The following is a 576716-nucleotide window of genomic DNA, read 5'->3' as shown; positions in this document are numbered from 1 at the left end:
GAGCGCGTTCTGACCTCGACCTTTTTTCACAGTGAAGGGAAACCGATGTGCCCTCTGCACCTCTCCATCCCAATCCCATTCAGATTCTGGAAAGGCCCCTTTTAGCAAATCTACAACAAATTTCCTTATGTCCTCCCCCCTCTGTCCCTTCTGCCACACCCAAAATTCTGACATTGTTCTGCCGCTGGCGGTTTTCAAAGTCCTCCATCTTTCAGCTCATGTCCTCCGCGATTTTTTCATGCTCTGTCTTGAATGTCTGCCAGGTTCCGACATCGTCCTCCAGCTTGCCTGTGCGTTCCTCTACCTCTGTTACCCGAATTTCCACTTCCTTCTGGAGCTTGGTGACTTTCCTAAGTGTACCCTGGATTTTCTTTGAGGCCTGCCTTGCTCTACGGCTTTCTGCTCTGGCCTCTGCCTGCATTTGCTTCAGGGTACTAAAAAGTATCTCAAAAGAGTCTCGCCGCGGTGCAGACCCCGAGTCAGAGCCCTCCTCCAGGCCGCTCTCTCGGTAGACCTGCGAAGTGGCTGAGTAGTCCCTTAGTAGTCGTTTGCTATCCTGTGACGGCGATCCGCCCGTGCGTCTCCTTACCCTTGCAGTTTTTTTTCGCTGTGTAGATTCTTTCTCATAGGTACTCGACCCTGACCCTGAGTCTGTACCTGTATCCTCCTCCTTTTCATCAACCTCGTCATCCCCTTCTCCTTCTTCCTCCGTACTATCTTTTGAGGAGATTACTGATTCTGAATCTTCATTATAGGAAAAGAAGCATTCTCCTTCCACTGAGCCACCATCTTTCCCGTCCTTTCCCTCCATAGTATTCAGGGTAGCATTTTTAGCTAAGCTTCTCTGCTTTCTTCCAGTATCTACCAAGTTTTCAAAGCTTTCTTTGCAACCCTGTGTGGAAGCCTTCTGGGTTTGCTCTCTTTCTGCCGCCATCTGAGCCTCCATAAGCAGCAGGACTCCCAGCATATCATCGCCCCCTGTAGCTATATCAGCTTTCCCTCTATCAGCATCTAAACTGCCATCTGTCAATTGGATTGGGGTTTTTGCATTCTCGGGTAAATTACCGTGTCTCCGCTTGCTGCAATCACCTACCAGCAGGGTGTCAACACAGATTCTTAGTTCCATTGCCTCCGCATTCTCTGCTGTCTCCGCCGGTGGCTTCGCTCCCTCCACTGCTTTCGCTGCCTTCACCGCATTCGATTCCACCGTTGTGGGCGCCGCAGCTCCTCCTCTGACCGGCCCGTGATCGGCCTGCTGTTGCCTAGCGACCATACCCTTCCCTGCGTGCGGCTCTCCTGCGGCGTCCTCGAGGACGTTTTTGCCGGAATCCGTCATTCTCTGCACAACATCCAGCGGAGCCGCGCCTTTGATGTGAAATGCCTCCGTTAAGGTGGGTTGCCGGAGTGTTACTTCCTTTCCCTCGTCTTTCTTTGAGTCTTGTACTTTAGCTACCTCCGCTGTGCTTGTCGCGTTCAAGCCTTTGGCCGAGCGATTCTCAGGCATAGATTTTGCTGGGATAGTCAACAACCCTCCAGACTCCGACTTTTTCTTTGTATTAGGGGCTATCACTTTCTGGATTGCACCAGGATGTTTCGCATTTGTGCTTGTGCTAATCTCAGTCACCGGTGCAGACGTTTTAGCTGTAGCTATTTTCGCTTCTGGATCAGCTACCTCTTTCTTCTTATCCTGACGCTGCGGACGGGGGGGCATTTTGTAGAAATAAAGGACTGCTGTGTGTCCCAGCTCTCTCCTTAGCCTGTCCAAAAAGTACTTCACTCGGCCCCAGGTCCGTTTTACCTCACACAACCTCTGATTCCAAGTCAGCGAGTATCCAATAATGTCACTTCGTAGAGTTAACTCAAACGCCATTAGGGAAGCACATCATGCCAACAAATTCAGTCTTGAGGAAACAACAAACTTGCCTATACTGAGAAGCTATTTTTTAGAGAACAACCGTTGTTGAAGCATACATGAAAAAATAGCATGAACACTTGCTTTTAGAATTGCAACTTTTACTTTAATTCTTTTCTAAAGACTATTGTGATTTTTAGTCTTTTTTTATCTTTTTGGTGCATGGGAGTACAAAAACATGAAAAATATTATACATTTATATACAAGCAAAAAACAAACGTTGGTATGTACATGGTTCAGACAAACTCGCACTCAACACATTCTTGGCCGTCCAATCATAACAAAACCACATTCATACTGGTCCCAGTGTCATGAAACAGTTGTGTAAATACAAAACAATCTTATTTGCTGTTTTTTACACGTTAATCAAACTTTTTCAAAATTTTGGGAAAAAGAAGAAAGTAATCTTTCAATTAGTTGACACATTCCATATGGAAGAGAATGACAAGGGACCGGGTTGGGTCGACGCGTTTCGAACCCTGTAATTCTTAGGGTTCTCTTCAGGACCACAGTTTAACTATAAAGAAAGAGGAAAACAATCGTCACTAACCAAAACGTAAGAGATCGACGTCTCAACCATTGCTCAGTTTCCCTCAGCCTACCTCAACAAGTGGGTCAAGGCTCCACAGAAAGCGAGAGGAGACAGATGCATTCCAAGTGGAGGGGGAGCGAAAGGTGCTGAAAGAAAAAGGAGGTATACTCAATCTCGCTGTGCATTTCACTCAGTACTGTGCCTAGCTGGTTTGTATCAGAGCGGGTCTGCGCGCTTACCTTTAAAGCGACGCGTGTGCGTTCTAAGGGTGCTTCCCAGTCGGGTTGCGCTCGGTCCGATGGTACGGTTCCGGCGTCACTAAGGCTGGGGAATGAAAAGGCGGAGATCGCGGGTTACCGTCAAGCGGGGGTAGTCGCATTGGCAATTGCTGGATGTCGGCGCTCACTGGCGCCAAGGTGTTATGCTTACCGTGATTTGTGCTCCGGTTCTAGAGGTCTGAAAAATGATTCGAAGTACTCGCTCCTCACCCTGCAGTCAATGGCAGGTTACTGAAGCCTCACTGCGGTGTAGCTTATGGGTGTGGCTTCGCCCCGGGGGGTGTTGGGAGTTGTAGTGCTGTTGATGATGTGCCAGAAGGATTATGGGAGATGAAGTCCTCTTTCCAAATTCAAGAGTTGGTTTTATAAATTTCAGAGATTTCCTTTAATCCATTGACCGCTGTGTCATATTTCATGATCAGCAGAGCTTCTCTTTGGTTCAATCTTGTTTCCAAATCACCCCCTCTTGGGTCATTTTCAATTTTGGACAGAACAGTCCACTTGAAATTGTTTTTGTCATGTTTCTGAGTCAACCAATGATGTACTAAGGGCGCATTCTCAACTTCTCTGCGCAACCTGGATTTATGCTGAGTAATGAGTTGCATGACCTCTTGGGTGGTTTTCCCAATATATAACTTGGGACAGGGGCATAAAATCGCATATACAACATTCCTTGTTTTACAGTTAGTGAAAACTTCATGCTTCCAGTGGATGTTATTGAACGAGAACAACGTCTCTTCTATGGTTTCATGACAACAAATGCAAGTTCCACATTTATGGTGTCCTTTAGTCTGTGGAAAGCCAAATAGACTTCTTAGGGTCGGGGATTTTTCAATGGGTAGTGCTGCCCTCACAATATGATTAGCCACGCTCTTTTCTTTTTTAAAAGCAAACAAAGGCGGATTCCTAAGATCCTCATGCAAGTCTTTCACTAGATGCCAGTTTAGGTTTATCAACTTCTTAAGTTGATTCGCTGCAGGGCAAAAGGTTGACACACACACCACTCGATTTTGCTCCACTCTAGCTTTCTTGTGCATTAATGTCTCACGTGGCGTCCACCATGCTCTTTTAAGAGACATTTTTAATAGTTTCTTCGGATATCCTCTTAGGAGAAGCCTCTCCTTCAGTAAATTTGCATGCTCAAAATATTCCTCTTTGCATGAACAATTCCTTCGAATCCTGAGGAATTGTCCAAATGGTAAATTTTGTCTCAGACTTCGCGGATGGTTACTCGTGAACAACAATGCTTTATTTCTATCTGTCGATTTTCTAAATAAAGTTGTTTCCAGGCTTCCATTGCGAGGTACAACTTGTACGTCCAGGAATGTGATGGACTGGTTAGAAGATGTACAATTAAACTTTATATCACTTGTGCGTCCATTAAGCCATTCAACAAACACATTGAGAGTTTCAAGGTTCCCAGTCCAGATGAGGAAGACATCATACATATATCGCATGTAATGCGAAATCTGGTGACTGAAGGGATTGTCATTGTAAATGAATTTTTGCTCGTAGAGACCCATGAACATAACCGCTAATTCTGGGGCAAATGGACACCCCATAGCTACTCCCTTAACCTGAAGAAATTATTCGGAATCAAAAGTAAAAAAATTATTTTTCAGTGCGAAAGATGCCAGCTGAAGGATAAATTCTGAAGGGACCTGACACGGTCTATCACGTGTGTCCAAGAAGAATGAAAGTGTCTCAAGAGCTTGATCTTGAGGGATCTGAGTATACAGCGAAACGACGTCTAGCGTCACTAGAAGCTGTGTGCTTTGTTCAAACGATATTGTGCTGATTCTTTGGAGGAAAGCAGTGGTATCTTGAAGGTGAGCTGGGATCTCTTCAATGAAGGGTTTTAAGAAAAAATCAATATACTTGGCGACTGGTTCTAATAAGGATTCGCACCCAGAAACTATAGGGCGTCCTGGTGGATTTACTTCATCCTTATGAATCTTTGGTAGTAGATAAAAAACTGGAGTTCGTGGATTTTTATTCTGTAGAAATGCCAGTTCTTTAGGTCCGACAAACCCTAGATCGAATCCTTTCTGAATCGCTAGAAACAATTCACTTTGAATTTCAAGTGTGAGGTTTTTTGTAATGCGTCTGTAACATGAGTTGTCGTTAAGTTGGCGGTAGACTTCCGTTTTGTATTTATTAATATCCCAGATAACCACCGCTCCCCCCTTGTCTGCTTGCTTTACTACTATAGTTTTGTCGTTTTTCAAGGTTGTTAAAGCATCCTTTTCAGCTTTTGCAAGATTAAATTTGACGAAGTTCCTCTTTTTTTCAAAGGCTGATATTCCTGATAGAACCGTCCGTTCAAAAGTAATAATCTCCTTAGGTATTTTTGAACCAGCTGGGCAAAAGGTGGATTTCTTTCTTAGTCCTGTTACTTCGGGTTGATGTTCCTCGCATATGTCCGAGAAGAATGTTTTTAGTCTTATTTTGCGACAGAATTCGAGTGTTTCTAACTTCATCTTGATGAAATCTGTGGGTCTCGACGGGACAAATCCAAGGCCCTTTGTCAAAATTGATGTTTCAGCTTCAGTCAAAGTTCTATCGGATAAGTTAAATATAGATGGGAGATCTAACTCTTGTAGAACCGGGATTGTGTCCTCATTTCCCATGGCTGGACGGGTCGTGAGCGACCTCTGGTCTTCTGTGGGCCTTGTCCTAAAAAAGGAGCCTGGTTTTGTTGTTGTCGTTGTCCCTGATCTTGTTGGTTGCCTTGCCTGTTTTGATAGGATCTGTTTGAATTATTTGAGTCACTTCCGGAAGATGATGTATCTGAGAATGAGACAAATTTACGTCGTGATCGACCTTGATTGTCCTGGAGGAACCTCCGTGAATCAGGGTTCGAGTAGAAGTCTTTTCTTAAGTATGGATATACGGATTCCAGGGAGAAATTTTTCTTATCCAGCTCAAATTTATTGTTTTTTTGGGCGACCGTGAAGTCCTTAAATTCACCGATTTCTTTTTCCACCTTTTCCAGGAGTCCTTTGGAATCAGTTATTAGTTGATTGTCTTGAATTTCTTTTTGAAGCACTGCAATTTCTTCAAGTTCTTTTACCGAAATCCTGTGTGCTGTCTCAATCGTAAGGACCATCAGGTCCCTACTACACTTTGTTTCAACACCACTGAATCCTTTTTTGTATTCAGGGTCGTCCGTGAACACGACGGGAATGTTACGAATTTGAAGTCCTGCGGGGATCGTGCCCGATTTTAAATGCTGGAGTAAAAAATGTCCGTGAAGATCCGTCCTGATTTGTTTTTTACGTAAACGTATAAGTTTTTCCGATTCGTTTAGGGTGTATGCCGCGATGCTAAGGGTTGCTGATGCAAATGGAGGCGGATCTCTTATCAGATTTTGAATATGTTCCTCTGTGTAGGCTACCGTGTCCTGTTCAGCCATACCAAAACTGAACACACGTGCAAAGAGAAAATAGAATTAGAAACAGTGCGTGCCAAATGAATAAGGTGAAAGGAAAAGATATTAAGCAAATACTAAAACCCACAACACAACCACAAAATGCAATGATGACCAATCAATAGTGAACCAGGATTAGTCCTGTGGCAGCTCCTTATCTGCCCACCAGAACCTCGCGAGCGTGCGCCCGCTAAACAGTTTGAATAACAAAAGAGGGTCTTGACTCAAAACTCAGCAAAGCTGAGCCAACAATGAACTGAGGAAACAACAAACTTGCCTATACTGAGAAGCTATTTTTTAGAGAACAACCGTTGTTGAAGCATACATGAAAAAATAGCATGAACACTTGCTTTTAGAATTGCAACTTTTACTTTAATTCTTTTCTAAAGACTATTGTGATTTTTAGTCTTTTTTTATCTTTTTGGTGCATGGGAGTACAAAAACATGAAAAATATTATACATTTATATACAAGCAAAAAACAAACGTTGGTATGTACATGGTTCAGACAAACTCGCACTCAACACATTCTTGGCCGTCCAATCATAACAAAACCACATTCATACTGGTCCCAGTGTCATGAAACAGTTGTGTAAATACAAAACAATCTTATTTGCTGTTTTTTACACGTTAATCAAACTTTTTCAAAATTTTGGGAAAAAGAAGAAAGTAATCTTTCAATTAGTTGACACACTATATGGAAGAGAATGACAAGGGACCGGGTCGGGTCGACGCGTTTCGAACCTGTAATTCTTAGGGTTCTCTTCAGGACCACAGTTTAACTATAAAGAAAGAGGAAAACAATCGTCACGAACCAAAACCTAAGAGATCGACGTCTCAACCATTGCTCAGTTTCCCTCAGCCTACCTAAACAAGTGGGTCAAGGCTCCACAGAAAGCGAGAGGAGACAGATGCATTCCAAGTGGAGGGGGAGCGAAAGGTGCTGAAAGAAACAGGAGGTATACTCAATCTCGCTGTGCATTTCACTCAGTACTGTGCCTAGGCTGGTTTGTATCAGAGCGGGTCTGCGCGCTTACCTTTAAAGCGACGCGTGTGCGTTCTAAGGGTGCTTCCCAGTCGGGTTGCGCTCGGTCCGATGGTACGGTTCCGGCGTCACTAAGGCTGGGGAATGAAAAGGCGGAGATCGCGGGTTACCGTCAAGCGGGGTTAGTCGCATTGGCAATTGCTGGATGTCGGCGCTCACTGGCGCCAAGGTGTTATGCTTACCGTGATTTGTGCTCCGGTTCTAGAGGTCTGAAAAATAATTTGAAGTACTCGCTCCTCACCCTGCAGTCAATGGCGGGTTACTGAAGCCTCACTGCGGTGTAGCTTATGGGTGTGGCTTCGCCCCGGGGGGTGTTGGGAGTTGTAGTGCTGTTGATGATGTGCCAGAAGGATTATGGGAGATGAAGTCCTCTTTCCAAATTCAAGAGTTGGTTTTATAAATTTCAGAGATTTCATTTAATCCATTGACCGCTGTGTCATATTTCATGATCAGCAGAGCTTCTCTTTGGTTCAATCTTGTTTCCAAATCACCCCCTCTTCGGTCATTTTCAATTTTGGACAGAACAGTCCACTTGAAATTGTTTTTGTCATGTTTCTGAGTCAACCAATGATGTACTAAGGGCGCATTCTCAACTTCTCTGCGCAACCTGGATTTATGCTGAGTAATGTGTTGCCTGACCTCTTGGGTGGTTTTCCCAATATATAACTTGGGACAGGGGCATACAATCGCATATACAACATTCCTTGTTTTACAGTTAGTGAAAACTTCATGCCATTAGGGAAGCACATCATGCCAACAAATTCAGTCTTGGCAGGAGAGGGAAAAAGTGCGACTGCCTAGCACAACTCTCGAGCGGCCATCTTGCCTTCCTCGCCCAACTCCTACTATTCCAACTGCCATTTCATTCCCACACTTCATCTGACTGCACCAGGACCTTCTCTCATCATGTATTCTGTGTGGATTATTGGACATAGCTAGATCCACTGGGCTCAAAGGTATGCAGCTAGCAGAAATTTTCACAACCTTGATTTAACAATTGTGGAAATCAAGTGGATTGGCCAGAGAGGATTGAGATGTCACCATTTGAAACCATTGGTGAAAACCTTTTTGCATCTGCCAAAGCCTGACCTCTTAATAGTGGACTGTGGAGGAAATGACTTGGGCACTTTGACTGGGGTATGTCTGGAAATGCTTTTAAAGGACACCTTTGATCAATTGATGACACTTTTTCCACAAACTGCCTTGGTATATTCCAATATATGTCAAAGACAGAAATGGAACTGGTCAAACCAATTTTGTCCACAATTTGAGAAAGTACGGAAACATGTGAATAAATCTGTTTCTGCTTACATGAGAATCTATGGAATGGGTTTAATATACAACAATAACTTGCGTTTCAACATGCAAGATATCTACAGAGGAGATGGTGTGCACTCCTCAGATGAGGGGAATAGAATATTCCTCCTGAATTTAAGACTGTGCATTGGAACCTACTTGTAGGTACCTAAGTCAGCCACAGAACCCAAAAGCTCTTTTCAGAGCTACCCTACCTCTGATCACTCAAAATGATTATCTTTCTCTAACTTTTTTCACTATTTTTCACCAGAGTACGCTCCCCGGTACGCTCCCCGGTGCGCGTACCGGGCGCTCCCCACGCAAAATTAATTATTTTATTTTTTTGGGCATATTTGCCCCTCTGAAAATCCCCTCAGCAAACCTAGAGGCTCAAGGGGTGTCTACTGTGCCCCTTTTTACCCATTCCCACCGTTGTTTGTCCTCCATCTTGTGTCTCAATTTGACCGAAACACAAAATGGCGGACTCCCGTAGCGCTCCCAGTGCGCGTACTGGGGCGCGCACCGGTGAGCGCTCCCCCAAAAAATGTGGGAAACGAAATTACATAAAAACTACTGGACAGACTTTCACCAAATATAGCATAGACCCTACTATATACCACTCCCTACCATTATCCCATATTTAATAGTATTCCATTCAGCCATTTGGGCTGTAGCCCTGCCTAATTATCCTGAGGTAAATTACATGACAAAAACACATATGAAAGAATTTACAACCAAATAAAATGTTACTTTTATTTCCTACTTTTTTTTCCTGACATTTGATTGGTTATGTACATGAATATAAATGAAAAATGAGAGGGAAACACGGCCATTTTGACTACAACTACCTGAGATACATTTTTAAAAGATTTTCTCATTTATCTTCATCACCTTTCTAGAAGGTAAGTTATAAATTTGTGAAGGGGCACTTTAAGTTCATTTGTAAAAACGTTTTCTGACAGTTATTTACTGTCCCTCTGTTATAATTACAGATTGAGATAGGCTTCTCTGTTATAGTTATAGATTGAATTAGGCTTCTCTGGTATAATTATGAATTATATTAGGCTTCTTCACATACACTTTTTTATATTTCTACTTCCTACCTCATACCATACACTGCCCAAAGATAACTTCACTGTTAAAAACTCACAAGTACCTGTCTGAACGTAAACCCAACAGTGCCCTATCTCTACTGATATAAACATTTTTTATGCAATTTACAGCAAGAAAATGGAAGGAGAACAAAATAAAATTAATATTTTATTTGAAATTGATCTGGAGAACAATCCTAAGGAAGAGATTGATGAATTAGACTTTTTGGATCAGTCTCTGGACCAAGACTTACTTAATTGTGAGGAAGAAATTGAATCATGGAATACAAATGATGACATACCTGACAAAATAATGTTGGAAATTCTTTTAGATTTTGAAAAATCACAGCCATAAATTTTTATTTAAAAATTAAAAATTGTTCGAGACATTATTCTTTTTTATATGTAAATTATGAAATAGTACCGAAATAGATATAATATAAAGTGAGACTTATAGTATACTGTGCAACTTTTTTATGTTACATAGTAATTTTGCTCATAGTTACTTCCTTTCTCCCACTATATTATCTCCAATGTGTATTTAACATCTCTTTATCATCTCCTGCCTCCATGTTGTTTCTGCTTTCCTGACAGACTATGGTATGAATTCCATATACCACAATAACTTCTGTAACAACATGCAAGATATCTACAAAGGAGACGGTGTACATTAAATTTTAGACTCTGCATTGGTACCTACATGTTGGTACTTAAATAAAAAAAAACAACAACAAAAAGAACAATTTTATTAATAAACCTACATTTTTTGAAAAGTCTGTCATTCTTTTTTCCCCATGATATGCTCCCTGGTGCGCTCCCCGGTGTGCGTACCGGGCGCTCCCCCTGCAATTTTTTTTTTTTTTGCCCCGCGGGGCCCTTTTATAGCCCCCACATCAAACCTATGGGGTCAGGGGGGTCTACTCTGCCCCCTTATGGTCAATTCCCCCTTTGTTTTTGCCACCTCTTGTGTCTCGATCCTACCGAAACACAAGATGGCGGCCGCTCCAGACTGTTTAGAATGTTTACAGACACCCGGGAGCCAATCAGCTTTCCGCACGCAAGTCGCGTAGCGCGCCCGGTGCGCTCCCCGGTGCGCGTACCAGTGCGCGGCCATAGAGATATTTTAACATAAATTACTCAAAATCCCCTGGAGCACATTTCTTGAGACCTAGCAAAGGCACATCGGGCTACCAGTCTCTACAATTTTGCCAAGTTTGGTGGAAATCCATTCAGCCGTTCGGGCTAAAAGTGAGTTTTACCGCCCTATGGAAATTAACATGGGGAAAACATGTTTTGGGACCCCCCCTTTATCTCGGCCCCCACTTCACGAATCCCCCCAAACTTTCAAGGAAGGACCGAAGCTCCATGAGGCAAATGTGAGGAAATTTTCAGGCAGATTCGTCAACCGGTGCCACAGTTATTCACAATAGAATTTTGAGATTTTGCATTCAAAAAAATCTTAACTATAACTACCTACTGGCAACCGCCAGTAGGTAATATATATATATATATATATTCACTGAAAAAAGATAGGTTATAGACCATATATAGTTAGGAATTAGCATTTACAAAACCTTAATTTACTCGCACAAAACCATAGAAATTCGCATATATAGTTAGTTGCAATAACTATATATCGCGCACCCGCAATCCACTGCTGATGATGTCATATATTACATCATTCATGACATGGTCAGTGACATCACTGATGACATCACTGATGACATCATCCAGTGACTGTAAGTTTCTGTAAAGTTAAAATATGTCTTACATATTGAAGAATGAGTGGATGTATAAGTGTCTGGATGAAGGATTTAGTAGATGCATGACTGACTGTATGAGTAAATGATTGAATGTGTTTCACTGAGTGCATGGGTTAGTGACTAAACTGTCTGAATGTGTGCATCAGTATGTCTGTTGTTGGGTAAGATGCTGCATGTGTTGATCAGTACCTATATGAGTAACTATATGGGTTATTGAATGGTTGCCCAAGTATTTGTAATGGAGAGTGAGTGTGTGTGTGTGGGTGTCTGGGAGGTGTGTGACTCTGTGCATAGATGTATGAACAGTTGATTCACTAGATGTATGGGTTCAAAACTGCATGTGGAAACAGCTGTATGGGTGGTTGACTGTGTGCATGAGTGTATTGGTGAGTGAATGGATATCTCAATGCTACATGTCAAAGTAAGTACATATGTAAAACAAAGAACATATGAGAGTTCACATATATAAATTACTGTGTATAAGAGCTAGTGAATGTGTGAGTGGCTGCATGGATCATTGAAAACTTGTATCAGTGAATGTATAAGAGAGTAAATATGTGTTAGAATATGTTTGAATAAGTAAGGTGTGTATAACTGTATAGTTGAGGAAATGGAGGTGTGATTGATTCTTTGCATGACTAACTAGGTGTATGAGTAACTCCATGGATGAGTGACAATCTGTGAGTGTCTGTTTACTCTGAGTGTATCTAAGGTTATATTAGAGTCTGAAGAGGTTAATCGTATTATCACATGATTGATGTCATCAGTGATGTCATCAGTGATGTCATTTGAGATGTCATCAGTGATGTCATCAGTGATGTCACTGACCATGTCATGAATGATTTAATATGTGAATCATCAGCAGTGGATTGCGGGTGCGCGATATATAGTTATTGAAACTAACTATATATGCGAATTTCTATGGTTTTGTGCGAGAAAATTAAGGTTTTGTAAATGCTAATTCCTAACTATATATGGTCTATAACCTATGGTTTTTTCAGTGAATTTCAATGTTTTTTTAATAGCAAATATGAAAAGCTTTAAAATGTCAAGTACGTGGTAGATAAAAACATTTTCGTGTCTATGCACGCTGATGTGCTTTGAACGCTGCCCCCCCTTTTTTTCTTTTAGGAGTATTCTCTCTTTGCAGATAGTGAAGGGTAGGTAACGCAGGCCTTTGCCCCCGTTGTAATCCGTCGTGCCTGCTTCTCTCTCCATTTGATTGATTGTTATCCAAGCATTTACTGTTTTAGAATTGGATCTCTTTGCTTCATTCTCTAATAACAAAGAAGCACAGAGTCGCAATACTCTGTTTAGTCTTTGCAGATAGTGAAAAATCATTTAAAAAAACAAAAGGAATCGAGCAAAATCAGTAGGCCACTAATGGGATCTCTTTTTGACCTCGCTAAAATGGAAACATTAGGAACAACCCCTCATGAGAAATACGAAACTAGTGAGATGAACTGAGCTCGACGCCATGATGACTGCAAGACAGCTCGGCTCCGCCACCCACACGGCCCAAATTCTATAAGTTCCGGTGGAGCCCCAACGTGAACAGGGAGAGAAGAACTTGCCCTCCCCTCTTTGACTGAAGGTTCTTGTAGCCTGTCCCTTCTGTTGTCATTTAACAGAACTTTTTGGACTATGAAAGGGGTTTTGTTCCGACCGTTGGTTGGTGGAGACATTTTGACTATATTCTGGACCTGCGTTGTCGCGTAATGCGTCATATGATGCGCCCGTTAGCGCACCCGGAAGTACTCCGGTGCGCAAGGCGCAGCTTCCCGGAAGCGATCCAGAGCGCGGCGCGCAGCGCGTAACATAAGCATAACAGGTCATGTGACTTGTTAATAAAACTTTTCATTGGTTCATTTTACTTTTGTTATTCTAATGATGAAAGGCTTGGTCATAATAACGCTTTTCATTGCTTTCCAACATTTTTTTTCTTAAACATATATGTTATAATGTTCCAGGCTAATGTATTTTCCCGGGAAATTTACAACTGTCCTGCAAGTAAAATATTCCTATTTCGAGAAAAAGGGCGTTTCTTCGTCCCATGAGGGAGCCGCTGAGCAACAGAGGCTCGGCCTGCTGTCTTAGTCGCCGGTAGGCCTGAATATCAGATTCTTATCGATCACTTTATGTTGCAGGAGTAGAAAACACAACAGCCCTTGACCATTTATCTTTACTGCGTTCCTGCGTATTATACCTTTTAACCGTCATGTAATTGGACTGCTTTATTTCACTTGCCTTTTACTGATTCGAAAACATTGGCTATTATTCAAAACTTTTCCAATGTAAGTACTACTACCATGTTTTGTTTTAAAAACCTTTATTGTGAAAATGTCAGTATACAAATACGGGCATATAACCACGTGGCCCGGCCACGGAGCAAACTGGAATCGTATATGATGAGGGGACATTTACACTGTAGAACAACGTAACGGGCAACCCATTAGGTTGCAAGAACTAAGGTGTCTAACATTTGAGGAATCGGTGGACGTACATTTTATAATTAAAGTACGACAGGGCCAGTTACAATAAAATTATCTAGATATACATTTGCGGGCAAGTACCATGGGTGACGTTAAATCGAACTTTCAATAGTACAGTAATCAATAACACATCAGAACTTAATATCAATAGGGATGTCCAAATGTTCAATCAGTACTCGTCCCCGCCCGCCATGTGCTTCAAAACTGCATACGTATCTCGTGATATCAAGGTTGGGCAACCAGTACACAACAAGGAGTTACGAGTCCCATTTATACCGGCGCCATTTTGGGCAAGGCCGGACAGGTCCAGGATATAGTCAAAATGTCTCCACCAACCAGCGACTATGATGATGTTCATAAGCTCTATTGATTAGAATAACACTCCTCTCTCCACATGAAATTAATTTGCCGCAAGTTAAACATGTCATTTTCATTTGTCCAAAGTTCTTCTGAAGATTTAGAACCGTTTCCCTTGCCTCTTATTCTGTCACTGCCACTTCAATGGTGGATGTACTGGCAGGTCGGGGATTATCCACCAAATCAAACTGCAGATGAGATGCCTTCACCTGGAGAGGCGGAAGAGGTCCGTTTACGCCGCCTCTCCCTCCCCCCCGGGCACCCCACGCCGTCTTTCGGCGCAGCATTGTAGGATGGCCACACCAGTGCGGCAACTTGCTGGACACCACCTCGGTGCCATCCGGATCTCGGCGCGTTCGAGTCACTGTACCGCAAGAGCGGGAGAAACTCAGCTGGACACGCCGTCTTTCGGTGCAGCATTGTAGGATGGCCACACCAGTGCGGCAACTTGCTGGACACCACCTCGGTGCCATCCGGATCTCGGCACGTTCGAGTCACTGTACCGCAAGAGCGGGAGAAACTCAGCTGGACACGCCGTTTTTCGGCGCAACATTGTAGGATGGCCACACCAGTGCGACAACTTGCTGGACACCACCTCGGTGCCATCCGGATCTCGGCACGTTCGAGTCACTGTACCGCAAGAGCGGGAGAAACTCAGCTGGACACGCCGTCTTTCGGCGCAGCATTGTAGGATGGCCACACCAGTGCGGCAATTTGCTGGACACCACCTTGGTGCCATCTGGATCTCGGCGCGTTCGAGTCACTGTAACGCAAGAGCGGGAGAAACTCAGCTGGACACGCCGTCTTTCGGCGCAGCATTGTAGGATGGCCACACCAGTGCGGCAACTTGCTGGTCACCACCTCGGTGCCATCCGGATCTCGGCGCGTTGTGCTGCATTCGGCCTACTGTAGCAGCAAGTGCAGGCGCAACTCGGCTGGACGGCGTGTGAAATGCTAAGGGGCGCCGCACTGCAGATGAGGTGCCTCCACCTGGGGAGGCGGAAGAGGGCCGTTTGCGCCGCCTCCCCCCGGGCACCCCACGCCGTCTTTCGGCGCAGCATTGTAGGATGGCCACACCAGTGCAACTTGCTTGACACCAACTCGGTGCCATCCGGATCTCGGCGCATTGTGCTGCCTTCGGCCTATTCGCACATCGGTCCGCTACTGACGCCGCCTCATGGGCCAACGGATTTTGTACGCTTTTTATAGCTCAAAGCGGCATAACAGGCCATGTGACTTGTTTATAAAACTTTTCATTGGTTCATTTTACTTTTGGTTTCCTAATGATGGAAGACTTGATCATATGACCTAAAAATAACACTTTTCATTGGATTAAAAGATTTTTTTTTCCCAAACGATGAAAGACCCACCTTTTTTTTTGCACTCGGCAATCAAAAAAGGTTCAGTTAGATGACAACAGAGGGGACAGGCACCAAGAACCATCACTCAAAAAAGGGGAGGGCAAGTTCTTCCCTACCGGGTCACGTTGAGGCTCCACCGGAACTCATCGAATTGATAGTCTACAGTGTTTCTGGATGTTTCACACTGAAGCTGGCGTCAGCATGAGAGCACCACCATCTCGTAGCTCCGCCGTGGCCATTCCGCAAGCAATCATGGCAGCCGCTCCCCACCGGAAGCCTGCGGGAGTCGGGGGCCCCCAAGACTTTTGTGAAATCTTCAAGGCTGAGGGGACGCTTTCGAGAATGGAGCCCAAGCCCTAGCAGACAAGCGTCCGAGTTCCAAGGTGTCCCAGGGCCATTTTAGTGGACCAGGCCCAAATCCGAAGAGCCGGCCGCCATTTTAAGAGTCCTGTGGCAGCCGCCTATCGCTGCACCGTAAGAGTAGGCGCAACTCAACTACATGGTGAGCGAGACGCTGTAGCCGCAAGAGCGGGCGATAAACAGCTGAATGGCGGATGAGGCACAGTGTAGCAAAAGCGGGCGGAATGGCAACTGAAACGCTAAAGGGGCGCCCCACTACAGCAGATGAGCCTTCACCAGGGGAGGCCCGTTCACGCCGCCTCCCCCCCCCCCCCCGGGGCGCCCCATGCCGTTTTTCAGAGCAGCATTGTAGGATACCAAAACCAGTGCGACAACTTACTGGACATCACCTGGGTGCCATCCACATCTCAGCGCGTTCTGCTGCCTTGGGACTATTCGCACAACAGACCGCTACTGACGAGGCCTCAGGGGGCGCCCCACGCCGTTTTTCGGTGCAGCATTGTAGGATACCAAAACCAGTGTGGCACCCAGGTGACATCACCTGGGTGCCGTGCAGAACTCAGCACGTTGTGCTGCCTTGGGACTATTCACACAAAAGACAGCTACTGACCATTGTTGCTTCTGTTTTAAAAAATTTTTTTAAATGTGTTTATTGTTTTTGTTGCGTTCTATATATTTATAAGTTATTAAAGTTTTATAATCCTACTTCTTTGTTGGAGTGCTATATATTTTTAATGTGACACATAATTGTAAAACTTTGATGTACAAAGAGGCATCCCTGGAATCTTCTGCTTCAGGCTCGGTCCCACACACCCTCACAGTGAGAATCCCCTCCCCAATCACAATACAGGATGGTTATCAGATAGTCAAGTCAAGTCAAGTCAAAGAATTTATATAGCGCACTACATACCCAGAGGGTCTCAAGGCGCTAAGGGCGGGGAGAAGGATTACTTGTCAAATATCCACGTTTTAAGTTGCTTTCTGAATGCTAGGTGGTTCTGGGTAAGGCGGAGGTAAGTGGGGAGTGAGTTCCATGTTTTAGCTGCCAGGTATGAGAAGGATCTGCCTCCCATGGTGGTCTTGTTGATGCGAGGTACGGTGGTGAGGGCTTGGCTGGAAGAACGTAGTTGGCGGGAGGGGGTGTAGAAGGACAGACGTGAGTTGAGGCATTCTGGTCCGATGTCGTAGAGTGATTTGTGTGCGTGGGTTAGCAGTCGGAAAGTGATCCTTTTATTGACGGGTAGCCAGTGGAGGTCTTTCAGGTGACCAGAGATGTGTTCGTTACGCGGGATGTCTAATATGATCCTGGCTGAGGCATTTTGGATTCGTTGGAGTTTCTTCTGGAGTTTAGCAGTAGTACCTGCGTAGAGGGTGTTTCCGTAGTCCAGTCGGCTCGTGACCAGAGCATGGGTGACTGTTTTTCTGGTTTCAGTGGGGATCCAGCGAAATGTTTTTTTGAGCATGCGAAGAATGTTGAAGCAGGATGAGGATACGGCGCTGACTTGTCTATTCATTGAAAGTGAAGAATCCAGGATGACGCCTAGGTTCCATGCGTGGCCTGTCGGGATGGGTGCTTTTCCAAGGGCTTCCGGCCACCAAGAGTCGTCCCATGCCGAGGGGGATGTACCTAAGATGAGGACTTCTGTTTTATCTGAGTTCAGTTTCAGACGGCTGTGTTTCATCCATTCGGCAACTTCTTTCATTCCTTCATGTAGGTTAGTTTTGGCGGTGCTGGGGTCATTGGTGAGAGAGAGGATCAGTTGAGTGTCATCCGCGTAAGAGATGATGTTGAGGTTGTGTTGGCGAGCGAAGGCCGCGAGGGGGCTCATGTATACGTTGAAGAGGGTGGGACTGAGTGAGGATCCTTGTGGTATGCCGCAGATGACTTCAGTGGCCTCGGACTTGAATGGTGGAAGGCGGACTCTCTGGGTTCTTCCGGTGAGGAACGAGGTGATCCATTCAAGAGCTTTTCCTTGTATTCCGATGTTTCTGAGGCGTTGTAAGAGGGTGCTGTGGCAGACTGTGTCGAAGGCTGCAGAGAGGTCGAGGAGGATGAGGGCGACTGTGTCTCCATTGTCCAGTAGAGTTCGAATGTCGTCTGTTGCTGCGATGAGGGCGGTCTCAGTGCTGTGTTTTGCTCGGAAGCCAGATTGTGAGGAGTCGAGGGATTTGTTGGCTTCGAGGAAGGCGGCGAGCTGGTTGTTGACAGCTTTCTCGATGACTTTGGCCGGGAAAGGAAGGAGCGATATGGGGCGGTAATTTTTGAGTTCGGTGGGGTCCGCTGTGGGTTTTTTCAGAAGGGCGGTGAGATCAGCGTGTTTCCAGCTTTCCGGGAAGGTGGCGGAGTTGAAGGAGCAGTTGATGACGTCTTGGAGGTGCGGTGCTATGACGGAGTCTGCTTTGTTGAAGATGTGGTGAGGACAAGGGTCTGTGGGGGATCCTGAGTGGATGGAGTTCATCAGGCGGATGGTGTCCTCAGTGGAGATTGGGTTCCAGTCGTTAAGGGTGTTTAAGGGGGAAGAATGTTCAGCATATGGTTGGGTGGGTTGGTCTCCGGGTTGGTTGTCGAAGCTGTTGTGGATGTCTGCAATTTTGTTGAGGAAGAATAAAGCCAGGGAGTCGCAGAGGGCTTGAGAGGGGGTGATGTCGTTGGAGTTGGCCGAGGGATTGGTAAATTCCTTGACGATGTTGAAAAGTTCCTTGCTGTTGTGGGCGTTGTTGTCTAGTCGATTCTTCAATGCTGTTTTCTTGGCCTTCCGGATTAGTTGGTGGTGTGTGCGGGTGGCGTTTTTGAAGGCGTCCTTGGTGGTAGTGGTTGGGTCTTTTTTCCAGGCCTTTTCCAGGGAGCGGCAGAGTTTCTTGGACTTCTTAAGATCATCGTTGAACCATGAGGCCTTCTTGCTGCCAGGTTTGCTTTGACGTTTTTTCAGTGGTGCTAGGATGTCGGCGGTGTTGGATAACCATAGGGTGAAGTTGGCGGCGGCTTTGTCTGGGTTAGAAGAGTGGGCTGGGGTGTTTAGAAGGAACGCGTGTGGTGTGACGGATCTCATCGGGTGGGGGCCTTGATCTACTGTAACTCCTTTGAAGAGGGGTGATTCTTTACAGTTGAGGCCATAAACGACATCCGCAGGGCTACGTGATAGCCTGGGACCGGCCTGGAAGAGGAATGTCAGAGGGTGCGGTAGTGAATAAGGTGAAAGGGAGGTGTCGGGCGGGCACGGGGTGTGATTCTCAGGGAAAAGCAGCGCAGATGGGGGGAGGTTTATGGCCCATGCATGAGAGAGAGAGCGGGGGTGACCAGTGCGTGGGGGAGATGCTTGCGAGGGTGGGGAGCCATGCTGATGATAGGCGGCGTGCAGAGAGTGGGTCTGGTCAAGGCATCTAAAATGGCTGCCGTGCACGACAAAAGTGTGGCATTGGAAAAAAGGCAAGATGGCGCAGACAATATTTATCAATACGGATTAATTTATAACAATTATTTTTAACAATATATTTACTTGCAGTGTCAAAATGGCGGTCAACACTTCCTGATTTCCTTCGAATCGAACGTTAACAGACGTCAAGCAGCAAAAAAAAAAAAAAAACGCTCACGCGCAGCCGCTGGAAGACAAGTATCAACATATATGAGCCTCCTCAGCCCCCCTCAGAAAACATAGGGGGTCAGGATACGTCTCCCGTACCCCCTTATACCCGTTTCTCACATTGTTTTTCCTCCATCTTGTAATTTAATTAAATCGAAACACAAAATGGCGAATTCCCGTTTCGCGTCCCGGTTCGCGAACCGGAAAGCGCTTCTACCGCTAAAAAATCAATATTTTTTTATTTGCCCCACGGGACCCTTTAATAACTCCAACATCATTCCTAGGGGGTCAAGAAGGGTCTACCTTGCCCCCTTTCATTAAATTCCCCCTTCGTTTTTCTCCTCCTCTTGTCTCTCGATCCTACCGAGAGACAAGATGGCGGCCGCTCCGGACTGTTTAGAATGTTGACAGACACCGGAGAGCCAATCAGCTTCGCTTCACAAAGCTCCGTTACGCGAAAAGTTCGCGAACTGGTGCGCTACCCGGGACGCTGTCACAGATATATCTGTTTTTTAAACGTTAATTTCTCAAAATCCACTGGAGCACATATATTGAGATCCAGCAAAGGCACATCGGGCTAACAGTCCCTACAATTTTGCCAAGTTTCGTGCAAATCCATTCAGCCGTTCGAGCTAAAAGTGAGGCCAAACGCCCTATGGAAAACTCAATGTTAAAAACGCGTTTTGGGACCCCCTTTTTTCTTGGCCCCCCCTTGACGAAACCCCCCCAAATTTTCAGGGGCTGCTCAGAAACAAAATGTGCCATTTTCCTGAAAATTTCAGCCGATTTCGTCCACAAACGCCAACGTTATTAGACATAGAATTTTCAAAAGTTACATAGAGAAAAAATCCTAACTATATATACCTACTGGCGACCGCCAGTAGGTAATATATATATATATATATATATATATATATATATATATATATATATATATATATATATATATATATATATATATATATATATATTACCTACTGGCAGTCGCCAGTAGGTATATATAGCTAGGACCTAGATACCATAGGAAATTCCCAACATTCTTTTGGGAATAACGTTGGCGTCGATTGAGGAATCTGCGTGTAATTTTCCTTAAATTTGCTCATCTACGTTCCGCTCCTTCCCTGAAAGTTTCGGGGGGGTTCATCAAGCGGGGATTTCCACAGGGACCTTTAGACACGGCTACAGCCCGAACGGCTGAATGGAATTACACCAAAGTTGGCAAAATGGTAGGGCCTGGTATGCACATGTGCCTTTGCTATGTTTGGTGAAAATCACTCCAGTAGTTCTTGAGAAAATGAATTTGAAATTGTTCAAATGGCACGTTCTATGGGACCTTTAGACACGGCTACAGCCCGAACTGCTGAACGGAATTACACCAAACTTGCAGTAGTGCCTTTTCTATATTTGGTGAAAATCCCTCCAGTAGTTGTTGAGAAAATTGAATTAATAAATTATATATCTGTATGCGCTCACCGTACGCACACCGTACACGTACGTGCGCGTACCCTTACGTGCGCGAGCGAGTTGCTGATTGGCTTGCAGACGACTGTCAACATTCCAAACTGTCCAAACCAGGAAGTGTTGGCCACCATCTCGTTTTTCAGGAGAACTGAGGCACAAGAGAGCCCAAAACAAGAGTGGAAAACACGAAAAGAGGGCAGGGTCTCTGTCCATAGATGTGTGAGCAGTTGATTCACTAGGTGTATGAGTTCAAGAGCGCATGTGGAAACAGCTATATGGGCCGTTGACTGTGTGCATGGGTGTGTTGGTGAGTGAATGGATATCTCAGTGCTACATGTCCAAGTAAGTACATATGTAAAACACAGTGCATGTGAGAGTTGGCATATATAAATGACTATACATGAGAGCCAGTGAATGTGAGGGTGGCTGTATGGATAATTGTGTACTTGTATCAGTGATTGTATAAGAGAGTAAGTTTGTGTTAGTATATGTTTGAATAAATAAGGTGTTGTGTGTATAATGTATAGTTGAGGAAATGGAAGTGTGATTGATTCTTTGCATGACTGACTAGGTGTGTGAGTAACTCCATGGATGAGTGGCAGTGTGTGAGTGTCTGTATAGGTGTATGAGTGCATATGATAGTGTTGTATTGATGGGTGACTGTATATATGAGTGATTCTATGGGTGAATGAGTGAATGTGTGTGTAGACCTAGGAATCAGTGAGTGCGTATGTAATAACTGGTATTGGTGTGTCAATGGTTTCAAGAATGGTAGTCTGTATTTAACACTGGGTGTATCAAAGGTTATATTAGAGTGTGAGGAGGTGCATCGTATTATCACATGAATTATATCATCAGTGATGTGATCAGTGATGTCAAATGAGATGTCATCAGTGATGTCATTTGAGATGTCATCAGTGATGTTATCAGTGATGTCACTGACCATGTCATGAATGATGTAATATGTGACATCATCAGCAGTGGATTGCGGGTGCGCGAAATATAGTTAGTACAACTAACTATATAAGAGCAATTTCAATGGTTTTTTAAATGCTAATTCCTAACTATATAAGGCTTGAAACCTATGGTTTTTTAGGTGAATAAATATATATATATACATATATATATATCGAACTCAACCTTTAGTGATGCACTCTCAGGCAGGTGCAATGTGCGGTTATGGAAGCCGCATTTTACAATAGCACTAGTCTCTCCAATACAAAAGAAGCTTCACACTCGCGGGGGCGTTTGAACTCATTGTTTATTTTAAAGCCAGCAACAAACGCATTTCGGCGCTATGCCTTCTTCCGGAAAAAGGCAGAGCACCGAAACGCGTTTTTGGACTGGAGAGACTAGAGCTACTATATATATATATATATATATATATATATATATATATATATATATATATATATATATATATATATATATATTGCGTTTAGTCCGATGCAGCACAGAAGAGCGCAGCCACGCCACACAGCAAAACCGGAAAGTTTAGTAAAGCCACAGACTCCGTGCTCTCGTTATCAGTGCCTTTTATTCGTGATGAATAAACAGCCCACCAGTCGCCATGACGCGTTTCACCTCAGCCGAGGCTTGATCACATGTATATGTATATAAACAGCGCTACCGAGGAGCGATGTCACCAGCTGGATAAGGCACAAGAAATGCAGCACACAGCCGCGGTGTAACCAGCGCCCTAATGGGAGGAAGTAACGGAGGAACATTAGTAGCGGCACCAATATGTTTTTTAATTTTTGAAACTACGTGACCCAGAGTGCACTTATGCACACGCCCATTGGAGGCAGGATTATAAGGGCTATCTCAGGTGCGGAAAGTTTGAAGCTGTGATGTTCACCACAAGCCTTGCCAGTGATCAAGGGGGAATCCAGAAACGCGTATGGCGATAGGCAGAAACTGCGTTGATAAGCCGTACCTTCTGTGTTGCAGTCTGTCCAGCAATAAATGGTTAAGCCTGACACCACGTCTGGTATCTTCAATTGCGGGAGCAATGTCGGTTGGAATAGTTGGTGGCCTGCCCGGATCACGAAGATACCCCACTGCTTCAGAGCGGGTCCTTGCGCTGCCGTATCTACAGCGCATTCCGAGGAACTATGTCACCAGCTGGATAACTTAAATAGAAACAGGCTCCTTGAGGAATTATTTCCAATGTCTCAACAATTTATATTAAGTCTTATACAAGTACTTTACTTCAAAAGAAAACATAAGCAACATGGCATCTTCATGAAATTTTTATATTATTTAGAAAATACTGTTTTAATTTTTTCAAAAGATTCTAAAGGCTCAAATAATAGGCAACAAAAACAAAACTACAATTTCCTGTACATTTCCTGTAGTGTAGTACACCGTTGGTACAATATGTAATATACAAATATATACATAGGGTGCTCCTGTACATGCAGTCAGTTAATCCATAAATACAATATATACAAATCCTTGTTTGGATAATTATGGACCAAACGGTGTATATGCGTCGACGTTTCGGTCTCTAATATCTACTTTTCACCGAGACCATCCTCAGGACTAAGCGTTGCACACGGAATCTACAAAAACATATACAATATATACAATCAATATAAAGGATCCAGTTACTTATGTCCAATATATAATCGTCTGCTTACATTAAAATACCATCACCACACCCAGTGTGTCCAAAAACTATACTAGATATATACATATGTACAACCATTAACTCCTTAACACCTCAAATAAGGTTCCTCTATACTCACTAGACAAGATGTCTTCCAAAGCCACAATCCACCACTACTTGTCGGGGTTATTGACCCTACTCCTAGATAAACATTACACAAAATCAGTTTGGCATCCAATCCAACAGACCAAGATATTGCACAAAATCGGGTCTGGAGCTTACCTCCACAGTAACTCCACTTGACACGTATAGGGTTCTCTTTTAATCATGTGCACTAGGGCAAAAATCGGCTCTTCAATAGCCTGCCAACCATACAAACTGCAGGGGGAACAAACGTGAAATATCGAGTCACTAAAACCCATCGACTTCGGGGGAAGCCCACTCTAATGTCCGTGATTCGGGGCAAGGGACTTACTTGGAAAGCTTTATCCACAGACGCGACCGTGTTACTCAAGTCTCCGTCAGCGTCTGTAAACTTCGTTAATGCGCGTCAATGTACTCAGTCGAGTCTATGCGCATGCGCACATCGTAGCGCTTGAATCACCGCGTATGGCGGCCATCTTAGAAAGGAGTGTAATCTATGAAGATACCCATGTAAACAGGAATAAAATCACCAAAAACAGTGCAATAACCGCTGAATACCAACAATTTAATTAACGACACAACAAGGCTAAAGGTCCTTAAAGGGAACAACAAAAAGAGTGGATATCATGACCAGGACCAGTCAAAGAATACCTACAGCTCGCTACAATCTCACTATTACTACAGGTTGCAAAAAATATATAAAAAATATATATAGGGTCAAAAAGTCAAGCGTTTCATCCATATAAAGTTGCCAAATTATGCCACTCAACACATTGGTTTAAACCATACTCCACTGTCTTTCCAGTCCAAATCCATCTGTTCTCTTTTAATGTAAGTAGACGATCCACATTGGTCCTTCTTTTAGAACCTTTAACGATCTCTAATACATACCATTTCATATCTTTAGGACCATGAGATTGTTGTATGTAATGTTCCACTAGTGGGGCAATTAGTACTTTGCACCTTATGCGGGACTGGTGTTGGATTATTCTTTTCCTCACTTCTTGGGTGGTTTTGCCTAAGTACAATAGTTTGCATGGGCATTCTATGCAATAGATGACATTCCTTGTGAGGCAATTCGAATGATGTTTGAAAACAATTTGTTTCTCATTCAATACACAGATTTTAGTAGGTGTGGTAGTGTCACATGCGGCACATTGTCCACATGGGTAATGCCCTACAACAGGTGGAAGCCCCCATTGATTATGTAGAGTGGGAGGTTTGGGTTCCCTATAGGTTTTAACCAAGTGATCCCGGAGGTTTCTTGCTCTCTTAAACGCAAATCTGGGGAAATTTAGTTGGGGCTCAACTTTTTGTATCAGATGCCAATTTTTTGAAATAATTCTCTTGATCTGATTGGACTCTGTGCCAAAGGTAGTTATGCAGGCAATGGTGTTCTCAGTACCTTCCTTCCTCTTGTTTTCATCCAGCAATGCCGTGCGGTCATAGTACCAAGCACGTTTGAGTGCTCGTTTAACTAGCCTATATGGGTACTGTCTGGCACTCAGTTTTTGTTGGAGAATCTTAGCCTCCCTGAAATAGTCCTCCCTCTTGGTACAATTACGTTTGATTCGCAAAAATTGTCCAAAAGGGAGGTTATCTCTTAGATTTCTCGGGTGGTGACTCGAGTATTTCAGCAAGGTGTTGCGTGCTGTGGGCTTCGTATACAGGTCCACTACCAACAAACCATTGTCATTCTTGATAGTCAGATCCAAGAAATGTATAGACTCATTACTGTACTCAATCGTGAAACGTAAATTAGGATTTTGCTCATTGAGCCATGCATGGAAGGATAAGAGATGATCTTCTGGGCCCTCCCAAATTAAACACACATCGTCTATATACCTTAGGTATTTTTTAACTTGTTTACCAAAAGGGTTGTTGTTGAAAATAACTTTCTCTTCAAAATCTGCCACGTAAAGGTTCGCTATATCCGGGGCGAAAATCGCCCCCATAGCCACCCCTTTACGTTGACCATAGAAATCGTCATTGAATATAAAGTAATTCCGTTCCAGTGCTATCTTAGCACACTTGATCACAAATTCTACCGGAACTGGATAAGGCACAAGAAATGCAGCACACAGCCGCGGTGTAACCAGCGCCCTAACAGGAGGAAATACCGGAGGAACATTAGTAGCAGCACCACTATGGTTTTTAATTTTTCAAATTACGCGACCCAGAGTGCACTTATGCACATGCCCATTGGAGGCGGGATTATAAGGACTATCGCAGGTGCGGAAAGTTTGAAGCTGTGCTGTTCACCACAAGCCTTGCGAGTGATCAAGGGGGAATCCAGAAACGCGTATGGCGATAGGCAGAAACTGCGTTGATAAGCCGTACCTGCTGTGTTGCAGTCTGTCCAGCAATAAATGGTTATGCCTGACACAGCGTGTGGTTTCAGTTGGAATATATATATATATATTATATTTTTTTTACTGAAAAAAAACCATAGGTTTCAGGGGTGTTATAGTTAACTGGACATTTCACTTGTAAAAAACCATTGAAATTTCTCTGTTTTAGTTAGTTCTACTAACTATAACTCACGCACCCGCAATCCACTGCTGATGATGTCACATAAAACATAATTCATGACATGGTCAGTGACATTTTATTTTTTTTAAATTACATTATAATACATTATACATTACACATTACATTACAAAATATACTTTCTCAGAATGAATTACTTTAGTTTAAATAATTTGCAAATAGGCAATAGACTTTTAAGTACAAGTAGATACAGTTGTTGCAATGGGCAATACAATTTCAAACACAATGCAACATTGAGCTCAATGTGAATTTCTAGTTTAAATGCAATTATTAACTTTATTGATTACTTTTCTAACCACAGGACTGGATCCTAGATTCAGTCCTAGGACATCTCCTGTAAACAGTTGAGTAAAAGCGTTTTGGTTGCAGTAGTGATTTTTAAGGAATATTATTGTATTTAAGAGTTGACACAAAAACTTTTTCACATAGAATCACCAATGTTATCCTATGGGAGGAAATTCAATTAGCAGGTAAGTAGTGTTATCATTACTTAGTCCTACTCAGTGGTGGATCCTGGATCCAGCACTGGTGCATCTCCTGTAAACAGTTTAAAGAATGTGTTTAAGTCATACAGGCGATTTTAAGGAATATTTGTAGTTTGTGAAAATAGACGCTTAGAAACTTTTCTTGTGAAAACCAGACAATGGATTCCTATGGAAGGAGATTCAAGTTACTGGTAAGTATGGCTAGAATTACTTTTCAGGATCAGTAATGGGTTCAAAGATGCAGCCATGAGGTCTCTCCTGATAAAAGGTAAGTAAATCGGAATTCTTAGTTCGGCTGATTTTACTTTGGTCCACTATATCAAATAAAATCAAAATTCCTTTATACGGTCTTTGAAGATACAAAAACCATAAAAGTTCATTATTAAAAAATACAATAAGACCATGGCTAAAATTTCATCTTCTAATTATGATAAATAATTTAAAACAGTATACATTTTTATCAATAACAATACATGCCAGCAATGGAAAGTGCTAAGGTGCGAACTCAAAGTTAAAGGAACACAAGTACTTCATTGGAGTACAGAAAGATGGGAAACAACTGACTTCTTACACAGTACATACAACATCAGTCCTATTCTTAGTTTGACCTGTGTCTAATACAGAACTTCAGGAATCCGGCTATATTTTTTGCGAAACACTCTAGTTTCAAAAATTGCATCACAAGTAAAGCAGGGTGACATTGTTGCAAACCCAGAATTTTTAATATCTGTGTTACCCAATGCTTCCTTGGTTCTTTGTAGAATTTGCAAAACAAGACCACATGCATCGAAGGGACAATTCTATAGAATTTTTGACCAATCGTTAGTTTTGGGAAAAGTTACCAAAGGGTGAAATATGTTCAACCTAAAACGCTTCAACACAAACCTGTCATAACCACTCACATTAAAAGTTAAATAAGGCTAAATAAGGCTGAATGGCCAAGGTTGTTTGGACTGAGAGGATGTTTTGAACTGAACTTTTGTTTGCCTCCTGGCCAATCGTAGTTCTTCCAAATGTGACAGGCAAATGTGACAAAGCAGTTTGCTATGGCAGGGCGGGAACCGCAAGGCTCCCGCCCTACCATAGCAAACAGCTGTGTCCTGGGGGTGGGCACCCCGGGACACTGCAGGAGCCAGAACTGGGGGGTGGCGGTTCCCAGGGCCCTCGAGGGCTCCAGGTGGAGGGCTGCCTGTCAGACCCCCAGGAGCAGGGGGTCTGACACGGAGCCACTAATTTACATGTTTAGAACCCCGGGGAGGTGGTGGTCCCCGGGACATGTGGGAGGATTTGAACCCCCCACACAGGGTATTTTATTAAAATAAGGCCTGGGTGGTGATCCCCAGGGCTGCGAGGGGCAGTGAGCCCCCGCCATTCTTTAATAAAAGCTCCAGGGGGTGGTGGTCTATGGGGCTGGGGGGCCTGAGATCCCTCCCACCTAAATTCTAGAAGCCCTGGGGGGTAGTGGTCCCCGGGGCTGGTGGGCCTGAGAGCCCCCACACAATTTGATAGAAGCCCCGGGGTTAACAGTCCTGAGGGATGGGGGGCCTGAGAGCCCCCTGCACATAATTAAATAAAGCCCCATGGGGTGGCAGTCCCCGGGGCCCCTCTGGGCCCCCCTTTACATAAGTATTGCCCCTAGGATGTGGCCCCCCGGGGGCCAATTAGCAAAGATACGTGGGAGCCCATGCTTCTCTTTTTTTATCGGCAGGATCCGCACATCCTGTGCAAATTTTGTGCATTTTTTATTTAGGTTTCCTATGCCTCGGTTCTACCAAGGCACAAGATGGCTGCCAATACTTCCTGCTTTGGAATGGGGGGTAGTGGTCCCCTGGGGGGTAGTGGTCCCCGGGGCTGGTGGGCCTGAGAGCCCCCACACAATTTGATAGAAGCCCCGGGGTTAACAGTCCTGAGGGATGGGGGGCCTGAGAGCCCCCTGCACATAATTAAATAAAGCCCCATGGGGTGGCAGTCCCCGGGGCCCCTCTGGGCCCCCCTTTACATAAGTATTGCCCCTAGGATGTGGCCCCCCGGGGGCCAATTAGCAAAGATACGTGGGAGCCCATGCTTCTCTTTTTTTATCGGCAGGATCCGCACATCCTGTGCAAATTTTGTGCATTTTTTATTTAGGTTTCCTATGCCTCGGTTCTACCAAGGCACAAGATGGCTGCCAATACTTCCTGCTTTGGAATGTTGACAGCAAATTAGCATACAGCTTGTGCTCTGCAGGGTGCGCAGATCCTGCGCGGCCATAAGTACATATGTACGTTTAATTTCGATTGTCTCAGGAACTACTGAATGGATTTACACCATTTAAGCAGGAGTCTGAACCAAGGACTTCCTCTTTTCTAAATTTGGGGTAATTCTGTTAATCAGTTCGGGCTGTAGCCGCTAAGAACGGTTCCTATGGAAAATTGCATGGGGAAAACACATTTTGGGACCCCCCATTTTTCTCGGCCCCCGCTTCACAAATCACCACAAGACTTTCAGGATAGGAGCAGACCGGAGCTGGTCATTAGTTTTGAAAAGTTCGCGAAGATTTGTCAACTGCCGCTAAAGTTATTCTAAATAGAATGTTGCGGATTTCCTATGGAAAATAGGTCCCAACTATATCTACCTACTGGCGACCGCCAGTAGGTAATATATATATATATATATATATATATATATATATATATATATATATATATATATATATATATATTACCTACTGGCGTCTCGCCAGTAGGTATATATAGTAAGGATTATTTGTCTATGGAACTTTTGAAAATTCTATGTCTAATAACTTTGGCGTTTGTGGACGGAATCGGGTGAAATTTTCAGGAAAATGGCACATTTTGTTTCTGAGCAGCCCCCAAAAATTTGGGGGGGTTTCGTCAAGGGGGGGCCGAGAAAAAAGGGGGGTCCCAAAACGCGTTTTTCCCATGTTAATTTCCATAGGGCCTTTGGCCTCACTTTTAGCTCGAACGGCTGAATGGATTTGCACGAAACTTGGCAAAATTGTAGGGACTGTTAGCCCGATGTGCCTTTGCTAGGTCTCAATATATGTGCTCCAGTGGATTTTGAGAAATTAACGTTCAAAACAAGATATATATCTGTAACAGCGCTCCGGGCTGCGCTCCGGTCCGCTTACTTTTCGCGAAACGGAACTTTGCGCGCAGAAAGCTGATTGGCTCTCCGGTGTCTGTCAACATTCTAAACAGTCCGGAGCAGCCGCCATCTTATCTCTCGGTAGGATCGAGAGAGAAGAAGAGGTGAAAAACGAAGGGGGAATTTAATGAAAGGGGTCAAGGTATACCTCTCTTGACCCTCTAGGAATGATGTTGGGGTTATTAAAGGGTCCCGTGGGGAAAATAAAAAAATATATATTTTTCACGGTAGAAGCGCTTCCCGGGCCGCGAACTGGGCCGTAAACTGGTAGCGAAACGGGAATTCGCCATTTTGTGTTTTGTTTTAATTAAATTACTAGGTATAAGGGGGTGCGGGAGACGTATCCTGACCCCTTATGTTTTCTGAGGGTGGCTGAGGAGGCTCATATATGTTGATACATGTCTTCCAGCGGCTGTGCGTGAGCTTTTTTTTTTTTTTTGCTGCGTGACGTCTGTTAACGTTCGATTCGATGGAAATCAGGAAGTGTTGACCACCATTTTGTCACTGCGAGTAAATATTTTGTTATAAATGAATCCTTATTGTTAAACATTGTCTGCGCCATTTTGCCTTTTTGTCCAATGCCACAATTTTGTCGTGCACGGCAGCCATTTTAGATGCCTTGACCAGACCCTCTCTCTGCACGCCGTCGATTCTCAGCATGGTTCCCCACCCTCGCAAGCATCTCCCCCACGCACTGGTCACCCCCGCTCTCTCCCTCATGCATGGGCCATATACTTCCCCCCATCTGCGCTGCTCTTCCCTGAGAATCACACCCTGTGCCCGCCCGACACCTCCCTTTCACCCTATTCACTACCGCACCCTCTGACACTCCTCTTCCTCTGTGTCCGATTGTCCAGGCCGGACCCAGGCTATCACCTAGCCCTGCGGATGTAGTTTATGGCCCCAGCTGTAGAGAATCCAGACATACCAATCCTCCCGATTCAGGCGTGAGACTACTGATTTCAGTGCTAGTCTTCCGCCTCCCGATTCCTGCAAGGAAAAACCCGGGGGCATATTACCAACAACTAGCGATAATTTTTGTCTCTAACTTGTTTAGAGACAAAAATTATCGCCGCACATCGGCGAATTTTATCGCAGATAAACCTTGCTATTAGCAAGGTTTATCGCAAATGCGATAAAAAACGGCCGCAATGCATGAATATCGCTGAAAAGTCAGCGATATTCATGCATTATCCAGCAAATGCTCTTAGCCATGTTATCCACCTTCCATTGGATAACATGGCTAAAAACTGCTCAGGGCAGGTGTTAGCTTTTGGAGATATTCGCGCTTAGCGCGAATATCTCCAAAAGTTGGTAATAGGAGATAGCGATGGTTAGGGACTGTTTCCAGTCGCTAACATCTTGGCACGCCCACTTTGCATGTCATTAGTGATAAATATCACTGACATGCAAAGCGGGGCCCAAGATGGTCGCTATCTCCTTTTAGCTGTCACTAACTGGTGTTAGCGACAGCTTGGTAATAGGGAGATAATTTTATCTCCTTTTTTTTGGCTTTTAAAGCCAAAAAAGCGGAAATAAACCCCCTTGATAATATGCCCCACGATTCCTCGGGGGTTTCAGCTGACAGGGCTTGGTATTGTGTTACTTGCTAATTCTTCCAGGAAACGTCAGAGGGTCAATGTAGGGGTTCTAGAAGGGGTGATAAACCATTTAAGCCTCATGAACAAGCGCATGGTCTTTTAAAGATTTGTGAAGTACTCGGGGCGGCGGTGTGTGTGTGCCCTCTTTCAGGAGCGGGCGGGGGGGCACTGCTAGCAACTTGCCAGGCCAGGCAGTGTTCAACACGTGCATCACCCTTTCTCTGCCTACTATTGCGCTCCATGCTTCGGAAAGGTAAGAAAAAGAACGTGCATTTGAGTTTGAAATGTCCGATTCTGTAGCAGTACACTTGCAAAGCCCACACATGACAATAACCCGATTCAAGGCCCCATTCACCCGATTTTTAAAAAAAATATAGTACTCCAAGAAAGTTGGATTATAAAACTTTATTAACTTTTAAATATAACAAACGCAACAATAACTGTAAATATATTTAAACATTTTTTGATAAAAAAAACAACAATGGTCAGAAGCTGTCTTTTGTGCGAATAGTCCCAAGGCAGCACAACGTGCTGAGTTGTGGAAGGCACCCAGGTGAAGAACCATCCCTTCTTTAAACCCCATGGTGACCAACTATAGTTTCAATGAGTGCTATGTCCCAGGTTTTACATAAAGTAGTGTTTACCTAGAGTGGTGCTGTGTAGGACACTCTGAATGGAAATTAACCAGAACTATAACGATAACAACAACAACAACAATAATATAACTTTTATGCCCAAATTACGCAAACATTTAGCTAATCTGCTAAAGGGGGGAGTCGCCATTTCTTTACAATAATCAATAATGAAAAATCAACATCAATAGGGTTGTCCGTATTCCCGATGCAGCACTATAGTGCAACATACACAGCACCTGGGGTGTCAAGAGTGAACAGGTTCTAGCTGCTTAACCAATGACTGACAAATGCTATATTAAACACTTACTATGTATAATACTTGCGTTCACAATAGTTTTACTTTACAAAACAGAACAAAAGATGTCCCCTGTAAGTAAACCCATATTAGCTGTTTCAGTTATTGAACATCCTAAGGTTTTATGACATGGGGAACAGTGGTGATATCCTGGGCCACCTATCCGTAGCCTCTCTAATCTCCATTACAATGTGTTTCTTTGTTCCTTAAGATGTCATCTGTGTCAACCTCTTCCGAGAATGCTGATGCGTTAGGGATTTCCTTGTGTTTCTTAATAGCATTGGTGTCTGCACACTTCTTTGTCAATTCTGTGAACATGACAGCTGCTTCATAGACAGACGATATCTTTGTTTAGTCATTAGTGTTAAGTGTGTCTGAAACTACAGTGCCCTTCTGTTTTTCTTTCTTCAGGCTCTACAGAGTTTTGTGTGTTGTTCTTTTGAGCGACAATTATTCCAGAGGTTTCAGGTTCACTTGTTTTGTCCTGCAGTGAGTTAACAGCTTTAGAGACTTCATGTTTATTTGCTATGTCCTGCTGTGCGTCAACTGCTTCAGAGACGTCAGCCTCATTTGTTATGTTTGACTACATCCTGGACCTGCCCGGCCGCGCCCAAAATGGCGCCGGTGTAAATGGGACTCGTAACTGCTTGTTGTGTACTGGTTGCCCAACCTTGATATCACGAGATACGTATGCAGTTTTGAAGCACATGGCGGAGGCTCGTCTGCTGTAGTGGGGCGCCCCTTTATCGTTTCAGTCGCCATTCCGCCCGCTTTTGCTACACTGTGCCTTTTCCGCCATTCAGCTGTTTACTGCCCGCTCTTACGGCTACAGCGTCTCGCTCACCATGTAGTTGAGTTGCTCCCACTCTTGCGGTGCAGCGATAGGCGGCTGCCACAGGACTCTTAAAATGGCGGCCGGCTCTTCGGATTTGGGCCTGGTCCAGTAAAATGGCCCTGGGACACCTTGGAACTCGGACGCTTGTCTGCCAGGGCTTGGGTCCCATTCTCGAAAACGTCCCCTCAGCCTTGAAGATTGTACAAAAGTCTTGGGGGCCCTCGACTCCCGCAGGCTTCCGGTGGGGAGCGGCTGCCATGATTGCTTGCGGAATGGCCACGACGGAGCTACGAGATGGTGGTGCTCTCATGGTGACGCCAGCTTCAGTCTGAAACATCCAGAAACAAGGTGGGGCTTTCATCGTTTGGGAAAAAAAATGTTCTAAACCAATGAAAAGTGTTATTTTTAGGTCACATGACCTAGTCTTACATCATTAGGAAAACAAAAGTAAAATGAACCAATGAAAAGTTTTATTAACAAGTCACATGACCTGTTATGCTTACGTTACGCGCTGCGCGGCGCGCTCTGGATCGTTTCCGGGAAGCTGCGCCTTGCGCACCGGAGCACTTATATATATGACGCATTACGCGACAACGCAGGTCCAGAATATAGTCAAAATGTCTTCACCAACCAGCGGTCGGAATACAACCGCTTTCAGCAGTCCAAAAAGTTCTGTTAAATCTTAAGACCGGGAGCAACTCAACTACATGGTGAGCGAGACGCTGTAGTCGCAAGAGCGGGCGGTAAACAGCTGAGTGGCGGAAGAGGCACAGAGTACCAAAAGCGGGCGGAATGGCAACTAAAACGGTAAAGGGGCGCCCCACTACAGCGTGTCTTCAGGTCAAACGGATTGTGGGACAAGGTCCAGAATGGAAGAGTCATCAAAAGGCAAAAAATTCCGCCGGACCCCGGGAGCCGGCCGCCTATGTTGGGGGCGATCTCAGGCCACACCAGGGCAACACGACTTGGGGAGGGGGCAGAAGCCAAGCGCCCCCTCCCAGTCCGCGCCATCTCACCGCCCCTCGGGGGCCTCCGTCAAGCGGTTTAGGGAGGCACCGTATCACATTGTTTTCCAATGCAGTCAGGTCCACAAACGGACCCCACTTACTTTGAATAGTGAAGCTGCAGCAGGTGCAAATAAGGTTTAGACAGTGTTACAAGCGCTGCTTAGAACTCTGAAGTATGGCACTCAACATCCAGAACTTATGCCATTTGTGTAAGGCAGTGACATCGAAGCAACTCAGGGACCAAAAGCATGAACGAACACTCACGTATGAAAATCTTATTTGGGGAAGGGGCAGGATCCAAACGCCCCCTCCCAGTTCGCGCCACTACACCGTATGTAGAAAATCTGAAGCCATCGTTCTACAAACTCTCAACGCCTGCTATCAGTGCATGAGTTTCATGCTCGATCGATTGAGCTAGCCGGATCGGGCAACAAAAAGTATAAAATAGTTATGTAAAAAGTTATTTAATAAAATGTTTTACCCTGTTTCTTTGCTGGTGTGTTGTCTATATTTATAATATTTGCATAGGGTTTGTCGTTATTTTGGGCGGGGTGGGTGACGGAGCCGAGCTGTCTTGCAGCCCTCATGGTGTGGAGCTCAGTTCATTTCACTATTTTCGTATTTCTCATGAAGGGTTGTTCCTAATGTTTGTATTTTAGCGAGGTCAAAAAGAGATCCAATTAGTGGTCTACTGATTTTGCACGATTACTTTTATTTTTTTACACGATTTTTCACTATCTGCAAAGACTAAACAGAGTATTGCGACTTTGTGCTTGTTTGTAAATAGAGAATGATCCAAAGAGAACCAATTCTAAAACAGTAAATGCTTGGATAACAATCAATCAAATGGAGAGACAAGCAGGTACGACGGATTACAACGGGGGTAAAGGTCTGCGTTAACTACCCTTCACTATCTGCAAAGAGAGAGTACTACTAAGAGAAAAGAGGGGAGTGGGGGGGGGGGAAGCGTTCAAAGCACATGAGCGTGCATAAACACGAAAACGTTTTTACCTATCACGTACTTGACATTTGACAGCTTTTGATATTTGCTATTAAAAAACCATTGAAATTCACAGAAAAAACCATAGGTTATAGTCCATATATAGTTAGGAATTTGCATTTACAAAACCTTGAAAATTCAATGAAAAAACCATTGGTTATAGAACATATATAGTTAGGAATTTGCATTTACAAAACCTTATTTTACTCGCATAAAACCATTGAAATTCCATATATAGTTAGATGCGCTAACTATATATCGCGCACCCGCAATCCACTGCTGATGATGTCACATATTACATCATTCATGACATGGTTAGTGACATCACTGATGACATCACTGATGACATCTCAAATGACATCACTGATAAAATCACTGATAAAATCTCATTTGACATGACTGATCACATCACTGATGATATCATTCATGTGATAATACCATGAACCTCTTCAGACTCTAATATAACCTTAGATACAATCAGTGTAAACAGACAGTCACAGACTGTCACTCATCCATGGAGTTACTCGCACACCTAGTCAGTTATGCAAAAATCAATCACACCTCCATTTTCTCAACTATACAGTTATACACACCTTACTTATTCAAACATATACTAACACATATTTACTTTACTCTCTTATACAATCCCTGATACATGTTCACAATGATCCATACAGCCACTCACACATTCACTGGCTCTTATCCACAGTTATTTATATATGTCAACTCTCACATGTACTGTGTTTTACATATGTACTTACTTTGACATGTAGCACTGAGATATCCATTCACTCACTAATACACTCATGCACAGTCAACCGCCCATACAGCTGTTTCCACATGCACTTTTGAACCCATACATATAGTGAATCAACTACTCACACATCTATGTACAGAGTCACACACCTCCCAGCCACCCATACACACGCACTCAGTTTCCCATACAAATACTTGGGCAACCAATCAATAACCCATATAGTTACTCATATAGCTACTGATCAACATATGCAGCAGTTTGTAGAACAACAGATATAATGATGCACAAATTAAAACAGTTTAGTCACTAACCCATGCACTCAGTGAGACACATTTAATCACTCACTCATACAGTCAGTCATGCACCTACTAAATCCTTCATCCAGACACTTATACATCCACTCATTCTTCAATATGTAAGACATATTTTAACTTTACAGAAACAAACAGTCACTGGATGTTGTCATCAGTGATGTCATCAGTGATGTCATTTGAGATGTCATCAGTGATGTCACTAACCATGTCATGAATGATGTAATATGTGACATCATCAGCAGTGGATTGCGGGTGCGCGATATATAGTTAGCGCATCTAACTATATATGGAATTTCAATGGTTTTATGCGAGTAAAATAAGGTTTTGTAAATGCAAATTCCTAACTATATATGTTCTATAACCAATGGTTTTTTCATTGAATTTTCAAGGTTTTGTAAATGCAAATTCCTAACTATATATGGACTATAACCTATGGTTTTTTCTGTGAATATATATATATATATATATATATATATACAGCTACAGACGATCCACGAATACTTAATTCGTAAAGAAAGCAGCACACGCAGGGGTAGTTCCACTTAGATTTAATGAGGGAACTTACAGCATACGACGCGTTTCGCCAGAGGGCTTCGTCAAGATAGGCATATCTTGACGAAGCCCTCTGGCGAAACGCGTCGTATGCTGTAAGTTCCCTCATTAAATCTAAGTGGAACTACCCCTGCGTGTGCTGCTTTCTTTACGAATTAAGTATTCGTGGATCGTCTGTAGCTGTGTTAAACACAACGGGTACACCCCCGTTTTTGGCGTGCACCCGCTCACGAGTGCAACCGGCTGGTGTTTTGGAGCATTTGATATATATATATATATATATATATATATATATATATATTGTCTCACAAGATGCCCAAAAGCTTCGGGAGAGCACACAACGGCATTCTCTGTAGTGTCCGCCTCGTGCAACTCATCTGTCATTCCCCAGCGCTTTCAAATCAAGCCGACGCGTTTCGAGGCATTCCGCCCCTTCTTCTTGGGCTGACAAGGATACACTGCAAACTTCACCATTAGAAATCATTTATTCAGTGTGATGCCGTTAGTGGGCGTGGCCTTCGGCCTCATAGTATGCTGGGACAGGTAGTCCATAATGGTGAAGAGTTCGTAATTACCTTGGTAGGCGCAGTGTACAGTGTCACATTTGAAGCCAGTAACTTCCTTAGTAGGATGAGGATATTTCACAGATGGGTTTTCTTTGCGCTGGAAAACGCCGTGCTTCGTGATTGGGAAGGGTTCCAAATCACAGCCTTTACTTGAAAGTGGTGCTCAATCCCCGCGGCAAGGGCTGCCGCGTACGTAATTGTCTCACAAGATGCCCAAAAGCTTCGGGAGGGCACACAACGGCATTCTCTGTAGTGTCCGCCTCGTGCAACTCATCTGTCATTCCCCAGCGCTTTCAAATCAAGCCGACGCGTTTCGAGGCATTCCACCCCTTCTTCTTGGGCTGACAAGGATACACTGCAAACTTCACCATTAGAAATCATTTATTCAGTGTGATGCCGTTAGTGGGCGTGGCCTTCGGCCTCATAGTATGCTGGGACAGGTAGTCCATAATGGTGAAGAGTTCGTAATTACCTTGGTAGGCGCAGTGTACAGTGTCACATTTGAAGCCAGTAACTTCCTTAGTAGGATGAGGATATTTCACAGATGGTGTTCTTTGCGCTGGAAAACGCCGTGCTTCGTGATTGGGAAGGGTTCCAAATCACAGCCTTTACTTGAAAGTGGTGCTCAATCCCCGCGGCAAGGGCTGCCGCGTACGTAATTGTCTCACAAGATGCCCAAAAGCTTCGGGAGGGCACACAACGGCATTCTCTGTAGTGTCCGCCTCGTGCAACTCATCTGTCATTCCCCAGCGCTTTGAAATCAAGCCGACGCGTTTCGAGGCATTCCGCCCCTTCTTCTTGGGCTGACAAGGATACACTGCAAACTTCACCATTAGAAATCATTTATTCAGTGTGATGCCGTTAGTGGGCGTGGCCTTCGGCCTCATAGTATGCTGGGACAGGTAGTCCATAATGGTGAAGAGTTCGTAATTACCTTGGTAGGCGCAGTGTACAGTGTCACATTTGAAGCCAGTAACTTCCTTAGTAGGATGAGGATATTTCACAGATGGGTTTTCTTTGCGCTGGAAAACGCCGTGCTTCGTGATTGGGAAGGGTTCCAAATCACAGCCTTTACTTGAAAGTGGTGCTCAATCCCCGCGGCAAGGGCTGCCGCGTACGTAATTGTCTCACAAGATGCCCAAAAGCTTCGGGAGGGCACACAACGGCATTCTCTGTAGTGTCCGCCTCGTGCAACTCATCTGTCATTCCCCAGCGCTTTCAAATCAAGCCGACGCGTTTCGAGGCATTCCGCCCCTTCTTCTTGGGCTGACAAGGATACACTGCAAACTTCACCATTAGAAATCATTTATTCAGTGTGATGCCGTTAGTGGGCGTGGCCTTCGGCCTCATAGTATGCTGGGACAGGTAGTCCATAATGGTGAAGAGTTCGTAATTACCTTGGTAGGCGCAGTGTACAGTGTCACATTTGAAGCCAGTAACTTCCTTAGTAGGATGAGGATATTTCACAGATGGGTTTTCTTTGCGCTGGAAAACGCCGTGCTTCGTGATTGGGAAGGGTTCCAAATCACAGCCTTTACTTGAAAGTGGTGCTCAATCCCCGCGGCAAGGGCTGCCGCATACGTAATTGTCTCACAAGATGCCCAAAAGCTTCGGGAGGGCGCACAACGGCATTCTCTGTAGTGTCCGCCTCGTGCAACTCATCTGTCATTCCCCAGCGCTTTCAAATCAAGCCGACGCGTTTCGAGGCATTCCGCCCCTTCTTCTTGGGCTGACAAGGATACACTGCAAACTTCACCATTAGAAATCATTTATTCAGTGTGATGCCGTTAGTGGGCGTGGCCTTCGGCCTCATAGTATGCTGGGACAGGTAGTCCATAATGGTGAAGAGTTCGTAATTACCTTGGTAGGCGCAGTGTACAGTGTCACATTTGAAGCCAGTAACTTCCTTAGTAGGATGAGGATATTTCACAGATGGGTTTTCTTTGCGCTGGAAAACGCCGTGCTTCGTGATTGGGAAGGGTTCCAAATCACAGACTTTACTTGAAAGTGGTGCTCAATCCCCGCGGCAAGGGCTGCCGCGTACGTAATTGTCTCACAAGATGCCCAAAAGCTTCGGGAGGGCACACAACGGCATTCTCTGTAGTGTCCGCCTCGTGCAACTCATCTGTCATTCCCCAGCGCTTTCAAATCAAGCCGACGCGTTTCGAGGCATTCCGCCCCTTCTTCTTGGGCTGACAAGGATACACTGCAAACTTCACCATTAGAAATCATTTATTCAGTGTGATGCCGTTAGTGGGCGTGGCCTTCGGCCTCATAGTATGCTGGGACAGGTAGTCCATAATGGTGAAGAGTTCGTAATTACCTTGGTAGGCGCAGTGTACAGTGTCACATTTGAAGCCAGTAACTTCCTTAGTAGGATGAGGATATTTCACAGATGGGTTTTCTTTGCGCTGGAAAACGCCGTGCTTCGTGATTGGGAAGGGTTCCAAATCACAGCCTTTACTTGAAAGTGGTGCTCAATCCCCGCGGCAAGGGCTGCCGCGTACGTAATTGTCTCACAAGATGCCCAAAAGCTTCGGGAGGGCACACAACGGCATTCTCTGTAGTGTCCGCCTCGTGCAACTCATCTGTCATTCCCCAGCGCTTTCAAATCAAGCCGACGCGTTTCGAGGCATTCCGCCCCTTCTTCTTGGGCTGACAAGGATACACTGCAAACTTCACCATTAGAAATCATTTATTCAGTGTGATGCCGTTAGTGGGCGTGGCCTTCGGCCTCATAGTATGCTGGGACAGGTAGTCCATAATGGTGAAGAGTTCGTAATTACCTTGGTAGGCGCAGTGTACAGTGTCACATTTGAAGCCAGTAACTTCCTTAGTAGGATGAGGATATTTCACAGATGGGTTTTCTTTGCGCTGGAAAACGCCGCGCTTCGTGATTGGGAAGGGTTCCAAATCACAGCCTTTACTTGAAAGTGGTACTCAATCCCCGCGGCAAGGGCTGCCGCGTACGTAATTGTCTCACAAGATGCCCAAAAGCTTCGGGAGGGCACACAACGGCATTCTCTGTAGTGTCCGCCTCGTGCAACTCATCTGTCATTCCCCAGCGCTTTCAAATCAAGCCGACGCGTTTCGAGGCATTCCGCCCCTTCTTCTTGGGCTGACAAGGATACACTGCAAACTTCACCATTAGAAATCATTTATTCAGTGTGATGCCGTTAGTGGGCGTGGCCTTCGGCCTCATAGTATGCTGGGACAGGTAGTCCATAATGGTGAAGAGTTCGTAATTACCTTGGTAGGCGCAGTGTACAGTGTCACATTTGAAGCCAGTAACTTCCTTAGTAGGATGAGGATATTTCACAGATGGGTTTTCTTTGCGCTGGAAAACGCCGTGCTTCGTGATTGGGAAGGGTTCCAAATCACAGCCTTTACTTGAAAGTGGTGCTCAATCCCCGCGGCAAGGGCTGCCGCGTACGTAATTGTCTCACAAGATGCCCAAAAGCTTCGGGAGGGCACACAACGGCATTCTCTGTAGTGTCCGCCTCGTGCAACTCATCTGTCATTCCCCAGCACTTTCAAATCAAGCCGACGCGTTTCGAGGCATTCCGCCCCTTCTTCTTGGGCTGACAAGGATACACTGCAAACTTCACCATTAGAAATCATTTATTCAGTGTGATGCCGTTAGTGGGCGTGGCCTTCGGCCTCATAGTATGCTGGGACAGGTAGTCCATAATGGTGAAGAGTTCGTAATTACCTTGGTAGGCGCAGTGTACAGTGTCACATTTGAAGCCAGTAACTTCCTTAGTAGGATGAGGATATTTCACAGATGGGTTTTCTTTGCGCTGCAAAACGCCGTGCTTCGTGATTGGGAAGGGTTCCAAATCACAGCCTTTACTTGAAAGTGGTGCTCAATCCCCGCGGCAAGGGCTGCCACGTACGTAATTGTCTCACAAGATGCCCAAAAGCTTCGGGAGGGCACACAACGGCATTCTCTGTAGTGTCCGCCTCGTGCAACTCATCTGTCATTCCCCAGCGCTTTCAAATCAAGCCGACGCGTTTCGAGGCATTCCGCCCCTTCTTCTTGGGCTGACAAGGATACACTGCAAACTTCACCATTAGAAATCATTTATTCAGTGTGATGCCGTTAGTGGGCGTGGCCTTCGGCCTCATAGTATGCTGGGACAGGTAGTCCATAATGGTGAAGAGTTCGTAATTACCTTGGTAGGCGCAGTGTACAGTGTCACATTTGAAGCCAGTAACTTCCTTAGTAGGATGAGGATATTTCACAGATGGGTTTTCTTAGCGCTGGAAAATGCCGTGCTTTGTGATTGGGAAGGGTTCCAAATCACAGCCTTTACTTGAAAGTGGTGCTCAATCCCCGCGGCAAGGGCTGCCGCGTACGTAATTGTCTCACAAGATGCCCAAAAGCTTCGGGAGGGCACACAACGGCATTCTCTGTAGTGTCCGCCTCGTGCAACTCATCTGTCATTCCCCAGCGCTTTCAAATCAAGCCGACGCGTTTCGAGGCATTCCGCCCCTTCTTCTTGGGCTGACAAGGATACACTGCAAACTTCACCATTAGAAATCATTTATTCAGTGTGATGCCGTCAGTGGGCGTGGCCTTCGGCCTCATAGTATGCTGGGACAGGTAGTCCATAATGGTGAAGAGTTCGTAATTACCTTGGTAGGCGCAGTGTACAGTGTCACATTTGAAGCCAGTAACTTCCTTAGTAGGATGAGGATATTTCACAGATGGGTTTTCTTTGCGCTGGAAAACGCCGCGCTTCGTGATTGGGAAGGGTTCCAAATCACAGCCTTTACTTGAAAGTGGTACTCAATCCCCGCGGCAAGGGCTGCCGCGTACGTAATTGTCTCACAAGATGCCCAAAAGCTTCGGGAGGGCACACAACGGCATTCTCTGTAGTGTCCGCCTCGTGCAACTCATCTGTCATTCCCCAGTGCTTTCAAATCAAGCCGACGCGTTTCGAGGCATTCCGCCCCTTCTTCTTGGGCTGACAAGGATACACTGCAAACTTCACCATTAGAAATCATTTATTCAGTGTGATGCCGTTAGTGGGCGTGGCCTTCGGCCTCATAGTATGCTGGGACAGGTAGTCCATAATGGTGAAGAGTTCGTAATTACCTTGGTAGGCGCAGTGTACAGTGTCACATTTGAAGCCAGTAACTTCCTTAGTAGGATGAGGATATTTCACAGATGGGTTTTCTTTGCACTGGAAAACGCCGTGCTTCGTGATTGGGAAGGGTTCCAAATCACAGCCTTTACTTGAAAGTGGTGCTCAATCCCCGCGGCAAGGGCTGCCGCGTACGTAATTGTCTCACAAGATGCCCAAAAGCTTCGGGAGGGCACACAACGGCATTCTCTGTAGTGTCCGCCTCGTGCAACTCATCTGTCATTCCCCAGCGCTTTCAAATCAAGCCGACGCGTTTCGAGGCATTCCGCCCCTTCTTCTTGGGCTGACAAGGATACACTGCAAACTTCACCATTAGAAATCATTTATTCAGTGTGATGCCGTTAGTGGGCGTGGCCTTCGGCCTCATAGTATGCTGGGACAGGTAGTCCATAATGGTGAAGAGTTCGTAATTACCTTGGTAGGCGCAGTGTACAGTGTCACATTTGAAGCCAGTAACTTCCTTAGTAGGATGAGGATATTTCACAGATGGGTTTTCTTTGCGCTGGAAAACGCCGTGCTTCGTGATTGGGAAGGGTTCCAAATCACAGCCTTTACTTGAAAGTGGTGCTCAATCCCCGCGGCAAGGGCTGCCGCGTACGTAATTGTCTCACAAGATGCCCAAAAGCTTCGGGAGGGCACACAACGGCATTCTCTGTAGTGTCCGCCTCGTGCAACTTATCTGTCATTCCCCAGCGCTTTCAAATCAAGCCGACGCGTTTCGAGGCATTCCGCCCCTTCTTCTTGGGCTGACAAGGATACACTGCAAACTTCACCATTAAAAATCATTTATTCAGTGTGATGCCGTTATGGGCGTGGCCTTCGGCCTCATAGTATGCTGGGACAGGTAGTCCATAATGGTGAAGAGTTCGTAATTACCTTGGTAGGCGCAGTGTACAGTGTCACATTTGAAGCCAGTAACTTCCTTAGTAGGATGAGGATATTTCACAGATGGGTTTTCTTTGCGCTGGAAAACGCCGTGCTTCGTGATTGGGAAGGGTTCCAAATCACAGCCTTTACTTGAAAGTGGTGCTCAATCCCCGCGGCAAGGGCTGCCGCGTACGTAATTGTCTCACAAGATGCCCAAAAGCTTCGGGAGGGCACACAACGGCATTCTCTGTAGTGTCCGCCTCGTGCAACTCATCTGTCATTCCCCAGCGCTTTCAAATCAAGCCGACGCGTTTCGAGGCATTCCGCCCCTTCTTCTTGGGCTGACAAGGATACACTGCAAACTTCACCATTAGAAATCATTTATTCAGTGTGGTGCCGTTAGTGGGCGTGTCCTTCGGCCTCATAGTATGCTGGGACAGGTAGTCCATAATGGTGAAGAGTTCGTAATTACCTTGGTAGGCGCAGTGTACAGTGTCACATTTGAAGCCAGTAACTTCCTTAGTAGGATGAGGATATTTCACAGATGGGTTTTCTTTGCGCTGGGAAAAACGCCGTGCTTCGTGATTGGGAAGGGTTCCAAATCACAGCCTTTACTTGAAAGTGGTGCTCAATCCCCGCGGCAAGGGCTGCCGCGTACGTAATTGTCTCACAAGATGCCCAAAAGCTTCGGGAGGGCACACAACGGCATTCTCTGTAGTGTCCGCCTCGTGCAACTCATCTGTCATTCCCCAGCGCTTTCAAATCAAGCCGACGCGTTTCGAGGCATTCCGCCCCTTCTTCTTGGGCTGACAAGGATACACTGCAAACTTCACCATTAGAAATCATTTATTCAGTGTGATGCCGTTATGGGCGTGGCCTTCGGCCTCATAGTATGCTGGGACAGGTAGTCCATAATGGTGAAGAGTTCGTAATTACCTTGGTAGGCGCAGTGTACAGTGTCACATTTGAAGCCAGTAACTTCCTTAGTAGAATGAGGATATTTCACAGATGGGTTTTCTTTGCGCTGGAAAACGCCGTGCTTCGTGATTGGGAAGGGTTCCAAATCACAGCCTTTACTAGAAAGTGGTGCTCAATCCCCGCGGCAAGGGCTGCCGCGTACGTAATTGTCTCACAAGATGCCCAAAAGCTTCGGGAGGGCACACAACGGCATTCTCTGTAGTGTCCGCCTCGTGCAACTCATCTGTCATTCCCCAGCGCTTTCAAATCAAGCCGACGCGTTTCGAGGCATTCCGCCCCTTCTTCTTGGGCTGACAAGGATACACAGTAAAACAAATTTGAGAAATAAGGAAAGGGGGCAGGGTAGAATCATTCTGACCCTCTAGGCTTGCTTCGGTGGTCGTACATGAAGGTTTAGGCTCTTTTTTTTTTTTTTAAGAAAAAAATTAATTTGCGGCGTACGTGTACGGAAGTCCATACAATTACGAGCTGCCTGCTGATTGGCTGTCAACACTCCAAATCAGGAAGTGTTGGCAGCCATCTTGTTTGTTGCGAGAACCGAGTCACAAAAAAACAGTAAAATAAAGTTGAGAAATAAGGAAAGGGGGCAGGGTAGAAACATTCTGACCCTATAGGCTTGCTCAGGGGGTGGTACATGGATATTTAGGCTCAATTTTTATTTTGTTTTAAATAAAAAATCGCGGGGTACTCGTGCGGTACTCATACGCTGTGGAAAAGGTGAAAAAAAACCAAGAAGTCTGTTTTATTTATTAGGTCCCGGAGGGGGTAAATTACGGGGGCAATTTTTTCCATAATGGGGGGCTTGTAAGGTGCCCCGAGCACTGGGGAACGCCACTCCTCTGGTTTTATTTTGAAGTATGCGGGGGGTTACGGTCCTCCTCCATGCAGTCTCGGGGAGCGGCACCCCTTGGGGCTTTTTAAAGAAAAATATGTTTTGAGCTCTCCCTCCCTCTCTCCCCGTACACATCGCGGGGAACGGCCTCTTTCTGGGGCAGTAATATGTAAAATGACCTTCCAGCTCCGGGTGCCTACACTGTCTGGGTTTTTTTTATAAATGTTGGGAGGGCGTCGCACGGCCCCCTCAATGGAACCATTGATGGCCCTGGGGAGCAACATTTCCCAGGGCCGGCTCTTGCAGTGTGTCGGGGTGCGTACTCCCGGGACATTGCTGCTTGCTATGGTAGGGTGGTACCATCGGAAGTTGTCCCATTAGCTTACCTAAGAAAGAAAAATAAAAATATTTTTAGATATTCATGAAGTGTATTTGTTTATGTGTTGTGTGGCTCTAAAAAGAGCCCTTGTGTTTATTGGGAAATTTTAGTACCTACAAGTAAGTACCGATGCAGAGTCTTAAGTTCATGAGGAAGACTTTGTTCCCCTCATCTGTAAAATGTACACCATCTCTCCTATAGATGTCATGCATATTGAAACGCAGATTGTTGTGGTAGATGGACCCCATTCGATAGTCTCGGAGAAAGGCAGAAACAGATGTATTCACATGTTTCCTAGCTTTTTCAATCTGTTGACAATAGTGGTTGGACCAATTCCATTTCTGCCTTTAGCATATATTATAATAGACAAAGGCAGTTTGGGGGAAAAGTGCCATCAATTCTCTAAAGGTGTCCTTTATAAGCATTTCTAGACCTACCCCAGTCAAAGTGCCTAGGTCATTGCCACCACAGTGCACAATTATGAGGTCAGGGTGTTGGAGATGTAAAAAGGATTTCACCAATGGCATCAATTGATGCCACTTTAATCTCCTCTGTCCAATCCATTTATTGTCTACATTTGGTAAACCTAGGTCTTTGTGAATTCTTTTCGATTGTGCGTACCTTTGGCTCCAGAAAATGTAGCTGTGTCCCACAATCCAAACTGTAAGCATTTTGAAGAGGGGTCTGGATGCACTCTGATGGTCTCTGTAAATGAAATGGCAGTTTGAAAAGTAAGATTTTTCTAAAATGGTGGACAACATGCAGTTTTGAATAAAGAAAAGAAATGATTGGTTGCTTGAAAACATTTTTCTGAAAACTAGGATGCATGTTTCTGTTTTTAAAAGTCTTATTTTCATTGGTTAAGAAAAAAATATAGAAAAGAATGTTAAATAAGATAAGCTGGTATATTCTCAAGTCAAGCATACTTCCTGTTTTAATTTGCAACAATGTATGATGACCTTTTCACCTGTGTGCTGAGTTAGGTGTTCCCTGAAGTGTTTCTATGGTAACTGGCATATTGTGGAATGGGGGAAGGGTTGAAAGTTTTGTCAGTTGGAAAGGGTGCAAAAGTTCAAGCAATATATAAGTGTGTTTCGTTTTGAATTTAATGTGGGAATAAATGTGATTTTTTAATTTATTTGTATATGTGTCTACATTGTGTGTGTAGATTGATCGGAAAAGTTTGCTATTTGCTATAGGAATTCCTGATCCCGTAGGACTGCTTAGGGGCATTTACAATGATCCCTGAGGTCAAAATCTTTGATGGCCTTTGTTGAGCCTTTGATGGCCCTGGGGAGCACCATCTCCGAGGGTCGGCTCTTGTAGTGTTATAGGGTGCCTATCACCGGGACTCTGCTAATTGCTATGGTTGGGCGAGAGTTCTCTTTGAAGTAGGAAAGCAGATTGTTTTTCATCTGAGAGAGCAGTATGTATGCTGGTTTTTCTGACCAAAAACAATTGCGGCTCCCGAAGGACGCAGGGAGCCAGTTGGGACCGTGGGGGTTTTGGGGCTCTCCCCACGGTCTTGAACACTATATTTGAGCCCCGGTGGATGGGGTCTCCGGGAATTATAATAAATTAGTGATAGTTGCAAGTTTTTTTTGCGGTATATTTAGTGTGCGCGAACTGTGCAAATTTTGAAAGTTGTTCCATAAGCGTACATAAGCAAGACAAATAAATTTAAAAAAAATATTTTACAGATATCTATCAAGTATAAGTGTTTATATCTTGGTTTCTTGTAATGAGAGCTTTTAGCTTTATTGGTACTTATAAGTAAGTGCTTATTCATAGTGTACATTTGTTGAGGAGCAGTGTTTTATACAGTGCTGAACTTTTGACCTCTGTTGACAGTTGAATTTTGCATGATTTGTTGGGGGTAGGGTGAAAACTTATGTCAGTTGGAAAGGTTTGGAATGTTAAACCAATAGAAATGTATGTTTTGTTTTGAATTATTGTGTAAAGGATTTTAATTGGTTATTTATATGTATGTATGTGTAAAATGAGGGAAAATGTTCCATTTCACGGTTCTGCTGGAAAGACTGAACTAGAGAGATTCTGTATAAGAATATCCACTGTGTGAGTGGTATTGTTCTTAATCTACAAATCAATTTGAAAGGTGAGTTGATAAGTTGTATGTGAATGTGTGCAGTGCATCTTTGTACATTAAGGAATTATGGGGTTCATCAAGACAGGAGATAAAATTATCGCCACTTTAACGGCAGAAAACTGCTGATAAAGTGGTGATAATGTTATCACCTGTCTTGACAATATGCCCCTATATTCGTCCGTTGTTAAACCTTTTATAGTAGTAAATGTGTTTAGCTATAATTCATGCTGTTATGTTTTTTGTTTAATATCAGTTTGTGTGTCTGTGTACATTAAGGGATTATGGGCCATATTATTAATAAAGGGCCATACATTATCGCCGCTTTTATCGGCAGGAAACTGCCAGTAAAGTGGTGATAATGGGCTTGATAATATGTCCTTGTGAATTCCCATAGAAGCCCAGGTTATGGTATTAACCTTGCAAACAAAACAGGTGATGGACCGAATGTGGATCAATGTCACACATTCAACCCAGTCTAAAGATCTGGGCCCAAATCCATCGTTTTTTTGCACTCCACACCACCCTGGGTTAGACAATGGCGATATGCAAATCAGCTCTGACCCTGTGCCCCATGGGAACAGTCCAGTCCGAACTACAAAAGCCATGTCCTTCCCAGAACGGAATCAAGCATCCGAGGATCGGACAGGTTTTGAGGTAACACCTCTCATCAGCCCGGCTAGCTTGCCTCCAGTGGTGTGTAGTGCCTGGGACCCACGTCTGAGCATCCCCAGCGCACTTATGGCGAATTTGCAAACAAAACAGGTGATGGACCGAATGTGGAAAAATGTCACACATTCAACCCAGTCCAAAGATCTGGGCCCAAATCCATCCTTTTTTTGCACTCCACACTACCCTGGGTTAGACAATGGTGATATGCAAATCAGCTCTGACCCTGTGCCCCATGGGAACAGTCCAGTCCGAACTACAAAAGCCATGTCCTTCCCAGAACGGAATCAAGCATCCGAGGACCGGACCGGTTTCGAGGTAACACCTCTCATCAGCCCGGCTAGCTTGACTCCAGTGGTGTGGAGTGCCTGGGACCCACGTCTGAGCATCCCCAGTGCACTTATGGCGAATTTGCAAACAAAACAGGTGATGGACCGAATGTGGATCAATGTCACACATTCAACCCAGTCTAAAGATCTGGGCCCAAATCCATCGTTTTTTTGCACTCCACACCACCCTGGGTTAGACAATAGCGATATGCAAATCAGCTCTGACCCTGTGCCCCATGGGAACAGTCCAGTCCGAACTACAAAAGCCATGTCCTTCCCAGAACGGAATCAAGCATCCGAGGACCGGACCGGTTTCGAGGTAACACCTCTTATCAGCCTGGCTAGCTTGACTCCAGTGGTGTGGAGTGCCTGGGACCCACGTCTGAGCATCCTCAGCGCACTTATGGCGAATTTGCAAACAAAACAGGTGATGGACCGAATGTTAACCTTGGCATCTATGGGAATTCACAAGGATATATTATCAAGACCATTATTGCCGCTTTACGGCAGTTTCCTGCCGATAAAAACGGTGGTAAGGTACTTTACTAATAATATGGCACTGACGAGCATATTATCAAGGACCGGTGTTAAAATTACCGCTGTTTTATCGCCAGTCTTTCTCAACTCTATGGAAAGGAAGAATGGGTTCTCGACCCGAGAACAAAATGGCGACCGAGCAGTGAGGTGGTAAGCAGTGCTGGTAAGACTGGGTCAATTCTCTTCTGTATCCCAGACCACAGCGAAGCAAAGCTCATGTTTCGGCGCGGATGCTGATGCAGCGAAAATAGAATCGAAAGTGAAAGCAAGAAGTAAGAAAAGAAAGCACTACCCCTGTATGCTGCTGAAGCAAGGACCGCAATACAGGCTCTGGGCTGTCTGCTAGAAGATAGCAGAGCAGGCGGTCAGGGATCGACTGTCCCACCTGTTGATCAGTTTGGCAGACTCAGGAATGGCCCAAAGCAGGCAGTGAGCTCCGGGCCAAAGGAGGCGGCGGCTCGCAGATTACAGGTAGAAGTTGTGGCAGAGCAGAGATCAACAGAGACTGTTCCAGAGGCCCGTCGGCCTTCAATCACGGACCCGGTGAGAAAAGACAAAGGGGGGGCCATTGTTAAAAATCGGGTGAACGAGCAAACAGTTGTGGATTTGCTGCGGCATTGAAAAGAACAATCTGTACTGGTTAAATCTACTCATTGTGAGGTAGCAGGCTCAGAAAAAACACTAACTTCAGAGACTAATGAACAGACTTTAGAAATTGGCCCCGGGGGAGTTAAGGAATCTCAACCCATGAAGGAAAAGGAACTGGTCACTGCCTGCTCAGACACTGTTTCAAATAAACCCGCTATCACCGCAGAAATCCCCCTTGGGTCGACTGTTGATCATGTATCAAGGGGTGCCCCCACAAGAGAATTCATATTGGAAAAAAATAATGCAGTAGGGGGCGAAAGCAGCAATGTGAATACCAGTGACATAATGTCCTGGATGCGGTTGTATTACAGCAATAAGGGCATCCCACCTCCTGGCGGAGGCTAAGGCCCTGATAACAACTGTTGGCTCAATTTGTCTACCTGGGGGCAGATTAGATTCAGATAAAGACAAACAAAATTATCCCAAGGATTGCTTCTTGTCAGTCTCAGAAGGGGGAGAATGGTCCGATGATTTGAGTTCCTTCCCAGGGAATAGTGAACTAGATTCAGACCAAAAAGGGAGCGGCACGGACCCCCCAAATACTACCAAGAAGTCAGACCCTATGGCAAACTCATCGACATGGAATAAAAAGACTTTGAAATGGGACTATTCCTCAGCTACGCCTCTTGCAGGTAAAACTCCATCGAATGCCGCTACTACTATTCCCACAACTACATTAGAGGTCATACATCAGGCCATCCTCTCCCATAGGGAGGAGACACACCAGGATAGTAGGAAGGCACAGGCTGCAACACGGAAGATGCAGGGGGCGGTGAGGAAGCTATCTAAGGCCTGTACTCATATTGGTGAAAGGGTGAACAATCTGGAAGAAAGGAAAGTTTCAACGGAGGCAGAGGCGTCTAATGCCTCTCAGCAAGCAGAAGCTCATAGTGCCCAAATCAGTGACATCCAGTGGAAGATAGAGGACTTTGAAAACAGGCAGAGGAACAATCTTAGAGTCCTAGGTATCCAGGAGGGGGCAGAAGGGTCAGATGCTAGGACCTTTATCATCGAGCTGTTTAAATCTGCCTTCCCTGAGATATCTGAGTGGAACTGGACTGTCGAGGTTCAAAGATCATACCGTACCACGTGCAAAATAACAGACACTGCAAGGGGCGATGCAAAGCCTCGGGCTATCCTGGTCTTCCTAGGCAATTTCTTAATGCGTCAGGCAATCGCAGAGAAGGCCAGGCCTGAGTCCAAGAGATCAAGCGGGGGGTCTCAATTTTTGTTCGCCCCGATTTCTGCCATGCCACGGTGGAAAGATAATGGAGGCTAAGGCAACTAATTAGGCCCTTTTTGGCGAAGAAAGCTCAGGTGTACCTTATCAACCCAGCCGGGCTAAAGGTGATACATGAGGGATGGACCCAATATTTTTCTTCAGAAATTAAAGCAAAAGACTTTTTGGGGACATTATGATTTTGTTCATATTGTTTTTTTCTCTTTCAGGAGTACTCATAGGCTCTGTCCAGTTCTTAGATAAATTGGACCTAGGGCATTCAGTGTGGGGGAGGAGTTGATGGAAACATGGTGGTGTGAACCTTTCTTGAGATTTATTGATTCTATTTTGCACGGTATGAAATCTAATGATATGTGGGTTCTGGGGGGTAAAATGTCATGCATCATAACATGACCCAGTCTAGCACCGCTCTATCCATCACTGAACAGACCACGGTCTGAGCGTTCTCAGAGGGTGTTGGGAGAGGGGGAGAGGGGCGGGGGAATGGGAGAGCGTAGGGTGGGGGGGAAACTCAGAAAAAAAGGAGAATATTGGGTACAATGTTGTGGTTATTTTTTCCAATATGGAATCTTGTAAATCTGCATATTTGGTAGTGGTATGGTACAATCAAGTCAGAAAAGCATAATGAATAATGGCAAGTCTTAATATATGTACCCTCAATGTTGGGGGTTTAAATGACTGGAAAAAAAGGCAAAGATTGGCACAGTTTATGAGGACAACGCGGTTAGATATCCTGTGCTTACAGGAGACACACCTACCATGGGGGAAAAGACACTAGCTGAATATCAAAGGGTTTGAGATTTTGGCCAGTACCTCTCAGACTTCGATAATTAGAGGTGTGGCAATCCTGGGCAAAAACTCACTAGGAGGTGTAAAGCGGAGCAAGGCCGATTCACATGGAAGATGGGCAATAGTAGAACTGAACTGTGGGGTGGTCATCTGTGGCATCTACGATTCCAACCAAGATGACCCCGAGGTTTTTAATATTCTAGAGAGTGAATTAACCAACTGGCCTACTCCCATCATTATCTGTGGGGATTTAAATATCTCGGCCGACCTTACCAACAAAACTCCGTATGTAGGGCGGAAACCTCTGGTTTTTAAAGCTTTGAGCTCCATGATCAGTTCACATGGATTAGGGGATGTCTGCGGAAATAAAATGCCTAATAACCAAGGGTTCACTTATTTTTCATCTCCCTATCAAATGTACACAAAACTAGATTACTTTTTAATGTCTCTGTCAGAGTTGAGGAAAGTGAGCATAAGGAAACTACCCAAAGTAATTTCTGATCAAAGTCCCCTTATCCTGAGCTATGATAAGGGCATGACGGCAATAAAGCAACCTAAATGGACCTTTGATAGAAAGTTATTAGTAGATAATGGGTATTTAGAACATATAAGGGGATGACTGTGGCTTTTTTCGACATGAATTGATATAGTACATCAAGAAATTATGTGTGGGACGCCTATAAAGCCGCTCTGAGAGGTGAAACAGTGAGTTATGCTGCCAGGCTCGAGAAACAAGAAAAGTCAGAGAATGCTAGGATGCTGGGTCTATTGGTAGTTGCTTAGTTGCTGAGGAGGATCACAGGAACAACATCTTATATGGAAGGGATGGCAAAGGGAGTCAGTAGAAAATTATCTCTATCAAGGCAGAGATTAATAAAGGAATGACAAAAAGGGCTGTTAGTGATTATCGGGCTCATAGATGTAATATGTACGAAACAGGAGAGCAAGCAGGAAGAGCCTTGGCGCTGCGTATCAGGCAAAGAGCTAAAGAAACATAATAGCAAGTATACATGAGAACAGATGTGATTATGGGGAACCAACAGATATCCTGAGAGTATTTAAAAACTTTTATCATGTACTCTACCAGGAAGAGATGGCGCCAGATGGGTCTAATGAGGAATGGGAGAATGTAGGCCCTTAAACGGAATAAGGTTGATAAAGAATTCTTAGAAAACAATATTATCAAGGGGGTTTATCTCTGCTTTTTTGGCTTTAAAAGCCAAGAAAGCGGAGATAAAATTATCTCCTTATTACCTAGCTGCCGCTAACACCAGTTAGAGACAGCTAGCAGGAGATAGCGACCATCTTGGGCCCCACTTTGCATGTTAGTGATATTTATCACTAATGACATGCAAAGTGGGTGTGCCAAGATGTTAGAGACTGAAAACAGTCGCTAACATCGCTATCTCCTATTACCAACTTTTGGAGATATTCGCGCTAAGCGGGAATATCTCCAAAAGCTAACACCTGCCCTGAGCAGTTCTTAGCCATGTTATCCAATGGGAGGTGGATAACATGGCTAAGAGCATTAGCTCGCTAATGCATGAATATCGCTGACTTTTCAGTGATATTCATGCTTTGCGGCGATTTTTACCGCATTTGCGTTAAACCTTGGTAATACCAAGGTTTATTTGCGGTTAAAATCGCCGCAGCACTGCGGTAAATATTTGTCTCTAACCAAGCAATAGCGATAATTATCGCTATTGCTTGGTAATATGCCCCAATGTGTCTATGAATGAGATATATGAGGCATCAGAAGACCTAGCAAATTGTAAGGCAGCGGACCGGATAGCATACCGCTGGAAGTCTATAAAAATCTCTCAAATGAATTAGCCCTGATACTTCTAGACCTATTTAATAGTATAATATATACTGGCTGTATCCCTGAGACATGGAAGGAGACTAATATTGTCGTATTTTATAAAAAAAGGTAAACCCAAAGAAAACCCTGGGTCATATAGACCGATCTCCTTGATAAATTCAGACACTAAGGTCTATGCCAAGATTCTGACCAAGAGGCTGGGGAGGGTCATTGGCGGTCTTGTCTCCCCTCAGCAGCATGGATTCATCCCAGGCCGCGGAACAACTGACCACATAAGGCGTGCCATCACTATTTTTTATTTCCATGCGGCCTCGGGGGGGGGGCAGATGGCCATGATCCTCCTTGATGCCGAAAAGGCATTCAATCGAGTAAGGTGGGAATACATGTGGGGAGTGCTGGTCCGGAGGGGGCTTGGCCCAAAAATACTCAATGCTCTTAAAGCTATGTATATCCAGCCAACAGCTAGGGTACAGCTGATGGGCAAGAGTTCGGAGAAGATAGCCATTACAAGGGGGACACGGCAGGGCTGTCCCTGCGCACCCATATTGTTCGCGCTCTACATAGACCCACTGATCCAGCAGTTATTGGCATGCAGGGAAATAAAGCTGATAACAATTAATGGGTTTGACACCAAACTTTTGGCCTATGCGTACGATTTAGCATTAACTACCCCTGAACCCGCTTTGGCAATGCTAGCAATTGTTGAGAATACTAGGAAGTTCGGTGAAAACTCAGGATATCGATTGAATGAGGGTAAAATTCAGATAATTTGTACCAATAATATTGTTAAAACAGATGTCAGATATGTTGAGTCCGCAACCTATCTTGGAGTTATATTTAATACAGCTATTGATTTAATTATAGGAGACAATTTTACACTGCTTTTAAGAACTATTGCCGCAGATCCTAAAAGAATTGACGTATTGCACTTATCCCTAATTGGTAGAACAAATGTTCTAAAAATGACGATGTCCCCAAAGATATTGTATCTCCTCCGAGCAATACCATTTTTTATTGAGGAAGCCATGATAAAATCAATGGAAACTATTTTTATGAATTTCTTGTGGCAATATGGCAAGACTAGGAGGGCTATGAAATTCATGTCCTTACCCCAGGAACAGGGCAGGCTGGGTATTCCTAATCTAAGACATTATCATTGGGCCTGCTTGATTTTCCAGATGGAGGTACTTTATGATCCATCTACTGGAGGGGCCGTCATGCCCATAAAAAGCCAAAGTCCACCATCAATATACGAGCTACTGCTTGGTAGGGAGGTGTTTGGGGTATTATTAAGGAAAACTGAGCAGTGCTATTTCAGGAAGACTAGATATAAGATTATACGCACTGCGTGGGAGGTGTGGAAATCGGTACAAACGTTATGTGCAATCCCGAAAATTAATCATCATACACCGCTATGGCAGTCTGGGACCTTTACGCAAATTAGCAGGGATGGTATGTGGAGACACTGGGAACAGTTGGGTATTGGAACTGTTGGAGATGTTATGGAGGACAACGCAGTGCTCAGTTTTGATTTAATGCAACACAGATTTGGCATAACTGGTAATCAAAGGTTTAAATATATACAGGTATCTCAGACATTAAGGGCCGTGAGTCCTCGGATTTCTCTGGGGAACAGGAGCAGCCTACTGGACTACCCCATAAAGGGAGGTGGTAGGATCAGAATAATCTATGGGATCCTAGTGAGTGGGCTACAGGACGAGATTGAGAAATGCGAGGTCTCCTGGGCCAGAAACTGGGCAATCCAGTGGATCTGGTTAAGGCATTGCACATGGACCAAAAAATACTCCGGTCCTCAAATTTAAGGGCCCAACACTATATAACGCTATTTAATCTTTATTAAACACCGGATAAATTGTTTACATGGGGCCAAAGGGATAATGGTAATTGCCCAAGGTGCCAGGAAGGTCCAGCCAATTTATTACACATGTTTTATGACTGCGAAAAACTGAAATACATTTTTAGGGAAATAGAAATATTCTTGGAAGAAATATTAGTTCAGAAGATCGAAATATCTCCTACACTAATGACACTTGGCTGCGACAGTAGGCTGAAGCTCCAGAAAGATGCTGAAGCTTTTGTGTTTATATGTACCTCAGTCCTGCGTATCCTTATATCTTCAGGCAGGAAGGATATCTCTGCACCGTCTATGCCAGTATGGTTGACGAGGCTTTTTGGGATACATAACATCGAAACTTTTCTATACGAGGATAAGGGATGGAGAACACAGGAGATGGGTCTAAAGATCTGGGCCCCATTAAATAACTGGAGGAAACAACAAATTTAATTTAAAAATTGACGCTAATTGCGGGACTTATTGTATCTATTATATGCGCCAAGTGTAAATGATATAATAGCATGAAAATGAAAGTTATATGTAATGGATTTTCTTTTTTGTACCTGAATATTCTCAATAAAATTTATTTTTTTTGTTCTGGGGTTAACCTTGGCTTCTATGGGAACTAACAAGGGCGTATTATCAAGCACAGACGCGGCCCGTGGAGGGTGTTGCAGTGGGACAGGTGGGGCGGGGGAGGGGCAGGGTGGGGGTGATAAACAACGGAATCTGGATGATTGTAGGCAAGTAAACAATTAAATTAATACAAAAAATTCGTTCCGTGCCCTGCATCGCATTTTGCAATGCAGGGCGCGCTACGAATTTCGTTTTATTAATTTAATTGTTTACTTACTTGCAATCATCCAGGTTCCGTTGTTTCCCACCCCCCCACACTGCCCCTCCTCTGCCTCACCTGCCTGTCCCATTGCAACTCCCTCCACGGGCCGCAGCTAAAAGATGCAGTGGTGGTCTATTCGTTTACCACACACCTGTGGGGAATCCTTGGTGAGGCGCCCACTCACTAACGAGTGCACACTTCACCGAAGACGTTCCGGAGTTCAGATCCATTTTCAATTGCTCCTTAGACATTTCTGAAGAGAAAGTGCGAATATTTCTGTGAGAGTTAAAGAGCGTTGTATGACAAGTTACTGAGTAAGTAAACTTTCCTGACATTATAGACAATATTGAATGTACTCAGTCAATGTATTTTTTCTCTAACTTAAGACAAGAAACGATAACATTCGTGTTAAGCAAGGTCTTAAGGGAAAAGAACACATTGAGTAAGAAATACTAGTAAGACTTTGGAATTAAGAAGGAACATTAGTGAAAAACACAAGATATTCAAGGATTGACAGAATAGATAACAAGCAACTGCATAAAGAAAGGTTAGTAGAAGAACACAAGGAAATTAATAATATAAAAATTAGACAATAAACTGAGAGGCTAAGGTTAATGAATGTTAGGTAATTATAGGTTATAAGCAGTGATAAAAATAAAGAACCGCAAGGTACAAGGTTGCAGATAAATACTAGAGGAGAGGCTAGTTCGAAAGTCGAAGGGGTAGGTAGTTAGTAGGATTAGCCTAAGTTTTAGATCAATCAATCAATCAATCAATCAATCAATCAATCAATCAATCAATCAATCAATCACAGCATTTGTATAGCGCGCTACTCACCCGGAAGGGTCTCAAGGCGCTTGGGGGAAGGGGTCCGCTACTGCTCGAACAGCCAGGTCTTGAGTTGTCTGAGGAATAGAGATAGAGTAAACACATGAAGTATTCAAAAAGTAGTGTGATAATTATGTCTAAATATACACAGATACACAGTGTTATTCTGGACAATGAATAGTATCTTTTGTATATTAGTAAAACACATTTAGTATTTTGGAATGGGTAAGGTGAATGGACATATTCTAAATTTTTTAGTAGTGTTTTTTACTATAACAGCCTGAGTCTTTTCCTATAGTCATAAGGAGTGTCTGGTTTCAAAATCTAAGAAAAGCCAAGAACAGGATATCCTTATAAGTAATTATATTCATATAACTTTGCAAAGGACTAAAACTCCACCAATGGAATGTTGTTAGATAATAGTATTTATATAGTATTTTTTGAAGGCCAAAATAGGTGAAAACGGTAGTTTGTATTATGTATTACGAAAAGTGATAAAAGTATCTGTTTATATTTTTATACAAGGAGCAAGAACATAAAAGAAAAATTATGGAAAGAGACAGCCTCATACTGAGGAGATTTTGAATATTATCTTGAGTATAATTGAAGAAGTAATCGTATCTGTCACAGGCAATGACAGTGAAGAAGGGGAAATTAGTGCTGCAGACGTGACGTGTGATTTCGAAGACAAAAGCTTTGATGGAGATTTTCTGGAAGTATTAAATTATGTTGAAAGTTTAAAACAAATTAATTCACAAACTGCTAACGAGGGAATTTATCTGAATGATATATCTGATGAACTTCTATTGGAATGTGTGTTAAATTATGAGATGTTAATGGAAGAAATGTATTGTTTAAAAATAATAAAGGTTTGAGCACTATCTACTAATGTATTTATTGTACTAAAAGTGAAGCACTTATAGGATCAGTTATATATTCTTTAAATGTTTGTATTGATTTAAAATATGCAAAGTGGGTCTGAGGGTATGGATTGCTTAAAATCCATATGGAGTATACATGCAGTTTTGTATGCACCTGCAAACTTGTGTTTTATACCTTCAATTCCACAGTCTGTATCCTTAGACTTCTTCCAAACACTCTGACACTGCTGTTTTAGTATTGTAGTGAGCCAGTCAGCAGTATGTTGTTTTCCATTGTACCATGGTAAAACTGAAGCTGTGATAAATTTACTGAGGAACTTTCTTTGCAGAAGTGTAATGATCCAGTCAGTATCTAGATACTCATGGATTAAAAGAGGCCTTAGTCTATAGGCTGTTTTAAACCTCTATAGACTGTGCATGCACTGTTCTACAGCACCAGCAACATTTTGTTTTATACGTTCGATTCTTCAATGTGTATCCTTATACTTCCAGCAAACATTCTCACACTACTGTTTCATTATTGTAGTGAGCCATTCAGCAGTATGTGTTTATCTGTATACTGTGGTAAAACTGAGGATGTTATAAATTCAATCAGGTTCTTTCCTTTCAGAACTGTAATCATCCACTCACTACCTAAGTACTCATGCAGTAAAATAGGCCTTAGGGCATAGACTGCTTCAAACCCTTATAGACAATGTCTGCAGTCTTCTATGTACTTGCAAATTTGTGTTTTATATGTTCAATTTACCAGTTTGTATCCATACACTTCCACCAAACACTCTGTCACTGTTGTTTTCTAGTTTTGTAGTGACTCATTCATCGGTATGTAGTAATCCATTCACTATATTAAAACACTAATCGGCACATATACAATAACTGGTATATCCCCAGGAATATGTCGGTTATTGTGCTCCGTGACACCACCACCATTGATGTGCCATATTTACAATATGGTGTACCATGGAACAAAAATGGCACATATATGTGATGTATCTGTGCTGTAATGGTGGTGCATTGTTTGAGTTGTGTTTCAAGTGCAACGCATCTTCAGCAATGCTCTGGGGACCCTATGCTCAGACTGTTGTGTCAATCCTTACACCTGCTTCAAGGTAGTGCAGGGTTTTGATACAGCATCAGCCCAAAAGTCCAAAAGTGACAAAGTGAAATCTTGGAGATTTCAGTCAGCCACTTTTAGGAGGTTTACCTACGCTGGAACGCCCCCGCCCCCCCCCACCCCCCCATGTAGGAATGTCTCCTTCTGGTACAAGGATTTACAATGTGTCGCACCTCCCAGATACGTCACATTCTAAATACCACATACCATGGCGCATCTTTTGCACCACCGCTTCATCAGAAAAGTGATGCAACGGCGGTGTGAAAGAGGCACAAGGTTGTTGATAATTCTGCCTCTAACAAACACTTACAAAATGACCCAGGCAGTTTCATAGCAGTGCATTCTTTTTGAATTTACTTTTGTTATTATTTTACATTAAAAATATGAAAAGTAACTTTAAAAATGTAATAAATATAAGTATTTATAATAAAAAGGTAGGAAATTACTATAAAAAGAAAGAAATGTAATAATTAGTACATTTTAAAATTATAATTTACAAAACCTTTGAAATTCACTGAAAAATACATAGGTTTCAGGCACGTTATATTTAGGAATTAGCATTTAAAAAACCTTAGAAATTCACTGAAAAAACCATAGGTTTCAGTCACATTATAGTTAGGAATTAGCAATTAAAAAACCTTAGAAATTCACTGAAAAAACCATAGGTTTCAGCCACGTTATAGTTAGGAATTAGCATTTAAAAAACCTTAGAAAGTTACTGAAAAAAACATAAGTTTCAGCCACGTTATAGTTGGGAATTAGCATTTAAAGAAACTTAGAAATTCACTGAAAAAACCATAGGTTTCACACATGTTATAGTTAGCTGGGCATTTCTCTCATACAAAATCTTTGAAATTCCCCCGTTATAGTTAGTTCAGCTAACTATAACTGGCGCGCCCGCAATGCACTGCTGATGACGTTTAGAATTTCTCTAATTTCTCTAATTTTTTATATTTATTCATGGTTGTGGTCGGAATTGTTGGCTGTTCTTTATTCGACGACTGCTTGTTTTGTTGTAGAAACATAGACTGCGCTCTCAGCCTCCTGCGTGACTCAGTTTCATCATCCATCATGCTCAATATTTAAGGTGCCATGCACCTATTATCCATGCATACTTAAAGTTCTTATTCGTTAACCCGGTGTGCAAACAGGAATATCGTTAAGTCTTTGATATTCGTTGGTAAAAATGGAGGGCCCGCTGCCACGTACCAGTTAAACAGTGAACCGGAAAGTGGGCAGGGAAAAGTGGCGCTGCCGTTCACGGCGCTTTACAATAGATTGTATGCTGCGTGTACTTCAAAAACAGCACTGCGAGTTTATTACAGCTGGCAAAAAATAGAAACAAAGTATCTCATGGAACTCACCCTACGGAAACCGGGGACAGCCACTTGTTACACGCGCATAGTAATCAGCGCTTCGTTTCTTCGATTCTTCCGCCGCCACAGGTTTCAGGTTAGAGTTCAATTCCCGCCAAACAGTTTTACTCGCAATCGCCGTTACCACGGACACATCAACAAACACGGCGCTCGGCAGTGCGGTCAACTGGCTCACTTTGCAATTAAGTTCCACACCTCCTCCGAGGTTGCCGGGACTCCAGGACAGCGGGGCACCCCAGGGTCGGAGGTTGCTCTATCTTGCAATAACAGTTTCCCAAAGCACAAAAAATGCTGATGCACTCCACTCCAAAGACGTATTACCACTCCATGGTTGTGTTTGCAAAAAAAGCGGGTTTATTTAATTCATGATTTTAAGCATGGTATATCAAGATTGATGGAAAAAACACCCAACGCGTTTCAACGAAGAGCTCGCGACTGCTATGTGAATTACAAACGTCTAGGTGCTAGTCTCTGATGCCTGATTTTATCAAGGCGGTTATTTCGTTGCCATGAACTCAAATGATGTACAATTTATTTGTGTATTACAAAACCAAGATATCGCTTAATAGATAAAAGTCTAGATGCTAGTCCCTGATGCCTGATATTATCAAGGCGGTTATTTCGTTGCCATGAACTTAAATGGTGTACAATTTATTTGTGTATTACAAAACCAAGATATCGCTTAATAGATGTTACCTATAGAAAACCCCTTTCTAAGATGGCTGCTGCTTGCAATGATACACAATGTGAAGTCCTTCACCTATGTTGATTACCCTTTTGTGTGTGATGTCACTTTGTATGAACTTTATTTAATGAATTGCATGAGACGTGGGTGTTTCCCGTGACCAAGACGAGCTCTTCGTCGAAACGCGTTGGGTGTTTTTTCCATCAATCTTGATATACCATGCTTAAAATCATTAATTAAATAAACCCGCTTTTTTTGCAAACACAACCATGGAGTGGTAATGCGTCTTTGGAGTGGAGTGCATCAGCATTTTTTGTGCTTTGGGAAACTGTTATTGCAAGACAGGGCAACCTCCGACCCTGGGGTGCACCGCTGTCCTGGAGTCCCGGCAACCTCGGAGGAGTTGTGGAACTTAATATATATATATATATATATATATATATATCAACACTTGTGGCTTTTGATTTCCAAGTCCACACGGCGCTCCTTTGTGGTGTGTAGCTCCTGCGGTCAAAAGCCAAGACCGCTCAATATGCTATTAAGCAACCTGAATCGAGTGCGGCCCATTTTCCTGGGAGACCGTGGAGTTTTGAGACAATATATATATTACCTACTGGCGGTCGCCAGTAGGTATATATAGTTAGGATTTTTTTGAATCGGGATTTCTGAAAATTCTATGTTGAATAACTTTGGAGTTGATCTACGGAATTGGCTGACATTTTCAGGAAAATGGCACATTTTGTTTCTGAGCGTCCCCTGAAAGTTTGGGGGGATTTCGTTAAGCGGGGGCCGAGAAAAAAGTGGGGTCCCAACACATGTTTTTAACATTGAGTTTTCCATAGGGCGGTTGGACTCACTTTTAGCTCGAACGGCTGAATGGATTTCCACAAAACTTGGCAAAATTGTAGGGACTGGTAGCCCGATGTGCCTTTGCTATGTCTCAAGATATATGCTCCAGTGGTTTTTACGAAAATTAACTTTGAAAAATATATATTGGGCTACATTAGGCTATATATATGTTAGAGCCCAAATGTAGCCCAATGTAGCCCAATGTAGCCCAAAGATGGCCACCAGAGACAAAAAAGAACAAATGTAGCCCAAATATCAGCCAGATGTAGCCCAACTATAGCCCAGTGACAGAATGTCCCAGAGTGTTCTAAAGAACAACTACAGCGCTAACAGTCTTACTTATGACAAAAGTATGGCACACCTGAAGTCATCTTGATTGGAATAAAGTGTTAACACTTAAAACATTTAATTTGCAAAGGAACAAAATGAGGGGTTTCATTTTGCCATAGAAATGTTATATATATATATATATATATATATATATATATATATATATTCACTGAAAAAACCATAGGTTTCACACCAGTTATAGTTAGGAATTAGCATTTAAAAAACCTATTAAATTCACTAAAAAAACCATAGGTTTCACATCAGTTATAGTTAGCTGGAAATTTTACTGACATAAAACCATTGAAATTCCACGTTATAGTTAGTTGGACTCACTATAACTTGCGCGTGTAATGCACTGCTGATGACGTCACATATTACATCACTCATGACATAGTCAGTGACATCACTCATGACATCACTGATGACACCATCCAGTGAATGTGTGGCTTTCTGAAAAATAAATATATTTTATATATGTATATGTAAAGGTCGATGGAACAATAAATGTTTAAATAAGTGTGTAAATGGATGTTTTTTTTAAAAGAAATGATTGATTAACTGGCTTATTAAGTGTATCTTAGTGAATACATATATTAACGATTAATGTTTAAATATTTAAATATATGTATCAGTGTTTCACTTTGTGTATAGATGGCTGCATGGGTTGGTGAGTAGCTACATATGTGTGTATATAGATTATTAGATGTTTTTTTAGTATCAGTATGAGTGTCTGTATGGTTTGGTGGGAATGTTACTTAGCACATAGATGCATCAATGACTGACTCACTGTTTGTATGTTTTTGGAAGACGGCATATGTGCAGGACTGTATGGGTGGATGAGTGTGTATATGCGTGTGTTAGTGAGTGAATGACTGTCTCATTAGTGTCTTTATCAGTAACTACATATGCTTTAATCTAGTGTATGTGAGTATTGATGTATATGAGTGAGTATATGTGAGAGTGAGAGATTGAAAGAGTTCATGTTTAAATAATTATGTGTTTCTATAAGTGATTGTTTAAGAGAGTAAGTATATGTAAGTTTCCTTAGAAGTAAGGTGGTAGTGTGTGTATAGCTGTATATGCAAATAAATGGATGTTCAATAGTTTATTTGCATGTGTGAGTATGTGTGTGAGTAACTTTTGGATGACTGTCGGTGTGTAACAGGATGTATAGGTGTATCACTACATATGATGAGTGTATATATGTATGAGTGACTATATAGAACTGTTGGTGAATGAGTGAATGTGTATATAGATGGTGGAATTATTGAATTGGTTGTTGTAACTGGTATGGGTATCTCCATTTGTAAAGAATTTTTAATTCATATTTTTCAATATGTGTTTCATGGGTTACATTACAGTGAAAGGAGGTCTGTCACTCTGTCACAAGGATGATGTCATGAGTGATGTCATGAGTGATGTCACTGACCATGTCATGAGTGATGTAATATGTGACGTCATCAGCAGTGCATTACACGCGCAAGTTATAGTGAGTCCAACTAACTATAACGTGGAATTTCAATGGTTTTATGTCAGTAAAATTTCCAGCTAACTATAACTGATGTGAAACCTATGGTTTTTTTAGTGAATTTAATAGGTTTTTTAAATGCTAATTCCTAACTATAACTGGTGTGAAACCTATGTTTTTTTCAGTGAATTTCATTGGTTTTTTAAATGCTAATTCCTAACTATAACTGGTCTGAAACCAATGGTTTTTTCAGTGAATTTCATAGGTTTTGTTAATGCTAATTCCTAACTATAAGTCTCACTTTATAAGTAAGACTGTTAGCGTTCTAGTTGTTTAGAACACTCTGATACATTCTGTCATTGGGCTACAGTTGGGCTATATTTGAGCTATATTTTTTTTTTGTCTCTGGTGGCCATCTTTGGGCTACATTGGGCTACATTGGGCTACATTTGGGCTACATTTTGGCATATATAAAGCCCAATGTAGCACAATACATATTTTTCCAAAGTTAATTTTCGTAAAAAGCACTTCAGAATAGGGCTACCTATCCCTACAATTTTCCCATTTTTTTTTTTTGGAGCGCTCCCGGTGCGCGCCCCGGGGAGTGCCCCGAAAAGAGTACTTCTATAAAGCGCCCCGGGGCGCGCTCCGGGGAGCGTCCCGAGAGCGCCAATATGGCGAACGGAAACATGATCGTGACGTATCGCGTAGCCGCGTCCGCGTGATACGCACGGCGTAAGCGCACCCAGAAGCACTCGAGCGAATACGATCGCGCAACGTAGGCGTCTGACATGGTTACGCGGCGCGCCCCTGGCCGCGCCCCGGGGCGCGTCGCGTAAGCGCGTCGGGTCATGTGACCAGAAAATAACACTTTTCATTGGTTCATAACAGTTTTGGTTTCATAATGATGAAGCCCATGGTCATGTGACCTGTAAATAACACTTTTCATTGGTTCAATAATTATTTTTTTCTAAATTTAGAGAAACCCACCCATTTCTCTCACTATTGATTTGCACTTGGAGAGAGCAAGAGGTGTTTTGTGAATTTTCAACTCATTACTTTCCTGATCTACAGCAATGGCTGCAAGGGAGTCATCCAGCAGTGATTCAGATGGATTTGTGCAAGAGGACCCTCCTCACCAGAAAACAAAGAACCACTTCATCTGGAAATTTTATGACATCCCTGAAGGACAAAAAAAAGTTAATGCAAGTAAGGTAACATGTAAAATATGTGGAAGTATTTTATCCAGAGGCAATCCTCTAAAAAAATACAGCTTTGGAAATGCCAATTTAATTAGGCATGTCAAAAGAAGACACCCAAAAAATTATTCCAGGGAGAGTGTCAGGGAGCTGGCAGAGAGGGCACGAAGAGATGGCAGCAGCACCTCCACTGGTGGAGCAACACCTTCAGGTTCAACACGTGCAAGAATGGTCCCTAACGTCCAGCCGGTTTTTGCAGGCATAACATTTTTAAGCGTGGACTGTGACGAACTACTCTGTTATGGCAAGCAGAGCGTTGAACTCATTGCAATAAAGAGACAGGAACACCAATGCTCTCCCTGTCCCTAAATTTTCTCATTTTTTTGCTCCTGTTGAGCATTTTTTGAATCCCTGTTTTTGTTTTTCCCCTGTAAAAAATCCCCCAAAAATATAAAATCGTTTCAAAAAGTATAAAAAAATATAAAACAACAAAAACAAAAAAAGTTCTTTTCAGAACTACCTCCAATTTATAAAAAAATGCTATTTTTTTTTTTAAAAAGTGTCATTCTTTTTCTCAATCGTACGCTCCCCTGTCCGCTCCCCGGTGCGCGTACAGGGCACTCCCCCGCGCAAATCATAAAAACAATTTTTTTTTTGCCCCGTACGGCCCTTTTATGACCACCACATCAAACCTAGGGGGTCAGGGGGGTGTACCCTGCCCCCTTTTGCTCATTTCCCCCTTTGATTTTTACCACCTCAATCCTACCGAGGTACAAGATGGCGGCCGCTGCGGACTGTTTCGAATGTTTACAGACACCCGAGAGCCAATCAGCTTTGCGTACGCAAGTCACGTGGCGCGCTTTGAGCGCTCCCCGGTGCGCGTACCGGGGCGCGGCTCTAGATATATATATTTTTTTTAACCTAAATTACTCAAAATCCACTGGAGCACATATCTTGAGACATAGCAAAGGCACATCGGGCTACCAGTCCCTACAATTTTGCCAAATTAGGTGGAAATCCATTCAGCCGTTCGGGCTAAAAGTGAAATCGACCGCCCTATGGAAATTAACATGGGGAAAACGCGTTTTGGGACCCCCTTTTATCTCGGCCCCCGCTTGACGCATCCCCCCCAAACTTTCAGGGAAGGACCGGAGCTCCGCGATGCCATTTTGAGGAAATTTTCAGACAGATTCGTCAACCGGCGCCAAAGTTATTCCAAATAGAATTTTGAGATTTAACATTGAAAAAAATTCTAACAATAACTACCTACTGGCGACCGCCAGTTGGTAATATATATATATATATATATATATATATATATATATATATATATGTATATATATATATATATATATATATATATATATATATATATATATATATATATATATATATATATATATATATATATATATATATATATATATATATATATATATATATATTACCTACTGGCGATAGCCAGTAGGTATATATAGTTAGGATTTTTTCTCTATGGAACTTTTGAAAATTCTATGTCTAATAACTTTGGCGTTTGTGGACGGAATTGGCTGAAATTTTCAGGAAAATGGCACATTTTGTTTCTGAGCAGCCCCTGAAAATTTGGGTGGGGGGGTTCGTCAAGGGGGGGCCGAGAAAAAAGGGGGGTCCCAAAACGCGTTTTTCCCATGTTAATTTCCATAGGGCGGTTGGCCTCACTTTTAGCCCGAACGGCTGAATGGATTTCCACGAAACTTGGCAAAATTGTAGGGACTGTTAGCCCGATGTGCCTTTGCTAGGTCTCAATATATGTGCTTCAGTGGATTTTGAGAAATTAACGTTTAAAACAAGATATATATCTGTAACAGCGCTCCGGGTAGCGCTCCGGTTCGCGAACTTTTCGCGTATCGGAACTTTGCGAAGCGAAGCTGATTGGCTCTCCGGTGTCTGTCAACATTCTAAACAGTCCGGAGCGGCCGCCATCTTGTCTCTCGGTAGGATCGAGAGACAAGAGGAGGCCAAAACAAACGGGGAAATGAAGGAAAGGGGGCAAGGTAGACCCCTTCTGACCCCCTAGGATTGATGAGGGGGATATTATAAAGCCACGCGGGGCCAAAAAAAAAAAATCCGATTTTTTCGCCGTAGAGACGCGTCTTGGTACGCGAACCGGGTAGCTAACCGGGCAGCTAACCGGGAAGCTAACCTGCAGTGTAACGGGAGTCTGAGGAGAAGCTGATTGGCTGTTATCATTGTAAACAGTCTGGAGCGGCCGCCATCTTGTCTCTCTGTGGGATCGAGAGACAAGAGGTGGAAAAAAAAAAAGGTGTAAATGAATGAAAGGGGTAAGGCAGACCCCTCCTGAACCCCTAGGATTGATGAGGGGGCTATTAAAGTTCCCTGCGGGGCAAAAGAAAAAAAAAATTGCGATTTTTCGCGGTAAAGGTGCTTCCTGGTACGTTAACTGGGCAGTTAACCGGCAGCGTAACGGGAGTCCGACATATTGTGTTTTTTGAACGTTTGTGATATGTGCACGTGTGGATTTTGTCTAATTAAGGTTAAAAAAATATATATATATCTTTAAGCGTGTTCTGGCGCGCTTACGTTTTGGGTTTGGTTTGCGCTGCAGAGACGATACGTCACGGTTATGCGATGCATCATGAGGCGTCTCACGGGCTACGTGATACGTCACTTAATAAAGGATATATTTCACAGCTATAGATATTAGCTTTAAAAAAAACAATGAAATTCACAGAAAAAACCATAGGTTATAGACCATATATAGTTAGGAATTTGCATTTACAAAACCTTGAAAATTCAATGAAAAAACCATAGGTTATAGACTATATATAGTTAGGGATTAGCATTTAAAAAACCTTACTTTATTTGCACAAAACCATTGAAATTCCATATATAGTTAGTTGCACTAACTATATAGCGCGGACCCGCAATCCACTGCTAATGATGTCACATATTACATCATTCATGACATGGTCAGTGACATCACTGATGACATCACTGATGACATCTCAAATGACATCACTGATGACATCACTGACATCTCATTTGACATTACTGATTACATCACTGATGATATCATTTATGTGATAATACATCTTCAGACTCTAATATAACCATAGATACACTCAGTGTAAACAGGCACTCACAGACTGTCACACATCCATGGAGTTACTCACACACCTAGTCAGTCATGCAAAGAATCAATCACATCTCCATTTCCTCAACTATACAGTTATACACACCTTACTTATTCAAACATATACTAACACATATTTACTCTCTTATACAATCCTTGATACAAGTTCACAATGATTCATACAGCCACTCTCACATTCACTGGCTCTTATGTTCAGTTATTTATATATGTCAACTCTCACATGGAGTGTGTTTTACATATGTACTTACTTTGACATGTAGCACTGAGATATCCATTCACTCACCAATATACTCATGCACACAGTCAACTGTCCATACAGCTGTTTCTACATGCACTTTTGAACCCATACACCTAGGGAATCAACTGCTCACACATCTATGCACAGAGTTATACACCTCCCAGCCACCTACACACATACTCAGTCTCCCATACAAATACGTGGGCAACCATTCAATAACCCATATAGTTTCTGATATAGCTACTGATTTAAACATGCAGCAGTTTACAGAACAACATAAATAATGATTGCCAAATTAAGACACTTTAATCACTAACCCATGCACTCAGTGAGACACATTTAATCATTCTCTCATACAGTCAGTCATGCACCTACTAAATCCTTCATCCAGACACTTATACATCCACTCATTCTTCAATATGTAAGACATATTTTAACTTTACAGAAACATACAGTCACTGGGTGTTGTCATCAGTGATGTCATCAGTGATGTCATTTGAGATGTCATCAGTGATGTCATCAGTGATGTCATTTGAGATGTCATCAGTGATGTCATCAGTGATGTCACTGACCATGTCATGAATGATGTAATATGTGACATCATTAGCAGTGGATTGCGGGTCCGCGATATATAGTTAGTGCAACTAACTATATATGGAATTTCAATGGTTTTGTGCAAATAAAGTAAGGTTTTTTAAATGCTAATCCCTAACTATATATGGTCTATAACCTATGGTTTTTTCATTGAATATATATATATATATATAAATATATATTACCTAGTGGCGGTCGCCAGTAGGTATATATAGTTAGGATTTTTTTGAATAGGGATTTCTGAAAATTCTATGTTGAATAACGTTGGCGTTGATGGACGGAATTGGCTGGAATTTTCAGGAAAATGGCGGTTGGACTCACTTTTAGCTCGAACGGCTGAATGGATTTCTATTAAACTTGGCAAAATTGTAGAGACTGTTTGCCCGATGTGCCTTTGCTAGGTCTCAAGATATGTGCTCCAGTGGATTTTGAGAAATTAACGTTCAAAAAAATATATATAACTGTGACAGCGTCCCGGTTAGCGCCCCGGTTCACGTACCAGACACAAAACCATTGAAATTCGCATATATAGTTAGTTGCACTAACTATATATCGCGCACCCGCAATCCACTGCTGGTCATGTCACATATTACATCATTCATGACATGGTCAGTGACATCACTGATGACATCACTGATGACATCTCAAATGACATCACTAATGACATCACTGATGACAACATCCAGTAACTGTATGTTTCTGTAAAGTTAAAATATGTCTTACATATTGAAGAATGAGTGGATGTATAAGTGTCTGGATGAAGGATTAAGTAGGTGCATGACTGACTGTATGAGTGAGTGATTAAATGTGTCTCACTGAGTGCATGGGTTAGTGACTAAACTGTCTTAATTTGTGCATCATTATGTCTGTTGTTCTGTAAACTGCTGCATGTGTTGATCAGTAGCTATATGAGTAACTATATGGGTTATTGATTGGTTGCCCAAGTATTTGTATGGGAGACTGAGTGTGTGTGTGGGTGGCTGGGAGGTGTATGACTCTGTGCATAGATGTGTGAGCAGTTGATTCACTAGATGTATGGGTTCAAAAGTGCATGTGGAAACAGCTGTATGGGCGGTTGACTGTGTGCATGAGTGTATTGGTGAGTGAATGGATATCTCAGTGCTACATGTCAAAGTAAGTACATATGTAAAACACAGTACATGTGAGAGTTGACATAAATAAATAACTGTGCATAAGAGCCAGTGAATGTGTGAGTGGATGTATGGATCATTGTAAACTTGAATTAGGGATTGTATAAGAGAGTAAATATGTGTTAGTATATGTTTGAATAAGTAAGGTGTGTATAACTGTATAGTTGAGGAAATGGAGGTGTGATTGATTCTTTGCATGACTGACTAGGTGTGTGAGTAACTCCATGGATGAGTGACATTCTGTGAGTGTCTGTTTATACTGAGTGTATCTAAGGTTATATTAGAGTCTGAAAAGGTTCATCGTATTATCACATGAATGATGTCATCAGTGATGTGATCAGTAATGTAAGATGAGATGTCATCAGTGATGTCATCAGTGATGTCATCAGTGATGTCATCAGTGATGTCATCAGTGATGTCATTTGAGATGTCATCAGTGATGTCATCAGTAATGTCATTTGAGATTTCATCAGTGATGTCATCAGTGATGTCACTGACCATGTCATGAATGATGTAATATGTGACATGATCAGCAGTGGATTGCGGGTACGTGATATATAGTTAGTGCAACTAACTATATATGCGAATTTCAATGGTTTTGTGTGAGTAAAATAAGGTTTTGTAAATGCTAATTCCTAACTATATATGGTCTATAACCTATGGTTTTTTCAGTGAATATATATATATATATGAATTCACAATCCTGAAGTGCCAGCAACCGTGCTCAAACACAGACCAGGTACAGACCACAACGAGGGTATATATATATATATATGTATATATCTGGCTGGCTAACGAAGAAGACCGTCTGGTCGAAACGCGTCGCCAATAAATGAATTTTCACACGGACCCCGGAGTGCGAGTCTTTTGTGTTTCCTCTGATTTATCGAGTGGGGAAACCTTTCCGACATATATATATATATATATATATATATATATATACCACAAGTTTGACGAAACTAAGTCCCTCTACATCCACAGAAACGCTGTCTCCAACTGCTTACAAGACAACAAGTCGAGGCCCAATTTGCATTTAAAGTGAATTTATTTCCAAGCGATCACACCCAACGCGTTTCGCAGCCTTGGACGCTTGCTCACGAGTGCTCATGTGGTCCCAGAAGGGTAATAACATATATAAACGTTATCCGCTAATAGAATTAGCATTTACAAAACCTTTGAAATTTATTGAAAAAAAAATATAGGTTTCACGCCTGATATAGTTAGGAATTAGCATTTAAAAACCTTGCAAATTCACTGAAAAAACCATCGGTTTCAAGCCTTATATATTTAGGAATTAGCATTTAAAAAACCTTGCAAATTCACTTAAAAAACCATGGGTTTCAGGCCTTATATAGTTAGGAATTAGCATTTTAAAAACCTAGCAAATGCACTTAAAAAACAAAAGGTTTCTGGCCTTATATAGTTAGGAATTCGCATTTTAAAAACCATTGAAATTGCTCCTATATAGTTTGTTGTACTAACTATATTTCGCGCACCGGCAATCCACTGCTGATGATGTCACATATTACATCATTCATGACATGGTCAGTGACATCAATGATGATATCTCAAATACCATCACTGATGACATCACTGATGACATCTCATGTGACATCACTGATCACATCACTGATGATATCATTCATGTGATAATAAAATGCACCTCCTCACACTCTAATATAACCTTTGATACACCCAGTGTTAAATACAGACTACCATTCTTGAAACCATTGACACACCAATACCAGTTACTACATACGCACTCACTGATTCCTAGGTCTACACACACATTCCCTCATTCACCCAAGAATCACTCATACATACAGTCACTCATCAATACAACACTATCATATGCACTCATACACCTATACAGACACTCACACACTGCCACTCATCCATGGAGTTACTCACACACCTAGTCAGTCATGCAAAGAATATATCACACTTCCATTCCCTCAACTATACAGTTATACACACAACACCTTACTTATTCAAACATATACTAACACATACTTACTCTCTTATACAATCACTGATACAAGTACACAATGATCCATATAGCCACTCTCACATTCACTGGCTCTCATGTATATTCATTTATATATGCCAACTCTCACATGCACTGTGTTTTACATATCTACTCACTTGCACATGTAACACTGAGATATCCATTCACTCACCAACACACCCATGCACACAGTCAACCGCCCATATAGCTGTTTCCACATACACTCTTGAACTCATACACCTAGTGAATCAACTTCTCACACATCTATGCACAGTCACACACCTCCCAGCCACCCACACACACACTCAGTCTTCCAGTCAAATACTTAGGCAACCAATCAATAACCCATATAGCCACTCATATAGCTACTGATCAACACATGCATCAGCTTACACAACAACAGACATACTGATGCACACATTCAGACAGTTTAGTCACTAACCCATGCATTTAGTAAGATACATTTAATCACTCACTCATACAGTCAGTCACACACCTACTAAATCCTTCTTCCAGACACTTATACATCCACTCATTCTTCAATATGTAAAACATATTTAAACTTTACAGAAACACACAGTCAGTGGATGATGTCATCAGTTATGTCATCAGTGATGTCAAATGAGATGTCATCAGTGATGTCATCAGTGATGTAATTTGAGATGTCATCAGTGATGTCCTCAGTGATGTCACTGGCCATGTCATGAATGATGTAATATGTGACATCATCAGCAGTGGATTGCGGGTGCGCAACATATAGTTAGTACAACTAATTATATAGGAGCAATTTCAATGGTTTTTTAAATGCTAATTCCTAACTATATAAGGCCTGAAACCTATTGTTTTTTAAGTGAATTTGCAAGGTTTTTAAAATGCTAATTCCTAACTATATAAGGCCTGAAACCTATGGTTTTTTAAGTGAATATACATATATATATATATATATATTACCTACTGGCTATCGCCAGTAGGTATATATAGTTAGGATTAATTCCCTATGGGATTTTTGAAAATTCTATGTCTAATAACTTTGGCGATTGAGGACGGAATCGGCTGAAATCTTCAGGAAAATGGCACATTTTGTTTCTGAGCAGCCCCTGAAAATTTGGTGGGGTTTCGTCAAGGGGGGGCTGAGAAAAAAGGGGGGTCCCAAAACGCGTTTTTCCCATTCATTTTTCCATAGGGCGGTTGGACTCACTTTTAGCTCGAACGGCTGAATGGATTTGCACGAAACTTGGCAAAATTGTAGGGACTGTTAGCCCGATGTGCCTTTGCTAGGTCTCAATATATGTGCTCCAGTAGTTTTTGAGAAATTAACGTTCAAAAACAAGATATATATCTGTAACAGCGCTCCGGGCAGCGATCCGGTCCGCTTACTTTTCGCGAAACGGAACTTTGCGCGCAGAAAGCTGATTGGCTCTCCGGTGTCTGTCAACATTCTAAACAGTCCGGAGCGGCCGCCATCTTATTTCTCGGTAGGATCGAGAGAGAAGAAGAGGTGAATAACGAAGGGGGAATTTATTGAAAGGGGGCAAGGTATACCCCTCTTGACCCCCTAGGAATGTTGTTGGGGTTATTAAAGGGTCCCGTGGGGAAAATAAAAAAAAATGATTTTTCACGGTAGAAGCGCTTCACGGGCCGCGAACTGGGCCGCAAACTGGTAGCGAAACGGGAATTCGCCATTTTGTGCTTCGTTTTAATTGTTTAGAGACAAAAATTATCGCCGCACATCGGCCACAATGCATGAATATCGCTGAAAAGTCAGCGATATTCATGCATTATCCAGCAAATGCTCTTAGCCATGTTATCCACCTTCCATTGGATAACATGGCTAAAAACTGCTCTGTGCGTGAGCTTTTTTTTTTTTTTTTTGCTGCGTGACGTTTGTTAACGTTCGATTCGATGGAAATCAGGAAGTGTTGACCACCATTTTGTCACTGCGAGTAAATATTTTGTTATAAATTAATCCTTATTGATAAACATTGTCTGCGCCATCTTGCGTTTTTGTCCAATGCCACAATTTTGTCGTGCACGGCAGCCATTTTAGATGCCTTGACCAGGGCCACTCTCTGCACGCCGCCGATCCTCAGCATGGCTCCCCACCCTCGCAAGCATCTCCCCCACGCACTGGTCACCCCCGCTCTCTCTCTCATGCATGGGACATATACTTCCCCCCATCTGCGCTGCTCTTCTCTGAGAATCACACCCTGTGCCTGCCCGACACCTCTCTTTCACCCTATTCACTACCGCACCCTCTGACACTCCTCTTCCCCGGTGTGTCCGATTGTCCAGGCCGGACCTAGGCTATCACCTAGCCCTGCGGATGTAGTTTATGGCCCCAGCTGTAGAGTATCCAGACATGCCAACCCTCCCGATTCAGGCGTGAGACTACTGATTTCAGTGCTAGTCTTTCGCTTCCCGATTCCTGCAAGGAAAAACCCGGGGGCATATTACCAACAACTAGCGGTAATTTTTGTCTCTAACTTGTTTAGAGATAAAAATTATCGCCGCACTTCGGCGAATTTTATCGCACATAAACCTTGCTATTAGCAAGGTTTATCGCAAATGCGATAAAAAACGGCCGCAATGCATGAATATCGTTGAAAAGTCAGCGATATTCATGCATTATCCAGCAAATGCTTTTAGCCATGTTATCCACTTCCCATTGGATAACATGGCTAAAACTGCTCAGGGCAGGTGTTAGGTTTTGGAGATATTCGCGCTTAGCGCGAATATCTCCAAAAGTTGGTAATAGGAGATAGCGATGGTTAGGGACTGTTTCCAGTCGCTAAAATCTTGGCACGCCCACTTTGCATGTCATTAGTGATAAATATCACTGATATGCAAAGCGGGGCCCAAGATGGTCGCTATCTCCTTTTAGCAGTCACTAACTGGTGTTAGCGACAGCTTGGTAATAGGTAGATAATTTTATCTCTTTTTTTTTTGGCTTTTAAAGCCAAAAAAGCGGAAATAAACCCCCTTGATAATATGCCCCATGATTTCTCGGGGGTTTCAGCTGACAGGGCTTGGTATTGTGTTACATGCTAATTCTTCCAGGAAACGTCAGAGGGTCGATGCAGGGGTTCTAGAAGGGGTGATAAACCATTTAAGTCTCATGAACAAGCGCATGGTCTTTTAAAGATTTGTGAAGTACTCGGGGCGGCGGTGTGTGTGTGCCCTCTTTCAGGAGCGGGCGGGGGGGCACTGCCAGCAATTTGCAGGCCAGGCAGTGTTCAACACGTGCATCACCCTTTCTCTGCCTGCTATTGCGCTCCATGCTTCGGAAAGGTAAGAAAAAGAACGTGCATTTGAGTTTGAAATGTCCGATCTTGTAGCAGTACACTTGCAAAGCCCACACATGACAATAACCCGATTCAAGGCCCCATTCACCCGATTTTTTAAACATATATAGCACTCCAACAAAGTTAGATTTTAAAACTTTATTAACATTTAAATATAACGAACGAAACAAAAACTGTAAATATATTTAACCATTTTTTTAAATTAACCAGAACTATAACGATAACAACAACAACAACAATAATATAACTTTTATGCCTAAATTACGCAAACATTTAGCTAATCTGCTAAAGGGGGGAGTCGCCATTTCTTTACAATAATCAATAATGAAAAATCCACATCAATAGGGTTGCCCGTTTTCTCGATGCAGCACTATAGTGCAACATACACAGCACCTGGGGTGTCAAGAGTGAACAGGTCTTTCTTTGTTCCTTAAGATGTTATCTGTGTCAACCTCTTCCGAGAATGCTGATGCGTTAGGATTTCCTTGTGTTTCTTAATAGCATTGGTGTCTGTACACTTCTTTGTCAATTCTGTCAAGATGATAACTGCTTCATAAACAGACGATATCTTTGTTTAGTCATTAGTGTTAAGTGTGTCTGAAACTACAGTGCCCTTCTGTTTTTTTTTCTTCAGGCTCTACAGAGTTTTGTGTGTTGTTCTTTTGAGCGACAATTATTCCAGAGGTTTCAGGTTCACTTGTTTCGTCCTGCAGTGAGTTAACAGCTTTAGAGACTTCATGTTTATTTGCTATGTCCTGCTGTTCGTCAACTGCTTCAGAGACGTCAGCCTCATTTGTTATGTTTCAGTAGGTCCTGGACCTGCCCGGCCACGCCCAAAATGGCGCCGGTGTAAATGGGACTCGTAACTGCTTGTTGTGTACTGGTTGCCCAACCTTGATATCACGAGATACATATGCAGTTTTGAAGCACATGGCGGAGGCTTGTCTGCTGTAGTGGGGCGCCCCTTTATCGTTTCAGTCGCCATTCCGCCCGCTTTTGCTACACTGTGCCTTTTCCGCCATTCAGCTGTTTAGCGCCCGCTCTTACGGCTACAGCGTCTCGCTCACCATGTAGTTGAGTTGCTCCCACTCTTGCGGTGCAGCGATAGGCGGCTTCCACAGGACTCTTAAAATGGCGGTCGGCTCTTCGGATTTGGGCCTGGTCCAGTAAAATGGCCCTGGGACACCTTGGAACTCGGACGCTTGTCTGCCAGGGCTTGGGTTCCATTCTCGAAAGCGTCCCCTCAGCCTTGAAGATTGTACAAAAGTCTTGGGGGCCGTCGACTCCCGCAGGCTTCCGGTGGGGAGCGGCTGCCATGATTGCTTGCGGAATGGCCACGACGGAGCTACGAGATGGTGGTGCTCTCATGGTGACGCCAGCTTCAGTCTGAAACATCCAGAAACAAGGTGGGGCTTTCATCGTTTGGGAAAAAAAATGTTTTAATCCAATGAAAAGTGTTATTTTTAGGTCACATGACCTAGTCTTACATAATTAGGAAAAGAAAAGTAAAATGAACCAATGAAAAGTTTTATTAACAAGTCACATGACCTGTTATGCTTACGTTACGCGCTGCGCGGCGCCCTCTGGATCGTTTCCGGGAAGCTGCGCCTTGCGCACCGGAGCACTTCCGGGTGCGCTAACGCGTCGCGTCATATGACGCATTACGCGACAATGCAGGTCCAGAATATAGTCACAATGTCTCCACCAACCAGCGGTCGGAATACAACCGCTTTCAGCAGTCCAAAAAGTTCGGTTAAATCTTAAGAGCGGGAGCAACTCAACTACATGGTGAGCGAGACGTTGTAGTCGCAAGAGCGGGCGGTAAACAGCTGAATGGCCGAAGAGGCACAGAGTACCAAAAGCGGGCGGAATGGCAACTAAAACGGTAAAGGGGCGCCCCACGACAGCGTGTCTTCAGGTCAAACGGATTGTGGGACAAGGTCCAGAATGGAAGATTCTTCAAAAGGCAAAAAATTCCGCCGGACCCCGGGAGCCGGCCGCCTATGCCGGGGGCGATCTCAGGCCTCACCAGGGGAACACGACTTGGGGAGGGGGCAGGAGCCAAGCGCCCCCTCTCAGTCCGCGCCATCTCACCGCCCCTCGGGGGCCTCCGTCAAGCGGTTTAGGGAGGCACCGTATCACATTGTTTTCCAATGCAGTCAGGTCCACAAATGGACCCCACTTACTTTGAATAGTGAAGCTGCAGCAGGTGCAAATAAGGTTTAAACAGTGTTACAAGAGCTGCTTAGAACTCTGAAGTATGGCACTCAACAACCAGGACTTATGCCATTTATGTAAGGCAGTGACATGGAAGCAACTCAGGGACAAAAAGCATGAACGAACATTCACGTATGAAAATCTTATTTGGAGAAGGGGTAGAATCCAAACGCCCCCTGCCAGTTCGCGCCACTACACCGTATGTGGAAAATCTGAAGCCATCATTCTACAAACTCTCAACGCTTGTTATCAGTGCATGAGTTTCATGCTCGATCGATTGAGCTAGCCGGATCGGGCAATAAAAAGTATAAAATAGTTATGTAAATAGTTATTTAATAAAATGTTTTACTCTGTTTCTTTGCTGGTGTGTTGTGTATATTTATAATATTTGCATAGGGTTTGTCGTTATTTTGGGCGGTGTGGGTGGCGGAGTCGAGCTGTTTTGCAGCCCTCATGGTGTGGAGCTCAGTTTATTTAACTATTTTCGTATTTCTCATAAAGGGTTATTCCTAATGTTTGTATTTTACCGAGGTCAAAAAGAGATCGATTTAGTGGTCTACTGATTTTGCTCGATTACTTTTATTTTTTTACACGATTTTTCACTATCTGCAAAGACTAAACAGAGTATTGCGACTTTGTGCTTGTTTGTAAATAGAGAATGATCCAAAGAGAACCAATTGTAAAACAGTAAATACTTGGATAATAATCAATCAAATGGAGAGACAAGCAGGTACGACGGATTACAACAGGGGTAAAGGTCTGCGTTAACTACCGTTCACTATCTGCAAAGAGAGAGTACTACTAAGAGAAAAGAGGGGAGTGGGGGGGGCAGCGTTCAAAGCACATCAGCGTGCATAAACACGAAAACGTTTTTACCTATCACGTACTTGACATTTGACAGCTTTTGATATTTGCTATTAAAAAACCATTGAAATTCACAGAAAAAACCATAGGTTATAGTCCATATATAGTTAGGAATTTGCATTTACAAAACCTTGAAAATTCAATGAAAAAACCATTGGTTTTAGGCCATATATAGTTAGGGATTTGCATTCAGAAAACCTTATTTTACTCGCATAAAACCATTGAAATTCCATATATAGTTATAAGCGCTAACTATATATCGCGCACCTGCAATCCACTGCTGATGATGTCACATATTACATCATTCATGACATGGTTAGTGACATCACTGATGACATCACTGATGACATCACTGATGACATCTCAAATGACATCACTGAATATATATATATATATATATATATATATATATATATATATATATATATATATATATATATATATATATATATATATATATATATATATATATATATATATATATATATATATATATATATATATATATATATATATATATAACCTACTGGCGGTCACCAGTAGGTAGTTATAGTTAGGACCTATTTTCCACCAGAAAAAAATGTATTGACTTGCCTATAACTTTGGCATCATATGACCAATGTTCAAGGTTGGTTTTGGTTTTCGTGGAAAGATTGGGTGTGATCAACGCAGTGGGGACCTAGAATTAGGGGCAGAAAATAAGGGTGCGTTAATTCTCATAGGAACCTTAAGTCACACCTACAGTCCAAACTGATGGACGGACATTCGCCAAATTTGGCAGGGAGGGAGATGTTGGGTCAAGGAAGTGCCTTTTGCCTATTTAGTGTATATCCGCTCAGCAGTTTTTGCAGAATTTAAGTAAATAATTATAGTGATATCTCTGGTCATGGATATTTTGCGAGAGTTTCACAATTTATTTCACATGCACGCGCCAACAGGAACCCTCTGATTGGCTGGATGAAACCATAACAGAAAGTTGCGGCTGCCATTTTATTGATCAGTAACTGCTCCTGGATCTGAACATTTCAGGTGAATGGATTGACACAACAGTCTGAAAAGTATGGGGGTAGGAGTAGAGGTACTCTGACCCTATGTTTGAGAAATGGGTGTGCTAGTTACACACGTTATGTGTCCAAAACTGATTTTATTAATTGCGTACAATATTTGCATTGACGCCCCGACCCCAGCGCGGTCCCCGTGTGCCATCACAGGGACATCGCAAATATCACGGTGACACCACGAATATTGGTGCTAATATAAAAAAATATGTCAGTGAATCATTAATACATGTTGTTACAGCGATATTGAGATTCTGAAAAATGCTTTTATAGAGTTAATTATACAGTGAGTTATTTACTGTGATGGTTAGAATTCATTATATAGTTATAATTTTTGAATGTGGTGATGGTTATTGAATTCCTGCTTTTGATTTCCGTTTTGGTGACGTAACTGCTGGGAGCGTGATGCCCCAACGTCATTGCGATCTATGCCCTCAAGGCAAAAATGGAAATAGGCTTTAAAGATTGTTTTAGAAATACACTTGAAAAACATGAGTTTAAGGTTTACAGTAATAATCCGCTAATATGTAAAAACTTTAACATGTGGATATATGTGTTTGATACATTATGGAAAATGCACGATTGTCACAGTTACTGATGTCATCCGACATCCGGAATAATGGCAAAAATGGAAAATAGGTCTGAAAAATGGTTTTTAAAGAAACTTAGCACAGAAGTATGAGTTTAAACATCAAAGAAGTGTGTATATAGGAAAATGTGTAGTGCAATGTTCAGAACGGATTTCTATACATATTTTTATGGGATGTGATCGTGGTCATTGAATGTCTGCTTTTGTTTCCGTTTAAATGATGTCACTTAGAAACACTCTGTATATTCATCTGTAAAAAGCACTCCATCATTTCTATAAATTCTAGGCATGTCAAAAAGCCGATAATTGTTATAGATACAACCTATGCAATAATGTTTCCTGGTTTTGTCAATATGTGGACACAATTGATTTGACCACTTCTATTTTTGTCTTTGGCAATATATTAGAGTACAACAAGACAGTGTGACGGAAAAATTACATCAGTTCTGCAAAGGCTTCTTTTGTTAGGATTTCTGGCCCTACCCCAGTCAATGTGGCGAGGCCATTGCCACCACAGTGCAAAATCATGAGGCGAGGAGCTCGGCAATCTACAATGGTATTAACTAAAGACCACAACTGATAAAACTTTAACTCTTTCAGACCAATCCAAGTAATTTCTACAATTTGGCAAGCCAAAGTCCCTGTCAATACCTCTCTTTTTTGCAGCCTCGTTAGCCCTATAGATATTGCTGTGGCCCACACTCCATACTCTAAATATTTTGAAGTGAAGGCGCATTTGTAATCAGGAGAAGGCTGTAGCGGAATAAGGTAGTTTTCCAAAGGAAAAACAGTTAAAATGTAGGTGTCTAAAACAAAAATAATTGAGTTCATGCTGTGAGCATGAAATTAAAAGAAATTAGGTAGTGTGTTGGATAACTTAGCAAGAAGTCTTATTATTGGTTGTTTAAAAAAAGAACAGTTATACTGAAATAGATATGCTTTTTAATCTGTGGAATAAAGCACTCCTGCTGCATCTCATTTGAAAGTAGCATGTTCCTTCTAGAATGTGCTGTGAACTTGTAGCCTACTTGTTCCACTGGGCTGCTAGGTACACAGAACTAAGAGTGTATAGGTGGGAAGGGTGTTAAAGAGGCAGAACATTTATTAAAAAGTTTAGGAATGACAACACAATTTAAGTAATGGCAAGCTTTAATTTCCATTTCTGGGCAGTCTAATAAATTATTGGTCAGTATTTAAGTTTAAAAAAAATTAAGCTAGCTATAGGTTTGAACACCTGTTATTTTTTTTTGATTACTCCACGATCATCGCCCAAATGTTGTGAAAATGCGCTGCCAGGAACCTCGCTTGCAAAGAGAGGGAAGGGGTTAACAGATGCTAACCAATTCACAAGTGGAGAAGCAGTAGCCTGAAATAAAATAAACATGATTTCATTTGCTGCCTTTCTCATGATGATAGATGGGAAAGTGGAAGAGGTTGCCATTTTATAGTTGCTTTCTATGAGGGTGGTGTACCATTTGTGAGCTTAGTTTTTACAAATCTTAACAGTCTCAAAACGATCCAGAAAGAGCTGAAAGAGCAATATAATCTACACACTTATTTCACTGGTATGTATATACATTTTTAATTATATTAGAAATTACATTAGAAATGAAGATGTATGTGGTAGTTTAATTAAAAAGACTATCACAGTGCTGTGAAAAAAAAAATCAGATGAACTGTAACTGACAGAGTGTATATAAGAGTGTATATATAATGTTGAAATTTTACCACGAGCAATGCCTTTAACAATGACAATGTTTTAAATAACTAAGCATTATGTGCAAAATAGATAGATCTATTTTATTTGCACTCTGGGAGTTGTGGTAGTTTTATTCACATTATTAAACAGGAGTATTGTAGTCAATTCAAAGAACTTTATTCAGTTATTGTGCAAGGAAAAATAAAGTACAATCAATAAATGACAATCAGAATCCAAATTTAAAAATATCAGAAAAATTACATGTAATTAAAAACGTATGTGTTAAAATTCATATTACAATGCATTTCCAAAATCTAAAAACGGCATTTAAAAAAGCAGTAACGTAAGCAACAGTGAAGATGTTATCCAATTTCTGAATTGCCAGGAATGAAGGGCGGGATTGTCTTAGTTCCATAATCTTTAACACTAGAACAATCCATCTTTTTCTGGGTATCATGTAAAATGTGCAAAAAACCAAGACATGTATGGACAACTGAGCCGACAAATCGTCACATGGGCATTTACAAAGTGATCTTGACCACTCATTCACCTCAGGGGAGCTTAAAGAGATGCAAGATGTTAAGTCTGAGATTTTATTAGAAACCTATCAAAGTCCTTCATAGCTAACAGAATATAAGGCTGAATATTAACAGTAACCAAAGTGAGATGATGTGCCACCACAGTGGGTTTGGTCATTTCATTAATTCTTCTAAGATCACTCAAATGTGTCATACAGAGACTTTTAAGGACCATTCTAGGCACCTGACACATTAATAAAGGATCCCTAAAATATTCCTGATGGCCTATTTGTGATAAAAACATCTTTACATAATGTAGTGAAGAATAAAACTTTAAAAAATGTGCTGTGCCTGTATATAAATTATAAAGTGGTAATACTTGTTATGTATGTATTAAGTGTTTTTTAACTTATTTGACCAGGTTGCATAGGTTTTGATGGTGTGATATGTTTTATTCTGGTTGCAAATAGTTATATGTACAATGAGACTGTTGGGTTTACTTAAAGATGCAGATAACTATATTTTTTGGGGATGATGGCCTGAAGGTATATATCTTTAACTAAATCACATATATGTTTATATGGTGATTTATATTCTTCATGGCTGTTGAGAATTTCATGTATATAGTGAGGGTGGTGCATTTCTTTCAACATGCTCTGTTTAAAATTTGGGGTGATAATAGGGAAGAGTGTGTGTGCTAGCTTCACTGGCATGTAACTAGTTATGCCTATAGGAAAAGGTTTTGCGCTTTCAAAAAGGTGAGAATTGTTGTTTTCAGTCTTAGAAACATAATGATGCATGTGGGCACTAAGTAACAGAGCAACGTATACTCTTATGTTTATGTTTATGTGTTTGTATAGCGCTCGATTGCCGAGGCGTCTTGGCGCTGTGACGTGTGGGCGGGGAAAGACCGTTGTGATTCAGGCCTGTGTGGCTGTGAACAGCCAAGTTTTAAGACTCTTCCTGAAAAGCTGGAGATTGGATTGACGCTTTAAAAAAAGTGGCAGTTTGTTCCAGAGCTTCGCCGCGCAGTGTGTAATTGCTCTGCCCCCCCATCCGACCCGCCTGATTTCAGTGGTTTTTATAAGGCCTAAATTGGCCGATCTGAGATCACGGGAAGGGACATATGGTAATAAAAAGATTTTGAAGATCCTCAGCGCTGCCTCCCTGGATTGCCTTGTACAGGAGAGTTAAGGATTTGTACTCAATATGTTGTTTGATGGGTAGCCAGTGAAGTGATTTAATGCCAGCCGAAGTTGACTGTCCTCTAGGGATGACCAGTAGGAGCCTCGCTGCAGAGTTTTGTAAAGATTGCAATTTTTGCAGCTTTCCTTTATCGATTCCCAGAAATAGAGCAATAATCCAGTTTGGATAGAAAGAGGGCAACCATCTCTGTCTTTTGTAGCTCTTGCGGAATATATGGGAACATTTTTCTCAGAGTTTTTAAGAGAAAAAAACATGACGAAATGAGGCTGTTTACCTGGTGACCAAAGTTCAGTTTTTCATCAAACATGATCCCCAGGTTTCTGACCTTCTCTACTGGACAGGGGCAGTCTCCGGCTGCTGTGGGCCAACAAGACCAATTCTATATGGGCTTGCCTGTCCCGAACTCCATCACCTCTGTTTTGTCTTTGTTTATTTTCAAGTAATTCTGATTCATCCAAGCCATAATCTCGGTGAGGCAGGTTTGAAACCTAGTCGCTGTAGTCTCAGTCGCAGTAGTAAGCCATGTATGCAATTATATATCAAGTTTGATATCTAGAATTATTCAATCACCCAGGTCACTACTCATGCAATCTTCCGATCACGCAGGCACTAACTAGTTACTCATTGAACTACACAGGCAACACCAATTCATTTATCCAATCACACAGATAGAAGCAATAAAGCTATGTGAATACAAAGGCACTAACTATGCAGATAAGGGGATCACCAATGTTGTTTATACATACTCTGGGAATCATGCAGGCACTACTTACATTCTGAGGGAATTAGGTAGACATTATTTTTGCATCCATCTAATCATCCACGGACTATTGTTTTACTCAAACACAAACATGTATTTACAAGTTTTAGTGAAGAATATGTACTCTTTTAGAACCATCTGGAGAATTATATATGTAACCTGTCACACAATGTTTGCATGTCCTCGAATGAATTAGAGAGCTATATGCTGTGATACAGATTAACGAGCAGATTTTTATATGCAGTTCTCAAAATAAAAATCTGAGACATCTAAGTACAAAAGTACTGAAACACTAAATATACCAGTGACACAGTAGTAGAGAGGCACTTAAATAGCTCATACGTTGTGTTTTTGGATTTAGAGTATTGAGACACTGTATGTACTTTTACACTTTAGTTGATGTTTATTTTAACATTTACTACAAAAGGCATAAAGTGCTCTTTTATCATGTATACGTGAGTGCTGAGATATGGTGCAGCTGTGTTATAGGAAGGGGTACTATAATATTAAAAGGTAAGTAATAAATTAAGTTTTGTGTTTAGATTTGGGCTTGAATGAATGGAAGTAAGGGCCTATAGTTATGTTGGTAGGTTGATTTGTAGATTTAAAACTGCAACATAACATAAAAACTATTTTTGTATTATGTTTAAGGTTGAAAGCTTTATTTCGACATGCAGAGATATCTTGAATGCATTACATACATTTAAAACTGCAGATCAAAATAATACAAATATGTTGATTGTTAAAAAAGAGGAAAAGGATACCTTTTATACAATGATAAATTAGCTAAAAATAGATTAAATTGAAATAGACAGTCTATTGCAGCGAATCAACCATGTCCACTTTAAAAATTTGAAAATACCACAAACTATAAGAGGGGAAGTGTCAGTTAGCAGGATGCGTAGCGCCACCAACTGCTGGTGCGTCCCCAAACGTCTGAATAAGGGTTTAAGCCAATGTCTCCTTGGGCGAATGTAGTCCGGGCACTCAAAAAGAATATGAGCCACCGTCTCACGTCTTGTGGAGCAAAGGGCACAAAAAGGCGATAGTTGAACTGGCGATTTCCATCTGGAAAGAAGGTCCCCGATCGGGAGAGTGCCTATTCTGAACTTTAAGTAAAGAGCCCTATCCACTGGCATGGTGATCAAATCCAGGTAGGGTTTGTACGCTGAAAAACAACTCTTTAAGGAGGGTCAAGGGGAATATGTTTATAGACCATCCAGACTCAAATACCCCTAATGGAACTATAAAGAACAAGAAGAGTTGGAGGGTCTGTGAACCAAACTGCCGAGTCTATAAGGTCCTCATGAGAAAACTACACTTTTTGGATTACACTGAACCAGACCAAAGTGGTCACAAGACACTTAGTGTATTATAGATATCCTATCAGCCCACCCACTTGGCGGAGCCTCGTCATGTAGGACATCTAGAACCAGGGTGGTGTGTCCAAGCCTAGATGAATTGGCTAGACAGCACACAATTATGGTTCATAAAGTGGAAGTGTCCATGCCACTGGGCGGTGCTGGTAAAGTGCAGTGCAAACAGAAAAAGTGAATAAGTGATGCTAAAATGACGGTCAAGGCAAAAGAAAAACTTTTTATTGATATTCACCCGGACGCCAGATTAAAAAGAGATGTCGGACAGTGTGACAAAATCACTGTCTACTTTGCTGTGTTGTTAAATAGGCCAACATGTTTCTGCCAACAGGTGAAACTACACCGGCATTCTTCAGGGCCACTTATATGAGATGTTGCTACTGCAAAGGTACACTCTAATGATGTTATCGAAAGTGAATGTGACAAACCAAAAGTAAAGGACTGTCAAACAAAAATGGAGTGGTCACTAGGACCATCCTACCGTATCCTCTTGAATCATTTGTTGGAAGAGGAAGTAGTCCTGTAAACAAAAATAGAAAGACAGAAAACTACTTTGTGTTCTTCAAACATAACACGCTTACAGGAGCAGTTGACCCCAAAAAGAGGGGTTGTGTTATTATGTTATGAGGACCAGTATAGGACTCAGCAAGGCTAGTCCCTATTAGAACAGCCACTCAATTTCATTGCTGGTTGCATTTAGAATAAACCATAGACATTTCTGAATACAAAAGTTGAAAGCAGTAAAGAAGACTTACCCAGCAATATGTGGGAGTCAAGCCTCACCTCACCCGGCAACGGCTCGGAGATTGAGGCCCCGCTCTATGCACAAACAGATACATGTAAACATGTAAGCCAAGGCGACTAAAAGGATCTGTAAAGTATCCTAAGTCAGTACTATGTTTCTAAAGTTTGTTCATATAAACAACTGGTTTTTGATTGCCCACAGTGATCACGATACCATAGAGAACAAGAGGAAGGGGAAGGCTTAGGTGCTGGTTGGAAACTAGTATAAATACTGACTGCCAGGGCAAACCATGTATAATTGCCACTGTTTATCATTCACCCTGATTAACTTTGTCAATTCCCAAAGTATGCATACAGCTGTCAGTTGGAGATGTACTGTAACGCACAACAATAGAATTGCAAAGGTGGTATAGCTGAGTGAGAATACAGCCTCAGGCTTGACCAAAACAAGAAGAAAGGGAAACAACAACAAACGCCTAAAACCACACTACCACAGTGAGGCAAAGGTCAGATGTTGACTCTTAAAGGTAATTCTTAAAGTTTCTACTTTAATAAGAAAGAAAGCTCAGCTGTCCATCAATGTGCATGGAAATAAATACCAAGTTTCTACTTTATTGAGAAAGAGAGCTTAACTGACCATCAATGTGCATGGAAAGAAACACAAAGGCTAACCACAGTGAGGCAAAAGGTCAGATGTTGACTCTTGAAGGTATTTCTTAAAGTTTCTACTTCATCAAGAAAGAAAGCTTAGCTGTCCATTAATGTGCATGGAAGAAAATACCAAAGCTAATTAGGGCACGCCGCGTGGTCTCCACTCACCTCTCCGTCGGTACCTCTTGGCTAAACCCAAAGCCGAAGGGGAGGCAACGAGGAGAGGGGAGGCGCGCGTTTTATACCCCATCTGATTGGTGTATGCCGCGTCAATGACAAACAGCTGAGTTGGCGCTGCCGGTATTCGTGAGCGCGAGTTCTTATCACGGCGCATGCGCGCCGGTGAGTCGCTTCTCTATGCGATGCGGTCGAACTTCCGAGCATGCGCACAGGGAATAGGGGCATGCCTCCGGTAATCGGATTGTGTTGTGTCCCCGCGCATGCTCAATCTCCTGTAGACAGTCTATGCAGGAGCTAAGCACCGCCTCGTTTTCCCATTAAGAAAGGACAAGCGTGTAAAAGCGATACACGGGCGCCATGCAGAGCATTATGAGCCTGAGTTTGCTGTATTCGTCAGAAGGTATTAACGTGTGGAGGCAATGTATAAAAAGGTGTTGATCAAGTTACTGATGTTTAAGGGTGAACCACAAATAATGTGTACTGGCCACCATAAATGTATTAGTCAAAAAATTGACGTGTCAACATTAAAGTATAGAGGCAATGTGCAAGAGATGTACAAGGGACATATCATAAAGGGGTATTGATCAAGTTGGCAATATTAAAGGTGAACAACAAATAGTGTGTACTGGCCACCATGAAATATAGGATCATCATCCTGTACACACAAAGAGGACAATACATTGGGCTACAGAAAGGCAGAGCCATCTATGATAAGTGTTCTACCTCACTTGGTCCATTCAAGATAATGGGGTGATATTCATTGATTCCTGACGTGTACTGCACAATGTGTGGTTACTATCTACTAGATATTATGTACAGAAAAACCCTTTATGCAGAGGTTTAGAGTGTGGAGAGTTGGGAATTCATGAAGGTCATTGTTCCATGGTAAATCCAAGCTGGTCAAATGGATACCCAAGGGATGTTATCGTTCAACCCTGACACATCAGTTTTCAATTTAAAAATCCAACGTTGTTCCTTGATAAATAGAAACCGTGAGACATCCGTTATGTGTGCTGGAATGAAGGGTTGTTCTAAGACCACCCACCTCAAGTCATCTGCTTTGTGCTTCTTAATTAGAAAGTGGTTCGTCAGGCAGGTGGACTGTTTGTTACATCGTATCGTGCTCTTATGTTCACTGATACGCAACTTGACTTTTCTGGTAGTATGTCCAATGTATGCCAGACCACAAGGGCATGTGATCATGTAGATCAATCTCTCCGAATTGCAGTTCGTATGGTTGATCAATTTCCATGGTCTGGATGTACTGATGTCAATGGAGAGGGTCTTACGAGTCTGTGGGCACACAGTACAGCTACCACATGGGTGGTGCCCCTGAACCGGGGTAGTATTCCAGAAGGTATCAAGAGTAGTAGTGATTTCTCTCCTCTGTGTCCTAGGTCTTGTGTGAACCAAGCTATCTCTGATACTTGGCCCTCTTTTAAAGGCGAACAATGGCCTAGGAATTGCACCGGATGCTGTGTTAAGGATTTTCCAGTGCTTCAGTACCGTTTTTTTAACCATATTGGATAGGGTGCTGAACGTGTGCACCATCGTAATCCTATCAGACGGTGTCTTGCTTCGTTGATGTTCAATCAGAGCCTCTCGATTGTTATTCAAGGCTCTTTTGTGCGCCCGACATATCAGTTGATTTGGATAGTGACGTTCCTTCAGGTTCAGCGATAATTCTTTCGCATGTTGTTCGTACAAGAGGTTCGTGGAGCAATTTCTCCGAACCCTCAGAAACTGGCCCACTGGCAAGTTGTCACCCACAGTCACTACGTGACAACTTGCCAGTGGGCCAGTTTCTGAGGGTTCGGAGAAATTGCTCCACGAACCTTTTGTACGAACAACATGCGAAAGAATTATCGCTGAACCTGAAGGAACGTCACTATCCAAATCAACTGATATGTCGGGCGCACAAAAGAGCCTTGAATAACAATCGAGAGGCTCTGATTGAACATCAACGAAGCAAGACACCGTCTGATAGGATTACGATGGTGCACACGTCACTATTTTTGTTTACAGGACTACTTCCTCTTCCAACAAATGATTCAAGAGGATACGGTAGGATGGTCCTAGTGACCACTCCATTTTTGTTTGACAGTCCTTTACTTTTGGTTTGTCACATTCACTTTCGATAACATCATTAGAGTGTACCTTTGCAGTAGCAACATCTCATATAAGTGGCCCTGAAGAATGCCGGTGTAGTTTCACCTGTTGGCAGAAACATGTTGGCCTATTTAACAACACAGCAAAGTAGACAGTGATTTTGTCACACTGTCCGACATCTCTTTTTAATCTGGCGTCCGGGTGAATATCAATAAAAAGTTGTACATGCTTGAGCAGGAGCTAAAGGAGGTGTCTGAAACATACGCAGGTGTGGAAGGAAAACGTTAAGCATGTAATTTTGCGAAGTCCTAAGCCGGCCGCTTATCTGAGAATACAAGGATTCAAAATACGATTTTGTCACATCAACATTACATTACTGCCACAATTTTGGATCCACGGTACAAATTATTTGTGAACAGTAATGCAGTAATTCCTTTTTCAGAAGGGGATGTTTTCAAGTACAAAACTGTAATAGCCAAGGAAGCCACTGATTTAGAAAATGAACGGCTCTCAATTAGAGGCCTGCGAGTGCCAGCCCAGGACAGTGCAAGTACTACTGAGCATCCTACAGAGTCAAGTTCTTCTTCACAGCATGCGAGCAGTGTGTTTGCTTCCCAGCCGTCACCAACACAAACAATAACAACAACCGCACCAACAGGATCTGATTCATCAGACACAAGCAAAAACATAGCTGCTTGATTTCTACAGAAAGCGATGGGGAAGTCCGTTGCTGTCGCAAAGCAAAAAGAGGACGAGTAAACCAGAGCACCAATGAACATTGAGCGGATGGTCCAGGCCTATCTGGATGACACAACAGAGGTGTTCATGGAGCAAAGCCCATTGGTGTATTGGTATAGGACAAGAAGCCAATGGCCAGTGCTCAGCAGGCTGGCGATAAAGTATCTAGTTGCCCTGTTGCAAGTGTCTCTTCTGAGCATGTGTTCAGTGCTGCTGATGCCATTGTGACTGTGAGAAGGACCATTCTCTCGCCCAAAAGCGTGGAGAGGTTAACCATGATAAAAATGAATCCGCACTTGATACCACCAGACTACAAAGTCCGTGAATCAGAGCTGGAAGATGAGAGCGAGTCAGAAGAAATAAGTAGTGGGTTACAGGACCTACTTCTGTCAGAAGAACCGCCAGGGTTTGAGGACGAGCTCCTCTGCCCTGACAACTAGGCTTGGAAATTGTTACATTCTCCCTTTTTTTTTATTTCTCCCTTCCTTATTTGTGTGTATCTGTCTTTCTGACTCAAACTTCAAAACCAACACCATCTTCCTTTCTCTTTTAATTACCTATTGGAGTTGCACATCTGAGCATTTACTGTGCACTCCACTCATCAGAGTCCTGCTCCATCTTCCTGACTCACCCTAAATACATTTCAATCTTGCCATACTTTGGGTGGAGATGGACAATAGTGCAATAATGTAGCCTCTCACAGTCCCTCCATAACAAGTGAAACGTACGTGACTACAGCCATCTTCTGTTTTGTTTCCAATCTGAAATGCATCACTGTCTTAAGGCTACACCTCTGTCTGCAGGCATACACAACTCTTCAATGTCAGAACTTGAGCAGGGCTCCAAAATTATAGTAAACTCGTAAATACTTTCAGATGGCTCTGCGGCATCTGTGATCTGACAGCCACAAAGAAGAGAAAGACAGGTATATGAAAAAAATGATGCCATACATTGCATTGGCTGCTTGCTGATTGTTTCCATGTTGTTTAATAATATGTATCCAATTGTACTCCTACTACTGCAGGTGCAGTCTGGACTTAAACGAAGTCACTCACTACAGACTTAGTTGCTGTTTTTGGTCTGTTGGAGAACACGTACACGTGCCACACCGGATGATGATGACCACCATACCATCTTTGCACGCTGTCAGTCAGTTTGATCAGAGATGATTGATGGATATGTTCAGGAAGTGGAATACAAGGTAAACACACAACCAATCAACAAGAAGCACAGCAGACCTAGGCTACATGTGTGTGCAGTGGTGGAATGGAATAGTGGTATGATTGACTGACATTGGCGCATTGATTTACATTAACCACTTGTTTTGGAAATACTAGGTTGATGTATATGCCTTTTGTCTGAAACTTGTTTGAGCCACAGACTCACGTCCCGGTGTTGTGGTGTGGCCCTGTAACTGTTCTGTGCTGGCTCCTATCTTGTTGTTCTTTTCGATGACTGCTGTGCAACTACAAGAGTAGAGTCAATCCATGTATCCAAGCAGCCTCAGTCTGAAAATCTTCTCACTCACGAGTCTTGTCTTTTTTGCACTACACCGTAATTGATTTTTATGTTTTCATTCTGTTAACTTATTTTGTAATACCCCATTTCTTCTTTCATCAATACTTACAGGCCGGCCTTTCACCCAGCACTATTATACGTGGAGCAACAACTAACACTTACCTTACCAATCCTCCTCATCATCATCCTGCCAGAGGCGCCCAAGAATGATATAATCAATCAATCAGTCACAACAGTGTCCATGGAAGGGAGTAAAAAATGAATGACGAGATACAACTACACATTTGACCCTGGATAATACATTAACTTTAGTATCATTTTCATATTTTTCTTTGATTCCTTTTTCCTCTTCATTTATTTTAGGCTTGTGTTTGGTAATTGATTGTTCACTTAAACTATCTCAATTTTGTTTGCTAGCTTTCAGCCCGCTACATCAGGTATTACGGTTTCTCAGAGGGCATACAGCTTGGGCAAAAGTCATATCATATCATATATAAGAAGTACTTCCTTTGAATTGTGTAGTAGTAGTTAAGTAATTACCACTTATTATTAACCATCAAGTTAATAATAAACCTTCATCATGCATCCATTTCGTTGTTCTTAATTGACTTTACATTTATTGGGGAATTGTGGATCAGCAATCATCGTCTTCATTGTTTTGCTTTTGTTGTCTCCATGCGTACTGTTTTTCTTTGTCAAACCTTTCCCCAAACCCCCGTTCCCATCCATTCATCAAACCCTAACCCTCTCACCCCGGGCTGTGTGGTTTTATATTGAGGTGTGATGTTAATACATTAAATCTACACCAACAATTGATCACACGCTTGCTGGGGCAGATGTGGTGAAACCAACACTAATGAAATCAAATGTCAACGAGGCCGGGCGAGGATCTTCTTCTGCTTGCCCACCCAAGCCCACTTTATGTAATAGTGTACAAGGCAATTAATTTCCCAAAGTGACCCAACGAATAAATGTAAACCATTGCTGGCATTGTTTGAATTTAATTTTAGAGCATTTAAGTTTACGATTTGTATTGTGTTTTAATGACTCCAACGCAACTACAGTTATCTTCTTCTACTTTTTCAGTCCCCGACACCATTGATTTCATTGAGTTCGTTTAGCAGTTGCAATATTGTTTGTATTTTTTGTCCGTATTATGTACTGTAATTTTCTACTTCTCTCACATTCTTTCTCAGGCAAATGACTGTCTCTTTGTTTTTGTTTGCCAATGCTAGTGCCAGTGTCTAGGAGTCTAGTCTACTACTACTATCACACAACCAGAGCATATTCTCCGTTGTCTTGGGAAACCATGCAGCCCTTGCTGTGCCAAACGTAATCATCATCAATCACAGGTAAGGAGAGAAGTTTGCTGGGAAGTATAATGGAGGAGAGGCTGTGTTCTGACCGACTTTTTCGGCCCTTCCTTGAGGGAAGGTGATTGGAGGTGACTTCAGTCTACTATCATTCTATTGGAAGGATTAGAACCGTAAATATAGACTATTCACAAGGCGTGTCAACATAATTCCATACCCTTTTCCTTAGATCAGGGCTTATAAACTTATGTTAGGGGATAGATTCATTAGTATTAGTGATGATCCGTCCTTTTGTAAGAGTGTTAGTATACCTTCGATGGAGTTATGCTTATTTCGGGCCTTGTAGGCCTCAAACGGGAGAGACTCCATCTTTCTTTCTGCCCCGGCAGCTTGAGATGCTTCTAGGTCAAATGTAATGTTTTAGTTACGAGGTGTTGTTCGCTTGGAGAGAACTGGCTCAGGCTGGCCCTTATCGAAAGACTGTATTTTTCTCCATTCCGAAGACGCAACATCAGGCCGGCCGGCTGGGAATGTGTCCTTGGTACGGGGAGGTACAAGAATTTGGTGGGCGGCAGGTTACTGGCCGAAACTTTCCATGAAGGGACAAGCTTCCATATTAGTGAAAGCATGAGGCAGTTAAGGAGTCAGTCTGTAGGCGGGAGCTAGCCATTAGTATCAATGCCATTAATTATTTCAGATAAGACAGTCGCCATTTTAAAGTCTGAGACAGATCGAGAAGCTGATACTCTCTTAGAAAGATTGAAGTTATTTTAGCTGGAGCAGCTGGTGAGCTTTGACATTTAAGATCAGGGCATTCAGAGTGAAGTAGTTAGTTAAGACAACGAATACCAGAGTGGCTGAAACTGAGTTATAAGATCGAAGCCGAGAAGTGAAGATGGTCCGCGATTGAGAGGAGAGAGGAGTAGTGCAGAACAGCCAGAGAGAAAGCAGCTGATAAGAGGAAGGTTCCAGTGACTTGGAGGGAGGCGAAGGAGACAGAGCATAGCGGTGCAGACGTGTATCCGTGACTGCAGAGGTGTGACCTTAAATACGAGCCAAGGCACAGACGAGAAGGGAACCCAGATGACTGCTGAGTCCAGACTTCATATTAATAAGGTGACGTCGACGAATTTCTTAGTAGCGTGCACATTCTAACCTTTCATTTTCCTTTGCAGGCTATATGTTATAGTATAGTGTTATATTGATATTGTTGTTATGATAAATAAAGTACCCCAGTTCTTAGTGAACCGGCATGTGCCTCTTATTCTTATATGAAAAGGTAACCTGTTCTTCTAGTCAGTTACTATTACGCGAACTGACGCAACTCCCGATCAGGTAAGCCATGATTGAATAATGAGGTAGAGAGGAGCCCTTGAAGTAGAGGATAAGTGGCATATCATCTAATTCGGTTATCGTTGTGACTCATAATATCGTAGTATTCTACCCTTAGTAAATAGCAAGAGATTCCCCAATACTGAGAGCTAATGGTATTCATAGGAAAGTGATCGTCTTTGGGATGCGGCGTTATACCCACAGGATTGTGGCTTGTTAAGCGAGCACCAGGGGGGACACTGGTGTCTATACCCACAGGATTTTGGCTTGTTAGATAAAAGAGAGTACCAGGGAGGATACTGGTATGTATACCCACAAGATTGTGGCTTGAGTGAGCACTGGTTGTGGCCAGTGTGTAATGGTATATAATCAGAACTGCCCCAGGGTAGAACGGTCTGGGCCTGAGTTGCCGCGAGACTAACTGGTATGAGTGTGATATTGTAGAAAACTTAGGCATGTGCATTGCTAATTCCCCATCCTTGGGTAGGAGACATAGATACCTGTTGTAAATAGGTCCTAAGGAGGGAGGTGATTACGTTCCCGCTGGGTTGGTGGTGCTCTGATGAGCTGATTCTATCTGGTCCGAGAATCCGGTCGTTACATCTGGCGTCACAAACTGTTTACGAAGCCTGTGTGCGCTGTATTGTTTTTATCTTGTTGGTTTGCGCTCGGCTCGTACGTGGTATATTTTGTATATTATTTGTTAATAGTTGTATATATCTTTTTGGTTTGTCAAAATGTTTTTACGGAGATCTAAATCCACTTTCAAATTGCCTGTTGAAATTCCTGGCTGGGAATCAACGCCTTACGAGGCCTTGGCCCATGAGTGGGCCGATTCTACTGGTTTGAGTGAGAATTGGAGTTCTTGTTTGGAGCTGGCGGAGCCGGCTACTGTGATTTTTTGCTTGCAGAAAGCGCCAGTAGTGAAGGGTGAGGAGCTTCCTATTTTAGGACGCAGAGGTTGGATTGTTTTAACTGCGTACAGGATTGTACATGAGAAGCTTTTAAAATTGCAGAAGCAATATGTAGATAGGGAGAAAAAGTTTGTTGAAGTGCAGAATGCTCATACTCTTTTGCCATGTCAAAATAAATTGCTTGCTGACAAACTCAAAACTTATCAAACAATAGCCGAAAGGGCTGCTGTTCGAATTGCGAAATACAAATGTAAGAATGGTCGTGGTCGTGTTTCCAAATGGAAGGTGCGTCTAGTCATGGCGAAAGCCGGGCTGGACTGGAATCCTGATGAATGGGATGGTAATATCTGGGACTCGAATGTTTCTGGTTCCTCGGCTGAGGAATCTGATAGGCGCAAGTTTTCTCACTCCGCACGTGACTGTAAATCTACTTCTTGTGATAAACATGATGATTCCGGCGACCGTGGTTGCTCTTCCCGTTCTGATGACGTTTCACATTCTGATTGTTCTTTTAAATCTATGGATCGGGCTTCTTCGGATGCTCGTCCGGAGGTTTCTGCGCATCCGGTCTTTCGACGTAAATTACAACAGACTCCTGCTAATCGTAATGGTATTGCTATGGATAGTTTGGAAGATTTTACACAACAGGAAGTTAGTGACATTTTGCAACGATTTCGACAACGGCCTGGTGAGGCCTTGCTTACGTGGATGGTGTGCTTTTATGAGCTAGGCGCTGCAGGTATCATGTTAGATGCAGGTGATGCCTTGAAATTTTGCTCTTTGAGTTCTGATTCTACTGTACAAGATCATTTTCGGAATTATAATGTTGCTGGCCAAATTAGTCTGCTCCAGTTAGCGACTGATGGCTGTAATCACAAGTACCCTACTGAATCTGATTGGCCTGTGAATGACAAGCCGTGGTATACCTTGCGCGATGCGGCGCAACGGCTGAAAGAGGAGGTGATGAAAACTGCTATTTTTTTTAGTACAGCTGACAGGTTGTTGGACGGTTTGTTAACTTCTTCTGTGCGTAATCGCATCATGCGTTCTTCCCCTGTTGCTTATAAACAGGTTATGATGACTTTGTTGATCAATCAAACTGGCAATGCTTTGTCTATGGTGCTTGAATCTGTTCGTCAGCTTGGTGAGTTGGGTGACTGTTTTAAACCTGAGAGGCAGTCCAGACCCGAGGTTAGTACTCCTGGTGAGCATAAATTCTCTAGACGTGATATGTTTCTTGCACTGTTGGCTGATGGTGTGAAACAGAAAGACATTGATGGAGAGCCTAATAATCGCTTGTGGGACATGTTTTGCAAGCGTGGTTTGGATCGGAAGGAGGGTGCCTGACGTGTACGAAAGAATGATTGTGAACGTGGATATTCTGATGACAGTGGGGATGAAAGACATCGTGATGATTCTGATTGTCGTGGTGAACGACGGCGTGAGCGTGATGTGTCCCCTCGCCGTGAAAAAGAGAGAGGGCGAGAGGGGGAAAGAGAAAGGGGGAGAGATGACCGTGTTAACAGCAGATATAGAGAGGAAAGGGATCAGTCCCCGGAGTCGAGGAGAAGGGAGGATCGACACAGACTTTCCGATCAAAATTCACAATATCATACAGATGACAGGAATCCATTTCGTAATGGAGATGGATATGAACATGATGTTTTGACACCCAAGAAATATGAGAGCATTTATCCTGATTTGTCCTGGTTGACAGAACGCAGTAAAAATGACTAGGAAATAGGTCAAGCTCTAGTACGCAGGTGGGCTCACAAAGACAATAGACCCTATGTAGATATTGAAATTTTCTGGAAACATCATAATATCCAAAGGGCCCAAGCATTGGTGGATACGGGAGCGGAGGCCACTCTTATTCATGGAAAATCAAAGAAATTTAAAGGCCAATTTTTCACAATTACTGTTTTAGGTGGAAAGGAAACCCCCGCAATGCAAACTGCACTTGAAATGAGGATAGGCAGAATTCCCCGAAAAGAATATTCTGTATTAGTTGTGCCACTTCTGGAATACATAATTGGAATTGACATTTTAAAAGGAATGACTTTGCATTTAGATGACGGCTGTTATCAATTTGGAACTAAACATTATATATCGTCCAGACCTGTACGGGTTGGTCGTTTAAGAATGCCCCCCATAAAAATTCCCCAGGCTACAAAAATTGTTTCTCAGAAACAGTACCGTATTCCAGGTGGCCATGAAGAAATTAGTGCTACAATTCAAGATTTGGTGGATGCAGGAGTTATAACTCCGGTCACTTCTGCTTGGAATAATCCTGTTTGGCCCGTACGCAAGAGTGATAATTCTTGGCGCATGACTGTTGATTACCGCAAATTGAACAGACACACACCCGCTTTGACTGTTGCAGTACCAGATAGCATTACTTTAATTGAACGAATTCAAAAACATGCAGGTACATGGTATGCGTCCATTGATATTGCCAACGCTTTCTTTTCAATTCCGATTGCCCCGAGTGTCAGGAACAATTCAGTTTTACATGGAATGGACGTCAAATGACGTTTAGAAGTCTTCCCCAAGGCTATGTACACAGTCCTACGATCTGTCACCGGCTGGTGGCGGAACATTTGTCCGAAGTACCTGTACACCCGCAAATCCAGATATGTCCCTATATTGATGACATTTTAATCCAAGGTGGGACACAAGATCAAGTTCAGACCCAGTTAGATCAAATTATTGATTGTTTACGCGAAAAAGGTTGGGAAATCAATCCCAATAAGTTGCAAGGTCCATCACAAAATGTGAAATTTTTAGGCATTAATTGGCATGAAGGTTACAGAGAAGTGATTCCAGAAGTGAAACAGAAAATTCTTGATTTTGCAGTCCCAAGAAACAGGAAAGAAGCCCAAAGCTTCATTGGCTTATTTGGCTTTTGGCGCCAGCATATTCCACATTTAAGTCAGATATTGGCCCCTTTATACCGAGTCACTCGCAAAAAGAATGTATTTGAATGGGGTAAACTACACCAGGATGCGTTTAATTTGGCAAAAGAAGTGATCCAGTATGCTTTGGATGTATGGCCTGTGTGCGATGGTGATGTGGATTTGAATGTGTCCGTGCAAGGTCTTTATGCGAATTGGAGTTTGTGGCAAAAACAAGGCAAATGTAAAGTACCATTAGGTTTCTGGACTAAAAAGTTACCCGATGCTGGTGAGCGTTATACACCTTTTGAGAAACAGTTGCTTGCATGTTATTGGGCTCTGGTGGATACCGAGCAATTGACTTTGGGACATGATGTGATTTTGAGACATGAAATTCCTATTATGCAGTGGGTTTTGAGTTTGCCGAAAACTCATTGAATTGGACATGCTCTAGAGTCGAGTGTGATTAAGTGGAAGTGGTACATACAAGACAGGGCACGTGTGGGACCGAAAGGTGTAGCATCCTTACATGAGCAAGTGGCGCAGGTGCCATCGACTGAGACTGGGAGTGATTGCTCCGTACCTGTAATACAGGAATCTCCTGTTAAATGGGGTAAGCCATTTGATGATTTGTCCGCGGAGGACAGAAACCATGTGTGGTTTGCGGATGGTTCAGCGAGGTACATAGGAGAGAAACGGCATTGGAAGGCAGTGTCCTATAATCCCATCACACAAACATTGCTGAGTACAACTGGTGAGGGAAAGAGTAGTCAATTTGCTGAATTATATGCTGTTTATCAAGTTTTGAAACAAGAGTTACCTGGCACATGTCATATTTTTACTGATTCCTGGTCCACTGCTAATGGACTGGCGGTCTGGTTACCGACTTGGCATTCTCATAATTGGGAATTGCATTCAAAAGAACTGTGGGGAAAAGAATTATGGTAAGAAATTTGGGAAATGCTCCCACAAAGTACTGTTACAATCTTTCATGTGGATGCTCATACCCCGATAGACTCCCTTGAGAAATTCTTTCATAACATTGCAGATGAGAAATCTAAAATTGCTGAGGCAGTGGTGGGCATTCAAGATTCTGATTTGGCGGGATTGGCGAAGTGGGCCCACCAGAAAGCAGGACATTTTGGAGAGAGAGCCACTAGCAGGTGGGCCGCCGATCGAGGAATTTATATTCCTTTAAATTTGATTAAAGACACCATTTTGCATTGTCCTATTTGTCAACATTCCAGACAACGAAAAGTGCCTCAAATTGTTAAAGGTCATTTACATCGAGGAAAATTGCCCGCTCAAATTTGGCAGATTGATTATATTGGTCCACTCCCTATGAGTAAACACTGCCAATATGTTTGTACAATTGTCGATACATACAGTGGCCTTTTAGTGGCCTTTCCCTGTAAACAAGCTACCCAAGTGAATACCATTAAAACATTGGAATTGATTTTGCTCTATTATGGTGTTCCATTTCAAATTCAATCTGATAATGCATCCCACTTTCGTGGAAGATTGGTGCAGGAATTTTATGTGGAAAATAACATCGAATGGGTGTTTCATATACCATATTATCCACAAGCATCAGGCCTTATTGAAAGAATGAATGGTTTGCTGAAAGATCAATTGCGAAAATTAACTGACAATAAATAGAAGAATTGGAGAGATTATTTGTTTCAGGCACTATTAATTCTAAATAATCGTCCCTTTTTAAATGCTGAATCTCCATTAATGCGTTTATTTCCTCCAGCTATTGATGCAAAGCCAAACACCGTTGGCAATACTGAAATGTACTGGGAAATTTCCCCCGGAGCACTGGCTCCATGTAGAGCAACCCCAGGTTCCACAGGCTTGGACCTGCATGCCATGAATGACACCACCATTAAAAGCAGAGATCGAGTTATCATTGAAACTGGTGTTGGTGTCTGTATACCAACTGGAAATTTTGGACTGATTGCCCGTAGATCCGGCCTGGCCTTAAAAGGCATTCAAGTACTCTGAGGAGTCATTTACAGTGATTATCAGGGAGAGATTAAGGTGCTCCTTCTGAATAGCAGTGAGGTTGATTTACCGATTCACAAAACAGACCGAATTGCTCAGTTGCTGATAATGCCTGTTTTCAGGGTGAGATTAAGAAAGGCACTGCCCCAACGTTGTTAACTGTACGAGGACAAAAAGGTTTTGGCTCCTCGGATAATCCTGGAGCTAGAGTATGGGTGCAATCGCCTAAAAATCCCCCTGAACAAGCTGAAATTATTGCTACCGGTCATGATAATACGATTCTTGTCATGAGACCAGGGAAAGATAGCTGGGAAGCTGTCCCGGCTGACAAATGTTACTTACGAGAATGAATAATGCCTGTATTTGATTTTCTTTCAGATCACTCTCTGGACTGTTGCTGCAGGATGTGTCGGCGTTAGACTCCTTTTGGCCTGCTACGTCGGGAAAGGAGGGAACCCACAGACTTTGGTTGATTCGATAACCCGAGTACCGCGTTCCTTTGCTGCGTGGGATTCATCATCTAATTTTTGGACTACTTTAGCTAAACGAGTTACCCATTCTCCACATTTTTTCTTGACACCGATGCGTTCGGTGACTGACATTCTAGCGTCCTGTTTGGTTGCTGTCCCCGCTTCATTGGAGACTTTAACCCATATCTTTAATATATCAAATGCCCGCCCCAATATTATCCTTGGTGACTTTGCAACCCACGAGTATTGTCCTTCATGCACTATACTTTTAGATCCAATTCCACCGATTCATTCCCGAATAACCACATATAATATTACTCAAGGTGATTTATGTTTCTTTCTTACATGCGATCCTAATGCAATTACTGAATGTCTGCATTTGAAACTCAAGTCGGCCACTTCTTTTTCAACCCATGAACGAACTTTGTGCTCCCGAAGACCTCCGAAATCATGTACTTCTGTTAAAAATAATATGACCTGTAAAAGTTTAGTAGTTGCCCCTAGCCATTATCGTACAATGTTGTTACCTTCTGGATGGCTTTTCTCTTGTGGTAATACCTCCTGGCCCTACATTCCTGCAAACATTTCCGGAGGCCCATGTGCCATCACTAGACTAAGCTTATTGATGTTTTCTTCACATCCTAATACATATTCCCGTGTTGTCGTGATGCTATGATGTTACATGAGGACTGTGATTTTCTCCCTACATTTATATTCCAAATCTGAATACCTTAGTTTAGCTATTTCAATTATTGGTGTTCCAGCCTTGGCTGTCTACAATGCTAAGTCCATCAGAAAGATGGCTTGCTGAATGGCCAAATCCATCAATCATACTTCTACAATTTTATCTGACATGTTACTGGATGCCCAGGGTGAACGCAGAGCAATTTTGCAGAACCGGGCTGCCATTGATTATCTTTTACTCAAACAAGGACATGACTGTTCTGACTTTGAGGGCCTTTGCTGCTTTAACCTATCTGATCACACTAAATCCATTCAGGCTCATATTGACAAACTTCATGACTTGACTGAAGAGGTTAGAAAACACATTGACCAGGGATGGTTTGACTGGCTCTTCAATTGGTTACCTGACTTACATTCTCTACGACAGATATTAGGGGGTACTATGATTACTATTAGCATTTTAGTAGCTATTTGCTGCTTTATTCAGTGCATTCCTTCCTTACTCCAGTACTGTAGATTTGGTACGAGAAATAGATCAGTTAGTTTTGTTTCATACTATTCTTCTACAGATGTTAGTTCCATTTAGCGAATGATTAGTAGCCTAAAGTCAAGGGTGAAATGTTCTGACCGACTTTTTCGGCCCTTCTGGAGTTCTGGACTTTTTGGTACTGTCCAGAGGTGTCAGGGACAACACCCGAAGACCCCTGAGTTCTACCTGTCTCGGTGCACAAATAAACAGAAACACAGGCTTCTCGATGGTGGCGTCAAAGACCAAAGGTTTATTACTGCAGGGACACAGAAGTCACAGAAACTACACACGGGCAGAATCTAGGAGCCTGTTCGATTTGTACAAAGTGGGTTGCTCCTTAAATACAAAATTTTTAGCTTGGGGCAACATTCTTCACATGCTAGTACGCTTCTATACCTACATGACCTAAACAATAAATATTTGGCGTTACACAAGAATCGTCAACAATACCTGATGTCAAAACATTACGAACGAGGGGTTCCCACTGTTCCATCATAATCCCATGTCAACTTTTCATTCAAGAGCCGGACCGCCTCATCATAAATTTCGTTACCTCCCCCTAATAAAGGCCCAGAAGGAAAGGAGCAGAGCCAGGTGTAGAAGATAGAAAAGCAGGATAAGAGATGTTTGTGGGTCATAAATGGGCAAGGCTACCAGCTTCGGCCGCCTAATCATGATCAGGCCAACGAACACGAGAACCAGTATAGCAGGACTGGCCTCAGGCTGGGGAGGCAGCTTTTGTCGAGTCATGCGGCCACATCGTTTCTGTCCTAAAGTGCACGTGTCACTAGCAAGGTGAATTGCAGGCTAAAGCTTACGTGTCCTTAAGTGAAATGGTTTGATCAGAGGTCACTGTGTGTCCATTGACTATGTGAGGGCAAGAATACAAAATGGCTGCCATATTCTAAAATGGATGCCATGGGTGAATCAGAAATGTGTTTATAACAAGAGTGCTCTTGCTCGTAGCATAGCGAAAACACCAGGATATGCTAAATGGATCATTTGCGGTTCACTGGTAGTTTACGACAATGTTGAAAACACGGGTTCAAATCGTCACGGAACCTCAGACCCTCCTTTTGCCCTTACATAGGCAATTACTCAGTCTATATCAGAGTCTATCTCGATGTTCATTAGGTCAGTGATATGTTGTTGCATCATCATCCTTTCTCGTACCTTGTCTCCAAACACAGGCGGTTTTCTGAAACAGGTTGCAGCACAGAGGCTACACAGAGCGGGACCACATTGGATAATAAGGCAGCACGAGAACAGGAATACTAGGATAATACCAACGACCATCAGAACCTTCCATCCCCAGGCTGATAGTAGAGTCCAAAGCCACTCCATTAAGGACCAATTTCCCTTGTCTACGTGAATAGAGTCGGTAATCTTGTGTAGCTTAGAGATCGCTTCGTATACAGTCGGAGCATTATTGGGAAAAAAAACACAGCAGCTCGATTGGATCATTCTGCATACCCCACCTCGATCTGCAAGTATTACGTCAAGAACCATACGATTCTGCAACGTCATGAGACGATCCGCCTGGAGCTCAGCTGTTAAGTTACTAAGGGCACCAGCAGTTTCTGTAATAGTAGATTCAACTACCCGTGTTAGCTGACGTAGATTTCTACTATTGACCATAGGCCCCCAGAACGGAAGGAAACCTTTGAAAAAGTCTCCGACTTCCTGGCCAGCGGTATCTTCTTTGTTGAAAACACCTCTTGCTACTCTGGTCTTATGATAATCTGGGGAAGCCGTGTATGTCGGAGGCAGCAGTCGAGCAATATAACATAAACCTGAAAAGTCAGCAGGCAGCCATGTATATGCCCTATCCTGACAGATGAAGTAGGTACCCTTAGCAGTTAAGAAGGCAGGGGAGGAGTTCGACGGATACACGTAAGTCTCAACACAGTCACTCCTCCCTAGCCGAGCTCTTGGATTCCTCCCATTTCCTTGCAAGCAGAATTGACCTCGGTGAGGTACGACCCAGACTGGAGTTGAGCTTTTACGCTTGCTTTCACCCAAACTAATACTATACTCCGTAGAATTCCAACTCAGATAAACCGGTAGTTCATCTCTAGGGACAGATGGGGAGTTATTGACGTCTTTAATCTTGTCAGTTATTCCCTTTATCAAGGCTTTATTAACGGATGTATACTTAGCGGAACGTGGAGGACGCGGGGGATAGGTTTCGAGAGCATAGACAAATACAGTTTGGAAGGCCCGACATGATCCATTATAGCTAAAAGGCAAGACCAGATAGGGAATGCCTTTATCCATAGTGTGGGGTAGATGTATAGATCTTGTAAATAAATGTATAGATAAGTACAGATACAAGTATACCGAACCGTGTAGAGCCGACTATTGGCAGTAGGGAAAACTAGTAAATAAGTAAGATGGACGAAATCCATGTTAAGTGAAAAGGAAGTAAATGTCTAGACGTTAAAAATAATGTATCTGCTGCTATATGAGTATAAAACTAAAATACTGTTTTTTTACTATCATAGCTACTATTGATTAAGAAAAGAAATATGCAGAATTCCTGAGGAAGGCGAACGGCCGAAACGCGTTGAAAGGAATAATCTCTGCGTATTGTTGAATGTTTTAAATATTTTCTATTGTACAGTAACCAAAATGGATTATATGTAAAAAAATATGTTAAAAAAAACTAAAAAACATTAATATATGTATGAATGAAAGAACAGGAAAAAAAAGAGCCAAAAAAAAAGATAAAAATCAAAAGATGAAATATAAATAAATAATTTGAACAATGAAAATCTGGTAGATTTATTGATTTAATTAGCGTCTAGTTTACTCAACAGATATGAATGTTAATAACCTGACTCTTTCCTTCCAAAAAAAGTATCAAACCACATACCCAGCAGTCTGTTGTGTTAACTACCAGTTGGTGTTGATGCAAGAGTTGTACAAAAGTGTTATTTATGAATTCTGAGCGTCGAACTTGCTCATGTTCGGGAACGAGTAAAAAGAATGATAAGAAGCAACAGTAGGAGAAACAAGATCAAGGGGAGGTACTGTAGTTGTTACCGGTGCAAAAATTAAATGTATACCAAAGACGATTCCACCCACCAACGTTATTAAAACAATCAAAAACGTAATTGCACATTGCATCAGAAAACATTTGTTATGGAGAATCTTGTAGAGTCTATTTCTGCGAACATACATTACATTCTCTCGGTGCAGCTCAGGAAGCTCCATCTTCTACAACCGCTCGCGACCACTGATGATGTGTACGTAGTTGAAAATGCCTCTATCAGCCCTGGGAGTTCCCAGAACTAACAGAAAGACCGACCTTGTGTCTGGCCCCCGCAGATTCAACTAGGCACAAAGCCACGACCCTACGGCTACCCAGACGGCAAGGTAATTAAAACAACATAACATACATAGAAAAATACAAAATATTAGCAAACTTCCTGGCTGGAGGCAATGTATCAAATTAAAATATGAAAAATAGGCAGTTTCCTGCTTTATTTGTCCATAGAATGAGAACGGAGGTTGTATCTCAGTTTTCCTGGCGTTGTTTGGTCCGGAAATAGTCTATTTTCATCAGGGGTTGCAATGTTCGAGTTCGCAGATGGCAAATGTTCGTTTGATGTTGAGGACAAATGTTCAGTGTTCAAAGGAGCAGTTTCAGAAGGGGAGTCAGAGTTTGGTGAATCAGTAATCAGTTCTGCATCGCTGAAAGGAATGTATCTAGGAACTGGTTCGGTTTCAGAGGCACCAATTCCTTTTTTCACCCAGTTATCATAAAGAAGTGGAAGGGGTACACGCTTTGCATGCGTCGCATGGACCCAATTCTTTCTGCCAGCCACACGTATAGCAGTCCTCGTCGCCAAAAGAACTTGGAATGGTCCGACGAACTTGGGTTGGAGATTTCTGGTCCGTCCAAAGTTCCTAATAACGACTTGGTCGCCGGGCTTCAGCTGATGGCCTGGACTTTCCGGTGGCTTTGGTAATGCATTGAAAACCTGTTGGTGAATGAGACTCAATTTAGCAGTCAAGTCAAAAAGGTAATCAATTAGCATTGGATATTCCAGTTGTTTGAACTCTTTTGGTCTAGGTACCCCCCAAACATTTGCAGGTCGACCGAATACAATCTCATAAGGGCTAAGCCCTACTCGAGAAGGTACAGTCGCTCTTGTGGATAACAGGGCCAAAGGTAGTGCATCTGGCCAGGACAAGCCCGTGGAGGCTTGTATCTTGGCCAGTTTCAGCTTGAGGGTGCCATTGTAGCCTTCCACTAAGCCGGCAGACTGGGGGTGATTCGCACTGTGAAATTTTTGTTTTATGTTTAAACCTGCACACACACTCTGCATAACTTTCCCTACGAATTCACTTCCGTTATCTGACCATACAATCCGTGGCATGCCATACCTGGGGAAATATTCCTTTAGAAGGATTTTAGCAGTGGACAAGGCAGTATTGTCCTTTAGTGGATATGCTTCGATCCACCTTGAAAAAGCACATACTACCACTAGAACGTACTTAAGGTTGTTGCAACGATCCATGTGAATGAAGTCTAACTGAATCACTTCGAAGGGGCAAGAAGGAGGAGCGAAGTGACCAGCGGGTGTGGGGATTCCTTTGTCAGGATTATGCATCAGGCATATCATACAATTTCTCACCACTCTTTCTGCACACTTACTAATTCCATCATTCTTCCAGACTGGAGCCAACATCTTACAAATCCCTTTAGAACTGATGTGCGTTGCTCCATGCGCCATCGTTACCACCGCAAGCACATACGCATCAGGCAACATCCAACGCTGCTGTTGTGACAGATCAATCCAACATCCATTCGAGTCCAATTTACCCGTATTCTCTTTCCATGCAAGCTTTTCCTCTTCAGTCGCTTCTTCTTGGATTGCTTTCACACTTTCCACTGTATCCTCACACATTCCCGAGTCAGTAATCCATCTCGCAGACGTTGCAACATACATTCTACTCATCTTATTCCTAGCTGTCTGTTTAGCGGTCTCATCAGCGAAAGCATTTCCACGACCAACATCATCCGTGATTGCTCGATGAGCACTGCGCTTCACAATCGCAACTTCAGTCGGCAAGGTTAGAGATTCCAACAAGTCATTGACTAGCTGACCATGGTGGATCTTAGTCCCATGGGACGTAATGAAACCTCTTTCTTTCCACAAACGGCCAAAACTATGCGCTACGCCGAACGCGTACTGACTATCTGTGAACACATTTACTCTCTTTCCCTTAGCTAAACACACGCTCTCGTCAATGCAATTAATTCTGCAGCTTGGGCAGAATTCTGACTCACTCTTGCAGTCTCCACAATCGTACTCAAAGTCGTTACTGCGTAAGCGGCTGTTACATCACCATTCTCCAATTTAAAACAAGACCCGTCAACATACAACGTGCCATCTGGATCTGGTAACGGAGTGTCTTTAAGATCAATCCGTCCTTTTGTCTCTTCCTCGGTTCTGAAACAACAGTCATGAGGTTCAGAATCACTCGACTCCTGATCAGTCGGCAACAATGTTGCTGGATTCAATACATTACATCTTTTAATCTGAATATGACTCGCTAGCAGTGTCAGCTCGTAGCCTGATAATCTAGCACTGGTAAGGTGTTGTGTCTTGGTTCGGTTCATGAGCGTGTCCACGGCGTGAGGAACCATGACCACTAACATGTTGTTCATGACCAAACCAGCAGATTGTCGGATGGACGCTGCAGCTGCTGCTGTAGCTCTCAAACAACTAGGCAATGCTCTGGCTACCGGATCTAATGTTGATGAAAAATACGCACAAGGGCGTTGTTTATCACCAAATCGTTGCGTCAGAACACTCAACGCGCAACCTTCTCTCTCGTGGACATAGAGTGTAAATGGTTTACTGTAGTCGGGTGTACCCAACACAGGAGCTGAACACAATGCGTTTCGTAACTCAGAAAACTTTGCTGACATTCGGCAGACCATGGCACCGGACTCGGAACACCTTTCCCAGTCAAGGCCACCAATGGTTTTGCCAAAAGAGAAAAATTTGGGATCCATTGCCTACAGTATGAGGTAATACCTAAAAAGGCACGCACTTCTCTCTGTGTGCTAGGAACATTCATCTGCGTAATTGCTTTTATTCTCTCTGGGGTCAACCTTCTTCCCTCCTTTGACAAGAGATGACCTAGGTAGGTCACTTCTTGACAAGAGTATTGCATTTTGGAAGGTGACACCTTGTGATTTAAATTAGACAAATGATGTAGTAGGGAAATTGTAGCTGCTTTGCAAGTTTTCTTGTCATCGGCAGCCACCAAAAGATCATCGACATATTGCACTAAAGCAGAACCAGGAGGAAGTACAAAGGAATCTAACTGACTTTTTAATGCCTGGTTGTAAATGGATGGGCTTTCACAATAGCCTTGTGGAGCACGTTTAAACCTGAAGCTTCGGCCTCCCAGAGAGAAGCCGAAAATATCTCTGCTTTCCTCGGCTATCAGAATGCTGAAAAAGGCATTCTTCAAGTAGATAACTGAAAACCATGTGGCTGTAGCAGGAATTAACGTTAACAATGCAGTAATGTTTGGAACCACAGGAAACTGTGGGATCACAATTTTGTTAACCTCTCTAAGATCGATTACAAATCTATAGACTGGAGGCTTTGAAGGATCAGTGCGTTTCAGAATTGGCAGTACAGGGCTGTTACAGACATTTCCTCTAGTTTCTTCTACTACGTCTTTCTTGATCAAATCTTGCACTATCAATAAGAGCGCACGTTCACCTTCACTAGAGATCTTGTATTGTGGGATTCGTGGAAATTTGACATTTGCTTTCAAAGTGACTACATATGGTGGAATTTCTAAAAGACCTACGTCGTTAGGACCAGTCGCCCAAAGAGTATCAGGGAGAGAACGCAGCTCCAGTGGGAGCGCATCCATTGACAAGTACATTGGAGAGATGATTCTCTTACCCAATGTAAGCTGTACTCCTGCCGGAGAACAGTACAAAGTCGCGTACAGGCGTTTTAACAAGTCTAAACCAAGCAGATTTTCATTACAACCAGTTGTCAAAATCAGGGGTGCTTTCAATTGACGGGGTCCAACAGAAATAGACAAAGGACCAGATACGGGGTTGTGAACAGGGGCGCCTGAAAAACCTACTGAAACATTTGTTAAGCCAGACAAAGGTGCGCCAGGGAGTTTCGCATGTATGATAGAACTTTTTGCTGCACCAGTATCCAACAGAAACGGTTCGACTATACCTGATGTTGCTACTGCGACATAAGGCCCACTCTGATCTACTGGAACTGATACTACTCCCTCTCTTTGTCCATGGCTGTCCTAGTACTCATTTTGCTGAAATTCCTCACTAACTTCACAGTAGTCTTCAACGTGATACTGTTGAGTCTAGTAGGTTGGGCAGACTGTCCGTTTCGCTGATCAAAATAATTAGAAGGCGATCATTCGTTTGTGGAGGCATGGCACCTCGTCCTCGACCTCTAGAATTTTGCGTAGAACCACCACGACCTCTCTGAGCCGCTGCAGCATTATTTTGTGCTAATACTGGACACTCATTCTTATAATGACCTTCCTTCTTGCAGTAAGCACACTGATTCCATTGGTATTGTGGTCTCTGAGAACCATAGTCTGTCCTCTGATATGGCCCTTGCTGTGTATTTGTCTGATTCGTGCGAGGCGGATATGTCTGCTGTAAAAGAACTTTAGTTTTCAAATCTTTTGTTTTCTTATCTGACTTTTCCTTCTCTTCTTTATCCCTATTTTCATAATACTGAGCAGTTGCAAGTATTTGCGCAGTCGTAGAGACAGCCCACGCACTTTCAGAATCTTTTAATTTATTACTGAGCTCTGGTAACAGATTGTGCACAAATTTATCAACAAATAGTCTCTGTCCTCCTTCCGTGCTCATATCCTGACCACTGTGATCTACGAAAGTTTCTTCAAACCTTGTGAAAAAGTCGGAGACACTTTCATCCTTTTTCTGCCTGCATGCGGACAACTTGTCCCAGTTAATGCGCAATGCTGGCATCAGAGTTTTCATTAAATCGATTATTCTACCAGGCAAATCAGCAATTAGAGGTTCGGGTTTAGAACCACCTATTTGTTGACCATCTGCCACTATTATAGCTGCCCAATCACCACCTAGGGCAACTGGATGATTTTCTTTATGAATTTTAGCCCAAATTGGTTGAGGTACTACATTGCCAAATAACATGTCATTGTCCGCTAAATTCATTACGCAAGCTTCAACTGTTTGCGCCAACTCTTTGTAATATCCAGCTGGATTTTTACGCGGATCTGGCGAAGCCTGCTTTACTGCTAACACTTCTGCTCGTTTCCACGGAATGTGTATCCACACCCTCTGGAATTGGGCCGGAGCGGCTGCAATACCATTCACTGCGTCAGCTTGAACGGCTTCGCGCCATATTGGAGGAACCTCCCTCATAGGATATTGTCGACCTTGTCTCGTACTACGTTTCTCTAACTCTCTTGGTGAACGAAAGGAAGGATCGAATCTAAAATCTAAAATTAATTCCATTGCTTCTTTTATCTCCTGACCTACTATCATACCTGCAGCAAATTTTTGTTGAACTTGGATTAATTTATCCGGTACCTGTTCAGATTCGCTCTCTTCCCATTCTTCACGTAAAAGGGAACACATGACATCAAACACATAGCGCTGTGTCGGTTCCTTCCATTGCATGAATGTATCTAATACATCTCGCACACTATACCTCCCAACTTTCGAAATCCACCTAAGGGCAGTGGAGTCCAGTATTCCTCGTTCTTCACTACTAGGAAGCCTACTACGTCTCTGAACGGAGTCAGAGACAGGGCTCCTAATCAAAGTTTTGTAAAAGGGAGATAGAATATTAGTGACAGAATCAGTGATTCTCCGACGAACAGAAAGCGGAGTCATATAGCTTGCAGAAGTTTGAAGGAGAGTAGTAGTAGGGACAGAAGAAACAGCAACAGTAGGGGTAGCAGGCAAAGTAGTTTGTGAAACAACAGGTATCAGCGGTACAGGCATAGGCAGAGGAGCCGGCAACCCTGGGAGAGGGGGTGCCGGAGGAACATTAATATTGACCACAGGAAGTACAGGAGCTTGATTCAGGGGAGCAGGAGCAGGTATACCAGGCTGTCCAGCAACCGGTAATTGAACATTCGGTAAAGGTGGAGCTGTAGCACCCTGTGCATACGGTGGGGATGATCTCAACAAGTAAGACAACAGGGGATCCTTTTCAGGGTCCTCTACTATTTTAGCTGTACTTGATGGCAAGGCAGGATAGCACTTGTCTATCGCTAAATTAAGCTCTCTATTGGCCACCTCCATCGCTTTTTCAGATTCATTGAGTTGCAGCTGCTTGGCAGACTGTTCTAAAGTCAACTCTTGCTCTTTTTGTTCTTTCTTTAGCTTTTTAGTTTCTCTCTGTTTGGATTCTTTTTACCAATAACGGAAAGAATCAAACATTGCCGGCCGGGCTTTCTTCCTAAATAATTTCATTTCCAAATTATCAAGAATTTCGGGTTCAAAACTACCATGCAGTGGCCAACTAAAGACACCGTCTTTCTCTGTGCATTGGATCCACACCTCATTATAATATATAGGACCCACACCATGTTTACAGTAAAGATCATAAAGAGGAGTTCCAATCGGAGGAACCAGACACGAGTCCTCCAACCGGGAATCCCTGTTGCAACCAAAACACGACAACATACAATTTTTCTGACTTACCATTTTATAAACCAGAACACAGAACAGACACAAACAAAAGCGCGCACTCGAACCGAGATCTTAGGCCTACCAAAGCGAACAAATGTATCGATACCCAAACTAAACCAAATGATTATCGTAACTAGAACAACCAGTGATAATCTTACGAAACCAAACCAAACCAAGAACTAAAAGGATTATCCAAACAGGAGCAAACCCTTACGAAGTAACCAAACAACTAGCAACCACTTAATACTAAACTGAGGTACTGAAGACGTCACCAAGTAGAAACCCGTTTTGTCTCGCCGTACTAAGGTCTGCACCTCGGGTCCAAGACAGGGTGACAGTCAAGGCAGCGGACCACTGCAGCCGTCCGAACGGGGACCCTTGTGGAAGAGAACGTCGGGCCACTTTTGCGATATGCCGGGATCGATGAAGTGGGGCGCCTCCCTCTGGAATCTTCACACGAAGCTTCTCGAACTCTTCAGGCTTTTGGACCGGTACCGAATGACGTCGCCCCACGTTGGGCGACAATTGGAGTTCTGGACTTTTTGGTACTGTCCAGAGGTGTCAGGGACAACACCCGAAGACCCCTGAGTTCTACCTGTCTCGGTGCACAAATAAACAGAAACACAGGCTTCTCGATGGTGGCGTCAAAGACCAAAGGTTTTTTACTGCAGGGACACAGAAGTCACAGAAACTACACACGGGCAGAATCTAGGAGACTGTTCGATTTGTACAAAGTGGGTTGCTCCTTAAATACAAAATTTTTAGCTTGGGGCAACATTCTTCACATGCTAGTACGCTTCTAAACCTTCATGTCCTAAACAATAAATATTTGGCGTTACACAAGAATCGTCAACAATATCTGATGTCAAAACATTACGAACGAGGGGTTCCCACTGTTCCATCATAATCCCATGTCAACTTTTCATTCAAGAGCTGGACCGCCTCATCGTAAATTTCGTTACCTCCCCCTAATAAAGGCCCAGAAGGAAAGGAGCAGAGCCAGGTGTAGAAGATAGAAAAGCAGGATAAGAGATGTTTGTGGGTCGTAAATGGGCAAGGCTACCAGCTTCGGCCGCCTAATCATGATCAGGCCAACGAACACGAGAACCAGTATAGCAGGACTGGCCTCAGGCTGGGGAGGCAGCTTTTGTCGAGTCATGCGGCCACAGCGTTTCTGTCCTAAAGTGCACCTATCACTAGCAAGGTGAATTGCAGGCTAAAGCTTACGTGTCCTTAAGTGAAATGGTTTGATAAGAGGTCACTGTGTGTCCATTGACTATGTGAGGGCAAGAATACAAAATGGCTGCCATATTCTAAAATGGATGCCATGGGTGAATCAGAAATGTGTTTATAACAAGAGTGCTCTTGCTCGTAGCATAGCGAAAACACCAGGATATGCTAAATGGATCATTTGCGGTTCACTGGTAGTTTACGACAATGTTGAAAACACGGGTTCAAATCGTCACGGAACCTCACTTCCTTGAGGGAAGGTGATTGGAGGTGACTTCAGTCTACTATCATTCTAGTGGAAGGATTAGAACCGTAAATAGAGCCTATTCACAAGGCGTGTCGATATAATTCCGTACCCTTTTCCTTAGATCAGGGCTTATAAACATATGTTAGGGGATAGATTCATTAGTATTAGTGATAATCCGTCCTTTTGTAAGAGTGTTAGTATACCTTAGATGGAGTTATGCTTATTTCGGGCCTTGTAGGCCTCAAACGGGAGAGACTCCATCTTTCTTTCTGCCCCGGCAGCTTGAGATGCTTCTAGGTCAAATGTAATGTTTTAGTTACGTGGTGTTGTTCGCTTGGAGAGAACCGGCTCAGGCTGGCCCTTATCAAAAGACTGTATTTTTCTCCATTCCGAAGACACAACATCATGCCGGCCGGCTGGGAACGTTTCCTTGGTAGGGGGAGGTACAAGAATTTGGTGGGCGGCAGATTACTGGCCGTAACTTTCCATGAAGGGACAAGCTTCCATATTAGTGAAAGCATGAGGCAGTGAAGGAGTCAGTCTGTAGGCGGCAGCTAGCCGTTAGCATCAATGCCATTAATTATTTCAGGGCAGACAGTCGCCATTTTAAAGTCCGAGACAGATCAAGAAGCTGATACTCTCTTAGAAAGATTGAAGGTATTTTAGCTGGAGCAGCTGGTGAGCTTTGACCTTTAAGATCAGAGCATTCAGAGTGAAGCAGTTAGTTAAGAGAACGAATACCAGAGTGGCTGAAACTGAGTTATAAGATCGAAGCCGAGAAGTGAAGATGGTCCGCGATAGAGAGGAGAGAGGAGTAGTGCAGAACAGCCAGAGAGAAAACAGCTGATAAGAGGAAGGTTCCAGTGACTTGGAGGGAGGCGAAGGAGACAGAGCATAGCGGTGCAGACGTGTATCCGTGACTGCAGAGGTGTGACCTTAAAGACGAGCCAAGGCACAGACGAGAAGGGAACTCAGATGACTGCTGAGTCCAGACTTCATATAAATAAGGTGACGTCGACCCTTTCTTAGTAGCGTGCACATTCTAAACTTTCATTTTCCTTTGCAGGCTATATGTTATAGTATAGTGTTATATTGATATTGTTGTTATGATAAATAAAGTACCCCAGTTCTTAGTGAACCGGCATGTGCCTCTTATTCTTATATGAAAAGGTAACCTGTTCTTCTAGTCAGTTACTACTACGCGAACGGACGCAACTCCCGATCAGGTAAGCCATGATTGAATAATGAGGGAGAGAGGAGCCCTTGAAGTAGAGGATAAGTGGCATATCATCTAATTCGGTTATTGTGGTGACTCATAATATCGTAGTATTCTACCCTTAGTAAATAGCAAGAGATTCCCCAATACTGAGAGCTAATGGTATTCATAGGAAAGTGATCGTCGTTGGGATGCGGCGTTATACCCACAGGATTGTGGCTTGTTAAGCGAGCACCAGGGGGGACACTGGTGTCTATACCCACAGGATTGTGGCTTGTTAGATAAAAGAGAGTACCAGGGAGGCCAGTGTGTAATGGTATATAATCAGAACTGCCCCAGGGTAGAACGGTCTGGGCCTGAGTTGCCGCGAGACTAACTGGTATGAGTGTGATATTGTAGAAAACTTAGGCATGTACATTGCTAATTCCCCATCCTTGGGTAGGAGACATAGATACCTGTTGTAAATAGGTCTTAAGGAGGGAGGTGATTACGTTCCGGCTGGGTTGGTGGTGCTCTGATGAGCTGATTCTATCTGGTCCGAGAATCTAGTCGTTACAGGCTGGTAGTACTAATAGGACAAATATAACTGAGTGAGGGGTACAGCATCTATCTGTTTGCATGTTACACATGTGGTCAATTAATAAAGTATTTCAATCAAACACTGGCCGCTGCCCTGCATCTAGAGTAAAGCTTGTGACGTACAACAGTAACCCCACCACAAAACAACATCATATCATATGTGTAAGTTGAAAATAAATAACATTTATTCATGTATAAAAATATCCTCCTATCCCACCCCTATCCCCACACTAACCCCAACCAATGTCCAAGTCCAAAGAATGTCCCACAAAAATAACCCCAACACCCAATTCCCACCCACCAACAAAAGTATTAAAAAAGGGGCAAATCAACAGGGTCCATTATAATTGGTGGGCTTTGACATGTTTGTCCACAATGATCTTTACGCACTCCTCTAATTGGTCCTCCAGCTTGGCCACCCGGAGGAGAAGTTGTTGCCGAAATGCACTGCACCTACATTTGCATATATGCTGTGTGGGGGTGGCAGATGTTAAATGCCGGCGGTGAGTGGCTGCCTGGCCGCGTCGCCTTACTCCTGCAGGTGGAGCCTTGCTGGGGCCAGACGCATTGGAAGAGGCAGCAGCTGCTGCCACCACCTCTTCCTCCTCCTCCTCAGCCTCAGCCACCAGCTTGCGGTACTCCTCCACAATGGCCTGCAGTTTCCTTTGCCGGGCCCTGGCTGCCAACTCCGTCCGCTATGGTTTTGAGGAAGGAGTATGAGTATCTATAAAAAAAGAAACAGAATTGTAACTGAAACTCTTCATAATTAATTCAACAGAACATTGTGACATAGTAGCATTACCAAGCGCAGTACATACAATTGGTGTCAACTTTTAGTATCTATCTAATCTGTCCTCCTGCTTCTCCTGCCTGTAGCATTTGTTGAAGTTTTTTCCGGCATTATACTTGCCCTAGTACTGGGTGGCCTTGAGTACACATAAGAACAAAAGTCTTTTTTGTATCTCCTTTTATTTTTTCAAAGTAAAACTCTGCTTCCAGTGACAGTCTTCACCTATGATGAATACAAATACATTTAGGGGGCATCCACCCATTAAAAGTAAAAGTCTATCATTCTTTATTATCGGCTTAGCTGGTTTCACTTTCACCAGCAACCACCCATGCGTCCACTCCTTCCTTGCCTTGGGTTTCCTTGACACAAACTCTGCTCATGATTCTTGCTTTCCACTGTATCCATGTACCCATATTCTTTTGCCCAACCAGGCCTGCATTTTCTTTGACCTTCCAGTTCTACACATCCTTCAACAACCCATGCATCTGATTCATATCAGCCATGTGAATGAACCTTCCAAAGTATCCTTCTATGGAAGTTAGTCTTATTATTTCATCTCTTTAGTCCTTCCTCCTTCCACCCTAGTTCACTTCTTTCCCTTTTTGTTCAACACATCCCTCACGGTCATCTGATCTGACTTTTAGTCTTCTCCATATGTTTCACAGCTGAGTTGGAGTCGGATGGAAGAGGCCTTTTTACTCAACTCAAACTGGTAATGCTACAAAGGGTGTCTTCTTCAACCATTGTATATTGTCCATTACAACTTCAAATTCATACTTTCTTAATAAGTCTCATAGCACAGTGAGGAAAAAATGTCACTCTTCCACCTAGTAATGCAAATAAGTAATGAATATAACTTACCACCGCCCACCGCTGAAGTTTCCTCCCCCACTGATGCTCCTGCAGGTGCCGCAGCCTCTGTCCCCTCCTGGATGGCAATCGCATCGCCGCTGGCCCCGTCGGCACTGGTGGTTGGTAGTGATTGTGCACCTATAAAAGCAAGTACACCTTTTGAGATGCCTGCACACCTCCCCCTATTTTACTAGTTGTACTTTTTTCACCAGGAAGGAAGATTGAAAAAACAGTTACGTACAACATGAATAGTTGTGACAGTGTAACTAGTCCAAATTGTTTCCTAATGTACAGCAGTCACATTAGACAGAGTTTAGTTTTAATTTATTAGATGGTCCCTAGGGTCATCTAATCTACTCCTACTCTAGCCTTTGGAAAGTTAGCCTGAGCCATATAACCATTTTTAGATCCGGGTCTACTGCTTTGCTCATGTTACCTCGCAGCTTGTTGCACAGTAAGAAAGACACCATGGAGGCCACATGAGTGTTGCATACAATTGACAAACCAGTATTGTTAGTCCCTTTTGCTTATCCATAATGTTGCACTTTTTGCCATGACTGCTAAAAACTGGCATAGTTGTATTCACTGTCTAACGTGCAACATTTTTCTCATAGGCAGATGAGAAAAGAAGATTGCCTTCTACAAAACAAGGGACAGTATACGTTCAATGGTGAGAGGTCTCTTACAATTAACACATTTCTCTATCGTGCACTAGATGTACAAAATGTACAGTATTTAATCTTCTTCATTTTGCATGGTGGAGCAGGATGTTTCTCATGGAAATACTTACAAGTTACAACAATACAAAGCTTGTTATTAAAAAAATAAAGTTTTTGAACTTGCACATAGACTCTGTGGTATATTTTCAGTGTCTGGGGTGTTGTGGACTGAAACGAGTGAGTGAGCGAAAGGGTCTTCTTCTGTTCTGGCCTGGGTTGTGTAATAAAATCATTGGGTATATATATATATATATATATATATATATATATATATATATATATATATATATATATATATATATATATATATATATCTACCTATCTAACTATCTCTGTGTGGGGGTCAGGAGTGGGACAAATGACTATGACCGAGACACTTAGGTAGGTAGACTAGGCGGTCATTGGATTATGGGTTCTTCTGACTGAGATCTGTGACTAGGGTGTAAGGTCCAACCTCCCTATCGCCAACATCAACATCCTATTTTCTTGTGCATAGTTCTGTATGTGTATGTGCAGAGAATAATAACCACAGTAGTAGAAGAAGTATACTAACTGAACAAAAATTAGTAGGCAAACATCTGGTTGTGCATTTTTGTTGGTGGGAATTGACGAAGACTGGAGGACAACGCAAAAGACAGGAGTGGACCCAGTGGCTACAGCTATTCTATCACAGCTTTATACAAAAGAATACCTTACCTAAAGAGTGGCCAACAGGGCAAGCTTAGCTACACACAGTCTAATAGTAGTAGCACAGAGAGTCTTGGGGCAGAGGCAGTTTGAAGGAACTGAAAGTCAGGGATGGCATTGGATAGTTACCCAAAATTTGGAAAACAAATTTAAGACCAAAGAATGTTTTGCTAACATTGAATTAGGAAGGAGGATTAATAGGTTGGATAAAGTAAGGTGCATTAAAAAGTTAGGGAAATATAATTGTTAATAATATAGGCACTGTAGGTCTTACTGGGGCCAGCAGCAGGATCTTCGGTAGAGGAGCGCTCCTCTTGTGGTTGTCCCGGCTACTCGGACCCCGTCTTCTTGCCCTTGGGTGGTGCTGATCATGTAAGAAATAATAAAGAAAGAGAAAAATTAAGTGCTGTGAAACAAAGACCTCATTCAAAAATCCGCTCAAACATTTTAGGGAACAACAATTCCAATAAAATTGACTTCGAAGTATAAATGACTACTGGCTTACAAGATCCACAGACCGTTTACTTATAGAACACTAATCAAATGTGCCATAAACATTCTGATTGCAGAATATACTAACGAAGCCAGTACCACCTGACCTACACCACCTATTCAAGAATCCAGACGGGCCAATTGTTCAGTAAGTCGGCATTTCAATTTTATTTTTGCCTGCAAACATGCATAGATGATGAGATGGAGGACACATGCATAAATTTGTACATACACGTAATTGTTGGTTGCTTGCGTCAGAACTGCTACTGACTCACCTGACCATGCTATTGCTGTGTTAAGACTACCACTCAGTAAACAAACTCAAACTGGTTCTATGGAGGGGTGGGGTAAATAAGAACTAACTAAGCATTCAGTGACAGAGGAGGCGTCATGCAGACCGTTAATAAAATATGAACTAATACTATCCATCCACCACTATTTCACTAAAGGACAATGTAAGGACTAGACTCTAGCAATAGAATTAACTAACTTCAGTTCTCTAAAAAATCTAACATCAATAATCAGCAGCCCAAGCTAGCGCTAAGTTACAAACCAGTAAAAGAAGTGGCGAGCAGCACCTGTGTAATACAATAACAGAAGATTTTGAGACGGAATTGATCTGCAATGTAACTAAGCGCACCAGTAACCGTGTTACTTATTCGTCCAAGAATTATACACAATACTTATACTACTATAATATATATCAAATTATTAATATTACTAGCTACTCACCAAGCCCCACGACTTCAACACCTAGCAGGTCCAACAGGTCCTGCTCCCTGTCCAGAATGTCTGCCCACCGGTGGGCCAGCAGCTGGTGGGTGCGCCGGAATTCCGAGCGACGGTAGACTGCACGGCGCACCTTCGCCCACTGGAGTTGATGCTCCTCTGGGAGGTTACCGGACCCTGGCCTGCGGCCTGCTGCCAAGGTCAAGGGGAGGTGGAGCTGGATGAAAAAAACAAGGGCGGACACCTCCGCCTCCCCGAAAAGATACAGGGCCGGCACCCCTGCAGGTCGCATTCTGCCGCAAGGCAGCCCGCTCTTGGGCGCAGGTGCCTTGCTCTTCGAGCCAGTTCTGCTGCTCCCCTTTGCCATGGTTCTGGGGTGGAGGTGGAGGTGGAAAAGAAAAGTTAGAACAAAAGGAAAAAAAGTTAGTGGGAAGAAGTAGTAGCTTAAATAAAGAAGTAAAATAAAACAGTAGAAAAGCTAAAAAAAATGGTGGAAAAGTTTAAATAAAATGCAAAATATAAACTTAGGGACAGAGAGAGATAGATGAGAAGTAAAAAAAGTAAGATAAACTGGGAAAATAGGTAAAGATTGCACAGATATAAGGTGGAAAGAAAACTAGGCCCAGAACCATAGCATAGAGTGTGAAAAACAAGATGGCCACGCCCATCGTAACCACGTGGGTAAGTTCGCACGAGATTTCACGCGAACAAGCACTTTGTCAGTGTGAACAAGTAGTTGTGTTCCCGAACAAGACGTGCACAGCACGAACACGTTATTCGTGACCGGGAAGAGGAAATAGGGGACTCGGCGGGCGGGACAATTGAAAAAAAAAGATGCCCGCGCCCATAGCGCACCACATGGATAAGGTCGCACGCTACAATCCCCTGAACACGCAGACAGCACCCCGAACACGCACAAAGCGCTCCCGAGCAAGAAAAACGGCTTGCGAACGGGACCAGCAAGCTACTACGCAAGCTCGTGAAGCTCGCGTAGCGCGAGAACGGCTTCGCGTAGCTTCGCGTAGCGCGACTACGCGTACTACGCCCACCCTTAGTTTTAGATGGTAAAGCATGAACATAGTGCTGCAAGAATTTTTTTTTATACCTCTTGACAATGTCTTATGACATATTGTGCATTGCGCAAATCTGCTAACAATGAACTCATCTTGAAGAATGTTCACGAAAGACAAATGGGGATGTTCTTATTGTTTTGACTGAAAAGTGCATTATCCAATGACATTCCTATATTTCCCTGTGACATGATTTTCTGTTTTCATTTTGAAATTGTTATGTGGTTTTGTAAAGTTGTAAAAAAACTGTACTTTTTTATTGTTAAAAAGAATTTGAAAAATGTTCACTGAGAAATGTGCAACAAAATATTAAAGAGGAAAGCAGAAGCATGTAGGATGTTTTGCATCATTGTGAATAGCTGTAGCACACTGCTCACCTGCAGTTATAACAACACTACAGTCCATGTAATACATGTCCATTCTTGGATACTCTAGAGCCATATCTGTTGCAGTAGTCTGCACATCTGAAGCAACTTTCTGGTCGGGAATTGTTGTGCTGGAGCCACTGTCATAGATGGTCCACTATCATCTTCTCTCTACTTGGTTGCCAGCTTGAGATGTTTACTATGTTAGGTTTTAAGGTGATTGACCATGGACCTTATCCCACATAAATATTTTTTATTCACCTCTCTAGAATTGATTATTTCACAGATTATGCATTGTGCTAGTTTTGGAGCAGTTTTTGATTACTGTTGTCTTTGGGTAACAATGAGAAGATTTATTGGTGTTTTGTAGTTATGTTTTGTTTGTGAGTTTAAATGTTGAAAGTTATATTTTGAAATTAATGTTTTGGTCAAATGTGTTGCTAAAATAAAGTTTAACAATTATGTTACTAAACAGTTAGCCTTAAACATTGTGTAAAATATGTTTAAATGTATGTTTTATATTTTGTATTTGTGACTACTGATGTAATTGCAGCCTTCGGTATTGCTGTGAAGAAGAAAAATGCATATTTGATGTAGTTATTTTGACAAATGTATAGAACGTGGAAAGATAAATTACTATCTTACTAAATGAAACTGAAACTGTATGTAAAATATGTGTTTTACACTTTGTTAAAAACACCAAGTACTTAGAGTGTGTCCTTGGCAATGGCACTCGTATAATCATATAGGCACTAACTGTGTTATTACGGATGTCCTTTCTTCATCACTATGCAAATGTGCCTCCTGGCATAGTACTAATGTGGAAAGTAATTCCCCTTGGCTATTGAGGGTATTTGCTGGCCAACAATCCCTCCTGCTACCTCCAGCAAGCCCCACACTGTCAGTTTGATAAGAGGTCCTCGGAGGCAATGACACCTTTCTACACCGGGAGCCGGGAGGCCGTTGTTTTTTGTGCTCTGTTCATTTATAATTTGCACGCTTTTATTAGCTGTCCTTACAGCTTTTTAATTTCACTTTACTTAGCTTGAGTACGAAGCTAGGCTGTACCTGTGTGCCTCCCCCTACTCTTGACTAAAAAGCGACAGTGATATTTCTCCCTCCTTCCCTGCTATGCGCGGGTTAGGAACTTGCTTCCCCGTCACCTAAACTCTCATTTCACCCCAGCCGATCTGAACGCTGTTTTGAGTGATTGCATTAACTTTTTGGGCCATCTTGGAGTGGGGTAGCCTTCGAAGGCACCCGACTGGCCACTATAAAAACGGAAGTACATGCCTCCGCGCAGCGGACGCGCCGGACCTGCGCCGGAGTTGCGCCAGAGTCCTGCCCGTCTGCGCCCGTCCGCGACCAGTATGCGGCCGCAGATGCAGGTACTGTTATTCTTGGCATTCCCCCTCTCATGACTTATGACAGCGTTAGGCTTAAGTCCCTGCGACCTTTACATTGTATCATTCCATCCATTACCTGTACTGCTGGTAACCCCCCCTTTCCTCTTATGAAATGCTCTTTTGATCAACCCGGCGATGACAAGCGTAACTGCCTTCTCCCGCAGCCAACACCTTTGCAGGCACGCTTAAAAGCTGGCCTGCTAAATTGCCGGTCCTTAGTAAAACATTCTCTTGATGTATTTCATACTTTGGAAGAAGATAAATGGGATTTATTGTTTCTCACTGAGACTTGGTTAGGAGACAACACTAACCCCACGTTACACTTAGCTATCCCTTTGGGCTATAGTATATTATGCGCCAACAGACAGAGCCCACATCCTGGGGGCGGAGTAGCCATTTTATACAGAACCCACTGGACCATTTCATCCTTCTCCTATAACCAAGTGGAACACATTGAAGCGCTCCCTTTTTGTATTAAAATCTCGCCCAATTTTACATTTTCTGGTCTCTTGGCTTACCGACCACCCAACTCTAAACCATCTCACCTCCCAGCCTTTTTTGACTATGTCCTACAAGCCTCACTGCGATATGCCAATTTCACCCTTCTTGGGGATGTTAACCTCCATGTTGATAATATCGAGGACACTGCCTCTCTTAATTTTCTGTCTACTCTGGCAGTTGGCGGACTGAACCAAGTTATCAGCTGTCCTACTCACAAAGCGGGCCACACTCTTGATCTAATCTGTATTAATATGGAAGGCTTAGATGCCCTTGATCCTGCTCCTATAGTGTGGTCGGATCATTTGCTTGTCCCATTTACATTTCCCTGCCATTGCATAAATCGTCAAATCTGTCCGGCTAAACAACAGGGCAGAAACTGGAGCAAGATTTCCCCTGATAGCCTAGTTCCTCATCTCCTATCCGTAGATTTTTCTGACACGAGTCTAGATCTTGACACACGATTGACTAACCTTAATGATCAGATTACATCGGCAATCGATCTTATTGCCCCAGTCAGGCCTATAAAAACCTTTCGCTCTGTTCCTTCGGCCCCGTGGTATTTGAATGATCTTCGTAAGCTTAAATCCGAATGTAAACGCCTTGAGAGACGTTGGAGAATCACCTTCTCACCTGATCGTAAGACTCTCTATAAAGCTGCTTTGAAAAACTATAGGAAGAAGATCATCGAACATAAAAGAATATTTTTAGAAGAAAAAATTAATCGATCCCAAGGTTCATCAAGGGAAATATTTGAGACAACAGATAGATCTTTTACGGACCCTCTTGCATTGAAACGACCTCCAGTTGTTTCACAGACTCTCTGTGATAATCTATCTGTCTTTTTTGAGAATAAAATAGCCACTATCTATGACTCTTTCCCTATTAACACTCCTGCAAATAAAAGTCCCACCCCCATCTCCCCCTCCAGCCCTGAGTCCCTGTTCACTAACTTCACAGACATTACTTTGGAACAATCTCTTGCGGAACTTCTTAAAACCAAATCTGGCTCTCCGCTGGACCCATGGCCCGCCAAACAATATAAATCTCTAGCTTCCATCCTTAATCCCTCCCTGAATAGGATTTGGAACGACTCATTACAGTTGGGACTTTTTCCAGACACTTGGAAACAAGCACGTCTGGTTCGGATAATCAAGAAGGCCAGTGCTGACCCTAGTGAGCCTGCCAACTGCAGGCCTATTTCTTTATTACCTGCCCCTGCTAAAGTACTAGAAAGACTTGCTCAACAACAACTAGCAGGCTTTCTTGAAACATCAGGTGCTTTTCATGACTCTCAGCACGGCTTTAGGCCAGGATACAGTACGGAGTCGGCCCTTATTGAGATGTCAGATGCAGTAAGATGGAGGCTGGACGAGGGATCAAGAGCGGTGTTGGTGCTGCTGGACTTGTCAGCAGCATTCGACACCGTCTCCCACCCCCTCCTCCTAGAACGCCTCCATTCGAAGGGTATTCAGGGCACGGCCTTGGGATGGATTTCATCCTTTTTGTCCAATCGGACCCAGGCAGTGTTTACCCCTCCATTTACTTCAGAAAGTCACTCGCTTCGGTGGGGAGTCCCTCAGGGCTCCTCGCTGAGTCCTCTTTTATTTAATGTTTATTTTTCCCCTCTTTTCGATTTCATCGCCCAAACTGGTATAAAGGTCACCTCCTATGATGATGATATCCAGCTTTTGTTTTCATTTAATAACATTTTTCCCTCAACATTTGATCCTTTAAAAAACTGCCTCCTCACAATTGCCCAATGGATGGACAATAATTTCTTAAGGCTAAATGCAGGGAAAACGGAGGTTCTCTTTTTTCACCAGACTTCTCCTCTAGACCCTACCATCTGGTGGCCTACCGATTTAGGTGCCCCCCCTCTCCCAAAAGACTCTGTGAAGAATCTTGGAGTGAGATGGGACTCCAACCTCACTTTACATCATCAAGTGCATACAGTCTCCGCTGAATGTCTAGCCAAGATTAGAATGATAAAAAAGTTCATTCATTTTCTGCCTAGTAACACCAGGACGATCGTAGTGCAGGCGTTAATCACCTCGCACCTGGACTACGGCAATGGCCTTTACTCTGGACTGTCTGCAGGGCTCAGTCATTGCCTCCAGACAGTACAGAATGCGGTTGTGCGATTGGTTGCCGGTCTCTCCCTACGTGAGCACATTACTCCCCACCGTCGTGAACATCACTGGTTACCACTGCACAAAAGGGCAGAATTCAAAACTTTGGTTTTAGCCCATCGAGCCATGCAAGGCAAAGGATCTGCCTACCTGTCCTCTTGCCTGACCCCTTATAATAACATCAGAACTCTGAGCTCCTCGTCAAAAAACCTCCTTACTGTTCCTAGATTTAGGAAAACCCGCTCAGGTGGGAAAACTTTCCCAGTGTTGACTGCGGCCCTCTGGAATAAACTTCCAAATGCCATCCGGTTGATCAAGGATGAACAACCTTTCCAGAGAGCACTTAAAACTCACCTTTTCTGTTGATAGACTCTCGCCTCAAATAACCATCTTAGGCTGTATGTAGTCACACAGGAGCGCCGGGACACCCCGTTGGGGTAGCTGCGCGCGATATCAAAATACACTAAATAAATAAATAAATACACCACTGTGCAAACGTGTCTCTTGGCACACTACTTTTTGGGGAATAAAGTTCCTTGGGGACCAAGCAGTCTTCCTGGTACTTTCTGTAAGTTCTACGCAGTAGGAGTCCTGAGAGCTTGTCAGATGCCTAGCCCCCTTTCCACCCCATTCCGTAAACACCATTGCTTCTTTAAAAAAACATAGAAATTCACTGAAAAAACAAAGGTTACAGGTAAGTTATAGTTAGGAATTAGCATTTAAAAAAAACTTAGAAATTCACTGGAAAAAACTAAAGTTACAGGGCTATTATAGTTAGGAAATAGAATTTAAAAAACGTAGATATTCACTGAAAAAGTAAAGCTACAGGGATGTTATAGTTAGGCTCAGATTTCACACACACAAAATGAGAGAAATTCAGCTGTAATAGTTAGCTGAGATAACTATAACTTGTGCCCCCACAATGCATTGCTTATGACCTCATATATTATATCACTCATGACATGGTCAGTGACATCATTGATGACATCTAAAATGACATCACTGATTACATCATCCACAGAATCTCTGAAGTGCCCACTCACACCCAGTATAAACGTTCATATACCCATTCTAGCTTCCATACTGGCATTCTCAAAACCATCAACATACCCACACCTGTACTTACATACTCACTCACTGATTCATAGAACTACATCCACATCCACATCCACTCAGTCACCCACAAAGCCACACATAAACCAACTCACTCATTAATACAACCACTAATATATCCACTTATACACCCATACAACCATTCACACACAGTCAGTCACTCATAGAGCTACTCACACAACTACCCACTCACCTATAGAGTCAACCCCACAGCCATTTACTCACCTATACAGTTATATACACTCCCACTCATTTATTCATACTAATACCAACACATACTCATTTACCCATACAGTCACTGACACAAAGAACACACTCACCCATATGGCCACTCTTGCAATCACTCAGTCACACATACAGTCACTCATATACTCCAACACTCACCTATACTGCCTTTCACATATGCAGTTACTCACCCATATACCACTGACACATCCATTCACTCACTGACACAGCCATACACACACTCACTTACCCATACAGCCCCTTATACACACTTACTAATTCATAAAGACACTGACTCACCCACACACTCATCCATACAGTCAGTTACACACCCACCCATAGAGACATTGAGACACGTATACATGTACTTAGAGAACCCATGACTAACACATATAGAAACTCACATACCCACTCATACACCTATACAACCACTTAGACACCAACTGACAGACAGATACAGACATTCAAACAAGTCACTCACCCATACATTCCCTGAGACACCTAATTCTTCACTTATACAGTCAATCAAGCGCCCACTGAACCATCCCTGTGCCCTCATACACACATTGATTCATCACTATACCGTAGTGTGTATATATATATATATATATATATATATATATATATATATATATATATATATATATATATATATTCACAGAAAAAACCATAGGTTATAGTGGATATATAGTTAGGAATTTGCATTTACAAAACCTTGAACATTCAATGAAAAAAACGTGGGTTTTAGGCCATATATAGTTAGGGATTTGCATTTACAAAACCTTATTTTACTCGCATAAAACCATTGAAATTCCATATATAGTTATAAGCGCTAACTATATATCGCGCACCCGCAATCCACTGCTGATGATGTCACATATTACATCATTCATGACATGGTTAGTGACATCACTGATGACATCACTGATGACATCTCAAATGACATCACTGATGACATCACTGATTACAACATCCAGTGACTGTATGTTTCTGTAAAGTTAAAATATGTTTTACATATTGAAGAATGAGTGGATATATAAGTGTCTGGATGAAGGATTTACTAGGTGCATGACTGACTGATTGAGTGAGTGATTAAATGTGTCTCACTGAGTGCATGGGTTAGTGACTAAACTGTTTTAATTTGTGCATCATTATATCTGTTGTTCTACAAACTGCTGCATATGTTGATCAGTAGCTATATGAGTAACTGTATGGGTTATTGATTGGTTGTCCAAGTATTTGTATGGGAAACTGAGTGTGTGTGTATGGGTGGCTGGAAGGTGTGTGACTCTGTACATAGATGTGTGAGTAGTTGATTCACTATATGTATAGATTCAAAAGTGCATGTGCAAACAGCTGTATGGGCGGTTGACTGTGCATGAGTGTATTAGTGAGTGAATGGATATCTCAGTGCTACATGTCAAATTAAGTACATATGTAAAACACAGTACATGTGAGAGTTGACATCTATAAATAACTGTGCATAAGAGCCAGTGAATGTGTGAGTGGCTGTATGGATCATTGTGAACATGTATCAGAGATTGTATAAGAGAGTAAAGTAAATATGTGTTAGTATATGTTTGAATAAGTAAGGTGTGTATAACTGTATAGTTGAGAAAATGGAGGTGTGATTGATTTTTGGCATAACTGACTAGGTGTGTGAGTAACTCCATGGATGAGTGACAGTCTGTGACTGTCTGTTTACACTGATTGTATCTAAGGTTATATTAGAGTCTGAAGAGGTTCATGGTATTATCACATGAATGATATCATCAGTGATGTTATCAGTCATGTCAAATGAGATGTTTTCAGCGATGTCATCAGTGATGTCATTTGAGATGTCATCAGTGATGTCATCAGTGATGTCACTAACCATGTCATGAATGATGTAATATGTGACATCATCAGCAGTGGATTGCGGGTGCGCGATATATAGTTAGCGCTTATAACTATATATGGAATTTCAATGGTTTTATGCGAGTAAAATAAGGTTTTGTAAATGCAAATCCCTAACTATATATGGCCTAAAACCAATGGTTTTTTCATTGAATTTTCAAGGTTTTGTAAATGCAAATTCCTAACTATATATCCACTATAACCTATGGTTTTTTCTGTGAATTTCATTGTTTTTTTAATAGCAAATATGAAAAGCTTTAAAATGTCAAGTACGTGATAGATAAAAAAAAATTTGTATTTATGCACGCTGATGTGCTTTGAACGCTGCCCCCCTCCCCTCTTTTCTCTTAGTAGTACTCTCTCTTTGCAGATAGTGAAGAGTAGTTAACGCAGGCCTTTACCCCCGTTGTAATCCGTCCTGCCTGCTTGTCTCTCCATTTGATTGATTATTATCCAAGCATTTACTGTTTTACAATTGATTCTCTTTGGTTCATTCTCTATTTACAAACAAGCACAAAGTCGCAATACTCTGTTTAGTCTTTGCAGATCGTGAAAAATCGTGTAAAAAAATAAAAGTAATCGAGCAAAATCAGTAGGCCACTAATTGGATCTCTTTTTGACCTCGCTAAAATAGAAATATTATAAACAACCCTTCATGAGAAATACGAAAATAGTGAGATGAACTGAGCTCCACACCATGAGGGCTGCAAGACAGCTCGGCTCCGTCACCCACCCCGCCCAAAATAACGACAAACCCTATGCAAATATTAAAAATATAGACAACACACCAGCAAAGAAACAGGGTAAAACATTTTATTAAATAACTATTTACATAACGTTGGTTTATAAGATGATGTCAATAGTGGACCGATGTGTGAATAGGTCGGAAGCAGCACAAGGCGCCAAGATCCGGATGGAAAGTCCTGGATGTTGGGTGCCATAGTTCAGAGTTCTGAGTTTGAGCCTTTTTCAATGCCTGTGCTTTGTTGTTTCCCCTCCATCAAAAACAAAAAAAATATATAAAACTGTGCAAAAATACAAAAAAATCAAAAAATGTTTACAAAAGCAGTGCTTGTAAGACTGTCTGAAGCTTATTTCAACCTACTGCAGCTTCACTATTCTCAAAGTAAGTGAGGGTTGTTTGTGGACCTGACTGCATTTGAAAACAATGTTATATGGTACCTCCCTAAACCGCTTGACGGAGGCCCCCGAGGGGCGGTGTGATGGCACGGACTCGGAGAAGACGCTTGGCTCCGACCCCCTCCCCAAGTCTTATAGCACTGGTGTAGCCTGAGATCGCCCCCGACATAGGCGGCCGGCTCCCGGGGTCCGGCGGAACTTTTTGCCTTTTGATGACTCTTCTATTCTGGACTTTGTCCCACAATCCGTTTGACCTGAAGACACGCTGTAGTGGGGCGCCCCTTTACCGTTTTAGTTGCCATTCCGCCCGCTTTTGCTACACTGTGCCTCTTCCGCCATTCAGCTGTTTACCGCCCGCTCTTGCGACTACAGCGTCTCGCTCACCATGTAGTTAAGTTGCTCCCGCTCTTGCGGTGCAGCGATAGGCGGCTGCCACAGGACTCTCAAAATGGCGGCCGGCTCTTCGGTTTTGGGCCTGGTCCACTAAAATGGCCCTGGGACACCTTGGAACTCGGACGCTTCCCTGATAGGGCTTGGGTCCCATTCTCGAAAGCGTCCCCTCAGCCGTGAAGATTCTACAAAAGTCTTGGGGGCCCCCGACTCCCGCAGGCTTCTGGTGGGGAGCGGCTGCCATGTCTGCTCGTGGAATGGCCACGACGGAGCTACGAGATGGTAGTGCTCTCATGCTGACGCCAGCTTTAGTCTGAAACATCCAGAAACACTGTAGACTACCAATTCGATCAGTTCCGGTAGCGCCCCAACATGACCCGGAAGAGAAGAACTTGCCCTCCCCTCTTTGACTGATGGTTCTTGTTGCCTGTCCCCTCTGTTGTCATTTAACAGAACTTTTTGGACTGCTGAAAGGGGTTGTGTTCCGAACGCTGGTTGGTGGAGACATTTTGACTATATTCTTGACCTACGTTGTCGCGTAATGCGTTATATGACACGCCGCGTTAGCGCACCCGGAAGTGATCCGGGGCGCGGCGCGCAGCGCGTAACGTAAGCATAACAGGTCATGTGACTTGCTAATAAAACTTTTCATTGGTTCATTTTACTTTTGTTATTTTAATGATGAAAAGCTTGGTCATATGACCTAAAAATTACGCTTTTTATTGTTTTCGAACATTATTTTTTTTAAAACATATATGTTATAATATTCCAGGCTAATGTACTTTCCCGGAAAATTTACAACTGTCCTGCAAGTAAAATATATTCCTTTTTCGAGAAAAAGGGCGTTTCTTCGTTCCATGACGGAGCCGTTGAGTAAAAGAGACTCGGCCTGCTCTCTTAGTCGCCGATACGCCTGATTATCAGATTCTTATCGATCACTTTATGTTGCAGGAGTGGAAAACACAACTGCCCTTGACCATTTATCTTTACTACGTTCCTACATATTATACCTTTTATCCGTCATGTAATTGGACTGCTTTATTTCACTTGCCTTTTACTGATTCGAAAACAGTGACTAAAAGTAAAAACTTTACCAATGTAAATACTACTACCGTGTTTTGTTTTAAAAACCTTTATTGTGAAAATGTCAGTATACAAATACGGGCCTATAACCACCTGGGCCGGCCACGGAGCAAACTGAAATCGTATATGATGAGGAGACATTTACACTGTAGAGGAACGTAACGAGCGAGCCATTAGGTTGCAAGAACTAAGGTGGCTAACAGTTGCGGAATCGGTGGACGTACATTTTGTAATTAAAATAAGACAGGGCCACTTACAATAAAATTTTCTAGATATACATTTGCGGGCAAGGAGTTACGAGTCCCATTTATACCGGCGCCATTTTGGGCGAGGCCGGGCAGGTCCAAGATATAGTCAAAATGTCTCCACCAACAATCGGCCAGACGAGAACCCCTTTCGGACCTTTATGCTACAAGATGGTGTCTTCCATTCAGAAAATATTGTTGGCAGCATTTTGAAAGGAAAGATAAACAGCCGCTCTCCTAGTGAGTCTCACATTGTTACATTTAGGAAGAATGTTGAAGAGTAATATGTGGAAAATCTGAAGCCATTTTTCTACAAACTCTCAATCAGCCTAAGTCATGGGCGATCTTTGTCCACACCAGGGCAATAGTGAAGCTGCAGCAGGTGCAAAAGAGCTTCAGACAGTCTTACAAGCACTGCTTTTCTAAACATTTTTTTGTATTTTTGCACAGTTTTATATATTTTTTTGTTTTTGATGGAGGGGAAACAACAAAAAACAGGCATTGAAAAAAGCTCAACAGTGCAGGGCGCCTTGTGCTGGTTCCGACCTATTCACACATCGGTCCACTACTGACATCACCTCATAAGCCAACGGGGCACCCCACACTGACTTTCGGCGCAGCATTGTAGGATGGCCACACCAGTGCGGCAACTTGCTGGACACCACCTCGGTGCCATCCGGATCTCGGAGCATTTGAGTCACTGTACCGCAAGAGTGACCGGAACTCAGCTGGTCACGCCGTCTTTCGGCACAGCATTGTAGGATGGCCATACCAGTGCGCCAACTTGCTGGACACCACCTCGGTGCCATCCGGATCTCGGCGCGTTCGAGTCACTGTACCGCAAGAGTGACCGGAACTCAGCTGAACACGCCGTCTTTCGGCGCAGCATTGCAGGATGGCCACACCAGTGCAGCAATTTGCTGGACACCACCTTGGGCAACAGTGAAGCTGCAGCAGGTGCAAATAAGCTTCAGATAGTCTTACAAGCACTGCTCAGAACTCTCAACTATGGCACTCAACATCCAGGACTTGCCAATCGGATCTTGGCGCCTTGTGCTGGTTCCGACCTATTCACACATCGGTCCACTACTGACATCACCTCATAAGCCAACGGGGCACCCCACGCCAACTTTCGGCACAGCATTGTAGGATGGCCACACCAGTGCGGCAACTTGCTGGACACAACCTCGGTGCCATCCGGATCTCGGCGCGTTCGACTCACTGTACCGCAAGAGTGACCGGAACTCAGCTGGACACGCCGTCTTTCAGCGCAGCATTGTAGGATGGCCACACCAGTGCGGCAATTTGCTGGACACCACCTCGGTGCCATCCGGATCTCGGCGCGTTCGAGTCACTGTACCGCAAGAGTGACCGCAACTCAGCTGGACACGCCGTCTTTCGGCGCAGCATTGTAGGATGGCCACACCAGTGCGGCAATTTGCTGGACACCACCTCGGTGCCATCCGGATCTCGACGCGTTGTGCTGCCTTCGGCCTATTCGCACATCGGTCCGCTACTGACGCCGCCTCACGTGCCAACGGATTTTCTACGCTTTTTGTAGCCCTATGCCGCATAACAGGTCATGTGACTTGTTTATAAAACTTTTCATTGGATCATTTTACTTTTGGTTTCCTAAAGATGGAAGGCTTGGTCATATGACCTAAAAATAACACTTTTCATTGGTTTAGAACATTTTTTTTTCCCAAACGATGAAAGCCCCACCTTGTTTCTGGATCATTCAGACTGAAGCTGGCGTCAGCATGAGAGCACCTCCATCTCGTGGCTCCGTCGTGGTCATTCCGCGAGCAATCATGGCAGCCGCTCCCCACCGGAAGCCTGCGGGAGTCGGGGGCCCCCAAGACTTTTGTAGAATCTTCACGGCTGAGGGGACGCTTTTCGAGAATGGAGCCCAAGCCCTAGCAGGCAAGCGTCTGAGTTCCAAGGTGTCCCAGGGCCATTTCAGTGGACCAGGCCCAAAACCGAAGAGCCGTCCGCCATTTTAAGAGTCATGTGGCAGGCGCCTATCGCTGCACTGCAAGAGTGGGAGCAACTCAACAACATGGTGAGCGAGACGCTGTAGCCGCAAGAGCGGGCGCAACTCAGCTGGATGGCCGCCACCTGGGGAGGCCCGTTCACGCCGCCTCCCCCACGCCCCCCCCCCCCCCCCCCAGGCCGCCGCACGCAAATTTTCGGAGCAGCATTGTAGGATACCAAAACCAGTGCGGCAGTTTACTGGACATCACCTGGGTGCCATCAACATCTCAGCGCGTTCTGCTGCCTTGGGACTATTCGCACAACAGACCGCTACTGACGAGGCCTCCCCCCGCCCCACCCGGGACGCCCCACGCCAATTTTCGGAGCAGCATTGTAGGATCCCAAAACCAGTGCGGCACCCAGGCGACATCACCTGGGTGCCGTCCAGAACTCTGCACGTTGTGCTGCCTTGGGACTATTCGCACAAAAAACAGCTTCTGACCATTGTTGCTTTTTTGGGTGAAAAATGTTTAAATGTTTTTACAGTTTTTGTTCCGTTCATTATAGTTAAAAGTTAATAAAGTTTTAAAATCTAACTTTGTTGGAGTGCTATATATGTTTAAAAAATCGGGTAAATGGGGCCTTGAATCGGGTTATTGTCATGTGTGGGCTTTGCAAGTGTACTGCTACAAGATCGGACATTTCAAACTCAAATGCACGTTCTTTTTCTTACCTTTCCGAAGCATGGAGCGCAATAGCAGGCAGAGAAAGGGTGTTGCACGTGTTGAACACTGCCTGGCCTGGCAAGTTGCTGGCAGTGCCCCCCCGCCCGCTCCTGAAAGAGGGCACACACACACCGCCGCCCCGAGTACTTCACAAATCTTTAAAAGACCATGCGCTTGTTCATGAGGCTTAAATGGTTTATCACCCCTTCTAGAACCCCTGCATCGACCCTCTGACGTTTCCTGGAAGAATTAGCACGTAACACAATACCAAGCCCTGTCAGCTGAAACCCCCGAGAAATCATGGGGCATATTATCAAGGGGGTTTATTTCCGCTTTTTTGGCTTTAAAAGCCAAAAAAATAAAGAGATAAAATTATCTCCCTATTACCAAGCTGTCGCTAACACCAGTTAGTGACAGCTAAAAGGAGATAGCGACCATCTTGGGCCCCGCTTTGCATATCAGTGATATTTATCACTAATGACATGCAAAGTGGGCGTGCCAAGATTTTAGCGACTGGAAACAGTCCCTAACCATCGCTATCTCCTATTACCAACTTTTGGAGATATTCGCGCTAAGCGCGAATATCTCCAAAACCTAACACCTGCCCTGAGCAGTTTTAGCCATGTTATCCAATGGGAAGTGGATAACATGGCTAAGAGCATTTGCTGGATAATGCATGAATATCGCTGACTTTTCAACGATATTCATGCATTGCGGCCGTTTTTTATCGCATTTGCGATAAACCTTGCTAATAGCAAGGTTTATGTGCGATAAAATTTGCCGATGTGCGGCGATAATTTTTGTCTCTAAACAAGTTAGAGACAAAAATTATCGCTAGTTGTTGGTAATATGCCCCCGGGTTTTTGCTTGCAGGAATCGGGATGCGGGAGACTAGCACTGAAATCAGTAGTCTCACGCCTGAATCGGGAGGGTTGGCATGTCTGGATACTCTACAGCTGGGGCCATAAACTACATCCGCAGGGCTAGGTGATAGCCTAGGTCCGGCCTGGACAATCGGACACAGAGGAAGAGGAGTGTCAGAGGGTGCGGTAGTGAATAGGGTGAAAGGGAGGTGTCGGGCGGGCACAGGGTGTGATTCTCAGAGAAGAGCAGCGCAGATGGGGGGAAGTATATGGCCCATGCATGAGAGAAAGAGCGGGGGTGACCAGTGCGTGGGGGAGATGCTTGCGAGGGTGGGGAGCCATGCTGAGGATCGGCGGCGTGCAGAGAGTGGCCCTGGTCAAGGCATCTAAAATGGCTGCCGTGCACGACAAAATTGTGGCATTGGACAAAAACGCAAGATGGCGCAGACAATGTTTATCAATAAGGATTCATTTATAACAAAATATTTACTCGCAGTGACAAAATGGTGGTCAACACTTCCTGATTTCCATCGAATCGAACGTTAACAAATGTCACGCAGCAAAAAAAAAAAAAAAAAGCTCACGCACAGAACAGTTTTTAGCCATGTTATCCAATGGAAGGTGGATAACATGGCTAAGAGCATTTGCTGGATAATGCATGAATATCGCTGACTTTTCAGCGATATTCATGCATTGTGGCCGATGTGCGGCGATAATTTTTGTCTCTAAACAATTAAAACGAAGCACAAAATGGCGAATTCCCGTTTCGCTACCAGTTTGCGGCCCAGTTCGCGGCCCGTGAAGCGCTTCTACCGTGAAAAATCACTTTTTTTTTATTTTCCCCACGGGACCCTTTAATAACCCCAACAACATTCCTAGGGGGTCAAGAGGGGTATACCTTGCCCCCTTTCATTAAATTCCCCCTTCGTTTTTCACCTCTTCTTCTCTCTCGATCCTAGCGAGAGATAAGATGGCGGCCGCTCCGGACTGTTTAGAATGTTGACAGACACCGGAGAGCCAATCAGCTTTCTGCGCGCAAAGTTCCGTTTCGCGAAAAGTAAGCGGACCGGATCGCTGCCCGGAGCGCTGTTACAGATATATATCTTGTTTTGAACGTTAATTTCTCAAAAACGACTGGAGCACATATATTGAGACCTAGCAAAGGCACATCGGGCTAACAGTCCCTACAATTTTGCCAAGTTTCGTGCAAATCCATTCAGCCGTTCGAGCTAAAAGTGAGTCCAACCGCCCTATGGAAATTAACATGGGAAAAACGCGTTTTGGGACCCCCCTTTTTTCTCGGCCCCCCCTCGACGAAACCCCCCCATATTTTCAAGGGCTGCTCAGAAACAAAATGTGCCATTTTCCTGAAAATTTCAGCCGATTCCGTCCACAAACGCCAAAGTTATTAGACATAGAATTTTCAAAAATCCCATAGGGAAAAAATCCTAACTATATATACCTACTGGCGATAGCCAGTAGGTATATATATATATATATATATATATATATATATATATATATATATATATATATATATATATATATATATATATATATATATATATATATATATATATATATATATATATATATATATTACCTACCGGCGGTCGCCTGTAGGTAGTTATAGTTAGGACCTACTTTCCATGGAAAATCCTCAACATTTTATTTTCAATAACTTTGACCCCGGTGGACGAACCTCAGCGAATTTGTCCAAGAAAATAGCCTTCTCCGCTCCTCCACTGAAAGTTGGGGGTGATTCGTCAAGTGGGGGCTGAGAATAAAGGGGGTCCCAAAACATGTTTTCCCCATGCAATTTTCCATAGGGACCTTTAGCCAGGGCTACAGCCCGAACGGCTGAACGGAATTACACCAAATTTGGCAGAGAGGTAGAATTTGGTTCGCAGATTGTGCTTTTTGTTAAATGGTGTAAATACGTTCAGTAGTTTCTGAGAAAATCAAAAGTAAACTCATAGCAATATCTAGAGATGAAGTACCACACGCGTAAGGAAATCTGTACAATTACGAGCACAAGCTCATGCTGATTGGCTGTCAACTGTCTGTCAACACTCCAAACCAGGAAGTGTTGGCATCCATCTTGTGCCTTGGTAGAACCGAGTCACAAGAAAACAGTACAACAAAGTTGAAAAAAAAGGAAAGGGGGCACTGTAAAATCATCCTGACCTTCTAGGCCTGCTCAGGGGGTCCGACATGGATCTTTAGGCCCCCAATTTTATTCTTTATTTTAAATAAGAAATCGCAGTGCACGCGTATAGGCAAAAAATATAGAAGTCTGTTTTATTCTTAATTAGCCTCCGGGGGAAAATCTTGTGGGCAATTTGTATCCATAAAGGGGGGTTTGTAAGCTCCGGAGACGGCCACGCCATCTGGATTTTTTTTTAAAAGTATGCTTTAAGGTCCCCCTCCCCCCGTACACGCCCCGGGGACCGCCACCTTCCTGGGGCAGTAATATGTAAAATGACCTTTCAGCCCCGGGGACCTGGAACCCCGCGACTTTTGAATGTTGGGAGGGGGGCCCCCCTCCTGGAGCCTTTGATGGCCCTGGTGACCACCACCTCCTGCAGTGTCCCGGGGGGCCTACCCCCCAGGACACTGCTGTTTGCTATGGTATGGCGGGAGCGTCGCTGTTCCCACTTTACCACAGAAAACCGCTTTCCTATTTGAAAGAGAGAGCAAGTTAATCTGCTCTCTCTTTCAAGTAGGAAAGCAGATTGGTTTTTGATAGAGAGAGCAGCATGTAAGCTGCTCTCTCTGACAAAACAATGCCGGCTCTCGAAGGATGTGGGGAGGATCATGGGGGCATTGTGGCTAAAAAACATTTCTTTTTGAGAACTAACTTTACTGGTAAAAAAAAGAGCTATATTTCTATGATACTATGTGAAACTTTCAGGTTTTTTTGTGCACCTGTTGTACTCTCTATGCATGAGCAGCCTCGTTTCCAAGCCTATGTTTCTTTCTTTTTCTTTAACTTCGCCAAGCATTGCTGTCCTCGTTTCAGGTATTAAATTTGCCGCTTTTGTTTCCCGGGCTGTGTGTGTCATCCGCTGCTATACTTTTGTACTATATTAATAATCATATTGCCGAGGCGCCAAACGTTGATTACATACTCCGTCCTCCTCCATTTTAACATATACCTGTTACTTTCATTTTACCCTCCGCCTATCTTGTCTGTGATCGATGATATTTCCTGTGTTTGTCCTCGGCCTCCGATCTTATTAGACTTGGTCACATGTATACCTAAAAACTCATTTGAAGCACGTAAGCCACAGTCATTACAACGCGTGTCCATCACCATAGAGCCATTATCATGCTTATGCCTTCATCATGGTTGGTAAATGTATATGGCTAACAACATACTTGTGCGCCCATCATTATCATCGCAGGTTCTTCACCCGATCAGTGCTTTGGGCAACACTAAATCAGTGACCAAAGAGGCCACGCATGTAGTAGTGGGTCCATTGTTCGGTAGTATGGAAACAACTCTAAAATGGTGTAGAACACGTGCGCCCCGTCTTTTTTAAATATAGGGTCACGTGTGTAGTGACGGATGTGCTGGATGGGTATGGTGTGGGTGTATACCAGCCATGAGAGAGTGTGTGTCGATCTGACAACTAGACCTGCAACTATGAAATCACTATAATGGAAATCTGGGCTTTGTACTGTTGTTGTGTTTTCCTGGTAACGTAAGCACACTAGGCTGTACTAACGTATTCAGCCTCGATTAATTTACCACCTCCCCTAGGGGCTTTTAAATGTTGGGAGAGGGGTCAATAATTGTGTTGACTTTTCTTCTTTAGCGTGCAGTTCTATATTGTTTTATAAAATGTATAAGTCTTTAAACTATCTTTACTCTTACAATGTACAGCCGATATTTCTATAATTGATTTTAAAAGTAATATACCATTTTTTAAAAGTTTTAAAAAACTATTTTCATGATTATCCCAGATAATGTCTTCCCTTAATATGTACAATAAATACATAATATATGTTTTTTGAACAATTATAATCTTTTGCGCCGGACGTGTACTGGGCGCCATATATGACGTCTCGCAGGATATTTTTTTTTTTAAAAGCAGGCTGCACATTTTGGGTGAAAAAGAAAAAAAACGCGAAGCCCGCTTTATTGTTAATTAGCCTCGGGGGGGGCAAATTCCTGGGGTAATTTGTTTTTCATGATGGGGTGCCTAGAGGGACTCCCCTGCGTGGGAATCGCTATCCCCGATCTTTAACTATATGGGTGCGGATGGGCTCATGGCCCCCCGGAGTTCTGGGGACCGTCTCCTCCTCCACTCGAGCCCACCCCCGGGGCCTCTTTTGATTTAAAAAAAACTGTGCAAAGGGGTTTGTAAATGTGGTATTTTGTTTTCGTTCTGTCTTGTAGAGGATCCAGGGTAAATATAACGTTTCTTTGTACAGCCACTACCTTTCTGCCTGTTACCATAGTAACAGTTCATGGATTACTTGCTTGAGTACAGAGGTTAGAAGTTCATCACAATATGTTGCTAATTGAAATAGTTACTGTGCTGGAGATTTATATTTATTTTTTTCATAGGAACCGTTAGTCGTAGAAGAAGTCAGTGGAAAAGTTTTGTTAGGGATTCTTTCCTGTTCGGGGAGTATTGGGGTAACGTGCTCCAAGCAGGACTTTAAGAAGTTTAATGTTCATTGGCTGTAAAGTATTAAAAGTAGAAGGTTTAGCAGTCATTCCTTGCTCGTCTGTGGAACAACATGGACATTTTATTGGCTAACGTGTTCCGAACACAACTTTGCTCCTTATTGGGTGGGAACGGTTCACTGTTGTCAGGGATATTGTGATGCATTTTCCAAAGGAGTATGGGGAAAGAAAATAGTGGAGGGCAGGTTAGGAACACTATTAACTTTGCACAGTGCCCATAAGGTGGTGGAGAGGAATTAGGAGGGAAACAATGTTTTTTATATGTTTCAAGGGCCATTTATATAATTGCTGTGTGGTGTATAAATCAAGGCAGAAAAATTACAGTGTCTTGCGCTGTTTTCTTTAATCAAGTTTGTAGGTGACATACTTCTTAGTAGTACTATTTACTTATAATGTGATGTTTACTTTCCTGATGGGGAGGTGTGGTTGCGCAGCAAAAAATTCAGTCTAGGTTTGAAACAGTTTTTATTAAGCAAATACAAATAAACTTTATTCAGAAACTGTTGCTGTATATATGAAAGGGGTGACAATTAAAAATGGAATTTCATAAAATATCAGTTAACCATGGCTATATACTTCTTTTGTGTGCTACAATTTGTAAACGTGTTGCCCCACATTCCTGTTGATGTAAGAGGGCATCAGTTACTTTTAGATAAAGTAGAATAGAAGTGCTACAACAAACACTCCCGCACTACATTCTCTCAGATCAAGAGAACAAGTAAAACAGTAAAATATAAATTATTTCATATTACATAGAAATGCATGCAATATTAATTTTCAAATTTGTATTCTGTACAATTCAGAAACGTGCTGTCATAGAGTTTACAGGTTGCAGACTGTTCCGCTAATAAATCACATACTCACCAAAGAATTTATAGAATGTTACTCTTATAATGCATAGTACAGGTCCTATATATTCTTTAGGGAGAAGGTGAATGGGAATCGCAAATAAGAATAGAAATTAGAAAATAACATTCAGAAATGTAGGGTTTATTTAATATTTAAAGTAACAAAGTATGCATGATAGCTATATTTTAATATATATAAAAATATCTGATCAAGTACTTATAAATATTTGATAATTATATTACAGATGGGGCTGAAAAATCTCCCATCCCTCTTCTGTAGCAATAGGACAATCTATTATAATATAACGATTGATACCATTGTTATAGTAAAAAGAAAAGGAAAATAAAGTTATGTATTTAACAGAACATCCATAATGAAATACTGTCGAGCGGTAATTATTTATTGAACTTCTTTTCTCCAGGAGGTTAAAAAATGTGATCTTCGAGGCGACGGGTCATAAACTCCTCTGAGATCATGACGGTGAGAATAATAATATGTATATATTCTCACAGCATATGATCACAAGGGGAAAATAGACTGAAAGCTGCAAGCTGGTAACGCTGCTAACTTATCGTTACTGTTTATGACGACGGATTGTGAATTCCGCTAAGATCACCAAGACTGTTAATGTTATAATATACATATTACCAGTATGTGATCTCTAGGGGAAAACACAATAACAAGTGTAACATTGTGACTTTGATTGTAAATGTTTAGGGTTAGCGTCGACGGGTTAGCAACACCTCTCGAGCGAAGTACAGTATCAATATTATAATATAAAAAGTCACTATATATGAAGTGAAAGGAGCCAGAAAAGGAGCAATATTTGTTATAATCTATCTGTTTCTAAGAACAAGCTGCTGACGTTACAGAGAAAAGGCGAAAAACATGCAATAAATTTTTTTTTCTACATATAAATGTTTAAATATTGACAAATAGCCACAATTTATAACTAAGTACTATGCCTATGCCATATTGGAACAACTTACAACTCCGGAACTTGTTTTTTTGACGCAAAAAGAGAATCTGATGCTAGAACTTGCGAAAACGAAACAAATTGCACAATAGGTGTGGTTTATATAGTTTTTTGTTGTTTAGTAGTCTATTGAAGGAAGATGTGGATCCATCTATTTAGATGGCACGTTTTGCAGTTTACACTTGCTCACGTTTTAACTTCTTCTGCACATATTTGGAAAAGTTACAAATTTTGAAGCTGTAAAGGTTTCGATTTTGATAGTAACACGTATAAGGTAAAATTATCTACATACTTTGGAGAGTGTAAAAAGTGTTACTTGGTAAAATGTGTTCTTTGCATTTTCATGATTAAAAGCATCTAAATAGAAGATGTATAAAAAATATTGTTATCATTAGAAGAAACCAAAAGGTTTAATATTTGTTATTTTTATGGTTCTTAATTTAAAAAATGCTAGCATTTGTAAATCGTAATCCTACCCTCGGAAACGTGTGATGGCGCTTGGGGCTTTGGGAAGGTTAATAAATAATGAATGCCCTTTTCTATGCACCTGCAAACTTGGCTTTTAAACTTTCAATTGCCCAGTCTGTATCTTTACACTTCCTCCAAACATTTTAATACTGCTATTTTAGTATTGTAGTGAGCCATTCAGCAGTATTTGTTTATGTATACACTGTTCTAAAAGTGAAGCTGCTATACATTTTGCCAGACACTCTCCTTACAGAATTGTAATAATTCAGCCAGTACTCAAGTAGTCATGGTGCAAAGTGGGCCTTAGGGCATGGACTGCTTCAAACTCCTATACACAATGCATGCACTCTTCTATGCACGGGTAAACTTGTCTTTTATAGCTTTTATTATACAGTCTATATTCTTACACTTCCAGCAAACTGATTGCTGATTCAGTATTGTTGTGAGCCATTTAGCAGAATGCCCTTATGTATACACTGTGCTAAAAATGAAGCTCTTTTAAATTCAGACAGAAACTCTCCTGAACTGTAATTATCCAGTCAGTACTCAAGTAATCATGGTGCAAAGTAGGCTTTAGGCCATGTACTGCTTAAACCTGTATAGACTATGCATGCAGTCTCCTATGTATCTGCACATTTGTCTTTTATACATTCATTTTCCCAGTCTGTATCATTGGACTTTTACAATCACTCTCACTCTACTGCTTCAATATTGTAGTTAGCCATTCAGCAGTGTTTCCTTATATATATACTGTGGGAAAACTGAAGCTCTTATAAATTCAGTCATGCACTCTCTTTGCAGAACTGTAATCATGCAGTCAGTACCCAAGTTATTATGGAGCAAAGTAGACCTTAGTATATGAACTGCTTCAAACTTCTATTTACTATGCATGTACTGTTCTATGCACCTGCAAATTTACCTTTTATATTTTGAATTCTCTATCCTTACACTTCCACCAAACACTCTGTCATTCCTGTTATAGTTATGTAGTGACTCATTGATCAGTGTGTAGTAATCCATTCACTACATTCAAACAGTAATCAGCAGATGTACTATAAGTGGTATATCCCCAGAGATATGCCAATTATTGTGCACTGTGATATCACCACAATGGATGCACCGTATTTACAATGTGGGGTATTATAGAGCAAAAACGGCACAGATATGGGATGTTTTTGTGTTGTGAATGTTGTGCATTGCTTGAATTGCGTTCCAAGCGCAATGCAGCTCCAGCAATGCTCTTGGGGTTCTATGCTCACCAAGCTGTGTCAATCCTTATACCTGTATCAAGCAGGTGCAGGGTTTTGACGTAGCATAGGCCTAAAAGTGACTGAATGAAATCTTATAGATTTCACTCAGTCACTTTTAGGAGGCGTTCCTAATGCAGAACACCTCCACTCTCCCCCCCCCTCTCTGCGCAGGAAAGGCTCTTTCTGGTGCAGGGCTTTAGAATGTGATGCACCTTCCATATGCATCACATTGTAAATATCAGACACCATGGCACATCTTTTGCACCACCGCTGCATCACAAAAGTGATAGAAAAGATGTGTAAAAGAGGCACAAGGGGGTTGTAAATCCGCTCCTAGCACATACAAATTCACCCAGGCTGTTACACGAGCAGTGCAAATTGAAGCATAGAGTTGCAACTTATTTATATGGATATGTTACATTGAAGTGCTTCGGAGGTACTACAGTATACTATAGGTACACACCTTACACATTTATGCTGTAGCAGTCCCTTATAGTCTTGCACTTTCACATTTACCATACACTACTAATTAATTCATTCATTTATGCACTACACATTCATTATTTTTTTCTTTTTAATTTTCTATGGTTTTTTTTGTTTTTTTTAGCACGTTTATAGTTGTTTTTTTTTTAAACCAAAAAAATGAAACTGGAAACAAAAAAACTGTTGAACCGGAACAAAAAAAAATAAAAAATTATTGTTTTGGGCAACGGTGCTCTTCTTGGCTCTTCACAATGAGGTCAGTAGACTGATCACCGTAACAAAGGAGTTCTCTGCAAAATTTACAATAAATTGTAAGATCCGCAAACTGAGGCACAATAATAGGATGCGGACTGCTTTGAGGAGGTGGTGGTGCAGTTGAGGTAGAAGGAACTGCAGGTTGAGGGTTCTCCTGGGACCTTTGTGTTGCCATCCTTGCATAATTATTTGGATGCAAATTTTTGACATGGCGAACCATTGAGGCTGTCCCAAAAGAGTACTTTTTAGTGGGATCACCGCTGGAAAGTGTAACCTCACAGATCTTGCATGTTACTTTCGGCACATTCACCATTTTCTGTCCGTCTGGAAATGAAAAAAACTTCCAATTGAAAGCTTCTTTTCTCTTTTTCTGAGGTAGCTCAGTAACAAAAACTTCCTCAGAGGAATGTAATGATGAAGTCTCAAAAAGAGCAGCCATTGTAGAGTTTGGTTCTAAAGGACTACAGCTCCACAGAATAGATGTTTTTTCTGGGAAAGTCCAAGTATAATGATCAAAATGAGAGGGGTCTTTTAACAGTTGGAATAGGAAGTATTATGAACCAATCAAAACTCTCCTTTTATGGTCACATGACTTTGCGTACGCTTACAGTGCTCTTAAATGTGTTCTTAGGATGCGAGTATGTACGACAAGTTTAAGATTATCCTAGATAATGTCTTCCCTTATTATGTACATTAAATACATAAATATATGTTTTTGAACAATTAGAAACATTTGCGTCGCACCCTTACGGAGTGCCGTACATGACGTCACGCAGAAGCGTTGATGCGAAGAGCAAGGTCAAAGCGTATCCGTAACGAATGCGCGGCTACGCACAGAGGACAATTTACCATGCAAAGTGTAGTGCGATCACTAAAAGCATACGGTGGGATTACCAAAAAAATATGAAAAAAATTATACAGATTTTAATTGTAAAAAAATGTAAGAAAAAAAACTATTTATAAAAATAAAATGGGGTTATTATTTTACATTAAGAATTTGAAATATAATTAAAAAATTAAATAAATATAAATAATCTATACATTTAAAAATTATCATTTACAAAACCGTTGAAATTCACTAAAAAAAGCCATAGGTTTGAGCCACTTTATAGTTAGGAATTACCATTTAAAAAACCTTGCAAATTCACTGAAAAAACCATAGGTCTCACACATGTTATAGTTAGCTGGAGATTTCACTCATACAAAACCATTTGAGATGTCATCAGTTATGTCATGAGTGATGTCACTGACCATGTCATGAGTGATGTAATATGTGACGTCATCAGCAGTGCATTGCAGGCGCGCGAGTTATAGTTAGCTGAGCTAACTATAACTGGGGAATTTCAATGGTTTTGTATGAGTGAAACGACCAGCTAACTATAACATGTGTGAAATCTATGTTTTTTTAGTTAATATATATATATATATATATATTTAACACTCATATACATTTTAAAAACATTTCCAGTCACTGGATGATGTCATTTGAGATGTCATCAGTGTTGTCACTGACCATGTCATTAATGATGTAATATGTGAGGTCATAAGCAATACATTGCAGGGGCATGAGTAATAGTTAGCTCAGCCCCTCAAGTGCTGAATTTCTCTGGTTTATGCGTGTGAAGTCTGACCCTAACTGTAACATTCCTGTAAGTAAATATCTGATGTTTTTTTCATTATTTTTCCTAACCAAAACAGCCCTGTAACCTTTGCATGTTTTACTAAATATATATATTCACTAAAAAAACAAAGGTTGAATGGACGTTAAAGTTATGCTTAGATCTCACTTGCACAAAACCATAGAAATTCAGCAGGTATAGTTTCTTGAGTAAATTATAACTTATGCCCCTGCATTGCACTGCTTATGATCTCACATGTTATATCACTCATTACATGGTCAGTCTAGGAAAGTAAGATCTGCTACTTATGGTTACCTCCACGTTTTGCTAAATGTAATACTGGTTTTGACTAGTCTGACCAGGATCCTGCTTATCTGGACCCCAGTCTATTTGCTTTCTCCATGACAGGCCATGCAAAATGGAGCCTACAGTCCTGACATTGCAGCCCGTATAAGTTGGTGCATGCACCACTTACTGGAGATATAGGTTTATTATATCTAAGGGTCACTGCACTTAAAACCTATAAGTCACACCTCTAGCAGGCCTTTACATTCCTGAGGGCAGGGTGCTTGGTTCTAAGTCAGAGGGTGCCACTGTATGAGCAGAACACCGATAATATAGTGTTTAGTAATACAGAAATATAGTATTTTGCCATCGCGATGGAAACAGTGTACTGCAAAAGTACCATGGTATACTGAAGCCCAACATATCACTTAGTTTATGTCCCTTATTACTTAAATCTATTGAACGAATTGTGATCAAATAAAAAATGGACCCTTTCCACCCCATAATCAAGATTCCAGCCAAATGTACGTAAATCCATTCAACTGTTTTGTCGCTATAGAAAAATGTGTTTTGGGACCCCCTTTTTCTTTAAACCCCCCACCCTTAGATAATCACCATGAAACTTTGCATCAGCTGCCAATGTAAAAAAGGAATATGTCTACAAGGATTTGTGGAGATTCATCAAATGGTAGCAAAGTTATGACTAATTAGAAATCCGAGGAATTCCTATCACTCTGAATCTTAACTAGAACTACTGGCTATTGAGATTACGTCTTGTTTTGAATGAAAGATTGTTCCATCGTTCTAGAGCCAAGAAGTAAAAAGCATAACCTCCAAAGTGAGCATGTTTAATGCATGGGACTTGAAGCAAGATGGACTTGGAAAAGGGTAAGGCTGGAATGGAATATTTTAAAATGAAGTACTGAAAATATTGATGTCCTGAACTGTGAATGGATCTATGAATCAGGAAGATAGGTTTACAGTGGTTCAGTTCCTTTAAACTATGCACCACTGCAATGATTTGACGAACTGCAGGCCTAAACTATATGAAACAAAAGAAGGACCAGTGGCTCCAAATCTGGTGATATGAAACCAGAAACACTGGAATACCATATTAGGCCCAAACACTGAACTACCGTATAAGAGCCAAGAGTGGTTTTTCACACAAAACTGCTCTGAGTATTTGTTTTTCTCTGACAAAAATACATTTAGAAAAAAAATCTTGACTTCACTTCGAAAATCCAGATTCCTTACAGAAAGAACTAACTTTTCTACTCCTCATCCTACACTCTGAGCTGCTGCCATGATGATTGTAGGAATCTGTAACAAAGCGCTGGGCCTTCAAAAGTGTCATAATTTCAAAGAAAATGCCTGGGAACATTATCGTTCCTGTAATACACTCCCTCATTATTAATAGAAATTCTGCAATGTAGGAGAGCTCGTGTTGCAAAATTATTTTCTGAGAAAAAGTGAGAGAGACTATCTTAGCTTCATCTCGTTCGATATTCTCACAAAACATACTCATTTTAGTCAAATAATAAAATATATTTACCATGTACTTTCTTTTTTATTTCTGTATGTGTATGTACGGAGAGGAATTCAGATGACAACATATTACTCACCACATGATTTTGGATGTCTGATGTAAGATTTTACCTTTTAGAGAGTGCTTCATTAAAATGCACGAGCTACATTGTTTTCAACATGGTGGGTAATATTGGGTGAACCCAGAATTTGCCTTTGAAAGACAATTTCCTCTATCCAAAATAACCAATTGTGCAATAAAACATGTTAAACTATCTCCCCATTTCCATTCACAGTTTGGTTTTACAGTGTCAGCTTCAATGTATTCATTTGAAAGTGATATTGACAAGAGCTCTACCACCATTTTAAAACATACATACAATAATTCAAAAACAGAATACCAGTTGGTGGCACAGTCAGCAATGTGTGCTTCGTTTATGTCATCATTAACTTCACCAATAGCTAATATCCAAAAACACAGACATAATATTGTATTCTCACTACTGTTAAATTAGGGCAAAAAGGTCAACTACCCTTAAATTAAAAAAATAACCATCACATTTTGTGGGAAATTAACATAATTAGATACGACTGAATCTGGCTGATTCATTTTCAAGAATCCTATTAAGACTCTTTAGAATTTATTAGTGGTCGTTGTCAACTAAAACGCTCTTGAAATGACCTCTTAAATTTACATTTAAATTCAATTATGAGTCCAAATTATAGCTTAGAAGGGCAGTGTAGAAAGTGTTCAAGCAGCATCTGTATTGCATGTTTAGTACTTTTCACTAGGTGATTTTGTTTAATGTATCAGTCAGGGTTCAAGTGCTAGTGGGGCCCTGAGAAGGACAGTATATTGTTTAACATTTCCACAAAGCCCCTTTCAGGGATTAGGCAACCTCATCTAAGAATTTTACATACAAAGTCGCCAGTTTTTTTGCACATATTTATTTGTTTATTTATGTAATTATCTATTTATTTATTCAGCTGACAGAAGCTTCGAATAATACAGAAGCGCTCAATATATAGAATACAGTTAGTTTATAAGGACTTGTGACTGGAAATACCTATAAATGTTATGGTGTTTTCACCTACATCTTCTAGAACATACTGCAGATGTACACAGTGCCACAGTGATAAATGTCTCCATCCTAACCCACTTTGGAATATATATTTGTGCTGCAGAAAATAAGCAAAACTCTTTAAAGTAGCAAAAGTGCACATGCAAATGTAAGTGTTGAAGATGATGGTGCTCTATATTCAAAAGCAAAGTTTGCTCCATTGGTCCATTACATTTTCAACAAAAGGTGACATTCAGGAGATTCAGCTCTATTAACTATTCTCTGGTATCATAGAGACTGAGGAGTCAGTGGAGTTTGTTTTAACTGAAGATATCTACAGGACCTCATGTAATTGCATAGGACAGTGGTGCGAAACCATTTGACTTCTGTGTATCCCCACTTAATCGTTACTGGAGAAAGGGGCCCACAGTGACTCATTATTTGAATGTGGGGACCCCCACTAAGTAATTACTAGAAGCAGAGGAACTCAACCTAAGCATTGTTGATGATTTGAATGGTAAAGCAATATAGAAAACAAGCATTCATCAATTAAATACACAAATAATGAAATAATGTATTTAATTCCGAAACATATATAAAAAACTAAATTGTCATTTTAATTGGAAGGGGGTGCTTTTTTATTTTGAACTGAGGTCACTATTCATCCATACTATATTCTGTTTCTTGCATTTACGCTGCTCACACAAATAAACCTGAGGAATCTAATTACATTTTTAGCCTCAAATTTCAGATTCCTTTACATTTACAGAACTTTCAAAAATTATCATTTTTACTTTTTGCTTCTCTATTTATATACACTCTATTAGTGTGTTAATATTATTTAATTTCCTAATCAGCCACAGACCGCCTGTGTAGACTTCATGGACCCCCTTAGGGTGCCAGACCACAGTTTGAGAACCATTGACATAGGCCTAGGGTACTCTACCTTAGTACAACAAGGACTGGTACCCTATTCATCAGGAACATCCAGTAAATAATTGCAGTACTACGCCCTGAGAAAATCTCTTGAAGGAATAGTTCTTGAATTGAAAGGGACATGCAGTAATGGTTTGAGGGTGTTGTGAAAATCATGTGAAGAACTTACAAGTCCCTCAAGAAGAACATCCAGTTTCTAGAGTTATATATTCGTGAAAGGCTGGCCAAGAGACCTGTGCCTGACTTATAGGAACATCTAAGTTCCAGGTCAAAGGATTGGATTTTTTCGAAGAATATTCACAGATTATTTTTAAAACATTTTGGGTACGTGTTTTAGTGAACAATAGATTTTCTTTCAAGTTTCATGTTTACTTTATTTAACAGAGTTACTTAAAACCATTGCTACAAATATATCATTGCAAGTTCAAAAGTTAAAATCGATTATAAGACATTACAGTATTTACAGTCCTTTGAAAGAGCAAGCGATTATTCTAACAGCATCGGTCTCTCTCCTTGTCAGCTGCAATGCTGATCTGATTAAGCATTTTCTTTTCTACATTTCCTAAAAAATTTACAAACCTGCAGTTTATCTGCGTGTCCCCAGGTGCAAAGCACGCGAACACGGCCTGTGTACGGGTACAGATGCCTCTCTGATTGAAAAGTGGTTTTAAAAGTTGTCTCCTTTCCTCTGTTAGATCGTTGCATGTACAGAGGAGATGCATCATATCTTCTTGCGGTGTCCCACATAGACGGCAATTAGAATCAGATTGTTTTTTCAGCCATTGTGGAAAGTGCTTTGTGCTTCTCTCAGGATTAGTTCAATCTCATCAAAGAAAAAAACACAGCCTGTGTTTTATTTGTGGAACTTGCAGCACGTTCGAAAAGCTAAAGAGATGTTCAATATAATGATTAACGAACTTTCTAAATACCAATTACATTTAATACCTAAATATTAGGGTGGCTTAATATCCTTCTTCCACACTCAGAACAGCAATAATTACTAGCACCAATATTACCCATCCATGTCATATTTAATTGCCACATTGTAAAAAGGCGCACATCTTTAGACTAACAAACATAAATACACAACTTGGGCTAGATGTAAGTAAGTTAAATTTACCGATTCAAAATTCCCGAATTTTACTGATTCGGTATTTTGGAAATAGTAAATGCTATGTGGGTAATTAATCAGTAAAAAATACTGAATCGTTAAGATTCGATATTTACCGAATCGGTAATTACCGATTCGGTATTTGCCATTTATTCCTATGGGCCTGGAGGCCCACAGGAATGAATGTCAATTACCAAATCGGTAAATACCGATTCGGTAAAATTGGGAAAAAGTCAAGGGTGGCAGGGTATCACTTTGACACCCTGTTGCACCCCTGATTAGTGCTTGTGTGTATGTCACATGGCACAGGTGTAAATACACATATTTGCATTTACATAGGAATTCGTTATTTACCACCAACTAATAGTTGGTGGTAAATAACAAATCCTTTAAGCCCAGAAGCACTGTTTGAAGTGCTTCCTACATTTCATTTACCGATTCGGTAAATACCAAATTGGTAAATGATGACTTGATAAATACTGAATCGGTAAATACCGATACGTTATTTACCGAATCAGTAAATGTGTCCCGGTAATAGACTTCTTACATCTGGCCTCTTGTGTTGAATGCATATGTGCCCTATGATCTGCTTGTTTAACGCATAATTATTTTATTTTTCATTGCTCATTTCCACTTTCAACATAATGAGACATTTACACAGGATTACTCTGTTCTGACTTTGTAGTATGGTTTAGGGCCTCTTTTTGTGTGCATGTTATGTTAGCATGGCTTATTAGATGTTTAAACGCCATTTTACCTTTTGCTGCTTTTGCAGACGACACTGCTTAGCTGTTTTTGCAAGTTAGGTTTCACAAAGGTCTATACATGAGAAAAGATTTGTTTTTTGACATCTCTAGACATACATCGTGCCCCCAGTCTGTACAGTGAGTACTGAGCCGCCAAGGTTATGATATCATGTGAGCCTGTTTAGCAGCATATCTGTGTAACACATTCTAGACACAACATTTTGGCAGCTGCGAGCCGAGCAAGATTCTGGCGCCTTTATCATAGCACACTTGCCATAATTTCACACACTTGGAAGATTCCAGGGATACAGAGACACTAGCCGATCCAGATGTAATTTACACTTATTGAGTGGACAGGTAATGAGGTCCCCCATAAAAAGCTCAAGAGCCCTTATATAGCTTATAATACATAGTTCCTATATAGGGAGGGCGTTTAAACTAGGCACTATATCACCTGTTTGCAATATCATTGTAATATGATTCCTCCCCTTGTATTTTATTGAGTTGTAACCATGCTGACCCTATTATTTTTAATCATATGTCTGCTTATGTTGACTAAAATACTGCGCATGAGATCACGTCATTAAAATTAATATTTTAACCTTACTTTGTCTCTTTTTTACTCCTGTTGTGGACTGGTTTGAGAGTATAACCAAAGCGTGTTCTCACTTCCCACCATTCCTGAGATGGTCCTAAGTCGCATGTTCTAGGTTGTTTAATCATTGGTTACTTTGCTATAGGACGAAGAGCTAATGTGACACTGATGCCAGCTGGTTGGGGTTTTGTAGGTACTGAGGTGAGTTTTTGGTACACCACAATTCACTAATGTCCTAGGTCTCTATGCACAATTCCGTGTATGAGCAGAAATCCTTGCAGCAATATCTCTTGTATTCTGAGAATAAAGGGGGCAGATGTTTTAACTATGGATGCTTATGAGGCCTCTACTAGAGATCCTAAGTACTGCAGTCAGATTTAGTTAGGGTTTATATCTGACTCAGAGGGGCATCTACTGATGCCTTTCAGTGCTGCGCTGTTGTTAAAGACTTCCAATAGTACTGACCTACGAGAGAGAGAGAGAGAGAGAGTGAGAGAGAGAGAGAGAGAGAGAGGGAGAAAGAGAGAGAGAGCGAGAGAGAGAAAGAGAGAGAGAGAGAGAGAGAGAAAGAGAGATAGAGAGATCTTTTAATGGCTGACAGTACTGCAGTGCAAGCTTTGAGTCACCAGTCTGAAACCCTCCCCAATTCTGAAAATAACTTCCTGCTTGATAATGTCATTATAAATTAAGTAATGGAAAGTAAGTTCTGCCTTCTTACATACTTATGCCATAAAACATTTCTGTTAATGTTATAGAACAAGGTTCATGAGATTTAAGGTCAAGGTACACTCAGACACTTCTCGAAACGCTTATGTGGGCTATCATATAATGGTATGACAATTGAGCTAATGACAAGTTGCCTGCTTTTCCCTATTGAAATGCATTGGTCAAGCTGACCTTTCTTTTATGTGCTGCAGTAATCGGAGTTTTCATTGTGCTAATGCATATAAACTGCCTTTGTGATTGCCTATACCTGCATGCCATAGCAGATGATAGTGTTAGAGACAAGGATTTTGTTTGCACTGCACAAACCTGGGGCAAACTCGAATCCCTGCTATGTCCAATTGGATGGGATAGGTAAAGTCAGTCCAGAGAGTTAAAGATAAAAATTAGGGTCCTTATTACGAGTTCGGTGGTCCATAGACCTCAGTACCTGCAGTCACAGTCTGACCGCCACAAGTTCGGCAGTACGACTGTCGTATTATGAGATGGAAAGTTTGCTTTTGGAAAGTCTGCCAGCGAACCATGACACTGCCATCCAACTCAAACCACAGCGGCCACGCAATGGGCCAATGAGGCTGTGGTAGGCTCGGCCTGCCAGTGAAACTGCCAGCCCAACTGCAAATTGCTGTACAGCTGGTGTTACAGTGGCGGTCAAACCACCACATCTGAGACGGCAGAAAGGGAGGTATATGAGGCCTAAACTCACCTCTACTGACCTCTACACATCTTTTGCCATCATGGAGCCCATTAAACATGTCCTGCCATTGCTGTACCTGCAAGACCATGTTCAAAACCCACTCCGCCATGGATGAAATTGGCAGTAAGTCATACAACTGCCAGTTTACATAGACTCCTCAGCAAAACGAGGCCAAGCAATGGACCAAACAAAGGAGTTGGGGTCCCTAAGTAATATGCTGGTTTACTGGGACCCTGTCTGGGATTGTTTCATAACAATCATCATAAATACATCTGTAGTATGCCCTCCTTTTCCAAAAAACTGATACTGCACTGGCACAGTGCACGCACATTAACATGTGTTTGCAAATTATATACAGTGATAGTGAGGTGTGCATTATTTTGTGTTCCCCAGCAGCACCTCTGTGGTATCGCCCACCTATAGCCATGGGGCGCTTGCCCACTACCCCCTGTCTCTCCACCCGCTTTAGAACGCACCGTGTGACATCATGCAGAATGTCACGGCTGTGAGCGTTCTAAGGTCAGCGCCGGGGCTGTAGCTGTCACCGGAGACGACGGAGCTTGTCAGCTGTGGCTGGGGTCGTATATTCCTCACTTGGTACCTCCTGAAATAAACTACGTTGAACTATCAGCCAACATCTTTCTCTTTATTAACCCGATTCCACACTGGCGACGAGGACAAACTGAATTGAAATAAGACGGACTCGACCCCAACACATGAGAATAGAAAAAAGAAACGGTGCAGAAAGAAGTTATCATGCCGTAACACCTTGACAAATTTGAATAAGGAAAAGACTACCGGAAGTAAAGAACTGTGAGAAGGACATTCGGCATAGAAAAAGAGTAGGACAAAACTAATGGGAAGAGCTGTGGTCCCAGAGGCTGTCACGGAGGTCGGAGCCAACTTCTCCTTCATCTGTGAAGGTGCGTGGGGTGCCTGAACGCATGCCGGAATGTGCCCGGTGAGTGCTATCGAGAGAAAATAGGGATGTTCACCCTCCAACGTGGTGTGACAGCATAGCAACCTGCGGGACAATCTATCAATTTTACAGTCGGAGTACACTGCCTGTGCTGTTGATTGGCGAATGACGTGTGGGGTGTTGGTGAAACCTATTGCGATCGCGCACAGTGGGAAGCAGGGAGCAACCGTGAGGAGTGACAGCGCATAACATAGCGCTGACAGAGTTTCCGAGATCATAACAGGAGCCTGAGAACCAGCTGTAGCCGCGTGAGGATGTGAAGGCACAAGACGAATGGAAACGCATTAGGAACTCCTACCCTACGCGCTGAGAAAATTAACCTAAGGTGACCAGGGGTGCGCCCACACCATTGTCTGGAAGCTCCTGCCACACAGAAGGAGATGGCACCGTGGTAAAAAACAAGGATTTTGCCTATTGTGAGAGAGACCTGTTCAGGAAGCATTAACATTGAGGAACAGCGCCAGCTAGTGGGCTCCAGGATGTGTTAACCTTGATCTGCCAAATTGTAGAGGAAACTGTCATTCTGAGGTTTAGAGAATTATTCCGCAAAATTTTAGTGGATATTACAAAGTGTAATTGTTATTTTTCTTCTACATTTTCCTGAGTTAATTACAACTATACATGCAGTGGGGTGATTATTGAGAACTCCTGAAGTAACAAAGTGTGTTTGTTCTGTGTTGATCAAAATATGACCCCTATGACGGTGGAGGTATAGAATTAGAAATGCTATATGCTGGTTTAAGGCAGACCAGTGGTAAGAGTGGACTTAAACGTAAATCAAGAATGAGTCCACAGACACTTTTTGACCCAATAGATGTGTTCAACGATGCTGTGACATTTTAACACCACTGCCAAACAGTGGCAAGCAGTTCAGGATCTTAAACAGGATGATTCAATCGTGATAAAACTTGCGGACAAGGGGGGTAACATCGTGATCTTTCCTAAATACCAATATGTCAAGGAGGCCCTAAGTCAGCTAAAGGATCGCAATTGTTATGTACCTACTACTAGAAATGAATACTCAGAGTGTGTGGACATTTTTCATTAGAACCTTTGTGAATGGAGAGGCGATGGAATGTTGGACACTGATGAATTTAACGTTCTAATGTGTGAATATCCCAAATTGACCACATTTAATTACCTCCCTAAGGTTCATAAAAATCTACTATGGCCCCCAGGCGGGCCAATTGTAGCTTCTATAAATAGTCTACTTGAAAATAGTTTTAGTTATTTGGATTTTTTCTCTTTGCACTATGGGTAAGAAGTCTCAAATCTTATATTGGGGACATGCAAGATTTTTTAAGATTGCTTGAGGGAGTAAAGTCGGAGCCTGGTATGTTGCTTGATATCACGAGTTTATATACTTGTATAAGACACAACCAAGGTATTGCAGCAGTGAAGTGGTTCCTTGAGAAGCGCCCTCTGAAGTTCCAAAAACATACAGAAATGCTGTTGCAAATGTTAACCTTTTTCGGGTCAGCTGTATAAACAACAGAGAGGTACCACGATGGGCACGTGCTTCACCCCCAGCTACACAAGTTCTTTTCGTTGGCTTGTGGAGGAGCACGTGGTCTGGCGGGATACACCTGAGAAATGGATGGGAAAGGTGGAGTTTTGGACCCGGTACATTGATGACCTTTTCATCGTATGGCTGAGGAGTTTATATCTTTCCTCAATACCTATAACCTTAACATGGTATTTAGCGGCCATATAAGAAATATCAAGGTCTTTTATTTAGATCTGGAGGTCTACATTAAAGATTCTGAGATCCTCACCCGACTTTACGCGAAGCTGACTGCTGGGAACGCTCTGCTTCATGGCAAAAGCTTCCACCCCAAGTGCATGATTCATAACATTCCATACAGGGAGCTCTTGCGCATGAAGCGAAACTGTTCTTCAGAGGAAGTCGATGATGTATTTAGGGAAGAAGCATATACGTTTTAAGGCCAGGGGTTACTCTGATATCTCTTTAGATACTGCCATAAAGAAAGTTCAGGTAATCTCAAGGAAAGATCTTTTGGTAAACAAAACCAGCAAGGGAACTTCTACTTCCGGTACATCTGAACCTATACGTATGATCACACGCTTCAATACACAGTCGGCCAAAATTGTACAAATGTTCTGTAAGAACTGGCATATTCTTAAGTCTGATAACATCTTAAAAAAACACATCTCGTTAAGACCACTTATAACATACAGGAGGTCGAAGTCTATCAAACATTTATTGGCATCGAGTCACTTTGATGGAATAGTGAAAAAGAAAGATCCCATCAAGGGGTTCTTTCCTTTAATGAAATGCAAGGCGTGTAAATACAGCTGTAAAAAACATCTTATGAGATACCTGGTAAGAAGGGGAAAATCTTGAGAAATATAAATAAATTACTTAATTGTAATTCAGAGTATACCATATATTGTCTGGAATGTCCCTGCAGAATGAAGTACGTAGGAAGGTAAACATTGTTTACCACAAAGTTTTTACAATGCAGTACCTTTACCACGCATCCCTTACAACGCAAGTCGTTACCACGACTTGCGCTGGAGGGCGCTAAAGGATTAAAAATAGTAAATTTACTATCCCAACACCTTCCCTAGGGTCCACGGGGACTGGTGTTAGAATAGTAAATTATACTATTCGAAATCCGCACCCCCAATGCAAGTCGTGGTAACGACTTGCGTTGTAAGGGATGCGTGGTAAAGGGATGCGTTGTGACGGTACGCGTTGTACCGTCATACATCCACGTAGGAAGCACCATTAATGCCACCAAGAAGAGGGTGCTAGAACACATGAGGGCGATAACAATGAGAGACAAAACTTACCCAGCAGCGCACCATTTCGAGGAATGCCACCATAGTAACAGAGACCTTTTGACATTTTATTGTTTAGACCAATTACCCAAGAGTGAAAGAGGGGGGGACAGGGTCAGGAAACGACGTGTCTTAGAATCTCGTTACATCATTGAATTAGGCACCAAGTTACCCCAGGGTCTAAATAACGATGAAGAATTATGGTCTCATTTAGAATAATCATGAGGAAGACTGATATGTGTATGATGTTTTACCTGTTATTTATTCTCTTCTTCTCATTTGCGACTTTTTTTACATATATAGGTATATATGTAGCACACAGCTTTCCAAACTGTGTGGTGCGACACGTTACTGTGTCGTGCCCCATGCATAGGTGTGTCGCGCGATGACGTCAGGGGAGGCTTATATTGGGGAATGCGACTCCAGCCTCGCTCAGTGTTTACATTGTGCAAGGCGGAGTAGCAGCGGAGCCTCCTGGAGCCTCGTGGAGCCTCGTGGTCAGGATCTCCATTCAGCTATACTGAGGCTCAGTGGGGACATTGTCAGAGTCTTAGTAAACAGTGCCCCAAAGGTAAAAAGCATCTCTTGGGCAGGGGAAGTGGTGAAAGGTTGTCATTGCAATACGTCGGGTTAAAAGAACAAAACCAAAAAAAAACATGAGTGAAGGTTGGGGCTCCTAGGAATCCAGTCCGGGGTGTGTTCACAGAGCGTTTAACAGAGCGCGCACACAGTGTCTCACCGGCAAAAAGAAGGAGAAAATTGCGTTGAAAAAGTTTGCTTATTATGAAAGTTTGAGGGGCAGTCCTAAAAAGCAGCATTGCTAAAATTTCAGGATTTATTGACTCTCATGTGGGTTTGCTCATAACGCAGCTAAGCATGAGCATTGCAGTTTTCTGCAAACAGTGTCAGCATATAACTGCTGTCATGAGTGTGGTTATCACTAACCTCAGAAGCCGGATACAGCAGGAGCGATGAGGATGCTTGCTTTCTCCTTCCCCTGTATGGTACTGCCTGAGAGTAATAGCAACACTCGTCAGATATCACCACATTCGGGGAAGGGGAAAAAAGGGAGAAAAGAAACAAAAACGTAGCAGCAGGCAAACTAACGTAGATCAGTACTGAAGGTAGTAGAGCTGAAGTGCCTCCCTCTGGTTGTAGTGTGTCCTGTAGAAGAAAGAATCAAACACAATTAAAAGGCACACATTATCAGTACTACTATCAATAAACCTATGTGTGGACATAAACTTACAGTTATATGCTGCTGCTCATTCTTCATACAAAAAAAGCTCAATAAAAAGGCAAAAATAAAGTAAGAAAAAAGAATTCAATGTTCTATATCACTTGGTTTCTCAGTTACAAGACAGGTCTATAATCCAAAGTGGTCAATGGAATATACTCATAGAATGTTGCACTTAACTTATGCCAGGCCGCCCTCTGGCAACAATGAGAATCCTTTGGATAGGAGTCAAGTTCTGTGCGTACTCTAATCCGAGCCCTCAACAGCTCAATGGGGCTAGGCGTTTCAAATGTCCTTCTGAGGATCAAGGTAAGGACAGAATCACAGTTTGTCAAAATGCAAAAGGAAAAAAGACTCAGTGCCCCTCTGTATTTCTGAATGGTTAAATATCTGGTGATTGTAGAAGCAATACTGGGCTCGGAAATAACTCTCAATGACGCCCCAGCGTCTACCAAAATAAACAAGAGCAAAAGGTAAAACAAATGCTTTCCAAAGAAAACGGAATTCGAATAGCGTGACCAGCGCTGTGTGAAAGAATAATAAATGAAAAGAGCTCAACCCGCCTTCACTAACTTTGTTCCAATGAACAAGAACCTCCAGCGTCCAGGTCAACTCACGCTGAAAGGTCCAGATTAATACGGCAAGTTTCTCCGCGAGTCAGCCGAGATTGCCCCGTACTCGCGGCTCTTCAGAATGTCAGCGCGGACCAGCGCTGCCCGTTGCAGATTTCCAATGGCGGCGATAAGTCTGCCGATGTCCTCAAAAGCGTCTCCTCAGGTGCGAGCAACGTGCCGGAAGATAGCGCAGTGCAGTGCTGTAAGGCAACATCAACTAAGGAGAGCAACCGGTCTCGGAATAGAAGCGAGTCCAGAATCCAGGTGACAAGCACCTTCTCCTTGCCCCACAGAGTGTATAAAGGAAGGAGAGAGGAAAGAGAGATAAGGACTCCTATCCCCCATGAGACTTCTGGGAGATGGAGTGCTGACATTCATCGTCATTCATACAGGTCTAACCCTCAATCTGCCCTGAGTTGTGACAACTGCACACTGGACGATTCCAGAGACCGCTTTCCTCCAATTATGCCAGATCTGCAATTTAAGCACCATGGGGTGTGTGATGCCTGAACCCCGGCTTTCAAATGTAGAAACGTTACGGGGACCAAACTAATGCAGCCACCCAACGACCTTCAGGGGTCACAACAAAATGTTGTTCCTGTCCACTAGCACTTATATATTAACTATTGCAAAACCAAAGGTGTCCACTTTCGGCAAAGTATAGAAACACAAGATGCAACAGCTCATTAGGCCACTGAGCGGCAAGAAAAGGCTTGAGTGTGGTGTGGAAAAGCAAACCCAGCTGAAGCCAGGATACTAGATCAAAAGTGTGGCCATGAAGAGTAGAGTTTTACGAGACATAATTCCCCCAAGAACATGCAACATTCTGAGATTCTAGACCACAGAGATTTAGTCTAGTGCCAAAACTGATGACCTGGTGATCTGGAACTTTTGGTTTTAATTCCTGCTCTGGCACATGACTTTAAAATGTGTGATTCTGGGCAAATGAGTTGACCTCACTGTGCATAAAATTGTAAATATGTGTGGAATGGAACGTGATTGTAAATATATAAAATGTAATATCACAAATGTGCTCTTCTCTGGTGTTCATGCTCTGTTACCAACCATGTGGGTTTTCTTCAGATACATACAAAGCATACGTACATTTTCTGGGGTGGGTGTGTGTGGGTTTTTGTGTGTGTGTGGGGGTGGGGTTGTGTGTGTGTGGGGTTATGTGGGGGTGGGGATGTGTGTGTGTGGGGTTGTATGTGTGGGGGGTATGGGGTTTTGTGTTTGGGGTTGTTTGTATGTGGTTGTGTGTGTGCGGGGGGTTGTGCATGTGTGTGTCTGGGGTTGTGTGTGTGTGTGGGATTGTGTGTGGGGGTGGGGTTGTGTGTGGGGGGTGTGTGGGGGTGGGGTTGTGTGTGTGGGTTGTGTGTGGGATTGTGGGTGGTTTGGGCTAGCTTGCTGCGCTCGCGTTAACTGGTCCCTGAAAAAAGATTCACAAAAAGGTGTGTCACCAACATGAAAAGTTTGGAAAGCTGTGATGTAGCACTTTGGAGAAGTGTGGCTCACTGGTTAGAGCAGGCAGACCCTGAAGCAGAGGTCAGACCCGGGACCAGGGTTCAATTCCCGACGCGGCAGGGTCTTGAGCTCAAATGTCCATGGACTCGATAATTCTCGCTTCGGTGCCTGACCTAATCATGGGTTCACACTCTGCAACTCTGGGCATTAAGCTTGCTTAATCTCCACAACGCCCCCCCCCCGCGGCGGGATGCCTGGCTTTCACCTTGGGGATGCCCTGTAGGGGCTATCTCACAGGGAAACGCCAGGACGGGTTCCCAAGGCAAACGCGGAGATACCCCTTCGGGGGTCGATTCAGGCGCTATATAAGAAACATAAAAATAATAATAATAATAACTCGAATGTCCTTACGAATCTGAAACTGCTACTTCGATATTGATTTTTATTCTGAATGTATCTAACAGAATTACATATTTTTCCATCTGGGAATCGGATAACATTACAGTCAGATGTATTCATATGAGATATTTTGCTCTTTGTTTGCCATGTGCCTCCCTTCTTTAGAGCTGAATGCATTTCTGTTATACTACGATATTAGAAGCAGTATGCCTCCATAGGTTAAACATGGAATTCAAGCCCATTCAGGGCATGATGATCTGTGCACTTACACTCGTGTTCCCCTTTTCTTATTTAGAAAGAAGTTGATAGGTGACAGTAGAAGAGGGGTTGACGCACAAGGGGTTTACTTGGTACATTGTTACTTTGGCCTCACAATTATACATAATTCACATGCTCAATCGTTTTAATTAGAATGTTAGGCCTGTGTTCCCTGTTGTTCTGTTTTAAGGAGTGATTATATGCATTTGACATGGTATTCACAATGAATTGTGCTACATGCTAAGATGGCCGACAAAGTAAAAATTCATTGAAGCACTCAGCCTTCTTTCATGTCTACTGAATTAGTTGTTGTAACTGGTATGGGTATCTCCATTTTTTTGAAAATGTTAGTTTCTATTTTTGAATATGTGTTTCAAGGGTTACATTACACTAAAAGGAGGTCTGTCACTCTGTCACAAGGATGGTGTCATCAGTGATGTCATGAGTGATGTCACTGACCATGTCATGAGTGATGTAATATGTGACGTCATCAGCAGTGCATTGCAGGAGCGCAAGTTATAGCGAGTCCAACTAACTATAATGTGGGAATTTCAATGGTTTTATGTCAGTAAAATTTCCAGCTAACTATAACTGGTGTAAAACCTATGGTTTTTTCAGTGAATATATATATCAGTACACACAAAACCCTTTCAAGAATAGAATGACTCATATGTGAGCACAGTGCCTCCACACTGGAATAGAATACATAAAGCCCCGGGAGTTGTAGTCCCCGGGGCTTTGGAGACCTTAGAGCCCCCCTCCAAAGCCATCATTTTTTTGAAGCCCCTGTGGGTAATGGGTCCCTCGAGTGCTCCAGGAGGGGAGCCACGTAGTCCCCCTCCCACAATATATAAACCCCTGAGGGTGATGGTCTCCGCGGCTTTCACGACCTATGACCCCTCCCCCACCATTTTTTTTCTTTTTAGCCCTGGGCGCTGATGATCCCAAAGGCTGGGGGTCCCCTCTGGGCCCCACATAAAATGTAATAATTTTGCCACCGGAATTTAAAAAAACTCTCCTTTTTATTTTATTTATTTTACAGTATAGTCCATGCACCCTACACGCATACTGTTTTATAAAAAAATGTAGGCCCTGGGGGGTCCTTCTAGGACCCCCTAAGCAGGTCTACAGGGTAAAATTATTTCTACCCTGCCCCCTTTCTGCCTTTTAAACACATATTCCACTGACTTCCTCAGCCTCGCTTCTACCGAGCGGTACAAAATAGGGTGGTGATGGACGGAGCATCTGAACCAATCAAACACTCACACCCAGTCAACAGATCTGGGTTTAATCCATCACCGTTCTTTAGCCCACTCTGCCACCCCAGTTCAGACATGGCCATATGCAAATCAGTCTGACCCTGTGCCTCATGGAAACAATCCAGCCCGAACTGCCACGCCATGCCTTCCCTGAACCGGAAACAAGCTTCCGAGGCGGCTTGCTTGAATCCAGTGGCAAAGTGAGCAAGGGACTCACGTCTGAGCATACCCTCCCAACTTATGGTGAACAAAGCTGCACAAAAGAGGGTGGTGATGGACTGAGCATCTGAACCAATCAAACACTCACACCAAGTCAACAGATATGGGTGTAATCCATCACCGTTCTTTAGCCGACTCTGCCACCCCAGTTCAGACATGGCCATTTGCAAATCAGTCTGACCCTGTGCCTCATGGGAACAGTCCAGCCCGAACTGCCAAGCCATGCCTTCCCTGAACCGGAAACAAGCTTCCGAGTACCGTTTTCTGGCATTTCAGCCGTCTTCAGCCAGGCTTGCTTGAATCCAGTGGCAAAGTGAGCAAGGGACTTCTATCTTGGCATACCCTGCCAACTTATGGCTAACAAAGTGGTACAAAAGCGGTGGTGATGGACGGAGCATCTGAACCAATCAAACACTCACACCCAGTCACCAGATCTGGGTTTAATCCATCACCGTTCTTTAGCCCACTCTGCCACCCTAGTTCTGACATGGCCATATGCAAATCAGTCTGACCCTGTGCCTCATGGAAACAGTCCAGCCCGAACTGCCAAGCCATGCCTTCCCTGAACCGGAAACAAGCTGCTGAGAACCGGTTTCTGGCATTTCAGCCGTCTTCAGCCCGGCTTGCTTGAATCCAGTGGCAAAGTGAGCAAGGGACTCACGTCTGAGCATACCCTGCCAACTTATGGCAAACAAAGCTGTACAAAAGGGGGTGGTGATGGACGGAGCATCTGAACCAATCAAACACTCACACCCAGTCAACAGATCTGGGTTTAATCCATCACCGTTCTTTAGCAGACTTTGCCACCCCAGTTCAGACATGGCCATATGCAAATCAGTCTGACCCTGTGCCTCATGGGAACAGTTCAGCCCGAACTGCCAAGCCATGCCTTCCCTGAACTGGAAACAAGCTTCAGAGGACCAGTTTCTGGCATTTCAGCCGTCTTCAGCCCGACTTGCTTGAAAGTTTGGAAAATTTCAAGAAGATTAATCAATCGAAGACAAACTTATTGCCAACAGAATGTTGCGGTTTTCCTATTTATAATAGAGATATTAGGTCCTAACTATAACTACCCACTGGCGACCACCAGTAGGTTTTATATATATATATATATTTTTTTTTTATATATATATATCCAAGGAAAACCCACTCCATGATGAACAGGGAGAGGCCACTCGGGGAGAATGATGGAAGATCTTTATTCAGTTACAGCTTGCGCATAATGCATTTCAGCCCAACGGCCTTCCTCAGATGCTGCTGTTTGGCAAAGAATAACTCCACCTCCACCGCTGACCACAGGTCACATGGGTGTAACTTTACTGAAGTTCTCTCACAACTACAGCTCCCAGAATGCTGTAAAACCGGGTAAATGTTGGTAGGTAGTGGCTGAATGAATTACCCCCTTAGGTATAGGGTTTAAGTACTGGAAAGGTACGGAGTGTCTAATTTAGAGTCTTTGCATAAAATGATCACCGATCTTCCTCCGGTCCCCTTCAACGTTCCAACCTCGTGGTACGTGTGCCGGCTGAACCACGAGACAGAAATACAATGACCCCGTCTCCTTGTCAATGACAAGCTGCACCACGCAGCAGTCCAGGGTACAGGCGTGCACCTCGGGGTGGCTGGAGTCAATTCAATCCCTTGAAATGTTTTGTAGCTGCACACAGTGGATGCCAGTGTAGCTTTAGCCTCTTTTCGGAATGGGGCCTCCCATGCACCTCTGACTAGTGCGAAAATATCCAAGGAAAATCCACTCCGTGAAGAACAGGGAGAGGCCACTCGGGGGAGAACAATGGAAAATCTTTATTCAGTTACAGCTTGTGCATAATGCATTTCAGCCCTATGGCCTTCCTCAGATGCTGCTGTTTGGCAAAGAATAACTCCACCCCCATCTTTCAATGTCCAGAAGCACTGCCAGAGGTGGAAATACGCTGACCACAGGTCACATGGGTGTAACTCCACTGCAGTTCTCTCACAACTACACCTCCCAGAATGCTGTAAAACTGGGTAAATGTTTGTAGGTAGTGGCTGAATAAATTACCCCCTATAGGTATAGGGTTTAAGTACTTGAAAGGTGCGGAGTGTCTAATTGAGAGTCTTTGCATAAAATGATCGCTCATCTTCCTCCGGTCCCCTTCAACGTTCCAACCTCGTGGTGCATGTGCCGGCTGAACCACGAGACAGAAATACAATAACCCTGTCTCCTTTTCAATGACAAGCTGCACCATGCAGCAGTCCAGGGTACAGGCGTGCACCTCGGGGTGGGCTGGAGTCAACTCAATCCCTTGAAATGTTTTGTAGCTGCACGCAGCGGATGCCAGTGTAGCTCCATCCTCTTTTCGGTACGGGGCCTCCCACGCGCCTCTGACTAGCGTGAAAATATCCAAGGAAAACCCACTCTGTGAAGGACAGGGAGAGGCCACTCGGGGGAGAACAATGGAAGATCTTTATTCAGTTACAGCTTGCGCATAATGCATTTCAGCCCTACGGCCTTCCTCAGATGTGCTGTTTGGCAAAGAATAACTCCACCCCCACCTTTGAATGTCCAGAAGCACTACCATAGGCGGAAATCCTCTGACCACAGGTCACATTGGTGTAACTCCACTGCAGTTCTCTCAAAAGTACAGCTCCCAGAATGCTGTAAAACCGGGTAAATGTTGGTAGGTAGTGGCTGAATGACTTACCCCCTATAGCTATAGGGTTTAAGTACTGGAAAGGTACGGAGTGTCTAATTGACAGTCTTTGCATAAAATGATCTCCGGTCTTCCTCCGGTCCCCTTCAATGTTCCAAACTCGTGGTGCATGGGCAAGCTGAACCACGAGACAGAAATACATATATATATTACCTACTGGCGATAGCCAGTGGGTTTATATGGTTAGGACCTAGCTACCGTAGGAAATCCACAACATTCTATTGGGAATAACTTTGACGCCGGTTGAGGAATTTGCGTCTCATTTTCCAAAATTTTGGCCAGCTCCGCCCCGCTCCTTCCCTGAAAGTTTCGGGGGGATTCGTGCAGGGGGGGCTGAGAAAAAAGGGGGTCCCTAAACGTGTTTTCCCCATGTTAATTTTCATAGGATGTTCTGACACTGCTACAGCCCGAACCGCTGAACGAAATTACGCCAAACTTTGCAAAATTGTAGGGACTGGTACGCAGATGTGCCTTTGCTATATTTGGTGAAAATTGCTCCAGTGTTTTTTTCGAAAATTAACTTCAAAAACAAATATAAAAAACAAATATATATCTGGGCCGAGCCTAACCACATATCTCATCGTGAGATCTGATTGGCTGTCAGCACTTCATCCAAGAAGTGTTGGCAGCCATCTTGGGACCAATATACATGATAGCACCTCATAAAGCATTGTAGTTAATAGAGGGTTTTAGGACTTTAGTTACATTATAAATCATTTGTTGATGGTACCATACTCATTTTAGGAATTGTGGTGTGTTCCAAGGTGATTTTACCATGTGAAAAATCCTTCTGCTGGGATATCATGAATCATGTTTGAAAGAAAACTATTATCTCATGCTTTTCCCACAGTGGTTTGGAAGGGGATCTATAAGCTAAACTGAAAGCATATTTTCTGTAAATTCACATTATGTTTCTCAGTCATGTGAGAATGAAGTCTGACATTTTCAGTAAAACATGTACATCCAACAAGGACAGAGACTGTCAGTTGATTCCTTTGTGTTCTACTGCAGCCTCCTAGAGTATTCTAAAGAACAACTAGAGCGCTAACAGTCCTACTTATTACAAAGGTATGGCACACCTGAAGCCATCTTGATTGGAATGAAGTGGTGACTCTTAAAACATTTAATTTAAAAGGGAACAAAATGAGGGGGTATATTTTGCCATAGAAAATATGATTAGTGCTGCAAAAAGAAAAATTAGGGCACATTTTGAGTGGCTTCTCAAATCCTCTTCTATTGCATTAAAAAAGTCTGACATGCAGTCTCCCAAGATGGCCACCAGAGACAAAAGAGCCCAAATGTAGCCCAAATATCACCCAGATGTAGCCCAAGTATAGCCCAATGGCAGAATGTCCCAGAGTGTTCTAAAGAACAACTATAGCGCTAACAGTCTTACTTATGACAAAAGTATGGCACACCAGAAGCCATCTTGATTGGAATGAAGTGGTAAGTCTGAACACATTTAATTCAAAAAGGAACAAAATGAGGGGGTTCATTTTGCCATAGAAAGTATGATTAGTGCTTTAGAAAGAAAAATGAGGGCACATTTTGAGTGACTTCTCCAATCCTCTTCTATTTCATTAAAAAATTCTGACATGCAGTCTCCCAACATGTCCACCAGAGACAAAAGAGCCCAAATGTATCCCAAATATCACCCAGATGTAGCCCAAGTATAGCCCAATGACAGAATGTCCCAGAGTGTTCTAAAGAACAACTAGAACGCTAACAGTCCTACTTATGACAAAAGTATAACACACCAGAAGCCATCTTGATGGGAATGAAGTGGTAAGTCTGAAAACATTTAATTTAACAAGGAACAAAATGAGGGGGTATATTTTGCCATAGAAAGTATGATTAGTGCTGCAGAAACAAAAATGAGGGCACATTTTGAGTGACTTCTCAAATCCTCTTCTATTTCATTAAAAAATTCTGAAATGCAGTCTCCCAAGATGGCCACTAGAGACAGAAGAGCCCAAATGTAGCCCAAATATCACCCAGATGTAGCCCAAGTATAGCCCAATGACAGAATGTCCCAGAGTGTTCTAAAGAACAACTAGAACGCTAACAGTCCTACTTATTAAAAAGGTATGGCACACCTGAAGCCATCTTGATTGGAATAAAGTGGTAACTTTTAAAACATTTAATTTAACACGCATTTACAATGCAATGGTCTCGGCATTATTAAAGGTAGAGCTATTGGCATTGCTCATGACTTTTTTTTTTAATCATAAATAAATGGCATAGTCATTTACAATGCCAATAGCTTAATCGCTCGCAAATGCATGACCGATTGCATTTACACCCACACAGAGCCACACACACACACACAGAGCCACACACACAGAGCCCCTCCCCCACACAAACACAGAGCCCCACACGCACACACACAGAGCCCCACACGCACACACACAGAGCCCCACACACACACACAGAGCCCCCCACACACACACACACAGAGCCCCACACACACACACAGAGCCCCCCACACACACACAGCCCCACACACACACAGAGTCCCACACACACACACAGAGCCACACACACAGCCCCACACACACACAGCCCCACACACACACACACCGCCCCACACACACACCCAGAGCCACACGCACCCAGAGCCACACACACACCCAGAGCCACACACACCCAGAGCCACACACACCCAGAGCCACACACACACACACACCCAGAGCCACACACACACACACCCACACACACACCCAGAGCCACACACACACACACCCAGAGCCACAAACACACACCCAGAGCCACACACACACACACACACACACAGAGCCACACACACACACCCAGAACCACACACACACACACACCCAGAGCCACACACTCACCCAGAGCCACACACACACACACTCAGAGCCACACACACACACACCCAGAGCCACACAGAGCCACACACACACACACACACACAGAGCCACACACACACAGCCACACACACACAGAGCCACACACACACACAGAGCCACATACACACCCAGAGCCACACACACACCCAGAGCCACACACACACACCCTGAGCCACACACGCCCAGAGCCACACACACACACACCCAGAGCCACACACACACACACACACACAGAGTCACACACACACACCCAGAGCCACACACACACACACCCAGAGCAACACACACCCAGAGCCACACACACCCAGAGCCACACACACCCAGAGCCACACACACACAGAGCCACACACACACAGAGCCACACACCCAGAGCCACACCCACACACACCCAGAGCCACACACACACACACCCAGAGCCACACACACACACACCCAGAGCCACACACACACACACCCAGAGCCACACACACATACACACCCAGAGCCACACACCCAGAGCCACACACACACACCCAGAGCCACACATCCAGAGCCACACATCCAGAGCCACACACTCAGAGCCACACACACACACACACTCAGAGCCACACACACACACACACTGGAGATCAAGCACAGCGAGTGGGCAGGGAAGCAAGCATAGCCAGGGGGCAGGGAAGCAAGCACAGCCAGGGGGCAGGGGAGCAAGCACAGCCAGGGGGCAGGGGAGCAAGCACAGCCAGGGGGCAGGGGAGCAAGCACAGCAAGGGGGCAGGGGAGCAAGCACAGCCAGGGGCAGGGGAGCAAGCACAGCCAGGGAGCAGGGGAGCAAGCACAGCCAGGGGAGCAAGCACAGCAACTGCTGTCCCTCCTTACCTCCCTGGTGTACCTCCTTACCTCCCTGCTGTCCCTCCTTACCTCCCCGCTGTCCATCCTTACCTCCCCGCTGTCCCTCCTTACATCCCAGCTGTCCCTCCTTACCGTCCCTCCTTACCTCCCTGATGTCCCTCCTTACCTTCCTGCAGTCCCTCCTTACCTCCCTTCTGTCCCTCCTTACCTCCGTGCTGTCTCTCCTTACCTCCGTGCTGTCCCTCCTTACCTCCGTGCTGTCCCTCCCTGCTGTCCCTCCTTACCTCTGTGCTGTCCCTCCTTACCTCCGTGCTGCACCTCCCTTCTGTCCCTCCTCACCTCCGTGCTGTCCCTCCTTACCTCCGTGCTGTCTCTCCTTACCTCCGTGCTGTCCCTCCTTACCTCCGTGCTGTCCCTCCTTACCTCTGTGCTGTACCTCCCTGCTGTCCCTCCTTACCTCCGTATTGTACCTCCGTGCTGTACCTCCTTACCTCCGTGCTGTCCCTCCTTACCTCCGTGCTGTCCCTCCTTACCTCCGTGCTGTCCATCCGTGCTGTCCCTCCTTACCTCCGTGCTGTACTTCCTTACCTCCATGCTGTACCTCCCTGCTGTCCCTCCTTACCTCCCTGCTGTCCCGCCTTACCTCCGTGTTGTCCCTCCTTACCTCCGTGCTGTCCCTCCTTACCTCCGTGCTGTCCGTCCTTACCTCCGTGCTGTCCCTCCATGTTGTACCTCCGTGCTGTCCCTCCTTACCTCCATGCTGTCCCTCCTTACCACCGTGCTGTCCCTCCTTACCTCCGTGCTGTCCCTCCTTACCTCTGTGCTGTCCCTCCTTATCTCCATGCTGTCCCTCAATACCTCCGTGCTGTCCCTCCATACCTCCTTGCTGTCCCTCCTTACCTCTGTGTTGTACCTCCGTGCTGTCCCTCCTTACCTCCGTGCTGTCCCTCCTTACCTCCGTGCTGTCCCTCATTACCTCTGTGCTGTACCTCCCTGCTGTCTCTCCTTACCTCCGTGCTGTCCCTCCTTACCTCCGTGCTATCCCTCCTTACCTCTTTGCTGTCCCTCCTTATCTCCGTGCTGTCCCTCCTTATCTCCATGCTGTCCCTCCATACATCCTTGCTGTCCCTCCATACCTCCTTGCTGTCCCTCCTTACCTCCGTGTTGTACCTCAGTGCTGTCCCTCCTTACCTCCGTGCTGTCCCTCCTTACCTCCGTGCTGTCCCTCCTTACCTCCGTGCTGTACCTCCCTGCTGTCCCTCCTTACCTCTGTGTTGTACCTCCGTGCTGTACCTCCTTACCTCCGTGCTGTCTCTCTTTACCTCCGTGCTGTCCCTCCTTACCTCCGTGCTGTACATCCCTGCTGTCCCTCCTTACCTCCGTGCTGTACCTCCCTGCTGTCCCTCCTTACCTCCGTGCTGTCCCTCCTTACCTCCGTGCTGTCCCTCCTTACCTCCGTGCTGTACCTCCCTGCTGTCCCTCCTTACCTCCATGCTGTACCTCCCTGCTGTCCCTCCTTACCTCCATGCTGTCCCTCCTTACCTCCGTGTTGTACCTCCGTGCTGTCCCTCCTTACCTTCGTGCTGTCCTTCCTTACCTCCGTGCTGTCCCTCCTTACCTCCGTGCTGTACCTCCCTGCTGTTCCTCCTTACCTCCGTGCTGTCCCTCCTTACCTCCGTGCTGTCCCTCCTCACCTCCGTGCTGTCCCTCCTTATCTCTGTGCTGTCCCTCCTTATCTCCATGCTGTCCCTCCATACCTCCGTGCTGTCCCTCCTTACCTCCTTGCTGTCCCTCCTTACCTCCATGTTGTACCTCCGTGCTGTCCCTCCTTACCTCCGTGCTGTCCCTCCTCGCAGCCCCTCGCCTGCACTTGCTCCAGGATGCTCCTCTCCTTTCGCTGCTTCCTAACCCTCCTCCGCACTCCCCGCCCCGGGAGAGCAGCAGTCACAGCATCGGGCGGTGCAGGGAGGAGCCCCTGGCCGCCGCTGCCCTGGGACAGCCAGTTCACCCTTGCACATGGATTCTCACACAGAGTTCTAATATAGTTCCTTATGGAAACACACCTGTACATGGTCTCTACTCGCTCACGTACAGCACTATGCTAAGCTACTGAAGGGTGCAATCAGCACTCTGACTCCTTTGTGAAAGGAATCACTTTGACAAATGGGCCTGCTCTAGATCACACGTCACTCTCTTGCTTCTGACACAGTTTGCACGCATGTGGCCTCCTCTCAATTGTAATGGGCTCCACATCACTCATCACAGTACTCAGTCAATCAATATCCCTTCTCACCTGCTCACAGCATCCTCTAGCTCATGACTGTGCCTACTCACACGTGGGCCTCTTCTCACTTACACCTCACCCCGTTGCTCACAACATTGTTTACTCGCAGATCGCACCAGGATAGATATTAATAAGACACGGTAGAAAAGCTACAGACTCCAGGCGAAACAAGTTAGAAAAAAAATCTAACTGCCTGAAAGCTATGAGGGGACCAGGAAACTGAGTGTTTTTTAAACTGAAAAAAGTAGATCACCAATGTTTAAAAAAAGATGTAGAAATACAGACTACAGTAGGCTCCAGCAAAGTCCATTTTCGGACAGATCGATGTGTGTCCAGCAGACCCTTCAATTTCCGCTCAGTGCAGAAAGGGCTCCTTTGTGACCCGCGTGCGCGCGCAGAATTCTGGGGTTTTGTTTACAGGGGGTTGCAGAATGGGAAATTTGCATTTTGGGACACCCACCTCATTTTCTTGGCTCCTGCTTGATGTACCACATCGAAACGTTACAGAAAGGAGCCGAGGTGGATGAACTTTATTTTTAGAAAGTTTTGTGAAGATTCATAAAACGCGCTGTTCTCTAATATGGTGGCTGTAACGTTCTAGTGGTCCGAGGGTCTCGGCTGAGCCCCGGAACCATTTGCACACATTGTTGCACCTTCACGCCAGGCGTGGCCTGAAGGCTATAAATAAATGGTCGGAGGTCGCTCGAGACTTCCGGTCCGGCCAGAGTTGCCCTGTGTCAGTGTCCCCTCATTTGTGCTGCGGCGCCTTAGGCCTATATGCAAAGCTAGCCCCTACTTTGCCCAACTCTGTATATGCCCAAGAAGAAACCTACACTGGCGACGAGGGTGGGATAGCCCTGTCCCTACCTGAACGCGACGTCCATTGCAGGCTCGAGAGCGGAGCACCAAGCAGCACACGAGTCCTTCCCAGGACCAGCGCCGGAACTGTCCTTATCCGAGACCGTGCAGGAAGCGACCCCATCAGGCCACGCGACCAGAAGCTCCAAGTCCGGTAAGCAGCGGGGGCCAGAGCTGCATCAGGCACCGGGAGGAAGGAGCAGGCAAGCGCGAGGCCCAAGAACGCTGCGGAGGCCGCCGCAGAGCCCCGCGCATGCGCACACGCAGGCCGACGCCCCTGAAAGCCGAGAACACGCGGAGGCCGCGTGAGAGTCCCAGCGCCTGCCCAGCAAGGAACAAAAGCATCGGCAGAGCCGACGACAAGCGGGGGAGGGTCGCATCCACATAACAGGCCCTAGCAGGGGACAATCAGCAAAAGAAAAAGAAAACAAGCATTGGCAAAACCCAATACCAAGACAAGGGACATCACAAAGACACTATCAGACGCACACAAGTCAGCAAACAGGGGCAAAGCACAACAGTACAAGGAACAACGCGAAGAAAAGCTCAAACCCCATCAAGCTAACAAGCATTGGCAAAACCTAAACCTAAACAGGTGGTGCTTCAATACAGTGTACAACACCGCACACTGCCAATCAAATGTCCAACACACAGGATAACAATGCAGTGCCACAACAAGCTGCAGCAGCGCAGCCTCCACCCCAGCAACAAGTAGCAGCACCAGCACCACTAGTAGGAGCGCATGTTCAACACTCCGCACACGCACAAGTGCAGGCATTGCCACCTTTCAGTGGACTAGCAGACCCTTCAACTGCCGTGCCCAGGTGGGCTGTATGGCTAGGGAGATTAAACAACTATTTCATAGCCACGAGGGAGAAAGATAACGAGGTGAAACGATCCCTGCTACTTGATTTTGGGGGTGAAGAGATATACAAAGTGTTCAAGCACCTCCCGAACACAGGAGAATCCGATAACTATGACGCAGCAGTCCAAGCACTCAATGCACACTTTGATCCTCAACTAAATCCACATTACGAAAGGTTCAAGTTTAGGCAGTCCCGACAATGTGAGGGCGAAACCATGGATGCATTCCACGCCCGCCTGCGTGAGCTCGTCAGCACGTGCACAGAAGACGACCAGAACAAGGAAGTCACCGCCCAACTGATTCAAGGATGCAGAAACAAACCACTGAGAACGCTATTCCTCCATCAACCAAAGATCACGTTAGGAGAAATCCTCCTATTAGCAAGATCACACGAACTGTCAGATGTGCGATCATCAGCAATGGAAGCAGCACTAAACACCAACACAAGCTCTGGAATGACGATCAAGACGGAGAGAGTCGACGCGATCAGCACGTCCTCACGGGGCGGAAGAGGCAGATGGCTGACCCGGACACAGAGGAAATCACAGTGTGGCTACTGTGGACGGGAAGCACATGACGCGGAAAGCTGTCCTGCACGCGGAAAGACCTGCTCAAACTGCGGGATTTCGAATCACTTCTCCAGCGTGTGCCGAGGGAGAGCCAGAGGACGAGGATCATTCGGAAAGAAATCACTGTCAGGAGCAGTCCGACAACTAGAAATCGAAGAAGGACAGTCACAGCGAAACATGAGATCACCATACCGACGATACAACAGACTCCATGATTCATCAGAGGACGAAGATGACGAGTGTTACTTCGTCTCATTCACGAGTGACTTAAAACGACGGCGAAGACCGCAACCCAAGTGTAACATCCTAATAGACAGATCCCAAGCCGTCGGAGTGATTGACACCGGTGCAACAGTAAACGTCATGGGGATTCAGCACTACAAGAGTCTAAATCCAAAGCCAAAATTGGTTCCATCCAAGGTCCGCAAATTCACATATGGCGGGAAAGAGCCCCTTCCACTGCGAGGCAAAATGGTGGTCCAAGTAAAGGCAGAAGAACACGAGGTCACCACGACGTTCCACGTGGTGGACAGAGAAGCAGACCTCCTCGTCGGCAGCCACACGGCATAAGACTTACAACTAATCGCATTCGCCAACGCTGTCAAGAACACCCAGGTGGACGAACTACTGCTACAATTCCCAACTCTATTCCAAGGGCTAGGCATGATCAAGAGGCCGCCAATAAAATTACACATCGACAAAACAATACAGCCCATTGCTTTCCGGCACAGAAGAATACCGTTCCACCTCAGAACGGCAGTGTAAGACGAGCTAGAGAAGCTAGAACAACAAGACGTGATAGAGAAAGTCACTGGCCCCACCCCATGGGTTTCACCAATGGTGATCGCCGAAAAACCCCGTCAACCGGGAAAAATCCGCATCTGCATAGACATGCGCATGCCCAACAAGGCAATCAAACGAGAACGACACCTCACACCGATGGTGGATGACATCCTAGCGGACCTCAATGGAGCACAGTGGTTCTCTAAACTCGATCTCAACGCCGGTTACCACCAACTCCGACTAGCGGAGGAAAGCAGATATATAACAACATTCTCCACGCACCTTGGCTTGAGAAGATACAAGCGTTTGAATTTTGGCATCTCGTCAGCTGCTGAAATTTTTCAGAACACGATCAAAGAAGTGCTATCCGGATTACAAGGGGTACTAAATGTCAGCGACGACATCCTCATTCATTCAAAAACCAGTGCGGAACACCACCAGAGGCTACGTGCAACACTGAAGCGACTCTCGGAGCATGGTGTCACACTCCACCGTGAAAAGTGCAAATTTTTCCAAAAGATGGTGGAATTCTTTGGTTACATCTTTGATAGCAATGGAGTGAAGGTTGATCCACGCAAGCCGCATGCCATCAAGCATGCGCCAGCCCCGTTAACGGCATCATGGGTGAGGAGCTTTCTAGGGATGGTGCAGTACTGTGCACGTTTCATTCCTGGCCTGGCAACAATCGCAGAGCCACTCCGTGCCCTAACAAAAAAAGATGCACAGTGGAAATGGGTCCCCGAAGAGGAGCAAGCATTTGCAAAGATCAAGGCAGCGCTGTTAGACACCACGACTCTTGCATATTTTGACACAGCCAGAAAAACTGAGATCCTAGTCGATGCCAGCCCGGTGGGGCTTGGAGCACTGCTCACACAAGAAGCAGAGCCGGGAGTATGGACACCCTTAGCATTTGCCAGCAAAGCGTAACAGCCACCGAAGCTCGATACTCACAAATCGAGAGAGAGGTGCTAGCAGTAAAATGGGCCTGCAACCATTTCCACTTATATGTAGCAGGATGCCCATTCCGACTGGTCACCGACCATCAGCCACTGATACCCCTATTCAGAGGAACAGCTCCACATCCACCTCCCCGAATTGAGAGGTGGGCAATCCAAATACAACAGTACCACATGGACCTTGTCTACCGGCCAGGCGACAAGAATCCAGCAGACTTCCTTTCCCGTCATCCGGCAGCAGAGAGCGTGGAGTCAGAGGAAGAAGAAGCTCTGTTTGAGGAAGAAATCAACCTTCTGGCACAGAGTGCGTGCCCTCAAGCCATGTCGATCCCATTGATATTAGAACACTATCGTCAAGACAAGGTGCTACAGAAGGTGACAAATACCATCCAGACTGGAACATGGCAGGGATTTTTGTAAGACAACCATGACTGGTCAGAAGCAGATCGCACCAGAATAGGACACATATGGAAAATCCACAACGAACTCAGTATGGCTGAAAATGGACTGATCCTCAGAGGACGCCGAATAGTAATACCCCTAAGTCTGCAAGAGCACGCCACCACACTGGCGCAAGCGGGGCACCAAGGGATACGACGGATGAAAAGTCGAATGAGGGAAAAGGTGTGGTTTCCAGAGATGGACGTCAGTATCGACACATTAGTAAAAAATTGCCGAGCATGCCAACTCACCAGCAATCATGAAACTCCAGCACCCATCGTCACCGAGAAACATGCCCCAACACCTTGGTCCTGGGTTAGCATGGATTTTGGGAGCTTCCCTGATGGGCGCACAACAGTTGTGCTTATAGACTCATTTTCTAAGTATCCCATTGTGGAGCTAGCGGAATCCACCAGCTTCAGGAATGTCCAGCCCATTCTAGACAAAGTGTTCGCCATGTTTGGTCGCCCCCAGATACTCAAAACAGACAATGGACCCCCATTTCAGGGAGGTGAATTTCATGACTTTTTGAATAGTCTAGGAATCAAACATCATCGCATAACACCGCAGTGGCCGCAGGCAAATGGTGAAGCCAAGAGGTTCATGCGGACCATTAACAAAGTGCTGAGAATAGCTGGAATAGAGGAAAGTGACCCAGAGAAAGCGTTGCAACGTTTCCTTGGGGAATACAGAGGTACGCCCCACAGCACAACACAAAGAACACCGTGGTCACTGATGTTTGCAGGAAATCGACAAGACAGTCTCCCAATGACCGATGGTTGGACAGCAGAGCCGTACAAGCCCGAGGAGACCCAAAGGAGGAGGAGAGTGAATAACGACAGAGCGAACAAAAAGAGGAGAACATGTAGTCGAATCCTAGCACCAGGAGACACTGTGTTGCTGAGAACCCGACGACCGGGTGGCAAGTTCAGAACACCATATGAGCCCGACCCATGGGTCATCAAAACCACAAAAGGCACCGCAATCATCGCGCAGAGGAATGGTGAAGAGGTAACTCGCAATGTGTCCTGGTTTAAACGGATCCCCGCAAAGTCAGCAGCAGCTGTAGGAGGCCTGGAAAACCACACAGACATTATGCCCACTGATCGATGCGAGGATCATACCCAGGGGGCACCACATGAAGGGGAAACGACTCCATCGGCTGCAGTGTCACCAGCGCAATCCCCGATGCGAGTAGTGACCCCAGCGAGAGGAAGGAACATGTACCATCTCAGGCCAAACCCCAAGCCCAGTCAGAAAGTGGCGGATTTTGTGTGCTATTCGTGAGCAACTCTGAACTTTGAGAAACAAGAACTAATTTGGGAAGGGATGTAACGTTCTAGTGGTCCGAGGGTCTCGGCTAAGCCCCGGAACCATTTGCACACATTATTGCACCTTCAGGCCAGGCGTGGCCTGAAGGCTATAAATAAATGGTCGGAGGTGGCTCGAGACTTCCGGTCCGACCAGAGTTGCCCTGTGTCAGTGTCCCCTCATTTGTGCTGTGGCGCCTTAGGCTTATATGCAAAGCTAGCCCCTACTTTGCCCAACTCTGTATATGCCCAAGAAGAAACCTACAGTGGCCTTCTGAAACTCACCAGAGCGCCAGGGAGGGTGGCGCTGGGAACACACGTGTGTGCGCCCCGCAGCGCCAGGATGCCCCAGTGATGGAGTTGCCGGCACTCCCGGGCCCGCGCCACCCAGGGCCCCATATCTCGCTGTAGGGAAAGGAGGGAGGGGGGGTGGTATGGCAAGTTGGTGTGGGCATGAGCAATCTCACTTTCAACTCCGGCCCAGCGCTATGGGGGACCGGAGAAATATGATGGCCGGCTCACAGGTAGAGACCACCCCATATCACCCGCCCTAAACCACCAAATCGCCTACGTGCATCCACTGCCCCGAAACTAATGCGCCCCGCAGCGCCAGGATGCCCCAGTGATGGAGTTGCCGCCTTCTGTCCCCACATTGACAAACGGGCGGATGCCTTGCCAGAGGAGAGAGCATGGCTCCCAAACCAGGCAAACTCCCTGCTATCGCCATCGTCGAAGTGTGCCGCCGGATTAGGAGCGATAGTTAATTTAGCTGCTCTGAGCCGGACCGCGGGGAGCAGCAAGACCAATGTGTGGAAATGGGAGCGGTGGGAGGAGTGAACTAAACAGCTGAATCCCGCCGTCCCCAACCAGTGTGCCAAGCAGTGGCTCGTGAGCCGGCCGGCATTCCCGGGCCCGCGCCGCCCAGGGCCCCATATCTAGCTGTAGGGAAGGGAGGGAGGGGGAGGGGTGGGGTGGTAGAGGCCGTACTGGGGAGATCGTCGGGGCACTAGGTAGTGAAAACACTGGATGTTTCCCCAGGCCAACAGCAAAGGTGTCGGCAGAACGGGTTATTAGAACACGATTCCTCGTCCCATTAATTCCCACGGAAACTTTATGACGGACCATATTTTAGGGGACCCTAAACAGAACAGTGAGAAGATGAGAGCTTGGTGAATATCTTTGAAGGTGCTAAATATCTTTCCAAAGCTTACCCCGAAAATATGGGTTCTCGCTGGAGACCTGATGTCACCGAACAAGAATAAAACTGCTTTTTTTATACACCAATTTCTGGTGCGACGAGCAATTCCCCTGAAGTCCTCCTGTTCAAGTTGAAACGTATTTTGTTAGTAACAGAGGAAATCAGAGGTTACACCTCAACCTATTTTTTGTCTTGACAAACTTAACAGTCAAGTCTGTTATTAAACATTGTAGATAAGGCATCTCATGGGATAAAGTGATTTACCCTTGATAACTAAATGTGACTATGAAAATACATTTGGGATGAGACCAGAGGGTTCTAATTTCAGAAAGGTGTGCCAAGCAGTGGCTCGTGAGCCGGCCGGCACTCCCGGGCCCGCGCCACCCAGGGCCCCATATCTCGCTGTGAGGGAAGGGAGGGGGGAGGGAGGGAAGAGAGGGGGGAGGGAGGGAGGGAAGGGAGGGGGGGGAGTGGTGGGGTGGTAGAGGCCGTACTGGGGAGATCGTCGGGGCACTAGGTAGTGAAAACACTGGATGTTTCCCCAGGCCAACAGCAAAGGTGTCGGCAGAACGGGTTATTAGAACACGATTTGAAACATGCTAAGTCGGGAACCGAACCCTGCTATGCAAAGCGCCGGAGCGCATCGTCCCAGACCCCGAGGCTACCCCAGAGCGCTCCGATGCCGAAGTCGGGAGGGGACTTTGCCAGGGGGTGGTTGGAAGAGTTAGACAAAACTCCTTTGTGGACAATGCAGCGCGATGAAACGGCTCTATGGGCTTTATATAGAGGACGCGACGGTTGGCTTCGGGGTGTGGTGAGGCTGCTGCTTGTGCTCCGTACCTCCTATCTGGGCCGGGCTGCCTCCGCCTAACTCCCCGGCCATCGCAGTAATGCAGCAGCAAGGGCGAGGACTCGGCAATTTCTTGGGGCGGCTATCGGCGCAAAATGGCATAATAAAAGCGCCGCCATTTTCGGATTGGGGGCGTGTTTTGCTGTCCTGAGTGATGGACGACGTCACTGTCCAAAGAACAGCAAAACTTACGCCCCCAAATCCGAAAAAGACGGAGCTTCTTTAGAGGGACGGGGCTCTCCTCCAATGGCTGGCCTCTGTTTAGGAAGCCAGCCAATGGAGGAGTGAGGAGGGTTAAACGACCCTACTAAGAAACATAAGATCTCCTACCGGAAGCTGGCAAGCCAGCATTTCCGGTCCGAGACCTAAAAAGGAACAAAATGAGGGGGGATATTTTGCCATAGAAAGTATGATTAGAGCTGCAGAAAGAAAAATTAGGGCACTTTTTGAGTGACTTCTAAAATCCTCTACAATTTCATTAAAAAATTCTGACATGCAGTCTCCCAAGATGGCCACCAGAGACAAAAGAGCCCAAATGTAGCCCAAATATCTCCCAGATGTAGCCGAAATATAGCCCAATGACAGAATGTCCCCGAGTGTTCTAAAGAACAACTAGAGCGCTAACAGTCTTACTTATGACAAAAGTATAATACACCAGAAGCCATCTTGATGGGAATGAAGTGGTAAGTCTGAACACATTTAATTTAAAAAGGAACAAAATGAGGGGGTTCATTTTGCCATAGAAAGTATGATTAGTGCTTCAGAAAGAAAAATTAGGGCACATTTTGAGTGACTTCTCAAATCCTCTTCTATTTCATTAAAAGAATTCTGACATGCAGACTGAAACATGCACTTTGAATACCAGCTGCAGACTTCCCTGGTAAGCAGTAGCTTTACTACAGTGAGCTAATGAGCAACTAGAGTGCTAACATTCAGAATTTATGGCAAATGTGTGACACATCTGAATGCCCTCTTGATGGAACCAAAGTAAACAAGCATTGAAAATGCAATAGATCTCGCCCTCGTTTAAGTTAAAGCCATTCTGTTTGTAATGAGGTGGCTTTTTAGCTTTGCTTTTATTAGTGTTTTTAAAACTTTCATGTAAATACCATGCATATGTATGCATATATGTATATGTATGCATGCATTTATATTTGTATTTATATAGATATGCAGATTATATATGTTTATATATGTATGTATATATATACACATACATATATATAAATGCATATGCATAGATATGCATATATATATGAATATGTGTGCGTGTTGAGAGAGGTAGAGAGGTAGAGGTAGAGGTAGAGAGGTAGAGGTAGAGAGGTAGAGACTAGTAGAGAGGTAGAGACTAGTAGAGAGAGAAGTAGAGAGTGAGTAGTAGAGAGTAGTAGAATGAATAGTAGAGTGAGGAGTAGAGAGTAGTAGAGAGTGAGTAGTAGAGAGTGAGTAGTAGAGAGTAGTAGAGAGTAAGTAGTAGAGTGAGTAGTATAGAGCGAGTAGTAGAGAGTAGTAGAGAGTGAGTAGTAGAGAGTAGTAGAGAGTGAGTAGTAGAGAGTGAGTAGTAGAGAGTAGTAGAGAGTGAGTAGCAGAGAGAGAGAATAGTAGAGAGTAGTAGAGAGTGAGTAGTAGAGACTAGTAGAGAGAGAGTAGTAGAGAGTGAGTAGTAGAGTGAGTAGTAGAGAGTGAGTAGTAGAGAGTAGTAGAGAGAGAGTAGTAGAGAGTGAGTAGTAGAGAGTAGTAGAGAGTGAGAAGTAGAGAGTGAGTAGTAGAGAGTAGTAGAGAGTGAGTAGTAAAGAGTGAGTAGTAGAGAGAGAGTAGTAGAGAGTGAGTAGTAGAGAGTAGAGAGTGAGTAGTAGAGAGTAGTAGATAGTGAGTAGTAGGGAGTGAGTAGTAGGGAGTAGTAGAGAGTAAGTAGTAGAGAGTAGTGGAGAATATTCCAAAGTTTGGCACAGCACCACTTGCACAATAAGTCCAATCAAATCATATCACTTAGAGTCCTTATTGAAGCGCTGAATCTTGGTGTATATTCTAATGCTTTTATTTTCCTTAAGTTTATGTACCACAGCCAGCCATAGCGTTTCGTTCTGTACAACAGAACTTCTTCAGGGCGTTCTTATTTCCTTCAAGTTATGTTGGTATCCTGTTGTCATATAACTAGATATTTCTTTCAAATGTTAGACGAGACGTAAGTACATTCTTATTCAAAGTGACTAGGTAGCAATTTTACCCACACAATTTGGGCAGACTTTAATAATTTATAGCATCCTCAAAGTCAGTCTTTCGAAAATTCTAAAGTATAGGACATGATAATCCAAATCCAAATGTTTCTCAAGAAAAGTCATTTTCAATCGTTCGGAATATCGGCGTTTGGGCAGACATGACCCAGGGACCCCCAGTATGCAAGGGGAATCAGTCCCCCCTCTGCAAACGCGCCAGTGGCCTGCGTTGCAGAGAGGTGTAAATAGGGGCATAGCCTCATTACACCTCTGTGAAATGCAGCCCCCTGGCGCATACTGGAGGTTCCAGGTGGGCTAGTTGGCCCCCAGGGACCCCTAGTATGCAAGGGGAATTAGTTCCCCCTCTTCAAACAAGCACGGGGGCTGCGTTGCAGAGAGGTGTAAACAAGGGTGTGGCCTCATTACACCTCTCTGCAATGCAGCCCCCTGGCGCATATTGGAGGCTCCTGGTGGGCTAGTTGGTCCCCAGGTGCCACCAGTATGCAAGGGGAGTTAGTTCCCCCTCTTCAAACTTGCACGGGGCTGCGTTGCAGAGAGGTGTAAAAATGGGAGGGCTTCATTACACCTCTCTGCAATGCAGTCCCCTGGCGCATACTGGAGATTCCTGGTGGGCTTTCAGGTCTTATATAGTTAGGAATTAGCATTAAAAAAAACTTTGAAATTCACTGAAAAAAACATAGGTTTCAAGCCTTATATAGTTAGGAATTAGCATTTAAAAAACCTTGCAAATTCACTGAAAAAAACATAGGTTTCAGGCCTTATATAGTTAGGAATTACCATTTAAAAAACCTTTAAAATTCACTCAAAACACTATAAGTTTTAGGGGTGTTAGAGTTAGCTGGACATTTCACTCATACAAAAACATTGAAATTGCTCCTATATAGTTAATGGGACTAACTATATTTTGCGCACCTGCAATCCACTGCTGATGATGTCACATATTACATCATTCATGACATGGTCAGTGACATCACTGATGACATCTCAAATGACATCACTGATGACATCACTGATGACATCAGCCAGTGAATGTGGTTTGCTTCGTTATTTAAATATGCATTATTTATATAGCAATTTGCATTGAAGAATGAGTGAATATATGAAAATAAATATTTGGATGGAGGATTTTTTAGCAGTGTAATTGACTGTCATTTGAGATGTCATCAGTGATGTCACTGACCATGTCATGAATGATGTAATATGTGACATCATCAGCAGTGGATTGCGGGTGCGCATATATATTTAGTACAACTAACTACATAGGAGCAATTTCAATGTTTTTGTATGAGTGAAATATCCAGCTAAATCTAACACCCCTAAAACTTATAGTTTTTTGAGTGAATTTTAAAGGTTTTTTAAATGCTAATTCCTAACTATATAAGGCCTGAAACCTATGTTTTTTCAGTGAATTTCAAAGGTTTTTTAAATGCTAATTCCTAACTATATAAGGCCTGAAACCTATGGTTTTTCAGTCGCCAGTAGGTATATATAGTTAGGATTTTTTTGAATAGGGATTTCTGAAAATTCTATGTTGAATAACTTTGGCGTTGATGGACGGAATTGGCTGAAATTTTCAGGAAAATGGCACATTTTGTTTCTGAGCATCCCCTGAAAGTTTGGGGGGGGATTTCGTCAAGCGGGGGCCGTGAAAAAAGGGGGTCCCAAAACGTGTTTTTAACATTGAGTTTTCCATAGGGCGGTTGGACGCACTTTTAGCTCAAACGGCTGAATGGATTTCCACAAAACTTGGCAAAATTGTAGGGTTGGTAGCCCGATGTGCCTTTGCTATGTCTCAAGATATATGCTCCAGTGGTTTTTACGAAAATTAACTTTGAAAAATATATATTGGGCTACATTGGGCTACATATATGTTAGAGCCCAAATGTAGCACAATGTAGCCCAATGTAGCCCAAAGATGGCCACCAGAGACAAAAAAAACAAATGTAGCCCAAATATCAGCCAGATGTAGCCCAACTATAGCCCAGTGACAGAATGTCCCAGAGTATTCTAAAGAACAACTAGAGCGCTAACAGTCTTACTTATGACAAAAGTATGGCACACCTGAAGTCATCTTAAAACATTTACTTTGCAAAGGAACAAAATGAGGGGTTTCATTTTGCCATAGAAATGTTATATATTACCTACTGGCGGTCGCCAGTAGGTATATATAGTTAGGATTTTTTTGAATAGGGATTTCTGAAAATTCTATGTTGAATAACTTTGGCGTTGATGGGCGGAATTGGCTGAAATTTTCAGGAAAATGGCACATTTTGTTTCTGAGCGTCCCCTAAAAGTTTAGGGGGGTTTTGTCAAGCGGGGGCCGAGAAAAAAGGGGGGTCCCAAAACGTGTTTTTAACATTGAGTTTTCCATAGGGCGGTTGGACTCACTTTTAGCTCGAACGGCTGAATGGATTTCTATGAAACTTGGCAAAATTGTAGAGACTGTTTGCCCGATGTGCCTTTGCTAGGTCTCAAGATATGTACTCCAGTGGATTTTGAGAAATTAACGTTCAAAAAAATATATATATCTGTGACAGCGTCCCGGTTAGCGCCCCGGTTCGCGTACCAGAAGCGTAACGGAACTTCGCGAGGAGAAGCGGATTGGCTCTCCGGTGACTCTCAACATTCTAAACAGTCCGGAGCGGCCGCCATCTTGTCTCTCGGTAGGATCGAGAGAAGAGAGGTGGAAATAAATGAAGGGAGAAATGAATGAAAGGGGCAAGGTAGACCCCTCCTGACCCCCTAGGATTGATGTGGGGGCTATTAAAGGGCCCCGCGGGGCAAAAAATAAAATAATTATTTTTTCGATTTTTCGCGGTAAAAGCGCTACCCGGTACGCGAACCGGGTAGCTCACCGGTAGCGTAACGGGAGTCCGCCATCTTGTGTTTCGGAAGAATTTAGTCACAAGATGGAGGATAAACAATGTTGGGAATGGGTATAAGGGGGCACGGGAGACATATCCTGACCCCCTAGGTTTCCTGAGGGTGGCTGAGGAGGCCCATATATGTAAAAAAAGCGTAACATGGGGAAAACCAAGGGAAATAGTAAAATAATATTTTAGAGTGCTTTGAGGTAGGGTAGCTCTGAATAGAGCTGTTGTGTTGTGTGGGTGATGTAAGTACCAACATGTAGGTACCAATGAAGAGTCTAAAATTCAATGTACACCGTCTCCTCTGTAGATATTTTGTATGTTCTAATATGAATTATTTAAATGTAAATGTGTGGAAAAGCACTTCATGCTTTAAAGCAATTGTATTTTTGAACTGATTGTTCTTTCCTCTTAGTCCTCCTCTTTGTTTTTTTTTCCACACACTCTTCTTCAGCATGATAGTTGATAAATTCGTTCCCTCAAAAAATTTATATACATAAAAAAATTATATTAAATACATATAAAATATATTTTTCCTTTAAAAGAAGAATACATTTTACAGCTTTTGATATTTGCTATTAAAAAAACAATTGAAATTCACTGAAAAAACCATAGGTTATAGACCATATATAGTTAGGAATTAGCATTTACAAAACCTTGAAAATTCGTGAAAAAACCATAGGTTATAGACCATATATAGTTAGAAATTAGCATTTACAAAACCTTATTTTACTCACACAAAATGATTGAAATTCGCATATATAGTTAGTTGCACTAACTATATATCACGCACCCGCAATCCACTGCTGATCATGTCACATATTACATCATTCATGACATGTCCAGTGACATCACTGATGACATGACTGATGACATCTCAAATGACATCACTGATGACATCACTGATGACAACATCCAGTGACTGTATGTTTCTGTAAGGTTAAAATATGTCTTACATATTGAAGAATGAGTGGATGTATAAGTGTCTGGATGAAGGATTTAGTAGGTGCATGACTGACTGTATGAGTGAGTGATTAAATGTGTCTCACTGAGTGCATGGGTTAGTGACTAAACTGTCTTAATTTGTGCATCATTGTGTCTGTTGTTCTGTAAACTGCTGCATGTGTTGATCAGTAGCTATATGAGTAACTATATGGGTTATTGATTGGTTGCCCAAGTATTTGTATGGGAGACTGAGTGTGTGTGTGGGTGGCTGGGAGGTGTATGACTCTGTGCATAGATGTGTGAGCAGTTGATTCATAGGTTTCATCCATGTTATAGTTAGCTGGACATTTCTCTCATACAAAACCATTGAAATTCCTCCATTATAGTTAGTTCAGCTAACTATAACTCGCGCTCCCGCAATGCACTGCTGATGATGTCACATATTACATCACTCATGACATGGTCAGTGACATCCCTCATGACATCACTCATGACATCACTGATAACATCATCCTATAAATGTGTGTCTTTCTGATAAATAAATATGTTTTATATATGTATATCTAAAGGTCGATGGTAGAATAAATGTGCAAATAAGTGTCTAAATGGTTTTTTTTTGTGAAAATGATTGTATAACTGACTTATTAAGTGTCTCTTAGTGAATACATGTATTAGCGAGTTATGTTTAAATATGTACATATCTGTATCCGTGTCTCACTTTGTGTATAAGTGGCTGCATGGGTTGGTGACTAGCTACATGAGTGTCGATATGGGTTATTAGTTGGTTTTTAGAGTATCAGTATGAGTGTCTGTATGGTTTGCTGGGGGGTATTACTTACCGCATAGATGCATGAATGGGTGACTCACTGTTGGTATGTGTTTTGAAGACAGCATGTGTGCGGGACTGTCTGGGTGGATGAGTGTGTGTATGGGTGTGTTAGTGAATGAATCACTGTCTCAATAGTATCTTTATGAGTAACTACATATGTTTTGAACTAGTATATGTGAGTATTGATGTATAAAAGTGATGTACATAAGTGAGTATATGTGAGACCGAGAGATTGTAAGAGTTCCTGTATAAATAAGTAGGTGTTTCTAATTTCTATAAGTGATTGTTTAGGAGAGTAAGTATGTAAACGATTTTGTAGAAGTATGTGTAGTGGTGGGTGTATAGCTGTAAATGCAAGTAAATGGATGTTTGATAGTTTATTTGCATGTGTCAGTTTGTGTGTGAGTAATGATGAGTGAGTACATGTATGAGTGCCTATATAGAACTGTTAGTGAATGACTGGATGTGTATGTAGATTTTGGAATTACTGAATAGGTTGTTCTAACTGGTATTGGTATCTCCATTTTTTTGAAAATTTTAGTTTCTATTTTTGAATGTTTGTATCAAGGGTTATATTAAGCTGAGAGGAGGTCTGACACTCTTTCACAAGGATGAGGTCATCAGTGATGTCATCAGTGATGTCATTTGAGATGTCATCAGTGATGTCAAGAATGATGTCACTGACCATGTCATGAGTGATGTAGTATGTGATGTCATCAGCAGTGCATTGCGGGCGCACGAGTTATAGTTAGCTGAACTAACTATAACGGAGGAATTTCAATGGTTTTGTATGAGAGAAATGTCCAGCTAACTATAACATGGATGAAGAAATCCACATCAACAAAGATAAACAGGTTGTATCCTGAGCAAATTAGGACAATCGTATTATACAAATCATTAATCCAAAATGAAACATTATGATCCCAATAAGTGTCAACCCTTATGGTGTTTTATTTGGTCTTTTCTGCACTGTTACATTTTTTGTTACTTTTTCCTTTATTCTTTATGCACTCTTTTTTACTCACTTTTGGTTATTATGTTTGGACTCGCTTTGGTGTACACATGCAAGAGGCATTTGCTCTTTAATGTGCTCCTATCTTCTGCTGTGGTATTGATGTCACTGGGCTGAGATAAATTTTGTCTCTTCTTTATTATTTTAAATGTGTCCTGCATTGACAAAGTCAGTTAGTAATTATTGTCTTTGTTGTATATTCCAGCCCTGATGAAGTCTGTATGCATATAGTGCTAATTAGACGAAACACGTGTTGGCTAGACCTCAAAAGGATGCTGTTGTGAACATTAAAGAAGAAGATTGACACTTATTTGGATTATAATGTTTCATTTTGGATTAATGATTTGTATAATACGATTGTCCTAATTTGCTCGGGATACAACCTGTTTATCTTTGTTGAATTGGATTTCTTCATTTAATGATGACGGTTTGATAGACGTCATCTCTATCCCTAGTAGCAGCCCCATAAAGTTTCATAATTACTGATGACAATTGAGCGCAAGCGTATAAACTTCTATCTACTGTTCTTTTGCTTTACATAACATGGATGAAACCTATGGTTTTTTAGTGAATTTCAAAGGTTTTTTAAATGCTAATTCTTAACTATAACATGACTGAAAGCTATGTATTTTTTTCAGTGAATTTCAAAGGTTTTGTAAAAAATAATTTATAAATGTATTAAATATTATGTCTTTCTTTTTATACTAATGTCTTATATTTTTAATATAAATATTTATAAATATTTTTTTTAGAATATGTTTCATATTCTTATTATCAAATACTAACAAAACTAAATTGCAAAATATTTTTGGGATTAATTATTGCTTGACTTCGGTTGCTAGCATAACACAACTCCAGCGATGCTCTTGGGGCCGTATGCTCACAATGCTGTATCATTCCTTACACCTGCTTAAAGCATATGCAAGGTTTTGACGCAGCATATGCTCAAAAGTGACTGAATGAAATGTTATACATTTCACTCAGTCACTTTTAAAAGGCGTTGCTGCACCCCTCCTGCACAGGAAAGCCTCCTTCTGGCACAGGGCTTTACAATGTAATGCACCCTCCAGATGTATCACATTCTTAATACAACACACCATGGCACATCTTTTGCACCACCGCTGTGTCACAAAAGTGATGCAAAGGCTGTGTAAAAGAGGCACAAGGGGATTGTAAATCCGCCCCTGACACATACAAATTCACCCAGACAGTTTCACCAGCAGCGCAAATTGAAGCACAGACTTGTAACATATTTATGTACATATGTTACATTCAAGTGCTTCGGACATACTACAGTATACTATAGGTAAACACCTTATAGATTTATGCTGTAACACTTCCTTATAGTTCTGCACTTTCAAATTCTCCATACACTAGTAATATATTCATTCATTAATTTGTAAACTACACATTCATTCTGACAAACTTATACACACTAACATAGAAATATAGTTTTTTCTTTGACCAGTGAAGGTATTTCTAAAAAGAACAGTTTTTTTTCAGTTTTTACTTTTCATTTTTTTTTTCTCTTTTGTCAACAAGTTTTTTTTTTAAACCAAAAAAATTTAACTGGAACCCAAAAAGTATCAAACAGGAACAAAAGAATGAAAAAAAAAACCTAATGTCGAGGACAGCGATGCTCATGCATCCTGCGTTTCATCAGATCAATAGACTGTTCCCTAGAACACAAAAGTCTATCGCAATGAACGCATACAATTTTAACATCAGCAAAATCAGGATCAATTTGTGGATGTGGACTGCTTGTTGAAAATTCTGCTGCAGTAGTTGACGTGCTTGGTGCAGAAGCAGGTGGGTTCCCCTGCATCCTTCATATTGCAGCTAGAGCAAAGTTATTGGGGTGCACGTTTTTCACATATCGCACCATATTTGCTGTGCCAAAGGAGTATTTTTTAGATGGATCACCCCTTGAAAGAGTTGTTTGGCAAATTTTACAGATTACTTTAGTAGCATTAACCTTTTTTGCCCTTCTGGAAAAGTAAAAAATTGCCAAATTAGAGCTTTTTTCCTCTTCTTTGAAGGTTCGTCAGGAATGAAACATCCCTCTGAAGAACTGCTGGAAGATAAGTCCATTGCTCTTATAATGATCTTCCTTCTATTTGAAGAAATGCTTCTTCTTAGAAAGGCAAAGCCGAATGATTATAATGGGACGGAACTTTCAACAGTTGCAATAGGAAAAGTTATGAACCAATCAAATCTCTCCTTTTAAAGTCACATGACTTTACTTACGCTTATGATGCGCTTACACAGCTGTTTCGATACCAGTACGCATGATGATCTGCCGCAATTTGTGTAATTGTTTTGAAAAGCAATATATGATTGTTAAAACTGTAAAACAAAATGTTCATAGTTATCCCAAATAATATCTTCCCTTAGTATGTACATTAAATACATAAATATATGTTTTTAACCATGTAGAAACATTAGCTCCTTTGCATACAGGGCGCCATTCATGACGTCACACGTAACCTTTGATGCGACGCGTAACGTCAAACCATATTCGTACTGTATGCGCGAGTATACGCTGAGTATGATTAGCAGTACATGTATAAATAAAACAAATTTCGTTGCCCGGGCTGCATCACATTTGGCGATGCCACGCGGGTAACGTTTTTTTTTTGTGGTACTTACCTGACATTGTCCATATCCCGCACTTTACACCCCCCACTCTGCCCCTCCTCTGCCTGACGTCACCGCCCGGCATAACGCCCTGCACGAGCCATGGCTGCTTAAATGCAATCGCAATTTAAGGAATCTCAATTTAGAGATTCCTTAATTGCGCTTTTTGCATTTGGGATGATGCATCCCAAATGCAAAAATACCAGTCACAAATGGAAAGATTCTGAGAATCTGCCCATTTGCGACCGTTTTTTTGCTTGATGCAACTTCTTTAAAATACTCGTAAATACTAAAGAGGGTTTTCAAGGATAACATTTATTTTGCAAAGTCCCTTTTCAATGGTTAGCATTGCTATTATGATTCCCTAATATACATCTTTTTTACATTTACAGTCTATAGAAAAGTATTGTGGTGTCTGCAACCAAAAAGCTTCAGCAACTTATACAGAAAACGTTATGGTAAGAATCTTTTCTGAGTTGCGTGCACTATATTTTAAAGCTGACTATGCACCGTCAAGGATGTATAATTCCTATAGCCTGGCGCACAGCACATATTGTTTAAGGTCAAGGGCAACACGTTTTCATGTGTATTGTGTCCTTGGCACAAGTAGGCCCAACTCCCACCAGCACAAACCCTATGGCGGACAGTTAGCAGTACCACATAATGTGTCAGAAAAGGGCAAAGTCTGTAGTTAACGTAATATGTTTGCCCATATGTTAATGCTGTTCAAACCTGTATTTATGGTTCATTAATTGAATGCATTTATTACTCGGGCATGCACTCTAAGTAAATGTTATAACCTCTGAGTGCACAACTGTCAGTGGCTCCAGTAAACAAAAGCGTGCAGCTCGGAAACACGCCTGACCCACGTATGCTTATCAGAAATGTCTGCTGCCCAGTTAATATTTGTGTCCATATGTGAAAGACCTCCAAACTTGCACAACATTGATTCTGTCATTATTATTAGTTAGAGTGACTCTTCCAAATAAATGTTGTAAACTCAGACTGCACTACTGACAGTTTCTGTAGTAAAAAAAGTGTACACGCACTTCCAAAGTTTAGCACTATGAGGCTATGTATACTGCTCCCAGAATGCTCTGCGATTTGACGCAAATAATTGCAGAAGCTTAAAAGCAAGTTTGATAACACTTTGCTTTCAAAATAAAATGTTCATAAAAAAGAGAATGCAGTAAAAAAAAAATTGCTACACTACTATAAAATGTCTGTTACCATTTTTATGCAGCATCATTTAACATGCGTGTTAATCCATGCTAGTATTTCCCAAAAATATTCATTATGGAATATCTCTGTAACTACTTTCAATAAGATTATGGGAAACAAAATTCAACAAGCATTGGCAAACACAGTAGGTCTGAAATTGATGGTCACCTTTTTACTTTTGTCATTGTGTGACTCGTGAAGTAGTGTGGCTCACTGGTTAGAGGCGGCAGACCCGAGAGCAGAGGACGGCCCGGGACCAGGGTTCGATTCCCGGCGCGGCAGGTTTCTGGACCAGGGTCAGCGGACTCGATAATTCTCTCGCCTAGGTGCCCACTCTGATCAGCGATCACACTCGGCAACTCTGGGCATTAGCTTGCCTCATTTCACTAACGGCCCCACCAGACCGCCGGGGATGCCTGGTCTCACCCTGGAGATACCCATTAAGGGACCATCTCTCAGGGAAGCCAGGAAGGGTTTCGCAGCGGTCGAAGCGCCTTGGGACCCTACGGGTAAGTAGTGCGCTATATAAATGCCTATACATTTACATTTACATTTTGGCATCGTGTTTGTAAAACATTATTGGAATGTAAGCTGCTGCGCCCTCACTATTATAACAAACTTTGCAAAAGCAAAAAAACATTTTTGTTTTAAAAAGCACAAACTTCCACAGTAGTTACTGGCACTGAACAAAAGTACTTTGTGTGCTGATATGCTCCTTGTGAAAGAGCATAATGCTGTGACTCACAGCGAAGCCATCCGATACAAAGACAGAGAGAGAGAGAGAGAGAGAGGAGAGAGAGCAGAGTTGATGAGAGTGGAGGGAACAGAGAGAGAGAGAGAGAGAGAGAGGGAGAGAAGTAATAAACGCAAAAGGTCACGGTTAATGCCAGACCAAATTAGGGGCCCAATTATTCAAGAAAGTCTCAAAAGTGCACCCAAGGAATATGTCCTAGCATTAATTGCAGTTATACAGCTTTTGTGAATTCCCAAAAATGTACACAAGTAGGACAAAAAATAGTTTTCCTAGAAAATATTTTTGAACTACATTTTCACATGAGCAAATTTGCATGTGTAGATTTGCTCATGCGAAAATCTGAATATATACAAATTCACTTTTCCTCCAACACCTTTTTTCCCAACTCAGGAAGAAGGTTGATGTCTGCCATTGTCGGGAAGACATTTCCAACATTCTTCACTATGACAAAAGATTAGAGAAGAGTTGTTAAAAACGCATAAAACATGGAAGTTAGTGGGTTTGCACAGGCTCAAAAGTCCATTCTGACCCTGGAACTATGTTTACCATGTTTATACATATAAAGTTTTTATTTCAAAAAGCTATTTACCTTTAAACAATGCAATAATAATTACAACATACTTTTTACTTTCTTCTCAACAGGCCCAATGTTTTTAATGCAGCAGATGACCACCTTCAATTCACAAAAGCAAATGTAAATCATACTTTCCCTTTACTGCCGGTGTATGTCAAAAATGTCTTAATTTCGTTGAGTCTAAACACATCTTTTGAATTAGGACTATGGAATATTGGTATAAAAATATAATTCATTCTATTGTCTGATATCTACCTTGGTGATAGTGGAATGACCACTACTTTTTAGTCAACAATAATGTGTAGAGGACCGGTGTTGCTTCTTCACCTTCAAAGAGGAAGATTTAAATTTAAATTTCAACAGATAAACAAAATAATTACTCAATTTCAAAAAGAAAATTAAGTAGGAATGTTAGAGTCTGCTCCAACTCTAAAAGCATTGTGCAAATCGTAATAGGTGAAAAGAAGTGTGTCTCAACATTACTTTTTAAGATAATTTGGAGACAAGATTAGACTGCAGGAGTGCTCAAATACTTATGCACTTTTTATGCTGGAAGTATGCTTCTAAACACCCTTTCACTGCTTTCTTCCAAACCTTCAAAAAAGATTTCATGAATTTACATGCATAGTCTTTCAGGTCTGTATATCTCTAATGTAAAACAATTATACTTGTTTTCTATTTTGTAAACTGACATATGTAAACTCATCAGTCACTCCTATGGTAAGCTTTTATAATCCTGAATGCAAGTGCTGAGTTTTGTGTGAGAGCATGCCCATACATAACCAAGCTAACTTTTCTTTAGCTGCATAGAAACATGTAGTGCAACCTGTCAAACACTTTGAAATACTACCCTCCCACTAGTCCTAGAGGTAGATGTAGAATTCAACCGTTCTTCATAAAATAGAATTGGATGTCACTAAGTACAAAGTATTTCTGTAATATGGAATCCCTAATGCGTCCCTTAAACATTCAACCGAAGTCCAAACACATACTAACTGAAACACACCAACCATTAGTAACCTGTAAAATTTGCCAAACAACTCTTTCAAGGTGTGATCAATCCAAAAAATACTACTTTGGCACATCAAATATAGTACAAAACACATAAACTACTTGCACCCCAACAACTTTGCTTGAGCTGCAACACAAAGATTGCAAGACAACCACTTGCTGCTGCACCAAGCACATCAACAGCTGCAACACTATCTTTAGCAAACAGTCCATACTCGCATATTGATCTTGAGTTTTGTAAACTTAAATTTCTATGCATTTATTGTGATGACCTTTTGTGTTATGCAAACACTATATCAACCTCATCAAAAACAAGAAACAGGAGCAGCGCTGTCCTCAACATTAGTTATTAGACATTTATAAAGCTTTTTTGTTGTAAAAACGACCCTGTCCGAAGGCAGTTGAAAATGTGCACACTTGCTGCCTTTCTTGGCTGAGGTTATCAATTACTCTTGAATTTCATATTCTGATTCAAACTTGTGGCCCTTTTTGAGCCTTTTTGTTGTACCTACTACCCCGGGCGAAGGCAGTGGTAAATTTGGACACTTATTGCCTTTCTGGGCTGGGGTTATCAATTATTCTTGACTTTGATATTCTGATTCAAACTTGTGACCATTTATCGACCTTTTTTGTTGTACCTACTACCCCGGCCGAAAGCAGTGGGAAATTGGGAAAGTGGGAAAATTGGTAACTATTACTCGAGAATGGCAGTGAGTAATTTGCACACTTGCGTCCTTTCTCGCGCCCTTTCTACCACACAGTGTGTGTACTTTGTGCACTTGCTTAACTCCTTAGATGAGATACCCGTTTCTCAGGCTCCCACTACGGTATCCGACTCACAGTATGTAATGGACTGGAAAACCAAACACCCATTTCCTTTACAAGGCAGTGGGTTGTTTCCACATCTGCTATCTTTCTTCCTTTTCACCTTATTCTGCATCCACTACCTAAAACACACATACCTCCTAACTTTCTTGCAGCCTTTGCCAAGTATTATTCTAATTCAAAGTAGAGTCCCTTAAATGGTCCCAGTGTTGTAATTTTTCAGCCCTACCCCTACTTAATGCACTTGCATTGCTTCCTTCGATGTCATAGCCATGTCTTATGCTCCCACTGCAAAATTTGATGCCCTATCCGTATAATGACTTGGAAATCCAAAGATCCACTTCCCTGACAACGCAGTGGATAGTTTGTGCGTCTGCAGCCTTTCTAATTTTTCACCTTTTTTATCTTCCACTCAATTAACACATCATCTACACATAACACACACCAACTTGCTACCTTTTTTGGCTGCAATTATCAATTATTTTTCACTTTCATTTTCTGATTCACACTTGTGTCCCTTTATTGAGCCTTTTTGTTGTAGCTACTACCCCAGTCGAAGGCAGTGGCAACTTAGGACACTTACTGCCTTTCTTGACCGGGATTATCAATTATTGTTCAATTTCATATTCTGATTCAAAGTCAAGGCCCTTTAAAGGGGGGAGGGGGTGGGTCAGCAAGGGAGGAGAAGGGGGCACAGGGAGGGTTAAGGGGGTTAAGGGGAAATAAAAAATGTAGAGGAAAAACGGCACAATGTTTAGTACAACACAGGGGTGGACAGTGTAACACACACTTTATTCGGTTATTTCAGCACTTGAGTAAGAATAGTAAGAATTTGAAGCAGCTGCTTATGTATGGTCTCATAGTCCCCGGGAAAAGTACGATATCCCTTAAATGAGCTGTAGAATTGCCACTATAAATGTTTGTGGACTGAACGACTCTGCTAAAAGGCTAAGAGTGGCTGCACTTTTGAGATTACTGAGACTAGATTTAGTATGTCTGCAAGAAACACACGTGGAGGCATCTAAGAATTACCTTTTGGGACAGCTAGGGTTCATGGTTCTGGCCAATTCTAAACAAGGGTCTAGAAATAGGGGGGTAGCAGTTTTAGGCAGAAGTAGAGACGTGGTGGTAATAAGGAAGAAGGAGGATCAGTGGGGTCGTTGGGTGATTGTGGAGTTAAGTTTTAAAGGTGACAAATTTACCCTTGCAACAGTCTACGGGTCAACGGAAGATGATCCTGAGGTTTTTCATTACTTGGACGCAGAGCTAGCGGTATACACCCGTTACAACGCATCTTTTACTCCGCACTACCATTACAACGCGACTTTTACTCCGCATACCATTACAACGCATTGCGCTGGGGGGCGCTCTAGGATAGGGAATAAGTATAATTTACTATCCAACACCTTCCCTAGGGTCCACGGGGACTGGAGTTAGAATAGTAAATTATACTTACCACTATCCAGCACCCCAAAGCGCTATGCGTTGTAATGGTATGCGTTGTAAATACCGCGTTGTAACGCTATGCGGAGTAAAAGTATGCGGAGTAACATGGTACATCCAGAGCTAGCACACTGGTCAGAACCAATTGTATTTTGTGGAGATTTAAACATTCATGATCCCTCGAGTTCATTCTTACAGGCAGGGGGTCATTACGGAGGTAGGAAGAAGAAAACATATAGGGCTATAGCAGGGCTAGTTGCACATAACTCACTGACTGATCCATGGATTAAGATTCTCCCAAATAAAGATCCCAGCACATTCTATTCAGCTCCCCATAGAGTGCTTGTTAGGCTAGACTATTTTCTGATCTCGGGATCCTTGATCGGGGGGGGCACAGATTGAAAAACAACCGCGAGTGGTGTCGGATCATAGCCCTGTTATTCTAACTATTAAGATGGGCCAAGGGGGGAGGAAGGAAGCACAATGGACATTTGAAAGAGCACTTTTGACGGATGAGGGGTATAGGAGGTATATGGAGGGTTGGATTGAGGGATTCTGGGACATTAACAGAGGTACAGCACCATCAGGAGTGGTTTGGGATGCCTTTAAGGCAGGGGTTAGGGGAGAGACCCTAAGCTTCGTACTTTCATCTCAGAAGAAGGAAAAATACAGAATTAAGGGGATAAATAGTGAATTACTGAAAGCAGAAGAGGAATTGGGAGTAGCTATAGAAGAACAGCTCTCATTGGAACAACATTTACTTAAAATCGTTTCATTAAAAGCCTCAGCAATAGAACATATAGCTAAAAAAGCAGCAGACAACTACTTAATTAAGAAAGAAGGAGCATATGAGCTCAGTGAGAAAGTGGGACATTTGCTAGCTGTCCGCACTAGGCAGAGATTGGCAGCTGCGGATATCATGGAAATTAGGGACGAACAGGGGGTTAATATCCAAGATACAGAAGGGGTGAGGGAGGTGTTCAGGCGATTTTATGCACAGTTATACCAGGAGGACAGTCTAAGAGAGGTAGAAAAGATTGAAAGGTATTTAAGCGGCAGTATTCCGCCTTGTATGGTGGAGGAAGATAAGGAGGAGCTGGAATCACCCTTTCAGATTGAGGAGTTATCAATGGCATTGGGTACTCTTTCTCCTGGAAAGGCTGCGGGCCCGGATCAGATCCCGGTGGAATTTTATAAAACTTTCTTTAGTGCTCTGGGGCCTGATATGTTTGGGGTTATGAAGTTAGCTCAAATTGGAGAGGCAGTACCTGATTCATGGGGCGGAGCTGATATTATGGTGATTTTAAAAAAAGGGAAACCCCCAATTCAACCTGGGTCTTACAGACCGATTACGCTGATGAATGCGGACACTAAAGTCTACTCGAAAATGTTGGCTAAGAGATTAGCAGGGGTTGTCGAGAATTTTGTAGTTTGCTCACAGCATGGGTTTATACCAGGCAAAGGTACTACAGTGCATACAAGGCAGGTGATTACAATGTTCGACGCTGCTGGTATCCTGGGAGACCCTATGGCGGCATTGTTTTTGGATGCTGAGAAAGCTTTTGACAGGGTCTCCTGGGAATATTTATGGCAAACTTTAAGATGGGGTGGCATAGGGGAGCGGTTTATTAAAGCCCTGCAAACATTATATAAGAACCCTAGCGCCAGAATTAGGATCAACAGAGGACACTCAGCGGCAGTGAAGATAGAAAGAGGAACCAGACAAGGCTGCCCCTCATCTCCTCTTCTTTTCGCATTATACTTAGATCCTTTTTTGCGTAGGTTGGAAGGTAATCAGGCGATCCCCCCAATGAGATTGAAGGGCTGCGTTGCTAAAACCTTGGCTTACGCAGACGATGTGGCTGTGTTGTCATCTAACCCAGAGGGAGCTATTAGAGAGGTTGAAGCTGAGGCTCTTAATTTTGGTCAGGTTTCAGGCTATAGTCTAAATAGGGCTAAAACCCAAATAGTCTGTAATCAACATGTTGTGGGATGTACGGATCAAAGGGTCACGGGGTCGGCGGTATATTTGGGGGTGATAATCTCAGCAGATCTCGGTACTGTGGTACAGAGGAATATGACCCCCTTGATGAGTACGGTAAAGCTGGACTTGGAACGATTGAATAACCTGCATCTCTCTTTAGTGGGGTGTACGAATGTTATTAAAATGTTAATATTGCCCAAGTTTTTATATTTGTTTAGGGCAATACCCCTTTATTTTGAGGGACAATGGTTTAATACTCTGGAAGCTATACTTAATAGATTTATATGGGCGCAGGGTAAGACCCGTAGAGCATATAGGTTCATGACCCTTCCCAGAGAGAGAGGTGGGTGGGGAGCACCTGACTTCAGGCTATATTATCTGGCAGCCGCGACTCAATACCTTCAAGGGCTGATTGGAGGGGCAGGGCTTGATCAGAGAACGACGGACAGCTCTCATAGGGTGTATGCAGCAGTCTTGGGGGAGGAGGTGGAAAATTGTTTTTTATACTGTACAGAGTTTGGTTATTATAAAAGAACTAGATTCAAGACATTGGAAGCTGGAATTAAGATTTGGACTGCTCTTATGAAGAAAGTGGGTATAGGGAGGTTTAACTGGTATACAAGGTTGCTGAAAAATAGGTCTTTTCCATCTGAAATTTTCGGGGACAGGACAATGGAGGGTTGGGCAGCGAAAGGAGTTGTTCAGGTAGGAGATGTGATGAATCTAGGAGGCTTTGTACAGTTTACAGAGTTAATGGAGAGGTTCGGATTAGATAGACGGGATTTCTTTAAATTCCTGCAGATAAGGAGTTTTCTGGGGACGAAGCTAGGTGGACGGACCGGGTTTAATAGAGTGGATATTATGGAGAAGATTAGGCTAGGGGGAGATCGCTCAATACGTAGCTTGTATGCAAGCCTCGTAGAATTAAAGCAGGATGATAGGGATAAGTATGGTTGTAAGTGGGCAGAGAAATTGGATGGAGAAGTTGGATGGTTTCAGGAGGCACTGGACTTAGGAAGAATGATACTTTGTTCTGCGCCATTGCAGTCACAACAATACAAAACTCTGTACTTACTCTATCACACTCCAGCCAGAATAGCGAAGTGGGGTGGCACTACGGGGATCTCGTGCCCACGTTGCAATTCACTAGACGCTGACATAGTACAAATGTTTGCCTTATGTCCTCAGCTTCATTCCTTAATTAAGGACATAGAGAGATTTTTGGAATCATCCCTAGATGTGAAAATTACCCTTAAACCTGCCCAGATACTATTGGGAATAGTAGTGGAGGATACCTTTCTGGAGAGAGACTTCATATTTGTTGCCATGGCTGTATATAGACTCTGTATAGCAAGGGCATGGTTGGATAAGAACCCACTTGGTATGCAAGTATGGCTTGCTAACTTATTGGCAGGGTATAATTTGGAAAAAGCTATATATGCAAGGAAAGGCAGGAGAGGAAGGCAATTGGGGTTAAGAATATGGGAACCTATTAGTAGGTGGCGGACTGGATTCGTGATATGATAAGATGATACTGTTTTGGGTAACTTCAGTAGGACTGTGCATGGTTTGAAGTACTGTAATGCGTATTAATCATAGTAGTAATTTTGATTGTCTTTATTTTTTTATTTTTCATTATTTAGGATTGTTATGTAGATACTGGGTGATTTATTAGGTTGTATTGGATCAAGATGAAGTGCTGTAATGCTCTTTTCCAATGTTCTTTTCAATACTCAGTTATTTTTAATGTTTGCTAATTATATAGGAAATTGTGTTGCACTGTCTATACATTGTGTTTAATTGGAAAATAAAAAATATATTTAAAAAAAAAAAAAAAAAGTCAAGGCCCTTTATCAAGCCTTTTTCATATAAATACTGCACTGGCAGAAGGCAGTGGGAAATTTGTACACTTGCTGCATTTCTTCGCAGGGGTTATGAACTATTGTTCAATTTCATATTCCTGTTCAAACTGCAGTTCCTTTATCAAGCCCTTTTTATTCTATCAGCTACCCCGGCCAAAGGCAGTAGGAAATTTGAACTCTTGCTGCCTTTCTTGGCTGGGGTTATCAATTATCCTTCTTGTAATACAAATTCAAAGTGCATGCCCTTTACTGAGCCTTCTTGGTAACTATTACTTGTGAATGGCAGTGGGTAATTTGCGCACTTCCTGCCGTTCCTGTCTAAAAAAAAAGCTTAACAAAAGTCTACCAATAATAAAAAAGAGCCAGTATAGTCTTTCCTAACTACTACCCGTGAATGGCACTAGGTAATTTGCAGACTTGCTGCCTTTCTTATTTTTCACATTATTCATCTAACACTCAATCAACACATCATCTACACGTACACACACCTACTTGCTGCCTTTCTTGGCTGCGGTTATCAATTATCCTTCTTCTAATACAAATTCAAAGTGCAGGCCCTTTATTCAGCCTTCTTGGTAACTATTACTCGAGAATGGCAGTGGGTAATTTGCACACTTACGTCCTTTCTTGCGTCCTTTCTACCACACAGTGTGTGAACTTTGTGCTCTTGCCTAACTCCTTAGATGAGATACCCGTTTCTCAGGCTCCCACTACGGAATCCGACTCACAGTATGTAATTGACTGGAAAACCAAACACCCATTTCCTTTACAAGGCAGTGGGTTGTTTCCACATCTGCTATCTTTCTTTCTTTTCACCTTATTCTGCATCCACTACCTAAAACACACATACCTCCTAACTTTCTTGCAGCCTTTGCCAAGTATTATTCTAATTCAAAGTAGAGTCCCTTAAATGGTCCCAGTGTTGTAATTTTTTAGCCCTACCCCCCACAATGGTAACTTAATGCACTTACATTGCTTCCTTCGATGTCGTAGCCATTTCTTATGCTCCCACTGCAAAATTTGATGCCCTATCCGTATAATGACTTGGAAATCCAAAGATCCACTTCCCTGACAACGCAGTGGATAGTTTGCGCGTCTGCAGCCTTTCTAATTTTTCACCTTTTTTATCTTCCACTCAATCAACACATCATCTACACATAACACACACCAACTTGCTACCTTTTTTGGCTGCAGTTATCAATTCTTTTTCAATTTCATATTCTGATTCACACTCGTGGCCCTTTATTGAGCCTTTTTGATGTAGCTACTACCCGATTCGAAGGCGGTGGCAACTTATGACACTTACTGCGTTTCTTGATTGGGATTATCAATTATTGTTCGATTTCATATTCTGATTCAAAATCAAGGCCCTTTATCAAGCCTTTTTCATATAGATACTGCACTGGAAGAAGGCAGTGGGACATTTGTACACTTGCTGCATTTCTTTGTAGGGGTTATGAACTATTGTTCAATTTCATATTCCTTTTCAAACTGCAGTTCCTTTATCAAGCCCTTTTTATTCTATCAACTACCCCGGCCAAAGGCAGTAGGAAATTTGAACTCTTGCTGCCTTTCTTGGCTGGGGTTATCAATTATCCTTCTTGTAATACAAATTTAAAGTGCAGGCCCTTTACTGAGCTTTCTTGGTAACTATTACTCGTGAATGGCAGTGGGTAATTTGTGCATTTACTGCCGTTCATGTATGAAAAAAAGCTTAACAAAAGTCTACCAATATTAAAAAAAAGCCAGCATATTCTATGGTTATCAAATCTTCTCTTTGGTATTCTAGTTCAAATTGCAGGCCCTATACTGAGCCGTCTTGCAAACTACCAAATTGCAGGCCCTATACTGAGCTGTCTTGCAAACTACTACCCGTGAATAGCAGTGGCTAATTTGCACACTTACAGCCTTTCTTATTTTTCACATTATTCACGTTCCACTCAATCAACACATTATCTACACGTACACACATCTACTTGCCGCCTTTCTTGCCTATGGTTATCAACTATTTTATTTCATATTCATATTCAAACTACAGGCCCTTTATCGAGCCTTTGTGTTGTAACAAGTACCTCAGCCGAAGGCAGTAAAAAATTGCACACTTGCTGCCTTTCTTGGCTGGGGTTTTCAATTGTTCGTGAATTTCTGATACAAACTCATGGCCCTTTATTGAGGCTTTTTTTGTACCTACGACTCCTGCCGAAGGCATCGAAAAATTACACACTAACTGCCTTTTTTGGCTAGGGGTTATCAATTGTTCGTGAATTTCATATTCTGATACAAACTCGTGCCCTTTATTAATTTGTGCATTTACTGCCGTTCATGTATGAAAAAAAGCTTAACAAAAGTCTACCAATATTTAAAAAAAGCCAGCATATTCTATGGTTATCAAATCTTCTCTTTGGTATTCTAGTTCAAATTGCAGGCCCTTTACTGAGCCGTCTTGCAAACTACTACCCGTAAATAGCAGTGGCTGATTTGCACACTTACAGCCTTTCTTATTTTTCACATTATTCACGTTCCACTCAATCAACACATTATCTACACGTACACACATCTACTTGCCGCCTTTCTTGCCTATGGTTATCAACTATTTTATTTCATATTCGTATTCAAACTACAGGCCCTTTATCGAGCCTTTGTGTTGTAACAAGTACCTCAGCCGAAGGCAGTAAAAAATTGCACACTTGCTGCCTTTCTTGGCTGGGGTTATCAATTGTTCGTGAATTTCTGATACAAACTCATGGCCCTTTATTGAGGCTTTTTTTGTACCTACGACCCCTGCCGAAGGCAGCGAAAAATTACACACTAACTGCCTTTTTTGGCTAGGGGTTATCAATTGTTTGTGAATTTCATATTCTGATACAAACTCGTGCCCTTTATTAAGGCTTTTTGTTGTACCTACGACTCCGGCGGAATGCAGTGAAAATTTGCACACTAACTGCCTTTCTTGGCTAGGGGTTATTAATTATTGTTCAATTTCATTTTCTGATTCAAAGTCAAGGACCTTTATCAAACCTTTTTATTGTAGCTAATACCCTGGCCGAACAAAGTAGGATATTTTCACACTAGCTGCTTTTCTTCACTGGGGTTGTCAATTATTTTAAAAGTACCTACAAGCTTAGCAACAACATTTTCTTTTGGGAACAAATTTCAAACTAATCGTCTCTGTAAAACTTCTTTGACATGTTCAGTCATTTCTCCAATTCTTATTTCTTGTAGAATAGTTCCATATTCAGCATCATTTACTTATTGCATATTTGTAATAAGTTCCTTATATTAAAAATATAACCAAATGTTAATATTACCAATGCTACATTACATCATTTACTCATACTACCCATGGAGCATAACAACAAATTACAATACAACAAGATATCTGGAGAAGCTTGTTGTGAAGACTCTTGAAGAAAATGAAACTTCTCATTATTGATTACATAAGCATGGTATCAAACTCAATGCTTGCCTCTGTGCATTTAAGAATGCTGCAAACTCTTAAAACAGAGTATGACAGTCTCAATTTATTTAAGGCACAGACAATTGTACTATGTCATCAGATTCTGTTAACTGTACAAAATAACATTCATCAATGTTTGTGTCTAGTAGCTCCTCCAATATACATGGCAGACATCAGGGTTCACAACTTCACTTCAGCTTTCCTTCTACATTAATGACATCATTGAATCCAGCCTTGCCTTACTTAAGGCAGAGACAATTATACTGTGTCCTCAGATTCTGTTATTTGTGACTAAATAGCATTCATCGATCTTTGTGTCAACAGCTGCCGTCAATCTATTCTGCAGACAGCTGCATTCACAACTTCAATTCAGCTTTCCTTCTACATTAAGGACAGTATTGTATTCTTCATTGCTTTCCTTAAGGCAGAGACTATTATACTGTGTCCTCAGATTCTGTTATCTGTGACTAAATAGCATTCTTTGATCTTTGTCTCAACGACTGCCTTCAATCTAAACTGCGGACAGCTGGGTTAACAACTTGAAATCAGCTTTCCTTTTACATTAAGGACAGCATTGTATTCAGCCTTGCTTTCCTTAAGGCAGAGACAGTTGTACTGTATCCCCACATTCTGTTAACTGTGACAAAATAGCATTCATCGATCTTTCTGTCAACAACTACCTTCAATCTACACTGCAGACAGCTGGGTTTACAACTTGCATTGACCAATCTTTCTGTCAACAACTACCTTCAATCTACACTGCAGACAGCTGCGTTCACTACTTGCATTGACCGATCTTTCTTTCAACAACTACCTTTAATCTACACTGCAGACGGCTGGGTGAACAACTTCAATTCAGCTTTCCTTCTACATTGAGGACAGCATTGTATTCTTGCTTGCTTTCCTTAAGGCAGAGACAATTATACTGTGTCCTTAGATTCTGTTATCTGTGACTAAATTGCATTCTTCGATCTTTGTCTCAACAACTGCCTTCAATCTACATTGCGGACAGCCAGGTTCACAACTTCAATTCAGATTTCCTTCTACATTGAGGACAGCATTGTATTCTTGCTTGCTTTCCTTAAGGCAGAGACAATTATACTGTATCCTGAGATTCTATTATCTGTGATTAAGTGGCATTCATCGACCTTTGTGTCAATAACTGCCTTCAATCTACACTGCGGACAGAAGGGTCACAACTTCAACTCAGCTTTAGAACTAACATTATCTTCAACATCTGTCCTTACAACAACCTTCAATATATTCTGCGGTCAGTAAAAATTAAAACTTCATAGCAAGAGCTCCACTACTACAGAAAACATTGAATTCAGCCTCGCTTTATTTAAGGTAGAGACTATAAGATTTTATGTCTTCTGATTTTGTAAAAGAATGTCACAAACAGTATTCATCTATTACTGCTCACAAGAGCTTTCAATCTACACTACGGACAGCTCAGTTCACAACTTCAATTCAGCTTTCCTTCTACATTAAGGACACCATTGTATTGAGCTTTACTTTTCTTAAGACAGACACAATTATACTGCGTCCACAGATACTGTTAACTTTTACAACTTGCATTGACAGATCTTTCTGTCAACAACTACCTTCAATCTACACTTCAGACAGCTGGGTTCACAACTTCAAGTCAGCTTTCCTTCTAGATTAAGAACAGCATTATATTCAGCCTTCCTTTCCTTAACGCAGAGACAATTATACTGTGTCCTCACTACAGACTAAGATAAAATAGCATTCATCGATCTTTGTGTCAACAGCTGCCTTCAATCTACACTGGGGACACCTGTATTCACAACCTTAATACAGCTTTCCTTCTACATTAAGGACCGCATTGCATTTAGCCTTTTTTTCCTTAAAGCAGAGACAATTATACTGTCTCCTCAGATTCTGTTATCTGTAACTAAATACCATTCTTCAATCTTTGTGTGAACAACTGCCTTCAATCTATACTACGGACAGCTGGGTTCACAACTTGAATTCAGCTTTCCTTCTACATAAAGGACAGCATTGCATTCAGCCTTCCTTTCCTTATGGCAGAGACAATTATACTGTGTCCTCACATTCTGTTAACTGTACAAAATAGCATTCATCGATCTTTGTGTCAACGACTGCCTTCAATCTACACTGCGGACAGCTGCGTTCAGACCTTCAATGACCTTCAATGTAGCTTTCCTTCTACATTAAGGACAGCATTATATTCAACATTGTTTTCCTTAATGCAGATACAATTCTACTCTGTCCTAAGATTCTGTTAACTGTACAAAATACCATTCATCAATGTTTCTATTGATTAGTACCTTCGATCTACATTACAGACAGCAGGGTTCACAACTTCAATTCACTTTTCCATGTAAATTTCTCTTCACTATGTGTGCTGAGAACTGCCTTCAATCAATTCTGCGCTCAGTAGAGTTCACAACTAGATACCAAGAGCGCCAGCACTACAGAAAACATTCAAAACAATCTTGATCTACTTAAAACACAGACAATTGCACAAAATCCTAACATTTTCTTAAACTTTGAACACTAGGAAAATCAGCCTTCATTGATTTAATGCAGACAAAATTCTACTATATGTGTTTCACATTTTGTTTAAATAGGTGACAAAAAACATTCATCTATGTCTGTTAACAACTGCCTTCAATCCACACTGCACAGGGAACATACAAGCTCACCGCCAAATATACTTCTTACTCAGCACACCATAAATAATCACAAACAAGAGTGAACACTTTTATGTCACAGTGAGACATACTGTCCCTTTTCAATGGACTTGATGCAGTATTCTATCAACAAAAGACATTACTTCAATTACTGTACCTCACCCTGACCACACATCATCACAGGGTACATTCAAGCTCAGGGCCAAAGGTATTACTAACTCAGTGCACCACAAATCCTCACCATGCCACCGTATTGAATGAGATGACTTATTTAGAAAAAAATACATCATACTTTTTGAAAATATACTTCAACTTACTTCTGTGAATGGACAACCAATATTTATTAGAAAACCTGATTTTAAAGATGTTGCTACTAATCCGTGCTGCTTGCACCACACATCATCACACACTCCACAGAACTGTGTTGCTTTAGGTGCACACTTGCTTCCTTTCTTGGCTGGGATTATCAATTATTCCTCAATTTCATATTCTGATTGACGGTCAAGGCCCTTTATCGAGTCTTTTTCTTGTACCTACTACCCCGGCCGAAAGCAGTGGGAAATTTGCACACTTGCTGCCTTTCTTGGCTGGGGTTGTCAATTGTCCTTCTTATAATACAATTTCAAAGTGCAGGCCCTTTATTGAGCCTTCTTGGTAACTATTACTTGTGAATGGCTGTGGGTAATTTACGCACTTCCTACCGTTCATTTATAAACAAAAGATTAAAAGTCTAACAATATTAAAAAAGAGCCAGTATAGTCTATGGTTATCAAATATTACTCGTGAATGGCAGTGGGTAATTTGCGCACTTCCTGCCGTTCATGTATAAACAAAAGCTTAAAAGTCTAACAATTTTAAAAAAGAGCCAGTATAGTCTATGGTTATCAAATCTTCTGTTTCTTATTGAAATTCAAACTACAGGCCTTTTATTGAGCCTTCTTGGTAACTTGCTGTCTTTCTTGGCTGGGGTTGTCAATTGTCCTTCTTATAATACAAATTCAAAGTGCAGGCCCTTTATTGAGCCTTCTTGGTAACTATTACTCATGAATGGCAGTGGATAATTTGCGCACTTCCTGCCGTTCATGTATAAACAAATGATTAAAAGTCTAACAATATTAAAAAAGAGCCAGTATAGTCTATGGTTATCAAATATTACTCGTGAATGGCAGTGGGTAATTTGCGCACTTCCTGCCGTTCATGTATAAACAAAAGCTTACAATTCTAACAATATTAAAAAAGAGCCAGTATAGTCTATGGTTATCAAATCTTCTGTTTCTTATTGAAATTCAAACTACGGGCCTTTTATTGAGCCTTCTTGGTAACTATTACTTGTGAATGGCAGTGGGTAATTTGGCGACTTCCTACCGTTCATGTATAAACAAAAGCTTAAAAGTCTAACAATATTAAAAAAGAGCCAGTATAGTCTATGGTTATTAAATCTTCTGTTTGTTATTGTAATTCAAAGTACAGGCCCGTTATTGAGCCTTCTTGCTAACTACTACCCTTGAATGGCAGTAGGTAATTTGGATACTTTTATATTTTTTACATTATTCATCTACAACTCAATCAACACATCATCATCATCTACACGTAGATACACCTACTTGCTGCCTTTCTTGGCTATGGTTAACAACTATTGTTCTATTTCATACTAATATTCAAAGTGCTGGCCCTTTAACAAGCCTTTTTGTTGTAGCTACTACCTTGTCCGAAGCCTTTTTCATATAGATACTGCACAGTTTTAAATTATGTTGACATTTTAGTACAAATTAAATCAGAAACTGCTGATGAGGAAATTGATCTGAATGACATATCTGATGAAGTTGCATTGGAATGTCTGTTAAATTATGAGATGTTAATAGAATAACTTTATTGTTGAAAAATAAAGCTTTGAGCACTATCTACTAATGTATTTATTGTACTAAAAGTGAACAATTACTGCCTTTCTTTACTGGGATTATCAGTTATTGTTCAATTTCATATTCTGATTCAAAGTCAAGGCCCTTTATTAAGCCTTTTTGTTGTAGAAGTTTACACATTTGCAGACTTTCTAGGGTTATCAATTATTCTTCTTGAAATTGTAATTCAAACTACAGGCCCTTCATTGACCCTTCTTGTTAACTACTACCCATGAATAGTAGTGGGTAATTTTCACAGTTGCGTCCTTTCTTGTGCCCTTTCTACCACACAGTGTGTGTACTTTCTGCACTAGCTTGCCTCCTTATATGTGGTATCCATTTCTCAGGCTCCCACTGCAGAATCCGACCCCCTGTCGGTGTAATGTAGTGGAAAACCAAACACCCACTTCCCTTTCAAGGAAATGGGTAGCTTGCACATCTTCAGCATTTCCTATTTTTCACCTTATTCATCTTCCACTCAATCAACATATCATCCACACATACACAAACCTACTTGCTGCCTTTCTTTGCTGTGGTTATCAACTATTCTTCAATTTCATATTCTGAATCAAACTCGCGGCCCTTTATCGAGCCTTTTTGATGTAGCTACTACCCCGCCCAGACGCAGTTAAAAATTTGCAGACTTGCTACCTTACTTGGCTAAGGTATTAATTATTCTTGAATGGCATGCAAAATCCGTCTTACAAGTCCAAAAGAACACTGAATGACTACACTACAGACAACACAGGTCACAATTTGAACTATTATGTCCCTGAAACATACATATTTTAACAATGCAGTCCATACATGTTTTATCTTTCATCTCAATCGTGATTACAGATGATACACTCCACCATTAAATGTACACTGCGGACACCGTGATTCACAACTTCAAATCAGCTTTCCTTCTACATTAAGGACACCATTGGATCTACCCTTGCTTTCCTTAACATAGAGACAATTGTACTCTGTTCTCAGAATCTGTTAACTGTACAAAAATGCATTCATCAATATTTGTATCAATTAGTACCTTCGATCTACATTACAGACAGTGGGGTTCACAACTTTAATTCAGTTTTCAATGTAAATTTCTCTTCACTATGTGTGCTTAGAAGTGCCTTCAATCAGCTCTCCACTTCGTACAGTTCACAACTAGATACCAAGAGCACTAGCACTACAGAAAACATTCAATACAATCTTGATTTACTTAAAACACAGACAATTTGTGTAGAAAATGTACAGGATGAACATTTAGTTATTCTTGTCAATGGCATTCCTACTAAGAGTAAGAAAATATGGCAATAATTAGTGGATATTAGGAAAGTGAAAAAGGCAACGTTCTGTTCTATCTGCTATAAAAAAATAATATTACAAAAATGTGTATGTGGGAAAAGAATAAATAACTGTAGAAGATACTGACTTCCCATCTGGACAAATCGAAAAACTAGATGTTTCCATAACTGAAGAAATCTACGAACATTACAGTATTCATCCACTTCATTCTAAAGAAGTGATGGGGAATACTATAAAGTTATTGCAAATGAAAGAAGCAAAGGGAAGTCCCATTACTGTATGCGAAAAAAGCTTGGAAGATCGTTCTTTCCCTCAGTTCCTTCCCACACGAAAAAGAGGACAATATGATGACCGACCTGTGCAGATTCCTGCATCTGAATACCGGACATCAATATTATATGCAGAAAATCTAAGATTTCAACAATGTATTCTATATTTGTTCCATCTTTTGTTTCAGAGTGATTTGTCTGGACTTCGTATGCAGAAAAAACATATATTGAAAACAAGTGTACATCTGCAAAATGTTTCAGTAAACAAATTTATGCATAAAGTACAGCAGAAAGATAATATTTTGGAATCTCACCTCATTAATCTCATGGCTTGTCAGCGTTGTAGTAATGAGTACTTGTACCGTCGTCATGGAGAACTAAAATGTATGCTAAGGAACTTAGAAACTCCTACATAGTTCCTTACGCTAAACTCTGCTGACCATGCTTGGGATAATTTACTTCAATTTCTTGATTACACAAAATCATATGATCATACTCGATGTCATCTAATGCTTCCACAAAATCAGCATCTAAAAGTTAGTTTAGAAAATCACAGCTGGTATCTACAGCATTTATATCTTCCTCTTCATTCTCCCTACTTATAAAAATTATGTTTAGCTCTTCTATGACACTGTTACTAATGTTGAAACCGTCTTTCAAATTTTGTTGATTTTCCATACTGATTTTGTTATGTTGTAGGTCCTTGTACAAAAACATAAACACTTAATTTTATCTTCACTGTAATATCAGCATATGTGGTGATTCGTATGAAATATCTTACAATTAAACCAACAATATAGTGTACATGAGTGTATATTATTTTCAAAATATTCTAAAATTAAATACAATAAATACAGTGTCACTCTGCATTGTGTCAAGTGATTTATTTATTTATGTATACTACCTACTGTTTTGCAAAGTTAAAACAATGACGACAGCACTGCCTTAGTTTGACTCACCCCATTACGTTCTCAATTCGGGTTGAGGGAGGCAAAGGAAAGGAGTAAACTACATGTCTACAGATGTACTCCTATATTTAGAACACTGGATGAAGCACTGAATAAATCAAGTTAGATACAAAAGAACATACACAAAAAAAGGCTGCATAAAAGATACACAAAGGAAAGCAACACAAATAGGTCACCGAATCTTTAACATACACTGGTAAGTCACCAAAAGAACAAAAAAGCTAAGAACACTAAATAAAGCGGAATTCAAATAAAGAAAACGTAAAAAAGATATATGGATGACAAAGTCATTGGAGTAATACTCTGTTTCCCAACACAAAAAAAGATTTTGCAAAAGTTATATTGACAAATGTTTAAGGAGCTGCAAAGGGACCCCATCCCCCGGGACTCAAAAAATAACACGGTCCCAGCCGGCTCCCTGCATCCTTCGAGAGCCGGCATTGCTTTCTCAGAGAGAACAGCTTACATGCTGCTCTCTCTAACGAAAAGCAATCTGCTTTCCTACTTGAAAGACAAAGCAGTTTAACTTGCTCTCTCTTTCAATAGTAAACTTGTTTGCTGTGCTAAAGTGGGAGCCGTGGCGCTCACGCCCTACCATAGCAAACAGCACTGTCCCGGGGATAGGCACCCCGAGACACTGCAATAGCCAGCCCGGGGAAATGATGGTCCCCAGGGCCATCAAGGGTTCCAGTAAGGAGGCCGCGCGACCCCCTCCTAACGTTAAAAAATCCCAAGAAGTGGAAGTCCCCGGAGCTGGGAAATCTGTGCCATCACAGACCCCCCCTATTTTAAATATTACTGCCCCAGGAAGGTGGTGGTCCCCGAAGAATGTAGGAGACCCGTGAGACCCCCGCATACTGCAAACAAACAATGGCTGCTAACACTTCCTGGTTTGGAGTGCTGACAGACAGTTGACAGTTGACAGATATTTCTTATGACTCGGTCCGACTGAGGCACAAGATGGCTGCCAACACTTCCTGGTTTCGAGTGTTCAGTTGACAGCCAATCAGCATGCAGCTCGCGCTCGTAATTGAACGGATTTCCGTACGTGTGCTGAACTCCGTCTCTAGATATCGCTCTGATTTTACTTGCAATTTTCTCAGAAACTACTGAACGTATTTACACCATTTAACAAAAAGCACAATCTGCGAACCGAACTCTACCTCTCTGTCAAATGTCATGTAATTCCATTCAGCTGTTCGGGCTGTAGCCCTGGGTAAAGGCCCGATGGAAAATTGCATGGGGAAAAAACATTATGGGACCCCCCTTTTTTCTTAGCCCCCACTTGACTAATCACCCTCAAACTTTCAGGGAAGGAGCGGAACCGAGAAGGCCATTTTCTTGGAGAAATTCACGAAGATTCGTCCACTGACGTCAAAGTTATTCCAAATAGAATGTTGTGGATTTCCTATGGAAACTAGGTCCTAACTATAACTACCTACTGGCGACTGCCAGTAGGTAATATATATATATGAGCACCACAGTCCTGAAGCAGTGCAAATCGTGCCTAAATCAGGTATGGACCACAATGATTTGAAGTGAAGTAAAGTACTTTATACCTTAGAAGACAGCAGCATGACGTGTTTCGACCGGGTAAACCCGGTCTTGATCACATGACATGGCCAAAAAAAACCAAATTTAAATACTGTTGTCTTTCCGTATTTGGCTCTACCTACTATACCATAGATATAAAAGACATACTACAGATAGGATCGGCATGAATGCAAAAAAAGTAACACTTTGTTTAAACAATGAAAGTGAAAAATCTAAAACCACCAATTGCTTGTTTGCAATGCTTTTTTATTGTTCGCAATCGCTGCTTGCGTGCTCGGGGGGAAATATCTAGCGAACACGCACTTGAGAACGCGAACAAGCAAAAAATTTCGAGAAGTCGCGGAACGCACAATTGTGGGCAATTTTGCATTCTCCGCGGAACACGAAATTATCCAAATTCCTGCGAACGGAATGGAAGTTACCACCCAGGCCTAATTATAACAGGATCAAAAATTAAGAAACCTGTTTAATCCAGTGGATACTCAACGAATGGCAATAGAAAGTTAAGCCAGCTTTATGCTCAATCAATACCCACCCGATTCCTATACCTCGTCTCCATCGAATTAAAACTAGTAAAACCAGAGAAACCAGTAAAACCAGCTACAAATTCGACAAACACAAGGCACAAAAGAATACAGATAAACTTAATTCAGTTAAAGGAGGCATAACATTCATATATATTTACATTTTCATAGCAGCAAAGGGGAAACAGATCAAAAAGTGCACGGCTCAGATAATATACAGTACAATATAAAAGTGAAGGGACAAGCCTGTCACAATTACAGATTTACAGAAAATTGGCATAACCCCATAAATGAATAAATATAAACAGTTTATAAAAAGTTTATAAAATATTATTTTTAAAAAGTTATGTAAACCTTCTCCAGTATTAAGACCATTAGGGATCTTAGTGTCCAGAAGTAAAATTTAGTGGCTCTCCAATTGTCTTAGTTTCCTCTCTCTGTCACCACCCCTTTTAGAGAAAGGTACTGTGTCAATGACAAAATAACTCAAGTCTTTGAGATTATTTTGATGAACCAGTTTAAAATGACGCGCCACAGGATAGTTGGAGTCAGAGTTAACAATCGCCCGCAGATGCTGCGAAATACGATTGAACACCTGGAGCTTGGTGCTCCCAATGTATTTAAAGTTGCTTGTGCATTGCAATACATAGATGGCATAGTCTGTTTTACAGGTATACAAACTCTTTATCTTGCATGCTTCTTGGGTGAACGCCTCATGATTTTCTAAAGTATTGACCCCAAACTTAAAGGATCTGCATGAACTGCATTTAAAAAAGCCTGATCTATTGGAGAGCCAATTAGATGGTTTAATACCTTCCGAACTGGTCTTTACAAGAGCGTCCCTCATAGAAGGAGCCCTTCTAAAAGTGATAACGGGAATCTCTGTAATGGAGCCAAAGTAATATCAGTTTTCAAAATGGGCCAGTTAGACTTCAAGATGTTCCTGACTTTTTTCTCATGACAACTAAAAGTCATAATAAGTCTAACTACAGTGTCTTCTTTCTTAGAAGAACTGTGTCCATTAGATATAGCAAGCTCAGTGTTGGCAACCTGGAGCGGATTAGTAACATTTAAAAATATTTTATTCTTAGCATACTGTAAATCACTCTTTTTGTAGCCACGAGCCAGAAATCTTTGGGTCGATTCATTAGGAGACATATTAAGATCAATTTAATTGCTGCAATTTCTATGAATTCTTAAAAACTCCCCATAGGGGATGCTTTTTATAAGGTGGCGAGGATGAGGGGCATGAAGAGTTGAGTTACTAGCCTTGTTTTTCTATGCAATTTAGTTTGGATTTCATTCTCAACAATGTAGATCTCAACATTAGGAAACTCAACCATGTAATTACTAATAGTGGCTGTAAATTCCAAATTGAGCATATTAATGTTAATTTCAGTAACAATTTTTTCAGCAGTCGCTCTAGATCCATGCCATATTATAAATACGTCATCAAGTAACCCATTCTGGGCGGAAATAATAGGACACCCAGGTATTGGAGATGTAGATATTCCTTTATGCACTTTAGGTAAAAGGTATAAGGTAGGAGTGGTTTGATGATCTTTTTTGCTAATCAAACCTTCCTTTTTCCATTGAGGCAAAAATGTATGAACTTGATCTTTGACTTTATTCAGTTCATTAAAGGAAGCCTTTCTATAACATTGGGGACCATTCAATTGTCTCTCTGCTTCTTTAATGAATACATCACGAGGCCAAAGAACAACATTGCCTCCTTTATCTGCTTTATTCACAACAATGTTCCCATGATTATTGATTTTTCTAATAAGATTAGAGTATTGTTTGCCAGCATAACTCCTCGGCTTCCTACTTTGCGAGTTGGATCGATTTAATCCTTTAAGATCTTCAATCATGAGGTCACTAAATACATCAATGGCGTCCCTATATGTATATTCATAGAAAAAAACATAGGTTTCAGGGGTGTTATAGTTAGCTGGACATTTCACTCGTACAAAACCATAGAAATTCCTCCATTATAGTTAGTTCTGCTAACTATAACTCGCGCGCCTGCAATGCACTGCTGATGATGTCACATATTACATCATTCATGATATGGTCAGTGACATCACTGATGACATCACAGATGACATCTCAATTGACATCACTGATGACATCATTCAGTGAATGTGGTTCAGTTTGAAATTTAAATATGTATTATTTATATAGATAGACCAATCTGTATTGAAGATTGAGTGGAATTATAACTGTCTGGATGGAGGACTTAGTAGCTGTCTTACTGTCTGTTTAAGTGAGTAAATAAAAGTATCTCACTTAATACATGGGTCAGTAACTAAAGTTTGTGAATGTGTGCATTACTGTCTCTACTGTTGTATTAACATGCTGCATCAGTTGGTCACTAACTACATGAGTTTGTATATTAGTTATTGATTAGTTGGGTGAGTATTTGTATGGGATACTGAGTTTCTGTGTGGTTGGATTGGGTGTGCGTAACTCTATGCTTAGATGTGTGAATGGTGGATTGACTAGGTGTATAGGTTTAAGAGTGCATATGGAAACATTTGTTTGGGTGACTGAGTGTATTTATTTGTGGGTTGGTGATTGAAAGTTTGTTTTAGTTGTACATCTTCAACAAAGTTAAAAAATAAAAGGTATTGTATGTGAGAGTTGGTATATCTAAATAAGTATATGTAAGAGTCAGTGATTGTGAGAGTAACTATATGAATGAGTGTATAATTGTAATGGTGATTTTTTTAAGTTCAGAAAGAAGTTTATTTCAGGGAAGAAGAGAGGGACAAGGTGTCAATACAAAGTACAATAAAAAATAGAAAATACAAACAATTCAGTAAACAATGGGCATAGTACAGTTATAAACAAAATGTAAGCTAATCATAGGTGTCAAGACTAAATAGAATAAAACCACGGTTATAGAGATAAAAGTATATAAAAAGAAGTACATACAGTTGATGTTGTAAAAGAAATGGAATACGAAGGGCATTCAAGGAGGCTTGAGAACTTCCTGCTGCGAGGACTGTGCATGAAACGAACGTTTAGCACAAACATCAAGATAAAGCGTAACAGGGAGCCATAAGTCTGTGCGTTTTGCTGCCATGTGAGCAGGAAAAACAAAAGCAGTATCCAGTCTATGAGTATGGCAAACATTATACCACCATGCTTTAAAAGAAATGTTAGAAAAATTCTTCCAGTTGACTGTGATTTGCTGAAACGCAACAGCTAATAATAAATCAATAATCCGAGTATTAAGATCAGCATTCTCCCAGCAGGGAGAGAGACTTCCTAAAAAAACATTGGTATAAGAGAAAGGAATGCGAGCATGAAACATTACATTAATTTGGGCCCAAACCTGCAACCAGAAGTCATGAACAGATTTACATAAGAATACCATATGAAACAAAGTCGCCTGCGGAGAGGAACAAGACCAGCAAATGTGTGGAGTGGTAGAAAAGCGTTTATGAAGATCGAATGGTGTGAAAAGAAGCCTATTGTAAATGAAGAACTATGAGTTACTATGTGTTTGAATAAATGAGGCACTGTGTGTGTATTATTGTGTAAATGAGTAAATGTAAGTGTGGTTAATTGTTTTCATGAATGAGTAGAATGACTGGATAACTGACTAAGATGACTGCTGATGTGTCAATGTCTATATATGTGTATAAGTGCTTTGGATAGTGTTCTATTAATGAGTGATTGCATGTATAAGTGATTCTGTTGTTAAATGGGTAGTTGTATGTGTTGACTTAGAAATCAGTGAGTGGGTATGTACTAACTGGTATTGGTGTGTCAATGGTTTCAAATATGGCACTCAGTATTTTACAGTGAGTGATGAAAGGTTAAGCTAGTGTATGATGAGGTGCATCAGATTGTCAAGTGGATGATGTCATCAGTGATGTTATCAGTGATGTCATTTGAGATGTCATCAGTGATGTCATCAGTGATGTCACTGACCATGTCATGAATAATGTAAAAAGTGACATCATCAGCAGTGCATTGCGAGCAGCGCGAGTTATTGTTAGCAGAACTAACTATAACGGAGGAATTTCATTGGTTTTGTACGAGTGAAATGTCCAGCTAACTATAACACCCCTGAAACATATGGTGTTTTCTGTGAATTTCTAAGGTTTTTTAAATGCTAATTTCTATTTATAACCTCTCTGAAACCTATGGTTTTTTCAGTGAATTTCAAAGCTGTTTTGAATGCTAATTTCTGACTATAACATCTTTGAAACCTATGGTTTTCTCAGTGAATTTCAAAGTTTTTTTTTTATGTTTTTATTGAAAAAAAATTATCAGCGGACAGACATATTAATTATACAAGCAAAAAAAAAAGAAAACACACCTAAGCACCCAATAAACAAAAATCAATCGGTCAAAATAATACATTATACAAATACAACTTCAAGTACACCTGAATTTACACACTAAAGAAAAATACAAAATATAACATACTCATATCCAGTTTGAATTGGTGCCCAGATTTTCAGACCCATCGTTCTCTTTCTCCTGCCCTTAGATTTATAATCCACGGTCTCCAGATGGTATATGGATAGTAATCTGAATTGCCAGTTGGTAAATGTAGGAGAATCCACGTCTATCCATTGTGTTGTGATGCAGAGCCGATAAACGGACATGCAAATAAAGATAAATCCTGCCTCGGCTTCTTTACCCGGTCTAAGGAGATTTTCTTGGGAGCCTAAAATCACCAATTCAGGTGATAGTTGTACTTCAATATCTAAGCTATGTATCAAGAAATATTCGATATCCTGAATAAAATGGCATAATTTAGGGCATGAAAACACATATGAAGTGCGTCCGCTGCCACTAGTCTGCATCAATTGCATTTATTGCCTCTCGGGGAGTGCCATGTTTACATTTTTTTCCGGGGTATAATATAAATTAAAAATAGACATAAAGTGCTGACTCTTCAGGGGACCATTAAATAAAACATTCATAGGTAACTTAATTATTCTATCAAGCTTTATTGAGGGCGATCCTAATTTATTTTGCCACCTAGTCTCCCATACTAATAAGTCATCCTCTGTTTTCTCTAACAGCAATTGTTATAATGGCCCCAACTTCGATCTTTTTTTAATTGCTTCCAAGAGTTCTATCCTATTAAATGCAATCAAATCATATGCTTCCTTCTGATCCAAAAAACAATGTACCTGAAATATTTAAAGAAATCCGAGCAAGGTACTTTAAATTTAGTCTGTAAATGGTCAAAGGTGACTATCTGCTCCCCTTGAAAGAGATCTCCCAGCCTACAAATTCCGGACCGCTCCCATTTCCTCATCACATGATCCCTAAATACCGCTGGAAAAAGGAGACAATTGTAAAGAGGTGTATAAAAGTTTAAATTATGACATAACCCTATTCTCCTCTTTATCTTCCTCCAAATTTCGAATGCTGTTATCACTATCTTAAACCTTGTTTTTTTATAATAACTTGGTTCAATTATGCGAACTAAACATTGCTTCGCCTCTATGCCAATCACCATCTTGTATATGGAGGGTGTGGCAAATTCTTCCGTTGGATCTTCCTGAAAGAATAAAGGTCCCATATATTTCAAAAGAGATACCCAGTGGTACAAGCGAAAATTAGGCACACTCCAGCCTCCTTTCAGCCTCGGTAGCATGCATCATTTGAGTGCTCTCCTCGATCTATGATAATTCCATAGGAACCTAGAGCACATTCTTTCAATACGAGAAAAAAACACAGTTGGGATAAGTAGAATGCAGAAAATATATAGAAATTTTTGAAAAATTAGCATCTTTAAAACCTTAGTGCATCCGTATAATGATAGATGTATATTGTTAATCCTTTCTAATGTCCGATTTGCAGAGGCAATAGTTGGATCCAAATTTAGATGTACTATCTATTCTACCTTAGGAGAAATTTTGATACCCAGATAGACAGCATCTGTTTCAAATGACATATCACTGGGTCGGATGCTTCTGAATGAATCAGTCGAGTTTTATTGATGTTTAGTTTATATCCTGAATGCTTCCCAAAGTTTTCCGCAGCTGAGAATATTCCGGGGAGGGCAGTTCTTATATTAGATGTAGTAATCGCGATATCATCCGCGTATGCCAGTAGCTTATATGGTTTATTAGATAACATAACAGGGTCTATTTTGGGACTATTTTCTAGGTACTTTAGAAATGGATCTATATATAGGGCAAACAAAAAAGAGGAACAAGGACAACCATGTCTCGTTCCCCTAGCTATTGTGATATTACCGGATAATGTACCAAAAATACGGATAGCAGCCCTTGGCCGTGCATATAAAGCCTGCACTGAGGTGATAAATTATTGTGGGAATCCCTTCCATGCCAGTACCGTCACAAAAAACGCCATGTAACCCTGTCAAATGCTTTTTCTGCATCTAACAGGGGGAATTTGTGACCTGTGACCAGTCTAGCATGGAAATGATCCTTTTGACATGATCTGTTGTGTCTCTCTGTTTAATAAACCTGTGTTGATTTTTTTAGACCAGGCTCGGCATAAGATTATTAAGCCTGTTAGCAAGCAGCTTGGAGTAGATATTACTGATGGTGTTTAATAAAGAGATAGGTCTATAAGACCGCATTTCCATGTCTTTTTTTACCTTTCTTTAAGAATACTACAATTATTGCCTCCAGCTAAGAGTCAGGAGGATTACCAATGAAAGCTTGTTGAAAGACTTCCAGAAGTTCAAATTTCAGTATATTCCTGAAGGTTCGGTAAAATTCCAATGGAATATTATCGCGCTCCATCGCCTTGCCTAATGCCAGACCTAATAAAGCACACTCAATTTCTTCCCCTACAATGGGAGCAGACAACAGAGCTTTCTGCACATCCGAAAGTTCTTGAGATTGTATATCCTTCAGAAAATCCCCTTCTTCCTGCCGCGAGGGTGCTACCTCCGTTGCACTATACAAAGATTGATAGAAGCTGCGGAAGGCTTCTAGAACCCCCTCCTTTGTGTCTTGTAATACCCCATTTAGATCACTGATTTTGGCAATGTTGTTAAAAACTGCCTTCTGCCTTAGTCTAATAGCCAAAGTCCGACCCGTCCTCTAGCTGAATTCATAAGAATCCTCTCTATGCTGTAGATATTTCTGCTCTATTTGGTCGGCTACATTAGCATAAGCTGACCTTCTTTTTGTCGTAAGATCTCTCTGAGCAGTGCTTGAATCCAAACCCTGCCTGATAATATTGGCTAACTTCCACTCCGCTAGTATGACTTCATCAAAGTCCCTTTTATGTTTAGCCCATATTTCATTTCGTTTGGTGTTCGAAAACAATAAGGTTTAAAAGTGTCCCAGACCACTTTAATCAAGGCTGTTCCTTTATTAAAAGCAAAAAATTCCTGTATTTTCCTGGTCATAAACTGAACGTATTCATCATCCAGAAGGAGGCTCCGATCAAATGTCCAGGGTTGATTCCCTGTTTTGTGCTGGGAACCTATCATCAAATCAATAATTAAAGGATTGTGGTCGGAGATAATTTTTGGCTCAATATGCATATCTATTCTACCTAAAAGTGAAGAGGAGAGAAAAAACATAATCTAACTGAACAAATTTTGCATGAGGAGAAGAAAAAAAAGTAAAGCCTGGATCACCTGGATGTAAAAGATTCCAGACATCAAACAGCCCATGATCTAAACACAAACCACGTAATGATGTGAATACCTGCTTCTTCCTACCTAAGTAAGGAGCTCTCTTTTTAATATCAACCTGAGCATCAATGTGTATATTCAGGTCCACACATAGTAACAATGGTTGAGGCCATTGCGCTAATTCAATATTGAGATAATTCATAAGTTCCGAGTCATCCAGATTGGGACCATATATATTACAAATAGTAAACCTAAAAGAAGCCATCTTCAACTCACTATATTGCCCAACGGCCCCATTTATCTTCTACCTTTTTTACAAAGGTTTTTTAAATGCTAATTTTTAAGTATAATAGTAGTTATACCTATTTTTTGTACTGATTTTCTACAGTTTATTAACTGTTTATTCATAAATATTTTATGCATTAAATAGCATTATATATTTTTCTGAAAATTGAAAAAAATGGAAAAAATTTAAACTGAAATATTGTTCAATTTTTTTTAATTTTAATAAATTTATATTCTTTTCTTTTTTTATTTTTTTCCAAATTTTTTTTTTCAGAGACGCTCACCCAAAGCGTACACATCAAGGTGGGTGCGCGAATTCTAGCTGCCACTTTAGAAAAGTCTTGAAAGATCCGTGTACGGTGTGCGACGGCTGCGTGTTTTTCAGTTACATCATATACATTTAATATTACGTGATGTGCGCGATTGGTATTCGACCAGTCCACCACTCCTGCTCCCCAGCATTCGCAACACATGCGCATTATGGTACGTGACGTTTGCGTGGTGGCGGGTCCCGCGTGATGTCATATACTTGCTGGGGCAACTCCCACAAAAAAAATGTATGTTCTAAAATGATATGATTATGTACGATATTCATAAAATAATATGTTTGTACTTATAATAAACTTATATTATTTTTAAATATATTTTCACAAAGTCGTTTCGGGTGCGTGCTTCGTGAGCACTGAGTGCGTGGATCCCATGTGACCTAAAAAAAAAAGATTTCATTAGTTCATAACATTCATCACTATAACTATTGAAGGACCCCACCCATTTTAATCATTCTTGTTGAAGCATCTTTAAAGAGACATCTCTTTTCCCTACAAGAACCCTTTTTGCTTTTTTTTTTTGGTGTTTTTCAAAAAATATCAAACAAAATGGCCTCTGGACTGCTGCAGCAGGAGGAAGTATATACTGAAGAAGAATTCTTGCAGGAGGCAGCACGTCCACAGAGGCCGGAATCTGTTGTGTGGAAATTCTTCACTTTTCCACTTGGAGAGTAGAAAGTAAATGCCAGAAAGGTGACATGCAAAATTTATGATCGACGTCCTGTCAAGAGGCAGTGAACAAAAACACTCTTGTGGCACTGCTTCTTTGTGCATGCATCTCCGGACCACACATCCTCTCAATCTTGCTCGGGAGGAAATGAGGCAAGCTGCTTTGAACCCCTCACCCGCTGTGGCAAGTACGTCTGGAGCGTTCTCAGGAACACCTCCAATGGACATGAGGGCAGAATTCGCCTTTCTCGAGCAACACTGTGTAAAGTGCAAGAAACGTATATGGTTCGGTGAGGAGTCGTGGATGCAATTTGTGCAAAACATCATTGTTAATATTTTGTTTTTTTTTGTTTTTCGAATGATAAGTAATTCCAAAAGTTTCCTGTTTTATATGTTCTTTTTTGTGTTCATTTTTTGGAAAAACAACCAAAAAATATAAAATTGTTAAAAAAATACAAAAGAAAAAAGAAAAAAAAATAAGTTCTCATCCGAACTACCTTATCTGGGTAAAGAAATAACTATAATTGCAAGGTAATGTGTGAAAGTTTGGTTGAATATATATATACAGCATGATTGACTGAAATAATGCATTAGTAGTGTATGGTGAATTTATAGGTGAAGATTTATGAGGAAGTACAGCAGCGTGACACTGCAAGCTCTTTAGCTGCACTGGACTGTGACACTTCCGAAGCACAGGGATGTGACATATGTACATGAATATGTTGCGTCTCTGTGCTTCCCTCTGCAGTGCTGCAAAAACGATAGCCATGCGGTGATACAGGCACCCTTGCACCATGGTTCAAAGATGTCTGTGTCATGCGGAGATTGTTTTTTTGCTGGAAGGGACACCTTCCTGCACATAAATAATCAGTAAAGGCATTTTCCTCTTTCAATGTATGCTGTGGAATGCAGCATGCATTCAAAGAGGAAAAAATGAGGAGAAATGAAAACAATTCTCCTCGTTGCTCCTTGCTACACCAACTCTAGGATGGCACAGCATTCACACACATCCCCAGATTCATGATTTCTCATAAATTTGGAGATGTGTCTTGTTCTATGGGTGTTGCGTGGGAACACCCACAGCAAAACCTATGGAACACCCCTTCAACGCAAAGTTCTTTGTATGAAGGGGTCGTATTTACTAGGAGAGGAAAAACCACGCAGGGTGGCTTTTCCTCTCCTTGGAAATATGAAGGAGTGCCTGGCGCAATCACACGGTTACAAAAAATTATGCACTGGTGGCGCAGGGTGCTTGTAAATCTGCCCCATAAGTGCTTAGGTATTGGTAGACTAATACAATAAGAACATAGTTCTGGATGGGTGATTGAAGAATTGCATGAGACTGACAGGAGGTATCCTACACTGCAAGGGTACTACTTCAGTATTCAACGGAGTGGACCAATAGTATGTATCTGCTTAGAGATTTGTAGGGATTATGCGGAGAATATTTTATGTGTACTTGTGTTGGTACCTAGGTCATTTTATAAGAATACCACTAGTAACTGGAATGATGACTGCTAACAGAGTGAACACTCAATTTATAAGTGCTTGCGTATTGGTGGAGCGATAGGATACGTAGCTAGTGGTAGATAAGTGATTAAAGAAGTGCATGGGACAGACGGGACGATTCCTACACTGCATGAGTACTAACTGTGTATTTAGAAGAGTGTATCAATAATATGTAGCTAGTTAGAGGTCTGCTTGGATAGTGATCAAACTATTATAGCTGTACTTGTGTTAGTAGCTAGGCCATTCCATAAGTTCATGACTATTAACTAGAATAATTACAGTATTACAAACAGAGTGTATAGTGAATTTATAAGTGCTTAGGTATTGGTGGAGTAATAGGATAAGTAGATAGTTCTGGATGGGTGATTAGAGAATTGCATGGGACAGACAGGAGGATTCCTACTCTGCATAGGTACTAACTGGGTATTTAGAAGAGCGTATCAATAGTTTGTGGCTGGTTAGAGGTGTGCATGCATAGTGTATAAAAAATTGTACCTGCACTTGTGTTAGTGACTACGTCATTCTTAAGTATACAACTAATAACTGGAGTCATTTCAGTGTTGCAAAGAAAGTGTGTGCTGAATTTGTAAGTGCTTAGGTATTGGTGGAGTGATAGGATACTTAGATAGTGCCGGATGGGTGAATGAAGAAGTGCATGGGACCGACAGAAGGATTCATAGACTGCAGAGGTGCTGAGTATTCAAAAGACTGTATCAATGCTATGTAGCGGATTAGAGGTCTGCATGCATCGTGCACAGAATATTGTAGCTGTACTAGTTTTACTGACTAGGCCATTCCTTAGGTACATGACTAGTGAGGGGAACAGCTACTTACACCTACCTCACTCTTCCCATAGCTGTGAAGAAAATGCCATATCGAGCTGCCTCCATGCCACTTTGCGGTTGGCACCATCCTTGAGGGGGACGGCAAGCAGAGTACCACTGCTCTCAGCAGGCATTGCTTGATGCCAGCGGAGGGCATCATCACAGGGCGGCAGAAGGCCCTTTAAATCCAGCGCCGCCCTCCCGCAGCATGGAACATGTGCGGGCGTGCCCGGGTACTGCCTGGGACAAGGGCGGGCCTGTCTGCGCCCATCAGAACCTGAAAAGGCTGGGCTGGGCCACCCCTCCAACGCTCATCTATGGGTAAGTGCAAATATCTGGGCAGTCAAGATCCAGGGGGTTTACATCTAAAATTCCTAGAAAGACTCCATCTATAATCTCTTATTTGACCTCGGCTGTGGGAGCTTTGAACAAAGAGATAGCTAATGCCGAAAAAGAGCTGGGACTGGGTATTGATTTGTGCCCCAAAGACAAGGCTTGAAGCCCTGAACTAAGAGACTAACAAGCAAGGGTGTTTCTCCTGAAGTTCCTATTTTGGATGAATTGGAAAGAATTCCAAGGGACTTAAAAGTGGGGCCTGTGGAGGAAAAAGGTATTTCTAGAAAAGCTAACTAACGGCATAAAAGCGCAAAAAGAAGCTCACCCAAGTTGCCGTCCAAGGTGGATGAAATTTTCCAATTGTAATTGCGAAATTTGATAGAGGACATTTTTAGTACATGGTTTGAATCTATATTAGCTAATATTGCTAAAGATGTTATTGACTCCTTGAATTCGTGTGTTGCGGACCTTAAGAAAAAAATCGAAAAGTTGGTTCTTTTTTGAGTGATATAAAGTATTCCCCGCAAATTAGTTTGAATTCAGGTCTGTTACCAACCACACCCATAGAGAGCAGGTCTAATTACCAGGGAAAAATCCTAGGCACTCAATCACTCAAACTTTCAGGGGGGATGGTAAAATCCAATCCGTTAGTAGTATGGCGACCAACTTAGGTTGGGACACAGTAGGGGGGACATTCTCCCAAAGAGCCACAAGTCTGGTCAATCTGCCACCTACTGGTTTGCCTCCGACATTCAATGAGAAGTGTGCCTCTCAAGAGAGAAATGTAAGTTATAATGGCTGTAGGATTAATCTACCACCAGAAGCCACCCCTTTGGTTGCGGTCCTTGTAGGGGTTCCCCTTCTGAGTGTTTCAGATAGTGAATCAACGGCGGCCCTGTTACGAAAGATAAAATATTGTTGTGTTGGCCAATCTTAGATCTCTGCCCACATTATAATAAGGCCTGTACGTTAAATTCCTTTCCGCTCGCAGATATTGCTATAATTTGACATTTACGCGTTCCGCGGAGAGCCCGAAAATGTCAAAATTTCCGCAATTCCCATCGTCCTCGAATTTTTTTTATTGCTTGCGCTGTAAAAATATGTTCTAGCGCGTACGATCACCTTACCTGAATCCCCACGTTCGCTGACAAGTTTTCCTGATCCGGTTGCATTCTTCACGAGATGTTGGATTGTTGGTAGCCAGTTAAGCCATCTCGCAAGAGTTCACGCCCGCGAACACGTCATTCGTCTCGCGATCACTTCATTCGTCTCGTGATCATGCACCACGAGAGTATGAGATCTCGAACACGTCATTCTCCACTGCAAGCGAGAGCGTGAGAACGCAGGCACGTCATATCGAACGTGACAAGGAGCGAGAGAACCGGAACACGTCATTCTTCATCGCGAGCGAGAGCATGAGGACCCGAGCACGTCATATCAAACGCGACATAGAGCGGGGGACCCCAAACACGTCATATCCAACGCAACAGGGAGCGAGAGAACGCAATCATGTCATTTTTGGACACGCCATCAACATCCGGGGGAAGTAATGTGAAGCTCGAGAACTCGAACATGTAAATATTTCAATTTGGAGAAGAATATCAGCTCTAGCAGCATGAATCCTTCTGCAAATGAAGATTCGGAAGAAAAAAACTCCTCAGATTGACATTTGGCTGTCCTTTTTTGTGCAAGGAGTCCTTTTTTAAAAAGGTGGGGAGAGGGAGGAAGTGCCACAGAATCTCCAACTTCCTGTTCCTGTCCAGCAGGCTCCTCCCAGTGCTTTGTCCATCTCCTGCTCATTCTGCCTTTGGATTTTGAGCTGGAAAGATCACTCTCTTTGTCTGCTGCATCATTGCAATTGGATTTGAGTATTTTTGAATTGGATATTTTACAAGTAAGTGGTTGTTGTGTCTGTTTGATTGTGGGCATTGCAGTTGTTGCAACTACAATTTAATTTTGGTAACTATCATTCCTTTTTAAAAAAAATATTGTGGGTAGTAGACTAGTAGTCAGTAGTAGGCCTGAGCTAGTCATGGCCTCATGGATGTGTACATGATGAAGCAACTGTTCCTTTGGTGTTTTTTGAATGTATTTAATTTTCAAGCATCATTTAGGGCCTGGATGGCATTGGATTGAGTTGGGAAATGTGTTTTTTGGGGTGGGCTTTCTGTTGTTGGGCCTGGCCTTGTGGCTGGTGGCCATTTAGAAGCCTAGGTCTGCAAGCTTGTCTGGCCTTGTCTGCCAACAGGCCTGCTTTCATCCAGTAGGCTCAGAGCAGGTAGCCACAGCTTTATTAATCAAGTGTTTATGTGTGTTCTGTTGAATTTAGACATCATTTAGGGCATAGAAGGCATTGGATTGAGTTGGGAAGGGTGTGTTTTTGGGGTAGGGTTTCTGATGTTGTGGGGCCTGGCCATGTGGCTGGTGGCCATTTTGAAGCCTAGGCCTGCAAGCTTGCCTGGCCTTGTCTGTCAACAGGCCTGCTTTCATCCAGTAGGCTCAGAGCAGGTAGCCACAGCTTTATTAACCACGTGTTTCTGTGTGGTCTGTTGAATTTAGACATCATTTAGGGCATGGAAGGCATTGGATTGAGTTGGGAATTGTGTTTTTTTGGGGTGGGCTTTCTGATTTTGTTGGGCCTGGCCATGTGGCTGGTGGCCATTTTGAAGCCTAGGCCGGCCAGCTTCTCTGGCCTTGTCTGCCAATAGTCCTGCTTTCATCCAGTCGGCTCAGAGCAGGTAGCCACATCTTTATCAATCAAGTGTTTCTGTGTGGTCTGATGAATTTAAACATCATTTAGGGCATGAATAGCATTGGACTGAGTTGGGGAGTGTGTTTTTTTGGGTGGGCTTTCTGATGTTGTTGGGCCTGGTCATGTGGCTGGTGGCCATTTTGAAGCCTAGGCCCGCAAGCTTCTCTGGCCTTGTCTGCCAAGAGGCCTGCTTTCATCCAGTAGGCTCAGATCAGGTAGCAACAGCTTTATTAATCAAGTGTTTTTGTGTAGTCTGTTGAATTAAGACATCATTTAGGGCATGAATGGCATTGGATTGAGTTGGGAAGGGTGTGTTTTAGGGGTAGGGTTTCTGATGTTGTGGGGCCTGGCCATGTGGCTGGTGGCCATTTTGAAGCCTAGGCCTGCAAGCTTGCCTGGCCTTGTCTGTCAACAGGCCTGCTTTCATCCAGTAGACTCAGAGCAGGTAGCCACAGCTTTATTAACCAAGTGTTTCTGTGTGGTCTGTTGAATTTAGGCATCATTTAGGGCATGGATGGCATTGGATTGAGTTGGGAAGTGTGTTTTCTGGGGTGGGCTTTCTGATGTTGTTGGGCCTGGCCATGTGGTTGGTGGCCATTTTGAAGCCTAGGCCTGCAAGCTTATCTGGCCTTGTCTGCCAACAGGCCTGCTTTCATCCAGTTGGCTCAGAGCAGGTAGCCACAGCTTTAAAATCAAGTGTTTCTGTGTGGTCTGTCGAATTTAAACATCATGTGGGGCATGGATGGCATTGGATTGAGTTAGGAAGTGTGTTTTTTGGGGGTGCGGCTTTCTGATGTTGTTGGGCCTGGCCATGTGGCTGGTGGCCATTTTGAAGCCTAGGCCTGCAAGCTTCTCTGGTCTTGTCTGGCAGGAGGCCTGCTTTCATCCAGTAGGCTCAGAGCAGGTAGCTACAGCTTTATTAATCAAGAGTTTCTGTGTGGTCTGTTGAATTTAGACATCATTTAGGGCATGGATGGCATTGGATTGAGTTGACAAGTGTTTTTTTGGGTGGGCTTTCTGGTGTTGGGCGTCTTAAAGACATGCGTTTGTTGTGTGTGTCTTGTGTGTGTTGGTGTGCAATGCGTGCACCCTGCAGACTTTTTTGGGGCCTGTGAATTTTTGTATTTGCATTTTGTTGTATGAAAAAGGCGAAGCAGTGTGCTTTAGCATTCATCCTTTGCCTGGCTTTTATAGACCTTTTGTCAGCTCCTGGTGTTTCCCAGGCCCCCTGCTTGTTGCTTGTGATTTGTGAGTGCCCATGTGTCTGGTGGTCTTTTTTTGTGTTGGGAGTTATTAGTGTCCTGCTTTTGCCATATAGGCCTGCATGGTTTTCCTATTGGCTTACTGCTTCCATCCATCCACCCCCTATGCCAGGAGCAGCTCCATGAATGATGTGATGCTCAAATAATTTAATGGCAAATAGGGTCCACCCCACTTCTATTACATTTTTATTTTGGTTGTTGTTATTCTCTTTCCTATCCTTTCTGAGAGTGTAGTGTGTGTACACAGTAGTATAACATAGCCCTTGTTGACAAAGTCTCAGAAATGGCTAGACTATATCTATTTTTTGCCCTAGTACAGTAAGTAACTGAACCACAACAACAAATGCAACATTTCACTGATGTTTTTCTCCTGGCTTATTTGCTTTTAGGTGCACAAAAAGCCGGAGGAGGAGGTGTCATCATCATCACCCGTTGTACTGCCAGCCACACAGAAGTCCTGCTGTGCATCACGGTCACGTGTGACCACAACTTGTTGTGCATCTGCTTCTGGTCTGACATCTGAAGAAGATGGCCCCAAAGAAAGGTACCAGGTCCAGTACCAAGAAAGTTGCTGGTGAGAAGAAGGAACAGAAAAAGGAAGTGCCATTAACCACGACTGGTGTGCCGGCCAATTTTTTTTCGGTCCAAGCAAGTTACGCCTGCAGCAGCGTTGTCCGTGAACCAAGCTGGGAGCAGCAACTCCACCAGCGGTCCAACCCCACCAACCTACGCCCAAACCCTTGAGTGTCGCAGAGGTAGCCAGTCTACTAACGAACAGCGATGTTGAAATGTCATTATCGCAAAGTATTACACAATCAATGCAGGAGGAAACTCAGCAGATAAGTGTGCAGACGCACCAAGAACAGCAGCAGGTGCAACAAGAACAGCAGTAGGCGCAACAAGAACAGCAGCAGGTGCTGCAACAAGAACAGCAGCAGCCGCCGCTAGAAGAACAGCAGCAGCAGCCGCAAGAAGAGCAGCAGCTGCAAGAAGAACAGCAGCAGCAGCCGCAAGAACAGCAGCAGCCGCAAGAACAGCCCACAATATTAGTTGTTGCACCTGACATAGGGGCATTTCAGAAAATCATGCTTCCTGCAGACAAAGTGGAGCAGACCACTGTTCCGGAAAATCTGTTGTCTTCCAGACCACCAGCAAGGAAAGGGATGCTTAGTCCATCATCTTCTTTTTCAAGCCCCGCTTCTGATGACCGTGATGCCACTTTGCAGCCACCAGCTCAGTCTGAGAGTGATGCATGCCACAACACAATGCTTCTGAAAAGGTAGGTTCCAGAAAAACTTAGAGTTATAGAGGGAGATGTAGAAGAGGGGGATGGTGTTGATGAAGATGAGCCACTCATCACGCACATCACTTCCGCCCCAAAGGGGATGGAGACCAACATTCTTACCCTATCCAGAAAGGCTGCTACTGAGCGGGATGTAGCACGGATACCACCAACACAGGTTACACAACCAAGACCTCCAGCTGCTATATTTTCCAAGGCCTGGCAGGTACCTACATCCAGCTCAACTATCTCAGTAGGTAGTGGTAGTAAAAGTCACAGTGTAGCTGCACAGAGTCACATTCCAAGCACACCCTCCTGTTCATCTGGTATTGAAAGTGGTACATCCAGCAGTGCCAGCAAGTTCTCCTCCTCAGTTTGGGACTTCTTTTCTGTTAGCACCAAGGAGGAGAACGTTGCTATATGCTCAATTTGTTGACAAGGTGTTCAGCGGGGTAAGCTTGGTACAAACTATGGTACCGGAGGCCAAGCAAGTCATCTCAGAATACATCACACTATAGTGTGGGAGAATCACCTACTTCACTTTAAACAAAGTAGAAAAACTCAACACAAGTTGGTCAGGAAGAATCAGGGGACGATAATATTGCGGTGGAAGGTGAAGAAGAGGGAGGCATTTCTAGCCCTTTCCCCAGCAGTGTAGTGGTACCGCCCACATCCTCCTCAGTAACATCTGAGTGGCACCGCAGTAAGAGCCATACTCAGAGTGAGGCTGAGACACCAAGGCAATCGAGTACCGCAATGAGACAAACTGCTTCGTTGAGCCTAAGTGGGTTAATGAAAACAACAGCACCACAAAGGAAAGTAATCCATCCTACCATTAAGAGCATGCTTACGTTAGAGGGGCAGTTCCAACGCAACCACCCAACGGCACGGTTATACAATGCAAAACTGGCTAAAATGTTAGCACTGGACCTTCTCCCTTTTTCATTTGTGAAAGGGGTGAGTTTCTTGAATTTGTATCAGCCATCTGCCCTAAATGGAAGGATCCCAGCCATTCCTATTTCGCAAGAATTGCTGTTCCGGCACTACATCATGATGTGCTGGAATTGGTTGGACAAGCTTTACAGCAGAGTACTGTTCACAATATCCACCTGACAACAGACATGTGGACCAGTTGCCAAGCCACATATTACATATGCATCACTGCACACTGGGTCTCTATTGTGGGGGTTAGAGATAAGCTATCTGAACGAGGTGCTGTTGACACAGCTGAGATTTTTAAAGCTACTATGAAACATGCAACTGTAGCCATGTTCACCATGGAGAAATCTCAAACTGCGATAAACATTTTGCTAGAGTTTCGCAGCAAGGTTTTTGAATGGCTGTGCCCAAGAGGGCTTAATGTTGGTTTTGTTTCCACAGATAATGGCAGTAATGTACTTAAGGCCATGGAGCTTGGTTCCTATTTCAGGGTTCTGTGTTTTGCGCTCTGCATAAACATTATAGTTCAAGACTTTCTGAAAAAGAACCCATAGTCAGCAACTTACTGACCATCTGCCGAAGAATATGCACTCATTTCCGCCATTCTTTTAAAGCTCGGAAGCAGCTGAGGATCATTCAACATGAATATAAGATGCCAGTCAAAGCACTCATCCAGGAGGGGGCAACACGTTGGAACTCAACGTATTACATGCTTGATCGTCTGTTTGAGCAGTACAGGCCACTCAGTGAATATGTCATGCAAAGACTGGATGCTACTGCGAAAGGCATGACCCTTCAGATGAGTTAAATGCCTGACTGTGATGCTTCGTTCTTTTGAGGTCTTCACACGTGAAGTCAGCAAGGAGGACTGTACAATGGGCAAGCTATCCCATTATTGCAAATGCTAGAGCATCAGCTGAAGAAGGTGTGTTTTGTTTATCATTCAAAGGTGTAGAGGACAAAATGGAAGCTTATGACTTGGTGGAGAGCTTAGCCCGTCACTTAGCTGAAAATACAAGGATGAAAAATAAGATTTTGTCACAAGAACATTACATTTCTGCCACAATTCTGGATCCACGGGCAAAATTGGGACTGAATACATTCATTCCTTTTTCAGAAATGGATGTTGCCCACTACAAAACCTAGATAGCTGAGGCAGCGAGTAAGTTGGAAAATGAATGGCTGCTAATTAAAAGCCTGCAAGATCAACCCACAAGACGCACTGCAGCAGGGCATGCGACATCAAGTGCAACTTTGGAGGCTGAAGGCAGTGCGCTTGACTCACAACACTCACCATCACTATCGACAACAGCAACAATAACTGGATCATTAGGCCCAGTAGAATCGTTACACAATTGGTATTTACAGTTAGGCATTAATAAGCACAGTGCTGATGCACAGAGAAGTGCTGATGTGGAGAAGTGTGGCTCAATGATTAGAGCGGCATGCCCTGATGCAGAGGTCTAGCCCGGGGCCAGGGTTCAATTCCCCGCCTCGGCGGGTCTTGGGCTCAAAATTCCACGGACCTGATAATTCTCGCCTCGTGCCTATTCCAATCATGGAGTCCCACTCTGCAACTCTGGGCAATAGCTTGCTTAATCTCCACAACGGCCCCCACAACGCTAAGGATGCCTGGCCTCTACCTTGGGGGTGCCCAGGAGTGGACGCCTCACAGGGAAAGCCAGGATGGGTTCCACAGCGGTATTCGTACAAGCGCCTTGAGACCCTTGTGGGTGAGTAGTGAGCTATACAAGTATCAATTTACATTTACATTTACAGAGAAAAAAGCCCAAAAGGTTAGCAGCAACACCCCTGAACATTGAGCGGATGGTCCAGGCCTATATGGATGACCCAACAGAGGTGTACATTGATCAAAACCCATTGCAGTATTGGTATAGGAAAAGGCCTGAATGGCCACTGCGCAGCAGGCTGATGATAAACTATCTGGCTTGCCCTGTCGCAAGTGTCTCTTCGGAATGTGTTTTCAGTGCAGCTGCGTCCATTGTAACAGTATGAAGGACCAGTCTCTCGCCCAAAAACGTGGAGAGGTGAACAATGATCAAAATGAATCAGCACTTCATACCACCGAATTACACAATACATGAAGCAAGCAAGGAAGATGAGGACAGCGGCTTAGGTGACAGAAGTTGTGTGTCACATCATGATTACCTACTACTGTCTGAACACCCAGAGTTTGAGGACGAGCTATACTTCCCCTGACAATTAGCTTGCAATTACTGTCTCCCTCCCTTTTTTTCCTTTATTTGTGTGTCTGTCATTCCAGTTACAAACTTTGAATCACAACATATCCATTACCTTAGTCTTCTACTCTTATTATTTCAATATACAAGTTTCAGGTGTCTGCATTTGACAGTACAGTCCTCCGAATCCAGCTCCTCCGCTCCATCATATTGAATCTCCCGCCAAAATCCATTGCTCTTATGATGATTGGATGATGGAAAATAGAAGAAAAAATAAAACTTTCCTAGTCCCGCCAAAAGAAGTGGAACATGATGACTACTGTAGCTATCCTCCTTTCAGAGCCGAGAGAGACTGCCCATTATAGGAACAGGTAATGATTAATGCTATGCATTGGACGCAGAGTCACAGACAGAGTGATTTTGTTGTTGTTTGTTGTGCATGAAGTTATGTCATTGTGCACTAATCATCTTTCTACAATACACACTAAACGTAACTCAAGGCAATTTTCCCCTTCTTGCAAATAGGAAATTTGTACTTCTACTGCAGCTTGATACATTTCTTTTGATTCAATACAGGAAGGGGACTCAATCTGCACACTGAGTATGACAACAGCACCATCCATGATGATGGCGAAAAAGACGGCCCGTTAACTTAAGATGAGAAGGAACGGGTAATGAAAATGAATGGCATGCATTGGACACCTGACTCTGAGCGATTGGTGTTTGTGTTTTTGTTGTTTGTTTGTTGTGCACGAAGTGAAGTCAAAGTGTACTAGTACTCTTACTGTACACACTACAAGAGTGACTCAAGTCAATAATATTTCTGCTCTTGTTGTGTAATAACAAAATGTTCCTTCTACTGCAGGCCGATCTTCACAGTCAGTCAGTACAAGTATAGGAGATGATTGATGGAATAATAACAAGTCAGAAGGACATTTCATGAGTGGCATAAAAAAGCCTAAAGGTAAACACGTCAACAACAACCACAGCAGACCCAAATGTCTGTGTAGAAGTGCAGTCGAGTGTAGCGGTGGGAAGACTGCGCTGCATTGATTTACTAACTTAAATTGTTAAATGCTATGTTCGGAATGGATATGTGCTTTGTCCAACTCTTTAAAAAAAAGTACTCTAAACGGAGGATGTGCTAAGTAATGTGCCGTCACTGTGGGACTGCTCTGTCCTGTTGAAGGTCAATGCTGGAAACAGACTAGAGTAGAGATGATGCATACATGCTGCCTCTGAAAGTGTTCTTGTTGCACTACACCATAACTTGTGCATTTGATTCAACTTTGTTTCTTAATTTCCCCTTTGTTTTTCCATCTACAATTACAGGCCGGGCCTTGCCCTATACTTGGGAAAACATTACAATGCACACTTACCTTACCAATAAATCTACATTCATTTCCAGGCAGGCAGTGGCGACTGGCGAGTGACAACACCCAATGTTGATGTACAAGAGGACCAAGAGGAATGCCGAGATGCAAATCTAGTCCACATTTTTGACCAGGATAACACAGTAACAGTATCAACTTTCATTTTCTTTTATATAATTTGATTAATTTTTTTGTCTACAATCTTTACAACAGTGTGTTCTTCTTGTTGTTATTATCATTAAGTGTGCTCTCATCATGCATGCATTTCCTTTTTCTCCCTTAATATATTAACATGGGTATGGTAGTCTACAAAGATTGTTGTTTGTTGTTTGTCCATTCGTACTGTTTTTCTCTGTCAAACCTTTCCCCAAACCCCCTTCCCATCCATTCAACAAACCCTAACACTCTTCCCCCGGGCTGTGTGACTTATTGAGGTGTGACTAAATTAAATGTACAACAATAATTAATCACACGCTTGCTGGGGCGGATGTGGCAAAAGTAGCAGTACTTTAATTTCAAGGCAGAGCAATGATCTTCTTCTGCTTGCCCACCCATGAGCAGTATATTTTTAGAGGTGATTTTTAACAAAGGAACATATACCTCAGCTTTAATTGCCGGCATTGATTGGATTTGTTGTCATCCTCATACACAGCCCTAAGTGTTACGCTGTAGGCCTAGTCAAGTAACTTGACACAACTATATTTTGTAGCTCTGTCTTGTAGGCTATCCCCACCACCATTATATTTTGTTGTACAATATTTTTTCATATTATTGTCACTCAGTAAGTTATGTACTGTACTTCATTCTCCGAATCCTCGAACAGTCTCTCAAAGGTGACTGACTGTCTCATTTTCTTTTTTTGCAAATGCTGCTGCCCTGCCAGTGTCTAATACTACTACTACCACCACCACCACGATCATGGCATGTTAGAAAAAGGAAACCATCATGCAGCCATCGCTGTGCCTAAGTTAAACATCAAGCAAAGGTAAGAGAAGTTTGGGGGAGGCCTAATTAATAATGGACATGTTTTCAATCAATTTATACACCCCCCTGAGTCCAGATAAAGAATGCATAGACTAGAAGAGAGAGACTGACAGTACTAGTAGGACAACTCTATCAGTGAGGGGTGTCACATGTATCGGTTTGTGTCTTACACAGTCAGCCAACTATTTAAATCAAACACTGGCTATGGGCAGACCTGCACCAGCAAGGAAACAGTGTGATGTAAAAGAGTAACCCCACCTACAAAACATTAACAACATTGTATGTAAAGTAGAAATATTGATTTAATATAACCCTAACAAACATAAACTATGTAAAAAAAAACACAAAAGCTGACCCACACCCCTCCCTAACCCCAACCAATGTCTGTAACCGTAATGAGAAAGTCCAAATGTCCAAAACCCCAATGCCCAATTCCCACTCACCAAAACAAGAATTAAAAAAGGGGCAATAGACAGGGTCTATGTGTGGTGGGATTGTCTCTGGAGGACACGTCGCATTTCCTCCTCTAGTTTGGCGATGTGGTGCTTTAGAGCACGGCAGTTGCAGCCACAGTGGTCGGGCACCAGAGATGGTAAGGCAGCGGCAGGCAGCCGCCAGACGGTGGTGCTGTAACGCTGGAGGGCGGTACCTGGAGCCCGGGGCCTGGGGCACTCGAGGAGTCTTCAGCTGCTGCCGCCTCTTCTTCCTCCTCTTCCAAGAACACCAGCCACCGATATTATAGTCGGATGGATTCCAGCTTGCAGCGCCGTGCCTTGGTGACCAACTCCTTCCGATCTGGTTTCAAAGGAGCAGCTGTTTATCAAAAAGAAAAAACAAGACAATTGAAAAATGTACTCTTAGAAAAACAGTAAGACAAGTTAATTATACACATAGTGGCATGGTAGCACTATAAAGCACAGTACATAACTTTTGTGGTATGTATCTATCCTCCCACTTGCTTGGGCTTTAACATTTGCAGGATTTTTTCAGGCATTCAACCAACCATGCATCAGATTCTTTACTATCAGCCACCTTTGCAATTTGCATGCTTGCATCACACGTATCCTTCTCTCTGTCAGTCATAAATATTAAATCTCGCCCATCCTTCTTCCTTCCACCCGTCATTCACTTTTTAGTTCAACACCAGGTGATCTGATCTGACTTTTAGTCTTCCCCATAACACTTTCAAAGCGGAGTTGAAATCACATATAGATGAGGCCATTGGTTACTCAATACTCCCACTCTTAATGCCTTTAGTAATGCCAATTAACGTTCACAACAACTCTTACCTATTGTTAGGGCATCATTAGGATTGCAGGCAGACTTTGTCCTCCCGCCATCCTCAACCTCCCGCCGCAATGCAAAAAATACATGTTGTGCTTTTCAAAGCACAACGTGACAGGCACCGTGCGGTGCCTGCTATGTTGTGCTTTGAAAGGTAGGGGGTACCATAGGTACCCTCCGGGCCCCCCAAGCATACGCCGCATGCCTTTCCGTGGCAGCAATGCCGCCACAGAAAGGCATTCTAAAATGCACATTATATGGCTGGCGGGTGTGTTTCAGACACTGCCACCATATTGTACCCTTTTCCGCCGGTCGACATGTCGACCGTGCAGAAAATCGGAGGGCGGTCTGTCTATCCCCCGCTGCCCCGCAGCCATTAGAATATGGCTGGGGGTCTTTTCTACAGGGATGGTGGGCAGTTTGCCCCTGCCAAGCCGGCGGTAACTACCGTCGGCCCGGCGAGGGGAATCCGCCCACCATCCTAATGGGGCCCTAAGTCTCAACAGTATAGTATACATACAGTACCCCCGTGCAGTGAGTATAATGTCAATAGTTAAGGATTATGGGGCAGATTTATGAGGCCCTTGCGCCACGTTTACGCCGCTGTTGCGTCACGCAAGGCGGCGTAAACGTGGCGCATCCCTACGAACGATTTACAACGTGACGCATCTAGGCAGATGCGTCACGTTGTAAAGCCCTGCGTCGCTTGTGGGCGTTCCGGCGCAGGGTGGGCGTTCCGGGGCAGGTGCGCCTTGCAAAAGTGGCTGAGTGAAATCTATGAGATTTCACTCAGTCACTTTTAAGCCAATGCTGCGTCAAAAGCCTGCGCCTGCTTGAAGCAGGCGTAGGTCTTGACGGAGCATTGTTAAAATAGGGCACCCCCAAGCCTTGCTGGAGCTGCGTCACGCTTGCGACGCAACTCCAGCAATGCGCCACATTTCCGGCACAGATGCGTCACGCATCTGTGCCATTTTTGCACCATGCTGCGCCGCATTATAAATGCGGCGCACCATGGCTGGCGGAGCTGTGGCGCACTGTGGCGCATCACTGGGGATGTGCCAGTTAACATAAATCTGCCCCTATGAATCTAACTTACCATCACCCGCCACTGGTGCTGGCACTCCCCCTACCGCTCCATCGGCATCGGCAACTGCTGCATCCTCTCCCTCCATGTCGCCTTCACTGCTGGCCCCGGCAATGGTGGTCAGAAGTGCGCCTAGAAAACATTACACATTTTTTAGGGATCATATACACCTCCCCCTATTGGTCAGTAGCAAGATTAAAAAATGAGTTAATAGTATACAACATACATCACTAGTACAAATCAGGTAGTAGTAGAGTAGACACTAGTAGTTATATATGGTTCCTAGGGTCATTCTAGCCTTTGCTTAGTTAGCCTGAACCATGCAACCAATTTACCTTTGTGTCTTTTATGTTTGCACATGTGAACCTTACAGCTTGTCGTATAAGACACCTTTGAGCCCACATGACCACATACTGCTACTGTCTAAGCGCTGCGTACAAGCGGTCAACCAAAACTTTAACAAGCCACTTTTTTATGAAGTTCTGCTGTACTGTTAGTCCATATTGCTTATCCATAAATGCTACACTTTTTGGCGCGGCTGAGAAATGCTTGCAATATACTAAAGCCCATCTTTTCATTTTTTGCATTACAGATGGAAGATTCCCTTCTAGAAAGCAGAGCTTTGCAGATCTTATGATGCAACAACTACCAGTACCAGGTTCTTCTAAGGTGAGGGGTCCCCAGAATTCACTCAGAGATCTTCATTTATAAATTTATATAACTATATTCCTACCTAGGGGATGGTGGTGCTTCCACCACTGTTCAGTCAAAATGATTTATTTCCCAACTGTAAGTAAGTGTAACAATGTTTATTGTTTTAATGTTATTGATGTTCCTGTTGGTGCTGCATTATAGAACAACGTACAGAGCTTGTCAATTCAAAATAATAATTTTGAACTTACATATACTTGGTATTATTTGGTGTGGACTGACACAAGTGAGCGAGCGAAAGGAAGGGTGTGCATGTGCATTGCTACCAAGACTGAGAGGTTGGGTGTGTTATGTTCTGGGTTGTCTACTTGTTGGGTATCTTGGGGGAAGGATTCGGAAAGCTAATAGTTATGAAAAGACACTACTATAACTAGTCAGGAAGGGGATTGTGGTGGGTTTTGAACTTCTGATTAAGGTGTGTGAGGAAGGTCCAAACTCCCATCACCAACAACCTATTTTCTTGTGCAAAGTTCTGTATGTGCAAAATCCCTACAACAGTAGTAGTATGTCTTATCATATCAAAATAGAAATAAATGTGGTTGGGCATTTGTTGGTGTGAATTGTCAAAGCCTCAAGATTAACAGAGACTCAAGATCAATAAGACTAGAAGTAGTACAAGAGGACGACCCAAAGGACTGGACTCAATGGCTAGAGCTACTAGTGAATCTGAGTTTTATTTAAAACCTTTTAAATAAAGAGTGGCCAACTGGGCAAGCTTAGCTACTACAGTACAGACAGACTAATAGTAGTAGTAGTACAGAGAGTCATCATAGCAGAGGCAGGGATAACAAGATTTTTGAAACAGTACAGATCGAAGGATAATTGTTGGTAAAAAATAGCATTAGGAAACGGAAACTATAGTTTGGGAAAAATATGGTGCAGTAAAAGTTATGGAATAAGAAATATTATTAAAAACAAGAAGACTTACTAGGGCCAGCAGAAGAGCCGGTGTTGGCGTCCTCCTCTTGATGTTTGTATTACGCCGACTGCGCCCCTGTCTGCCTGCCCCAGGGTGCTTAACAGGAAAGATATAAGAAAGAGACAAACATTGATGGATGGTGTCAAACAAATAAAATATTTTTAAAGAACGGCCCAAAAACACAATTGCAATAACTAAATTGACCGATCTCATCTGGTCAACAAGTAGTATCAAGGGATTCGCGGATCGACTTCTAACTATTTATCAACACTAATCCAGTCTTCCATTCCGATTCCAGAATACTAACTAAGCCTAAGTACGATGTACCACCTGACCTAGCCCACCTATTCCAGGCATACCAATTGTACATTATGTATGCATTTCCACTTCTTTTAGTCCTCAAAAATGCATATGGTCAAATGGAGGACACATGACAACATTTTTGTATACACCAAATTTTTGGTTGATTGATTATTGCTGATGTTCTGCTAGTGCTAAGCATATTACCACTCATTGAACAAACTAGAAAAGGTTCTAATAAAGACTAGGGTACTAGCAGCACGTGACGTAACAGGGGGCATCACGCATACCACTAAAAAATTACAAACTGCTACAAAGTAACTAAACCTAAGTATCAATCCACCCCTATCTCTTAGTGAAAGGACAAAGTAAGGACTAGAGTCACTATAGCATTACATAACCTAATTTCTCTAAAATAAACTGTTACATAATCACGCAAGCGAGCGCAAATGCAAAGTTGCAAACAAGTAAGATTAGTAGTACCACAGAAGAGCACCTGTGTCATAACAATCACAGAAGACTTTTAAATGTAATAATTAACTTGTAATGTAAGCAGCAGCATTCTAGCTGGTTGGAAAAAAAACGATATTCGTAATATAATTATATAACACAGAGCAGAAGAACAGACACAAAATAGTAATAATTAAATAGTTAGTCACCAAGACCCGGGACCTCCACTCCTAGCAGGTTCAGCAGGTCCTGCTCCCGGTCCAGGATGTTGGACCACTGGTGTGTTAGCTGGGCCTGGGTGCACCGAACTCCAGAGCAGCGTAACACTGCCCGGTGCACCTTCCCCCACCGCTGTCGACGCTCCCGGAGCCCGTACCCAGACCCATGCCTGCCACCCAGCCACAGCCCATGGAGGGAGATGCAGTGGGGCAGAAAGGTGTGGCGGGGGAGGGGCAGGGTGGGCGGGCTAAAAACAGGAATATGGATAATTGGAGGTAGGTAAACAATGTAATAAATAAAACAAATTTCGTAGCGCGCCCTGCATCGCAAAATGTGATGCAGCCAGCGGTACGAAATTCATTTTATTAATTAAATTGTTTATTTACCTCCAATTATCCATATTCTGGTTTTTAGCACCCCCGCCCCGCCTTTCTGCCCCACCACAACTCCCTCCACGGGCCGCGGCTACTGCCATCTACTGCCAGGGTTAAGGGGAGGTGGCGCTGCACAAAGAAAAGTAGTGCAGCCAACTCCACTCCCCCAAATAAGGCCCGTGCCTGCACCCCTTGTGGGCTCCGCTGCGGCTCTAGCTGTGGCAAGCCCTACCCTTGGACATGGTTCTGGGGCGAGTGGGGCGGGAAAGAAAAGGTAATACAATTTAAAAAGTAAGTAAAAGAAATGAAAATAGCAAGCAATTGAAAAAGAGTGAAAAAGTAGCTAAAAAACACACAAAAAGTAGACAAAAACCAAAAATATAGAAGCCTGAAAATAGTCAGAGTGATAATAAATAAAAAAGATTTTAAAAAATTGTCCTGAAACACAGAATTGGAAAGATAGAGGGAGGATTGAAAATCAGGCCCCAGACCCATTTCAATAGAGTGAAAAACAAGATGACTGCACCCATTGCAACCACGTGCGCAAGTTCGCCCGATATTTCCTCCCCGAGCATGCAAAAAGCGACGTGAACACGTAAAAGCGTTCCCGAACAGGAAATATGGGCATGAGCATGCATTGCGCGACCCGGAACAGGAAGTAAGCAGTGCGTGCCGTCGGGACAAGTGAAAACAAGATGGCCGTGCCCATGAGCGACCGCATTGGTAAGTTAGCGAGACATTTTCAACGCGATCACGCAGAAAATACCGCAAATGGGCGGGGAAAAAACTTCTACATCTTCGTGATATTTCCGGGTGTTCGCAGAGATTTTTAACATTTTCGCGATAGTTTGCGAAAGTGAATTTCACAAATTCCACCCACCCCTAATTATAATGTCTAGACGGGTGGCCTGGGTCGGTAATGGTCCCAAACATGTACCAGGTGACTGCATTATAGTCAATTTTAATAAACGGGACATAGTTGACAGGCTGCTCTGGGATGACTCTGGGCTACAGGGGGGCGATATTAGGGCATTACCATTAGGTTTTTTCTACCCCACAGCAGTACATCACAAGTTCGTGAAGGAGTAAGGGCGGCTGAACTGATTAATTTTCATATGTCCTTAAAGCGTCCTCCCCGCAGTAATGGTTCTGTATCTTGCCCTGATATAAGTAGCGGGGGAATAATACCTTTAAATTTGGTATCACAGCTGCCCAGGCCTGTTGAGGGTGGCTTACCTCTTTTAAATAGATTTTTGCCACTAACACAGTTGGATGGGAATGATTGACTGGAGGGGAAGACCGATGTATCTCTGTACCGCCCTCTAATAGCTCTGCATTGGTGTTACCGGAGTAAAAATTCCCCCTAACTGTAGTATTATCAGCTAGAATATTGCAGGCCTTAGATCGAAAAGAGATAATCCGATTTGGCTAGAGTTTATTAAAACATACAATATAATAGCGCTCCAGGAAACATGGGATTTGGTGGACAACTTCTGGCTGAATAGGTTTAGTTCTTACTTTCAACCAGCCCATCCTGCTTTAGCAGGTAGAGAAGTAGGTGGCTTAGTGCTTCTTCACCATTAAATTAAAGGGTTCTTCAAAAAGGATAGAGGTAGACTATCCTAATTGTCTGATAGTAGAAGTATGTTCCCCCATCACCCCGAGTTATTACTTGTTAATTTTTATAATTCTGGGAAATCCAATTTTAGGAACCAACATTTGTGTTTCTTGAATTCGTTTTTAGAAGAATATAGGTTGAAGCAATCCACTTCTTATTATATATTACTTATAGGCCATTTTAATATACATTTGTGTGGTCTGAATTGTTTTATTGATGATGATTTAGGGCACAGTCACTCGATGATTCCTCATTTTGAACACTCTCCTCAGGGGGAGGCTCTAGAATCTCTTTTGGCTGAAGTTGATCTCTTCGAACCTGTTTTTTTTATTCAATCTGACCAGTGCACCACTTTTAAATCTAAAAGTAGAGACACTAACATCGATTATATATTTCTGTCGCCCCTGTTGTTAGATAAAGTAGTGTTTTATAATGCTAGGCTGTCTCCTTTCAGTGACCACAACGCTGTTATATTAGTATTGGACAATGGTTATGGTATAATGGATGTGGGAGGGAAAAAACAGGAAGTTAACTCTATGGTAATGTGTGACCAGGGGAGGAGGCTTAAGTGGTCTAAAATGATGCCCAATAATTTTTTTAAAGACCTGTGTTTGAAGGCTAAAGGGAACCTAGCAACATGTGCAGTTCCTTCAAACGCCAAAGATGTGGTTCTCACTGCCTTTGACGGTATATGTAGAGAGATTGCAGCTGACCTGTCCATTGTTACCAAACCCAGAAGAAAACGTGGTGAAAGGTGGTTCGATGAAAAGTGTTCCCGAGCTCATCGCTTTTTAGTTTTAGCTCTGACCCTTGGAAGCTGTTCCTTTTCCTAATCTCACCCGGATTTTGAAGGAGTGTGGACTCTCTGCTGTCCTTTGCGGGAAACGGACCCTTATCACCTCCCGACCAACACCTCGCCGGACCCGCTCCGCGGGTCCCGCAGCGCGCCATCTGCTGCTGGTGACTGCTGGTTGCTGAGGAGGAGCGCGGGGAAAGGCGAGCCGACCAGCGGGGCTGCGAGCATAGGCAGGGACTCCAGCATCCAGGAGCCCCTGCGCGCCCAACCTGCAACACCTGGGCTGCTCTCCCCGCTGGCCACGCCCCCCGCCAACAGAGTGAAAACCGGGCTTTACTCTCGCCCCTGTGGGACCCTTGGAAGCTGTTCCTTTTCCTAATCTCACCCGGATTTTGAAGGAGTGTGGACTCTCTGCTGTCCTTTGCGGGAAACGGACCCTTATCACCTCCCGACCAACACCTCGCCGGACCCGCTCCGCGGGTCCCGCAGCGCGCCATCTGCTGCTGGTGACTGCTGGTTGCTGAGGAGGAACGCGGGGAAAGGCGAGCCGACCAGCGGGGCTGCGAGCATAGGCAGGGACTCCAGCATTCAGGAGCCCCTGCGCGCCCAACCTGCAACACCTGGGCTGCTCTCCCCGCTGGCCACGCCCCCCGCCAACAGAGTGAAAACCGGGCTTTACTCTCGCCCCTGTGGGACCCTTGGAAGCTGTTCCTTTTCCTAATCTCACCCGGATTTTGAAGGAGTGTGGACTCTCTGCTGTCCTTTGCGGGAAACGGACCCTTATCACCTCCCGACCAACACCTCGCCGGACCCGCTCCGCGGGTCCCGCAGCGCGCCATCTGCTGCTGGTGACTGCTGGTTGCTGAGGAGGAGCGCGGGGAAAGGCGAGCCGACCAGCGGGGCTGCGAGCATAGGCAGGGACTCCAGCATCCAGGAGCCCCTGCGCGCCCAACCTGCAACACCTGGGCTGCTCTCCCCGCTGGCCACGCCCCCCGCCTATCACCTCACATACTAACAGTTGTAGACTCAAAAGGAGAGAGTCGCCCCCGCTGCGCGGGAGCGTGCGGGAGCGCGCCGGGAGAAGCCCGGGACAAGGGCGGGACCGTCTGTGGCCATCCGGGGCCGGAGGAGGCCGGGCTGGGCTACATCCCTTGGCTCCGTAAAGCGGATACCCAGCAACCAGGACAATGTCTTCAGGTACTCGATCCTGTAAGACAAAGAAATCTGCAGGAGACGTTGTTTTAGGTACTATGGACCAGTTCATAACCCGAGCAGTTTCCATAGTTGAGAAGGAGATAATCTTGGCAGAACGAAGGTTATCCCGGGATTCTTTGAGTATGTCTAACAAGCGCTCATCTCTGGGCGCCATTGCCCTAGCTGATAGCCCTGGTCATATTCCCCTAACTCCTTTGTTGATAATTGATTCCCCAACTATCGACGAGAGAGTGAGTCGGATTAGGGCTAGTTTAGAAAGGGTAACTACCACAGCACCAAGTATTGTACTTGACCCGACACACTCCATTTCCTCCGTTCCTAGTATCCCATCACCAGGGGGTCAAACTCCAGATTGCAATCCCGAAATCCATGAAGTCCCTAGCCCCCCTGTGCCTTCTAGTGAAGCTGTGAATTCCCCATCCACTGTAGGACATACCGATATCAACACTCTTAGAGTAGTAGCCCCCCAAACTGCACCTGCAGGGAACCCAGCTTTAGGCACAGTCCCACAAAAGAAGAGAAAGCGTCCCGCTAGCCCCCGCAGGGGAGGCTCTCTAAAGCCCCACAGTAAAGTAAGTAGGAACATTGTATCAAAAGGGGGCACCATTTCGAATCAGGTTCCTTACCCAAAACCTCACGCATCCCACACCGGAGATCCTGCATTGGAGGGCATTCCCGGTCAAATGGCTCCTATAGATACTAGCATTTTCCCTCAAGTTGAGAGCATTATTAAGTCTGTGGTGATGCCTCTCGTAGATAAGATTGACGGCCTCACTCGCAAACTAGCCTCACTTGAGCAGTCAATGCTGGACAACTTTTATGCGGTGAAATCATTAGTCAAATTTCACGCTAAGTCCCAGGTTGAAGAAAATGGAGGGCTAAGGAGTGGTGCTGTCTCATTAGTTCCCTCTGTTTCTACAGCCCTCCCTGAGCCCACATCTTGCCAAAAAACGCTCGCCATGGTAAAGGTTCCCCAATCGCAGCAACCCAACACTGGAACCATACCCCCCCACCTACTTCTACTCCTGAGTCTAGTTTGGCCCGTCCAATGAACAAATCTAGTACCCAGGCTCCCAAGGCACTTAAGGTCAAGTTTGCTGCAAATCCCAAGCCTATAGTCCATAACACTAAGGTACCTGGAAACACAGCGACCGCAAGTAAGGGTGTTACAACCCCATCTCCTCTAACTCCTGTTACACAGGCCGTGCCCAAACCTCCAGCAAAAACCACGGTAAAATCTCATGCTAAAGACAGGGTAAAACGGCACACGCCAAATGCTAGCCTTCCCCCTGGCTGTAAGCCTTATGTGGTAATTTTAACAGGGGTCCCCGAGCTTGAAGAGGGTTCTTGTGAGTCATATTCTGACCTTAAACACAAGACGCTCTCCTGGCTAAAAGCTAATAGACCCCTCCCAGGGCACATTGATGGTAGAATAGCCTTCGTCCGACGCGTGGGTTGGATTGGCAACAGACGTAAGGTTATTACCGGGGACTGTGTGTTGATCAATTTCAACGATCCCAGAGCAGCTGGTATGATCTGTAGCCAGCAGTCGCATCACAATTTTTTCGACATACAAACTAGGGATTTGGGGTACTTCTATCACCCCCCTCCTTTAATGGGGCCTAACAAATCCCTTCAAGATGGGGGCAGAGGAGCATGGTTCCCTCATTATCCAACTTTGGACCCCAGAGCAAGGGTATGGACTCCTACTCAAGCAGCCACTCCACAGGGTTGGGGCTGGTGACTTGATAATTTAGTGGCAATCAATGTCTCCCCCCCCAGGGTCAATACAATATGCATAGTTGGGGAGGTACCCTTGTCCAATAATGGTGTGCCCCAATCCCCGCCTAACTCAATTCTGCCCGTTCTTTTAGGCGACGGGTCTGATAAAATTGAGTTAGTGGTTGGAGCTCAAACTCCTGGTCCACAGGGTGGGAATGGCGGTTGCAATGAGCCCCAGCATCATGTATTCTTGAAAACCATTAGTTGGAATGTGGCAGGCTTAAACAGCAAGCTAGATGTCCCGGACTGGGTGGCGCTCATCGAACCCCACTCAGTCTGTGCATTCCAAGAGACGTGGTGCGTAGAAAAAAGGTACCGAGTGGGCTATGCCTCCTTCTTTGTCCCGGCAGAAACCCCATCTTCGGGAAGAGGTCGCCCCTATGGAGGTCTCTTAGTTTGGGTAGACATTTCTTTGGGATGGAGGGTACGCCATCACCCCCAAAAATCTCCAGATTTGATGCGCCTCACTGTAACCTGTCCGAGGAGAGCTGAAAAACTGGAGATTATTAACATCTACACACGAGGGGCCTCTGGGAGAGCCTTGTCACCAACGCTCTCGGACCTGGAGGTAGCCCTGGGTGAGTGTAGTAGCGATTCTTTAATTTTGGTTATGGGGGACTTCAATTGTACATTCGAGCCTTTGTTGCCCGATGAATCCCTGGATTTATATGATGAAGATTCTAGGAGAGGTGTCCCGTCACTTGATCTTCCCATCATAAACAGTTGGACCCCCAGAATCATCCAGCTAAATTCCCTCACTCTGGAGCACGGCTTGAGAGCAGCCAATGGGAGGACACCATCAGACTTAGCGGGGGCTCATACATATAATAGGGTCGGTCATTCATCCCGGATTGATTATATCCTTTTAAACTTTTCCTTGTGGGCTCACATGAAGGATATGATAGTCCTACCCTCCCTGGATAGTGACCATAATGCTCTTTCTTTGACCCTATCAAACTGGTGGAAAGAGATTACCCCAGCAAGTGGAAACCATGATACACTAGCGATAGGGCCATCGGGAGGGGTGGTTCCATCAAATTGCTTAAGACATCTGAAATGGGACAAAGTGGCAATAGATGAAGAGAAACTGGCATGTATCAGAGCTGTTACTTCTACAGCCTGTGCCATTTTAGAAAGCGAGCCTATTTGCCCAAATCAGATTACAGCGTTGTTCTGTGAGGTCTCGCTGTCAATTGGGGACCTTTTCAAGGCTAAAGTAAAAAAGGGAAACACTAACCGCGATAACCGGCAGGGCAAACCAGGATGGTACTCGAAGGAGTGTCGTGCTAGGAAGAGAGCACTGATATCGGCTGTAAAAAGTGGAGATGCAACCCTAATAGCCACCAAACGAAAGAGCTATAAAACGGAGCTTAAAACAGCAAGGAGAGACTGGGAAGATAAATTTTGGCAGGATCTCCGAATTGCCAGCGCCGGAAAAAACGCAAAAGGTTTCTGGGACTTAGTACGCAAGAAAAACAGACCCCTTGATACAGTCATCACCTGCAACATAACCGAGGACCTATGGTACACACATTTTTCAAAATTGTATACAGCAACTGCAGCTGAAGCGATGGATTTCGCATTACCACAGCTCTCTCGAGTTGAGGAGAGACCTGAGGAAAGTCTGTTTACTAAGAAAGAAGCGGAAGGTGCAATAAAATCTCTCGTCCCGCGCAAGGCGGCTGGCCCCGATGGTCTTCCGGGTGACCTGCTCCGTGTTGACCTAGACGATTGGAGCATGTTGATTTCATCTGTATTGAACGCTGCCATGGCGGGTGCTCCTCTGCCCGCCTCCTGGATGGCCGCCGAAGTGGTCCCCCTGCACAAAAAAGGCTCAAGAGAAGACCCAGCGAACTACAGGCCAATTAGCCTGATAGACTGTTCGCAAAAAGTAGCAGGCAAGGTCCTCCTAACTAGAATACAGCAATGGGCAGATGAAAACAGGATACTCTCGGATCTCCAGGCAGGGTTCCGAACTGGCACAGGAACAATTGAACAATCGTTAAGGCTATTTATGATTCACTGGAAGGTCGTCACGATTGGGAAGGGCACATTATATCTTGCTTTTATCGACCTCCGGACGGCCTTCGATTTGGTCCCCAGAAATAATTTATGGAAGGTCCTTAGTGATCTTGGCCTGCCACCTTACCTGCTTCACTTGATCATGAAGTTTCACGAAAACAACTATGCCCAAATTCGCTGGGGTCCTAATGGTCAAAAGACCCGAAGAATAGATGTGAATAGAGGAGTGCGGCAAGGGTGTGTTCTTGCCCCAACACTCTTTTCGCTCTATGTTAATGGGGTGGTGGACCACTTGTCAAGGATACCAGCAGATGCCCCTCGCCTGGCAGGTCGTTCTATTCCCACCCTGCTTTTTGCGGACGATACTTTGCTCTTGTCAAAATCGCCAATGGGCCTACAACAGCTTCTTTTTGGCTTTGACGATTTTTGTAAACAAAGAGGACTCTGTATAAACACAGACAAAACAAAGTATCTCATCTTGAACCCTCCGCAAAAACATGGCCCTCCGCCAACATTGGGCTCCGTGGCACTGGACAGGACTAAGACCTTCGATTATCTGGGTATCAGGCTGGTGGATTCCATGAAATGGGACCAGCATCTGACTAAAATGTTGTTAAACCTAAAAAGAGTAACCGGGATCCTGCTGAAAGAGCAGAGAGCAGCCTCAACCAAACCCATAGCTGCAGTTTTGGACATCTACTCGGCTAGAGGAGTAAGTGCTGCTTTGTACGGGGCGGAACTGTGGGGAATGTCGAACTTGAAAGACCTTACTCGAGCTGAGAACATCTTCTTGAGAAGCTTGATGTCCCTCGGCCCTTCTGTCCCCATCTTGCCTCTGCAATTGGACATGGGCTGTCGGGCGATTGAAGATCTAGCAAAGTTACGCCCTTTGCTTCTGTGGGCCCGCATCTGGAGAGTCCCCGAACTCTCAAGTTATGCGGATGGACTGCGGGAGATATTAAGATCGACAGGTTGGGCGAAAATAAAGTGGCTAACGGATATCAAAGCATTACTCACCAATCTGGGGCTGGAAGATGCATGGTACCAACAGACAGCCCCGCCCAAATCAACGATAAAACAGCTTTATTGGAACTGGGTGACAAATAGAAGGAATTCTTCCACCTCGACTTGCAAGTCGACCAGAAACTTCATGGAGTCCAAAGATATCCCCATTAGAGAACTGTATTTGGACATTATCTCAGCCCCTTGGGAAAGGTCCCTGTATTTTAAATTTAGAACTGGTCTTCTCCCCGTAATGGAATTTACTAGTCATTGGAAAATTCCATACCAGACTGCTCCGTGGTGTCCCTTCTGCCCACAGCGCCAAGAATCTGTCCCTCACCTTTTATTTGAGTGTCCTGCATATAAAGTCCCACGGTCAAAATGGCTAAAACCCATGTGTCGCACACTGGGCACTAGACATTGTAATGTGGCTCTAAGGATTCTTCTTTCAGACACTCGTACCTTTTACGCATGCGCCACCTCGAAGTACCTTGGGTGGGCATGGCGAATTCGGTCAAAAAGACTCAGACAAATTGTTTAATTATGTTTTTTTTATTACGGTCTGCTTAAAAACCATGCTTATTTTAGGAAATTTATTTACAGTAAAAATTTGCAGTTTTTATCTTTAAATGCATTGAAATGAATTTTAATTGTATGTACGCTTTTTAAGATATTGTTTATATGTCGAAATAAAGCCTTTTTGACTATAATGTCTAGACGGGTGGCCTGGGTCGGTAATGGTCCCAAACATGTACCAGGTGACTGCATTATAGTCAATTTTAATAAACGGGACATAGTTGACAGGCTGCTCTGGGATGACTCTGGGCTACAGGGGGGCGATATTAGGGCATTACCATTAGGTTTTTTCTACCCCACAGCAGTACATCACAAGTTCGTGAAGGAGTAAGGGCGGCTGAACTGATTAATTTTTATATGTCCTTAAAGCGTCCTCCCCGCAGTAATGGTTCTGTATCTTGCCCTGATATAAGTAGCGGGGGAATAATACCTTTAAATTTGGTATCACAGCTGCCCAGGCCTGTTGAGGGTGGCTTACCTCTTTTAAATAGATTTTTGCCACTAACACAGTTGGATGGGAATGATTGACTGGAGGGGAAGACCGATGTATCTCTGTACCGCCCTCTAATAGCTCTGCATTGGTGTTACCGGAGTAAAAATTCCCCCTAACTGTAGTATTATCAGCTAGAATATTGCAGGCCTTAGATCGAAAAGAGATAATCCGATTTGGCTAGAGTTTATTAAAACATACAATATAATAGCGCTCCAGGAAACATGGGATTTGGTGGACAACTTCTGGCTGAATAGGTTTAGTTCTTACTTTCAACCAGCCCATCCTGCTTTAGCAGGTAGAGAAGTAGGTGGCTTAGTGCTTCTTCACCATTAAATTAAAGGGTTCTTCAAAAAGGATAGAGGTAGACTATCCTAATTGTCTGATAGTAGAAGTATGTTCCCCCATCACCCCGAGTTATTACTTGTTAATTTTTATAATTCTGGGAAATCCAATTTTAGGAACCAACATTTGTGTTTCTTGAATTCGTTTTTAGAAGAATATAGGTTGAAGCAATCCACTTCTTATTATATATTACTTATAGGCCATTTTAATATACATTTGTGTGGTCTGAATTGTTTTATTGATGATGATTTAGGGCACAGTCACTCGATGATTCCTCATTTTGAACACTCTCCTCAGGGGGAGGCTCTAGAATCTCTTTTGGCTGAAGTTGATCTCTTCGAACCTGTTTTTTTTATTCAATCTGACCAGTGCACCACTCTTAAATCTAAAAGTAGAGACACTAACATCGATTATATATTTCTGTCGCCCCTGTTGTTAGATAAAGTAGTGTTTTATAATGCTAGGCTGTCTCCTTTCAGTGACCACAACGCTGTTATATTAGTATTGGACAATGGTTATGGTATAATGGATGTGGGAGGGAAAAAACAGGAAGTTAACTCTATGGTAACGTGTGACCAGGGGAGGAGGCTTAAGTGGTCTAAAATGATGCCCAATAATTATTTTTAAAGACCTGTGTTTGAAGGCTAAAGGGAACCTAGCAACATGTGCAGTTCCTTCAAACGCCAAAGATGTGGTTCTCACTGCCTTTGACGGTATATGTAGAGAGATTGCAGCTGACCTGTCCATTGTTACCAAACCCAGAAGAAAACGTGGTGAAAGGTGGTTCAATGAAAAGTGTTCCCGAGCTCATCGCTTTTTAGTTTTAGCTCTGAAAAGTTCACCCCGTGATAGGGTACTGATAGCGAGTCTTCTGAAGCAGTATACATGTGGAAATCAGAGATTAAGACAGAGGCCTGGAATTCTCTTTTACCCGCAGAGGTATTAACTCCTTCCATGCTCATGACGAGCTCAGCTCGTCATGAGGCACAGCGGAGCTGCATTCATGACGAGCTCAGCTCGTCATGAACAATGGGGTTCATCCAGGATGAGCACAGGAGGGGAAAACCCTTAGCAGCCATGCAGTTAAAGGACAGCTCCAGATTATGGGCTATTGTTAATAACCCCTTTTTCTCCAGTTTGGAGAATGATACCCAGGAAAGTAACATCACAGAGTCTCAGTGGCTGTCCCATTTTGAATTAATTTATGGGTCCATTGAGCCACTGCATCCCCTACCCAGTTCAATACCTCGGCAGGAAGTAGCGCCACTTGTTTTCAATGAGGAGGACATTGAGAGAGCCATAAAGGAGACCTTTAGTGATAAAGCACCAGGTCCCGACGGCGTTCCAGCAGACCTTTATAAATGTGACCCTGAATTTTGGGCGAAAATATTAGCAAATGTTTTTAATGCCTCTGGGTCGCAGGGTTCCCCGAATCCTGGAGCCATTCAATTATCATCCCAGTTTTTAAAAAAGTGTGGAGAGGGGAACTGCGATGCTATAGACCCATATCACTGATTAATTTGGCGGTAAAAATATTAGGTAAGGTGGTCTTAGCTAAAGTTACAGATTGGGCTACTGATAACAAGGTTTTATCCAACTTACAGTATGGATTTAGGCAAGGTGGAAGTACCGTGGACCAGTGTCTTCATTTACACTTACTAATAAATAGATATACTATGGCTAAAGAAGGTTCCCTGCAGATGGCGTTTATGGACTTATCCTCTGCTTTCAACCCGGTTAACAGGCCGAAGCTATGGAGTATCTTGCTGGAAATGGGGATTGAGCCATGTTTAGTCTATTTTTTGGTGGACCTTAATCTGGACCTTCTAGCATCAGTTAGGACTTCCCAGGACGGCAAACGTACTAGGTCTTTTAAATCAGATAGGGGCGTTCACCAAGGGTGTATATTGGCACCTTTCCTTTTTACACTCTACATTAATGCCCTGGATAAATCTCTAGCGGAGGCAAGCCCGGACATCCCGTGTAGGAAACTACCTAATCTTGATTCTCCTATACGCGGATGATGCTGTCCTTTTAGCTCGTACTGCGGTAGGCCTTCAGAAGCTATTGGATGCCTTTAGCACCTACATGCAGTCTCTGGAACTGGTTGTAAACACTGGGAAGTCACATATTATGACAACTGGCAAAAGAAAGAGGAAAGCCAAATCATTTTACTGTAATGGGTTGGAAGTGACCAGGGTGACCTCTTTTACATATTATGGGGTACTATTTGATGATAGAGGCTCATGGGTCCCTCAAGAAAAAAAAGAAAAAATATGCAGTCACTAAATCCACGACAGCTTTACTAGGGTTTGCTCAGCAGCTGGGGGCCATGCATGTAGAAGCCATTCTTAATATATATAGGTCGAAATGTCTGGCATTTGCAGCCTATGGCTCATCCATATGGGGATTTAAACAGCAGCCAGCTGAAAATAAATTTCTGCGTAGTCTTTTGTCTGTACCCCAATCAACCCCATTCTTTTCCATTCACCATGAATTAGGGCAGGGATATGTCATGGACATCTTGAGTACAGCACCGTTATTGTGCTGGCTCAAAACCTGGCTTAATCAGGAATTGACCCTGAACCATCAGATCCCGCTGGATTGTGTCAATCTGGACAAAGCCTGCAAAATCAAGTGGTTGTTTTATGTCAAGCTTATGCTTTTTAAATGAGGGCGTCCGGAATTATTTGAAACCCCGGACAGGATCAGCAAGGAAGATGTGAAGTGGGTGAAAATGATTTTTTTTTAAAACATTGATGGTGGAATGGGGTGAACAGGAGGTGCTGAAACCTTTAACTAGGGCTCATTTTCTGACTAAACAACCTTGTTAATTGAACCCTACTTGGAAATTGTGACTAAGCCTTTCCATCGCTGGCTCTTGACCAGGTTCTATTTTAATTTGATTCAGTTTTCACTGGGTGACCTTCCAGAGTGGTGTAAACCTGAGGTTGCAGACTCCTGCCAATGTGATAATTATTCTGCACAAGACACTTTACATTTCATGAACTTTTTTGATTTTTATAATGATATCCCTAGGAAGTTTTTAATCCCTATGTTGTCTGGAAAGGGCTTTTTTCAAGTCAGACCTGCGTTACTTTATCTTCAAATGCTGAGTAACCCTTGGGAAATTTTTAACATTGCTTGTTTTCTTGTTGCTGCTGTACTAATCAAGAAAAAATATGCCCTAGGTTAAATAGTGTATACATTTATTGGCTAATACTGTATGGAATTTCTTAAACCTTGAGGTATCTGGTACGTCTGAATCAGATATAAGCTACTGTTTAATGCACATCGCCCAAATGTTTTTATTGGAATTAGTTTTTTGTACATTGTACTTTTATGATTTTAAATAATCAAATAAAGTGGATTGATTTATTGATAGTAACTAGAATAATTTCAGTGCTGCAAAGAGAGTAAATGTTGAATTTATAAGTACTTAGGTATTGTGGAGTGATTGGATACGTAGATAGTGCTAGATGGGTGATTGGAGAAGTGCATGGGACAGACAGGAGGATTCCTAGGTTGCATGGGTAGTACTTTACTAAGTATCTGGTTAGAGGTTTATGTATATATAGTGCACAGCTGAATGTAGTTGTGCATTGATAGTGTTTGGATTACTTAATCTTACCTTGACAGTAGTACATATCAAAAAATGCTAAACTTTTTTTCAGTTAATATAAGTGCTTAGGTATTGGTGGAGTAATAGGATGAGTAGCTAGTGCTGGATGGGTTATTGGAGAATTGCATGGGACAGACAGGAGGATTCCTACACTACATAGGTACTAACCGGATATTTAGAAGAGCGTATCAATAGTATGTAGCTGGTTAAAGGTCTGCATGCATAGAGTGTAAAATATTGTACCTGCACTTGTATTAGTGGCTAGGCCATTCTTTAAGTATTTGACTAATAACTGGAGTAATTTCAGTGCTGCAAAGAGAGTGCATGCTAAATTTATAAGTGCTTGGGTATTGGCAGAGTGATAGGATACGTACATAGTGCTAGATGGGTGAATGGACAAGAGCATGGGACAGACAGAAGGATTCCTAGACTGCATAGGTACTAACTGAGTATTTAAAAGACTGTATCAATGCTATAAAGCTGATTAGAGGTCTGCATGCATAGTGCACAGAATATTGTAGCTGTACTAATATTGGTGTGTCTATGGTTTCGAGAATGGTAGTCTGTATTTTAGGGTGTGAGTAGGTGCATCAGATGATCACGTTGATGATGTCATCAGTGATGTCAATTGAGATGTCATCAGTGATGTCATCAGTGATGTCACTTACCATGTCATGAGTGATGTAATATGTGACGTCATCAGCAATGCATTGCGGTACGCGAGTTATAGTTAGCACAACTTACTATAACGGCCGAATTTCTCTTGTTTTGTAGGAGTGAAATGTCCACCTAACTATGACGTCCATGAAACCTGTTGTATTTTCAGTGAATTTCTGAGGTTTTTTAAATGCTAATTTCTAACTATGATGTCCCTGAAACTTGCGTTTTTTTCTGTGAATTTTATACATATGAATTTAATCTCCTCTCACACTTGCAAGGAAGGAATCAACACTCAGGTTGTAGTTTGGAAGTATTTAATCTGCAAAGGACGTGATCCACGCGTTTCGGCTCATCCGAACCTTGATAATGATACAAGACGTCATTGTAGCATCCTTATTTAAATGTACAAATGCCTCCAGTTGCCAACATTAACAAAGGACTACATATTACTTTAATCCAAAAAGCTGGGGGGCATATTGTCCTGGTCACAATGTGAAAATTCAGGAATTGATACAATAAAGAAAAGAAAAGTGTTAATATGCACACAATGTCATTTCAGCATATCTTGCCCTGTGACCGCTAATACCTGTATGTTCGTCAACGTGACTTATTCATAATAAACGTACTTAGGATTGCAAACATCAACATAAACAATAGACTACACATTACTTTAAAGTGAAAGGCTATCAGCCATATTAATCTGGGCACGTTGCGTATTATAATGGTTCTTATACAAAAGAAAAGAAAAAAAGGGGTGTTAATATACACAGACTGGGGCATATTATCAAGGGCAGGCGATACATTATCACTGCTTTTATCGGCAAGAAACTGCCGATAAAGCGGCGATAATGGCCTTGATAATATGCTCTATGAATTCCAATCGAAGCCCATGTTAGATGTGTTTGTGCATGTACCCTCTTTCCTGCCCATCATAGCAATTGTGCAGCCACTAAACCTCCCGCATGTCATGCATGGTCTTCTGTGCTGCCATGGCCTCTCCCACTTTCCCTGTGTGGTCAGCTAGCTGCCCCTGACCCCCTTCCGCCCCCCTCCATGGTCTGTTTGTTTGCCATTATAGTGTCATTGTTGCTCTCCATGGTGTGTCTTGCTTCTAGGGCCTATCCTGCCTGACACCCCCATGGTCATCCTGCTGCTCCTGACCTCCTCCCTTGCCCCCTCCCTCTGTTTCCATGTGCGGACCCCTATTCCCTTCCTCCTGGCTTGTCTGTTCCATTGTAATGCCCCTGAGCCGTCCCTCCTGCCGTTTATGGTCCGTTATGCTGCAGTTTTCTCTCCTGTCCATTATGGTCAGCTAAATACCATTGGCTCTTTCCCCTCTGTTCTCTGTTGTCCATGTGCATGGTCCTGTCCCCTCCCTATTGCTTTCTATGGATTGTTGTGCTGCACTCCCGCCCGCATGCCCTGGTTGGTGTATTGTGCGGCTACAAACCCTGATGCCTGCCCTGTAGGGTCAGTTTGGTGCACCTCTACATGTCCCTCCCATCCTTTGCTATCAGAGTCCATGTCCCTACCCCAATTCCTCCTGCTTTCCAAGATCCAATGTACCATACTTGCTAACATTTTGAACTTGGTAAGAGGGAGATTTTGAAAAAAAACTGGGGTATTGATTTTCCCCTTTGACTTACATTGAAAAAGGAGATTGTAGACAGGAGACAGATCAAAAAAAGCCCATTTGGGCTTAAAAACATTGGACGTTTCCTGGTTGAGTCGGGACTGTTGGCATGTATTGTACTACCACTGCCTCTTCCGTCTGCCCACAATGGTCTATTATATTGCCACAGCATCTCTTGACAGTCCTGTAAAAATTGTAAATTGATACTTGTATAGCGCACTACTCACCCGCAAGGGTCTCAAGGCGCGTGTACGAATACCGCTGTGGAACCCATCCTGGCTTTCCCTGTGAGACGTCCACTCCTGGGCACCCCCAAGGTGGAGGCCAGGCATCCTTAGCATTGTGGGGGCCGTTGTGGAGATTAAGCAAGCTATTGCCCAGAGTTGCAGAGTGGGACTCCATGATTGGAATAGGCACCGAGGCGAGAATGATCAGGCCCGTGGAATTTTGAGCCCAAGACTCGCCGAGGCGGGGAATTGACCCCTGGTCCCGGGCTAGACCTCTGCATAAAGGTCTGCCGCTCTAATTATTGAGCCACACTTCTCAACCTGTATTGCTGGTTTGTTGCCACTGCCCACCTTTCCAATGCCCTCCATAGTCTGTTGTGCTGCCACTGCCCTTCCTGCCTGCCCAGTGTGGTCAAATTGTTGCCTCTGCACCCTCCTACGGGCTTTCAATTTTCAGAGTTTGTGCCCCTGGCCTCTGCCTCTCAACAGTATCCTAATGAACAACAAAATTGTAACATTCTATATTTATTACAAATGTGTGGAAAGCCTGACATCATCTTGATGCAATCAAAACTGTAATACTTAGAGCATTTCAATTAGAACTTACATATATGAGAGGGTCTTATTTGCATCAAAATTATGGTTAGTGCTCTAAAAAACTGAAAAATTAGGACATATTTTCTGAGTTATTAAAAAGAGACAAAGCACTTTTAAATTATTTGTTATCTTTATGTTTTTTTATTTAGTTGACCACTTGATTAAATGTTGCATTTATGGTATAGGAAGTGGTGTTACTTCCAGGGCTACAGACTTTGAAACTGGGGAATCAGTTGGAGTTTCTGCTTCAGCTCGACATTCTGTGATTCTGGTCAAATCACTTAATATCCCCATGCCTATGAATTTGTCCTTGAATGATGTAACCAATGCTCATGTAAAGCACTCTAGTACCTGGCCAGTCTGCACTATATAAAACTGCAAGAAAACAAAGAATTAAAAGTATTTTCCACACTTCTTGGGCTATACATGGACTACATCTGGGTGATATTTGAGCTACATTTGGACTCCTTTTTCTCTGGTGGCCAGCTTGGGAGACTTCAATTCAATACAATAAACTTTATTCGATCTGATTTACAAAGATAGATCATAAAAGTGTACATAAAAACAGTAATCCTCTTTCTTAATACAAGACAATGAGAATTAATTGAAAACCAGTATGTAAAAAACAGGTGTTACAAAGCCCGGCTCAGAGCAAATTCAGGTTAACGCAATAGTAAAGGTCAATGTTTTGCAAGATCAATCTCAAGTAGTTTGTGATATATACACAATAAGGAGTCCAAGTAAGATACCTGACCTGCATTATATAAAACTGCAAACAATACTTCTGTCATTGGGTTATATATCGGTGTGGGAGGGCAGGTTTGATAAACAGGCGTGGAGGCTGAAGTAAGGGTTTAACAAAAAGTGGTTTATTGATAATATGAGGGGTTGCAGATTGATGGGATGAGTGTCCTTGGTGGTCTTCTTCTTCTTCTGACGACTCCTGTGAGCTGGTGGGGGTTGATGTGTGCAAAGGTCCTCTGGACCGGGGTGGTTTCCCCGGAGGCTAATAGGAGGATGAAAAAAATAAGGGAAACATAAGAATGAGGTTCTGATAATATGGGGGTTGCTCTCCCTTCACCACACCTTTGTGCTTGATTTATTCCTTTTTGTGCCCGTATGGGAAAAGACGATGAGCAAAGCCAAGTAAAACGAGTTTAGGGGGAGAGGGAAATGGGGGTCTTTATAGGAATGTTTAAGTGCCTAGGATATAGGGAAAAAGAAAGGTGCACAATCCTAAATCAGAGGTCAATTCCTCGCAGTGTTCCTAATCATGGATTGGCGTGTATCTCCACAACAAGAGACGTCACACTAGCATTCAGTGTCCTCCTGTTCACGCTTTTCTCCCCCCTTGTACTCCCTCTCTCTTCTTCCCTCCCCCCTTCTCAGAAACCCCGAGCCGTTAGTACTCACCGGCTCTGCTGTAACTCTCCTGAGTTACGGCCACTCCCATGCATCCTCCAGACACCACCAGTCCTCGTACCAGCTTTCCTCGCCTTCTTCTGGGTTCCCTGTTGTTCTGGCGTCCGGTAAGTCGGGTCCCTCGTTTTCCTCCTCGGGTCCTGCGTCTTCGCTACTTCTCTCGGGTCCCGCGTCTTCTCGCTCGTCTACTCCACTTCGGCGTCTTCCTGCTTCCTTAAGGCTTTCCGCGCCTCCTTTTTGAACCTGCCTGTCTTTCATTGGTTTAGCGCTTCCTCTTCCGGTTTGCGGGGGTGGTGCTTCCGGGTTATGCCTGTTGACGCATCCCTGTGAAAACAGAGTAGAGGAGTATGAATGGTGTAATTCAGCATGTCGTCGCGGAGTCAGTACCCGCGATTGTGGGCCCCCCCTTGGTGCTAGTCTGGTAAGTGTCTCTCCTCTCAAGGGATCCTCCTCACAGTGGGCTACATCTGGGTGATATTTGTACTACTTTTGGGCTCTTTTTTCTCTGATGGCCATCTTGGGAGTCATATTTGTTATGAAGTTTCCGAATTTCCTCATTTACTCCAGTCTCCTCAGTAGGAAATGCTTTCAGTTGTTTACTTTGATTCCATCAAGTAGGCATTCAGGTGTGTCACAGATTTGCCATAAATTCAGAATGTTAGCACTCTAGTAGCTCATTAGATCACTGTTGTAAAGCTACTGCTCACCAGGGAGTTAACTGGGAGCTGCTGCTGGTATTGAAAGTGCATGTTTCAGTCTGCATGTCAGAATTTTATAATGAACTAGAAGAGGATTTGTGAAGTCACTCAAAATGTGCCCTAATTGTTTTTTCTGCAGCACTAATCATAATTCCTTTGGCAAAATGAACCGCCTAATTGTCTACCTTTTTAAATAAATGTTTTAAGTGTTACCAGTTTATTCCAATCAAGATGGCTTCAGGTGTGCCATATTTTTATCATTAGTAAGACTGTTAGCACTCTAGTTGTTCTTTAGAACACTCTGGGGAGCTGCAGTAGAACAACGTTCTGTGAGGGAGGCAGCGAGGCAGCCGAGCGGCAGAGGCGGCGGCTGCGGCGTGTTGTGTGTTGCTCAAGCCGGTGTTTGATCCGAGCCGAGCCAAACCGCGCTGTTGTAGCTGCGGTGCCCTGACTGTGAGCCGTGAGCCGTGACCCATAGGAGTTTCAAGCACTTCTGCCACCCCTGCTTCCAGCCCTGTGCCGGTGGATGCGCGCGGGAGAGGAGTGAGCCTCGGGAGAACAGCCCGGTCGGTGGCAGTGGAGGTAGCATCAGCCGGGAGCCATCAGGGCCCAGGGGCCAGGGGCGTGAGATCACTTAATCTAGCCCTCGCCAGCCCCACTAGAACCACCCCCAATCAGCCACACACCACGGCTGTGGGCGCCAGCAGTGCAGCAGTGGCTGTGAGGTACCGCGTGCTGAGTGGAGCCCAGGAGTTCAGGAACGTCAGCTTATGCCAGCTTAAGCCAAGCTCAGCTTTCCCCCACCCAGCGCAGTGGGCAGCAGACTCAGCAGCAGCAAGGAGCCGTGGGAGCGACAAAGGCAGCGTGGGGCTTTAGCAGCAGCACTGGGCGACATAAGTTGGAGCGCCAAGACTCAGTGAGTAATCTCTTCACCCTCTGGGGTGAGTAATTTCTTCACCCTCTGGGGGTAATAATTATTTCGTCGTCATAAGGAACGGCGAGCTGCGTGCAGTTTATTGCTACTCACTAATCTCAAAACTCAACCCTACCCCCCTGGACCTCATTCTAAGGGTGTGAGTTAAAGTTAAAAAACCAGACCAGACCAGACCAGAAGCATTTCCCCAGTTATCTACCTTTTGGGACTTCCTTCTCCACATTGTCCCCTTTCGTAAAAGCTCTTTCTCCATTTTATACTCCCTTTCTCGGCTCACACCCGTCCAGCCTCACCACACCACTCCCACAGTAGGCGAAAACAGAAGACAGAAGGGGGGAAAACCAAATCAACCAAATCAACCACACAAGCCGAGTGCCAGACAACCAGACCTATACAACTCTGCTACTAGTGAACACAGCCTTGCTTATAGGTTATTGAACTCTGCCGAGGACCACCTGAACCTAATCCTCGGCGTGAAGAGCAGAAGAGCAGAGTTGCAACAAAAAGTCACAATAAAGATGAGGTCTGGGAAAGTAAGGAAGGCAGCATCGGTCCCAAAGCGAAAAAGGACCAGGCAACTGACATCGGCCACGGCCTTCCACCCAGCCAGTGAAATACTATCAGCGGACGGAATCCCACCTGCACGGTGCCGCGGTCCTTCCCAAAAGGTTACGCCCAAGACCAAACCATACGAAGGAAAGCAGTTGGATCTGTCAAACAATTTTTTAACTACATCTAAAATCGCTCAACATCCTCAGCCCCAGGAGCTAACCAGGAGCGGGAATTTGCTTTGGGAGTGGAAATCAACTTCCTATTTTCAACAACAGTCGAATGCTCAGACAAGGGAAGGTGAATATAATAAGTCAACTCAAGCCACAGAGGTATTCCCCTTTGGCGCCACTCCAATTAAACCACTGTCCAGTCTTGAAGGTCTTGGAAGTCAGGGTGGTGCCAATCCAGAATCATCTAATGTCAATCGTAAAGAGGACATACCCTTGGGTGATACCTCGGTCCAGCAACCGGTCCATCTGGGGGCAGACACCTAGGGCGGCTTCCTGCCGCAAACTCCATCAACGAGCCCACTCGAAACATTGACAGGTCCCACAGCAAAAACCCAGAAACAATGCCCTTTGGTAACCTTCCAAGGAAAAGAACCAGTCACCGTAACAGATGACCTGCCGGACCCACATTGGAAGTTAATCTATGCCCAAGTCCACGCCCAAAGCACTGCATTGAGCAATAGTGCTGCTTATACTCCTCATCTAATTAGTACACCTACTGCTCAACCGATGGAGCCAAGTCCATTGCCCACGGTTCTGCATTCATTTGTACCATATGAACCATCAATGCCCCCGTCCCAAAAGACTCCCAATAAAACCGACCCAAGTGACCAGCTGCTAGCAGACCTGTCCTACTTTTTTTGAAGATACCCAAAATCCCGCAAATGACCCCCCAACCATTTTAAACCCCAATCATAATACTTACACAGCCACCAGCGTTTGGCCCTAACTTTTGCAGACATTTCAACAAACAGTCAACGCCCTACACTACCATTCGGACAAACTGGATGTACAGGTTGATCTCCTAAATACGCTAGCTGTATTTACGGCAGGGATAGACAATAAATTAGACCAACTGAATAAACTAATTATGGGTGCCCAAGCGTCGACAAAACTAATTCAGTCGGTATGCTGCTGCTCCCCAATAATTGATTCACTATCATTGCTCCCTGACTACCTGGCCAGTGTTCTAAAGGAGGTAAGGATGCTGAGGGGCAGCAACCCAGGCACCACACTGGGAGTTTCAACTCAAAAGTCACCATATCTGACCCAGGACTATGCCATTTCCCAGCCAGATGCCAAAGAAGGCACTAAGTCAACTGAGGGCACCGACCTTAGCCCAAACCAGGCAAGGGACCAACCTGACCAGGCAGATGCCGAGCAGGGAAAGATGGGGTCGCCATATAGAGGTACCACCAGTTTGGCCAATCTCCCGAAGGGCCCACTGGATAGCCCCCAATGCTTGGCTCTCACTACCTAGGACAAACAGCCAGGGTTTGAACCCCAGTTAAGCAAAAGAGAACATAAGCGCCAACGCAAACAAAGAAATAAGGCCAAAGCACTAACAACTGCTTCTAAACCGGGATACTACCCGCTTTTCTCAATAGCACCTAGCAAACGGGCTCCGAGTACGACAGACGTACCACCTTTGTCAGGAAACCCTGCCATGCCCAACCCAAAAGAGGACCCATCAGCAATTAACAATCAATCTATGATGGGGAGCTCCCAGGAAACAAGTGATCCGTCAATGCGAGCAGCCAAAAAAGAACCTGGTCCGGCATTAGTAAATAAGGACACGTCAAAAGATGAAAAAGGGATACTCAGACTCAAAGATACCCAAGCAAGTGTCACCAAAAACAGGGCACATTACATCTCCAGCCCAGGATGACGTTATAATGATGGGTCAGAATTTGACTAAAACGATCCACAATCAGAGACCAGACCATCCCATAAATCACCGCCAGTCGCCAAAGATCAGGATCAACCTGACAGCTCAGGAGAACAAGCATAATGAAGGACCGACAGCCAACAAAAACATAATGTGCCACCACCATACTGAGAGTGCCAATGCTACATCACACTCTTACATCATACTAGCCCCTGAATACAAATCCAAGGGCCGTCACGACATCCTCAATAGAGCAAACATACGCAAATTGACAGAGGGGATTCCCGGACTCACGGGTTTAGTATCGGACGAAATTGAGGCTATTGAGTTCCTCCCGCCAAGAGGAACACAATTATCGGAAGTAACTCTGGTGACATTTAAGGAGGCAAAGTGGGCATCCACGTTCTTGAACAACAAAGCAATCCTAAGGGAATGGGGTATTCGAGTCTATCCATACTCCATGCCGGGCTACCCAATTACACTCCTTAACCAGCTAACACCACCTCAAAAAACCAGGATAATAAGGCAGAAGGGACAAGAAAAACCTACTCAATTCTAAAAAATGCCCCAGGGCCAGAAGGAGATGGCAACATTCAACCCAGAGATGTAGCCCCCAAAGTCATTGGTAAAAGATGGGACTGGCTCCCAGCAATTTTATCATCCAAAAGGTACGAATGACCACATAATCCCATGATCATATTTACCGGCACAAAAATTCCAGTGCAGTCTTCCCTGTCAGGAGCAGCATCTAATTTACCATCGGAACAAATTACTCTATTATGCTCCTGGAACATAAGCGGTTTGCATCAAAAAATTGGGGACCCAGATATACAAACTTTCCTGCGAAATCATTCAGTAATAGCACTACAGGAAACCTGGGCTTTACAGGGATGCCCAGTGCTTGGGTTCACTGAGATATGGAATCCAGCAACCAGGGACAGCCGCTTTGGACACTCAAAAGGCGGACTGGCAACTTACGTATCAAACTCTTTAAAAGCTCAAATCACACGATGGCCCCTCAAGGAAGACTGGGCCTTAGGGGTCAAGATCTAACCCTGGCGGAAACATTGTCCCCTCTTTCTCCTAAATGTGTACATTAACCCCAGTACACGTACCAAAAAGGACCACCTGACTCGTCTAACTGAGATCATGAACGACATAGTCACGGACCAACCCAATTCAGACTGTATAGTTACTGGGGATTTTGACACCTATCTGTTTCAGGGGAACGCAGCACACAACAACGGCCCCCCCTTAATCAAAATTACCGAGGTCACAATGCAAACCAAACTGCTAATACAAACTCAAAGTAACCTAGGCGACTTATGTGTGAGCCAATTTTATAGTGCAGGTTACCTTGTTATCAACGGCAGAACAGCTGGGGACACTCCACCTAAGTGGACATGGTCAAATGGCTCAAAGCAATCGTATCTGGATTACACGATTTGTACCGCACCCCTGCTAAATTGCATTATTGACTTCAGAATACATCCAAGAACTGAAAGTAATCATAGGCCCCAGGTCACAGCCTTTAATACAAACCCAGAGTATCACAAAACTGCTCCATCGACAACTCAGGGAACCTACACAGAAAACCTAAAGCGCCTAAAGTGGACAGAAGAATTTAGCTTGAATATTCTTCGGGCAAGCTCGGACATAATAAGACTGGGCCAGGAGCAAGAGGCTAGTCCAATTGACCTATGGTCCACGTTATGTTCCCACCTGATTCATCTGTTTCTTGCAAGGCACCAAGCTCAAAGGGTAACTCCGACGCATCAATTCACATTATCTCAGACGACAAAGTCACTAAAGAAAGCAAGAAATAAGGCCCTGCGGGCTTTGGCCAGATCCCCGGGAAACAGTGAGTGCATATCCAATTATCAAATCTCGCAAAAATCACTCATGCGAGCGATTAAAAAGGACAAACGGGCACATGAAAATCAATTCTGGAGTAAACTGGTGTGGGAAATTAAGCAAAAAAATTCAAGAAAATTCCGGGCGCTTATTAACCACACCAGCTTAGGAACAGTGTGTACGGGATCGGCTAATATCCCGGAAACAGTCTGGGCCAATTTCCTATCCGACCACTTCAAGTCCCCTGATTATCCAAGCTCCATCGGAAACATCATCGTAACTGAGAATAGCCAAGGGCATGGCCCCACATGGAGTATAACACAGGAAAGGGTCTCAAAACTATTGTTAAAAGCAAGATCGGATGGGGCGCCAGGCCCAAACGGCCTGCCACAGACTTTGTTTACCTCAAATATCGCCCTCTGGTCGGGAACATTGGCCAATCTATTCAACTACGCATTAAGAACATCCACAATCCCAGAGTCATGGTGGGGAGCCATAATACACCCGATTTATAAATCCGGATCCCATGCACAACCGAGCAATTACAGACTCATTGCCCTCCTGGACATTGAAGCAAAGCATTATGCAGGTCTCCTATTAGAGGACCTAAGGTTATGGGTAAAGGACAATAAGCTATTGCCAATGAACCAGACAGGGTTTGTGGCGAATTCAGGAACCCGTACCAATTTGCTAGCAATATCCACCGTAGTCGACAGGGCAGTGGTAACTTCAAGATTAGTTCATTGCTGCTTTGTCGACTTCAAAGCAGCATTTTACAGAGTCCCCAGGGAGGCCCTATGGGCCAAACTAAAGATGCGGAGGATCCCAGAGAACTTACTAGAGGGAATTATTCAGCTCCACACCAGAACGTGGGTGCGGGTGAAGTTGGGGACCGGCACACACCTCTCACGTAAAATAATGACAACCAGAGGAGTGAAGCAGGGTTGTGTGCTGGCCCCTCTTCTTTTTAATCTATTTGAAGCAGACCTGTCGGCGGCCCTAGACGACATTAACAGTCCCTCCCCGAAGGTGGGTGGCATGACCCTAAGCAATCTTTTATATGCCGATGACTTGGCTCTCTTTAGTTTAACCAGGGTAGGGTTAAAAAGACTCCTCGACAAACTGTTTGATTATACGATCAACAACCAACTCGAGGTTAACCTAAAGAAAATGCAAGTAGTTACATTCGGCAAGAAACTAAATACAGGGGGCGGTTGGTCATTCAATAATGTCAGTCTAGAAACTGTCCAGTCCTATAAATACCTAGGCGACCACCTGGACTCAAAATGTGGTTACAAAAAACAGCGAGGAGAGATCGGAGCCAAAGCAGTGACTCTAATGGTCTCACTAGGTAAACTTGCGAAAGATCTTTCCGGTCCAACCTTAGCTCCCCTCTTGGAGGTATTGAGAACAAAGGTTGGCACTACTTTATCCTACGGCATTGAGATTTTTTGTGGCAAAATGAACCCAACCCTGAACCAACAGACAACCAAAATTTATAAAAGGGTGCTCCGGCTGCCAAACAACGCCTCAGCAGCACAGATGAGGTTGGAGATGGGGCTGTTAAACTACGAGGCCTCTGCCAATGGGGCATACCTTAACCTATGTCACAAGTTAAGGCAAGCTGAGCCAGGCACTTTAGAATCCCTTGTCTGGCAAGAAATCAGCCAGATTAACCGGGGGGTTTGTACGGACGCCTTTTCACAGACGCCATTAAGCAAATGTCAGCAAGCGATCTGTGGGCTCTAAACCCAGGCCAGATAGCTTTTAAAAAAGCTATAAAAAAATGCGTGAGAATGACCTTCTGTCTTACTGATAAAGCACTTCTTCTAAAACGTAGTCATGCCTGGGCCATGATAAATTCCTACAGACACCCAGACCCATTTTGCTATCTGGCTAGCACATACCCATTATACTTGAAACGCGGCTTTATTGCCATCCGAATGGGGGACTGGCGTTTCTTGCAGGACCTACCACCATGGCGACGTACATTGGAAGATCTTTCCTGCAGAGGGTGTGGGAAAACAGCGGAAACCATGTTGCATGTAAGTTGCCTCTGCCCAGCTCTTAATACAGAACGTAGGTCCAGACTAAAATTAGAATGGAACAGGCTGGGGGTTCGGACTTGCAGGCAAGCCATCATGGCAGCTGTAAATCCAGAAAACACAGTGCTAAATATAAAATTTACAAAATTTGTTCAGCAAGCATATTACATCTTTAACTTAAGGAGGCCATGTTAAAGTGCTTAATCTTTTTCTCTCATTGTAATCAGTAAAAACTGGCATTATCCTCAGTAAGGTCAAACATAATCTGGCGATACCCAATGTAAACTGGTGCTTTGTTTTAACTTTTGTGATTCTAAAAACATTTTATGAGACAAAATCCCTGTTTTTATAACGATTGGAAATGGATTGTGTTTTTTTATCAATATCTGTGTTGCTATCTTCTAGAAGTTCTTAACCTAATATTTAGTCAGGCTGTGAACTTGTAAATTCTTTTAAAGATATGTTTTATATCTAAATAAAGATTATTATTATTTTAAAAAAAGGGAATCAACTGACAGAGTCTGCCCTTGTTGGATGTACATATTTTACAGAGAATGTCAGGCTTCATTCTCAAATGACTGAGAAATATAATGTGAATTGACCGAAAATATGCCCTCATTTTAGCTTCTGGAGCAACTTCCAACCTCAATGGGAAAAACATGATAAAATTGTTTTCTCTCAAATACGATTCATGATATCCCAGCAAAAGGCATTTTCACAGGGTAAAATCACCTTAGAATACACCACAATTCCTACAATTAGTATGGTACCATCAACAAATGAAATATAATGTAACTAAAGCCTTTTATCAACCCTTATACGGTCTCTTTTGGTGACCTTAAATACCTTCCATTCACTACAATGCATTTTAATGTTGTGCTATCATGTATATTGGTCCCAAGAAGCTGCCAACACTTCTTGGATGAAGTGCTGACAGCCAATCAGATCTCACGATGAGATGTGTGGTTAGGCTCCACCCAAAAATCGATATTTGTTTCTCCTCTAATATTTCAAAAACTACTGAATGGATTTACACTACTTAAAGCAAAGAGTGCATTACAACTCCAAATGGATGCAGTAAAACATGCTGTGGATCACAGTTCAAAGCCCCACAATGGACCTTTGGAGCTTTAATTGTGACACAGTGCCGTGCCGTGAAAGGACAGCACCGCCCCTTATAACTTGTGGCCACGTGGTTTGGGAATTCACCAAGCTGCATCTGTGGGACAACTAAGCGGATTTAGTGCAACGAGGATAAGTCCGAGATTCTCTTGTACGGAAAATTCCCGGTGAACTTTAAGGATTCACTCTGGCCTAAAAATATACCTTGTCCAAAGGGAGATTGCGGGATAGCAAAAAACCTGGGGATCTGGTTTGGTGCGGATCTGTGCTTTCGCGATCAAATCATGAGGTTGGTGGGAACATGCTTTGGCACCCTGGCGAACCTCAGGAAGTTTTTTCCCCTTCTTCCCCAAGTTGCTAAGGAGGCAGTAGCCAGGGCACTTATTCTCTCACGCCTGGACTATTCAAATTCCCTATACATCAGCACCCCTGACTTTCTGATACGCAAACTGCAAGTAGTTCAGAGCGCGGCAGTGAGACTCCTCTTTGATATACCCAAGAGGTTAAGTGTTCGTAAACAGCTGCGTGAGCTTCACTGGGTCCCCGTGGCCAAAGAGTGCGTTTTAAGGCTCTGGTAATGACTCACAAAGCCTGACATGGCCCCTGTCCATCCTATCTGAGGGCCAGATTCACATTCTACCAGCCAGCTTGTGAGCTTCGTTCAGCTACGCTCCGACGTCTATTGGTCCCCAGATTCAAGAGGGTGCTCCTCGGGGGTCATTCCCTGGCGGTGAGAGCGGTCTCCATGTGGAATGATTTACCTGACCTACTCAGATACACTACGAACTTGAATAGTTTTAAAAAATTACTCAAAACGCATCTTTTCCAACAAGCGGCCTAGCTACCTTGTCTGTCTTACATGCATGTTGTTCCCCTACTCGCCAGGACAGTCTTGACTAACAGTGCGGGATACAAATCTAAATATCTAATAAAAGAGAGAGGGACCCCAAAACCAAAGGGACGGGGTTCCGTGAACGACTATAAGTCAAAAAGGAGATTCCCTTTGGGCGAATGAACACAGAACAGCTAGTTCTTACGGACCAAACAAATAAAAGTACATCAATACATGTGTTATGTATTGATGTACTTTTATTTGTTTGGTCCGTAAGAACTAGCTGTTTTGTGTTCATTCGCCCAAAGGGAATCTCCTTTTTGACTTACAAATCTAAATATAACATAACATAACAGGACTGTACAGGCATCAAGAGGCTCATTGTGGGGCTTTGAACTGTGATCCACAGCATGTTTTGCTGCATCCATTTGGAGTTGTAATGCAAGGCACACACTACAATGCCCAGAAACCAATGTGAGTTCATCAGAGGGCAGGCAATACACTATTAAAACATGGTGTGTCTAAATGAGCAGCTGATCTGATTCTAGATTTGATAGTCGAGCCTCTGAAGAAAGCGCGATGAGCGCTGAAACGCGTCAGGCTAAGATCAACTTCAAGCTGTGAAAAGAATCATCCTGCCTGGTACAGTCTTTACCGAATAAGTGGTTATTTTCCAGTGGCTGACTGAGTGTGTCCTTGCCTGCACAGGGTAACTTTAGAGGGAGCTTTAATTTTGACACAACGGCCTGTGGTCAAAGGACAGCACCACCCCGTTATAACTGGGGGTCACGTGGTTTGGGAATTCGACCAAGCTGCATCTGTGGGACAACTAAGAGGATTTAGGACTGTACAGGCATCATGAGGCCCATTGTGGGGCTTTGAACTGTGATCCACAGCGTGTTTTGCTGCATCCATTTGGAGTTGTAATGCGAGGCACACAGTACAATGCCCAGAAACCAACGCAAGTCCAACAGAGGGCGGGCAATAGTCTATTAAAAAGTATGTGTCTAAACGAGCATCTGATCTGATTCTGGATTTGACAGTCGAGCCTCTGAAGAAAGCGCGATGATCACTGAAATGCGTCAGGCTTAGATCGACTTCAAGCTGTGAAAGGAATCACCCTGCCTGGTACAGTCTTTACCGAATAAATGGTTTTTTTCCAGTGGCTGTCTGAGTTCATCTTTGCCTGCAGAGGGTAACTTTGGAGCTTTAATTTTGACACAGCGCCCTGCCATGAAAGGACAACACCACCCCGTAATAACTGGGGGCCACGTGGTTTGGGAATCCGACCAAGCAGCATCTGTGGGACAACTAAGAGGATTTTGGACTGTAAAAGCATAATGAGGCCCATTGTGGGGCTTTGAACTGTGATCCACAGCGTGTTTTGCTGCATCCATTTGGAGTTGTAATGCGAGGCATACACTACAATGCTCAGAAACCAATGCAAGTCAAACAGAGGGCGGGCAGTAGACTATAAAACATGTGGTGTGTCTAAACGAGCAGCTGATCTCATTCTGGATTTAATAGTTGTGCCTCTGAAGAAAGTGGAATGAGCGCTGAAACGCATCAGGCTAAGATCAACTTCAAGCTGTGAAAGGACTCATCCTGCCTGGTACAGGCTTACTGAATAAATAGGTATTTTCCAGTGGCTGCCTTAGTGCGTCCTTGCCTGTATGTATGTATATATGTATATATATATATATCATCAAGAGTGATCCAGTGATAGGGGAGCTTTTGCCCAATAACAGTCACCTTCAGAAAAACGTGTAGAATGGGTGCATCACTGGTTAGGAGGAGTATTGATACAAGAACAAAGAGCTCTTGGTTAATGGAGAGAAAAGGGTTCTTCAAGTGCTCTGTTTGTAAGGCATGCAATATGGTATAAACACTACCAGTTATATAACTGCATTTAATCCTGCAGTTAGCAAAATCAATCAACACCTTACGTGCAAATCTGATTTCGCGGTTTATGTGCTTACCTGCAGCTGCAATCTAAAATATGTAGGAAGCACTAAATTGCCGGCACATAAGAAGATTTTGCAGCATATTCGTGCTATTTGCAACAATGATGAGAGTTATCCAGTTGCAAGGCATTTCAAACTCAGACATAATAGCGATCCAAAACATCTGAAAAACTATGTAATTGATGCTATATCACCGCAGAGAAGAGGAGGTGACAGGGAGTCTAGGTTGAGGAGTCTGGAAACAACATATATTTTGGGATTTGACTCCATGTACCCAAATGGGTTGAATACCAGTGAAGACGTGTACACCTTCTTATAAAATATGCAGGTTAACTGAATAAGGTTGGAATCTGCAATGTATATATTCTTTGTAAATAATCATCTATTGACTCTGAAATGAAAAGCTTGTGGGTATTACAATCAATGAAATTTAGAACGTTCACTATGTCCGCCTGATATGATATTTTAATTTGTAGAACAGATTTTAGGACAATGATATTTATATATTTAATATATTAAGGATTGATTTTAGAAATCATTAAGTAGAAAGTATATTTTTATACTTCTAGTTATTAATAGTGATTTTCGGATGGATCAGCCTATGATGTGAAATGAATATATTATATCCTGAAGCCAAAATTTGCACTTTAAAATTCATAACAGTTTTGTATATATGTCACTTTACTAAGAACCATAAAACTTTGACTACGGTTTTAAAACTTATTTTATTCACTTTGATATACATTGCACTACTTTAGTTAACACTTGGATAGGTCTCACTATTTTGTAACATAGTTGGAAATTCATGGTTTTTTTAAGCATTTATGCTAATATTTTTACATGAAATTGTATTTCATGAAAAGATTACCAAGGAAATGTATTAACTGGTAGTATTTCCTCTATGTTTATTGATTGTTGCACTGCACTTGCACTTTAAAAAGCGAAGCAAAAAGCCAAAGGGTTGTCATGTGATCAAGGGAGGGATCTCTTGAAATGCGTTATGGCCGCATTGGCGAAATAAAATAATGCACTGAAAAGATTGGGTCCACGCTTGTCTGTTCGAGCACAGAAAGAAGTGAAGGCGAGTTGGAGTGATATATACATATATATACATAGACACTTAGTTTCATGTGTTAAAAGTATGTTGTTGTTTTTTAAGATTTTGTTAGCTTAATATTTATTTTAGAAGATAAATTTGGCTATTACTTTTAAGTAGTTGTATTAGGATTATGGCAGTTGAAATTCAAACTGGCCGGTCATTCCAGCTGGCTTCCGATGGCAGTCGGAAACTCACCATAATCCTGTGCCGATGGCGTTTCTGCAATCGGGATTATGATGTTAGTTTCCGACAGGCTTTCCATGTCGGGTTTTCTGACATGGAAAGCCTGTCAGAAAGTGATTTTAGGGGCAGTTAAGAGAATATCATTCCTGATATGAGTTTGCTGCTAGGAGAATAAGCTGTTCAGGAGGTATAGCGGACCTTTGCCTTGTAAGGCGTTGTATGTAAGGCAATAGATACTAAAGTAGGAGCACTTCTTCACTAGCAGCCAGTGTATTTCCTTCAGCAAAGGAGCTGAGTAAGTACCTGAAGTGATCCCAGAAATAATGCTCACTCATAATGTAGAACAACATACTCTTGTGGTATGTTGGTATAGAGGGATTCTATATCCAAAGTGTCAAGGAGTTTCTGTTGGGGTTCCATGATTCTAGATCGGTCAGATTTATAAAAAATAGTAGTGTCTTTGACATAGGATGCAGTAGTCTGGACCAGGTCACGGATGAGGAAATCAATATATAAGACAAGTGGCTCCAAAATGGAACCACAACCGGAAATAATAGGGCTCCCCAGCAGTGCCGCCTATCTCTTATGTATTTTGGGCAGGGTTTATAACACAGGGGTGCAGGGGGTCTTGTTATTAAGGAACAGATATTCATTATGACTGATGAATCCAATTTCTTCCGCCTCCTTAGTGATTGTCAGAATCAACTTCTTTATTTCAAGGAGAGGGTTGTGAACAAGAGGTTTATAGTGTGGTGAATTGCCAAGCTGGTGAAAGATTTCATTGTCATAGGTAGTATCATCTTGAATCACAAAAAATGTTTCAGCATTCAACTTCCCAAACAATTGTAACTGTGATTTTGTAATTGATGTTGTACATATAAGAACAACAGAACAGTATCTTCTTGAACAGCCGATATGAGTAGTTTCTTCTTCGATTTTTTCTTGAAGTTGTGGTCTTGTCTGTAATTGTGTCTAGCCTTTACCATTTCACCAAATTTAGGAAGACCACTGGCAGCATGGAGTTCTTCACTACTGTCCTTCCAAATCATAAAAACATAATCAATGAATCAACCATAAAAAATGACGTTTTCAATCCAGTCCTCAATAGACCTTGGATCCCTTCTATTCTTTTTCAATCATGAACCCGGTTGATGTGCAGACACACCGGATTCAATACTAGAATTGTGTTTGTCTATGGTTTTGTCTATCTTTATTCACTGTGTTTTTGTTGTTCTATACATGGTGTTATCATTGAAATCACATAATAATGGGACTTACACAACAACATATGTAAAGAGTCAATTGATGAATTCATGCATGAATATCACCTAAACATGCCAGCCTATGAATGGCATGTGAGAATAAGGGACTACAATCATTGTTGTTGTTTGTTTTTGAAGCAGTTATTCCTTGGGGTACCTTTGTTCTGAATATATATAATGATTGCCCTGATTAGTGCAAATATTATAGCACCTCTAGATATGGTTTAAATGGCTAGGCACCTGTTGTCCAAAATGTTTACCATTTGTGAATAATGCTTGAAAGTTACTTTGGGAACTAGCATGGTGAGATCTTTATTTTAATACTCTTACAGATACCTCGACAATACCATTGACTTTCTACTAGAAGGCACACCTTGAAGAACATGCAAATACATTTCACGCATGCTAAGGTATGAAAGTACACAGTGAAATTTGTATAACTTTCATAGTAGTGATTGCGTCATTTTATGTGCTCAGTGTGTATAGAGCCCTCTTTTTACCAGATATGTTGAGGCATCTTTGCTCAGGAACTATAGGTTATTAGTTAACCTTATATATGAACATTATAAGGATTGACTGTAAACAATAATGTTTTTTAACATACATGAGCTTGTTTTTCTCCCGGTATATACATGTATATAGACACACTTGTTTAGAATTTGAAGGAAATAATTACTGTAATATAGGAATGTATGGATTGTATAGACTTATATTGATATACTGTGCAATGTCTGTTTCTGTGTACAGTGTAAATATATCTGGTTTTCAAAGTTTGTATATTTTGTAAATTTAGTTTATGTTTTGTATATATTTTGTAGCCCTGAAGAAGTCCCAGGTGGGCGAAACGTGTCGGCTACTATTCACATAATGTCTTTTAAGAAAAGAACAATGAATAAAGAATGAAGAATAAAAACAAAATTCAAAGAAGAAACAACTCATATTTGTTGTTTGAGAAGATATTGTTCTGTTGTGCTTATATGTACACTATAGATTACAAAACCAGGCACAGGTACAATTGTTTTGTGCTTTGTCTTGGGAATTATTTACCTTTATGGAGACGTAGAGGGGTCACTTCTCTGGGCTATGGCACCACTTTATAGCTTTGTGTTGTTGAGTGCAGGACTTGTGTACCTTGACCCTTCTTCTTGTTGTTGCTTTATTTTTAATCACTATGCCTCCACCTTTGTTACTAAGCTTTATGACTATATCCACCTTTGTTACTAAGTTTTATGACTATATCCTCCAAAGACGTGAGGCTAAAAAGACTCTTTTTTTCTTCAAGGCTGATGTTGTATTGTGTAACGCTGTATTCATTTTCTGGTTTTCGAGATCTTTCAACACCAAATAAATGTTCAATAGTGAGGATTTTAGGAGGCATAGAGCTAGTCAATGGATGGAAAGTGGATTTTGGGCTTAGTCCTGAGACATCCGATTTAGGACGCATAACGTTATCCTGAAAAAAGGATTTCAATTTGATTTTACCAAAGAATGAAAAATTGCTTTCTGAAGTGCCAACTAATTGGGTTTTTCAGTGATGATTAAGATAAAGCCTCTGCCCAGTAGAGCAATCTTAGTGGAGGATAACAAAGTATTTCGACAAATTAAAAAGATGCAGATTACCTTAGTTGTGAGCACAAGGTCCACGAAAGGTAGATCTAATACTGGTACCCCCATTGGTAAAACATTTGTCTCGTTTGTCATTCCCATGGTTGGAAATTGTATCTGGTATTTGCTCTGCTCTTTGCCCGATCCCTTTGGGCCCTGATCCCTTTAGGCCCTGGCTTATCCCTCTACCTCGCCCGACCAGAATTAGATACGAAACAAACGGGTACACTAAGTTAGTGTTTCACATTCTACTAGCATTACTACTTTTCACCCAGCAGAGACGCTGGTGCGTTACTTGCAACCGCCTTGTTGCTATATCCTTCTACTCCTTAGGCACTTTGGACTTCAAAGCACTATTCCCTTTCTTGTGTGATTCACTCTCTCTACAGGTACTTTTTATATATAATTCAAATAAGTTGCATTCTCCTAGCCTGGCTTTCTGGTTTATTCTAAAATATCTGTCAATGAATTTCCTACTGAGGAAATTAGTTTCTTGTTCTACAATATGAGTGAGCATTATTTCCGGGACTGCTTCATGAAACTTGAACTTTGCATTGTCTTTAGCTTATAGATTGCACATGCTCACAACCTGGTCCTGAAGAAAAACTCAATTTTCTGAGATCCAAACGCCGTCAACCTCTTGTACAACTATAACACCTTTATAGCTTAAAATTTGTCTTTAGGATTTTTTGCTCTTGTTGTCAATGCGATGTATGTTTTCAAATATTTCTTTCGCTCACCGCATCACATTCCTTTTCACTTTTTTGTGAGCACTGAATCTATAATCCACTTGCTATGAAAATATTGATAAATAAATTAACCTTTTTTCAGTGTCTGCCTGTGTCCCTTCCGGCATTTATCAAGTAAAGTCCATTATGCCAGAGGCTAATTGATTACTACTCACTTTAGTTAATAGTTCTTGTTTTTGGCCTTGCATGAACTATTGTTGTTTTTGCAATATTATATATCACCCCAGGTTCAAATATTGGGGCACCCTTGTTTGGTAATACACACCACCAGTGGGCAGTCACTGGAGTTGGCTAGTGCAGCGCTTGGGGAGGAGATTGCCACAGAAAGGTTTGGGGAAAGGTTAGAGGTTAGCCTATCATCCCTGGGTAATAGAGAGATGGTGCAGAGAACCCACATGCCCGACAATACTAGGAAGTACAGTGAGTGAATCACCATTAATGGGCAGAGGGTAGAGGCTCTGAGAGGCACAGGCACCAGCATGACAACCATCAGGTGTTATTTAGTGTCTTCAGAGCAGGTAGTCCCAAATGTGTTTCAGCATGTGTTTGATGCTTAAAACCATGAGAGCCCCGACCCAGTGGCTCTGGTTCATTTCAAGTGGGTGGGTCACAGGCTCCTTGAGGTTAGCTGTGAGTCCATCTCTGCTGTGGAATGTCTGATTTGTAAAGACCTGGATCATAGCTCCAGGAAGGAGGTGGAGCTCAGGTCACACTTGGAGATGTGGGGTTGCTGAGTGGGTGTGTCTAACCACACACTCCATGGCAGCCTGTGAGGGTTGTCAAGAGGACCTGAAGCCTGGAAGAATGGCCCAGGTGCCTGCCAAGAAGAGGAAGGAAAAGGGTGCAGGAAACTGGATCCTGAAACTCCCATGGTCAGGGAGGAGATTGACTCTGAGGGGGATACCCTAGAACCTACAAGGGAGGATGTGGCTGAACTGGGGAACCTGCTGAGCTGTCTAACTGGCAGCAGGAAAGAGGTCGAACCAGGGAGGAATTCTGTAAGGCAAAGAAGGAGTGCCATACTCCTTTGGGTCTTTTGGCAGCAGGCTTAGATCCAGGTAGCTGGTGACGCCTCTGGCAAACTCCTAATTTACTGCGAGAATTATCTCTTGCTTAGTTAGCCTAGGGCACTTGAGCCTGGTGCAACACGTGTGTTGGTGGTACCCCAGTGCTTCAAGGAATTCCTACGGGTTCTGGTTCATAAAGTGCCACTGACAGGTCATTTGGGGCAAGAGAAGAACCTTCACAGACGTATCACAGACTTTTATTGACCTTAAATAAGGAAGGCCTCAGAAGCAGTTCTGTTGGACCTGTCCTACCTTCCAGGCAAGTGGGAGGGGAAGGGTATGGTCCCTCTGCTAACTTTCCCTGTCATTGGCACCCCTCTTGAGCAGGTTGGGATCAACATTATAGGGCCTTTGGATCCCAAGAAAGCCATGGGCAACAGATTGGTTCTGGTCCTGGTGGACCATACCACCCTGTACCTGGAAGCTATCCCTCTATGGTCTCTATCTACACCTACCATGGTGAGGGTACTGATTGGGATCTTTACCCCAAGAAGGTGGTATATGACCGGGGTACCAACTTCATGTCTTGGTACATGAAAGCCATGTGGTAGGAGTGTGGGGTAACCTACAAGTTCTCTACTTTTTACCAACCCCAAATCAATGGGTTGGTTGAAAGATTCAACCGTACCCTTAAAGGCATGATTTTGTGTCTACCCGAACTCATGAAGTGTAAGTGGGATGTCTTCCTACCATGTCTTTTGCTCACCTGCATGGAGGTACCACAGAAGGAGTCTGGCTTCAGCTACTTTGAACTTCTGAATGGACACCCTGTGACATGACCTCTCACTTTGGTGAAGGAAGGCTGGAAACAAGCTCCCAAGAACCCACCCCAGGATGTAGTTAGCTATATGGTGGTGTTCTGCAACCAGCAGCCCACTTCTGGAAATGCTCACGGGATAATCTGGAAGCTGGCCAAGAGAGTATGAAATGCTGGTAGGACCAGAATACTACTCTAATTGAATTTTGGCCTGGTCAAAAAGGGTAATGTAGCCCATGGGGCCCAAGGCCTCGCAATACTATTGGCTACGGCTGTATGAAGTGAAGGAGAGCAACAATATTGATGTTACCTACTTCGTGGACCTCAAACCTTCCAGGAACCCATTAAGGTTCATTCATGTCAATCACTTCAAGCCCCACTTCAACAGGTCTGAGCTTACCATACTCTTGATTACTGATGATGGGACTGAAGAGGAGAGCGAACCTCTTGCCAACCTCCTTTATTCCAAGGAGCAGGAAGAGTCAGTGGAGGATGTGAGCTTCTCCTCTACACTAACCCTAGATCACAGAGAGACTTCCACTAGTTGCTTGATCAGTTTGCCTCAATATTCTCCCTTACCCTATGGGTAGCTACTTGGAGCACCCATTATATTGATATTGGGGACAGTATGCCTGTAAAGAACACAATATACAGGTTATCTGACAGGGTGAGTGCCAGCATCAAAGAGGAGGTCTTTAAGATGATGGTGTTAGGGTTTATTGAGCCCCCATCAGCCTTAGGTCCAGCCCTGATGTATCCGCCCTCAAGGCTGCCCTGCTAGGTGTTGCACTTGAACTCAAGTTATGTGTGAACTATTGTGGCCTCAATGTGGACACCGAGACTGATGCACACCCTATCCCCAAGCTGATGAGCTAATAGATTTGCTTGGAGATTCTAAGATTCTCAGCACATTTGACTTATTATCTGGGTACTGCCAGATTGCCTTGATTGAGGGGCCTAAAAGAGGTCAGTGTTCTCAACACCAGAGGGGCACTTCCATTTTTGGGTCATGCCTTTTGGGTTGAGAAATGACCCTGCCACCTTCTAGAGGTTGGTCAACCAGGTCATGGCTGTGAAATACTCTTAGATTGGATTTCACTACTACACAGCCTATCTCTCGCATAGGATAACATTGGGATAACCTTATTACATTTTATAGGTTCAATTTATAATTTTGGAGGAGATGGGAACCCAACTATTTGGTGTCCATGTCCTCACAATTCAAAAACACAACTGATGGTCAAGTTGGTTTTTAATTTACAGGTCTGAAAATGCCACTTTTAGAAATTGTGCATTTAATTACTTAAACCCTTTGGTATCTTCTGCCTTTCTCTGCGATAAACATCTGGGGTGGGTGACAACTGGCTTTCTTCATTCCCTCTAGACACCCACTCACAAAGGAAGTTTAGGTGTAACTGATGGGTTTATCCTGGGCAGGAAGGGAGGGAGGAGCTGACACTTTACACCGGTGAGGGCTGTGTTCTGTCCCCTCACAAATGATTGCATACCCTACTGGAGTGAGTCTGGAGCCAGGGCAAGAAAGCCAGGGTCTCTCTACTTCAAAGGTACAGCAGGGTATATGTACTGGACTTCTGACACCACCAAATCTGAACACTTCTACAAATGAGGACATTCTACCTTGAAAAATTGCTGCTGTGCTGCCAGGAGAGATTGCCACTTTGATGAACTGCTTTGTCATGTTGACATGCTGCCTGCTGCTTATTGCCTGGGAGAGAGTAGGACTGGACATGCATCTCTGCAACCCAGAACCTAAGGACTCTCTAAGGGCTTGTTGGCTTGCTTCCTATTTCTGAGGTCTTCATTTTCACCTTTTATTCAGCACCTGAACTTTATTTGTTGTACGTCTTGCTCTGCAAAGTATTACCAATCTAGCCCAGGGCCCATTTAAGTGAACTTACTTAAAGTGATACATCTGCCAGAGCCTGTGAATCGAGCCTGTTGTGCCGATTGGAACTGACACATCTCCCACTGCGGGATCAGGATTGATGCATCACCACTGTTGCAGGGTCCAGAACCTGTGCATCCATGCCATTGGCCCAATTGGATCAGCACATCTCCTGCTGCGAGATGGGGGCCGACACATTGCCGCTGTTGCGAAGACCAGATTAGTGCATTGCACTCAGAACTGTTGCATCAACTCCAGAACCATCACATCGGAACCAATGCATTGCTGCCACTGCATGGAGAAGTTCGACTCCTCACCCCTGAAGCATAGATTAACCCGGAACATTGGATTCAGAACAACTGCACCAGCGCTTCATTTAACTAAACCAGCACATTGCTGCAGTTGCTTGGGGATATCTGGCACACCACCACAACTGTGTAGGTCTCATCTTGTGCTGCAACAAGGATTAAGGTACTTTATGGTACTTTTGCCCAGTGGACCCTGCATTGGTCATGTAGCTGGCATGTGCACCACAGCATGTACAGTGCGTTTTGTGCACAAAACCTTTACACATTACCTCTTAAGTTAAGCCTGACTGCTCTGTACCAAGCTACCAGAGGGTTAGCACAGGCTAATTTAGAGGTGCTTTCTCTGACTTACCCAGACTGGTATGTGTATAACTGTACAGGTGAGTAAATAAAAGTGTGATTCATTATTTCCATTACTGACTAGGTATGTGAATAACTCTATGAATGAGAGGCGGTGTGTGAGTGTCTGTATAGATATGTGACTGGATATGATAATGCTGTGTTGATGGCTGACTGTATGTATGAGTGACTGGATGCATAAATTAATGGACTTGTGTGTAGAGCTAGGAATTAGAGAGTGGATATGTACTAACTGGTACCGGTGTGTTCATGGTTTTGAAAATTATAGTCTGTATTTTAGTGTGGGTGTATCAAGTGTTATGTTAGGGTCTGGTGAGGTGCATCAGATTTTCACATGGAGGATGTCATCAGTGATGTCATCAGTGATTTCATTTGAAATGTCATCAGTGATGACATCAGTGATGCAACTGACCATGTCATGAATGATGTAATATGTGACGTCATCAGCAGTGCATTGCGGGGCACGAGTTATAGCTAGCTCAACTAACTATAACAGGGGAATTTCTATGGTTTTTTATGAGTGAAATGTCAACTAACTATAACATCCCTGAAACCTATGGTTTTTTTCAGTGAATTTCTAAGGTTTTTTAAATTCTCATTTCTAACTATAACGTGCCTAAAACCTATGGTTTTTCAATAAATTTCTAAGGTTTTTTAATGCTAATTTCTACCTATCACATGCCTGAAACATATGGTTTTTTCAGTGAATTTCAAAGGTTTTTTAAATGCTAATTTCTAATTATAATGTTCAATAAACCTATCTTTTTTTCTGTGTTTTTTAATTATTATCGCATTCTCAACCTGGTAAAAATTGCAAATCTCACCACGTTTCCATCAATACCTTCCACCAACAAAATCACCATAACTAACGCTAATGATATGCAAAGTAGGCCTTCCAGTGCAAAAAAACACAACAGCACCACTTCCCCACACTTTCAATGACCAGCTCAATCTGCAATGCGATCCAAAAAGCAGGCGATAAGCTGAGTTAGCAGTAACTAATTAACATCAACCTTTCACTGGTGTAAGGAGGTCGACTATCTACTACGTGAATTGGATCCAACTCACAGCCACATCTAAAGACCAACACGTGATTGAGTTACTGATCATGCAGCTCCGCCTTCCAATAAGGGCACAACACCCAGCACCACCACCGCCAGAACCTCCCCCCAAGACCCCCCCGCCTACCACCACCGAGGCAGAGCAAAAAAGGATAACAGACCTTCCCAAAACGCCATGGCCCCTCAGCCACACAAAAGCTGAATGTTTGGAGATGTGGCAACCAACTATATATGAAGGAGGCAAGTCACCCATCAATAATAATGCTCAGAATGCCAAGTGTAATGCTGATGTGCTGCACAGAACTCACTATGCAAAGTACAAACCTCTCCATGTGGAGATATACTATTGATACTTGTAGTGTAGTGCACAGTGGACGCAACCATGTTACCTCAGGCAGTGGGGAAGATCTTGTCATGTAGCTGTGTTGCCCCCGCCTGAAAGCGGAAGCGGAGTGGGCTGGTCCAACGTATGCCACTCAAGTGTTGGAATATGAATAAATAGGCCAGACCTTGGGCATGGTTCACTTGTGGAAGACCAATGGGTCTGCCAGAGCAGTGGCCCTCACCCTGACATGTGGCTGCCGCCATGACCGTGGGCCTCCTTGACACAGGCCCCCTGCGAACCCATTGGCACAGCTCTGCAGATTATGTCTGTATCGACTACTGCCTTCGATCTAGACTGCGGACAGCAGGGCTCACAATTCAGATGCCGTAGTGATTGCCAATGATGCAGTCCACTTCGCAAGACATATTGCCCCCAGTGCGGCCCGCCGGGACCACGTATCATCGCAGGGTACAGGCACACTGTGTGCTTTAGGTGCTACTAACTTACTGCATCATAAGTCATCGCCACGTGGCCTTATCAAGGCAGAATTTATTAGACAAAAGAAATTGCTTCCAGTGCGACCCGTCTGGATCACGCATCATCGCAGACTGCACACACGCTGTGTGCTTCAGGTGCTCCTAACTCACTGCACCATAAGTCATCGCCACATGGCCTTATCAATGCAGAATTCATTAGACAAAAGACATTGCTCCCAGTTTTGACCACTGGGACCACGTATCATTGCAGGATGTACGCATGCTGTGTGCTTCAGGTGCTACTAACTCACTGCACCATAAGTCATCGCCACTTGGCCTTATCAAGGCAGAGTTCATTAGACAAAAGACATTTCTCCCAGTGCGACCCTTCTGGACCATGTATCATCGCAGGCTGCATATCTGCTGAGCGCTTCAATTGCTACTAACTTACTGCACCATAAGTCATTGCCACGTGGCCTTATCAAGGCAGAATTTATTAGACAAAAGACTAATCCTAGTCGTAAACTCAACATGGCGCCCAGCAGGAAGGTGTCCCAAGAACACAACTGTTTTGAGGGAGAGACCTCGCACAACTGCCTGCTTCCGGTTCGCAGCCTAGTCAGTCAGGTGATCCGGAAGCAGGCAGTTGTGCGAGGTCTCTCCCTCGGAACAGTTGTGTTCTTGGGACACCTTCCTGCAGGGCGCCATGTCGAGTTTACGACTAGGATAAACTAATCTTGTGTGATCAGCTATTTGGTACTTTGACTGAACTACGGTTAGACCAACATAAGGACTGGTAATGACATACGTCCTGAAGAAGACCGGGGTGACCTTTAAGGCACAGTAAGTCGGTCGAAACATGTTGACACAAGCGGTATTAGGAGGGTTGTTTTGAGAACTCTAATCTTCTCTTTGAAACACTACCCATCCATCTTTCTCTTTGTAATCCTGGTTGTGGAACCTATCAATAAAGGTTTATTTGGTTTCCTCAAACCAGTTTTAAAGCACTTCCTCATTAAGTGCACTTGTCGCACACCAGTTCTAGTCACAGGGTGACATTCACTGATCACTTTTTGTTGTATATATATATCAATATATATGTTGTTTGGTTTAGTTTTGTGTCCTTTGGTCTTTTATGTTTATCCCCTCCCTGATGCTCCATCCAGAGTGTGGCTATACCTGGACGTATTGTAAGCAGACCCGATAATGAAGAATGTCACACACTTCGGTGTGTGAGTGAGGGCAGTGTTTCCAAAACAGTTATATTTTCTTTGTTTGCGGTGTTACATGTTTTTCTAGTCTCTCCACCCTTTCTTATGTGTATGATTGTGACTTAGGGGGGTTCAGGATGGTAGAGTTGTAGATACGGTTGACCCTTTCCCCTTTCCTGTGTTGAATGACCTGACTGCATTGGCATCGAAATATGTTTGAGGCACGGACAACCAACGCTGCTTGACACTGACGTGTGTTGGTGATGGACTACCCCGAGGTGAACATGGATGTTTTCCTATGTTCCTTATTCAGGCATGCTGCTGCATTTGTTTGCATATCGTGGCACTACTCTTGGCTGCACTGGCACACTTTTTTTAATAAAGTTTCCACATTTTCACTTGTCTCCAAGTGTGTTGTGTCAGGATTTGTATGCCAATGTGTGACACGCACTCTCTGGCCATATGTGAATTGCTACCCCATCCAGACTGTTGGGTTGTACCTATGCGTTCTCATGTGCCTCTTTCGTACTGACGCTTTTGAATGCTTATCCGCCATAGGCAAGTGCATTTCTCTGCTGTGTTCAATTGTACGAATGTTTGTGTTTGGACACATTGTTTTGGATGTTGATGTACTCTGCTTCTTATGTGTGGGTGCTGCATTAAGTGTGGGATGTCCCTTCATGTGAGTTTTGGTTCACCCTTCTCCCTTTCAGGCAGCGTGGTTTTCACCTCTATGCTCGTTCAGTGGTGTGATGTTCTCCGTCCCCCCACTCCCTGCTTCTTCCTCTTCCTGTTGCTGTTGTGTCTATAATTTTGTTGCCCCACACATAAATACATGTAATGAACAAATTAGAATAGTTCCTTTATTCTTTTAGGTTTCAAAACTTCTCTCTATTGGTTTCTTTTTAATTTTCCATATAAACAGTTTTTTAAAATATTCAAGGACACAGAAGTCAGAAGTGCAACATATTCTCTCAACACACTTTCTAGAACATTCTACAACACATGCAGATTAAAAGTTCATCAATTTTTTAAACCTAACGATATTTTTTTCCAACGTTTTCTCGAATATTTAACGGCACGTGCAGGTTAAAAGTTCACAATTGTTTTAAGTTTGAACAGTTCCTTCCAAATGCAAGTAGCAGGTGTGGTTGAGTTGAGCAAAGTTTATCTTATGATATGTACTCCACGCTGAAACTGCCTTTTCTTAACCAATCACAAAGATGCTTTTCCACAAAACGAATGTGCACCCTACTTTTAAAAAACAAAGCTTTTGATCTCCCAATCAGGTATCATTTTGTATAGCAAAAAAAAGTAGATCCCCATCTTTAAACATATCTCTTATTCTAAGAAGGCAGTGCATGAGCTATGGACATCTTTCCATACCTTCCAGCCATACATTCAAAATGCTAGTGTGGATCGTAGGACATAGCTATATTTTATGGTGCAAGAGGTATGCAGAACAGAGACGTATTGACTTAGACCTAGGTTTACAAAATGTGGACATTAAATGGTTTACACAGAGAGGATTGTAGTGGCACCAATTGCTACCTTTGGTTAAAACCTCTCTGCATCTTCCACACCCTGACCTCATGATTGTGCATTGTGGTGGAAAATGACCTACGCACATTGACTGGAGTGGGTTTGGAAATGCTTATGAAGGACACCTTTGGACATTTGATGTTACGTTTGCCTCAAACTGTCTTTGTATATTCCAATATATGCCAAAGACAGAAGTGGAAATGGTCAAAACAGTTTTGTCCTCAGATTGAAAAATCTAGGAAGAATGTCAACAAAGCTGTGTCTGCATACCTCAGAGACCATAGAATGGGGTCGATCTACAACAACAACAAACGTTTTGATATGGCTGATATCTACAGTAGTGATGGAGTACACTTCACAGATGGAGGAAACAGAGTTTTTATGAATAACCTGAAGTTGTGCATCCACACCTACATGTAATTCCAACTAATGAACACAAGGGATCTTTTTAGAGCCACCCTATAACTGACAAATTAGGCCCGCTAATTTAGGGCCTGGTAACGGCAACTCCCGGACCCTCGCCAACATGTATTCTCCACACAGCATTGGCGCAGCAGCCAGACCATCTGACTTTGCAGCACAGAGCTCTCGCTTTGATCACTGGTTCTAGCGACAGATCAGGATAGCACCATGTGACTCTGGACAATAGCTCACTTAATTTCCACGCCAGCACCAGCAGACGTGTACAACTGAGTAGTTTGCACTTTGCAAATACAGAGTTGATTCAAAATGGCAGAATTGAACTTCACATTCCCTCTGTAGCACCCCCCAATCACCCTACAGACGTCACACTGTTTGAAACAAAGGTTCCTCCTAGTACGTATGCACACATGCTGACACTACTTGGACAGGTGTGCCACAGTGGCCAGAAAACATGAGTTCAGAGCACAGGGCTAACGATTTGACCCCCTGCTCCGGCAGCAGCTCAGCTCAGCACCATGTGACTCTGGGCCATAGCTCACTTAATAGCTCACATTATTTACACGCCAGCCTCGAGGGCCTTCACACACATAGGAGTGAGTAGTTTGTGCTTTAAAAATACTGTATTGATTTATCTCCGCACTCCCTGTTTAATACCACCTAAACACCATATACAAGTTGGAGAGGTGTGGCACAGCACCCAGAGCACATGACTTCACAGCATAGGACACACAGTTTGGGCTCACAGTTTCATCCCCGAGTCCAGCAGCAGCTCAATTTAGCAGCATGACACTCTAGGCAATACCTCACTTAATTTCCGTACCCCGCACTTTCAGACCGGTAGGAGTCAGTAGGTCAGCTGCTTTATCCCTGAGTCCGGCAGCAGTTCAGCTTACGCCCCAGCGCCATCAGACCCGTAGGAGTGACTAGTTTGCACTTTACAAATACCGAATTGATTTGATGCGCGCACATTTATCTTCACACTCCCTGTATAACACGCCCTAAGCACCATACACAAGTTACAATGCTTGAAACAAAAGTTCCTCTGAGTAGGTATAACTACATGCCGACACTATTTGGACAGATGTGGCACAGTGGATAGAGCACATGACTTCACAGCATATGACACACAGTTTGGGCTCACACTTTCATCCCCGAGTCCGGCAGCAGCTCAGCTTAGCAGCATGAGACTCTAGACAACACTTCATGTATTTTCCGTACCCCAGCACTTTCAGACCAGTTATGGTCACTAGTTCATCCCAGTAGCTATAAATATATGCTGACACAACTTCCACAGTTGTGGTGCAGCGGCCAGTGCACATGGCTCGTCAGCATAAGGCACACAGTTTGGGCTCACGCTTTAATCCCCGAGTTCCGCAGCAGGTCACCTTAGCAGCATTAGACTCTAGGCAATACCTCACTTAATTTCCGTAGCCCAGCACTTTTAGACCGGTAGGTATGAGTAGTTTGCTTCGCACCCCCTGTGTAGCACACCCAAATCACCCCACAGATGTTACAGTGCTCCTACCCTCCTCTTTCCTACTTTTTTCACCCTTTTTTCCCCTTACTCGCTGCAACCGAATCACAAAATGGCTGCCAACACTTCCTAGTTGCAATCGCTCACACCGTTCGCAGCCAATAAACAGTAAGCTCGTGCTCGTAGCGCCTCAGCGAATCAGATGGCAGAATTCCCAAATATAGATATCTGTAAATTTCAATATTTCTCCAAAACTACCAAACAGATTTACACCAAATAAACAAAATCATGCTTTCTAGTCCACGATCCTTCTCCCTGCCAAATTTGAGGTAATCCGAACACCAGTTCGACATGTAGCCCTGTCTAAACTTTCCTATGGAAATTGCATAGAGAAAACACGTTTTGGGATCTTTAGCCACAGCTATAGCCCGAACTGCTGAAAGGAATTAGGCCAAATGTGGCAGAGATGTAGTCCTCAGTTCAGACTAGTGTGTTCTGCTTAAAAGGTGTCAATCTGTTCAATAGTTCCTGGGAAAATTGCAGTTAAATGCGTATATATACCTATGGGCGGGGTGGATTCGCAGACTATGAGGGCACCGTGAGTGTATCATACGTGTACCCTTCCGATCATGCGCTGAATACTAATTGGCTGTCAAGTGGTTGTCAACATTCTAAACCAGGATCTGTTGGCAGCCATGTTGTGCTTCAGTAGAAGCGAGGCTGAAGAAGTCAGTGGAACAAGTGTGTAAAACATAGAAAGGGGGCAGGGTAGAAATAGTTTGACCCTCTAAACCTGCTTAGGGGGTCCCAGAAGTAACCCAAGGGCCTACACATTTTTTTTTTATTTCGAAAAAACAGCAAGTGGCGTAGGGTGCGCGGACTCTGCCATAAAATAAATAAATAAATAAAACCATTTATTTTATAGCCCAGAGGGGTGGCTGTCACTGTTGCATAGCAAACAGCAATGCTGAGAAAATCTTCCGGTAAGATAACAGGATTTTGAAGTCCTTTTTCAGCATTTTTGTTGTCGGTTGCAGCTGTTAAAGAGGCAACAATTTTTACTCCGTCTTTTTAAATATGCCACTAAATTTTGTAATGTGGACAATCTCATCTCCCATTTAAATAGGCACGAAGTACTTATTGAAGTGCATTGTGAATCGTGAAGCAACACTGTCTAATCGTGATCGATAAAGAATTGAATGAGTTGTGTACTTGTTTTGCTTGTAATGTGCATGGGGCAGATTTACAAGTTCATTGTGTTACTATTGCACCACTTTTAAGATGGGAAAAGTGACACGAAGTGGCACAATCTGGTACACAGTGTTCGGTTTTACTTTGCTTTCCTTTCTGTCATTTAGAGGATCCTGGTTAAATATACCAGTTTCCATACAGCCAGTACCTTTCAACCCTACCCCCAAACTGGTTACTGCCTGTTACCATAGTAACAGTTCATGGAACACTTAAGTGAGCACAGAGGTTAGAAGTTGCTAATCAAAAGAGTTACTGTGCTGGAGTTTTAAAAGCTTTCCATAGGAACGGTTAGTCGTAGCTATTGACTCTGGTTAAGAGCTGGTAAAGAGTTAGCCTCAGTGTTATACTTGTAGGTATAAATATCATTTCTATTTTTAAATGTTTTCTAACTGTATTATTATCATACTAAATAACAGTGAAATGTTTTTTTTTTTAATATATTTATTAAATTTTCAAAGAATTTTTCCAAATATTCCAACATATGTTTACAGCACATTCCAATTTCTCTGGTGATTATATATAAATTTCATTACTTTATAACATAAAAAATTCATCCAACAAACAGATGTAAAATACATGCTACCCAACCCAAAACAGCATTCAGAACAGCTAAAAGAAGAAAAGAAACAGACAGCTGCAATAATTATATATCACACTTTCTTGTGCTATTCAAGGTTTATCCTACTGTTTTTCCACCTCGTGATAGGTTGCCATATTGTATTGCCTAATGCCTTAGCCCTTCTGCCTTTCCTCTCGTATATTGCTTTTTCTAGATTGTATATAGTGAGAAGGCTGGCAATCCAATCTGAGAATAGTGGGGGAGCCTTGTTCAGCCAATTCCTTGCTATGCAGATGCGATACACTGCAATTGAAACAAAAATAAACTCTACTGGCATAGCTTCTACCATGTCTACCACCCCTAAAATAATTAGTTCGTCTCTGAGTTTAATCTTAATCCTAAGTGTTTTATCAAAAAATTCTTCGATGGCCATTTTCAAAGTAAACAATTGTGGGCATTGCGAAAACATATGTACAATATCTGCCCCGTTCGCATTGCATCGTGGGCATGTTGTTCCCGTCGTCCCACCCCACTGGGCGATTCTAGCCGGGGTATGATAAAGTGAGAACACTGTTTTGAAATGCTGTGATTGGAGGGTTGCCGAACATAACATTGTTCTGCCCAAATCCAATGACTCCTGAAAAGTTTCTGAGCCTGACCCCAGTTTTTCCATCCATTTCTACGAATATTTCGCCCTTTCATCTGATTTGTTTTCTTTCAGTTCAGCATATAGTTGTCTTATCGTACATTTACTAGTTGTTTCTATATATTCCATAATTTTGCATTGTCCCATCCCTGCCGTGCCACCTTGTTTTTGTGTTAGAAAGCTCCTGGTTTGAAGATATTTATAAAAACTATTATGCTCTAATCCGAATTTCGTTTTGAGCAACCCAAACTGTAACATATTACCCTGACTATCCAGCAAATTCCCTATCTTCACTATGCCCTTAGTATACCAATCATACATAGTGGCATCCTTAAAGATCTCCCTCGGCAGTGAGCAGTTTGTATACAATCTTGTATAATTGTTATATCTACCTAAACCAAATTTTTTAGCCACTCCTTTCCACACCCTATATGCCGCTTCCAAGGTCTTGAATCTCGTGTGTTTAAAATACGTGAAGTCAGTTGTATTTAAAAACCCATTCTCAGCCTCCTCACCCAATAGTGTAGTATAAACATTGGCTAATCCTACGTCAGTTCCCGCTATATATTCTGAACCTCCCCCACCTATTAATACCCTACTATACTGTAATACAGCTGCCCAATAATAAAGCCTGAAATCCGGTGCTCCCCAACCCCCTTTTTCCCTATCTACAGTTAAGTGTCTATAGGCTCTCCTTGTTTTCCCTTTAACCCAAATGAATTTATTCAGAATCGCTTCCAACTTGTTGAACCATATGTTATCAAAAAATAAGGGTATGGATCTAAATAAATACAAAACTTTAGGGAATGTTACCATTTTGAGAACGTTAATTCGGCCCATTAAGGTCAGGTGTAGATTATTCATTCTTTCTGTATTTGTTTTAATTTTTTCTAACAGCGGGCTCATATTGATTTCTACTAGTCTATCTAAATCAGCTGTAATCTTCACCCCTAGGTATGTAACTTCGGGTGCTGTTCTTATATCATGATAGTTTACCCAATTGTTTTGTATTATTTGTGTTTTTCCTTTGTTTAATGAATAACCTGCAAATGTGCCAAAGAGTGCGGCCTCCTGTTCAATTTCTATAATAGCCGACCCTGGATCTGATGTAACAACTGCCACGTCATCTGCGTATGCAAGAGTCTTATACTCATGTCCATATAATCCAATCGGGAGAATATTTGGGTTCCCTTCTAATCTTCGCAAAAGGGGATCAAGATATAAGGCGAATAACAATGGTGAGGCCGGGCAACCCTGTCTTGTACCCCGCTTTATGCGTATGCCCTCCGTATACCCTCTGTTTATCCTCACCTTAGCTGTTGGATCTAAATATAACGCCTTTATGGCCTTTATATAGCCTGTTCCTATCCCAAACCATTCCAAGACTTTCCACAGATAGCTCCAGGAGACCCTGTCAAAGGCCTTCTCTGCATCCAAAAAGATGGCCGAGGCAGGATCTCCTGCAGCACCCGCAGCGTCCAAAATGGTAACCATCCTCCTTGTGTGTTCCGTAGTCCCTTTACCCGGTATGAAGCCGTGCTGTGTTGTGTATACCAGCCCCTCAATTACCCTGCTAAGCCTATGTGAAAGGGCCTTGGAGTATATTTTTGCATCCGCGTTCATGAGCGTAATTGGCCTATATGAGCCAGGATCCAGATGCGATTTGTTCTTTTTCAGAATAACTATAATACTTGCACCGGCCCATGATTGTGGTGTGTTTTCCCCCATCTGTGCATGCCTTAAAATTTCTAGCATATCAATCCCCAAAGTGTCCCAGAAAGTCCTATAAAATTCCGCCGGTATTTGGTCGGGTCCTGCGGCCTTCCCTGAGGGGAGTTTCGTTACCTCATTATGTATTTCACCCAGTGTTAGTGGTAACTCCAAAGCCTCTTTATCCTCCAAAATCAATTCTTTGTGAGGAATGCCAGCCAAGTAATCCTCTATCTCCTCCTCCCCAATTCTCAAGTCTTGATCATAAAGTTTTGAGTAGAACTCTCTAAACACCTCCCTCACATCTTCCACCTTAGTTACAACTTTCCCCCCTTTAATCTTGATTTCTTTAATTTCCCCGGCTGCCAGGTCTTGCCTAGTACGAACTGCTAACATATGCCCAACCCTCTCATTAAATTCGTAACATTTAATAATTGTGAAATGTTGTTAGAAAAAGAAGACGTATATACTTTTTTAATTGACTTTTATTGAAACAACAATAAATAACTGGAAAAGTAACTTAAAGATAACAATATAATGAATAACTAGAAACATAACTTTAACAAAACAATTTAATAAACAAAATGTTTTATGGACTCCAATAGAAGTACTGTAGGTAATCTGCAAAATAAAAATGAAAATAAGTGTTCAAAATTAGATCAATGTGACTAAATAAAGTCAAACATTACAAGTTAAGGTAATACTTGGCAATATTTTTTAATTTGCACGTCTGCAGTGTTCTTGATACATTCCACCTCTCTTATAGGCCCACGTTCAAGGGGTGTCTGTATGGAAGTGCCTACTGCTTCAGATTTACAGTATGGACCAACAGGTCTTTAAAGTGATTCAGAGATGAGATAGAATTAGGTGAGAGATCAAGTCATTATGCAGGACAATAGTCTTTCAGGCTTATTAACAAGCCTCTTGTGCCACATTTGCATTTGTTTTGGGGATGGGGGTGACGCCAATTTGTGAAACACAACCTGTAAGATAAAAAGGAAGTTAACATTGTGTGTAATTTCTTTATCAAAGGAGAGAGGGAGTGATAGAGTGACCACAAAGAATATTTGCAGCTCACCTTTCTGTCACCGGTGTGTTTTTCACCACGTGCCGGACATAATACCTCCTGAAGCTCTACATCTAAAAGATAGTAAAAGAAAGATGTTATGATTGGTATTTGAAACTATGTTAATGTGGAGAAGAATTACTTTGCTTTTCAGACACCTTCCCTCCCACATTTAAAAACAACTATTTGTATAGTTCTAACTTGTTAAATAGGCTTTGATTTTTGAAAAATTACTATAGTAGTATTATTTTCATGTGATTGTGAAAGCATGTGGTGCGAAGTGAAGCACGTGGTTTTGATCATCACGAGCATTGGACATTTGACCGATTATAAAAACGTTCCTGCTATTGAAAAAAAATATATAAATGCAATAAGATACAGTAGATAGGAGTGCATCCGCCTAAATCACTGTGTTGCTTTTTTGTATACAGTCTGCTGCACCCCATCAACTCCCTCCACTGCGCACCTAGGCCTCATTGCTCACCTTTTCGTGGACAGAAAACCTTTGACATCACTCAGTTCAGTTCTGCCATGAAGTAGTCTGACATATGGTGCTGAGTCTTGATAGCTCTATGGAAAGAATATACTTGTGCAACTATTTTCATCGTAGGTTCCAAACCCACTCAGTCCTTGCGGTACCACTAACTCAGTGACCAAAGAGGCCACGCACGTAGTAGTGGGCCCTTGTACTTGGGGGTTCGGGCCTACATGAGGCATCCGAACCACTAGGACGGGCCTTCACAGCGCTTGGGATGAGAGCAACTCTAAAATGGCATAGAGCATGTGCTCCCCGACTTTTATATTGGTAGGGTCACGTGTGTAGTGACGCATGTGCTGGATGGGTGTGATGTGGGTGTATATCAGCCATCAGGGAGTGTGTGTGTGTCTTTCTGACAACTAGACCTGGAAGTAAGAAATCACTACAATGGAAATCTGGGCAATGTTGCATTTTTGTTTTTTCCTGGAAGCATAAGTGGAGTGGGCTGGACTGACGTATGGCAGTGCTGCGTGAGGCTCTGAACCATGATTACAGAGCTATGGGCTTGGTTCCGTCGATAGCTATATAAAAAATCAAGTGATTTGGGTGTCCGTTTTGTAGTGCTGACGTCAACCGTCATTATGTCTGTAAATTTCCACAACATGGCCAATATGAAAGGTACGGGGTATGACTGACTCTACATTCATTCATAGTTGCATACATAAAAGATTGTGGGCATGACTCATTTCTGTGATTTTGAATGTTTGTTGTACATTCAGTGGAGTGTCGTAGCTGTAGTAATACAGGGCTGTGAATGGTTTAAGTTGCAGTTTTTGGCACATGAAGGGCAGCTAATATATATACGTATGTGGTCATTCAGGTACACTGTTGACCTTGGTGCTGGAAATCAGTGTTCGTGGTTTGGAATTTACGCATGCGTGACAATGTACTGTAAATATGGTGCTCATGTAAATTGCTGATATAGTTTTGGGTTAATTTTGGGGTATATAAATATGCTAAAAAAAGAATGAGTAATCGTCCACACTCACTGTCAGAGGTAAGAGTGTTGCATATGCTATTTATAGCACAATATAATGTGGTAGAGCTCAGAAGCAGCATTTTAGAAACATAATAAATACACAGACACAGATAGATAGTTGAAATGGGTACGGGCACGGTGCTCGACTCCATTTTAATACGTTTCTGATGGTAAGAAGTAGAAGAGTAATCATGATATCATACACAGGTATTCAATCATAAACGGTTTATAAATTCTGCTATACAAAGGTAGGAACATTATATGTGAAATAATACCCAGAATATTCTATCGTAAAAGGCTGAATTCGAGTTGTGAATCCTACTGTTCGCAGTGTACATCAAAGCTACTATTAAGCAGAGTTATATAAGAATGCTTTGTTTTCACTTATTTTAACAAAATCCGAATACATACACTATAATTGACTCTGCATTAAATACATCAAGGCTGAATTTCCTGCTGTCTATAGTGTAGATGAAAAGCTGACTTGAGGTTGTAAACCGGGTTATGTGTACTAATAGTTCATGAGTAACTTAGACAAGTAAATTATAATAACAAATCATTCTCAACCCATGGAATTCTGATCAAGGTTATTTATTTTTTGTATATATTTGATATTTAGTCGTTGTTACTTTTATTTCCTTTTCTTTCTTTTGTACTTTTTTTCCCTCTTTTTTCTTTTTTATATATACTCTTACTTATTTTGTTACAAAAAACATGCTATACATACAAAACATTTCAGATGGTTTCACATTAAAACACTTTTTTTAAAACATCATCATCACTATTTGGGATTTCATATAAATGCAGAATTAATTCCTTCTGCATTTATATGAAATCCCAAATGCGGCATAGGGCTACAAAAAGCGTAGAAAATCCGTTGGCACGTGAGGCGGCGTCAGTAGCGGACCGATGTGCGAATAGGCCGAAGGCAGCACAACGCGCCGAGATCCGGATGGCACCGAGTTAGTGCCCAGCAAGTTGCTGCACTGGTGTGGCCACCCTACAATGCTGCGCCGAAAGACGGCGTGTCCAGCTGAGTTGCGGTCACTCTTGCGGTACAGTGACTCGAACGCGCAGAGATCTGGATGGCACCGAGGTGGTGTCCAGTAAATTGCCGCACTGGTGTGGCCATCCTACAATGCTGCGCCGAAAGACGGCGTGTCCAGCTGAGTTTCTCCCGCTCTTGCGGTACAGTGACTCGAACACGCCGAGATCCGGATGGCACTGAGGTGGTGTCCAGTAAGTTGCCGCACTGGTGTGGCCATCCTACAATGCTGCGCCGAAAGTCGGCGTGGGGTGCCCCGTTGGCTTATGAGGTGATGTCAGTAGTGGACCGATGTGTGAATAGGTCGGAACCAGTACAAGGCGCCAAGATCCGAATGGCAAGTCCTGGATGTTGAGTGCCATAGTTGAGAGTTCTGAGCAGTGCTTGTAAGACTGTCTGAAGCTTATTTGCACCTGCTGCAGCTTCACTATTGCCCTGGTGTGGCCAAAGGTCGCACATGACATAGGCGGCCGGCTCCCGAGGTCCGGCGGAACTTTTTTCCTTTTCCTTTTTGCTTCTTGTCCCACAATCCGTTTCAACTGAAGACACGACCAGGTCCCTGAATGTGTGCAGGGGGACGTTATTGATTGAATGAAAATGGCGGCTTGACACAAAGCTGACTCAAGCGTTGCTGTTGATGCTATACAGACAAAAATTGGTTTTCAGTTTGTACATTCTTCAGGATTTTTTTTTCCATCCAAGGCTGATTGAGAGTTTGTAGAAAAATGGCTTCAGATTTTCCACATACTACTCTTCAACATTCTTCCTAAATGTAACAATGTGAGACTCACTAGGAGAACGGCTGTTTATCTTTCCTTTCAAAATGCTGCCAACAATATTTTCTGAATGGAAGACACCATCTTGTAGCATAAAGGGCCGAAAGGGGTTCTGGTCTGGCCGATGGTTGGTGGGGACATTTTGACTATATCTTGGACCTGCCCGGCCTCGCCCAAAATGGCGCCGGTATAAATGGGACTCGTAACTCCTTGTTGTGTACTGGTTGAACAACTTTGATATCACGAGATATGAATGCAGTTTTGATGCTCATGGCGGGCGGGGACGAGAATTGATTGAATATTTTGACATCCCTATTGATATTAAGTTCTGATGTGTTATTGATTACTGTAGTATTGAAAGTTCGAATTAACGTCACCCATGGTACTTGCCCGCAAATGTATATCTAGATGATTTTTTTGTAAGTGGCCCTGTCGTATTTTAATTACAAAATGTACGTCCACCGATTCCGCAACTGTTAGACACCTTAGTTCTTGCAACCTAATTGCCCGCTCGTTACGTTCCTCTATAATGTAAATGTCTCCTCATCATATACGATTTCAGTTTGCTCCGTGGCCGGCCCACGTGGTTATAGGCCCGTATTTGTATACTGACATTTTCACAATAAAGGTTTTTAAAACAAAACATGGTAGTAGTATTTACATTGGTAAAGTTTTTACTTTTAGTCACTGTTTTCGAATCAGTAAAAGGCAAGTGAAATAAAGCAGTCCAATTACATGACGGATAAAAGGTATAATATGTAGGAACGCAGTAAAGATAAATGGTCAAGGACAGTTGTGTTTTCCACTCCTGCAACATAAAGTGATCGATAAGAATCTGATAATCAGGCGTATCGGCGACTAAGACAGCAGGCCGAGTCTCTTTTACTCAACGGCTCCGTCATGGAACGAAGAAACGCCCTTTTTCTCGAAAAAGGAATATATTTTACTTGCAGGACAGTTGTAAATTTTCCGGGAAAGTACATTAGCCTGGAATATTATAATATATATGTTTAAAAAAAAAAAGTTCGAAATCAATAAAAAGCGTATTTTTTAGGTCATATGACCAAGCTTTTCATTATTAAAATAACAAAAGTAAAATGAACCAATAAAAAGTTTTATTAACAAGTCACATGACCTGTTATGCTGACGTTACGCGCTGCGCGCCGCGGATCACTTCCGGGGGCGCTAACGCGGCGTGTCATATAACGCATTATGCGACAACGTAGGTCAAGAATATAGTCAAAATGTCTCCACCAACCAGCGTTCGGAACACAACCCCTTTCAGCAGTCCAAAAAGTTCTGTAAAATGACAACAGAGGGGACAGGCAACAAGAACCATCAGTCAAAGAGGGGAGGGCAAGTTCTTCTCTACCGGGTCATGTTGGGGCTATACCGGAACTGATCGAATTGGTAGTCTACAGTGTTTCTGGATGTTTCAGACTAAAGCTGGCGTCAGCATGAGAGCACTACCATCTCGTAGGTCCGTCGTGGCCATTCCACGAGCAAACATGGCAGCCGCTCCCCACCAGAAGCCTGCGGGAGTCGGGGGCTCCCAAGACTTTTGTAGAATCTTCACGGCTGAGGGGACGCTTTCGAGAATGGGACCCAAGCCCTATCAGGGAAGCGTCCGAGTTCCAAGGTGTCCCAGGGCCATTTTAGTGGACCACGCCCAAATCTGAAGAGCCGGCCGCCATTTTGAGAGTCCTGTGGCAGTCGCTTATCGTTGCATCGCAAGAGCGGGAGCAACTCAACTACATGGTGAGCGAGACGCTGTAGTCGCAAGAGCGGGCGGTAAACAGCTGAATGGCGGAAGAGGCACAGTGTAGCAAAAGCGGGTGGAATGGCAACTAAAACGGGAAAGGGGCGCCCCACTACAGCGTGTCTTCAGGTCAAACGGATTGTGGGACAAGGTCCAGAATAGAAGAGTCATCAAAAGGCAAAAAGTTCCGCCGGACCCCGGGAGCCGGCCGCCTATGTCGGGGGCGATCTCAGGCTAAACCGGTGCTATAAGACTTGGGGAGGGGGTCGGAGCCAAGCGTCTTCTCCGAGTCCATGCCATCACACCGCCCCTCGGGGGCCTCCGTCAAGCGGTTTAGGGAGGTACCATATCACATTGTTTTCAAATGCAGTCAGGTCCACAAACGACACTCACTTACTTTGAGAATAGTGAAGCTGCAGTAGGTGAAAATAAGCTTCAGACAGTGTTACAAGTGCTGCTCAGAACTCTGAACTATGGCACCCAACATCCAGAACTTATGCCATTTGAGAATGGCAGTGACATCGAAGCAACTCAGGGACCAAAACCATTAACGTACTTTCACGTATGAAAATCTTACTTGGGGAGGGGGCAGGAGCGAAGCGCCCCCTCCCAGTCCGCGCCACCACACCGTATGTTTAAAATCTGAAGCCATCGTTCTACAAACTCAACCAACCTTGGATGGAAAAATCTAGAAAAATGTACAAACTGAAAACCAGTTTTGGTTTGCATAGCATCAGTAGCAACGCTTGCTATCAGAGTGCATGAGTTTCATGCTCGATCGATTGAGCTAGCCGGATCGGGCAATAAAAAGTATAAAATAGTTATGTAAATAGTTATTTAATAAAATGTTTTACCCTGTTTCTTTGCTGGTGTGTTGTATATATTTTTAATATTTACATAGGGTTTGTCGTTTTTTTTGGGCGGGGTGAGTGACGGAGCCGAGCTGTCTTGCAGCCCTCATGGTGTGGAGCTCAGTTCATCTCACTATTTTCGTATTTCTCATGAAGGGTTGTTCCTAATATTTCTATTTTAGCGAGGTCAAAAAGAGATCCAATTAGTGGCCTACTGATTTTGCTCGATTAATTTTATTTTTTTACATGATTTTTCACGATTTTTCACTATCTGCAAAGACTAAACAGAGTATTGCGACTTTGTGCTTGTTTGTAAATAGAGAATGAACCAAAGAGAATCAATTGTAAAACAGTAAATGCTTGGATAACAATCACTCAAATGGAGAGACAAGCAGGCACGACGGATTACAACGGGGGTAAAGGCCTGCGTTAACTACTCTTCACTATCTGCAAAGAGAGAGTACTACTAAGAGAAAAGAGGGGGGGGGCAGCGTTCAAAGCACATCAGCGTGCATAAACACGAAAAAGTTTTTACCTATCACGTACTTGACATTTGACAGCTTTTGATATTTGCTATTAAAAAACCATTGAAATTCACTGAAAAAACCATAGGTTATAGGCCATATATAGTTAGGAATTTGCATTTACAAAACCTTGAAAATTCACTGAAAAAACCATTGGTTATAGACCATATATAGTTAGGGATTAGCCTTTTCAAAACCTTATTTTACTCGCACAAAACCATTGAAATTTCATATATAGTTAGTTCCACTAACTATATATCGCGCACCCGCAATCCACTGCTGATGATGTCACATATTACATCATTCATGACATGGTTAGTGACATCACTGATGACATCACTGATGACATCTCAAATGACATCACTGATGACATCTCAAATGACATCACTGATGACATCTCAAATGACATCACTGATAAAATCACTGATAACATCTCATTTGACATGACTGATCACATCACTGATGATATCATTCATGTGATAATACCATGAACCTCTTCAGACTCTAATATAACCTTAGATACAATCAGTGTAAACAGACAGTCACAGACTGTCACTCATCCATGGAGTTACTCACACACCTAGTCAGTTATGCAAAAAATCAATCACACCTCCATTTTCTCAATTATACAGTTATACACACCTTACTTATTCAAACATATACTAACACATATTTACTTTACTCTCTTATACAATCCCTGATACATGTTCACAATGATCCATACTGCCACTCACACATTCACTGGCTCTTATGCACAGTTATTTATATATGTCAACTCTCACATGTACTGTGTTTTACATATGTACTTACTTTGACATGTAGCACTGAGATATCCATTCACTCACTAATACACTCATGCACAGTCAACCGCCCATACAGCTGTTTCCACATGCACTTTTGAACCCATACATATAGTGAATCAACTACTCACACATCTATGTACAGAGTCACACACCTCCCAGCCACCCATACACACACACTCAGTTTCCCATACAAATACTTGGACAACCAATGAATAACCCATACAGTTACTCATATAGCTACTGATCAACATATGCAGCAGTTTGTAGAACAACAGATATAATGATGCACAAATTAAAACAGTTTAGTCACTAACCCATGCACTCAGTGAGACACATTTAATCACTCACTCATACAGTCAGTCATGCACCTACTAAATCCTTCATCCAGACACTTATACATCCACTCATTCTTCAATATGTAAGACATATTTTAACTTTACAGAAACATACAGTCACTGGATGTTGTCATCAGTGATGTCATCAGTGATGTCTTTTGAGATGTCATCAGTGATGTCATCAGTGATGTCACTAACCATGTCATGAATGATGTAATATGTGACATCATCAGCAGTGGATTGCGGGTGCGCGATATATAGTTAGTGGAACTAACTATATATGAAATTTCAATGGTTTTGTGCGAGTAAAATAAGGTTTTGAAAAGGCTAATCCCAAACTATATATGGTCTATAACCAATGGTTTTTTCAGTGAATTTTCAAGGTTTTGTAAATGCAAATTCCTAACTATATATGGCCTGTAACCTATGGTTTTTTCAGTGAATATATATATATATATATATATATATATATATATATATATATATATATATATATATATATATATATATATATATATATATATATATATATATATATATATTCACTGAAAAAACCATAGGTTTCACACCAGTTATAGTTAGCTGGAAATTTTACTGACATAAAACCATTGAAATTCCCACGTTATAGTTAGTTGGACTCACTATAACTTGCGCGCCTGCAATGCACTGCTGATGACCTCACATATTACATCACTCATGACATGGTCAGTGACATAACTCATGACATCACTGTTTTTTTCAGTGAATTTAATAGGTTTTTAAATGCTATTTCCTAACTATAACTGGTGTGAAACCTGTGGTTTTTTCAGTGTATTTCAAAGGTTTTTTAAATGCTAATTCCTAACTATAACTGGTGTGAAACCTATGGTTTTTTCAATGAATTTCATAGGTTTTTTAAATGCTAATTCCTAACTATACCTGATGTGAAACCTATGTTTTTTTCAGTGAATTTCATAGATTTTTTAATAGCAAATTTCCATAGCTATGAAATATATATTTTTTTAATGAATCCTATATTGTATATTTATGTAATACTATTTTTTATATGTATATTCTTCATTTTTTTATTTTTTTTGCCCTGGAGCGCTCCCGGTGCACGTCCCGGTGAGCGCACCGGTAAGCGCAGTCATGCGGGGCGCCCCAGGGCGCGTACCGGTAAGTGTCCTGTTAGCGCTATTGCCGAGAACGAAAACATCATCGTGACGTATTGCGTAGCCGCGTCCGTGTGATACGCACGGCGTAAGTGTACCCGGAAGCATCCACGTACATACGAACGCGCTACGTAAGCGCCGCCGGGCGCGACCCGGGGCGCGCCCACAGGCACGCACCGGGGTGCGTAGCGTAAGCGTGTCGGGTCATGTGACCTGAAAATAACACTTTTCATTGGTTCAGAACAGTTTTAGTTTCCAAATGATGAAAGCCCGGCTCATGTGACCTGAAAATAACACTTTTCATTGGTTCAGGACAGTTTTGTTTTCCAAATGATGAAAGCCCCCACCTTTTTTCCTCATTCTCACTTTATTCTTTGAGTGAGGAAGACCTGCTTCTATTGATACAGAAATGGCTACAGTAGCAGCAGCAGTTGGAGCATCTGCACCACCACCACCACCACCACAAGGACCACCACAACATCACATTGGTGGTGAAGAAGAAGAGGAGGAGGAGGAGGAGGAGGAGGAGGAGGAGAGAAGTCAGTTCCTGCCTGAAGACAATCCCCCATATAAACCTAAGGAGTTTTTTAAAATCCCAAGGGGTTTGAAAAAAGTTAATGCTGCAAAGGTGACCTGTCTGTGGTGCAGAACTTTCCAGGGGAAACCCTGCAAAAAAATATTCATTTGGGAATCACACAATGCTACACCACATGCAACGAAAGCACCCTTAATAACTATTCTGCAGCAGAGGTCAGAGAACTGACCAAAAACCCTCCCCATTCTTCTCCGAGCACCTCTAAACAACCCACTCCATCGGGTCCTGAAACTAGAGAGATGGTCCAATGCATCTAACGCCAGTTTGGAGACTACAAGATTCCTTGTATATTTTGTGGGACTACCATTATGGCCGGGATGCCCGTCACCCCCTCCCAACACAATCCCCAAGGATGGGAAGTCGGACACAGGCTTGAACTTTTGGAAGGCGGGAGGGAGTCACCCTCCCGGCCGTATTTATTAAAATATTAAACAAAATTCAAAACATTAAATAAAAGTTTCATAATCATGTACAATTTTACATTTATTACATTTCGATGAAGACATGTTCTTTGGCTAACCTTAACAGATCTCTAATACAAAGGTTCCCTAGCCGAGTCTAACATCCTGCAAATGCAACCATTCTAAATTAAAATTGTACATCCTAGCATTAAAGGCCAACGGCAAGGTCTTAACCGGTGTCAGATCCCTACTACCAAAACTCTCGCCCTCACGGTGTGAGTGGCGCATGCGCAGAGGACTCTACCCTCATTGCCAACTGTAACTTCCCTTGTCGTGGTGGGGGCCCCCTTTCCACTCGACGCCATCTTAAAGGTCGTCCGAGTTCCCGTGTGAGGTATCTGTAGGAAGGACAGTGTGGACTCCCCCCATCCCCACACTCTCTATCCGCCGTCGTGGATATCTGGCCCCCAGGAAATTAGTAGGAGGGGCATATAGCCACCTCCTCCCCTGGGAGGGGCTTATGGCCGTCTCCCCTTAGGCGACCCATCCTTAGTGGGTACCGCCTCCCCATGGGAGGGGCCAATGGCCGCCTCCCCCCGGGCGCTCCCATCCATTCTGGGTGGTGCCCCCCTCTAGGGACCTTGAAATTACTGCTCACCGATCATGACCTTACTGCCCGACCAAAAAATAAATACGACAGTTGTTCACCTACTAAGGAAGGAAAAAATTCAGCATTGCCTACTTGTATCATCGACTGTTTACTCCTAAAAAAGAAAAACAGTATCCTACAGACAGAAGTCACATTCTTAACCTAAACATTCCTTTACTTCTCTACAAAGGAAAAAAATGGGCCTAACTCAGCAAACAACTTTATTACAAAACAAACATTGCCATAAAGGGCTGGTGGGTGGGTCAAAATTGCTGCTTGTTCCGTCGAGGGCTCACGAGCAACGGGTGGGTGCAGCCTTCATAGCACAGGAACAAGAGGACGCTTCTTCGGATTCCCGCTCCATTTATTCTTCTGCGGGAGGGCGTGTACCCTCCTCCGGTACTTCTACTGGGCGTGGTCATCGGTGTAGGTGTCTAGGACAACCCCTCTTGGGCGGGAAAAGGCGCGCCCCGGCTATGCCGCTTCGGGCATACCAGCCGAGACAGGCCCCCTGCCCAAAATGGTTTCCCGGGAGGATCGGGGCACCCAACCATACGTTCGGGGGGACCGAGTGGTCGCCCCTTTCCATTCTTATGGGGAGTAGAGCATCAAACTTATAAACCGTGCTGGAGACAACCAGCGGTGCCGAAAGAAGCCTTAACTTTTTTCCTGTTTTTTTTTTGCTCCAATTGAGCTGTTTACAATTCCCTGTTTTATGTTTGTCCCCATAAAAAATAAAAAAATATATAAAACTGTTCATAAAAGCCAAAAAAAGTATAAAATGTTCTAAAAAACAAAACAAAAAAAAAACAACAAAAAGAAGAAAAAAAACAGTTCTTTTAGAACTACCTCCAATTTATAAAAAAATGCTATTTTAAAACTCTGTCATTCCTTTTTCCCCATGGTGCGCCTACCGGGCGCTCCCCCCGTGCAAATCGAAAAAAAAAAAAGCCAATCAGCTTTCCGCGCGCGAACTTGCGTAGCACGCTGGTTGTTATGTGTGTAAATATATATGTATATATAAATATATATATATATATATATATATATATATATATATATATATATATATATATATATATATATATATATATATATATATATATATATATATATATATTACCTACTGGCGGTCGCCAGTAGGTAGTTATAGTTAGGATTTTTTTCAATGTTAAATCTCAAAATTCTATTTGGAATAACTTTGGCGCCGGTTGACGAATCTGCCTCAAAATTTCCTCAAAATGGCCTCGCGGCGTTCTGGTCCTTCCCTGAAAGTTTGGGTGGGATTCGTCAAGCGGGGGCCGAGATAAAAGGGGGGTCCCAAAACGCGTTTTCCCCATGTTAATTTCCATAGGGCGGTCGATTTCACTTTTAGCCCGAACGGCTGAATGGATTTCCACCAAACTTGGCAAAATTGTAGGGAATGGTAGCCCGATGTGCCTTTGCTATGTCTCAAGATATGTGCTCCAGTGGATTTTGAGTAATTAAGGTTCAAAAAAATATATATATCTATAGCCTCGCTCCGGTACGTGCACCGGTATGCGCACCGGGCGCGCCACGCGAGGTGCGCACGGAAAGCTGATTGGCTCTCGGGTGTCTGTAAACATTCGAAACAGTCCGGAGCGGCCGCCATCTTGTGTCTCGGTAGGATCGAGACACGAGAGGTGGCCAAAACAAAGAGAGAAATGACCATAAGGGGGCAGAGTAGAACCCCCCTTGACCCCCTAGGTTTGATGTGGGGGCTATAAAAGGGCCCCGCGGGGCGTTTAAAATATTTTTTTTTTCGTTTTGCGTGGGGGGAAGCGCCCGGTACGCGCACCGGGGAGCGGCCCGGGGAGCGTACTATGAGGAAAAACGATGACAGAGTTTTTAAAAAATGAAGTTTTTATTTAGAAATTGGAGGTAGTTCTAAAAAGAACCTTTTTTTCTTCTTTTTGTTGTTTTATTTTTTTTGTGTTTTTTGAACATTTTGTACTTTTTTTGGCTTTTCAAAACAGTTTTATATTTTTTTTGTATTTTTTTAGGAGGAGAAACAAAAAAAGGGAATTGAAACTGGCTCAACTGGAGCAAAAAAAACAAAAAACCCAAAAAATTACTTCTTTTTGGTGCACTTGTGATTATCACCTGCAAGGACGATGAGCTTTACGCTTTTTTCACCATAGGCGATAAGCTTGCATCATGCAGAACAAGTGATTTTAAAATCAGCAAATCTTGGCTGAATACAAGGCATCATCTCTGATGTTTCTGGTCCCGATGAAGTGGGTTGGTTTCTTTGGGAGGTGGTCCTTGACGACTGGGGGAGGTTACTGGCCAGTTCCCTGAGCTCTGCACGAGAATAGTTGTTTGGGTGCTTTCGGGTCATATGACGAATCATGGTATAGTTACCAAATGAATATTTTTTGTTTGGGTTGCCCCGTGAGAGTTCTTCATTGCAGATTAGGAAAGTTACCTTGGCCGAATTCACTTTTTTCTTGCCCTGTGGGATTGAAAAAAACTCCCATACAATGTGTGGCTTGGGTTTGTATGGGGTATTTTCTTCAGGCAGCCATCTTCTCCTCCCCTCCTCCTCTTCCTCTTCCTCCTCCTCCTCTTCTTGACCACCAATATAATCTGGAGCTGGTCCTGTTGGTTGTGGTGGTGGTGGTGGTGGGGCAGATGCACCAGCTGCTGCTGCTACTGAAGCCATTATTAAGATCAAAAAGGTACAGAGATGTACAAACAGGTCTTCTCAGTCAAAGGACAAAGTCAGAAAAAGGAAAAAAGGTGGGGTCTTTCATCATTTGGAAAAAAAACTGTCCTGAACCAATGAGAAGTGTTATTTTCAGGTCACAAGACCAGGGGCTTCATCATTATGAAACCAAAACTGTTATGAACCAATGAAAAGTGTTATTTTCAGGTCACATGACCCGACGCGCTTACGCTACGTGCCCCCGGGCGCGCCCGGGGGCGCGCTGCGGGTCACGTAGCGTAAGCGCGTCGGATGTTTACGTTGCGCGATCGTATTCGCTCGAGTACTTCCGGGTGCGCTTACGCCGTGCGTATCACGCGGACGCGGCTACGCGATACGTCACGATCATGTTTTCGTTCGCGATATTGGCGCTTATGGGACGCTCCCCGGAGCGCGCCCCGGGGCGCTTTATAAAAGTACGCTTTTCGGGGCGCTCCCCGGGGAGCGCACCGGGAGCGCTCCAAAGCAAAAAAAATAAAAAAAAATTGGGAAAAATTGTAGGGACTGGTAGCCCTATTCTTAAGTGGTTTTTACGAAAATTAACTTTGAAAAAATATATATTGTGCTACATTGGGCTATATATATATGCCAAAATGTAGCCCAAATGTAGCCCAATGTAGCCCAATGTAGCCCAAAGATGGCCACCAGAGACCAAAAAATCCAAATGTAGCCCAAATATCAGCTAGATGTAGCCCAACTGTAGCCCAATGACAGAATGTACCAGAGTGTTCTAAAGAACAACTAGAGTGCTAACAGTCTTATTTATAAAGTGAGACTTATAGTTAGGAATTAGAATTTAAAAAACGTTTGAAATTCACTGAAAAAACCAGAGGTTTCACACCAGTTATAGTTAGGAATTAGCATTTAAAAAAGCTATGAAATTCACTGAAAAAACCATAGGTTTCACACCAGTTATAGCTAGGAATTAGCATTTAAAAAACCTATTAAATTCACTGAAAAAACCATAGGTTTCACACCAGTTATAGTTAGCTGGAAATTTTACTGACATAAAACCAATGAAATTCCCACGTTATAGTTAGTCAGACTCACTATAACTTGCGCGTGCAATGCACTGCTGATGACATCACATATTACATCACTCATGACATGGTCAGTGACATCACTCATGACATCACTGATGACACCATCCAATGAATGTGTGTCTTTCTGAAAAATAAATATGTTTTATATATGTATATGTAAAGGTTGATGGAAGAATAAATGTTTAAATTATTGTCTTAATTAATGTTTTTTTTTAAAAAATTGATTGGTTAACTGGCTTATTAAGTGTATCTTAGTGAATACATATATTGGCAAGTAATATTTAAATATTTAAATATATGTATCAGTGTTTCACTTTGTGTATAAGTGGCTGCATGGGTTGGTGAGTAACTACATGTGTGTGTATATGGGTTATTATATGTTTTTTAGTACCAGTATGAGTGTGTGTATAGTTTGGTGGGGATGTTACTTAGCACATAGATGTTTCAATGATTGACCCACTGTTTGTATATTTTTTGAAAACTGCATATGTGCAGGACTGTATGGGTGGATGAGTGTGTATATGTGTGTGTTAGTGATTGAATGCCTATCTCACTAGTGTGTTTATCAGTAACAAGATACATTTTAATCTAGTATATGTGAGTATTGATTTATATAAGTCAGTATATGTGAGAGTAAAAGATTGTAAGAGTTCCTGTTTAAATAAGTATGGGTTTCTATAAGTGATTGTTTAAGAGAGTACATATGTGTAAGTTTCCTTAGAATTAAGGTGGTAGTGTGTGTAAATCTGTATATGCAAATAAATGTATGTTTATTAGTTTATTTGCATGTGTGAGTATATGTGTGAGTAACTTTTTGATGACTGTCAGTGTGTAACAGGATGAATAGGGGTATCACTACATATGATGAGTGAGTATATGTATGAGTGAATATATAAAACTGTTGGTGAATGTGTAAATTTGTATATAGATGTAGAAATTACTGAATTGGTTGTTGTAACTGGTATGGGTATATCCACTTTTTTGAAAATGTTAGTTTCGATTTTTCAATATGTGTTTCAAGGGTTACTTTACACTGAGAGGAGGTCTGTCACTGTGTCACAAGGATGGTGTCATCAGTGATGTCATGAGTGGTGTCACTGACCATGTCATGAGTGATGTAATATGTGATGTCATCAGCAGTGCATTGCACGCGCAAGTTATAGTGAGTCCGACTAACTATAACGTGGGAATTTCATTGGTTTTATGTCAGTAAAATTTCCAGCTAACTATAACTGGTGTGAAACCTATCGTTTTTTCAGTGAATATATATATATATATATATATATATGTATATTTATATTTATATATATATATATATATATATATATATATATATATATATATATATTTATATATATATATATATATATATATATAAAGTCCAATCCCCCTCTTCACCTGGAAAAACGGGTCCGACACATGCTCGGTGCTGTTTGCTGATTTTATTTTTCAAATAATGCGCTGGGTGGAAAGTTGATAGAACGCTCGGCAGACGCGTTTCAGCTTATCTGCTTTCTTCAGTGCCACGTTTCATCACACAAGGTTACTTCCACCTGGGGGGCGGTTAGAAAGAGTCACACCCCTCTCTGATTGGCTGTGGGTGTAAACCAAGCCTCCATGATCATTTTCGCGCTCCTCCTCTTCAAATCCATGCCGGGTTTTCGGGCGCCGCTGCAGTGCGTGACATTACAGTGAATTCACATATTATCCAAGTGGATTCCCAGACTTGCTGGCCGCAGGATGCACTTCTTCCCAGCCTTTCATATCGGGAGCCATGATAAGATGTTACCTCAGCTCACAGTCACTTCATGCAGCAACATACTGCATCCTCTCTCCCCTTATGCAATTTTGACTCAGGTGAGTGTTCTTGGCATAAGAGGGGGCGCCGCGATGTCGTTTCGAACAAATCCAAAGGTTTGGCAAGTTCTGCGCGGAGCTCCAGATCGAGAGGGCGTGCCGGAACAGTGTTGCTTGCCACACCACTTTCATATAAAGTCCAATCCCCCTCTTCACCTGGAAAAACGGGTCCGACACATGCTCGGTGCTGTTTGCTGATTTTATTTTTCAAATAATGCGCTGGGTGGAAAGTTGATAGAACGCTCGGCAGACGCGTTTCAGCTTATCTGCTTTCTTCAGTGCCACGTTTCATCACACAAGGTTACTTCCACCTGGGGGCCGGTTAGAAAGAGTCACACCCCTCTCTGATTGGCTGTGGGTGTAAACCAAGACTCCATGATCATTTTCGCGTTCCTCCTCTTCAAATCCATGCCGGGTTTTCGGGTGCCGCTGCAGTGCGTGACATTACAGTGAATTCACACATTATCCAAGTGGATTCCCAGACTTGCTGGCCGCAGGACGCACTTCTTCCCAGCCTTTCATCTCGGGAGCCATGATAAGATGTTACCTCAGCTCACAGTCACTTCATGCAGCAACATACTGCATCCTCTCTCCCCTTATGCAATTTTGACTCAGGTAAGTGTTCTTGGCATAAGAGGGGGCGCCGCGATGTCGTTTGGAACAAATCCAAAGGTTTGGCAAGTTCTGCGCGGAGCTCCAGATCGAGAGGGCGTGCCGGAACAGTGTTGCTTGCCACACCACTTTCATATAAAGTCCAATCCCCATCTTCACCTGGAAAAACGGGTCCGACACATGCTCAGTGCTGTTTGCTGATTTTATTTTTCAAATAATGCGCTGGGTGGAAAGTTGATAGAACGCTCGGCAGACGCGTTTCAGCTTATCTGCTTTCTTCAGTGCAACGTTTCATCACACAAGGTTACTTCCACCTGGGGGCCGGTTAGAAAGAGTCACACCCCTCTCTGATTGGCTGTGGGTGTAAACCAAGCCTCCATGATCATTTTCGCGTTCCTCCTCTTCAAATCCATGCCGGGTTTTCGGGCGCCGCTGCAGTGCATGACATTACAGTGAATTCACACATTATCCAAGTGGATTCCCAGACTTGCTGGCCGCAGGACGCACTTCTTCCCAGCCTTTCATATCGGGAGCCATGATAAGATGTTACCTCAGCTATATATATATATATATATATATATATATATATATATATATATATATATATATATATATATATATATATATATATATATATATATATATATATATATATATATATATATATTTACACACACAGATGGAAGTATGAAACATCTTCATCGGCAGTGAGAGATGTAAACTTCTTCCTAATGACAGAAGTAGTTTCAGTTGATAGTATTTGGTTTTCATTAGATTAGTAAGGTAGTGAAAATGATTGTATTCTATGCATAGTAATATTTTTGTGATTATTGCAAATGCAGGATATTGTGATGGGCATTGTACTAGAAACCAACATCAATGCAACAACCTGCTGCCTGTGATTTATAGTTAAGTGCCTGGACTGGCGTCAGCCTAATCTCTATCCTTTTTTCACAGAAATTTGCGATTTGAGTAGTTACATATTCTGAGACCTGCCTCCTATTTCAGGGAACGAAGTTGATATAAAACGATCTATGTAGACTCTATGATATTGATGACAGATATGTGACAACTATAAAGATCTTGTACATCACTTTTCATTATTAATGCTTTGATGACAATTTCAGGTAATGGACCGGTCAACTTATTTTTAAAGTTCACTGCAAAAGGCATTTCATGAGAATAACTTTTTTCAGGACTAACATGAGTATTTGTGTCTAACTTCTTGATGGAAAAATACAGACCTAACTACACATCAGATTGTTGTTCCTGGGGCACCCTTGTCGTTTATCCTGCCTATCCACTTGCTTGGTGCTCAAGGAAACCAGGGCTGTGCTTTCACATTTAATTTAATATGGCCACAGAAAGAAAAGGAGACATTATCCCCTTTGTCTGTCTGCCAGCGACTGAAAAGAGTCCCATGTGCCAAATTGTGCTATAAATCCTGCTTGAGTGGAGGATCTCACAGACCAGGAAATCTATCCTCATCTTGACTGGCCATCTTCAGATGTGTGGTGTGGTGCATTTCCAGAGTTACCCTAATTTCACGCTCAGTTTGTAAACTATTTTTATCCATGGCTTTTTTTGTTCTTATCCTCAATATAGCCAATATCATTGGTGACCAAGAAAACATTCAAATATCTGTCCCTAAGACCTGTCAGCTGCAGGCAACCCAACAAAATACTGGAGATGGTCTCCAGCTTTGTATCGCATCATGACAAACAGAAGGGTCCTCATGAACATCATGCCATTTACCAGTTAAAGCATAAACTGTAACTTCATCCAGTCATGACTAGAGAAACTGTTCCCTGTGCTCCAGCTAAGGCCTATGGAGCAAGCAGCCATTACTAAATTTAGTGTGAAGACTAGGTAGTTTGAAACTTTGGCAAACACTTTATTAGGATGGATGAACACTGCCAGAAACCTGTAATTAGGGGGTACTAAATGTCACCCTGATTAGGCAATGCTTAAAGATAGTTTTGGCTGTCTGTTGTTCAAACCCCTATTGTCCACAAAACAATACAGAGTGTGCTTTGTGTCAGCCCCTGCACTTTATTGTATGGCTTTATTGCCTATCTCAGTACAAATCTCCTGATTTGTTTGCTTTCCTTGTTTTTCTTGTTTATTGTTAGACCTGGCATCATTGGTGTGAGTCTCCCTTCCATTTTTGGCGGATTGCCTCCTCTGTTTTGATATGTTTTGCTGGATTTAAGCTTTGTGCACTGTGCCACTGCTAATCAGTGCCACAGTGCAAGTGCTCCCTATGTTAAATTGATGCACTGATTGGTTATTCCATGATTGGGTTATTTGATTTACCTGTCAGCCCCTAGTACAGTGCACCATGTGTGCCCAGGGCTTGTAAATCAAATGCTACTGGTGGGATGCAGCACTGGTTGTGCCACCCACAGAAGCAGCTTTTAAAGTGTGTCTCAGGCTTGCCATTGCAAGGCCTGTGTGCAGTATAACACTGCCATGTCGACTTGGCCAAGTGCACCCACTTGCCAGTCCATAAACCTTCCCTTTGCTTCATATTAGACACACCTATGGTAGGACCAAGGGCAGGGCTCATTGTAAGTATAAGGTAGGACATGATCTGATGTGTGTAGCATGTTCTAATAGTGAATTACAGCCATTTTCGTTTTTCACTGTTGAAGGCTACCTGTTCTCATAGGCCCGAATGGGCTGTTAAGATTATTACATTCCTACAATCCTAACAGACTCAGGGAACATAGTAGAAATTAGAATTTAGTATGCCTGAGCTCAGAATAATAAAATACATCTTTTAGTAAAGTTTATTTTAATATTTTGTGTTTGCAAATACCACTTTTAGAAAGTAGGTATTTGCTTGCCTAACCATTTGAGCCTGCCTCTGCTACGTTGTGTATTCCTTGTCTGGGTTTGTAAGTGACAGGGCTGGGGAATTCCAGGGGACAGGCTGGGACAGCCCAGTGGTGAATAGAGAGATTTACATCAAGATGGGAGGGAGAAGGCTGGGCCTTTCCTCTACAATTCTGGCTCCACCTCCTGTGTCTTGTCTGCTGTCTCCGCCCTGCACTGTGAAAGGAGAGGAGGAATCATGTCAACAGAGTGCTCCAGAGCTGTATCTTCCCTCCCCTGTGCTGGCTCCACCCACTGTGGGGCGTCTGATGTCTCTGCCCTGCACAGTGAAAGGAAGAAGAGAGTCATGTAAACAAAGTGCTCAGGAACTGGCTTGGACTAGGCAGAGGCCTCTCTGCCTTCAGAGAACAAAGGATTTTGTGTTTAAATATTGGGACCCTGATCCCAAGAAATTAGATCACTTCTGGAACAAGAAACCTTTCTGCCAAGGAGAAGAACCAAGGAAGCTGCAGGAGTTTGGACTGCCCCCTGCCAGTGTGCTGTTTGCTGGGTTGGCCTGCAGTGGTTGCTTCATTGCCAAAGGAAAGGAGAAGGAACTTTGTAGGGACTTTCATCTACAGAATATTCTCCAAAGGCTTGAACTGTGCTTGCCTCCTGCTGAAGTCTCTGGGAATAAAGACTTCACCTCCAGCTCCCTCCTGAATTTCCTTGCTGGGAATTCTGACTCCAGTCACTTGCGTGCCGCTGGGAGCTGGAAGCAAGACGCATCAAGAAGAAGTGTGTCGCTGCCGCAGCTGAAATCATTGCAACGCAGGAGAAGCGAGCCTTTGTCGCATCTCCCAGGAAGCGTGTGTTCATCGAAGCTGTCTGATGTCCCATCACCGGAGAAGCGTGACACCATCGTGAGAGTCGCCATCGCATCACCGGAGAAACGTGTCGCAGGGCCTGCCGCGGCTCCAAAGTGCAGAGTCGTCGCAAGGCCGCCAGGGCATCATCGCATCGTCATCGCATCGCCGCTGAAAGGGTGCCATCTTCTCGCATTGCAACCAGATATTCGCATCAAGCGACATCTTGCACACCGCAACGGGCCCACAGGCTGAGAATCTACGCATCACCTCCGCACCATTAAGGCTCACGGCAAGTCCCATACTCTGCGCAAGCATTGAGGAAGGACGCAACCATTCCCCCGGGTCACGGAACCGACGCATCTTCCCTTTTGTGAGCCTTTTGTTCACTTTGCGTTACGCATCCAGGTACTTTGTTGAGATCTTTGTCGCATTTACCATCAACTTGAACTAAGAGACTTTAATCATCTTTTAAGTAATCTTAAGTGTAGTATTGTGGATTTCTGTCATTTGTGGTCTTGTGTTTAAGTCTATATAAAGAATATTTTTTTTAATAAAACTTGTGTTGTGTCCATCTGTAGTGTTATCACTGTATTACTGTGTATATTCACAAATGCTTAACACACTGCCTCTGAGATAAGCCTGTCTGCTCGTGCCAAGCTACCAAGGGGGTGAGCAGGGGGTATTAAGGAGTTTAATCCCCTTATCCTGACTTAGAAGTAAGGGTCCCTATTTGGACAAAGGTGATAACCATTGCGAACTAGAGACCCTCAGATCTAACATTTATGCTTCACCTTTGGAGCACAGCTTCTTTACCATCATTTTGTGTGGGTGAGATGCTTTGCTCACTCTCCCCCAACCCAAACATCCTGCCCCAGGTTTATTTATTCTCGCTTACTCCCCAACCATCTGCACAGTCACACCTGATCATCGCCTAGCCCTCTCCTGCCACTTGCTTTATGTTTGTTATGGCCCTGCTCCTACACACTGCTACCAGGTCACGCTTGTGCATACTTTATGTTTTAGTTTGCCATTAACAAATGGCTGTTGTGCATCTTTAAATGGTAAATTATTCGTCTTTGAATGGTAAATTACTCATATAGTATCACAAAATGAACATGAGATTGATTATCGTACATAAGGATGCATGTGCTTACCTGTGCATGGACAAGTGGCCATCTTGCCATGACCTTTGTCACAATTGGACAAAAAGCTTGCCAAGGTAGTTACCCCTACTTCCACATGCACTGGGGGCATCGTGGAATGGTTTGACTGTGTCATCTTGAAACAATAGTCTTCCATAAACTAAATCTTAAGTAAAATCCGAATGGATACATTGACTTTGGTGGCACTGATTAAGATGGCATTTTCAGTGTATATCTAAATTTGCCTGAAACACACAGATCATGAAATGCTTTAAGAATAATTGTGCTAATTCTTGAAATGTCAGAGACTGAAGTGTTCATATAGTTTTCGGGTAGAGATAAATAGCAGAAATAATTGATTTATCCTAAGGTAGGAATAAATCTAGTTAGCTAAAGAAAATATCCTTGCTGTCAGTTTTTTTCAATCACATAGTTAAAGGTTATTCTTGGGTAAATTACTAAGATCCAGTCTGCGTGGTCTTTTCATTGATAGACTACCCTCTGTAGGCGTGTTCTTGTCAGATAGAAGGGTTAGGTGACACCTTGCTTCTGCAGTAAATTTGCGGTGTGGTAAATGGGTTGGGGTATTGAGAATTTACCCAAAAGTTTGAATAACCAGCATTCGGTATCTAATACACGGAGACAGTCCACTGATGAACTTCCAGGGGTATTAAGAATTTAGCCCGCAGTTTGATTAACTAGCATCCGGTATCTGATACACAGAGACAAGTCCACCGATGATCTTCCAGCAGCCACGGTGATGCTCTCAGGCTTGGTAAATTATTAATACCCCAACCCATTTACCACACCGTTAATTTAATGCGGAAGCAAGGTGTCACCTAACCCTTCTTTCTGGCAAGAACACGCCTACGGAGGGTAGTCTATCAATGAGAAGGCCATACAGACTGGATCCGAACCCAATTATTGATGTTAGATGACTATATTATTTATACCACCAGCATAATTGAAGTGCCTAGGTCCCCAGAATCTCCGTCCTGAAGAGACCCTGTAAACAAAGAGAGTCAAAACGTCGTCAACTACTGATAGAGGTTAGTCCTAGAAAGACTACAACATACTCTAGTACCTAAGAATTACTTTGAAACCTTAATGGACAACCTTTCTACTCCAATAACCACTCCCCCCTTTAAGAATTGTCATTGTAGTTATATTCACTGTTTTAGTTATGGTCACTCCACTGGGGTCACATAAGTCACAAATTTCCATTGTGTATGTGTAAATATGGTCAATGCACTGTATAAATTTACGATATTTTTTCTAAACTACAATTGAAAATAAAAACACTTTCTTCAGCTGAAGGGAGTGTGGCGTGAGAAGTGTTTTGTGGGGCTGTCTTTTTATTTAGTTATATATGTTCTTTGAAGTCAATTACTGAGTATAACTTGAAAGAAAAATAAATGTAATACATATTGACTACATTGTATGTCAAGCTTGCTTAAATCAATACAAGACAGTAATGCCTTGTCAAAATATAAATGTTTCTTTGATCTGAATGAGTTCCTTGTGAACAACTGTAAATTGGCTGTTAGCTATATCCAGTTCACAGAGAGGAATGGGTTTCTCCTGTGTTATTTTTAGTTGTTCACATTCCATTAGCAGAGACAAAAGAATGAGTTACTCTTTCTAGGTGTCCCTAGGTCTTGCATGATTTGTCACTGGGAACCCCCAGACCAGTGAATGGTTCTGGTGATTTGCTGGGTTTCGCGGAGCCTAGGTGATTGACTAAATAGATAAAGGGCTTGGCTGTAACAATCACTTCTTACAGTATCCCTCATTGGTGATTGGTCCCATGCCCCCTTGACTACTGAGGTTGTTTTGTTTTTGGAGCCACTTTTGGTCCCTATGTTAGTAAGTAGTGGAAAGGGGTATCCTGTGCTCTAATAACTCAATATAGTTCTGCCCCATGCCTTGAAGATGTCTTGTTTGTCAAGGACTTTACTAGCCAATGCCAGTGAACCCAGCTTGGCCTTTGTGATCTCCCTCTCAGAACGTATGTTTGGCTTGATAAATTCTATTCAGAGCAGGTCGGTTGTTCTTATATTCCTTAACTTTGAGATAGTTGATAGTAACTGCAGAATGTTACTTGTGTTCAGGGTGTCACAAGACCCCTTATACTTGAATACTGGCTTCAGGAGGGTGATGCATTTGTCACTTTGGGAGCCGATGGAATTTGCCCTTAGGCAGTCTTTTCTCCACAATGTCCCTCCTGAGGAGTGACAGTTTCTTGCCTCGTCACCGAATATTGTTTGAACCATTGGATCCAGGTGAGGGTAACTTTGGTAGGGCCTAGCGTCTGCTGGCCGGTGACGACTAGATAATCCTGATTCTTCTGTTCTTGGGGCTTGCACCATTGTAAAAGTTTGCCGGTCTAAAGCATCAGCGATTGGCACTTAATTGTGAATAATACCTATGGGACCACACCTGTAAATTATTTGTACTGTCGTTTTGACCATTCTGCCCCTATTTCCGTTTGCTGCAATTGCACTCGGTTCTTCTAGATTTATTGTGGGGACATCCCGAGTGATATGGGCTTGGTCAATTGATGGACTGCTGCAGGAGGTGTTTAAGGTTCTGCGCTGTGTGTCTTTTGCTCTGGTCAGGGGATTTGGGACCTCTTGGTGAGTATCTGTTTTTGGGCTGTTTGCTTCAACGCTTGCTTTGCTTTGTGTAGTGGCCTCTGTTGGGCCTTCATTGTCACAGTTGGTCCACCTGGCTCAGGCTTGATTGACTACTCAGTATTTGAGGAGTTGGGTTTGAATGCTTTCAAGGCATATATCTTTTCTTTGGGCAAAAGAGAGGATATATTGTTAATTGTGTTGATTCTTCTTTTTTCTACGACCTTTCCTCCTGAGTTATCTCCTTTGTTTTTCTTGTTTTGGGCAGTTGCGTCACTGGCTTGAGTTGGTGTTAGTCCTGCGGCGGAGAACTTATCACATAGGCTTATTGTACCTTCTGTGTTTAAGTTTTTGACATCTGCTCTTGCAGGGCTTTGTGTTTTGGGGACTTCTGGTTCTCTCTTACTGTTGCACAATCTCATTTCTTTTTTCAGATCCTCCATGAAGTCAGTCAGCACCACTAGATGGGAGGATAGCTTCTCAGCAATTGGCCCACAGCCAGAGATTAGACTTGCGTCCCATTGGGCTTGAGTTATTGGTGTGTTGCTATTCCCTAGTTTCTCACTTATGCTTCCAAAGTATAGGGCTAAGGTTTTTAAAAGAGTCAGTTGTATGTCCATCATTTCTGATTGATACTGGAGTGCTTCCACTGATCGTTGCATAGTGCTTAACAGGGATACAAACACGATTTCCCTTTGCAACGGATCTGGATTGTTCGGGTGGGCTCTGCTATTAAAATCCGTTTTCCAAGTTGGCTTTAATGTCTCTGTTGTGGCAGGTTGAAGGTGATCTATGCAAGGGCCACTTTCAGAGGTCCAGAGAGTATGAGGCCATCATGTCAGCCCATTCTTGGGAGCCAAAGTAGGAGAGGACTTCCTGCTCGTCCTCTTGTTTGTCTTTCAGGCCAGCACCTGAGCAGTGCTTGAAATTGATCTCTTGAAATTATGTTTTCAACTGGCAGTCAGGTGAATGGAGTGGGGCCTTTGATGGACAGGGGACAGGTGTTTTTATGGCCCTTTCTTGTGCCGTGGCTCCGGCCACTAACTCCTTATTACTGTCATTCGCTGGTGTGAGACTAAAGGGTTCTGAGTTGTGGGGGAGGAGCTTTGGTTGTTCGAGAGATTTAACAACTGGTCCGTCACTTGATTAGCTGCTGGTTTCTCGGAGGATGACAGTTCTTGGATATGCAGGTGTATTGGTTCTGAGATGTTACTTAGGGCGCATCCACCCCTCGGATCTGCTGAGGTCAACCCTGGAATGGGAGTCATGGCTTACCGATCCATCGAGTTGGCCCGCTCCTCCAGTGCCCCCAGCACAGCTATTGTTGCAGTTTCTGAAGGGCACTTCTCAGGTGCTATTTGCCTGGCTTGAGAGGTTGTAGAGGGCTCCTTTTTCCCAAACACTGTTGGGACAATCCTAAGGTCTCCAGAGGGCTGACCAGGCACTTCTAGCACTTCTGGGACCAGAGGAGCCTTGAGCATGGGAAGAGTAGCAGGACGAGATGCAGGGGGCTAAATGTTCTGGTGAGGGCTCCTGAGTGGGCAGGGGGCATGAGAGCGCCCCTCAACAGGTAAGAGAGATGACTCCCTTCCAACTAACCTTTACCTCCCCCATTCACCCCTCACCACACCCTGTCCCAGTCTCAGCCCGAGGGTGGCGCCCACCCCGGATGCCCTCTTTGGGAAGTGAGGGTAGAGGTGGCTGGTGGGGATGACCATGAGTTTCGGTAGTACTTGCCACAGCTTGTTGGAGTAAGGACTGGGCTGGGCAGGAACAGCCCTTGCCAGGGCAACTAGCTGCATGAACAAGATAACAGGGTGGGGTCACCTCGAGGGTGCAAGCTGTACCAGAATTGCACTGGTCACTTTCACCCCCCACTGGTGACCACCGCGGCTCTGAGCCTTACCTGCTGTGCTAGGTTGCTGCAGCTGCGGCCTCTCCCTTATCCACGGCTCTTCCCCTGGGTCAATGGTAGTCAGGCAGCCCTTCTACCAGTAGCGGAAAAGACAAGGCAATTGAGTGGATGGCTGAGGCTGGAGCTATGAAAGACTGCCATAATGGACAACTCCTGTTCCACAGTACCACTGCTCCGCTGATTTGCCTGCAGTCTCGCCTGCTGTATCCCCGCTTTTGGGCTCCATACCTAGACATACTTATAGCACTTTTTCTAACTATTGTAAGTAGACAGGCTATTGTGTCAAAAAACATTGGTGCTTGCATGGAATACCATGTATCACTCATGAAATGGCAGCTTGATGTGCCGCTTTGTCTTACTTTTAGGTAATATTCCTGCACAAATCATTTGGCCCTAGAAAATAACTACCCAGACAAGCACTTTGTGAATGTTTGCATCACTTTTGTGAAGCTGCAGCGCAAAATGTTTGTTACTCTGGGCCTAAGTCTCTAACGGGAACTGGAGCTCCAAGAAATTACAAAGTCCCAACATGGATACTCCAAAGGTCACATCAAGACTTTGCCCTCTCTCTTTCTATAGCTGACAGCACAGGTTATGTGAAATAATGCCTGTAGTGGGAGATATTAGTTTGTTGCAATTGCCATCTTTTGCACATTCTGGCTGTTGTCAATAAACTAGATTCTCAAAAATGTTGTAAATACATGTATTTAAGGAAGATTTTACTGCTAAGATGCAGAACCTGCTGCATATGTGTAATAGATTTAAGCACATTTTTCTTCTAGGTCCTCACTATACTGAATTTACTTTTTTAATAACTACAGGGGGAGATGTCTGGAGATTGGGGATTTAAGCCGTCAAGTGTTTAAATAAATGTAAACACCCTAAGGCCCACGTGCATCAAGCTAATTTACGATCGCAAATGCTGGGAATCGCAAAAAAGGCCACTTGCGATAACAAAATAGTTTCTTCCAATGGATGAAGCAAATTCGCAAGAAAAACGTACTTTTCGTAAAAATTGCAATTTCTAATTTACTGAGTCTGTAATAGTGATTCTGTCACACAGAATCGCAAATAGGAAATCGCAAACTCCTATGCAATAAGAATTTGCAAATACAGAATTAGTCAAGAATCACAAATTGCATCTCCTAAATAAGAACAAATCATATCAGGTGTTAAAAATTTCACATACAACAAATAAGGTATGAATCATCAGAAACCTACTTAAACAGTCCCAGCATGCATCAGAGTGTCTCACAATGGCAGCGCTCTACGTCATGGCGAGGAGGATGAGGCCAAGAGCGGCAGCACTGAGAAGAAGGAGGATACAGGAGAGAATCTTCAGAGTGCCCGTCACTTTGCTAGGGCAGATGGAGGAATACATTTATGATAAATATAGGCTGAATGCTGCCACAATCTTAGATCTCATTGCCGAGTTAGACCCAATACTGTAGCATCAGACTTGCAGGACACATGCCATCCCCCCACATGTGCAGGCCCTATGCTTTCTGCATCTCCTAGCTTTAGGGATCTTCAGAGAGTAATTTCAGCAGCTGGCGTTGTCTCTCAAAGTTCCTAATTGCGCTTTTCAACGCTTTCCTAAGTGCCACATTGCAGAGGATACAACACCACATTAGGTTCCCCACAATATCAAAGGAATTGATGCAAGCTAAATTAGAATTTTATCAGGGAGCTCAATTTCCACATGTCATTGGTTGTCCTGATGGGACACATTTACCCATATGTCCCCCCTCAGTGAAGGAGCACATCTACCGGAACCAGAAATCATAATAGTTACTGAACATTCAAGTAATCTGCAATTCTGAAACAATATTCACAGACATAGTGGCAAGTTACCCTGGCAGTGCACATGACACCTACATCTTCAGGCATAGTGGCATACACAGAAGTCTGCTGATGGGTGAATTTGGAAAAGACAATTTGCTGTGTAAACTGATGTAAAACTGTCTAGCACACCTGTCTTCCATTGTGACACATAGCAGTTACTAATGTATATCTATTTTTCACATCCTATAGGTGATAGTGCATACACAGTGAGGTCTTTCATCCTCACTCCCTATCTGAATCCTTAGACACAAACGGAGCAGCAATACAATCATGCACACATTGCGAAACACAATGTGAATGAGAGGACATTTGATGTACTCAAATCCAGGTTTCACATCCTGCACAAAAACAGAGGGGCTTTAAAGTATAGGCCGGAGACATGCTGTAAAATTGTTGCTACATGTGCAATGCTGCACAACGTTGCCACTAATAGGTGCATTCCCCTGGAAGACTCTGATAGCAAACCAGAACAAGACATCCAGCCAAGACAACCACACCAAGCAGCATGCAGTCCAAATGCAGCAGGGGGGAGATGGAGAAGGGAAGAAATCACGCAACATTACTTCTAAGGTGAGTAATCATGAACACAAAACAGTATTTTTATTACGGTTTATATTTTTTACGTGGGTAGTATTTGTTGATGCAGACATACTATTGACAGACAAGTGCAGTGTGGGTGCAGACTATCAAATCTCATTGTCTTGGCACTGCAAAATCAGTGTGGACAGGAAACCTATTTCTGGTTATGTCACCAGATTGGTACTCGTCCAATTGTCTACTTCCTCCTGCCATGGACTCTTATGGCCCTGTAAGTGGGCTCTGCTACCTCCGTCAGTGACTCCTCTGTGCCCGCTAGACTCCTGGAACTGCGCCTTCTGCCATGTGATACAGGTACCGGTAGGCTGCTCAGGCTGGAGCCCTCCTCACTCTCCCCCTGCACGCATGAGGCTTCCATTAGCTGTTGCAGTCTGTAGTCCTTCTGCAGTTGTGGTGACCTGGATGAGGTCCCTGGCCACATTCCATCAGCAGTGGGCCATCTCCACCTGCATGCTGACTGCACGCCTTGAAAGCTGAGCTGTAGTATGACTCAGCCTATTAATGGCCCTGGTGTAACTTTGCATGCGTCCCATTGAAGTCTGATGCTTCCTGCCATTTGAGACATGGACAGCCTGCATGACCCTACAACTATCCTCAATGGCAGTCGCAACGCGGTCTAGTCTCTCACTGTTGGCCTTGGGCCCTTTAACTACTGCAGTAGCTAGCTCCCTCAGGAAGTCATGAATACCAGAGCAAAACCAAAGGGGATGATGGACTGAGTGTTAAACATTGCAAGCACTCACCCCCAGTCAACTGTTCTGGGATTAATCCATCATCATTCTTTAGCTCACTCCGACACCCCAGTTCAGTCATGAATACCACCCATGTGTCTTGACATTGTTCCAAGCTGGCCCTGCATAATACAGAGGTTCTTCTTTTGCAGGCACTGGACCCTCAGCATCTTGGACTCCAGAACACTTGCAGTGGTTTTGCCATCATCATCAGCATGCATGAGGAGTGCCCTGGGCCTTTGCCTGCGGAACTGCATGGAACTGTGCTGCATTGTGGACTGTGGTGGTGGTGATGGTGGTGTATGTGCAGGCTGCTGTGTTTGGGCTCCTGTGTTACTGGCCTCATCACTCTCCAAATCAGGGAGTGGTTGCACCCTTCTCCTGCGGTGAGTGGGAGCAGGTATGAGTGAGGATGCTAGCATGCTTGTCCCTCATCATGCTGTTCCATGTGTCCCTCAGAAACGTGGTCATCAACCACTTCACTGTCCTGTGCTGCATCTGTGATTGCAACAGTGCAAGTTCAGTTAATTTTATTTTGCACTTGTTTTTAACATTGCACCTGCGCAGTCATATTAAATCTACTTATGTACTGTAAATAGTCTACTGTTGTCACGTCCTTGCTGTACTCTGCTGCACTAGAGCTTCGTTAGTCCCTCCATGACTTGCCCTTACATTTGTCTGCATACAACTCACACAATGCATTAGGGTGTTGCAAGTAAAAGGCGAACTGGACTCAGGTGTGCTAAACTACGTAAGCTATGCATTTGGGGAAGATTGTGATTATATTTGACAGACACACATGCTTAGCTGTGCTCTTGCCTTGGGTGGTGCCCGCATGTCCTGATGTGTCGATCTGTGTCACACCAACAACTGCCTCTGGCTGCAAAGTGGATTCCATATCGGACAAGAACAAACCTCTCCTAGGTATCAAATCAATATCTTTTGCACCTATTGCATGTTCCCCGAACAAGAACGGCCACATGGGGAGACAGACGTTTCCTGGTAGCCACCCCCATACTGTGGAACACACTCCCCTTGTATATTAAAACAGCACCAACACTCATTGCCTTTCGTAAGGCCTTGAAAACTTGGTTATTCAATTAATAAGTTTGTGCCCTGAATTTTGTGTATCCTAGAGCATCTCACTGCGCCTAGACACCCTAGGGTATTAGTTGCGCATTAAAAATCCCATAAATAAATAAATAAATGAATAAATAAATCTTGGTAATATATCCGTCATAGAATGTCTATATGAACATTGTCCCACAACAGATATTATTTAGAAAACATTATTCTTATTTATTAATTCTATGACAAAGAAGTTCATAACAAAAGGACATCATCACTATGTTCCTTCTATATGTACAATATATTTAAATATACAAAATACTATCTACAACAGCCCCACAAGAAAATAAGACAAAAAATGTCATTCATACATCTAATCATACCAAACATTTCTGTTGTGGGACAATGTTGATATAGCCATTCTATGATGGATATATTACCAAGATATTGATTTGATAACTAGGAGAGGTTGCCTCTCCTGGTATTTAGTGAATTCAGGGACCCTCTTCTGTTTTGCAAAGTGGATTCCACCATTTCATCCGGTGGGATATTTGGAGGTTCACTGGATGGTCCCCCTCCTGTTTTTTGATGTGGCTAGCCTCTCTTTTGCTAGGCTGCGCAGGTCATACCATCTCTTCTGCAGGTTTGGTATATCACGGTGTGTCACCCCCACAGCATTTACCTTGGCTTGTATACAAGCTAAATCTTTCTCTTCACTGACTCTGCAACATGCAGGGATGTTTCCCAAACAGCTGGTCAAGTCTCTGGACAACTTCCTCAGTGAGGGTTTCAAGTTCCTTGTCATTGAACTTGATCTTTCTCTTCCTGCCTTCTCCTTCTCCTTCTGCTTTTCAGTGGCCATGGTGTGTTTTTCCCACAGCTCTTGTTCAGAAACTGTTCCTCAAGGGGGTGCTCCACCAGTCTTCCTCCTCCTCCTCCTCTCCCTGTGTACAAGAGTGTTGAATCAGTGAAAGCCTTCCTGGTTGTGATGTCATTGAAATGCAGCAATATCGGCAATTCACAATTTCCGATTCTGTAATAGCGAATTCGCAATTACAGATTCGGTAAACACGGAATTGATAATGATATTTGCGATTTTTACTGAATGGCAAATATTTACGGATTTCATTGCTGCGTTCGGTTTTGTGATTCCATAATAGCGATTCCGTATTTTTTGCTGTTACCGAACCGCAAATACAGTTTTTGATGCATGTGGGCCTAACTAATTTTGTTTTTATTTAACCAGATATAAATACTGTCCAACACCAAAAATTATAATGACACATGAATTTGGTGTTTTTTCGCGTGATTTATGAGCTGGCCTAAAAATGGTGTTAAGAATATATAAATGGCGACCCTGTATTCCAGGATAAAAACTTGCTGAAGTATGGGTAAGGAATGTTCCCTCAGGATTTGCTCAACATAATATGGGTGGCAAGAGCAAATGGTTCAACTAGTAGTGGTGATCATTGTACAACTTATAACGGCTATGGCAATATTGAAAAATCCTTAAAAATGTAATAAAAGGAGTCACACTTTATGTGCATTTGTTTCTCCAAATCGTTTAACTGTCAGTATTTACAGCTGAGAAATTGTAATTACAGATTGCGTGTCATTCGTGCCACACTCATTCGCATTTGTACAGTGATCACAGGGCCTTTGCATACATTGTTTTTGAATTGGATGCTATTTTCATCATTTGAAATTGCAGATCACATGTAGTTGGATTACAACACATTCCATGTCCTATTTGCAATTTTAGCCTTTAAATAAAGAAAAACACTGGGAACATAGATTGCCCTGGAATTGTTGCTTGTCAATTTTCCACCATAAAAGACTACCATTGTGCCACGTATGTCCTAAGAGAATGATGTTTGCCTAGAATATTGAACCCACAATATCGGTGGGATATAATACAGAGGACACATTATTGAAAAAAGTATTGACCGGTAAGTCTAGATTTCCTATATCTAGGCGCACATACAGTGCTTAATTGGTAAAACAATATGTTCCCAGGCCCTCAACAGGAGGCTACCACAGCTCATACTACCAATTGCCCCTGCCAGTGCTGCCAACATTACCAATATAACTACTAACCATCACACCTCTACAAGTGTGAAATTCCAGACTATTCCAGGCCCCAAAAGCTATAAGAATTGCGTGGGCAACAGGTGTAAGTCATTTGTAATGTAAATTAAATTATTAAACAATGGTTGTGCTCATCTCTAAATCAGAAAAAAAGTGCAACCAAGTGATAGACTGCCATAAGCTGCGGTGTTGACAACTAAGTGCTGGTGCCGTGCACTGGAAACGACTAGAACAAATTAGGCGCTGTCCATATAAATGTACCTATGGGGTACATATACCTTCAAGCTGTGTAGATGTGGAGTTGGGAATCAATCAATCAATCAATCAGGTACTTATATAGCTTGGGATTATCACCTGTGAGGGTATCCTGGTGATGGGCTGCGGGATTCAGTAAAAAGGTAGGTCTTGCGTTTCTTCCCAAAGTCTATCAGACTGGGTGATGTTTGGAGGTGGACCGGGCGTGTGTTCCAAAACTTTGCAGTGAGGTGGGAGAACGCGCATCCTCCTGAGTGGTGGCTGTGGATCTGTAGGGTTTGTGCAAGGGTTAGGTGGGCAGAGCTTAGGTTTGTGGATGGTTGGTAGAAGTTTAGGCAGTAGTTCATGTATGCAGGTCCCTGGTCATGGAGTGCTTTATAGGCATGGGTCTGTAGCTTGAACTGGATGGGAAGCTAGTGGAGGTGTTTAAAGTGCTGGGTGATGTGGGTCCTTTTTGGCAGGTGAATGGTCAGTCTGGCTGCTGCATTCTATATCATATGCAGTCTTCTCATAGCATCACTGGAGGTGCCTTCATAGAGGGCATTGCAGTAGTCAAGACGGCTGGTGTTGAGGGCCTGCATCATTTTGTTCTGTTGTATGATGAGGAGCCATTTAAAAATTCTGTGAAGCATGCAAAGAGTGTGGAAACATGCTGAGGAGATGGTGTTGACCTGTCATTTCATGGAGAGTTCATTGTTCAGGATGATGCCATGGTTCCAGGTGTGGTCTTTCAGTATAGGAATGGGTCCGAGTTCCGTTGGCCACTAGGTGTCATTCTACGGGGAGGTGTAGCAGCCGAAAATCAGCACTTTCGTGTTGTCTTTGTTGAGCTTCAATAAGAATAAACAATGGTCCAGAACCTATTTCTTAATAAGCTGATTCAATCAGTGCATATTAAAACATTTATAAGTTCATGGGCGTTCCTCACAAATCTGAGTTACTCAGAATAAAAGGAATATCACTACAACACCAATATGTCAAAAAAGGGGGGAAAAAAACAATGTTTAATTCATTGACTCTAATCACAAGGTTGATATTCCACACAGTTTTCTCAATATTTTTAGAATAAAAAAGGGTTGCCAGGAGGAGCATGCACAAAAGGAAGTGATCAAAGAAGAGTGCAGTGAATCAAGAAAGAAAGGAAATTCAAAGAAAATAGGCAAAATATTCACATTGATTTTCTGTAGTTACGGTCTTCAATTTTCCGTAATACAACAACCTGGCCCACATGAAAGTTAATAACAACTAACTTCTGGATCATCTGAATACAAACAGTCATGTCAAATGCGTGCACTTTTTTAGCAAAAAACTGGGTCCAAGATAGAGTTAGTAATGTCGACGTTTCGACTCGACTTAAGGTCATCCGGTGAGTTAAACCTGGACCGTGCGAGTCTTCATCAGGACATTCAATAGTTGGGCAACCAAGGTATAAAGATTACCCTATAAAGAATAAAAGGGGATTACCCCGCTGTAGTGATATATTACCAAAGAATTAAAACCATTAGGGGTCAATTGCTTACCCGAAGGTGCAAGGCTACACAACGTATGCCTCCTAGTCAGCCAAGAAAGAATCCTGCAAAACATAATAATGCAGAGTATGGACTACTAGTATTAACAAACCCTGTGTGTTTGTATAATCACGCAGGTGTGTCCATAATGTTACCTTTTTAACAAGATGAATGAATCATCCATCAAGGTTTGCTGATCGTGGATCCAAACAGCCGTTTTCTAATATTCGACTCCTTTTCTGTCTCACTCAATGGGGAAACTCTAAAGAAAAGGAGGGGGGGGAAGACTAATCAAACCTTCTGTTATCATAAAAAATGCCAATTATTTGACTGTCCCTTATATCAAGGGTGTTTACCTTGAAACGGTAGCATCAGTTCAACATCGCTCCTGTCCTGCAGGGATCAGGTAGCTGCGTCAAAAGAAGGAGAAAGAAACAATGTTTCTTAGGGAAGCAGTTCGCCTGGTCTCACGCCTCCCGACTAACGTAATGGATCAGATCTATTAACACAGAGAAACGGAGTATCTTACCATTCTGCCGTGGTTGCAGATCTCCTTAATTCCTAAAGTGTATCCGCTGTTTGCCGCGGCGCGGGACCCGTCACCTGACTACTCCGCCGAATCCCTCTATGATTGGACGGTGAGGAATAGAGCTAAAAAACAGACTCATCACCCACTCGCAATCTTAAAGGATGCGTCTATTATCCATATAAGACAGATGCTTTTGGCATAGAAGTGAAAAGGATAATGCCCGTTTCAAAAATGTTAAATCCCCACCGGTGAGTAGTTATTTCACAAAGGGACTCGGCTGCAAAGCAAAAACGCGGGCGCCATTTTAGGATGGGAATATTTCAGGACACCAACCAAGTTTCAATGTGGACTTGAGTAATTGTTCTTTAATAGAAACGGGTACACGAGGAGTAGAAAAAAAAAAAACTTCGTGTCCGAATAAATTAAAAATATCATTGGAAATTCGAGTACAAATCGCGGGAGCCATTTTTGATTGGGAACAGTTGAGGATATTAGACAATGATCCATGTGGGATCGGGCAAATGTCCATTTTGATAATTATAGAAAGCACATATACAAGCCAATTATTACATATTCATATAGGCCACCATCAGTGTAAAATATCGGTCCAGTAAAGTATATTACATGAGAATATGAAGAATTGGTCCTGTGCGGTACATTACATAGCATTATAATAATATGCATCAACATCATTTTAAAGCCTGCAAAGTAATGAAAGTCATAGCTACCATGCACATTCCCTTTTGATGGGTCCCCTTATGATGTACTACATGCATAGTCGGTCACATTTTGCATAATCCAAAAGGTATCAGTATAAACATGACACTACAACCCCAAGAGTAGTTTCATTCACTAGGTGCTTCATAGGTAGTAGGGATTTAACCACATGCTCCCTGATGTTTCGACCCTTGCGGAATGCATGTAGTGGAGGTGCCATTCCCCCTAGTTCTTCACTGATTAGGTGCCAGTGCCGATTTATACACTTTTTATGGCATTGCTCTGGGTGTTAAATGTGGTAACACATACCAGTCTCTTCCCAGTTGTTTTAGGTTTCACATCAAACAAGTGCTCTCGATGATTATGCCAGGCACGTTTACGTGCCTTCTTAAGTAGTCGTAGTGGGTAACCACGTTCACCCAGTCTGGCCATCAAGAGAGCGGATTCTTCAAAATAGTCCTCCTTTTTATAACAGTTCCTCCTCAACCTCAGGAACTGTCCGAATGGCAGATTATCCCTAAGGTTGCGGGGATGAAGACTTGTATACCTCAGCAATGTGTTTCTCTCGCTGCTCTTCCTGTATAGAGTGGTATACAGGAAACCTGCTTCTGTCATAATTTTTACATCCAAAAAATTAATGGAGGTAGTGTCGGACTCATTTGTGAATTTGATATCGTTGGAAAGCCCATTAAGCCATTCATAGAAATCTGTGAGTCCCGACTAGTCACCCTCCCAAATAAGGAGGACGTCATCAATATACCTAGCCCATAATGAAATATTATTCCGATATGGGTTAAGTGGATTCAGGATGTATGTATTTTCATATTTGTTCATGAAAATGATGGCTAAATTTGGGGCAAAACTTACCCCCATGGCCACCCCCTAGGTTTGGATGTAATATTTTCCGAGAAAAATAAAGACATCTTTTGACATGGCTATTGAAAGCAGTTCGATGATGAACTCAGTTGGCACTCTATGTGGGGCAATTCTTTTATTCAAGACATGTTCAATGCACTGCAACGCTGCCTGCTGGGGAATGTTCGTATACAACGCAGTGATGTCCAACATTGATAGTAGACATTTATTACAGTCATATGGGTGTACTTCGACCAACTGGATGGTGTGCATTGTATCCCTAATGTATGTGGGTGTAGAGATGGCAATCGGTTTTAAGAACACATCCACATACTTGCACAGTGGTTCCAAAATTTGTTAAGCTTCAGGCAGTTGTCCTTCGTCCAGGAGGAGACGTTTTTCATACAGTTGTGGAAGTTGTATGTTGCAGTGGTGGGGTCCGCTGAAAGCAGGAGGACTAGCTGGATGTCATCAGCATAGGAAATTATGTTGATGTTGTGGGCTCGGGTGATGTCTGCTTTCGGTGTCTTGTAGATGTTGAAGAGGTTAGCACTGAGGGTTGAACCTTCATGAATGTCACACACGGAGCGTTTGTGTTGTGATGTGAAGGAGCGGAGATGGATTGTTAGGGTGCGACTCTTGAGGAATTATGCCATCCATCTAAGGACATCATCTTACGATTCTGATTTGGTGTAAAATTGTAAATCTATATTTCCGTATACATGCACTTACCTTTTGATATTTTGTACTTCGATATTCTTTCCTCAATATTCTTGTACCTTAATATTATTGATGCTCATATTCAGTAGTAAAACCTAAGAGAATATTGTCTTTTTTCACGGACCTTACCTAATAATAAGGCATCATTAACATAAGTAGTGTATGAGCCTATTTTGCATTATTACTGCAATAGTAGTGTGGCAATGCCTTTCTAGAACAAAATAGATACTTTTTCTGTAATGGAAATCTCCAAACCAACAAATATAACAAATATCGGACAGCATTAACAGCATTGTAATTTTCTTGTGTGCTTTATGTATTTTTTAATAGATGGATTCTTCTGAATACGGAGCATCCTTTGTCTCTGAAAAAAGTAACAAAGATACAATTTTAGAAACTGCACTGATGTAAATGTAACCTGGTAATTGGTGATTTGGGCCAATTAGTCATGCCCTGTATGCGATTATCACTATTATATGAAAGTGAGTAAATAATTGCATTTTCATGTGCAGTCACAGTTGTGGACTTAATACATTGCATCATTAATAACGTTAAGTTCCATGTCTTTCACTAGCATCTACTGCAAGTATAATGGATTGCAAGGAGGAGTTGCTTAGCAACTGAATGCAAATAGTAAGCAATTTTTCTAAGAAATTACTACATTTTCTTGCTGAGAAATGCTAAGATGTCTACATATTGGAAGTTATATTACTCTAGGTGTTTTTAAATGTGAATTCTGTAAAGGACAGAAATCCATATCTGTCAATACAGGAGCGAAGCAGGACACACTCTGACGTATTAAAGGCATACAACTGGAATATTTTAAAGTTCCTCATTCTGAACAAAATGGTAGGCAATTTACTCAATCTCCATCTAAAAGGAGTTTTCTTTGGAAATAATAGCACATAAAATTACTTTCATTTTCTGCAATCTATAATGACCTTGCAGTTCTGGTACGTTAATGCATTCAAATGAGACATTATGTTCCCCAAGCCAACTCGGGCAGATTAAAAAATGTCGGAAACATTAAAAATAGCAACAGTATAGCATCAGTATATATCTGTGCACTAATGCATGTAGAGTTCCTGCAAGTAGAAAAGCAATGCAATCCTCTATTTTTATATGATATCAGTGTTCACAACAAATATATAAACTGCATCACTAACTACGCAATAACTAAATAAGCATAATAAACCTAAAATAATTTAAATGTACTGAAAGTGCAGTTTTTGTCATGCTTTCTTTTAAGTATTTTACTTTCTGATAGTATGCGCCCTATTTTGATCTGAAATTAAAACAATGATCTGTTTTTTCCTGCTTTTACTTAAGCAGTGTAACCAGACCCCCCAGGATATAGCGGCATGAACTAGTAAATTTAGCGGCACAAATCAGGAAATTTAGCGGCACAAATGTGGGAATTTAGCGGCATTTTATTTATTTATTTTTTTTACAACAAACACAGATATCTTATTGTTTGAGTTATTTTACAACATGGAGCTATGTATGTTTTGTTTATTTACAATTCAGGCCACTTGTTTTGGTTAACTCCTTCCATGCGGCCGCGATTCTGTGCCTGTGCGGCAGAATCGCGAGTGGGTGGGTTTATGAAGGCCCCCAGTCGTCATCAGCACACGAGTACCGTAGTGCATGACGGCTGGGGGCCGTCATCAGCATGCAAGGGGTTAAAGGCTACATATAGGACATAACTTGTTACTGAATAAAAAGCCACGGAACATGTATGCTTGGCATGTTAATCTTGGCCATGTACGTCCAGTTCTTCTGAGCACTCCAAATCTAGCCCAGTATTGTGCTGCTGGTTATAATGCAAAAACAATAATGCCCAGATGGATTGCTTTGAAAGGGACCGTCGTCTGGATGACAGAATAATTTTGTAGATGCTATTGCTCCTTTCAGCATCTGCAGAACTGGTCACACAGTCCTTGTACACAGCTGCAAGTTGGGAAAGAGCTGGAATGCGGTCAGCCAGCCCACGCCAAAAGAGGTCCGTGTCAATCACTCCAGAAACAGATGCCTGCACTGCTTCTGGGCCTACATTTTCAAAGTAGAGGCGAAGCTCCTGATCGGGAACTTCGCTCAAACCAGGGATGGCTGAATATGCACTCTTCTCATTAGGTAGGATGCAGAGTCGCACAGGATTGAAAAGGCGCACTTGTTTCAAGAATTGTATGCCTGGCTGGGCCTCCCCCATGTATTTGCCCACCTTTTCCAGTGAAAGTTCAAAAGCTACAATAAGCTGGGCTGTTATCTTTTTTTTCTGTGCCAGACTTAATTTTGCCCCTGCAGTGGTCTGTGGAAATGGTTGTAGTGACTCGACAGTGAGGACTGAATTGTTTGTTAGGTTCATGTGGAGGTCCTCCAAATAATCATATACCTTCATGGTCACTGGTGTCTGACTCTGGAATAACTCCATCAGGTTTAAAATGCTTTGCCACAATGTCCAATTGGACTTTAATGCAGTTTCTTTGGTCGCTGTTCAAAATCTTCTGTAGATTTTCAAGGGAATTTGGGGGAGACTTGCTGAGTTGCATCTCAGACTCAACAAACCCAGCATAGGCCTCAAAGTGCTTGCAGTGGTACTGGACAGCAGCAAACCAAGAATTCCAGCGGGTACTGCAAGGGTCAGGTGCCACCCGTGCTTTCATCCCATGGTTCTCAGCAAGATGGTGCAGGTACCTTCTCTTTCTGCTACCGGCCATGTAAAAGATGCGCGAAAAGTACAGAAAGAAAGCTTTTAGCTCCACAAAAGGCTTCCTAAATGACTCTCCAACAAGATTCATTATGTGTGCCAAGCAGGTGATGTGTATGGAGTTTGTATGCGGATTCCTCAACACCGTGTTGTATGCCTTGAGCATGTATGCTGTGTTGTCAGTGTTAAAGGAAATAACATTCTGGAAGTCTTTGCTGTACTCTGTGAGCACCTTTACAACAGCTTGCGCTGCAGTCCCATGGTTGCACTGTGATAGGAAGACTGTGTCTACCAGGTGGGTATGGATCTGATGGGCACCCTGCGGAGAGACTACTGCAACTAACACATTCAATACACACCACCCTTCGACATCTGGTATTTCATCAAATATAACACTGATCTTCTGATCTTTCAATAGTTCTTTCAGCTCGTTCTTGGCTCCTATATATCTCTCTGGGAGATAAGGTTCTTGAAGCTGAAAACTTCCAGGTATCGCTCCACCATTCCGTACTCGCTCGTGGAGAAACTTGCGCAACAAAGGGTGGTCGGTTTTGCTCAGCGGAATGTTCTGCACTGTGCAGACATTGACCCACTCACTTATAATTTCATGGTTTGAGGCACCTGCAGCTGTACTCTTTGTGAATAGCGAGTTCACAGTCATCTGACGTGCACGTTTTGGCGAAGATTGAGGGTCAGAAGCATCTGAACAGCGCTTCAAGTACTTTTGGGACCGCACATGCATATCCACAGTGTGTTTCCGGATGTGGTCCACCACCACATTGCACACACTGCAAAACAGCACGCCACCATCAGCATGCATCACGGTACTGTAGTCTCTGGCCCAATCTGCTGTGGTTATCTGGGTAGGCAGATGTGATCGGTCCTTCACAGGCTGCAGAAACTTCTCCATCCGGCTTTTGTTGTGGTGGCTTGTTGCTCCCTTGGAATACAGAAGATCTTGGGGTTGTGGTGCAGTCAGTTAGCTCACCAACAAATATATTTGGTGTTACTAGATGCATTTGAAGGGGGGGAAAGGCAATTGTTGAATGGTAAGTTAAGAAAGCGCCGGGGATCAATGATTAAAAATGAATGCAACAATGAAGCACTACACATGGCCAAAAATTGGAAAACATTTTAGGCCACAACTGCAATGGGAAATGCCGAACGGCGTTGAGCAAACAGTGTTAAAACAGCATGGTCAGTTGCCTACAAATATATTTGGTGTTAAAAGTGTTTCAAAGGGGAAAAAGGCATTGCAATTGTCAAAAAAACCTAAGGCAAAAATGTTTTTCGAAAAACAAGCAATCCTGGCCCTAAGTGCTTGCAAATAAAAAATACTATGACAAAGGTTGCATGGCTGGAGAAAATGGACAATAAAGAGCAAGATCAGCTACCTGCAAAGAAAGTCAAACCTAAGCGCTGAAAACAAATTTTTACAAGTCTGTTTTGTAGGAGCACATAAGCTATGCGTTGACACTCAGGGGAGGAGAAGAATAGGACCAGTCAAGTGCTATCTGGTATGTACGGAAACTCCCCAGAAGTGTACAGAACCCCAAACTTACCCGCGCTGTGCAGCATGCGGCCCAATTCTGGCTCTTGAAACAGCAGTTCCTTTCCCCATAGACACTACAAAAGAAACAAACCCAAAATAAAGAATTATGAAACTCCCCAGAAGTGTACAGAACCCCAAACTTACCAGCGCTGTGCAGCAGGCGGCCCAATTCTGGCTCTTGAAACAGCAGATTTTTTCCTCCGGGACTCTGCAAAAGAACCAAAATAAAGAATTATGAAACTCCATAGAAGTGTACAGAACCCCAAACTTACCCGCGCTGTGCAGCAGGTCGCCCAATTCTGGCTCTTGAAACAGCAGTTACTTTCCCCATAGACACTACAAAAGACCCAAACCCAAAATAAAGAATTATGAAACTCCCTAGAAGTGTACAGAACCCCAAACTTATCAGTGCTGTGTAGCAGGCGGCCCAATTCTGGCTCTTGAAACAGCAGATTTTTTCCTTCGAGACTCTGCAAAAGAACCAAAATAAAGAATTATGAAACTCCCCAGAAGTGCACAGAACCCCAAACTTACCCGTGCTGTGCCGCAGGCGGCCCAATTCTGGCTCTTGAAACAGCAGTTACTTCCCCCATAGGCACTACAAAAGACCCAAACCCAAAATAAAGAATTATGAAACTCCCCAGAAGTGTACAGAACCCCAAACTTACCAGCGCTGTGCAGCAGGCAGCCCAATTCTGGCTCTTGAAACAGCAGATTTTTTCCTCCGAGACTCTGCAAAAGAACCAAAATAAAGAATTATGAAACTCCCCAGAAGTGTACAGAACCACAAACTTACCAGCTAGGAAGTGTGAGAGTGATCCCCCCCAACAGTAAACATAAAAAAAATAATGACCCATCCTGGGCCCGCCGCACACCGGGCACGCGGCGGGACCCGAGGCCCAATACTTTAAAAAAAAATAATGCCCCTGGGGTCAGCCGCGTGCCCCATGTGCGGCGGGCCCCCACTGAATGTGGCCCCTGGGCCCGCCGGACACCAAGTACGTGGCGAGACCCGAGGCCCAATACTTTTTGAAACAGAAAATTGCCCCCGGGGCCCGCCGCGTGCCCCATGTACGGCGGGCCCCCACAGAATGTGGCCCCTGGGCCCGCCGCACACCGGGCAAGCGGCGGGACCCGAGAACCAATACTTTTTTTTTTTAAATGCCCCCGGGGCCCGCCTCGTGCCCCATGTGCGGTGGGCCCCCACAGAATGTGGCCCTTGGGCCCGCCTCACACTTGGCACGCGTTGGGACCCGAGGCCAATGCTTTAAAAAAAAAAAATTCCCCCGGGGCCCGCCGCGTGCCCCAAGTGCGGCGGGCCCCCACAGAATGTGGCCCCTGGGCCCACGCACACCGGGCACGTGGTGGGACCCGAGCCCCAATACTTTTTTAAACAAAAATGCCCCCGGGGCCCACCGTGTGACCCATGTGCGGCGGGCCCCCACAGAATGTGGCCCCTGGGCCCACCGCACACCGGGCACGCGGCGGGACCCGAGGCCTAATACTTTTTTTTTTTAAAAATGCCCCCGGGGCTCGCCGCGTGCCACATGTGCGGCGGGCCCCCACAGAATGTGACCTCTGCGCCCACCGCACACCGGGCACGCAGCGCGACCCGAGGCCGAGGCCCAATACTTAAAAAAAAAATGCCCCACACATACCCGAGAGAAAAGAAGCAGCCGCGAAATCCTGGGAGGGAGGGTCAGCCTCAAGGAGCAGCAGGAGCAGGTGAGGCACAGGTGAGGGTGAGGGGAGGTATACCTGCTGCACAGGCGAGACCGCCCTGACCTGAGAGACCCTTTGACTCTTTCTATTGGCTCTGTGGTGACGAGAGCCAAGGAGCCAATAGAAAGTGCCGGATTTCCCGGGCAGTTTCGTAAAAAATCGCTGCATTTTTACAAAACTGCTGATTTTGCGATTTTTTTGCAAATCGCGAAATCGCGATATCCTGGAGGGTCTGTGTAACTGATTATCTACACCTATGGATTCTCTTTGGATTTTGACGTTTCACCTTAGAGGATAACATTTTGCCTACACCTCAATTGTTCCCAGCTCATGATCAATGCCAACAGGGAACTCTTCCTGCTGCGCAGTTGTGGAACATGGAAAACCAGTTAGTAAAAGCAACAAAGAGAAGGGTCTGTGGACCTTTGGCTAGAGTTGCATCATAAAGAACTGGGAAACCAAGTTCAAATCCTGGCCTAGGATCAACATCTTCTGGGCACAGGGCTTCAACCATCGCACCCCTGCCAATAAATAAATGTGTGGTTTAGTCTGCTTTTGTTTCAAAACAATATTATACCCTTGAGCCAAGTTTGTATTAATTAAAACTGCAAAATAAAAGCCAATTGGAAAATGCATGAAAAACCTGTGGTTCGAATATGTGGTGGTTGAAGTTTAAAGCATCTGGTATTTCACTGTCTTCTTTCTCAGTGCACTGATGTCAGGAATTTTGCTCCCGCTCATCCACATCTCTTATTAACCACTTTTTGTGTGTATACATTCAAGGCAGGTGCGCACTCACGCAGATATTAGTTCTCCTTGTGTCCTAACTTGGAGGTTTCTGATCCACTCATCAATCTATCTACTTTTCTCGCCCCTCACTCCTCACCTATGACTGCACTGGTTCCATGTTTTTTTCTAGCTTACGGCACTTAATTTCCTTGTTGTGTGCCAAATGTTGTTTCTTGGTCTTTTTCCATATGTAACCTTACAGTCACCATTTTGTCTTCTGATGCAAGCAGGTTCAGACTGAGAAATAAAATAGACCCCAAAAATATCCACCCAAATTGAAATCAGATTTTTTTTCTTTTTTATGTAATAGTGGGTTTGGAACCTAGGGCAATTTTGAAAAAACACACTTTGTCTGGTTTTTTTGCAATGAATTGAAGCCTACATGCCTTTCTGCTTGCTGAAGGAAATGATTGTGGTTGTTAGATCTGGCATGATTGGCGTGGGTTTCCCCTGTATTTTTATCTTTGACTCCTGTTATTTTGCTGTCTGATGGACTTCGTTTTTGCTGGACTACATGATTTGGACACTTTTCCACTGCTGTTCAGTGCCAAAGTGCAAGTACTCCCTCTGTAAATTGTTGTTATGGATTGGTGATTTCATGATTGGCATATTTGCTTTACTGGTAAGTCCCTAGTACAGTGCACTGTGTGTGCCCAGTGACTGTAAATCAAATGCTGCTAGTGGGCCTGCAGCACTGATTGTGCCACCGACATGAGCAGCCTGTAAATGCAACTCAGTCCTTCCACTGCAGTGTTTGTGCACAGTTTGGCACTGCCATGTTGACCTGGCAAGTGCAATCACATGCCAGGCCCTATTCTTACATGTGAGTCACCCCTAAGGTAGGCCCAAGGTAATTCTGTGGGCAGGGTGCAGTTTTTTAGAAAGGTAAGACATGCCCTGATGTATGTGGCATGTACTCATAATGAAATACTGGCAATTTCGTTTTTCACTATTGAAAGGATATCTGTCCCATAGGTTGGAATTGGTGTTTATTTATAATATTTTATAAATATAATTTCCCACTGGGACAAGATAGGAGAATAAAAGCTCAGTATACATGAACTCAGAATATAAAGATGCATCTTTTAGTAAGAATTTCTTTTACATTCTGAGTTTAAAAATGGCACTTTTAGAAAGCAGGTATTTTCTTGCTTAGTCATCTTGTGTGCCTCTGCTAAGTTTGTTTATTGACTGTCTGACTTTGGAGTGACGGGACCTGGGGATGTGCATTCTGTTCAGACAGCCACTTGGGGGGTTGAGGTGTGTCCTGCCTTTCCAGGGTGAGTCAGGGCTGGGCTGAATAGACCTAATCTGCATTCAGAGAATGGGGAGGAGATTTCTTTCACACCTGAATGGGCCTGGTCTGCTTTGGACAATGCTGTCTCCACCCCCTGCCAGGAAGCTGCACCAGAGAGGACAGAGCTGGTTTTGGTTGGGCAAAAAGCTTCTCTGCCAACAGAGAACAAAGGAATTTGTGCTATAAAATGTGGGACACAGAGCCCAGACTTTTAGATTGCATCTGGGATTCAAGAGGAACTTTTGTCAATGAGAAGAACTGGAGAAACGGAGGAGAAGTACTACCCCTTTGCTGTGTGCCATCTGGGGTTGGCCTGCAATTGCTGTTTCTGCCAAAGAAAAGGACACGGACTTTGCTGAGTGCTGTATCCCCTATCTGAGGAAGATATCCAAGGGCATGAAGTAGAGCTTTCCTCCTGTGCTGAAGTCTCAGGGACACGAAGACTTCACCCCCAGCCCCCCTGAACTCCTTTACTGGGAGTTCCGAACTGCCAAGAGGTTCCTGCCAGTGTTCTGGGGCTCTAGAGGTTGTTAATGGGGCTGGGAACTGCAGAAGAGTAAAGAACTGTGAAAATCGACTCATCGATGTGGACGTGGCTGGAATTGTCACAGCACAGCTATGATCTTCACGCATCTCATCGTCCCGGCTCTTCACACATTGCCTCGAGGCGCCAGGTCTGTCGCATCACTGGGGGACGCATTAGGAATTCAACACATTACCTCCCCTGCACAACAGTAAGGAACCAAAGCATCACCTCTCCCAGAGAAATGAACCGACACATCACTTTCTCTGTGTATAAGGAACCAACGCATCACCTTCCCTTTGACCCTGTTTGCTTGTGTTTTTGACGCATCCAAGGTACTCTGTGCTGAAAGTATTGCACCCGCAATATGCTTTGAACAGAACTGTTTCTACCTTTTAAAAGTCATATTTTGATTACTGTATTGTGGATTTTTGTCATTTTGGTCTGGTTTGGTTTAGATAAAGATTGCTTATTCTTCTAAACTGGTGTGGTCTCCATTTTTAGTGTTTTCACGGTATTACTGTATGTGTGCACAAATGCTTTATAGACTGCTAATGAGATAAGCATGCCTGCTCGTGCCAAGCTACCAGGGGGGTGAGCAGGGGTTATTTTGGATGTGTATCCCCCTTGGACAAAGGTGCAAAACTATTGTCAACTAGAGACCCCCATGGGGGGCGCTAGAGGGCCCACTGCGGGATGGCTGGCTGAAAAGGCAGCTCCGCCGGACGGACAGCTAATCGCGCTATTGTTCCAATGTTCCACAACCGAATCTTCTGTTGGCAGTCGTGATCCGAGAGCGGAATGCACAGGGAATCTAACGATGGCTCCTAAGCGACGAAACTACTAATATTTGAGGAGCAACGGCCCTCGAAAGACCCGCAAGCGAGACTGCAGGATCCGGGGAAGATGGCACCCATCACCTAACGGTCGTGTCATTGCCCCTGTCGCCTTTCTGATACTCTCTAATGTTGTGCTCCAGAACCCTGGTGCTACGCCCGCTGCAGAAGCCGCTCAGTCGTTCATGCAGTCCTGCTGAACAGATACACAATTATAAAGATAAATGATTTTAATCTATGTGGCGCGACAAGATGGCGGCGCCCATAGAGCCACAGCATAACGGACGACGAAATGCCAGGGGCTGTTCAGTAACATAATCCACACTTGCCGCGACTGCGGGGTAATCACCAGCGGATACACCGGTGTTTGAATCCTACGCCACTCCACTCCTGAAACGTGAAGTCATTATGTTACAGAGGCTGCCTGTATGTACCAAGTGAGCGCCATTACGAACTATACTGGAGGTAATATGGCGGCGCACTTCGAAGCGAAGCTCTGAAGTTCCTGCAGTTGTAGCTACAGCACCCCCTCTGGAGCACGGCGAATACTGTGAGTGCGGCCCGGGATATTGTGCTTACGGGGGGGTCAGTGTGCGGTGGCCATTCTGTGCACAGTCTTCTGAGCAGCCCCAACCGGGAGAGAATGCAACCTGCTCAGTGCTGCCCAAACGCCACCGCAATTATCATCACCCGAGCGTATATGCCGGCTACGCCATTAGAACTGTAAAGATATCTGTGCTGCTCACACAACACATCTAATTATAGCGACACGGAATGCATATGTATCGCACCTGGCGGAGGGAACAGGAGAACTTGCCATTGGGGCCCTATCTTGATTGTCGCATAAACTCGCTGCATGTCCAGCTGCCATTTTGTGTGGATCCCCTGCGGGCCTGTGTGCGTGTGCATCGCGAAGACCTGATCATCGCTGCCGCCTACTGTCCCCTGGCTGCGCAGGTGAGGATCCCTTTGCAGAGTACCTGGGCGTGGAAGAGTACCATCGTAGCAGAGAGTCATCGATCCAAGTGGCTTGCTGTATCAGCGCTATCCCGAAAACTCACGAGCCATGGCGCCTTGCACGGCTGTGTCCGCCGCCTACTGATCTGCCCTTGACTAGGGCCCTTCTGTACCGGCGACCACTGCAGCTTCACTGACGGTCCTTCTTCACCGGCGATCACGGCCATGGTGTGGCCCTGCTGCTCCACAATGAGGAAACGAGACAAGCAACAGCCAAAGCTCACATTTGAACAACGCAGGTCGACACGAGGCCTCTCTTCCCACTCGGATACGGAGACAGACGCAGACAATACTGCGACACAAGGTATGGAATCCATCCTGAAGGCCATCCAAGCAAGCCTACAAGACATCAATGGCAAATTAGACCACCTCACCTGCCGTCTGGACACCATGGCGGCAAAAGTGGACCGTCATGGTGAGAGACTAGATGACGCTGAAACTCGGATTTCGGCAGTAGAAGATGAGGCCTATACTAATACATCCAAATGCACTGGCTTTGAAAAGATATTGGAAGTGATCAAGTCCAAGGCCGAAGATTTGGAGGCCAGATCACGCTGTATCAACATATGCATCGCAGGCGTGCCGGAGTCCACAAATACTGGCAAAATGGAAGTGTATGTAGAGGAACTCTGTCTCACTCTGTTTGGCAAAGAGAAACTGTCCCCAATTTTTATAGAAAGAGCCCATCGCTCGTTGGTGCCGCGTCCACCACCAGGCACTCCACCCAGACCAATAGTGGCCCGCATCTTGAACTATCGTGATCGAGATGCCATATTGCGGATGGCACGAGAGCAGAAAAATCTCACCTAGCAAAACAATCGCCTAGAGTTCGACCCCGACTATATGTTGGCTGTACAGCAAGCCCGCAAAGAATTTGCTAACGCAAAGGCAAAACTACTAGACCTGCAGGTAGAATATGCCATGCTGTATCCAGCACGCCTGAAAGTCACATGGCAGGGGCAAACAACGATGCTCTCCTCACCGAAAGCCACAAATGACTTCATCAAGAAGATTGTCAGTCAACGCAAAGAGCGCAGGCACCAGGATCAAGATCAAGATGCAGAATGAGCACCATCTGGGGATGAAGCACACCACCATAGCTGACGCTTGCGAGAGACGGCCACTCAACGGGTAGTATTTGGGTGGGCGAACCCAACTTCATGTTTTGTCTTGATGGGGCCACTCTGGAGGTGGTAAGTCTGCCATATGCACTGCTGCCCACTGACCACTTTCACGGTCTCACTGACACTGATGAAGCCAAACTGTTTGGGTCTACCACTTATCATGCCTTACCTAATGGGCGGGACAATCTCACCCCCGCTACGCTATGGCAGGAAACTGTAATTACAAACTGAACCTATGCGTGGCAAGGTTTCTTACACATAGATCGGGGTGGTGAGAGACAGCGGCGACTGATATCCCTATCTGTTGTATACAGGCAAGACTGCAGACGTCTTCCAAGATAACATGCACACGATTATGCAGCGATTTTAAAGGGGTTCCCCTGATTATTGACGTTGCATGGCCACACTGCTGTTAAGTAACATGCCGCCCCTTATCAAATGTTAGCGCTGATCACTACATGAGACACCGCCTTTATAAGGTCGTGAGATATTTGGGACGTACAGTGGTATGCAGGGTTATGATCATAAAAGGTTCCGATACTAGCGGGGTTGCCATTCAGACTGGCATAAGTAATCTACTGTGGCACTGGTGTAATGGAAATACCCTTTGTTATTGTTTTGGGTCTGTACCATTATAAGTTATACGTTTATTGTCGATGCGACAGCTCTGCACTACAGCTAACTGAAGCACTATGTCTTAGATTGATGCACAGGTTGTTGATAGATATTTTAGTCCGTCCACATCCATTAAGTTGGATGGAGAGGTGCAGTCCAGGCGGACCCCTCCATGGGTGGTCCCCACAAAAGTTCTGTACTATTGGGTTGTTTAATTGGGGTATGGCATCAGCAGGATTGGGCTGCTGTTGTGGGAGGGGGGTGGGAAGGCTGGGGAACTGTTTTAGTTACTGGACCAAACTGCTTGAGATGCATTGCTGAAATCCAAACCGAGAATACTCACTACATTGCGCTTCTCGCCTGTATGCTCTGTGATTCGCACTCTACATGGGATTATCGAACAAACCAAGAAGGGAATGTCTTTAGATCGCAATTTAGTTTAATATGGCACTGACTTCACTAAGTAAACAGACATTGAACCTCATCACATGGAACATAAGGGGGTATATTAACCCAAAGAAAATACGACAAATTCGTGCCTAGATCAATGGCACATCGATATAGTACTTTTGCAGGAAACACACAACGCTCCACACTCACATGTTCAAGTTGGTCGACGCTGGGCAGAGTCTATTCATAACTCTAAGTATTCCTCCTACTCCAGGGGGGTCTCGATATTAGTGAAAAAAGGGACACATTTTAAAATTGACACCACAACGCTAGATGTTCAGGGCTGTTATGTCATACTTAAAGGGACGCTACGGGGTCAGCGATTGACAATTGTTAACACATACGGCCCAAACACGGACGCGCCTGACTTTTACCAAGAGATAAGATCTGATTTACATACAGACACTGATCGGATTTTACTATGGGGTGGGGATATGAATCTTTCCCTAGATGACCGTTTGGATAGGTCAGGCCTTACAACTGAGCCGCATAAAAAAGCACGTGTACAACTGCTGGATATCATGTTGGAGTTGAGACTCCAAGACATTTGGAGGGCATGTAACCCGGACGTCACCGAAGCGACACACACATCCGTGGCACATGGCAGTTGGTCGCGCATTGACTATTGGCTAGGTTCAGAAGAAACACTACTCTGGACCCAGAACATCATACACATGCCTAAAATGCTCTCAGACCATAGCCCTGGTAAATTATCCCTTCAAGTCCCTAATGACATGTCACCACCCTATAGCTGGAGGTTTAATGCACCTGCCCTAACAGACACAGTTTACGCAGACACAATAGAGAAGGCGATCATTGAATATTTTCAGTTAAATGAGCACTCCACGGAAGATGCAGGCCTTTTATGGGAGGCATTTAAAGCCACGATACGGGGAGTTTGCATGAGCACGACAGTAGGGATCCTGAGGGACATTAGAGCGCAACTGAAATGTTGCGAGTCTAAGCTGAGTACATTGGAACACCAGTATGAAAGGACACAAAACCCCTCTATACTGAAATTCGGCAAACACTGACGGAACACCAATCCTTTGCTCAAGACGAAATCAAATACCTCAACAAGTGCCCTGTCGCTAAGGCATATGGAGAGGGGGGGTCGCCCTGGACGGGTGCTAGCGTCCAAAATATGTGAAGGCCACAGACCCAATCGTGATGACGATGGGACTACACACACGGACCCAATGGGTATCATGCAGTGCTTTGTTCGGAATTATAGTGACCTACATAAATCGCAGTCAGTTGCTACATCGGAGGAAACACTCCGTTATTTAGCGGACGTTGCCATCGCGTGGCTATCTGACACACAAAGAACCTATCTATCACTCCCAATCACTGTGGAGGAGGTAACTGAAGTAATGCAGTCATTGCCGAATGGCAAGGCCCCGGGCCCAGACGGGTTCACGTGTGAATTCTACAAAGCATATAAAGACATGCTGGCACCCCATTTAGTGGCGATGTTTGGCGCAGCTTTCGATGAACAAATGCTCCCGCCCACACTATGCGAAGCAATGATCATAGCCCTACTTAAACCTGACAAAGATCCTGAGAGGTGTAACTCATACCGACCTTTGTCCTTGCTGAATGTTGACTCGAAGATTCTCGCTAAAATACTCGCTACACGGCTGCAACCTCTTATGACAAATCTGGTCCTTCCCGACCAGTCAGGTTTTATACCCTCCAGGGCCACCACACACAACACCAGGACACCGTTTGCGGTCTCTCAGTACCTGATCCCAAACACCAAGGCAGTGGCGGTTATGTTAGATGCCGCCAAGGCATTTGATTCAATAAAATGGTCCTACCTAACCACGATACATTACAGGATGGGCTTCCCCTTAATGTTCATACAATGGATACAATTTTTATACACACGACCTGTTGCGAGAGTCAAAATAAATGGCTATGTCTCTGAGGCATTTACCATAGAACGTGGGACGCGGCAAGGTTGCCCACTGCCTCCCCTATTGTTCGCTTTGGCCCGGGAACCCCTAGCTTGCAAAGTAAGGCAGAATCACCACCCATCAGCACTATAGTTCCCGAGTAGACCCCTGCACATTTCCCTTTATGCAGATGACATGTTGCCATATGTCCAGGATCCTGAACGTCATCTCGATCCTTTATTGCGCACATACATCAAATTTGGGGGACACTCTGGGCTCCAAATAAACTGAGACAAATCATCTGTCATCCCTCTAACACACACCACCCTGCCTCCTACATTGGAATACCCACTGCAATGGCAGACAGATTCCGTACGCTACTTAGGGGTGTGGTTTCATAGAGACCCGGGAATAGTCATCAGAACCATTTACGGTAGAGCTATAGACGCACTGGAAGACAAAGTTAAAAGATGGATACAGCTTCCCTTGTCGCTGGCTGACTGGATAGCGATAGTAAAGATGGTAATCCTTCCCAAACTTCTATACCTATTTAATAACATCCCCATTACACCACCAGGGGAAGTTTTGAAGTGCATAGCTTTGGTAGTACTGACACTAATATGGGCAGGTAAACAACCACGGATCAACTTAGCCGCACTGACTTTACCTTATTCCAAAGGTGGATGGGGAGTGCCAGACTTCCTGCTCTACTACTTGTGTGCCCAGGCGCAATATGCAACCTACTGGTACCATAAAATTCCCTACCTGACACACGCTGCTGTTGAAGAAGGAGACGCTCTGCCAATCCCTCTAGACGCCATTATCACACATACCAGGCCACAACTACACAATAAAGACATCAACACCATTGACACTACCAAAGCAGCATGGAGACACTTGGGTCAACTAGCGCGTAAGCTGCCACTCTAATCACCAGCATTACCACTACATCATCATCCCAGGCTGTCTGTGTCAGGTGAGGATGTAGGAATGGGACTCCTGAGACAAGTGGGACTGACGACGATGGAGGACCTATATGGAGATGGCGTATTTGACAGAACTAGATTTAGCGTATATACAGAATCCAACTCTATTATTAAAGTTCACACTCCACACACTATGAGGCGTGATCAGACAACTCTACCCTGACTTCCCCCATGAGCCACCATCACTGGACACACTACAATTTATTCTGACGTGGCACAACACCACACACTTGGTCTCACATCTATACAGAATATCACAAACTGAAATAGGTTGCACGGCAACCAAAGCACAGGAAAGATGGAACATGGTGCTGGAGACTCCCCTCACGGAGAAGGACTGGGAGACGGCCTGCACACTGACTAAATTGCTCACACCTAATGGCAATTTGCGCATCATATACTTTAAGTTCTGAATCAGGCATATTACACTCCAGTACGGTTACATAAGTACAATTTACGAGTGGAAGCAAGGTGTAAACGGTGTGGCTCTGACCGAGCTGACTTCATCCACTTGGCGTGGTACTGTACGAAAATACAAGCCTACTGGGTAGACGTCACGACGACACTGTCTGAAATGGTGGGCAATGATATTGAATGTACCATCCGTGTGTGTCTCCTGGGTCTGTTGGAGGGTGTAAGAGCTGCAAAACATAAGTTCTGCGTGGTGGCCCTACTCTTGGCAAAATGCAAGATTTCCATGTGTTGGGAAAGTAAAAATGTGCCATCGGTCAAACAATGGTTAGGTGATATGGCTTATTGCCAAGACACTTTAAGGACATTCGAAGAAGAACTACCTGTTAGGTCTAGACCCAAGGAATATTGGATGTATTTAACGAATTATTTGAGCGACAGGCTGTTGATTAATGCTCCCAACGAATTGTTACTCAGTGTAACTCCTAGATTTAATTCTGTGACAGATGTATACAGGCACCAATTGCATCATTATACTGTATTTTCAATTGGCAATGAATGCGGAAGTGGAATGGTCCGTTTTGGTTTATGCTTGTTGATCTCATTGCTGTGCTATTTTACTATTATATGAAATGCCAATAAAGAACTTAAAACAAAAACTAGAGACCCCCATTTCTAATAGTGGTAATATCAGGAGAATAACCGGAAAAAAACCTGCCCAACAAACTATAAAACAGGCCCCCAAACAGCCAAAATACTGGGCTTTGAGGATGGTTTTTCAGGCACTACGACATGCAGGACCTTAGATGCTGGAAGCTTTGCCCTTCACAAAACTTCTACTTTTGGCAACTCTCTACACTGTAAAATAACCCTGGGCGTAGTACTATGCTACGCTCGCGGATCGTGCATAGTTTGCACAACTACGCACTACGAGAATTGCATGCAGCACAGTGCAAAAATGCATAGATTAGCGGGCATTTTTTGCTTGCTCGCGATCAGCAACATCAAGTTGCTGATCGTAAGCGTGGAAAATAAACCTCCCAGCGAGATTCTCAATGTTGGGAGCTCAGGTTTCTCATTGCGAATGGTTGTGTATGCTCGCAACCGCTAGCGTTGAGAAACTATCAGTCCGCATTGAGAAAGCTCAGCTTGAGTACAAATCTACTCGAGCGGCAGAAAACGATTGGCTGCACTGTGCAAGATGCCGTTTGCAATGATTGCAAAGTGCGGACAAGAATACGGCACTGTGCAATCTGTGCAAACAGCATTTCGCTACCGCACTACGCAGTTTGCGTAGCTACGCATAGCGTGCGTAGTGCAAAGTGTACTTCGCGTAGCTAAGCGTAGCGCTACTACGCAAACTATGACCAGGGTTAAATCAAGTCAGATTTAGGGGGACATAAATATGTATGAGACAAATTTACATTGAACAAACTTCAGTGGAGAGCAAATGCTCATTTATTAATAATTCTAAAAATCTTGTTGGATGTTGCTGTTTGGAGAGAAAACATCACTGTGGCTGCATACATTAGTCCTTAGTCTTAGTCATAATGTCAACTTCTCTCGGACAGTAAGATAAGTATTTCCTTAGCACCCACTTGTGGGCGTTTTACCTTTAGTGCTTGCTCATGCTGGCTACAATGTGGCAGTTAACACACAGCCTTCTCCTGCTTTCTTTCTCCTGCTCCAAGGATAGGAAAAATCCTTGGCCACCTGACTGAAATGTTATGGTGTGAGCATATTCCACATACGTATTTCCTACGCCTTTGTCAATTAGTAAGCATCACTTTGATGTCAGACAAGGTGCAGTTGAATTAAATTACTGATACATTTAGAGTTAAGCCAAGGCAAAATTTGAGTGCACAAAATGCCTGTCCTGTATTTTGCACTATTTCGTACCTCAAAATGCATCTTTGTGTCTATTTTTAAATGCTTGTGTTCCTTGAAACCCATGTTCCTTTGTCCAAACATTACAACAGCAATGATATCAACAAGGAAGGCTGCAGTTAGGTGTGTGCCAGCTGTACTGATCGGTTGCAAATGGTGGGGGAAATTGTGCTTCAAGGAAGATGAGAAGATAGAATAGATTCAGGAATGTAGATTCTAGGGGCTGGAGAGCACTGCTAAGGGAAAGGCAGTAGAGTAGAGAGGCTGCAGAACTAAGGAAAAGGGTGAAGGCAGTTTTGGCTGAAGAAGCAGGAGAAATAGTGAAGTGTCTGGAGCCACACCACTGTGATGAGGAAAAAAGGCAGAGAGATTATATAGAAATGTGTGAAAAAAGACATAGTAAGGCGTGATAGAGAGGCCAATGCACTTTCCTCCATGAGTCTAATGAGAAGAAAGGAGAGCAAATATATGAATGACAGTGCAGGATAAGGAGACTAGGACAACTTATCACTGCCACAGGAAGGTAGGAGAACACAGGTTGTAGCTTCTCAAAATGAAACATAAAGTTTATAGACAGCAAGGGCAGAGCCTTCAAATGTAACTGCAATGATGATGCTCAGAGTTCAACAGGCCAGTCAGATAAAACTGGAGGGTGTAAACTCAACAAAGAAGAACTTGCGAGTGGAAAGACTAAACAGAATCATGTATTTGTACAGAAATGGTGGCCTCATCAGCAGGTGTTTGAAGTCAGAAAAGAATCCCTGATGGAAATTGGTGGTGGTAGAGGTTGGGCAGTTAGTATTATCAAGTTAATTGTTAATTTTGACTCTCTCAACCTCACTTTGCCCACAAATGTGGTAGTCTTCATTGGTCAAAGAGTTTGTGAAAACCTTTGAGCTGTGATAGAATAAACAATCAAGCATTTGTCCAGAAAATAAATGGCACGCATTGTTGAAGTTTGACCGCTCACACAAGTACATACATTTGGCCCATGGACCAGAACACCTCAACTAATTTCGTTTGAATAGCAACTATTAGACTTGACATCCTTGGTGTATTATTCCCCCAATGTTTTGACTTCACTGCTCCTCTTTTGTTGAATTTATTTTTGTTTGGTTTTGGACTCTGTGCATATTACCACTGCTAACCAGTCTTAAAGTGCTTGTACTGTCGCCTTCAAACATGATACATTTAACCAAAACCTTATTGGCAAAATTAATTTACCAGTAACTCCCTAGTAAATGGTACTACCGAATTTGGACCCTAACAATCTATCCAATTTTCGCCCTATCTCGCTGCTTCCATGGATGAGTAAGTTGCTGGAGAGGCATATCAACAAAGCCTTAGGGGAATATCTGGAATCCAACAAATTGCTTCAGGTCTCCCAAACAGGGTTTCGCCCACAACATGGCACTGAGACCGCTCTTTTAGCGGTCACGGAGGCAGCGAGAGCCATAATGGACCAAGGTGGTAAAACAGCCATCATACTCTTGGACCTCAGTGCCGCATTCGACACTGTGAACCATGCCACATTATTACATCGCTTGAGTGGCTTGGGAGTGTCGGGTGCGGCCCTGTTGTGGCTGACCTCCTTTTTGGAGGATCGCTTCTTCCAGGTATTTGAGGACGAGGTGACATCATCAAAACATCTTCTCAGTTGTGGGGTTCCTCAGGGCTCCTCCCTGAGCCCCACGCTGTTTAATGTTTATATGCAGCCTCTGGAGAAGATCGTTCTCCCTTTTGGTGTGCGGATTGTCACCTACGCTGACGACACTCAACTCGTGGTCTCTTTGGACCACGAGGGGGGTTCGTCGAACACTTTGGGTCCATGTCTGGAAGCTGTAGCTGGGTGGATGCAACTTTCCTACCTCAAGCTCAATGGGGAGAAGACCGAGATCATGGTGCTTGGCAATTCCTCCCCTACCTCCTTCCTGGATGATTGGCCTCTGTGTCTCGGTACTCCCCCCCCTCCTAAAGAGCAGATAAAGAGTCTGGGAGTCTGGTTGGACAGAGCGCTAGACTTCTCGTCCCAAGCTACTATCACTGCCTCGGTGTGCATAGGGCTAATGAAAATGCTCCGGAAAGTGCTCCCTCTGCTCCCATTCCAGGCGAGGAGGGTCATGGTCCAGGCCCTGATTCTCTCCCGCCTGGATTACGGAAACGTTTTATATCTTGGGGCCCCGGCATCAGTGACAAAAAAACTTCAGGTCACTCAAAATTGCGCCGCCCGCTTACTGTTTAATATCCCCCGCTGGCAGTCAGCGAGAAATGCCCTAAAGGAGCTTCACTGGCTTCCAGTGGCCTCAAGATCACTATTCAAGGCCATGTGCATCCTGCACAAATCCCTCCATCAAACTGGCCCGGCAGTACTGTACCCTCTAGTACCGCCGTATGTACCTCTTAGAACCCTACGTTCAGCTTCACTGCACCTGGCAACAAAAGTAAAAATCAAGAGAGCTCGATGGGGCGGCCGCTCTTTCACCTATTCAGCGGCGAAGGCATGGAACTCCCTACCCCTGTCCCTCAGGAAAAACAGCAACCTGATGTCATTTAGGAGAGAACTGAAAACCCATCTGTTCTCAAAAGCGCACTAATCTCTCCCTGCAGTCGCACACAGAATTCAGTCCCTAGCGCTGCGAGGCCTTCGGGTGGTTATGCGCTATATAAATGGAATTTTCAATTCAATTCAATTCAATTCATACACAGCCTGCATATTGAAGGCTATTAGGGGACCTACAGCACTAATTGTGCAACACACTACAGTAGCACTGTAAAACATGTCTCAGGTCTGCCACTGCAGCCTTTGGTGCAGTTTTAAAGTGCCATTTCGACTTGGAAAAATAAATCTTTTGTCAGGCCTAAACGTTTCTTTATAATACTTATATGTCACCTGTAAGGTTGGTCCTAAAGGCTCATAGGGCAGAGTGCACTGTATGTAAAAAGTAGGACATGTGTTTCATGTCCTCGCAGTGAAAAACTCAGAAAGTTGTTTTTTACTTTTGTAAGGTATATCTCCCCAATTGATCAATACTGGGTTACCTCATTACATTTAATGAGAGGGCTATGCTGTTTGAACTCAAATGCATTGTAATGGTATATATTACTTAATTGTAAAGTTGGATTTTAAGTCACAGTTCTGAAAATGCCAATTTTTGAAAAGTTGGTATTTTCTTGTCCCATTTATGTGAGTTCTGAATCACAACTCTGTGAATGATTCTGTTGTTGGGTTTTGTGTATTCCTCATAGATAGTGACACAATGGGGGCTTAGGTGTGTACAGGATAAGCCAACCCGACAGGATGACTGGGGATTGGTGGTACCCAGACTCACTTACACTTACAGGGCTTTTCCCCCTGCGTGCACAAAGGAACCTGACACCAAGCCTGCCTTGCCTATATTCACCCACAGGTAGTTTAGAGCCTTGACAGGGGAAGGTGAAGAAGTTTCCAGGACCAAATGTAAGGGTAGGACAGGGTATACCTCCACATAAAGACATGTATCATGGATACATTTTGGGCATCCGGAGCCACTCATCGGGACACTCATGGACATGTGGAAGCCACAGAAGAAAGACACCCCTGCTGCCAGAGCACTACCCTGCTACTTGAAAGACTGCCTTTCTGCCTAAGAAGAAAGATTGTACATGCTTGCTCTCACCCCATCCTTACCAGAGTGACACAAAGAGTTAGTTGGTTTACCTCCTGTGTGAGCTACAGGGACACAACACGAGTCAAAGGCCTCCATGCACCTGCCCAACTGACCTGCTGTATTTGAACATGTCAGAGCCCATCTGGACTCTGCCGAAGAGAGCCACCGATCCCCAAGAAGTGAAATCCTGAAATGTGGGCTCCCCGGGACCATGAACTGGCCTGTTGACATTAATATCCTGCCCCCATGATGATCACCAATGTAACCTACTGATGAGACCTATTCTGTGGGCCAATGGCAGTCCACGGCAAAAAGACGGTGACTAGACAGAATATTGGAAACAAAATATCAATGGACAAATTATTGTGTCAAGAATGTTGAGGACAAAAATATTGTGGAGGTAAGTTTCTATAGGTAAGCAAAATTTTGCCATGTATGACTCCATATATATTTAACTTGATGATCTACATATATATCTTCAAGGTACATAGATGTGAAGTTAAGACTAGTAAATATATACTTACCTATTTGCACTTACCCTCTCTTAATTTTGGTCCTCGATATTTGGCATGATATTCTGTCAACATAATATCTTTGTTTCCAAGATGCTGTCAATGATCCCTAATAGCCAAAATACAGTGAGAGGGGCCTGACAAAGCCGAAAAGGTACAGGGCACCACGTGTGACTAAAAGTCAAAAAGTATAATTCCCTTTTGGTACACCAATTTACAAACACTCCTCGTGTACTCACATACATCCAACCATAAATCACAGGTCAAAAACAGACCGGATATTAAAACACTAATAAGTACCATTTAATAAAAAAAGTACTTGATCTCCAATATCTAATAGAAATATCTAAAAACATGAACGATAAACAGTTTAAAATCTAAAAATCAGAAAGGGCTTCAGGACAGACAGTCACATTTGTAATTAAATGCATTAATTTGTAAAGGCATAAAGACTAAGCCCCATACAAATCATCTGCTTTTTGTCAGAATATGGTTCAGTGTGTCAGGAATCCACAAGCTGTGACAAGTGTATTACCTTGTTCAATATGTTTCTGGTCACAAGGGAACAGGTTCAATCATGTTAATCCTTTATTTCTGATATGATTTCCTTTTAAAGTATCCATAGCGGTAGAAACATACAAATGTCCATAGAAGGTTTTATTTATTTTCTTGCTGAAACCGTGATTCTTTTATTTACATTAAGAAGGGGCGTTCTTCCTCATGATTATACAGGTATGTGATATTTTTCTACCAGTAATTAGGCACGTGAGTTTGGCCCTGCTCTGACTTGAGCTCTGAACCAGTTTTCACGTTGCAATCACGCTCCTGTAAACATGACCGGCAACGCCCTAAGTCAAGCTATAAATAGAAACAAGCCAGCGGTGAAGACTTCTTGTGTTCCTGCTCGCACGTCGGACATCTGGAATCAACGTGCTTGAAGAAGAGTTCGGCTCCAGCGCGGGACTTCGAAGAAGTGTCAGCTAAGTCTGGGAGCTTTCATGATATTTGTTTTGTTTCCTTGGCCTGCTTGCGAGTGCATTTTTCCTGAGACAGTTTAAAATACGAACGGTCATATTTCCTTAGTGATTGAGATGCAACCAAAGCTTGAAGAACTGTTTTCATTGCAACTTTGCAGCTGAGAACATTTTGGAAAAAGAAAGTTGGACATTTCAAAGACATAAATATATATATATATACATGCATGCATGCATGCATGCATACATATATATATATATATATGGGTTTCGCAATTTGGTTGTTGGCACGCTTAATGTACATGTACATACCTTAGGTATGAGCTATTCATATCAATATGAAATATATTCTGGGAAAGGTCCTTATGAGTATAAAGTGGTCATTATGGTCTCGTATGTGGATTTGTATATAGAAATAGAGTATGTACATATGTAGATATAGATACATGTATATTTATACTGTATATTTTTTCATCAATTTTTGTGATAAACTGTATATAGATAGTATATTTTTGTAAGAATATATATATTTATTGACCAATTAGACAGACCATCATATAGGACCTATATATATTTTTGTACATGGCCATTATGTATCTTAGCAGGATATATGCATTCATGCAGATATTATTGTTTTCAGTGCCAGCATCACTGTTGTTCTAGATTGTAAATAGAGGTGTGCACGTAATTCACAATACAATACGTGTTTTTTCTATGTCTACACCTTGTGACTCACGAAAATGGGTGGAGCATCACTTCAAAAAAATGGTTTAAATTTGTAGCTGACCTGGTGCGCGGTGTGTGACCAAGGGCACTAGTTGCTCGAAACGCGCAACCAGAGAGGTTTTTAATAAAATCTCCTTTACTGCAGCCATTGGGTCCGTGTCTTCATTTCCACAGCAGGAGTGTGGCGTTTTTGAAGATTTCACCGTACATATATATATATATATATATATATATATATATATATATATATATATATGTTTTCACTGAGAAAACCAAAGGTTTTACACACGTTATAGTTAGGAAGTAGCATTTACAAAACCTATGAAATTCACTGAAAAAACCATAGGTTTGACACATGTTATAGTTAACTGGACATTTTACTCATATAAAACCAATGAAATTCCCCCATTATAGTTATTCAGCTAACTATAACTCGCGCGCCCGCAATGCACTGATGATGACGTCACATATTACATCACTCATGCTTTGAACATTTTAGCTTCTATTTTAAATGTGTGTATCAAAGGTTATATTACGCTAAGAGGAGGTCTACCACTCTTTTACAAGGATGATGTCATCATTGATTTCATCAGTGATGTTATTTCAGATATCATCAGTGATGTCATGAGTGATGTCACTGACCATGTCATGAGTGATATAATATGTGACGTCATGGAAGTAGGCAGGGTGCCGAGAGGTTTGCGTATCACCCTGGCGCCCAGCTATGAAAATCCAGACCCTGAAATGTTGACTGAATGAGCAGGCTGCAATTTGGACTCCTCGGCACGTTTGCTTGGCATTTTAGTTAAATATGCTGAAAGCGACAGATTGAAACTTCAAGTAAAGATTGATGAATTGAACCTCGAGATTGCAAAATTAGAGGAAACGGAAAGCATTGTAAAAATGAGAAAAGACATGTTAATCAAGTTACAGAAAGATGAGGAGGTCATTAAAAAACGTAAGGCCTATAAGTTTAACCGAGACAAGTTGGATTACCAAAATGGAAACGTATTTACTTTTGCTCGAAAATACGAGGGTATGAAGGCCAAAGCCAGTGTCGCTAAACCACTTAACACTGGCAATTTGAGTGACACTACTGTTGCCTCCACATCAGGTTCTGATATTAGTATCACCGCGGAAAGCGAGGCGGAGGGAGAAGGGAACCTGACACATCAAGGCACTAAAGTGGGGGCTTTAAAATTATCCCTGGCACAGGAGGTGGATTGCCTGTGCCAAGACAGGAGAGACACTCTAAGATCCAGAAATCGCCAACCATCCCAAAAAACAAGCGGGCAAACGCAAAACGCAGCGCCAGGCGGAGGTGCTGCAGCAAACGCAGGCGGGAACAAGCCGCCAAAGAGAGCAGTGAGAGGGAGGTGGAACCGCAAATAGATCCCTCCATGATATCAAATACGGTAATCAACTTGTCGGATGTCAACCTCAACAAGGCAGAACTACAAATCCTTGCACTGGGCCTGTCTTTTAGTCCGGAGAGCAGCTTTAATTATTCTGAAACTAGAAGGGATGTTTATAAGTTCATCCACAAATTAAAGCTACAGAAATTTCATAAATTGAAAGCCAAGAAAACACCTACAGAAGCATCCAACATCGCTCTGAGTCCTCCGTTATTGTCAGCGGGGGATGTTTATTTATATCAGGACTTACAACAACTACAGGACGGGCAAGACACTACTATTACTGATTTGGGGTTGGAATACACGGATTTGGGAGGCACTATCAAGACACCTTTTAAACCCAAGTCGGTATTCCAGCCCATAATGCCTTATGACAATTTGGATCTTTTTCATGAACAGGTGACTTTGGACTTGAAGGGTCTGTACAAATATATGTATTCAGATAGTGTTCAATTGAACCATAAACAGCGGTGTTACATCGATCTTATGAAAAAACTGCAGGGCAATGAAAACCTTATTGTAAAAGAATCAGACAAGTGGGGGAACATTGTCCTGTTGCCCCGGCAGCTGTATATGGAAGAGGCATATTTGCAGCTTAACAATGCTTCATGTTATAAACAGAGTAATTTACAAATTGTTAAAGCCTCTTGGTCAAATTACTATGGTAAATAGGTAGCTTGGAAGAGTGGCGGGCTGATTAGTAATCACGAATATCTCTTTTTAAAAAATGATCACCCTGTCATTCCATCATTATATCTTTTACCAAAGGTCCACAAAAACAGCCAAAAACCCCCTGGGCGCCCTATTATTTCTGCAATAGGTAGTATCACAGAAAATACATCCAAGTATGTGGATTACTTCCTGCAGGAATGGGTTTTGTCTTTACCATCATACATTAGAGACACCACAGATTTTCTGTGTAAAATTAAAGACATCTCCTGGGGGATGACCTATTATTTATCACCATGGATGTGACCTCCTTATATACTTCCATCAGTCATTTGGATGGAGTCAAGGCTATTGAACACTATCTCAATCGCAGGCCAGCATGTTTCCATCTACATAATAAGATGCTTGTTGACATGGTTAAAATGTGTCTGGAGCATAATTATTTTTATTTTGACAACACCATTTTTCAACAAATAAGGGGCGTTGCCATGGGGGCCTGCTTCTCTCCCATCTATGCTTGTTTGCATATGGGGCTGTGGGAGGAGCAGGTCCTCAAAAGGCAATATGAGGACATCTTGAAGGAACACGTCCCCTTGTGGCTAAGGTATATAGATGACCTTTTCCTGATTTGGAGGGGGTCAGAAGAACTAGCCACACAGTTTGTCAAGGATTTAAACACCAACCATTTAAATCTGGAATTCACTGCCCACATGAGCAAAGACTCGGTGGTCTTTTTGGATACGGAAGTCTTTATATCTGATGGCTCCATATCCACTAGACTTTACCGAAAGCCCACTGCAGGTAATTCATTGCTGCACGCATCAAGTCATCATCCCTTGCACTTGATACATAGCATCCCCTATGGGGAGATGCTTAGAATCAAGCGCATATGCAGCAATGAACAGGAATGTAAAATTGCCCAGACAGCATGCAAGAAAAGATTTCTCATGAGAGGCTATTCAGCCTCCATTGTGAACAAAGCCATAAACAGGACTCGAAATCTTTGCAGGGTTCCTAAGTATTATGTTCAGGTAGGATCAGTCCAATGGGGATTGATAGCCAATCAACTAAAGTCAGAGTCATCTTAGGCTTTAGTAAGCAACATGGTGCAATTAGACGTATCCTTAAGCGCCATTGGGGTTTACTTTTACGGGACTCCGTAATCGGTGATGATTTGACTCAACATAACCGATTGCCACAACTGGCTTTCAGAAAAGCTCGATCGATGGCAAACTGCATTGTCAAAAGCAATGCAGAGATCAAATCACCCACAAATTGGTTGTCCAAGCAGAAAGGGTTTTTCAAGTGTCTAATATGCAAAGCTTGTAACCATGCCAAAAATGTGAAAGCTTACAATACCCCTTTCCTACCTAAACCTGTCAAAATTACCAAAAGAATTACCTGCAAAATGGAATACGTGGTATACGTTTTGGAATGCCCGTGTGCACTGCGCTATGTGGGCAGTACAAAATTGCCCGTGCACAGGAGGATTCTTCAACATATTCGTGCCATCACAAATAAAGATCAGGCATACCCGGTGGCGAGGCATTTCTAGGTAGTCCACAACAGCAATCCTGCCCTTTTGAATTATTTTGCCATCGATTGCATACCCTTGTCACATAGAGGGGGCAACAGGGAGAGCGCACTGCGCAAATTAGAGACTAAATACATTTTAGAATTAAATACTAAGTCTCCCTTTGGTTTGAACGCGACCGAAGATTCATACACATGCTTATAAAATTCTTGTCATGTGTATATAGAAAGATGAATCTGACAAACAATGTAAGCGTAGTTGAAGCTATCCAATCTCGTAAATTTCCAAATTTATGTGCATACCTTATAAATTCGTTTTTGGTTTCACTTTATTTGATTTCTTTATATCACTTAGGTGGCACTTTTAATTTGTTTTTAATACATATTTCTACTTTGGAGCACTCCAAGGTATGAGAAATCACTGTTCAATAGTTCAGCCATTACCTACCCCTTTTCTGCCTAGAATAAATTCTTCCAGCAAGCTGTGCTTGCCCACTTGGGCATGAATGTAGCAACAACCCCAGCATATGGGCAACCATGTGCACTATTATTTGTAGCAGCATATTCAGTATTTATGCAGTACTACAACCATGGCATTGAGTGATAATATGGTGACCCATTCGAACATACATTTAGTTTGGGTTCAACAGCTTGTATGCTTATGTACTATTATTGCACACAAGAAGCCCCAGTATTCAATGGTGGTTAAAAATGAATTGTTTATTTATTTTATGAATATTGCTATAATAATATTTATATTTTTAAACATTGCCATATATTTATTGTCTTATAGACATTTGCCATGGTTTAATTCCAACAATTTGCACCGAACTTGTTGAAATACTTCTTCTGATTGCTGCTATTTGTGAAGGAATGAATTGTTTGGCTGCGTTTATTTTCGTAGTCTTTCCTCACAGTTTGAAATGTATAGTCTGTCTTTCAGCTTTTGTATAGACTTTGCACAGCTGTAAATAATGATATTGGCACTTTAAAAGGGCGGTTAACTCTAGGCAACGCGTCATGTGATCAAGGTCCAGGTGGGACCGAAACACGTCATGGCGGCTTTGGTGCGGGATATTTGAAAAATAAAATTTGGCACGAAGAACTTTATGGGTCCGCCTGTTCATCTGCTCACTGCAAAGCGATTTTGGTGAAGTAGGATTATATATATATATATATGTGACTATGTTTATGAATCCCATTCCCTCTTAGTTTTTCCCGTCACTATATACTTCCTTTAGTTTTTCTCGTGCTTTCTCCCACATGTCTGGTTATATCATTATTATTAATATTTTTTAGTTCACATTTTATTTTTCCATGATGATGCTTTGGTCTCAGTTTTCCTTGATTATTGGAATGGTATTTACTTCACATGTTATGATTCTTAGCTGCTTATTTTAGGTTCAGCAGTTTAATATTACTTTCAGGCACTATGTCAGTATGAAAATATTATTATGATTTTTTGACACTAGGTCATCATTGTGTTTGTTGTGTTTGACAATAACAGTATAACCTTATTCTGGTTTTTTAGGCATCTGCCGTCACTGTTACTTGTAAATACACGAACCCCTTTAAGAATCATAACACTGTAAATAACATCTATACGCTAAACAGGCAGTTCGTTTTGTTTTGCGTTACTTTTGTAACCATGAAAGTTAAAGCATCTATTAGGTTATATTTTATGTTACTTTGTTTCTATTTTATGTATAATGTTCAGTCCTTCCTTTGTTATTATGAACTGGAGAAGGCGTGGATCATTAGTGGTGTTTATTGAAGTCCTTTGTTTATGTTGAGTATTTAAACACTTCTTTGTTTTGGGCGCATTGTGTGATCAAGCTCTCTTGTAGAGTGAAACGCGTCATCTCTATTAAAAATACGTCTTCCCTGATATCCAGTGTGGATTTACTTCTTTGAGGCTCAACTGTTTTGCTGGTTGTGAGGAGTTACGAGGTCTCGACCGTTGGTTCCAGCACTGTGTGGAACTTGGACTGCTTTTTTCATATATATATATATATATATATGAAAAAAGCAGTCCAAGTTCCACACAGTGCTGGAACCAACGGTCGAGACCTCGTAACTCCTCACAACCAGCAAAACAGTTGAGCCTCAAAGAAGTAAATCCACACTGGATATCAGGGAAGACGTATTTTATATATATATATATGTTCAAAAGTTCCAAAGTAACGGTGCTCTCAGTCCGCAAAATATCACAAAACCGCTAAAGACTCCAAGGGTGTTTATTTAAACTAACAACATGTTTCGGCTGCGGACAGCCTTGATCACGTTAGTTTGAAAGTGCACAGTTTCCGGTAAATAATGCCAGGGTTCATAGCCATAGAAACAGGACTTGGTAACATACAACGTAAATGTAAAATTTCACATTCATAACAGGCATATAAACATTTATCACGTAATATACTGTGTCAAGTGTTGTCCAACACATATTTAAACGATATAAAATAATTATTTCACATCGTACAACTTGGTTGCAAATATACAAATTCATGTGTGCCCGTCTTATTACACTCTCCTGTTAACTGCACAGAAGTAAAATAATGCCCCTTTGAAAGCAAACACCTCAATGTGATCAAAATTGACAGAGGCGTCTGCCGCCATAATTGTAGTCAAACAGCAACTCGGAACTACAAGTTGCTATGACAACCATGCGAAAGAAAATACATCATGGGGGTTGAGTCCCAACCCAGCACCAATGCGCATTGCCTAGAAAAGAAGTTTGACGCCCTGCATAAATGTATACCAGCGTAAACTAAGTACGTGCAAATTGAATGTACATATAGCCCAACGTGCAAGATAAATTTATACAAGTAGTTGGAAGCAATCGGTGCATGTTGATCTTGGGTCTAAGAGGTGACCACGATAAATACACCCACTTTGGTAAACAGATGTAAACCAATATTAATCAAAAAAATGTACATAATAGATTTGTGCACTTGGTACATGCTGACCATGGGTCTATGTCTGTAAAATACACAGGGACAACGGGGCAGGAAACCAAGGTTGTCTGATACGTTGTAACGGTCAAATACCACAACACACGTGAGGGAGCTTTCCAAAGGGGGGAAATTTCAAAGTACCAAGTCCAAGGTGTATGGCTGCCCCCAATAATGGGGCCTACCTTATCGGTAACTGCCTAGATGTCAAGTGAAGAGAAGAGATAAAGTGCTCCCAAAAGTGAATGTCCATTATAGGGCAAGACGAGTGAAAAAAGTTAATTGCTGTCGAGTTCATTGTGGAACCAAATCTGTAAAAAGACATAAAATGCCAAAATTCAGTGCTCAACAAGTTTGAAAATCTCACTAAAAACATCTTAAATAAATAAACAGTGCATACTGGTCGAAGGAAGAAGCATAATGTTGCAGATAACATGAGGGAGAAGCTAACACAAAATAAATTGCTATACTTTAAGATGAACTGCTAGCTCCTCATCCTGGTTGAGGCCCCCCGGTGTCTTAGTTTGGAATTCAATAATATATTTAGACTCCTTTTGCCTCAATTTCAGGGTCCTGTCTCCCCCCCGGGGACTTCTCTCAATTTGTTCCAATATGTGGAAGCTCATTTCCGCTGGGTTGGAAAAATGTATTTCAGCAAAATGTCTTGCCACAGGGTAGTTTTCGTTCTTGTTGGCTATGGCACGATAGTGTTCAAGCACTCGATGTTTAGCTTGTTTGGTGCTACTACCGATATACCATAGCCCACAGGGGCAGACAATGACATATATGACAAAATCTGTACTGCAGGTCAAAAATTGAGTTAGCTTTCTCGTTGTCCCATTGTATGTGACAGATTTTCTGTGGATACTGTGCCTGCAGGCCTTGCAGTGGCCGCATGGAAAGAAACTCAGTAGACCCAAATTCTGGGTTTTGGGGTAAACAGTAATGTCACTTTTAACCAACATATCACGTAGAGACTTACCTTTTCTATACGTGATAAGTGGCACATTGGATAAATCTTCACCGATCACATTGTCAGCAGTGAGGATGTTCCAATTTTGGGATACTATTTTGCGAATTTGCTTAGACTCATTGTTGTAAGTGAGAATTAGACGTGTTTGATCTTCCTCACTAACTAAATGTGTTTTGAATGCATTGAGTGATTATGTAAATTGACTACTTGTAACAATAGTAGATTAGAAACTTCTTGTTATTTTTTATTTTATCTTTTTTTCTCACCTTATCTTTTCTTCTTCTCTCTATAGGAGGAAAGGAAGGGGCCCTCTCATGAACATTCATCTTCATGGTAGCACCTAACCTTTGCACTCCTCAGTTGAGACCACGTATGTTATTCACTTTTGTATCATTTGTGAACATTCCAGATTGGGCAACCAAAAATCCTCCTTTTTGAGACATTGTCTTTGTGATTTGGCACTTGCCAGCAGAATTTGACCTTTGATGAGAGTCATTGCAATGAAGATGGAGACTACCATCTTTCGTTAGAGAGATGTATATTGCTAAACTGTACATGCTTACTATTTTCACTAGATATGGGCACTTGCCATTGATACTATGTGATATTTTTGTATTTAGTTAAGGCGACTATACTCTGATCATGTAAAACCTCATGTACTGTGCAGATTATTGAAACATTTTCTGTTTGTGAGTATTTGACTAACTTAAGATGGCCACCGTTTATTTTGACTCTTTGGTCCGTTGGTCCTTCTTCTATGTTCACTAGAAACTTTATCACTGTGGTTTGGTCTTTGCAATTTCTACACGTGAACAAGCCGCAAGGCGAAACGCGTTGTGTGGAATAAACCTGTGTTCCAGCATTCGTGGTATTGTACTCATAATCTGAGCACTAAAAGAAAATAAACTTGTTTCTGAAACAAGACCCCACGGAGTCAGCGCCTGTTTTCTAGCACAGATTGACAGGATTGGAGAGAATATTACGGGACGAGCCGGAATCCCGCACGCTGACCCACCTCGATCTGGAGCACTTCTCAGTCGGGCAGACAAAGTTTGGATATATATATATATATATATATATATATCCCAACACAAACTCCAGTACGCGAGAAATAAAACTCACTGGTGCCGTGGCATCAATTTCAATGGTGTTTATTCACAGCAACAGGTGTCCCAACACGTTTCGCAGTTGACCTCACTGCTTGTTCACGGGTAAGTTGCACAAGTGAAATACACATATTTAAAGGTGCAGAGTTCAATTACACTTCGTAATGATAAACATAGAAAACATACTATTTCATTTGAATTTGACACATTTCCAAATTCTATGATTGTCTTTCTATGATTCCAAAGAACTTCAATTAATTAAATTCAACAAAATTGAAATTATCATAAAGACCAATGTGTGTTTCACCCGAGTGGGTTTTAACAAACGGGCTGTTCGGCATGGAATTAATAAAGTTATTCAAAAAAGAAATCACAGCCATATTTATATATGTATGACATTTAACATTCAGGAATCAGATTTATTTTTAAATGACATTCTTAAGTTTTCTTTATGCTTGTTCTTGACAATGATTTTTCAGGATAAATCTTGGATGTTAAGAAACAACTAGACAGGTGTTTAGGCAAGAATTCATGGTGTAGTTGTTAAAATAAACTTTTTGATTAATGGGTAAATAGTAATATAGTGTTGTTCTCTTTTGTGTGTTATTAGGAATTAACAGAAGTAGACGATTCAGTATACACCTACCTGGCCGGTCCATAAAACAAAGCTAGCTGGATTTTTTTTTTCTCTGATTCTTTCTCATCCTAAAACCCCTTCCCTCCTTGAATATTTGTCAGAATCACTGTCATACTAATTAGTGCTCCTGAGAGATATTCAGAGAGGATTGAAGTCATAGCCCCTGTCCAGGATTTCAGGGGAGTGGTGATATCAAACCTACACAGTGCAGTACAAATGTAATGACAATAAAAGGCGTTCGCAAGGTTTGGTAGGTTAAATCAATGGAAACACCTTCCTCAGGACAAAAACTACTTTATCTCTCCTCTCCTATATTCAAAAGTCAATCTTATTTAAAAGAGACATGAATCATCTGTTTATAGAAATCTCATAACATATGTAATTCAAAACAGTTCATTTATATCACTTCAATTAGATATCATATTACCATAAGTGTTCCTATATCTGTCAACTCAAATTATTAAAAACCTCATTTATACTCTCACCACCTTTAATAAATACACTATCGACTCATTCATCTTCATGGCCACAACTATCATTTATGTTTCCTATTTAATCAGCCAGGTGGTGCACTCACCGGTTTAAACTCAATAAAGCACCTGTTTTCATCCGGCGTGTCTTGACTACAGGATCACATATGATCTGCCAATAGAAAGTAAAAATAAAAGACCTAAATGAATCTATAAGACCTTAATGCCTGGCCGGTTGCGATACTTAGATTTATTCAATAAGGACGAACCTGTTCCATACATTTACAGGACGACAACTGTTAAACTGTGCCAAAAGATGTGCACTGGTAAATAGGTTAGTCAGCCCCTTATGCTGCAGATTTGGTATTCTCATTATTTGAATAAAAAACTATCACACAAGAAACACATATATTTATGTAACCTATTTCTGTGAAGCCAATAACCTTGAGTAAAGTGATGATTACAAAAAATCTACCTTTGATTGGATTAAATCCGCATACGTTTGCACTATGATTCGAAAAACTTCCTGTGTTTGATTAAAATTCAGCAGGGATCTATGAACTGAAAAGTAAGGAGAATACTAAGTTATATCTCCCCTTCTTTATGGTTTGAATTTTTTGTTTGTTCTATTTTATATTTATCCTAACAGCTTACCTCAGTTTCTTTCGTGTAGTCCTTAAGTTCTGGGTCTGTGTGTATTCAATGTATCAAACAACTTTTTACCTATATTCGACCTTCTGGTTCCCTCATAACATCTGTACGTATTTCCATACTTGATTCCAACCGCTTTGGGTCATATCACGTCCTCATGGTCGTCATCTTAGAAGGGTGCAGTTGTTATATATCATGCGATGATTCAGACTTATTATCACTATTGCACTCAAATTTAAGAAATGAATCTCCTCTTGTGTTACACTTTAAAAGTATGATAACCCTCACAAAGTGATTCACCGACCAAACTTGTGTTAATGTGGTTACAGTTTTTAATATAAAAGTCATGTAGATTGTACACTATAGTCCCTAATATGACTAAGGTACCCGTCCAAAAGCCCCTAATTTGGAGCTCTGGTATCAGGAGAAGGTAAAACATATATGGTGAGCCTGTGATAGCACCATTTTGGTGCAGCCGCCCCTATATGTTGGAATTTTTCAATTTTGATAACTTCCATTTGTTAAAAGCTGCTACACTATGACTAAAATGGGTTTTCTTGAAATAATTTTCTTACACAAGGCATTATGTTAATTCTTATTTCACAAAGCAGATAGTAATCAATCAGTAATACCCATTCTGAAATAAACATCTAAAAGGGAAATCTATTTGATTAACCTTATCAAGTCTTTTTTTGTATTAAGGTCCTTTTGGACCGTATCATACCTAGATATATAACATTTTCTCTGTTTTTATGTCCTAACTCTACGTTACATCCCATCTTGTTTTCTGTTATTTTTTCCAGGAAGTCTGTATCTTTCGGTTTCAAATCAAAGAAGTGCTCTACCAAGGGGCAACTACCTTGTTAGTCTTTAAGGCTGACTTATGTTTCAACATTCTCAGTCTTAACTCTCTGCCCGTTTCACCAATATATTCTCATCCGCAGGGACAAAGCAGTAAGTTCACTAAATGTGAGCTTCAACAGTTGTTCAAACTTCTGGTGGTTATATTATGCCAATTGTACTTAAGGGTCTTTACTACAAAGCATTGTGCACATATTGAACAGCTGCCACACTTATTATTGCCCACAGCTTTCTCCATTTGCAACCTACTCCGTTGCAGTGGTATTATTTCTCTATAAGTATGGACTAATGACTTCTGTAGGCTGTTGTTTCTTTTAAAAGCAAATATAGGTTTTCCAATTGGATTTCACTATGTTTTTTTAAATTTTGTTGCTGATATTCAAGTACGTATTCACAAACACTACCCTGTTATTGATTTCTTTAGTCTTATTCCTAATGTTTGTCTTATCAAGCATGTAGTCTCGATCATAGTAGCATGCCCTTTAAAGAGCATGTTTCACCAATTTGTTTGGATAACTTCTATTGAGAAGTTGATCCTTTAGCACATCTGAGTGTTTATAAAAATCCTCCAAAGATTAACAATTCCTCCGCAACCGGAGGAACTGATCGAAGGGGATGTTATCCTTCTGCGACCTAGGATGATAACTCGAGTAATGCAGGAGCGTGTTTTTATCTGTTAGTTCGGTGAATAACTCAACCTCAAAATAACCACTGACATTTTTAATGCTGAGATCTAATAAGTCAACAGCATTGTTGTTAAACGATGCTGTGAACCTCAATTTGGGATCCCCCATATTGAAACAATGAATGACGCAGTGCACTCCTCATTTCTCCAATTAGTCTTTATATTTTCAGTTTCAGCTTTTTATGCGTGCGACCCGGTATCGTGAACTGCCGAATCACGTGTTAGTAACATCACATCAAACACTGGGGCGTATTGACCGGGAGGGCGGGGAACTCAATGTTTAATTGCTTGAATGACTGGGACGAGGGTTACGATTGTATCGAACACACCTTTTTGAAGAATAACCCATATAACACGAATATGAGATTAGGGGAGAGGGTTGGTGATGCATTTTGGGATTGGTAGTATGCTGTATGGAAGGGGAGTAATCAGTAGTTTAGATGACAGGAAAGGGGTGGGATTACCACCCAGCTGTTTATAATCGAGTGAGGCAGCAATGCACAGATCATGGTTGTCGACCGGAGCGAGAACAGGAACCAGAACGTTTTGATCTAAGGTATGGGATCTCATTTGGGGTTGGAAGAGGTGGTTTATTTTGTTCAGAGGAACAGAATAAAGGGTGTTTAAGTTTAGACAATTTAATGAAATGCGAACGAGTGAAGAAGTTGTAACCAGCATTTATTCAGGCACAATTGATTTCAGCGGGCAGAAAACGTCATGGGCGGGAAGAACGTAAATGAATTGTATGCATTCATCTTTATTGTCGAATTTCCTAATAACAATTTAATCACTTACTAATTGTGAATACATAGTCTAACAGATATGTTTTAAACATTTGTAGATATACCCCTGACGAAGAGCCGTGATGGGCTCGAAATGCATTGGGTGAAAGAGACTATTTAAGGAGAAATACTGTATGTTGCATTCCGTGCCTTAGGATAAAGCTACGTGCATTCCTACAGCGTTTAAAGGAAACTAATGCATCTACAAGTGTCTTACATGTGACAGACCAATGAGAACGAAATTGTACTAAAAATGGATCATTTTGGAATAAAAACCGATGAAATGGATTTACTGTGGTATTATTGGAATACGTGAATCAATGCTGTGCGTCCGGATAGGGGCGTCAGTACGCCCCAGTGTTTGATGTGATCGCCCATATTGAGCCATTTAAGGAACTGGGACAAATCTTCCTCATGTCCATACCATATAAAAAAGATATCATCAATGAAGCAGCACTAGCCAGCAATGTTTTCAAAGAAAGCTGCCGCCTCATTGAAGATATGCCTACTCTCAAAGTTAATGACATAAAGTTATGCCAGACTAGGGGCAGATGTGGCCCTCACGCAGGCCCCTTAAACTGTAAGTAGAGGTCATCTTTAAACAGAAACAAGTTGCCTTTCAGCATCAAGGTTACACATTAAATGTTAAAACTTTTACTGGCAACACTCAGATCCTCTTCATTTAAGATTTCTTTAATTACAGCAATTGTATCATTCTGTAGAATAATTTATGTATAATGCTTCTATGTTGAGGGTAACCAAAATTTCAGATTGATCATTAAATGTGGTCCGTAGCTTTAATGTATGATTGTTGTTCCAGGACTAACGGTTTCAAGAAGCTGGCAATCCGTAAATGACTTGTGTAACAGCATTTGCATTTTTAAGGAACTAGTATTCCTTCTCACACGTTTGTTTTTGCATTATCCATTAATTTATAAACTGTCACCTTCAGAGTTTCTAGTTTCGTAAACTGGACCTTGGTGAATGATCCGTGACATCCAGCAAAGCCAGCATTCTCCTTTCATAGACACCAGTGTCACAGATCACCACCCCCCCCCCCTGTCCTCCGGTTTAATAGTCAAACTTGAATCATTCTGAAGGGAGTACCTGGCTTCCCTATGTTCCCTGGAGAAATTATTAGAATCAGGAAAGGCATTAGTGAGAACTTTCCTTATATTTACCTCAACAACTCTTTAAAATGAATCCACATTTTTATTCACCTAGTAAGGTCAATATTGCTTTCAACCATGAAACACTGGCTTCCCTACATATAGTTTTTAATCAAATTTTTCTAAAAAATAATTTGAAATCCTTCTCTAGATCAAATCTATTTACATTGGTCATAGGAGCAAAGCTAAAACCCTCCTCTAGTACCTCATTTTCAGTTGAGGTTAGTGTTCTCCTAGAGAGATTTATAGTGTGTAACTTTTTTATCGCCAATACCTCTGTTTTTAGGTTTTCAGATATTCTTGAGGGGGATTCCTTGCTTATTGGTCCCTGCCTTGATTCTGACCCTTCCTCTGGCGGTGTTCTAAAAAAATCACCATATTCTCCATTACCATTGTGTCCCTTCTGCTCTTGTCTGTGGGGACCCTCATCCTCACTGCTAGACCCTAATATTTCAGAAAAGCTTCCCTGTTTCCAACCTCCTCTACAGTAGATGGGTCTTCTATAGTATTGCCGCTCTCCCCCTTGTTCTTTTCTTTGTTGGAAATAATCTTTAGCATGTAAGGATACACAACTTCTAAACTGAATCTATTAATATCTTTTTTCAACTTGATTGTTTTTCTGTGTATGAGAAATCCCCTGTAGCCATTTACTTCTTGGTTGAATTCCTTTAATTTTCATTTTGCTTCCTCTAACACCTTGCTTTCTTTTAATGTGCGTTGCAATTATTCAGTCTCCTGTTTCTCAAGTACTATTGTTTCTTGTGCAATTTCTATGATTAATATAATCCAGTCCCTACTGCATCTATTGACAATTTGAGTCCAGATGTCCAAAAACATTTTATTCTCAACAGATAGACCAGGTTCATTGTGGACTTGTAGCCCTGTGGGGATAACTCCTGGCTTCAAATATTCAATTAGAAAGTCAGCATGCTACTCTGTCCTAATTATTTTTTTCTTTAAATTCAGAACTTTGCCCCACAGCATATATAGGTGAAACGGGCAGTGAGTTGAAACTGAGATTGTTGGAACATAAGTTGGCCTTAAAGACTACAAGGTAAATGCCCCGTTGGTAGAACACTTCTCTGATTTGAAACATAAACATACAGACTTCCAGTGGTTTATTCTGGAAAAAATAACAGGAAACAAGAGGGGAGGTAATATAGAGTTAAATCGTAAAAACAGAGAACAATGGTATATAACTACGTTTGATATGTCCAAAAGGGCCTTAATGCAAAAGAGGACTGGATGAGGTTAATCAAATAGAATTCACTTTTAGATGTTTATTTCAAGATGGGTATTACTGACTGATTACTATCTGCTTTGTGGAATAGAAATTAACATATTGTCTTGTGTAAGAGAATTATTTCAAGAAAACTCATTTTAGTAATAGTGTAGCAGCTTTTAACAAATGGGAGTTATTAAAATAGAAAAACTCCAACACATGAGGAGCGGTTGTCCCAAAATGGGGCTACCACGGATTCACCATATATGTTTTGCCTTCACCTGATAGCGGAGCTCCGAAGTAGGGGCGTTTGAACCGGTACCATCTTAAGATGGCACCTACCTTAGTCATATTAGGGACTATAGTGTACAATCTACGTGATTTTTATATTCTAAAATGTAGCCATATTAACACGAGTTACGTAGGTAAATCACTCTCTGACAGTCATCACACTTGTAAAGTGTAACACAATAGGAGATACATTTCTTCAATGTGAGCACAATAGTAATAATAAGTCTGAAGTATTGCATGATATATAACAACTGCACCCTTCTAAGATGGAGACCATGAGGATGTGACATGAACCAAAGAGGTTGGGATCACGTATGGTAATACGTACTGGTGTTATGTGGAAACCAGGAGGTTGAAAATAGGTCAGCGCAGTAAAAAATTGCTTGTTACATTGAATACACACGGACCGGAACTTAAGGATGACACAAAAGAAACTGCGGTAAGCTGTTAGGATAAATATAAAATAGAACAAACAAAAAATTCAAGCCATAAAGAAGGGAAGATACAACTTAGTATGTAGATTTATTCCAATCAAAGGTAGATTTTGAATAACCATCACAGTACTCAAGGTTACATACATATATGTTTTTCTCGTGTAACAGGTTTTTTTCAAAGAATAAGAATACCAAATTTTCAGCATAAGGGGCTGATGAACCTTGATACCTGTGCACAGCGATCGGTACAGTTAAACAGTTATCATCCTGTAAACATATGGAACGGGTACGTCCTTATTGAATAAATGTAGGTAATGCAACCAGCCAAACATTAAGGTCCTATTGATTCATTTAGGTCCTCTATTTTTACTTTCTATTGGCAGGTCATATGTGATCCTATAGACAAGACACGCCTGATGAAAATGGGTGCTTTATTGAGTTCAAACCAGTGAGTGCACCACTGGGCTGATTAAATAAACGGTAGTTGTGGCCATGAAGATGACTGAGTGGATATTGTGTTCAGTAAAGGTGGAGAGAGTATAAATGAGGTTTTTAATAATTTGAGTTGACGGATATAGGACACTTATGGTAATATGATATCTGTTTGAAGTGATATAAATGTACTTTTCTGCACTACATATGTTATGAGATTTCTATAAACAGATTATACATGTTTCTCTTTTAAATAGGATTGTCGATTGAATATAGGAGAAGAGGGAAATAGTTGTTTTTTTCCTGAGGAAGGTGGTTCCATTGTTTTAACCTACCAAAATAAGTCAACGCCTTGTGTTGTCATTAAATTTGAACTGCACTAACCCATATTCTGACAAAAAGCTGATCTTTTGTATGAGATTTAGTTTTTAAGCTTTTACAAATCAATGCATTTAATGAAAAATATGACAGTCTATCCTGAAGGCCTTTTCGATTTTTCGATTTTAAACTGTATCATTCATTTGTATTAGATATTGGAAATAAAGTACTTTTTTTTATTAAATTGTATTTTTTAAGTGTTTTAATATCCGCTCAATATTGTACCTGTGATTTATGGTTGGATGTATGTGAGTACAGGAGGAGTGTTTGTGAATGGGTGAACCAAAAGAGAATTCTACTTTTTGACTTTTAGTGAACCCTAATGGACATATCAGGCACACAAGAGTAAAGGTGCTTCAATTGGCAGCAGGTTCCCTTGTCACATACATTTCCAAAATGTACAAAGAAGCAGCAGCATACTTTTTACTTTTTACACAGCTGTGCTGCCAGGGGAAATGTAGCAAATGCAGGCCTAGAGAAAAATGTATGAACAGTGCAATAATGGTCCTGCTTGCCACAGCCCACCACCTTTGGAAAGTTGACAGTGATGTTTTTTTTTAACCTTTCCAGTGGGAGGTATGAGCACAGAATTAAGTTTAGCCCAATGAAAATTGACCCATATAGGCAAACGGGTGGGTGTTCATCTATCGAAATCAGAATTTAGTAGCATTTGTCTGGTGTCCAGAGTTACATTATTCCTAGCTTGAATGGATGACTGTAATGGTGTTGTCTCTCAGTAAAGTGACATTTTCACATATGAAAGAGTACCATTGTAATATATCTGGCTCACAATGGCACTCCTTGGAAAAAGGAGGCAGCTCCAAATTTTGCCCGAAAACTTTGCAAGTTATTGAGGGTCACAGTGAAGTCTCTGAAGTGATGTTTTGGGTAGTTATGACATGAGCTAGCAAAACTCCTTTATTTACAAATGTACTTATTAGCGTTAGACCTGGGTGAAATTTCCTGTTTTCTTTCCAAGGTAAGTAGTTGTGAAACTGTGGGCAATTTAGCTATTTCCACATTCACCTGCTTTGGATTTGAAAACAGGAAAAATGCATAAGAACTTTCAGGCAAAACAGGTATTCCTAATTGTGGTTATTGGGGAATGAAAGGAACAATAAAATATTGTTTTGCCTGGCAATTCAGAGGCTGGACATTTTAAATAATAAATGGAAAGTACATGAAGGTCATTAAGTGCCCTTCAATTAAAATTTTCCAGCAAGGGAACTTGAATGTGGTGAAACAGGAAAACCTGGGGCTAGGGGTCTGTAGCCAAGTGTCCTTGGGCCATATGTATCAAGGAACCAATTTGCGATTCTGTAATAGCAATTTTTAAGAAATTGCTATTTCAGAATCGCAAAATGGTATGTATCAAGAAAAACGCATTTTTTTACCAATTTCTTGATATTCCTTAATTGCAAATTCGCAAATTGCGAATTTGCAATTAAGGAACACTTTCCCATTCATTTCCATGGGCCAGGAGGCCCATAGGAAGGAATGGGAATTTTTTCTCAATTTGCGAATTTGCAATTTGCTAATCGCAAATTGAGAATAATTTCAAGGGTGCAGGGGTGTCCAAAGGACACCCTGTTGCACCCCTGAAATAAGCATAGGTGCACATGTGGTGCACATACATGCCCTAAGGGCATGTATGTGTGTTACATGGCACTTTGAAAAATGCAAAAATTTGCATTTTTCCAGGAATTCGCAACTTACCACCAACTAGAAGTTGGTGGTAGTTTGCGATTCCTTAAGGCCATTTAGCAATTTTTTTTGCCTTCTTACATTGCATTTAAGGAATAGCAAAATTTGGTATTCCTTAAATGCAATCGCAAAATAAGGAATCGCAAATTTTGCGATTTTTTATTTTGCATTGGATTTTCCTTCATACATATCATTTTGCAAATGCGAATTTCAATGATACATATGGCCCTTTGTCTCCAAACCAGCCCAACTGGTTTAGTGATAATTCCAGTCTTTCAGAAAGAGGTACACATTCATTTATTATCCTATTATATTGTTTCACTTGAGGTATTTATTAGTAATTTATGATAGTCCATATTCTTCTTTCTTCAAATATCTTTATTCATATTGAATACAAAGATACAGCAATACAAAACATATATGTTTCAAGGGACAAGCATTCTTCCTCAGGGCTTCGGTATTATTAGTAAAACAGTTAGCAGAAACTGATGACATATACTAATCACAATGTCCAATTTTCAAGTTCTCCCATATCGGTATCAGCAACAGAAATCACGCCACCACTGTGCCTTGATTGGTTTCCAGGGCATGTTAAGGATGAAATAGAACCTGATTGAATGAGATAAAGAAGCAAGGGGTAAAATTAAAGAGGCATGAGGGAAATCAAGACTTATAAGCCATAGTATGTGGTACCCTGGCCTTCTGAGCAACACTTTGTAACCTGCGCCTAATCTTTCAAGAACTAAGCACTGCGTTCACAACAAATTTCTGCCCGTTAAATTCCATGCCTGTGCAGCATGTTAAAAATGTAATCAAGCCTTTATTTCAGTCCATTCAAATCTTCCATAGTAATCCTAAAGTAGAAACATTTGACAAATAATATTAACGTCCCATGCCAGCAGCCTCCTTTCATCAGGGTTTCATTGGAGAGTTGAATACAGGAGCGGTCTGTGCAGATGAGAAAGGTGGGGTGGTGGGCCGGGGTGGAGGAGTCGACAGATGACGATGAGGGAAAATAAAAGAAAACCACTTACCTTGCTCTAGACGCATCACCGACTTGGTGTTGTGGCAAGGGCAAAGTAAGTGTTTTTTTATTTTATTTTCCCTGGTCGCCGTCTGTTGACTCCCCCCGAATCTGCCCCACCACTCTTAACTGCATGGACCATTCCTGGTTGAAATGAATTCATAGCTTTGATAGGCATCTCCAACCAAATGGCTAAGGTGCTGTTCCACAGGTTCCAGACTATTTTTTAGGGCCAAGTAACTTTCAGGAGACACACATTTTATGACATGTAAGGACGTTTTCTTTCTAGTTCTTTCTTATGGCTTATATGCTCGTCTTTCACAATGCAGCAGGCAATGCCAGCATAGCTCTTCTATACAAATCAACCAAATTCTATTATTCTAGAGCATGTTTGGTGCCTGCTGATTTGCTAGAAAACAGAATCCATAAGTATTTGTTCACATTACGAATCTGAGTGGGGAACCATTACAAACCATTCTATTCGTTTTGCCCCACAGCCAAATATGGACAAAATGTAATTTTAGGTTGCTTAGGCATTTCTTTTAAACCAATTGTGGCATGTCCTAATAAATCCGCTGTCGTCCCAGCAAAACATTGAGCTTAAACAATTCCTTCACTAAAAATGTTGGACATTCTTTATATATCAGAGTACATGATTTCTGGGTAAAAGACCCAACAGTCACCCTTTGACTTTAAATCAGAATTCCAATTGAAATGATTTGTAAATATGACACTAACATCACTCATTAGTAGTAAAAAATGATTTGTATATGTAGTGGGCTAGTTTATTTCTAGCATCACTGCTATCAAAACTAGGGTCGATGATAAATTCTGCTCAGCTGGCAGAGTTAACAGAGTTTTGCCCACTACGTGTCATATTTGCAATGTGGAGTTCCAGCAAAACTCTGCCAACTGCTGCATGGCAGAGTTCTGTCTTGTGCGCAGTGAGCGCGAGTAAGAATTGGCACCCCTTAGTGCAATTTTTGGGCGTTCAGAAAGCACTCAACAAGATTTGCTTGATGTGGTTCATTTGCACTGATTCTGCAGTGTGGTGCAAGCTCCACGCACTGAAAATCAGCACAATGTGCTGATTCCCCTCACTGGCAGAACTCCGCAAACTCTCATCGCATTTTTATGTAACTTTGTGAATTTCACAGAGAGAAACTCTGTGAATTCCACCCACCCTGAATCAAAACATTTGTACACTTTAAAAAACATTTTTTTAGGTTGTTTATTGAAAGAAAATTCTGCAATTATACACAGCCTCACGCCTACAATCAAGGGACCGGCAGCATATATTAAAGAACATTTACACCGCTGTATGGCTAACATCCCAAATGGCAGGCAGCGTCTCTTATCCAATTTATGTCAAAGTCCATGTAAGCATCGTATCATTGTCGCAAACACCTTGTGGGATCTAAACAATGTCATAGTGTACTGCAGTCGGGAAATTTTACCCTACTTGTAACATAACTGAACGCAAGCATATTAACGACATATGCAGTATCCCTAACCACAATCGGCTCAAGTCCCGTCAGCACATACATCCAAGCCAACAACATTGTCTGTAATTGTAAGCACTTTTCAAGTTCACCATGGGGAGAGGACCACTGCGGTCGTGTCAATTATCTCCAATCATAGGGCTAAGTCTCTGACATTCACCTCAGGGTCCGCCGTAGCTTCGTCATCCGGCTCCACCTGCCTGTTAAGTAAATAAGCTGTGTAGAGCCCCCAGAAGTTCTTAGGCCTACTACGAGGTGGGAGTAATTCGCTGAAATTTTCAGATTGTGTACAGCAATAAAGCATGTCATGTGACCACTGTGACGCTGTGGGAAAAGGGCCTCTCATCCAACACATTGCAACCCTGCGCCTTGCCATGAGTAAACCATGTCAAAAAACATTTGTACACTTACAGGCGGTCTTGAGTAAACGGTTATCAATTAGTTATTCAGAGATTAAGCAATTTCAACCTGTACACCGAAGGCTAATCTTAGTAAACAATTTGTTGAAGAATTAAGCTTTGTGTAAGAGCTTTCTCCAAACATGGGTAATAAAATTGCTAAAACTACTTTATTGTGTTCATTTTTGGCTGAATTGGCAGCAGCTGTAAATTAAAACACTCACTACTTATTTATCTGAGGGTCTTCCAGGCAGTATCAATCGGGTAAACTTCCAATAATATTACTACAAAAGGATTGACAAGATCCTCCAATCCATATTGGTATCTTGAAGACATACTTCATTTAAGATATTATTTCTACTCTGTTGTCTGACCACTTCAGATGGAGCCTCTTGATCCTCCATTGTTGTAGCAAGTAAATGGCTTGGCACCAACAGGGTTAGATTATTAGTCACAGCATTTAGTGATGGCTCAGGACAGTTTTGCTTGGGTACTGAAGTTGTAGCTGCAGCACATTTGTGAAAACCAGCGACATGAGCAGTGCGCTCTCCAAGGAGTGCGGCCTTTTAGTGCCTCATTCTGGCACATGCACCAGCAGGTCAGTCTACAGGACACTATGGGTAATACCTTTCTTCCGGAGCTCATCCCACATCATGTCCAGCACCTGGCCGGCTGGGGCCGGGTTATACCTGCCCCACGAGTTGTCGCCCTCATTGTTCCCCCACTGGCCACGCTGTCACCCTTACCCATTGTGGGGCCGGCCAAAGTGGCTTCACGTTCTGGGCATGTTAATTGTTTATTTGTGTTTCATGTGGAGTTACACGGTGATCTGGAGGCAGTTTGGTAGACCAAGGTTACCAAACCAGGGAGCACAGCAAGGGTGCTGTATGTAAAACCCCTAGGAGTCTTTATGGCAGGAACCTGGTAGGTTAGCAACGGCGCCCAGTTACACCCGCGGGCGGTTGCAAGCATGAGCAACCAGGGGCTTGCCTGGTGATGCTCATCCCCTAAAAAGGTGCGAGTAATAATCCTAGGCTGGAGGTTCATGGTATTTAAGGGGAAAAACTCCCCAAACAAAATTGTAGCAGAAAATGGGTTTGCCCACGGTCCAGTTTGGCTCGCCAGATGGGGAGGCAGCTTGGATTGCCTATAAGTTCACCCACCACATTGGCATATTTCATTTATGCAGCAAACTATGTTGAACTAAACCGTGTTTTGTACGAGTTATTTGTTTCATTGTGCGCTAAGGAGTCATTTTCCTTTTGCAGGGTAGATTTGCCAATATCGGTACTAGGAGCTTTGAATTATTCACATTCCTGCGGTGTCATCCTGCTCTAGCAACTTTACTTTTTGAAATCTGTTTCAGTTTGTTCTTATTGATTTAACTCTCCTCTTTCTGTTAAGAAAACAGGGGTTAGATTCCCTATTTCCTACTACTTGAAATACTTGGAAAGTAAAATTAACAAGAGTCTGTGAAAACAGAGAACACAAGGTGCTTTCACAAATTTATGTTAGAGATTCATGCAGATTGTAGTGTATGCTTGGACCAAACCATGTTACCAATTAAGTACCAGATAGAGCAAAGTTAGTGTTAGACTTGGCAGCTTTGGTGTGTTTTCCCCTAACGTTTTGCCACTATCAGCTGTACTTTTGATGCTGTGCTGGATTTCGCTTTTGCTAGCTTAGATGTTTTGGGCACTTTGCCAATGTTAATCAGTGTCAAAGTGCAAGTGCTCCCTGTGTAAATTGTTACAATTGATTCTTCCTGATTGACATATTAGATTTACTGGTAAGTCCCTAGTAAAGTGCACTGAAGTGTGCCAGGGCCTGTAAATCAAATGCTACTAGTCAGACCCTCAAACATTTTGCGATTTCGAAATTCCTGAATTGGCGCGATATTTGCTATCTTGGCCGCTAAAAAGGTCTCCCAAAAGAATGGGAAAAAAAAATGTTTTCTTATTGATTGCACACACACACACGTCCCTATGTGCCACCGTGCAACTGTAAAATACCTTGGTGTAGGATTCACTTTATTTGGACTGTATTTCCTGCCTCAAGGCACTCCGTTCAGTATCCAAATACTATCTGCCATTGGAATGTAGTGCCCTACTTAATTTGAAGTCCCCCCACAGGAATTGATACTTTTTTCCTGCATGTTCATTCTGACAGCTCCGGTCCATTTGTACGTTTAGGTGTTGCGTTTCTTTATACTTGGGGTCTCTCTTGACCCTGTCTAGTACTCTTCTTTCTCTGTTACTTAAAGAGATAGTATTAAAGGCACTAGTTCTCAATCAGTTTTCAATAGTCTGGCAACACAAAAACTGATATGTCTTCACTATAGTGGAAAACCTGGGGGACAGATCTGCCTTCAACGCAGTTAGGAAATGCAGGACTGCTTGCCTAGGTTACCTTCAGCCAGACTGAAACCTGTAATGGACCGAGCCCCCTCTAATATCCAATATCCATTTGATAGCATTCATACATATTCTGCAATCTTTGGCAGATACTAGATTTTATGTGACAACGCTTCATAAATGAATCATTAATAATCTGGAACTAAATACGGGTTAAAAAACCGTCCAACTACCCTAGCAAATTAATATGAGGACACATTGTCAAACAGACATACCTTTATTGCATCCAATATACCTTTCAGCTGCCCTAAAGTTGGGGGATAAAATGTGACAGGTAATCTTCAATAAATACAGCCCAATAACAACAACACAGCCTCTTTTTAACAAGTTGATAGAAGTCACCAAGTTGCTCATCAGCCACGTGACTTACCTATTTTAATGATTGATATCAAAAGGAGAGACAGGAATAGGAAATAGTCTAGTTCACTTCCCCGTGGAAATATAGAGATAATCAAAAGGAGCTAGCTATTATGTAGAACTCATGTAATGCGTGTCAGAAAAACTTGTTTTTTATGAAGGCCCTCACCCACCTACCTAGTTGGTGGCATGTTTCCTCATCGGGCTCCACCTAGGGCACCAAGTGTGCCTCGGGTATGCTGCGACGTCTGTTTACAGTGGAGCGGATTTTGTTTGGTGAGTGTGCAGTGGTGGTGTTAAGGGTGTACATTTAAAAACTGTCCTAAGGGTCCCGAAGTCCTCAAGGGTAATTTAATCATGGGCCCTTGGCAGTGTTAAAAGCAAGGCTGAGGATGTGTTTGGAGGTGACTATGGGCTCACACATCCAGTGTGGTCAATTAGTTTCAGGCGGGCCTTGTGTTAATTCTGGCTTTCATCAGGACCTATGTGTGAGTGAAGATATGATATAGGGGTTTACAAAGTGTGTAAATGCTCCTAAGTGATGCACGCTCTAAGGTGTGGTAAATGTTACAGGATGGTTTCCTCTAAGTTTGTACCTGTGGAGGTAAAAGGGACAAACAACAGAGAGACACACATACATAAAATGAGTTGGTATCAGGTTAGGCACTGTTAAGTTCTGATTTCATATCGTCATGTCTAAGTTGTAGTCGGAGTAAATGCAGAGGTGTGTAGCGGTACTTGTTGGCGAGTGATTCAGATGTGCTGATTGATGAATATGCGGTACTGTGCTATATATACAAGTGGCTAACTAATAGTACATTTTGTGACTGCCGTGTTTTTGAAAGACTTGAGAAACACTTAATTCTTACTCTCATTTTAAAAGGGTCAATCTCCTTGAGTCCCTGGAAGGGTCCGGCCATCTGTAACACTCTGGAGATAATTTAAAGAAAGTTTGAGTGAGACGTGACCAGCTAGGATCCTGGACACTACTCCCTCAGGCTGGGGATTGCACGAGTAACCCCCAACTACACAACTTACTTCAATGCGGCTCAGGACCCATAGCTCAAACCTACTTGGGCATTACAGGAACTCAGTCGGTGATCGTAATGCTTTTCGGTGGGGTTTAGGTATCCTCCTGAGGCCGCAGCTGAATTCAATTCCCTCATCAGTGCAAGAAGCGTCTGGGGAGAAAAGAGTAAAAACAGAAAAAAGACCATGCCGCATATGTGTATAGTGTTATCAGCAGCTTCTCGTATGTGCACGTTATTTTAAGCCTTCACGACAAATGTTGGAAAAGTGCAGTATTGATTAATCCATGCCGGAACCTAGTGTATATTAGAGGTTGCCAGTATAGAAGGGGCCAAATTATCCCATCCGGTAGGTTGAGAAGTATAGGCAGGAGAGGGAGAAGACAGACCAGGGCCGGACTGAGACCAGCATCCAGCCCTGGCAGGTTGCTTCTCCACCGGCCCTGGTAATGGGAGGGGAGGGGGCTGTTACCCGCAAAGCACTGCTACCGCTTTTCTTACAGAGGGCCGATTTTGCAGCGCTGCTACAAAATCGGCACTCTGTAAGAAAATCTGCCCCCTGCGGCCAGAAAATCGGCCCCCACCCCTCCAACCCATCGGGGAAATGCCCTGTGCCCGCAAATGCCAGTCCGGCCCTGAGACAGACAACACTATTATGCTTTTTAGCTGTGAAGAATTAACTTGTGAGTGGTTTCTAATCGACAGTTGTACAACGGTATGCGAAAAACAGATTGTTGTTATTTCACACGTGGTGTCTATACATGCCAAAGTTAGGGATTGATGTCAATGCACCGTAGTGCATGGAATAAGGTTCCTTTCATACATAATGATTATGATCCACATATCCCTAGGCATATATCCCACATGGAATGATTCCTGTAATGCTGGGGATAGGAGGGTTTCTAAGTGAGAAATGAATAGAGAGCGGCCCAGTTTTGCTGTCAAGTGTGGTGTCATATTTCTAAGTGCCGATCTAGGACACTGTGTTAAAAGAGGCCGGTGAGGTATGGCCTGTGATGATAATGGTATTGACATAAGCCCATTGGTTCAATGTCTGGTTTTTGGTTGAGATTAGTTAAAGATCATTTGCCGAGGCTATTCCAAGGAATATTGTCATTTAGTCCTTGGAGGTGGGTTGAAAGGTGGTATACCCAGCGCTGTTCTTTTGTGAGGAGAAATGTATCATTATTGGTGATGTGATATGGTATATGTTCTATCACTGTCCATGACATATCATTAGGGGTGTGCCCTTCCTGCAGATACTGATCCATTAATTTGCTGCTTGTCTTCTTGCGTCGAATGGTGCTACGATGCTCAACAATTCTTGTCCTCACTTTCCGAGTTGTCATTCCGACGTAGCAGAGTTTGCATGGTTTTTCAATGAGGTATATTGTATTTATCGAATTACAGATTGTATGCTTGAGTTGATGTCAATTTCTCCCGGTTCTAAATTTAGTGTCTTAGTGGCTTGCTTTACTTGACAGACACTGCAGTCACTGTATAGATAATGTACGACCACATTGGGTAAACCCCAGGCATTTAGGACTGTGTTGATAGTGGTGTTTAGGGGTTTCTGGGGGCGGGTGGGAACCAGTCGTTCTTTGGGGCTACTTGCTTTTTTGTATGGAAATAGTGGTTGCTCCCAATTTCTGTTTCCTGTATTGAGAAACCGCCAATTTTTTCATATTATTTTAGCCATCTTGTTCGATGTCTCATTGTAAGTTGTGGTGACGCAGGTAAGTGATGCAGGTGTGTCATTCTGCACATTGTACTCCTGGAGTATCTCCCTGTTCTGATTGCGGGCACGTTTAACGGTTATTTCAATGATTTTGTCGGGGTCGCCTCGTTCCCGGAGTTTCAAGGCGAGGTCTGATGACTGTCTTTGGTAGTATGAAGTCGAGCTTCAATTTAGTTGAATGCGGAGAAACTGCCCGAACAGTAGGTTCTCTCTGAGAAGGTGTGGATGTAAGCTTTCAAATTGAAGCAGAGAGTTTCTAGCAGTAGGTTTAAAGTAAGTTGAGGTTTTAAGGGACCCAGGTTCAGCCTCAATAGTGAGGTCCAAAAAGTCTTTGCTCTGTGTGTCAGCTGTACTAGTCAACTGTAAGTAGGGGTCACGTTCGTTGAGCCAGCTGATGAAAGGCGACACTGACTCTACTGTGCCAGTCCAAATTATGAGTATGTCGTCAATATATCGATGCCATAAACTAATGTTGTTAATGTATGGGTTGTTAGTTGGTATGATGTGTGTTTTTTCAAAGTGGTATACATATAGGCCTACCACACCGGGCGAAAAAACGCTGCCCATTGATGTGCAATTTGTCTGGAGGTAGAATTCCACTTCGAATTCGAAGTAATTATCCTTGAGTGCTAACATAGCACATTGCAGGATACATTACCTGAGGGTGGTACATTCCAAAGTGGTCTCCATAAGCATGGAGAACAGTTAGGGTGGCATCTTGAGGAAGGTTTGTGTACAGACTCGCAATGTCCAGTCCCACGAGGAGTTGTGTGGCAGGGTCAAAGCTCATGTCTTTAATGAGAGACAGCAGGTGTTTGGTGTCCCTTATATAAGTGGAGGCTTTCTGGATTAGAGGGTTTAGGAAGAAATCACAATACCTGGATAGTGGTTCTAATAAAGAGTTTATTCCGGAGATGATTGGTCGTCCGGGTGGTGGTCTTGTCTCTTTGTGAAATTTTGGCACTGTGTAGAAGTAGGGCACCTTGGTATTTTTAGTGCATATGTAGTCTACCTCCTGTTTGAAGATATGTTGGTGGCTTTCTGCTGATTCCACCAGTGATATGATGGTGGTTTGTAATGCGCTAGTTGGGTCATCTCTCAGGTGTTTGTAGTTTTGTCCATCACTGAGTAATCTGCGGCATTCAGTGGTATAGTCCTGTTTGTTCTGGATGACAATACGACCCCCTTTGTCTGCCGGCTTGATGATTATATTGGTGGTTTCTTTTAGTTTTTTTACCGCCTCCCCTTCTTTTTTGGAAAAGTTGTAGGTTTTCAGTTGGTTGATATTTTCAACCTTGTTGTAGACTGTCTGTTCAAAGGTAGTTATTTCCACCTAGATGCTCGACGGGGGAGAGGTGAACGTCGATTTTGGACTTAAACCGGTTTCATTTATGTTGGTTGTGTGATCCATTGGCAGTTGTTTCTCAGAAAAGGCTTTCAATTTGAGTTTGAGCAAGAATTCCGCTAACTCTGTGTGAAGATGACATTTTTCCAGCCGTATAGTAGGGACATATGAAAGCCCTTTATTGAGTACATTTTCCTCAATAGGTGTTAGGGCAGTGGATGACAGGTTGAATACCATGGATGTTGGTTTTGGATGTTGTGTTCCTAGAGTTGTCCGCTCGGTCCCGGTTGAGGTTCCCTCATCTTCTTTTGGGTGTTGGCACTCAGTGGTCCCTTTTCTTCTGCCCAAAAGACTTGTTGCTGGTTCCTTCTGCGGCCTCTTGATCTCCAGCCTTGTCCTAAAAAAGTTGGCCATTGGTTGTATGGAATGTATAGAGAGCTGCCCAGTTTTATTCTCAAGCCTGGTGTCATATTTCTAAGTACCCATCTAGGACACTTTGTTAAAAGAGTCCGGTGTGGTATGGCCTGTGATGTATAATGGTATTGACATAGCCCATTGGTTCGATGTCTGGTTGTCGGTTGAGATTAGTTAAAATTAATTTGCTGAGGCTATTCTAAATGATGTTGTCATTTAGCCCTTGGATGTGGGTCAAAAGGCGGTATATCCAGGGATGTTCTTTTGCGAGGAGAAATTCATCATTGTTGGTGTTGTGATATGGTATATGTACAATCACTGTCCATGACATATCATTAGGGGTGTCTCCATCCTGTGGATAGTGATCCATTAGTTTGCTGTTTGTCTTCTTGCATCGAATGGTGCTACGATGCTCAACAGTTCTTGTCCTCACTTTCTGAGTTGTCATTCCGACGTAGCAAAGTTTGCATGGACATTCAATGAGGTATATTGTATTGGTCGAATTACAGTTGTATGTTTGAGTTGATGCCATATTTTTCCCAGTTCTAGATTTAGTGTCATAGTGGCTTGAGTTAGGTGACAGACACAGCAGTCACCGCATGGATAATGTCCGACCACATTGGGTAAATCCCTGGCATTTAGGACTGTGTCTGTAGTGGTGTTTAGGGTTTTCTACGGGCAGGTGGAAACCAGTTAGTCATGTTTCTTGTATTGAGAATCTGCCCAAATATTTTGTATTATTTTAGCCACTTTGATCAATGCCTCATTGTAAGTTGTGATGCAGGTAAGTGGTGCGGGTGCGGGTGTGTCATTCCACACATTGTACTCTAGGAGTGCCTCCCTGCTCTAACTGCGGGAAAGTTTTTTGGTTGTTTCAATGATTTTATCGGGGTAGCCTCATTCCCGGAGTTTCAAGGCTTGGTCTGATGACTGTCTTTGATAGTCTGAAGTCAAGCTACAATTTTGTTGAATGAGGAGAAACCACCCGAAGGATAGGTTCTCTCGGAGAGGGCACGGATGGAAGCTTTCAAATTGAAACAGAGTGTTTATTCTGACACGTGTTACATGTGTTGTACATAATAGCTAGCTTGTTTTGATTATCTCTATATTTCCATGGGGAAGTGAAGTAGACTATTTCTGTTCCTCTCTCTCCTTTTGATATTAATCATCTTTAGCAGAGGACAGCTGTGAGAGAATCCAAACATGGCAAGTACGCCCTTGAAACATGTTGGAGAATCCAGGTCTGACCTTCACTGCCAATGATGTAAGTGAGCTTCTCTCTGACCCCCTCTTCCTGGCAGACATAAACATATCACAGACCATAGCCCAGACCACAGACTGGGAAGCATTAACTCTGAAGAAGCACAACAGAATCCTCTACAATCCTACATGGCGTCAGCCTCTCGAATACTTACGCACCAAGCCTCTCGAATACTTACACACCAATACTGCATACATGGGCTGCTGCCTATCACCAATGCAGGGTGAAAACATGGGGAAACCCAATAAAGCCTTGGAGGTTCGGTCAGTTCAAACAGTGTCAGGTCAAGGTGCCTACAAGGGATTTTGTTTGAGAAATATGACTTCTACTTTATTATACTGGAGTTGCTTCGTGGTTCAGTCTGATCAGATCTTGAGCCAAACATTAACCAATTTACGCATTCATTGAATAAATACAATTTTACAAATTTTGTATATATAAATCAAATTAAGAAGGGTACAATCAGACAGAAGTTAATTCAGCAATAGATCATGAAGGAGGTATAGTGCAACTTATCCTACAGCTCATGAATAAAAACATCTATTCTAATACAATCAAAAAAGTGACATATTTCCTGATACAAATAACAGTTACTTAAGTACATTGAATATTGGGGATGAGTATTGCATATAGCAAAGACCCTTTTTTAAGGATCTAGTTTTCTAATATTGGACCCTGCACAGTTAATTCAATTTCCAAAGGAATCAGATTCACTCCACAACTTCAATATTAGAGCCATTACAGGTCGGGTAGTTAAAATCGGCCCAGCACGGTGGTAACAATTTCAAGGAGGGTCAAATTTGCCTCAAGATTTCAAATGTCTGGACAGTCGATATACTTCCAAGTAGCTCGCACACGGGCGTCAGTCCTGTGGCAGCGATGTGAGAAATGCAAAAGAATCTGTACAATCCTATGTGGCTTCATCCTCACTGAGTACTTACTAACCAATACTGCATACATGGACTGCTGCCTATCTCCAATGCAGGCACCCTTGTGCCTTGGTTCAAGGATGCCTGCCTTATAGGCAGAAATGTTTTTGAGCATGAAGTGACACCTTCCTGCACAAAACAATCCTTAAAGGCATTTTTCTCTTTCTATGGGTTTGATTTTGATCTCATTAGGAATGCCATCCTAGAGCAGTCTTGAGTCGGATTTTCCAACTGACCAGTACTGGGATCCGTTTCCACCAAACGACGCAGTATTATGCCCAAAAGCCTTTACGCACCGAACAACTTGGTCACTCCGAATCCGTCTTCAGTATCCTAACAAGAAGCCACCGGATACACAGAATGGAGTTGTCCGGATGAATTTCCCAGTCCAATTCCGAATACCCAAGTACGATGTGCACTTTCTATGGGCTGAATCGGTCACAACAACCAACACGTCAGGGCATCCGGAAGGAGACTATTTCAGCTCTGAATTGTATCACAACTCGATTCATGTAAACGAGAAAGTGCAGCCATGTATCCTATTGCACATGTCATCCTATACTCTACATCTACGATCAATACTACAACCAATGCGGTCATTGCAGATGGTAAGTCAGACACCTACCCCTACACAATAACAGCACTAGCCTGCAAAAGGCAAAATAAGAGAAAGCTGGCTCAAAAGTACATGTAATGGGGGAATACTTGGAGCTATGTAGAGGCAATTTATGGGGTGCAATAGTTACCGCAATTCAGACACAAAGGGGGATGGGGCTAATACTTCCAGCAATGTCATGCAAAATTGGGGTTAGGGACAAATACCACAGCAAAGTTTAAACAATGTTCGGGTGGCGGGTCGAATACACCCAGAAATGTTTAACCAGTTTGAGTTGGGGGGGGGGGGGGAATACACACATCAATGTCTAACCAATGTGAGGGGTCAAATACCCCCAGCAATGTAAAGGCAAATTGTGGGTTATGGGGCAAATACCCCCAGCAATGTTCAACCAGTTTGGGGATGGGGCAAATACACACAACAATGTCTAACCAATGTGGGGGTCGGGGTCAAATACCCCCAGCAATGTATAGGCAAGTTGTGGGTTTTGGGGCAATTATCCCTAGCAATGTTGAGGCAATTTGGAAGTTGTGTGGTAAATATCTCTAGGAATATAAAGCGCAATTGTGGGTTTGGGGCAAATACCTCCAGCAATGTTGAGGTCATTTTGGGATTGTGGGGTAAATACCCCCTGGAATGTATAGGCCAATTGTGGCATGTGGGGAAAATACCCCTAGCAATGTTGAGGAAATTTGGGGGTTGTGGAGTAAATACCCCCAGGAATGTATAGGCCAATTGTGGGTTGGGGGTTAAATATTACCAGCAATGTGTACATGAACAATGTAAATGGTGCTCATGAAAAGTGCCTCAATACCTATAGGTGGAGGACATGCTGCATGATTATGATTTTTTTTAAACAAAGGTTATTTTGCAAGAAATACATTCACACACTGTGGCAGTAAATGTAACCAACAACTTTGAGGAATGGGTAGAGTGGAGATGCTGGCACTCAAGGGACTGTTGAAAAACAAATTAAGCCTCATCAATCAGTAAATGTCCCCAATAAAACATGTGACATACTCAGGTACTGATGCACAAACATGACAAAGAAGTCACACACTGCAGCTCAAAGACTGTATGTGGGTGTGGAACCTGTCTCAGTCTGGGCTGACACAACAGTGGGGCTGAAGCCCAAACATCCCATAGGTGTTGACCTTCATCAAAAAGTATTCTGCATAGGCTTGGATTGGCTATGCGTGACATTTGGCATCAGTTGATGGGCTGGTGCACCAGGGTCACCTGTGAACCACAGTGTTGTGGACCTCTATAAAACGCACCAAGAGACTGAATTACTTCACCAGTTCTCACCAGGCCACTGTAATGAGATGCAAGTATGTTTACGCTCACCACCTATGCTGTAAATTGAGAATGGGGGGCAGCCTCTGAAAAAAACTCACCTTTGCACACTGCCTTGCATGCCTTGACAAAAGCAGTGTCATCTCCCCCACACGCACATCACTTTCCGGTCATGGCAGGTGCACGGAGGTTGCGTTGTAAGTAGGGGCCTTGCTAGTAGGCAAGTCCCATTTGGACAGTCTAACCTACACACCACCCTCCTGATTAGCAACAGGAATGTCTTTTTGAAACCTCCCCAGACAGTTAAAAGCACAGAGGCTACAATTAAATAAATGGTAACAGAGTGTGTGGCAAATACTTTCTGAGTGCCAGAGCATCACACTGATGCCAATCCGACTGTCATTCCCTAGCATGGCAGGCATCTCCAATGAGGGAATGTCATCATAAGGTAGGTACACTTAGCCAGCCAAATAGTATCAGAAAAACACCTTTTCACTTTTGGAACTGGAATTGCCCTAACTACACATATGTATTTTTCACAAAGTTAATGCATAAATCCCCCACAACACAGACTAAAAAATTGCAGGGCAACTGAACTCCAATGTACTCACAAAAGTATAACATTGCGATGTCTCTGTGTACATCAAAGCCCAGAGGATATTGGCCCAGACAACACACTACTCCACAGACACTCTGTACTGATTTCAATGCCTCCCAATATAACAACCTAGAAGGGGTTGTGTAACATTCACCTCTGAATCATTTATAGACAAAATACTAAGCATGGGCCAAAATCCGTTCCGCTCGCAAAATTTGTGGATTTTCGGCAATTTCGCGATCTGCGAATCTCGCAAAATTGCCACAAAATTCACAAATTTGCTCGCGGGCGGATTTTTTTTTTTGATGGCCTGCTCACTCAAGGGACAAAAGTTACATGCACACACGGTCACTGGAGGCAAATCTTCCGGCCCTTTACGCAGCTGCAGTGTGGGAAAAGCACTATACATTTACCCAACGAGGTAGCACTTACTGATTAGCCAGTAGAAAGTACTCCAGTTGAATAGAGGTATTGCACAAAACTGTGGCATCTTTGTGGATAACTATGCAGGGCAGGATTCATTCTGGCACGAGGCTCCTGTCACAAAAATTAAACCTCAACAGGAAGCACTTACAGATATAAATAAAGCAGGTGCCCGAGTTGAAGCTCAAATTCAGTAACGTTTTAATCAACCCAAAACATTAGTGAGCACGGTTGAGACTGGGCAAGAGTGCTTTAACCCCATATCTGCCATCAAAAATTAGCTGTAATACTCAAGGGAGGTCTTTGCATCCATGAGTTTCTCGAGCTCAATCCCCGTGTAGTTCCTGTGACCAGGAGGCTGCTTTCTCCTCACCTGCTGCCCCGCTCGCTCTCTGACCCTTTATACACAAGAGGCATGTTGAAACGCATAGAAGCCCCGCTCGTTTGGCCCCGCACCACACACTAGCGGTATCAAACGTCTTCCCGCCCTTTCCCAACTATGATGGACAGCTCACTCAAGGAACCTCGGCGCCTTTTGGCGCAGTGGCAAAGGTACAGGCACACACGGTCAGTGGAGACAAATCTTCCGGCCCTTTACGCAGCTGCAGTGTAGGAAAAGCACTATACATTACCCAACGAGGTAGCACTGGAGTTCTGGACTTTTTGGTTCCGTCCAGAGGTGTCAGGGAACAACACCCAAAGACCCCGGAGTTCCACCTGCCTTGGTGCGCAAATGAACAGAAACACGGGCTTCTCGATGGTGGCGTCAAAGACCAAAGGTTTATTACTGCAGGGACACAGAAGTCACAGAAACCACACATGGGCAGTGTCTAGGAGCCTGTTCGATTTGTACAAAGAGGGTTGCTCCTTATATACTGAATTTTAAGCTGGGGGCAAATTCTTTACATGTAATACATTCCCAAAACCTTTGTGTCTAAAACAATAAATATTTGGCGTTACACAGGAACCGTCGATAATATCTGATGCCAAACATTACGAAGAGGGGTTCCCACTAGTTCATCACAATCCCTTGTCAATATTGCATTCAAGAGCCGGACCGCCTCATCGTAAATTTCGTTACCTCCCCCTAATAAAGATTCAGAAAGAAAGGAACGGAGCCAGGTGTGGAAGATAGAAAAGTGGGATAAGGGATGCTTGTGGGTTGTAAATGGGCAAGGCTACCGGCTTCGGCCGCCTAATCATGATCGGGACAATGGACACGAGAACCCGTTCGGTGGGGCTGGCCTCGGGCAGAGGAGGCAGCCTTTGTCGAGTCATGCAGCTACAGCGTGTTCTGTTCCAAGGTGCACGTGTCACTGAAAGAGGTGAATCTCCGGCTAAGGCTACGTGTCCTTAATCGAAATGAAGTGATCAGAGGTTATTGCGTATGTGAGGGCAAGAAACACAAAATGGCTGCCATGCTCTAAGATGGATGCCATGGGTAGATCAGAAGTGTGTTTGTAACAGGAGTACTCTTGCTCGTCGCGTAGCGAAAACACCAGGATATGCTAAATGGATCATTTGCGGTTTGCTGATACCAATATTATGCATTTCCGACAATATTGAAAACACGGGTTCAAATCGTCACGGAACCTCAGACCCTCCTTTTGCCCTTACATAGGCAATTACTCAGTCTATGTCAGAGTCTAATTCTATGCTCATCAGGTCAGTGACATGCTGTTGTATCATCATCCTTTCTCGCGCCTTTTCTCCAAACGCAGGTGGTTTCCTGAAACAGGTTGCAGCACAAAGACTACACAGAGCTGGACCACACTGGATAATCAGGCAGCATGAGAAGAGGAATACTAAGATGACACCAATGACCATCAGAACCTTCCATCCCCACGCTGATATCAGAGTCCAAAACCACTCCATGAGGGACCAGTTTCCCTTGTCTACATGAATAGAGTCGGAAATCTTGTGTAGCTTCGAGATCGCCTCATAGACTGTTGGAGCATTATTAGGAATAAAGACACAGCAGCTCGATTGGATCATTCTGCATACCCCACCTTGATCTGCAAGTATAACGTCTAGAACCATACGGTTCTGCAACGTCATGAGTCTATCCGCCTGAAGCTCAGCTGTCAAATTGCTAAGGGCACCAGCAGTTTCGGTAATAGTAGATTCAACTACCCGTGTTAGCTGACGTATGTTTCTACTATTGGCCATAGGCCCCCAGAACGGAAGGAAGCCTTTGAAGAAGTCTCCAGCTTCCTGACCAGCAGTATCTTCCTTGCTGAAGACACCTCTCGCTACTCTGGTCCTGTGGTAGTCAGATGAAGCAGTGTATGTTGGGGGCAACAATCGAGCAATATAGCATCATCCTGAAAAGTCGGCAGGCAACCATGTATAAGCTCTGTCTCGACAGATGAAGTAGGTACCCCTAGCAGTGAGAAAGGCAGGGGAAGAGTTAGCCGGAAACACGTAAGTCTCTACGCACTCACTCCTCCCTAGCTGAGCTCTCTGATTTCTCCCATTACCTTGCAAACAGACCTGACCTCGGTGAGGTACGACCCAGATTGGAGTTGAGCTTTTACGCTTGCTTTCTCCCAAACTAAGGCGATACTCTGAAGAATTCCAACTTAAATATACTCGCAATTCGTCTCTAGGGTAAGATGGAGTATTATTGACATCCTTGATCATGTCAATAATTCCCTGGACTAAAGCTTTGTTGGCAGAGTTATATTTAGTGGAACGTGGTGGACGTGGAGGATAGGTTTCAAGGGCATAAGCAAAGATGGTTTGAAGGGCCTGAAATGATCCATTGTAGCTGAAAGGCAAAACCCGATAGGGAATACCTTTATCCATAGTGTGGGGTATCAAGCCACACACCCAGCAGTCTGTAGTGTTAACTACCAGTTGGTGTTGATGCAAGAGCTGTACAAAAGTGTTATTAATGAATTCTGAGCGTCGAGCTTGCTCATGTTCAGGAAACGAGTGAAAAGAGTGTATAGAAGAAACAGTAGAAGTAGCGGGATCAAGGGGAGGTACTGTAGTTACTGGCACAAAAATCAAACTCATACCGAAAACGATTCCACCCACCAACGTTATCAAAACAATCAAAAATGTAATGGCGCATTGTATTAAAAAGCATTTGCTGTGAAGAATTCTGTAAAGTCTGTTTCTGCGAACATAAATCACATTTTCTCGTTGCAGCGCAGGAAGCTCCATCTTCTACAATCCGCTTGCGACCACTGATGATGTGTACGTAGATGAAAATGCCTCTATCAGCCCTGGGAGTTCCCAGAACCAACAGAAAGATCGACCTTGTGTCAGACCCCCACAGATTCAACTAGGCACACAGCCACAACCCTACGGCTACCCAGACGGCAAGGCAATTTTAAAAACAATAAAACAATAGCAAACTTCCTGGCTGAAGGCAAAAGTTCAAAATTTCAAAATATCACAATGGGCAGTTGCCTGCTTTATTTGTCCATATTACGAGGTCGTAAATTGTATCTTTGCTTTGCAGGAACTGTTTGATCAGAAAATAGTGTATCACTGGTAGCTGTTGCAGTGTTCAAGTTCGCAGATGACAGAGTTTTTTCTGATGCAGGGGACAAATGTTCAGCGTTCAAAGGAGTCTTTTCAGGAGGAGAGTCAGATTTTGGAGTGTCGGTAATCAATTCGGCATCGCTGAAAGGGATGAACTTTGGCGTACGTTCAAATTCGGAGGCACCAATTCCCTTCTTCACCCAGTCGTCGTAAGGAAGTGGCAAAGGTACACGCTTGACATGAGATGCGTGCACCCAATGCTTGCGACCAGCTACACGAACTGCTGTTCTCGTTGCAAGCAGGACCTGGAAGGGGCCGACGTATCTGGGCTGAAGGTTCTTCGTCCTCGCGAAGTTTCTGATCACGACTTGATCGCCGGGTTTCAGCTGATGCCCTGGACTCTCCGGAGGCTTTGGCAATGCATCAAAAACCTGTTGGTGAATAAGACTCAATTTAGCAGTCAAGTCGTAAAGGTAGTCTATCAACATAGGATATTCTAGAGAACAAAACTCCTTAGGCCTCGGCACACCCCAAATATTTGCCGGGCGGCCAAAGACTATCTCATAGGGGCTAAGCCCCACTCTAGAATGTACAGTTGCTCTCGTTGAAAGCAAAGCCAAAGGAAGTGCGTCTGGCCAGGGTAAACCCGTGGATGCTTGTATTTTAGCTAGTTTCAGCTTGAGGGTGCCATTGTAACCCTCCACTAAACCAGCAGACTGGGGATGGTTCGCACTGTGGAACTTCTGTTTTATGCCTAGGCCGGCACACACACTCTGCATAACTTTCCCTATAAACTCACTTCCGTTATCTGACCATACAATCCGTGGCATACCATATCTAGGGAAATATTCTTTGAGAAGAATTTTGGCAGTTGATAGGGCAGTATTGTCCTTTAGTGGATATGCTTCGATCCATCTGGAAAAAGCACAGACTACTACCAGGACGTATTTCAGATTATTACAGCGATCCATGTGAATGAAGTCTAACTGAATCACTTCAAAGGGGCAGGAAGGAGGAGCGAAGTGACCAGCAGGAGTTGGAGTTCCCTTGCCGGGATTATGCATCAGGCATACCATACAATTTTTCACCACTCTCTCTGCACATTTACTGATCCCATCATTCTTCCAGACTGGAGCCAACATCTTACAGATTCCCTTAGAACTTATATGCGCTACTCCATGCGCCATCGTCACCACTGCAAGCACATACGCATCAGGCAACATCCAACGCTGCTGTTCTGTCAAATCAATCCAACACCCATTCGAATCCAACTTGCCCGTACTTTCTCTCCATACACGTTTTTCTTCCTCAGTTGCCTCTTTCTGAATCTCTTTCACACTTTCCATTGTATCCTCACACATTCCAGACTCAGCAATCTATCTTGCAGACGTAGCAACATACATTCTGCTCATCATGTCTCTAGCTGTTTGTTTAGCAGTCTCATCAGCAAAAGCATTCCCACGACCAACATCATCCGTGATTGCTTTATGAGCATTGCACTTTACAATCGCAACTTCAGTCGGCAAGGTTAGAGATTCCAACAAGTCGTTAACTAGCTGACCATGTTGAATCTTAGTCCCATGGGACGTAATGAAACCTCTTTCTTTCCACAAACGGCCAAAACTATGGGCCACGCCGAACGCGTACTGACTATCTGTGAACACATTCACTCTCTTTCCCTTAGCTAAAACACACGCTCTTGTTAGAGCTATTAATTCTGCAGCTTGGGCAGAATTCTGACTCACTCTTGCAGTCTCCACAATCGTCTTCAGAGTTGTCACTGCGTAGGCAGCAGTCACATCACCATTCTCCAATTTAAAACATGATCCATCCACATACAGCGTGCCATCTGGATCTGATAATGGAGTGTCTCTCAAGTCAATACGTCCTTTTGTCTCTTCCTCCGTTCTAAAACAACAATCATGTGGCTCGGAATCACTCGACTCTTGATTAGCCGGCAACAGCGTTGCTGGATTCAATACATTGCATCTTTTGATCTGAATATGACACGCTAGTAACGTCAGCTCATAACCAGATAGTCTCGCACTGGTAAGGTGTTGTGTCTTAGTTCGGTTCATGAGTGTATCCACTGCATGAGGAACCATGACCACTAGCATGTTGTTCATCACCAAACCAGCAGATTGTCGAATGGAAGCCGCAGCTGCCGCTGTAGCTCTCAAACAACTAGGTAACGCTCTAGCTACCGGATCTAATGTTGATGAAAAATACGCACAAGGGCGTTGCTTATCACCAAATGTCTGTGTCAGAACACTCAACGCGCAACCTTCTCTCTCGTGAACGTAGAGCGTGAATGGCTTGCTGTAATCAGGTGTACCTAATACAGGAGCTGAACACAGTGCATTTCGTAACTCAGAAAAACTCTCCTGACATTCATCAGACCATGGCACCGGACTCGGAACATTTTTCCCAGTCAAAGCTACCAACGGTTTTGCTAAAAGAGAAACATTTGGGATCCACTGCCTACAGTAAGAGGTAATACCTAAAAAGGCACGCACTTCTCTCTGCGTGCGAGGAACACTCATCTGCGTAATTGCTTTTATTCTCTCTGGGGTCAACTTCCTTCCCTCCTTTGACAAGAGATGACCTAGGTAGGTCACTTCTTGGCAACAGTATTGCATTTTCGAAGGTGACACCTTGTGATTCAAATTAGACAAATGATGCAATAACGAAATTGTAGCTGCTTTGCAAGTTTCCTTGTCATCGGCAGCCACTAGAAGATCATCTACATACTGTACTAGAGCAGAGCCTGGAGGAAGGACAAAGGTATCTAACTGACTTTTTAATGCTTGACTGTAAATAGATGGGCTCTCACAATAGCCTTGTGGAGCGCGTTTAAATCTGAAACTTCGACCTCCTAGACAGAAGCCGAAAATATCTCTGCTTTCCTCGGCTATCGGAATGCTGAAAAAGGCATTCTTCAAGTCAATGACTGAAAACCAAGTAGCTGTAGCAGGAATCAGTGTTAACAAGGCAGTAATGTCTGGAACTACAGGAAACTGCGGAACTACAATCTTATTAACTTCTCTGAGGTCGATGACAAACCTATACACTGGAGGTTTTGTAGGATCAGTTCGTTTCAAAATCGGTAATACAGGACTGTTACAGACATTTCCTCTAGTTTCTTCAACCACACCTTTCTTAATCAAATCTTGTACAATCAGTAAAAGTGCTCGTTCACCTTCACTAGATATTTTATATTGAGGAATTTGTGGAAATTTTACATTTGCTTTCAAAGTGACTACATATGGTGGTATTTCCAAAAGGCCTACATCGTTAGGACCAGTCGCCCAAAGAGTATCAGGGAGTGAACGCAGCTCTGGCGGGAGTGCATCCATTGACAAGTACATCGGAGAGGTGATTCTTTTACCCAATGTAAGCTGTACTCCTTCCGGAGAACAATACAATGTCGCATATAGTCGTTTTAACAAGTCTAAACCAAGCAGATTTTCATTACAACCCGTCGTCAAAATCAGGGGTGCTTTTAATTGACACGGTCCAACAGAAATAGATAAAGGACCAGATATCGGGTTGTAAACAGGGGCGCCTGAAAAACCTACAGAGACATTAGTTGAGCCGGACAAAGGTGCGCCAGGGAGTTTCGCATGAATGATAGAACTTTTTGCTGCACCAGTATCCAACAGAAACGGTTCGACTACACCTGATGTTGCTACTGCGACATAAGGCCCACTCTGATCCACTGGAACTGATACTACTCCCTCTCTCTGTCCATGGCTGTCCTAGTACCCATTTTGCTGAAATCCCTCATCCACTTCACAATAGTCTTCAACAAGATACTGTTGAGATCTATTTTGCTGGGCAGACTGTCCATTTCGTTGATCAAAGTGATTGGAAGGACGATCATTCGTCTGTGGAGGCATAGCACCTCGCCCTCGACCCCTAGAATTTTGCACAAAACCACCACGACCTCTCTGAGCTGCTGCTGCATTATTTTGCGCTAAGATCGGACACTCATTCTTGTAGTGACCCTCTTTCTTACAGTACGCACACTGATTCCACTGATATTGAGGCCTCGGTGAACTATAATCTGTTCTTTGATATGAACCCTGTTGTGTATTAGTCTGATTCGTGCGAGGCGGATACGCCTGTTGCAAAAGAACTTTAGTTTTTAAATCTTTCGTTTTCTTGTCTGATTTCTCTTTTTCCTCTTTATCTCTATTTTCATAATACTGTGCAGTTGCAAGAATTTGCGCAGTTGTAGAAACAGCCCACGCACTCTCGGAATCTTTTAATTTGTTGCATAACTCAGGTAACAAATTATGCACAAATTTATCGACAAACAGTCTCTGTCCTCCTTCTGTGCTCATATCCTGACCACTGTGATCTACAAAAGTCTCTTCGAACCTCGTGAAGAAGTCGGAGACACTTTCGTCTTTCTTTTGCCTGCATGCGGACAACTTGTCCCAATTAACACGTAATGCGGGCATTAGAGTCTTCATTAAGTCAATTATCCTACCTGGAAGGTCAGCAATTAGAGGTTCGGGTTTTGCACCACCTACTTGCTGACCATCCGCTGCAACAATAGCTGCCCAATCACCACCTAGGGCAACTGGATGATTCTCTTTACGAATTTTAGCCCAAATTGGTTGAGGAACTACATTACCAAATAACATATCGATGTCCGCTAAGTTCATTATACAAGCTTCAACTGTCTGTGTTAATTCCTTATAGTATCCAGCAGGATTCTTACGCGGGTCTGGCAAGGCCTGCTTCACTGCTAGCACTTCAGCTCGCTTCCACGGAATGTGTATCCACACTCTTTGGAATTGCGCCGGAGCGGCTACAATACCACGGACATTATCAGCTTGTACAGCATCGCGCCAAATTGGAGGAACCTCCCTCATTGGATATTGGCGACTTAGCTTCGTTTTACTTTTCTCTAAATCTCTTGGTGAACGAAGTGATGGGTCATTTCTATAACTTAAAATCAGTTCCATCGCTTCCTCTATATTTTCACCTACTATCATTCCTGCAGCAAACTCTTTCTGAACCTTAATTAAGTCTTCTAGATTTGATTCAACATCATCTTCTTCTATTTCCTCACGTAACAGCGAGCACATCTCATCAAAGACATACCGTTGCGTTGGTTCTTTCCACTGCATAAAGGTGTCTAGCACATCTCTCGTACTATATCTCCTACTCTTCGAAATCCATCTGAGAGCCGTGGAATCTAAAATTCCCCGTTCCTCAGTACTCGGAAGCTGACTACGTCTCTGAACAGAGTCAGAAGTATGAGTCTTGATTAAAGTTTTATATAAAGGAGACAGAATGTTAGATACAGAATCAGTGATTCTTCGACGAACAGAAAGTGGAGTCAACACACTCGCAGACGCAGAGAACACAGTAGAGGTAGGAACAGATAGCGGGACAGTAGAAGTATCGAGAAAGATAGTTTGTGGAACAGTAGGTGTAAGCGAGACAGATACAGGTATAGAAGTCGGCAATCCAGGAGGAGGAGGAGCCGTAGGAACATTCACATTGACCACAGGAGGTACAGGAGCTTGATTCTGAGGGGCAGGAGCAGGAATACCAAGTTGTCCAGCAACCGGCAATTGTACATTCGGTAAAGGTGGAGCCGTAGCACCTTGTGCATACGGTGGAGGTGACCGTAACAAATAAGACAACAGAGGATCGTTTTCGGGGTCCTCTAGTATCTTAGCTGTTTTCGATGGCAAGGCAGGATAGCACTTGTCAATCGCTAAGTTATGCTCTCTAATGGCCACCTCTATGGCCTTCTCTGACTCGTTAACTTGCAGCTGCTTAGCCGCTTGTTCTAGAGTCAACTTTTCTTGCTCTTTCTGTTCTTTCTTTAACCTTTTCATTTCTCTCTGTTTAGATTCTTTTCGCCAGTAACGGAAAGAATCAAACATTGCCGGCCGGGCTTTCTTCCTAAACAATTTCGCTTCTAAATTGTCAAGGATTTCGGGTTCAAAACTACCATGCAATGGCCAACTAAGGACACCATCTTTCTCAGTGTATCGGACCCACACCTCATTATAAGATATAGGACCCACACCATGTTTACAATACAAGTCATATAGGGGAGTCCCAATCGGAGGAACTAGACATGAGTCCTCCAATCGTGAGTCACTGTTGCAACCAAAACAAGACAACATACAATTTCTCCGACTTACCATTTTGCAATCCGGAACACAAAGCAAACAATACAAGAAACGAATATGTGCACCTGAACCAAGGACTTAGGCCTACCAAAACGAACTGATGTATCGATACCCAAACTAAACCAAATAGATTATCGTAACCAGAACAACCAGTGATAATCTTACGAAACCAAACCAAACCAAGAACCAAAAAGGATTTTAACAACCCTTACGAAGTAACCAGCTAGCTATCACTAAATACTTAACTGAGGCACTGAAGACATCACCAAGGAGAAACCCGTCACGTTTCGCTGTACTAAGGACTGCACCTCGGGTCCAAGACAGGGCGACGGTCAAGGCAACGGCCCACTGCAGCCGTCCTGAACGGGAACCCTCGTGGAAGAGAACTTCGGGCCACTTTTGCGATATGCCGGGATCGATGAAGTGGGGCGCCTCCCTCAGGAACCTTCACACGAAGGTTCTCGAACTCTTCAGGCTTTTGGACCGGTACCGAATGACGTCGCCCCACGTTGGGCGCCAATTGGAGTTCTGGACTTTTTGGTTCCGTCCAGAGGTGTCAGGGAACAACACCCAAAGACCCCGGAGTTCCACCTGCCTTGGTGCGCAAATGAACAGAAACACGGGCTTCTCGATGGTGGCGTCAAAGACCAAAGGTTTATTACTGCAGGGACACAGAAGTCACAGAAACCACACATGGGCAGTGTCTAGGAGCCTGTTCGATTTGTACAAAGAGGGTTGCTCCTTATATACTGAATTTTAAGCTGGGGGCAAATTCTTTACATGTAATACATTCCCAAAACCTTTGTGTCTAAAACAATAAATATTTGGCGTTACACAGGAACCGTCGATAATATCTGATGCCAAACATTACGAAGAGGGGTTCCCACTAGTTCATCACAATCCCTTGTCAATATTGCATTCAAGAGCCGGACCGCCTCATCGTAAATTTCGTTACCTCCCCCTAATAAAGATTCAGAAAGAAAGGAACGGAGCCAGGTGTGGAAGATAGAAAAGTGGGATAAGGGATGCTTGTGGGTTGTAAATGGGCAAGGCTACCGGCTTCGGCCGCCTAATCATGATCGGGACAATGGACACGAGAACCCGTTCGGTGGGGCTGGCCTCGGGCAGAGGAGGCAGCCTTTGTCGAGTCATGCAGCTACAGCGTGTTCTGTTCCAAGGTGCACGTGTCACTGAAAGAGGTGAATCTCCGGCTAAGGCTACGTGTCCTTAATCGAAATGAAGTGATCAGAGGTTATTGCGTATGTGAGGGCAAGAAACACAAAATGGCTGCCATGCTCTAAGATGGATGCCATGGGTAGATCAGAAGTGTGTTTGTAACAGGAGTACTCTTGCTCGTCGCGTAGCGAAAACACCAGGATATGCTAAATGGATCATTTGCGGTTTGCTGATACCAATATTATGCATTTCCGACAATATTGAAAACACGGGTTCAAATCGTCACGGAACCTCAGCACTTACTGGATTAGCCAGTAGAAAATACTCCAGTTGAGTAGAGGTATTGCACAAAACGGTGGCATCTTCGTGGATAACTATGCAGGGCAGGATTCATTCTGGCACGAGGCTCCTGTCACTAAATTTAAACCTCAACAGGAAGCACTTACAGATATAAATAAAGCAGGTGCCCGGGTTGAAGCTCAAATTCAATAACGTTTTAATCAGCCCAAAACATTAGTGAGCACGGTCGAGGCTGGCCAAGTGTGCTTTAACCCCAAATCTGCTGTCGAAAATTAGCTGTAATACTCGAGGGAGTCTTTGCATCCATGAGTTTCTCGAGTGCAATCCCTGTGTAGTTCCTGTGACCTTGGAGGCCGCTTTCTCCTCACCTGCTGCCCTGCTTGCTCTCTGACCCTTTATACACAAGACATGTTGACACGCATAGAAGCCCCACTCGTTTGGCCCCGCACCACACACTAGCAGTATCAAACGTCTTCCCGCCGTTTCCCAACTATGATGGACAGCTCACTCAAGGTACCTCGGCGCCTTTTTGCGCGGTGGCAAAGTTACAGGCACACATGTTCACTGGAGACAAATCATCTGGCCCTTTACGAAGCTGCAGTGTAGGAAAAGCATTATACATTTACCCAACGAGGTAGCACTTACTGGATTAGCCAGTAGAAAGTACTCCAGTGCGAATCGCAAAGAAATCTGCGAGTTCGCGGGAAAATCCTTGAATTCACAGATTTTTTTGCGATTTCTCATGAATTCGCAGACTGCAGATCCGCAAATTTCGGCCATAGTTACAAAATACATCTTGGTTCTGAAAGAAGCATGGGCGGAAAATCTACGCTCGTGGATTTTGCGGATTTTCGGTAAATTCGCAATCTGCGAACGCTCGCGAATTTACCAAAAATCCGCAAATTCGCACGCAGCGGATTTTTTTTGGGTGATACAATTTTGCGGCATGCGGTATAAGTTCGCAATTGCGAACATGTAGGTGCGGTGGGCAGCAACAATCTCGCACTCGCGAAATTACAAAAATTGCAATTCTGCACAAGAAATCTACTAGCAAGCAGCATAGACCTTCTGAAAATGATGATTTTTATCAGAATAACTCTTCAGGTTGACATTTGCCTGCACTTTTTTGGATTTGAGGCCTTTTGATTTTCTTTGGATAACTTTTGGATTAGAAATCAACTTTCTCATATAAGCTTGGTGGGGCATTACAGTTGCTGTAATGCTGTTCTGCAGAAAAACGAGTTTTGCAAAAGTGAAAGCAGGTTCAAAAGTTCAAACTCATCATTAGTAACCGTTCCCTGTAGTGCTTCCTGACAAGGGCCCTTCCAGATTTCAGTTGCTAGTTGCAACAATTGTATGACCCTGCTCTGACCCTCACAGCAGGCTCATAGAATAGCTACAAGTAGGCCACAAAGGTCCTGGAAAAAAAAATTGCACTGCAACAGAAAGCAAATTACAGATAAGGAAGCAGGTGCCAGACTGGAATTTTAAAACAGTGACACATTAATAAATCAACCCCAAATTAATTCATGTCAGTTGAAGCAGGCAGGTGTGCTTGCTTTTTCCCCCAGAGGGTGGCATTGATGTTCCAGAGGGTGGCATGGGTGAAACAGAGGGTGGCAGGGGTGAAACAGAGGGTGCTGAGAACCTGTGATGATGAACCAGACGTAGAAACAACATAATCGTGTCCGTTGTGAGCCGACATGTAAGTTCGCAATTGCGAACTGGTACAAAACCTCGCGAACTGTCAGAAATCCTTGCGAACTGGCAGAAATCCTTGCGAACAAAAAAAAAAAATCTGCAAATTCGCGAGAATTCACGGATTTTGCGGATTGCGAGTTCGCAAATTCGCAAAATTCGCGAACGCCAGATTTGCAAAATTCGCCCATGCTTACATGGACAACAACAAGGTGGGATACAGTCACCACATGTCAACTGTGTGGACTGCAATATGTCTGTGTACACGGTCATCTCTGGAGAATGTCGCTCCTAGCAATTTTGCAATGAGCTCCTCAGGCTGAAATGTGTGCCACAAGAATAAATGCCATGGTGATTGTGCAGATTGTGTCCTGCAGAGTAGTAGAAGTACGCATGAGTCTTAGGAAGTAGGATCTACCAACAGTGTCAAATTCTCCAGTGCACATCCTATTGTGTAATATAAGCTGCCAGCACTCATGAGGATGCCAGGGGGTTAGCACAATCTGTGCCTCCCAATAAAAATCAAGATAGCCATCCACAAGCCAGCGGATATATGTACATCTTGTGAGGATGAGGGATATGTGCTGAATGAAATATGCCCCCATTTGGCACTGAAACACTGTCTCAAAATCAATGTAAATGTCAAGGAGACATTCCACAAAGAGCTATGGACATCACACTGTAGGGCAGTGTCTAACGTGCAAATTTGGAGCACCCATTGACACAAGGGCTTCCTGTGCAAAACCCAATTAGAGGTTGCAAAATATTGACAATGCAAACATCATTTGGAACTGGATTTAAGGTTGCAGTGCTGATGGAGCGGTAATTTCTTCTGGTAATTTCTCAATGCAAAACCCTCATGCTACCTCTAATTTACCGCTCAAAAGGTGTTGGGCCCTTCACACCATGTAATACCTTCAGGAGACTTTAAATAAAGATGAACAGTCAAAAATGCAATTATTATTTTAAGCCAATAAAGAGAGTTGTTGAGTATTTAAAGGGTTTTATTTTCTAGTCAAAAGTTAATTTTCTCTGACCCTTTATTCATTAATAAAATATCAATCAGGTTACAGAATTTGGAAAACAGGAAAAATAGCATTAATACAGAGCACATTACAGTCTGCATATAGGCATAACATGTAGGAATGTGGCGCAAAATGTCATTCAAGACTCAAAGAGTTTCTAAGAAAAATATAGTCTTGCAAGGCTAATCAAAAATCAAATAGTTTGCAAAAATCTCCCATTAAGAAAAATAAATGCATAAGTCAAATAAATCTTTTCAGACCTAATTAATTTGTCTAAGCATAACTTGAAGTTTAGCATCTAATTCTATTTAATCAGCTGTTCTTCTGCATCTGTCTGTGTCTAAAGAGCAAGCAGGGAGTGAGATAGCCCGCCCTTCACAAGACCTCAAAGGAATGTGGCCAAGATATGGCGTGGAAGCAAGAAACCTCCCCCTGATTCTCCTCGGACGCAAACTCTCAGCAATCTCCCGGGACGTTTCTCGTACCTAACCCATAGAAGCCTAAGCCAAAATGAGCAAGAAGCCAGCTGAGCTGAGAAAGCCCGCCCCTGTCAGTTTTTATACACAAAATTTTGGCAGACTACACAAAATGTTGCATTTCAGGAAAACCTGTATGTTGATTGGTTAGTCATGGTGGCATGAGTTTGCATCACCCTGACGCATTCTAAAAACCTGACCATGCCAGTTTTTAACAAATGAAGCATACATAATAAATACATTTTATAAGTTTGCAACAATTGCTAGGGAACATTTTCAATAGTCTTCCTTCCTGCCAAAGCGCAGTCAGATGGACACTTTTAACTAACACTGGTACATTTAGCAGAATCACAAGGATGTACAGTTCAAGGTGTTCTTGACTTCTTGGCATGAGGAAAGCTGCCACAGTCTGCGCATGCTCCCTTCTCATTCAAAGCAAGCCATAGCTTTTGATGGTTTCACAGGCAGCCATTTAATGGTAGGCCCCAAAATAAAATAAACACAAAGATAATATTAGTTTCATGTAAATCAGCACATTATGTTTCCAAACTCCATATTAATACTCATTATAAATGTTTTCCTAGCCAAGCTACTAGTGTAAAGCAGCTTTTCTATTATTTATGACAACATGTAAAATAAATGTGCAATGTGCAACAAAGAAAAAGAGGTGTTATTAACTGAAAATATTTATCAAAATATGCAACAAGTCAAAGTCTCTTTAGACAGAAATAGTGAATGTAGATTACATGGGATGCGCTGGGAAGAGAGAAACACATTCTATTAATCTTCACAGCTAAAAAGGCCACTTTTCTCCACATTGCAAAAACACATGTTAATTCAGCAAAAGCATGTCAGACTGAATTGGCCTCACTTTCATATTTTTTTATGTGCCATGTTTTTAACTTGCACCAAAATGTGCGTGGCAATTTAAATGCAGTCTGTCTGAAGCACAAAAATAAAACAATGCCTGACTGCAGAGGAAATCTGCTCCATCAATCCACCCTTCTGATAATTCAAATCATAATAAATTGATTTATAATTCATCACACATATTTCATTTTCAAAAGTGACTTTTTTTTATTTTTATTTTTATTGCAAAAGCTGAGCATATAACAATTTTACATCTATTTCTAAGGCAAACACAAGTCTATCTATAATCAGATCATATATAGCCAAGCTCAAATGTTTTAGTGCAGAGTTCTGTAAGTAGCTTCTTGAAACAGTTAGTCTTCTTTAAAATAAGTAACTAAAATAATAAAAAAGGAATTCAACAGGACAGTTTCAGCATTTCTTTTCTCTTTGTTATCAGCTTGCCATCAGAATGGCTCATTGGCATTCTGTACCTTTTTCAATGCAAATTAGACTACTTAGGTGCTGAGAAACTCTGACAGAGCACCATCAATCTCTTGCACTTTTTCAACCAATGCCTTTCACTCTTATCTTCACTTTGATCAGATTCAGATGATTCACCACTTCATCTCTCCGACCAAAGCCGATGCACCATCCATTATGCAGATCTTGTGTAGCAGCTGCAATCTGGTGAGAAACTGCACACTGTACATCAAACTGACCTACACAGCCATGGCTAGTGTTCTCCTCAGTGTTTTCCACAAGTGCATTTGCATATGCATGTTCAAGCCACTTTGGTGTTGGTGAGACACCGTCTTTGGCAAAAGGTAACTCAGTGCTGCCATTGTGTTGCTTTATTATGCTTGACATTTCAGGCAGATAGCTACAATCCATTCCTTGTCCAATCTGTTGTTCTGCACTCATTATCTTTGAGACCACCTTATGATCTGATTTCAGAGAAACTGGCAATCTATACCTGGGCATCAGTCTTTGCAATAACACTTTTGCCACTATGCAGTTGTCACTTTTCTCAAAAACAGTTCTGATAAAACCCTGTTGTGCTGCTTCAAAAACATTTTCTTGAGCCTCTCTTAATTCACCTGTGAATATTCCATAGAATGTGCATGCTAACAGAACACAAATGTGTGCAACTGAATAAGCATTTCTCTCTCCCATGACAACAGTGACTCTCATTTGAGCAGATATACTGCATGTTATGGTAAGGGCAATCAATTTCGAATTTTGGGCTGGGGCAACTACTGAGAGCCATGAAGCTTTGACAACATAATGTATAAGGAGCACAGCATGTGCTGCTTTTAATGTGTCACCTTTCAAACATGGGCCATCTACAAAATGGACATTGTTGGGCTGACTCAGACGTTCATCATTAAAGTCTGATTTTGGCTTTATGCATATTTTCATGATATTTAGACACTCATATTCATTATCATCACAAACCAAATCATTTGCTGACATTTTTGTGAAGTTAGGGTCAGAGGTCATTGGGCAATACATCACAGACCTTTGAACACAGTCATCTTTTTGAATAGGCAATGAGAGAGTGCAGCCCTCCCTCTCACTGCAAATTGGTATATTTTCTTTTAAATAAACTTTCATTCCTAGTGCTGGGGCGCAACATTCTTTCTCTTTCAACTCTAGGAATGCTTTTGTGCAATTGTTGTCCAATGGAAGCTGATCAGACACACCTTTGTGTGTCAGCCTCAGTAAAGGCTTAGCCACTAGGGAAAGGTTTAGTAACCACTCTCTACAGCAGCTAACCATTCCCAAAAATTTCCTGACTTCTTTCTGAATTTGAGGTGGATTCATCTTGGAAATTATTTCCACCTTCTCTGGTGACACCTTTCTACCTCCCTTTCCAATTTTGTGTCCCAGGTATTCGTCTTCTTTTTGACAGTACTCCTGACTATTCTCATGCATTGGCACTGTGACATGGACTTTGCAAAAATCAATTAAAGTAAGCCATTCTTCAGCACATGGAATGTGAAAAAATATATTGGCTGGATTCGGTACCACAGGACAACATGGAAAAAATATGCTTTTAATCTCCTGCACTATTCTGTTCTTTTCATTTATTTTCTGTGAACCTGTGATCAGAAAGTTACACAAACTTCCAATCAATTCCATCAAAAATCCTTTTATTGGTAAAATTTCTGCAACTGATGGTGTACCTGAATACATGTCATCTGGTTCTAATTTTAATAAGACATGTTCTGCACATTTTATTAATCTGGCATCCTTCTCCGTGAACTCTCTAATTTCTGTTTTTATTTTTTTCAAAGCAGAAGGTAATTTTTCAACTGTCTTTTCTGAAAATAATGCTACAGCTGTTTCTTGTTGGGCCATTTTAAAATGTACCTCCTCATCAGGAAACTGAATATTATCTGATATACAGTAATCTCTGCCGCTTAATTTACAAAACAATTGTTTTTCTGCTAGGCCTGAATCACAAACAACAGTTTTGCAATCTTCCTCAAATGGGCCTAATTTTGGTGCACATTTTTCTAAAACTGGGTTTGTAATTTCTTTGTTTAAAACTCCTGCATTTAAATCTGGACTTTCCTCTGCCTTCACAGTGCACATGGTAAATTCTGAATTGTGAGGGTTAAAACTCTCATTTTCAAACACAGCAACCTGTTGGACTGGGTTTTGATTTTGTCTCTGGAAAAAATTCACATTTGCTCTGGACACCTTATTTAAATTAATTTGAGCTTTTTCCATATTTTGTGGGACCATCTTTGCTTGGAAAATTCCTGCCATAGGTACCTGTTTCTGAACTGACATTTGCATTTGCTTAGCTTGCATATTTTGCATCTGCATGTCTCCATGTTTTTGTGCATCATGTTTAAATTTATTTTTCTTCTTCCAATGCTCAAATCTGCTATAAAGATGGCAAAAGTACACATTTTCCAGCAGTACAACATCCATACCTGAATTTTCACAAACCAAACCAACTTTACTTCCATCCTGTGTTCTTTTAATCTGTACCCAAGCAACATCCTTTGCTGGCACTCCACCCTTCATGAAAATAATCACTGCTATATTTTCCTCCATAACAACAGAAAATGATGGTGCATTCATGCAAACCCTTTTCATTGTTTCTTCACCTAGCCTCTGCACAACTTTAGATTCAAACCATATTTTATTCTGCATGGCAATGTAAAAGAACATTTCCAAATTAATGCACAACTCTTTTAAAATATCATCAAATCCATCAACTTGTGGGTACCCCAGCATAAATGTGTCTCTCAATTGTGGGATTGTGTTCAGAAATGCTGCAAGTTCACTTTTATTCTGTAGCATAGGAACATGCACTTCTCCCACCTTTTCTCTCAATGAGTAAGCAAAAGCTTCTCCATCATTCTGCTTATTATTTTTCTCAACTATATCTGGTGGCTTCTTTTCCTCATCCAGTTTCCTAGCTAGGTCTGGTGGTTTCTTTTTCTTCTCATGTTTTCTTTCCCATTTGTCTCCTAATTTCTCAAACCCATTGCATTTAAAAACATACTTTATTTCTGCAATGTGCAATTTCATTTCTGAAGAACATATTTTCTCATTTGCTTCATCATCCATATGTACCCTAAAACTTTTCTGAGATGTAAAACTTCCTGAAACATCAGTTTCATATTTTTGAGCCAAATCTGCCAGGCCATTATGTGTAGTTAATGCACATGCAACTGTTTCCTTACTCAGGGAAATTAATTCTTTTTCCTGACACTGGTTCACATTTTCATTATTTAAACAGCATGGACTATTAATTTTTCCATGTTCTAGTGCTGAATTTAAAACACTACGCTGTCTCTCTTTTTCAGGGCCTGTGTTAATATGTTCTCCCATGTTTTCTATCTTTTTAATCACTGCTGCTTCCTCTAAGCAGGTTTGAAAAATCAAATTTTCAATTACATTTATTTTATTTGGGGCTGCAGATGTTGTAAATACCATGTTTCCCTCACCTTTCAGTGCTTGGGGTAATTTCTGTTCAATAATCTGTGAATTCTGAGTTTCTGAAATAAACCCTGCCATAATCACTCCTTCTGCAGCTCTTTGAACCTTTTCAGTAGGGACCATATTAATTGGGACAGTCATAATTTTTCTATGCATTATCTGTGCACCTGCAGTTAGCAATTCTTGGACTGAATCAGGCACATTTGAAGCAGTAACATCTGGAGCTATCACTGTCAGTGCTGAATCAACAGGTAATGGGTCAATCTGAAATCTTTGCACAGTTTTCTCAATCTGTGTTTTTCTCTGCTCAACAGAAGCAGTAGCCACTGTAGTGCTTACCAGTACACTATTTTCAGTATTTTTAATGGGAACCACATAAAGTGGTGGACACTCAGTTAACAATGCATCCATTATTTCATCCCCTGAATCATTATTTATTTGAAGCTCTTTATCATCATTAATTCTCTTCTCCTGCATTTGGTGCTTTACCTTTTTATCCTCACTTGCTTTCTCTCTTGCTACCTTTTCCCATATGCTTAAGGCCTCAAATTGTGCAGCTTTAGATGGTGTATTTATTTCACATAACACTTCCCTTAATTTGTTAATAATTTGCAATTCAAAAGTACCATCTTTTGGAAAGCTCAAAACACCCTCTTTTTCAGTAATCTTGCACCATTGGTGAACCCACATACATGTATTTTGTCCCAAATTGGTAGACATAAAATGCACAGGTGTTCCTTCAGGAGCATCACCAATAAAAAACGAATTTTTCACTTTACCTCCTAACAGCTTCTTTAAACCTTCAAACATTTTCATTTTTTGCAATAGTTCAATGCAATTTCTTTTTTCCAAAGCTGTCAGTCTCAATTTCAGTCAGTTTTACTCCTACTACTGACCCTCCACAAAATCTTACTGCAATATTTTCTTAATCAATAACTCTGTTAGTAACAACATAAATACATTCGCTACTCTGTCTGTTGTGCTAAATAAAGGATAGATTTATATTCACTGCGAGTAACACATTCCGCTTACCCTTCACAAAGTAAGACCTTCCGTTTACTCTTCAAACACTACAGGTAAATCCCTTCCGCTTACCTGTCACACAAGCTCAGAAGAACCTGCTACTCCTTTGGACTTATCCTTCAGGATATATCTTAGTCCAAAGTTTCACCAGCGAACCCTTTTGCTGTCACTCAAGCTCAGAAGAACCTGCTACTCCTTTAGTGTGACCCTTTCTAGGTGATATCAGACCAAAGTTTCACCAGCGAACTCTTTGCTACAATCACTCACACAGAAAATAGTCCCTAATTTAACACTGCCAGCCCTACCTAGCTTCTCAGTGCTATTCCAACAGACAAGTAACCTCAGTGCAGTGTGGCTTCCATTTACCACCCGCTATTCCTTCCCGGGATTCCACAGGTGTGCATACCTGCGTGTTTCAAACAACATAGAACAAGACACTAACTTAACATGAAAAGTTAAAACATGTAATCAATAACCAAAAAAAGTATGTCCTATGAAATTACCAATATATTGCAATAACACCATCAATTCAAAATGAGCAAAATATCACCAACAGTAAAAACCCTTACTATTTTCAACACTTCAAAAATACATATATGCTAGCATATTAACAACATTTCACAACCCTATTGATACTCACACCACTTCTTGCATCACCTTCCAGTACTGCTTTGCCAGCCTTCAGTTTCCGAGCATTGGAGTCAGGAATCAGGACTTGGACATTTATCTAACTTGGGCAATTATTTTATTTCCCTACTTAAGGTCAATGATCCATTAGTTGAGTAGTTGATGGTGAAATCAATAATCATTAATCACCAAACTAATCAATAATGACCATCCTCTGCTTACCAAAAACTGATGGAGCGGTAATTTCTTCTGGTAATTTCTCAATGCAAAACCCTCATGCTACCTCTAATTTACCGCTCAAAAGGTGTTGGGCCCTTCACACCATGTAATACCTTCAGGAGACTTTAAATAAAGATGAACAGTCAAAAATGCAATTATTATTTTAAGCCAATAAAGAGAGTTGTTGAGTATTTAAAGGGTTTTATTTTCTAGTCAAAAGTTAATTTTCTCTGACCCTTTATTCATTAATAAAATATCAATCAGGTTACAGAATTTGGAAAACAGGAAAAATAGCATTAATACAGAGCACATTACAGTCTGCATATAGGCATAACATGTAGGAATGTGGCGCAAAATGTCATTCAAGACTCAAAGAGTTTCTAAGAAAAATATAGTCTTGCAAGGCTAATCAAAAATCAAATAGTTTGCAAAAATCTCCCATTAAGAAAAATAAATGCATAAGTCAAATAAATCTTTTCAGACCTAATTAATTTGTCTAAGCATAACTTGAAGTTTAGCATCTAATTCTATTTAATCAGCTGTTCTTCTGCATCTGTCTGTGTCTAAAGAGCAAGCAGGGAGTGAGATAGCCCGCCCTTCACAAGACCTCAAAGGAATGTGGCCAAGATATGGCGTGGAAGCAAGAAACCTCCCCCTGATTCTCCTCGGACGCAAACTCTCAGCAATCTCCCGGGACGTTTCTCGTACCTAACCCATAGAAGCCTAAGCCAAAATGAGCAAGAAGCCAGCAATCATCATAAATAAATGAAATGTGAATCCTAGGTGATTCAGCAAGGCAATTGTGTCAGTGACACAGTCAGTCTGGGTTTTAGATGCCACTAACAGGTCATCTATGTACTGTACCAAAACAGACTCTCTTGGCAGTGCCACTTGTGTTTTTGCAAACAGTGAAATTTGCTTACCAAAGCACAAGCAGAGATTTCATCACAATGAGTCCATCTTCATTGGAGTCAATCACAACCATGCATGCGTAGTCTACTGTGAATTGTGGGTATGCGTATCTGGAGTAGTCTGACTCCAGGTGACACAACAACACAAATCATTGACCTCATTTGAGGGGCCTATAGCCCTCTAAGCAATGGACTATCATCCATTGTTCCAGCGTCATGACATTTGAATATAAGCATTCCCCACCTTCATCAAAAGCCAGTAAGCAAGGGCAAGAATGATCAATCAGTGACTACAACTACCTACAAATGGTAACTCCACACAGCTGCCCACACACAACTCAGACAAGGCAAAGCTTTGTAGAGGCAAATTGTCATGTTGGAACAATAGGTGTTAGCATATGCCAGTGTACTAAGTCTGGCCTTTACAACAATCAGCCATGAACATTCAGGCAGACAGCAAGCTGCAGCAAACACATTCCACATATTCATATTTACTCTGGCTACTGTTTTGGCCTGCTTACATACACATTATCTGCACATATGTACTTTTCAATATCAGCTCATGGCCTGCATGATCTCCACTTGTGTGGAGATAAAAGTAAATGCTCATTAAAAAAAACTATTGTACACATAAAAACATGTTATAAGTACACTCTGGTGCATATAGACAGAAAGGTATGTCTGCCCCACAAGCTTAATCAGTGTACTCAAACACTTCAAAACTGATTGTCCCAATCTAACACTTGCACTGCCCTTCTCACATCAACACCTATATTCACAAAAACAATCTTAATCACTAAGTATACAACTCATCTCACATACATGACGTACACAATGTACTGTACTCATCACCTAATCAGCAAATGTCAAATGTAACATGTCAAATGGACCACTTTAATAACCAGTTGCACCCTAAGTAATGTCATTTAACAACATGCAGCATCACAGCCCACTCTGACATGCTCACTTAACACATCACCACATCTCACAACAAGACACTTATGTGGCTCAATGAATATGTTTTCAGCCATTTACATATATTTGTCACCGCGCTACTGCTGCTGCTTTTATTTTAACTTGTGTGGCTCCTCTTTTAACTTCGCGCTGCTTGTACCGCGCTGCATAGTTTGCATAGCCTACTGTTTAGCTTATTAATTCTTGCCTACCTTAGTGCCGCTCTTCCTTAGGCCGGGATTCAGCTAGGCTTACTGGCACCATAATTGGATCTCACCCGCATTTGGCGGGATATAGTTAGCATTAGCGGGTCCGACCGCCATCTTGGGTGGGTTCTGAGGCCAGGGGCACTTCGGGCGCCATCTTGCTTAGGGCAAGGGGCGCAGGAGGCAGACTTCCGCTCAGTGTAATATCATATAAAGATGGATGAGCAGGCGCGCAGCGTCCGGGCGCAGTGGGTGCGACGTAGGCGCGCCAGAGGTAAGCCCGTTTGCGCCCGTTCGCGCAACGGGAGCACTTAGGGCTGCTACCTCTGCCACTCCGTGCACATCCCGCATAGTCTATTCTCAAACTGACTTACTAGCCTTGTGAGCGCCTCAGGCGCCCCCTAGTCAGCAGGCCAGCTGTTCGCCTATACCCTGAAAGCTCTCCTGTGGTTTGCTTAACGTTCAGTCTCTTTGTAAGCATTACACGGAGATTGCCTTTCTTATTGAGTCCATGGGGCTTGATGTGCTGTTCCTAACGGAAACCTGGACTCGGGCCGACTGTGAGGTCGAATTAGGCCTGGCCTGTCCTCCTGGATTTAAAATCAACCATACTCCTCGACTGTTGAACAGGGGCGGTGGAATTGGATTTATATTCAGGGAGATGCTAGCTTTATCCCAGCTTAAGCTCAGAGAGGTACCGGGCTTTGAGCTGATGGGGTTCTCTTTTAAAGGACTTGAGGGGATTTTATGCTCAGGTGTCCTGTGCTATCGACCGCCAGGCAATGCCCCCACCCTCCCTGATCTCATCGATCTGTTACATGATCTCTCTAATACTCACTCTCGGTTGATGGTCCTAGGGGACTTTAACCTTTGGCCGGGTGGACCGCAGGACAGTGCCTTTAACACCTTGTGCCAAGCGTGCAACGACATTCAGTTGCAGCAGCTTGTCCTTTCGGCCACGCACCGGCAGGGCCATGTCTTGGATTTAGTGTTTCCTGATGCACAACAAGTGACGGTGAACGATATCCTCTGCCAGTATTGGATGGATCACGCCTTAGTTACTTTCTCTCTATGTCTGGGCACTAACTCTTCGGCGGATTCCGGTTCCAGACATGCTAAAATGGGAAGATCTTGGTCCCGACTTTTAAAATCTTCAGTTCTGCCTACTTTATTACCAGGAAATTTTACCCTGGGAGCTAATGTGGAGGAGAGCTACACTTCGATGTTCCGGCAAATCTCGTACTCCTTGGATAAGGTGGCCCCCCTTCGGAGGTCCAGGGAAAGATTGAATCGGGCATGCCTTTGGTACACGAACGATCTGCGGCAGATGAAGTTGTGCTGCAGACGAGCTGAGAGAGCCTGGAGGAAGGACTATTCGGATATAGCAAAGGCCTCTTTCAGGCAGTCTCTCCAGGAATACAAAGCACAGATTAAGTGTGTGAAAGCGGCCTACCTGGAATCCGCCTTGAACCAGGCCCCTAACAAATCCCAGGTGCTGTTTAAAATCGTCAACGACTTGACGCATCCTACCTGCGCGGCAAACAATGTTCCCGCATCGCAGGCTTTATGTGAGTCTTTGGCAAGTGCCTTTGAAGAGAAGATTGCCACAATTTTGGAGGGACTAAAGCGTCCAGCACTGTCCTCCTCTGGTCTGGGAGCTCCGGAGTCTCGCCCAGTCGACCCCAGCAGAGTCACATGACTCTCTGCTTGGGAGTTCCGGACGTCTCGCCCAGTCGACCCCAGCTGGATGGTCCTTCTCTCAGTCTGGGAGCTCCAGACTTTGCGCCCAGTCGACCTCAGCTGGGTGGTCCCTCTCTCAGTCTGGGAGCTCCGGATGTTGCGCCCAGTCGACCCCAGCTGGGTGGTTCCTCTCTCAGTCTGGGAGCTCCGGACGCTGCGCCCAGTCAACCCCAGCTGAGCCGTTGCTCTCCCAGCATGGAAGCCTTCGCGGTCTACCCCAGTCGACCCCAGCTCTGTTGCTTCCCCAGCCCGTCCTATGAGGAGTTCTGTAAATTGGCACTAACTGTGTCATTGGGCTCCCCCTTGGACCCACTGCCTCCTAAATTCTGGAAGGTGTTCCAAGATGAACCTTTCCAGCCCTTTCATTACATCTGCCTCCAGTCCTTTGACACTGCAATTGTTCCCGAGTGCTGGAAGCTGGCAGTGGTGTCACCTCTTTTAAAGAAACCCACATTGGACCCTGCCTGCCTGTCTAATTATAGACCCATCTCCTTGCTGCCGTTCCCCATCAAAATCATGGAGAAGTTAGTGACCCGCGCCCTGTCCGGTTTCCTGGAAGAGAACACCTGGTTTGATGAGGCACAATTTGGCTTCCCTCCAGCGCATGGGACTGAATCTGCGCTGGTGGCCGTGTTGGACAACCTTTGTTCGCAGGTTGACATGGGTCGGGCAGCCTTTTTAGTGCTGCTCGACATGTCGGCTGCGTTCGACATGGTCTGCCACTCTACCCTCATCAGGAGACTGGAAGAGTGCGGGGTCAACGGGCTGGCAAGGGATTGGTTGGTCTCTTATTTGAACAACCAATGGCAGGTGGTGGCGCTGCCCCCATTTAGATCGGAGGTGAGGAATGTGGGGCAGGGGGTACCACAGGGCTCGGCCATCAGCCCCATACTTTTCAACCTTTACCTTCGCCCTCTGGTCCATCTGATAAAATCATTCGGTATTTCAGCATTCAGTTATGCTGATGATACCCAATTGGTCTTTTCACTGGAAGGAAATAACTCGGTCCCGTTGGAAACATTCCACCGCTGTATGCCAGCTACAGCTGACTGGCTCCGATCTAACTCCCTTCAGTTCAACAGCAAAAAAACGGAGGTGCTTTACTGTTCTTCTGATAAAATACCGCGCTCACTCCCCGACAACTTTTGGCCCTCGACCTTTCCTGAGACAGTGTCAGCCGCCGAGTCTGCACGTAATTTAGGGGTTACTTTTGGGCCTAACTTGCAGCTGGATATACATGTTAATAAGACCACGGCTACATGCATGATGCTGTTGCGCATGCTCCGTAAAGATTTGCCCCTTTTACCTAAACAGTCTAGACCAGAAGTAGTGCGTGGGACCGTCTTAAGTCGTTTAGACTATTGCAACGCTCTACTTCTGGAAGCCCCCTAAAACGTTGCTATGCAAGCTGCAACGGGTGCAGAACATGGCAGCCAAGCTGGCCCTCTCTCGCCCTAACTTCAGCTCCTCCACCGCTGCTCTTCGGGACTTACATTGGCTGCCGGTCCACTTACGTGTTCAGTACAAAGCTGCCTGCCTGGCGTTCAGGGCTTTGCACGGACAGGGCCCGGTCCCACTGCAGAATATGTTCTCATGGTATTCGTACGCACGATGTCTGCGCTCTTCTTCTGCATGGCTGGTGGTGGTACCGAGATTCCAGAGAGTGAGGATGGGTGGACGCTCGTTTAGTGTTGCAGCGGCTAAACTCTGGAATTCTCTGCCACTCCTTTTACGAGGTCAAAGGGACTTTCTACCATTTAAAAAAGCGTTGAAGACCCACTTGTTCCCTAGGGCAGTTTAAGATGTTGTTTCTGTTGCTGACAGTGATCTCAAGTGCCAGGATGCCCTTGGGGTGACAGTAAAGCGCTATACAAATATACAAAAAAAAAATATATATAAACAGACACTCACCATACTCTGTTATTTCTGAAACAGATGCTTCCACATATTGGAACTATACACCACCTCATATATCACTGTTCAGGACCCTAAATTACCCAACTTATGTATCCTTTACATACACTTATCCACTTTGTCAGAAATGTCAAGTTTAACCTTGTCTCACTGTGGCCCTGTCACATCCACATATGACTAGCATGCTACATACCATCATTGACTTAAGCACTTCAACAACTATCCTCACTCATTGGAAATGCCCGGTTAAAGCCATCCCTCACTGTAAAGGCACAGACAACAGCTCTCATCTCCTGCCAGAATAAAACCTTGTCTTCCTGATCATACTCCTATCACATCTACCTATTCATACCATAACTAGCACAGGATTTAACCAGTTGCATACTCTGAATACTCTGAATCACACCCTCGTATCTGTGAACACTCACATAGGGTTAATGTGGATGACTCATTTCTCCTACACAAGAACTGCCTATGAACAAAAATCATAGCTTACACTCCCTGACAATCACTAAATTTCACTTGCCACCAGGACATATGAATCTCCACTCCAATCCAAAATGTGAAAGACTAGTCACTCTCACTTTTACACCTGTTTAGGCAAGCTCAGCACATGCAACATGAACCCTTGATAATAAATCTGCAGCTAGGACGCAGATTCCTACAAACACATCCTCTCCTGTGTGGCAACTAAGAGCATGGATGTGACTCTCGATCATTTTGCATCTGCACAGTAGACGGACATTCATCCTTTCTGTGCACTCACTGCCCACTTGGTTTACCATATGAAGCACTTGCCTATCGAACAGACATCACAGATAAGCCTGGATGTAGTGGGCGTAATGGGGCTACGCGAAGTGCCACCGAGGTACGAACAAACTTTGTGGCCCTCCGCGTAGCCCCACTATGCCACCCGCCTCCACCCCCTATATAAACAATGAATTTTACTACTTAATAGTAAATTAAAACACAATTACCTGTACTGCGGCATCCTTGGGCTGCCCTCCTCCTCTTCATCGGCGTTTCTTGTAATCCTTGCAAAAACTGTGCATGCCCACACATGCGTAATTCTCACAAAAAATGTGCATGTGCAGACGCGTGCGCATGCACAGTTTTCCCAATGATTAGAAGAAACAGTGACGAAGAGGAGGAGGGCAGCCGCGGGACACCACAGTTCAGGTACGTGGGTTTTAATTTACTTTTGAGTACTAGAACTCATTGTTAATATAGAGGGGGTGGCGGTGGAGGCGGGGTCTGGCCAACTCCGCTACACTTCAGATTGTGTGCAGATTTGCCTTCTCCACGTTCTTCATGGAAAGGGCAAATCTCCGCACACTCTGAGAACGGAGCGAAATTCTCCGCCCGGGGCCAATCACAGCACTTATAGTTCAGCTCTGCGTGACCTGAACACCATCAATCATAGCGTTAATCAACCCCATTGTCAGTCATCCACAAAAGACAAATTACACATAATTCATATGCTCAACTGCGACTGGTGTGTGGTTGTAAACATGATTTCCAAGTTTCGACAGACAAAAAATACCATACATGTAATGTCACCAAACATAAGCTGGATGGCATGACTGACTTATGAATGTGAAAGCAATTGACTATTAAGACAACACACACTTTGCTAAACAAGAATCCTTGCAGTAAGTGGAGTCCTATTGAGGCTACAGGGTCAGAGGACTGTGAGAATGCTGCTCATTTTACACTCACAATGGGCTCAGGAAATGCATCAGATGATTTCACAGCCATGAAGGGATTTTCAGGCACATGCATCAAGCTTAAAAAATTTGCAAAGATTGTGAATCGCAAAAATGTACCATTTGCGATTGCAAAGTACCCTGCAGCAATGCATGAACGTAAATATAGCGAAAACAAATGTATTCACAGAATTAAAGAATCACAATTTATTCAGAGACTGAATTTGAGAATCTTTAATTGCATCTACCAAATAGGAAATCGCATTTAAAGAATAGCAAATATATGCATGAAAAATCACTATTTATGATTTCACTGAAAATCGCAAATTAGCAAATGCAAAGTAAGAAGGATCACAGCCAGGTTGTAATAATTAGTGCAAATCAGATACATCTAAAAGTCAACAGAAACGTACGTAAACACACACAGATTGAGCCTGAACACATCACAATGGCAGGGATTTACCTGATGGCGAGGAGGATGAGGCTCCTGGCTGCAGCACACAGAACGAGAAGAATACAGGAGCGCATCTTCAAAGTCCACATTACTTTGCTAGACAGACAAAAGATGAGATATACAACAAGTATAGGCTCAATGCAGAAATGATCCATGATTTAATCAATGAATTGGATCCCATTCTGCAGCTACAGACATGTAGGACCAATGCCATACCCACACATGTGCAGGTCCTATGTATGCCTGCACCTACTGGGGCAGGCAGTTTCCAGGGGGTCGTAGCAGAAGCTGGAGGTGTGTCTTAAAGCACACTTTCAAGAATCTTCAAAGCATTCCTTGATGCCATGATGTCCAGGATTCAAATCACACATTAGCTTCCCCACAACCACACATGACCTCACCAAGACTAAACAGGAATTTTAGTTAGCCCGCTTCCCAGTAGTCCTAGGTTGCATTGATTGCACCCATGTGGAAATATGTCTTCCTGCAGGAAATGAATGCATGTATAGGAATAGAAAATGTTATCATTCTCTTAACATACAGGTAGTATGTAATGCTAAAAACATAATAACTGACATTGTGGCGCAATACACAGGGAGTGCACATGATTCCTATATATTTTGCCAGAGTGGCATACACACCCGTCTTGTCAGGGGTGAATTTGGAGAGGTACATCTGCTTGGTAAACATGTGTTATTAATGCTCACAGACATTGTACGTATGCAAATGTAATACTGCCAATGACCCATTGCTTACTTCCATGTGGGTGACAGTGCATACGCCTTGCGTAATTAAATAATGACATTGTACCTCAATCCTACAACTGACGATGAACAAAGTTTCTTTGAATGTTTGAAGAATTATTACTATTTTTTTTTAATACTTTCAACGATGGTGTTTAGCAATCTTGAGTTTTATTCACATGGAATTCATTTGTTAACCCTTTCGATGCTGATGACGAGCTCAGCTCGTCATGATGCACGGTTGAGCTGTGCTGATGACGAGCTGAGCTCGTCATGAACAATGGGAATAAATGAGTTCCAGCACAGGGGGGGAAAACACCTAGCAGCCAAGGTGTTAATATACTTAATCTTCTTGTTGATTTCACATCATTAAAGCATGATTTTTTATAAGTCTCTTGGATCTTGTTCAATTACCCAATGAATTTCGGCCTTTGCCCTTCATCAGGGGTATTACTACCAAAAATCGAAAACAAATAACCAATAGTCAATAAAGAAACAAAGGTATATAATACTGTATACACATCATATACAGTGCAACATGATTGTGTTCATGCAATATCTCAAATATCATCATGACCAAAGTAAAGACCCATAGCACAGTGAACCATACAGTGTAACTGAAATAGTCAAAGGTGGCACATGTTGTGAGTAAATGTGTTAAATATTGCAGTGGTATAGGATACATAGTGTATTTATCCCTAAAAAACAGTGAAAGAATTGGGTGCACAGGGTTATGTGATCGTTTTATATGCGGTGAAATAAACAGTGAATATCGTTACCGCTTACTTCGTAATCCTTTTCAATTAGCACTCGGTGTAAGAATACTTCGGAATCAGGTCTGTGGGAAAGTAAAACTCTGGTTATCGCAAGACCAGGGTCCCGATTTTAAGTAAATAAAGTGGAATCGTAGCTTACAAAAAGCTTACCGAGTGTAAATATTTTGAACACCTCCAGAGTTTGCACGCAAGTTTTCAGTGAAGCCGTGACTCAAAGGTGCTCAGTTATTCGGGCGCAGTGTACTGATGTTAGTGATCAAGTGAGGTTGGAAGGCGGAACTATTAAATGTTATAATAAAGATTAGACAGGGTTTGTATGTCTCCAGCTTATATGTGCATAAGAAATGCGATACGACAATAATGTATCGTCAAGTAAAAATATTGCTGATTTGTGAAAAAAAACAAGTGTCAATGTCACATGATGATAGACACTGAAGAATTTATAGTTTGATATCAAATGAACACATATTGGTGTGCTGAGAAAATGAGTGACAGTACCTGCATTATGGTGGCCATAATGTACAAACAAGTTGTGTGATTATTAAAAATCAATATAGTGCACAATGATAATAACAACACATATTAATCATTACAACCTATGTTCGACAATCTATGATGTATATTTCATGATGTATCAAGATATATTTCAAAGAAAGCAACTCAGTTCTAATTTTTCATTCAGTCAATTTGGGCTCACAGTATTAAGATAATATATCCAATGGGTCTGCCGTTGGAGTAGATGTTTGGTGTTGTCACGTCCTTGTTCAATAACTACTTCACTTCCTCCCATGCACACCCAGATGCCTTTCAGATGCTGCATCTTCATCCCTCATGTTGGCAGTGGAGGGGGTACTGTTGCGTGTCTTGCGCCTTCCTGCAGTGGTAACAGGCATAGACAGACTGCTCATGCTTGAAGCCTCCTACTACCCTCTTCCTGCATGACAATGTTTGACTCAATAGTGGCAGATTGCATAATTTCCACTGCAATTGTCACCTGGCCCAGTGCCTTAGCCACATCCCTCCTCCAATGGGACATCTCAGTTTGCATGGTCACACACCTACGTGCCTGCAGTGCATTGGTTGTGGCCACCCTATTATTGGATTTTACATACACGTTCATGCGCTGCATCAGTTGGAAATGGTGTCTCGTCTGTGACACATGCCCCTCCTGCATCAACTTGGTCATTTCTTTCATGCAATCCATCAGTACTGCAATATTGGCTGCCAACTTTGTAATTTGTGCCTGCACTAAACGTGTGTTTTTCACCTGCAGGTGCTGGACCCAGAGTATCTGTCCCTCAAGACCACCCCAGGCATCATTTGGTTGGTCCTCTAGCTGTGTGGTTATTGACCTCGCTCTCCACCGCCGGAATTGGACAGTACTACTGCAGAGCTGTGTTTGAGGAGTCAGCGTGGTTGTCCCTTGTGCCTGGCTGGGCACTAGTGGTATGTGTGCCTCGTCCTCAGATTCCATTGTCATCAGTGGTGGGACAGTTGCCCTGCGTTGGTAGGGGCATGTGATGGATATTGTGGCACCACAGGTGTGGCCGTCACTTCTACTGCTCTAGTTTCCTGTGTGTCAAGGAAGTCACTGTCCTTTGCATCTTCACATTTTGCATCTGTGAGGTTAAATATTGCAAAACAGCATTAATTTCTGTTGGTTATCTTATGTCACAGAAATAATGATTTCCCTATAAATAAATATTTTACTGTTACGCTAATTTTGAGTTGGTTTATTCCGATTTGTATGTTTGCCATAGTACCTGCCAGACCAAAATGTGTACTGGATTTTCATTATGGACACTTGTGCTGTACTGAGCTGATGTAATACCATTCAAATTTATGACATTTGGCGACATGCATGCATCTTACCTTCAGATGTGTTTCCCGCTCCAGAGGTGTCGAGCTGCGTCACCCCAACAATAGCCTCAGGCTGGAGTGTCGACTTCACCATGTCCTCCTTGGGTGTGTGGCAGTTTGTGTCGGGGTTCCCCCTTCTCTCTTCCTGGCTTCCTTAAGCCGGTCGGCAATGCATTTCTTTGCATGACTGCGCAAGTCGCACCATCTTTCTTTTCAATCGTCGATGGTACGGTGTATGACCCCAACAGCATTCACTTTATTTTGGATCCAAATCCATATTTTCCGTTTTTCCTGCTCTGCCACTTTCAATGACAATATTCCAAACAGCTTTTCATGGCTGTTTACCACACCCTCAATTAGTGTGTCTACTTCCTTGTCAGAAAACCTATTGTTCCTCTTCCAAATGTTCCAAATGTAAATTTCACTTCTGTTCCGCTCCTGCAGTCAGCACCCTCCTCTCACTATGACTATGCACTGAATGAGTCTTGGGCTGCTGACTTCCTGGTAGTGATGTAATCAAGATGCATCAACTGTTCGACTCCGCTATTAGCGATTTCGCTAATTGCGAAATCGCAAATAGCAAGTTTGCAATTTGAGATCTCGCTAATTGCAATTGTGATTTATTGCAAATCGTAATTTTTTCCCAATTTTTGTGATGCATCGATTTTTGCGATTCCTTATTTGCGAGTCCTACTTTTTTGCAAATAACGAATCGCAAAGTTTAACATTGATGCATGTGCTTGTTTGTCCACAGTGACATGCCACCTGTGGCAAGGTTGACATTGCCAATATTCTACCAGATCTGAAGAAGACACAGACATGGGTCCATAACTATCAAGTCACATACAAGTATTGTAACATTAATTTGTGTACATGGTGTGTCGAAAGTCACTGCCATACAGAAAAAAACCTCAATATTTATCCTTGTGTATTGATGAGACAGGTGTCCTTCTGCCCATCATAAATATATGCATCTTTTTTCTCCCAAACTGTTGCATTGTGATCATGTTGACATATGTAAGCATGACCTATGTGCAATTTTGTTGTAAAAGAGTAAAGGCTTGTGTCTTCTTGTCATACTCATAGCCAAAACAGATGTGGATGATGACACATATAAAAGTAGACATAAAAATATTGCAACATACTTTCAATGTGAATGTACTCCATAGACCATATGCAATCCCTGCAATACTAACATCATCATATACTTACACTAGTAATTGTACATGATTTACAGTTAAGAAAAAAAAAATATTTGTGGGACACAGAGACCTGCAAGGAAAAAGTTGAAACCGGCTTTATTCAGAATGAAAATGAAGAAACAGAGGCCAATGGCCAGTAACATAAAGGTGCGTATGCCCAATTGGCCAAAATAAATTGCCCATTGACTCTTGCCTGCACTCAAATTTCAAGGGGTTACCTTGCCTAGGAGGGGCATCTAGGGGGCATGCCAGGCACCAAATGGGATAAACTAGTGCCAACTGGGTTGGTTTTTGGGAGGGATGGGATCGGGAGGGGTGGTTGGGTCCACTGCAGTGGTAGATTCTGATGGGTTGCTGGCTCCACTGAAGTGTTTGGGTCTAATTGAGGGGGGGCATCTGTAGTGGTACGGTTAGGTGGAGGTGGGGATGGAGTGGCCCTAACTAGTCTGAAATGTTTGAGGGTTTTTTCAGGAATGGGGATGGAACTGTTTTTTTAGTGGGGGTTGTTTTGGGGACAGAGGAACTGGGCAGGTCTGGTGAACCATGGGTTGCTGGAGCTGATTTTTTCTTTTGTGACCAGGGGGGTTTTCTGATGGGATTTTTTTTTAGGTTGTTTCTTCTCAGTTGGGGGGCAGATGCTGATGCCGGGTCAGGGGGAGGTATTTTCACTTCTTAGGAGGGGGGGTATAGATTCGGGGATGGAAGAATTAAATGGAAACAAAATGGGGTGCTTGGGATGAGGGGGCAACTAGAGAGGGAAGGGTAGGGGTATGGAGGTGGAGGGTTTTGAGGTCTGTGGAGTGTCTGTGTATGAATGTGTATCGTCTACTGTAATGTCCCTGGTGGTGAGTGTGCTGTCTGTCTCCTGAGTATGCATGTGTGTGGGTTCCAACTTGTATCTCTGTGTTTATATGCTGCTGGTGGCTGTTGATGTGTGTGCATGTGTATGTTTGTGTGTGCTGGAGTCAGGTAGGGTAGTTGGGACAGTGGATGGGGTAGAGGTAGGAGGGGAGAGGGACTGCTGGAGCAGGGACACTGCTGCCATCAGGGTGGAGGCCAAAGCCTGATTCAATCTCTGCAGGGCAGATATGTCAGAGTGAATGTCCTCCAGGAATGATGAAATTTGTGTCAAAAGAGTGGTATGTTCATGGAGGACATTAAGTACTAATGTCTGCCCCACAGAATTCTGCTCAGGATATGGATAGCCTCCACACTGAGGGCAGCAGGGGAGACAGGGGAAGGGGATGAGGTGCCTGGCATGAAGGAGACAGGTCTTCTGCCACTGAAGTATCCACGGACACTGGGATCAACTGGGAGGGGAGATTGTATTGAACTCTAATGTTGATGAGCCAGTCACTGTCTCGTCCACCACTACATGGGAGTCTTCACTGGAGCTGTAATCTGCTTCAGATCCTATGGATGGAGTTGCGGAGATGCCCTCAGTGAGGTGCTCCTTACCCTCTCTGTCACTGTGTCCCTCGTACTCGAATTCAGTTCTGGACCCAGACTGGTGTACTGCTCCCACCACATCAGTGGCAGTATCTACGACGCTGGCCGCTGTTGATGCTGTGAGCAAGAATGAAATTGAATGAGATAAGTCATCCATATGTACCTGACACATAGGTAATATCGCAAATCTTCACAGATCAAAAAAACCTCATAATGAATATTGCTATTACCTCTTGCTACATTAACATGTCCACCAACTGCCTTAAATTAAATGGTAACAAGACCGAGGTGCTCGTGGTAGGGAGGAACCCATCTGTTTGGTCATCGGCGTGGTGGCCCCCATTCCTAGGTGAGGCTCCTATGCCTTGTCAGGAAGTCAAAAACTTTGGCGTCTGGCTCGATGCTGACCTGTCTTTTGGACCCTAAATAGATCGAGTAGCAGGTGTCTGTTTTGGCGTTTTAAAAACCCTACAAAAGGTCCTTGTCTTCCTTCCTAGGTCCGCTTGGAAAACGCTGGTACATGCCCTAGTGACCTCACGCCTGGACTACGGCAACCTGCTGTACCTGGGAGCCACTTGCAAGGCAATGAAGCGACTCCAGGTATTACAGAATGCGGCCGCCCGCCTTGTCCTAAAAATCCCAAAAAGATCGGATTCCAAAGCTGCCCTTCAGATCCTCCATTGGTTGCCAGTGAGAAGCAGAGTGGAATTTAAAGCCCTCTGTACCTGTCACCGTATTCTTGCTAAGAAAGCGCCAACACCCCTTCAGAACATAGTTACCAAGTACGTACCATCACGTACTTTGCGCTCCTCAAACGGAGGCCTACTTGTGGTCCCTAGGGTTAAAAGGGCCCGCATGGGAGGACGCTCGTTTCGACATCTGATTGCGAAGAGCTGGAATGCCCTGCCTCCTAATCTCCGCCTGGACTCATCTGAATCCAGCTTCCGGAAGAACTTAAAAACGTACCTGTTTGCAAGATAACAGAGCTCTCTCCTTACTTCTGCTCGGAGTGATTTTTCAGTTGCAGCGCAGGGACACGCTTACGAGCGTAACCAAGCGCTTTACAACCTTCCCTTGTTATTATTATTATGACTCTTCTTAGTCTCCCGGTTAACCATTGTTCACTCACATATGATGTTATCTGCCACACTGGGTATATCACATCAAATTATACAACCACAAGGTCAACTACTGCACTATGTAGCAGGGGATGTATTGTCTTTTGCTCCTGATGGTTTTGAGTTTTTTTTGTGTTAGCAAGCTCAAAATGCATTTTTGCATGCGCTTGAGTTACCGGGATGCCTGTGATCGCTGATGAGACTTCCCATCCGTTCGCTAGTGCCACGAGATTTGATAGCCAGTTGCACGGTCCCACTAGAGTGTGCCATCTCTGCACACCATCAGATTTCCAGCAGGAGTTTGTGAAGATCACAACCCCAAACACGCAGAATTTGCAATCTGTTGAAGAATCTCTCTCGAGCTTGGATAAAAAAAACTCCTCAGATTGACATTTTGGCTGTACTTTTTTGTGCCGGGAGTCCTTTTTCTTTTTTTTACTTTTTTTTGGAAGAGAAATGAAGTGCCTAGTGTCTCCAACATCCTGTTCCTGTCCAGCAGGCTCCTCCCAGCGCTTTGTCCATCTCCTGTTCACTTTTCATTTGGATTTGGAGCTGGAACAATCCCCTTTTTGTTTGCTGCATCATATATCATTGGATTTGAGATTTCACAAGTAAGTTGAAAAATTGGTGGTCTTTTTTGGTTGGGGTTTTGCACCAACTTTTTTTTTACTTTTCATCATTTTTTTAATGCATTGTGGTGGGTGGCTTGTAGTGTCAGTAGGGGCCTAGTTGTTTCTTTGTTTGTAATTTGTCTTCTAGTTTTCTTTTGTAAAGGATGTTGCAAAGTTCACTACATTTTCTCCAACTTTTGTAATTAATTTGCAATATTTATTTAAATTCACTAGCCCAGCAGTCTGCCAACAGGCCTTTCAGCCTATAGGCCCAGAGCTACTCATGGGTGCCGGAAACAGCTGTTTCGTGGTGTCTGTTGAGTTTAAACATCATTTAGGGCATGGGTGGCATTGGATTGAAATGTAAAATGTGTTTTTGGGGGGGTTTTCGCTTTTTTTCATGTGTTTTAAATAAATGCCTTTGTTGGATGTGTGTGGTTGTTCTGTAACTTGCAAACCTTTTCTAGCCCTATAGATTTTCATTTTGGCATTGTTGTATTAAAGCTGTGTGTTTAACATGCCTCCTTTGTCTGGCCAGTGTGTGAGTGTGCAAAAGTGGGACAGCATTTGCCTTGGCTGAGCCTCTCCTTGTGGCCAGCGGCCATTTTGTAAAGTCTGTGTCCATAATAGGCCTGCTTGAGTTAATTGCTTTCCAGGCCTCCTGCTTGTTGTTGTTATTGTGAGTGACCATGTGGCTGGGGGCCATTTTGTGGTGGTGGTAGTGCTTTTGCCACATACCTGCATGTCTTCTTTACTTTGTTCCTCTTGGCCTATTGCTTCTTATTGTGGAATGCCTGGCCATGTGGCTAAAGGCCATTTTGTGAAGGCAGCCAGTGTTTACTGCTTTTACCATAGGCCTGGATTGTCTGTCTTCCTTTTCTTGTTGTTGTGGCCTGGCTGCCATTTTGTGAAGGCAGACAGTGTGCTTCTGTATTAGGCTTGCATGTATTTCTCTTTCCTTTCTTCCTCTTGGCTTATTGCAAAAAAACAGTCCAGGTTTTTCTCAGGGCTTTTTTCATTTAGCATTGCATTGCTCTTCAAGCATTATTTTATTCATTACCCTTGGCTTTGGGGCTCTGGCATGGTTTAAATTTATTTTACATTTGCTTCATCCAGTCTGACTCATCTCACCTACTATGACATCATCCAGGCATCCATCCATCCAAACATGACTATCATAAACATTTCACCGACAACATGCATTTCTCATAGATATTACCAACCACCACCCATGCATCCCTGCTTGCCTTTAAGTTTGACCCCTCAAATGCCCTAGAGGATTCCTTTCACCTATTCAGTTTCACCCACCCAGGCAGTCATCCTTTTTGCTTTCTTTCACCTTTCACCCATCCTTCAACTACACATGCATCCTAACATAAGCCACATATATACATCCTGGGGCCCCTTCCTTCACCTATGCATCCTCCTCTGCCAGTCATATATTATATGTCATCTGACTCTTTGTCTTCATCATAAAACTTTCTCTGCTGAGTTGATGTGAAGTAAAGGGTGTCTTTTGAACTGTTCAGTGTTCACAACAACTTAGTCTCAGCAGAATTACAGTGAACTGAGTGTACACCCTTGCAGCAAGTGTATTCATCATTCTCAAGGGAGGAATATGACTTGCCCACCAGCTTACTCCCTGCAGCTGCTGCATCCGCTCCCATCAGAGTGGCATGGTCCTCACAGCTGGCCCCGTCACTGGTGGTGACGGGGCCCCGTCACTGGTGGTCGTTATGCATGGAAAAAATATTTCACATTTTTTAGATGCCATATACACCTCCCCTATTGATTTTTTTCATTAGCAATATTGAAAATACATAATTAATAATACATACACTACACACATCACTATCTCACCACAAGCAATCTGTCAAAAGCGCTGCGAGGCATCCGGGTAGTTATGCGCTATATAAGTGCAATTTTTCATTTCATTTCATTCATCTGCAATGCAAATACTAGAGTAGAGTAGACAGTATGTCCTATCAAAAATAACACAATAATATCAGGTTGGGCTTTTTGTTGGTGGCAATTTTTGGAAAGCCACTCAAGAAGACGACAACCCCACCTGATTATTAAAATACAATACGCTGATAAACATGTGAGCCACTGTTCAAAGCTCATCTGAGATGATACATTTTGCAGGAATATGTTGACTTAAAGGAAGATGCTATCTGTAGATTTATTCAATGTTTGTGTATTGAACTACTGTACAAGAAATGCCAATACAAATACGTTTTTAAAAAAAGTTATTGGTGTATCTCATTTTTTGAAAAGAAGAAAGATTCGCCAACTGGGCAGACATGAGGTCTCTCTTAGTTGGAAAATAATGGTGCTGTCCTCCTCCTCATACTTACTAGCTGCTGTGGTGCACAGTAATCAGTTCAGTGTTCACCATCAACTGCTTGTAATAAAAAAGGTCTGGATAAGAAAAATTAAAATACACCACTTTCCTACTCAGTGAATGCTGGGGCCCTGACCACTGTATGTGGCATTGTAGCTCCCAGAGGAGGTGGTAACAGCAGCAAAGAGATTGGGAGGTGTAGGAATGATGCAGGTAGTGCAGGGGAGTGAAGTATCTAGGGTAAAGACAGACTTATATCTAAAAGGCCAAGGCGGTCTCAAATCCGTGCAGCAAAAGTGATTTTCTAAATCGGTCCAATTCATTACATTGCTTGCAAACAACACGCCTACTGCGAAGTTCAAAAACTCATCATCGATCCGCAAGCGACTTTGATACATTGGTGATGGGAGGTTACCGAGACGGTTTCAACGCAATGACAATAGGAATCGACACACTTGTCTTTCTCCATAACAACCAACATCCAATGGCTGTGACCAAATCGGTTCAGGTGTGGCTACCGCATCTTTTGAATACTCACCCGTCTGTCTCCATAATAACTTTCAGCCAATGGCTGTGACCGAATCGGTCCGGATGCAGCTATTGTGTCCTCTGAATACTCTCCCATGTCTCTCACCATAATAACTTTCAGTCAATGGCTGTGACCGAATCGGTTTGGAAGCGTCTATCGGGACCTTTGAATACACACCCACGTCAGTCACAATATTAACTTCCAATCATTGGCTGTGAACGAATCGATTCAGATGTGGCTACTGGGTCCCTTGATTAACCAGTCAGCAGGGCAGACAGTTCTGTGATTGTTGTATGTTTTGAGCATTCCATGTGTGTAGACAAATTTGTCATGCTAAAATGGACCTTTACATGCCTTGCTCACACATATGTGGAGCTAACTTTAAGGGGCATGTGTTAGACCTCCAAATTCTTACCAGGACCGTAGTTCTAATTCTTACTTCGACTTGCACAGGAACAGAGATGCTAGGTCCCAAAGCCCCCTCAAGAACATCCGAAGGTCAACTTAAAACTGAGCCTCTGAGCTATTCCTTTGGGGGAAGGGGGAATTGGATAAAATAACAAACAAAGAAGAGACTGTCCTGATGGTTCTTCTATGGTTAGTCCGTCCTGCAGACTTCTTACTTTGACCGAACCTGTGAAACGAAAAACTAATTTACCGACAAATCGTATGTGATGTCTCTCTTCTACTCTGCTTGTGTATTATTAACCTTTACCTACCCTAGTTCTTCCAGGATCTAGCTCCTCTCCTTCTTCTCTTGTGGTAGCTAGTTTTTCGGTCTGAATACCAAGTTAGTTGTACCTGAAATGACAACCGTACTCTTAGTGCTTAATCTTTATTGCCTACTTCTTATTAAACTCCTTGCTACTCTACTTACATTCACTAACTGTGATTTCTTCTTTTATTTCTTCTGTTCTTCTCTGTTCTAGATATCTTCTCTTTTGTTGTATAGTTTTCGCTCCTATTATAAATGTACAAGTGTTGTTAAGCTGTGGACTAACTTAACTAATGACTTATCTAATTATCGTGTTTTTGACTTACTCTCTTTTTATCTTGGCTTTTCTTTTATTCTTTTCTTCTGTTGCATGTTTTGACTCTCCTCTAGCTGTTGCGTTTTTATTCTTTTTAACTCTGTTATATATCTCCTGTTTTAGGTTACAGATATCCTAACAAGGCTGCCTGAAGAGACTTGCTATTCTCCTCACTTCGTTGAGGAAATATAAATTTTATGGTCAAGTTGTGTTCCCTAGCGCGTACCCCACCGTCTCCATGTACCAGCTTAAAGTGCATGTAACTTCCCTCCTGTGTCAGTTATGAAGACGCAAATGCATTTGCGTCCAACGTTAACTTGTCCTCTTCCAGATCCACCCTGAATGGATTAAATAGCCCGTTCCTAAGTATGCTATGCCAACGTCTTTTTGTAGTGTACTTTACATGTTTTCCTGCTCTGGCAAAGTAGGCCCTGAATTTCTGCCATCGAGCCTCTTTTCTGGCTTCTGACTCTGACAGCCTCAGCCCAGGCTGCTTCTGTACCCGTGAACTCTGACTTACTTCCAGCGCGGCCCACCGCGCTCAGCTCAGCCTGCTTTCTGCCAAGTCTGACTATAACCTTCGAGTTATCTGTTCCGCTCTTCGAAAATGCATTCCTGCCTACTAGCTCCAGTAAACATCCTCCCCAGCTGCAGAGCCAAAGGGCCGACCTGTCTCAGTGCAAGTAATTCATAGCTTCTGTTGCCATGCTTCCATGGAAGGCCCCTTGCCCCCACGCTTCTCATGCAGACACTTAGGCGCTTATACACGCATCCACAGTTAGTATAGAATGGCTTCTACCCTAGAGACCTTTCCGTCCAGATAATATGGTTCCTAAACACCAGATATCAGATATGATAGAAGTACAAGTTGATCTGACATGCCAGACTTCTGTCTCTTTCCGTCAGTGTAAATGTCAAGTCCCCTGCACCCCTCCAGTTTCACGTCTATCACACGTCATGCAGCTGCGCGCGCATCCAAGCTTCCGATTTCTGCTGACATTGCAACATTTCTGATAGTGCCACCCCTTTGTGACACCCATCCGTGACGTTTCTAGCACACACCTCCAGTTCACGCCTAGTCCACGCCTTCTGATTACGTACTAGTAACACGTGTATACTGTTATCTTGTCTTCTCTCAGCTGTTACGCCTACTATACTGTTTCTTATGACATGAATTAAGTATATAAGCTATGTACTGTCAATAAAATGCAGCGCGCTCTATCCCTTCTTCCACCCCTGCGGTGGGAAGAACATGATATTATGGTCCTGACCATTCCTTTATGAGGAATAAAACCCCTAAGAACTCTAACACCACGGACTCTGGTTCTTTCTTTCCGATTTGAGTTATTATTGATTAAGTACTTACCTGCATAGAAATTAAGAGAGTAAATTATATATTTACGACATTTTGGCGCCCGAACAGGGACCCCTCCCCCACCTCACGCGCCGGTTGGTGCGTTGCAAGCTATGTCCCCTGCCATCAGTTAGATGGAAACTACTCGTACCGGCAGGATTTCCTGCATCTCCCTCTGACCCACGGAGGTGACGAAGACTGCGATCAGTGCCCAGACGAGGCGGTGAGGAGTGCGGAGGATCCCGACCAGAGCCTAGCCGAAAGAAGCAAGGTCCGAGGTGTCGAGAGGCCCACCAGGTTTCCGAAGTTTTCCGAAGTTTTCCGAAGTCGAGCCGAGTCGAGTCGAGTCCAGTCGAGTTTTCCGAGGCCTTCTGTTTCCGTGCTTCCCGGTGAGTACCATTGCTGGGACGTATCTAGACGGGTTTGGGTACACAAGTCCGGTCTGCACTGTTTCTAGGCAGTGTATCTGTACTGTTTAGCAGTATATCTAGTATTCTGAATTTCTGAATTTCTGCACTGTTACATCAGTGTATCTGTACTGTTTAGCAGTACATCCAGTATAGGGGGTAGCCATCTATGTCTCAAATGTCTTTTTCATGTGATTAATGTCGTGATATGAATGTGCCCGTTTTTTTGTGCATTATTGTGTTTCTTGTGTAAACCTTGGCTGTGGGTCCATTATCACGAGTTACAGATTTGCTACTTACAAACTCATGCCCAGAAAATCTGTTAGGAATTAAAACATTGAAGGCTCTAGGAGCTATAATCTGCTGTTCCCCGGAGGGAGTTAGACTCTTTCTACGGGATTTCAAGGGTCGCTATGTGTTGCGAGAATTTGATGTCAGATTGAAAAATGTACCAGATCACCTATGGGCAAAGGAATTGTTCTACCACGAATCAGACAATACAAGTTACCACCCGATGCTGTAGTGGCTTTTTTGGAAATCATTGAAGAGCTTATAGCACAAGGAGTGGTCGTAGAGACTGACTCCAATATCTGTAATTCACCTATCATTCCAATTCTTAAGCGTACTGACCCCAATGCACCGCCAGTATATCGGCTGGTGATTGATCTTCGAGAACTGAACAAATGTATTGTACCACAGTACCCTGTGGTCCCCGATATCTCTTCCCTATTGACTGCTATTGATTCAGAAGCAACATTCTTTACTGTAATTGATCTCAAGAACGCTTTCTTCAGTGTACCTATTGATCCGGAGAGCCAATATCTCTTCGGATTCAGTTTAAATGGACGAAGTTTCAAATTTTCCCGCGCACCTCAAGGATTCACAGAAAGCCCCAGCATCTATAGTCAAGCACTAAAAAGGCAACTAGATTGTATTCAAATGCCAGTTAACACAGCCTTACTGCAATACGTCGATGATCTGTTGATCACCGCACGAAGTGAGCCCGAATGTGAACGAGCATCACTGACAGTTCTACATTTTCTGGCAGACAAGGGACACAAGGTGTCTCCTTCGAAGCTGCAATTCTGTGTTCAGCAAGTTGTGTACTTGGGTCACTTGCTGTCCAAAGTGGGGAGACAGCTCACTCCCGATCGCATTCAGTTAATTGTAAATATGCCACGACCCCCAGACACAAAAGGAAGTGCGGGCCTTCATAGGCCTCACCTCGTACTGCGGACAATGGATTCCTCAATATGCATTTCTAGCTAAACCACTCATCCAGTTAACGACGCAGGAGGCAGCAACCTCGACTGTCCTCCCTTGGACTCAGGAACATACACAAGCCTTTGAGGAATTAAAGAAAGCATTATGCCAAGCACCAGTTTTAGCGACACCATGTTACAGCAAACCGTTTACACTTTTTGTTACAGAACGTGATGGTACAGCATTGTCTGTCCTCACTCAAGATCAAGCAGGTTCACATAAGCCTTGTGCTTATTTCTCAAGTACATTGGATTCAGTAGCCCAGGCACTCCCTGCATGCTTAAAGTCAGTAGCAGCAACAGCGTTAGCAATAAGACAGAGCGATTCAATTGTTTTAGGCCATCAGTTAACAGTACAAGTCCCACACTCTGTAGAGGTTCTTTCAAATAGAACTCAGACTCAACACTTGACTATAGCACGACTGACAGGTTATGAATTAACGCTATTCCAGCCACACATAGAGATCAGACGCTGCAGCATTCTGAACCCCGCAACACTGCTACCTACAATTATGACAGATCCAGCCCCGCATGATTGCATAGAGATCATTAATGCAGTAACAAAGCCCAGACGAGACTTAACAGATGTTCCATTGACGAATCCAGACCTGACACTTTATGTGGATGGTTCATGCATGCGAACAAGTACAGGAGAATTAGTGGCCGCATATGCCGTGACCACTGAAACCGAAGTTAAAGAAACACATCGTATCGATACACTGTCTGCTCAAGCGGCAGAGCTTATTGCTCTGACTCGAGCCTGTATACTAGCCAAGAACAGAAATGTCAACATATACACTGATTCCCGTTATGCGTTCGGAGTTGTACACGACTTCGGCATGTTATGGCAAGAACGAGGTTTTCTGACCTCTCTCGGTGCCAAGATCCAACATGGTCCCCTCATTCAAGCACTGTTAGAAGCAATACATCTGCCTTCAGGCATATCCGTCATGAAGTGTAAAGCACATACTAAAGTCACAGATTCTGTTTCCCAGGGTAACGACCTGGCAGATCAGACAGCAAGACATACAGCATTGACTCACACTCAGACAACTGACATGACAAAGACAACCGGACCGACACATTGTATGACAGTCAGAGATCCCACACTAGATGTTATCGATATTCAGACACATGCTACCCCAGAAGAAATAAAGAAATGGATTGAACTAGGAGGGATCCAGACAGATCAAGGTTGGATGACGAAGGGAAAATCTACATGGTTTCTCCCTGACTCTATGGTTCAAGTCATGATTAATACAGCACATAGTCCAGCCCATCTAGGAGAGAAAGCGATGTTAGACAGTTTACAAAATCTTTGGAACAATAAACACTTACGAGCAGCAGCGAAACAGAAAGTGCGTACTTGCATGATCTGTTGTCAGTTCAATCCAGGTAAAAGCGTCCCTGTAGAGCAAGGTGGATTTCATCCTACCGATCACCCTTTTGAAGTCCTCCAGATGGATTATATCCAGATGGACCGTTGTCGAGGATTTAAATATGTTCTCGTAGTTGTTTGTGCTCTGTCCCGCTGGACAGAAGCATACCCAGTCCCAGATTACACTGCTCCGACCACTGCCAGGCAGTTGGTTCGTGAATTTTTCCCACGGTACGGCTTGCCTCGTGTCGTGTACTCAGATAACGGTCAGCCATTCTCATCCGCACTAATGAATGAAGTTTCTTTATTGCTAGGATACCAGTGGAAATTCCATTGTGTCCGACACCCCGAAGCCGCAGGCCTTGTAGAGAGGCATAATCAGACATTGAAAATACGACTTGCTAAAATATGTAAGGAGAAAGGGGTCGACTGGATAGTCGCCCTGCCAGTGGCACTATTCTATATGAGAATGGTTGCCCATTCCAGATCAGGGCTATCCCCGTACGAAGTGGTTTTTGGCAGACCACCGAATATGTGGGGGACGCCCATTCCGAAAAGAATTACTGATGTTGATTGCAATATGTTGACAGATTACCTTGCCTCCTTGATGTCTGCACTTCAATCATGTCGTTCACAGGTTGCCGCAGCCTTCCCTGACAACACTGATGTAAAGCCACATGATGTCCGTCCTGGGGACCTAGTATTGGTGCGAAATTTTGATAGGAAAAGTCCGTTGGAGCCCCGCTGGAAATCACCGAAGACCGTCCTTCTCACCACGAGGACCGCCGTGAAGATCGAAGGGAGAAAGGGGTGGGTTCATTCGAGTCATGTGAAAAAATTCCATGAACTGAAACCAGACCGAGACTCGTCCACCCCCACCAAAGACTGTGTTGAGCCAAAAGACTTTACAGCACCCGAACGAGAAAAAACTCCCCAAGAGGAGTACAGAACGAAACTCCGATCTAGCAAGTCAGACAGTTTAATTGTTTAAGTCCTCCCCTAGGTGAATCGGTTAAATAGTTTCTGACATGTATCCCCTAGATCGAGATAGAGAGAGAGAGTTCAAGAAACGTACATATTGTAAATCACTGCGTAGTCACTGTATAGTGACATTGTTAATAATGTTTTTTCTAAGTCTTCTGATCATAGTTGCCAGTATACTTCTCCCTATCCACTACCCTATTTTCAGGCGTGAACAATCTGTTTACAATGTCTCTGCTGAACACACTTTTAGCGAGTTGCCTCCTCATGAACTCTCCTACAGACTTGCGCTGCGCAACAACACATTCATTAGTATGCTACATCATTCCCATCAAACTAACAATGCTACAGACTGCTGGATATGTGGCCGACTCCCTCCCTACCAGAATTACAAGGGAGCTCTGCCCCTTTTTCCGTACCCGTTCACTCACAATGGCTCCTGTGGTGCATGGTTTAAAATAATTAATTCCTTAGATCCTGATATTGCTGTTTTCGACGGGGGTTGGGTTTGGGGAAACCTGAACTTGGTCCTGCTCGACGTCTGTTACCCTGACAAGGAGGGACTCCCCACTAGAATAGGAACTGATCTAGAAAATGAAGTGTATGGATTAGGTAATTATACAATTAGCCTTATGATTCTTACTGTTGAATCCGAAGCCGCACCTGTTATGCCCACTATGTCAGTATTGCCAGTCACTGGTGAATTATGTATCAGGAAGAAAGGTTCAGTACACTTAGGTCATAGTAAATGCACTACTGTGGTCGAATTCAGTGATCATGGAAAATCGTCCTTTAAAGCTATCAGTCATTCCTATTTTGTTTGTGGTCATACCGCATACATACGTCTACCTCCAGATTGGGACGGTACCTGTTATATTGCATTCCTTCTGCCACCTGTTTTCCTAGCTCCTCCTGATTACCACAGAAATACAAATCTAGTAAAGAATAGACCCAGAAGAGATATCCCACTTGTCGACTACACAGAAACGGCATGGGAACAGTACACCGATTTTAATAAAGGATTCTTTTTCTTTTTAGGACCTGTTCAAAATAGTAAACTAATACGCAGATTAACGAGAACACTCGAAGCAGTAGTGAATGAAACTGCCTCCGCCTTAGGTAACTTAACAGAAGAGCAGTCCGCCATGCGGGTTGTTGTTCTTCAGAATCGTCTTGTTATTGACGTCATCTTGGCAGATAGAGGTGGAGCCTGTAAGGTCATCGGGTCAAGTTGCTGTGTTTTCATACCACAAAACGCACCATCTGTATATCAAGCTATTACACGTCTCCATAAAATTGCAAATCAGATACATCAGAATCCAGGCACCTGGACTTGGTCCGGTTGGTTCTGGACAACGTTAACCGCTTGGGGATGGAAGATCCTATCCTTCCTAGGCATTGGCCTAGTCCTAGTATTCAGTTGCTGCCTGTGCCTGCAGTGCGGGCCAGCGATTTGTGGACTGTGTGCCACTTCTTGTATTGAACATTCCAGTTTCCTTTCAAGCCGTCAAAGAAAGAAAGATGAGCAAATGATGTTACAAGAACAAACTAATCGATTCATGAGGATCGAGATTTCATGAAGGGTCCGTAGGGAGCAAGGAGGGAATGAGGAAATATAAATTTTATGGTCAAGTTGTGTTCCCTAGCGCATACCCCACCGTCTCCATGTACCAGCTTAAAGTGCATGTAACTTCCCTCCTGTGTCAGTTATGAAGACGCAAATGCATTTGCGTCCAACGTTAACTTGTCCTCTTCCAGATCCCCCCTGAATGGATTAAACAGCCCGTTCCTAAGTATGCTATGCCAACGTCTTTTTGTAGTGTACTTTACATGTTTTCCTGCTCTGGCAAAGTAGGCCCTGAATTTCTGCCATCGAGCCTCTTTTCTGGCTTCTGACTCTGACAGCCTCAGCCCAGGCTGCTTCTGTACCCGTGAACTCTGACTTACTTCCAGCGCGGCCCACCGCGCTCAGCTCAGCCTGCTTTCTGCCAAGTCTGACTATAACCTTCGAGTTATCTGTTCCGCTCTTCGAAAATGCATTCCTGCCTACTAGCTCCAGTAAACATCCTCCCCAGCTGCAGAGCCAAAGGGCTGACCTGTCTCAGTGCAAGTAATTCATAGCTTCTGTTGCCATGCTTCCATGGAAGGCCCCTTGCCCCCACGCTTCTCATGCAGACACTTAGGCGCTTATACACGCATCCACAGTTAGTATAGAATGGCTTCTACCCTAGAGACCTTTCCGTCCAGATAATATGGTTCCTAAACACCAGATATCAGATATGATAGAAGTACAAGTTGATCTGACATGCCAGACTTCTGTCTCTTTCCGTCAGTGTAAATGTCAAGTCCCCTGCACCCCTCCAGTTTCACGTCTATCACACGTCATGCAGCTGCGCGCGCATCCAAGCTTCCGATTTCTGCTGACATTGCAACATTTCTGTTAGTGCCACCCCTTTGTGACACCCATCCGTGACGTTTCTAGCACACACCTCCAGTTCACGCCTAGTCCACGCCTTCTGATTACGTACTAGTAACACGTGTATACTGTTATCTTGTCTTCTCTCAGCTGTTACGCCTACTATACTGTTTCTTATGACATGAATTAAGTATATAAGCTATGTACTGTCAATAAAATGCAGCGCGCTCTATCCCTTCTTCCACCCCTGCGGTGGGAAGAACATGATATTATGGTCCTGACCATTCCTTTATGAGGAATAAAACCCCTAAGAACTCTAACACCACGGACTCTGGTTCTTTCTTTCCGATTTGAGTTATTATTGATTAAGTACTTACCTGCATAGAAATTAAGAGAGTAAATTATATATTTACGACATCGTTATCTAGGTAAATCAGTAAGTATCCAGATTTTAGAATGCATTAACTATAATTCGTATTAGCGTTATATCTCTCAGTCAGTTAGCTTATTGCTTCTTTTGTCATCTTCTTTCCTCAGGATTCCTCGCGCAGTTCCCAGCTGGAGGGCTGAGAAGATACTCTGGTAGGTTCACTCGATAATTGAATAATGGTCACTTGTTCTTTCCTCTTACTCAATACTACCTCTGTAGTCTACAAGGTTTAATTCTAGGACGTTTTAACAAGAAATTATTTATCAAATCACTAGAGTTACTCAGAAAAGCTGCTTCTCAACGGAACGCTTCAATGAAGCGCGCAGTTCATCTCGCGCTCGCGCTTCACGGAGATTTCCCACAGCCGCGGTCAAAAGACTAGACCGCAGCTTGAAGATCGAAATCGGCCATCTTGGAGCGCCGATTTCGAACAAGTTCGGTCCAGGTCTGATCTTTGGGTTGGGCTGCACCTGTTTTGGCAGTCTGTGTAGCAATTGTGGCCAGAACTCGGGTTGGGGTCCTGACAGTACCCCCCAACAAGGGAGGTTCTTTCGCTCTTGGTTTTGTAGGTTATCGTTGATGAAAGGACCTTATCAACCTGGGGTCATGCACATTAGTCTCCTCTTCCCAAGATCTCTCTCTCGGTCCATAACCTTTCCAGTATATTAAGTATTAGAGTTTTCCTTTGATCTTTTAGAATCTAAGATTTCTTTGACCTCAAATTCTGTTCCAGTTCCTAAATAGATTGGTTTTGGGGGTAAGATCTTTCGTAATTCTGTTTATGCCTTTTTCAACAATGAAACATGGAAAATAGGATGAATTTTCAGCTTGGCAGGCAACTTTAATCGGTAAGCGACTGGAGACATGTAGAATGGGGAATAACCAGTGGAGACATTTCTAGCCTTATTGTAGGCAAACTCTGCTGCCCACAAGTAATCCGACCAGTCTCCATCTTGCTTTAAAAGGAAAAGCCTCAAATATTGGTCTAGTTCCTGGTTCACCCTTTCTGTTTGCCCATCAGTTTCTGGGTGATAACTGGTAAAAAATCTAACTTCAGTACCCAACCCTTTCAGGAAGGCCTTCCAGAAGTGAGATATGAATTGGGGGCCTCTATCTCAGATAACTATCTTAGGGATTCCGTGTATTTTCACTATTTGGGTACTAAAAATAGTGCCTAGATCTTTTGCAGTGGGAACTCCTTTCAATGCTGTGAAGTGTGCCATTTTTGAAAAGGTGTCAACAACTACTAATATAGTGTTTAAACCCTGACTAAGTGGTAAGTCTACTATGAGGTCTAGTGTGATTGTGTGCCAAGGGTAAGAAGGCGTTGGCAATGGTTAGAGTAGCCCTTTTTTAGCCAGTTGTTCAGATTTTCCCTGAGCGCAAATCTCACACGATTTCACGCACTTTTCTATGTCCTTAGTCATATGTGCCACCAGTAATGTCTCTTGATTATTTCTTCTGTTTTGGCTTCTCCCTTATGACCTGCCAACATACTGTTGTGACATTCACTCATTATTTGTTGTTGCAACTCCTTGGTAGGTGGATACAAGGATTCCTTGAAATATGGAAGTTGATTAACGATTTGTCTTTCTGCCTCTTCTTTGACCCAATCTTGCATGGCCTCTGGACTCATGGTTTCGGAAATACGTTCTTCCACATTGATTGAACTTGTAACACCTATAATTTTTTTCGCTTGGGATTATGGTCTGAACTTCTGTGTGAGTCTTTTTATTTTCTGTGCCTATTCTGGATAACGCATCCGCTTTTCCATTTTGTGCTCGGGTTGATACGTGATCGCAAAATCGTAATCTGCGAAGTACAAGGACCACCGCAATTGCCTCGGTGTAAGCATTCTGGCTGTCTTTAAAAACTTCAAATTTCGATGGTCCATGAATACTGTGACTTGATGTTGAGCTCCCATTAAGTGAAGGCGTCATTCCTTGAAGTTGTCTTTTATTGCCAACAATTCTTTTTCAGTGATGGTGTAATTCACTTCAGCTGTGCTCAGTTTCCTCGATCGGTAAGCTACTGGATGTAGCTGGCCAGTCACCTAATGTCGTTGGGACAATACTCCCCCAACAGCTTGATCTGAGGCATCTATTTCCAGGTAAAATGGTTCTGAAGGATCAGCATGTTGAAGGATTGGTGCCGTAGTGAAATCTTTCTTCAGAGATTTGAAAGCTGCTTCTGATTCTTCAGTCCATTCAAATTCTGTTCCTTTTCTTAGCAATCGTGTGAGGGGAAGTATCTTTCTAGAGAACTCACTAATGAATCTGGGATAGAAGTTCGCGAATCCAATAAAACTTTGGACTTCTTTCATGCTGGCTGGAGATTTCCAATCAAGAACTACTCCTATCTTCTGCTTATCCATATGTATTCCAGTTGGTGAAAGAACAAATCCTAAGAATTCTACTTGTTGAACATTAAAAGCGCACTTCTCCAATTTTACAAATAACTGATTCTCTCTTAGTTTCTGAAAGACCCCTCTGACTTGTCCTTGGTGTTTGCTTGTATCTGAAGAGTAAATCAAGATGTCGTTGATGTACACAATTGCACATTGATCAATGTATTCCTTCAGCACGTCGGTTATAAAATGCTGTAAGGCAGCCGGGGCGTTACAGAGGCCGTAGGGCATGACCTGATACTCGAACAGCCCAAACCTAGTCCTGAAGGCCGTTTTCCACTCGTCACCTTCACGCATTCGCACTAGGTGATACGCCCCTCTCAAATCTAATTTAGTGTAGATTTGGGATCCTTTTGCTTGGTCTAATAGGACAGAAATCAGGGGCAATGGATATCGATTCTTTTTTATGATCTTGTTAATTGCTCGATAATCAATACACATTCACAAGTCTCCTTCCTTCTTCGGCACGAAAAACAAGGGCGAGTATACAGGAGATTGTGAAGGTCGAATAAACCCGTTGGCCAAGTACTTGCCCAAATACTCTTTTAAATGACGATGTTCCTTCTCTGTCAACGCTTATACTCGACTACATGACAAGTTTGAGCCTGGTTCAATATCGATCTTACAATAATATGCCCGATGTTCAGCTTCTATCTCGTTAAATACGTCTTCAAAGTCCTTATAATCCTCGGGTATTGTTTGTGCGTCGATGATACACACTGAAGCTTCAGCCAGGCATAAGGAGTAAGCTGGGTTGCCTTCTTGACCTTTTTCATTTTTTCCAAAACAGTTTTCTTGACAATAATTTGAGTCCATCGCAATTGTTCTAGTGCTCCAATCAATGGTCGGATTGTGTTAGGTGAGCCACGGAAGTTCCAGTATCAATTGAAATTAAGGTGCATCTATTAGATTGAATTGAATCTTTTTTTCATGCCCTTCATTTGAAATCAATTTTATCAGTTCCGTGTGACTCACAATTGGCCAAGAAGACAAGTTGGTACCGTCAACGGATCGAACCAGTTCACTCCTGATTTTTCTTATTGCCTGTATTCCTACTTTGTCTGCAAATTTCAGGTCGCAAAAATTCCCAGTGGCTCCTGAGTCAATCATTACAGAAACGTACGTTAGAGTTATATGCCAGAGCTTAACTTGCATGGATAAAATTAGATGTGGGGCCGAAGATTGCGAGGTATTAGCTATTTGATATTCTCCTGGAGTTGTCTTTGAAGTTGCACCCCCCTGTTCAACTCCTTCCACAGGTGGTGCTATTAGTTTTCCTTCGGCTTGAAACTTGTCTTCAGTTTCTTTGGGCAATTCCTAACAAAATGTCCTCTGGATCCATAGTACATACACAAGGTGCTTGTTCGTCTTTTCTTCTTCTCTTCTTTGGACAAGGGATCCCTTATCGTTCCAATTTGCATGGGCTCTACACCTGGTGGTCCATCTGTACTTCTACTACTGTCCAGTCTAGCTCTATCGAATCTTGGCACCACCGGTCAGAATTCTTTTCTCTTCTCGCCCTTCTGTTCACCCTTACGAAAATTGATCTCTAGCGCCAGGTCCACCAATGCAGAAATTTCTGTTGGTCTGTTTGATATTTGAGCCAACACATCCTTAAGCTTATCTTTCAATCCTCGATAAAAGACTGCTGCCCTCTTACTCTCTGGCCAGTTTACATCTACTACTAGTTTATTAAACTGTGCCAAGTATGCTACCAAGACTCGGATTTCCTTACCGTAGATCAAGCAATTCATTGTCAACCGCTTGAGAGATTCTTCGCCGGTCAAATGTTCAAAAAAATTCTTCTTCAAACTCTTCGTAGTTTCGCAGCATAGGGTCATCTCTGGCAATTAAAGACAAGGCCCATGAAGTTGCGTCCCCACTCAAATAAGACAACACAAAAGCCACCCTCAATTGAGCGTCAGGGAAAATTGAAGGGCGACACATGTAATGTAAGGAACGTTGTGTAATGAATATTTGTGCCTTTTTTGGGTGTCCGCTAAAGCGTTCTGGGGGAGCTAAAGGAATTAAAGAGACAAGGAACGGATTACTTGTGTGGTCATCTTGTTTGCACCTTCTAATGCAGAGTCTAAGGAATCTCGCCCTGAACTAAATGGTTGTCTTAACCTCTGCGCTAATTCTGCTGTCTCCTTTCGTGAGTTTACAACTTCTTGTCTAAGATTTTGGTTTTCCTCTCTTACCACGACTAATTCTTTCTGTATAGTATCTAGGACTGATCCTAACGTTTTTAAATTTATTCCTTTCGTCATCTCTGTACAGGTGCTAGTGCAACGTGGGCACTTCACTCTGTCAGACCTCCAAATTCTTACCAGAACCATAGTTCTAATTCTTACTTCGACTTGCACAGGAACAGAGATGCTAGGTCCTACAGCCCCCTCAAGAACATCCGAAGGTCAACTTAAAACTGAACCTCCGAACTATTCCTTTGGGGGAAGGGGGAATTGGATAACATAACAAACAAAGAAGAGACTGTCCTGATGGTTCTTCTATGGTTAGTCCTTCCTGCAGACTTCTTACTTTGACAGAACCTGTGAAACGAATAACCAATTTACCAAAAAATCTTATGTGATGTCTCTCTTCTACTCTGCTTGTGTATTATTAACCATTACCTACCCTAGTTCTTCCAGGATTGAGCTCCTCTCCTTATTCTCTTGTGGTATCTAGTTTTTCGGTCTGAATACCAAGTTAGTTGTACCTGAAATGACAACCGTACTCTTAGTGCTTAATCTTTATTGCCTACTTCTTATTATACTCCTTGCTACTCTACTTAAATTCTCTAACTGTGATTTCTTCTTTTATTTCTTCTGTTCTTCTCTGTTCTAGATATCTTCTCTTTTGTTGTATAGTTTTCACTCCTATTATAAATGTACAAGTTTTGTTACGCTCTGGACAAACTTAACTAATGACTTATCTAATTATCGTGTTTTTGACTTACTCTCTTTTTATCTTGGCTTTTCTTGTATTCTTTTCTTCTGTTGCGTGTTTTGACTCTCCTCTAGCTGTTGCATTTTTATTCTTTTTAACTCTGTTATATATCTCCTGTTTTAGGTTACAGATATCCTAACAAGGTTGCCTGAAGAGACTTGCTATTCTCCTCACTTCGTTATCTAGGTAAATCGGTAAGTATCCAGATTTTAGAATGCATTAACTGTAATTCGCATTAGTGTTACATCTCTCAGTCACTTAGCCTATTGCTTCTGTTGTCGTCTTCTTTCATCAGGATTCCTCGAGCAGTTCCCAGCTGGACGGCTGACGAGATACTCTGGTAGGTTCACTCGATAATTGAATAATGGTCACTTGTTCTTTTCTCTTACTCAATACTACCTCTGTAGTCTACAAGGTTTAATTCTAGGATGGTTTAACAAGAAGGTATTGATCAACTCGCTAGAATTACTCAGAAAGGCTGCTTCTCAACGAAACGCTTCAGTGAAGTGCACAGTTTATCTCGCGCTTCACGGAGATTTCCCACAGCTGCGGTCAAAAGACTAGACCGCAGCTTGAAGATCGAATTTGGCGGCCATCTTGGAGTGACGATTTCGAACAAGTTTGGTCTAGGTCTGATCTTTGGACTGGGCTGTACCTGTTTTGGCAGTCTGTGCAGCGATTGTGGCCAGAACTCGGGTTGGGGTCCTGACAGCATGTGACACACTAAATTTGTGGCTAATACCACCAATATTCATTAGTTTACCATTTACCCTTCTAAGCTTGATCACAGTGCCAATGACTTCATGGGTATGGCAATTCCGTATTTTAACATACTCATTACATTAGGTGAGTCTGTTACCCATTGTGCAATCAGTGTGATTTCTGACTGTAAATAATTTGTGTGTGATTCATGGTTAAAACATTTACAATTGAAGGACTATTACTGTAACAATATGTACACAAACATGTGGTGTGTTTGTTGTGTGATTGTCGACTGTATCTTTGTTGTCCCAGACTCAAGTGTATAATGCAACTCCAACATTGTTAATGGTTTGTGTATGTAATTGTTTGTAGGATTCTGACCTGACAACATGAAAGTGTCCATCCTGGACAGTAGTGTGCATAATTCTCAGATTGGGACGCTGCATGTATGTGTTGTTTCACATATCCGAAATTCATGATCCTTATGTGGTTACATTTTAAGCATGCAATTGTTCTCACAAACCTATATCTCAGCCTATTTTGTGTGGATTTGTTTTGTATGTGATGCCTGATTGACATTAATGGTGACGGACACCAGTGAATTTGTCTCAATGGCACTAAAATTGCTGTGTGACCATACTGTGGTAGCAGATCTGGCACGGGTCATATTACTGTAATATGTATCTAAGATGAACCGTAATCATTTAAATGTGTCACAAATGTCATATACTATATTTTGTGCTCACATGTGATGCTATGTTTGTATTGATGCATGTTTTGTTGTATATTTGTATCTAACAAAAAATTTGTTTACACTCTACACATAGGTATTACAGACAACCACCAGTCTACAGTTCCTTCCCAGACCTTCAGACTATGGAGGAATGAGAACAAATCGAAAATACCATTTGCCAGGGCAATAATTGAATAGCTTACAAGTTGAAACCAGACTTGATGCCTGGTCGCACATATCCAACTGCACTGACCCCCATAGTAAAGGTTATGGCTGCCTTACATTTCTTTGTCACTGTTTTTTTCCAGTATACTGTGGCAACATACGGTGGAATGTCACAGCAATGTTCGGCCATGTCCTGCGTGATGTGTTGGAGGCATTGCTCAGTCGCCAGTACATCAAGTTTTCCACACCAGGAGCCTTATCTGACATCAAGGGTGTATTCTACACCTTGAGACATATACCACACATCATTGGAGCAATTTATGGAACCCATGTTGCTTTGGTACCACCAAAGGCCAAAGAGCATGTCTATCACATCAGAGAAGTAATTCCACTCCATCAATGTCCACGTGGTGTGTTTGACGAACATGTCGATCTCCCACATCTGTGCACGATCCCTGGCTAGGCACATGATGCCTACATCCTGAGGAACAGTGTCTTCCTCCTTATGATGTCTCAGCTGCAACGTGACCAGGCCTGGCTTGTTGTTAGGTGATGTTTCATGTGTGTGTTGTAGCGTGTATTGATTGCATGTCAGATAGAGCTCTGCTGTAAGACAACTGAACTTTTTTATGTGTTCTATGTAGATGACTCTGGATACCCCAACCTTCCATGGTTACTGAATCCTCTGCGCAACCCAGGCACCCCTGCAGAAGTGTGGTTCAATGAGGCACAGGGTTGTTCCAGGCAAGTGGTTGAGTGTACATTTGGTCTCCTGAAAAGAAGATTGTGGTGCCTAGTTTGCACAAGAGTAGCACTACAATATAGCCTCTTGAAGGTGTGGAAGATTATCATAGCTGCATGCATGCTCCCCAAAAATGCAATACAGAAGGAAATTCCACATATACTGGATGACAGAGACCAGCAGCTGCCAGTAGGGGAGGATCCAGGCTTGTGACATGATGCCAGTGATGATGAGGATGATGTTGGGGATTTTCAACAAGAACTTATCAGCAACTGCTTCACCTGAATGTGAGTATTCAATGAGAGGTGTTAACCCGAAAATGTATGTTCGTTTGTTGCTGTTGTCCAATGTGCATGTATGCTGCTGACTGAGTGAGGTTTGTACTGAGTTGCTTAATCAAATGTTCAAGTTGACATGTACAATGTACCACTCAATACTAGCTTGTGTTCACAATGTCATTTCTATGCTTTAGCTGAGGCAGTTAGCAACATTAAGCAACAGCATCCCTGAGTTCCTGACTCTGTTCTATGTTTTTCCTTACCAGGGTACTTTGCCATGATTATTGCAAAGGTGTGACCTCACCAGACCCACTATACTTTGCCATACTCCAACATTGGACACTTGGGGAAATCTCTTGACTTGCTTCTGAACTGATAGACATTTCTTTTTACTGTGAGTATGTTCTTACTGTATGATGTGATTTGACTTTGGGTTAAGGTACAAGATTGTATCAGTAGAATAAACCTGTGCTCCACATTTAGGTGCGCCTTGTTTGTTTGCTGACAAGGTAATTCTGAAACAAATCGTATTCCATGATGATCTGGTTTGCTGGCAAAGGCTGTTGTTTGTGCTTGCAAATGGGTATCTCGTTGCAGACAGTAGACTTAAATAGAATCAATTCCATGTGATAGCCTGGTTGTGTCTATCTATCAGGATGTGAAAGGTTACATTTACTCCCATGCCAGTAGTGGACATTTCTAGAGTGATTTCTTATACAATGTTGTTGACACTCTTCTTTGTGATTTTGTGCGTTATTTCAATCTGCCCATTTTGTTTTCAAAGTCACAACATGAGCAAGTATTTTGTGATAACCACCCTCCTGAGCTAGCCATTTCTCCTCCACACCCCTTCTCTCTCCTATCTACCCACACACACACATGGGGACAGGAACAGGGATTGGGCACTGGACCCAGCAAGGGATTCCTAATCTATGGGAACCTCCCCCTCTACTGGCGTCCCGCCCTGTCACTTTCTCTCATCTGCCACTAAACATAAAGCGCAGAAACACCATCCGAAAATGACACTCGAGGAAAAACAAAAATCAAAAACAATAATCCCAAACATGTGACTATCTAAAAAATGCAGAGTTTTGTAATGTAGCCAGCTGTCGCTGTGGCACTGCGCAAACACAAGTCCAAATCCGCACCGCTGACCAACAATGTTAGAACTGGCTATTTCTGGTAGGCTAAGGCTGACGCCAAAGCCAGGCAGAAACCACCATTCTAGTCAGGGCAAGGAAGTCACACGCCAAGATAACCCCTGCTCACCCCCTTGGTAGCTTGGCACGAGCAGTAAGGCTAAACTCGGAGGCAATGTGTAAAGCATTTGCGCCAGCACACAACAGCAACAACATACTAGGCACACCACAAAAGGAACTCCACACAAGGTTATTTATAAAATAACTTTTGTATTGTAAAAAATACATCAGATAGTATCACACAATATACATGATGCCAACTGGCACGGGCAATATTCACAAGGGATTATGTACCGGACAGGGCCACATGGGCCACTGTCAGAATCAACACTTTTGGAAATAGAAAATTGGATATAAAATCCCTTCTAGAACTTAGAATAAGTATAGCACAAGATAACAGTTATAAATCACATCCAGTAACTACTGGGAACAGGTACAAGGACCTCACTAGGACCACCTGTACTAAAAAGAACAACCACCTAAGAATAAAATACATTTAGGGGTATAAACCAGAACACATTACCCATGATGCATGAAACACATTCAGAGGAGTAATAAAGGAAAACACATGATGCCTAAAACATTCAGAAGTGTAAGGACAACCACCTAAGTATCACACAGCGTTTAGGGGTCTAGGAAAGAACACATTACCTATGATGCATAAATATACATTCAGAGGAGTAGTAAAGAGAAACACATGATGCATAAACTTACACATTCAGCTGTGTTAAGAACAAGGCACATGATGCAATAAAAATACATTCAGAGGTGCAGCGCCAGAAGACACATGATGCCTAAAATATTCAGAGGTGCAGCGCAGGGAAAAGGAAGACACATGATGCCTAAAAACATTCAGAGGTGCCAGAACAATACAATAGCGCAAAAACACACAGTAGGCAATTACTATTAAAAACAAAGAAAATAACATTGCGCAGAACTTACAAAAGCCACCCTCTGTGGCAGTCCCTAGGCCAACTGGCCTTGTTGGGGCTAAGACGCCCTGTGTCCAAATGGCAGGGCGCACTGCCATGCAGCGCCAGTCCAAGCACAAGCCTAAACATAGCAGGTGCCCACTACTTGCTGGGCACCTGGGCAATCCCAAGACCTAAACGGTGCAGCTACCCACTAATTGCTGGGCAGCTGGGAATCATCAAAGAAACTGCAACAGGGTCCTCACTGACCCTTGGGCGCAAACTGCACCCACTGTGGGAGCCACACAGGCTCTAAAAACACATTCCTCACAGGCAGGAGAGGGCGGGCACCGGCAATGTGCCCCGATGCCCCCTCTATCTAATATGGCCCTCGAACCTCGATGGGCTCGTAAATCATGTATGTCCCCTAGAGCCTCCGTGGCTCTAAACACAAAAATGGCCCTCTGAGCCACGCTGGGCTCATAACAAACATGCCCCCCAGGGAGCCTCTCGGGGCTCTAGACAACGTTGGGATGACCCGCTGCCAACCGGGGCCGCCCTTCTTGCACCGCCAACACTGTGCCCCACGAGGCTCCCAAAACAAATCTGCCTCCACGTTGGAGCCATCAGGGCTCGGGAAGAACGGTGGGGCGACCCACTGCCATTCGGGGCCGCCCTAACTATCAGGGGCATCCGGCCGTCAACGGCAGCACCACTTGGCCACCCGGAGCCCCCCTCCTGAGCCCTCTAACACTCACCGGGCTGTTGCGGGGGCAGGGGCTCCTCTCCCTTGGACGCGGCAGCGCTTCTCTCCCTCCATTCGGGGAGCCTCGCGCCAGACTTCTCTCTCCCTCCGGGGTCAACGCTCAGCCAATCCATGTGCGGCTCTCGGGCCAAGCCTCTGGTGATGCCACATGCCTTCTTCTTCCCGGGGCTCCCTCAGCACACGGGAGCCCTGCAACGGGCCATGCTTACTCCTCTCTTCCCGGGGCTCCCTCCAGACCACGGGGGCCCGGGCGGCCATCACCACTCTCCTGCTCTTCTCCTTTCCCCCGGGCTGTGGGGCGGGACTTCGGGCCGGTCGCGCCAGGATTGGCCGGCCGGCCATCCACTTCCGGGTCGCTGCGGGCAGCGCAGCGGCCCCGCTTAGGCAGGCAGGTGGGGAATCATTATCCGAGGGGTGGGCTCCCTCGAGATAAATAAATAAAAAAGTGAATACGCGGCGTGGGCAGCCGCGGAAGGCCAAAACAGCGCTACCACGCGCTGAGGGGTAAAATCACAGCGCTCCCAGCGCTACAAATGAAATAAAGCGCTCATAAGCGCTAGCAGCCAGATAAAGCGCCTCCCAAGCGCCACAGGTGAAATAGAGCACTCTCAAGCGCTGGAAGCAGGGCAAAGCGCTCCCCGGCGCTAGGGGGAATCAGGAAAAGTCCAGCAAAGTCCCCCCCTCAGCCCAGGCAAGGCAGAGGGGTCCCCCAGGAGTCCTCCAGGCATCCCGGGGCTGGGCAGCGCCCGCCCCTGGTAGATTCAAGTCAGAAACAAGAACAAATTGGAAGGGGACACAGCCCCTTCCAATACAGGGAAAAGTCTTTGAAGTATTTCTGCAGGCAGTGTGAGAACCAGCTAGAACTGGTTATAGGGAAGTCCTGTCAGTATCAGGGACAGAGGTGACAGTCGCCCAGCGGGAGGTGGAGCCAGCATTGTGGTCAGGCAGGCACAGCCCTTCACTATCAGGTGCCATCTCCTCCCACTTCCCTGGCAGCAGATGCTGCCTTTCATCCATGGGTTGACTCAGACAACCTCCTGGGCTCTCCAGCCCCTGTCACCCTCAAACCAGACAGTCAATCCACAAGCAGGCCCAGGCACTCCTGGACCAGGCTCACCAGCCAATCACACGCCAGACACAAATATGCCAACTTCTAAAAGTGGCACTTCTAGAATAGACACAATTAAGCCGCATATACCATTTCGCAGCATTCAGTCTCACGAGTTCTCTCATACCAAACTCGCCCCTGCACTCCCCACACATCAGGAACTACCATGGGCATACACATTCCCCATTGATTCCTATGGGAGGGCAGGTCACTCACCACACATACACAGAGAGCTCAAGCACTTTGCTCTGTACCACAGTGAAAAAGTGTGCAGAGGCCTAAAATCAACACCACCAGGTTCCATAAACAGGCTAGGAAAAAGCAAAAAGTCTCGGGGTGAACCTGCCTAAAGGGCCGGGTCCAACACAATGTAAAAGAATGTGTTGTAAAGGATGTTGCGATGTAAAAACTGTGTTGTAAAGGCATGCATTACAAATGTATGCATTGTATCATCATACATTTGTTTGGCCCTTTATGTAGGTGGATTGGTGGGTGTGACTAATAATTACATTTTTTTTATTTGGCATTGCCACAGCTTGTTGAGTCATTTTTTGATCGGGTCAGTTGGGCTTATTTAACTAAGGTATTGGAGAAATGCAACTTGGGGGAAAAATGTTGTAGGGTAATCTCGTCAATCTACCAAGCTCCGACAGAATATTGATAAATGGTAATCTCTCTCCTTCTATACACGTGCAAAGAGGTACAAGGAAGGAATTCCCCCTCTCACCAATGCTCTTTAATTTATATATTGATTATTTTGCATAAAGTATCAGGAGACATGAGAAGTGAGGACATACTCCTGTTTAGATTTGGTAATTGGATAAAAAAAGTCTCATCATATGCCAATGATATCATGGTATATACGTCAGATCTTGAAGAAAACATTCCCATTATATATAGCCTAGCCCAACAATTTGGTAACATCTCAGGGTATGAGATTAATCAGTCAAAAACTGAGTGCATGGCCTGGAATTCCACAGTCCATTCCTTTCAGCTGAAAAGAGAAATTAGATATCTAGGAATAGAAATCACTGATATACCCAACACAAATCTACGAAAAATTGATAAAGAAATCTCAGATTCTCTAAAAAGCTGGGAATATTTCCCCCTAACATTAATAGGAAGGGTTAATCTAATAAAAATTATGCTTTTACCTAAAGTGATCTTTATATTTCAAAATATACCGCTAGACTTTAAAGAAGAAAGCTTGAGGAAAATCCAGTCAAAAATGAATTCATTTATATGGGCTTCTAAGGGTAGTAGAATCTCCTGGAAGGAACTTCGGAGAAGGAAGAACAAGAGAGGGCTAAGTGCGCCTGACATAATTAGTTATGCATGGGTCTTCCTAAAGAAGGCAGGCAAAATGCATATGAATGAGCCCAGCTTCTCAGATAAAGGAAGGATTTTTAGGGAAATGTAGCAAGGCCCAAAAGGAGCCGAACATGCTTATCTATACACATTCAGAGATCCACGCTTTTTCAAGAAACCTTGACTGAAATCCTTAAGGGACTTTGCAAACACTTGGTGCAAAATCAGAAAGCTTTTAAAGATCAGCTACTATAGTGCAATGGCGCCTATTTGGGATATGCCAGGCTCACCTGAGTTAAGTAAAGATTCATTAGTAACACCTTTAAAATCTGCCGGAGTAAATTGCTGGGCCGAAATTATTCCAGAGGTATGTTTGCTACCCTGGGAAGATCTAAAGCTTATAACGGATAATCAATTATCTAAATTCAAATACATACAAATAAAAAGTTGGTGCCAGGCAGTTGATATATCAGTTGGTTTTACAAATGATCTAGAGACTGCTCTGAGAACCAGACAATGGAACAAGAAAGAAGTGGCAAAGCTTTACTGGCTCCTGATAGATCTAGTAAACAGGGACTTTATCCTTCCATCACAGCTGTGGGGCAAGTGCTTGCCGAGTGTCAGCACAGAAGCTATATGGCAAGTATCTTTTGACCTACTATATTTTAAAGTCCAAGCTGCCAATTTAAGGAGAAATCATCTCTTTTCTCTTCACAGAGTGTATTGGTCTCCTTTTAAACTGTCAACATTTGTAAAGGGTACTATTCCATGCTGCCCAAAGTGCAGGAAGGATAAAGCTAACAATGAGCATATGTTAATAAATTGCCCTAGATTACAGCAATTCTGGGGTCTAGTAATGAAAGGTATGAAATACATATTTGGGTTCGATATTCAGGTGAGCATTTCTTTAATATTCTTTGGTATCCTCCTGAACTATGAACTGTTACCCTTAGATAATATTACGCTGTGTTTTTATCCACCTCCTCCTCTCTCAGTGCCAGAAAAAACGATTTTACAAACATTTAAAAAAACGAATTTAACATGATTGACAAAACATTCGAAACATTATGCATGTGTTAAATGAGACTAAAAATTAATTTTGGTGTGTAACAGTATATTTACGTTGTTGAACATGGGTTTATTTGTTGCTTTCGAATTTCCGGTTGGAATGTTAAAAACCCGGTTTCAAGAATTATGGGAAATGTAGGAATTAGGAAATGTGAATGTGGTTTTAGCTGGGAGGGGTAGTCAGTTGGTGAGTCTTTGACTAGAAGAGGAGCCAGTGCACGAAAACGAGTTTAAAAAGCGGCGTTTTTTAAATGTTTGTAAAATCGGTTTTTCTGGCACTGTGAGAGGAGGAGGTGGAGGCCACAGAGATGAAGCAGGTATGTCAGAGAGGAGTTGGTAGAAGCAGACTAGGGTACTAGGAGTAAATACGTGAAATGAATAACATGTAGTGGGTGGAGTTAAACCTGAGATAAAGGGAATACGATACAGAAGAAAAACAAGGAGTATAATTCATATTTTGTTGGAGGATCACTGTGGTTGGGTAGATAGTATGGTTAAAATGTGCGTGTAAAATCAGAGTGACTCATTGGGCGGATGAGAGGGTTAGTTGAAGGCTGAGGAGGATGTTTTCAGATAAACTCGTTTTCTACAATGCAGGGCATCGAACTAGATAAACAGTTTGAATGTACCACATAAACGGGGACTGTTCACAATAGGTGGTATTAAAGATTTACCAGACAGTAATTGGGGGGAATGTATGGGAATCAGAGTGCAATGTCTCATTTTAGGATTGTGTTATGTAGATTACGAAAATGAGAAATGGAAACTAAAGCTTGTTTTATTAACTTTTTTAGTTATCCCCGACGAAGGGCTGATTCCGCCTGAAATGCATTGGGTCAAATAAAATACTGCTTCATATGAACTAAATGCGTCTGTGCTTGTTCTTAAATAAGGTCCAGATGGACGACTTTGAACATAAGAAAACGTTGAAAATTGCATGATACCATACGTGTGGAGCCAAAAGATGGATTCTAATGAGAAAATATTGTTAAACTGAAAGAAAATTGTGACAAAAATGTGCGTTAAAAAGAAAGCGCAAATCGCTTACAGCTGTGCCACTGGCTTTGGGGCGTTGTGTCTCCCCATCCTCATGAGTGATAGTTCTGAATTCCCCACACAGACCTCCACGCGAGCTCTCATATAACAACTACTCTCATGAAACCCATCGGGGAAAGGGGAAGGGGATAGAGAAGAGACTGCCTTGCTTCAGGTGTTCACTTCTACACCCAAGCACTGCACCTTCTGCACTGCTTCTTGTGTTAAACTTCTTGTGTGAACTGTAATTGAAAACGACATAATGTTATTAACCTCTACACTCGAAACTCTTTCTGTGCTCAAAATTACTCTTCCTGTGCTCGCTATTACCCTGTGAAGCTGAGACCTCTGCCTCTCTTCTTATTTGCCTTTTTTTAAAATGTAGATTCTTAGTGAATGGAGGAGTTCTACTCTCAATACTTGTAATGTCTAAACATTCTTTTGCATTTTATAACACATAGTTTTTCTTCTTTCCGCTATTAGGGTACTTGCGGTTCTAAAGACTGATGACTCTTCAAAGACACAAATGTCACGTGAAGATCAGATGAGTGAATTATTTTGTTCTTGGGACTCTTTGATTGGCGGGACTAGAACCAGATCACTGTTATTTAAAACCTAATGAATTCTGTCTAGCTTACTTGACGCACTCGTATGATAATAACCTAGTCTATAACTAAGTAGACCTGTAGAAAAAAATTCCCTACTCTGACTGAATAGAATAAACACAACATATACTCTCTCTGGAATCGTTGGTAAAGTGCGTGGCTTTGAACGCTGCTAACGCTCTTCACTGCTGAGTCTGATCTTGTGTGAGCATCAACTTGCGAAAGACTAGACCGGCAACCTTGGAAGTTTTTCTGGAGAGCCTGGAACCTACCAGCAATGACTGAGAGTGAGCGCCTGCTTCTATAAGCCTACGAAAACCTAACCTGGGTCCCCCAAAATGACTTTGGTAGATGACTGCCACACATTGAGCTGGATGAGAGTTAGATTGGCGAAATCTGACAGTACCCCTCTCCAAGGCTAAGCTTCCCAGCTGAGGCTTGTGGAGATACTGTTGATGAAAGGCCTCAACCAATCTAGAAGCATGAATGTTAGATTGTTCTTCCCAAGATCTTTCTTTGTGTCCGTAGCCTTTCTGTTGGACTTGGCCCTTTTTGAAGGGTTATCCCTGAACTTTTTGCCATCCTCCTAGCCTTTTTTCTAACATGGTGTTGGTGGTTTTAGGGCTCTTCATAGACTAAAATTGGGAACCCTCCTTATGAGATAACTCCTAAATGGAACAAAATATGTATGTCATATTTGGTATGTTTGGAATGGAAATAATAAATGCTGCTAAATGGTGTGCACAGATTTATTTTCTCTATTTTAGGAATGCCACTTTTAGAAGATGGCATTTCTGTGTGCTATATGTCTGCCTGCTTGAGGTGTATTGCATGTCTGTTCTAAAAGTGACCGGGGCTGGTAAGTTGTGGGTGGCTCCAGGGAGGTCATGATGAGTCAGCACTAGCCTGAATAGAAGATCTGCAATTGGAGTAGTGGGAGGAGAAGTTCCCTGTCCCTGAATAGATCTGTGCCTGCCCTGTACAATGCTGGCTCCGCCCCCTGTGGTGTGTCTGATGACCCAGCCCCAGCTCACAAAGGAGGAGGAAAGCCTGGTAAACAAAGTGATTGATACCCCTCCCAGAACCAGTTGGGACTGGAACCTCCAAGACCCTTCCAGAAGCTTCTAGAAGGGGGCAGACAAAGAAGAAATGTATTAAAAATAGAGGGGATGTGAACCTATGTTGTTGCTGTGCTTGCGCTTACTAGGAGGAAACTGCCGGGAGGAACCACTTCAGGACCCAGCTGCTAGCTCCTGGGGGTCCCGGAGTGCTGGCCTACCTGTTCTCAACTGTGCCCCTCTGCCTTCTACTGGACCATGAAGAGACTTTTGCTGGAGTAAAGACTGCTGCGCCAGGAGGATTACCATCTTGCTGACTTAAGACTGTTCCTAGGACCTGCTACACGTTTTGGCTGAGCTACCCTACTGCCTGCTGGTCCCTGCACAGCCTGAGCCCTAGGACTGTGCTCCAGGAGAAGAGGAGTGCTATCTTTTAATTCCTGGAATTCTGGCAGCTTTCCAGCACCCTCATAGTGCTATATTTTACCCAGGACAAGAAGGGGAGCTGGTGGCCTGCAGCGCAGTGCCGCCAACGTGGTACGGGGGAATCCCAGCGTGTGGGATCCCTCCTGCGCTCTTGAATCCAGCAGGAGCCCAACACATATTTTGCCACTTTTCATGGGTAACTACCCCGCATTCATGCTCAGTTATACTCGTGGGTGCCCACCCCACGTTTTTCTGCTTATGTTACTAGCTGAACCTACTCTGCTGCTTTATGCCTTTAGTGGGAGCCTACTCCACGGTTGTATGCCTTTTGATGGTGGGTGCCCACCCTGCAATTGTCTTGGAGTTATGGGGGTGCCCACCCCGCTCTCGTGAGGAGGAATCACCGCCGCGCCCCGAACCGCCGAGAGGAGGAAGTCAAGCATGCACTGCTTGGCTGTGGGTGGGGCTGCCCCGGAACCAGGAAGTTGCCGAGGCCCCGAGTGGCCACAGTGAGCGAGAGAGGCGAGCCCGCAGCGGATGACCCGAGGAGATCCAGGACTGCTGGTGAGTGGGGTTGGTGTGGAGATCGAGAGTGAGGCATATTACCTGTTCACCTGAGCGGCCCGCAGGACAGCGGGATGCACCAGCGTTGGTGGATGAATCTGGTTGTTGCATCCCAGAGTCCCAGAGTTGGGCTCCAGTGCGAACAGTAGTGCCAGTGGTATGTCTGGCTACACAGAGGCACTGCAGTTGCGGGCCGCTGCAATGTTTTTGGGTTATTCTTTTCCTAGAGTCCCGGAGTGTGGCTCTCCCATGCCACAGTGGTGAAGGGCCACAGTTTAAACCTTGGGCTGTTACAACTTGTGGGCTTCTTTTTCCTTCGGAGTCCCAGAGTAGGGGCTCCCCAGGCGCCATAGTGCCACAGGCTAATTCACACAGCTGTCGCGTGAATTAGTGGGAGCTGCACTGTGGGGGAATGCCTGCTCGACCAGGAGAGTTCCTGGGAGATGGTAACTACTCCAGTTTATGACCTGATGTGGGTATGTGCGTAGGGGCCACATTGCCTGGGTTCTTGCATCACATACATATCGAGTCATGACTGTATTGCCCTGATGTAAAGGCATATGTGGTAACTCATTTTCTAGCAGTGATTCTATTGTACCACGGGCACAGTGCTCGTAGTTCCCGATGTGCACTAATGAAGTTTAGGCATAATGTGTTGTTCCAGGGGCAGCCCTAGCTAATAGTTACTTGTTACCCTTATTCTGGTGTTCATGATTTATACCTAATGTGATGTGATGTAGACCTAATATCTTGCTATGGTGGTTTAGGCTCATACCTGATCTAATGTGTTTATGCCTCATGCTAATGTGATGACGCTAAGTTCATGATCTTGCCAGTAGTTACTGGTTGTTTTACATTTATTACGTGTACTTTTGTGGTGGTTCGGGCAGCGACCTGATTGGCACGGCCTTGTACATAGTCCCCTGTAAATTATGACCTGGTGCCAGTTGGCACAGTTTATATATCTGTGATGGTGATTCTAATGTGTTTTACACAATACAAATTATATTTCTATATACCCTTGTCTTTTGTAGTGTGCCTAGTGTGTCGCTACTGTGTTCGCAAATGAATCACACATTGCCTCTGGGATATGCCTGACTGCTCGTGCAAACTACCAAGAGGGTGAGCAGTGGTTATCTTCAGTTTGTAACTCCCTTGCCCTGACTAGAATAGGGGGGTTCTGCCTGGCTTTGATGCATGCCCTAGCCTACCGGGAATCTCCATTTCTAACACTTTCCAATCAATTAGATAGTGTATTTTACCTCAAACTTTCTTGGAATCTAAGATCTTTATAACCTCATATTCATCTTTTCCTTTGATCAACAATGGTTTTGGGAGTTTTGATTTATTGAAGTGGGGTGACATTTTCTTCAACAGAGATACATGAAAGACAAGATGTATTTTGACCTGTGGATGGAGTTTCAGTTGGTAAGTCACTGGATGTATTGCTTGTTCTACTGGGTAAGGACCTACGAAGCAAGGTTGAAATATTCTATTTCCTCTAAGCCTCAGATTCTTAGTGCTTAACCAGACCTTCTCTCCTAACTGCAAATCTAAACCTGGTCATCTATTTTTATCTGCACTTACTCTATAGCGTTCCTTAGCTTGAGAAAAAATTTCTAGTTGCAGATTACGGTTAGCATTTGAACTAAATCTTGCACTGCTGGCACAGTTACCTCTTGGAAAGCTACTGATGTATTCAGGTGCCTCCCATAGTTTAGTTAGAAGGGGGAAAACCCAGTAGAAGCATTTCATGCACTGTTTTGTGCAAACTCTGCGGTTCAGAGGATATAGGGCCAATCCTCTTGCTGATCTAACAGAACCAACCGTAAGTATTTCTCTAACTCTTGATTGGTTCTTTCAGATTGACCATCAGTCCGTGTGTGAAAACTGGAGGAGTATCTAGTTTCTATGCCTAGTTTGTTAGTGAAGGTTTTACAATAGTGAGAGATGAATTGAGGTCTTCGATCAGTAATCAGTATCTTAAGGATTCTGTGAATCTTAATTAAATGGTAACTGAACTGAGTGGCTAACTGTTTTGCATTTGGGTTCCCTTTCAAGGCTACAAACGAAGCCGTTTTAGAGAAGACATCTGCCATTACTAAAATGGAATTATACCCCTGACTAGAGGGCAAATCTATGATTAAATCCTTGGTGACAGTGTACCAAGGGTGAGGAGGGGTAGGCGAAGGTTGCAAAAGACCTAGATATGACGTTCAATCCTAATTTCCTTGTGCACAAATCTCACATCATCATACATATTGTTGAACATCTTTTATTAAACTTGGTCACCAAAACTGTCTTTTCCATAACTCTTCTGTGCAATGAATTCCTTGATGACCAGCCAAGGGACTATCATGACAGTCAAACAATGCCTGCTGTTGGAGCTCACAGGTTGGCACATACAAGTGTTCCGCATGATAGGGCAGCTGCTGGTGAATTTCTCTCATTGGGTTTTCTCCAACCCGTTTTTGCATTTCCTCTAACATCATTTCTTTTCTGATTTTTCTTCAATAGATTTCTTAACCATGGCCCGATTATTTGGTCTTCTGGAATGATTCTCTGTTCATCCACTAATGTTTTCTTTCCTTCCGTGTCTTTTTCTGGACAATGCATTAGCTTTTCCATTATTCTTGCCTGGTCAGTAAGTGATGAAAAAGTCGTAGTCAGCGAAATATAATGACCATTGTAGTTGCTGGGGAGTTAGGGTTCTTGCTGATTTAAAAAATTGCACATTTCGGTGGTATGTAAACACTGTTACTAAATGTTATGCACCTAAGAGGGAATGACGCCACTCCTGGTATGCATCCTTGGTAGCTAATTATTCTTTCTTCAGTAATCATATAGTTTATTTCTGCAGGAAGCAATTTTCTTGAATGATACGGGATGGGTTGCAACTGTCCCGTATCTTTTACGTTGTTACGACAATACTCCTCTAATTGCTTGTTCCGTGGCATCTGTTTCCACATAAAATTGCTGACTTGGGTCTCAATGGAGTAGGATAGGTGCAGTGGTAAAACAGTTCTTCAACGACTGAAAGGCCTCTTCTGCATCAACCGTCCATCAGAAAGGAGTTCCTTTTTTCAACAGTTTGATGATGGGTATGACCTTCTGAGAAAAATCATTAATGAATCTTTAGTAGAAGTTGACAAAGCTAATAAATCTTTGAATCTCCTTCACGGTAGCAGGTGAAGTCTAGTAGAGTACTGCCTCAACCTTCTTTCCATTCATGGTAAAAGTGAAACCTGCAGGCACAATGATAAACCCTAGGAAATCCACAGATTTAACTCCAAAGGCAAATTTCTCCAACTTGGCGTACAGACCGTTTCTCTCAATCGCTGTCAAATAATTTTTTCTTGCAATTGATGTTCCTCTTCTGTAGACGAATAGATCAAGATATTGTCATTGTACACAATGGCACACTGGTCAATGAATTCCTTTAACACGTCGTTTATAAAGTGTTAGAAGGTCGCTGGGGCGTTACAGAGTCCATATGGCATTACCTGATATTCATATAAGCCATATTTGGTTCTGAAGGACATTTTCCAAGAGTCCCCTTCTCGCACTCTGACAAGATGATAGGCACCCGCAAGTCGAATTTTGTAAAAGTCTTCGCAGCCTTCAATTTATTTATTTATTTATTTAGAAACTTATAAAGCGCACAGCTACCCCCAACTGGGTTGCCCCAGTGCTATGGAGGGTATGCAGTTGCACGTGTCTCAGGGTGATTAAAGAAGGGAAAACAGGCAAGTTTTTAAATTACGTTGAAATAAGCATTCTGATTCTGTCATACAAAGGAACGATGGCAAGCTGTTCCAAGATTGAGCAGTAATAACTGCGAAAGCCCTGCCCCCCATTCAAGAGCAACAAAAACGGGGAAGACATAAGAGACGAAGATGATTCGATCCAAGAGATCGATTGGATTGTACATGCTTGAGTCTAGCTCTAAGATAGGCAGGCATCTGACCCTACATTGCTCTAAATGCCAGGACCAGGCATTTGAACTGTATGCGACTAGTCATGGGCAGCCAGTGTAACTTTTTCAAGTGAGGAGAAATTGAGTGACGATAAGGGATGTTACAAATCATTCTTGCAGCCACATTCTGTACAATCTGCAGACGATGGACCAAATAGGCTGGTGTTGCAACATACAGGCTGTTCGCATAATCCAGATGTGAAGTTATAAAGGAATGAATAATGGTCCGGCGAGAGTCCAAGGGAACAAAAGGAAGACTTTTACAGATTATGCAAAGTTTACCAAAACTTGCAGATGTGACCTTATTTATTTGCGCCTTGCACGACAATTCGTTGTCAAATAGGAAACCAAGTTTCCTAGCAGATTCCATAGGCGTAGGGAGAGGGTTCAATTCAAGTGGCCACCAAAGCAGGGGCAGAGTTTTGATTAAAAAACAACACCTCAGTTTTATCTGAGTTGAGCCTGAGAGTATTAAGTGACATCCAGGAGAAGATGCTGCTCAGGCAGAGTCTGAAGGTAGAAAAACTAACGTCAGAGTGATCTCTAAACGAAAATACTACTTGCGTGTCCTCAGCATCACTCTGACCCCACAAGATTCTGCCACCGTGGTCAGCGGCAAAAGGTAAACATTGAAAAACAGTGCGCTTTCAGGGCAGAGCCATGAGGGACACCACAACTAAGCTGCTTCTTCTCCGGGGCAAAAGGCCCTGTTGAGTACGACCACTAAGAAAAGATCAAATCCAAGCCGGGGGGGTGCCCTGAATCCCAAGACTATACAGTCTTTCAATCAATATGGCATGAAAGACCGTATTGAATGCTGCAGACAGATCGAGGAGCACTTACATTGCTGCATCACCTGCGTCCACGACTTCGCGGATAGTCTCTGCTACCTCCAGAAGTGCAGTCTTGGTACTATAGCCGGATCTAAAACCAGACTGCAAGTCATGGAGAAGTTGTCTGGCCTCCAGGTAGTTAGAGAGTTGTGCTTGCACTACTTTCTCCAGGATTTTGGCTGGTTTGGGTAAAAGGGAAATAGGCCGATAGTTGCTGAACACCAATGGGTCGGCTTCAGGCTTTTTTAAAATAGGGATAAGCATGGCCTGTTTCCAAGACAAAGGGAAATGCCCAGTTTGTAATGACGTGTACCAGATCAAGTCCAGCTGAGATATGATAAGAGGGGCAAGTGAACTAAATAGGAGTGCTGGACAGGGGTCCAAAGGGGAGCCTGATTTACATGCCAACATTTTTTACAGAGAGGTCAAGGACTGGGGCATCCATGGATGGATTGAAAGTAGAAAAAATATCTAAAAATTTTGCGTGAAAGAAGTTAGATAACCCATCACAAAGTCCTTGGCTACGGGGGGGGGGGACGAGCTAGATAATACCATTAGTTTGGAAAACTCTTTCCCTATTTTGAACACAGTTTTTGAGGCATTATCAGCAGAGCTGACTTTCTTAATGAAGTGTTTCCTCATCACAGTATGTTTCAGTTTGTGGAATATCTTAATGGCAGCCCTATATGGAGAACCAAGGGGCTGAAGGTTTTAATCTAGAGGAAATTATCGGTTGCACCGGGGCGATAGCGTCACTGGCTAAGGATATCCAGGCATAAAACTTTGAGACATCAGTATCTAAATCCCCTACTGACTGCCAAGAACAGTGAGAAAGTGCAGAGGCCAGCGATTATCAGGTGACTTTGAACCATTTCCTGGTATGCCAGCGCGAGGAGTTATAACCAGACTAAATGGAACTAGGAAATTATTTGACCAGGTGAGAGGAAGGCGAGAGGTTGTGGTGAAATTAGGATGAATAATGAATAATAAGTCCAGCATATGGCCAGCCAAATGAGTGGGACCACTAACCCACTGAGTCAGATTGAGGCCCTCCATAGTGTCCAGGAGCAGCCCCGCTTTGGTGCAAGAGGTATCAACCACATGCAGGGTAAAGTCACCTAATATAGTGAAATTGGAGCGTTTAAGCGATAGGTAAGCAGCCGTAGAATAAAAATCACTAAGCGATTGGGGGCGCAGAAGGTATGTATAAAAGAATACTTGCCAAAATAGAATTTGCGGCTTCGAAGATACTGAAATACATGGCTTCTAAAGGGCCACTGTTAGAGAGCTTCCTAAATATGATCTTCCAGCCTGAGCGTAGAATCACACCCACCTTGGTGCTAGTACGATTAATCCCCACAAAACGATAGTCAGGGGGGATGACAGGGTTAAGGTCAGGATTTGCGGAGTCTTTTACCCAAGTTTCAGTTAGGAACATTAAGTCCCAAGCACGAGTTGTGCGGGATAGCCAGATATCTCTCGAATGACGGGTTAGTGATCTACTGTTGAGCAGGCACTCCTTGATGTTTAGAGAGAGGCCTGTGCGCTCAACTGCAGGTCAGACTGGAGGGGGAAATAGTCTAGATTGCACATTAGGACCTGGCTTAAAAGAGAATGAACATGTGACACAGTTAAAATGTGTATTAAAAGACCCTGAAAACTTACATAGCGATAGCGTGTTGCATCCATTGGTTTTGATTTCCAATAATTGGGACCTGGACCAATGGATTCGTGCACCGGCGGGGCAACCGGCAGAATGGCTGGCACTGGCCGCAGAACGGGCGCTGACGGGCGCAGACAGGCTTGCCTTTGGTGCGCTTTTGGCACGTCCACTGCGCGCATCCGCTGTGGGTTGAAAATGGCACGTCTATTAAGTAGCAGCTGTGCTGTTAGCGCTGGACTGCTAACCCGTGACTCTTCAGCTCGGTGAGACCGGAAGTGAGAGTCCGCCAGCCTGCTCTACCCTCCACAACCATCATGCACCCCCGTGGTGGACCGGGGTAGGGGCTGAGGCACAGAGAAGCAGAGGGGAGGGAGCCAATGGCCAATTAACAAGTAAAATACTCAAAGTACAGAGAACAGGTTAGAGCAGTAAAAACAATTTTTAAAGGGGGCAAAAGTCCTTAACCAAGCACCACAGCTAGCGTGAGAAGGTTACTATTGCACTCGTCCCAATTGATCCAGTAAGACTGAGCTCTATAGTAAAGGGTATCAATTCTTGATGGTTATTTTATTTAGTGCTCAATTGTCAATATAAGCTCTCAACTCACCAGATTTCTATGGAATGAAGAAGAGTGACACAGAGAGAGGACACTGTGAAGGTCTAAGGAACCCATTTTCCTGAAATTGGTGCAAATAATACTTCAGATACTTGTTCTCCACTTTTGTGAGTGTGTAGATTCGACTACAGGGTAGATTTACCCATGGTTCCAAATCAATCTTACAATTGTAAGATTGATGCAGTAGCAGTTTTTTAGCTTCAGTTTTGTTAAACGCATCTGCAAATTCTTGATACTCTTCAGGGAGTTCCATGGTTTGGACCGCAAATACCATCATCTCTAGCACAGGAGAGTGGCTGGATTCTCTTTCTTATTCTTATTCCTTCTGTGATAGCAAACCGCAGTGCAATAATTGAAGTCTAAAACCACTGTTCTCTCACTTCAATTGAAGGTAGGCTTATGTTCTGTTAACCAAGGTAATCCCAGAATGATTTTGAATTGAGGAGCTTCAATCAGGTTACATAGAGTTTTTTTCACGATGGCCCTCAGTGGTGATCAATTCAACAGGCTCGGTATGACTGACGATGGGTCCAGACGATACATTTTTTCCATGCACAGTCCTTATTGCTTCACTCTTTGTCTTTTGAATTGCCTCAAATCCCACTTTGGACGCAAATTTGAGATCACTGAAATTCCAAGTTGCACCAGATTCCAAAATCACAATTACTCCTTGAAGGGTCTTTTCTCTGAATTTCATGGTTATCGTTTAAACTTAAATGTGGAGCAGAAGACTGCAAGGTATTCGCAACTTGATGGCTATTAAGAGTTGTTTCTAGTTTTGCATCCACCAGTCCATCTCCTCCTACTGGTGGTGCTGCATGTTTTCCTTCTTGCAAATTTTAGGCTTTTTTGGACAACCTTTTACAAAATGCCCACTCGTACCACAGTAGCGACAGAGATTATTTTGCCTTCCCTTCTCCTTCTCCTTTTTGGAAAGAGGACCTCTTACTTGTGTGGTTCTTCCTGGATTAAGGACGGTACTGTTACCCAGTGTAGCTGCACTAGAAGAGGAAGGGTGAAATTTGACTCCCGACCTCTCATGCCTCCACTTGACTGCCAACTCTAAAGTTTCTCTTCTTGAGGCATCTATTTCAGACTTCAAGGTCTTGTTCTCCTATCTAACGGCCATTAAATCTTGCTGTATTACTTCTAGAATTTTACCTAAACATTTTAAATCATAACCCTAAGCCATTCTACTCAGGTAAGTCTTACAAGTGGGCACTTCACTCTGTCAAGGCCCTACTTGTATACTCACAAACCTCTCCAAGCACTCACTGGAGCACAATGTTTAGAGTTTCGAATTCCCCCCACAGACCTCCACCTGGGCTCTCATATAACAAGTACTCGCATTAACCCAGTTGGGAGAAAGGGGAAGGGTACAGAAAAGAGACTGTCTTGCTCCAGGGATTCACTTCCACACCCACGCACTGCACCGTCTGCACTGTTTCTGGTGTAAAACTTCTTGTGTGAACTGTAATTGAAAACAACACAATGTTATTAACCTCTATACTCGATACTCTTTCTGTGCTCAATATTACCCTTTCTGTGTTCTCTCTTACCCTGTGAAGATAAGACCTTTGCCTCTCTTCTTATTTGCCATTTTTGTATTTAGATTATTAGATAACAGATAAGTTCTACTCTCAGTATTTGTAATGTTTAAACATTCTTTTGCATTTTATAAAACATAATTTTTCTTCATTTGCCTATTAGTGTACTTGCAGTTCTGAAGACTGATGACTCTTCAAAGACGCCAATGTCATGTAAAGAACAGGTGAGTGAATTATTTTGTTCTTGGTACTCTTTGCTTGGTGGGACTAGAACCCAATCACTATTATTTTAAACCTAAATAATTATATCTAGCTTACTCAGCATACTCGTACGATAATAACCTAGTCTATAACTAAGTAGACACTAAGAAATGAAATCCCTACTCTGACTCCTGACTGACTAGAATAAACGCAAGGTATACTCTTTCAGGAATCGTTGGCCAAGTGCACAGCTTCGAGCACTGCCACCACTCTTAACTGTCGAGTCTGTCCTCACGTCAGCATTGGCTTGCGAGGGACTAGACCTGCAACCTTGGAAGTTTTTCTGGAGCACCCGCAACATTATGGCAGTGATTGCTACTTTGAACCCATCAAAACCTAACCTGCATCCCCCAAACCGACTGCAGTAGATGACTAGCACACATTGAGCTGGATGAGAGTTGGATTGGCAAAACCTGACACTGTCCCTATCCCAAATTCAAGAAGGGCAGATCTTATGATTCCTATATTCAAGTATACTCATTTTGAACATGACAACTGCAAAAAGTGGTTTCCTCAATCGCATCATCTTTTAAGGGCCAATTACGATGTTGTTAGGAAGTGCTCCAGATGGGATTCAGTATTGTTGAATCCGATTTGGAACCCTTGTTTCCTACCGAATTGTACAGATTTCCCAACTACCTATTATGAGGCCCAGAACTCGTTCGAGCAGACCGAATCAGTTGCGAAAGGCATCCGGACAGTCCGAGGCTTTCAGATCCCATTCGTACAGATCTACGGACCCAGTCTATGGACGAGCGATGACAATTACCGATTCGGACTGCCGTTCCAATTCAGTTTGCCCGAGATGAAACCGCTTTCAGAATCAGTCTTTGGAGGCCCATTGCGGGCCTCATTTCACCCAGAGGCATCCCAATGCGACCCATGGTGGTACCCAAGGGACCCCTCTTCCCAACCATACGCAATGTGGCAGGCACAATGGGGTGCCCTTCACAAAGTGCAAGGTTTTCCCCAACCCCCCATTTTCTCAATGGAAGCCTGTGTTTGCGTACAGTAAACAGGCTCCCATTGAAGTCAATGTGAGTCTGACCGAACGATGTTGGTAGGCATCATAATCGGGAGTCCGAACTCACACGACCTGATTAATTTGGAAACTATTCCAGATCCAATTCATTCAGGACAGTTTCCAAACAACATTGTAATCAGGCCCTTTGTTGGTTCCACGGCAGTGATGAGTCTCATACTCAAACCCTGTGTTAGGCTCCTGCCCAACCCACACACTGCAGGAACGAGGCGTGTCCCAACCACTTCCCCGACTCACCGGTCACTCACTAGATGTTACAGATGAGTAAACCGATGAACCAGAAAAGGGGGTGGAAATAAAGGCACCAAACCTTCCACCCCTGTAGAGCGTAGATCAAAATAACACCCTCCTCCTCGCTTCCGCACCTGCATAGACAGGGAAACAAAAAGATACACCACACAATAACTTTCAGTCCCCAATCCTACCTTTGTAACATAAGACCATATCCAGCAATTCACCACACATTCACTTACCAGAAACAAATGCAGGGTTTGCTCCGAGGGGGTTTATCTTGCAAAAACAAGACTAGTTATTCGGGTGTTTAGGTTTGGGCATGAAGGGATTTCACAGGGTAAAAAACATGCCGAAATAACGTGCATGAACAAAAAACCCCTGTGCCTCAAAAAAGGGGAGTGAAGGGGATAACCTAGGGTGTTGAGAAACGATGACAACTCGTCTCTCGGGAAAATGACCGAAAGGCAATCCCAGCCGGGATACGGCTCAAACGTCATATCCGCCCATAACGAGGCGGAACGGTTACCACAAGACTTGTATACAACGTGAACGCCTAGCGTCCGTTACTTTTTGGTCTTCCAACGTCTCGGGTACAAAAGAAAAAAGACGCCAAATAGTTTCTGACAAACAGGAGCCCCTGGATGTCGTTGGCGAATCTCTAACAAGAGACGGGGGAAACAAAAGCAAGTAAACTAACTAACTAACTACAGGGACACGGGAAGGGGAAACCAGGGAACAGGAGGGAGGAAACAGGTAGTTAACAACAGCGGGACTCAGGGCAAGGGGTAGGGTAAAAAGGCAATACTCCAACGATTCTCACGAGCCCGTGAGAATCAGCAGCAACCAACAGCTTCACAGGAACCAAGATAGCGGGAACCCACAGGTTAGCAATAACAAGCAACGACACTATGATATGACTCCCTTTTATACAGCTGGCGTGTCATGTGACGGCGAAGATATGGTCATCAAAAGAGGACTGGGGACCGAATCCTAACACCCTGCCCCATCATCCCAGTATTAGTAAGATATAGCCCTACACAGTAGTACATTTTGTTACTTACTGTGGTAGAGCCCAACACTGAACATTTTGCACTAGTGTAACTCGTGAGAAGCATGTGATATATATGTAAGGAATTCCCTGACTGTTCTTTTACAACGCTTGGATACTGTAAGTTTATTACAGACTATCATGGTGCCTCGCATTAGGAGAGCCAGAATGGGCGGCCGCTCATTCGCTTACTTAGCCCCTTTCCTGTGGAATGCCCTTCCTCTTTCCTTACATTCTGAATCCTGCTATCTAAGGTTCCGCAGAGACCTCAAGACCTGGTTATTTAACCTATAGACCCTCTATGTTCTCCAGAGTTCGTCCTATTGCAACTACCCCGTCCTTTCTCTCTTGTTTAGCGCCGGGAAACCTCCGGGTAGCTGTGCGCTGTATAAATTTAAATATAATAATAATAATCATAGCTGTGCCTGGATATGTTTCTACTACTAAAGTACGACTTTGTGGTCTTAGCTCGATTAGGAATATGCTCTTCATTTGTTATCATTAGTTGAACAATCCTTTGAAAAACCCTTTCGCACCTGTTTCATTTTAACATTGTGAATCTCCGACATGCACCTCCAGCAAACCTTTGAGAGGGTTACACTTAGGCCAAGATTTACAAAGATGTCGGAATGCAGTGCAGCACGAAAACCTGCTGTGCTTCGTTCTGTGATAGTAGAAAGCAGGAAAGTGTCACAGCAGAGATTTGCCACTATCCTGCTTCTTCCCTTGCAATGGTGCGCAATCAGTCATACACCTTTGCACCATAGTGCTAGTGTGTGTGTGATGTCTAGCTTAGGTTTTTGTACCGCAAGGGTCCCCTTCTAGTACAAACTACTATGCTTAGACCACCTTTAATACTTTTCCCACTTTGGATGTGTTCTCTACAGTGCAGCACACATGCTCAAGGGGGGGAATTTAGGAGAAATAAAAGCACTTCTCTTTTTTAACGCCTGCTCCATAGTGGAGTTAATCTTTGGCATAAAAACCATGTCCACTATTATTAGTAGATAGGGTTTCATGTGAAATACCATGGGTGATTGCATGGGAATACCCATGTACCAGCCATGGAACACCCACTTGACCCAGAGAAAATAAAGCATAGCTTCTGCAACTTTGCATTAGGTTCAGGCAACTTTCCAGGACAAAGCAAATTTTACGCTGGAAAGTAAATTAAAAAAACGTTTTGTGCTGGGTTGGTTTACATTTGTGATTGAAAACCCAGTGTAAAATGTATGAAAATATGGGCTCTTAATGCCCTGTTTCTTGTGTAAATGCACTGCTATCCTGGGCTCGGAAAACAAATGTCTCATCTGCAAAAAATGCCCACTGAAACTATTGATAGTATTCTCCCAAACACATTAAGATTGTTTAACACACTTATGGGCTCATTTAAAGTCTTGTGGGAGCCATATTTTGAGATCCCTGAAATTGCAACCTGAAAGATTTTTTTTATTTTTTAGTCATTTCCTTTTTTGCTGCCACTTCCTACTGCATGCACCCTTATGCAGCTGACTTACCTCAATTTTTGGGAGCCCCTCCCCTGAATACATGAAAATGTTCAATAAAAGTAGCATATTTTGTTACATCACTTCAAAATGCACAATGGTACTCAAGGATGAGTTAGACTTGCCCACAAGTGGCGTGGTTACCATCTTCTCCAAACTCACAGCTCTCAGAGCTCATTCAGAGGTGAGGGACTCACTAAGGGTCTTATTTAAAGTTTGGAATACGTTATTTACTCCATCAAGGTGATGGAGTAAAATTTTTAGCCAGCCACATGAAGTAACAGTTCTCCAAATTTAGAGGTGTCTGTTGGTCAACTGGATATCTCTTACCTTTGGCAGAACTCATGTCACAGCGGTTCCTGTCAATGTTTTTCAAAGTTTCATGGAAGGTACTGTCAAAATGATGATACTATCAGTCCAACTTTATTTTATGTTTTTGTTTTCTTGAAAAAATGCTCATGATCCTTTAAAGCATGATATATTTTCACAGGGAATGAGGGCCATATAAATGTTTTTAATGTCCCTTACTGCCATATTTTTCACGATTATAAGGAAAAGTAAAAACTAGTCTTTCAACAGGACACTCTAAATTTGGCCTGCCCTTGAATGGCCAAACCTCCACAGGCTTTAACTCCGTTGGGCTACTGGACATAAATCTCAGCAACAGATACTTATGTTTCTCCAATCTAGAAATCAGTTGGTCAAACCTTCAGTTTGGTGGAGAGGTTACTCCATCATCGCTTTGATGGAGTACCCTCCATGCCAAACTATAAATCAGACCTTAAATGTTTGCCAGTGAAGCCCCAGTTGGCGTAAACCTCAGACCTGGCACCCTATTCATCACTAGGCCACCAGGTCACAGTGATAATCACCTTGCCCTATTTAGAGTGGGGCACCTCTCACTAGATGTGCTTACCCAGGAAGTACATGCCAGTCCCAGACAGGTAAATAGAACTATGATCATGATGCTCAGAGTAAAATCCGTGCTCATCAAGGCCACTGTTGTTTTTCATTTTTCAAGAAACAAACTTCTGCTTTGGAAGGATGTTTCTTGAAAACAAAAATTGTTTGCTGTGCAGGCAGAATAAACATGGGACCTACTCAGCAAAGTTTAGTGGCTTCACTGAAGCTACCTTTTTTTTAAGCCATTTTTATTGAGTATCAAAGCAGCATCATACATTGATCAAAAAAGAGGCATCAAGCAATCACCAACAATGCATATCCAACTGTAGTACCCCACAAATACCCAACCAAATCCCCCACTCACCATTCCCGGGTCATACCCAATAATCAACACATCAAATACACGTCCCAGTGTGGATTTTTGCAATCAGCAAATTAAAAGTAGGGGTCAGCTGTAGTCAGCATCATGAAGGTAAAACATTAAGGTCCCCCAAGCAAAGGGTAGAATTGTAATGAAGATAGGTGTCTCAATTAATGGCTAGGGCTTATAGGGTTTCCTGGGGATGCCACCTGAGACGAGGGGTATGGATTCTTTAAGCAGTCTAATAATACCTCCCAGGCACTGGCCACCTTCTGGTACCATCCCCCTGTCTGGCCTCCTGAAGCCGCACCCCACTTTCATATCCTGCCCATTTCTCAAGTTCCCTATGCCAAACTGTGGTTCGGGATCCCATAGCAGCTGGGCATTCTGTAACACTCCAAAAAGTCACCCAGCAGTACTTGGGTTTAGGAATCACCAGGTCCTTCTCCCAGCAGGTCCGTAGGGCATCTCGTGCTGCATCACAATTTCCATGATCCCCAATATAAACAGGTGACCGATTTGTAAGTGTTGGAGGCCATAACTAGGTAAACCACTCCCTAACTGCAGGCGCTCCACCATACTATAAAGAAAGTCCCAATCTAACCTGTTAAAGGCTTTCTCTATATCTACTGCAAACACTGCAGCTTCCCCATGGTCTCAAGTATTAGCCACCAGTAGGGTCAAGAGACTTCTAATATTAGTTGGTGTGTTGTAGCCAGGAAGAAATCCTGCTTCTTTTGGGTGGACTAGTTTCATCATGAAGGGAGGTGTCTGGTTATGAGGGTTTAGCTAAGGACTTCATAGTTGATGTTAAGGTTCAACAATGGTCTATATGCTTTACAGTCATGTGCTGGCCTCCCTGTTGTGAGTAAAGGCACCAATAGTGCCTCCTGAGTTGAGGGCAGGATATGGCATGTATGTTTAGCTAACTTTTCAGTGTATGTGACTTAGAACACAATGCGGAGCCCATCCGTCACATGAATTTTCTTCCTCCCCATGCTCTTCAGTGTCTCCTCATCTCCTGCATTATGATACCCACCCTTATTCCTCGGCTTCTTCAGGAGTGAGGACCGACAAGAGTAACAGAGCCAGGAAATCCTTAATGGCATTCACTGTATGTGTGGACGTGCTTGAGTAGAGACAAGAACAGTAGGGATTACCTTTAAACTGTTTTCTTGCCGCCAAGTGCTCACTGGATGGAAGCGACCTTCCCAGAGGGAATTCTGCAGTTCTAAACTCCCCAGGACTTTGACGACCTCGCCGGACCCGCTTCGCGGGTCCCGCAGCGCCTCGTGACTCTGAGGCAGCAGTTTCAGTGGGAGCCAGTATCGAGGCGCGGGCAGGTAGAAGAGCCGGCGGGGCTGCGAGCACAGGCAGGGACTCCAGTCTCCAGGAGCCCCTGCGCACCCATTCCACACACCTGGGCTGCTCTCCCCGCTGGCCACGCCCCCCGCTTCCTCGCTGAAAAGCCGGTTGTTTGCACAGAACCCTTGGATTACCTTTAAACTGTTTTCTTGCCGCCAAGTGCTCACTGGATGGAAGCGACCTCCCCAGAGGGAATTCTGCAGTTCTAAACTCCCCAGGACTTTGACGACCACGCCGGACCCGCTTCGCGGGTCCCGCAGCGCCTCGTGACTCTGAGGCAGCAGTTTCAGTGGGAGCCAGTATCGAGGCGCGGGCAGGTAGAAGAGCCGGCGGGGCTGCGAGCACAGGCAGGGACTCCAGTCTCCAGGAGCCCCTGCGCGCCCATTCCACACACCTGGGCTGCTCTCCCCGCTGGCCACGCCCCCGCTTCCTCGCTGAAAAGCTGGTTGTTTGCACAGAACCCTTGGATTACCTTTAAACTGTTTTCTTGCCGCCAAGTGCTCACTGGATGGAAGCGACCTCCCCAGAGGGAATTCTGCAGTTCTAAACTCCCCAGGACTTTGACGACCTCGCCGGACCCGCTTCGCGGGTCCCGCAACGCCTCGTGACTCTGAGGCAGCAGTTTCAGTGGGAGCCAGTATCGAGGCGCGGGCAGGTAGAAGAGCCGGCGGGGCTGCGAGCACAGGCAGGGACTCCAGTCTCCAGGAGCCCCTGCGCGCCCATTCCACACACCTGGGCTGCTCTCCCCGCTGGCCACGCCCCCCGCTTCCTTGCTGAAAAGCCGGTTGTTTGCACAGAACCCTTGGATTACCTTTAAACTGTTTTCTTGCCGCCAAGTGCTCACTGGATGGAAGCGACCTCCCCAGAAGGAATTCTGCAGTTCTAAACTCCCCAAGACTTTGACGACCTCGCCGGACCCGCTTTGCGGGTCCCGCAGCGCCTCGTGACTCTGAGGCAGCAGTTTCAGTGGGAGCCAGTATCGAGGCGCGGGCAGGTAGAAGAGCCGGCGGGGCTGCGAGCACAGGCAGGGACTCCAGTCTCCAGGAGCCCCTGCGCGCCCATTCCACACACCTGGGCTGCTCTCCCCGCTGGCCACGCCCCCCTGTCCACCAACCAATGACAGGTACTAACAGCGAATAAAACTGAACATAATTCCCGCTTCGCAGGAGCGCGCGGGAGGGCGCCGGGAGAAGCCCGGGACAAGGGCGGGACCGTCTGTGGCCGTCCGGGGCCGAAGGAGGCTGGGCTGGGCCAGGTCATTTTCATCTTGTTTTTGCATACTGTGTCACTGATCACCTCTTTGTCTTCTGTTAGTAGTGTATTAAGTTTCTATCATTGGGTTGTGAAAGCTTAACCTGTGCTCTTTTGATATGAGTCATTCTGCTCCCCCAGGTGTAGGAATCTCTGTTCTTGGCCCATTAGATAAATTTTTTAAGAAATCCACCAAGGAGGTAGATATGGATCTACTCCTTGCAGAGAGAAGAGCAGAGCGTCGACGATCAATTGAGCAGTTAAAGAAAATTCCACTGCCCACACAGTCAGCTTCAAATCATACCCATGAAATGGCTGCCCAAGGGTTGAGCTCTATTGAGGACGATGCTACTGATATTAACCAAACCCCTAGTATATTTAGGTTTCCAATTATCTCCCCGCCTTGTGCCAGCGCTACCAGCGGAGGCCACTTAGTTTGTCCCCCTATTGATCATTCTAGTTTTGTTGAAACAAACATCCCCAACATCCAAATTACGGATTCGGAACCTCGTCCCATGTTGCCCAACCTGAACTGGTTTGTATAGACCCAGGCGAGAGTATTCCACCAATGAGTATATGTAACTCTAGAACCAAGCCTGATAAAGCCAAGAGGGTTGTGCATTCTCCACCTAGGAAAAAAAGGAGAAAGGGCGGGGTAAAAAGGAAAGGCCAAAGTTGCCAGTCACCATCACCATCTCTACCCAAACCAAACAATGAGTTAGTGATCCCACCTAATGCAGTGCCACTGCCATCAGACATACAGGATTTGGTAATTCCTGAGTTAGCTATCGAAGGGGTTAATGAGGTGTCCTACGTTATTATAGAGAAGCTTATTAAATCATATATGCTACCCCTGCTGGAGCGTGTGAGGATAATGGGTGACAAATTGGACCGCCTGCTGGCGACCATTGAGCCTACACACTCCTCTAGCCTGGATAAGGTCAAGGGTCCACCCAATAAACCTCCCGGTTCATCCCATGCTGTTGGCAATATAACTAGTTCCACCAGCCAACAACCTAAAAGTGTAACCAACGCTGCCACTACTACAAATAAAGCTTCGGCTCTGGCTGCTCAACCTCCTAGAGCAGCCAGCACTGCCAAAGCAAATCCTAGGGTGGTAGCCAACAAACCTCCTGCTAAGGGAGTAGCGCCACAGACAAAGAAAGGGATGGGTAAATCCGCTAACCACAGAAGAAAAATGTAGATCTGCCCCCGGATTCCATGAACTTTGTTATTGTTATGACGGGTGTGCCACCAGTTGCGGAAGGGGATAGGGAAAATAACAAAAGTTTAAAAAACAATGTGATCTTTTGGCTGAAAACAAATAGACCCCTTCCTCTTCATCTTAATGGGGATATTGTTACGGTCAGAAGATGTCAGTGGGTAGGGGTTCGCACTAAGGATATAGAGGGGGATATAGTGATTATACATTTTAGGGACCATAGAGTAGTATCCCATCTCACAGATTGGTATGTGGGAAGTAATGAGGGAGGGATTTCCACGAGGAACCTTAGTTATTTTTATCCCGAGACCCTGATCAATCCAACAGATCAACCTCCTGCTAATAACAACAAAAACACCAAAAGCCTCCTCAAATGTTCCAATTTTACACCTAGTTTCCTTGGACCCCAATTTAACCCTGAGGCACAGTATCGCTCCTACATTCAATCTAGCTACAACTGTCCCGTACAAACGCCGGGTTGGGCTAAGATCAATACCCAGCCCATAGGTCCTCCAGCCTTATTGGATCTGCCATTCCCCAATAAGTTCCTGTATCCAATGGTTCCCACAACACCTGCTTTCACACAGATACAACAGCCCGCCCCAAGTTTCTACCCAGCACACCTATATCCTAATAGGTTTACCCAGCCTAAAGAGTTTGGGAATATTCCACTGAGAAACCTATACGACCCACTATCAGGGCTGTCGACTAATGATTGACCAGCACTTTCGACAAGGGTTGATGAACCTAACTCTGAGTGTCTGAGTGTGGGAGATGACCTGAGTATCCTGTCAAGTATTGTTGAAAGTCTTGAAGACCAACCCCATCATTGTGTGGAGGGATGTATGGTTTATTCAGGAGAGCCAGATATATCAGCTTTGGTACCCACCTCTATGTCTCTCAATGATGCTATCAGTGTAGGCGCAAACCCTGAGTCAACTACTCAGGCTGGGTCAATATGTTTGTCAATGGAAGGTTTGATTACAGATGCACCTGGGCGTGTAGAATCCTCTCTCCAGTCCAACGAACCCTACCCAATAGCCGTAACAAAAATGTGTGACCAAGTATGTGAAAGGGGTACCACTATGGGATGTTGGAACGTCGCAGGAATTGAATCCTGTATATGCATTCCTGATTGGGCTGATTTCATTCGACAAGGTGATGTTTGGTCTTTTCAGGAGACCTGGGCAACCCTACCAGTGTATTTTCCAGGCTTCTTGAATTTTAACAAACTAGCAGTTAGAGGCCAAAGAGGTAGGGCCATGGGTGGCCTCACTACTTGGGTTCGTCAAGTTGCAGGTGTATCTGTTAAGGAAATCTTTATTGACTGCCCTGATATATTGATAATTAGTATGAAAACAAATAGTGGGCTGGACATACTGCTGATCAATGTATACGCTAGAGGAATTGCGGGTGGCCGAGTTTCAACCACCCTCACTTGCTTGGATGATTTCTTGGGTTCTACTCAAATAACAGGTCATGTGGTTGTTATGGGTGATCTTAATACCTGTTTTGAACCCTTAAGCAAAGAGGATGGGTTATTAACTGAGGCAGAGGATCTGACCTGGGGGATTCCACAACTTGAGTTACCCCCGATCACTAAGTGGTCCCAAGCAGCCACATTCATCAAAGGTCTCTGCCTGAACTGGGGGTTGCGTGCCCTAAACGGACGCGTTATCTCGGATAGGATGGGTAATTACACATTTTTCAATGGCAGACATAGCAGTCGCATTGATTACATCCTAGATGACATCAAAATGTGGCCTATAGTATTGGACATGATAGTTAAGCCACGACCAGAAAGTGACCACGAACCACTCATTGCGGAACTGAAGGACTTTAGCTTTGCAGGGCCGATTGAAAGACAGCCTAACCCTGTACAGGAGGCCGTGGTACTAACAAATGACATGAGGAGGGTGCGCTGGCCAAAGGTTTCTGTAGATGTGGAAGCACGCGTAAAGATCAGAACCCTGGTTTCAAACTCCTTAATGGAAATTGATAAGTGTGAAAACCAGGAAATTACGATCTCAAATATCACAGACATTCATGCTAGCCTGTTTCTGTCCTTAAAATCACTGTTTGTTAAATTTGTTGCCAACAAGGGTAGAGGGAAGGTTAAGAAACCCGTAAACTGGTACAACGAAGCTTGCCAAGAGTCCCATTCGTTTCTGTTTAAGGCCTTAAAACTAAAGAACCCAGCCCTAATTAAAACCAGTAGGAAGGCGTATAATGAAGCCAAACGTCGGGCTAAAGCCGCATGGGATGACGAGTGCTGGACATCATTAGCCGAGGCCTGTGGCTCCAGGAACTTACAGCAGTTCTGGCACCTCCTTAGGTGGGGTCAGTCACAGGACGATCGCCCAAGCCCCGCATCCGTTGAACAACAGAAATGGGTGTCCCACTTCGAGGAACAATTTAGATGCCATAGCACCACGCAAGATCCCATTAGTTGGCCAATAACTTTTGATACACTTGTGTTCTCGGCCAAAGAAGTTGAAACAGTCCTGAATGCCATCCCTAGGGGTAAAGCGCCTGGTCCGGATTCTATCCCCGCGGACATATTCCGACAGGATCAAGATCTATGGGTACCGTACCTAGTGCGACTGGTAAATGCGTTGGCCATGGGTGCCAGGGTACCTGACTCTTGGGCAGGCGCTGAAATATTGCCTATCTTTAAGAAGGGTGACCGGTCGGTTCCATCGAACTACCGGCCGATCAGTCTAATTGACGCGGTCCAGAAGATCATAACCCGTCTTGTTCTGTCAAGGGTTCAGGCTTGGATAGAGGAATATAACATTCTTACTCCTCTCCAAGCTGGGTTTAGACCTCATGTGAGCACCCTGGATCAGGCATTTCGTTTCATGCTTCTGCATTGGAAGACAGTCACCTTGGGCAAAGGCAACTTATACGCGGCCTTCGTGGACCTACGGTCTGCGTTTGACCTTGTCCCGAGGGCCGGGCTTTGGAAATGCCTATTAGACTTGGGCATGCCTCCCATTTTGGTACGTCTTATAGTGAACCTTCATGCACAGACATTTGCATTTGTTCGATGGGGTAAACCGGGTGAGGTGACGGAGAATTTTCCAGTGGCTAAAGGTGTCAGGCAAGGTTGTGTTTTGGCACCCACCTTGTTTTCCCTATATATCAATAGAGTTACTAAGTATTATGACAACTTTTCCACGGATGCTCCAAGTTTGGCTGGTATGAAAATCCCCCTGCTCATGTTCGCTGACGATACTCTCCTGATCTCACGAACCAGACAGGGTCTCCAGAACGCACTGTCAAGGTTCGAGAGTTTTTGCAGCGAACATGAGCTGGAGGTGAACGTGTCCAAAACCAAATTTATGGTTTTAAGGGGGCACAAACAAATAAATGCCAGGGTTTCCATGGGGGACACCCCCCTGGAGCAAACAAAGCATTTCACCTACCTGGGAGTTACCTTCAGTGACACCTTGAGTTGGACCCATCAGATCGAGCTTATGACCATGAAACACCAACAGCTGGGCGGGGCACTGATCAAGGAACATAAAGGGTCATTTACGAGGCCAATGTCCCCGCTTATTAAGATCTACGGTGGTAAGGTTCTATCAGCAGTCCTGTACGGTGCGGAACTCTGGGGTGGTAGCAATTTGGATCCGCTAAAACATGCTCAAAATAAATTTTTAAGAATGGCCACAGGTCTGCCACAGTCGACACCACTAACCCCCCTTCTCTACGACTTAGGGTGCCACTCGGTGGAGGACCAAGCAAGACTCCGTCCATTAACATTCTGGCGCCGTCTGTGGACAACGCCAGAACTCCATTATTATGCGGAAGCCTGCTTGGAGGTAAAAAATAGCTCTGGTGCCGCAAATATTGGATGGTTTAGAGACCTTAAGGCTACCTTATTAGCCTTGGGTTATGGCGATCTGTGGTCCTCGCCTGAGTCAGCCAATTTCCCCTCCAAAAAGGAACTTAAAAAATGTTATTGGGAATGGGTGACTCACAACATGTATTCAAAAACGAGCTCGAGCATTCTCACTGGACTGTTTATTGTACACAAGGACACACCCAAGTTAGAAGGGTATTGGGATACCATAACTAAACCCTTGGACCGCAAACTATTTTTTCAATTTAGATGCGGTTCACTTCCCATTGGGGACTTCACTAAAAAGTGGGGAACGGAAAGGTCGAGGTTTTGTCCTAAGTGTCAAGGTATTGGGGAAAGCCTGAATCACTTTTTGTATGTGTGTCCACTATACTCTGCCCCCAGAGCCAAATGGCTAAGACCGGTATGTAGACATCTAGGCACCAGATCGGCTGTGGAAGCAACTAGATTGTTAAAAACCAACCTGGATCCCCTTATTGTTGTGGGGGTTGCTAAATTCTTTGGGTGGGCCTGGGTGCTTAGAAGCAGGCTCTTCAAAAATATCCAAATGGTGACTGTTTAATATCCTGTAACCTGTTGATCTATGGTTGTACTCGAGTCTCTCTGTAAAGTTTTGTATATTTGCACAAGAAGCTGATTAGCTTGTCAGTGATTTAATACTTGTTTTAACTGTTTTTATGTATATATTGTATTTTATGTCTTTTATGATGAACTAATCGAATAAAGACTTCTTGAACTGACAAGAACAGTAGTTTCTAAAATGTTGGTTGATATCCGTCTGTCTATAAAGCTGGGTTTCCTTGTTTGTCTCATGGTCCACAATGACCATGCCCTATGTAACAGGGTTAGCAAGCAAAGCAAAAAGTGAGCCAGTTTAGTCACATTCTGCATGCAGGCCTTGCATATATTTGTAGTAGTCATAGCATCTTAGTTTTTCAACATGTTGCACCCACAATAGGCAAGTATGTAAAAAGGGTAGGGAGCATGCAGCATTCATTAAATTACCCTTTGCCTAAAGGAAAAGACAGGATGCCGCTGGATGGGGTTCGTCAGCCAGTTTCTCTGGTTTGCCAATGGTGCCTGGCCACACCTCCCTTTACTGGAGCTACCTTACTGGTGACTCGACCGAAGGCAAATAGATATTTGCCTGTCTTTTAAGGAGCTCTAAATTAAGCAGCCAGTCTTCCATCACAGGACTAGCTGGCCCCCACCAGAGTATAAATAACCATAAAACTGTGTGCTGCTCCACCCAGTTTTCCCCCCAAAGGATTCTTTTCCCATGCAGCTGGCTCTGTAATTTCATGCAGGCACGCAGACAAAGGCATCCTTTATTTGCAAAAGGCTATGCACCCACATAAATAAAAGAACTCCGACTGCACATTGCCCAGGTATGAGATGAATCACACTAAATGCATAATAGAGAAGGGGTGTGCAAGTGTCTGAAGCCTGTTCTTCATATTCAAACTTACCTTGGGCATGAAATTCATTGCACATGCAGATGGCACTCTGGGGGTACTTCTGTAATCTGGCCCCTCGTTACTAAGGAGCTTCAATAAACATGGTTTTCTGCAATCCATTGAGCAATCGAAAAAGACTACTTTTTAATTGGCTATCACTCTCCACAAGAAAGAAATAATCATGAGATTTTTTGTATTGAAAGAAAGTTTGACATGCTCCCCATTTCCAAGGGCTTTGCGATATGTTTGATTGCACAAGTTGTTGGTGCCTTGACAAGTAAGATGCTAGAAAGTAATTTTATTAAGATAAAAATGAATATGCTCAAATCACGCATTTCCACATGAAGCATAATACAATGATCACCTGAAGAGACATCAGTTGTGTCTGCTCTTCATATTTTTCTGCTGCAACCGGTGCAGTCTTTGCATGACTTCAAAAGATAGCGAAGTGTATAGTGCTCTATTTTAAAAATAAATTTTCACCTAAAATGTGGACATATTTTTAGGTCTGACCTGTGAGACAGCTTGGGCTGTAACACCAGACTATGGGCTTGATTTTGATCTTAGCAGATCTGGTCCTGCTGTCACAGTTTCAATGGTTTCACCGCCTGCCTACTTGGCGGTCCGCTAGTTCTATTTAGATGTTGGTGGGTCAATGGACAAAAAACCATCCAAGTGCCGCTGCCTCCACCAGGATTTATTATGGGAAGAAGTGGCTGTTGGTGGGAGTCCAGCCAAGTTTACCCCTGGGCCAATCATGATATATCTTTCTGTTGAGGAAACTGGCGGGTTACCTCCCACTTTGAGTTGGCAGTTACCATCCTGATCCCCATTGTCCAGGTCCTTCCTTTGTTGCTTCTACTTGAATATAACACTAATCAACTCCGTTGTTGCCAGGATCTAAAGTAAGTTTCTTTTACATATGTCTTACTATGAATAGTGTGTTGACAATTGCTTTAGTCTCTTGTATTTTTACATTGCTCTTATATGCAATTCTTTTCTTATGTATAATGCATTAGTGTTAATTTTACAACTTATCAAAGTAAAATCAACACAACTGTATTGACACAAAAATATATATATTCGTCACGATTGTGGGTGTTGTGCTTGTGTTGCCTGTGGGTGTTCATTCAATAGTGTGTGTACGTTTTTTTTCTGTGCTATGCTATATGTCAAAAAAGGTGCATAACTCATTACTTACATATTTTTGAATCAAACACAACATATGTGTGTAGTATGACACTAATAAGTAGTAAGTACCAGTCTCAAATCCACCAGGGACTCACTCCTTCAGGAATCTGGAGCGTGGACAACCCCAGCACAACGGGTAAATCTAAATAGGCTCAGCAGAAATCCACCAACCTGATTGCAACTGAGTACTGTTTGCCAGCAGAGCAGTTCGCTTCATCGACAGAGGTGCTTTGCTTACCGAACGGAAAACAGTCTCTTGATGTGGACGACGGTTCAGCCAGCCCACTTCTAAATACGATAGGCGGGACTCAGTCAGCTCGATGGAGTACTTGTAACCTCTATAAGGAAACAAGGAAAAGGTCCCTAAGCGTTGGGGGTATACCCTATGTCGTATGGTAGCTCACCAAGATGTCTTGGGGGCTATCTACGACCTGACAAAGAAAAATGTCTTCGAGATTCAACATGCATACAATCACTAAATGGAGGCTAATAGTCAGTGGAGGAACTCTGTGTACAATTTTTCACAGTAACCACTGCCACGAAGGGTTGATCAATCAGGCCCTATATTTAAAAAAAGAAATCATACATAATATACATAAATAGAGAGACTTTTGGTTAGCAGGTTTCATATATTGGTCTTTTAAATTGTCAATCACAGTTTGCTTCCATCCACCAAAGCATGTAAAATGGGGTAATGCGTCAGCTCACTTTGCCCACTGGCTTCCTTCACTTTAAGTGACTTCACAAACGCTGTGAACATTGTTCCCATCTGACTAAAAACTGTTTTTCATGAGTGACAGTGAGTTCAAAATACACATGTGATGTATTTCCTTTTTGTTTCAAAGAAACTGCCATTTATTTTGCCTGCACTTTCGGTGATTTATTTTCCTTGTCCTTTTGACAGCTGCTTTTATAAAGTGAGTAGATGACATTGTAACACTGTAGATGCCCGCAGTTTGAGTGTTTGATTAGTTATTTATTGTTGTCTCCTCCACAAATAACAGTGAAAAATGCATGGCACAGCTGAAAAGCTCGTTATTTTAATACAGGACTAGCAGAATGTCCACATCATTCGATATTATTTTAATTTCACACTTTTATTGCAATCTTACAGTGGCCATGTAACAGCCTGTTTTAAAAAAAATTGTAGCACATGCTTGAAATAAAATAAAAGAAACATTGAGCAACCTTGACATAGCCAGATTTTTGGTGTTACCAGTGCTTGTGATTTTTAATACCTTTAGCTTTAATAAAAAATGAATGTATATCTTAAGAATGGCTATGTTCCTCCAGATCTTTAGACATAGAAAATATTTATTATAGCTCTTAATTGTGGGATAGTCTTTGTTTTGAAATATGTAAAACAATTTATAGTAAATTAACTGCCTCCCAGACAGAACTTAGAAGCACCCCTGAAAGGCTTGTTCCAAATGGCATCACAGGCCCTTGCAAGGCAAACCCCAATGGGAGTAGGTTGCTCAACAGTTTATCAGCTCACACACCTCTCCCTGACTGACCTATTGTGATGAAATGGATCTATGATCTAGAATAATCTGCATTTTTGTGCTTTTTTGTATCTAGAACCATTTGAAGTTGTGTGTTTTTTTATTTAGTATGGGTAAACTCTTTAGAAAATTAGAGAGCTTCTTAATGTTTAAATTGAAATGCAAATATTTAACCAAAACAGGTGCCTGGACTGCTGGAAGAATTGCTGAAAGATTTTAATTAAAAATAACTGCTGCCTTGGCCATGCATTTCAGAAGTTTTTCTTTCAGAGACGCCATCAAATGGAAGTTGAGCCCTTAATAGTAGAAAACGTATCAAAGTTTAAAAATATTAGAGGCCTCTAACTGATTTAGCAATATTAGCTGATTCGCAAAAAATAAAGACTGCAACATTATTTTTGAAAACTATTAACGCCGTCCTAGGGGGCATGGATGTACCAGGCACTTGGCTGGGCGCAGAAATAGTCCCTATCTATAAGAAGGGGTCGCCTCTGCTCCCAGCCAACTATAGGCCTATCAGCCTCATCGACGTAACCCAGAAAATGTTTGGTAGGCTAATACTCGATCGCCTCCAAAACTGGATAGAGGAATACGCCATCTTAAGTCTCTATCAGGCTGGGTTCAGAAAAGGGGTTTCAACAACTGATCAGATCTTCCGTCTGAACCTCCTGTTCTGGAAGACTGTGACACTCGAGGGCGGCAGCTTGTACACGGTTTTCGTGGACTTGCGTGCCGCCTTCGCTTTAGTCCCGAGAGACTGTGGAATGTCCTGGCGGAGCTAGGGATCCCGGGGGATATTCTGTTAATTCTGATGAGGTTGCACCAGGGGAATTATGCCCGGGTCATATGTGGCACAAGAGGGGCACTTTCAGATAGTTTCCCCGTTGGCAGGGGGGTGAGGCAGGGTTGTGTGCTTGCACTGACCCTGTTTTGCCTCTTTGTCAACTGGGTTATTGACCACCTGAACAGGTTGGTCGATATTGACGCTCCCAAGCTTAATGGCAGCAGGGTCCCCGCAATTATGTTTGTGGACGACACCCTGCTGCTATCTAAATCTCCCATGGGCATACAACGGGTCTTGGACGGGTTCTCGACCTTTTGTGTGGAGCACGGACTGGAGATCAATGCCATGAAAACAAAATCTATGATCTTCAGCCCTCCTCCCACAACTCGTCCAAGCCCTACCATAGGGTCGTTGAGATTAGAGAGGGTGCTCACCTTTGAATATCTGGGCCTAACCATTAACCGAAATTTGACCTGAGATTCCCATTGCACCAGGACCACCATGAAACTAACACAACTAACGGGTGGGATCTGTAGGTTGGCAAGCGGGTCTACTCTTAAACCATTTGGTCCCCTTATCCACATTTACAAAATGCAGGCAAGAGGGGCCGTTACTTACGGCGGAGAAATGTGGGGCCATGCTACTGCCAAGCAACTCCAGATCATTGAGAATAATTTTATAAGGCAGTTGGCAGCTTTACCATCTGGCACACCCCTCCTCCCACTGAGACTAGACCTGGGTCTTAGACCTATTACTGAACAATTGGGTCTGAAACCCTTAACCTATTGGCGCAGAATCTGGAGCTCACCTGACTTATCGAGCTATAGGAACGAGCTCACAGAGATCCTTCACCTACCAAACACCCCCCCAGATACCATGGCTGAGTTACATCAGGTCAACATGCGAATCTCTAGGAAGGCCGGAATTATGGCAGGACCCGGGCAACGCTTGTGCCAGGACCCCTCGGAAACTCCTGTCGAGAGAGTACTACGAGCGAAAGTTACGTGTCTCGATTGAGAGTACACATTAAGGTTCACTAACCAACCTGTTTACCATGTCTAAGGACCTATATCTCCCCGAGCCGGTCCTTGATGGAATTAGCCCCGTCCTGACAAGGAAACTTTTTATGCAGAGGCGTTACGGCACACTGCCGCTTGGGGCTTTCACGGATTGTTGGGACAGGTCCAAGCCTCACACACAGTGCCCAGCTTGTCGACATCCTTCCGAGAATGATCTTCATATTTTGTTTTTTTGCAAAAGTCTATCAAAGCCCAAGAAAATATTGGCTTCTCCCACTCTTTAAAAACCTTGGGTTCAGATTATATCTTCCCGCCCACAGAATACTAAAGACCGACCTATCCCCCCCCATTGTGTTTGCTGTTGCGAAGTTTTTAACAGCTGTCTGGCACATTCGTAATCGCTGTATTCAGGTAAATATGGTTAAAAGCATTGCTTGATATTTTTTAACTATTACATTCTCTAATTGTCCATTTTATAATATTATTTTGAATGTTTATTAACTGTTAACTTTTATGGTTTCTTTATTTTTTTAAATTACAATCTGATTTATTTTCCTTTTAACTGTTTTAAATCTTTGTTGTAACCTTTTATGATCCACAGTGATCGAAATAAAGATTGTAAATGAAAAAGCTCTGGAAGAGGGGAAGCAATATCCCTCAGCCCCTTCTGATCAGGCCTGGCAGGCGGATGCATATATTATAGAATTTGACATCCATGGGACACCATCACATCAAATAAAAAAACATATCTTTCTCTTTTGTGTGTGTAATCACTTCTATGGTATGAGTGACAGAGTTGTTGTTTAAGTATGTATGGGAGTTCATAGAGGACATGTATTTTTTCTCTTTCTTTCTTTAATTTGTAAACATACTGAAACTAAATGTCTAGTAATTTGGTTATGGAGATTTAGGAAGCTGAAGGAGTGCAAACACAGGGCTATATTTATCTAGATTGAATGTAGCGCTACATTACAGTGCAGGGAAAGGCATTTTCCTTTATGTGTAGAGGAAGTAACATGGAGAAATAAAGATATTTCTCAACGCTACGCCCCCCTGGGAAGGCGTCGCATTTTGGTGCATTCCCAGGTCTATCAGTAATGGTCATTCTGTGAATGCATCAAAAGTCATGGGGGCTGCATGGGAACACCTATGCAAATGGCGATGGATTCCCTCTGTGGGGCAGAATAACGCAGCTCAGCAATGTGCACTGCAGTCCGATACTCCTGATTTATCAAGATACTCAGGGCCACTCAGAGTGGCCTTACTTGGCTTGATGAATCACATTTAGGGGTTGTGTCACACACGCACCATGTTGCGTTATGCAAAAGTGATATAACCCTTTGATAAAATAGGGCCCATAATGTATAAATCCTTTAAATAGTTCAAAGTAAAAAGTGTTTATTACACAGCACTTTCAACTGCTTTGCATATTTGTTTTCTGTTTTTCAATACCATAGTTTTGCAATTTCATAATTGCAAAATGTGAGGAAATGTATGTCACTAAATAGGTGTGATTGCCATAATGATTTAGGACATTAGAATCAAAGGTAGTAAAATCTGATATTGTGATGTAAAAGATAATCCATGAATTAGACAACTGCAATGCCACGAGTGCAACAGGGAGCAACAAAGAGAGAATACTATTAAAATGCAAGGTAATAGACAGACAATTATCAAGGTTTATTTGTTGGACTGAGTCCAAAACTCAGATGTAAGACTTTTTGTAGGGTTATCTTAATAATTCTGCTTCCAGAATGCAAATTGTTTGGAGATATAAGATGAAGAAACTTGAGTGTGCTATCTAAAACTTTGGGGTGGGTAGAACTCTGGGAGTTTAACTCCACATAATTCCACAGGGTTACATAAAAACTCAATGAGATTCTGCAGAGTTCTGCAAGAGGCTGAATTTTAGCATATCCCACAGCTTGCTCTGGTTTTTAGCACCAGGAGCTTGTTACAACACAAAAGCACCATGTGCCACTCCAGAGGGCACTGATTCCCTCTACCACTCGATGAGACTTTCTATTCTGGTGGCTGCACGCATTGAGAAATTGCACAGTGCTCGTGCTAGTGATCAATTTTTTTTCTCACTCGCACTAGCCAGCTTAATGTTGGTGAATTGTAAATGAGAAAAACTGCCAAACACTGGTTCGCACAGATTTTCTGCACTTCAGACAAAACCCCATGAACCCCTTCTAAAAATGTAAGGCTTGGTTATTTTAGTATGAATATAGAAGGGGAATTTGAAGTGTTGAGGTCACCCACTGTTAATATGGCATCTGTTTTTCTATGAATGGAATTGTTAAAAGAACTCATTTTTCAAGGGACCATTTTGGAATCAGGTATTTCCTGCAATATCCTGTATGCAGTTTGACTTGTCTCGTTCTCATTACAATGTATAGATCATTTGCATTGAAACCTTTGTGTTCATGGAGAAATGAAGCCACAGTGCTTACAAATTTGAGAGCTGTGAACAGTAAGCAAATTTGTCTAGCAAGTTTTCTTTTTACATGTGCCCTTTTTGAAAAAACAGTGTCTTTGTGAGTTGTGATCCATGTACTGTAATGCTTCTATGTCTGTTAGGCTGTGTGGTAATGTGCGCATAGGGGTATTGGCCTGTGGATGTCTGAATGCCCATGGATCTATTTTCTCCATTAAACACTTTGTCTTTCCATCCATGTGTGAATTCATGTGTGAGCTCTGACTGCATGTGTATAGTATGCGATGTTACAAATGTCTGTGTGTTCATTGACAAAGAGGTCTTTCCTCTCATTGTGTTTCTGCGTTGTCTATTTGTTAGACTTTGTACAGACCTGTCTGTGGGACTTATGTTCTGTGTGCTTGCATCTCCTAATATGTAAAGAGGGGTGGGTGTTAATACAGTTGTCTCTGTAACTGTTGGCACTAAGTAATAGGGTTTCTTCAAAAAGAGGGAAAAGATTTGATTAATGTTGATATTCAGTTCCAGTTTCTTGTTGAAATGTAGTATCCTAGAGGAGTGGCTAGAGATAAGCCTGCATCTACTTATAAATGATTCTTGACTGACCCATCTATCCAACATCAGCACATCTCGATCCGACCCTTCAAATATCTATATAAATATATAATATATATATATATATGTATTTAGGTCTGCCTTTTTCGTTTTTCTGACGGTCTGGATGTGACTGTTGATGCTGTGAGAGCGGTATCGAGCGAAGTGAGCAGGATATATGTATATATGTGTGTATATGTATATAATTATATATATGTATATATACATATTACCTACTGGCGGTGGCCAGTAGGTAGTTATACTTAGGACCTAGTTTCCATAGGAAATCCGCAACATTCCATTTGGAATAACTTTGGCCCCGGTGGACAAATCTTCGCAAATTTCTCTAAGAATATGGCCTGCTCCGCTCCGCTCCTTCCCTGAAAGTTTGGGGGTGATTCGGAAAGCAGGGGCCGAGAAAAAAGGGGGGTCCCAAAACATGTTTTCCCCATGCAATTTTCCATAGGACCTTTAGCTGGGGCTTTTTGTTAAATGGTGTAATCCGTTCAGTAGTTTCTGAGAAAATCCTAAGTAAAATCCTAAGTATACATAAAGACGCTTACCATACGCGTACTGTATGCGTACAGGACCGCGTACGATACGAGTACGTACGCGTTTCTTTCCGAACACGAGCTGCATGCTGATTTGCTGTCAACTGTCTGTCAACACTCCAAACCAGAAAGTGTTTGCAGCCATCTTGTGCCTCGGTAGACTGAGGCACAAGACAGCAGAAAAACAAACGTGTAGAACACAAAAAGGGGGCAGGGTAGAAACCCCCTGACCCTCTGGGACTGCTCAAGGGGTCGCACAAGGACCCCCAAGGCAAATTGCAGGGTACGCATGCATACGAGTACCGTACGCATACGGTACACGTTCGTACGCGTACCTTTCCGAGCACAAGCTGCATGCTCATTGGCTGTGAACACTTCAAACCAGGAAGTTTTGGCAGCCATCTTGTGCTCGGTAGATCGAGGCAAAAGAAAGCAGAAAAACATCTCCATCTCTCTGTCTCCCTCCATTTCCCTCCCTCTGTCTCCCTGACTCTGTCGCCCTCCCTCTGTCTCCCCCTGACTGCCTCCCTCTGTTTCCCTCTCTCTGTCTCCCTCCCACTGTCTCTTTTCCTCTTCCTCCCTCTGTCTCCCTGACTTTGTCTCCCTCCCTCTGTTCCCCCCTGACTGCCTCCCTCCGTCACCCTCCCTCTGTCACCCTCTGTCACCTCACCCTGCATGTTTGGCAGCCCGAGCTGAGACAGCTTCCACGGCTCGCGCACACACAGCCGCACCCAAGTACTTCACAGGTCTTTAAAAGACCATTAACATGTTAATAAAGCATTGTTATAGTTCACCTCTTCTCAGGCCCCTGCAGCTCCACTCTGACAATCACTGCACTGGAATCGCCCGGCCCCCACAGAGCAGTGTCTCTCAGAGTCGGACTGGGCTGCTGCAACCTGCAGTGTCTGCTGACACACTTTAAAGAAAATGCAAATAATGTCTGCAAGGTCCCGGGGCCACCAGGGAAGGCTTTCCGGACTGCTGGCGTCCTGCGGGCCTTACTATGAGTACCCCTGCCTTAGATGCTGAGGGTCCTTGGGGGTCAGGAACCCCGTCTGTTACCTCTGGTAAGTCTCAGACAGTGGGATTGCTGAGAGGACTTGGAGGCCACTCTCCCTTTCTCCACCACTTTCCAAACACGCCTCCTGGCGCACTTCTGGTTGGGGAATGAATTCCACTTCACTCCTGAGGGCCTCAGAACTAAAGTGTACCTCTTCCCCAAACCAGTAGTATGCTAGGAGGTGTGTTTGCAAAATGGTAAATAAAGGGGGAGTGGCCTCTGACAACCTCTCAGCAATTCAGCTGTGTGGGTCTTAGTGTATGTAACAGGAGGGTTAGTCCTCCTGGTACCTCCTGTAAGTCCGACACAGCAGAACTCCTGACAGCTGGTCAGAGGCCCAAGCCCCTTTCATCACCAATCTGCAAATGTAAAAATCATAGAACTTCACTGAAACCAAAGACTAAAGGGACGTTAAAGTTAGGAATTGGCATATAAAAATCCTTACAAATGTACTGAAAATAACAAAGGTTAGAAGGACGTTATAGTTAGGAAAGAGCATTTAAAAAACCTTAAATACTCTCAGAAAAAAACAAAGGTTACAGGGACATTATAGTTAGGCGCAGGTTTCATTCGCAAAAAAACAGTGAAATTCAGATGTTATAGTTAGTGAGCTAACTATAACTCATGCCCCCTCAATGCACTGATTATGACTTCACATATTACATCACTCATGACATTGTCAGTGACATCACTGCTGAAATCACTGGTGACATCTCAAATGACATCGCTGATGACATCAGCCACAGAATCACTGAAACACCCACTCACACGCCAATAGAACCTTTCATACACCCACTGCCATTCCCACACAACTATTCATAAACCTATTCATAGACCCATACTGGTGATGTAATCAGTGATGTCATTTGAGATGTCATCAGTGATGCCATCAATAATGCAACTGACTATGTCATGAGTGATGTAATATGTAAGGTCATAAGCAGTGCGGGGGCATAAGTTATAGTAAGGTCAGGGTACTATAACTGCTGAATTGCACTGGTTTTATACGAAGGAAATCAGAGCCTAACTATAACATCCCAGTAACCTTTGTTTTTTCAGTAAATTTCTAAGGTATTTTTAATTCTATTTTCTTGCTGTGACTTTTGGTTGAGTGAATATATAAATATAGAGCCAGGCAGAGGTTCTGGTTAACATCCGGAAAGGAGTAAAACGAGAAGTCAAATGGGTGAAGGTGAAAGAAGGAAGCAAACCGGAGAAAACATTTAGGAAATAAAAATGTGCACATTGTGTACAACTTAAACAGTGTAAAATCTGGTACATTAATATCTGAACCAGACATGTACAGAGTGATTGGACCACCACTCACATTTTCACTATGTTGCTGAAATATCAAAAGAGTCAGAATTCTTTCATTAAAAGAAATGTGCAAAATCTCCACCATTTAATTCGTTTTTTGCATGGTTGTTACAGGTGGGAACTGGATTAATGAGAACATGTTGCATTGAGAGACATATTTTCTGCCTGAACCAAACATTTTCTGCTGAAAACAAACTCTAACAGCATATCAAGTTACTTTTCTATATGATGTATGTCCTCAACTAGAAAAGTAAGATTAGATATAGCAAAGAATGTTTTGTGCATCTCATGCAATTTTCACAGTTTTCCCTAATTTGAGCATCATTTTTGTGATAAACCTTTCTCAAATTACTCCACAGTGATGCAAGTTTACAAATGCTTTTTAACAACATCTCATTTTCAATTGTCATATGGCAGATTGACTGTTGCTTGGACATTTGGAATAAGACCTCAGTCTTGTGCTAATCAGCTCATCTAAAGTACATTTAAGGAGATCTTGGGCACAGTAATCCCAGGATACTCCCTCTGTAAAAGAAATCACATGTAAGTATGATGTATGCTTCCCTGTGGTATACAAAATCAAAGAGAACAAAACCTCTAAGCAGACAAAAGTGATTCTGATTGACAGTTAGAGCAGCTCAACCACCAGACCCACAAACCTAGATACATGCACCTTTATCTCTTCTGCAAAACCAACTGATTTTTGGATTTTTGAACCCTTTTTGGAGGAGAAAAAAATAGCTTCATGCAATTATGGGTTCATGCGCAGCTCATCCTTGTAGGGTAGGGACTCCACCCGATTTGGTGTTTGCCCCTAATTTTATTATAATGGTAGTGAATAATAGCTTCTTGTTCACAATAATGTAAAAAATGCTGACTCTCACTGTATAGGACGAGCAGCAGTCCAAGAAACAAAGTGAGAACTCTCTGATGGCTGGCACAGACGCATAAAAGTACCTATGCCAGTTATCAGTGATATAGCTAAGGGCTTGTGAAGTCTCAGCCCTGGCATTAGCGGCCTGCTATGCCTCAGGACCTTCCCATTTGTGACATGCTGGAGCGTCACATATATATGAAGCCTAGGGTTCTTTACTCTTAGGTCCAAATAGTCCCAAGGTTATCTGTTACTCGGACTGTAACCTTAATGACCAGCAAATCTCATCACCTGGAGGGGTAAGATTAAGAGCCCTATTGACCCCTCACCCCATCATGTGATGACATAGGAGAAGGTAAGATGAAGAAGCAAGGAACTCAAAACTGAAATCGGCACTATGTGAAATGTGTGCACTGCACATATGTCAGTCGTAAGATTTCAGTTTCCTGTTTCAGTGTCGGAGGCGGGAGGAAGCTCTGCGTCTAACTGAAGGTCTGTGTATCAGCAACTAAGTGTAATGTTATCGGTTCCCCCAACAATGATGATGCTACAACCTTGTAAGTAGTTAACTTCACTTTATTTGACACGTCTATCCCTAAAGAGCGCCGAGCCTCAACTGCCGATTAGCGGCTCTGCGCGCCAAACCTTTACGCAGCGCGCGTAGCCTTGCGCGGGCGTGGCACGTCACGTGGCCTACGTGACGTGCGTACACTAGAGCGCGCTACTACATATCTCCCCTTTTTTCCAACATACAGATAATACTCATAGTCCACTGTCCCATTCATAGTCTCTGAATCTGGCTGGCTTAACCACCACCCTGCCCCTTCGGGTCAGTCTTACCGGGGTGTTGGCGTTCTCACTTTCGTTGCTTCCTTCAACCTCCTGCGCAGCCGCGCCTTCTTCTCTTCCTCTACGACATTCTCCTGCCTTCTGTTCCTGCTCATTTACCACTGTCTCTAGTTCTTGTGAGCCTTCTCCATTCTCCTCAAAAGCTGTCTCTGGGGGCTCCTGCCCAACCGACTCAGTCTCTTCCTCACCAAAGTCTGTGGTTCCTTGGTCCCAGCTCAAGATTTTGTTGCACCTTGTCATGCGGTCCTGCGACCACACGTTGCCATCGCTCAGCCGGGCTGCCCTGCCCAGGACTTCCTTCACCAGCATGGGCTTGCTGTATTTGCTCTCACCCTTCCTTTGCGCAGTGGCCAACCTCACTCCCACCCATTCTCCTTCCTCCAGGCCGGTACTCCGTACGTTCCGCCTGCGGTCGTAATGTTTTGTGTAGATTGCTTGGGCCCTCTCGAGGTTGGCTCGCACCACAGCGGGTGACCATTCACTGGTGACCGTTTTTTCCTTCCACACTCTGTTGTCGTATGTGAATGGTTCGTGCCCTCTCAATATCTGGAACGGGCTGTATCCCGTGCTTGTGGGCGTGATCCTGTAGGCCCAGATCATGTGCCAAATTTCCACTTCCCAGTCTTTGTCGTCAGATATGGCGGCTTGGATCGACCCCATCACCACCCTATTGAACCGCTCCACTAAGCCGTTTCCGGCAGGGTGATAGATGGCCGTGTGTTTGGCTACAATGCCATTCCTGCTCATGAATTTACTCCACTACTCTGACTTGAACTGGGGCCCGTTGTCACTAAGCACCGTCTTGGGAATGCCTTCCCTCACGAATGTGTCTGCTAGGAACTTGATGATGGTATCCGCGTCCATGGTTTCTCCTATTGTTATCTCAGGCCATTTTGAGTACCTGTCCACCATGACACACACGTACTTTTGGACACCTCGTATGTCCAGAACTGGGCCCAGGATGTCCACACTCAGTTCTTCCCAGGGGTTCTTTGGTAGATCAAACTTACCCAGTTCGGGGCGGAGCAGTTTAAGTGCTTTATCGGCTCCTTGGCATCTGTTGCAGTTCCTGACATGTCTTTCCGCTCTCAAGTCCATTCCCGGCCACCAGTAGTATTGTCTGGTCCTCAATCTTAACTTGCAGATCCCAAGGTGTCCCTCATGGAGTGTATCTAACAGTCTGTTGATGAGGTCCGCAGGTGGTATTACTTTCTCCCCCCTGTGCACAAACACTCCCTTGTCATCTATCGACAGTTCTTCTCTGATTTCGTAGTAGGGTCTGAGTTCCCCTCCAAGTGTTCTCTTCTCGGGCCACCCTTGCGTAACGAACTTCTTCACCTCCTTTTACGCCACATCCTCGTCATACGCCTGCTTCCATTCTGTGAGACTGATGGAGGCCTCCTGGTCCTCTCTGAGCGCCACCCATTCCTCCATTCCTGCACTGTTCTCACCACTTGAGTCCATGGCGGCTGCTCTGCTTAGGTAATCTGCCTCTCGATTCTTATTCCCTGGTATGTGCTCCACATCATACCGGAACTCTAGTAATTTCAATGACATTTTTGAAATCCTTGGTGTGGCCTCGGCGTGTCCGATCGACGTCAGCACCTTTAGCAGAGGTTTGTGGTCTGTTCTCAATAAGAAACGTGTGCACCACAGAAACTGCCTGAATCTCGATGTGGCCCACACCACTGCGAGCATCTCCTTCTCAATTACGCTGTACCGCTTCTCAGTGCCCGACAGTGTGCGTGAGGCGAAGCTTATGGTGTCCATCTGTCCTTGTCCTCTGTCCAGCATAAGGACTGCTCCCAGTCCTTTATCGCTGGCATCTGTGGTCAAAACTGTCCTGCCTTGGGGGTCGTACCCTTGGAGTGGAATGGCCTCAGTGATCGCTGTCTTGACTTCTTCAAATTCACTCTGTGCCTCTTCTGACCACTGAAACTCGGTGTTATCCCTTGTCAGTTGCCTCATGTGGTGGGTCCTTGAGGCGAAATGTTGCACAAATTTTCCATAGTACTCGGCCATGCCAAGAAATGATCTGACTTCGTCTTTATTGGTAGGTGGGGGTGCTTCACAGATTGCCTTGACGTTTTCAGCCTTTGGGGTTACTCCTTCCACGCCTATTTCATGCCCCAGGTATGTTACTGATGCCATTCTGATGCAACACTTGGACCATTCCGCTGTGAGGCCTTTCCCTTCCAAGATCTGTAGTACCCTTTCCAGTTTAGCGTCATGGTCCGGCTTGTCTCTGCCCATCACCAGGATGTCGTCCTGAAAGTACTGGACGCCGGTGGTTCTCTGGAAGAGCCGGTGCATTAACTTTTGGAAGACTGCATCTGCTGAGGCCAACCCGAATGGCATGCGGCGGAATTGGTAACACCCAAACGGAGTGATAAACGATGTAAGATGGCGGCTCTCCGGATGTAGGGCAATTTGGTGGTAGGTGAAAGTCAGATCTATGGTGGAGTACCATTTGATGCCCCGGGTGCTGGCCAGCATCTCCTCAATTCTTGGCAGAGGGAACTTTTCCACCACGATGTTCTTGTTGAGCTCCCTAAGGTCCACGCACAACCTGACCTTTCCGTTTGGTTTTTTGACTACCACCAACGGCGCCAGCCATCCGTGCATGTGATGGGCTCGATGATCCCCTTCCTCTCCAGGTCCTGGAGTTCTTCTTGGACCGCCTCTCGTACCGCGATAGGGATGTTCCTGGCCCTGTGAGCCACGGGTACTGCCTTGTCTTTCAGGATGATTTTGTGTGAGAATTTTTCTAGCTTCCCCACTGTGCCCCCAAACACCCTGGGGAATGTTTTCCTCCATCTGTCCAGGTCAGGCCATGTTCCTTGTTCAGTTAATAAGATCTGTTCCTTGCCTCCTGGATCCAACTTGATGCCTAGATCGCCCTGGTCCAGCCACCTCAGTACGGAGGGACCCTTCTCTGATACATAGAGTTTGCAATAGGCCGATCGACCCCGGAACTCAAATTTCAGTGGCCGGAAGCCTGCCATTGGTATGCGGTCCCCGTTGTACGTGACTGGGCGGATGTCTAGTCTCTCCAGTTACGGGCCTAGTCATGGTGCAAACTTATCTTCCCACACTGCCCTCTGGACGATGGTGTACGGTGAGCCGGTGTCGGCCACTACGTAGATAGTGACTCCTCCTATGGCCATCTCCAGGACAGGTTTCATGGTCCTTTTCCCATCTATGCTCATTATTTGTCCATCCACTCCCAATACCTGGTCATATATGCATAGCACCGTGGCCACCTCTTCCTCCGGCGCTTCCTCCTGGGTGTTGCTGTCATGGCTGATTAATTTCACTATGCTTTTTGAGGCTTTTTTCCTGCACACCTTCTCGAAGTGACCGATTATTCCACAGTACATGCATTTGGCACGAAATGCCGGACATTTCCTATTGTGTGCTTCGTGCGCCCAGTTCCCGCACCTGTAGCATGGTTTCCGGTTGGTTCCCGCTTGCCTTCCTGGCGGACCGCCATTGCTGCTCCACCTGGTGTTACTCTTGTCTGCTATCCTTTTTGTCTGGTGGTCCTTGCGGGACTCTTCCTCGTCCACCTTGTTTACCATGACGCTGGACGCCGTCTCTTTCTTTGTTGCGTCCGCACACCTCCTTGCCAGTTCTGCTCTCTTGACGATGACCAGTACGTCTTTCAGGGTAGTTTCTCCACTGGGCCACAGCTTGTCTTGCACGGAGGTGCATGTGGTGTGCATTACCACTTGGTCCTTTATAAATTCTTCCTCCCAGTTGTCATACTTGCACGTGGCGGCTAGCCATTTTAATGCTGCCACGTACTCCTCTACTGTCTCCCCAGGGCGTTGTTTTCATTGTTGGAAGTTAAATCTGTCCACCGACACACACACCGCCGGTCTGAAATGTTCATTCAAATCGTCGATTGCATGAGCGTACACATCATCGTCCGTGCTGTTTCTTTGCTTCGGCACCAGGCTTTTGTAGACTCTCAACCCTTCAGGGCCTAAGTGCAATAGCAAGATTCGTTTCTTCCTCGATGGTTTGAATGTCTCTTCACTCTCGTCTTCTAGAACGCCGATGAAGTTGTCGATGTACTCTCTCCAGTCCTCCCACTTCATCAACGGTTCTCCCCGTCTGGGCAGGAATTGTACCGGCGCTCTCGCATATCCTGTTTGCACGCTCATTCTTTCACTCTTGATCGTGGGCTGGTGGCTCGTGTGGCCTTTGGGGCTTCCCGGCGCGCTGTCCTGTTCTACCTTGTATGCGTGGTCCTGGGGACTACCTGCGTCGGCCCCCTCGCTCTTTACCAGGGTATCCAGCTCGTTTCTTTGACTAGGTGGACGCTGACCTTGTTTGGTTTACTGTTCGCCGTGTTTTCTTCAGCTCGCGCAGTTTTCGACCTCTGGGGACTACAGGTTGTTTGGCTCTGCCGCGCTCTTCAGGGTGCTTGCTAAGCGGTTGCCGTAGGTGTTCGCAGCGGGGGTAGGGATCGGCTATCCCACCTTCGTCCCATTGTAATGTTATCGGTTCCCCCAACAATGATGACGCTGCAACCTTGTAAGTAGTTAACTTCACTTTATTTGACACGTCTATATCAACTATAAAGAGTGCCGAGCCTCAACTGCCGATTAGCGGCTCTGCGCGTCAAACCTTTACGCAGCGCGCGTAGCCTTGCGCGGGCGTAGCACGTCACGTGGCCTACGTGACGTGCGTACACTAGAGCGCGCTACTACACTAAGGAGCAACAAAAATGGACTTGGTAAATTAAATGTTAAATGTGAGTGTGCGTGTGCGTGTGCATGTTCTTGTGCGAGTGAGAAACTGTGTGTGTGATACTGTGATGTAAGAAATAGAATTAGTATATGGGTGTTCATTAATGCATCTGTGTGACAGCAATGTGAGTGAGTTGCAGTGAGTGAGAAAAAGTCAGCATGAGACTGACATTGAGAGTGGGTGAGAGTAAGGTTGAGTGTATATGAGTGGGTGACAATGAGAGAGCAAGTGAGAATGAAAGAATGTGAGAGTGAGTTAGTATGAATGAGGAGGAGTGTGGGTGGGTGAGTGAATGTAAGTGAGCATGAGTGAATGTGAATGAGTGAAAGTGAATGAGAGTGAGTGAAACTTAGTGAGAATGTTTCAGAGTCAGTGGAAATAATTTAGATTGAGTTAGAGTGACAGTATGCAAATAAATGAAACAAAAGGAAATAGTTTTAGTGAGGGAGAGTGACAGTGAAAATGTGTATGAAGGAGTGAGAGTAGATAAGTGAATGTTAATTAGCATGAGTGAGAATATGTGTGAAGGCCAGTGAGAGTGAGTGGCAGTGAAGTAAATGAGACGGCGGGAAAAGGTGCATGACTGAGAGTGAGTGAGAATAAGTGAGACTGAGTCAGAGTGAGAGTAAGAGTGAGAGGACATGAGTGTATATTAGGCTGATTGAGACTAAGAGTGACTGAGAATGATTGAGCATGAGAGAATAAATGAGCGAGTGTCTCAGAGAGGAGTGAATTCAAATGAGCAAAATGGAGTTTGCTACAAAAATGGTATACATAGCACATTAGTGATCAGTTTTGTATAAAAATGTCGGATTATAGTTTTTGTGCTAATTTGTCACCTCTTTTGTATATTTAGCGAATTTCGGGGCATATTATCAACAAAGGGCATTACATTATCGCCGCTTTTATCGGCAGGAAACTGCCGATAAAGTGGCGATAATGGGCTTGATAATATGCTCTATGAATTCCAATCGAAGCACATGTTGGATGTCAAGACATTTAACATGTGCTTCGATTGGAATTAAATAGAGCATATTATCAAGTCCATTATCGCCGCTTTATCTGCAGTTTCCTGCCGATAAAAGCGGCGATAATGTAACGCCCTTTCTTGATAATATGCCCCTTCGTTTTTAATGTTTTATTTTGGAACGCTTACTTCAAATTTAGGTTGAATAATTCACAATTATATCGAATTGGCATTAGGGCAAAATTATCAACAATTGACTGTGCCTGTTTGTTAGCGCTAAAATTTTTGCGTGAACGAAATCTCCAGTTTCTAGATCCCATTGATGTTTATCATGATCCAGAATTTATCTGATACTGAAGAAACAGAACAACCACTTTACAAGTTAGAGCAGTTGATACCAGTTCAGTTAGATGTCAGGGAGGCTTCAACAGGGTCACCACATTAATCCTACAAAATGAGTGCCTGTTTTTACTTGCAGTATCTCCAAAAACTTAGGGGACAGATGTATGAAGTCTTTTTATGTTGGCAAATGGGCTGATAGGCAGTATCATATGCGACAACAAAAATGTACTTTTGATATTTACAAACCACAAATTTGGATTTGTGACCAAAGTCCAAGTCAGTATTTGCAAGGGGAGGGTTTAGAGCTTCCCTTCCAATCATCGATTTGCAGTGCGATGATTTAATGTTAGCAACTGAATTGTGGTAAAAAAAGAAATACTGACTACTGAAAAGAAGTGGTAAGGCATTCACAAATGTAAAGGGGTCCCCAAGGACCCCCTTCCTGTCTCAGAATGCTAAAAAAAAATCTTTAAGAGCAGGCTGTGGTTTCATGCAACAATAACTACGCTTAAAAAATGTTAGTTGCAAGTCTCATTTTTTTAAATAACGCATCCCATTTTCCTGTAAGGCAAACGGGTTGAATTTAAAATATATACAAATTTTCAAAAGCTGGTGGTCTGCTGATATCAGCAGGCCACCATTCTGGGATGGTTGTGATTCATACTTGTTCTGTACAAATGGAGACGGGTGCCTCAAACCTCAAGGAGTTAGTCCACCTCTGAGCTGTAACGAGATCCTGGCCCAGGTGTAGTTCCTCTGAAGAATGGGGCTCTGCTTGCATCGCTGGGGATGCAGAGACCCTCCTCTAGGCTTTCCAGACATGCTTATCCTGTCTCAAATTGAGAAACATTAGTCATGAAGCCACTTGGTGAGAAATGCGTGTGCTGTGTATTGCTGTTTCGTTGAGTGACCGAAGGTTTACTGCTGCTGCCTTTTCTGGGAATTCCCACGTTAACACCTCCTCCAAACGCCTACTTTCCAGTTGTCTCATTTTTGATACATCATATTTGTCTTTTAAGCCCGAGTTAGGGAAATACGTTCAATCAGAAAGCGGAAGAGCTAATTTTGTACATCTGTATGCTCAAGCACGTCTATGAAACCTCGTGAAAAGACACTGGGCGGTGGAGAGTAACAGGCAAAGCAAATGAATGCTGCAGCAGTTCCAATTTTTTTAATACCCGTGACCACATTCCACCCACACACCGTCTGCTGAAATTCCACTTGAAACAGCTGAAAGCTATCCCAATTATAATGAATATTTGTAACATTATGTTAGTGCAAAACGCATAAATTTGCCGTCCTTGATTTTCCTCTGAAGCAAAGTTACATTAGAAATGGGGCTGCACTATTAACCCGAAAATGCTGCGTGTTCTCGAGTTGACGAGATTGTAATTCAGTGTTAATGGAGGCTACTAGAAAACCTATAAACTAAATACAGTATCCCACAAGACCTGTATTTCTTATATTACAGTTCAAAGTGCATAGTGGCCTGACCAAGGACAAGTTCAAACAATTTTTAGCTAATACATTTACATAGTTTTTATTTACTTTTTATTATTCTTTGGTAAATATATACTTCAATACGGTTTCATGCATTATGTGCACTTCTCAAGATCGTCAAATTTTATTGTATTCTTCATGTATCATAAAACATTTTTACAAAAGTTTTGTGAATTTTCCATAAATACCTTTTGCAGTACACAATATTAAACATGTTGCATACATGATTATAATCCCCCATCCCTCTATCCAATCACTTATTTCCAAAACACATTCTCTCATATACACCATTCGTACCAATTCCAGCCACTCCCAGCATACACCAAAAATTGCAAAGGTAAAAGATTCACTATTTTAGCTGTTTTGTGAGTTAGGATCACTCCTAAAAACAGTTGACGCGCGTTTCGGTAGGTGGAAAAAAAATCCAAATCTACTTTCTTCAGGACCACACACTACAATGAACGTATACTCTGGGTGGCCAATTTTGGAATATCTGAAATGAAGTATGCAAAATCAAAGGTCAGGACCACAAATTTTCAATGTCTTCTTGGTATTTTATTCCAATGTTAGAACCTATTGCATTAAGACCCAAACCCTGGTGAAAAAGTGATGAAAAGATACATGCGCGGTGTGATGTATACAAAATCAGCAAGAACCCTCAAAACACCTTCCATCCTGAAACCAACGTTCACTGTGTGCAGTAAATGCACCCGTAAATTATGTGATGCCGTGAATATTAATAAGAAAAAACAGAGGAAAGAGACGAAAGTGAGAAGAAAGACGGGCCTGCACGAGTGCATGAATGGGCAAAACTGTGCTTTCTTTTCCACCACCATCAAGTCTCAAATTCTGTCCTAACACCCCTGCCAGTCTTGGATATCTCGTAATCAGGGCTTTAAGTGGAATGGAGGAGGACACAAGGAAACTCGGGTAGTGACCTTATGGGGGGACCAGAGGCAGTCGGGCGCTAGAAAATGGTCAGCCTCCAATCAGGACATATATCACAAAAAGAGACCACTTCTAGAGTGTAACCAAGTGAATGTGAAGTGCCAAATTGTTATAAGGACATCTCACAAAAAGTGATAGACTGGCATCACACACCACCAGGTGTCATGCTTCATCATCTGCCAGTCCTCGCCCTCCAGAAACCCCGTTTGGTGGAGGGCGGGCATGCACCTGATGACAGGGATGCACTTTCTAAGGTGAGTGGGGGCCCAAAAGGAAAAAAGAGTGAGTTTTAAAAGGCCATCACAGAACCCCCATGCAACTTTATTCTGTAAGGGAACTGTGTGGTATCTAAAAGCAGTGGTGCTGTGAATAAGGAGACAATCTTCCCATCACCGCTATACAAGTGTTGTGAGGTGGGTCAACATGTTTCAGCCAGACGTCCCAGTGGGTACATGGCTTTCATCAGGACCGATTTATAGGGGCTCCAATCTTACCATACATTGCTGGTAGTGCCACTCTGTGGACGTGACCTATAGTTAGTATCCATTCTAGGGGTCCAATGACCTGTAGGGTTTGAAAAAGATAGAAAACACAAAAGGACATCACATTACTATTTATATAACATGTGTCCAAATCTCACTTGGTTTTTAGTACTAGAGAAAGGATAAATTGTAGGGTTTCTTTAGGGAAACTACGGTCCACAGTGATTGTACTGTAAACTAGGGGAAACGGCCAGTCATTCATCTCACCCTTTAGAGAAGACCGGCTGGCCTCATGGGAGGTGCGGACTAGGGAGTACCCCGTGGTCACACGGTGCTGGAGAGAGAACAAAGAGAATGGAAGTAATGTATCCACCATCTCGATATCCGAGTTGTATTGCAAGTAGCGGATGAAATCACGAATGAGAAAAATCTCAAAGAGGGAACTTACTGGCTGTTACGCTGTACTCCGCAAGAACACCTAGGAGATGCGTTTCTCCTCCTCCCCGATGGATAGAATAATCAGAGAGGAGGGGGAGTATTTATAATATAGCCCATCATAAGGTAATTGTACCCAGGTGAAGCTATTCCAGATTAACAAGTCACGGGGACAGTTTAGACGCATTTTCAGTGACGTTGTGTTTCCTGTGTACAGAAAAAGTTATGTGGAGGGCTAATGCTGATAGGTAGAGTCGCCTGGTTTGGGGCGTGTTGGGGCCTGATCCCTGTTCGGGGCTCCGGCGTATAGCCGGCACATGGGGAGTATCCGGTGTCCCAGGAGGGCGTACCCCATCAGCCTGGTCTTGATGGAATTGTTCCGGGCAGGCACATGGTTTAACACGTTACTCCACCCAGCGATGGGCGTGTTAGTTAGACTTGTGTGGAGACTGGTGCCGTGCTGTTTACCTCTGTGTCATAAAGACTCCGCCCCCCTATCTTCGGAATGGGATTTTCAAGCCTTCCTTAGAAATCGAGGGGATCGTGTATGACTCATCAGAGGGGTGAATATTCACATCTTTAGATTGGAATGAATGCCAGTATATCGGAAAGGTACTAGTCTGTGACAAATATCACATACTCGTCATATATGCACACTTAACCAAGAATAGTGGGTCTGTGTGTTTGATGTTACGTGCACAATCAAGGATGTCAGAGATTATAGCCAAGATTACTGGTATAGACATAGTCCTGTGTGATACATCCTGGATTTGAATCACGTGGTAAAAAAAGAAAAAAATAGTGCTAAAATTTTTTTTACGTGATAACATTTTTTTTTCTTGGGAGTCATGTCGTAAAATTTTTGGGGGGGAATCACATGGTGCAACAAAACAATTCTTTGTCAAATTTTTTGGGGAGTTATACAGTTCAGTTCTAGATCTTCATTGTTGTTAAGATAGGAGAAGTGTAGGGTGAGCCCTTGGCTATATATTTGACCCAGGTACTGTCACTGGTTCATTTGTAGCCATGGGATATCATCGTTCAGGCCAAATTTCGCCGTGTTTAGTCTAAAAACCCAGCGCTGTTCTCTTACATGAAGGGCATGCATACGATTAACCACTTCCTTCTTCAGTACTTCCAAAACTGTCCATTTCAGATCAGAGTCTGTGTGGTTGCTTTCTAGAGAATGTCTGGTAAGTTTGGTGTTATCTTTTTTCCGTCTGAAGGTACTGAGATGTTCGCTGATGCAAATCTTTACTTTTCTTGTGGTCATACCAATATAAATCTTCTTACATGGGCAGGTCAACATATATACCACATGTTCAGTGTTGCAGTTACTGAAATCGTTGAGAACCCAGGGTTTTCCAGTCCCTATGTCCACTTCTTTCATGGTTTCAGTAAATTGACATACAACACAACCACCACAAGGGAAATGGCCCACCGGTCGTTGGTGGTTCCATAGTGTCAACTGATTATCTCCTCCTTGCGTGTTACTCGTGGTATGTACAAGAGTGTCTTTGATGTTACGGCTCCGTTTGAAGGCAAAGAGTGGTTGTGTCCACTTCATCTGGCCTGAGTTCAGGGTGTGCCACTTCTTACGGATGGTGTTCTGGACTCTATTAGAGACAGGGGTGAAGGTTGTCACACAGACTGGTCTGTCCGTTTTTTCTCTCCGTGTGGTTTCTAATAGTGCCTCACGATGGTTATTTCTTGCTCGTTTCCTTGCTCTGGTTATCAGCTTCTTTGGGTAGTGTCTAGTCAGAAGTTTCTTCTCTAGATCATCTGCTTGTACCATGAAATCCATTATACTGGAGCAATTCCGGCGAATTCTCAGGAATTGGCCCCGGGAGTTTCTGTCTCAAGGCTTTAGAGTGGAAACTCTCAAAGAGTAATAAACTGTTCTTGTCAGTAGGTTTGTTATGGACCTTCGTTCGTATGCCATCTGGGGTAAGGCTTGTGTCCAAATCCAAAAATACGGCATGATTTTCTTCGATCTTGTGGGTGAATCTCAAATGAGGGTCAATACCATTGACCCACTCCACAAATCGAAGTGCTTCCTCATCAGAGCCCTTCCACACTATGAGAACATTGTCTATAAATCTTTTCCATGTTTTCAAATTCATGGTGAAGGGATTGGTGTCCTTGAAGATGTTGTCTTTCTCGAATTGCCGGACATAAAGACATGCCAGGCTGGGAGCAAACGTGCTCCCCATCGACGTGACTTGTATCTGATGGTATATGACGTTGTTAAATTCGAAGAAATTCTCCATAAGTGCTATTTCTGCACATTCCATCACAAAATGCTGTGGTGTCACGTAGTTCCATACTTGGTCAAAAAGTATTCGTTCGACCACATCCAGTGTTCGTCTCTGTGGGATGCTCGTATAGAGCGCATCAATGTCCATAGTAATAAAGATGTCTTCCTCCTGGTTAATATCCAAGTCTCGGAGATGGCAGAGGACATCTTTAGTGTCCCGTAGGTATGACCATGATGTTTGGACAATTGGTCTCATGAACCAGTCACAAAACTGCGACAAGGGTTCTAGTATCGAGTTTATGCCTGAAACTATAGGCCTGCTAGGTGGTGGAAATTTGTTTTTTTGTATTTTAGGCAGGACGTAGAACCTCAGCATCCTGGAATCACTATTGATGAGAAAGTCTGCTTCATTTTTGGTTATCCAGTCATTAGTTGTAGCTTCGTGGACAATGGTCTTAATTCTGTTCAGAAGGGTCGGGTGGGATCTCTCTGATGGACCTCATAGCTGTTGTTATCAGCGAGTAATCTCAAGCATTCATCTTGGTACATGGTAGCATCTAGTATGACCGTGACCCCGCCCTTGTCTGCTGGTTTTATTGTAATCTCCACATTTTGTTTCAAACTCTGTAAAGCTAGTCTCTCCCCTCTGTTGATGTTTTGGAACCCTTTCATTTCATTGAAGTTGATTTTATCGATTTCAGTGAGAATAGCTTGTTCAAATGCCAAAGCGTTGCAAGGTGCATTCGGTGGAGTAAAAGAGGAATTCTTTCTGAGATTGGTATGTCCATTATCCTCAGATGAGTCAGTCTCCAAGTCTCCAAAGTAGGCTCTGATTTTGATTTTGCGGAAGAACTGGGCGAGTTCAACATGGAGAATAAAAGGATCATTTTGTGGGGTAGGAACAAAACCCAATCCTTTTTGTAAAATCGATTCTTCATTCTTGGAGAGTTGATGTTTACTCAAGTTAACGATGTTGGTTACATCCGGCTTGTTGATGGCACATTGCCCCTGCCTCTGCTCCTTGTTATTGCCCCTGTGGTTTCTTCCACGGGTTCCTCCCAGTGCACCCTGAGGTTTCTTTGTGGCTTTCGTTTTCCTCGTCCCCTCCCTCTGCCCATGAAAAAAAAGGCTAAGGACCTGGTGGGAAGCCAAAGCCCTGTGGATAGTATGGTTTTTGCCAAAAACCATACGAGTTCATGGGTGGTACGAACATCTGTTGGTTGGTGTATTGGTTGGGCCGCTGCACTTGGTGTGGTTTTGTTCCAGCCCCTTCATCGCTACTGCCTGAAGAAGAGCGGTCATCTCCAGAGCTGAAGCTCCAGTTCTGCGGTGTTGGTCTGGCACGTTGTTGTCTCCTGTTGATCTGGGGTTCCGGTGCTTTATCGTAATGCTCATCCGTAGTATATGGATAAATAGCGTCCCTGTTGAATTTTTGTACATCCTTCTTAAGTTTTGTGATCTTTGATTGTGTTAAAAAGTCGCCATATTCAGAGTGGTCTTTATTAATGTCGTCCAACTTCTTTTTAAAAATCTTGATATCAATGCTTGTTTTCAGAGCATTCTCACTTTGTTGGATCTCAAAGAGTAGGGCGTCTGCTAATTGTCTAGCAGTGTTAATGATCAGGACTAGCCAGTCCTTGGTGCATTTCCATGCTATACCAGACCAGTTGATGCGAAACTCTCTATTGTTCAGGAAAAGTCTTGGTTCATTAGTGACAATAAGTCCCTTAGGAGCTGCATTTTTTCTAAGGTACTCAGTCATGAACGCTGCATGTAGAGCCGTACGTATTTGTTCCTTCTTTTTGGATGTTTATGTCTCCCATTCATCCGAATGTTTGACTGTATTTGCTACCACTGTTTCTGCTAGTAGTGACGGTGTTCTTAGAATTTCTGCATAAGCGTCTTCATTGTAAGCGAGTTCAGTCTCCATGGTGTGAATGTGGGGAATCCGTAGAGGTGCTTTAAAGGTTTATTATATAAACACTTTTATTGAAATCCCAACATCCAAGTGAAGGAGGAAAAAGCCCAGTTTAAATGTTCCCGCAGCCAACAGCTGCTCTATAGAGGAGGACACAAGGAAACTCAGGCAGTGACCTGAGGGTGGAACCAAAGGCAGTCGGGCGCTAGAAAATGGTCAGCCTCCAATCAGGACATATATCACAAAAAGAGACCACTTCTAGAGTGTAACCAAGTGAATGTGAAGTGCCAAATTATTATAAGGGCATCTAACAAAAAGTGATAGACTGGCATCACACACCACCAGGTGTCATGCTTCATCATCTGCCAGTCCTCGCCCTCCAGAAACCCCATTTGGTGGAGGGCGGGCATGCACCTGATGACAGGGATGCACTTTCTAAGGTGAGTGGGGGCCCAAAAGGAAAAAAGAGTGAGTTTTAAAAGGCCATCACAGAACCCCCATGCAACTTTATTCTGTAAGGGAACTGTGTGGTGGGGTCTTTCGGAGGGGCGTGGCCTATGTAGTTTAGGGTGTGGCTTAAAACACATATGCTAAAAATGTGTGCTTAGGATGGTGTGCCACTGACTTGTATTTTGCTGTTTTTTTCATTGCATCCAGATTCAACAAGTAAAATCATACCTGTAACAAGTCAGGACTATTGACTTTGTCAATGAACAGTTGTTAGTTGCATAAGATAAATAAGCCGCAACAATGGCTTATATATAATATTGAAAAAGCTTACACCTAAAGCCCTGGTGACACCACAACGATGTTGCTTCTTCTGAGTTTCAAAAAGAGAAGGGGAATCCAGAGAGAAAATGACTCTCTTTAAAGAAAATCCCCTTCCCCTACAATGCTGGCCTGGCGTGATGTCATGCCGTAACTTCTCCACTAGTGAGAAGTGAGCAGTGTGAGCATGCGCAACTCCATGTGCCTGCTGTCACTGCAGGCCATAAAAAAACTAACCGCCTGGGGCAGGGCACAAAACAGAGCCCTATAGAGACCTGGTTTGAGGCCCCCTTTCAAAAACTGCAGACGTTCAGCACCGGCGACACCCGGCCAATTTAAAGCCCTAGTCGTAGTATATTATGTGTGTTAATTATGTCTCTTCAAATGCCCATGCTGCTGTTGTCATCCCTAGGGCAATTTAGCACTATCACAGTGGCTATAGAGGGGGCTCCTAGGAACAAAAAAGAGAAAAGGGGCCAAATGAGACCTCCAATACTTAGGGTGCCTAGGGTCATGTCGACTGGGATTAAAGTATATATGTATTACCTTTTTGTCCCTTGTCATCCCCCATATGTTTAGACATGTTTCTCCACTTGGCGTCTCTAAAAACTCTGGGTAAATTTTACATGTGGCAGTGAAAAGCTCTATAAATAGCAAAAAGGAAGCACTCCTAAAATCCTAATGTCATCACTCTTATCTCAACCTGTAGTTGTCTATGGCATGGGAAACTTCCTGGGGCTTCTATCTGTACCATGCTGTACAACGGTATTACTGGCACTTGGAGCACCCCTCCCATGTGCTCAGGGAAGAGTACTCACTAGGCATGTTTTTATAGTATGCTATGTAGTATGCTCTCACCTGACCCAGACCTTCCTTTACCTAGCGCCTTCTGAATTGCTAGTGATCAGTATATATATTGGATAATGATATGCCAGAACTTATTTTATGTTGTGTTAGGTTTGAAATCCCAATTCATGCAATACACTTGTTTCATGCTAAATTAGGTTAGTTGTGCATTGCTAAATAGACAACATTTGTTTTCACGTTATGTAACCCACTGAGTTATCCCTGCAATGTGCAGGCTTCAGTTAGCAAGCGTGACTCCATTTTGCTTTTCGTAATCCCTATTAGGCTGCTTAGACTGTGTCCGAGTTAGGCCTCATTGCTCATGTTGCTTGCCTCAGCAGAACACTGCATATCATTATTATTTTCTCAGCTGCTCAAGGCTGTTTTCTGAATTGCTAATAAATAGGCCATTCTGCCCTGCCATACTTATCTGAATGTTTAGTTTCTGCTCCCACGTTAGGAAATGCTGAGACCCAGCACTGTGACTTGAGGCCTTGATATTGTGTACCAATAATGCAGGTGCTAGCTCACCTACTGTGCCTCTTTGTTCATGTTTGGCCCAGGCCAGTATTTTTCTATTGTGGGCGTGGTTGAGGGCTTCACAAGAGGAATGATTATCCACAGTAGGCTGTTGGGGGGACAGTCCCTTGGCAAACATCTTAGGGTGCAGTGTTATCTCAACAAAAGAAGGGACAGAGAGGGCTTGATATAGGTCCAACGTACATGCCCAAAATATGCCAGAAGACAGGAGGGTAGAGAGTTTCTTGTAGTGGTGTGTTAAGGCCACTAAATGTGTACTCTAGGTGGAGGAAGATGGGGAATTCCTCCTTTCATAACTAGGACCCTCACACACCCAGCGAGCTAGGTGTCATGCTTCATCATATGGGTCTACTCCCCATCGAGCCGGCGTTGCAATGCTCGACGGGCACCCATAATGGGGCTCTTTATCGGAGATCTTTTGTTCCTCGCCGTATTGGTGCTGTGGGTGTGAGGGGGCCTAGTAATGTGTAGATGTAGGAAGTGAATATAAAACAGGTCATAGAATCCTTTGTGATAACTTTTTTCTGTTGGGAACCCACCCTGATTAAAAGGATTAGAGGGGGGCAACTGTTTTGTTATGAAGTGACAACATTTTTGCTCAACCCCCTGAAGGTCAACATGTTTCCTGCCTCAATAAGTCATAGAGGTGGTCAGGTGGCGATTTCTCAGGACCGTGTGTATAATACAAACTATCTACAGTGAAAAGTATGGTTTAATTCTACCTACCAATTGTTCTACCAGAGGGTGATTACCCTGGAGAATGACAGTCAACCTAGAGTACAAGGAAGACATATAGAAACAAAATCATGATTGGGGAAGAAAGCAATATCCCCTATCAATTTCAGCTGTTGTGGTAAATTTAACTCAATCAAAATTTAGGCTTTCTTAATAAAAACAGACAGAGCTCACAATCTGTACACATCCCCTGTGTATACATTTATTATGAAACATGGTGATATCGACCATGGTGGTAGTTGGTGGTGGGCTCACCTTAAATCAGTTGCTAGTACCGCCACATCAGTTGGCAGTGGAGTAGAGGACAGCCAGATGTAGTTTCTCTATCTATGAAAACATATGAAAATTCAGGTCAGAGCATGGTTATAAGAAGCGCTGATGTACCGCTCACTTCATGGCACTGGTGAAATGCTCAGAGGAGCAGACGGTCACGGTCAAGACGGTAGTGCTCTACCATCACGATTCTCAAGCAAATGCCGCCAGTAAGTAAATAAAGACCAGTGAGTTGCCGATTTGCCTGGAAGGGGCACTGCACGCAGTGACAGTAACTGGAGGCAGTGGCTGAAGACAGCGCGTACCTTGCCAATAAAACTGCACGCGTGAGGCCTCCCTCAAAGGAACCCAGCCGTGTGTAATGCAAGTCCTTTCCCACTCACTTTGTTAGCTCTGATTAAGAAAGCAGTAAACACTCCATGACTCCGCTCGGCAACACCTTACCTTGAGATGTTCGCCGGTGTATGTTAGAGCCTCCCCATCGCATACTCACCTGCTCCCATAGTGAGCTGTCTCTCCGACCTACCCATTCCGCTGCAGCCTGGAAGGTACTGTGCGTAAGTGGGAGCCGGTTAAAATACACACTGCGCTGGCCATGGTTTAGGCAAATCGGCTGCATTTGTGGAGTTGCGAGATCACGCGGTAGTAGGAGCCTGATTTTGCTATGCATGTAACGGTGGCTGCGCAATCTTAATGTTTTTTACGGGGAAGGCAGAGAAAGACCATCCCCTGCCTTTCCCCGCCACCCCCCCTCCCTCCGCGACATCAATTACGTCAGCGTGAGAGGTGCGCTGACATCAATTGAGGTTCCCGTTCTCTCCCGACGCGCAGGGAAGCTATTTGCTTCCTGCGCGTTGGAGGAGAAAGAGGTACGTTTTGGGGCTGGGGAGGGGGGATCTGAATGAAAGAGGCATCGGGGAAAGGAAAGAGTTTTCCTTTCCCTCAATGCCTCTTTTGAGCATTCCTGCTGCACGATCGTGCGATCATGCAGCAGTAATGCCCATTAGACGCCAGGGTTTAAAAAAAAAAGTTTTTCCAATGTTTGTCTGTTTGGGGAGCGGCCCCTTGGGCAAGGGTCACTCCCCATTGTGGGGCCAATAAATTTGCGATGTCTGCCACCCAGGAGGGGGCAGAATATCATTTTTTTTAAATAAAATCTGAACACATTCGGCCATAGCTCTGGGGAATGGCCCCTTGGGCAAGGGCCACTCCCATGGGGTTAATTTTAGGGAGGACAGAAAAAAATATTTAGTCTTTGGGAGCGACCCCTTAGGCAAGGGTCGCTCCCCTTTTGGGGGCAAGGTAGATCGCTTTGTCTGCCCCCCTAGGGGGGGCAGAATTGTAATTTTTTTTAGAGAAATTGTGCCAATGTGCTGGGGAGGGGCTCCTTGAGCAAGGGTCACTCCCATGGTGGCCATTTTATGGTGCCGATATTTTAAAATTTAGTTTTGGGGCATTTTAAATCGCTTTCTCTGGACCCCCCGGGGGGCAGATTAAAAAAAATGTTAGATTGTACAATGTGCTCGGGAGTAGCCCCTTGGGCTCGGGTCACTTCCATGTGGGCCATTTTAGGGAGCCCAGTTTATAAAATGTAGACTTGGGAAGCGACCCCTCAGGCAAGGGTTGCTCCCCTTTTGGGGGCCTATAATTTTTCTTTGTTTGCCCCCTGGGTGGGCTGATTTAAATGTTACTAAATGTATTCGGCCCACTGGGCCAACTGAATAAATGTAGTGCGGAGTGGCCCCTTGGGCAAGGGTCACTCCCCTTTTGGGGGCATACATTTTAGCTTTGTCTGTCCCCATTGGGTGCGGGCAATTTAATTATTCTTCCATCAGCATGCTTTAGCTCACTGCACCACCCCAGTTTAGACATGGCCGTATGCAAATGAGTGTGACCCTGTGCCTCATGGGAACAGTCCTGCAAAGCCATGTTTTCCCTGGCCCGGAAACAACTATCCTGGGTCCGGTTTCTGTCTAATTAGCAGTCACCAGCCAGGCTAGCTTGAGTCCAGTGGCAAAGGAACCCATGTCTGGGCATACCCTACCAACTTAGGACAATCATAGCGCACCGGGTCAGACCGATTTGCATATTGCCCTGTCTGAACTCGGGTGGTGGAGTGAGCTAAAGAATGATGATGGATTAAACTCAGATCAGACCTTTATTAGTAATCATTGTGGCTAGCCGTTGAATGACTGCTCAGCAGGTGGTTGGTATGCTTCTTAAATCTTCCTCTGAGCCGGATTATGACACTGACAGTGCATCTGAGGGAGAGGAGGGAGGGGAACATTCTGGCAGTGAGTTTTCTCTCCACATGGAATCATCGGATGATGAAGGTTCTCTCAGTGCAGATGAAGTGCCTGTTTTAGAGGAGGATACTGATGTGCCAATGGTGCAAGAGGCATCTGGATTGTAGCCTGAGGCTGCTAGGCTTCCTACTGGAAGTGCTGGACTCTGGGTTGATCCAAACATGGTGCAGCCGGTGTAGCCTTTCTTTAGCGGTGATGCAGGGTGAAGAGTTGATTGTGAAAATGTTTTGCCTATACAGTATTTTCAGTTCTTTATGGATGATGTATTTTTGGGTGAGATTGTTGAGCAGACTAATTTGTATGCTGAACAGTTTTTGAGGGACAACAGTGACAAACTTAGGACCCACTCTAGAGCTACTGGGTGGACTCCCACAAATCTGGAAGAGCTGAAGAAGTGTTTGGGTTTGACTTTATTGATGGGTTTGGTAAGGAAGCCGAACCTGGCTTCATATTGGTCTTCCAGTCCCTTGATAACAACAGGCATATTTCCATCAGTTATGACTCGTGATCAGTATTTACTTTTGCTACGCATGCAGCATTTTGTGGATAATTCTTTGGCGTTGCCACATAGTCACCCTGACTGTGACCGTCTTTTTATGATTCAGCTTGTTCTTGATCACTTTGTTGATCGATTTTCAGAGATTTACATTCATGGAAAGGAATATCTATTGATGAACCTTTGGTTTTGTACAAGGGTCATTTGGTGTTTAGGCAGTACATACATATTTCCAGCAGTTATGACTCGTGATCGGTATTTACTTCTGCTACGCATGCAGCATTTTGTGGATAATTCTTTGGCGTTGCCACATAGTCACCCTGACTGTGACCGACTTTTTATGATTCAGCTTGTTCTTGATCACTTTGTTGATCGATTTTCAGGGATTTACATTCAGGGAAAGAAATATCTATTGATGAACCTTTGGTTTTGTTCTAGGGTCATTTGGTGTTTAGGCAGTACATCCCTAGCAAGAGGGCACACTATGGAATTAAACTGTATATGTTGTGTGAGAGTAAGACAGGATAAGTTTTTAATTTTTGTAAGTACACTGGTAGAGATTCCACTATTGACCCACCTGGTTGTTCCGTCCACTTTTGGAGTTTCAGAGAAAAATTGTGAGGGATCTTGCTAGAAGACTGTTCAACAGAGGCCACCATTTGTACCTCGATAACTTCTACACTGCTGTGCAATTGTTTAAAGTGGACACTTTTGTATGTGGCACAATCCGCTCTAACCACAAAGGTTATCCGAAAGAGCTTGTTTGCAAAAAACTTCGGAGAGGTCAGTAGAGTTCCTTGCGTAGTGAAGAACTACTAGCTGTACATGTGTGGACAGGAGGGATGTGTACATGCTGACTACCATCCATGATGAGAGTACTTCACCTGTGCATGTTTGGGATCAGGTTGCTGAAGTGCACACACCTGTGTGCATTCAGGACTACAAAAAGGACATGGGTGGTATTGACAGACTAGATCAGAGGTTGGAACCTGTTGGGAACGTACACTTGTTCACATGAGCTGACAGAACCTAACACTGCTATTCGGAAGGCTTATGTTTGGTATAAGAAGTTGGCCATCCATTTTTTCAACTTAGCAACTTTGAATGCTTTTACTGTGTTCAAGAAATGTACCCCTGCATCAAAGTTGACATTTCTTCAGTTTCAGCACTCTGTGATAGCTAGTCTTGTTGTTGTGGAACAGGTAAGTGTTCCTAGATTTGGAGTGGTGGAGGATGTGGCTCGATTGAAAGATTCCCAATTTCCTGATTACATTCCTCCCACATCTACAAAAGACTTTCCCACTAGATGATGTAGAGTCTGTTGGCGAAGAGGTCTGCGGAAGGAGACTCGTCTTTTCTGTCCTGGATGTCCTTCTAACCCTGGGCTGTGTGTGCCTGCTTGTTATAGAGCTAACCACACACAAAAGAATTTTTGGGAGTAACCATGAGTGATAAAATGAACTGCCTGGTCTGTATTGTTTAAAATTTGTGTTCTGTTTTAAGGTTGGCATTGGTGCAATGTATTTAGTTTCAGATTTTGTGTTAGTAGATTTGTATGTATTTGCAATTTGTTTGTGTTTGTTTTGTAAAATAAATTCAAAATGTGATGGCGGTGTGTGTAGACTGGCGCTTGGCTGGCAGTGTGCATGAATTGGTGCTTGGCTGGCGGTGTGCGGTACATCAGCTCTACTTCTAACATTCTTTGACCTGAGTTTTCATATGTTTTCATAGATAGAGACACTACATCTGAGTGTTCTAATAAATGGATACACAGGGGATGTGTACAGAGCGTGAGCTCTGTCTGTTTTTATTAAGAAAGTCTGAATTATGATTGTGTTAAATTTAGCACAACATCTGAAATCGAAAGGGGATATCGCTTTCTCCCCCAACCATTATTTTGTTTCTATATTTCTTCCTTGTACTCTAGGTTGACTGCCATTTCCAGGGTAATCACCCTCTGGTAGAACAATTGGTAGGTAGAATTGCACCATACCTTTCACTGTAGATAGTTTGTATTATACACACGGTCCTGAGGAATTGCCACCTGATCACTTCTGTGACTTATTGAGGTGAGAAACATGTTGACCTTATAGGGGTTGAGCGAAATTTTTGTCACTTTATAACAAAACAGTCTCCCCCCTCTAATCATTTTAATAAGGGTGGGTTCCCAAGAGAATAAAGTTATCACAAAGGGTTCCCTGACCTGTTTTATATTCACTTCCTACATCTACACATTACTAGGCCCCTCACAGCCATGGCACCAATACGGCAAGGAACAAAAGATCTCCGATGAAGAGCCCCTTTATGGGTGCCCGTCGAGCATTGCAGCGCCGGATCGACGAGGAGCAGACCCATATGATGAAGCATGATACCTAGCTTGCTGGGTGTGTGAGGGTCCTAGTTCCGAAATGAGGAATTCCCCAACCCCCCACCACCTAGAGTACATTTTTAGTGGCCTTAACACAACACTACAAGGAACTCTGAACCCTTCTGACTGCTCGATCTTAGGGTGCAGGTCATGATGGACTCCTCAGCAGAATATTGATAATAAACTAACTATTTGCATTTTTTATTGTCTGACCGACTCTTCATTCTTGGGAAGCCACAGCAGGTGGTTGTAAGTAACCTGCGTTGCCCCTAAAGGCCACATCCTTTAGTTAGTTACAGCGTATTACTGCCTGATGATTTGGCAAAGCACCATGCTGTTCTCTTATTGTTATGCATGCTTGGGCTATTGCTAAACCGGGTATTTTAAATATATTTGCCAGATCCCAAAACCCACACTCAGCTATTGTCACTGCTGAACAGCCTCCCGAGTGATCCCTCGTAGCTTGCGCTCACATTCACTAGCTATTAACTAACAGACAGAAAACAGACTCTCAAACTGTTAACAAGGTGCCTTTACCTGACTTACGGCTTAGCCGGAAAGTTAGATGTTGTTGATCCTACCATTATTTTGTTTATATATGCTGGACACATGTGATCCTCTTTAGCAACATGATGATGGACAGGGGTAAGTACCTTATCATTGTTTTTGAGAGCCATGTTGGAATGTGTTTTCAGTCCTCTAAAGGGCCACAGGTTTGATCTTGAATAGTAACACAACTTCTTGAAAAGGGCCCAACATGTGATGGGGCTAATTAAGTTTACTTAAGGGCTGCCTGGGGGCTGAAGCCTATTCCTATAGTCGCTACAGTGAAAATCAGTACCTTTATATGACTATGGCATTCCATATCTCTTCCCAAATACACGTCGAAAATACGATAGATCTGCAACCTATCTGATGGGGTACCAGTATATGATGTGCCAGTATTAAAGCTGAATTGAAAAATAAAGTTCCATTTTGTAATTAACCTATTTAGGTGTCCTAATGGTATATTTGAAAAATCTAAAAGATACAGTCATACATACAGAGAACCCAGTGTGCTGACAAAATAATGTAAAAGGGAGTCCATGATTCTATCTACCAGGTGCAGTGTAATCCATAGTAGTAAGAGATCACAGGTAATAGTTGATAATCGAGCTAGCTATTCTTCAACCAAACATCTGCTAATTATGTAACAGGCAACATTATTTCCTAATTGAGTCCTTCTTTCACTGTACTGAGTGAAAATATCCAGAAAAGTTTTCCTTTCTCTTCTCACTTCTATCATTTGACGCCACTGCCGTTGCTTCACTCTCAAATATGATCCACTTCAAATCGCTTTCAGAATGTTGTGCTTCAAGGCAAAGTTAGGCAAAAGGTTCCTGCAATTTCTTAGTCCTGATTGCTGACTTATGCTCACCATAGTGAATCCTGAACCCTTTGCTTGTTTCGGTGAGTAACCTAGACCACACAGATATGCAATACGATAAATATTATTGCATCTTCCGCAATTGGTCATATCTTTAAGGAGACCAGTGTATACTTTATTTCCCAGCATTCAGTCACCATGGCTATGTTGCAGGCATTGATATGCCACATCTATGATTTCCTTTTACCAAGGTGATACCACTGATGGTTCTTTGCCAATATCCTGTATTTTGTCTCATTCTAGTGTGTACCAGTTTGTCCCTAAGGTTTGCATTACGTCCAAACTCATGTTTTTCCTCGTTGGTATTGAGTATTTTCCAGTTGCATACAAAGATCAGTTTTACTTTGTAGTTCACATTTGAGTGGTTGGTGATACATACTAACCTATTGTCCGTTTTTGTGACATTTTCCTGCCAAAGTGCATCTCAATTATAATATTTAACTCTTTTGAAAGCGTATCTGATTAGAAGTCTCGGGTATGCTCCTTCAATTCCTATGGATGCAACATAAATGCCTCCATTTTACATCAATTGCGTCTAATCCTTAGGAATTCTCAAAAGGGGATTGAATTTTTCTGGCAGTATGGATGGAAGCTGGTGTGCTGTATCATTTTGGTTTGGCATTGTGGATTTCCCCCAAAAATGACCTGCATCTTAGCCAGCAACCAGAGATTTACTTGCAAAAAAACTCTACCTTCTTCCTGCTATGTGTAGCAGTACATTTTAAGTTCTTGTTGCTGGAGTTGGGCCACAGGATGAACTGATGAGATCTTCTTCCTCCTCAGAACATACAAGGAATATTTAATTTATAAACCGTGATTAGTACATAATGTTCTCAAAAAAGGGTGCTACTTCATTATAGATGTGTTTACATTCATATTCACCCATATAGATATTCGCTATACTTGGGGCGCAAGAAGCCCCATACTGTTCCCCTTGATTTGCTGATAGATGTTCCCATTGAATTCCCAAAAAGTTGTTAAAAAGCACAATTTTGAGACATTTCAAAATTAACCCATTTGGTCTGTACTCAGGTGTTCTCTCCCTGAGGGCTTCTACTGTGCCTAGCACCTCTTTTAGTGAGTATTAGTGCAAATTGCCTCAAAATATAACATTACTAGGATCTCTTGATGGCGATTAATGGGCGCATTCTTTATTTTCATATCCCCTGTGTCTCTGATATATGAGCCGTAGCACTTAGTAATGGGACAGAGAAAGGCGTTCCCATACTTGGAGAGGGGTTCTGTGGAGGAAAGAAGAGGGGAAATGATTAGATGTTTTACTGGGTCTTGGCGACTCAATACAAGGCTGGAATAACTGGGTTATCCTTGTTAAGGAATTCAATTTCCTTCTTACAAATACCCCCATTCTCAAATGCTCTCAATATCACTTGTTCAAATACTTTTAATTCTGTCCTTTTGTAGTGCTCTGGGACCTCTAACATTGTTTGTACTTTTCAATATATTGTCTGGTGTCCATGAAAACTATGCCCCTTCCTTGTCACGTGGTTTCATTGTGATCTTTGGGTTTTCTTGAAATTGTTTGAATGCAGCAGCCTCTCCTTTTGTCAAGTTTGGTGGAACAGGGGTAATGCATTTGGTAATATTATTGAGATCTTTCAAAACTGCTCTATCATAAACAGCTACTTCCCAGCATGTCAACGGTAGGTGTAAACCTGGACTTAGGTTTACAACCAGAGTGCTACGTCATGCAAGTAACAATATAATTTTGTGCACTGCAAAATGTTTTTATGAAAAATACACAACATTTTCGTAATAATGTTTTTTGAAACATGAAGAAAAAGTAAAGACTTGATAATCTTGAGAGTTGTAAATAATATTGTGGATGTGCGAAGAAAATTATTGAAGTATATATTTACCAATGAATAATAAAAGGTAAATTAAATATGTATATGTATTAGCTATTCAATGTTTGAACTTGCCTTTGGTCAGCCCGCTATGGACTTTGAGCTATAAAAGAAGAAATACAGGTTGTGTGGAATACAGTGTTTAGTTTACGGTTTCTGTTTTTCCCCCTTGATCCTGGACCTGCAATTAATGAAGTAGGGAATACTATATTGTCATGTGGTGAGCTACCAGAAAATCTACTTGCACAGATGTATCCTACATTCCATCTGTGTTTTCACACAGAATTGATGTCAAGGGCAATATGCTTCCACACTGCTTTCGGAGGACAAGTAAAATGGCCGATAACTGAGATTTGGCAAAATTATGCAATTTTTTACTGAGAAATTTCTCTAAAGTCCTAAAAATGTCAAGAAAGTATGCTTTTAGCGCGAAACGTGGTTTGAAGGTATCCTGTGTGACGTTTCTCAAATGAGTGTGCACTTCATGCCATATAAAAATGAATGGCTAAATATTGGCACAAGACTGGTTTCAACAAATAATGTCTCTTCGTCAGATATTGTCTGAATTAACGTGCCTCTCACATGCAAAAATTTGAAGACATTGCATAATAAGACATTTTAAGGAATTTCATATAACTTGAATTCGAGAATTTTTTGAATTTTGTCATCATTAAAATTTCCCCCAAGTCAATCAATGACCTAATTAAATAGTCTTCAAGTCAATCTATTATTGGCAATAGCTCTGTAGAGTATGTCAATCTGAATGCCTCATAACAGAAATAGACTCACCTCTAGAAGAAACTCAAGAGAAACTTTTTAAGAACATGTGTGTGAGTATGAAGGGCATGTGTGATTGGAGGCAGTCAGTTACATGGCAAAAAAATTGGACAGATTCTTAAAGGGAATCACAATCCTATGCTTATGGGATTACTATATCACACATGCACTGATTTATGAGTTTTCCGTGCCAGAGTGGGAAAGGGTGAGATAGGGGTTTATGAATGTCCACAGACCGAAGGATTTGCGGGCATCTACAAACATACTAGGCCAACCCTGCCTTGTAATGCCCACACATCATTCTGGTTAATTGTACACACTTGTGGTGTAAAGTTACATGGTAGTTAATAGATTTAGGTTTGTGAAGCTTAGAAACCATAGCCCTACCACTTGCTCTATAAATCTCATGTATAAGCACAAAATGTTTTGTAAATTCTGCTCAAAACCTTGAGACTGACTCTTCCTAGACTTACTGTATTTTCAGATGCACTAGTCTGTCCCGAACATTTACAGAGACTACCTCTCAGTTCCTTGTGAAAAAAGGAAACTGGATTGATCAATACCTCCACAGATATCCAGAAGCAAGAATATAAGTGACATATTAGCAGGAGGTAGCAATATTACTCACTGTTAGGCCTGTTCTTTGCCATCCTTTGGAGCTAGCGCAGTCTGTAATGTAATTTACAACTAGTACCTTTGGGCCATAGGTAGTGCTGAACTCAACTTGCATAACCAAGATATTCCGTTTAGGCACATACCTCTACAGTGTTAAGGATGTTACATAGTCTGAACTATTCTCTGACGTGGTAGTTGCTCAGATGTTGTAATGAAGCTTGACAGAGAAAATCGCGTAAAAACTATTTGTAGGAAAATGCCTCTTTTTATATGATGACCCCATACATCTGCTACCCAGTCCTCAGTGCATGTGCTCTGAACCCTAACACAGGTTGAAATTGGCTTCATGCCTAATTTGCATATTTAACTTACTTATAAGTCACCAGTATATGGTGCAAAGTGTATGCAGGGCCTGTAAGTTAAATGTCACTAATGAACTGTAGCACATATTGTGCCACCATTCACTCACAATGCAGAACATGAGTGCAGGCCTGCCAGGAGTAACTTGGCTGTGCAGGTTTAATGGCAAATTGGACTAGCCAAAATAAACCTCCTTGTAAAATTACATTGAAATATTTTCTATTTTCATAAACAGGAGTAAGGTTTTCATTTGTTGTATTTTCAACTTTAAACTGTTTTGGTAATCCAAAATGTTTTACCCATTTTCTTAAGTGAACCCTGTTTGTTCTGTGCCATAGTTACCAGGGGTTGAGCTCAAATTACGGCAACCTTACTAGACCTAAAAAGAAGTATGCCATTGTAACTTGTGGGGCACTCCCATCCATTCCAACTAATAATCCACTTTCCAGCACTGGTTATAACTACGACTTCGAAAATTAATTTGCTTTATTTTGTAATTGTAACATTTTGATGAATATAGAAGGCCGAATTTAATCCTCATTTTAAATGCAGGGGAGTACATTGTTTTAAAAGTGCAAGTAGTCATTTTTTTTTACAGATCGCATGCTGAAAACAGTTATATTTGTGCTCAAATGTGTAAGTAGTGAGGCGATCCAAATTTAAAGGCCTGATTACGATGACGGTGGATCCACCACCAACAGCCTGTCGGTGGCATTCCCACCACCAACATAATAGTGTTTTCAGCCCACCACATTAGTGTGGTGAGCAGATGGTCGGTGGTGGAAAAAATATCCAACACTAATCTGACTGGCTTGCTCAGGCAGCGCCATAGGCCTTCTGATGTTTTTTCCGTTGGCCCTTTCATTGCGGTTAACCTGCCATGAAAAGGGTAGCGGAAGGTTCCTTTGGTGGCCTCTAGTGTGCCCCCTTGCCTTCTGATAGGGGACCTGGGGTGCACCTATGGTGCCCACCAACCTCATGGTTCCTGCCAAGTAGTGCAGGGTATGTGTGAGGTCCATTTATTGTAATGCGGCATGTGCTGAAGGCAGCACCAAAATATAGGCAGTGCAACCACCGTGGTGGCAGTCGCATCCTATTTCGGGTGGCAGGACCGCCAACTTGTAGTCAGGCGGTCGGGTTTCCGAAGGGATGGTGGTCCGATGTATCCTAATCAGGCCCTAAGTATTTTTTGAATATTCAATTTTTTTTAACTTCTACCTGCTTTTGTCTGTAGCTACATCTCGCTTCAAACTCGTTTTATTTTTTCTGAAAATATGATAAATTATATAGCATCTTTACAAATGTATATATTTTGTCTTTAAAAATGTATCTCTGTATATCATAAATGAGTAGGCAATTTGTTAAAACATATTTTAAAAAGTAACATTGTCAATCAGATGGAACAAAACTGTCACAAAACTGCCCTACACAATTTTCTCACACTTAGAACACTTTAAATATATAAAACAAAAAAATGGAAAGGAATGTTTTAAAGGATTCACATTGATGCTTGGAGCTTGTTACAGCTGAGGTAAGAAATATTTTCATGTATGCAACATTCAGTACAGAAAAGTAAATGATTCGAAACCTGATTTTTCCAGCAGCATCTCACCCTATTCTGGATCATTCTATGAGGTAATTGAACAATCTTGTTCTTCATTAGTACTTAGGGTCTGATGTACGACTTTTTGCATTAGCGACTTGCAAATTGCAAAAAATTCTGAGTCACAATTTGCGAGTCGCTAATGCCAATGTACAACAGTGTCAGAGACACTGTTTGCGGTTCCCAATGGGGTCGCAAATTACATGCCTCATCAATATACATGAGGCACTCGCAATTTTCGACCCCATTGGGATTGGTTGGCCCTCCCAGGTATGGTGGCCTGCTGGGCTCAGCAGACCTCCAAGTCTATGACTGCTTTTAAATAAAGCAGTTTTTTTTACATGCGCCCGTTTTCCTTAAGGAAAAACATGATGCTTTTAAAAAAAGAAAAATTAAACATGTTTGCTCTATTTTTTAAGTGCAGGTAGTGGTCCCTGGGACCACTGCCTGCTCTAAAAATATTTTCCCCTGCATTCACAAAGGGGACCCCTTCCCATTAGCAAGTGCTTTGCCACCCTCTTGAAGAGGGTGGTAAATTGCGTGTGTTTTGCGACTGCAATTGAGGTTGCAAAACATTCTTACATAGGGTTGCGAGTCACTATTAGGAGGGGATTCCCTTGGAACGCCCCTTCTAATAGTGCGTCGCAAATCCTATTAGCGAATCGCAAATTAATTGTGACTCGCTAAATAGGGTTTGTACAAAGCCCATTCATATTTTTGCTCGCTCAAACAGGTCGCAAACCTGTTTACACATGGAAAAATGGGTCGTGCACCTGGCCCTTGGTGAGTTTCATAAACATTTGGCATGGTAGGAAGTTCTAGAGTTATGTGGGTTGATTCCATAACAAGGCTTGTTTTAGGTAATAGGTAGGAATCTCCTGGGTAGATACAGACCATCTGCAAGCCAATGAAAATGTAGTATTTGGTAGTGTACAGCTATTGTTTCGGGGCTTATGCTCCAGAACAGAGCTATTCTTGGGACCATAGAACTTTGGCATGTAGGAATTGAGTTATCATACCACCTCAGTATCTATGAACCTGAGTCTGACTAGCTATAGTGCCTCACTAACCTTTACTGCCTTCTTAACCTTCACTGCCATCTTAACCTGTACAGAGAAAGAAGGGAATTGGCACCCCAGAACACAATACTCTCGACTCTAACGGGTTTCGCAGTAACAGGTCACACCATTTTGCTCTCTCACTCGGACTTGCCCACAACAAGATAAACAAGAGACCCGAAGTTTATAATATTTCTTTAAACTATTCTGCTCTAAGATGCAGTATTTTCACCACAAGAAGACAACAAATGCATATAAAAAATATCATTAGCATGGTTAAAAAACCATATACCAGAAAAATCCGTGTCATGTTGTAAGACAGACTAGCCTGACAACCCCCCCTTCTACTGGAGCTAAATGAGAATATATTAAACATATCCGGAATTAGTGACAAACCCCATAACATAGCTTACATAGGTTGATGTTCCACATCTCAGCAGATGTAGTTGTCTTGCTTCAGGACCTTCGCTGAGTGTGTGTTTTTTCAGGTCCCCCGTCCTCAGTTATATAACAAGATATGCATGTGCTCACAAACAGCAGCTGCATTCTCTTGTTATGTCTAAGTGCTATTGTCTGGCCAGAGAGAATAACTAGGGGCATTGTTGTTTGACCTTGTCTAGTGTGTTTAGATCAAATCCAGGGAAAGGAACAAAATAAGAAAACTTGGCAATGTTCTGTGTGAAAATATATTGTGGTACAAAAGCAAGGGTGTTATGTAGTAACATGTGCAAAATAAAGGCGGCCTACAACATGCGCAGTTAGAGAAAATGACAATGGGCCATGCAAGAAACACATAATATCCTTGAGTAGGATAAAGGCAAGGAAAAAAGCACAAAATATTAAGAAAATAATTAATAAATAAACAAACTCAAAGCATAGCTCGTAAAAATTATATTCTGGAAATTAAAAAAAGAAATTGTCAATTTCAGAAAATATTTGAATCATGGTGCTACGGAGGAATCCATTGTGTAACTCACCAATTCAAAGGACAACAACTCCATAAAGGAGCCTGATTCTGCAAATGATGATTGATTAACAGCCCAAGTTGTAAGTTCCAAAGAACAGACAGATCGCTCCCAGCTGAGGGTGGAATATTTACAGTGCAACCTGCATTCATGTTAGTAAAGCCTGTATTCCGTGATCCATGTGCAGATGCACATATTTCCTCGGAAGTAGGTGACCCCACCCTCACATTGTGGAGAAGTCGCAAATTCAAGTGACAGTCCTGCAATTAGGTTGCTAAGGGACGCATTATCAGTCCAATGTCCAAGGCAACTGATGTCTGCGAAGCCAGGCAAATATCCAGTGCCCACTCAAAGGGGCACCAGAGACTGTGGAACATGGGTTGTTGGCAGGTAAACTAGGCAAGCTGGAGTGTTAAGGACCAGTCAAGATCCAGATCTCTTAGCAGAAATATTTGAAGCATGCGCTTACCATAGTGTTGAAGTGGCTGTAGCTTCAGAGGGCCCGCAAAAAGAACATTCATTGCTGAGAAGCAGAAAAAGGATAAGAATGCCATAATGAGGAATAAGCAACGGGAATCCTCAGAAAACACTTGAAAAAATGGAATGGATAAAAGCTGGTATCATTCCAAAGACAGTTTGGAATGAACTGACAAGGCAAGAGTGGAGAACTTTAAAAAAGTGTGCAAGAATGTCTGTACTAGAGGCATTAAAAATGTTATGCACAAATTCTCTGAAATGCAGTGGAAAGTTTGTATTTAACAAAGGCTGTATTTCACTAGAGCTTTTAGCCACCTACAATGTGAAGGTTTGCAAGCAGATGTGAGAGCTACCTAATTTTGAAAACATAAGGCTTTGACTGTGCTTAGCTTGTTGAAGTCTGCCTTCAAAGTTGGAAGTGAAGGCCACAACTAGCTATCTACAAACCGATGTGGAGGGGGAGACAGGGCGTTGTTGCAACAAGTAACTAACTGTGGAATGGACAAAATGTACGGGACTCCAGCTAGCATGCTACAGCAATCTTGATCAGTAAACATCAAGTAACTCCCATTAGGAAAGACTGTAATGAAGGGAAGAATTGTGGGAACTGTGATTCCTTATACATAACAGGCCAATTTTGGTGAAGAAGCATTACCTGTGCCGTTGATTTTAATATCTTTGCAAATGAGTGAGTGTCCAACAGAAGAGTTGCACTCGTCTCCAGTAATGAAAGCTTCCCTATTGGCACGTTCACAATGATACGAAAGGGAAGTGCCCATAATTCATGAATGAAGCTGCTCCCAAGGGGTTCATATCTTCCTACAGTGAAATGTTTCATGCAAGCTGTGAATTGAAATCTCTAAATAGACAAAGAAATAAAACCAAGTAATAATCACACAGACGAAGGGGTTTCAGCTATAGTGAATGGAAGTTGTTCTAATTTCTCTAAATGCAGTGTTGTGCAAGTTATGTCTTTAATAGCCATCATTTGTTGTTTGCTTGTTAAATTGAAGGGCAGAAATAATTCACTGCAATTCAAGTAATGCCATGGTGCACACACCTGTTTAATTGTTTGAAGCATCCATCTAAACTGCATAATAGATCTAAGTTGACTTTGCCCATGATACAGTGTTGGCATATCAATCTGCATATTATTAATACCAGACAGCACAATGTTGTTTAACTTGTATATTGGAGAAGACAATGTATTATTACAACCAACAGAAAGCACTTTATATGAATTATCATGGTTAATTTGACCTAAACTTGCACCAGCTTCCTTCTGGGACAACTTTCAAATGTCATTATAGGTATCTTTTACAATGTGGAGATGAGGGACCCAAAATGATATCTGATAAATGTATGTCTTTGGACAGGAGAGAAAGATGTTTCACTGCAGACAGTGTGGAATGTTCTACCTATTGTTGACACTATTTTCCCACAAAAATGGGTGGTAATAGTACCAGAATATGAAAATTGAGAGTATTGGGGAATCAGAACATTTTAATTTGAACACAGATGTGGAATTAACAAAATTAGAATGACAACCATTAGTGTCTACTGGCCACAGTAACCACCCATTAGGGCTTGAAAATGTGAAATTAAATGTACCTTTCTGTATCATGCCTTTTAGTTGTTCTTGTGTGTAATTTGACAAACTTTGCCAATTATCAAAGCGGGCAATTGACGGAATTGTTGGGGCATTCATTTCTTTAATTTTCGCCAATGCCAGATATATTGTCTGCTGGATCATGTCTTTCAAGAAAATAATTTGTGTGGGAATTAAACAGGTTCTAAAAAAGGTTTCCGTTCCCTGAACCCGCCAAAATGACATTCCCCAAATCAATTTCAAATCAATTATGTTCTTCCAGTAATCATAGCCTTTAAGGGCTAACTGGTTGACAAACGAAGTTGTAGATATGACCTTGGTCTGGATAAGCATATATTTTTGTTGGTGTGGTAGGAACTAATTTTAAATATATGACGTAGGGGTCTGAAGTCTTATGTCCTATAAAATATGTGAACTTTTATTTATGTTTTTTTAAACTCTCTTGTTTGGGAGTCAAATTATGTTTTCATTGTGTATTATTAAAATGTAGACGCTGACAACTGACTCTGTGCAGAAAATTATGTCCATAAAGATGATAACAAAAAATCGGCATAGTTAGCAGAATTAAGATATAGGTCCTCAGACTCAAAAACAGTATAGTAAATTATAGTTTTGAATCCCAGTCATATGAATTCAACCCAGGGACTATTATATCACCCATAGAAACTTTGATCACATATGGGGCCCTATTATATAAAGGGTGCACTTTCATTGATTGCGCCTGGTGCACCTTAAAATAGGTGCGCCGGGCGCAAACAGGTAAAGTGCGCCATATTACATAGAATGCACTGCACCCAGGGAGGCCGCAAACTCGTGCTGCCCTGTGGGGCAACACATTCAAGAAAAATACGGAGCAGAGTCTGCAGCCTCTTCTGTAATATCAAAATATCCCACAGGCATGCAAAGCGGGCAAAAAAAGCCCGTTGAGCTCCCGGAGCACCTTGTGTGATACGGCTTATATGCAGGGCTACACATCTGGAAACTAACTCAGTAGATTTCCAGTGTGTATATCTGGATTGGTCATGTGGTGCAAAAGTAACACTGATTAATGTTTATTCGAGAGCGGTTGGGATAGGAGCCACCTCGGGAACAATTGAGGATCTAGCATTGTTCCTTGACTCCATCACTCTTTGCTCTCCCCTAATTGTTGGTGGAGATTTTAATACCCAGTACGAACCTCTCCCGGACCATTTGGCAGGTATAACAAGTGAAGAGGATGAACTTTGGAACATCCCCACTTTGAAGGGCCCACCGACAAAGGCTTGGACACCACTTGCCACCCAAATAACGTCTTTCTCGCTCTGTTATTCGCTGAGGGCTTGCAATGGGCGAATCAAAGGGGATATCCCACCAAAACACACCTTTAACAGACCTGGATATGAGTCACGTATTGACTATATCCTGGTCTCATTAAGGGATTGGGATAAAGTGAAGGACTGTGGAATAATTCCCAGGTCAGATAGTGACCATAATCTGCTCTCACTTAGATTTGAGATTCAGGGGTCACACACGGCCCTGGTTGAAGAAAATTCAACAAATCAGGTAGATCTAGCACTATCCAGTAATAGGCGCAGAATTAAATGGGCAAAATTGCAGGAAAATCCGTCCAACATTCAAAGGCTGTATGCCCTAGTCGTCCCTGCCCTAGAAAAGGTTGAGGTATGCTTGCACCACCTAGCCAATGACATGGAGGCCTCCGCTTTGGAAAGGGCCGAGGCATCTATGCCATTGTCACCTAATCCCGCACAGCTCACTGCTCTTGGTGCTATTCACACTGACCTATGTACCCACCTGGCAGAAGTGCTGCACCTTGTGGCCAGGCTGAAGAAGCCTAAGCAGAAAAGAGTTACATGGTTCAACGCTTCCTGCAGGAGAGCGAAAGCCACATTACTAGAATCCCTTAAAATTCGAGACACCCCAAGTAAGATCAGGGAAAAGCGATTGGCCTACAAGGCAATCCTTCGCAATGCTAAAGTAGAATGGGATGAGGGAAACTGGACAGAAATGACAGCCGCCCTTGCAACACGAGATGCCCAAACTTTTTGGCAAATTGTGAAGCATGGCTCAGCTGAACCCCTTGCTGCAGTAAAGGCTAACATAGCTCCCTCTGTTTGGGAGGAACATTTTAAAAATCTATATAAACCATATCACAGTGACCAACTGTTGACCCCATCGGAAGAAATAAAGCACCAACCCACCGAAAGTGTAGCTCCTATTGTTGGATTCACCGTGGTGGAAGTCACTACGGCAATCAAGTCCCTGGCTGCTGGTAAGGCGCCAGGCCTTGATAGGCTGCCTGGGGACCTATATAAACATGAACCCAAAGTCTGGGCACCGTACCTCAGCCTGATGTTTAACTGAATCCTGAATGGTATGCCAATCCCCCCAACTTGGCTGGGGGCAGAGATAGTTCCAATCTATAAGAAGGGATCACCTCTGCTCCCAGTCAATTACAGGCCAATAAGCCTGATAGACGTGTCACAAAAACTGTTTGCCAGGCTGTTGCTGAACCGCCTGCTGGACTGGACGAGGGAATGTAATATCCTGAGCCCTTTCCAAGCTGGCTTTAGGGAGAAGGTCTCAACAATAGACCAGGTCTTTCGGCTTGTCCTCATTGTCTGGAAAACGGTGCAGTTGGAGGGTGGCAGCCTCTATGCTGTATTCGTGGACCTAAAGGCGGCCTTTGACCTGGTACCACGGAAAAAGCTTTGGGAGGTGCTGGCCAAATTGGGTGTCCCTGAGGGTCTGTTGAAAATGATTGTTCGTCTTCACAGTGCTAATTTTGCACAGGTGAGGTGTGGCAAGATGGGGGCACTGTCTAATAGGTTCACCGTTGGCAGGGGGGTAAGACAGGGTTGTGTGCTTGCACCGACCCTGTTCTGCCTCTATGCCAACGGGGTTATCTCTCACCTAAACGAGGTTGTTATCGCTGATGCTCCTAAATTAGCTGGCGTAAGGGTGCCGGCTGTCATGTTCGCCGATGACACCCTGCTGCTTTCAAAGTCTGCAACGGGTATACAGAGGGTCCTTGATGGTTTTGCGGACTTCTGTGAGGACCATGGTCTAGAAATTAATACCCTAAAGACCAAATTCATGGTCTTCAATCCCCCACCTAAATTCCTCTTCAGCCCCAAAATTGGACTAAGTAGGCTTGAGAGGGTGAAAATATTTGAGTACCTCGGCGTCATGCTAAATGACAGACAGTCCTGGAACACGCATCAGGAGAAAGCTCTCCTTAAATTGACCCAATACTCGGGGGGCATCATGAATCTTCTGGTGAATAACAAATCATCGATCAGGCCCATAGGTCCTCCGATACAGATCTACAAGATACAGGCAAGGGGGGCTGCCATGTATGGGTGTGAACTCAGGGGCCATGTAGGTACACAAGATCTGCAGAAAGAGGAGAACAAATTTATTCGAAGGGTTGTAGGACTCCCCCCTAGTACGCCCCTTGTCCCTCTCAGGCTGGATCTGGGGCTACGACCGCTAGATGAAGAACTGGCTTTTCGCCCTCTGGCTTATTGGCGCAGGCTGTGGGTAGCCCCAGAATTGGCCTCCTATAGACTGGGATTACAGGAGGTGCTTGCCATGCCCAATGCGGGGAAAATTAAGTGGATTAAATTTGTCAAATCTGAACTGGAGAGTCTGGGACTTTCGAAGATGTGGTCCGACCCCCTGGCTACTTGTCCACTCATCCCCAAAAAGGAATTGGCTAAGGCATATCATGACAGTAAATTAATGGATCTTCTTAACCATCAAAAAGTTGGTTCATTGACCGATTCGTTCATATGCTTTAAGGACACTTACAACTTCGAACCAACTCTGGACAAATTGCACCCTCCTCTCCTCAGGAAACTATATTTGCAGTGGAGACATGGGTCTCCCCCCATTCGAACATTCACTAGCAAATGGAGGGAACAATCAACCAGTATCTGTCCAGCATGTAGAACGTCTGATGAATCCGAACTCCACATACTCTTTTTCTGTCCGGTTTACCAAGAGGTTCACAAGAAATGGATAGTTCCCCTATGCAGAAATCTGAGTTTTGTGGAGTGTTTGGTTGCTCATAGAGTACTGAAATCCAATCTGTCTGATCATATTGTGTTTGCAGTGGCCAAATATCTGGGTGCAATCTGGTGTCTGAGAAGGAAATGCATTAGGGCTGGCAACTGACCCTAATGCACCAAGGACTTGACAGTGTAATAAGGACTTTGTTTTTAAACGTCCATGTTTGTCTTTATACTGTATAAATTTCCATTTTTAATCAAAGTTTTTAAATGAATGTTTTAAACGTCTTTTATGGTAAAAACTTTACCGAAATGAAGATTTTCTGAATCTGAATCTGATACGGCTTATGGTATCTACAGGATCTCGGTAGGGCTGAAAATTGAAAAGAACTTTAACCCAAGCAACCTCATAAGTTATGTTATGTTATGTTATGTTATGTTATGTTATGTTATGTTATGCGTTTTTATTAGGCGCACAGATGCTCCAGCCAAGGACCATCCTGGCGCCCGACAAGGCAGCTGCACAACACAACGAAACGAAACAATAATCAGACAACATTAAAAACTAAGGGAATAAAAAAGTTTTCAGCGCACGGCGAAAAGAGAGCAGATCCCTCAGAGCACGAATCGCCGGGGGCAGGGAGTTTCACAAAACCGCCGCGCGAACTTGAAAGGAACGCCCTCCTGCCCTACTCCGCTTAAAGCGTGGCACAACAGCCAGTTCTAAATCTGCAGATCTTAAAGCTCGGGCTGGGATATAATGGGCTAAAAGGGCAGTAAGGATCATTGCTGGGGATCCCTTCAGAATCTTATAGGCGATACAGAGGACTTTAAACTGGATCCGCTGGGCCACCGGGAGCCAGTGCAATGAGCGCAAAGTACTAGAGGTGGGGCAAAATCTGGGTAGGCCTACCACCAATCTTGCTGCGGCATTCTGGATCCGTTGTAGGCGCCCAATCTCTGCCTGATTCAGGCCGACCAATAGGGAGCTCGCATAATCCAGCCTAGAGATGACAGTGACTTGGATCATGAGTTGCCTAGTGGGGGCATCAAAGAATTTAAGCACTGGACTGACTGAAATGTTGATGAAGGCAAAGTCTCTTTTCTGCTTAAACAAAAAAGTATTGGGATACCAACACCAAGTGGACCACTTCCACAGCAAAACATTCCAGGAGGTAGTGGACATTGATTAATAGGAAAAAACAATCACAAATCCAATCCACATGAACAAAAAAAAAAACAAGGAGAGTATGAGCCAGACATATATCCAAGGTTGGACTAGATAAGTGTGTTTCAACCATTAAATTAAACCACAAATCTGTGCTGGAGGCGGATGCAAAACCGAAAAACAGTCTAAAGAAAAATCATCTAGATCCATATAGTAACTGGAGGTACTTAGCAGAAAAAGTGGAGGATGGAAATCAACAGCAGTACTTGCAAAATCCAAGGGACAGGGATCCACCCTCAGGGGATCAGTACAAATGACATCAGCTGCAGGAGCTGCAGTAGAAAAAACAGTAATTATTTTGGTCATGTTGTCAGTGGAGGACTCAGCCTTCCCCTTTACCCCCAGCTGGAGAGAAGGTAATTCGGTGGTGTTCACGGGTGCAAAGAAATGTCTCATGTGGGAGCACTAACACCCTGTGGCATACTATGTAGAATCACCCACAGGGTGTAATTTGACATGTTCAATGGAGACAAAGTGTTTGTCTTTCGAACAAGGAAGCAGTAGAAAGTTCACAGTTATTGTACCCTGTAAGCTGAGGACCAGGACAGGAGCACAGTATGTTGGACCAAACTCCTTTTTAATTGTCTTCAGATTGTCAATTTTAGGAAGCCAGTTGGAAACTGTTGTCTGTACATCTGCACTTAAAGCGGCAGAGGTGGGCAAATATTTGCTAAATTGAACGTCACAGAACTATTGTAGATCTTGTAAGAGAGCACAATCGTTATCTACATCAAAGGTTGCGGCAGCCGCCACAGTTTCTGGACCGTCAAGGTATGGAACATACATCTTGATGCCAAAAAGTACTTCATACGGGGTCCGCCAACCCAGAGATATTTTAGAGAGGGCATTCAGAGCTTGTTGAACCCCATAAAGATGGTTCGACCAACCTCGCCCAGTAACTAAAACTCTAGCCATTAAGGACTGCTTTAGGCCATGGTTCATCCTTTGCACAACAGAACTGCCCCCAGGCCTATAGGGAGAACAATAATGCACCTGGACCACCAGGGACGTGTTTGAATCATGCTACGTTTTAGATGTGAAAGCAGGACCCTGGGCCAAATGGAATGCACAGCATGCCTATGTACCAACAAGACTGTTTTTTTTATAACAGTTTAGACATCAGCTGAGTACTGTAGCCATACCCAGAGAAATCTAGAGCAAGAATCAACCGCAACTAAAATTAATTTAAACGCAGTATCTGAAATCAGTGGACCACAATGATCCAGGTAGATACAGCCAAAGGGCTTATTTTAAACCAAGAGATATGTTTGCAGTGGATGAGCCAAGCTGGAGCTTTTATTCTGTTGGTAGATGTCACAGCACAGGACATATTTCTTGGCCTCTTGGAATAAGCCTTGTTGGGAATTAAACGATTGCCAACTCCAGGAATAGTTGCAAGAGGAACATTCTGGTCACTTAAATGATAAGACTGTTTAGAAGGAAAACCCTTTGGTAAAGGAATGCTTTTTTAGTTGAATTCATTGTGGCAAAATATTCTAATTATTATGAGCTTTGTAGCATGTAACTGCTGCTATTTTAGCTGTCCCTACAGAAGATTTGGGGGCTTCATCAGCAAGAGAATTCCCTACCTCGTGCATTCCAACATGCTGATGACTCAATGTATGTATTATATGAGTTAGTGGCAACATATCCATACAGCTTGTCACCTTAACCTAAAGCAGTTTATGCTTGATTGTGTTACCTATTAATCTTTGATTTCAATTTGCTGCCAATAATGTAAATTATCATTAAAGGTCTGTACACAGTAATACAAATCACACATTATAAGCGTAGGGAATTCAGGATCCGTATTTTCAAGTACAAGAAGCAAAGCCTTCAGTTCAGCCAACTGTGCAGTGCAATCTCAGAGAGTGTAGGGGCCGATTACGAAGTTGTGCAGAAAGCCTCAGACTGAATGTCGGATTCTCCTAAACTGTGTTGGAATCCATTCGCCTGACTCAGTCAGAGCCAATTCCGACCAATCGATTACAAAGGGAATGTGCCTGATCATTCGGAATTGGTTTCAACTGGCTCTCGGATAATCCAAGTCGGTCGGAGCCAATTCATACAGCTCTATGGACAGCGTTTCTGACCGACAAATTACGATGGCGGATTCTGATAGTCTTTCCGAATTCAACTGTCCGACACGAAAAGGCTGTCGGAAACTTCATCTGGAGGTTTCCGGTTGGGGGTCATGGAGGTACCTACGGCACCCCCTGTAATACCATGCACTGAGTAGCAGGCACCATGGGGTGCCCACGACAGGGTGCAAGGTTTTCTGTAGATACCCATTTCCCCCATTGGAGCCTGTGTTGTCGGTCAGAACACAGGCTTCCATAGAAGTCAAGGGGAGTCTTTCCGGATGGTGTTCGGAAGCACAGTAATCGCTCGTGCGGAACCGCCAATTGCGAGTCGGTCGGAACCAAATCCGACAAGGAGGCGGGCTTAATGTTTACCACAAATGAAAAAACCACAGTTGATGGACAGAATGCAGAACAATGTCATACATTCACCCCAGTACAGAGATCTGGGCCTAAATCCATCGTTTTTTTTCACTCCACACCACCCCAGTTCAGACATGGCCATATGCAAATCAGTCTGACCCTGTGCCTCATGGGAACAGTCCAGCCCGAACTGCCAAGCCATGTCTTCCCTGGACTGGAAACAAGCTTCCGAGGACCATGTCTGAACTGGGCTGGTGTGGAGTGCAACAAAATTATGGATTTAGGCCCAGATCTCTGTACTGGGGTGAATGTATGACAAGCTTAGCTGAACCGTCAGTGTCAACAATATAGGTATAGCGATGGGGAGGCAAAACAGTAGATGGTAAAATATACTTATACTATAGAAATATTTGTGTTTGTAAAGAAGGATCAAAGACAAAGTTGTAAGAATGAAGCCCATTTCATCCATATAGGATAGAGGGCCTTAGAGAGAGAAATGCTAGCTTTGGTGACATCCTCTGAGGCTGGCATGGGAGTGACGATAATAATGCATTTTCCTTGCGCAAGGAGCCATTCTTTGAGGATTGCCATTTACACGGCAGTCAGTATTTTTTCAGTGGAAGCTAAACTCAATTCAATTCAATAAACTTTATTTCAGTCATCAGACCATAAACGTGCAGAATGCATATATACAACCCAATAACATTACATATAATAAAAAATATTTTTTCACTTAAGGAAAAAAAGAGCTAAGCTGGTCAAATATCCTAAAATGTAAAATACAATCCTTTTCTTTAAAAAAACTTGAACATTGGCCACCTTTAAAAAGCTAGTAGCTGATCAATTCATATAGCCTAATGCATAAAAATACAATGTTTGCTATAAACTATGACACTGAGGTTCTACACATTGAAACTGCACTTTGTAGAGGTTATTGTAGATTTCCCCCATTAACAGTGCCTGAAAGTAATACACTATGGACCTGTTAGGAAGGATTATGGGTTGAACTTTTGGATCTTCCTTCTGATTTCCCATATATGTCCGAGGACCTTTGCTGCAAACAGAGGTCTTGTGTCTGATTTTAGTATGAGCAAAGCTGAAGAATAATGTTGGGATCCGAGCTGTTTACAAATAGGGGGTTAACCATTTTCTTCTAGGCCCAAAGTATGCAGGGCATCCAAAGAGAGCATGACCAGTCGATTCGATTGGAGGAGCACAACAGGGACAGCCTTTGTTCTGAACAAAGTTACATGGCCATGAATTTGTAAATGAATTCAGGGGTAGACAGCCATGCCTAAATTGAATGTAGAGCTTCATATCAGCCGATAACAGAATAAAATCAAGGTAACCTTCCAAGGTACATGATAGTTTGAAATCTATAAAATCCTCATTGAGTGTGCCCTGATTGCTACCTCTGACTTCGTTTTGTGTTTCCCAATCCCAGTAGATCACTTTTATTTGTTTCTTTGTGGGCAGTTCTGGGCAATTACTACTACTCCCCTTTACCCCAATATTATTGAGAAGATTTCTAATATTCCTGATCCAGCCTATTTTCTTAAATGCATCTAAGGAACAAACTTTAAGCTAGGGCATATGGGGACAGTTCAGGGGTTGAGACTAGTCTCTGCCAAACATAGAAGCGGGTGGAGTTTACTAGATATTTAACAGATTTAATGCCCGTATCCAGTTTAGGAGGGCAAAGTGGTGTACTTGGGGGAAGACACCAAGTTCCTAGGGAAACGTGTTCTCTGTTACACGTTAGATACTTCATTTTTTCAAAACCCCACAGCTCAGCCCCTTAAATAGCGCTACTTACAGCCTTGTTTTGTAAATTTTCAGGGCTGGTGCAAACGGTTTTTTATAAGAGCAACAGTGTTTATTCCTTAGGGCCCCAGTAAACCTGTGTAAACTTTAGGTTGACCTTAATTAGGTGTTGCTTTCAAGACATGCCTTCTGACAGTTTGATGCCCGGATTTTCAGAGCAACTGCCTCTCTCTAGGCATATGTTATTTAGAGTTAGGCGCCCATTAAATCATTTATGGGAGTTTAGCAACATAAGTTTTGTTTTTGAAGTATTTATTTCATTGCCTCTCTCGTCACAAAAGGACTTGAATTGATTTAGTAGTGTTTAAAGCCCCATGGCTGTTTTAGAAACAAGGAGGGTGTCATATGTAAAGAGGAGTGTTCTGATTTTCTTATTCCCTAGGGATGGCACATCCGCTAGAGTTTTGGCTAAGAAATCAACCACTTAGTTGATATATAAATGCTACAGCGTTGGTGCCAGAACACAGCCCTGGCGAACCCCCTACTGTTTTTCTTGGGATCAGTAACTTGACCCTGTCCGCCCCATCTCACCCTGGTGTAATTATCTACGTGGAGGCATTCAACTAATGACAAGATTTCTGAAGGCATCCCCATGTCCTTCAGTACCAACCAAAGCTTGTTCCGAGGCATGAAGTCAAATGCTGACTTCAGGTCTATAAAGACTACATATAGACTCCCCTTGCCCAATAAAACCATTTTCCAATAAAGAAGGAAAAAAATGAAAACCTTATCAATTGGTCCTGTTTTTTGTGTGGAGTGTGAGAGTGATAAAATACTTTCTGGATGCAATCAATTAAGCTGATGAGCCTATAGTTGGTCGGATTGCTCCTGTCACCCTTTTTAAAAACAGGGACGACTTTGGCTCTTTTCTATGAGTCAGGGATTGGGGCTCCCCCAGCAGCAGCATTAGAGAGTGACAATATGTATGTTGACCAGCTGTCTTTTTCATAACAAAATAGATCTCCTTGACTCCCATCAGGTCCAGCAGCTCTGGCTGGTACAATGGCCTCAATAGAAGCCAGGACTTCCTCCTTAAAGTAAGAAATCATTGCTGAAGGTAGGGATAGATCGGGGGAGTATAGCTCTGTAAAAGGGCAAGCATTATTGGTGTATAGAGCACCAATGTGTTCTTGTGAGGCACTAGCCATGATGTTATTGGCTAGCTGGGGTTGGTTTTCTAATTTCCCCCTACCAATAAGGGCCCAGAATTTCCTATGGTCAGTATGGGAACAGGCCTCCCCAAGTTGCCTCCACTGCTTTTTCATCCCAGCCTCGCTTAGCCTTAGCTATGGACAGTTTATATGACCTCCTTCAGTCACGCACCAAGGACATGTTCTTAGTTCCAATGGCTTTAGCCAATCATTTCTTTAGTGACCTTCGTTCAAATGTGAACCAACGGCTTACCTTTTTTGTTTCCCTCCGTTTGGAACATCAGTGGTGGGAATAGTCAACAAAGCATAAGGCCAGTTGTTCAAAGTGCTTTACATGTAGGGCACTAACAGTCTCCAGTGTTTTACAATCATCCGTATAAGAGAGAATTTCAAACAGGTGGACCTTCAGGTCATGCTTTACATAGTTACGTTTAGACTCGTTCCCCATAACCACAGGCCATTTGAGGTGACGTTTGTCTTTCTAAGGTAATACCTCTTTTGTGATCATTTTGATCTTGGGGCGCTCTCTGGTTCACCCCAAGGGGAGACAGTACCTAGGCTTAGTAGATTGTGATCACTATTGCTTTTTTTGGCTATATTCATGTCCATTACAGTTGGCCACATCCTGAGATCCACAAAAATATAGTCAATTTGACTAGCATCAGTTGGAACAATGAAGGTCAGTTCCCCTCCTCTATATGAATGTGTTCTCCCATTCATGACCCTCAGTCTGTGTTCTAAGGTCAATTAATTCATTTGAAGTGTTGATTGTGACCATTTTTTATTGGTGGGAAATCAAGAGATGGGACAGCCCATATTTTGTCCTCCTCGTTGACATTATAAATATCATCCTTATCTATAGGCTCAAAAGTCACATTGAAGTCTCCACCTATAATTAGAGGGTATGCCGGCCACCGTATGTCGAGCAACTCATTGAGAGTTTGTAAAGGGGGGATTCAGCGCCTCCTTTGGTGCTTCTCACATAGATATTACAGATGTCTATAGTGTGACCTGTTCTACTCTTAGCCTAACCGCTATGATATCTGGGCTGTTAGTGGATAACTCTTTTGTCACATTTAGCACACTGCTGATCAAAGTCAACATTCTCCCTGATTGCCGACCCTGGTTGGATGCTATTCCGGGCTTTTAGAATTTCACAAAACCTGGCATAAATGTAGCTGATAAACTCCTCCCTTTCCACTTGGATTCGGAGCTGGAAGGATCCCTCTTTGTTTCTGCTGCATCAAATATTAATGGATTTGGGAAGTTTTAAATTTGAGATTTCACAAGTAAGTTTGAAAATTGGTGTTGTCTGTTTGATTGGGGCATTGCATCTACATTTTTTTGTACTTTTCATTGTTTTTTGAGAAAATGTATCGTGGTGGGTGGGTGGCCTGTAGTTTCACTATTGGCCTAGTTGTTTGTTTAAGTAATTTTTCGTCTTTTATAAAGGAAACATGGTGCACAGTTCACTACATTTTGTCCAACTTTTGAAATCAATTTGCAATATTTATTTAATTCACTAGCCGGCCAGTAGTCTGCCAATAGGCCTTTTAGCCAGTAGGACCACAGCTACTCACAGGTTCATGAAACAACTGTTTCTGTGGTGTCTGTTGAATTTAAACATTATTTAGGGCATGGATGGCATTGGATTGAATTGAAAAATGTTTTTTTTGTATTTCACTTTTTTCATGAGTGGATGTTGTGTAACTTGCAAACCTTTTTTAGCCCTGTGATTTTTTGTTTTTGACATTGTTGCATTAAAGCTGTGCTGTTTAGCATGCCTCCTGTGTCGGGCCAGTGTGTGAGTGTGTTTATAATAGTGGGCCAGTATTTGCCTTGGCTGAGCCTACCTGTGTGGCTAAGGACCATTTTGTAAAGTCTGTGTCAACGTAGGCCTGCTTGACTTCATTGTTTTCCAGGCCTCCTGCTTGTTGTTGTGAGTGACCATGTAGCTGGTGGCCATTGTGTGGTGGTGAAAGTGCTTTTGCCATAGACCTACATGTCTTCTTTCCTTTGTCCCTCTTTGCATATTGCTTCTTGTTGCGGCCTGCCTGGCCATGTGGTTGACAGCCATTTTGTGAAGGCAGCCAGTGTGCTTTTGCCATAGGCCTGTATTGTCTGTCTTCCCTTTCTTGTTGATGTGGCCTGGCTATGTGGTTGGTGGCCATTTTGTGAAGTCAGCCACTGTCCTTCTGCATTAGGCCTGCATGTCTTTCCTTTGTTCTTCTTGGCTTATTGTTTGTATCCATTGTCAGCCTCAGCTCCCTGAATACTTAATCCCACGTCACGTGTTGCACAATGCCAAACTGGGTCCGTTATATTTGTACTTTTGATGTTCTTTTTCTTTCCTATCCTTCCTGAGTGTACAGTACACTAGAAGTACTCAAACCATCAACGCCCTTATTTTTGTATTGTTATGTTTTTTAATAACTGAGGTAATACCTTTAATATTATTAATAACACTAAAAAGTGTGACCACAGACTAAGTTGCATATTATATTTGTTTCACTGTACTAGTTGTACAAGTAGTAATTGAACCACAACAATGAATGCCACGTTTCACTGAAGTTCTTCTTGCTTCTTTGCTTTTAAGTGAACAAAAAAGGAGACATCATCACCCATTGTACTGCCAGGCAAAAGTCCTGCTATGCATGACGTCATGTGACATGTGATGACAGATATCTCTTCAACTCGTACCACTGCATGCTGCTGACAACTTCAAGACGGCCCCAAAGAAAGGTACCAGGCCCTCCAGTACCGAGAAAGTTGCTAATGAGAAGAAGGCACTGCCACTTACCAAGACCGGTATGTTACCCAAGACCTTTTTTGGGAAACCAAAAATTGGGTCTGCAGCAGTGGTGTCCGGGGAACACGCTGGAAACAGCACCCCCGCATCAGTGGACCCACCCCACCTACCTAGGCCCAAGCCCATGTCTGTTGCAGACTCGAGGCCACGCCCCTTAGAGCTAGCCATGCCCCCTCCCAGATGCTTAAAACGCCGCGCTGAACCACAAGCCGGTGTTGTCAAACAGCTACCCTTGAGGCGGAAGCCAGGGGTGTTGCTCCTTAACTTTTAAAATACTGCGCAATTTGCACATTGTTGATCTTACTAACACTGTGTGTTCGTTTTTATTAAATCTTTTAATTCTGTTGTTTTTGAGGACATTGTCCTGCACAGCGAAGCCAGAGCTGATGTAGGAAGGGTGATTTCTCAGCCGCCATCACCTCCCACAAGACTCGAGGCCACGCCCCTTAGAGCTAGCCACGCCCCCTCCCAGACGCTTAAAACGCCGCGCTGAACTACAAGCCGGTGTTGTCAAACAGCTACCCTTGAGGCGGAAGCCGGGGTCGTTGCTCCTTAACTTTTAAAATACTGCGCAATTTGCACATTGTTGATCTTACTAACACTGTGTGTTCGTTTTTACTAAATCTTTTAATTCTGTTGTTTTTGAGGACATTGTCCTGCACAGCAAAGCCAGCGCTGATGTAGGAAGGGCTATTTCTCAGCCGCCATCACCTCCCATGAGACTCGAGGCCAGGCCCCTTAGAGCTAGCCACGCCCCCCCTCCTCCCCATAACTATGCACACCCCTCGGAGGCGCAGCGGACGAGCGCAGCGGACGTGCCCTCAGCACGCCGAAGACACGCCAAAGACTAGCCCGTCTGTGCGTGTCCGGGCCAGTACGGGACATGGGGCAGTAGGCTATGCTCCCCCCACCCAAAAAAGGCTGGTAAGATCCCCTACAGAACTAAGAGCGCTACGCCCACTTAATAACCCGAGGTGCACTACTCTCAATCTCCACAAAACTGGAGTTACCTTCTGCAAAAACTGCAAACTTAGCACTACTATCTGCCAACCCTATCCTGACACTGCTAGAAGAAACAAGAAACGCAAACAGCCTCGCAACGCTGAGGCACTAAAATACGTGTTCTACAGCACTAACTGCCGCTCACTTCCAAAACACAAACTGGACATCTTCAACCTCCTTCTGGATGAAAACCCTAGCGCCCTCTTCCTGACTGAGACATGGCTGCACGAGAGTGCTGGCCCAGACGTTGCTACTGCCCTCCCCGCCAATTATGCAATCACTAGGATAGATCGCAACAAACAGTTAGGAGGTGGAATAGCAACATTTTTAACAGAGACTTGAAATGTACGCTAGAACAAGTAGACATCCCTGATTGTGAAGCCGGCTTCTTCAAAATTTCTTTGAACCCGAACTTCACGATGTCAGGCTTATTGATATACCGGCCCCCAGGGAATTCTTCCCAATGGGCATCTAATTTAGCCAACTATATCACTTCTTACTACATCGCCTCAAACTTTTTTTCACTTATTGGCAACTTAAACTTACATCTTGAGGACCCTTCCATTCCCTTTTGCTCTAATTTGTTAGAGGATCTGTTGGCCCTAAATCTGACCTTAGTCAATACTGGCCCTACACATAAAGCGGGCCATCTGCTAGATCCCATTATCTCCTACATTAACAAACTAAAATGGCAAAACACCACTCCCATTTGTTGGTCTGACCACCATTTAATTAAATTCAGTATAAATCTCCCACCCACCTCCACTGGGCAATCTGACTTTCCAGCTACATCCAGGAAAAACTGGAAGCTACTGGACTTGCCAAAATTAAATACAACACTCAACGAAAACCCCCCCAGAAATGGTCACAACATGGAAAGTTTAGCGGAAGCTACTCACAAATGGCTCAGCGACGCCACTGACCATTGTCTACCCACCCCCCATATCAAAGGGCACAGACACCTCCACCCTGCCCCTTGGTTCAATGACTCTCTAAAAACTGAAAAATCAAAATGCAAAGCACTTGAGCGTCAATGGCGTAAAGACTTCGCCCCTGACACAAAAAAGATCTACCATGAAGCCAGGAACCTATATCACACTGCCTGCGCAAAAGCACGAGCCTCGTTCGTTTCTAATACCATCATGGAAGCAACTAATAAGCCGAAAACTTTGTTCAATATAGTCAAAGAACTAGCAGGTGCACAAACCACAGCCTCGGCTCCCCCACTGAATACTCAACAATGCCAAGATCTAGCTTGTTTCTTTACTGATAAAATCGAGAAAATTATCAGGGACATTAACATCAATAATAATGAGCCACCCTCTTCTCCCGACCTGGAACATACTCCCACCTGTGAAAACACCCTGGAAGCCTGGCCCCCCATCTCGGTGGATATACTGAAAACCATTCTTAAAAACATCAAGTCCGGCTCCCCCAGGGATCCGATTCCGATTAAAATAATCAAACAACTGGACGATCGCTCCTTGGAAATCATCGCGGATACGCTTAACTCCTCGTTTGAACTTTCTACAGACCCTAACCTTTGGAAACATGCCATGATAACGCCACTGCTAAAAAAGCCCACAGCAAATCCAGAAAGTCCTGCCAACTACAGACCCATATCCTTGCTCCCTGCCTTCTCTAAATGCTTGGAGAGACACGTCCACTCAGTCCTATCCACCTTTACCGAAGAAAACTCGCTTTTACACCCCTCACAATCGGGTTTTCGGGCTGGTTTCTCGACAGAAACCACCCTTCTAGGAGTTACGGAGCACATCCGGAATCTCCTCGATAAAGGTCAGACGGTCGTGCTCGTACTTTTAGACCTGAGCTCAGCCTTTGACACCATATCCCACGAAATCCTCATCAAGGCGTTACACAGAAATGGTGTCTGCGGAAAAGCGTTTGACTGGATCCGATCCTTCCTGGCGGAACGGACCTTCCAAATAACATCCTCACTGGCCTGCTCCGACACCTTCAAGGCCCTCCACGGCGTGCCACAGGGATCTATACTGAGTCCCCTGTTTTTTAACCTTTACCTCCGACCCCTAGCGGACTTAGCCGAAAAATCTGGACTTACCCTCATGACCTGCGCCGACGATTCCCAAATTATTTTCTCCCTATCTGAATCCTGTCCGACATCCCCTTCTCTCCTCAAATCAGGGCTGCAAAACATCCTTAATTGGATAACAAGGAACCAATTAAAGCTCAATGGAGACAAGACAGAGATTCTTCTCTTAGGAAAACGTCAAGATCTTTGGAATCCTTCACACTGGCCAAACCAGATGGGCAACTTTCCTACCCCAGTGATTCAAGTTCGTAATCTAGGAGTCATCTTGGATAGCTCCCTCTCCATGAGCCAACAGGCCAACAAAGTTGTTGGCCTTTGCCTTACCATCATCAAATGGCTGAGGAAAATTATTTGGATGCTGCCCTCTTCCACGCAAAAGACCGTAGTCAATGCCCTCATTACATCACGGCTTGACTACGGCAACATTCTGTACCTTGGCCCAAACAAAGCGGTAGTCAGTCGACTACAACTTGTCCAGAACGCTGCAGTTCGACTACTGCACAGAATCCCCAAAAATACTGGAGTCTCGAGCTACCGTCGCGAACTCCACTGGCTCAGGATTGAAAGCAGAATCCGTTTCAAAGCCCTGAACTACATGTTCAGAATCAAGGCAGGTACTGCTCCCAAATATCTCCTAGCTCTTGCTCACCCCTATACTCCCAAGCGTAATCTTCGTTCGCAATCCGCTGCCAACTTCTGTGTACCAAGATTTAAACTGGCAAAAAAGGGAGGGAGATCCTTCGCCCACCTTGGACCATCCCTCTGGAACACACTCCCTCCCTTCATTCGAAAGGAGGAAAATCATGTCAAGTTCAGAAAGCACGTTAAGACCTGGCTATTCGAACAATAACTTGAATAGCCAGAAATCTCTCTTGACATCCTTATGCTGTGTCTTGGCGCCTTACAAATGGAAAAAATAAAATAAATAAATAAATTGCAAAAGCAGCCAGTCTAAGTCCAACATCGATGAGCTGTGATGTTAAAATTGACTTATCGTTATCACAAAATAGTACCCAAACAATGCAGGGAACTCGGATTAGTGGGCAACAACAACTGCACCCACCCCCAATAGTAGTTGTTCATCCCAAAGTAGGGGCAGTTCAGGAGATCGACTTCCTGTAGAGGAAGAAGAAGAGCAAGCCACTCTTTTAGAAGATCCATTGTCTTCCATATACCCAGCAAGGAAAAAGGAGGGTTAGTACTTCAGCTTCTTCTCCGACCCTCCTTTCTGATAATCTAGACACCGCTTGGATCCCGCCTCTGTTTAAGTTGGAGACACACCACGCCCACAAGACAAGGCTAGGAAAAAGGAAGGTTCCAGAAAACCTTAGAGTTATAAAGGTAGATATAGAAGAGGAGGATGATGATGACGAGCCAGTCATCATGGACATTAGTCCCGCCCTTGTGGAGACCGACATTACCCTATCCAAAATTGCTGTAAGGGAGGTGGCATGGATATCACCAGCACAGATGATACCACCAACACCACCTCCAGCTTCCATATTTCGCCGGCAGTGATATACATCCACCACAACCAGCTCAGTAGAAGTAGGTACTGTAGAGAGTCAAACTTCACACCCACCTACCAGTTCATCCGGTTTTGCAAGTGGCACTTGCAGCCCCAGAAAGTTGACCTCCCCAGTTTGGGACTTATTTTTGGTTAGCAGGAAGGAGCTGAACATTGCTATATGTTCCATTTGTGGACAAGGTATTAGTCGGGGGAAGCTTGGAACAAACTATGGTACCAGAGTCCAAACAACCCATCAGAAAAAAAAACTTGATCCATTGGGAGACGCACCTTAGCGGCCAAAAAACTCTACCTATCGTTGTTGGTGGGGATGAAGAAGTAGAAGATCCCATCACGGTGAAAGGTGAACAAGAGAGAGACATTTTCTCTGGTACACAAAGTAGCCCTCTCCCCAGCAGTGCACCTCCTCATCAGCAACGTCATAGTGGCACAAGAGTCAGGCTGAGACACCAAGGGGTCCCAGGCAAGAGAGTACCGCAACAATAAAACGAGCGTTGAGCCTAACAACCTCTGGCATCAAGAAGTCACCTGCATCAGTACCACCAGAAAAGAAGAGCATCCAGGCTACCATTCTCAGCATGTTAAGGTAAGAGGGGCAGTCTGAACGCAACAACTCAATGTCAGGTTTATACAACGCAAAGCAGGCTAAAATGTTAGCTCTAGACCTCCTCCCTTTTTCTTTTGTGGAAGTGGCGGGTTTAGTTGAATTTGTGACAGACATCTGCCCAAAACGGAAGGTTCCAAGCCAGTCCTATTTTGCCAGAGTTGCTGTTCCAACACTTTATCACAATGTGCTGGAATTGCTTGGACAAGCTTTGCAGCAGAGTGCTGTTCACATTGTCCATCTGACAAAAGACATGGGGACCAGTTTCCAAGCCACTGATTACATGTGCATCACTGCACACTGGATCTCTTTTGTTGGGGTTGGAGAAAAGATATCTCCAGCAGGTGTTGTTGACACTGCTCATATTTCTAATGCCACTCGGAAAGATGCAACTGTAGCCATGGAGAAATCTCATACTGCTGCAAACATTTTGGAAAACTTTGACAGCAAGGTCCTTGAATGGCTTACTGTTGGTTTTGTTGCTATGGACAATGGCAGTAATATAGTTAAGGCCATGGCCAATGGTGGCTTTTCAGGGTCCTGTGTTTGGCGCACTGAATTAAAATCATTGTTCAAGACTTTCTGAAAAAAGGAGACTGAGTCAGCAACTTACTGACCACCTGCAGAAGAATCTGCACACCTTTCAGCCATTCTTTCGAAGAGCGGAAAAAGCTGAGGATCATTCAACGTGATGATAGAATGCCAGTTAAAGCACTCATCCAGGATGTGCCAACACATTGGAACACAACTTATTACATGCTTGAACGTCAGTTTGAGCGGTACAGACCAATCATTGAATATGTTATGCAAAGAGGGTATGCTATGATGAAAGGCATGATCATTGAGATGGACCTATGGGGCCTAGTTAAATGCCTGACAGAGATGCTTGTTCTGTTAGAGCTCCTCACACGTGAAGTCAGCAAGGAGGACTGTACTATGGGCCAAGCTATCCTATTTTTGCAAATGCTACAGGAACAGCTGAAGGGAGTGTCTGCAATGTACGCAGGTTTGATGCAAAAAGAGAAGCATATGAGTTGGTGGAGAGGTTAACCCTTCGCTTATCTGAAAATGCAAGGGGGCAAAGAGGCATTGTGTCATCCAACCATTACATTTGTGCCACAATTCTGGATTCACAGTACAAACCATTACTGCACACTTTCATTCCTTTTTCAGACAGGGATGTTGCCAACGATAAAACTTGGATAGCTTTGGAAGGATGGCTGGGAATTAGAGGCCCGCTACTACAGGGCTCAGCAAGTACTGCAGGGCAGCCATCTTAAAGTTCAAGTTCAGAGTCTGAGGGCAGTGCGGTTGGCTCTCAGCAGCCAAAACCACGAACGACACTAAGAACAACAAGAAAAGTAGCTTCAGCCCTAAAATCGTCACAGGGATGGTTTCTACAGAAAGGGCTTGTTAAGTCCAGTGGTGCGGCAAAGGCATAAGAGGCTGCGCAAAGCGGAGCAACCATGAGCAAGGAGTGGATGGTCCAGGCCTATCTGGATGACCCAAAAGAGGTCTACATTGATCAAAACCCCTTGCTGTATTGGTATGGAAAAAGGCACCGATGACCAGTGCTCAGCCGGCTGGCAATAACTATCTGGCTTGAACTGTTGCAAGTGTCTCCTCTGAGCTGGTTTTTAGTGCTGCTGGTGCCGTTCTGACAGTGAGAAAGACCAGTCTCTCACCCCAAAATGTGGAGAGGCAAACCATGATCAAAATGAATCAGCACTTTATACCAAAGGTTTACACTTTACTTGAAGTAGCATAGCAGGAAGATGATGACAGTGATTCAGGTCATGGAAGTAGTGTGTTAGATAACCTACTTCTGGGTGAACAACCAGAGTTTGAGGATGAGCTACACTTCCCTGACAACTAGGCTTTCGACTTTTTACTTTCTGTCTTGCTTTGACTCCCCTAAAGCAGCTCCCCAAAAAGATATAGCTAAGGAATAATATTTACTTTTATTATTTGTGTGTGTCACTGTCTTTCTGGTTCGAAACACAACATATCCATCACCACCATCTTACTCTTTTATTGCCAGATTGGAGTTGCAACTCTGTACCGTTAGTGAAGAAATAACTCCACTCCTCCAAGTCCTGCTCCAGTCCTGACTCGCCCTAAATCCATTCCCCTCAAGCCAGACATTGGATGGAGAATAGTACAAAAAATGTGAAATGTGTGTCTGCCTCGTCGAGTCCCTCCAAATAACCTGACTCTAGCTATCCTCCTTTCCAAGCCTAGAGGGAATGCCCCATAAGAACAGGTAAATGATGTTATGCAAGGCACCCTGACTCTAAGTGATTGGTGTTTGTGTTGTTTTGCATGATGTCTACTAATATTTAATCCACACACAAAAAGTGACTCGTCAATGTTTCCCTTCTTGTTGTTCAAAACGAGAATTGAACTACTGCAGGCCGATCCATTGCATTTTCGATTCAGGACTCACTCAGTACACTACAGAGTTGGATACCATGATGACCATACCATACTCGCAGTCAGTCAATATGATCGGAGATGATTGATGGAATAACTTTGCTGTGTGTGTGCGTGCTCAGTGCTGTGTGGCTCAAAATATAAGCTTAGTGGAGGTTGGGTAGGCAGACCTGCTCCTGTTGTTGTTGTAGGTTACTGCTGGAAACAGAGTACACATGATTTAGCCATTCCGCCTCTGAAATGTTTCTTTTTGCACTCCTTCCTAATTTATGCAGTTTAACTTTACTTTTCTCCTTGATTTTTCAATATCTTTTTTGTTTTTCCATCTACACTTACAGGTCGGCCTTTAAACTGTGCTATACTGGGAAAAACAACTCACATTACCATACCAAACCGCATCCTCCAAGCAGGCACCCAAGATTGACGGACGGAGTGTCCATGGAAGGAAGGACCAGGAGGAATGCAGAGATGCAACTTCCAATTTGACCATAACATAGTTATAATATCATCATTCAATTTCATTCATTTTTTCTCTTCAATTATTATGCCTGATTGTGTTTTTGTTTATTATGTTTGCTTATATTTGACTCCTACAGATATTTTGTAAGTTTCTTTGCTAGTTTAAATAGAAGCCAGGTACAACCGAACATAAAATATATGTTACTTGGGTCTCTCTGGGGGCATACAGGCAGGGTAATTGCATAAAAATATTAACTATTAATATACTGTTGCCCTGTACTACTAGTCTAGTACTACTCAACAAGTCATCATCATGCACGCATTTCCTTTTTCTTCCTTAACCAGGGAACAACAACAGGCCCTGGAAAAGTGCTCGGCCGCCCCCCTCCCCACTCAAGGGGGTTTATGGTGCAGCCAAGCTTTTTGCACCGCCGTTTTCGGCCGATTTTGGTACAGGGCCGATTTTGCAGCTATGCTGCGAAAACGGCCCTGTAACACAAACAGCCCCCAGGGGCCCAAAACTGGCCCCCACCTGAGCGTTGCACCACGGGATTGCCCGGTGCCCGCTATGGCAAGTCCAGTCCTGTCCTTAACAGATGTATGATGGTCGTTTGCCAGGATTATGTGTTGTCCATGTGTAGTGTTTGTATTTATCAAACCTTTCCCTCAAATACCCCTTCCCAACAATTCATCAAACCCTAACCCTCTTCCACTGGGCTGTGTGATTTATATTGAAATGTGACTAAATTAACATTACACCAATAATTCAACACACACTTGCTGGTGCAGATGTGGTGAAAGCAACACTAACTCAAGGCAGGGTGAGGATCTTCTCCTGCTCTAAATATGTATATATATATATATATATATATATATATATATATATATATATATATATATATATATATATATATATATATATATATATATATATATATATATAACTCTCCAACTCCCCTTGATCTTTGCAAAAGGACAAAACAGCACTCGGAGGGCAAATATGTAGATCTTATTTACGCGGCAGGGGCACACACAGACGCATTTCGGTGTGCTGCCTTCGTCAGTGTGTGTTACACTGAGACTCATGTCGACATGTTTTTTAACGCCAAACACACATTATTTCGGACATCGACATAGACAGGGGACTTACGCCACAACAAGAAAAGGGGCGCGCCATCTTTCAATGTTGTCAATGTTATTCATGCAGCTCATTATTATGCATTCAATGAAATCCAACCCATAGATGAGCGGTGGCCCAAATAAAGTTGTGGTACAAATAATATACATTATGTATGAAATCTTTTATTGAGCACAGGCAAGCATTATGCACCTCCAAAATATCATGTGGGCCGGCGCCACTCTGGGGCAGCCATAGTCTGAGACCCCACTGACACCCGTGACATGGCCAGCGGGGCACACTGTTCGTTAACACAGCAAGCCGCCTACAACCCAACCGGGCCGGCCGCGTCATAAGAGGTGCTACAGAGGTGCAGGCTGTGTAGTATTAGTGCAACATTAAAGAAACATAGAACTGTAAACAACCCCCCCTACCCTTCCCACCCTTACCCTCCCCTCTCCTTGTCCATTTCGGGAATAAGTGATAGGCAACTATCGCCTACTATTGGTCAGGTGGCGCTGCGCGTGTCGGGCCTGTGCGCTTGTGGGAGCGTGTCTTGGGTTCCGGGAGAGGTGTTTCGGCAAGGCGCAGCAGACACAAGTAGCGTGGGCAGCTCACCTCACGGAATTCCCCCGTAAGTAGGGCGAGGAATGGTCACCAGAACTCCGCAAAGTCCGCCCCCCTCCCTGCCGCTGCCAGTGACAGTTTCTCCATCCCAAGGATCGCCCAGAGCCGGTGGAGCCACCCCAGCTGTTGTGGAGCCTGGACTGCTCTCCAGTGGGCCACAATGTTCTGGACCGCTGCCCCCCGAGCAAGTGCGATCAGCCGCCCCCTCCAGGACTTCAGATGGTACATGAGAGCGTTCGGGAGGCCTAATATGATTTAGGCTGGGAAGCGCGGCAGCTGTGTATCTAGGTGTGCGTCTATGAGATCCAGGATGGGGTTCCAATAGGAGCGAAGCGCCTCGCAGCTCCATAGCAAGTGTTCCAGTGTTCCTAGTTCCCCGCACCCCCTCCAACACCTGTCGCTAACTCAGGCATCCCATTGGTGTAATCTCTCAGGGGTGTGGTACCAGTATGTGGCTACTTTGGTTAGAGTCTCGGCAAGCCCGGTGTGGTGTGCTGAATGTCTGGCCCTGTGGTACACCCCTTCCCATTCTTTCCTTGTGAGCTGCCGCCCCGGATCCCTCTCCCACCTGGCTTGTCCCGCGTTGTATGTGTGGGCCTGAGTGAGGAGCAGCTGTTGATAGAGGTCCGAAATCAATTTCTTATCCGAAGTGCGAGTCAGCAACCATTTTTCATAAGGCGTGAGGTGTCGTTGGGCACCAGGCTGGATCGAGGGATGGAGCACCCAGTGCCGCACCTGCAGGTACCGTTTCGGCCACACCGTAGTCTGTCTTGACTTGCTGGAACAGGAGAATCCCCTTGAGGTCAAACATGTGGCCCGCCGCCCTACAGGGCGTCGTTCGCCAAGTCGTAAATGCTCCTGTGTCCAAGCCTGGCGTGAAGTCAGGATTTTCGAAAATGGGGGTCATAGGCGAGGGAAAGGCGGTCAGTCCCCTGACCACGGCCACTCTATCCCACACTCTCAGGGCGGTGCTTGTGATTTCTGAGGCGTACAAGTTAGGGGCCCTGTGCTGGCGTGGCAGGAAAGGCACGCCCTGAAGGGTACGACCTGCCACCGCCTGGTCCTGGAAGAGCCAGTGCTTGCCTGACTCCAGTTGAAACCACTCCATGAAGGTGCGCAATTGCGCCGCCTGGAAGTACAGGGTGAGGTCGGGCACGCTGACCCCCCCGTTAGCTGGGGGCAAAGTGGCGAGGGTATGCTTAAACCGCGGTCGGCGGCCATTCCAAATGAATCGCGACAGCTCCGATTGGGTCTGTTGCAGCCAGCCAGCCGGGGGATTCAAGGGGAGCGTCTGGAACAGATATAAGATCTGCGGTAGCAGCGTCATTTTGACTGCGGCAATTCTGCCTAGCCACGAAAGCGTAAGCGGCTTTCATCGCCGTAGCTGCTCCCGCAGTTTGTTTGTGAGTGCCTCATAGTTGACTCGCGCAGTGCCCCGCACAGTTGGGGACAGGCGGACACCCAGGTAGGGGACGGATGCGTCCGACCACTGTATTTTGAATTCGGACTTAATCTCGTCCACCACGTCCGGACGCAGTGAGATGTTCAGGGCTTCCGACTTCGCTTCGTTGATTTTAAAACCTGAGGCCAGGGCAAAGGCATGAAGCTCCACAAAGAGAGCACGCAGGGATTGCATCGGATCGGTGAGGGACAGCAGAATGTCGTCAGCGTAAAGGCTGATTTTGTGCGTGTCAGCTCCAAATTTAATGCCGGAGATGAGCGCATGTTGTCGCACCCTCTGTGCCATCGGCTCCATGTATAGTGCGAATAGGAGCGGCGACAGTGGGCAGCCCTGGCGCGTGCCTCTGCCAATATCGAATCTCGGGGAGTTATGGCCGTTCACCCGCACTGTGGCGTTGGGCCGGCGGTAGCAATTGAAGATGCGGTGGCGGAGTTTCTCCCCAAACCCGAAGTGGCGAAGAACATGGTCAAGGTAGGGCCAATGCACCCTATCGAATGCTTTCTCAGCATCGATGGTGAGGAGCATACAACCCGGTTTGGTGCGCGACCCGGCCTCAATGAGGTGCAACACCCGCCTGGTATTGTCGCTGGTCTGCCGTTGGGGGATAAAACCCGACGGGTCAGGGTCTATCAGCTGCTGCATGTATGGTGCAATGCGGCCTGCTAGTATGCCGGTGTAGAGCTTCAGGTCTACGTTCAGCAGCGAGATGGGCCTGTACGAGCCGCAAGCCGTCGGGTCGCGGCCCGGTTTGGGAATCACAGAGATAGACGCCTCCAGCAAGTCCGGGTGTTTGGCACCAGGCGTGTCGAAGGTGTTAAACAGGTCTCGCAAGAGGGGGGCAATCTGCTGACAAAAGGCCTTGTAGAAGGCCGCAGTATAGCCGTCGGGTCCCGGGGATTTCCCCACCTTGAGGCGGGCATTTGCAGAGATGACTTCCTCCAGGCCTATAGGCAGCTCCAGGAAGTCCGCTTGGGCTTGAGTAAGGGTGGGGAGCGCAGCACCTTGCAGATAGGTTGGTCCGGCATCAGGGTCCAGGCGGTCCGCGTCATATAACGCCACGTAAAAGTTGCCGAAGGCTGCTGCTATAGCCGTGTCCTCCGTGATCTGGCTGCCACTAGCAGATAGGAGGGAGCGCACCTGCTGCCGTTGGGTCTGCGCCCGCAGTCTGCTCGCCAGGAGCTTCCCGCAGCGGTCGCCTCCGGTGTAATATGCGTGTTTTAGGCGCATGGCGGCGTATTCCGCCACGTCCTGGTCTAATGCGGCCAACATTTTCCGCTCGGCGCATAACTGGCGCCAAGCCCGTGCCGCCCCTGTGCGTTGGTGCATTTGTTCCAGTTCCGCCACCCGTTGGGTAAGTTCGGCACGCTTGAGAGCCCTTTCTCTGTTGTTGGCTGTGGCAATGGAGATAAGTTCACCGCGCAGGACCGCTTTGAGGGCTGCCCACTGAGTGGCCTTTGTGGTGTTGTCGTTTGCGTTGTGTTCCAAAAAGTGGTCAATCGCAGTCTTGAGCCGTGTTTGGGTGTCGGGCAACTGCAAGAGGCCATCCCGCAGCCTCCAGTGTCGTTGTGGAGCTGGCGTGGCCCCCACTCGAAATGTCGCTACTACCGGGGAATGATCCGATAGCGAGGCTGGTAGTATCTCCACCTCCTTGACCTGCAGCGCCAGTTGAGAGGAGCACAAAAAATAGTCCAGCCTCGCATAAGACTTGCGTGCCGCCGAATAATATGTGTAGGCCGTCGTCTGGGGGTGAGTGTGTCTCCATAAATCTATGAGGCCCAAGTCTGCTATGTGTGCGTGTCCTGCTGCCGTGAGTGCTCCTACTTGCCCGGATCTCTGGCCTGAGCGGTCTGCTGTGTTATGAAATACAATGTTGAGGTCTCCTCCTAGTAATAAGTGTGTGTGCGTGGTGGATGTCGTGGCCTCCAGCGCCGTGTGTAAGAACCTTTCCTGTCCCTCATTCGGGGCATAGACCGAACTCACAAGCAAAGTATGGCCTGCGACCTGGAAGCTATAAAGTAGAAGCCGCCCTTTAATTTCAGCTTCTTTCTGGAGGACCCTCCCCTCGAATGACTTAGCTACTAAGATTGCCACCCGGCTGCTTTTTTCAGGGATGAGGAGAAGAACTGCCAGGGAAAGGCGCGCGATTTGAGTCTATGCTGGTCGTTGCGGACAAGGTGTGTTTCTTGGAGGAGGCAAATGTCTGCTTTGGAACGCTCGAGGAAGGACAGTATTGCCTTGCGCTTGTTCGGACTATTAAGACCCCGCACATTAAGTGAGAGCACTGTTAGGTGACGTGTCATGTCTGAGGCAATAGGGAAGATGCCAGGTCCCACCTGAAGGCGATGGGCGCGAGCTGAAAGACCATGGAAGACACTGCGCTGGAATACCCACTGACTCCGTCAGCGGTGGTAGAACCCCCTGGACAAGGAGAGCCCCCCCAACCCTCCCCCTCTTCCCCCAACTCCCCCCCAGCCCCAACCCCAACTGGTGCAACTCCCCCCTCCCATAACCCCTGCTGTCCCATTGTCCAAACATTGAAAAGGGTGCAAGCACCGATGTAACTCCCTCCCCTCTTCCCTCCCTCTGCCCCTGTCAACTCAACCATAAAGAAGTCTGATCCATCATAGTCCCAGATCCAGGTGAATGTCCGCTGGATCCGTGGTAGGGTAGACACTTGGAGTGTAGGCGATGGCGACAGTGTGGGCGGACGGAGCACGTCCCCGTCCGGGTCGGCCATCAATGGGATGGCGAAGAAAAGGTGCGGGTTAGAGAGGCTTCGCCCCCGCCGCCGGAGTGAGCGGGCCCGGCTGAGCCGTAACCCCGCAGATCCGTGTGTCCCTGGCCGGGGGTCAGTCGTTGTCCTGGTTCACTAGGCCTTGTGCGACGGTCTCCACCGCTGCTCGTTGGCCTTCTTCTATCTCTTTGGTGGCGGGACGCCGCGGCCTGTGTCGCCGCCGCTGCTGCCGCCATCGTCCCGGCGCTTCCTCGCTGGCGGTGCCCCCCCCCCCCCCCGGGTTCTCAGTCTCAGTCGGCTCTTCGATGTTCAGGAGGCTGCATGCCTCCCTGAGGGAACGCAGCTGGTGAAGATTGTTGCCCATCTTGAACACCAGTCTAAAGGGGTGTCCCCAACTGTAGGAGATGTGGCGTTTCCGCAACTCTGCTGTGACAGGTCGGAAGATGCGTCTCTTCTCCAGGGTCAGCGCTGCGAGGTCTTGATATAGAACAGGGGAGTGTGCGCCATAGGACACCGGCGCCACTTGGCGCGCTTTATTGAGGATCTCCTCTTTGGTCCGATAGTCTTGTACACAGACCAGGATGTCAGCCGGGTGGGCCGTCGTCGCTCTAGGTGGGCCTGTTCTGTGCACTCTGTCCAGGCCCAATGGAGAGTCTGTCGGCCGACCTAGGATATGATTGAACAGGCCCTGAGTAAACAGAAAGAGGTGCTCCGTGTCCGGGGATTGCTTCACCCCCCGGATTCTGATGTTATGCCGCCTGGAGCGGTTCTCCAAATCCTCGGCATGGGTCTGGAGGTCCACTTGCTGGTCATGTATGCGCACCAGCTCCTGTCGCAGTGCTTCAATTTCTGTATCCCGTGCGTCGCTCTTCGTCTCTAGCTCCGCCACTCTCTCACCAATGGCGTCGGTGTCTCGGCGCACCTCCTTAATCTCGTCTTGGAGTTCTTTCTTTAAAGCCTGTATGTCTTCGCGCAGACCCATGAAGAGCGACTCCAGGAAGGAGCGCGTGACCGGGCCCTCCGGGTCCACCTGTCCCTGGGACGGAGAGGACTGGCTTTTCTTCTCGGAGCCCGCCCGGTGGCTGGTCGTTGCGCCATCCGCCTTCTTCCCCACTGCGCCGGGGGTGAAGAGCTCGGCAATGGAGCGGTCCTTCCTCGTCCTGGCGTTGGACATGGCTCCTGCGATTTCCCTCGCTCGGCAACCGGCCGCTGCTAGTACCGGCGGCCTCAGGCCGTAAGAGTGGCTATGTCTCGTGGTGTCCGGCACGTGGGTAGTGGAGAGGATGGCGCGTCAGGCGTGGCGGCTATGGGTCCAGCCGGGTTCCGGCGTCACAATGTGGCCCCGCTGTGAGGGCCCAGTTATGAGGGCTCCACCAGGGGTTCCCCACGCAGGCAGGGGCTCTGTCAGGGGTGGGGGCCCCCTCTCGCCGTGGCGCTCAGGAGTGTCCTTCGGCCGGCATCCGGGCCAGTGTGGGGTCCGCCGCTCGGGGCTGCAGCGTGGGCGGGTGGGCAGGACTGGGCTGGCTCTCTCGTGGGTCGCTGAGCGCCAGCAGCTGCAGGGCTGGGAGCCAGGCCGACGTCAGGCTTCACTGCGGCCTCGCCACCAGGCCACACAAGATGGCGGACCTCCGCTGTGGGTTGCGTCTCCGGCCCCGACCTTCTCCGGCCGGGCGGGGGCGGGAAGCGGGTGTCCTGCGGCGAGGAGGGGGGGGCCGGGTGTCGCTGGTTCTCCCCCCCCGTTACCTCGTCTCCGCCGTGCTGGATCGCCGCGGGTCTGGGCCAGGCGTCCGCTCCCTCGCGCCTCACCTGCGCGCGCCGCCCGGTTCCTGGCTCCGCTGTTGAGGCTGGGGACGGGTGTCGGCTGGTGTCCGGGCAGGGGCCACACCGTCGTCGGATAGGGGCGGCAGGTCCGCAGAAGCCTCCGCGTTAGATCGCGGGAGGCCTCGCGCATCACCGCGCGGGCCGGACCTACCCCCTGTGCTGCTGCCTGTCGCGGGCGACCCCAGGCGGCGTCGTGGCTCCTCCCTCTGCGGCCTCGCTCTCGTCCTCGCACTCAGCCCGGGGATCGCTCTAGGCCCCAACTGCCGCTATCTCCGCGGCGGCTCCCCGCAAGGGTCGGGCCGCCTCCGGTCACCGCTCTGGGTCAAAAGGTTGCCGCTGCAGCGGCACCGGTGTCAGGCGTCTCGCGGGGCCGGTCTCAGCCAGGCCGGTGCTGTGGTAGTGCTTAAGTCGGCGGCCGGCGGCGGGAGCTTGGCAAAGCACGTCCGCTCACACCGCCATCTTGGCCACGCCCCCCCAAAAATAATATACATTAGTCCATAAAATGAACAATGATCAAGCCATGGATCGGCTAATGTCCCTTGTCATACAAATCAATGCTGTCCATCATATTATAAGACTTCACATTTTGTATCATGCATTTCGAAGTTGCTTATAAATAAATTTAAAAAGTGGGTAAGGCTCAATGCTGTGCGTGTGGCGGCGGATAGAAAGTGGCATGAAAACTAAACATAATGAGTGAACATAGTGGAATAATCACCCAATATTCAATCAATATCTCAAATTCTGGCAATGACGTTGAACAGTCTTACTTAGTGATTCATTTAATTCAAACCATTCAAGTTTGCTCAGTTTTAAATAATCCCAGCTCAGTTTCCCTGTACTCAAAAATTATCTCAAATACTGAGAATTAGGTGCATCATATTACAAACCAGAATTCATAATATCAAAATGTCATCACAAAAGACAGTCAATCATATGAATCTGTGTAAAAATTCTGTGTAAAAATTCCATTCACCTGACAGCTGTCAAATGTTGCATCATTCTGATATATAACATGTGGATCCCGTCTCATGTGATAATGGAAAGCCTAATCTAAAGAGATACATTATCATTCAGATAAGGTCTCATCACAGCACTGTAGTCTGACAATATTACACTTCAAGGTCTCATAGCATTCTAGAGGTTAGTGTGTCTCATTTCCCCAGATGAAATGCCATCTCCTCCCCACTGTTGGGGCCTTTTGGGTGTTTTGTTGAAAGGTCAATAATGTATCTGGATTCCATCCTCCGTAATCTCTTTAGCTGATCACCACCTCGCGCATTGGGAGGCACAATGTCAAGACCAAAGTATTGGAGTTTGTTGCGGTCCTGCTTATGAGCCTCAGTGAAGTGGCGGGCCACTGGATAGGCCTGATCCACCTTGTCTATAGCTCTAAGGTGCTCAAGTATTCTCAACTTGAGCTCCTTACTAGTGCTCCCAATGTAGCGGAGGCCGCATGGGCACTGTAGACAGTAGACGGCATATTGCGTACTACAGGTGATAAATTTGTTTATAGTCATTTTTCTCCCTGTATCTGCTATTACGTATGACAGGACCCGTTTACTGCCTGCGCACGCTTTGCAGCGGCCGCAGGGGTAAAAGCCTTTTTGATCCCTTAGGGTGTTAGTTCTCTGGGGTAATTTATCAAAATGGCTGGTCACTAACATATCGCCTACTGATCTGGCTTTGCTAAATGTTAGAAGAGGATGGATTGGTAGGTCTTCCTTAAGCACATTATCCATCAGGAGAATGTGCCAGTTTTTAGTTAGCATCACTCTTAGGTCTTTAGCCCCTGACGAGTATGGAGTTATTAATCTGAATTTTCCCTTGCTGTTACCTGCTTGCTCAGTACGTCTACCCCGTATAGGGTTTTTAGTTAGGAGAGTGCGTCTTTCAATTTTCCTTACTTTATTTAGAGGCTTTCTCAGCAGTTTTTCACCGTATCCCCTGATCTTAAAACGGGATACACACTCCGAGGCAGCCTCCTCGAAGTCTATATATATATATATATATATTCACTGAAAAAACCATGGGTTATAGACCATATATAGTTAGGAATTAGCATTTACAAAACCTTATTTTACTCACACAAAACCATTGAAATTTCATATATAGTTAGTTGCACTAACTATATATCGCGCACCCGCAATCCACTGCTGAACATGTCACATATTACATCATTCATGACATGATCAGTGACATCACTGATGACATCACTGATGACATCACTGATGACATCTCAAATGACATCACTGATGACATCACTGATGACAACATCCAGTGACTGTATGTTTCTGAAAAGTCAAAATATGTCTTACATATTGAAGAATGAGTGGATGTATAAGTGTCTGGATGAAGGATTTAGTAGGTGCATGACTGACTGTATGAGTGAGTGATTAAATGTGTCTCACTGAGTGCATGGGTTAGTGACTAAACTGTCTTAATTTGTGCATCATTATATCTGTTGTTCTGTAAACTGCTGCATGTGTTGATCAGTAGCTTTATGATTAAGTATATGGGTTATTGATTGGTTGCCCAAGTATTTGTATGGGAGAGTGAGTGTGTGTGTGGGTAGCTGTGAGGTGTGTGACTATGTGCATAGATGTGTGAGCAGTTGATTCACTAGATGTATGGGTTTAAAAGTGCATGTGGAAACAGCTGTATGGGCGGTTGACTGTGTGCATTAGTGTATTAGTGAGTGAATGAATATCTCAGTGCTACATGTCAAAGTAAGTACATATGTAAAACACAGTACATGTGAGAGTTGACATATATAAATTACTGTGCATAAAAGCCAGTGAATGTGTGAGTGGCTGTATGGATCATTGGGAACTTGTATCAGGGATTGTATAACAGAGTAAATATGTGTTAGTATATGTTTGAATAAGTAGGGTGTGTATAACTGTATAGTTGAGGAAATGGAAGTGTGATTGATTCTTTGCATGACTGACTAGGTGTGTGAGTAACTCCATGGATGAGTGACAGTCTGTGAGTGTCTATTTACTCTGAGTGTATCTAAGATTATATTAGAGTCTGAAGAGGTTCACCGTATTATCACATGAATGATTTCATCAGTGATGTGATCAGTAATGTCAAATGAGATGTCATCAGTGATGTCATCAGTGATGTCATTTGAGATGTCATCAGTGATGTCATCAGTGATGTCACTGATCATGTCATGAATGATGTAATATGTGACATGATCAGCAGTGGATTGCGGGTGCGCGATATATAGTTAGTGCAACTAACTATATATAAAATTTCAATGGTTTTGTGTGAGTAAAATAAGGTTTTGTAAATGCTAATTCCTAACTATATATGGTCTATAACCCATGGTTTTTTTAGTGAATTTTCAAGGTTTTGTAAATGCTAATTCCTAACTATATATGGTCTATAACCTATGGTTTTTTCAGTGAATTTCAATGGTTTTTTAATAGCAAATATCAAAAGCCTTAAAATGTCAAGTACGTGGTAGGTAAAAACATTTTTGTGTTTTAAAGATGGCTCTGGGCAACCGTGGAACTCGGACGCTTGACTGCTAGGGCATGGGCCCATTCCCAAAAGAGTCCCCTCAGCCTTGAAGATTCTCCAACAGTCACCGGGACCCCCAACTCCTGTAGACTTCCGGTAGGGAGCGACTGCCATGATTGCTCGCGGAATGGCCACGACGTAGCCACGAGATGGTGGTGCTCTCATGCTGACGCCAGCTTCAGTCTGAAACATCCAGAAACACTGTAGACTACCAATTCGATCAGTTCTGGTGGAGCCCCAACGTGACCCGGTAGAGAAGAACTTGCCCTCCCCTCTTTGACTGATGGTTCTTGTTGCCTGTCCCTTTTGTTGTCATTTAACAGAACTTTTTGGACTGCTGAAAGGGGTTGTGTTCCGACCGCTGGTTGGTGGAGACATTTTGACTATATTCTGGACCTGCATTGTCGCGTAATGCGTCATATGACGCGCCGCGTTAGCGCACCCGGAAGTGCTCCGGTGCACGAGGCGCAGCTTCCCGGGAGCGATTCAGGGCGCGGCGCGCAGCGCGTAACGTAAGCATAACAGGTCATGTGACTTGTTAATAAAACTTTTCATTGGTTCATTTTACTTTTGTTTTTCTAATGATGGAAGGCTTGGTCATATGACCTAAAAATAACACTTTTCATTGCTTTCGAACAATTTTTTTTCCCAAATGATGAAAGCCCCACCTTTTTTTTTCTCACTCTGACTTGTAAAGCAAAGGACCCAGATGCATTTACAGTTTATCACTAACAATGTTCCAGGCTAATGTATTTTCCCGGGAAATTTACAACTGTCTTGCAAGTAAAATATTCCTATTACGAGAAAAAGGGTGTTTCTTCGTCCCATGAGGGAGCCGTTGAACAAAAGAGGCTCGGCCTGCTGTCTCAGTCGCTGATAGGCATGAATATCGGATTCTTATCGATCACTTTATGTTGTAGGAGTGGAAAACACAACAGCCCTTGACCATTTACCTTTACTGCGTTCCTGCGTATTATACCTTTTAACCGTCATGTAATCGGGCTGCTTTATTTCACTTGCCTTTTACTGATTCGAAAGCAGTGGCTATTATTCAAAACTTTACCAATCTAGGTACTACTACCATGTTTTGTTTTAAAAACCTTTATTGTGAAAATGTCTGTATACAAATACGGGCCTATGACCACGTGGGCCGGCCACGGAGCAAACTGGAATCGTATATGATGAGGGGACATTTACACTGTAGAAGAACGTAACGGGCGGGCCATTAGGTTGCAAGAACTAAGGTGTCTAACAGTTGCGGAATCGGTGGACGTACATTTTATAATTAAAGTACGACAGGGACAGTTACAATAAAATTATCTAGATATACATTTGCGGGCAAGTACCATGGGTGACGTTAATTCAAACTTTCAATAGTACAGAAATCAATAACACATCAGAACTTAATATCAATAGGGATGTCCAAATGTTCAATCAGTACTCGTCCACGCCCGCCAATTGCTTCAAAACTACATACATATCTCGTGATATCTAGGTTGGGCAACCAGTACGCAACAAGGAGTAACGAGTCCCATTTATACCGGCACCATATTTGGCGAGGCCGGGCAGGTCCAGGATATAGTCAAAATGTCTCCACCAACCAGCGGTCGGACCAGAACCCCTTTCGGCAGTCCAAAAAGGTTCCGTTAAATGACAACAGAAGAGATAGGCAACAAGAACAATCAGTCAAAAGAGGGGACGCTTTCGGGAATGGGGCCCATGCCCTAGCAGGCAAGCGTCCGAGTTCCAAGGTGTCCCAGGGCCATTTTAGTGGACCAGGCCCAAATCCAAAGAGCCGGACGCCATTTTGAGAGTCCTGTTGCAGCCGCCTATCGCTGCACCGCAAGAGTGGGCGCAATTCAGCTGGATGGTGGGCGAGAGGCTGTAGCCGCAAGAGCAGGCGCAACTCAGCTGGATGGCGGGTGAGGCACTGTGCCGCAAGAGCGGGCGGAACTCAGCTGGATGGCGGGTGAGGCACTGTGCAGCAAGAGCCGGCGGAACTCAACTGGACGGCGAGTGAAACGCTAAGATGCGCCCCACTGCAGAAGAGGTGCCTCCACCTGGGGAGGCGGGAGAGGCCCGTTTGCGCCGCCCCCCCCCTCCCCGGGCACCCCACGCCGTCTTTCGGCGCAGCAATGTAGGATGGCCACACCAGTAAGGCAACTTGCTGGACACCACCTCGATGCCATCCGGATCTTGGCGCGTTGTGCTGCCTTTGGCCTACTGTAGCAGCAAGTGCGGGCGCAACTCAGCTGGACGGCGAGTGAAAGGGTAAGGGGCGCTGCACTGCAGATGAGGTGCCTCCACCTGGGGAGGCGGGAGAGGCCCGTTCGCACCGCCTCTCCCCCCACCCGAACACCCCACGCCGTCTTTCGGTGCAGCATTGTAGGATGGCCACACCAGTGCAACTTGCTGGACACCACCTCGGTGCCATCCGGATCTCGGCGCGTTGTGCTGCCTTCGGGCTATTTGCACATCGGTCCGCTACTGACGCCGCTTCACAGGCCAACGAATTTTGTAGGCTTTTTATAGCCCAAAGCCGCATAACAGGTCATGTGACTTGTTTATAAAACTTTTCATTGGTTCATTTTACTTTTGGTTTCCTAATGATGGAAGGCTTGATCATATGACCTAAAAATAACACTTTTCATTGGATTGCAACATTTTTTTTTCTCAAATGATGAAAGCCCCACCTTTTTTTTTCTCACTCGGCAATCCAAAAAGGTTCCGTTAGATGACAACAGAGGGGACAGGCAACAAGAACCATCAGTCAAAAGAGGGGAGGGCAAGTTCTTCCCTACCGGGTCACGTTGGGGCTCCACCGGAACTCATCGAATTGGTAGTAAACAGTGTTTCTGGATGTTTCAGACTGAAGCTGGCGTCAGCATGAGAGCACCACCATCTCGTAGCTCCGTCATGGCCATTCCGCAAGCAATCATGGCAGCCGCTCCCCACCTGAAGCCTGCGGGAGTCGGGGGCCCCAATGATTTTTGTAGAATCTTCAAGGCTGAGGGGACGCTTTCGAGAATGGGGCCCAAGCCCTAGCAGGCAAATGTCCGAGTTCAAATGTGTCCCAGGGCCATTTTAGTGGATCAGGCCCAAATCCGAAGAGCCGGCCGCCATTTTAAGAGTCCTGTGGCAGCCGCCTATCGCTGCACCGCAAGAGTGGGCGCAACTCAGCTGAATGGCGGATGAGGCACAGTGCCGAAAAAGCGGGCGCTAAACAGCTGAATGGCGACTGAAACGCTAAAGAGCGCCCCACTGCAGCAGAGGAGCCTCCACCTGGGGAGGCAGGGGAGGCACGTTCGCGCCGCCTCCCCCCCTCCGGGCGCCCCATGCCGTTTTTCTGCGCAGCATTGTAGGATGGCCAGACCAGTGCGGCAACCTACTGGACACCACCTGGGTGCCGTCGGATCTCGGCGCGTTGTGCTGCCTTCGGCCTATTCGCACAACGGACCGCTACTGACGCCACCTCACAGGCCGACGGATTTTGCCGACTAAAAGACAAACCAAAGCAGCCCATTGTTGCTTTGAGATGGATGTTGCAGCAGGCTGCCATGTAAATAGTTGTTTAAATTTTTTTTCATTTAACGTGCTTACTTTGTTGGAGCGTTGTATATATTTATAAGTTAATAAAGTGTTATAATCCTACTACTTTGTTGGAGTGCTCTATATTTTTAATGTGCCACATAATTGTGAAGACTTTGATGTACAAAAAGGCATCCCTGGAATCTTCCGCTTCAGGCTCAATCCCACACACCATTACAGTGAGAATCCCCTCCCCAATCACAATACAGGATCGTTATCAGATAGTAGGAACGCGTGTGGTGTGACGGATCTCATGGGGTGGGGGCCTTGATCTACTGTAACCCCTTTGAAGAGGGGTGATTCTTTACAGTTGGGGCCATAAACTACATCTGCAGGGCTAGGTGATAGCCTGGGACCGGCCTGGACAATCAGACACAGAGGAAGAGGAGTGTCAGAGGGTGCGGTAGTGAATAGAGTTAAAGGGAGGTGTCGGGCGGGCACAGGGTGTGATTCTCAGGGAAGAGCAGCACAGATGGGGGGAGGTTTATGGCCCATGCATGAGAGAGAGAGCGGGGGTGAACAGTGCGTGGGGGAGATGCTTGCGAGGGTGGGGAGCCATGCTGAGGATCGGCGGCGTGCAGAGAGTGGGTCTGGTCAAGGCATCTAAAATGGCTGCCGTGCATGACAAAAGTGTGGCATTGGAAAAAAGGCAAGATTGCGCAGACAATGTTTATCAATACGGATTAATTTATAACAATTATTTTTAACAATATATTTACTCGCAGTGACAAAATGGCGGTCAACACTTCCTGATTTCCTTTGAATCGAACGTTAACAGACGTCACGCAGCAAAAAAAACAAAAACGCTCACGCGCAGCCGCTGGAAGACTTGTATCAACATATATGAGCATCCTCAGCCACCCTCAAAAAACATAGGGGGTCAGGATACGTCTCCCGTACCCCCTTATACCCATTTCTCACATTGTTTTTCCTCCATCTTGTAATTTAATTAAAACGAAACACAAAATGGGGAATTCCCGTTTCGCGACCCGGTTCCCGAACCGGGAAGCGCTTCTACCGCGAAAAATCAATTTTTTTTTATTTGCCCCACGGGACCCTTTAATGACCCCAACATCATTCCTAGGGGGTCAAGAGGGGTCTACCTTGGCCCCTTTCATTAAATTCCCCCTTCGTTTTTCTCCTCCTCTTGCCTCTCGATCCTACCGAGAAACAAGATGGCGGCCATTCCGGACTGTTTACAATGTTGACAGACACCGGAGAGCCAATCAGCTTCGCTTCGCAAAGTTCCGTAACGCGAAAAGTACGCGAACCGGAGCGCTACATGGGACGCGGTCACAGATATATCTGTTTTTTAAAACGTTAATTTCTCAAAATCCACTTGAGCACATATATTGAGACCCAGCAAAGAAACATCGGGCTAACAGTCCCTACAGTTTTGCCAAGTTTCGTGCAAATCCATTCAGCCGTTCGAGCTAAAAGTGAGGCCAAACGCCCTACGGAAAAATAAATGGGAAAAACGCGTTTTGGGACCCCCCTTTTTTCTTGGCACCCCCTTGACGAAACCCCCCCAAATTTTCAGGGGCTGCTCAGAAACAAAATGTGCCATTTTCCTAATAATTTCAGCCGATTCCGTCCTCAAACGCCAAAGTTATTAGACATAGAATTTTCAAAAGTCCCATAGAGAAAAAATCCTAACTATATATACCTACTGGCAACCGCCAGTAGGTAATATATATATATATATATTATGAAAAAAACATAGGTTTCAGGGACGTTATAGTTAGAAATTAGCATTTCAAAAACCTTAGAAATTCACAGAAAAAAAACAAAATTTTCATGGACGTTACAATTAGTTGAATATTTCACTTGTACAAAACCAGACAAATGTGGCTGTTATAGTTCGTTCACCTATTTATAAGTCACGCCCGCAGTGCACTGCTGATAACGTCACATATTACATCATTCATGACATGGTCAGTGACATCACTGATGACATCACTGATGACATCTCAAATAACATCACAGATGACATCATTGATGTCATCATCCATGTGATAATCTGATGCACCTCCTTATACCCCAATATAACCTTTGATACACCCACTCTAAGATACAGACGACCATTTTTGAAACCAGACACACCAATACCAGTTAGTACATACCCACTCACTAATTCCTAGGTCTACACACACATCCACTCATTCACCCCTACTGTCGCTCATAAATTCAGTCAACCATCAATACAGCATTATTATATGCACTCAGATCTATACAGACACTCACATACCACCACTCATCCATAGAGTTACTCAAAAACCTAGTCAGCTATGCAAACAATCAATCACACTCCCATTTACTGACCTATAAAGTTATACACACACCACCTCACTTATTCAAGCATATACTAACACATACTTACACTTGTATACAATAACTAATACAAGCACACACTGATCCACACTGCCACTCTCACAATCACGCACTCTCACATATAGTCATTTATACACTTCAGCACTCACATATATTGCCTTTCACATATGCAGTTACTCAAACATTTACCACTGAGGTATCCATTCACTCACCAACACAACCAAACGCACACTCACCCACCCATACAACCTTTCAGAGATGCACTCTAGAATCCATACACCCAGTAAATCACCCTCTCATACATCTATGCACAGAGTCACACCCCCACCCACACAGACACTCTGGCACCCATACAGATACTCAGACAACCAACCAATAACCCATATAGATCCTCATTTAGCTACTTACCAACCCATGCAAACCCTTACACACCAACTGACAAACTAATCTGTGTGAATGTCTGTATCAGTCACTAACCCATGCATTCAGTACGACACGTTTAATCACTCACTTATGCAGTCGGTTAAGCACCAACTAAATCATCCATCCAGACAATTATACACCCACTCATTCTTCAATACAACTTGGCATATATATATAAAACATATTTAAACTTTATAGAAACACACAGTCACGGGATGATATCATCAGTGATGTCATTTGAGATGTCATCAGTGATGTCACTGACAATGTCATGAATAATGTAATATGGGACATCATCAGCAGTGCACTGCGAGGGCGCGAGTTTTAGTTCGCTGAACTATCTATAATGGATATGAGTGAAATGTCAAACTAACTATACCGTCCCTGAAACCTGTGTTTTTTCAGTGAATTTCTATGGTTTTTTAAATGCTAATTTCCGACTATAACGTCCCTGAAACCTATGTTTTTTTCAGTGAATTTCAAAGGTTTTTTAAATGACCATTTCTAACTATAACGTCCCTGAAACCTATGGTTTTTGCAGTGAATATATATATATATATATGTATATATATATATATATATATATATATATATATATATATATATATATATATATATATATATATATATATATATATATATATATATATATATATATATATATATATATATATATATATATATATATATATTCTCCCTTTCTTCTTTCCTCAAGAAGACCACCAGGAACACAGCGGGGATTTCAGGCAAATATTTATTTCAGGGCTGTGGCATGACCGGTTTCGTCGTGTGCCGTTTTCAAACGCCAGAAGTCCTTAAACAGTGATGGCTCCCACACAGGGATTTTATGGGCTCCTCCCTCCAAGTGGATGGTTGGGCTCACCTGGAGACAATTGTAATTTTGCTCGCTTCGTTTTTCAGGACTACCAGTCCCAGGGTACAGCGCGCTGACATTTTACTTCAGGTAACTGGGACTTCACTTGTAAATTTCACGTTAGTGTCTGTCTTCAAGTCCCAAAACTCTCTTCCACATCCTCCTTAGCTTAGCAGCTTCCAGCACAGGCCGGGTGATAGCGTCACTCTACACCCTCTGTGCCCGATGTTTCCAGCTGCCTCAAACGCTTCAGAGGTTCTTGTGGCGGGCCGCCAAATTCACCCGACTCCTAGGCAAAATCACTCCTGATCCAATTTTCGAGCGGCCACTTCGTGAGAGGGTTCTTCGTGCGCGTAACTGGAAATCGCGCAACTATACACTCCCTTTCTCCTTTCCTCAAGAAGACCACCAGGAACACAGCGGGGCTTTCAGGCAAATATTTATTTCAGGGCTGTGGCATGACCGGTTTCGGTGTGTGCCTTTTTCAAACGCCAGAAGTCCTTAAACAGTGATGGCTCCCACACAGGGATTTTATATATATATGTATGTAAACGTAAATTGATACTTGCATAGCGCACTACTCACCCGCAAGGGTCTCAAGGCGCTTGTACGAATACCGCTGTGGAACCCATCCTGGCTTTCACTGTGAGGGGTCCACTCCTGGGCACCCCCAAGGTGGAGGCCAGGCATCCTTAGCGTTGTAGGGGCCGTTGTGGAGATTAAGCAAGCTATTGCCCAGAGTTGCAGAGTGGGACTCCATGATTGGAATGGGCACGGAGGCGGGAATTATCAGGTTCGTGGAATTTTGAGCCCAAGACCCGCCGAGGCAGGGAATTGAACCCTGGTCCCGGGCTAGACCTCTGCATCAGGGTCTGCCGCTCTAATCATTGAGCCACACTTCTCCATTCACATATATATATATGAGGGAGTTGAGGCTGCGATGGTCTACTAACCTTACGGTGGGTTAACATCTCCTCTCCTTCCGACCCTCCAGCCTTATATAGACATATGATTCAGAAAAGGGGGTGGTGATGAACAGAGTGTCTGAATTAAGCAGACCACTCTTACCCAGTCCAAAGATCAGGGCTTGATCCATCACCGTTATTTATCTCACTGCCCCATCCCAGCTCAGAACCTGGCTATATGCAAATCAGTCTGTCCCTGGCCCAGTGCATCATGGGAACAGGGCAGACTAAACTACCAAGCCAATTCTTCACCAGAAAGGAGACAAGCTACCGGGGACCGGTTTCTGGCATTTCAGCCGTCTTCGGCCCGGCTTGCTTGAATCCTGATGGAGCAGTGAGAAAGGGACTCATGTCTGAGTATACCCTGCCACACCTATAGTGGCCAAAAACGATTCAGAAAAGGGGGTGGTGATGAACAGAGTGTCTGAATTAAGCAGACCACTCTTACCCAGTCCAAAGATCAGGGCTTGATCCATCACCGTTATTTATCTCACTGCCCCATCCCAGCTCAGAACCTGGCTATATGCAAATCAGTCTGTCCCTGGCCCAGTGCATCATGGGAACAGGGCAGACTAAACTACCAAGCCAATTCTTCACCAGAAAGGAGACAAGCTACCGGGGACCGGTTTCTGGCATTTCAGCCGTCTTCGGCCCGGCTTGCTTGAATCCTGATGGAGCAGTGAGAAAGGGACTCATGTCTGAGTATACCCTGCCACACCTATAGTGGCCAAAAACGATTCAGAAAAGGGGGTGGTGATGAACAGAGTGTCTGAATTAAGCAGACCACTCTTACCCAGTCCAAAGATCAGGGCTTGATCCATCACCGTTATTTATCTCACTGCCCCATCCCAGCTCAGAACCTGGCTATATGCAAATCAGTCTGTCCCTGGCCCAGTGCATCATGGGAACAGGGCAGACTAAACTACCAAGCCAATTCTTCACCAGAAAGGAGACAAGCTACCGGGTACCGGTTTCTGGCATTTCAGCCGTCTTCGGCCCGGCTTGCTTGAATCCTGATGGAGCAGTGAGAAAGGGACTCATGTCTGAGTATACCCTGCCACACCTATAGTGGCCAAAAACGATTCAGAAAAGGGGGTGGTGATGAACAGAGTGTCTGAATTAAGCAGACCACTCTTACCCAGTCCAAAGATCAGGGCTTGATCCATCACCGTTATTTATCTCACTGCCCCATCCCAGCTCAGAACCTGGCTATATGCAAATCAGTCTGTCCCTGGCCCAGTGCATCATGGGAACAGGGCAGACTAAACTACCAAGCCAATTCTTCACCAGAAAGGAGACAAGCTACCGGGGACCGGTTTCTGGCATTTCAGCCGTCTTCGGCCCGGCTTGCTTGAATCCTGATGGAGCAGTGAGAAAGGGACTCATGTCTGAGTATACCCTGCCACACCTATAGTGGCCAAAAACGATTCAGAAAAGGGGGTGGTGATGAACAGAGTGTCTGAATTAAGCAGACCACTCTTACCCAGTCCAAAGATCAGGGCTTGATCCATCACCGTTATTTATCTCACTGCCCCATCCCAGCTCAGAACCTGGCTATATGCAAATCAGTCTGTCCCTGGCCCAGTGCATCATGGGAACAAGGCAGACTAAACTACCAAGCCAATTCTTCACCAGAAAGGAGACAAGCTACCGGGGACCGGTTTCTGGCATTTCAGCCGTCTTCGGCCCGGCTTGCTTGAATCCTGATGGAGCAGTGAGAAAGGGACTCATGTCTGAGTATAACCTGCCAAAGTTATAGTGGCCAAAAACGATTCAGAAAAGGGGGTGGTGATGAACAGAGTGTCTGAATTAAGCAGACCACTCTTACCCAGTCCAAAGATCAGGGCTTGATCCATCACCGTTATTTATCTCACTGCCCCATCCCAGCTCAGAACCTGGCTATATGCAAATCAGTCTGTCCCTGGCCCAGTGCATCATGGGAACAGGGCAGACTAAACTACCAAGCCAATTCTTCACCAGAAAGGAGACAAGCTACCGGGGACCGGTTTCTGGCATTTCAGCCGTCTTCGGCCCGGCTTGCTTGAATCCTGATGGAGCAGTGAGAAAGGGACTCATGTCTGAGTATACCCTGCCACACCTATAGTGGCCAAAAACGATTCAGAAAAGGGGGTGGTGATGAACAGAGTGTCTGAATTAAGCAGACCACTCTTACCCAGTCCAAAGATCAGGGCTTGATCCATCACCGTTATTTATCTCACTGCCCCATCCCAGCTCAGAACCTGGCTATATGCAAATCAGTCTGTCCCTGGCCCAGTGCATCATGGGAACAGGGCAGACTAAACTACCAAGCCAATTCTTCACCAGAAAGGAGACAAGCTACCGGGGACCGGTTTCTGGCATTTCAGCCTTCTTCGGCCCGGCTTGCTTGAATCCTGATGGAGCAGTGAGAAAGGGACTCATGTCTGAGTATACCCTGCCACACCTATAGTGGCCAAAAACGATTCAGAAAAGGGGGTGGTGATGAACAGAGTGTCTGAATTAAGCAGACCACTCTTACCCAGTCCAAAGATCAGGGCTTGATCCATCACCGTTATTTATCTCACTGCCCCATCCCAGCTCAGAACCTGGCTATATGCAAATCAGTCTGTCCCTGGCCCAGTGCATCATGGGAACAGGGCAGACTAAACTACCAAGCCAATTCTTCACCAGAAAGGAGACAAGCTACCGGGGACCGGTTTCTGGCATTTCAGCCGTCTTCGGCCCGGCTTGCTTGAATCCTGATGGAGCAGTGAGAAAGGGACTCATGTCTGAGTATACCCTGCCACACCTATAGTGGCCAAAAACGATTCAGAAAAGGGGGTGGTGATGAACAGAGTGTCTGAATTAAGCAGACCACTCTTACCCAGTCCAAAGATCAGGGCTTGATCCATCACCGTTATTTATCTCACTGCCCCATCCCAGCTCAGAACCTGGCTATATGCAAATCAGTCTGTCCCTGGCCCAGTGCATCATGGGAACAGGGCAGACTAAACTACCAAGCCAATTCTTCACCAGAAAGGAGACAAGCTACCGGGGACCGGTTTCTGGCATTTCAGCCGTCTTCGGCCCGGCTTGCTTGAATCCTGATGGAGCAGTGAGAAAGGGACTCATGTCTGAGTATACCCTGCCACACCTATAGTGGCCAAAAACGATTCAGAAAAGGGGGTGGTGATGAACAGAGTGTCTGAATTAAGCAGACCACTCTTACCCAGTCCAAAGATCAGGGCTTGATCCATCACCGTTATTTATCTCACTGCCCCATCCCAGCTCAGAACCTGGCTATATGCAAATCAGTCTGTCCCTGGCCCAGTGCATCATGGGAACAGGGCAGACTAAACTACCAAGCCAATTCTTCACCAGAAAGGAGACAAGCTACCGGGGACCGGTTTCTGGCATTTCAGCCGTCTTCGGCCCGGCTTGCTTGAATCCTGATGGAGCAGTGAGAAAGGGACTCATGTCTGAGTATACCCTGCCACACCTATAGTGGCCAAAAACGATTCAGAAAAGGGGGTGGTGATGAACAGAGTGTCTGAATTAAGCAGACCACTCTTACCCAGTCCAAAGATCAGGGCTTGATCCATCACCGTTATTTATCTCACTGCCCCATCCCAGCTCAGAACCTGGCTATATGCAAATCAGTCTGTCCCTGGCCCAGTGCATCATGGGAACAGGGCAGACTAAACTACCAAGCCAATTCTTCACCAGAAAGGAGACAAGCTACCGGGGACCGGTTTCTGGCATTTCAGCCGTCTCCGGCCCGGCTTGCTTGAATCCTGATGGAGCAGTGAGAAAGGGACTCATGTCTGAGTATACCCTGCCACACCTATAGTGGCCAAAAACGATTCAGAAAAGGGGGTGGTGATGAACAGAGTGTCTGAATTAAGCAGACCACTCTTACCCAGTCCAAAGATCAGGGCTTGATCCATCACCGTTATTTATCTCACTGCCCCATCCCAGCTCAGAACCTGGCTATATGCAAATCAGTCTGTCCCTGGCCCAGTGCATCATGGGAACAGGGCAGACTAAACTACCAAGCCAATTCTTCACCAGAAAGGAGACAAGCTACCGGGGACCGGTTTCTGGCATTTCAGCCGTCTTCGGCCCGGCTTGCTTGAATCCTGATGGAGCAGTGAGAAAGGGACTCATGTCTGAGTATACCCTGCCACACCTATAGTGGCCAAAAACGATTCAGAAAAGGGGGTGGTGATGAACAGAGTGTCTGAATTAAGCAGACCACTCTTACCCAGTCCAAAGATCAGGGCTTGATCCATCACCGTTATTTATCTCACTGCCCCATCCCAGCTCAGAACCTGGCTATATGCAAATCAGTCTGTCCCTGGCCCAGTGCATCATGGGAACAGGGCAGACTAAACTACCAAGCCAATTCTTCACCAGAAAGGAGACAAGCTACCGGGGACCGGTTTCTGGCATTTCAGCCGTCTTCGGCCCGGCTTGCTTGAATCCTGATGGAGCAGTGAGAAAGGGACTCATGTCTGAGTATACCCTGCCACACCTATAGTGGCCAAAAACGATTCAGAAAAGGGGGTGGTGATGAACAGAGTGTCTGAATTAAGCAGACCACTCTTACCCAGTCCAAAGATCAGGGCTTGATCCATCACCGTTATTTATCTCACTGCCCCATCCCAGCTCAGAACCTGGCTATATGCAAATCAGTCTGTCCCTGGCCCAGTGCATCATGGGAACAGGGCAGACTAAACTACCAAGCCAATTCTTCACCAGAAAGGAGACAAGCTACCGGGGACCGGTTTCGGGCATTTCAGCCGTCTTCGGCCCGGCTTGCTTGAATCCTGATGGAGCAGTGAGAAAGGGACTCATGTCTGAGTATACCCTGCCACACCTATAGTGGCCAAAAACGATTCAGAAAAGGGGGTGGTGATGAACAGAGTGTCTGAATTAAGCAGACCACTCTTACCCAGTCCAAAGATCAGGGCTTGATCCATCACCGTTATTTATCTCACTGCCCCATCCCAGCTCAGAACCTGGCTATATGCAAATCAGTCTGTCCCTGGCCCAGTGCATCATGGGAACAGGGCAGACTAAACTACCAAGCCAATTCTTCACCAGAAAGGAGACAAGCTACCGGGGACCGGTTTCTGGCATTTCAGCCGTCTTCGGCCCGGCTTGCTTGAATCCTGATGGAGCAGTGAGAAAGGGACTCATGTCTGGGTATACCCTGCCACACCTATAGTGGCCAAAAACGATTCAGAAAAGGGGGTGGTGATGAACAGAGTGTCTGAATTAAGCAGACCACTCTTACCCAGTCCAAAGATCAGGGCTTGATCCATCACCGTTATTTATCTCACTGCCCCATCCCAGCTCAGAACCTGGCTATATGCAAATCAGTCTGTCCCTGGCCCAGTGCATCATGGGAACAGGGCAGACTAAACTACCAAGCCAATTCTTCACCAGAAAGGAGACAAGCTACCGGGGACCGGTTTCTGGCATTTCAGCCGTCTTCGGCCCGGCTTGCTTGAATCCTGATGGAGCAGTGAGAAAGGGACTCATGTCTGAGTATACCCTGCCACACCTATAGTGGCCAAAAACGATTCAGAAAAGGGGGTGGTGATGAACAGAGTGTCTGAATTAAGCAGACCACTCTTACCCAGTCCAAAGATCAGGGCTTGATCCATCACCGTTATTTATCTCACTGCCCCATCCCAGCTCAGAACCTAGCTATATGCAAATCAGTCTGTCCCTGGCCCAGTGCATCATGGGAACAGGGCAGACTAAACTACCAAGCCAATTCTTCACCAGAAAGGAGACAAGCTACCGGGGACCGGTTTCTGGCATTTCAGCCGTCTTCGGCCCGGCTTGCTTGAATCCTGATGGAGCAGTGAGAAAGGGACTCATGTCTGAGTATACCCTGCCACACCTATAGTGGCCAAAAACGATTCAGAAAAGGGGGTGGTGATGAACAGAGTGTCTGAATTAAGCAGACCACTCTTACCCAGTCCAAAGATCAGGGCTTGATCCATCACCGTTATTTATCTCACTGCCCCATCCCAGCACAGAACCTGGCTATATGCAAATCAGTCTGTCCCTGGCCCAGTGCATCATGGGAACAGGGCAGACTAAACTACCAAGCCAATTCTTCACCAGAAAGGAGACAAGCTACCGGGGACCGGTTTCTGGCATTTCAGCCGTCTTCGGCCCGGCTTGCTTGAATCCTGATGGAGCAGTGAGAAAGGGACTCATGTCTGAGTATACCCTGCCACACCTATAGTGGCCAAAAACGATTCAGAAAAGGGGGTGGTGATGAACAGAGTGTCTGAATTAAGCAGACCACTCTTACCCAGTCCAAAGATCAGGGCTTGATCCATCACCGTTATTTATCTCACTGCCCCATCCCAGCTCAGAACCTGGCTATATGCAAATCAGTCTGTCCCTGGCCCAGTGCATCATGGGAACAGGGCAGACTAAACTACCAAGCCAATTCTTCACCAGAAAGGAGACAAGCTACCGGGGACCGGTTCCTGGCATTTCAGCCGTCTTCGGCCCGGCTTGCTTGAATCCTGATGGAGCAGTGAGAAAGGGACTCATGTCTGAGTATACCCTGCCACACCTATAGTGGCCAAAAACGATTCAGAAAAGGGGGTGGTGATGAACAGAGTGTCTGAATTAAACAGACCACTCTTACCCAGTCCAAAGATCAGGGCTTGATCCATCACCGTTATTTATCTCACTGCCCCATCCCAGCTCAGAACCTGGCTATATGCAAATCAGTCTGTCCCTGGCCCAGTGCATCATGGGAACAGGGCAGACTAAACTACCAAGCCAATTCTTCACCAGAAAGGAGACAAGCTACCGGGGACCGGTTTCTGGCATTTCAGCCGTCTTCGGCCCGGCTTGCTTGAATCCTGATGGAGCAGTGAGAAAGGGACTCATGTCTGAGTATACCCTGCCACACCTATAGTGGCCAAAAACGATTCAGAAAAGGGGGTGGTGATGAACAGAGTGTCTGAATTAAGCAGACCACTCTTACCCAGTCCAAAGATCAGGGCTTGATCCATCACCGTTATTTATCTCACTGCCCCATCCCAGCTCAGAACCTGGCTATATGCAAATCAGTCTGTCCCTGGCCCAGTGCATCATGGGAACAGGGCAGACTAAACTACCAAGCCAATTCTTCACCAGAAAGGAGACAAGCTACCGGGGACCGGTTTCTGGCATTTCAGCCGTCTTCGGCCCGGCTTGCTTGAATCCTGATGGAGCAGTGAGAAAGGGACTCATGTCTGAGTATACCCTGCCACACCTATAGTGGCCAAAAACGATTCAGAAAAGGGGGTGGTGATGAACAGAGTGTCTGAATTAAGCAGACCACTCTTACCCAGTCCAAAGATCAGGGCTTGATCCATCACCGTTATTTATCTCACTGCCCCATCCCAGCTCAGAACCTGGCTATATGCAAATCAGTCTGTCCCTGGCCCAGTGCATCATGGGAACAGGGCAGACTAAACTACCAAGCCAATTCTTCACCAGAAAGGAGACAAGCTACCGGGGACCGGTTTCTGGCATTTCAGCCGTCTTCGGCCCGGCTTGCTTGAATCCTGATGGAGCAGTGAGAAAGGGACTCATGTCTGAGTATACCCTGCCACACCTATAGTGGCCAAAAACGATTCAGAAAAGGGGGTGGTGATGAACAGAGTGTCTGAATTAAGCAGACCACTCTTACCCAGTCCAAAGATCAGGGCTTGATCCATCACCGTTATTTATCTCACTGCCCCATCCCAGCTCAGAACCTGGCTATATGCAAATCAGTCTGTCCCTGGCCCAGTGCATCATGGGAACAGGGCAGACTAAACTACCAAGCCAATTCTTCACCAGAAAGGAGACAAGCTACCGGGGACCGGTTTCTGGCATTTCAGCCGTCTTCGGCCCGGCTTGCTTGAATCATTGCACCATCAGGATTCAAGCAAGCCGGGCCGAAGACGGCTGAAATGCCAGAAACCGGTCCCCGGTAGCTTGTTTCCTTCCCAGTGTAAGAATTGGCTTTTGTAGTTTGGTTTGCCCTGTTCCCATCATGCACTGGGACAGGAACAGACTAATTTGCATACAGCCAGGTTCTGAAACTGGGATGGTGCAGTGAGCTAAAAAACGGTGTTGGATCTAGCCTTGATCTCTTGACTGGGTGAGAGTATTCTGTTTAATTCAGAGACTCTGTCCCTCACCACCCCTTGTAAATATTTTTGTCCACCCTAAGCGTGGAAGGGTATACTCAGATGTGAGTCCCTTGCTCATTGCACCATCAGGATTCAAGCAAGCCGGGCCGAAGACGGCTGAAATGCCAGAAACCGGTCCCCGGTAGCTTGTTTCCTTCCCAGTGTAAGAATTGGCTTTTGTAGTTTGGTTTGCCCTGTTCCCATCATGCACTGGGACAGGAACAGACTAATTTGCATACAGCCAGGTTCTGAAACTGGGATGGTGCAGTGAGCTAAAAAACGGTGTTGGATCTAGCCTTGATCTCTTGACTGGGTGAGAGTATTCTGTTTAATTCAGAGACTCTGTCCCTCACCACCCCTTGTTGTAAATATTTTTGTCCACCCTAAGCGTGGAAGGGTATACTCAGATGTGAGTCCCTTGCTCATTGCACCATCAGGATTCAAGCAAGCCGGGCCGAAGACGGCTGAAATGCCAGAAACCGGTCCCCGGTAGCTTGTTTCCTTCCCAGTGTAAGAATTGGCTTTTGTAGTTTGGTTTGCCCTGTTCCCATCATGCACTGGGACAGGAACAGACTAATTTGCATACAGCCAGGTTCTGAAACTGGGATGGTGCAGTGAGCTAAAAAACGGTGTTGGATCTAGCCTTGATCTCTTGACTGGGTGAGAGTATTCTGTTTAATTCAGAGACTCTGTCCCTCACCACCCCTTGTTGTAAATATTTTTGTGCACCCTAAGCGTGGAAGGGTATACTCAGATGTGAGTCCCTTGCTCATTGCACCATCAGGATTCAAGCAAGCCGGGCCGAAGACGGCTGAAATGCCAGAAACCGGTCCCCGGTAGCTTGTTTCCTTCCCAGTGTAAGAATTGGCTTTTGTAGTTTGGTTTGCCCTGTTCCCATCATGCACTGGGACAGGAACAGACTAATTTGCATACAGCCAGGTTCTGAAACTGGGATGGTGCAGTGAGCTAAAAAACGGTGTTGGATCTAGCCTTGATCTCTTGACTGGGTGAGAGTATTCTGTTTAATTCAGAGACTCTGTCCCTCACCACCCCTTGTTGTAAATATTTTTGTCCACCCTAAGCGTGGAAGGGTATACTCAGATGTGAGTCCCTTGCTCATTGCACCATCAGGATTCAAGCAAGCCGGGCCGAAGACGGCTGAAATGCCAGAAACCGGTCCCCGGTAGCTTGTTTCCTTCCCAGTGTAAGAATTGGCTTTTGTAGTTTGGTTTGCCCTGTTCCCATCATGCACTGGGACAGGAACAGACTAATTTGCATACAGCCAGGTTCTGAAACTGGGATGGTGCAGTGAGCTAAAAAACGGTGTTGGATCTAGCCTTGATCTCTTGACTGGGTGAGAGTATTCTGTTTAATTCAGAGACTCTGTCCCTCACCACCCCTTGTTGTAAATATTTTTGTCCACCCTAAGCGTGGAAGGGTATACTCAGATGTGAGTCCCTTGCTCATTGCACCATCAGGATTCAAGCAAGCCGGGCCGAAGACGGCTGAAATGCCAGAAACCGGTCCCCGGTAGCTTGTTTCCTTCCCAGTGTAAGAATTGGCTTTTGTAGTTTGGTTTGCCCTGTTCCCATCATGCACTGGGACAGGAACAGACTAATTTGCATACAGCCAGGTTCTGAAACTGGGATGGTGCAGTGAGCTAAAAAACGGTGTTGGATCTAGCCTTGATCTCTTGACTGGGTGAGAGTATTCTGTTTAATTCAGAGACTCTGTCCCTCACCACCCCTTGTTGTAAATATTATATAGACATATGAGCATCAGTATGTGCAATACGAATAGGGTGCTGCGACCTCGGTGTTAAGACATTAATGCATTTATGCAGTCATGCCTTTTTGGCTCACTTGAGGTCTCATCCTGTGTAAATAGTGTCTATTGGGTGTATATATATTTATTGGCAATATGCTTGTACATACATGTTTTTTACATATATATTTATATATTGGTGATTCGTTATTTATGGATATATATATTTTTATATGCATTTCTTTAAATTTGATGGTACACATGAGATTGTACTTGATATGTATTGTATATATTGTATATATTCTATATATTAATTGCTAGAAAAACTATTCGCATGACACTATTTGCACTTTACCCAATAGTTTGCATTATTGCCCAAATTTGCACTATTTATTTATTGGATTTCCCAGTGACTCCTAGTATGCATTGTTTACAACAATTATACAGCACTTGCACTTTAAGTACCAGTATTTGTATCCTGCAATATGGGCCGAAGTCAGGGATTATCCCGTGATGCGTTTTGCTTACAATCTGTCGTCTATGTCTATGATACTGCAGGACATGTGACCTTAACCTACCAATGTGTTTGCACCTCACAGAGCACTAGCACTTTAAAAATTGCCTCTTCCCTAGCATGCGTCATGTGATCAAGGCCTCTGTGAAGGCCGAAACGTCATGCTGTGGTGTGCCGCTTCCTTGAGGGAATAAAATCTATCGCTCACCTGCACCTGAGGTCTCCTCTTTTCTTCCTGCGCAGCGGTATCCAGTACAGGGCTCCGGGCAAGAGGTAGCAAGGATTGTTACATATATATATATATATACACATGCGGATGAATCTACTAACGATGCAGTGCATTTGCTCCAAGGCTGCCCATCACACCAAAGCACATGGACCGGGAGAAGATAAAATGCCCAGAAGCACTCGAATTAGCACTTGCTATAGCAACATTCTACAACCGCAAGTTTAAAAATTAGAATGTTCAATTAAAAATGCTTACCTTACTCTGAAAACCCTCTAGGTGACAGGAAGGAGGAGAGAGAGGGGAAGAGGTCATAAATACAAGGAAGCAGGTGTAGAGTAGAAACAGGTAATACTGGTTTAAGTGTCTGGATAAAGGCTTGGGTAAATATAAACTGCTCGGTTGGATGGGCCCCCTCATGACGCAAGGACTGGGACAGAGAGGACGGGCAGGGGATATGTTCATCCTTTAAACCAGTTAAATACAGGGTTGAGGTCACTTCTCTTCCCCCATGCTCACTTCCGGTGTGCATGTACTTCCAGGGTGAAGAGGCAGTAAAACAAGCCGGTTGGTTCTGAAGGAGTTTCCTGGACTCAGTTTACAGCAGTTCTCAGGGTGCGCTGCTTTAGGGTGCGTGCATAAGGACAGAGTTTACTCACGCAGGTAGCTGTCGCAGGAGCACTTCTCTGCCCCCTTTGGGCTCACGGAGCCCTCCATTTTCCTGGGCCTTGCATCTTCAAGGGCAGCTGAAGTACAGAGAACCATGGAGTATCAGAAAAGATGGAGAAACAGGGTCAGAACATTACGTTTTTTTCGAGGCCCTCAGCCTGCCCGCCCCTGGCAAGTACAGGTTGGGGTACCACAGGAGTATGGACAGCGCCTACCTGGTAGGACTGCGAGCCTTCTACCAGTGAGTGTATTATCATCCCTTCTCAACAGAAGCGCTATGTTTATTATCATCTCTACTCAACAGAAGCGCTATATTAATTATCATCTCCTCTTAACAGAAGCACTATATTCATTACCATGGCTCTTTTCAACAGAAGCAATATATTTATTATCATCTCTTCTCAACAGAAGCACTATATTTATTATCATCTCCTCAACAGAAGTGCTATATTTATTATCATCTCTACTCAACAGAAGCACTATATTTATTATCATCTCTTTCAACAGAAACGCTATATCCACTATCATGGATCTTCTTAACAGAAGCGCTATATTAATAGTATGGCTCTTCTCAACAGAGGCACTATATTATTAAACATGGCTCTTCTCAACAGAAGCACTATATTTATATCATGGCTCTTCTAAACAGAAGCACTATATTTATATCATGGCTCTTCTCAAGAGAAGCACAATATTTACAATCAAGGCTGCCTGATGTGTGTTTTGGGGGTTGCTCTGCCTGCTGCGCCTGTGGAGGGTTGGTGCCTGTTACTGTTGTGGGGGCTTAGTGCATCTGCTGTGGGTGTAGGGGATTGGTGTCTGCTGCGGGTGTGGGGGTTGCTGCGCCTGTTGACTGTGTTGGAGGTTGCTGTGCCTGCTGTGGGTCTTGGTGCACCTACTGTGGGGGGTGGATTGGTGTCTGTTGCAGGTGTGGGGGGTTGCTTTGCCATTTGTGGGTGTGGGGGGATTGCTGCACCTGCTGTGGGTATGAGGGTTGCTGCACTTTCTGCAGGTGTGGGGGTTACTGTGACTACTGTAAGAGTTGGTGCACCTGCTGCAGATGTGGGGGATTGGCGACTGCTGCGAGTCTGGGGGGTTGCTATGCCTGCTGAGGGTGTGGTAGACCTGCTGTGGGTGTTGGTGCACCTGCTACAGATGTAGGAGATTGGTGCCTGCTGCGAATGTTGTGGATTGGTGCCTGCTGCAGGTGTTGGGGGTTGCTGTGCCTACTGTGGAGGGTTTGTGCCTGCTGCAGCTGTGGGGGGTTCCTGTGCCAGCTGTTGGGAGTTGGTGCCTGCTGTGGGTGTGGTGCACCTGCTGTGGGTATTGGTGCACCTGCCGCAGATGTGGGGGATTGGTGCCTGCTGCGAATGTTGTGGATTGGTGCCTGCTGCGGGTGTTGGGGGTTGCTGTGCCTGCTGTGGAGGGTTGGTGCCTGCTGCATCTGTGGGGGATTCCTGTGCCAGCTGTTGGGAGTTGGTGCCAGCTGTGGGTGTGATGCACCTGCTGCGGGTGTTGGTGCACCTGCTGCAGGGGAAGGGTGTCTGCTGTGGATGTTGGGGATTGGTGTTTGCTGCGGGTGTTGGGTGTTGCTGTGCCTGCTGTGGAGGGTTGGTGCTTACTGCAGGTGTGGGGGTTCCTGTGCCAGCTGTTGGGAGTTGGTGCCAACTGCAGGTGTAGAGGGTTGCTGCCTGCTGTTGTTGTGGGGGGCTGCTGTGCCTGCTGGGGGTTGCCGTGTCTGCTGGCAGTGTGAAGGGTTGGTGCCTGCTGCGGGTGTGGGGATTGCTGCATCTGCTTCAGGTGTTGCTGTACCTGCTGCAGGTGTGGGGATTGGTGTTTGCTGTGGGAGATTGGTGTCTGCTGTGGGTGTGGGGAGTTGGTGCACCTGCTGCAGGTGTTGGGGGTTGCTGCTGGGTGTGGGAGGTTGCTGTGCCTGCTGCAGGTGTGGAAAATCGGTGCCTGCTGCTGGTATGAGGGTTGCTGTGCCTGCTGAGGGTGTGGGAGGTTGGTGTGCCTGCTGTGGGTGTGGGGGTTCGGTGTCCGCTGCAGGTGTGGTGGGTTGCTACACCTGCTGCAGGAGTTGCTGCACGTGCTGAAGGTGTGGGGATTAGGGCCTGCTGCAGGTATGGGGGTTGGTGCTTGCTCCGGGTGTGGGTGGTTGCTGTGCTTGCTATGGATGCCTGGGTTGATGCGCCTGCTGTGGTTGTTGATGGTTGGTGTCTGCTGTGGGAGTGGGGGGTTTCTCTGACTGTTGCAGGTGTTAGGGCTGCAGCTGTTGGCGGTTGCTGCACCTGCTGCGGGTGTGGGTGGTTCTGTGTGCTGTGTGTGTGGCGGTTGCTGTGCCTGCTGTGGGTGTGGGGGTTGCTGTGCCTGCTGCAGGTGTTGGGGCTGCTGTGTCTGATATGGGTGTCGGGTGTGGTGCGCCTGCTGTGGGTGTGTGGGATTGGTGTCTGCTGCAGCTGTGGATGGTTGGTGTCTGCTGCAAGTGTGGGGTTTTGCTGCACCTGCTTCAGGTGTGGATGGTTGGTGCTTGCCGCAGATGTGGGGGTTGGTGCACCTGCTGTGGGAGTGGAGAATTGGTGTCTGCTCTAGGTGGAGGGGATTGGTGCCAGCTGCAGGTGTGGGGGTTGCTGCACCTGCTGCAGGTGTTGGAGGGTGCTGTGCCTACTGCAGGTTTGGGAGGTTGCTTTAACTGCTGCAGGTGTTGGGGTTTGGTGCCTGCTGCGGGTGTGGAGGGTTGGGGTCTGCTGCAGGTGTGGAGGTTTCTGTGCCTGCTGTGGGTGTTGGGAGTTGGTGCGTGCTGTGGGTGTGGAGGGTTGGTGCCTGCTGCGGGTATGGGGGGGTTGCTGTGCCTGCTGCGGGTGTTGGGTGTTGCTGTGCCCACTGCTGATGTGGAGGGTGATGCATGCTGTGGGTGTTGGTGCACTGCTAAGGATGTGGGGGACTGGTGCCTGCTGTGGGTGTGGGGGGTTGCTGCGTCTGCCGCAGGTGTTGCTGCACCTGCTGCGGTTGTGGGGAATTGGTGCATGCTGTGGGTGTTGGTGCCCTGCTGCGGGTGTTGGTGTGCCTGCTGCAGGTGTGGGGGATTGGTGCCTGCTGTGGGTTTTGTTGGATGCTGTACCTGTTACAGGAATGGGGAGATGGTGCCTGCTGCGGGTGTTAAGGGTTGGTGCCTGTTGTGGGTGTTGGGGGTTGCTGTGCCTGCTGCAGGTCTGGTGCGTTGGTGCCTGCTGTGGATGTTGGGTATTGGTGCCTGCTGCAGGTGTTGGGGGTTGCTGTGCCTGCTGCGGGTGTTGCAAGTCAGTGTGGGCTGTGGTTGTGGAGGGTTGGTGCCTGCTGCAGGTGTGGGGGGTTTCTATGCCTGCTGTGGGTGTGGAGGGTTGCTGCCTGCTGCAGGTGTGGGGGGTTGGTGCCTTCTGCGGGTATGGAGGGTTGGTGCCTGGTATGGGGGTTGCTGTGCCTGCTGTGGGTGTGGGGGTTTGGTGCACCTGCTGCAGGTGTGGGTGATTGGTGTCTCCTGCGGGTGTGTAAGATTGGTGTCTGCTGCGAGTGTGGTGGGTTGCTGTGCCTTCGGCAGGTGTTGCTGCACCAGCTGCAGGTGTGGGGGTTGGTGTTTGCTGCGGGTGTCAGGGATTGGTGCCTGATGTGGGTGTGGGGTTTGCTGCACCTGCTGTGGGCGTTGGGAATTTCTGCACCTGCTGTTTGTGTGGGGGGTTGGAGCCAGGTGTGAGAGATTGCAGTGCCTGCTGCAGGTGTGTAGGGTTGCTGCCTGCTGTGGGTGTGGATGTTGCTGTGAAAAAATCACGTGGTGTCCTGTAACAACAAGTCTATAAATTAGACTCAAGGGCCACTATGTAGATATTATTGTGGATCTCCTAGTGAAGACAACTAGACCTATCTGAGGTTCTTCATTAGAGGACAAAGACCGAGAGGTAAGAGGTTCCAGTACTGCAAGCTGATATGTCCACACTCTAAATAAAAAATTCTAACATTTGGTACATAATTCTGGCATACACTGTATAAAAGAAGTTGTTCTCAAAAAGTTGAGAGTAAAAACAATATACAAATGTTAATATTAGTTTCTCATAAAAATATTATAAGCACAATTAATTAAAAATATAAAGAAAAATACATTTGAATTTACTACTCAATTAATAAAATACAGAACATAATCCATAAAAAAGAATCAAAGATTGTCCGCGCTGCGTTTCGGCTTTTTTCTTATGAAAACACCTTCTTCAGGACAGATTCTAGGTTTTAAAAGAACAACATAATTACTACCCATTCATTCTTACAGTGTAAATCAGTATGTATACATCGTTCCTTCTATACTTAATCAAGATGCTATTATTGGGGACTCAGCCCTCAACATTTTGTTTTACATGCATTTACTATGTATTTCCACCCTTAAAAACTCTGTTACCTCTCCCTTTGTCCTAGAAACCAGTTCTGTTGTATTCTGAACTAACTCCTATGTTTTTGTAGTTATGCTGAAAATCCAGGGTCCTACATACCTTAGAGTTCAAAAATTGATTATTCTGAACCCAACGACAGAATGGGATTCTTGCTGCCTTAGGGCCCCTTTTATACTTATGTGGGCCCGTAGGCTATCAGTGCATCTTTGAAGATAATTGCAACTGTCTGTGGGGATGAAATGGAAAACAAGGTGTATCATCTGGTACCTTCAACTCTCTGCTTGTCTCTATTACTTTCATGTAAAATAACGAGGTATTTAATTACCTTAGTCAATGTTAAATGCGGCTTTACACACTGTTCGGGGGAGCCACCGTTTTTGGAGGGGAATTTGTTTTTAGTCGTATTACTGTAACAAAGTGATAACTCTTATTGTTATATGTAATACTTTATACTGTTGTTTACTCCACTATTATTTATCCCCTGTAGGACTCACCTTACTTCAAGGATATGAATCGCTGCAGCCACAGACCTTCTTGTTTTATATTTCGTGGCACACTCAAAGAATCGGGGGTGACCTCACGTCTTTGTGCAGATTGAAAACAAGATTTTTACATAGTATTATCTCCCTATCTTGTAGTTCTCTCAGGGTTTGTCTCTATATGTGTTCTTAATTTAATACTTGTTTTTGGACAATTTATCGGTGGGACTCGACTGACTATACTGGCTCATTTATTTGTCCTGATTGAGACTTATTATATACACACAAAGCAGGAAAAAAATTCATTATTTCTTTGGCATATTATTTTATACATAATGTAATTTGGAGAGAGGAGTATTATACTTCATAATGGTTCCTAC

Source organism: Lissotriton vulgaris, chromosome 5 (assembly GCF_964263255.1).
Source record: "Lissotriton vulgaris chromosome 5, aLisVul1.2, whole genome shotgun sequence".
Lineage (NCBI taxonomy): Eukaryota > Metazoa > Chordata > Amphibia > Caudata > Salamandridae > Lissotriton > Lissotriton vulgaris.
This window is presented reverse-complemented; position numbering follows the sequence as displayed.